The sequence below is a fragment of the Meles meles genome, chromosome 8, assembly GCF_922984935.1.
Source record: "Meles meles chromosome 8, mMelMel3.1 paternal haplotype, whole genome shotgun sequence".
NCBI classification, from domain to species: Eukaryota; Metazoa; Chordata; class Mammalia; order Carnivora; family Mustelidae; genus Meles; species Meles meles.
In genome coordinates, this window is record NC_060073.1 from 49,265,441 (window position 1) to 49,810,144 (window position 544,704).

At 46.9% G+C, this 544,704-nt stretch overlaps 2 protein-coding genes, 1 long non-coding RNA gene and 1 pseudogene across 13 annotated transcripts; 1 reads left to right on the top strand and 3 right to left on the bottom strand.

The window, feature by feature from the left end:
• Positions 1 to 13,847: 13,847 nt before the first annotated feature.
• On the bottom strand, positions 13,848 to 13,948 carry LOC123950081 (annotated as a pseudogene).
• A 55,172-nt stretch (positions 13,949 to 69,120) lies between these two features.
• On the top strand, positions 69,121 to 77,345 carry LOC123948075. Its single transcript, XR_006819922.1, has 2 exons — positions 69,121 to 69,543; positions 69,778 to 77,345. It is a non-coding gene; the product is annotated as an uncharacterized LOC123948075 (long non-coding RNA).
• Positions 77,346 to 77,794: 449 nt separating this feature from the next.
• PARVA (parvin alpha) lies at positions 77,795 to 249,182 on the bottom strand. Its single transcript, XM_046014533.1, has 13 exons — positions 248,898 to 249,182; positions 147,167 to 147,256; positions 147,014 to 147,084; positions 144,664 to 144,766; positions 106,101 to 106,241; positions 99,739 to 99,854; positions 96,456 to 96,514; positions 94,183 to 94,202; positions 92,792 to 92,853; positions 92,008 to 92,076; positions 88,964 to 89,065; positions 88,151 to 88,223; positions 77,795 to 79,031 (listed from the first exon to the last, which is right to left on the bottom strand). The coding sequence occupies exons 1-13, from the start codon at positions 249,031 to 249,033 to the stop codon at positions 78,955 to 78,957; spliced, it is 1,119 nt and encodes a 372-aa protein (XP_045870489.1). The 5' UTR covers positions 249,034 to 249,182; the 3' UTR covers positions 77,795 to 78,954.
• Positions 249,183 to 259,721: 10,539 nt separating this feature from the next.
• Positions 259,722 to 473,606, bottom strand: MICAL2 (microtubule associated monooxygenase, calponin and LIM domain containing 2). 11 transcript variants are annotated; one of them, XM_046015443.1, is made up of 37 exons: positions 473,452 to 473,606; positions 447,534 to 447,605; positions 425,423 to 425,763; positions 392,988 to 393,195; positions 389,576 to 389,692; positions 388,125 to 388,226; positions 385,599 to 385,754; positions 381,988 to 382,088; positions 377,497 to 377,754; positions 376,258 to 376,373; positions 375,324 to 375,450; positions 374,576 to 374,666; positions 373,695 to 373,842; positions 372,374 to 372,573; positions 371,877 to 371,983; positions 363,278 to 363,346; positions 360,252 to 360,401; positions 358,664 to 358,786; positions 357,378 to 357,596; positions 357,075 to 357,176; positions 355,792 to 355,917; positions 351,589 to 351,651; positions 346,643 to 346,750; positions 345,422 to 345,608; positions 344,178 to 344,266; positions 342,857 to 342,959; positions 327,073 to 327,253; positions 322,772 to 322,953; positions 317,820 to 317,894; positions 313,189 to 313,343; positions 310,601 to 311,930; positions 294,454 to 294,569; positions 289,677 to 289,769; positions 286,417 to 286,510; positions 270,687 to 270,786; positions 266,776 to 266,849; positions 259,722 to 263,467 (listed from the first exon to the last, which is right to left on the bottom strand). In XM_046015443.1, the coding sequence occupies exons 3-37, from the start codon at positions 425,684 to 425,686 to the stop codon at positions 263,283 to 263,285; spliced, it is 5,919 nt and encodes a 1,972-aa protein (XP_045871399.1). In that variant the 5' UTR covers positions 425,687 to 425,763; positions 447,534 to 447,605; positions 473,452 to 473,606; the 3' UTR covers positions 259,722 to 263,282. The 11 variants fall into 11 exon arrangements, with proteins under 11 accessions (XP_045871399.1, XP_045871389.1, XP_045871390.1 ...); XM_046015433.1 differs by lacking the exons at positions 355,792 to 355,917; positions 357,075 to 357,176; positions 357,378 to 357,596; positions 358,664 to 358,786 and adding an exon at positions 314,519 to 314,638 and having other exon boundaries at positions 270,687 to 270,789; positions 327,073 to 327,256; XM_046015434.1 differs by lacking the exons at positions 351,589 to 351,651; positions 355,792 to 355,917; positions 357,075 to 357,176; positions 357,378 to 357,596; positions 358,664 to 358,786 and adding an exon at positions 314,519 to 314,638 and having other exon boundaries at positions 270,687 to 270,789; positions 327,073 to 327,256.
• Positions 473,607 to 544,704: the final 71,098 nt, after the last annotated feature.

Below are 544,704 nucleotides of genomic sequence, written 5' to 3' on the forward strand. Positions count from 1 at the left end.
CATGGAGGGAGGTGGGAGGAGCCAGAAAGTCAGGGGACAAGGGAGAAAGCCAGGCATAGAGCGGGTTTCAAGTTGCGAACATCTGGGGTGTAGTGTTCTAGACTGCTTGGAACTCATTCTAACTCATGCTCTTTTGCTTTCCCAAGTTGTTTGAGGTTTCTTGAGTGTCTCCCATTCTGGAATTCTTTGCCTTCTCCATCTTCCCAGGGTTCTTCTACAGACCATGAGTGTCTATGGATGTGAAATTTCTGGCACAGAAACTTGGCCTGTTGGAATAGCTGTTTTCCTATCAAATAGCAGCCATTTAAATGTCATGTGCTAAATTCGACAGTGTGAAAACAAAGGGCAGAGGAAAGACAATTCCTGGGTATTGATCTGAGGTGGCTGCCATGAACTGTTGTCTAGGTTGTAGACTGCCACGTCTTCCATTAATAAAGTAGACATAATTTACATATTTAGTAAAGCCATTTTTTTTTTGGCTGTAAATTGCTTAACAAAGTCAGTATATTATGACAAATTTCAGGCATATAGAAGAAAAGTGTCTTGAGAAGGGGTACATTTTTCTAGTTGCCTATTTCGGTCAGTAGCTGCCTTGTTAGCAGAGGCAGAATTTTAATTCAGGGCCCTCGCCCTTGTCCACAAACCAGCTCAATATGCTGTGAAACTCCTGGAGGTGAGCGTGGGTGACTGGACATGAGTAAAAAGATAGTTTCAGCTGCATATTTACAAATGCTGAGAAGGAGGCAGAACCATGGGTCTTTTTTTGCATCTTTGAATGTTCATAGGAGAGGCTGTCAGTTCTGCCCTCACACTTGGATTTCTGGCTTCCTCAGTCATGAGAACTGCATGCTGATGTGTGGATTTCAAAGCACTTATTGAGACCTAAGGGCTCTATTAAGCAGAAATTGCTGCCTGACTCGGCAAGCTTCAGTAACTTGGTCGCTATGGTGTTTAATCCTGACTCACGGACCCACGCGCTCCCTCCCAGATTGCAGAACACAGATTCTGTGATTGGCCACATCTGACTGCTCACATCCTTTGCACCATGTGTGAGTATGTGTGTTTGTACAAGCATGCGTGCAAGCTCACTCGTGTGTATAATGAATGCACATTGGCTTCCCTCTAAAATTTTCATCAAAATACTGACACAAATTACTTTTGGCCACATTCTGTTTCAAGGGGGGAAGAGCCAGTTTGCTCTGCTGAGATAAATACCGCTGAAACATGTCAGCAACCTTGGGTTGCCACGTTTGGGAAGGAGTTTTAGTAATGAGGGCTCTAGGTCTGGGAATGGCCCTACAGTCCGCTACACAAGGCCTCTTTCTCTCTCTTACTTCCATCTTTGCTCTCCACCTCCACATTAAGCTTTTAGCAGAAGGAGCAGGAAGTCACCGAGGTGCCTGGTTCCCCTAGTGTCCTTCTATCTCCTTTAAGGAGAGACCTGAAGCTCCTTCTCTCCCAAACTCTTCCAGGGCTCCCACCCTGATGTTCTACCTGAGTGATCCAAAGTCTGCTTGCTGAATTCTATAGCCCTGTGTATTTTGCTGGTTGCCAAATATCTAAGAGGCAAAGAGGTATCAATTTAGTATTCTCCCAAACTGATCACATTAGCCACCTTCCTCATTTACCTCTGCGTCCTCTTCCTCCCATATTTGCTCTCTTGGTGAAGTGGCTGTGAGAGTGTGCCTAGCAGAACTCCAATCACAGGGGCTGTCATGGACCAAAGGTCCAGCCTCTGTGCCCTGAAATCCCTCACCTTGTGTGTGCAGTCCCCCTGCTCCCCATGGGCGGCTCCTGGGAATAACTGAGCGCAGCCAAGATATTAGGGCACATCTATTCCTGGTTGCAGAGGGACATCTCTGAGAACCGACCTGGGCTTATGGGCTTCCCGATGCCCTTGCAGAGTCTCCCATAGACTGTGTGGCAGTTGAGTGCGTTTGTCCAAATTTCACTCCCTCACTCCTACACATTGGAGGGGCCGCTTGCATTTCTGACCTGTTGGCTCTCCCAGGTTTTCACGGTTCCCTCTCCATTTCCTTAAATGAAAATCTTTGTAGGTTTCATTCCATCTTGGTATCTCTTTCTCAAGGACCCAGACTAACAAAGGTAGTACTATCAGTGGGGTCATAGCACTTTGGGCCCCTTTTGTCTTGGGAGGACAGGCTTCTCATCCACACAGGGGTAGATGCTTACTCTGCATGTGGGTTTGCCTTCCTAGCCTTTGGATGGTGTGGTGAATGAGATGATGCAGGGTCCGCTCTCGCCAGAGGACACAGCAAGGGTCCTAGGAAGTATTGGGCGTTAACATTCAAGACCCTCTTTCATCAAAAGTCACCATCAAGAAATTGAAAAAATGAAATCCACACAATGGGGAAAGATATTTATACTACATGCATCTGTATGTATGTGACTTGTGTACAAAATACATGTATGCTTACACGGCAATAAGAGAAACCGGGATAGCTCAAAATTGGGACAGGATTTGAATAGGCACCGAGCACAAGAATATCAGTGCAGTCAGTAAACATTTGAAATGATGTCTCCTAGTCAACTCCACTAGTCATTTGGAAAATGGAAATTAAAGCCTTGGTGCGATGCCATTAGAAATGGCTAAAATGGAATCACCAGAAAATACCAAGTGTGCACAAGTCACTGGAATCGAGAAACCAGAACCCTCACTCTGCTGGTGGAAGCGTGTACTGGAGTAACTATTTTGGAAAACTGCTTGACAGTAGCTACTAAATTATATATACACATTTCCCATGACCAACAATTCTGTGTGTACATAAGTTCACTAGAAGAGAGTAAGAACATTCTTGGCGGCGCTATTCATAATGCCGAAAGTAGTCATGATGCAAATGTATGCTGAGAGAAAAATGGATTGATAAACTATGTTCGTGCAATAGAATACAGCATTGAGGACCGATGAACGACACCGACATGCAACACAGACCACGTTGAATAAAAGAAAGACACAAAGCATAAGGGGTGATTCCATTTGTAAAGTGCTTACAATCCAACAAAACTTGTCCAGACTGTTGGAAATCAGGAGCCTGGTTATCCTTGGTGGGTGAACAGTGATTGGACTGGCCAAGGGGGTGGGTTCTGGAGTGGTAGCAAGTTACGTTTCATGATCAGAGTGTTAATTACACGGGTGTGTTCACTTTCCCAAAAGTCATCAAGCTGTACTAGGATTGTCAACTTTTTGGTGGAATGTTTTGGTAAATATTTTGGTAAAATCTACCCAAAATTTTACTTTTCTCCTCAATAACTTCATTACTGACAATTCAGAAGAGACAGACTACAAAAAGACCATCCACTTTGAACATTTTAATGATGATCTTGACCTTTTCTGTATATGCTCAGATGTCCTCTCCAGAGCCTCCTTCAGATAAAAACAGGACCACATTCTAGATACTGATTTTTTTTTTAAGATTTTATTTCTTTATTTGACAGAGATCACAAGTAGGCAGAGATGCAGGCAGAGAGAGAGAGAGAGAGAGAGGGAAGAAGACTCCCTGCCGAGCAGAGAGCCCAATGCGGGACTCAATCCCAAGACCCTGAGATCATGACCTGAGCCAAAGGCAGCGCCGAAGGCAGCCCCTTAACTCACTGAGCCACCCAGGCGCCCTAGATACTGTTTTGAAACTGCTTTTTGCAACATCGATTATATGGTCAACTATATACACTGTAGCCAGAGTTCCATGTCATTGACATTCTTCCAAAGCATTTAAAGAGCTGCTAGATGCTCATTGAGTTGGACTTGCATTATCTGCACAAGAATTCATTTTTCAAGTTTAAGGTTTTCCAATCAGTATCAAAAAAATAACTTGATGGTCATTCCCGTAGCTACATCTTTGCCCCACATCCACGATTATGTCTTTAGACTCAAGTCTAGAAGTCGTGTGTCTGGATACAAAGGGTGAATACACTCTTGAGGTTGAGACATCCTATGGTTAATTTTTTTTTTTTTTAACAACCAAGTAATAGTTTGCACAGAGAGCTGTTTTGAAATGGGTCCCTGTCCTTGTGGGGTGGCTCTTGGCAACCTTAGGGCAACAGCAGTGAAGACAGCAACACTGTTAATAACAACCATGGTACCACCTACATCATTAATTTCCCACCCAAAGCCTGGCAAGGTGGGTGTGAACAGCAGACTTGTACAGATGAGAAGACAGGTTCAAGTGAAGGACCTGACTCAGTTTCTCTCAGAGGATCTCTGGGTTCAAAGCCAGGCCTGTCCAACACCGAAGCCCTCTCCTCTCCCTCAGTGCTGTTTCCCAGGCAATGGTGAGTCCCTTCACTGAGTTGTACCAGGGAGCCCGACTGGACCCGTGATTACGGTCAGCCATAATATCAATAGTTAATAACGATCGTAGTGACAGCTAATGCTCAATGTATATTACAAGACGGAGCAGGAAAGAAGGCTTCACACTGAAAAACAGAATGACTCCAGAAGGGTGCGTGCACGTGCAGAGGAATTCGGAGGTTGAGGGAGGTTACCAGAAGATAAAAAGTTGAAATCCCATGTCAACCCTCTTGATGACATGTCACAAGCTTGTACACGCCGCGGCAGCTACCAGAGCACCAGGCTGCTTGGTCTCATTCCCCTGGAGTAAGATTGATAAGCACATTCCACCGAGACCAGATGTAGCTGGGAGAGGCCAGAAGCCAGTTTATGAGAAGACACAGAGGGAGTGGAGAGGTTTGAGCAAGCTTTTTGATTGTGGCCCACAGGTTTTATGAAAGGTCAAGCGAGTAGAAACCTTGAGGGTGTTCCAGTGAAATGCTGGATTAAGCTACATCCATTTTTCCCTGATGGTGTTAGGGCCAGTTACTCAGAAATAGCAAGAAAGCTGGTGTGTTTGTGTGTGTGTGTGTGCATCCATGAAGGATTTACTGTGATTGACACGTTTGGGGGAAATGGGATGTGTACACCTATCGACAGTTCATTCTTCGTCCTTCTGCCTGCTGACCTAGGCAATTTCTGGGAAGAGGCAACACAGAGAAGGAGGAGAGGAGCTGGAATGCCATGTCTCTCATGTCTAATCCAAATTTAGCCCCGGCGTACTTCACATAAAACTAACAATAGCTAACACGTATTTCGGGATCTGTGCTAAGTGTGTCTTCTGTATTTCATTTAAATTTCCAAACCAGTCCATGACAAAGGTCCTCCTGTTACCCGTGTTGTGCAGATGAGGATACTGCAGCTCGAATGCTTAGGAAACACCCACGGGCGATCTCATAAGATTTACTAAGAAGCAGGTTTGAGCTGAGACCCATCTACATCCCACATCCCTGGTCTCCTGAATGGCATGACTTGGAGAGAATATTGTGAACCTCAACTTCCTCTCCTTTAAGGTGGAAATAAAAGCACCAAGCCCAGGGCATTGTCTGAGCCCTAAATTAAGTCTGGAATTAAAAAAAAAAATCTATTTATTTATTTGACAGAGAGAGACACAGTGAGAAAGAGAACACAAACAGGGGAAGTGGGAGAGGGAGAAGCAGGCTTCCTGCCAAGCAGGGAGCCTGATGCGGGGTTCGATCCCAGGACCCTGGGATCATGACTTGAGCTGAAGGCAGACGCTTAATGACTGCGCCACCCAGGTGCCCCTTAAGTCTGGAATTTGACCAGACTCTGGCACATAATAGGTCCTCATTGACTCTTAGTTTTTCTCCCTGCTCAGGACTTTGAAAGAGAGGAGAGGGTATATAAAAACCATAGCAAACCAAAGCAGCTGAAAACTTCTGATGGGTCGGAAGAAGCTAGGTTGGCTGGAGAGCAATGCTATAAACAAGAAGAAAGGTTCAGATTCAACTAGGAGTAGGAACAGGAGATCACCAGGCTCAGCTCTGCACATCTAGTGACCTCACCACAATTTGTGGGGATGACAGGACTGTCTAATTGTCAAATGGGGGGAATGGATGTCCAGAAAGACCAAGGATCCTTCCCTAAGTCACATGGCTGGGATTCTCTCCAAGGAGGGAGCGTGACTTCTAGGTTTTTATTACAATTTTTTATTGAGGAAAAATTCACGTACCATGAATTTCACCTTTTGAAGTGTACAATTCAGTGGTTTATAGTATATTCACAAAGAGGTGCAATCATCCCCACTATATAACCATTGGATTCCCCAAGTGAATAATTGACATATAAAATTATGGCAGTTTCAGACGTACAATATAATGATTCATTATCTGTATATATTTAGAAATTATCACCATAGTAAGTCTAGTCATCATTGTTACCATACATAATTACAACTTTTTTTCTTGTGATGAGAACTTTTAAGATCCACTCTTAGCAACTTCCTAATTTATGATACTCTGAACTGTAGTCCCCATACTGTGCATGACATCCCCATGATGGGTTTATTTTATAACTGGAAGTTTGTACCTTTTTTCCCATCTTCACCCATTTCTCCCCCATCCTTGTTGTATCCCCTGACTCACAGTCACCAATCTGTTTTCTGTATCTATGAGCTTGGCTTTTTTACATTCCACAGATAAGTGAGATCATATGGTATTTGTCTTTCTCTGACTTATTTCACTTATCTAATGCCCTCAAGGTTCATTCAGGTTGTCACGAATGACAAGATTTCATTTGTTTTTTATGGTTGTGTGTAAGTGTATATATAGATCATATTTTCTTTATCCATTTATCAATAGAAGTTTCGATTATTTCCGTATCTTGGCTGTTGTAACAATGCTGCAGTGATGATGGGGGTACATATATCTTATTGAGTTTGTGCTTTCATTTTCCTCAGACAAATATCCAGGAGTGAAATTGCCAGACCACAGGGTAGTTCTATTTTTAATTTTTTGAGGAAGCTCCATACTGTCTTCCACAGTGGCTACACCAATTTACCTTCCCACCAAGAGTCCATGCGGGTTCCTTTTTCTCCACATCCTCACCAGTACCCGTTGTTTCTTGTCTCTTTGGTAACAGCCATTCTAAGAGGCATAAGGTGATATCTCATTGTGGTTTTAATTTGCCTTTCTCTGATGATTAGTGATATTAAGCACCGTTTCATGTGTCTATTGGCCATCTGTATGTCTTTGGGAAAATGTCTCTTCAGATCTTATGCCCATTTTTCAATCAGATTTTTTTTTTTTTTTTTTTTTTTTTGCTATTGAGTTGTATGTTTTTTGTTTTGTTTTTGTTTTAAGAGAGGTAGAGAGAGGGAGAATGGGAAGGGCAGGAGGGAGAGAATCCTAATCAGGCTCCAAGGCCAGCACAGAACCTCACATGGGGCTCGATCTCACCACCCTGAGATCATGACCTGAGCCAAGATCAAGAGCCAGACACTTAATTTAACCGGCGCCATGTATGCATTATTTATATATTTTGGACATTAACTCCTTATCAGGTATAAGATTTGCAAATATCTCCTCCTGTTCATTTTGCTGTTGGTTTCCTTTGTTGTCCAGAAGCTTTTTAGTTTGCTGTAGTCCCCACTTACTTACTTTTTCTTTTGTTGCTTTTGCTTTTGATGTTAGATTAAACATCAGGAAGAGTATGTGCTATGGTGAGTGCAGTGAATTGTGTAAGACTGATGAATTACAGATCTGTATCCCTGAAACAAATAATACATTATATTAATTAAAAAAAATCATTGTCAAGACCTTTTTCAGGGAGCTTACTGCTTATTTTTTTTCTTCAAGGAGTTTTATGGTTCAGGCCTTGACTTATAGTCAAGTCTTTAATCCATCTGAATTAATTTTTGTGTGCGGTGTAAGATAGTGGTTCAGTTTCATTCTTTTGCATGTGGCAGTGCAGCTTTCCCAGCACCATTTATTGATGAGACTATCCTTTGCCCATTGTATATTCTCAACTCCTTTGTTGTAATTTACCATATATGTGTGGGTTTATTTCTAGGCTCCCTATTCTGTTCCAGTATGATGACTTTTCTGGCTTTCTCTTGACTTATGCCTTGATAAGCTCCTCCATGGCAATGCAGACTGAATAGGAGAGGTGAGACAGACGTCCTGTTCTTGTTCCTGACCTTAGAGGCAAAGTAGTCAGTCTTTGTGCATTCGCTATCATGTTAACCGTGAGTTTTTTATAGATGTCTTTAATCAGGTTGAGGAAGTTCCCTCTATTTCTGCTTTGTTCTTATCATGAGATGGTGTTGGATTTTGCTACTGCTTTCCCTGCATCTGTTGAAATGATAATGTGGTTTTGTCTAACATCAGTATGGTTTATGACATAGATTAATTTTCATAGGTTGAACCAACCTTGAATTCTTGGCATTCATTCTGTCATGATGTATGCTGCTGAATTTGGTTTGCCTGTATCTTGTTCGGGATTTTTGCATCTATATTCATGGAGGATATATTTTTCTTTCTTGTGATTGGTTTGGTTTTGCTATCAGGATAATGCTAGGCTCAAAAAATGAGTTAGGAAGTGCTCCTTCTTCTATTATTGTTGAATTATCTATTTCTACTTTCAAATCTGTTAGTTTTTACTTCATGTATTTTGGGGATCTAGTAATTGATTAAAAATAGAACTTAATTTTAGGCATGGTGGGACAATACATGGAATTTAACTGGCACCCAAGTGTTTATACTTGTAGATCAGGAATCCCAAGTGCCAAAGAAGATGCCATCATAATGTAGAGTAGGCAAACTGAGTACAGAGCTAAGCCCATGTAGACAATGTATGTTTCACCTGGTTTAGACAGAAAACCCATCTTGTCACCATTACTTATAAGGGAATCCCCAAGCATAATTTCTTCCTATCTGAAGACTGTCTTTGAAACTTCCAACTGGAACTATATCTCATTCCTTGGTTGATCCTGGTGGATTCTCTTGGCTAAGGATCACCTAGCTTGTTTTTCTATTTCTCCCCCTTTGAGTCAACACATATCTTTCTTTGTGATTGTTTCCAGTCTGATTGTCTCTCTTCAATCAAAGCATATGGAAATGGCTCAAGAAACTCACCTCCTAGTTATCTCTTGCCCCACAGATGTCCTCTTTCAGGAAGCTTTCACGGAAGTCCACATCTACAATGTCTGTGGAGAGTGCAGATAGTATGATGGGCATTACATAAGAGAAAAGTGAGTTGTGCTGAATCATACTGTGTGATTTTGTGGGCCAGGCACAGAATTGAGTTGAGCCTTGATGTATAAGGAAGACTCTCCTGCAGAGGAAAGGAAGGGTCATTCCAGCTTCAGGAAACAGGGTAAGAGGTTCCCAGACCTAAGTTTAGATATATATTGCATATGTATAGCATTGAAGAGGTACCCCGATTGAAGGTGTGCATGGAAAATTTAGGGAACCATGCAGAGCATCTTTAGAACTTGGAATGGGTTTAGGATTCTGTTCCACCATTCCCTGAACTACTTTTCTTAGTACACTTGTATCCCACAATGTCTCCCAATTTAAAAAAATTAAGAACTATGGTCAAATCCACATAATGAATACTGTTCACCAAGTTTTTATGGTGGGATATCTTGAAGTCTTCATTAAGCAAATATGTATTATAAATCTCTGAAGGGAGATGCAGTATCCAATATTTCTCTACCTTATTTGACCAGAGTCCTGTTTTCAAGAAGATTCAAGCAACATAGTCAAGATAGAAGGTTCCATAAAGTACAGATGGTAAAATGTTGATCTAATCCAAATTTCTTCCTTTTCAAATGTGGCCTGAGGGAAAGAAGTACATCCTTGGAGCACCTGGCTGGCTCAGCTGGTTAAGCATCTGCCTTTGGCTCAGGTCATGATACTGGGTCTTGGGTTCAAGCCCCACATGGGGCTCCTTGACCTGTGGGAGTCTGCTTCTCCTTTGCCCTCTGCTCCTCCCCTGCTTGTGCTCTCTCTAAAAAGAAAATCTTACAAAAAGAAGAAGAAGAAGAAGAAGTGCACCTTTAAGATCCTAGATTAAGTCAGAGTCTGTGCTGATACTAGAATCCTGGTCTCCAGACTCTGGATGAAGATAAATTGTGGTAGGTCTTGGTTACCATATATATTAGTTGGGGAAAACTTTAGGTACTATAACAAACAACACTGAAATTTCAGTGTGTTAGCTCAACAGATGTACAGCATGGGAGTTTGTGGTCATTGGGTAGTTTGCTTCCCCGTGGCTAATCAGGAGCTCAGGATCCAAAAAGAAATGGTATGACTCTATTATCCCCTGGGGTCGCAGACTAGACAGAGAAGTCCCACGGGCTTTCTAAAGGCCTAGACAAGAGGAAAGATAATGTAGTAGTTAAGAATATGGACTCTGGAATTAGATTTCCAAGGCTGGAATCCCATCTCTGACTTACTGGCAGTTTCCCTTGGTATTATTCAGCTATTCAGACCCTCAGTTTCTTCATCTGTAAAATGGAAACAATGAAAGAACTTAACTTATATGATTTTTATGTGCAGTAATGAGTTAGTGTTTGTCAAACATTTATATCTTGCACATGGTGTGTGATTGTAAGTGTTTTCTTTTCCTTTTCTAAAAAAAAAAAATCTATTTATTTATTTAGAAAGAGAGAGAGAGAGAGAGAGAGAGAGAGAATGAGAATGAGTTGGGGTGGGGCAGAGGGAAAGAATCTTTCAAGCAGTCTCCCCACTGAGTGAGAAGCCTGATATAGGTCTCTATCCCACAACCCTTGAGATCATGACCTAGGCCAAAACCCAGAGTCGGACACTTAACTGACTGAGCCAGCCAGGTACCCCTGCTTATAAGTGTTTTCTAAATAATATAAACAATACCAACAATCATAATATTAAAAAAAAAAACAAACTCCTGTTCTATACTTGGCTATGAAGAGAGCTAGGCAGATATTTCCTATTGACGACTCTACACTCCTGAAGGGAAAAGAGGATTTTTAAAATATTTGATAGAGAGCTAGTCACCTTTGCCAATCCAAAGATTAGAATTTATTTTATTTATTTATTTATTTAAAAAAAGATTTTATTTATTTATTTGACAGACAGAGATCATAAGTAGGCAGAGAGAGAAGGGGAAGCAGGCTCCCCGCTGAGCAGAGAGCCCAATGCGGAGCTCCATCCCAAGACCCTGGGATCATGATCTGAGCCGAAGGCAGAGGCTTTAACCCACTGAGCCACCCAGGTGCCCCCAAAGATTAGAATTTAAATCTGAACAGACAGGTGATGGAAATTTTAAAGGTTTTGAGTAGACAGGTGAAATAATAAACCAGATATTTCCTTCCTATCTCAAATATCTACCTTATTTAGTAAAACTTGAGCTGATAAAGATGAAATTATATATCTTATTCTAGACTACAAATATGTCTGATTGAGAATATGTGAATCTTCAACTCTTACAAGGAGTTAAAAATAAAACAAGGGGCACCTGGGTGACACAGTCACTTAAGGGACTAGCTCTTGGTTTCAGCTCAGGTCAAGATCTAGGGATGTGGGATAACCCCCCCCCATGCTCAGTGGGGAGTCTGCTTCCCTTCTCCCTCTCCGTTTGCCCCTCCCTCACCAGCGCACAGTCTTTCTATCTCTAAAATAAATAAATAAATCTTAAAAAATAGAAAAAATAAAATAGGACAGTTGGCTGGAATGACAAAAGCAAAAAAAAAAAAAAAACAAAAAAAAAAACCAAAGAACAAAACCTTTGCACATGCATTTTACTGGTGTAATTTATATACTATATATTTCATATACACTATGTATATATAAATTGTATATTGTATATTTCACATACGATATATATACTAAGCAAAATGAATATACAGCTGGCACTGAAACCATTGAAGAGAGATATTTTAAATTTTCCAGAGAGAAAGCCATGATAATAAGGAATTCATTGTACAGAATCTTTATTGTTAATTTAATATGTATTTAAAAGCTATTGCTATTTGGTGTGCTGAAATAACTGTAAGTTTAAAACATTTACAAGATATTTCAGTGGTCTTATTCTACTTTTCCTGTAAGGTTTTATACTTCTCTTATTTAAATTCTCTGTGTAGGGGGCACTTGGGTGGCTCAGTGGATTAAGCCTCTGCCTTCGGCTCGGGTCATGATCCTAGGGTCTTGGGATCGAGCCCTGCATTGGGCTCTCTGTTCAGCCGGGACCCTGCTTCCCCCTCTCTCTCTGCCTGCCTCTCTGCCTACTTGTGATCTCTCTCTCTCTCTGTTAAAAAAAAAAAGGGGGGGGGGAAGCTGATGGCTCAGTGGGTTAAGCCTCTGCCTTCAGCTCAGGTCATGATCTCAGGGTCCTGGGATCGAGCCCCACATCGGCTCTCTGCTCAGCAGGGACCCTTCTTCCTCCTCTCTCTCTGCCTGCCTCTCTGCCTACTTGTGATCTCTCTCTCTGTCAAAAAAAAAAAAAAAAAAAAAAAAAAATTCTCCGGGTAGAAACAGCAATTACTTGTTCTGTTCACAATGTTCTCTCTCTCTCCGCAGGCACATGGTAGGATAGCATTTCCCTGCCTCCTTTTGAAGTTAGCCCTGGCTGTGTGATTTGCCTTGGCCAAAGCAACATGAGTGGCCATGAAGTATGGCACTCCCAGGAAGATTCAAGTGTAATTTATCAAATTCCCTTCCTTCCGTCAGCTGGGGGATCATGACCCATTACAGCCTTCCTCCACCTGAGCCCAAGTGTCTGCAAAGAATACATCCCCGCTCCCAACCAGCAGCGCCCACGCCACATAAGCAAGGAATATACTTTTGTTACATGAAGCCACTAAGACCCACTGTTGTTCCCTGCTGTATGATAACCTAACCAGTCCTAATGGATGCAAGGAATATCAAGTTAGCAAAGGATGGCTCTAAGCGTTTTTAGATGATTTGACTGTGGCATGCAGCAGAGATGGGTAGAGGCATAGCCTGGAGATAGGAACATGTTTCTATAGACGGAGTATCTGTGTCCCAGCCCTCTAATTTACATGTTGAAACCTACAGCCTAATGTGATGGTATTGGGAGGTGGGGCCTTTGGGATGCATGAGGGTGCTATACTAAGACACATATATTAAATGGCAAGGACCTGAACTGCACTTACTACAGTGGGAACAAAGGACAGTTAAAAGTAAAAACATTACCTACACCGTGTTCTTAAACATCAAGCTCTCTTTCACGCCTCAGTCAGCCTCAGAAACAGAGGTGACTTACAGCTCTGCTTGGCAATCATAACATCTTCCCAGGGAAAGACTTGACTTTGCCTCTGAATATTTTTTAAAAATCTAAGGCTAATTATGTTTAATGCACTGGGACAATTCGGCTATGGGTTTATTGGTTATTATCTAATTGATAGGATTTCTTCCGATTTTGTAGACTGAAATCTCTTTAACATGATAATTACTACTGGACAATACAGTATTCAATTTATTCTGCAGGTAATCATGCTGTAATATTAGGCATTGCCTTTTGCAATCAATGGAGATTATTTTTTTCATTATAACAGAAAGATACTAATTTTAGGAGCCACAATAGGAAGATAATGTCCGATGGAGCCATTATTGGTTTAGGCAGCTGATTTCACATCTCTAGCTAGTACTGTTTGCTGGATCACAATAGAGTGAGGTGCCAAGGCCGTTTGTGTATATAAAGGTACTGATGTAAAATACACACGTAACCTGGAGGAATTACTGAATGAGCCATGTGCTTTCCATATATCAGCTGAAATACAGAATTGGTCCTGCTGTCTTCTTGGTCTATAGAAAACTGGATTGGGAAAAAGTCTTCATAGACTCATCTGATTCCAATATCCGGTATCTAAGTTTACTCTACGATCACTTATCATGTCCCCAGATCACTAGTGGATGCATATGGGAAGGTGTTAGTCCTTTTGTTGATATGATATTTATTATTTTAACAATTGCAAAGAGAACTGGGTTATGAGAGTCAATTTAGCGAATATTTTCCAAAGAGATACTTTTTCTGCTTATTTTTTTAATTTTTAAAAATTTGTTTTTTATTTTTAATTAGCAATAATCGCGCCTCGGATAAACCTCATTGGCTACGATACTGCCACTGCACAAAGCTTGTTTTTTATTTTTAAATAAAAACAATAATAATTTGTTAAAACAAATAATAATTTGTTTTAATATTTGAAAATCCAATTTTATTATTTATTATTTTTAATTTTTTATATCCAAATGAAAAAAGTATATTTTTGACTGTGTTTACCAAATTCTGATTTTTCTGCTTATTAATAGCAAAAGTCCTTTGTCCAGCAGTTCTTGGTTCTTCACAATCTAAGTAGGTTTAAAATTTTTACAAATCCAGGGGCACCTGGGTGGCTCAGCCAGTTAAGTGTCTGAGTCTTGATTTCAGCTCAGGTCATGATCTGAGCGTTGCGAGATCAAGCCCCTCATCAGGCTCCATGCTGGGCCTGGAACCTGTTCAAAGATGTTCTCTCTCCTTCTCCCTCTGCCCCCTCCCTCCACCCTTTCATGCACTCACTCTCCAAAAAAAAATTTTTTTTTGTTTGCAAATCCAGCTTTTATAGATGTTCTCGGCAGAAGTGTAGTTTTATTATCTAGTCCCACACCGCTTAATTTAACCTCACCTGCCATTTTCTTGTGTGTTTTACAAATTTTAAGAGTTTATTCATTTCTTGAATTGTTTCTAACTTCTCTGCATTACTCTCTTTTTCTTCCTTTGTTCTTCCTCCTGTTTCTCTGTTTTATCACAGGCTGGTATATTAAAACATAAACTTCTTCCAAATATCTGGTGAGCTTTGTTTTATAAAAAATATGTATTTTTAAAACAAGACCCTAAATGCAGTGGAGATGTGCACGTGAGTGAGAGAGAGAGAGAGAGATTGTTAGTAGACTTGACCACCGATCAGGGGTAACCTGGCCATTTCCTTGCAGGGACATCAGAATATCAGTCTATGTAGTTCCTTCCCCTTGAGCAGGGGGTACACTCTGACTTCCAATGTTCTGGGAAGTCTCACCATTCAGTTTAATGAATTTTCACTTATTTATTCCATATTCAGTCCAGTGCTTCCCCACTTTCCTGAGTTGTTCCTGAGTTTAGATCATCTGAACCAGGGGGTAGAGTCTGACCAGCTCAATTTTAGGTGTCCATTTCTGGTTCAATCAGCTGTGATGGGGGACCTGGTCACATAGCGTCTAGGGCTGCCACTTTGCACTGAGCCTGCTATACATAAGGCACATTTTTACATCTTGGCTAGCTTTCCTTGGAACATTTATGAAAGTTCTGAAATCTTTTGTTTACAGAGAAATCACTCCTCTTTTTAAAAATCTTTTCATTTTCTATTTTATTTATTTATTTATTTGGTTTCTAAGCCCTTTTTTAAAAATTAACATATAATGTATTATTTGTCCCAGTGGTACAGGTCTGTGAATCATCAGGCTTACACATTTCACAGCACTCACCATAGCACCCACCCTCCCCAACATCAATAACCCAGCCACCCCATCCCTTCCCCACCAGTACCCAGAAATCCTCAGTTTGTGTCATGAGATTAAGAGTCTCTTATGGTTTTTCTCCCTCCAGATCCTATCTTGTTTCATTTTTTTCCCTCCCTACCTGCCACAACCCCCCGCCCTGCTCTCAAATTCCTCATATCAGAGAGATCATATGATAGCTGTCTTTCACTGATTGACTTATTTTGCTCAGCATAATAGCCTCTAGTTCCATCCACATTGTTGCAATTGGCAAGATTTCATTTCTTTTGATGGCTGCATAGTATTCCATTGTATATATTTCCACATCTTCCTTATCCATTCATCTGTTGATGGACATCTAGGTTCTTTCCATAGTTTGTCTATTGTGGACATTGCTGCTATAAAACTTTGGGTGCACGTGCCCCTTTGGATCACTACATTTGTATCTTTAGGGTAAATACCCAATAGTGCAATTGCTGGTTCGTAGGATAGCTCTATTTTCAACTTTTTGAGGAATCTCCATGCTGTTTTCCAGAGTGGTTGCACCAGCTTGCATTCCCACCAACAGTGTAGGAGGGTTCCCCTTTCTCCGCATCCTCGCCAGCATCTGTTGTTTCCTGACTTGTTTATTTTAGCCATTCTGACTGGTGTGAGGTGGTGTCTCACTGTGGTTTTGATTTGTATTTCCCTGGTGCCAAGTGATGCTGAGCACTTAGAAACCACTCCTCTTGACTTGGGTGAGTGAGGAAATAATCAAGCTCTTTTGCATCATCTACTTCTTTTCTTCACAGCCTTAAAAGTTTTCATAAGGCCAACCCTAGACACATTCCAGCAGGGGATGCCCATCTGCTCACGGTGGTTGGTACCCGGGCTCTCTCAAAGCAAGATCATCTGTGGGATAGGCAGGGGCAATAAGATTCGGGTAGAAACTTCCTTCATTCTTTGGGTGAATTCTGTTCCAGATTTCCAGGAGGAGACTTGGGGATAAGCAGGTTCCGGCTCTCTGTACATATTCCTTGGTGGCAACTTGGTGGAGTTGAATAAGGAGGAATATACTTTGATCAAAGAAACTTCAGTTTGAAATGGAGCCACTCACTGGCTATTTGACCTCGGAGTTTCAGTTTCTCCCTTTCTTTAAAAGGGGGAATAATAAAGAAGCTTCATTCTGCTCATCTGCTGTGAAGACCGTAGCAGAGTCAAACACCTGTTATTCTTTACGCTCTCCTCTTACAGAATTCCAGTGACTTGAAGGCATCTTGCAGTTTTCACCCTAGCGGGAGACCTGGCTTGATTCTGCATCCTGTTCTGCCCAGGACATTGCTAAGGGACCCCTTGGCCTTGAAACCTGGGTCAGTGTTGAAGTATCATTCATAAAAGAGTTGAAATGGATGGTCACTGAGAAGGGCTAGAGAGATAGCATCTTACAGGAACAACAAATTAAAAGCTAGGCAGCCGATCTGTCAATTCAAAGGAGCTGAGTCAAAGGTAAGAAACTCGGCTGTGTACAAACTGAACTAAACCTTGAAAAATCAACCATGAGTGAAACTTTGAAGTGGCCTTGGGAGGCAGAGTCTGGAGTAATTCCCAGAACTAGGAGGTCTGGGTCCTCTGCTCCAAGCAGGGAGCAGTTTAAGGACTGAAAGCCCAGGACCCGAAAGAAGGCAGCCTTGTGATTTTTATTTTTACTATTTATTTTAGTGAAAATCTAACATCTACATAAGTTTAAGGAGTGAAAGGTAAAAGCCCAGATCTCTCTTCCCCCTTTTGAATCCTATTTCTACGCATTTACACATCTATACAAAATATTTTTTTACATGAATGAGATCAACCTCTACACAGCATTATTTTTTTAATTGAATAATGTTCATGAATTCAACAAATATTAATTGTGCACTATTATAGATGACAGAGATGTAGACTAAAACATAAATCCATTTTTCCATATTGATATGTGTCCTTTAACATTAGCAAAATTATTCTACCGTTTAAGGGATATTTATTGTTTTCTTTCTTTCTTTTTTTTTAATATTTTATTTATTTAACAGACAGAAATCACAACTAGGCAGAGAGAAAGGAGGAAGCAGGCTCCCTGCAGGGCAGAGAGCCCGATGTGGGGCTCGATCCCAGGACCCTGGGATCATGACCTGAGCCGAAGGCAGAGGCTTTAACCCACTGAGCCACCCAGGCGCCCCTATTGTTTTCTTTCAGTCTGAATTTTGCCTTTTCTTTTCTTTTCTTTTTTTTTTTTTTTTGAGTTTTGCCTTTTCATTTCAAATGGTGTCTTTCAAACAACAGCTTTTAATTTTGATTAAGTTCCAGTTGTGATATTTTTCCTTTGATGATTACCGCTTTTTTTGGTGTGTTAAGGAAACCTTTCCCTGTTCCAAGGCTGTAAAGATTGTATCATGTTATCTTTTAGAAGTGTAATGGTCTAGGCTTTATGTTATGTCTTTCTTGTTTAAGACTTGCCCTAAGTCTGAGTCACAGAGATTGGTCCAGAAATGGGCAGCCACAGCTCAAACTATTGCACAAGAGACTCCTTACCTTCTGGGCGAGCTGCAGTTGGCTGTCTTTGCTGCCTGAGAATGAAGCCTCTGTGGAAGAAAGTAGTGACAAGACAGGGGAAGAGGCAGGTCCCTGATAACATTGTTTGAATACCTGGATCCCATTGTACCTGAAGCTATATATCCTTGCATCAGCTACTGGATAAACCTGTATTTTGACCTCAGGCAGTTTGAGTTGTATTTATTTCAACTACATTTGCATTTTTGAGACGAATGTAACAAAGTAAGGATAACTAATCTAATCAGTCCTTTATGGATGGACATTTAGGTTGCCCCACATTTTAGCTATTCTAAGCCTCTCACTTTCTGGGGTCAAGGGGAGAAGGAGAATGGATGAAGAATTTACATAAATGGAAGGCCTTTGTTTTGAGGAAGATATGGTGAATTTCAAAAGAAGAACAAAGTCAGCAATGGGCTACTTTGAGCCTGCAGAGCTGAGCCAAGGAGAGAGAACTGTTTCATTAGACTCTCCATTAGAGGACTTCAGTCCTCTGCCTGGGGTAGAGGAATGGCCTGGAACAGGAGGGTCCTCCTGCCTCAGCACCAGTGCCAGGGGAAGGGAGAAGACAGGGGCAAATGGCTACCACCATTATGAGCACTCCTGTGCTGGGCTCTGATCCAGCCAACACCATGCTTGTGATCATAGTCCTGGTTCCCGCCCTCTCCACAGATTTCTTCCTATCACACACTGCCCTCTCTGGAGGGGACCCTTAGGCCCTGAAACCTGGGGTCTTTCTGTGACCTTAATATAATCTTAATTTTTTTTTTTAAGATTCTATTTTTTAAAGCAATCTCTGCACCCAACATGGAGCTTGAACCCACAACCCTGAGATCAAGAGTTGTATGCTCTACTGACTGAGCCAGCTTGGTGCCCCTCCCTCGATATAATCTTGACTATAAATAATCATTTGAATTACTTTCAAATTTGCAAGGCAAAAATACCTGACAAAGGCATCATCATCAAGGCTTATTTGAAAAGTGAGAATACATCGGAGATAGGAAAATATTCCAGCATAAACTTTGGAGTCAGAATGATCTCAATGACTCTACTGGATTAAAACCTCGGGCAAGTTGCTTTCTATGCCTCAGTTTCTTAATCTATAAAGTGGGGATAGTAAACCATTCATTCATATACGGTAAGGATTTAATGAGATAACTTTTGGCAGCGTGACACATGGAACAGAGCCAGTGGATGGTAACAGTCATTATTAATAAACAAAGGCTCAGAAAAGTAGAGATATGCCTGAGTTCTCCTATGTAGAGAGAGTCCTGAACAGTCCGAAATCCATGATTTCTGCCCCTTGCCTTACAGCTTCTGAAATGACTCTTAAAAAAAAAAAATGGGGAAGACACAGTATAGTCTCTCAGCCCGTGAGGGGAGATTGTGGAGATAACAGGATGTTCCCTAATTCTTTTTCCTTCAGCATTGGACAATTTTCCTTTCTCAAACCGCCGGCCACCTCAAGTTTCCCATTGGAAGATGTCTCCGGAGTGGTCCAGCTTCCCGGAGCACCCGGCCCGGGCTCCCCCTAGCGGCCGCTGCTGGACGGACCCAGTCCCCATTGGGCCAGGAGGCCTTGGGGCCCATGGAGGAGACGGGTGTTCTCTAAGCTCAACACCCTTCACAGAACATACCCAGCTGTGGTGCAGTGCTTCCCCAGGGGAAGGATACACTCACCTTCTGCTCTGGGATTCCTGGGCTAAGGGGATGAACAGTGATAGGGCACTGATCTGAGGTCTTCCTGGAGACACAACGCTGAGGACCGGGGTGAAGGATGGCAAAGCCTTCATGACCCTTCCAAATCTTACATAGCTCACTCATGTTGTCAGGGTCTCTGTGCCTCACCAATTGGCTTAAGGGATGTTCTCATCCAATCTGGACCTGCTTCGGAGCCCTGTGCTGCCTTTGCCTATGGTCAGCATTCAAGCAAACTCCAGTCTTTGAGAAGCATTTCTCTAGTCAGTTGGTGGGGAATGCTGTGCTATTTAATCCCTGAGGACACCTCTGTGAGCTTGAGTCTTCCATTATTCCTGTCTTCGAGGTGAGGAGACTATGATTCAGAAGTCCTCTTTCTACTGCCAAGGATCATATACCCGGGGAATGGAAAAGCTGGCATTTGAGCCCAGTGCTGAGAACTTCAAAGGCTGTTTTTTTTCCACCAGCCTACCCTGCACTGAACACAGTAATTATTTGTTACCTACAGACACTATCAATCTTAGAACTGAATAAAAAACTTGGAATCGCAGTAGAGGAGAAAAGCCTTATTAGCCACAGTTCTACTTGTATCTCCTTTCCCTCTCCTACCCATCTTCCTCCCTCTCTAGGGTTTGTTCTACATGCCTTCTTTTTATCTAAGAACTTCTGCCAAGCCACAATTTCCTGTGTTTTGTCTTGTTATCCAGGGAGAAAAGTAGTGTCTGCTGGCCTGATCTGTGACTTGGGGCCATAATTACTTCTAGACTGTTTGGGTCCAAGGGGCTTGCTAAACATCTCAAAGAAATACCACAACCTTCCAGTTCTTTCATCTCTACGGTGGAAGTTCAATAGAAGAGGATTAACGTTATTGGAACACTGTTAAGTATCCTGTTTTGAGGGGGAAAAAAAAAATATATATATATATACATTTATTTCTCATCACAGCTATCAGTACTTCCACTGGCCAGACCAGAAAACTGAGGATCTTAGAGGTAAAATGGTCTGTCCAAGTGCACATCTCTGAAATATTAAGAGCTGAGATTTGAATCCAATCTGTCTGACTACATCTGTCTATAATCTATCTCTTATACCACACCTCCTTGTTAAAATATATTTTTTTCTTTTTAAGTCAGTTCCAGTTAGATGTAATTAGCTTCAGATAAAATGCCCTCATTTTAAGATATACTTAAATATACCTTAAAATACCTTATACAGTTTGATGAGTTTTGACAAATGGATATACCTTGTAACTGCTACCATAATCAAATAACCATAATCATTTTGACAAATCGATACACCTTGTAACTGCTACCATGATCAAAATATATAATATTCCCATTATCCCAAAACGTTCCCTTGTGCCCCACTGTGGTCATTTCCACCCCAACATAGGTGATCAATAGCCTGCTTTCTGTCACTACAGATGAGATTTGTCTTTTCTAGAACTTCATAGAAGTGGAACCATATAACATGTACACTTCAACACATGAATTTCAGGAGGGCATAGACCTTTCATAGCAGTGTTTGGTTATCAATTAATTTTTTAAAAATAGGATATAGGTCTATTCAAAATTTCTATTTCTTCTTGGGTCAGTTTTGGTAAGTTGCATTCTTTTAGGGAATTTGTCCACTTCATTTAAGTTGTCAAATGTGTTGATATTATGTTGTTCATAATTTTTTCCTTATTATCTTTTTGATGTTTGCACTATCTGTAGTGATGTTCCCTTCTTTCATTTCTGAACTGGCATTTTGGGTCCACTCTCTTTTATTCTTGGGAAGTCCAGCTAGAGTATTTTCAATTCTATTGATCATTTCAGAGAACCAGTTATTATTTTCATTGGTTTTGTTTGTTGTTTATCTGTTCTACATTTTACTATTTTCTTTTTTTTTAATATTTTATTTATTTATTTGACAGACAGAGATTTCAAGTAGGCAGAGAGGCAGGCAGAGAGAGAGAGGAGGAAGCAGGCTCCCTGCTGAGCAGAGAGCCTGATGCGGGGCTCGATCCCAGGACCCTGGGATCATGACCTGAGCTGAAGGCAGTGGTTTTAACCCACTGAGCCACTCAGGCGCCCCTACATTTTACTATTTTCTGATCTTGGTTTTTACTGTTTCTTTCCTTATGCATATTTTGGGCTTAATTTACTCTTCTCTTTCTAGCTTCTTAAGGTGGGATCATTGATCCCATTCTCTGCCTGTTGATTCTGAGTTTACATTTGGTCTGCTTGATCTTTCATCTCCAGTACTGTGTAAATATTTTCCCCACTATCGCTCATTCTTCTATTCTTTTGTAACATGTCTTGTTTTGTCTACTCTAATATCTGTTTTGATGGGTTTAATAGATGGAACCATACTGTCTTCTTTGCATCCTGCACAAATATTAATGTAATGTTCTGTGTGTAGTAGGTACTTAATAAGTAATTATTGAAATAAATAATATTTCAGTGTGTTTCCAAGGACCAGATTTTTATTTTTTATTTATTTTCTATTTTTTAAATTTTTCATTTATTTTTTATTTTTTAATAAACATATAATGTATTTTTATCCCCAGGGGTACAGGTCTGTGAATCGCCAGGTTTACACACGTCACAGCACTCACCATAGCACACACCCTCTCCAATGTCCGCAACCCTACCCCCCTCTCCCAACCCCCCTCCCCCCAGCAACCCTCAGTTTGTTTTGTGAGATTAAGAGTCACTTATGGTTTGTCTCCCTCCCAATCCCATCTTGTTTCATTTATTCTTCTCCTATCAAGGACCAGATTTTTTAAAAATGGGTGGAGAACAAGGTATGTAAGAGGATCTGGGTTTAATATTCCTGTTTGGTCATCAAACATCAGCTCAGACATCTCTTCTTGGAAGGAGACTCTTGGTAGAGAGCATCACTCACCCATTCAGTTTTCTTTATCTTGCATATACTCCTATCATTGCACTTATGTTGTATCATAATATTTAAAAAGTTAGTTTATAGGTCTGTCTCCTATTCTAGTCTTAATTATTTGACAGCAGGGGCACTGTCTTGTTCCTCGGGGCCTAGCACAATGTCTGAATATAGAAATCATTCAATAAGTGTTTATTGTGTAAATAAGAGAACAAAAGGCCTTCCTCTGCCTCCAGAGTCTGGTGAAACATTCAGAACATATGTAACAATCTGTGCATTCTGCTGTGCTCTATTTCAGAGGATAAGCATGCAGTCTTATTGTATTTTTGAAATGCATTTTATTTATGTGTTTTTAAAGGTTTCATTTATTTATTTGACAGACAGAGATCACAAGTAGGCAGAGAGGCAGGCAGAGAGAGAGGAAGGGAAGCAGGCTCCCTGCTGAGCAGAGAGCCCGATGTGGGGCTTGATCCCAGGACCCGGAGATCATGACCTGATCCAAAGGCAGAGGCTTTAACCCACTGAGCCACCCAGGCACCCTGAAATGCATTTTAAATGGAGAAACATTCAGCATGCGTTTTAAGTTACTGCTCTCACTCAGGGCAGGGTCCAGAATCAGTCAATGCTGGGGACCCAACAGCAAGTGGACACCACCACCAACCCCCTTTTGTTTCTCTGGAAAGAAAGTAACTGGCTTAAACCAAATGAAGCTCTCTGAGAACTGTTTCATGAAGAAAGGAGGGTCTGCATCTCCATTGTCTCAGAAATATAGAATGCAGAGCGATTGCATAACAGGAGACGCCCCTCAACTCCAGCCAGATCAATGTGCTCCCCTCTTAGGGCAGCTGTCACAGTGCCCTTGCTGAAGCTCTCGACTTCATAATCTCGCATGTGCTTAGTTCTTGTATTCCAAGCTCCTTCCCACCCGTTGCCTTCTCCAACCATCACAACAGCTGCTCTATGTTCTGGAGGGCACTGAATAAAGGAAAAAGATCCAGCTGGAGCCAGACAGTGCTGATTCAAACTTCTGCTCCTCCAGTTGCTGGTGGGGAGTGGTGGGTAAATATCTTTATCTCATCAAGCCTCGATTTTCTCACTTGTGAAATGGGGGTGATAACACTTACCTCACAGGCTTCTTGTGGTGCTTGGAGCTAATTTGTACAACCCATATGTTTGGTGCCTGTTAGGTGGTTGATGGATGGTATTTATTATTTTCCTGTTTGTAAATGTTGTAATTATTTTGGCTTTTTGTGGCAATTCGGGGTGAGATGACACTAAGTGCAGTAAAGCAATGCAAATGGACATCGTATTGTGGCCAGTTTACTGCCTCCCAGAACAACTTCTATGGGCAAGCATAGAAGGAACTTAAACAAAAACAAAAACCTTCCTCCAAATTACATGGAATGGAGGGAGGCCCTGTAACTTAAATAATGCTGGAGGGTAGCTCAGTCCATCCTGGAATCTGTGTAGACCTTGTATTTAAAGTGATTGCTTTGGATAACTTGGTATTAATCTGTTTCTATGAGTATTATTATTTTTTAAAAATTATTTATTTATTTGAGAGAGAGCAGAAGCAGGGGCAGCACCAGAGGGAGCAACAGAAAGAGAGGGAGAAGCAGGGAGCCCGATGTGGGTTGATCCCAGGACCTTTGGATAGTGACATGAGCTGAAGGTGGACTGACTGGGCCACCCAGATGCCCCTCTATGAGTATCATTTAACAGAAATTGAACTGGCACCTCCTCTGTGCTAGATGTTATGGTTAGGGGGATAAATGAATGAATAAATGAGTAACTGAATGAACCCTCACACTCCAACAGAAGGCCATCCAAAGAGCGCAGAGGATGGACTCACTAACTCTGTCCAGGAGCATCGGGGACGGGTCTACAGAGAGTTTTGAAGGACAGGTGAGTTTTCTTCAGATGATGCTATCACTGATTCTTAATGGCCTGGTGAGATTTAACAAAGCTCAGCTATGGGAACAATGAAGTTTCAGAGATTAGCTTGGCATGACAGTGGAACGTTTGCCCTGGATTAAACAGAACTGAGTGAGAATCCATGCTCTGTCATGGATGAGCTGGGAAACCTTGGACAAGTTGGCTCAGTGCTTATGTTTACTCAGCTTAAACCAGAGATACTAGTAATATCTACTTTGGGGGATTTTAAGAGATTAATAATTTCCCATCTTTCCCATATAGGGTTGAACTCATTCAAAGGGCAGATATTAGACAAATATCAACTGCTGCTTTATACCAATAAAACTGTCTTCAAAAACTTGGATGTTTAGAAATGAAGGGCTTCCAAATACTGTGCCCCAACATTAAACATATTCACTAGGCATAGGCAGAAAAAGAAAAGACCGGCCCCTCTCCTGTGACGCATCGGCTCCGCGAAGCTTACTCGGAGGCTTCCCAAGCAGACCAAAATCCATCCTTTCTTTAGGCAGGCAGATCCAAGTGTGGTCTTGAGTGTGGCCGAGCCATGTGTGTGTCTAGTTCCTTTTTCCCCAACATGCCAACGGGATGAGTGACTCTCCCTAGGGAGATGAGGGAGTGAGCAAGAGGCCACGAGTTTTATTCTAGGGTAGATCCTTCCACATGAAAACATGAAGCCACAGAAGGGGAGGCTGCCTCCAACACCTGCGGCAAAGAGTTATTTTGAGGATGAACATGACGTAATATATACGAAATACTAAGCACGATGCCTGGCACACTAGTAAGCACTCAACAAATGTTAGCCTTTATGATTGTTGTGATAGTAGCAGATTAGCAGGGTCATATATATTTTCTAATAATCTTCCACTAAAATAACCATGGAGATATGCAAAATACAAACATTAGAAACTAAAGAGAAGACCATATGCCAATATTTGAGGGGGAATTTTTTCCAGTTGTACTGTCCATAAAGTTACACATCCTAGACTTTACTCTCCTTGAGAAAACATGGAACCCCCTTTTGGGAAGGAGTCTAAGCTATCCCCAAATATCAACAAACCTATGCAGCTACATCCATTCTGCATTTGAGGATTATCTTTTGAACTTGATAGACGTGGTCCTATTCTCTCATTTCCATAAATTTCACTCCACACATATCTCAAAGCTACAATTCTCAGGATGTGTGATATATTTCTTCCTAGAATGAGTAGTTATCCAAGAAAAAACATTCTGGTAGAAATGGTTGATTTTGGGGAAGAGTGCTGTAGGTAGGGATGGGGTAGTGGTGGAGGAAAAGGCAAGAAAAAAAATGTGGTCTTTTATGCTCTGACTAAAGAACTAATGGAAATATCTGATCCAAACATCAGGGAGAGAGGAAAGCTCACCTCAGTCCTGCTCAGTCAATGAGATGCTCACCTCCCCAGCCCTGGACTAGGGGCTGTGTACATCTATTCCTGTTCTAAGTCTGGATCATGAAGGGGAATACTCTAGCTCTTAAGTGCATAGGGAGAGAAAACACGGAGATTCTGTGTTTCCCACCTGTTGGCAAAGTTTAGACATGGTTTAAGGATAAGGCAACAATAAAAAAGGAATGCTATACAAATTATTATAGCATACAAGAAATGGAAAATTATTCTCTAGGTACAGACAAAAATCATAACTCTAAAAATTACTTACTATAGGAATTAGAAGAGGTTTTGAAAGACATTTCCTTATCATTTTTCAGTAAGATCCAAGAAATCATGGTCTCTCTGAAAAGTGATAGTGAGTTTTATCAGCAATGGTTTGAGGTAAAAAGAGAGCTTGCAAGCCAACTCCGAAAGTAAGACTAAGAATAACATCAATGTTTGGGGCACCTGGATGGCTCAGTCGTTAAGCGTCTGCCTTTGGCTCAGGTCATGATCCCTGTGTCCTGGGACTGAGCCTGGCATCGGGTTCCTCAATCAGCAGGAGGCCTGCTTCTCCTTGTCCCATTCCCCGTGCTTTTGTTCCCTCTCTCACTGTATCTCTCTCTGTCAAATAAATAGATAAAATCTTTAAAAAAAAAAAGAACAATATCAGTGTTGGACATAATTTTATAAAATCGAATTGTTTCTGAAGATGAGAACAAATGAAACAAAAATAAGAATCTAACCTTTGATAAAAGAAGCTCTTCTTCAGTGGGAAAAAAGGGTTGTGATTGGAGATCGATAGGGTTTGGTATGTTCCAAGTGACATTAATATACATTCCTGATGATATTTTTTGAATTTTAAGGAAAACAAACAAAAAAATCCATAAGAATGCAGGGAAAATAAACAAATAAAACAAAACCTCAGATTATCTACAAAGAAACCAAAATCAGATTTCTCTTTGGTGGCACTGATTAACTTAAGAAAACTGAGCAATGTCTGCATAGTTTTAAAGTGAAAAATGTTAACCACGTTTTTGTCAGAGAAACCAAGTGAGAGATGAGTACAAAATAATCCAAGAGTGTTAAATTGTTGTACAATAGAATAGGTGGTAAGCATAAAAACAAACTTGTACATAAAACACTGAACATAAAAACTTGACTGTGTCAGCTAGGGTCCTGTCAAGAAGTAGTAACCACTAGGCATTTCAAACAGAGGGAATTTAATACAGGTGATTTGTTTCTTAGGAGATGGTCTTCTTGAAGGCACAAATAGGCCATTACTTCTCAAACTTTAATGTGTATTCAAACCACCTGGGATCTTTTCCAATGTAAATTCAAATTCAGTAGGTTTGGAGTAGAGCCTGAGATGCCACATTTTTAAGAAGTTCCCAAACAAAGCCAATACTGGTGATCCACACCACTTTTTGAATAGCAGGGAAACAGGGGAACTTGAGGCAACCAGAGATTAGGACAAGCAGGAAGACATAATTTTCCTTAGAACTGAAAGAATAGAAGAAGGAGACATTGCTTCCAAAGCCTAGAACTTGGTACCATCAAGGGGTAGCTAGCAACATGCTCAGGCTTTCCTGATGGGAGCTGGGGCCAAGGTGAAGGGACTGTCTGGCAGCGTCTGAAGTTACAGGGGAAATGCTGCTGTTGCCAATACCCAGCTGGAGGCAGAAAGATAGGGAGTAAATACCCTGTGTTCTGCCTTCCTTCTAGCCTCTGATCTTCTGCAAGCTTTTTCTACTAGCTAGAAATACCTTCCCCAATACAGCATGCAGTTTCACTGGCTCTCAGCTTCTCCCTCTGGGTCACTCTTCAATTTCCTATTCCTTTAATGTGCTGAATAATTAAGTTTGATTTCAATTTGGTTCCTAATTCTACCTCCAAACTGGTACAAGTCAAACAAAGCACAAAGTGTTCTTTAAGGTATAGGATCTACCCTCTTAGAACTGGAGGGGTAAAAAGAATGAATACTGTTATGCTGAAAAAATAAATTAAAAAAAAAAAGATTAAAAAAAAAAGAACTGGAGGGGTGGTGTAGGGAATGAGTGTGGGGGTAATAGCAAATACAGTTGTTATTAATAACAAATGTCATTTTTCTTTTACGCTTTTTTTATTATTATTGTTTTTTAAAAAATTTTTAAAAGATTTTATTTATTTATTTGACAGAGAGATAGAGATCATAAGTAGGCAGAGCAGAGGCAAAGGGAGAGGGGGAAGCAGGCTCCCTGCCGAGCAGAGAGCCTGATGTGGAGCTCGATCCCAGGACCCTGAGATCATGACCCAAGCCGAAGGCAGAGGCTCAACCCACTGAGCCACCCAGGCACCCCACTTTTGTGCCTCTTATACTATGTGGCTCCTATCCTTTAGGGCCTTGAACACACCAAACTCTCTCCCACTTCAAGGTTTATTGTAAAGGCTGATCCCTTACCATGGAATGCTTTTCTCCCTCTGTGGCTGGTTAACTCTTGCTCACCATTTAGATCTTAGCTCAAAAGTCTCTTATTAACAGAAAAATCCCTAATACTCCAGACTAGGTAAGGTATTCCTAAAGTAATTCCTCATAACATCTTTTCCTTTCTCTTCAATTTCAGCATGATATTCTAAATTTCTGTGATTATAATCTGTGTCCCTGTCCCACTAGGCCATAAGTTTCACATGGGCAAAACTTGTCAACATTGTTAAATGCTGTATTTTCCATGCCTGGAAAACTAGACTAGATAAATGGATGTACCTTTCCATTGCATTTCTATGAAAAAGCCAGTTTGGTGTTCTGGTGGCTAAAGAGCATATTCTTGCTTTTAATATTTGCACATGATATTGAAATAATGTAAAAAAAAAAAAGAAACAATGATTTTTGGAAGGCATTTTGCCTCGGTAATGAGCTAGTTAATCAGGAATTGATATTCTAAACTTTCATGTGTTGCATCATAAGTGTATGTACCTAAAGCTGGTGGATAATAGCAGTGGATAATTGTGATTTGGATAATGGAGAAAATGGATAATAGCAACTTGCCATTGGAACACTTACACAATGCCACACACCGTGCTGTTTTGTAGACATTATCTCATTTAATCTTTTTTTTTAAAGATTTTATTTATTTATTTGACAGACAGAGATCACAAGTAGGCAGAGAGGCAGGCAGAGAGAGAGGAAGGGAAGCAGGCTCCCCGCTGAGCAGAAAGCCCAATGCGGGGCTTGATCCCAGGACCCTGGGATCATGACCTGAGCCGAAGGCAGAGGCATTAACCCACTGAGCCACACAGGCGCCCCTATCTCATTTAATATTCACAGCCTCCTGTGATGTTGTAACTACTCCCATTTCACTAAGGAGGATACTGAAACTCATGAGGTTGAATGATATCCCATAACCTTTAAGTAGCAGAATAAGGATTAAGACCCATGTCTTTTTGTATTAATCAACCAATATAATTAACTTTTGCAACTTCTATATAACTAGTTTTAGGCTTAATTTACTAGGCACATTTCTCCCTTTTTCTAACTCAAGGGAAATGACCTAAGTTGTGAGTACAATATCGTCTTCAGGGAATTTTATTGCTTGGATGAGAAAGGTAAGTGATGCAGGCACCTGTTTGGGTGAGTGTGGCAGCCCCCAAGGAATCCAGCGTGGAGCATATAGTTTTCCCACCTTCAAAAAGTCAAGAGAAATCTTGGGAAGTTAAGTTCAAATTGAAACCATGAAAAAGCTTGGCAGATTGAATCCAATGGTGTGCCAGCTCATAAGAACTGACTGTTAAATTTTCAGGAATTTTGTGACCTGATTATTAGCTGTAGCCATTATTAGAAATTAAATTTTATAAAGTTATAATTTCAAATTATATTAACAAGGAAGAGAATAAAAACTTGAAACTCATCACTTCCCAATTATTTTACTACAATTTTCTATTATGTATGCTTTTGAGTTATTTATATCTATTGAAACTGAACGGTAAAAATACATGTAGTGGTGTGCCCCTCTACGTCTCTTTCTAACTCTGTATTCGGTGATACTATGCAGGTCTCTTGAAGTGGTCCATTGTGGAGTATTTACACCATGGAAGTCAGCAAATGGGACAAATCAGCTTCTGCCCTCCTGGAATCTGGTTGTTAAACATTTATCAGGATACTATTGGTTTAATCCCTGGGAAAAGGGCAAAGTTCAAAGCCAATGTCACAAGCAAAAGAACAGTAATGATTAAAACTGCAGTTGCCTCAAAAAGAAATCAAGAAAGCAATCCCATTTACAATTGCACCAAAAATAACGAAGTACATAGGAATATACTAAACCAAGAAGGTGAAAGACCTGTACTCTGAAAACTATCAAACACTGATAAAAGAAAATGAAGAAGACACAAACAAGTGGAAAGGTAATCTATGCTCACGGATTGGAAGAAAAAAATATTGTTAAAATGTCTGTATTACCATAAACAGTCTACAGATTTCATGCAATTCCTGTCAGGTCCAATAGCATTTTTCACAGAAGTAGAGCAAATAATCCTAAAATATGTATGACCACAAAAGACCCCAAAGAGTCAAAACAATCTTGAAAAAGAACAAACCTGCGAGTATCACAATTACAGATTTCAAGATATACTACAAAGCTGTAGTAATCAAAACAGTATGGTACTGGCACACACACACACACACACACACACACACACACACACACACACAGATATATAGATCAATGGAACAGAATGGAAAGCCCAGAAATAAGCCTACAATTATATGGTTAAATAATCTTTGACAAAGGAGGCAAGACTATCCAATGGGAAAAAGGCAGTCTTTTCAATGAATGGTTTTTGGAAAACTGGACAGCTACATGCCAAACAATGAAACAGGACCATTTTCTAACACCATTCACACAAATAAGCTCAAAATGGATTAAGGACCTACATGTGAGACCTGAAACCATACACATCCTACAAGAGAGCACAGGCAGTAATTTCTCTGACATCGGTCATAGCAACACTTTTCTAGATATGTCTTCTAAGGCAAGGGAAACAGAAACAAAAATAAACTGTTAGGACCACATCAAAATAAGATCTTTCACAGCAAAGAAAACCACCAACAAAACAAAAAGGCAGCCTACCGAATGGGAGAAGATATTTGCAAATGATATGTTGGTTAAAGGATTAATATACAAAATACATAAACACATATGCAACTCAACACCAAAAAAACAAATAATCCAATTAAAAATGGACAAAAGACATGAACAGGCATTTCTCCAGATGGCCAACAGTCACATGAAAAGAGGCTCAATATCACTCATCATCAGGGAAATGCAAATCAAAAGGACAATGAGCTATCACCTCACACCTGTCAGAATGGCCTAAATAAAAAAGATAAGCAAAAAGTGTCGGCAAAGATGCACAGAAAAAGGAACCCCCATGCACTCTTGGTCAGTCACTGTGGAAAACAGTTAAAAAATTAAATATAGTATTACCATGTGATCCAGTAATTCCACTACGGGGTATTTACTCAAATAACACAAAAACACTAATTCAAAAGGATATGTGCACCTCTATGTTTATTGCAGCACTATTTACAATAGCAAATTATGGAAATAGCCCAAGTGTCCATCAACAGATGAACAGATACAGAAAATGGTGTACACACACACACACACACACACAGTGGAATATGACTCAGCCATAAAAAAGGTATGAAAGCTTGCCATTTTCAACAACATGGATGGATCCAGAGGGCATAATGCTAAGTGAGATAGGTCAGTTAAAGACAAATGCATGATTTCATTCATATGTGGAATTTAAGAAATAAAACAAATGAACAAAGAAAAAAATAAGAAACAAAAATCCAGATTCTTTTTTTTTTAAAGATTTTATTTATTTATTTGACAGAGAGAGATCATAAGTAGGCCGAGAGGCAGACAGAGTGAGAGGGAAGCAGGCTCCCTGCTGAGCAGAGAGCCCGAGGCGGGATTCGATCCCAGGACCCTGAGATCATGACCTGAGCCGAAGGCAGCAGCTTAAACCACTGAGCCACTCAGGCGCCCCAAAAATCCAGATTCTTAACTATAGACAATGGACTGGTGTTTACCAGAGGGGAGATGGGGGTGGGGTGGAAGGGTGAAACAGGTGAAGGGGATTAAGAACACATTTAATGACTGAATCACTGTGCTCTATAGTTACAACTCATACAGCACTGTATGAGTTAAAAAAGAACCAAACAAAACTGCGGTTGCCTATTGTTGTTCTGTCTGTTATTTGGAAGAACTAACCCTCAGGAGGCTGAGGAATGGGTTTTTAGTATTTTACCAACAGAAATGTCTGGTATAGGTGTGCTGATGAGAATGTAGTTATGAAGTAGAAATTATACACTATTAATATAAACTCAATTGGTAAAAAAAAAAAATTAGGGGCTAGAGAGATCTCATATTAAGTACTTACAGATGGGATGATGGGATTCTTTTTTTTATGAGACCTGATTCAACTTGGAGGTAATGTGTGACGTTTCATCAGTGTTTACAAATTCCACCCTTGTCACGTCCTGCCATATCCTGCTACTGTCCTGTCGTCCACGACTGTGAAAGCTCTCAGATGTTCGTGTTTATCCTCCTGGATCCTGTCTTTTACTAGTCAACGTTGACCCCACTGGGAGTTCACTTTCCCTCACTCCTGGGTTGCATTATCAGGCTTTTTGGCTGCTGTGGGTAGTCAGATCCCATACCCTGTGGAGCGGCATTTCATCCCAGTCCACAGGTTGTGGGAAGAGCCATAGACTTCAGGGAAGTGGCTGGCCAGCCTCAAGGCTCAGAACCACAAGGTCTGCATGAAATTCTTTGGCTGGGGTCGTGAGTGAAGCAGAGCAAATGTCTGGTAGCCCAGGAGATGGGTGAGACTGAGATACCATAAAGATGTACAAAAAATAGGTCAGCTTATAGGCTACTACTAGTATCTGCATCATTACTAGTTGTAAAATGCTTAGCAAAGTGCCTGGTATGAAGTGAGGTCTCAGATACTATTCGCTGAAATGCAATCTAATTTACCATCTTTTTCTCCATAGACACTGATCTTTGTGAAATGCTCAGAGAAGTCCTCTCCACTCAGCTATGATAAAAATAGCATCCATCTGGATTTTATTTTGGCACACGAAGTGAGGTCAGAATCATGCTTTATGTTTTTCCAAATGACTTGACACCAGTCCAAACACCATGCGTTGAATATTCCGTATTTCTCCTTTTGCTTTGAAATTTGATTTATGATATATTAAACTTGTATATATATTGTTAATTTCCTAACTTTTAAAATTTTGTCCTATTGGTGCAGCTACACATTCTGTTGTACTATTTTAAGGATTGTAGCTTTATGATAATGTATTGTAGGACGTGATCTCATTTCTGCTCTTCTTTTTTTAAAAAGGGTTTTCCCAGCTATTTTCACATGTTTATAATTTTAGATGAAGTTAAGAATCATTTTTTCAAATTCCTTCTTCCAAAAAAATCCTGCTGGGATTTTGATTGTGAATACATTGCATTTATGGTTTAAGTTAGGAAAAATTTATGATGATAAAATTTACTTTAAAGAAACCAAAATATTGCTCTCCATGTATCCCAGACATAATGTTTCTTAGTAGAATCTCGTGGTTTCTTATAAATCCCAAATGTTTTTTATTACATTATTCCTGGATAATTTATAATTTTCTGTAGTTGTGAATAGAACGTTTTCTTCTATCATATATATAACTTGATTAGTGTTTGCCTATCAGAAATCTGTTAGCTTTTAGTTATTGGTTTTTAAGCAGCCTTGCCAAGCTAAATTCTATTATGTTGTTGAATTCACCTATTTCAAGTGTGCATTTCATTGCTAAGTGATGCCACTATCACTGTAAATTATATACTTTCCTTTCTCCAATAAGATCTCACCTGCCAATTCACAGTTAATACCAGCTCCCATCCTCAGTCCCAGGAGAATAGTAATCTACTTTGTGGCTTTATGAGTTTTCTGGATAATTCATGTAAATGGAAATATGTAGTTTCTTGTGTCTGGCTTTCTTTCATTTAGCATAATTTTTTTCAAGTTTCCTTTATGATGTTGCCTATGTTAGTCTTTTTTTTAACTGCTAAATAGTATTCCATTTTATATTTATATCACATTTTCTCTATCCATTCACCAACAATGGATATTTAGGTTGTTTTCAGTTTTGTGCTATTGTGAATAATGCTACTCTGAACACTTGCATGAAGTCTTTGCCTGGCCATATGTTTTTATTTATTTTAGGTGGATATGTAGAAGTGGAATTGTTGGGTTGTATGGTAATTTCATGTTTAACTTTTTGAAAAACTGCCAAACCGTTTTCCAAAGTGACTACACTATTTTATATTCTCACTAGCAATGTATGAACATTCTCTATTGGCTTTAAAATATTTATCTTGTATGTGACTACCTTATTGAATAATCTTTTACTTCTTAATAGTTTTTTCCTTGGTATTTGTATTAATATATACTCTCAATTGCAAGTGACAGCATTCCAACTCAAACTAGCTTAAGGGGAAAAAAAATGTATTGGTTTATGTAAATAAGGACAAACGAAGTGATCATACACAATTAGAATTCAGAGACTTAAAAGATAATCAAAAGATCTCTCTCCCCTTTAAGCTTTTTAATATTTATCAGTCTTGAATATCTTGATGGATGCTGAATGACAATACAGTGTTCCTCCTTTGATTTCTTTCTAATGGATTATGTTAACCAAGCTCTTGCTAGCATACTATCCTTGATTCTCCAGAAGCAACCCCAACTGATCAGATTGTATTATTTTATATATTCCTTCATTTTATTTGCTGATACTTTGTTTAGAATTTTTCTTTTTAAATAAATGGACAAACTTGATCTTCTGTGTTTTCTACTCTCTTTAACTAATTTGGTTATTACAATGCTTGCTAATAAGATGAGTTGGAGAGTTCTCTATATATGTGGCTTGAAATAATTTGAATTAAAAAATTAATAATTTGAATAGAATTGTTATAAGTTGTGCTACAGCTTATATGAAGCTTGGTTCTAAACCCATTTGGACTTAGTGCCATTTTCAATTGGTAGATTTCTTGTCATTTTTCAACTGCTTTTAAAGTTTATAATTTGAAACTGAATTTACATTCTGAATCTCACAAGATTTACTGCCAAAATCAATCTTCTACAGGGGATTTTAATAGTACCCAGAGTTTCACAGTACTATATTAAATTACCCAGGATTTAATCCTAAATTACTCAATGTACAAAGCACCAGAAAAATGTGCTCAATTCTCAAGAAAAAAGGCAACAACAGATGCTTATCCCAACATGTTTAAGCAGCTATTATAACTATGCTACATTTGGTAAAAGTAAACATTCTTGAAATGAATAGAAAGGTAAATTGAATATTCATTCTTTAAAAAAATTTTTTTTTTATTTATTGACAGAGAGAGCACAAGCAGAGGGAGCAGCAGAGGGAGAAGAGGGCTCCCCACTGAGCAGGGAGCCTAACATGGGGCAGATCTCAGGACCCTGTGATCATGACCTGAACCGAAGGCAGACGCTCCACTGACTGAGTCACCGAGGTGCCCCTTGCCTATTCATTCTTGAAATGAACAGAAAGGTAAACGTCTCAGACAGAGAAAAAGAAACTGTAAGAAGGACCAGTTGGGAGATTTAAAACTGAAAAGTATAATATCTAAAATAAAAAATCCACTGGATGAGAAAATGAAACAGAGAAGAGTGTGAATATGAAGATGGAGCAATAGAAATGATCCAATTTAAAAAACAGGAAAAAAAAAAGATTGACAAAAAGCAAAATAGAACTTTAGGCACATGTGGAATGATATCAAAAGGTCTAATATTTATGTCATTGGAGTTGCAGAGAGGAGAAACAATGGGTTCAGAAAAAGTGTTTGAAGAGATAATGATGAAAAACTATGTAGGCTTTATTTTTATATTTCAAGAAGATCATCAAGGGGTGCCTATGTGGCTTAATCAGTTAAGCATCTGCCTTTGGCTCAGGTCATGAGTCCGGGGCCCTGGGATCGAGCCCCTTGTCGGGTTCCCTGCTCAGCGTGGGGTCAGGCACCATTCCCAGCTATAGGTGAGCACTGGCTACTGTCATTTCTAAATCTTTTAAGAAGTTCTTTCCCCAGCCGTGGCTAGTTTTGTCACAAAGGTGTGCTTATCCTCAGCTGAAACCTCGGAACCCTCGGTGGATCCTGCGGCTCTCTTTCTGTGATGCTCCATTTTCTCTTTACTCTGTCCCACAAGTGCAAGTCACCTTAGTTTCTCCAGGCTCTCAGCCAAATCTTCTTAACGCAAGGATTATTTCTTTTTGATGAACTGACACTTTTAGTCCCTCTTTATCCATGGCAATAGTCTTTGTTCTAAATCTTGATATCATTACTGATATATCATCTTTCTAAGTATTCTACTCAATGCCTTTGAGTTGTGAAGGTTTTCATGTGACTGACAGGAAAATGAACTATTCCTAGCTTTCTGTGAGCTTTGGGGATTGATCTCTCTGCTCTTTTCGGTTGATTCTTTCCCCAACTTTTGGGTCGATCCTCACAAGCACGAATGTACTCAGCTGAAGACCCAAGAGGCTCTGGTGATCTCTGGAGCTCACTATTGGTGTATCTTTCTCTTCTCTGGCTCCTCGTTCTGTATGCTCTAGCCACTCAGCCCTCCCTTTCTCCCAGTTCTTCTTTAACTAACAGAGTCTGCAAATCTCCACCTCAATTCTGCCTTCCTCTGTTGTGGCCTGGAAATTCCCTCCGCAGTAGTCTCTGGCAACCATTGGGATCATTTTCTGTGTTCCCCTTCTCTCAGGTGTCACTGACCAGAACTAACGTCCAATGTCTAAAAACTATTGTTAAATATATTTTGTCCTTTTTTTTTTTTTTTTTGGTTGTTTCAAATGTAAGGGCAAATCCAACTTTCTGTTACTCCATATTGTTTCTAAGTGGAAATTTTTATCTTTAATAACTTAAAAGTATCTGTTTTATGGATACACTGTATCTAAGGTTTTTGTATTCTAGGTGGTGCATACTATTGTTCATAATGATTTACGTTTTTGAGTGTTTAATATTGTTTTTTTTTTTTTATTATGAGCTCATCTTCAGTTGTGTTTTTTCTTTTCTTTTTCTTTTCTTTTTTTGATCAGAATCTTGAGCAGCCTGCATGGAGAGCATCTCCCTCCAGGTAGTTTTGTGTTTCCTTCTACCAGATTATGTTACCAAATTATGTTAATTTCTCAGCTGCACAGAGTTCCCATAGATGAAAACCCATTAAACATGGACTCACAAAGTGTGCAAAATAATCATTTTTTAGATATTGGTCACTGGTGTCCTCAGAGCACATGGAGAATGTAAAGTCGAAGTCCAAAGCCATGTACGGTGTGAGCCCACATTTTTGCATTGCCAAGACAGACTTTTTCTTTTTTCAATCTAGAGCCTAAGAAAACACAGACAACTTCCTTATGATCTTTGTATGCTGATTTTTTTTTTTTTGCCAGAATGTGGTATTTCATTTCTAACTCCTAGCATTAATAGGGCTTTTTTGTCCTCAGAGAGTGTTAAAAAACCAAATCCCTAGATTACTAAAAATAGCATCTCTTTCCTTCCTTTAAAACCTTTGCATAGTTAGTTCCCATATTTATTATTCCAATTTTCAGTTTCCTAGGCTGTCAAAATTGCTCTTTATTTCTTGTAGTGTTAGTTATTTTAAAAATATACATTTTAAAGTATTTGATGGTGCTAACTACGAACACACACACACACACACACTTTCCAGATAACTGTATATTTTCTTTTTGACTGCTAGGTAGAGGCAAAACTTATTGAGGCATCCAGCCTTCAGTAATTTGAAGTTAAAAAATAATTATCTAAAGATAGGTAAGAGAAAGGATATTCATAAAGATATTGTCAGTAATTAAGGGAAATGGTGGTTAGGTATGGTACCAGGGAATGAAAAAAGCAGGAAGAGAAGAATGGGGTCAGGCAGATGAGAATAGGTGTAGTAAACCTAATAATCACCCTTTATTGGGTGCTGACTACGTGCAGGGTACTTTACATGTGGTATCTCACTGGCCCTTCTTTTAGGGAAGGTAACAGCAACCCCAGGGTCCAGAGAAGGGAGTTGGAGCCCAGGGAACCAGAACGTAAGAGAGGTGATTTTAATTGGATCTATCTGCTTTTTCTATTAAACTATGCTTCCTCTCAGATGTGTAGGGCACCTTGGATTCTTGTGAGAGAGAAGAATAAAGCTAAGATTATTTTATTCTCTTTGAATGAGTATTTTGTTCCTAATCTTACCATTATTTTGTAATAAGAGTATGCTACTATACATAATACGCATACATACACAGTTGACCCTTGAACAGCACAAGTTTAAACTGTGTGGGTCCACTTATATGCAGATTTCTTTCAGTAAATACAGTACCATAAATGTATTTTTCTTCCTTAACATCTTCTTAATAAGTTTCCTTTGTCTAGCTTACTTTAAGAATACAGTATATAATCCATATACAAAATATGTGTCAACTGATAGTTTATGTTATTGGTAAGACTTCAGTCAACAGTAGGCTATTAATAGTTAAGTTTGGGGGGGTCAAAAGTAGCACGCAGATTTTTGACAGTGTGGGGGTCAGCACCCCTAACCCTGGCATTATTCAAGAGTCAACTCTAAATATATATATATGTATATACATAGTCACATACATATACACTTACAATTTATACAATAATAATGATAATTTTATCTGTATCTATATTTATATATCTCCAAAGCAGGATTTCTCATGGTGATCCGGACAACATTGTGCTAACATGTCTGTCTGATTTTGTTAGTGCGAATCAGCTGGATGCCAGGCCTGAGCACTCTTGATTAGGGCTCAGCAGAATTTTTAAAGGGCCAGACAGTAAATATTTTTGGGTTTGTGTGCCATGTGTTCTTCTGTCACAGCTACTCAGTTCCGTTGTAGCATGGAAGCAACTATAAACAATAGCTAGATGCATGGGTGTGGTCATCTTCCAATTATATTTTATTTACAAATCAGGCCATGGACCAGATTTGGGTCTATGGGCTCTAGTTTGCTGACCCTTGCTCTCAAGTCTATTCCATGATGAGATGTCATAATCACATAAATGCATTAATAGATCAAGGCTTATGTTGTACACATGAAACTCTCAGAGGCTGAGTCAGGTAGAGAGAATCTGGATGGCAACTCTTGGAACTCCAGGAGAGTTGAGAGAAATGAGATGGAATTCTGGCACACCAGAGTTGTTGTTTTATCACAGCCTGACTGCAGAAAGAAGGTGAACAAGGTTGGTGTTAGCCAGGGAGCTTTTCAAAAGATAATGATATTATTCCAAAAACTTTTGAAATCATCCTTGTCAACCCAGAGCCAGGCGGGGCTGGTAGAACGACAAAGTGAGATTATAGTTTATATTTATCATATGTTAGAAAAGTGTGTACTTTTTTTTATATTTTATTTATTTATTTGATAGAGAGAGGTCACAGTAGGCAGAGAGGCAGGCAGAGAGAGAGGGAGAAACAGGCTCCCCACTGAGCAGAGAGCCCGATGCGGGGCTCGATCCCAGGACCCTGAGATCATGACCTGAGCCGAAGGCAGAGGCTTAAACCGCCGAGCCACCCAGGCACCCCAAGTGTGTACGTTTTAAAGAAAGTCTTTTTTAATAGTTAGACTTAGTTTTAATTTTAATAGTTAGCTTAGTAATTTTGTAAAAAGACAGGATGGCTGGGCCAAATAATGATTTTCTAGTTATGATAAATTCACTCTTGAATGTCACTGATCTTAGTTTCATCAAGGGTGTAACAGGCTGGGCTGAATTCAAATTAGGACCCACTGACCTGACTTGGTTGCTCAAGAATCTAGGACTCTGAGAAGAGATGGATCCAGAATCATCTTGTTCTAAGCAACAACGTTAAATGGAGTCACTGTGTATTCAGTATACCATTTAAAGAGAACAGTGTGAATTTTAGTTTGCTCCCAGTTTGGACCTGGTCTTTGAACCCACAAATAAAAGATCAGGGAATTCTAAAACAATCCCCTTCCCACTTCATTCTTGTATTTGCTCAGTTCCCACAATAGGTAGCTATTTTTATTAGTTTCTTAATAATTCTTTCATTGAATTTTTCTTTGTATGTAAGTTGGAGCACCTGATCATTTTTTCCCCTTTTTCTCTTTTTTATACAAGGGACAACATAAATTTTTCTGTATCTTGTTCTTCACTTATTAGTATATCTTGGCGATCCTTTTGTGTTAATCCATAAAGGGCTTTATCATGTGTTTTTACAGCTGTACAGTTTTTCCATTGTATAAATAATCATGATATATTTAATTCTCATTTTATTGACATTTTAATCTTTGGCTAATGCTGACAATGTTGCAGTGAATAACCCTGTTTGTTAGTCATTTGACATGTGCCTAAGCATATGATAAATTCCTAAGAGCGAGTTTCTGGATCAAAGGTTATGTCCATTTGAATTCTCATAATTATTGGCAATTTGTCCTCTCTACAGGTTGTACCATTTAAAACTTCTGGTAGAAAATGTATGAAAATACACATTTCTTCCGTGGTATCACACTATTCTAAAATCTTCTGGATTTTTGCTAGTGTGATAAATGAGAAATAGTATCTAAGTATAGGTTTAGTATATATTAAAACATGTTGATGTGAATGGTAGGCATTCATCCTTTCTGATGGCTGAGTAATATTTCATTGTACATATAAATTACATTTTCTTCATCCATTCATCTCTTCAAGGACATTTCAGCTCCTTCCACAGTTTGGCTTATTGTGGACATTGCTGCTATTGGGGTGCAGGTGGCCCTTTATTTCACTACATCTGTATCTTCAGGGTAAATACCCCATAGTGCAATTGCTGGTTCACAGGGTAGCTCTATTTTTAACTTCTTGAGGATCCTCCATACTATTTTCCAGGGTGGCTGTACCAGCTTGCATTCCCACCAACAGTGTAAGAGGGTTCCCCTTCTCCACATCCTCTCCAACATTTGTTGTTTCCTAACTTGTTAATTTTAGTCATTCTAACTAGTGTAAGGTGATAATCTCGTTGTGGTTTTGATTTGTATGTCCCTGATGACAAGCCATGTTGAGCATTTTTTTCATGTGTCTGCGGTCATTTGTATATCTTCTTTGGAGGAAACGTCTCTTCATCTCTCCTGCTCATTTCTTGACTGGATTGTTTGTTTCTTTATGTATTGAATTTGATAAGTTCTTTAAAGATCTTGGATACCAGCCCTTCATCTGATATGTCATTTGAAAATATCTTCTCACATTCTGTAGGTTGTTTTTTAGTTTTGTTGACTGTTTCCTTTGCTGTGCAGGAGCTTTTATCTTGATGAAGTCCCAATAGTTCATTTTTGCTTTTGTTTCCTTAGCCTTTAGAGACATGTCTTGCAAGAAGTTGCTGTGGTCAATGGATTCCTGTCTCACATTTAGGTCTTTCATCCATTTTGAGTTTATCTTTGTGTATGGTGTAAGAGAATGGTCCAATTTCATTCTTCTGCATGTGGCTGTCCAATTTTCCCAGCACCCCATTTATTGAAGACACTATCTTTTTTCCACTGGATATTCTTTCCTGCTTTGTTGAAGATTAGTTGACCTTAGAGTTGAGGGTCCATTTCTGGATTCTCTATTCTGTTCCTTTGATCTATGTGTCCGTTTTTGTGCCAGTACCATGATGTCTTAATGATCATAGCTTTGTAATATAGCTTGAAGTCAGGGATTGTGATTCCCCCAGCTGTGGTTTTCTTTTTCAACATTCCTCTAACTATTCAGGGTCTTTTCTGGTTTGACATAAATTTTATTTGTTCCAGCTCTGTGAAAAATGTCAATGGTATTCTGGTAAGGATTGCATTGAGTGTGTAGATTGCCCCGGGTAGCACAGACATTTTAACAATATTTATTCTTCCAATCCATGAGCATGGAATGTTTTTCCATCCCTTTGTGTCTTCCTCAATTTCTTTCATAAGTGATCTGTAATTTTTAGAGTACAGATCCTTTACCTCTTTGGTTAAGTTTATTCCTAGGTATCTTCTGGTTTTTGGTACAATTGTAAGTGTGATTGATTCCTTAATTTCTCTTTCTTCCATCACATTGTTAGTGTATAGAAATGCAATTGATTTTTGTGCATTGATTTTATATCCTGCCATGTTGCTGAATTGCTGTATAAGGTCTAGCAATTTTGGGATGGAGTCTTTTGGGTTTTCCACATAAAGTATCATGTCCTCTACAAAGAGTAAGAGTTTGAGTTCTTCTTTGCCAATTTAAATGCCTTTTACTTTTCTTTGTTGTTTGATTGCTGAGGCTGGGACTTCTAGTACTATGTTGAAAAACAGTCTGCCCACAGAGTGGGCATCCCTGTCGTGTTCCTGACCTAAGGGGGAAAGCTCTTAGGTTTTCCCCATTGAGACAGATATTTGCTGTGGGCTTCTCATAGATGGTTTTTATGATATTGAGGTATGTATCCTCTGTCCCTACACTGTGAAGAGTTTTAACCAAGAAAGGGTGCTGTATTTTGTCAAATGCTTTTTCTGCATCAATTGAGAGGATCATATAGTTCTTGTCTTTTCTTTCTTTTTTTTTTTTTAAAAGATTTTATTTATTTATTTGACAGAGAGAGATCACAAGTAGACAGAGAGGCAGGCAGAGAGAGAGAGAGAGGGAAGCAGGCTCGCTGCCGAGCAGAGAGCCCGATGCGGGACTCGATCCCAGGACCCTGAGATCATGACCTGAACCGAAGGCAGCAGCTCAACCCACTGAGCCACCCAGGCGCCCCTCTTGTCTTTTCTTTTATTAATGTGATATGTCACATGGATTGATTTGCAAATGTTGAACCACCCTTGTGTCCCAGGAATAAATCCCACTTTGTTGTGGTGAATAATCTTTTTAATGTACGGTTGGATCCTATTGGCTTGAATCTTGGTGAATATTTTGGCATCCACGTTCATCAGGGTTATTGGTCTGTAATTTTCCTTTTTGTTGGAGTCTCTGTACAGTTTTGGGATCAAGGTAATGGCCTCATAGAATAAGTTTGGAAGTTTCCCTTCCATTTCAATTTTTAAAAAACAGCTTCAGTAGAATAGGTATTATTTCTTTTTAAATCTTTGGTAGAATTCCCCTGGAAAGCCATCTGGCCCTGGGCTCTGGGTTTTTTGGGAGGTTTTTGGGAGGTTCAATTTCTTTGCTGGTTACTGGTCTGTTCAGATTTTCTATTTCTTCCTGTTTCAGTTTTGGTAGTTTCTATGTTTCCAGGAATGCATCCATTTCTTCCAGACTAATTTGTTGACATATAATTGCTCAGAGTATGTTAAAATTGTGTGTTATTTCCTTAGTGTTGGTCATGATCTCTCCCTTTTCATTCATGATTTTATTAATTAGGGTCCTTTCTCTTTTCTTTTTGATAAGTCTGGTAGAGGTTTATCAATCTTATTAATTCTTTCAAAGAACCAGTTTCTAGTTTTTGTTGGATCTGTTCTAATGTTCTTCTGGTTTCTATTTCATTTATTTCTGCTCTCATTTTTATTATTTCTCTTCTCCTTCTTGGTTTTGGCTTTATTTGCTATTCTTTCTCCAGCTCCTTTAGGTATAAGGTTAGCTTGTGTATTTGAGATTTTTCTAATTTTTGTGCAATGTGCTTCCCTCTTAGAACTGCCTTTTCTGTATCCCAAACGTTTTGAACAGATGTGCTTTCATTCTCATTAGTTTCCATGAATTTTAAAAATTCTTTCTTAATTTCCTGGTTGACCCACTCATTCTTTAGTAGGATGCTCTTTAACCTCCAAGTGTTTGAGTTCCTTCCAAATTTCCTCTTTGATGAGTTTAAGTTTCAAAAAACTATGGTCTGAAAATATGCAAGGAATAGTAGCACTCTTTTGATATTGGTTGAGACCTGATTTGTGACCCAGTATGTGATCTATTCTAGAGAAACTTCTATGTGCTCTCAAGAAGAATGAGTTTTCTGTTGTTTTAGGTGGGGTGTTCTGTATACATATGTGAAGTCCATCTGGTCCAGTGGACTGTTTCTTTGTTGACCTTCTGCTTATATGATTTGTCCTTTGCTGTGAGTGGGGTGTTGAAGTCCCCTACTATTAATGTATTATTACCACTGTGTTTCCTTACTTGGGTTATTAATTTGTTTGTATAATTGGCTACTCTCATTGGGGGCATAAATATTTACAATCATTAGATCTTCTTGTTGGACAGACCCTTTAAGTATGATATAGTGTCCCTCTTCTTCTCTTACTACAGTCTTTGGTTTAAAATCTAATTTGTCTGTTATGAGGTTTGCTACCCCAGCTTTCTTTTGAGGTCTATTAGCATGGTAAATTGTTATCCACCCCCTCATTTTCAGTGTGGAGGCGACTAAATGTCTAAACATCTAAACGTCTAAAACACGTCTCTTGTAGACAGCATGTGGGTGGGTCTTGCTTTTTTTACCCAATCTGATATCCTGTATCTTTTGATTGGAGACTTTAGCCCATTTACATTCAGACTAACTATTGAAAGAGGAATTGAGTGCCATTGTACTGCCTGTAAACTCTGTTTCTGTAGCTTGTATCTGTTTCTGTCTGGTCTATGTTACTCTTGGGCTCTCTCTTCACTTACAAGATCTGCTCTAATATTTCTTGCAGGGCTGACTTGGGGGGTCACAAATTCTTTCAGTTTCTCTCTGTCCTGGAAGCTCTTTACTTCTCCTTCCATTCTTAATGACAGCCTTGCTGGATAAAGTATTTTTGGCCTCATGTTCTTCTCATTTAGTACCCTGAATATATCATGCCAGACTTTTCTAGCCTGCTAGTTTTCTGTGGATAGGTCTGATGTTAGTCTGAAGTTCCTCCTTCTGTAGGTTAGATGCCACTTGCCTTGAGCTCCTTTCAGGGTTTTCTCTTTGTCTCTGAAATTTGCAAGTTTCACTACTAAATGTCAGGATGTTGATCTATTTTTATTGATTTTGGGAGGTGTCTTCTCTACTTTTGGATTTGAATTCTTGTTTCCTTCCCTAGATTAGGGATGTTTTCATCTATGATTTTCTCAAGTACACCTTCCTGCCCTCTCTTTCTTCACCTTTAGGCACCCCAACAATTCTGATGTTGGTATGTTTCATGGCATCACTGATTTCTTGAAGCCTCTCTTCATAGGCTAATAGTTGTTTTTCTCTCTTTTCTTCAGCTTGCTTCCTTTCTATCAACCTGTCTTCTAGATCAGTTACTCTCTCTTTTGGCTCATTCACCCTAGCTGTTGGAGCATCCAATTTAGACAGCATCTCAGTTATAGCATTTTTAATTTTGGCCTGATTAGATCTCATTTCTGCACTAAGAGATTCTCTAGTACCTTTTATGCTTTTTAATCAAGCCCAGCTATTATCTTTATAATTGCCATCCTGAATTCCATCTCTGACATTTTACTTATGCCCATATTGATTAGATCTGTAGCAGAGAACATTACATCTGGTTTTCTTTTTTTGTGAATTCCTCCTTCTAGTCATTTTGCACAGAGAAGGATGAATGAGTGAGTGAACAGAACAAAAAAATATCAGCCACAACCCAAACAAAATACACAGTAGACAAATCCAAAGAAGTCAGAAAACAAAACAGAAAAGCAAACAAAACCAAAACAAAACAAAAATGTGTGTGTTAGGGAGAGAGAATATAATCTCAGAGCATGGACAAAACAGGGTGATCCACTTGTTCCTGAGTGAATTTTGGTCTCTGTGTTAGAAGATGCTAAATCCCAAAACTGCAAAGAAAGGAAAAAAAAAAAAAAAATATATATATATATATATATTTGAATAGAGTGAAAGGAGGCAAAAAATGAAGCATATATCTATAAAATGGCAGATGTAAAAAATAAAAGTTAAAAAGCAACTTAAAAACAAATAGTTGATAAAATAAGAAACTAGTTGAAAAGGGAAAAAAAAAGAAATGGAAAATTTTAGACTGAAATATAAACAAGTCATGAGAAAAAACCTTGAATTCTATATATTACTTTTCCCTAGCCCTGGAGCTTTACAGTTTTGTGGGATTCATAAACTCGTACATGTGTTCTAGTTGGTCTTCTGGGGGAGGGGCCTGCTGTGCTGCTTACCAAGTGTCTTTGCCTGGGCAGAGTTGCAACGCCCCTTTCTAGGGGGCTGGGCTCTGTGTAAATGGTCCTCTCCATGGCTTTTGTTCCCTGAAGGCTTTCCACACCTCTTTAGAGGATCAAAATAAAAATGGCTGGCCATGCCCTGATCTCCAGCCCCTGAGCTAAAAAACTGCAGTCCCTTATCTTCAGGAAACCCTCTGGGAAAAATGGTCTTCACTTTTGTGTGTGCCAAACTCTTTAGACTTCCGTGGTGCATGCCCACAGTGACCCTCCTGAGAAGAGTCCAAGAATCCTACATTACTGCCCTTTCTAGAGCCCTGGCATTGAGAACAGTTGCGAGGTGGTGTGCATACCTGCTCTGCCACTCTCAGGGGATGGGAGACATTCCCCCCATTCCAGTTTGCTGCCAGATGTTCAGGCAGAGAATGGTCACCAAGATCTGGCCAAGCTTATGGTTTATGGCGACCCAACCTGAGAGCTTCCTGCTGTTATAACCAGTTTCCTCACTCTACTGCTTGGGCACTTTACCAGCTCAGACACTCCTGTTATTTTTATGACTCCTGGGCCCTGAGACCACACTGACGTACCATTCATCTGTCCATTTCATTCCCTTTCAGACAGGGGTGTCTCTCACTGGAGCAGATTTCTTTCTTTCTTTTTTTTTTTTTCTGGAGCAGATTTCTAAGGGTTCTAAGAGATATCAGATATCTCTTTATCTGATAAAGAGACCAGATAAAGAAGGTCTCTTTATCTGATTCTCAAAAACTTATTGGAAGTTTTTTTGAGTTAATTTACAAGAAACCTTAGAAGGTTTCTAAGATTTTACCCTTCAGGGCTATATCACTTTCCAGTGGCTGGCTTATGGAGGCTCCCTCCCCCCTCCATTTTTCTTCCAATATCTCCCCTCAGATTCACTTCTCTGCACATCCTACCTTGCAAAAAAACAATTGCTTTTCTACCTGTAGAGGTCTAGATTTTTTTTTTTTTTTTTTAACATCTCAGGCTGAATTCACAGGTGTTCAGAATGGTTTGATAATTATCTAGCTAAATTTAAGAGACTAAGTGAAATAAGGTCTCCTACTCTTCTGCCATCTTGTCCTTGTCATTATCTTTTGCTATTGTGATTATTTAGTCAGTTAAATTTGACTTTGATTATAGGAATTCTTTTTTGCTTTAGAGTAGTTTATTGTTGTTGTTTGTTAGTTTTTACTGGAGTCAAATTTAATAATCTTTATTTGTGGCTTTTAGATTTTATGCTTTAGAGAGGCCTTCCCCATTCCAAGATTCTAAAAAAAAGTCACATTTTTTCCCCACTACTTTATGATTATTTTATTAACTGATCTTTTGGATTTTACTCTAGAATACAGTGTGAGATATGGATCTAAGCGTAGTCTATTCTTATTATTCACAGATACAGTATATACAATTCACTTCCTTGCTAAAATTCATTTGTAAGCCCAAATTAATACTTGCAGTGCCTTGCTGTCATTTACTGACACACGGAGATTGTCAACAATCTGAGTTGCCTGATACATACATTTTCCCAGCTGGGACTGAACAAGTTGACACTCTGCCTTCATGTTTCAGCTCTTGAACTATGAACAAGTGTCCTTTTTGTGGTCTATTTAGTGCCACAAAGCTTTGTTCAGGCAAGAGCTACTGGGTTGTTGGCCATGAGGTCATGAGTAGACGCTGTGTATTAACAAAGTGTCCTTGAACAGAGACACCTAAAACATGGTGTGTATTGATCAGCTGACGAACATGTTGTGACCAGAGGCTTGCAGAAACCCAACCTTTTATTTCTCCCAGTGAACATGTTTCAGTATTCACTGATTTAGTGTCTGCAGTGTCTTTATGGAATATCTACTACTGCTAATGAGAATTAACCATATGTGGATTTTCCAGATGACTACTAACTGCCCCAACACCTCCACTGGACGGTTCACTTTTCCTCACTGGTTTGATATGTCACCTTTATTGTACATCAGAGGTTCATTTCTTGCTCTGTTCTACTGGTCAGTCTGTGAGTTCATTTACCAAGACCACATTAGGCTTTGTTAAAAAGCTAGCATCGCTCCCTCATTTCTTTTCCAGGATATGTTTGTTTCTGTCTTTCACATAAACTTTTAAGGTCTCTTTATCTGATTCTCGAAAACTTATTGGAAGTTTTTTTGAGTTAATTTACAAGTTAACTCAGGGGTGATTGACATCTTTATGATATTGAGTCTTGCCATCCACTCAGGCAAATCTTATATTTGCTTCAGGAGATTTGAAAAGCTTTCTTCATACAGGCATTACACATTTCATTATTATTATTTTTATTTTTACTACTGTTTTTTCCCTGAGGTTGTCAAGCTCAGAGACCTATGGAAGATGGGAAAAAATATGTTCTGATCATAGTTGTTATATTTAAATATTTTTACATAATAATTTAAAGAGAGAAATGTAAATAACAAATCAATTTTGGAATGATGTGGGGAGATTAATGAAAATGTAGGAAAGGCTTTATGGAATATTTTACTTATTTTAGCAAATACTTCTATATTAGCATTCATCTATATTATATATTAGCAAATATGGGCTTTACTATATGCATCAGGTGCTGTTCTGAGTACTTTAGGATTACTAATTCATGGAGTCTCATAACGACTCCATAGAATGGGTATATTGTCATTATCACCCTCGTTTTCAAATGAGGAAACTAAGGTGGACAGAAGCTTGAGGCTGAGCTGGTTGAGACAGGCAGCTGGGTTCAGGCACAGCCAACTGACCTGCAGGACCATGCTCTTCACCAGATGCTTTACACCATTATATGGAGGAACAGCTGGAATGGGGACTGGATGATTATGGCCCCAAATATTGAAATACCAATGTACAGAGGTAACTTACAGAACAAATTTGATATAATTTTTCAGAACTTGAGAAGAACCTCATGGTATCATTGACACTTTGGAGAAGTGTCACTTGGGAGAAGAGTCACCTTGATTTCAAGAGACAGCCCTATGAGAAGGGGCCAGGATGGAATGTGGGTCACCTGAGTGAGAATCAGTGAACCTGGGGGCTGGTGAGGATACCTGTGGGAATCTGTGTCAGGCCACATGGCCATGGGGAGACATTGAATGACGCCATTTGACCCAACCAACAGAAGGGACACAAGTGGCACATGTAGCCTAGATAGCAAGGGAATCCGTTTTTTGCATCCTGTCCCAGAACCTCACATTCAGCTGCCAGCAGGATAACTGACAAGAAGATTTGTGAATGATTTCATCTCCAAGAACTCTAAGAAGAAATTCAACTGTTTCTTCTTCTGATCAGTGAGGAGAGATTGGTTGGCTTAATGGGACTGGGAGGAAGCTATGTTATGTATAGCAATAAGGCTATAAAAATGATTTGGTCAAATGACCATGTTATCTCCCTTCATCAGAGATTAGGGTAGTCACATGTGTACCCTAAAATTCAGGGTCAAAGATTCTAAATAGGCAAAAAGCAACATAAGCATGAATGTATAAATTACAACTGTGAAAAAGAAGAAAATATTGTGTGGAAGTTAAGAAAAGATGAAGAAAATAGTTGATGTTAATTATGTGCCAACTGTGCCTGTCTGCTTTACACACATGTTGTGGCTCGGGAATAGACCATTAAGACAATGAAGCATAATAGAAAGTCTAGAAACAGATTCTTGTATTTATGGAAATTTAATTTATGACAAACATAGCACATCAGAGAATAGTGATAGGAACATTGGGTCTCCACTTAAAAAGTTAGAGCCCAAGTTACATCCTAAAATAGGTTCCAGATGGACTATAGAGTTAAACATAAAAATAAAATGTTAGGAGAAAAGAATAAGAATATTTTATCATTGTGAGTAGGAAAGAACTCGAAATTCAGAAGGCATATGTAGAAAGAAACTGATGGATTTGATTATATCAAATTTTAAAAACTTTTGAGTAACAAAATATATCCTATCAAAAAAATAGCCTAGATGAAACTTTTTGTCACATTTCTAATAATATTTAGTGTTCTAAAAATCAATAACTAAAAGACAGAGAACACAATAGAAAACATTGGGCAGAGAAATGGAGTAGGTGATTCATAGAAAAATACAAATGGCCAGTAATCATTGGATAGAAGTGCAATGTCTCAGTAGACCAGGAAGTACGAATGAAATGAATGATGAAATATTAATTGTTTAAATGACTTATATGTTTAAATGACCTAAAAACTCTTGGGGAGCAGGTACTTTCAAATGATGATAGAGTGAATTAAATTGACACAAAGTTTTTGGAGTGAGATGTTCTTTCTCTCGGACATAACAATTCAACCTTAGGATATTCATCCAAACAGAGAAGCTCAGTGATATGAGTCTGGCTTTGCCTTTGGGAGCAAGATTGCCTGGGGGTTAAATCATTGCCTGTTTGCTTATTCTCTGCTGAGTTTTTTGGCAAGTCATTCAATGTCTTTCTCAGTTTTGTTGTCTGAAAAATGGAAATGATAACAAGAGCACCAACCTCAAATGGCTGTGGTGGATATGACCTCAGTTAATGCATATAAAATGTTTCTATTAGCATAGTGTGGCCCTAATTGTGGGTAACTATTGCTGCTACATAAACACAATGGAGCCATGATGTTTACAGCTCTATTATTCGTAAAGGTAAAAAAGTTGGAAGTCACAAAAATGGTTGCTTCAACGGGGGAAAGGCAGAATAAATACTAGTGAAGGCCTGTAGGCAATAGAAGAACAAGGGAAGCTGGTTATTCAGTAGCTGAATCTTTACTGAGTTCTTACTTATGTGACAGGTACCGTTCCAGCATTGGAGATCCAGTAGTGGATGGAACAGAGTCTTCGGCTGGAAAGGAAAATGCTCTGAGAAGGGTTGTTCAGAAGGCAGCTGCAGAACCGTGTGCTTAGAATGGATCTATTCATGATCAAAACTAATAACCATAGAAAAATTGACAGATACGTGGAATACTCAGAAAATATTTGGAAAGACGCTCAACACACTGCTGAATCTGATTCCATCTTTTCACATCTCCAGAATGGGGATGTGTCTTACAATTGACGGCATTTCAGCTAGCAAGGGTTCTCCTGGAGGTAGGACCCAAGGCTGGGGGAGTATGATGAGAGACTTCTGTACTTATTCTATATCCTTTTATATCGTTTGACACCTTCCTGAGAGAGAGTGATTGTGACTTCCTTGTGTCAGAAAGCAGCAAGAACAAACCGGTTGGGGTTTGAGGAGGGCCGTCCAGACCAGGTGAAGTGCGGCAGTCCCATCCTGACACTCAGGTAAACAGCCTTACTTTGCAATCTTAACCTGAGCTCCTTCTCTTCCTACCTTGGCCTGGGGGCCTTCTTGCGCTTCTGCTCTAGGCAATGTTCTGGTTATAAGTAATCCAAACCCAGGCATATTAGCTGAACCAAATAAAACAGGGGAAGGGATTAATAGAAGAATAGGTGGAGAATCCAATCCTTGATGAATTCAAGGATGTGACTTGGCTTGAACAGAGATGCCTTCAGGAGCCAAGCTCAGGGTCTTTCAGGGTTCTCTCTCTCTCTCTCTTTCTGTTCACCTACTCAACTCATCCCCCTCCTTCTCTCTTCAGGCTTTTCCACCTGCAGGATAAAAGATGACTTCCCCACTGCTGCCAAATTATATCTCTTCAATTCAAGTGATGAACTGCTACGTCTAGCATCTCCGGGCGCCAGATCTAAACTCCTGTGAGAGAGAATCTGATTATTCCCTCTGGGTCAGGTGTCCATTTATGATCAGTTATCTCAGGGGTGAGGGGCAAGGCCTATGTTCAGATAATGCTATAGCCGAGGGCTACTTTGTGGCCAAAGGCATGCAGCTTCTCTGGAAGGCAGATTACGGGCAGAGCAGGACTTCTTCATTCCAGCTCATTGATGTCATTGCCATGCCATGTTATTTTCTTGATTCTTTCTGTTCTGGTCCTAAAAGGCTTGTAAGGTTTTGGTGCCCTGTGGTACCAACAAAGTCAGGATGCACTTTCCCTCCCTAGATACTACTATTTCTCCCCAAAATGGTCCCTTCCTTGTAAGCTTCTTAGTCTGGCTCCCTGGCTTTGGGAGAGACTGCTAGTTTTGCTTTCAGTGGCCTTAATTAAGAAAGAGTTCACCAACCAAGCCAGTGCCCTACTGGTTTATCTCTTAGCCTTTAGATATGGAGTGGTCATTTTGCAAACAGCTTCCAATGTGTCCGTTCCTTCCATATCCTGGCCTAATGGTGCTGGGATAACACAAAGTCTTTTCTCAACAGGCTGAGTCACTACAGAAAAAGTCTGTTCAAGTGTACCAATGCCACTGAGGGATGGGAGTGGGGGGCACAAATCAGGACACAGGGCTCCTTCCTCAGAGTTAGAGAATTTCTCCAGATGACTGGTACCAGAGAGATATTTTGGGGTACACACAGAAGTCTCTAGGTTTGAACTTCCTTTTTAATGTGGTGTCAAGAAATTTTCTAGTGACCTGCTCTTTGAGGATGACTGAGAACATTCTAGGTTTCTAATTTTTAAATGGATAGTCCAGCTTCCATCATCATCATCATCATTGATCAGATGTAGCCCTTCTAAAAGCCTGAGTGAGTCGTAATGTGGAATTTTAGTGACTCGCCTGGTATCTGGAGTGTGTGTTAAAAGATACCAGGAAGTCCTTGAGGAAAATGAAAATGCATTGGGTTTGAGTCCTTAGGGACAGCTGCAGGGTGGGGCAGGGGAAAGGAGGGGTGGTGGGGGGGCGGAATGGAGTTGGGCCAATTCCCCTCAAGTCATTTTCTTTGGAAAATGGGAAGTGGAACCGAATCTAAAGATCAGCTGAAGAAGTGGGACTCCTTGATGAGATTCTTTTAATGAACTCATATCCGCAGCGGGGCTGGAAGGGGCCTGTGCCATTCAAGGCCTGGGCAGCTGTAGGAAAGAACTGGACAGGCCAGTTCCTGTCTCTATTTTCAATTGGAGCAAAGGCGGAGACTTTGCTGGTCCTCTGCAAAGCATCCTTGGACCAATGGCGCTCCATGAATTTTTCTGAGACTTTGGATCATTTGCAGTTTGCTCCACAACTCCCACACATTTGCCTCTTCGTGTCCCAAAGCTCTCACTGCTGCAACGTTCCCATAGGAATGTGGCCCCCTGCCAAACGACCTCATGAACATTCCATTCATCTCCTTGGCTGGGAGGCAGCAAGGAAGCCAAATTGGCTGGTTGTTTAACCGTTTGGGTCCCGAACTCACCCTGAAATGAATGGTCAAGCTTGTTGGCCGTTTCCAATAACCCTAAAGAAACACAGAAGATAAGACAAAAGAGAAGTATTAATTTATTCATATGATTCCATCCGAAAAAAACCAGCTGTTTTTAAAGGTAGCCTAATGAAAACCACATTCTCTGGTTCTCCTTGTTGTGAAATCATCTTCTACCAGAAAGGCATTTTGAAGTAATGAGGCTTTGTGAGGTGTGACTAAAAACAATGTGTCTAAATTTCTTTCTTTTTTTTTTTTCCATTTTATTTATTTTTTCAGCGTAACAGTATTCATTCTTTTTGCACAACACCCAGTGCTCCATGCAAAACGTGCCCTCCCCATTACCCACCACCTGTTCCCCCAACCTCCCACCCCTGACCCTTCAAAACCCTCAGGTTGTTTTTCAGAGTCCATAGTCTCTTATGGTTCGCCTCCCCTCCCCAATGTCCATAGCCCGCTCCCCCTCTCCCAATCCCACCTCCCCCCAGCAACCCCCAGTTTGTTTTGTGAGATTAAGAGTCATTTATGGTTTGTCTCCCTCCCAATCCCATCTTGTTTCATTGCAAACACAGCAGAATAGAGCCATCTAAATAAAGGTTGTTGCCTTCCAAGTAATCTCAATGGGACGTTATCCTGCCATTCCAAGATGCTCAAACAGGTATAAAATTCCTTTTAGGGAATTACTGGCTGGGTCTTGCTCTCACTGTTTTGCTTTCTGTTTATCATTCGTTCAGCAAGTATTAGACACCTCCTGTGTACCAAGCACTCTACCAGACCCTGGGCACAGAGTGATGAGATGCACTCTCATTGAGTATTTGATAGGAGAAGGTCCTCAGGGACCAGTGGAAAAAGTTAGCCCGACCTAGGTTTGAATCCCAGGTTAGCCTGGTGCGGGTTGTGGAACCTCCGGCAACTTTCCTAAACTTGTTGCGTCACTGTACTTGTTTCTTTTCTCCTTCTCCTTCTTCTTTTTTTAAAGATTTTAGTTATTTATTTGAAAGACAGAGATCACAAGTAGGCAGAGAGGCAGGCAGAGAGAGAGAGAGAAAGAGAGGAGGAAGCAGGCTCCCTGTTGAGCAGAAAGCCCAATGCGGGGCTCGATCCAAGGACCCTGAGATCATGACCTGAGCCAAAGGCACTCATTAAGCCACTGAGGCACCCAGGCACCCCTATTTTTTTTTTTTTAGTGTCCTTTTTTCTAAAATGAAGACAGGAGAATCTACTTCATAGGATTGCTCCGAAGGGAAAATCAGATGAAATGTCTAAGTAGTGATAACATGAGGCTGATACAAAGTAATTGCTCAGCAAATGAGAGCTCTTGTGATTTTAACTGTTTGAATAATAGAGCTGGTTGGACCATCTTTCTTCAGGCTAGACCCTGAATACAGTTTTTGAAAAACCAACCATTTTATCATCGTGTATCTGGGTAACACAAGGTACAAATCTCAAGAGTGTACAAAAATGACAAAACTTCTTCCTCCTCTTGAGTCTCTGCCCCTGGTTCTTCTCCCAGAGATGATCAATATGACCAGGATCTTGTGTATTTCCAGATTTAACTATTAACTATATTTCTTGGGGATTATTTCATAATAACGTTTATTAGATTTTCTTGGTGAATCACTTAAAAATATTTTTATTTTTATTTTGGGTTTTTTTTTCAATTAATTAACATGTAATGTATTATTGGTTTCAGAGGTAGAGGTCAGTGATTCATCAGTCTTATATAACACAGAGTGCTCATTCCATCACATGTCCTCCTTAATGTCCAAAACCCTGTTACCTCATCCCTCCACCCTCTCCCCTCCAGCAATCCTCAGTTTGTTTCCTGATTAAGAGTCTCTTTTGGTTTGTCTCCCTCTCTGATTTCTCATTTTATTTTTTCCTCTCTTCCCCTATGATCCTCTGTTTTGTTTCTTAAATTCCACATATCTGTGAGATCATATGATAATTGTCTTTCTCTGATTGACTTATTTCATTTAGCATAGTACCCTCTAGTTTCAGGGGTGCCTGGGTGGCTCAGTGGGTAAAAGCCTCTGCCTTTGACTCAGTTCATGATCCCAGGGTGCTGGGATCAAGCCCTGCATCACGCTCTCTGCTCGGCAGGGAGCCTGCTTCCCTTCCTCTCTCTCTGCCTGCCTCTCTGCCTGCTTGTGATCTCTGTCTGTCAAATAAATAAATAAATAATCTTTTAAAAAAATACCCTCTAGTTCCATCCATGTTGTTGCAATTGGCAAGATTTCTTTTTTGATGGCTGTATAATATTCCTGTGTGTGTGTGTGTGTGTGTGTGTGTGTGTGTGTGTGTGTCCACATCTTCTTTATCCATTCCCCCGTCGATGGACATCTGGGTTCTTTCCATAGTTCGGCTATTGTGGACATTGCTGCTATAAACATCACTTTTTTTAAAAAATGATCATATGCCATTTTATTGACTGGACATATCATAATTGATTTAGCCAGTCCCCTATCAATGAACATTTGTTTCTAATCTTTGGCTATGGCCACAATGCAGCCAAGACCATCCATGTGCCTACCTTTGACTAAGGATGATGAACCATGCAATGGGCATCTAAGGCAGTATCATCAGAATAAAGTGTCTGGTTAAAGCAGATAGTGCTGATCTGATGGGACACATTCTGGATTGTTTTCTCAAAAAACCCCACAATTTTCATTCCTAGAATATTTATACCACTCCCTAAATGCTACCTGTTTTTGAAAATGAAGAGTCTTCACAATAATATTATTAAGAATGCTGGCATTTTAGTTCAGACAGGATTGTCTTAAAGCCCTACCAAGATACATACTACATGGACCAGGTTTTCGTTGTTTGGCACCAATGGGTCAAGGATACAGAGATTCCAGACAGCCACTCTAGGAGCAGCTGTTAGGAAGATTCACACTCTAAATTTGCTGCCACAGCTTGAGACAGTGAAATGTATTAAAATGTGCCACATCAGTTAACATGGCTTCAGAGGGATGAAGGCTGCCAATTTGGAAGGAGGGCCAATGTTCTCTGGCGGCCATCTTTGCTGATGCTCAGGCCCACACAGGCTGTGTGTAGAGCTGAATCAGAGAGAACGTATATGTGAGGTTCTGGCACAATCCATGCATAAGTAAGACTCGGGGATTAGCTTTCCTGGATGGGTGATTATTTCTGAATCATGAGAAAGGCACATGTGGAAAGGAGGCAGGGAAATGGAAGTCTTTCTAAGAAGTCTCCACCGTCAGAGGCGAGGATCCTCAAACGAGCTCCATGCAAATGAAAACCGGTCCCAGTGGCATCCTGAGCCAAAGAAAATTCTTGGTTGGGGTTGAAAAAAATGTCAGATAAATAGTTTTTCCTTGCTTCTCAGCAGGCCTCAGCTATCACTGCAATCCAGATCTGGCCTCTGAGCGGTTCTGGCAGGTTTATCTTGGACCAGCTGCTGTGATGAAATCGCAGTAATTCCAGGTTTCCCTCAAATCTAGACTGAGCCAAAGGCAATCCAGGCTTCTAGCATCCGGCTTACTTCATTACCCTCTCTCCAGTCCCTCCTCCACTTTCAAGCTTCTGATTTTTTTTTTCAATTTTTAATTTCTTAAAGAAATGTTAAAGTAATCTCTACAACCAATGTGGGGCTTGAACCCACAACCCCAAGAACAAGAGTCCATGCTCTACCAGCTGTGCCAGCCAGGTGCCCTGCTTCTGGTTTTTTTTTTTTTTTAAACCAAGATAAGCGAGGTAGGGAAACCCTACCAGGGCAGCCTGGAAATCTAGAAAATGTTTATTTCAGATTAATTCCAGAAACCTCTATGGAGCACTGGTGAGTCTCCTTAGGTGGGTTACGTGGTATGGTGCTGAGCACTGTGGATTTTGTGTCTGACAATACGCCAGGCTTCCTACGTGAAAGATCCCACTTAATCCACTGACAGAACTATGAACTAGGAACTACTATCCCTATTCTACTAGAGAAAATTGGGTTTTAGAAAGGTTGAGCCTCTTCCCTGAGGACTCACAGCTGGTGAATAGAAGTGTCTGAATTTGAATCAGCTTCTGCTGATTCTTTTTTTTAAAGATTTTTTTAAATTTATTTTATTTAACAAACAGAGATTACAAGTAGGCAGAGAGGCAGACGGAGAGAGAGAGGAGGAAGCAGGCTCCCTGCTGAGCAGAGAGCCTGATGTGAGGCTCGATCCCAGGACCCTGGGATCATGACCTGAGCCGAAGGCAGAGGCTTTAACCCACTGAGCCACCCAGGTGCCCCTAAGCTTCTGCTGATTCTTCCTAGGCTATAGCACTGGCCATGGACAAGAAGGCCTTATTTAGAGTCCAGGAAAAGAGAGTGGGACAAGGGAAAACGAAGGTGAACAAAAGGGAGGAAACCAAGACCCAGATGAGAGAAGGTAGAGGTGGATGGATACAGGATGTGGACAAAGTGACAGGCTTAGGGAGGGCTGCTTATTGAGTTTCTTTCTTTCTTTCTTTCTTTCTTTTAATTTTATTTATCTGTTTGAGAGAGATAGCAAGAGAGAGCACAAGCAGTGGGGGAGAGGGAGAAGCAGGCTCCCCACTGAGCAGGGAGCCTGACACGGGTCTCGATCTTGCGACCTGAGCTAAAGGCAGATGCTTAATTGACTGAGCCACCCAGGTGCCCCTTTATTGACTTTCTTTAAAACAGCCATCCTAGGCTAGATGGGTGGCTCACTGCCTGACCCCCAAATCCGGGTTCCCAGGAGAATGGCCACAGATCTGGCTTAGGGCATAAAGCATCCTCAACCCAGACAGGGAAATGGACTCTGACCAGAGCCCACCTCACAACATCCGGCAGCTCATGTTGGAGAGAAAGAGGAGGATGGACTCGGAGTGGAGCTGTGGGATCCTGAAGCACGTGCTGTGTAAGGAAGAACCCTTCTGAGCAAAGCTGGCTGACAAATGTCTTTTATTTTCACCTATGGTATCTTCAAACATGTTCTTTGTATCATCCTTAGGTAGGTCTGGAGGGCAGCTGATAACAAAGGTCTAAGAGTCAAAATGGAGGAAATGCTGGATTCCAGAAATGACTCATCAATGATTCTGACCTGAGGAAAATTCATTATCTAAAAAGTAAAGAGAGAAGCATCATCCCACTTCCTTGATGGTGGGTCTTCCTGGCAAAGTCTCCAGGGAGACAAGGGAGAGGAGACATTTTAAACTCTTGATTATTTTGTTGGAAACTTAATGTAAGGTATCAGAAGTCAGAAGAAAATGACAAAATTGCCCAATTTTGCATGTCCTGGTAGGGAAAGAGCAATCTCCATGGAGTAGAGCAAAAAAGACAAGGAGAGGGATGTCTGGGTGGCTCAGTTGGTTAAGCAGCTTCCTTTGGCTCAGGTCATGATATCGGGGTCCTGGGTTTGAGTCCCACATCAGGCTCCTTGCTCAGCGGGGAGCCTGCTTCTCTCTCTGCTTCTGCCTGCCACACTGCCTGCTTGTGCTCTCTCTCTGACAAATAAATAAGTAAAATCTTAAAAAAAAAAAGACAAGGACAGACAAAAATTGGTCTTATGATAATTTTGGGGACCTACATATCCATATACTGGCTTAACATTTTATTGTTGTTGTTTTGTTCTTTTTATTTATTTATTGGTAAGCTAGAGCATTTAGTAGGTTGAGAGGCACAGAGAATACAGTTGGCAGAAAGAAGATGGTCTCTGACTTAGGTACACCTGAATTTGTTCTTGGGTCTGACACCCAGGAGCTGTGAGACTTTGGGCAAATAAATGTTTGTCCCTAAGCATTCCTATCTGCCAAACAGGATACAAAAATTATCCCAAGCCCTGGCATGAGTGTTCTATATTTCCAAAATGTCTAGCATATTATGTGAGTGGAGTAAATGTTGATTGAAAATAACAAGAGTAGCACTATTTATTTATTTATTTATTTATTTAAAGAATTTATTTATTTATTTGACAGATTGCAAGTAGGCAGAGAGGCAGGCAGAGAGAGAGGAAGGGAAGCAGGCTCCCTGCTGAGCAGAGAGCCCGATGAGGGGCTCAATCCCAGGACCCTGAGATCATGACCTGAGCCAAAGGCAGAGGTTTTAACCCACTGAGCCACCCAGGCACCCCAAGAGTAGCACTATTTAATGATGATGATGATGATGATGATGATGATGATGATGATGATGATAACTACAAGGTACCATATGGTAAGCTCAGGGGAAGAGGCCCTGTGTTGGTCATCTTTGTATCTCCAGCGCACTACGCACTGCTAGGCAGGTAGGAGGAACCCCCTACGTGTTTGTTACATTAAAAGTGAACTGGCTGGCTGAGCACCAACTACACTTTTGGTTTTGGATCCTCTTGGGATTATAGCAGCAAGTGAGATGCAGGGCAAAGCCCAAGAGACAAGCGATCAAGTCTCAGAGTTCTCAGTCTGGGTGGTCTTCACCGGCAAGCTCGAGAGAACAGCATCTCCCAGGGTCAGAGAGAGTTGGTCAGTTCCCCCAAGCCACTTTCTCCTTTTTCCTTGCAGACGGAACCTGTTTGTACTTAGGGTTCCAGGCCTCCTCTCCATGATTTGGGGAGGTGCAATCCTCACACTTCAAGCCAGTCTTTCTGGTGATCTCATTCCATTTGCCTGTGAGTGGCTTCTGGGTGGCCATGAGGTTCTGTCCCGGCCAAGGAGACACGAGGAAGGAACGTCACTGGATAAACAAACAACATCTCCCCCATCCCCCCCCCCCCCGCCCCAGAAACACCAAAAAACCTGTCCGCTGTCCACTGACTATTGCTGAGGCTGCCTCTGAAGCCTGGACCTGAAGCAGCCATTGGAAGCCTGTGTGGAGAAGCACCGACTCCCCTGCCTGGGGCCAAGCTGAACGTGGGAAAGAACCCAGGTCCCCGATGACGTCATGGAGCCACTGAATTCACCGGGATGCTGGACTTCTTGTTACGTCAATGAGTTTTCCTTATGGTTTGGTGCAGGCAGGTCAGAACTTGGGCTTTTTTGTGGGCGAATGCCACCTAGATAATACACTCCTTCCTGGCCTCGTTCATGTTGCTTCCCCTCACTTCCTCTTCCGGGAAACAGGACGTGCCTCCGCCAGGAATACTGTAGGAGGGGTTCCTGCCTGGTGTGGGAAATACAGCAGGTCCTTTCCAAGCCTGGAATTCTCTGCTCCTGTGCTCTGCAGAGAGGAGCTCTGCATAGCCGCTGGAGGGGGTTCCTCAGAGCTCTGGCAGGCAGTGGGGGGCAGTAGGAGTGCAGGGCTTGGAGGCAGACAACCCGAGAGGCATCCTGGTGATTCCATTACTGGTCCTGCCACTCTGGCTGATCACGTCAGCTCTCAGAAACTCAGTTTTCTTACCTGCAAGATGGGGATAAAAGTAGCCTCTACCCCAGGATGAGGATTAAATGAGAAAACCATCCAAGTGCCTGTGCATGTGAACTCCTATTTATAATTACTTTCAAGAAAAGTCCAAAACAAAGAACAGAAACAAAAGGATTTGGTTACTTTACTGGAAACAGAGAAATGAAATATAAAGTCATTTGTTGGAAATTTGGGGAAAGCGGCGGTCTTCTCCAGGCAAGACTTCATGCTCTTTCCCTCACCAGCTTTTCCAACAAACACCACTCTTTCTAAGTGCGTCTAAAGAGCAGCCCAGCTGGGAGCAGAGGAGAAAGAGGAGTCCCTTGGACTGTGGACTGCAGCCCCACTGCAACCAGCTATTAATAGCCTATAAATCCTTGGAGCGGAGCCCTGGCCCCTCCCACCCCCCCGGGACAGCAGAGGGGTCAGAGCACTGCCTGATATGGTCTCAGAATACTGGTGATCCCTGGAATTCTCCCAGTTAGGGAACTTTTCTCCTGCTGGGCTGGGCCTGGCTGGGCTTCCTCGTGCAGAGACCCCAGCCTGAACTGCTCCTCAGGGTCATATTCAGCGAGCACGTATTGACCTCTTTCTGGGTCCCCAGACCACACACTACCTACCTTGAGACACGCGATCTCGTTGTACTCTCCCAGCAATGAGCACGGCTATCCTATGGAAACGGAACCCAGCTCAGAGAGGGGTCATGGAGGGTTCAAGGTCATTCAGAGAGGAAATTCGGGTTCTAAAACCCAAGTCACGGGTCTCCAAGCCAGTGCTCTAACATTTGTATTACATTGTGAAGTCTAGGGGACCTCTGGGTCTCCCACAAGACCACCCAAATCCCCTGGTCATGCTGGCCCGGAGGGAGAGGGCCTGGGAGTAAAGTGGGTCAGAGAGCGAGGGCAAAGCTAGCCTGACCCCTGGACTCTGGCCTGGAGAAGCTGACCTGGAGCAGCTCCCCTGGGTAGGGAGACATGGGCTCAGGGAGCAGGTGGAGCCCCTCCTTCCTTTTCAGCACGGGCACCTGATCCTATCCCTTCCCTGCTTAGACAACCTCAGAGACCCTCTCTCGCCCCTGAATGGGGCACCGGGATAGTCCCTTAGCTTGACACTTGGGGTCCTTCATGACCGAACTCCTGCTTTTCTTTCAACATTTACTTTGATTCTGTACCTTCTGTTCCCTGACAGACTGACAGGTGCCAGGATAGCATTTTGAGGGCAAGGATCGAATCTTAGGCCTTTTTGGACCCCAGATCCTGGCCCCGCCTCCAGAGCAGGTGTGATGCTCAGCAACTGCCAGGAGAGCTGGGTCCAGAGAGCTGGGCCAGGAGGGGTGCGGCATAGGACATGGGGCAAGGAGGCCACACACAGAGGAGGGCCCAGACTGCCCCTTCTGACTCTGGGGCTGAGTCCAAGAGATGCTGGGCCTGGGGTGTTTGGTCGTTTCTCCTTTAAGAGTAAGTGCTAGTGTCTGAAACTTTGGGGCTGTCGAGGGCATTAGGTCCAGGCTGCTTCCAGAAGGAGTTCTCCAGAATTGGGCACAAATATTAGACTGTGAGCGTCTGTCTTCCTGGGTACGGATGCCAGGACATTCTACGGAGAAATGACAACACGAGCATTTCCTGAGTGCTGACAAGGTGCCAGGAATTGTTCTGGGAGCTGGTGGCCCAAGAAGCCCACCCAGAGAGGAACGGATCTAACTCAGATCATTTTTCCCAACAAAAAGTAGGAAGGGGTGTCTTTTCTTTCCATGACCATAGCTCTCAGAGTCGGGGGCGGGGAGGGGGACTGGAGGTTTGTGTTCTCAGTTCCAATCCAAGTGTGCTGCCTCCTGTTCCAGGTTGGGCAAGAGTTAGGTCTTCGCTCGGGCCTCTGATAAGTGAAGTGATTTTTTCCACTGTGGCTTCTCTGCCGCAGGGAGCACAGCGAACGAGAGATGGAGCAGCTGTTGGATCATGCCGCACCCTGGGGGGACATACTGTCTTCCATGTTCCTTGTGCTCTTCCTGAGTCCCCTAGGAGGCTATCATCCCTCTTATTCTGCAGATGAGAGGAGACAGAAGGAGACTCAGGAAGAAGCTGGAGCTGAATCTGGAAACGCAGGTTCTGTCCAGAGCTGTTGCTTTGGTACCCACATCCCTCATTCAACTCGTGTGGGGCCAGCCCCTCAGCCAGGGGACAGCACACGCTCCAGGCTTTGCCCTCCGTGTCGGTCCAAATGGCCAGGGTACCAGGAAACCACAGGATGCCCTTTGAAGGAGCACGTAGTCACTGAGACCTGATGAGCCAGCCGCCAGGGGACCTGGGGCTTGAGCTGGTACGTGCTTTGGACCACAGACAGTCCTGTTCCACCCCAGGCTGAGTCATCCGTGGACAGTCACATCGGGTCACTCCATAGTCTCATCTTACTTGTTTTACAGCCTTTCTGGGGTTCTTGCGGACCTTCCCAAACCTCCTTTGGGGGACTGGTTTCATAGGCAACCCATATTGAGCTCACGTGCTTTCTTACTTTTATTGCCCCTGCTTCTCATTACGGCTGTGCTGTTTCCTCCCATGGCCTGTGTCCTCAAGAAAGGAAAGAGCTCCTATTTCAGGAGAATACCCCGTATGCCAGGCATGGTGACATATCATCTCTTTGACTTTAATCCTTATAACAAGCCTCTGAGAGTTTATTTCCATTTTTACAATTCAGAATGCTAAGACAGAAAGGTTTTGTACTTTCCTTATATGGCTAGTAAAGGGCAAAGCCAGAATTTGAACCTGGCCTTCTAACCACACCTATACTTTCCCATACACCCGGGGTCTCCTAAGGAGCTTGGCCGCTACTCTGGTGGCTCCTTAAGGTCAAACTCAAGTTCGGCCTCTGCGACGACTGCCGACTGGCTCTACAGAGCTGCTCCAGACTCTCCTGTCCCAGGTGCTCTGCTCAGTCCTTCTTCCTAGTGATTTTATTTGCTGAGAATCCTAGGCTCTGAGAGCTGAATGGGCCTTCATAAGTCGCGCAGTCCCCCTCTCCTGGAGCCTGAGCCTCCTGCCCGATCCTCACAGCTTCCTTGGAGGTAAGCAGGACATGTAGTGTTTCCTCTTTTTTGGATAAGAAAATGTTTTCAGAGAGGGCATGTGGATATTCTCCATTTACCCCTGCAGGTCTGCTTTCGAACTTTCTGTACACTTCTCTGTGCCCCAGGAATCTGCAACAGCTGGGCTCCCTTGACTTCTGGGCAGGAGGCTGGAAGGCTGGAGTAGAAAGGAGGGTGTGAGTGCTCTCCTGCTTCCTCTCTGCCTGGCTGGCCTCAGTTTGGTGGTGGTAAGTAGGTTCCTTTACCAAAAGCCACAGCTCCTGTCCAGTGGCCTCTTCCTTGCACCTGTAGGTCTTACTGGGTCCCCACAAGACCCCTGTGCCCCTGGCCCTGGCATGGTGCTGGCTGCCCAATACTGCTGGTCTCCAGCTTGTCACCACCCCTCAGCCCTGCTCCCAACCTTGAAAATCATTCCCTCATTTAATTTCCATGAACCTTTCCATTGTTAATCTTGCTCACTCCTTTGGAGTGGTCCATCCATTTCCTAGAGAGACTCACCTGAGACGGAGGGGAAGTGACTCACCTAAGGTCTCTTGGCCACTGAGAGGTGCAGCTGGTTTTTGAACATGGGGTTCAGGACTCCTTGTACCTGGGTCAGTCGTGCTCTCGTCTTAACCTTCTGCCCAAGACTGAGCACAGGTCTCCTGTGTGCATTCCTGGGATACACCATTGCCTACTCTGGGTTACTTTTGGGGGACTGATTACCCTTGGCTCTTCTCAGGTCAATATTACTGAATGCCTGAATACCCCTGAGTCAAGACCCTTCACTTTTCCCCCTGGCTGCCCCCTCCCCCCCTTCTCAAAGGCAATCATTGCTGACCCCAGATGCAGATCAGTCCTTCAGCCTCGGAGCCAGAGCCCCGTCCTTGAGGGCCTTTCCTGGCCTGGGGCTCAGCCCTGAACTTTAGGGATTTCCCTGAAGCTTTGAGCCAGTCAAGCTCCTGGTCACTAGCTAGGCAGGGAGCCAGAATCATCCCTCTCAGTCTGATGTTGGGTATTAGCCACCATGTCTGCCCATAGGATTGTCTCTTCCCAGGTCCACCCCTCCCCCATATCTTGTCTGAACTTCCGAAGCCACAGTGATTGCTGCCTCTAACCGCCCTTCATGGTTGGGCTCCTGATCGCCAGAGCTCTGCCATCATCCACAGCGGCGAAGTTCTGGGAACTCTCTCCTTGAAGACGACCCCAAGCAATAGCCAGATTTTGGAGCAGAGATACTGACATCCCTTACTCCCGACCCCCTAGTGAAGGGAGCCCGGTCTGGGCACGCTGTCAGAATCTGTCAGGCAGTGTGGACTCATCATCAGTAACAATTTCATGGGTAAACAAGAATGCCAGGAAGGGAAACTGAGGCAGAACTCGGGTGTGTTGGGGGAATGGTGATAGGCCACTGCTCAGATCTTAGGTGGTGGCCCCTAGGCATGAGTAAAATAATGTCACTGGGACACTGAGGTGCCCCCTGCAGGCTCCGGGGCCCACAGGATGCTGAGCGTGTGGGTGTAGGCCTCCTTACCCGAGGTGCACACAGTCCAGGGGTGTGTGCACACACACCAGCCCACAGGGACTGGTGCGCCCGCCCTCCTGGTTTTCTGCCCATTTCTTTTGTTCGCCCATGCAGGGCTAATCCCTCCCTTCTCTCTCCCTGCTGGTCTAACATGAGGCTTTTGAAAAAAATTTATTAATTTATGTATATAAGTCCCCAACATGGGGTTCAAACTCACAACCTTGAGATCAGGACTGAGCTAAGATCAAGAGTCAGACACTGAACCGACGGAGCCCCCCAGGTGCCCCTAGCAATGGGGTTTTTATGTTCATATCTCCACTACCGTATGTTATTCTAGAAGGATCCTACTGTCTCCTCATCAAGCCCTGTCTTGAGCTGCAATAATTCTTACTTAGTCTAGTAGAGCATGCATGTGACCCATTTCTGTCCCCTTTGGGGACATCCCCAACTGGTGAGTATGTGGTTTAAATCCTGACTCTGCAAACCCCCTGGCTCCCTGGGGCTGGAATGGTGGCCGGCAGGGGCGAGAACTTGATCTGCAGAAGGAGTGACTCTGTCCATGAACCACATTTGGGCCGGGACCCACATGAGTCTCACGTGTGTTATGAACGAGGCAACGACTCCATTTTCCTATAAGAGCTAGAAGCAGTGTGGCTCGTGCGAAGCGCATGGGCTAGAGAGTGGCGTGGACCTGGGTTTCTACCACTTCTGAGCTGTGAAACCTGGGGCAACTCATTGCCGACACCTGCCAAACGTGATGCTAATTACCCTCCCTTATGGGCTTGTGAAGATGAGCAGAAATGCTTATAGATAGAGTGGGTGTCAAGCGCATCAGCCACCTGAATACCATCCCGCAGAAGTGGAGGCTTTTTTCTGTGAGGTCAGAGGCCCCTGGGGCTGGCTTAGTCCAGCCACCACGCGGCTCTGTGGCCCTGGGTGGGCTGTCCTCCTGCGAGATGGCAGGGCCGGCTGCCGTGATCTCTTGGTGCCCAGCGACAGCGGTCTGGGGTCCTGGGTGGTGGGCTTGGAGATGTGGGGTGATTGCACGAGGCCAACGGGGGGCACGATGGCAGGAACACCTGTGAGCAAATGAGATACACCTGTTGGGAGCACAGATCATAGGACCTGCAGCTGTGAGGGACAGCCCCTATGAGGAGGCAGCTGTGGTGAGCCCGGGGAGAGAAGCTAAGCAGCCAGGCGCTAGCCAGGTGGACTCAACTCTCTCACCAGAAGACCAAGACACCCTGGATGGATGGAAGTAAGGTACCGGTCCTTGTGTCCCTGGAGTGCGGAGGCTTCCTTTGGCTGAGGCCGCTGGTGCCGTGGAAGCACCTGGGGGAGGTCGGGGAGAAGGGGGAATCAGTGCCAGGTCCTGAAGGGGATCTGCGTGGGTGCCCTAGTACCCCAGCAACAGCCCTTCCCTCCTCGGGACACTTCTGGAGGAGAGATCTGGTGTGTTGGCTCCCCGGTGTCAGGGCTGGCCTGGCCTGGCCTCCCCTAGCCGAGGAGAATCAGTGTCTGTCCGTGAACACTCGCCCTCTGCACAGGGCTGCCAGAAGTTCTGGAGGCAAAAGCTGAGGAATTCGAAGCATTTATGACTTAGCGGGATTGTTCCCAAACTGCAGGCTTCTCTAAAGAGCCTTCTGGATTTCATTGTGGTTGCTTCTCAGCTCTTAGATCCTGGCCGAGGGCGCCCTGGGTCTCACTGTTCACTATAGCCTCTGGCTGTAGGGTCTGGGCCTCTGTGAGGCTGGCTGAGTAAATGCACGGGGGCTTGCAAACCTTGCTGCCTGCCCCGAGGTAAAAAGCACAGAAACTGAAGTTGGCAATTCTAGCCCTTTCTACAGGGTCATCTTGGTCACCCCACTTAACATCTCTGGGTTTTTTGCTCATCTCTCACATGGCTTGGTACTGCTGAGAACCTAGGGTAGTGGCTTTTCTAGGGGCGAAAAATCTGAGTAGAATAATGTGCTTCTAGCGGCTGTTTCTCTCGAATTTGAACGGTAGCTACTATCTTCTTAAAGATTCTGTCTCCTGCCCTTATCCCCAGTTGCAGCTAATTGGCCCAGGGGTGAGCATGTGACCCAAACGGGGCCAGAGATTAGCATTCAGGCACTTATCGGGAGCCCCACATTGGTATCCTAAGCTATAAATTCTGTGCACCATGGCCAATAGCTTTCCTTTCTACTTCTGGCTTCCCTCCCCCTCCACTGCAGACATCACTGGCCAGTGAGAGTGCTGGATCTGCTGGATTGATTAGTAATGTCTGCTATAAGTGTGTGAGGAGCACTGTGAGCATGAGGCCATTTGCTGACTCTGGTCCTGTGCTTGGAGCGATAACAACAGTAAGAATTCATATCTGACACCAACTCTCAGCTTCACCCAATGTCCATAGCAACACTCCCATCGTTCAGTGCCCTCGACAAGCCCTAGGTCATACAATGGTTCTGCTCAAGCTGGGACGGTCACTGTTTGAGTTGGAGCACAGCTTCTGAGCACAGCCCAGAGAGAGCGAGGGAGGGAAGGAGACCCCAGAGTCAGGCAAGCCCAACCAAGCCCCATACTTAACATGTGACAGGCCCCCCTCCTTAGATCTCATTACAAAGAAAGAGGCTCAGAGAGGTAAAGTGACTTGCCCATTAACACACAGCTAGTGAGTGCCAGGCCATGAGCCCAGGTGCTGTGCTCTGAAGTTCCCAGGGCTTCTGGCTGTACCTAAAACGTGTGCTTGTGCACTCTTGGCTGCATCATTCCTGGGTCACTTGAACCCTGGTACTTCGGGGAAAATGTCGAAGAAGATGGCTGCTTCGTGGCTTGGTGGCTTTTCCCTGGAATTCCATTTTGAAATATCTCATGGAGTGATTGTAAATACATATCATTGTGGCACCTTCAGCTTACAACCAACATTCACGCAGAGGCCCGTGGGAGTAATCCTGGTCGTGAGTGGAGGAAGCAGGGACTTCCGGTGGAGGGGTCACAGGCCAGGCCCACAGAACGGTGTGCTTTCTGCAGGGTGGCAGAGCCTGTCTGGGACTGGGAACCAGGACGGCTGTCACCATGCTGCTTGGGTTCCCTGCCACGGGGTCCACACACATTCCCTGAAGCAGATGCAGGAGACAACCCCTGACCACAGGATGGGGGCAGGGAGAGGAGGGAGACTGGAAAGGGTGGAGGGAGGGCTCACGGGCAGCAGCTTGACGGCCGTGGATAGGAGCTTGGCTGCTAAAAACCCAGAGTCCGGCTGAGCACCTGGGCACTTTGAAGCGCCCTTCTCCCTGCCTCTTTTGAACAGCTCACAGGCTGAGCTCCTGCCTCCAGCCTTGTCCTGCATGTGCCCCTGCCCCCGCCACCATGGGGCTCCCAGGCCAGCTGGTCAGTCCCCTCTGTGAATGATGTCCCTTCCCCCTGATCTCATGCCTAGCTTACTGCCCGGGCTCAGCCCTACCTGCTGCGGTCCTCCTGCCTGAACCGTGTCCAGCCTGAGGGAGCCTCACCTGTGAGACGTCAATGGCTCTGGCTGCTCTCCTGGGCACAGCGGTGCTCAGCTGTCCCAGCCCCAGGCCCCTTCCCTCCCTCCAGACACAAGTCTCATGCTCAACTTCTCTCCTGCTTTCTGCCCAAGGTCGGGCAGCACCCCAAATCCCCACTCCCAGGCAAAGGCAGGCCACTTCTTTGCTGGAGAGAAAGTGAGGCTCCCCCAGTCACTAACACCTACACCCCTTCCCAGAGCACCCCAGATAACCAAGTGTTTGGCAAGAAAAGACACAGAACAGACCTTTTTTTTTTTTTTTAATTTTTATTTTGTCCTATTTATTTGTCCCATTGTCTAATGGGACAAATAAAACATCATTAGGTTTTTTTTTTTAAAGATTTTATTTATTTATTTGACAGAGAGAGATCACAAGTAGACAGGCAGGCAGAGAGAGAGAGAGAGAGGGAAGCAGGCTCGCTGCTGAGCAGAGAGCCCGATACGGGACTCGATCCCAGGACCCTGAGATCATGACCTGAACTGAAGGCAGCGGCTTAACCCACTGAGCCACCCAGGCGCCCGCATCATTAGGTTTTGATGTAGTGTTCCATGATTCATTACAGAACGGACCTTCAAAGGAACACCTTCGGAGTTTTAAATCTTTCTTCATTCAGAGTTTCTACAGTTAGTTAAGGAACGCTTCTCCATTCCCCCTCTGCCAACCAACTAACTAGATAAATACATAAAACAAAGTCAAGAGGAAACCCTGTATTTGAGATCTGAAAAGTTGGAATCAAACTCCACTGATCTTGCTCTCGACCCTCGTCTCTAGCCTGTGTGGCCCCAGAAATCTAGGCTGCTGGGCGTGTGGAGGCAGCAGGGAATTGTGGGAAGAATAAAGACTTCAGAGTCAGAACCAGGTTTGAGTCCCAGCTGGTGAACTTCTGTTTTCTCTTCTGTAAAACAGGGATAACAGTTGTCCCCCCTTCCCCCCACCCCCAGAGGTTTCTTTTTTTTTTTTTTTTTTTTTTTTTAAAGATTTTATTTATTTACTTGACAGAGAGAGATCACAAGTAGATAGAGAGGCAGGCAGAGAGAGAGAGAGAGAGAGAGAGGGAAGCAGACTCCCTGGTGAGCAGAGAGCCCGATGTGGGACTCGATCCCAGGACCCCGAGATCATGACCCGAGCCGAAGGCAGCGGCTTAACCCACTGAGCCACCCAGGTGCCCCCCCCAGAGGTTTCTTGCCCAGTTGTCTGCCAAAGCCAACGCTGGGCCTAACACTTGGTGGTAACCCAAGAGTTTGTCTCCAGTCTTGGCTTGAACTCTGGAGCCCATCTCTGACTCATGGCCTCCTGGCCACAAGAGACTGGAGCTGAGCTTTCCTGAGAGGGAGCATCTGTCCCCTGGCAACCCCGTCAGCTTTGTGCATGGCAAGCCAAGGGGGTCTGAACCCCCTAACTCCCTAGCAGGAGCCTAGCAGAGACTGTGGCCAGAGGGGTTCACATGAAGCAGAAACCTGGGAGGAGATGCAGCCTGGTTCCGTGTGGGATCTGAATCGGGGGTCAGAGGACAGTAGCCGGGCTTGGAAGTCACTCAACTGTAGACACATGGGGACAAGACCATGCCTGTTTTGTTCTCTGCACGGTGTCTGGCAGCGCGGGTAATACTTAAATCCTTATTGAACAAGTGAATAAGTGAATGACAGCCTTATCAGTCAGAGCCTGGTTGCCTCAGGAATTCCTTCTAAAAACAAGGCGGAGAACAGCTGCTGGCAGGAAACAGAGGTCCTCTGGCAAACAGACGGGTCTGTCTGGATGCAAAGACTTAGTGATTGGTCAGGCAGCATAGAAGCGCATTCTGGAGGCCTTGTGCCGGCAAAGGAATTCTGGTCTACGGATGGGCAAACCGCCGAGGGGACCGAGTTCAAGAGGTTAGAACCGAACGCTATAGCCTGGCTGTCCGGGCTCAATGCCCAGCTCCGGCACCCGTGAGGCACAGGACCTGTATCCTGGGACTTTGTTTCTTCCCTTGTATGTACCTCACAGTCTTGTAGAGGGGACTCAATGGGATTATTTGTAGAAAGTCCACACTGCAAGTATGCAGCAAGTACCCCTGTTAGTATTAGCGGAGAGGGGGCAGAGATGATCTGAGCTGGGTTTCAAGACATGGGAAGGGAAGAGAACAGGTGCAGGATGGATTAGCCCAGTGGGAGACTGGTTAAGAGTCCATTGCAATACCCAGGCATGAGGGGATGAGGCCTAAATTAGGGGAGTACTTGGGGCATGAAGAGGAGAGCCATGCAGATCGGGTGGGTCACGAAGAAGCAATCAGGAGAACGGATTGGCTATGGTGGAGGGGAAGCAGAAAGTTCAGAACCCCCCCGTGCATCTGAGAGCAACTGGGAAGAAGATGGCTCCTCTGGGAGAGACAAAAAGCAGGTATGGGGAGGATAAAACTTAAGGTGGGTGTGCTTGGTTGTGCTAAGGGGAGATGTGAGGCTGGAAATGCCCAACCAGCTGGGTGACGTATCGGGGTGGGGGAGGTGACAGGCCATAGTGGAAGCCAGGCAGAGATATAAGAAATATGGAGGACACTCATAGGCAGCATTCACATTTGGGGGCTGGGGTGGTGTAAAAAAGCCCACCTAGGGTCAAAAGCACAGCAGCCAGAGAACGGGAGAGAAGCAGCGAAGTATAGTGTGTGTGCACGACCTGTGTAGTAGAATTTCTGGAAGGAGGTGACGGATAGCAAGGTCAGATCTGCAGAGCCAGGAGAAGATGGGTCGGGCGCGCCCCATGCTTACCACGCAGAGAGCCATTTCAGTGCTGAAAAACTAGTAGCGTGTTCTAGGGGTTCATCAAAGAAAGGGGCAAGGGAGGAGGCGGAACCAGCATGAAACTGTATCTTTCCAGGAGAGTGTCCCAGAGAAAAGCGTGAATCAGGGCAGACAGTGGAATTGCCTAGAGAACAGGCTCAAGGGCAAGCTGTTTTTCACCATGGGAGTCTGCATGGTTTGGCGCGAAAGCCAAGATGCTGGAGGAGAAGGGAGCTGGTCCTGGCGGAGGGGCGGCCTGGGAACCGGGGCGGGAAGATGTGAGAGGCAGTGAGATGTTGGGATGCTGTGGGAAACACAGGAAGCAAACAGCTTTGATGTCTTGGTAAAGGAAGAGGGGAAGACCTAGTGCAGGGAGGAAGTAGGCAGAGGGGTCTGGGGAAAGGTGGGGAGCAGGAGTTTTGGGGGAGAAGGGAATCCATGAGAGAGGACAGAGGACTCAGCGAAGGCAACGAGCATTGAATGGAAATTGGGTAGTCCACGGTACGTGTCCGTCCTGTGATTTCCTGCAGCAATTCCATGCTGGGGAACAAGAATAAAAATGTCCACTAGTGGGGCTGACCAGAGGGTGATTTGGAGAGGCAAGGAAGCTTCTAGTGCAAGGACAGAGTTCAAATGACTGGCAACGGACCGGGTCTGGATTTTGGGGGACAGACAGGCTGTTTGCCGAATAAAGACAGTGATTTCTCAGCAACAAATATGACTTTAGACAAATGACCCTAAATCTTCATTTCGCTTTAGGGTTGAATTGTGTGTTTTCTTGGAGCAGCAAATCTGTAAGGAATATGAAATCACTGATCCTGGGGGCAGGTGTCCCCGAAGATTACATGGCAGCTGGGGCAGGGTCATTTTCTGGGAGAATCTATCTAGGGGTACTCAAAGGTATCTGGTCCTATCTTGTCATGTCACTGAATTATTTTAAATGAGCTGTATCTGTTGCCTACCTCCATTGGTGGGAATGGAGGAATCTATGTGGAAGGGGACCCTATATTTTCTGATCCCATTTTATGCATGGAAAGGGACCAAACTCAGAACAAGAATCCCATAAATCTTCCCTGACTTGATTGCATTCTGATAATGTACAATTTGCAGCCTGGCCCACGGAGTTGACTGGATTCCTGTTGTCTTGTGGAGTTTGGTGTCTCACTCGTCAATGCCAGGGCACAATCCTCGTGAACAGAACGGGAGAGAAAGTTCTGTATCTCATTGATATATAGCACCCAAGGCATACAGGTCGGGAAGTCATTTGATCTGGATGGGTGAATTTTATGAAGGAAAGAAATTGAACAGGTCTCTTGCTCAGGATGGTTGCCGGTGAGCTTGGTCTCTCACAGGCGATGACTGACCTGGTCATGGGTCTGGACAACAAGTAATTCCAAAGCTTGAGAGAGTGGGAGCATTACGGGGAGAGAACCAAAGGTGCAGGAAGTCGAGGCTCAGGGACGGCACACAGACTGCCACCACCCACGAGCCCACAGCATTGACCACAGACTGCAAGCGTGGACGAGATGAGGGCACTGTGGCCTCAGAAACCAAGCTTAGCGCATGCTCACTGGTCACCACTATTGTCCATTATTTTAAGGCAACCGCCCCCAGTTCCACGAGCATTCGTATTCTCCAGTATCATGATAAATGAGGAAAGATGGGCTAACCTCTGAAGCTAGAGCAGAAAAAGGCTTCCAGAAGCTGCTTTTCAGAAACACTGGCAAGTGTTTGCCAAAGGCGGACCCTGTGCTTCTGTGGGCAGCTGGCAAGGCCATTGTCAAGGTTTCCGGGAAGACGTGTGAGTGCCTCTGAGTCGTGCAGTCCCAAACCCGTCTCCCATAACAAGCCAATGTGTAACAGATTAAATATTTATCTATTGTCCTGTCCGCCTCAATAAAACATGGCACTCTTTAAAAATGGTGGCCTTAATGACATTTGTGTGTCTTGGAATGTGGCCCTGGGCTAGCAAATCGCATCTGAAGATGTGAAAACATGAAAATCGATAACAAGAAATGAAAAGGCTGTTTCACCGATAAACCTCATTTATCTTAATCCGAGGGGCTTCTCAGAATTTCTTAAGTGCCCTTTGAAATGCCAGCATCAAAGCCAGGGCCCACGTGCCCTATGTGCAGAAGGCCCAGGGGAGCCGAGGCAGAGGCCTGCCTGGATCACTCAGGCCTCGAAGCCTCCTCAGAAGCATGCTTCTGGGGCAGGCACCCTTGGCACTGGTTTCCCGCCAAACTGCTCCCCAGCGGGGGTTTCTGGGTTTGCTGAGATTTCAAAACTCCCAGTGAAGTTAATGTACCATGGGAGTGAAAGGTATTTCACAAGACCCTACCCGTGAAGCCTACTTCTGGTAGGCTTTATCCAATGTGGGAGGCGCGCTAACGGTAATTCACACTGACTAATGTGAACCGGGGAAATGAAATTATCATTCCACCTCCAGGAAGCCTATACCTAGTCCTGTCCCCCGGCTGGATGACCGCATTCCTGCTGCTGCCCCTCCCTCCACACCTGTCACTGAATCCACACAGGGACCCAAGGGCAACAGTCCTCTGTGATGACAAGTTTGGGAGCACTGGGCCCCAGGGATCAGCTTTCTGGCTGTCAGTCCTTCCCTTGGCTTCACGCACACAGCCCCATCCTATCTTCTGGTCCCCTTACCCAAGAGGGTAAGGGACATGACTTTGATCAAGAGGACCAAAATGCAGGAGGGTCGGAGATGGCTTGGGACTTCCTGTCCTGCCAGCAGCCCCAGGGAGATGGAGAATGAGGCTATCCTAAGCACACCCAGGCTTCCAGCTCAGGCTTGAGACCAGTCTGGGGCTGGGCAGGGGCTCCGTCTCCTCTCCTGGTATCCTTTGTTCTCCAGCTGTCACCATGGTTTGCAGATGGAAGGCCCGTCTCAGAATCCCTTACAACAGACTGCTTTCTTCAGTTTTCTCATGCAGTGGCCAGAAGGCTTTTATATATACATGGCTTGCCGTTTTTCTGATAAAATCCACAGGCCTCTGCTGCCTCCGATCTGGTACCCCTTCTCCCTGCCTCCCTCCTTGTCCTCCGTCTGTCCTGGATTTCTGCAGTTTCCTCCAGGGAGCCAAGTCTCCTGGCTTGGGATTCTCATCTGAGCCGTTCCCTTGAACGGCAAGCGCCTCCCATGAGTAGGTGTCCCTTCGAAACCTCACTCTGTCAGAGATTTCTCTTGACCTCAGAGCCTAAGTGAGATCTCTTTCGTAGTTTTTTGTATTTGCCCTCAGCGGCCATCCCCATGATCGGAGAGGATTTTTTGTGTATCTTCCCGAGTGAGCTCTACAGGAAGCCTCCTTCACCACTGGACAGGGCACAACTAAGACTTCACGGACACTCAGCATGACTCGTTGACTCTCTGGCCAACTGGCTACATGACCCGATGAGTTCCACAGAGCACTCATCCTGCAAATTTCTCAGTAGAGGAATAGGTCCCATGGTCAGATGCAATCCGGACGCGCCCTAGTCTGTTTCCCTGTAGGGGGTCATCATACACCTCCGTGCAGGAAACTCTGAGATGCACTCATGTTAGGACACAAAAAGCAAAAAAATAAAATAAAACCAAGGCTGTAGAATGTATTTGACTGTGACTTTTTTTTTCTTAACATCTACTAACATCCTGCAAATGTACTTTAAGACACTCTAGCAAAGCAAGGGGCAAGAGAACGTTTTGGAGCTAGCCTGGGTTTAGATATTCCAGGAAAAAGAAGAAAAAACTGTTGAAATTTGGTATTTGCAGATATAACTTGGCGTTCGCAGATACGATCTTTGTAACAGTGAACAACTTGCACATACGAACTTGTCTTTTGCTGAGACTTTAAGCTGCAGGTGTTGGGAGGCTCGTGGGTGGACACAGGTCCCTTAGTGACTGAGTGAGTCTACCTCCTAAATGGCATCTCATTTTAGTGCAGTCCCTCTGTTCTTAGTATTCTCTTGAATTTTCCAATAGAGCTAAGTGAATTTTATGGTCATGGGGGGGGGCGGTTTGCATGCCCTATTAGCATGAGCTAAGTTCTCAGGACCTATCACTCTTGAATAGCTAGGATATTTTATGTAGGTAGGGTTCCTGAGGTGGAGCTACGGTAGATGCAGTGGGTCTCAAATTATATCTGATCAGCCCCTCCTTAGGGCAAAACTGCTTGACCTATGGACTCCATCTAGTCTCAGTTTGCAGTGGAAAAATAAATTAGTGATAATTTGGGGGAAGTGGATGATGTATACATTTGCTTTAGCGCTGGAGTATGGACAACTCCTATTTGGACCACAATGTATACATGTCTTAGAGTCTGGTTATTGGAAAATTACAGTTCCAGAGGACTTTTGATGCAAATAAACTTCAGAATGCTATGTAGGCTTAACCAAGCAACCCACAACAAAATAAACTGATAATGATAAAGCTAAGCGAACAGTAATTCGTAATTAGAAAGGACTGACTGTAGCCCTTGCAAATTGCAACCAGCTCAAGGCAGCCCTGATGATGGGCTGATAGAGTCTTCTTCTAGATTTTGGGAACATCCGCTCTGGGGCTGCACGTGGGAAATGGGGGTTTTATGAGCATTGCTAGGCTTGTAGCAGAATCCACACAGTATTTAGTAACCATTAGTAACTTCTTGGTCGATTACAAATTAGTAGTCATAGTAATATGAACAAATGAAAACTTAAACTGTACATATTCACCCTAATAAGTTAAAGGAGGCCTTTCAAAAAAAAAAAAAAATTCAGTATAGGTCACCTGAGAAGGTCTCTGGTAACATACCCCTGACCTCCAACACACTAGATCTCCGTTTCAGCTTTGGAAATCACTGTCTAGGCAGCATGCCCTCCTTCCCAGGGAGGGTTTTCATTTCCTAGCTCAGGTAGACCAGAGATGTGCATTCACTTGGAAAAGCTTTAACGTCCAGTGTACATCTCCAAGATACCACAATAAGTGAAAAAAGCCATGTGCATGTCAGTGTGTATAATATGCTATTGATATAAAAAATGATTTTATATGTGTGTTAATGCTTTATATGTCCTGAGAATCTCTGGAAAGGAATATGCAGAACAGATCCAAACATTCGCCTCTAGGGAGGGTTACTGGCTGCTGGGGGAGGGGAGGAGGCAGACTTGGGTTTTTTCCTAGATACCCATTCATCCTTTTTGAATTTGTACCATTTCTATATGAACTAGTAAAAATATCAATAAATGTAGAAGAAAAAAGGCACAACAACAACAACAACAAAAAAAACCCCAGTAAACCCAAAGAGACTGGATTCTTGGTTTCTTTCTTTTTTTTTTTTCGTTTTCTTAAGAGGTAAATCCAAGTTGATTTATTTATTGTTCTGATACTTTTCTCCACCTTCAAAAACACTGTTGTGTATCAAGCAGGAGATTCTAGAATTTAAAGGAAAACCTCCAGGCGAGGGGAGCTGACAGACCCAGGCCCTAGGCTTCTAGACTGAGGGAGAGGCCGCCATCTTGAGACCGGTTCTTTAAAACCTTCCGGGTGTTCTGAGGTGTTTCCATTACCACATAAACGCAAAACACAAAAGGGGTGCTCTTAACAAGGTCCCTTGTACTTTGTACATTTGCAGCTCAAATATAAAGAAAAAAGGACAACAAAGGAGACAAAATTTGTACAGCAAAGCATGTTTAAATGAATGCATTCCTCTTATTTTGTCCCACTTTTGGACTGCTTAAGGAGACAAAGCAATGGTTTATCTTGATTTGTTATCAGGAATTTAAATGAGCACAAACAGAAATATTACACTATTTAGTGTGTCCTAATGAAAAATGCAGTATTTTGTTAATCACGTAAAAAGAATTGTATTCTTTTACATAAACTGGCACCAGAGAATGTATTGTCTTTCTCTCTTAAAAGCTCCTTATGCTGAGTAATAAGTATTTCCTAGAGCAAACTATCCACAGAGGTATGTGGTGTATCTAGATTTTATGGGTTCTGAGTTATGGCAGGTAGACAGAGAGCAAGAAATATTTCGAAGCCGGAAGGAAATGTTTTGGACAATATGGGAGGCCTAACTCAGGGCAGGGGGTGGTGATGGAGACAGAGATCAAAATTAATTCCTCAAACTAGAGGCGGGCTTTGGGCAATGAACTGAAAATAGTCACAAAACAGGCACAGACTTTGGGTGGGTATCCAGGCTGGGCTCCATCTGGCTTATTTAGGAAAATTCTATAATGAAGACGTAACAGTAGAATAAGTTTTTATTTACCCCAAGGCCTTAGTCAATTTAAGGGCAAATGTTAAGTACCATAAGCCCCATATCCCTCTACGTGGGGGTATTCCCCCGCTATGTCAAGTGTGCAAATGCTTCCCCATGTTTCCTGTCCTTCTGGTGATTCCCACTTCAGCCCCTTTCCTGTGCCTACAGAACGCAGCAGCCTGGGACAAACAGAGTCCTGTATTTCAAAGTTAGGTTCACGGAGAGGGGACACAAGTAATAGCAAACCCACGAGGAAACCCACGCAAGGAGATGGCTCAGCTTGGGTCTAAATGACTTACATTTTTCCTCTCCTGAATTAGCCGATAACTGCTATGTGGGCAGACTTAGCCAGAAATGGTCTAAATGATCAATTAGAAGGCAAAAAGGAGTTCCTTTCTTTAAAGTTCAAGGGTCCCTGTTGAAGAGCCCTACTTCCTAAGCCCTGCTCACATGGGCCTGCGCCCAGCTCTCTGTGGTGCCTGAGTATATTGTACATTTGCCTAACGATAATGAATTGAGTACTTATTTTGCAGGAAAATATAGGGCACTTCCATTACATGCAATCAAGCAAAAAGCTGCAGAATGCACCACTCCATTAATTTTAAACAGAATTCTTCCCAAATGTCACCCTGAAACCAGAGTGTGGGGTTATTACCAATCTGAAGGAATTAAGAGTAATTTTCATTTGTACAAAGTAGTTGAGGGACATGACTCCTGCCACACACACACACAATTAATTGAGTTAAATTGGATTAGCCGATGCCAGTGTGAATCACTGAGCCCTGACCCAGCCTGCCTAGTGGTGAGATGGGGGAGGGAGGTGGGGGCTCTTCCGTCGTCGAGCACGCAGGTGCACATCCCCTCCCCCAACTACACGGCGTGCAGTGTACTGTGATGGGCCAGTTATTAACAAACACGTTCAAGGAAGAAAAACAAATGCCAGGCTCTGGCAAGTCACTGAACCTCTCTGAGCCTCAGTTTCCTTGTCTGTCAAAGGGGATGATAATATTTGCTTCAGTGGGGATCATGAGTATGTCGGAGCACTTAGCATGGTGCCCAGCATGTAGTTTGCGACCATTAAATGGTAACTATTACCTTTATTTTCATCTTCTAGGGGGAGTCTCCTGTGTCTAAACTGGTTCCCAAATCACGCTGAGGAAATCCAGACCAGGCCCTAGGATGGGGACAATGGCCAGTCAGTCCCCAGGGTCTGGGAGGTGTGAGTCAGCCCACTGAGTTACCGACCCTTTCCTTCCTAACTTCAGCCCTGCTACCCCTGGGTGGGAGCTGGACTAATGGGAGAGCACAGAGCTGGACACGGGAACAAGCAGGCGAAGGCAGCTGTGGAGGGGGCTGGCGTGCCCCTCACTCTACATTCCGGTACTTGGTGAAGAGGTTGTACAACACTCGAAGTGTGGACTTCAGGTCACAGTTGACAATGTCTGTGTAGAAAACAAAAACACACGTGGCTTTGGTGGGGCCACAGAGCCCACAGTAGACATTTTTGTCCCCTTCCTTCTACCACCCACCTTATGTGTCCAGCATGGTCCTGGGGTGCATGTCCTGCACCCACCCCCCCCAGGACATCATCTGGTGCTCCTGAAGAGCTCCCAGTCCTGCTGGGAGAGAAAAAGCCTCTCCACCAGCCAACCAGAGGCAGGTGGGTGGTGAGGGGCAGAGCTGCTGGGCTCGGGGGTCTCGCCTCTCACTGAAATAAAGCAGACCCCGGAGCCTACAGGCTTTGTTCTGGAAGCAACATCGCCAGGTGAGGAGCCCTGGCCTGCCTCCCAAGTCTCACTTCTCTGCTGTCAGCTTCCACCTCAGAGCCAGCCTGGAGTGGTGGGGAGGAGCGGGGGTCCTAGGGCTATAGTGGGGGGGCAGGTGGGCAGTTACGACAGAGCTACCTCTCCCTGAGGGAGGGAGGGTCCCAGAGGGCACAGAAGCCCGCCTGGCAGTGAGTACTCAGTAAATAGGTGTCAGGGGATGACAGGAGATTGCTCCTGGCGGAGGACAGAGCCATGCAGCTGGGTTTGAAGCTGGGAGTTTGCGTTTTCAGGAGAGTTCTGCCATGGGCTCCCCAGGTTTTATACAATCATTTCCTCCCTCCCTTCCTTCTATTTACTGGTCACCTTCTTCTCTAGTTGCCCCCTGAGTCCCCTGCCAAGCCCCTTTCCTCCCTGGTCTTGTCTCCTCCACACTCACTCCCTTGGAGACCTGGCCTTTGAAGAGCCAGAGGAGAGAGAACATAAAAAAAGAATCCTGCCTACTATTTAGGAGGGCATATTTAGATAAAAAATAAGGAAAAGTGGAAGAGGAAAAAAAAAGCAGAAGGCAAAAGCCCATTGACTCTAAGAGCCAGGACAGCGGTTATGTTTAGGGAGAAGCCTGAGGATCACACAGCTGGAAGGAGTGCCTGGGAGCTGGGTGCGGGTTACCTGCTGGCTTCGGGAGCACCTGGGAGCTGGGTGTTGCTTACACAGTGGCTTTGGGGCTGATGCGTCACGGGGCCGTATGTTGATGTCTTATCTACCTTTCTGTATATGTGATGTCTTGCACGGTAAGAATGATTTTTAAAAATCTAACTTTGCAGAAGTTCAGATGAAGTAAATGATGTAAATGAAAATAGTAAATGCCCTGGGATTTGAAGCTGGGAAAGCTCCCGCTGAGCCACTGGGAAAGAAGGGACTGGGGAAGATGTCGGAAGTCTAGTCACGCCCTGGTCCATAGGAACAGGGACTCTTGGAGATCAGGCGGAGCCGGAGGCTGTGGCTCTGACAGGCTGGGTTGTGGCCCCCAGGTTTTAGCCTTAGGATCCAGCCAGGCACGCTCGGGCCCCGGGGCCCAGGCTCTAAAAGATGGACACTGACTGGGCCACAAGCTGAGGCCCAGGGCCTAGGATTCCTCCGACGCCCCCCCGCCCCCGCACACAGCCCCACCACCTCATTCCATCTTCTACCCCAGCTGGGCTCGGACCCTGCTCCAAGCTCTCTGGCTGATGGACGTGTTCATGGCCTTCCTGAGACCACTTGGGAGGTCTGGAGCTCAGCTTCCCTTCCTACTCCCACATCGGTTCAGGCACAGTTATATTTTTTTCAGGCACATATTGAGCCTCTGTTGACATGAGACCCTATCCGGTGGCTCGGCTCTGCTACGTTGCTCTGCCCATCCAAGGTACTCTCTCTTGGCAGGAGTCCTATGCCCTGTAGGCTGATTGCTACTTTTTCTTGACTGCTTGCTGTTGAGTAGCTCTTAAATTCCACTCAAGTCAAATGTTAAGAAGTTCGGGAAGGAATTGCTGGAGAGCAGAGAGGGACAGAGGTGAACGCAGCGAGGCAGTGAGCATGAATGGGAAGGTAGGGTGGTGCTGGGACCACAGCAATAGGGTCCTAACTGGGCTCCTCAAAGCCTTTGCCCTCTCCAATCCATGCGACCCACCATAGGTAGACTATTTAGTCTCTGGGTATGGTCGTTCAGGATGTACGCTGGACAACGTTAGGGTGTATCATTCACATTTCCAGGGCATCATTACCACAGATGATAACATAAATGGTGCCCTTGAAGTTGTACAGCTCCCAACTTGTATGGCCAAATAACAATTTCACTTAAGGTCCAAAATCCTAAACAATGACTTTGCAAGGCATGATGTGAACCCTGCCCACCTTTCCAGTCTCACTTCTTGCCACACACTCCCTCCTTCACTCTGCACAGGTCACATGGACTTCCTTTCACTCCCTCCCAATGGCTGCACTCCTCCAACTTGTGGCCTCCGTACACAGTGTCTGCCTAGATTACCTCTTCCACATGGCTGACTTCCAATCTTTCCGCAGACCTTGCCTCAAAGCACCACCTCCTGAGGGAAGCCTTCCTGACACGTGGCCTGGGTGAGGGTATCCTGCTTTATGGTCTCATAAAGTGTGAAATCGGTGATTTGTGTGCTCGTTTGATTCAGTCTGCCTCTTCCCTGGATGGCATGGGACTTGACCTCAGAGAGACGGTCTTCCTTGCTCTAGTACCTAGCCTAGTAACTGGTGTGCACAGACCTCAAGAGTTATGACTAGATAGCTAGATCAATAAATGATTGCCCTGTGTCGTGAGAGCCAAGGAAGAAAATTCTGGGAAGATGAGATAGCCAATAGGGCTACATGCTCCTAAGTGGATCAGACTGGAAAGAATTCCCAGGGACATGGCTTCCACTGGTGGTGTGGGAGGGAGAAAAGCCACGTGTTGGGGGAGGCAAAGTATTACCCTGATGAGGAATGGAGGCAGTGGGCCTGGGCACAAAGGAGGAACTTGGGGGCCTGATGGAGGACAGACAAGGATGGAGGCAGGAGGACTTGTTTTCCCCTTTTAAGGCCATGTGAGTTCTGAGGTTTCTGGAGAAGGAAGATGTCCAATGTGATGGGAGAATGTCTCAAACTGACCACTTAATGTTAAGGCCCACTAAAGTTTGAGGCCCATCTTCATGATGGCTGTGTAACCCAGTTAAAGTCCTTTAACTTCTCTGCATCCATTTCCTCACTGGTAAAATTGGGTTTTATGAAAAACATCTAGAACACATTAAGGGCTCCCTAAATGGTCGTTCCCTTCCCCGTCTTTGCCTGTTAATAGAGCTGTTGTGCACAGCTGTGCAGTCTGTGTACTGCACAACTCTGTGCATGCACAACTATGTGAATGTGCCACTCACATAGAGTAGGCCCTAGGAAACCTGACTTCCTTCTTCCTACAGGCGATCGCCTTATTAAGAAAGCCAACTGTCACACAGTTCCAAGCAGGTCAGTAGATGGGCCATCTCAGCCAGGAGAGGGGCTCTGGATTCCTGGGAATGAACTGTGACTCCTCGCTGTGTAAACAGAGCCTCCTGAAAGCCCTGGCCTAATAAGCTGTGTGATTAGTAACTCAGTCCTGCCCTGACGGCCTCTGCGTGCTGGCCCAGGGCCCCTCTCTGGGAGGAGTCTGGATGGTGGGGCTCCTGTTTAGAAGCAACCAGAACAGAGGCTGGCTGGCTTGCTGTGAGCAGGGGAGAGACAGATCAGACCCCAGGCTACTCCAGGGAGAAAACAGCCTCCAGCCAAGGGGAAAACGCTCCATGTTTGCTCCCCTCTCTCCTGGTGGCATGAGTGCCTTTTCCTGTTCATTAGATGACCAACCAAAATGAGCTCATGGCTCTCTAGCTGATGCAGAAGTCAAGGAAGGGGAGGGCAACTCTTCACTGTGGAAACTCAGTCTTTACCTGGAAGGACAGGGCCCTACACGGCCATGCCCTCCATGGACCTGCTCGTGCCCGCAGTGTCCCTCATCCCAGTCTGGGCAGTCGCTGAGCCCCTTTCTCTGAAGCTTCGCTGCTGGGTCCTCAGATCCCTTGAGCAAGGTGGGAAGACAGCTGGTGGCTCAGTGCCACCAGGTGGTGGGGGCTGGAATAAGTTGGGCAGTCACAGGCCTGCTCCTGGGGGAGAGTCTGGCCCCATCCCCCTCCTGATGGGAGCTGGCTGATCCTCGACTCTGCCTGCTTACCTTGCTGCTCCCTATTCCCCACTGGGCTAGGACCCATCCTCTGGAGATGGCTTGTATTGGTGTGGGCCTGCTACCCTATCTGGGGATCTTGCTGTTTTCTATACATATTAAAAAAAAAAAAATCGGAAGGAGACAAACATCCAGAAAAGCTCATGGAACATATATGGGCAGTTTTAAATGCTTGAAAGAGAACCCTGAGGTAACCGGCACCCATGGCAGAAGCACAATGTTGTCAGTACCCTTGAAATGCCCCCCCTCTCTCCACACCCCGATCACAAACCTCTCGTACCCCGCAAAGATAGTGACTTTCTGGACTTCTTATTTTATTTTTAAAAGATTTCATTTATTTGACAGAGAAAAGAGAGAGCACAAGCAGAGGGAGCAGCAGGCAGAGGGAGAAGCAGGCTTCCCACTGAGCAGGGAGCCCAGTGTGGGACCCTGGGATCATGACCCGAGCTGAAAGCAGATGCTTAACCGACTGAGCCACCCAGGTGTCCCGACATAGGTACCTTTGAAGAGCAGATTTTAGTTTTGCCTGTTTTTATGCTTTGCATCAGCAGAATCATGCTATGTATATACTTATGTGATTTTCTTTTTCTTAAAATTATGTATATAGGACTCACCCATGTTGCGTGAGCTGTTCAGTTTTGTAAACAATTTTGAGGTGTCATTGGTTTTATTGAGATAGAACTATAATTATCTAGCCCTAATTATCTAGCTCTGCAGGAAACTATCTCTCCATTTGTTGTGGTTTGCAGTCGTTTTCAGTGCCTTGAAGTGGTCATGTTGGATCCTTGTGTCCACTTTTATATTCGCTCTTTTTGCAAAGAGTCACTGACCTCCTCGTGCTGCAGTACCTAGAAGTCCTCCTCCCAATTTCTCGGCTCATGTTTTGTCCTTGCTGGGTATTAATCCATGGTCTGACTATACCCCAGTGCATCTAGTGTGTTAGGACGTGCAGTTCCGTCTCAGCTACCGTGGATGGTCTTGGGCTAGTTTCCTGGTGTATGGACACACATACCTATGCGTGCGGTTACTGCATCAGATGGTGTATTTGTTTCCTATTGCTGCTGTTAACAAATTATCGTGGGTTTGGTGGCTTAAAACAACCCAAATCTGTTATCGTACAGTTCTAAAGGTCACAGGCTAAAATGCGTGGCACTGGGATAAAAAATCAAGGCCTCTGCAGGGCTGCAATCTCTTCTGGAAACTTCAGGGAACATCCATTCTCTTGCCTTTTCTAGCTGCTAGGGGCTAGCTTCTAGAAGCCTGTTCTTTGGCTTGTAACCCCTTCCGTCCCCAAAGCCAGCGATGACTGAGTCTTTCTCATACTGCATCACGCCAACGCTGAGTCTTGTGCTTCCTTTGTGATTATACCGGAACTTTCCAGAAGCTCCAAGATCCTCAACTTCATCACACCTGCAAAGTCCCTTTTGCCATGGAAGGTGACATATTATCACATCCCAGGGATGAGGGTGTGAGCATTTTGGGGGCCATCCTTCTGCCTACCATAGAAGGTCATGCAAAACTTCAGCTGTTACATAAAGACAAACTAGTGTTCAAAATGGTTGTGTTTATTCTCACGCGAGCAGTTTCTGTGGATGCTAACACTTGAAATGCTCAGTTTCACATTTTGCCACTGTCTGGTCTGCACGTTCGTCTCAGGGAATGGGGAAGCGAACTGGAACTGGAACTATTTTCCTTATTTCCCAGTCACTACGCAAGGCCTTCCCCAAATGAATTGATTCCTTGGAACTCAGCTTATCACCTGCCTGGAATTTTCAGCATTGCTTGAAGTCTGGCCCCAACTTTTCAACTCTTTAAATTGTAGATATTCCATCAGCCTGCTGGCTGACCGACAGCTGTCATTCCTAGCAAGTACTAGATTCCTTCTGTGTCCCCACTTGGCTCTTAGAGTCTTAACCATATCCAGCGAGGAATCCGCTTGCATAATAATGGCGCAGGCGTGTGCATGGGAAGACAGGTGGTGTGATGTCCTAAATAAAAAGCCACCAGCTTTATGCAGGGATTTCCACTGTGTCCTTCGCCGTGATCCTGGTGCTAACACTTGGGCTACTAAAAGTTGATGAAGGCTGGGCAGCAAAACTCATCTGGGATGCACACCTAGTTCCCAGGAGATTTCAAGGTTCGACGGAACTTTGAATGTCAAGCAGCACGGCAGAGAATGCATTTCCCCGAGCTTAAAACCTTTGGCATAAAAAATGCCTCCACCACAGCCGATGTGATTTCAGACACCCTCAAAGAATTACCCACATGGGCACCTTTTGTAAAGTCTGCAGCATTTATTCCTGCATCTCACTTTCCAGGTAGAGGCGCAGAAACAGAGGGGATGCTGGGGTAGAGATCTCTTCCAAAGTACAATTTCGCAACATGCCGGTTCAATTCTCCTTTACGCACTGGAAATTTTCAGCATGGGCACGATGCCCAGTGTAACAACAAATAAAACAGATGTGTTTTTCCATTGCCATGGGTCAGGAAGTTTCATATTAAGCAGTTCAGTCTGTAATTGTACAAGAAATGTCCTCTAAATGCAGAAATATCCCTATAGGTTAATTGATACTGGGAAAATGAACTGTTCCGAGGGAAATGAACGCCTGACAATGGATGTATGGGGGTGGGTGGGAGAGTCCTGCTGATCCGTGACCAGGAAGTTTCCTATTAAGCGGCTCGAGAACACGGAAACAGAAATGCTGGCCAGAGCTCTCCCGCTGTCTCTCTCACTCTGAAGCCGGGTGTTCATCATCTGGCTGCAGGGCTCCATTCCTAATGGCATCATGATGGCCAGAGGGACCTTGGCCCCAGAGGGCTGCTAGGAGGACAGCTACCTTGCTAGAGGCCCTCAGCAGTGACCAGGCACTTAGAACAGGTGACACTAAGTGAGAATAACGGATTGACTTTTGTTGGCTAGAGCCGGGTTTGCGAGGTCTGTGACGAGGCATGACGTGGGGACGCAGCCCCTGTCTTCACGGTCCACCTCTCTCCTCTGGTTTCCTGCTTTCCCCTCTGACTTCAAGCAAAGCCATTCCCACAAGATACTGTCTCGCACCTTTTTCTTTTCTCTGCGTGCGTTCCTGCTGTTGAGCTTCCACGAAGCGGAAGACTTCCGATTACATAACCGCAGCCTGATCTCTTCCCCGAACCCCAGTTCTGCTTGGTTGATGCCTCGGCTTCCTAGAGCTGACATCCTAATGTCCCCTACCAAGCTTGCTTTTCTTCCAGGGCTCCCCAGTGCTGCCAACGGTGCACCACAGCTAAACATCTGTATTTCACACTGCCTTCCAAAGGATCTCTCTGGAACCGAGTTCTGATCACGTCACCTGCCTGCTGAAGAACCTTCCATTTTGGGCGCCTGGGTGGCTCCGTCGTTTAAGCATCCGCCTTTGGCTCAGGTCATGATCCCAGGGTCCTGGGATGGAGCCCCACATCAGGCTCCCTGCTCAGCCGGGAGCCTGCTTCTCTCTCCCCTCCGCCCCTCACCCCTCCCCCACTCACGCTTTCTCGCTCTCTTTCGCTCTCTCAAATAAATAAGTAAATAAATAAATAACATCTTAAAAAAAAAAAAAAGAAGCTTCCATGTCTCCCACTGCCTACAGAATAAAGTCCAAACCTTCTGCCTTGGCATCAAGCCCCTCTAGGACCTAACCAGGCTTGCTTCATCTTCACCAACCATTACTCAATTCTACTCTTACTGTTCCAGCCCAGCAGGTCGCCGCTCACGTTCGTTATCAGGTGCCAGGTGCTCTGTGTCAGACACCTCACGCTGAACTCTGTCAGGTGCAAGCCTCTCAGAGCTCCATTTTTATGGACATGAAAAGTAGGCTCAGAGATGGTAGGTGAGTTGCCCAAGGCCACACAGCTGGCATGCTCTGCTCTTTCACAGACAGAGCCCCTCCCCCTTCCCCAGACAGGACTTGGGCTCACACTGTCCTCCCATCTGGGAAGCTGGCTCCTTTCTCCTGTTCTCCAAATACAAAAGCCCTGTCTGATCTTCCCGGTTTATCCCTCTGCCACCGTCTCCATCAAACCGTCCTCTGCCCAGCCTGAAGTGAAGTCCCCTCCTCCATTCTCTCGCTCTCTCAGTGGTACCTCTTTCAACAGCAGTTGTCACCGCTGTCATTCTGTTGTGGTTACAGCTTTTCCCTCCCCTGAGGGCGGCAAGTGCCTTGAGGTCAGGAACAGCCCACCGCTCTGGGCATAGCATCGTCGATGGGGCATAGCACCGGTCGATGGGGCGGTGCGCCCCTAGACAGCGCCTGCCTCCCTTGATGTGGAGGCGTGGGAGGAGGATTCAGTGTGGCAATGGGGAGGGAACGCGCCCCATCCCTACTTGTCCACTTTCCTTTAAACAGCTAGGAAAGTGCAAGCAAAAGGAGCCATGGAGGGAAAACAGAAAACTATCTGCAACACAGTGTTGACTCATCAGCACTGATAAAATGGAATATTTCAGTCAGTAAGTCAATAATCATCCGTACCAAGAAGACTCCCAGGAGAGGCGAGCCTCCCTATGCACAAATGCACGCAGCTCCAAGTGTGAGCCCGGGAGGGCTGCTCGAGCAGTCTGCTCCTTCTCTATTTTTATTCTGTCTTAGATTTGCAATCCGAACCCAGCAAATCAGGCCTCCTCTCTGGGCGGAGTTGGAGTGAGTCAAGAACAGGGGAGGCAGTTCTGCTGCGAGCGGAGGACTCCGGTATCTGCCCCTGCCCGGCGGGGATATAGCTGTGTGACAGGTCAGCACCCTGTCCGGGAACAGAAGAACCTGGAAACTGGCCACAGGGCAGTTCTGGTGGCCCCTCTGCTCAGGCCTTCCTTTGCAGTCCCATGCATGGGATCTTCATTTGCGGTTCACAAAAGATCTCTAGGACTGAGCGGCTATGCCCTGCCCAACCTCCCCCGACACATGGCAAAGAAGACTTCAGAGAAGAACCCGTTTCCCTGATGTCAAATATGAGGCTTGTCCAGTGCCCTGAACACTCATGTGCAGGGACAGGTCTCTCAGTCCTGTCACCAACCCAGGGAAGAGCTAAGTACCTTCTGGCCGTGGCTTTGGCTTTTCCAACCCTCCGTCTTGCATGAGCTCAAAGGCAAAGGAGACGTTCAAGACCTGGAAGGAGAAATGCGGTGTCTGTGTCATTGTGCCCGGATTCCTGGACTGTTGGGGGCTCCGGGCTCCTGACCCTGGGAAGCAAAGGAGCCGGAAGTATAGCCAGAAGGCAGAGGCCAGGTAGAAATGGGGCCCTAATGTGAAGGAGAAACGAAGCTACCAAGATGGGCAGGCTGTGCAGAGTGCAGGCTGGCCGGTCCCAGCTGACTGCTGGGGAAACGTTCCTGGACAAGTTCAAGCTCTCCTTCCTGTCCTAGTGTGTTCCTGCGCCAGTGGCCAGGACTTTGAACTTAGGGATATGGATGTGAAAGGATGAGATGGCAAGACATGTTCAAGAGGCAGAGAGTGGTTTCTGCTTCGGACCAAGTGTCCTCTGTCTAGCGGGCAGGCAGGGCAGCCCGTGGGGGCATCAGAACCAGGCTGACCGTGAGCCTCAGGTCTGGCCAGCCTTACGGCCACCATTCCTGTTCTGTCTGTGGGGAGATGAGGCTGGGCTGTGCACTTGGCAGGGGCATACGGCTAGGGGGCCAGGGCCAGACCGCAAAGGGAAGGGAGAGCTGTTCACGATGCTCAGGAACACAAAGCTCCTTCCCAGCTCAGCTGTTCATCAGAATGGGCCCCACATCCCACTGCCGAAGACTCTGGGCAGATGGGAAGCCGCAGCCTTTTCCCCCACATGGCCCCAGCAGGGGTGCAGGGTGGGTGAGCTGGGGGCCTCCCGTAATGTCCCCTCCCCTTACCTTCTGCTCAAAGCTGTCCGGGGTCAGGAAGAAGCTGTGCAGGGGCACAAAGTAGCCCTCCAGGAGCCCCATGAGCAGCACCAGGTACACCCCATCTGCAAACTGCAGGGAGAAGGCCAGGTGAAGGCACTGAGCCCTAGAGCCCCCCGGCAAGCCCTATCCTGGGGGCTGCCTAGTTGCCATGTCAGTGCCCCGAAGGCTACGTCCCCAGGCAGGCTGCTGGCCAGGGGTGAGGGGTGGTGGCCTGCGTGGTTTGCTTTGCAGCAGGCCCGCCCCACGTCTGGCTGGTCCCACACCGGAGCCACAGCCCCCAGTCCTGGTTTCAGCGACCCAGCATGTATCGAGCACTGACCATGCACCCGGCCCTGATCTGGTACGGGCACTACAGAGAGAGGTCAGGTGTGGCCCCTGTCCTTGAGGAGCTCCAGTCGAGTGGGGAGACGATGGGGAGGAAAGGCAGCAGCTGCTGTGATGGAGGGAAGCACGCTGGCCTGTGTGACAGTGACAGAGGTCCTTCACCCCCCACTGAAGATGACAAGGAAGGCTTCTGGAGGTGGCTGTGCCTGAATGGAGAGCTGAGGGATGAGCAGGAGTAGCTGCAGAAGTTGGGGCGGGGGGCAGAGGGAGGCAGGAAAGGGGGTCCAAGGGCCATGGCAGGGTGACTTCTCTTTGTCAGTAGGGAAAGATGCCTAGTGTCCTAGAGGCCTGAACATTCTCCTGTCTTGCCTCGTTCTTGATTACTGTTCGAGAGGCAGCAGGGTGTAGCTGTTGCAAACGTGGGCTCTGGAGCCAGGCCTCCGGCTGTCCTACTTACTAGCTGTGTGACTTGAGAAAGTCATGTAACTTCTCTGTGCCTCATGTTTCTCATCTGTGAAGTCAGGACGATGACAGGATAGTACTTACTCTGTAGGATTATCGGGAGGATAAACCAATGAATATTTGTAGAGTGTGAGAACACTGTTTGGCATGTACCCGACACTTCCTAAATCTCAACTATTGCTATTACTCTCTGGGAAGACAGCAAAGCGATCAGGATCAACTCCCTGGCTCTTGTTGGCAAGGCACGATTGTGTGCTGAGGGCCACAGCGAGAGGCTGAGGGCCTGGTCCCTTCCATCAAGGGCAGTTGGGAACCGGGTCTGAGGGACAGAAGACTCCTGGGCTAAGTGGGAGGTACAGGTCTTCTGCTGACAGGGCGGCAAGGAGAATGTGCGTGGGGCAATTGGGGTGGGCTTTGTGGAGGCAGTGGGGGCCTGGATGATGGGGGACATCTGGGATGAGTAGGTATTGCCGCAGGTGGGGGATGGCCTGAACAAAGATCTAGAGGTCAGATGCATCCTTGAAATTGAGACTCTTTTAAAGGAGGTGGGCCCCCCGAACCTTTGTGAGCATCAATCCCAGTTGGTAAAGAGTTCTTAGGAAGTCAGAGTTCTTGGAATCATCTCAAGGAACTTAAAACTAGACAGAATTGCCTGGAACGTGGGCTGGACCCTCTATCTGAACTTTGCTGGGTGATCTGGTGGTGGGTCTGTGACTCAGCCTTCATGATGGGCGTATTGCCTGGCTTTGAACTTGACCTGGGAGCAGCTTCCTCCCTGCATCCATCCAGCTGGTCTTCAGTTCCAATGGGGAGGGCCCAAACATGACTCATTCCAGGCCATTCCAGGGCAGACAGTGGAAGAGCAGACCCCAGCATCTGTGTCAGAATCAGGGCCCTCCCCCGAAACAAGTTAACTGGGCCTCTTTTTGGAGGTGGCTGGAATGGACTGAAAAGAAAAGAATCCAATCTGTCTACTCTGGGCAGGACCCTGGGTTAGGGTCAGGGCCACTCAGAACTCTGAGTGCCACTGACTGAGACCATTCCCATCCCTGACTGCTGGTTCTGATGACTTGGTGGTTGAACCTGCAGACAGACCCCAAGCATGTCTGGTAGAGGCTCCCTTTCCTAATACTCCTTACCCATGAAAACCAAAGTAGGAATTCCAGAACTCATGCTACCCTCTCAAGGGAGCATCACTTTTCCCTGGTTCCCTGTCTCCCAAAAGAGTAGACAAAGCTCACTTTATTGAATACAGACACCATATAGCCAGAGAGAGCTCAGTGACAGACCTGGGAATTGCCTTCAACAGAACAGGAGGTGCCCACGTCCTCAGAGGAAAACCATACTTAAGAAGTTCATCGTAGATGAAAGGGGGCTGGGATACACGGCGCATTACACAATCTTAGAGTATCTCCTGATAATGATTCATTATAAGGGCAGGGGAAGCTTTACAGTGGAGAAATCTGGTAGAGACTAACCAAGTGACTAAAGTTACTGTCATCAGTAACGGGTCTAAGGGACATAGTGCCTCAAAAAAGCACAGTGTTACCGGGGTTGGAACCGTTACTGAAAATGCATAGCCTGAGTCTAATAATGAGGGGAAAAAAATTGAGAGATGGTCTATGTATGGATCTAATGGCCTGCGCTCTTCAAAAATGTCCATGTCACACCAAAAAAACAAAACAAAACAAAAAACCCCAAAAGTGAGGATTTGTTCTATATTAAAAAGAGATGAAAGAGATGGCCATTGAAAGCAGCCTGAGAATATCAAGACACCTGTGCTTCTTTGACTCTGACGATATTGTCAAAAGCAGTCAAATACCCGCAACTTCACATGGTTCTACGTAAATAGTTTAACATCTTGACGTTACAGTTGCTTGAATCGGATAATTGCAATGTGATTATTTAAGAGGATACTTGTTCTTAGAGACGTCTGCTGAAGTATTTAGGGGTAGAGGCAGAGAACTAAACCCCGAATGTGGCCAGATGAGGACAACTGGTGTACGCAGGTGAAGAGTATATGGATATTCATGAGAATATCCTTGCAACGTTTCAAAAGAAAAATTAGAAAAAAACCCAGCATTCCATGCAGTTCACCCCTCTGAGCGGAACAGGATGCCCCTCCCTCAGGGGAAGGCTTCAGGATCAGAATGGAAAGCCATCCCCCCTGGCTGTGCGGGGGTGGGGCACTCGGAACAGCGGCCACACTCAGGGCTGTCACCCACCTGGGTTTCCAGTTCTGTGACCTCCAGGTTCAGTTTATTCAGGTGCTTGTTCACAAAAGTGATGAGTGTCTAAAAGAGAAGCACACGCCGGTAATGAAGATGGAGACACCTGCCAGGGTCAGACCCTGGAGGCCACCTCTGCGATTCTACCATCAGGACAAGGACCAGTGTGATCACACAGGACAAAGACCCAGCTGAGGGTGCCAGCCAGGGATCGCTGCTGCGCTGGGTGAGAATGAGCAGCCTATGAGGCTCTCCTGCTAAGCACCTCAAGTTCACAGGAAAGGACGGCTCCCAGTGTTTGTGGTCCCATGCCCTATGTGAGTCAAACAGCCAGTTTCAGGGCTGTGAAAGGGGCAGAAAATCCCAAGGGCAGAATGACAGGTGCAGTCCTAGCCCAGGCCGGGGAGGGGAGCCAGAGAAGAAACCACCTCACTGGGTCCCTCCTTCCAGACCTTCCTGGTGGCAAGTGCCTGTGCCCTGGGCGGGTACGGAGGTCTGAGGGAAGAGGCCTGGTTGGCTGAGTTCAGTGTGGATGAGAAGGCAGGGTGCTCGTCATCTCACAACCCCAGGAGACACTGTCCTGAGGGGTGAAGGGAGTGGATAAGGTATCCAGCGGGAACGAGACGTAAAGCGTACTCACTCACTCGGGGTGGGGAAGCCTGGAGTGTGCAGAGAGCTGGCAAGGAAACCAGGGTCGGGCAGCCGGCAAGCTACAGGCGTAGGCTCTAACGTTTGGCTGCAGCGCGCTCCCCTCCCTCCCTCCCAGGCACCTCCTGCTCACCTTTTTCACTACGTTGAGTTTGTCTGGTGCATGGTCAAACAAGGTGTCAAAGGCGTCACGTTCTGGAAAAACAGTAAAAGGTAGAGTGGAGCAAAGACCTGCCTCCTGGTGGGGAAGCCCAGCCAAGATGGCTGTCGGTCAGCGACAGGCAGGCATTTTTCAGTGCGGGACCCGGTGCCGGAACTCTGGAAGCTGGGCTGGGGGCAGACATGCTGGCTTGATTCATAGCTTAGGGACTTTTTCTGTGTCCACTTTCTACATCAACCCTCTCTTGGGCTGGGGTTGGGGGGTTCTGTCAGGCCATTTGAATTGTGACTGGTCATGTCTCTTCACTTTTTATATCCATTACATCATGATTCAGTCACAGGCCTAAAGAATTTCTGAAGCTTTTTGGAGGCAGAATGTTCTCCAAACATCGAACCACCTCACCCCCTAATTTCCAAAACCAGGATGGCCACGGCAAGCCTCGTGGTGGAGTGCACAGATGGTGGGCACGGGAGCCTGGGGGGCCCGGGATCGAAGGTGCGCTCCCGCTCTCGAGGGAGTCGGTCATTTCAGACCTTGTGCCTCAGTTTCTTCATCTGTAAAATGGCATCTGAAAACAAAACCTCCCCCAGGAGTGTGATGAGGATGAAAGACAAGAACGTGTGTGCATGTGTTCTGGAAACTTGGAAGTGTCAGCTGATCTGAGTTTATTAGCATATTTCAAACAGTACCCACCGTAAATGTGGGATTGTCGAAAGCAGTAAAGCCATGCCCCCTGCCCCCTCCTCTCTTTGCTGTAGCCCTCAGGCTCTCAGAATGCAGAATGGAAACAGTGGATAGGACTGGAGGCAGGGAATGAGAAGAATGTCCAGGAGGGACCTGGGGCTGGGAAGCTTCAGAGTCCTGGGGCCTGCCTTTTCCTGCTCTTGCACTGATGAGTAAATCTGGGATGGCCAGAGGAGTGATTGAGGCCTCGGACATTCACAGACTATATAAACAAACGCGGAGTTCTGGGAATCAGGAGAAGTATGATGTGTGATGAGGAAAGAGGGACAAGACGGCTCCTAGAAGGCCCGGACTGAGGGGGAAAGTGGACTGTCCCGAGTGTGTACGTCTGCCTCTTTACTTCCACAACACACTTGGAGCACAACTGCCCTGCCGATGCCAGGACCCATCCCGAGCCCAGCAACGCCAGTGGTCTGGTTACTGAGAGGACTATGCCGCTGTGGCCAGGTTTCCTCTTCCCACCAGTGAGCCGACCCTCCCTACTAAGCCACCCTGTCACCAGGCTGATGCAGACACACATGCAGGAAGCAGGCCAAGTGCCTGTTCTTCCCAGCTGCTCCAGAATTACCGAGACCCCCGTGGCAGACACCAGCACCAGAGGGTAATCCTATGCAACTCACCATGCCTTCCGGAGAGCGCCCTGCAGGACAAGGAGAAAGAAAACAGGATGAGTCTTCTGTCTCTGCCCTTCACCGTAGAGCCCACAAAGCTGCCTTCCTTGGCATTTTATTCTGCACTAAGTCTCCAATTCTCAGTCGCCTTTATCTCATGTCCACCTGTCTTTTCCCTCTGTTCCACAGATACGCTGGTGCCCGCACAAAGCCTGGTGTAAATGACACTTGCACAACTATTTCTTCCCCCCTAAAATCCCACTGTTGCTAAACAGTTGAGAAGGAATATCGGATCCGGGCTTGCAACATTCCCAACACCTGCACTGCCCGGGCTGCTGTGGGCATCTGCCCGGGGACATCGCCTTTGTCTTTCTCCTGGTCATTCTGTGATTCCCGCCAAAACTGCACCTGCCATTCACTCCAAATTGGTCTCTCGAAGAGGGCAGGGATTGGAACCATACTCATCCCGGCGAAGTGGCAAAGTGCTAACAGCACAAGCATTAGAACAGACTATTTGGGTTTAAATCCCACAGAGCCACTTGCTTGCTGTGGGACCTCGGGCAAGCTACAGAACCCCTCTGGGTGCCAGGTCTCTTAGCTCTAAAACAAGGATGATAATGAGAAACACCTCAGCAGGATGTTGTGAGCATTACAGGAGCTAATCCGTAGAAAGACTCTATTGTAATTCTCAGTATATAGTAAGTGTTCAATACATCTTTTTCTCTGTATGTTTTTGGTTCTTATCGTATTGGTTTATTCCAACTGTGCATCTGTCCCCCACTAAATGATGACGTAGGGGTAGTGTACTGGAAAGAATAACAAACTTGGAGTTCACTGTTGGATAGACCAAGGACAACTGCTTCTCCACCTTTGGGATGTGGGCTCTTAGGAGGTATAGGCATTGCTTTGTGTATTTATTATGAATATCAATAGATATAAAAGAGTTTCATATACTGTTGTGTGCTGCCCTTGTTAAGAGATGACTTCCATCATGTCCGTGTGGCAAGATGGCAGAGGGAGACCACAGGAAGCATGGCAGGCAGCTGACGGATTACTCTGCAAACCCAAACCTCATGTCCCCTGGTTCAGGAGCTTGTCCAGAGTATGAAACAGGAGGTGTAGACAAGCCCAGCAAAGGGCAAGGGGTGGGGGGGGGCAGGTCTGAGCCAGAGGACATGAAGGACAATGTTACAGAACCCAGGCCAGTGGAGCAGTTGTGCCTTGTGGATCAGCTGCCCTCTTGACTTCCAAGAAGAGCCTCCAGAGTGACATGGAAGCTGCCCAACAGGCTCTCCGTGGGCCATGAACTGGGCACCTTGGGAAGGGCCACTGCCCATCTCTGCCTTCCCCTGGTCCTATTGAAGCCACAAGCACAGTGTGGTTCAGACAGGCAGCACCAGGGCTCTCCCTCAGCCACCACTGGGGAAGCAAGCTGCCTAGAGACTGGGCCAGGCTTGGAAGGCAGGGGTCAGCTGTGGCGGAACAGCCCCGCTCTTACCACAGCGAGTCCTCACCACCTCTCTGGTTAGGCAAACGCTCCCCACTTCAGAGATACAGAAACCAAGGTCCAAGCAAGTGGCAGAGTCGGGATTTGAACTCAAGTCAGGCTGGCTTAGAGGTCCCTGCTCTTTCCATTTCGCTCTTGTTCAAGGGAACATAGAGGAATCTGGGGCAGCAGGGAGTGGTGAAAATGTCCTTTGCCTGTGGCTCAGGCCTGCCCGGTGATCTTGAGAACCCCTGCCCGCCGCGTCCTGCTTTTTCTACCTCAGAACAAACTTCGCTTCCCCCCGGCCAACCTCTTCCATATTCTGAGATTCCAACTGCTTAACGGAAATGAAAAAACACAAAACACCAAGCTACCACTCTGAGGTAGAAAAGGCCTTTCTGGGTCATGGCACGTGACCAAATACATCAGAGGCAGAAAAGGAAGGAAAAACGTCCCTTTGAAGGTTCACACTTTAAATTCGACCCCACATTTATGGCATGACAATTTCATGCCAGTTGGCTTTTTCGGGGGCACACTTTTTTCCTGGAGTGCCACAAAATTAGAATTTTTCAATCGCAGCTAATTCCCTCTCCCCGCATCCCCACCCAAGTTTGTATCTTAAGCATTGAGAGTCATGTTTTGAATGCACGGAAAAGGCTAAACTATAATCATTGGCTGAAGTCTAATCCCTCCTGCGATCCCAATAAATGAAAACTAAATATCAGCAAATGGATGAATTTCGGAGAAACATCTGTGTTCCATTAGAGGATCGCTGGCAACAATGGTGTTGACATACTCTGTGTTACCAGTTATTTCCTCTTGGATTTGCCGAGACTGGAGGATTCCTTCTCGTTTCTGAAATGGGGGGTGGGGGGAGGAGGAGAGAAAAATATGCTTTAGAAAAATACAAAAAACCTGATTAGCATTCCTGATACTGAGAAAGTCACTGGTGTTTAAGAAATGAAACCCAGAGAGGAGATAGTGCCAGAAGCAAAACGAGGCCCCTGATTTCCTGGGACTGGACCATACCATTCATGCTTAGGCGCAATTAGTGTTTATTCCAAACAAGTTGGCTGTTTCTTGGACGGTGAATCTTTTTCTTTCTTTATTGGAAGACATTTTGCTGGAAGCAAACTGTTTGCCTCCTGGAGTAATCCGCAGTAAACCGAATGGAAATGAAGGCCAGGGTGTGTCTGCCCTCCAGCTGGGGCCACAGAGGGAAGCGAAGAAACACATTCAGCGGAGGGGCTGGGGGGAGAGGACGGAGGCCAACTGGGAGAATTTAAACAGAGGGAGAGTTTTTCGGTTTTTCTTTTGTTTTTAATGGATAAATAGGGGAGCTTTTCTGTGAGCTGTACAGCCTCAGGTAACTGGCATTTTCTCTGCGAAAAGGGTAATAAGCACTCTGGAGGCCCTCAACGCCCACCCACCCACTCATCCGCTCATCCGTCTGTCTGTCCATCTGTCATCTGTCCACCTCCTCCCAGCAATTTATCTTTTCTTTTCTTCCTTCCTTTCCTTTCCTTTCCTTTCCTTTTCTTTTCTTTCCTTCCTTCCTCTCTCTCTCTCTCTTTCTTTCTTTCATGAGTCAGTGTCTTTCCTGTACAAGAATCTATGTTGGGACTGAGAGCAAATACTATGGAATGTCTGACCTAACTTCTGACCTTGAGGAATTCAGAGTAAAACAGGGTAGATGAAACAGGTATGTGAGAAAGATTTCCAAGAAACAGTCTGGGTTTATGCCTGATGGCGCAGCTCCATTATTCTAGCAGGATCCCCCTTCACTCCCAAAAGCGTCGTGAGTCAATTACACAGTAGTCCCAGGCAGACAGGAAGGGCTGAATGTGGGACAGGAACAGGCACTTTCAGTGGGGACGGTCAGGGACCCTTTGCAAGGGGAGGGCATCCTTGAGCTGGAACTTAACAGGACACAGAGGATTTGGCCGAACACAGGGGAGAGAGCATTCCAACAGAAGGGATGGCCTGAGTGAAAAGGCAGGTCAGGAGAGCACAAATGGGTTCGGGAGGCCGTCTGGAGGGCTGGCGGCTGCCATTACTCAGTGGAGAGTCAACTGTGAGCTGGTTTGGAGTTTAAACCTCATTGTGTGGGGATGGGAGCTAGTGAAAGGAGTGTTGGGGCTCAGGAAGACCCTCTGATAGGGGTGGGGAGGGAGATCCATTTCATCAGGTCTCTAAAGTTGTTCCCAGACATGTAGATGACAGCAGTTTGGGGATGGCAAGCGGTTGTTAGGGCAAGTTCATCTACAAAGGCAGAGAACAGTGTCCAGAAGGAGCCTCCAAGTGTTAGCATGTCAGCTGAAACCTGCCTTCTTGCCCTCTTACCCAAACTTCTAGAACCTTCTCTTCTATTCCCACTAGCCAGAAACGAGTGTCCTTGCAAAATGCTCTTATGGAAGGAAAGGTAGAGCTGGATAAAGGCCAAGAGCATATCTGCACTAGGTTAGGAAGAACAGATTATCAAAGTAAAAAAGAAAGTAAACAAGAAAAATAAGGGTATCATTTAAAAGGGATCCAGTAAGGATAAATCAAGACTTTTTCCCAATTTGGCTTCAATGTGTGTATGATTTTTACGCGGGGCTAATGGTATTTGTGTCCTTGTCTCGTGAGATTCTTCACAGACATAAAAAGTCATCTTCAACTTCATGCAGAATTCACTGCTTTTGTACAGAATGGAAAGGAATAACCCCTAACGCAGCTCCTGGATTCACCTTAACCTATTATTTGTGTCTCGAGAACTCTCTCTGGTGCTCAGTCAGTGTCTTCTGGTTAATTCTGATTCCTGCTTTTGTGCCTATTTAAGTCGACAAAGCACGACACCCCATACAAGCTGGCATGCATAGGTACCATTCTGTGCTACCTTGTCCTCTCATGAGACCAGTTTGGTCCTTTTAACTGCACTTAGCCTTGGAACCACACATTCTCATCTGTTCTGACCCTCTGGTCACCCTCTCTCTGCTCCTTAGGTGTAATCTTGTCTCCTGGCAGACAGGGCCAAAGATGACTGTTCCTATTATAACCCCCTGATGTTTAGCAAGTTAGGTCCTCAGATGGTGTAGAAGAAATCCTTTATCACCAGGGTATGGCCCAACAGCTGACCGAGGAGAGTCCTCACAACCTCCTTCCTTCCGCTAACTTCTGATCCCTGAAAAAGCTCAGCCTTTTTCCCGGAGACTTGGCCTGGCACGGTCAGGCCAAGCCTACCAGCCCTCAGGGCTCTTCCTCACCAAGAGACAGCAGAGCCGCCATATTGTTCTCTTCTCCAGAACCCTGGCTAACCAGAGAGCTGCTTATTAGGGGCGTTCTCCCTCGCAGCATGTTTACTTGAAAAGAACAGAAACAAGCAAACAGCATGTTGACCTTTCCTAAATGGCCATAAAGTTGGAAAATGAAATTGAATTTGGGTATGTAATGGGGTTAGGAGCAGAGTGAGAGAGTTACAGGGAAAGAGCACACCCTCATTGTGGAAATTAGACAGCCATATGTGAATGGAAATTCCATCCAACAATCTGGGGAAGATGACCTGCGATCCCAGCCGTGCTTCTGTGGGCAGGTGAAAAGCAGTAGCGCCCTGAATACAGGCAAGGCCAGTCAGGGGCTCTCTCTCAAACACACACATACACACACACACACCCCTTCACACACATAGGTGTCTGTCTCTTCCTAATACCCGTGCCTTGTCTGTTTAACCAAAAAATGATTCTCTATGGCTTGTAGGGTCTAAACACAAGGCATACATCTTTTCTCCTGACCCTACTGCACACACCTCGCCCCCTCCAATACACAGGACACAGACACCCTCCTGACAACAACAGGTAAACCCCAGGCACGTGCCCCACACAAGGCTAGCCCATACTCAAGCCCATCAGTCATTACACAATAACTGATCACTGCCACACACATTGGACACTGTGCTCACATCCCTTCCCGCAGATAGCACATCAAGGACACTCAGCATTCATTCCACTGTCCTTGTAATAAGCTCCCCAGGCTGCCTTAGCTCCCATACGAAGTCAGCCTCCATCCCCCTTTAAGGGCGCAGATGTTTGTTGTGGTCTTACCTGGACCACGACCACTTGGATGGAGACATGATCTGGGAGTCGGATTGGTGCCCGGAAATACTGGGACAGAGCAACCAGCAGATGCAAGATGGCTACCAGGCTCTTGGCATGAACAGCTGAAATAAAAGAGGATTTTAAAATTAGAGAACCTTCTTCCAGATCCTAGGCAAATGTAAGCAGATATTCAAAACATAGCAGTACCACACCCAATGCACCTTCTATCCTCCCATTCCCCCCCCCCGCCAAAGGATTTCATGGGCCTCCCCTTGTAGGCCCCTCAGTCTTGTCCAAGTCCCATGGAGCTGCTGCTTGGATCATGTTATTTTTGGATTTCCCATACAGTGCCTCTCCACTCTAATCCAAGTTTCCAGTAGGGACCCTGACAACTGCTGAATTTTGAGCTCAGATCAGCCCTCTGCCATCCCCGTTTTTGTTCATTCTGTTCTAATAACCACGAGCGTGTCGCTCTGCCTGCTCTTTCCCTTCCCCCTTGACTGTGAACTCTTTGGGTTATCACCACTCCCCACGTCCCAGGGCTCTACCCCAAGCACATCCTCAATAAATTGAGCACTGAGTCAGGAACACTGCGGATCCTTTCCTTTGTTCAGGGCTTAGAGTCCCTTGAGGAAGGCAGGACACATCTAAAGGGCTTTGTTGGTCTTCTGAGCACTGTGCATGGTCTGTGTAGGCAGGGCCCCTTAGGGAAGGGCTGGGAGATGATGTTTATGACCCAAATAGTTTCTGTAGCTACAGAGCAACGTGCTGGATGTGAAACCACTCGTACTAGGGAAGGGTAGACCACCACTGAGCTGTAGTTTTTGCAGCAGCCGAGAGGAGAAAATGCTATGAAAACGACAATGCTGTGACGTAATGGGTACACACGGGGTCAGTTCTCTGGAGCTTCAGCTCTTGCTCGACAAGCTCTGTATTGGTTTTCTGCCTACATGACCTTGGGTAGGCCGTTCAAGGCCTCTGGAGCCTCAATCCGCTCATCTTCGCAAACGGGGATAGCAGTATCTCCGCAGAAATTCAAGTTGTAAGAATTTCCAGAGATACCGTAGGCAAAGCTTTCAGCACATAGCAGGTTGTGCTATGGAATGGTTGGAAGGGTTGATGTATTTTTTTTTTTTTTATTATAACTCAGGACAAAATACCTGGCACCTAGGCAATTAAGTCATGTCAAAGATCTCCTCGTTCTTTCGCCTAAAAGGATTCACCAGATGCCTTCACAGTCCTACCAGCCTTGTGGGTTTCTCTTTATAGGGGGGGCACTAAAGGGAAGAACCAAACATGCTCATTTTGTGTACTTAGCCCACACTGGGTCCATTATCAGGGTGTCATTCTCTCTGTCCCGGGGACTGAGGAACCTGCTTCAGCAGAAGTCTTAAGAAATCGCCAAGAAAAGGAAATGACTCAGACATTCCTTGGGCACTCATTAGTGTTGCTTGTTATCACTGCTGTTTCAAAGAAGGTTCTCCACCGAGAGCAGCAGCCCCACACCCACACACAGCGGACGATCTGCTCCTAACTCACCCCTCAAGAAGACATTTTTCAGTTCTGGGCTTTTGGGTATCGACCACAATTTCACCCACAGTGAGAGCCTCAAAAAAGGCTCCCGGCATGGGAGTGACCTACTGCCAAGGAGGGCTTGCTGCCGGGGTGAGGCATCACTGGGTTTACCTGTCTAATTGGAACTGCCACATCCCGGGCTCGTCACGGAGGGCTGTAAGGACACTGGCTAACTCTGCTAGAGGAGGTGTGGTCGAAACCTGGCTCTTACACACGGGTGACCTGTACTTCATCTTGACCATCTCACTAAGCAACACAGAGCTGTTTCATAAGCACCATACAGATGTCAGACTCTTCTGATGAGGGTTCTGTCCCCTGGGGAGTTTTTTCAAAAGAAGTAATTATAGTTTCTCTCTGCCTCCTTCTCCCCCCACCCCCTACACACACACTACATGTGCAGATATGTTAATTCTTATGTAATATATCATCATTAAAGAATTCTGGAAAACACCATGTATAATAACCAGAGGATAGTTTAGACCAGTGGTTTTCAAAAAATAATTTTTTTTTATTAAGCAGAGAAACCCTTTGTTTAAAAGCCATTAGGCAAAACAGATGAGAAAAAAAAAGTACAAATGCTCCCGTCCCCAAGTCCTAACTGCAGCCCACCCACGGCTGCCTCTCTCCTCACTGATGCCTCGGTTCCTCCTGGCAGATCTTGAGGTTGGGCCAAACATGGTTTAATAATCACTGCTTTAACAAATTATGGTATATCCACATAATGGAATAGTTTCCATGCGCTGAAGATCACTGTTGAAACAATGTAACTATAAATATTAATAATGTAATGTTAAACAGGAACAAAAGAAACAACGGAAATATACACACTTATGGATATACAGATTTAAACACATATACACACACATATGCACACACATACACACACATGCTTGTGGCCAAGACTTAGAAAGGAATATTACAAAAATGAAAACATGGTAGTTTCCTATTTCAAAGTTTTCTTTAGGCTAAAGATATATCATCTTTTTCCATTAAGACAAATCCTAACAACCTTTGCATATTTGGGTGCCCGCCTCATTGCCACCTCTGAGCATGTCTCCTGGTCTCTCCCTGACGCTAGACAGAATCTAGAACCACCATGATCTGGCGCTCAAGTCAGGAAGGCAATATACAGATTTAGAGCAGGGCCAGGGCTCTGCTGTATAAACTGGGCACTCAGCCACTGTACCAAGAGCTGAAAAATTTCCAAGAAGCTGCCGCATTAGAAACAGTCCTTCAAATAGGAGCTGTGGCGGAAATATAAACCCGTGCCATTTTTCAGGAGGCAATTTGACAATACGTATTATGACCTTCGAAATGTACATATACTTTGGCCCTAAAATACCATTCCTAGCTTTTAGCCTAAAGAAGTAATTGTGGCTATGAGCAGAAAGAACTCATCAGGCTATGTTTACAAGGGTGTGAAAAAAAAAATCTCAAAATCCATCATTAATTAAACTGCTTATGATATACCCACACAATGTCCTGTTACATAACGTTAAAAGTGACAGAATATTTAATGATTTGTCAAGATCTACATCTTCTAAACATATATAGACTGAGCTCATCTTTATAAAAATAAGCTCTATTTACAGAAGTATGTACACATTTATTTTCCTCTTTCTTGTGCCACTGTGTAAGACTTGATGGAGCACGACTAGATGGAGCACACCACCAGAATGACGGTCCCTATCTCTGGGTGGGTGGCTTGGAGGAACAGCATGTGCAGGCTTAGTGCGCAGGTGCTAGACTCTCTGGCTCTCATTCCCGGCTCCGCCACTTACCACCCGTGTGAACTTGGACAATGATACTCCTTTAGCAAATATTACTGTGCTTAGTAATCACCAGTCACTCTTTTAGATTTTGGGGACTCAGTAGTGAAAAGACAAAAATCCCTGACCTTGTAAAGCTTACATAAATTGTTTCTTAACTTCTCTCCGACTTTATTTTCCCATCTGTAAAATGGGCGTAATAGAATTCTTATCTGAGATGAGTGAGGATTACAAGGATCAAAAGATGTAAACTGCTTAGAATAGTATAAAGCATACAGAAAGCACCATAAATATGTTAGATGTTCATATTTAAATGTCTTTTATCTTTGTAAATTTTTAATAACAAAAATTGTGAAGAAAACAGAAAAGGAAGATTTTCCTAAAGCCCTAGATGAGATGCCTTGGTAACTCACAGCTGTCCCTGCCACCTTTATCCTGACGGGAAAGGCGATACAATGTCAAACAGCCAGAGAGGAGAACAGGAGGGAGGGAACTTCCCTCTAGGAGTGGGGCCCAGCACATTCCTTATGGAAGAAGCCAGTGCTGCTGGTAAACAGGCATCACAGGGAGCTGGCCACTGAGATAATTATCTCTCTGACCTAGTAATTCAGCTCCCTTTTGGAAATCTATCTGACAGGAATAATTTGAGAGAAGCAAAAAGAGACACAACTTAAGACATTTGACTTGGCCTTATCTGATAGGAGCCATAGGCCAGCAAATGTCTTGATAGGATCAATGTCAACATAGGGTTTAAATTTACTATGGGATTATCTACCCCATGAAATAGAAGCAAAAGTAAGTACAGAGACCCCATGGGAATATAGGAAATACAATCTAATATTAAGAGAAAGCAAAGTACCAGACTGTATGTGACTTCATCAAGGAAAAATAGGCATGGATATGGACAGTAGTGGGCAAAAAAATGTAAATAGCTAGATGAGAGCAGTAATACAGGGAACTATTGTACTCATACACATCTCCCTGTAAGAAATGAAGGTAAATGTGAACCAAACCAATCACTAAAAGCCACTGAAGACAATGGTCTTCTGGGACACCTGGGTGGCTCAGTCGGTTAAGTGTCCAATTCTTGGTTTCAGCTGAGGTCCTGATCTCAGGGCTGTGAGACTGAGCCCCCGGTTAGGCTCCGTGCTCAGCACTGAGTCTGCTGGAAATTTTCTCCCTCTGCCTCTCCCCTCACTCATGTGTGTGCTTGCTCGCTTGTGCTCTCAAATAAATAAATCTTTATTTATTATGAAGATTTTAAAATTTATTATAAAGATTTATTTATTTGAGAGAGAGCAGAGTGAGAAAGAACACTTGTGTGTGTGTGGGGGGGGAAGGGCAGAGGGAGAAGCAGACTCCCCACTGAGCCAGGAGCCTAATGTGGGGCTCAATCCCAGGACCCTGGGATCCTGACCTGAGCCAAAGGCAGATGCTTTTTTTTTTTTTTTTTTAAGAATTTATTTATTTATTTGACAGACAGAGATCACAAGTAGGCAGAGAGGCAGGCAGAGAGAGAGGAGGAACCAGGCTCCCTGCTGAGCAGAGAGCCCTATGCGGGGCTCAATCCCAAGATGCTGAGACCATGACTTGAGCCAAAGGCAGAGGCTTTAACCCACTGAGCCACCCAGGTGCCCCCAAAGGCAGATGCTTAACCGACTGAGCCACCCGGGCGCCCACAGATAAATCTCTAAAAACAAAACCAAAAAACCCCATTCTTCTATCTGTCTTTCCCAAACTGGTTCCCTGGCAAGTTAAGAGGTGTTTCGTTGTGTTTAGAGGGGTACATGGAGATGGTCCATATTCAGGGAGCAGGAAGTAGGATGAGATGAAAGGAAGGACAGGGCTCTTCACTGGAAGACTTTTAATGCTCGTGACTGTTGTGGAGCTCTAAAATGTAGCTGCAGCTCCTACACACGTCATCAAGGCCTCTTCCTCTCCCCCCGCACCCCCAACACTATTAGCAGACCCTGGGGCAGCAACCAGGGCCCAGCACTTGGCCTCTCCTCCTGCTCCTGGGTGTTTGTCAGGCAGCGGATGCCCCACTCCAAGCAGCGTGTGCTGTGTGCGCCAAGATGTAATTACACAGCAGGAGGACGCGGCGTCTCCCCTCGTGTCAGATGCTAGAAACTCGCTGAAGAGGTTGTGCCTGGCAGCTACTGGGTCTCTAAGTTGAGGGGTAAAGATTTCCTTTTCTCTCCCAAGTTGGAAAGGCATGCTTTGTTTTCTGGTCCTGGTGGGGAGGGCAGGTGTCCATTGTAAGTTTTTATAAACTGGATACAACAATGTCTAGTACGTAACCCCTTGATACTTAACAGCAGAGAACACCATCTAGATGATTTTATTAATCTGAATTCTTCTTTGCATCTATTGCAAAGAAGAAAACAACTCTGGACTCCCTCTGAGAAAGCTGTTATTGCCACTGGGTTCACCAGATTTGCTGAGGTTAACGCTGACTCTGTTACGGACTCATAGCGTCCGCAGCAGATTGGCGGGCCCTTAAGAAAAGAACGGACCATTTACATTTTCCCAGGTCCTGGAGCTACACTGACTGCGCAGCCTGAATTTGAAAATCCCGTTCCAGGGCCTGCGATCTCAGCCAGATCCTTGATCCTTCTGGAAAACAGAGGGCTGAGAGGAAGGTCATGGGCTTAAGAACAGAAGTCCTCCCCGCCACCATCCCCCCCAAGAAGTAGGGATCCTCACCTCCTCCCCCCTCTATGAGTTGGAGACACAGCTTTCTTGAAAGGTTGTGCTGGGGCTCGGGAGGAGCTCAGTCGGGAGGAGTCACCGCCTCCTCCTGGTCTCCCATGAGCTTGCTACAAACAGCCTTTCACAGAAGCGCACACCGGACTTGGTTCTTTTCCCGGCAGTGCAGAGGAGAAGTTCTCTGAGGAAGGGCACGTCTGGCTCAATGCTAAATGGGTTTGCACCCCCCACCGCGGGCCTGCCAGCTCCCTAGATGGCTTCTCAGGGAAACCGAGGGGTGGGGACCACAGCCCCATCCTTCTTTGTGAAACTCACAGTCCACGTTCCACTTGATGCTCCTGGGAGGAAGCTTCAGGGTTTCGTTGATCTTCTCCAGGACAGTCTGCAGCTTTTGCTTCTGAGCTATCTCGGACTGGGTGACTTCGGCAACGTTCAGCTTCTCGCTCTCAAGCTTCTCTAGGGTGACAAGGGGGAGAGAGAGCAGCCGTTACCTCCAGCCACAGACAACCCCAACTCACGCGTTAGCTCGCTCATTCATCCCCTCCCATGTACACCTGTGCTCGCTCCACCAGTGTACATGGAACGGCCGCTATGTGAGGGACACTGCCCTCCCCTCAGCCGATGGTGGCACCGATGACACCAGCATGGTGAGAGCTTGTGACTCTCCTAAATCCCCACATGATAGGCTCCCGGGAGCACAGAAGCTGGGCATGTAACCCAGCCTGTCATAATTGAACCCTTCTCCACCATTCTGGATTCTTCCCTCTTTGCAACGCTGCCTTCTCCAAGCATACTCTGGGCCCCGACTAGAAAGCCTTGTGTGCCTCCCCTGGGCCTTTTGCACACTTCTGTCCTGTGCGTATATGTACGTGTCATGCTGAATCACATTTATCTGTTCTAAGCATCTTTTTCCTTATAAACCCACCTGGAATGTAACTTATTTGATGTGTCCTGTTTCATGAATTCTAAAGCATACTTTTTCCCCCCCACAATTTAACATGCTCTGTTATGAAATCAGAGCCTCTTCAAATTGATGGCATTCTACAGTTGTGGTCTGCCAGGTGGAAGACAGGAGCTCTCACAGCTTCAGGTGGGTGCCTTGGGACCTAGCTCCTCACAGTGTGGCCACTTCTTTGTCTCACTCAGCCTAGAAGAACACTTTCCAAAGTAGGAAATAAAAATTCTAAGGAAAAAGAAAGCTTTGGGTAATAGCAATTTAAATGATTTTTCTTTTTTTGAGTGGTACTTGTAAAATGGTATATTTTAAAATCAATTGTTCTTGAATGCAATGGCATAACCCCTTAATACTTACAGACAAAACAGTCTAGTCATTTCATTGGTCTGAATTTTTATCCATTAAGACAAATTTTGGATTTCCGAACGGGAAGTATTAACTGCTTTTGGATTCACCTAATCTCTCCACAACTCGTTCAGGATTGAGAGAACTGACACTCTGAAATAGGTTTAAAATGTCTTTTTCCTTCATTTTTAAGGACTACCCTATAAAAGAATTAAACTTTATGCTAATGGTTCTGCCCATTGCTTATATAATATCTTTTATTTTTCAGTAGTTGTAGTTTATCCAGATCAAATATCCCTCAGGTAATTCTTTGAAGATAAGATTGTCCACTGGAGAATTTCCATAGTTTTTGTGGATTTAAGAATTCTTTTGTGCACCTGGATAGAATGGGCTCAAACTCTTCTCATTTGCAGAGGCCTGAGTGTTCTCCTCTTCTCTTTAGTTGCTTAGGGCCATCATTCTTTATTTCTAAATGTCAGGGATGTAATAAGCCTATATTTAAATGTCTTCTTCTTAATTGTTCAAATGTAAAGAGACCATGTGTGCCTTTTCTATTTTTAGGCTGTGAATTCTTATCTTGGATCCTCTCCTACTGAAGAAATGACAAGTTGTTTGTATCTTATGTTGCAATCACAGTTTTGGTAGTTTGGTAGAGGCTGTCCAAAGTGCTAGGTTAAGGAACCTTCTGAAACCTTCTCTTGGCTAAGAAGAAAAATCACCAGGTTAGGAGAGTGATGAGTGTCTTGAGAGAGCGCTTGGGTTGGCGGGGAGGGGGGGTGAGGGTAGGAGTGGTAGCATCAGAACCACTCTCCAGCTGGCCATGTTGTGGTACATCATGGCCTGTGATTTTTCATATTTATAACCTTCTGCTGGCATTGGACTTCTTAGGTCTCTGAGTCTGTTTTCTAGCTCACTAACTTTTTTTTGCACTGTTGTCCATTCTGTTCTCATTTTTTAAAAATTGGATTTTAGACATTACCTACTAGAATACTCTTTTTTTTCCTGTTTTTGCTGTTATTTTTGTCACAATAGTAACATTATAATGCTTTCTTCTTAAAATTAAGAAAAGTTCGATTTTTAACATCTGGCACTATTCAGAAAGAGACTTTTTATGGTTTGCTTATTTCTTTTGCATTACTAATTTTGGAGAAAATGTAATTCTGCTTTACTTTTTTTTCTATTTTAGTTATGCTTTGGGTTTTTTTGCTTTTAATTTTTGTGGGATATTTTATTTTAGGCACTGATCTTGGTATAATGTGGATTTGAGTAGATAGAATATCTTGAAGTAAACTTTATTAATAGTTTTAGGTGTATATTTTCATGTTCACACACACAGAGTTCTCTCTCTCATTCTCTTTTAATGAAAGTGAGATTACAGTGTATATATTTTTCTGCTACTTTTTTTTTAAAGATTTTATTTATTTATTTGACAGAGAGAGAGATCACAAGTAGGCAGAGAGGCAGGCAGAGAGAGAGAGAGGAGGAAGCAGGCTCCCCGCTGAGCAGAGAGCCCGATGCGGGACTTAATCCCAGGACCCTGAGATCATGACCTGAGCTGAAGGCAGAGGCTTAACCCACTGAGCCACCAGAGGCGCCCCTTCTGCTACCTTTTTATTCATTCAAACATATATTATGAGTATCTAGGTCAACATATATGGATATAATTCATTTTTTAGGTACCTTTTGACCACCTTTACCTACTCTGTCCACCCCCAACACTTTACTTCTGGCAACCACCACTCTGTTCTCTTTATCTATGAGCTTTTTTTTTTTTTTTTTAAAGATTTTATTTATTTATTTGACAGACAGAGATCACAAGTAGGCAGAGGGGCAGGCAGAGAGAGAGAGAGGAGGAAGCAGGCTCCCCGCAGAGCAGAGAGCCCGATGTGGGGCTCGATCCCAGGACCCTGGGATCATGACCTGAGCCGAAGGCAGAGGCTTTAACCCACTGAGCCACCCAGGTGCCCCTATCTATGAGCTTTTTTTAAAATAAAAATTCAACATATAAGTAAGATCATATAGTATTTTACTTAGCATAGTGTTCTCAAAGTCCATCTACGTTATTGTAAATGGCAAGATTTCACTCTTTTTTATGACCAAATAATATTCCACTGTATAAAAATACATACACCATGTCTTCTTTATCCATTCATCCATTGATAGACACTTAAGTTGTTTTCATATCTTGGCTCTTGTAAATAATGCTCCAGTGAACATAGGGATACACATATCTTTCAATTAACATTTTCATTTTCTTGGAATCAGTGAATCATATGGTATTTTCATTTTTAATTTTTTTAAAGATTTTATTTACTTGACAGACAGAGATCACAAGCAGGCAGAGAGTTGGAAGCAGGCTCCCCACTGGCAGAGAGCTCAATGTGGGGCTCTATCCCAGGACCGTGGGATCATGACCTGAGCCAAAGGCAGAGGCTTTAACCCACTGAGTCACACAGGCATCCCAATTCATTTTTATTTTTTTAAAGAACCCCCATACTGTTTTCCACAGAGGTTGCACCAGTTTACATTCTTAGCAACAGTGCATGAAGTTTCCCTTTTCTTCACATCCTTGTCAATATTTGTTATTTCTTGTCATTCTGATACTAGCCATTCTGGTACTAGCTCTTCTGACTCATGTTAGGTAGTATATTATTGTGGTTTTGGTTTGCCTTTCTCTGATGATTACTGATGTTGTGCACCTTTTCATGTGTCTGTTAGCCATCTGAGTGTCTTCTTGGGAAAAGTGTCTGTTCAGATTTCTGTGCATTGTTAAATTTGAATGTCTCCCTCCCCCTGCCCCCCCTCTTTTTTTTGCTGTTCAGTTCCATGAGTTCTTTAAAATTCGGATATTAAACCCTAGCAAATATTCCCCACCCATCCCCACTTTGGTAGGTTGCCTTTTCATTGTGTGGATGGTTTCCTTTGCTGTGCAGAAGCTTTTAATTTTGATGTAGTCCCACTTATTTTTGTTTATGTTGTCTTTGCTTTTTGGGTCAAATCAAAAAAAAAAAAAAAAAAGACCACTGAGACAAATGTCAAGGAGATGACTGCCCAAGTTTTCTTGCAGGAGTTTTCTGGTTTCAGGTCTTATGTTCAAGCTTAAAGACCCATTCTGAGTTAGTGTTTGTGCATGTTGTAAGACGGTGGTCCATTTTTATTCTTTTGCGTGTGGCTGTCCTGTCCAGTTTTCCCAATACCATTTATTGAAGAAACCGTATATTCTTGGCTCCTTTGTCATAAATTAATTGGCCATATATGTGCGGCTTTATTCCCAGGCTCTCTATTCTGTTCCATTTGTGTCTGTTTTTACGCCAATACCATACTGTTGTGACTACTGGAGCTTTGTAATACCGTTTGAAATCAGGAAGCGTGGTGCCTCCAGCTTATTCTTCTTTGTCAAGATTGTTTTGGCTATTAGAGGTTTTATATGGGTCCATACAAATTTTAGGATCCTTTGTTCTATTTTTTTCTGGACAATGTATCTTTATTTCTATCTGTTTATTTTCATTTGCATATAATTGACACAAAATGTTCTAATAGTTTCAGGTGTATGAAAGAGTGATTCAGGGATGCCTGAGTGGCTCAGTTGGTTAAGCAACCGCCTTCAGCTCAGGTCATTATCCCAGGGTACTGAGATCGAGTCCCACATTGGGCCCCCCCTGCTCTGCAGAGAGCCTGCTTCTCCTTCTCCCTCTGACTGCCACTACCCCTGCTTGTGCTCTCTCTTTATCAAATAAATAAATAAATAAAATCTTTAAAAAATAGTGATTCAACAAGTTTACTATGCTATGTTCACTACAAATGTGGCTACTATTTCTCTTGCTACATCTCCATTACAACATCATTGACTATATTCTTTATGTTGTGTCTTTATTCCCATGACTTATTTCATACCTGGAAGCCAACTTCTCTCTCTCCCCTAATTCTGTGAAAACTACCATTGGAATCTCAATAGGGTTAGCACTGAATCTGTAGATTGCTTTGGGTAGTACAGACATTTTAACAATATTTATTCTTCTAATCCATGAACACAGAATATCCTTCCTTTTGTGATCTTTAATTTCTTTCAGCAATGTCTTACAGTTTTAAGTGCAAAGGTCTTTCACCCTCCTGCGTTAAGTTTATTCCCTGGTATTTTACTCTTTTTTGATGTGATTGTACAGGAGATTGTTTTCTTAATTTCTTTCTGACAGTTTCTTGGTATATAGAAATGCAACAAATTTTTATGTATTGATTTTGTATCCTGGAACTTTACTGAATTTGTTTGCTAGTTCTAACAGATTTTTTGGTGGAGTCGTTGGGATCTTCTCTATACAGTATCATGTCATTTGCAAATAGTGATAGCTTTACTTCTTCCTTGCCAAACTGGATGCCTTTTATTTATTTTTCTTGTCTAACTGTTCTGGCTAGGAATTCCAATACTATGTTGAATAAAAGTGTCTAGGGTGGGCATCCTTGTTCTTGTTCCTTATCTTTGAGAAAAAGCTTCCAGCTTCTCACCATTGGGTATGTGGACTTGTCATACAGAGCCTTTATTATAGAGAGATACATTCTCGCTGTACCACTCTGTTGAGAATTTTTATCACTAATGGATGTAGAATTTTGTCAAATGCTTTTTCTACATCTGTTGAGATGATCATATGATTTTTATCCTTCATTTTGTTAATGTGGCATATCAACACAGATTAATTTGTAGATATGAAACCGTTCTTGCATCCTTGGATTAAATCCCACTTGATCACATGTATGATCCTTTTAATGTAGTCTTGAATTCACTTTATTAATATTTTGTTGAGGATTTTTAAATTTATGTTCATTAGGGATATTGTTGCCATTTTCTTATGGTGTCCTTGTCTGGTTTTAGCATTGGGTAACACTGGTTTTGAAAAATCAGTCTGGAAGTGTTACCTCCTCTTCTATTTTTGGGAAGAGTTTGAGAAGGATTGGTATTATTAATTTTTTTTAAACGTTTGATAGAATTCACCAGTGAAACCATCTGGTCCTGGATTTTTGTTTGTTGGGGACTTTTTAATTACTGATTCAGTCTCCTTACTAATAATCAGTTTGTTCAGATTTTGTATTTCTTCATGATTTAGTCTTGGTGAGTTGCATATTTCTAGGAATTTATCAATTTCTTCTAGGTTGTACAATTGTTGGTATATAATTATTCATAGTAGTTTCTTACGATCCTTTGTATTTCTGTAGTATCAACTGTAATATCACCTCTTTCATTTCTGATTTTGCATCCTCTTTCTGTGAGTCTAGCTAAATGTCAGTTCTGTTTATCTCTTAGAAAAGAAAAAAACCACTCTGGGGCACCTGGGTGGCTCACTGGGTTAAGCCGCCTTCAGCTCAGGTCCTGGGATTGAGCCCTGCATCAGGCTCTCTGCTTGGCAGGGAGTCTGTTTCCCCCTCTCTCTCTGCCTACTTGTGCTCTCTGTCTCTGTCAAATAAAAAATAAATAAAATCTTAAAAAAAAAACCAGCTCTTAGTTTCACTGATCTTTTCTATTATCTTTTTAGTTTTGAAACATGTCTCTATATGATACATGTCTCATTCAAACATACGAGTACCTTTCTATATCAGTACATATTGATAAAACTCATTTAAAAAATCTACCTAATTATTATGGGGCATAACTTATTCAGCCATTCCTCTGTAGATACATAGTCAGGTTATAAGCCACTTTTTTCCCCATTTGTATTAAAATTTCAATAAATGCATGTGTGGGCGGGCATGTGTGTATGTTACCAGCTGATTATTGCTAGGTAAAAGAAAAGCTGTTGCCTTACAGATCTTCTTAGAGTCATCTTACCAAATCTCCTTATTATTTCTATTATTGTTTATTTGAGTTTTTAGCATTCTCTGGGTATGGAAATAAGATAAAACATAGTTATCTCGATGTTGTAAGCTTATATCATTTATTTCAATTTCATGACATTTTAAAATAAAAGATTTGAGAACCTCTTCCACTATTTCTATCCCCTACTTTATTTTTAAAATACTCAACCCCTGAAATTTAACACATCCACTCAAACATCCCTATAGTTAAATAGTAATTGCACTCATTGTTGCTAAGTATTTACAGATAATTTCTTTCTCAAGACTCCTGGTTTTTCTCTTTTGCTCTTTATTAGGCTAATTTCAGCTTGCTACATGAAAATTTTCTATTGCTGAAATTTTATTCTCCCATGAAATTGTTTCTTTCATGTTTCTACAGTTCTGCAAATTGTTCATCATTAGTTTAACTTGTTGTAAAGTAATAGGCATGACTTTGAAATAGGATGCTATTTAGAAAATTTCCTCAGGATTATTTTGTGAATCTTTCACTTGTTTTTGAATTTAGCGTCCCAGTATGCTTTTGGAGAAATTATTTTTAGAAAACAATGAAATAGTATTCAAAAGTTCTTAAGTATCGAGACAGGGCAGAATAAACTCAATTACTCTGAATAGTAGAAAAACTGAGATGTTCTAAGAAACAGAGTTACTATATATAACATACTATATTAATGTAACTATTCTTCAGAGAATCAGAGTACATAAAATACTCTTTCCAGGATGAGTGATTCCTGAGTTATTACATTTGTATTTTCCAAATATACAGAGAGGCTTTGTTAGAAAATTTTTTTTAATTGTATCATGGCCAGAGAATTTGGTCTGTATAATAATATGTTGAGACACACTTTATGGACATATTCAAATTCTGTAAGTGTTCCATATGCAGTTTTCTGAAAAGAAAAAATACTCCAGTTTTGGTATGGCTGGTTAATTGTATTCTCCAAATCTCTATCCTTATGAACTTTTTTCTTAATGTGTTTATTAATTGGTATATGTTAAAAAATCTAACACTGTGATGGCAATTTATGATGTCCCTATAATTCTGATTGTCATTTTTATACAGTGATGCACAATAAAATAGGTTTAAAGTGTCTGTATTTTAGGTTTAAAGTGTCTGTATTTTCCTAGTAGCTTTATTCTCCTCAATATGTAGAGACTTTCTACAGTAATTCTTTTTGCCCTAAAGTCTGTTTTGTCAGATGTTAAAATAGTTACCCCAGCTTTCTTTTAATTAGTATTAGTCTAGTGTATGCAATTATTTCCACTCTTTAAACCACCCTAATGCGGGGTTTGAACTCACCACCCTGAGATCAAGACCTGAGCCGAGATGAAGAGTCAGGTGCTTAACCTACTGAGCCACCCAGGTACCCCTAATTATTTCCACTCTTTAAACTATTCTTTGTCCTCATAAATTAAGAGTGTCTCTTGTAAACAGCCTATAAAAAAATGTTGGGCTATCTAGTCTGACAATCTCTGTCTTTTGAATGGATAAAGTCAATTTATATTGAAAGGGTTCATCAATATACCTGGATTCACTTCTACCAACTTACTTTCAACTTTCTATTATTCTGCTGTTCTGGTTTTTATTCACCCTTCCATCCTTGCTTTCTCTTGTTTCTATTTTCTCATTTCATTTTTTCCCCCATTGCTAGTAGGGAGGTTTACACTCTGTTTTATTATTTGTGGCCACCCCCAAAAATTTGTCATGTGTATTTAATTTAATGGAAATAATACAGGCTTTCTCAGTCTGACTTATTGCACTTAGCCTGTGTACTAAATAATACGGGGCTTGAGATACTTTGACTCTAGTCATACTCTTCCTGACCTAAATGCTATTATTGGTATTTTATCTTAATTTTTAAAATCAACAAATTAGACATCATTTTGATCGTTTATATTCTTTAATTATTGCTTTCATCTACCCACCATGGTGGTCTTTTTTATTGTAGATATAGGTTTTTATTTCATTTTATTAAAAAATTTTTTTGAGTAGAGTTCACACAATGTTACATTAGTTTCAGATGTACAAAACAGTGACTCAACATCTCTGTATATTATGCTATGCTCTCCACAAATGTAGCTACCATCTGTCACCATACAGCACTATTACAATATCACCAACTATATTTCCTTTATTGTATATTTTATTCCCATGATTTACTCATTCCATAACTGGAAACCTGTATTTCCCATTCCCCTTTGTCCATTTTTGCCTATCCTCTCCCTCTTCGTTCTGGCAAGCATGAGTTTGTTTTCTGTATTTATGGATATGATTCTGCTTTTTGTTTATTCATTTGTTATGCTTTTTTACATTCCACATAAGTGAAATCATATGATATTTGGCTTTCTCAGTCCCACTTATTGCACTTAGCCTAAGACCCTCTGGGACCAACCATGCTGTCACAAATGGCAAGATCTCAACATTTTTTCATGGCTAATATTCCACTATATATACATATATACACATAACTTCTTTATCCATTCATCTATCAATGGGCACTTGGGTTCCATATCTTGGTTATTATAAATAATGCTGCAAATTTTCTTTGGATAAATATGTAGTAGTAGAATTATTGGATGGTAGGGCATTCCTATTTTTAATTTTTTTGAGGAAACTCCATACTGCTTTCCACAGTGGCTGCACCAATTTACATTCCCACCAACAGTGCTCGCTTCGGCAGCACATATACTAAAATTGGAATGATACATTCCCACCAACAGTGAACAAGGGTTCCCTTTCTTTTGTATGCTCACTAACACTTTCTATTTCTTGTCTCTTTGATTTTAGCCATTCTAACTGGTTTAAAGTGATACCTCATTGTGGTTTTGATTTGCATTTCCCTAATGATTACCGATGTTGAACATTTTCTCATGTATCTGCAGACTATCTATATGTCATCTTTGGAAAAATGTTCTATTCAGGTCCTCTGCCTATTTTTAATTGGATTATTTGATTTTCTTGGTGTTAAGTTGTATAAGTTCTTTACATATTGTGTATATTAATCCCTTGTGAGATATGTCATTTTCAAATATCTTTCTCCTTTCAGTAGGTTGCTTTTTTGGACTTTTGTTTTTTTCTTCACTGTGCATATGCTTTTTGTTTTGATGTAGTCGCCCTGATTTATTTTTATTTCCCATATCTTAGGAAATATATCTAGAAAAATGTTGCTATGGCCAATGTCAAAGAAATTACTACTTATGTTCTCTTTTAAGATTTTTATGGTTTCAGGTCTTACAATTAGGCCTTTAATACATTTTGAGTTTATTTTTGTATGTAGTGTAAGAAAGTGGCCCAGCTTCATTCTTTTGCATGTTGCTGTCCAATTTCCCCAACACCATTTGTTGATGAGACCATCTTTTCCCCATTGTATATTCTTGCCTCCTTTGTCACACCTTAATTGACTACATAGCATGGTTTTATTTCTGAGCTCTTTATTCTACCCACCATGTGGCCTTTGCTCATCATTTTTTGTTACATTTCAGATCTTTATTTTGGGTTCATTTTTCTTGTTCTGGAATACATCCTTTAGAGATACCTTTTAGTGAGGGTCTGTTGGAAGTAAACCCTCCTCTTAATTTATGTTTACTTAAAATGTCTTCATTTTCTCATTTAAAAATTTTTAAAAATTGGCAGGTCCACAGCAGATAGACAGGGAGATGCTCAACTTGTACATTGAAAATGAGGGTAAGATGATCATGCAGGATAAACTGGAGAAGGAGAGGAATAATGCCAAGAATGCAGTGGAAGAATATGTGTACGAGATGAGAGACAAGCTTAGTGGGGAATACGAGAAGTTTGTGAGTGAAGATGATCGTAACAGTTTTACCTTGAAACTAGAAGATACTGAAAATTGGTTATATGAGGATGGAGAAGACCAGCCAAAGCAAGTTTATGTTGATAAATTGGCGGAATTAAAAAATCTAGGTCAATCTATTAAGATGCGATTCCAGGAATCTGAAGAAAGACCAAAATTATCTGAAGAACTAGGGAAACAAATCCAACAATATATGAAAGTAATCAGCTCTTTCAAAAACAAGGAGGACCAGTATGACCATTTGGATGCTGCTGACATGGTGAAGGTGGAAAAAACCACAAATGAGGCCATGGAGTGGATGAATAACAAACTGAATCTGCAGAACAAGCAGAGTCTGACCATGGATCCAGTTGTCAAGGCAAAAGAGATTGAAGCTAAAATTAAGGAGCTGATGAGTATCTGTAGCCCTATAATTTCAAAGCCCAAACCCAAAGTGGAACCTCCAAAAGAAGAGCAAAAAAATGCAGAGCAGAATGGACCAGTGGACGGACAAGGAGACAGCCCAGGCCCTCAGGCTGCCGAAGAGGGTACAGACACATCTGTACCTTCGGATTCAGACAAGAAGCTTCCTGAAATGGACATTGATTGATTCCAACAATTGTTTATATTAAAACAGACTACTATAAAGCTTTAAGTTGCCAACTTTGTTCTGAATATCAACTAGAGCAATCAAGTATTGGAGATTTCTTAGTCAGTTTTTAGGGGATTTCGTGGGAGGGGATATAGGTAATGTATGGAGCATTTTGACTTCTAAATAGTTAGATACAGAAATTAAGTGCATTGTATCTTTTTCATAATGGTACTATTTAGAAGCCCAGTTAGTCTTACTTACCGAGCTTCTGCTTCACTCCTTTTATGTTTAATCATGCTTACACAAGGATAAGTTTGTTTTGGAAAGCTAAGCTATAAGCAAAGGCTCTAACTAGCTGTCAAGCAGACTTTTCATTGTGACCTGTGTGGCAGGAACTCTTGAGATTGTGCTTCAGAAGTCTGTTGCGGAGATTGCCATGAAGGCTCCCCTGCCTGGTGTGGGAATGGGGCTGGGGTCCCCTCTTTCCGAGGGCTAGAGCATGGCATGGCCCGGATTAACATCACAGAACATGAGGGGCGTTCGCTGAGCTCCTTCACACTGCACTTCTGCTCCACTTAGACTCTCACCCTTACCTCCCTCTGCCCCAATGAAGGAGCTCCTCTTAGAAATGCCATGTGCTGCTCTTGGGAAAATAGACCCCTTCACCTGCAGCAAGTTGATAACAGAGGATTTTGGACGTGGAAGCTCTTCCGAGAAAGTATGTTCTTGAAAGTGCATGCACAAATACCCCAAACATCAAGTCTAAATACTTTTTCTCTTTGGAAAGTTAGAATTGGATAGATGTACTTTTGGATATAGGCGTGGTAAATTGAGATGAGGACCTGATTCTTGTTAACTATGGTGTAAAGATTTGTATCCTGGCCTGCTCATTCAGGTGAGAGATGTTATGTGTAAATTTGAAGTATAGCTTGAAGTCCTAGGACAAGAGTTAAAAGTTCTTTTTAGCTCATTCACATTCACTTGTACGTTAAGTGTTAATACCTGCCATGAACCTGCCAATTTATGTGTTAAACAGCTGACAGATGAAAAAAAACCAAACCTAAGATACACTGGACTGTACTGGAGGAGTCTGAAATTAGTGTTAAAGTAGCATTGTGTCTGACTTGAGCAGCACCACATTCTTACTGTGTGGCTGGTGTCAGGTGCACCAGAGCATTCCCCGTGACTGCCCTTCATGGCCGTGTTGATAGAAGGGAAGCATTTGGAAACGCCAAGGGAAGCCTGTGTTAGAGGCCATAGCTGATACCTGCCTTAGAAACTGTTAAAAGCTTTGTTGGTTACATTTTGGATCTTTGTAATAATTGTTATCTGTATAACAGAGTACTTCTCTGTTAATTTTGGGCTGTGTTAGAAATAAGATCCTTGTCTACTTAGAATAAGTTTCTGTCCATCTCTGCACTAAAAAATTTTAGAGTGTTACCAAGTTCTGAAGTGCTATAGAGAAGCACTCAGAGGAGGAAGGTGGAAGTGTACTTATGTTGGTGTGTGAGCTCACCTGGAAGCCTTGTAGCACCAGGACTTGTCCTTGTCCTTAGAGACTCTATCCATTCTGTACCTGTCATGCTTTGAGTTTCAGCTGGCCTGCAGTGAGGCCAAGAGCTACTTTGACAGGCTGGCTGCAGGATTAAGCCAATTCTTATGCAAACGACTCAGTCCGCAATGGCAATCTCTTCTAAGAAAATTTTTTTGTGTCGGGGAGGGTGTGGGTGTTGGGATGGGGGTGAAATTGGAAGTTTAAAGTTTAAACTAGAAATAAGATGATGTGGTCCGCTTGGTCTCTGTTCAGACAGGCTTTAAGACCAATCGGATTTACTTGGGAGGCCAGGCCAGAGAGAGTGTGATAACTGACGACTTGTTTGTAGTCAAGCATTTATCCAGGTTGCATTATCCAAATTGGTTTGTTAAAGTTCCAGGTCGCATTCTTACACTAAGAGAAACTCTAAATAAACAGACAAGTTTAGGAAAAATTAATAAAAGAAACCTGTCTTACAAAAAAAATTTTTTTTTAATTAAATTCAATTAACATATAGTGTATTATTAGTTTCAGAGATAGAATTTGGTGATGCATCAGTTTCACAGAACACCCAGTGCTCACTATATCAAGTGCCCTCCTTAATGCCCATCACCCAGTTACCTCATCCCTCACTTGCCTCCCCTCCAGTCACCCTCGGTCTGTTTTCTATAGTTCAGTCGCATTTTTAAAAAATAGCTTTTTTTCTGGGTAACTTATAACTTGGCATTTTTTTCCTGAATTTTGAGGATTTCATTTCAATATGTTTTGGCTATTGTTGTTCCTGATGAAAGATAGCCTTCATTCTGTTGTTACTTTACAGGTAATCTATCTTTTCTCTCTGCTTTTAATCATTTCTTTATTTTCAGTATTCTTTATAAAGGTTTCATTATAAAGTGTGCAGGTATAGATTTCTTTTATTTATCCTCTTTGGGAGTCTATGAGCTTCCTTAATCTGAAAATTCATATTATTCATCAATTCTAGAAAATTCCCATTCATATATCTTTAAATATTGCCTATTCCTCATTTTCCTTACCTTCTCCTGCTAGGATTATAATTAGCTATGTGTTGGATTTTCTTAGAAAAATTTCTTTTAATTCTCTTTCTTATTTTAGGCACTATTGTCTCTCTAAATTGCCTTCTGGGTAATTTCTTCAGTGCCAACTTCCAGTTCACAAATTCTTCCTTTAGCTATGTCTAATCCATTGCATTTTCTAATGACTACTTTTTTTGTTTTCATATCTAGAAGGTCTGTTTGGTTCTCTTTCACATTGACTTGTCCAATTTAGAGAGCTAGTTTTTAAAAAAAGATCTATTTTAGAGCAAGTGAGCATGGGGGAGGGGTGGAGGGAGAGGGAGAGAGAGTCTTAAGCAGACTCCATTCTGAACACAGAGCCCAACTCAGGGTTTGACCTCATGATCCTGAGATCACGACCTGAGCTGACACTTTGCTGGCTGCACCATTCAGGTGCCCCTTGATAGCTACTTTTTAAAAATCATCCTTTCAATAGCCTTGTAAAATTTTTGTTTTGACATATTTAAATATATTTTATATTCCAGGACTGATCAGTAGCTAACATATAGTGTTTACATTTTCTTTGGGTAAATATCCAGTAGTGGAATTACTGAATAGTAGAGCATTTCTATTTATAATTTTTTGAGGATCCTCCATATTGTTTTTCACATTGGATGTACCAGTTTGCATTCCCACCAGGAATGCACAAGGGTTTCTATTTCCCCATGTCTTCTCCAACACTTGTTGTTTCTTGAGTTGTTTATTTTAGCCATTCTGACAGGTGTGAGGCAGTATCTCATTGTCATTTTGATTTGCATTTCCCTGATGATAAGTATGTTTTCATGTGTCTATTGTCTATCTGTACGTCTTCTATGGAGAAATGTCTATTCATGTCTTCTGCCATTTTTTAATTAGATTATTTGGTTTTGGGTATTGAGTTGCTGAATTCTTTATGTATTTTATATATATTTATATATTTTGGATACTAACCCTTTATTAGACACATCATTTTGCAAATATGTTCTCCTACTCCATAGACTGCCTCTGAATTTTCTTCATTGTTTCCTTTTCTGTGCAGAAGATTTTTATTTTGATGTAGAACCAATAGTTTATTTTTTTATTTCCCTTGCCTCAGGAGATGTATCTAGAAAAGAGTTGTTATGGCCAGTGTCAGAGAAATTACTGCCTGTGCTCTCATCCAGGATTTTTACGTTTTCAGGTCTCCTATTTAGGTCTTTACTTCATTTTGAGTTTATTTTTGTGTATAGTATAAGAAAGTCATCCAGTTTCATTCTTTTGCATGTTGCTGTCCCCAACATTGTTTGTTGAACAGACTGTCTTTTTCCCTTTGGATATTCTCACCTGCTTTGCTGAAGACTAACTGACCATATATATGTGGGTTCATTTCTAGGTATTCTATTCTGTTCCATTTATCTATGTGCTTATTTTTGTACCAGTGCCATACTATTTTGATTATTACAGCTTTGTAATATAACTTGAAGTCTGGAATTGTGATACCTCCAGTTTTGTTCTTCTTTTACAAGACTGCTTGAGCTATTTGGGGTCTTTTGTGGTTCCATACCAATTTTAGGATTGTTTGTCCTAGTTCTGTGAAAAATGTTGTGGATATTTTCACAGGGATTGTATTAAGTCCATAGATTGCTTTAGGCAGTCTAGATATTTTAATAATCACTTGTTCTTCCAACCTATGAGCATGGAATATTTTTCCATTTCTTTGTGTTGTATTCAATTTCTTTTACCAATGTTTTATGGTTTTCAAAGAACAGGTCTTTCATCTCTTTGGTTAAATTTATTTCTAGGTATTTTATTCTTTCTGGTACAATTGTAAATGGGAGTACTTTCTTGATTTCTCTTTCTGCTCCTTCATTATTAGTGTAGAAATGCAAGAGATTTCTGTATATTGATTCTGTATCCTGTGAATTTACTGAACTCATTGATCAGCTTCAAGTAGTTTTTAGGTGGTCTTTAGGAGTGTTTCCATATAGTATCATGTCACTTGCAAATAGTGAAGGTTTTACTTCTTCCTTAACAATTTGGATACATTTTATTTCCCTTTGTTATCTGACTGTTATGGCTAGGATTCCAATACTATATTGATTAAAAGTGGTGAGAGTAAACATCCTTGTCTTGTTCCTGACCTTAGAGAAAAAGCTGTTTTTCTCCACTGAGTATAATATTTGTTGTGAGATTTTCATATAAGGCCTTTACTATGTTGAGGTATGTTCTCTCTAGACCTACTCTGTTGAGGGTTTTTATCATGAATATATGTTATTTAACCTCCATGTATTTGCAATCTTTTAATCTTCTTGAATTTGTTGAGACTTGTTTTGTGGCCTAATATATGATTTATTCTGGAGAATGTTCCATGTATACTTGAAAAGAATGTATATTCTGCTGTTTAGGATGGAATGTTCTGAATATATTGCTTAAATCCATCTACTCCAGTGAGTCACTTGAAGCCAGTTTCCTTATATTGATTTTCTGTTTGGATGATCTGTCCATTGATGTAAGTGGGATGTTACAGTCCCCAACTATATTGTATTACTACTGATTACTTCCTTTATGTTCATTATTAACTGTTTTATGTATTTGGGTGCTCCCATGTTGAATGCATAAATATTTACAAATTTTATATCTTCTTCTTGGGTTGTCTTATTATATAGCATCTTTATCTCTTGTTATAATCTTTGTTTTATAGTCTATTTTGTCCAATATGGGTATTGATCCCTGCTTTTCTGTTGACATCCATTTGCACGATAAATGTTTCTTCAACCCCTCACTTTCAATCTGCAGATGTTTTAGGGTCTGAAATGAGTCTCTTGTAGGCAGTATATAAATGAGTTTCATTTTTTATTTTTATTTATTTTGTGTGTGTGAGTGTTATGTTAGTCACCATTCATCATTAGTTTTTAATGTAGTGTTCCAAGATTTATAAATAATGGGTTTCATTTTTTAAGAAGATTTTATTTATTTATTTGTCAGAGAGAGAGAGAGAGAAAGAGCACAAACAGGCAGAGTGGCAGGCAGAGGCCAAGAGAGAAGCAGGCTCCCCACTGAGCAAGAAGCCCGATGGGGGACTCGATCCCAGGACTCTGGGATCATGACCTGAGCTGAAGGCAGCAGCTTAACTGATTGAGCCACCCAGGCATCCCAATGGGTTTCGTTTTTTAATTCACTCCATCACCCTACATCTTTTGATTGGAACATTCAGTCTATTTACATTCAAAGTAATCATTGATAGATATGCTATCCATTCTATTATTTTGTGGTGTTACTTCTCATTTCTCTTTGATCTTTTCTTCTCTTGCTTTGTTTCATGGTTTGTTGTCTTTCTTTGGTGACATACTTGGATTCTTTTTTCTTTATTCTTTGCATGTCTAGCACTGGTTTTTTGATTTGTGGTTACCATCAGGGTTATATATAACATGTTCTGCATATATCAGTTTATATTAAGTTGATGCTTGCTTAAGTTTGAACCCATTCTTTACTCCTTTCCCCCTCACATTTTACGTATATAGTGTCATATTTTATATCCTTTTGTGAATCCTTTGACTGGTTTTTACAGATACACCTATTTTTTTTTCCATTTTATTTATTTTTTCAGCGTAACAGTATTCATTCTTTTTGCACAACACCCAGTGCTCCATGCAAAACGTGCCCTCCCCATTACCCACCACCTGTTCCCCCAACCTCCCACCCCTGACCCTTCAAAACCCTCAGGTTGTTTTTCAGAGTCCATAGTCTCTTATGATTCGCCTCCCCTTCCAAATTTTTTTTTTTTAATAAACATATAATGTATTTTTATCCCCAGGGGTACAGGTCTGTGAATCGCCAGGTTTACACACTTCACAGCACTCATGATAGCACTTACCCTCCCCAATGTCCATAGCCCCCTCCCCCTCTCCCAATCCCACCTCCCCCCAGCAACCCCCAGTTTGTTTTGTGAGATTAAGAGTCATTTATGGTTTGTCCCAATCCCATCTTGTTTCATTTATTCTTCTCCTATCCCCCTACCCCCCCATGTTGCTTCTCCATGTCCTCAAATCAGGGAGATCATATGATAGTTGTCTTTCTCCGATTGACTTATTTCACTAAGCATGATACGCTCTAGTTCCATCCACGTCGTCGCAAATGGCATGATTTCATTTCTTTTGATGGCTGCATAGTATTCCATTGTGTATATATACCACATCTTCTTTATCCATTCAACAGATACACCTATTTTTACTGCTTTTGTGCTTCCTACTTGTCTTACTCTTACTTATGGTCCTTCCTTTCCATGCAAAGAGTCGCTTTAACATTTCTTGTAGGGCTGGTTTAGTGCTCATGAATTCTTTTAGTTTTTGTTTGTCTGGAAAACTATCTCTCCTATTCTGAATGATAGCCTTGCTGGATAGAATATTCTTTGCTGCAGATTTTTCATTTTCAGCACTTTTAACATATCATGCCCCTCTCTTCTGGCTTGTAATGTGTCTGTGAAAAAATCTGCTGATAGCTTTAGTGGGTTTCCTTTGTATGCAACAGACTTTCTTCTTGCTACTTCAAAAAAAAATTATCACTATTTTTGCATTTTAATTACTATGTGTCTTGGTGTGGACCTCCTTGGGTTGATTTTGTTGGGGGACCTCTGTGCCTCCTGGATTTGGATATCTGTTTTTCTCCCCAGATCAGGGGAGTTTTCAGCTATTATTTCTTCAAATAAATTTTGTCTCCTTTTCTCTCTTCTTCTTCTTCTTCTGAGATACCTATAATGTGACTTTTATTATACTTGCAGTCATTGGGTTCCCTAAATCTAGTCTTATTTTGCATAATTTTTTTCCTCTCACTAGCTCAACTTGATTAGTTTCCATTATACTGTCTTCCAGGTTATTAATTTGTTTCTCTACTTCCTCTAGCCTGCTATTTATTCCATCAAGAGTATTTTAAATTTCATTTATTGTGTTCTTCATCTCTGGTTGTGTTTTTTTGGTCTCTTTATTAACGGTCTCACTTACATCCTCCACTCTTTTCTCAAGTCTAATGAGTATCTTTATGATCACTTGTTTAAATTCTCTATCAGGCATATTACTTGTATCTACTTTAGTCTCCTACTATGGTTTTGTCCTATTTTTTCCCTTGGGGCATATTCCTCTGTTTCCTCATTTTGTCTAATTCTGTTTCTCTGTGTTAGGAAAATCAGCTCAATCTCCTGCTCTTGAAAGTAATGGCCTTACAAAGATAAAGTCCAATAGTGCCCTGCAGTGTAGTCCATTGTTCCCTAGGACTTGGTGCTTCAGGAAGTGTCTCCTATGCGTGCTGTGCATGCCTTCCTGGCATGTTTTTTTTTCCTTCAGTCTTGTCTTCCACAGAGGTTCTTTTTGCCTGTTGTGGGCAGTTTTTGGTCCCCAGTCAGATGGGGCATATTTAACAAGGTGTGAGCTGGTCAGCTTTTGAAATAAGACCTGCCACCCCTGGTACTCAGCCCTGCAAAATGTGGGTCAGGAGAGGTGGTATCGGCAGAGTTTGTACCAGTTTTCTTGCGAGAGGACCTGCAGGAACAGTACTGAGGCAAGCGTGACTGGAAAGGGTGGATCTGCTGAAATGTGGAGGCAGAAGGAGGCAGGCCTTGGTGTAAGCAAGTTAGGTGGTGAGTGTAGGTGCTGTGCCATGCTGTGTGTTTATGCAGGGGGGCAGGGGAAGTAAGTGGTGGCAGCCAGCTCTTTTATTCCTGGAGGGGTCTTCCTATGATCCCTGACTCTCTAAGCCATGCTCTGAGACGAGTAAAGAACCCTCCCTCCTGCGTGCCACAGGGGTTTTTCAAAGTGCAGTATCTCCGTGGGCTATTTGTCCTGCTGTCTCTTCATGGACTGGCACTCCGCTTCCTAATGCTCTCCCCACTCTCCTGGAACACACCTTACTGAATTTTTTTTTAATTCCAGGCTTTAAGTCCCACTAGTTGTAAGAACTTATGAGACTTGGCCCCTTTTGCCTTCAACGCCAAATATGAGGATTTGTCTTCCCTATACGGGCTCCTCAGTGTGATAGTCTGTTTTTTCACACCCATGGCTCTCTCCCAATTGCCGACGGCCACAGTCAATTTCACTCCCAGGCTGTGTCTGCTTGTCCTATCTTCTTCAATGTGGCCTCTTCTCTACTTCTAGTGGAGTTCCTTTTGCCGGTCTTTGGGTCCTCTTCTCGGTTATTTCTGCTGATGGGAGTGTTTTCTAGTTGTATCCACAGGATGAGGCGAACTTAGGGTCCTCTTACTCCACCACCATCTTTTCAGCCTCCCTACTGTCTATGTTTTCTTTGAGGAGTTTCATGGTTTGAGGTTTCACATTAAAGGCTTTAACCCATTTTGAGTTTATTTTTGTGTTTGATGTTAGAAAGTGGTCCAGTTTCATTCTTTTTCATGAAGCTGTCCAGTTTCCCCAGCACCGTTTATTGAAAAGACTGTCTTCTCCTTATTGTACATTCTTGCCTCCTTTGTCATAGATTGACCAGATAAGTGTGGGCTTATTTCTGCACTTTCTGCAATTATTGTGGATTATTCTGCAAATAATCTGTTGCATTGATCTATGTGGCTATTTTTGTGCCAATACGAGTATGCTTTGATTACTACAGTTTTTTAGTATATCTTGACATCTGGGACTGTGAAACCTTCAGCTTTATTCTTTCTAAAGATTGCTTTGGCAATTTGGGGTCTTTCATGGTTCCACACACATTTTAGGATTTTCTTCTTATGGTTTTGTGAAAAATATTGTTGGTATTTTGATAGAGATTGCACTGAATATGTAGATTGCCCTGGGTAATATGGGCATTTTAATAATATTAACTTTTCCAGTCCATGAGTGTGAAATATCTCTCCATTTGTTTGCATCATCTTCAAATTTCTTCCATTGGTGTTTTATCATTTTTGGAGTACAGGTCTTTTATCTCCTTGGTTAAGTTTATTCCTAGGTACTTTATTCTTTTAGTTGCAATTGAAAATGGAGTTGTTTTCTTAATTTCTTTTTCTGTGACTCTGTTATTAGTGTATGCAAACACAAGAGATTTTTGTATATTGGTTTTGTATCCTGGGACTCTATGGAATTAATTTATCCGAGTAGTTTTTCTCATGAAGTCTTTAGGATTTTCCATGTATAATATCATGTCATTTAAAAATAGTGATATTCTTACTTCTTACACTTTTGGATGCCTTTTCTATTTCTTCTCTGATTGCTATGTCTAAAACTTCCACTTCTGGAGTGGCAAGAGTGGATATTCTTGTTTTGTTCCTGATTTTAGCGGAAAAGTTTTCACCACTGAGTATAATGTTAGCTGAAGCTTTTCATATATGAACTTTATTATGTTGAGGTACGTTCCCTCTAAACCAATTTATTTTTTTGATGAATGGATGTTGAATTTTGTCAGATGGTTTTTCTGCATCTATTGAGATGATTACATGATTTTTATTCTTTTTTTTTTAAAGATTTATTTATTTGACAGAGAGAAATCACAACTAGGAAGAGAGGCAGGCAGAGAGAGAGAGGGAAGCAGGCTCCCTGCTGAACAGAGAGCCCGATGCAGGACTCGGTCCCAGGACCCTGAGATCATGACCTGAGCCGAAGGCAGTGGCTTAACCCACTGAGCCACCCAGGCGTCCCTACATGATTTTTATTCTTTAGTTTAATGTTGTGTATTACATCAATTGATTTGTGAATATTGATCCATTCTTGCATCTCTGGAATAAATCCCATGTAGTTGTCATGAATGATTCTTTTAATGTACTGTTGAATGTGGTTTGCTAATGTTCTGAGGAGGATTTTTGCATCTATGTTCATTAGGGATATTGGCTTGAAGTTTTCCTTTTTTGTAGTGTCTTTCTTTGGTGTTGGTACTAGGGTAATGTTGTCCTCCTCAGAATGTAGAGAATGCTTTCCTTCCTCCTCTTTTTGGAATAGTTTGAGAAGAATAGGTATTAAGTCTTTAAATGCTTGGTAGAGTACAGCTGTGAATTATTTTGGTCCTGGCCTTTGTTGGGACTGTTTTGGTTACTGATTTAATTTCATTACTGGTAATGGGTCTGTCCTTTTTGTTTCTTCCTCATTCAGTTTTGGAAGATTATATATTTCCAGAAATTTATCCATTTCTTCTAGGTCGCCAAGTTAGTTGTCATATAAGTTTTCATATACAGTATTTTATAATCCTTTGTATTTCTGTGAGGTTGTTACTTCCATCAATTTTTATTTTATTAACGAGTCATCTTTTTTCTTGATGAGTCTGGCTAAAGGTTTATCTATTTTATTTATCTTTTCAAAAACCAGCTTTTGGTTTTACTGCTCTTTTCTACATATTTTTTAGTCTATTTCATTTATTTCTCCTCTCATCTTTATTATTTCCTTCTACTACTATTGGGCTTTGTTTATTCTTTTTCTACTCCTTTAGGTGCAAGGTTAGGTTGTTTTGAGATTTTTCTTGTTTCTTGAGGTAGGCCTATTTATTGTTATAAATTTCTTAGGACTTCTTTCACGTGTCTAAAAGATTTTGGACTTTTCTATATCCATTTTCATTTTTCTCCATGTATATTTTGATTTCCTCATTGACCCATTGCTTGTTTAATAGCATACTGTTTAGCTTCCATGTGTTTGTGTTTTTTCCAGTTTTTTTTTTTCCTTGTGATTGATTTCACACTGTTGAGGTCAGAGGAGATGCATAGTATGGTTTCAAATTGACACTTGTGGCTAACGTGTGATCTCTCCTGGAAAATGTTTCATGTGCATTTGAAAAGAATGTGTATTCTGCTGTTTTTGGATTGAATGGTCTGTGTCTGCTAAGTCCATCTGGTGTAATGTCACTCAAAAATACTGTTTCCTTATTTTTTAAAAAAGATTTTATTTATTTATTTGGGTGGAGTAGGGGAGGGAGAGGAAGAGGAAAAGAATCTGGTTTAATGTTCAAAAATAATTTCCTTATTTAAAAAAAAGATTTAATTAATTAATTGATCTAGGAGGGGGCCAAGGAGGAGGGAGAGGAAGAGGGAAAGAATCCCATGCAGATTCTGCTCTAAGTACAGAGCCTGACACAGCACTTTATTTCATGATCCTGAGATCATGACCTGAGCCAAAACTACGAGTTGGTTCTTAAACAACTGAGACACCCAGGCATCCCAATACTGTTTCTTTACTGATTTGCTGCTTGGGTGATCTACCCATTGACGTAAGGGGGTTGTTAAAATTTCCTACTCTTATTATCACTGCCAAGTTGCTGTTTATTTGTTAATATTTTCTTTGTGCATTAGGTGCTCCAAAAAGTTGGGTACACGGATACTTTCAGTTGTTTGTTTTTTTGTTTTTTTTAACATTTATTTGACAGAGACAGATCACAAGTAGACAGAGAGGCAGGTGGGGGGGGGGGGACAGGCTCCCTGCTGAGCAGAGAGCCTGATGCGGGACTTGATCCCAGGACCCCGAGATCATGACCTGAGCCGAAGGCAGCGGCTTGACCCACTGAGCCACCCAGGCGCCCCATACTTACAGTTGTTATATGCCCTTGTTGGACTGATCCCTTTATCATTATATAATGGCCTTGTTTGCATCTTATTAAAGTCTGTTTTAGTTTCTAAAAGATCTTATTTATTTATTTGAGACAGAGCGAGCATGCATGCACAAGTGGGGGAGGAGGAGGGACAGAGGGAGAAGGAGAAGTAGACTCCCTGCCAAGCAGGGAGCCTAATGTGGGGTTCAATCCCAGGACCCTGAGATCATGACCTGAGCCAAAGGCAGACATTTAACTGACTGAGCCACCCAGGTGTCCCTTAAAGTCTGTTTTAAAGTCTATTTTGCCTGATGTTTATATTGCTACTCTGGCTCCCCCACACCCTCTCTTTTTTCATTTGCATAAAATACTTTCTTCCATCCTTTCACTTTTAGTCCTTATGCATCTTTAGGTCTGAAGTGAGTCTCTTGTAGGCAGTATATAGATTGGTCTTTTTTTTTTTTTTAATCCATTCTGCCACCTATGTCTTTGAAACATTTAGACCATTTACATTCAAAGCAATTACTGAAAGTATGCACTAATTTTCAGTTTGTTTTATATTTTCTGTTCCTTTCTTCTTTTGTTCTCTCTCCTTATGATTGATGGCTTTCTGCAGTGTCATGCTTGGCTTTCTAATTTTTGACATATATATACTAGGTTTCCAGTTACCATGAGGTTCTTATTTAACAATCTAAGTATATGACAGTCTGTGTTAAATTGATGGTCACTTAAGTTCAAACACATTAAAAAAAAAAGAATTTTTACATTTCCCCCTCTACATTTTATATATATGCTGTCACATTTACATTTTCTTATTCATAATTTTCTCCTAATTATGGCCTTTTCTTTTCCACTTAAAGAAGACCCTTTCACATTTATTCTAAGGGCAATTTAGTGGTGATGAATTCCTTTAACTTTTATTTGTCAGGGAGTCTCTATCTGTTCTTCAATTCTGAAGGATAACCTTGGCAGGCAGAGTATTCTTGGTTGTAGGTTTTTTTTCTTTTCTCACTTTGAATATAGCATGCCATTCCTGGCCTGTACGGGTTCTGCTGTAAAATCAGCTGATAGCCTCCAATGGAGTTTCCCTTTTATGTAGCTGTTTTCTTTTCTGTTGCTGCATTTATTCACTTTTTAAAAAGATTTCATATTTTTTTTTAAAGTAATCTCTAGACCCAGTGTGGGGCTCAAACTTACAACCTGGAGATCAAGAGTCACACACTCACCAACTGAGCCAGCCAGGAGCCTTGCTCTTGTGGCTTTAAAAATTCTCTTTAATTATTACATGTCATGGTGAGAACCTCCTTAGGTTCATCTTGTTTGGGGTTCTCTTTGCTTCCTGAACCTAGAGGTCTTTCCTGACCCAGGTTAGGAATGTTTTCAGCTATTATTTCTTAAAATAAGATTTCTGTCCCTTCTTTCCTCTCTTTTCTTTCTGGGACCGCTATAATGCAAATTTGTATTGTGCTTGATGTTGTCCAAGAGATCCCTTTACCTATCCTCATTTAAAATTTTTCTCGCTCCCTTTTTCCTTCCCTTCTACCTTTCTTTCTTCCTATTGAGCTTGGGGGTGTTCCATGACAATGTTTGTTGGATCACTGCCATTCTTCTGCATCTACTAATCTGTTCATTCCTTCTAGTGTATTTTTCATTTCAGTTATTGTATTCTTCAACTCTGATTGGTTGTTTTTTATATTTTCTTTTTCCTTGTTGAAGTTTTCACTGAGTCCTTCTACTTTTCTCTACATTCCACTAAGCACCTTTATGATCATTACTCTATACTCTTTATCAGGCACATTGTTTACATCTGTTAGTTCATTTAGTTCTTTTTCTGAGGTTTTGTTTTGTTCTTTCATTTGGAGCATATTCTTCTGTCTCCTTATTTTGCTTGACTTTGTTTCTATGAATTAGGCAGAGCACTACCCTCCTAACCTTGAAGGAATGGTCTTGTGTATATTCATTCCCAGTGTAGACTCTGTGTGCCTGGTGACTTTGGCTGGCTAGTTGGAGCTGTGCCTGCCACGGGCTATGAAGTGGGTATGGGCTGAAGTGGTCTTGGGGCTCAGAGTGTGTCCTGACAGGGCAGTTGTCGTGGGCTTAAGCTGGTGCAATCCCTGGGGTCTCTGTGTAGTGGACATCCTGGAAGAACAGTTGAAACTGAAGTGGGTGCAAGCTGGAATGTCCCAGGGCTCTCAACACAGAGGCTGGTCTCTTGGGGCAGCTAGAGCCAAGGCAGAGTGCAGAATGGGGTGTCCTGGGGGCGCTCCATGCATGGGATGCCCTGGCAGGGTGGCTGGAACCAAGGTAAACACAAGCTGGGAGTTCCCAGAATGCTTTGCATATGGGGCATCCTGGAGGTTGGCTGGAGTCAAAGTAGGCCTAAATTGGGAGGTCCCAGAGTACTCTGTGCTGGGGGTGCTCTAGCAAGCCACCTGAAGCTGAAGTGGTCCAGGCCTGGAGTGTTCTGGGATGCTGTGTGCTTGTGTCACCTTAGCATGACTAAAGCTGTAATGAGATGACCAGGGGTGTTCTGTTGTGTGCTTTGCTGGGGCCACCTTGGTGCGACAACTGGGGCTGGTATGGACTGGGGGCCCATGGCTTGTTGAAGTGGTAAGCCAGCTAAGGCACCCAGACCCTGCTCCCTCCAGGTTATCGAGGTGGAGGGGGGAATGTAAACCATAGTGCTTACCAGCTCTTCCAACCCAGAGAGATTTCCAGTAGCTTTTCAATGGTTTGGCAGAATTCTAGGGCTGCCTTGTAAATATTCCAGTTGCTCTTCTAAACTGATTTGTTGTTGTTGTTTTCTGGGCCCCTGGGTGGGCTAGCAGCCTGGGGCTCACTGGGGTGGCAGGCTGGCTATGGTGCTCACCAGCTCCTCTGACCCAGAGAGAGTTCCAGCAGCTCCCTTGCCATTTGGCAGGGCTCTAGGGCTGCTTCATTTATATTCTATGTTGCCCTTTTAAGCCTGGCTTTTTTTTTTCTGTATCCCAGGGAAGATGAATCTGTTAATACTTAGTACTGTCCCTCCACAGTACAATTCACAGCATCAAGGGTGATGTTCCCCCTTGCCACGTCTCTATCTTTTGTTGTGCCGCTGTTCAGTCAGCCCTCCATTCTTCAGGAGGAATCACCCTATAAATAGGTATAGATTTGGTGAGTTGAGGATCTTCCCAAGTTGTCAGCTTGGACCAGAATTTACCGTCTATTTTGCTGATGTAAACATTGCTTTTTGTTTTCACTTCCACTTGCATGAAATATCTTTTTCTATCCTTTCACTTTCAGTGTGTATGTGGTCTTAGCTCTGAATTGAGTTTCTTGTAGACACCATATTAATGGGTCTTGTTTTGTTTTTGTTTTTTTTTTTTCATCTCTTCCTCCATGCTATGTCTTGGATTGGAGCAATTGGACTATTTACATTTGAAGTAGTTATTGATAGGTATGTACTTATTGCCATTTTGTTAATTATCTTCTGGTTATTTTTGTAGGTTCTCTGTTCCTTTCGTCTTGCTCTCTTGTCACTGATAACTTTATTCAATGTTACACTTGGATTCCTTTCTCTTTTTTATCTGAGAGAGGTTTTTGGCTTTTGGTTACCATGAGGCTTATATATAATAGCCTAAGTATATAGTAGTCTCTATTAAGGTGATGGCCATTTAGCGTCAGTATTTTCTAAAAGAACACCATTTTTACTCCTCTTCCTCCATTTATGGATATAATGTCATATTTTACATCTTTTTGAGTCCCTTAACTATTTCTTAAGATACAATTGGTTTTATAGTTCTTGTCTTTTAGTCTTCATACCAGCTTTACTCCCTTTAGTGTATGTTTGCTTTTACCAGTGAAATTTTTTCTTTTCCTAATTTTTAAAATTCCTAATTATGGCCTTCTCCACTTAAGGAAGTCCCTTTAACATTTATCATAAGGCCAGTTTAGTGGTGACGAATTCTCCTTTAATGTCTGGAAACTCCTTATTTCTCTTTCTGTTCTCAATGACAACTTTGCTGGGTAGAGTTTTCTCGGTTGGAGGTTTTCTCTTTTCATCAATTTGAATATAGCATGCCACTCTCTTTGGGCTTGAAAAGTTTCTGTTGAAAAATTAGCTTGATAGCCTTATGGGTTTTCTTTTGTGTGTAACTGTTCACTTTTCTCTTGCTGCTTTTAAGATTCTCTCTTTATCATTTTGCCATTTTAATTACTATGTGTTTTGGTGTAGATCGCCTTGGGCACATTCCTCTTTGGTGTTCTCTTTGTTTCCTGGACCTGGATGTCTGGTTTCTTCCCCAGTTAGGGAAATTTTCAGCTGTTATTTCTTGAAATAATTTTTGCCCCCATGTCTCTCTTTTCTTCTTTTGGAACCCCTATCATGCGGATGTTGTTATTCTTGATGATGAAGAGTTCTCTTAGCATATCCTCATTTTCTACAATTCTTTTTTCCTTTTGTTGTTCATCTTGAGTGCTTTCTGCTACCCTGTCTTCCAGATTACTGGTCCATTTTTCTGCATCCTCTACTGTTGATTCCTTCTAAGGTGTTTTCCCTTTCAGTTATTATTCAGCTCTGCTTAGTTATTTTTCATACTTTGTATCTTTTCTTTTTTTTTTTTTTTGGAAGTTCTCAATGAGTTCACTTACTCTTTTCTCATGTCCAGTGAGTAGTTTAGGACCACTACTTTAAACTCTTTATCAGGTAGATTGCTTATCTCCATCTTGTTTAGCTGTTTTCCTGGAGGTTTGTCTTTTTTGTTTGTTTGGATCATATTCCTTTTATTCTGTCTGACTCTCTGTGTTTCTTACTATGTATTAGGTAGGCTAAATATGTCTCCTGGTCTTCAAAATAGTGGTTTTCTGTGGAATGCATCCTGTGGTGTCCAGTAGCACAATCCCTCCAGTCACCAGAAACAAGTACTCCACATGTGTCCTCCATGTGCGCTGTGTATGCCGTCCTGATGCAACTGCTGTGGGCACACTGGTGAGCAACACTTGCCCCTGGCATGGCTGGCTGCAACTACTGTGGGTATGATGGTGGGTGGGGCTAGCTCCTCTCTCCCTGCGGAGGGAGTTGCTCTAGAAGGGCACCTCTCAGGAATCTGGGGCTGCCACACCTAGGGGCAGGAGTTGTTTTAAAGCTAAAACATGGATGGAGAGTATCAGAACTGGTTTTTACAATTGTCCATCTAGCAAGGCTGAAGGAGGGCAAGAAAAATGATGCCTGCCAGCACCTCCACTCCCAGAGAAAGCTCCTGCAGATAGCTACCTCACTCTGGCACACATCTTAAAGTAAATAACTCTCCTTGATGTACACCCCAGGCAGTTTTCAAACTCCTACTTGTGTGCTGGGTCTTGGTCAAGTGATACAGTGTGCTGGCCATTTAAGAGCAGAGACTTGGCCTCCTATCCTTCCCACCCACCCCCCAAGTTAAACCCCAGGGATTTTCAAAGCCAGACACAATGGGAACGTCATAGTATAGGCTCCCAAGGCCAGAGGTGCCAGATTTGGGGCTTGACCTCCTTACTCCTCAGGGAGGACCTCTAGTGCCTGTAATATCCCTCCCAAATGCAGGTCACCACTGTTCCAGGGGTTTGGTTCCCTACCATGTCTCTTCTCCTCTCCTTCTCGATGTGGCCTTCTCTTTAAGCTCTTACTTGTAGAGAGCTGCTCTGCTAGTCTCAACGTCGTTTTCAGAGTGAGCTGTATTACATATTAGTTGTTGCTTTAGTGTGTCTGTCAGAGGAGGTGAGCTCAGGAGTCTTCTACTCTGCCATCTTCCTCTCTCCTTCCCATCTTGGGGCTTTTAAAGCCACATAAGTAGTGTGAATCCTAGCCCTAAATCTGTGTGGGTACAGACATTTGATAAAGAATTATCAAGGGGAGATATTTTGTTGTTCCACACACATCCAAGGCTGAGACATTTATCCTTACTATCTGCGGGACAAGATTTTCTAGTTTACCCACTGAAATTGTTGCCGTTCAGAGACCCCTGGCTTTATTCAGGGGTCTCTGATCCAACTCCTCCAGGCTTTTTTCTCTTGACCCTGTATGAGTGACCTATTAAACTTTAGGCTATAGGCCATTAGGAATTAATACTTATCTTACTGGATTTATATGTCCTTCTTTTTGGCATCAAAAAAATTTCCTTCCCTCCCACACCAATTTAGCCATGCAATACAAAAAAAAAAAAAAAAAAAAAAAAAAAAAAAAAAAATTTAAATTCTTATTTAGATTTTTAAAGCATGCCAAGAGGATTTGTCTGAATAACCAGTTAGCCATAATGTTGAACACTAAAATCCATTTTCTTCTCTTATTAAATAGTATATCCAAAACATAATGGTAGTGAGAGCCATCATCTCTGACTTGTTCCTAATACTGTATCTTTGACATGTCAAGGATATTCACTGTTAATTGTATTTAATACATTCACTGTTAGTTTCCATCTTTACACAGTTTCCTTTTCTTATGGTTTCACTTGGGATAGCTGTTAAAATGTATCAAGGATTATCTGACATTTGATAGATTATATAACTCTTGAATTTTTTAAAATAAGATTGATAATATATAAACATGGAAAAAAATTCAAGCTATGAAACTTAAGTCCCTTCTTCTCAGAGTAGTCCCAAGTTCCCTGGTTCCATTCTACAGAGAGTTAGTTGTGACCATTACTGAGATGTTCTCTACATACCCAAGCATGAGATGTGCCCCTCAACTCACACACACAGTAAACTATATGCACAGTTCCACACTTTCACTTAATAAGAAACTTTAGAGAGCTTCTCTACGACTTACAAATAAAAGATTAAAAATAAAAGACTGCCATCCAGCTTGCAGCCAGAAAATACCTCCTCCAGTTTAAGAATAGCAGTACACATTTTCTGCAAGTATTCTAGAATCAAGGACTGTTTTAGCAGGAAGACCTTAGAGCATGCTGTCCAAAAGAACTTACTGCTATGAGACATATTCATTTCTGCACCATCATCCAAATAGTCACTAGACACACGTGACTCTTGAGGACTTGAAGTGTAGCTGGTGGGAATAAGTAAATACATTTTTACTTTTGATTACTTTTAATAGCTACATGTGGCTAGTGGTACTGTATTAGCTAAGCTGAAAGGTTGTAGAGGCCATCCTCCTGGTTTTACAGAAGTGTGCTCTGAGCTGTAGAGAAATGCTGTAGTGGTAGAACCAAGATTGGAACTTAGTTCTCCCATCCTTCTCTTCATTTCCTTTTTTTTTTTTTTTTTTTTTCATGGCCCTCTTCATTTCCTCTTAGCACAGCTTCCACTTCAGCCTATATACTTTGGGGTATGGGCACGTGACTGTCAAAACCAGTATGATCAGACCCTTCCAGATGTTTCTCCTCCTGGGATTCAAGGGGTCATCCCCATTCAACATGCACCGGTTTCCTTCGGCTGCTTATTCCTTACATCACCAGGTTTTCTGGAAGCCGTTCTCCAACTATACAGCTCCCCCTCTAGTTTGAGATCATCATTACCTCACAAGGAGGTGCCTTGCAGGGACTTCCTCCACTTCCTCTACTGCTCCTAGGTCATCTCCAAAAACCCCATTTCTGATCATGTCACTTAGCTCACAAGCCATCAGCAGTTACCACTGCCTACTCACACAAGGCAACCTCGAATTCTTTGTTCAAGGTTCTCTGTAATGCAGACTCTTCTCCTTTCTCTAATTTAAAAAAAAAATTTTAATTATCCCACATAGAGTACATCATTCGTTTCCGATACAATGTTCAGAGTGATTCAACACCCAGTGCTTGTCACATCACGTGCTTTCCTTAATGCCCTCATTTTAGAATGGTTTTTGGATTTCTAGAAAAGCTGAAATTATAGCTCAGACAGTTCCTGCACATCCCAAATCCAGTTTCACCCACTGACAATGTCTTACATTACCATGGTACCTTTGTCATAACTCCTGAACTGACAGTTGTATAGGACTATTAGCTCCGTATGTTGGGTTTCACTAGTTTTTTCCAAATGCTCTTTTTCTGTTCATGCCTACTCATCATTGCTGCCTTTAGCATTTAACTTTTACTTCTTTGAGGGGGTTGTAAATACGTGAATTATTCAGTGAGGAAGAGCTGTCCCTTTCCTCTCATTTATTTAGCTGTTTATAACAATATGAGCTTAAGGATATTGATTTTACACTTTGGACTAGAATCCAATACTACTGTCATTTATTTTTGTGCTCATACTATCCCAGCATCAGCCCCTGGGCTGTTTTAGGTCGGTCCTGAATACTCCCGGCATGCCACCCCCACACACATGTATTTCCTCAGCAACTCTTTTTGGCACTGCAACGTGCTCCAGTCCTCAAGTTTGCCAATTCTCCACACACCCTGGTTTCCATTATTGGAGAATGGTAAAAGAAATCAAGATCTGGGTCTCATCTGTGTCAGCCACACGTCCCACACAACCGATCTCAATGACCACCTACCCACGCACTCCTTGTCGGCACAACCCCCTCCCTCCACTCACGCCGAAATCAACAGGGGCTTAATAGCAACACTGGGTTGTGCTGATTAAAATGCTCTATTCCTTCTACACCTGGTTGAAACTCTCCTTTCACAAGACCCCATTCAAAATGCCCCCCTCTTTCATGGCACTTTTCCTCAACGACTCGGTATCCTACAGCCCTGTACTACCAGGAACCGTGTCACAGCCTTGGTGAGATGGCAACGCATGGACTTTTCTATCCCGAAACTCAGCAGTTAGCATGTAGCAAAGGAAATGGTTGTTCCGTAATGACTATTAATTGACAAGAGTAAGGGCAGTGTAAGATGTGCTCTCCAGGGTCTATCAGGGACAAAGACACACACACACACTCTCAAGTGAAAAAAAAAAATTCTTTGGCATTTTCCCCTCCCTTCCCCTGTGATCCTCTGTTTCTCAAATGAAACAAGCTAAAACCAGAGAGGGAGACAAACCATGAGAGACTCTTAATCTCAGGAAACAAACTGAGGGTCACTGGAGTGGAGGGGGGTGGGAAGGATGGCGTGTCTGGGTGATAGACATTAGGGAGGGTGCGTGCTGTGGTGAGCACCGTGAACTGTGTAAGACTGATGAATCACAGACCTGTACCCCTGAAGCAAGTAATACATTAGATGTTAATACGAAATACTTAAAAAACAAAACAAAAAACCCTCCTGCAGAACCTTTACGCCCAAGGGACTCTTCTCCATCTCATGCTTGAAGATCTCCTGTTTCCCATCTGCTATTGGGAAAACCAGGAGGGAGAGCCTTCTGACTTTCATCCCTCAAAACAGGCAAGGACATGCACATGTTTAAAGATAAGAATCAGTTAAATAAAACATATCCTAAGGAAACTCACAGGGCTCTCTCCCAAGTCAGGAAAGCTTATGTTCACATGAAAGGATTATCTTGTATGGGCATCTTTCTAGGATCCTTCATCTCCTGCCTCTCTCGGTCCTGTCTACCTCCTAGCTGTTGGGTATGCAAATCCAGCAAGCTTCTGTCCTGAGGTGTGGGAAGAGCCAGAGCCGTTGGTGTGAGAGACGAGAGAGGGAGGGGGAAGCATCGTAAGGGGGCAGACCCGGGTGACCAGCATCTGCGTTCCTGCTGGCAGCCACATCAAGGGTACAGAGAGACAGCCAGGCTTGGGGGAGCAGGCCCTCAGGCAGACGTGTACCCTCTCGTCTTCCTGGATGATGTGGACGACCCTTCCTGGGCCTCACTCGCTCATCTCCAGATGGTGCCCAGCGCATGGTCCATTTCCATCTCTGACCCTAAAGCTCTCTTGCCCAAGAGTTCTCCAGCAGGAGTACAACCTGGAGGCTTTTAATTCTTACACAGGCAGTCCTCACCCACTGGGGGACGGTGCCTCTGTCTCCCTATCCTGGGAAGGACGACTTGAGGTGTGGCCACCTGGTTTCTCAGAGGGAAAACCACAGGACTGAGCGCTGGGGACAAATGGAGCTGCCGTCCATATGAATGCACCCTCAAATGGGCCTACCTCTTCCCCTCTTAGGTTGCCCACCTGATTATTTATTTTCTGAGATCACCTCTCATATATACTTCCCCCATCCATGTCCTTGTCCCAGCGTCTGCTTTCAGGAAAACCTAAATAAGGAACTCCTGCCAGGACAAGACCCAGGGAACAGAGGCTGCTGGCCTCTAGGCAGCTCAGAAAGAAGGACTGGGCGAAGGTATGTCAGGACAACCTCTCAGACATGCCTGGGGTCTCTGAGAAAGGCGAGCAGGGCAGACAGTGCTGCTGAGCAGGGAGGATCTGGCTGCGTAGGGGAGACCCAGGTACAAGACCCCCATCATCTCAGGGACACTCACCTATTTAGGCTTTCAGCAAGACCATAAAATATTTGGCCTTTTGCCAAAAAATTCTTGCATCCAGATCGTGGTCATGTCTAGGTTCTGAGTCCTTGCCCTGTGAAGTCATCAAGCTCGTTTCCTGGATTCCCGATCCATACCTTGCTCCCGAAATGTCACTCGCTCAGCACATCCGGGCTCCTGGAGGTCCCTGTGGCATCTCCACTTTCCTCTACGTGCCGGTGTTCTATAGCTCGTTTCCCAACCCCAACCTCAGCCCCTCCTACTCCCATGCCCAGCCCCAGGACAATTTGAAAGTGGATTTCTGGAAATGATCATGCCTGATTCACCTTCGTACTCCCAGGTCATAGTTCTGTACCTACGTATAGATGTTTATGTGTGCTACAGAGAGCAAGTTAAAAACACTCAGATGCCCAGATTCTGATTTCTAAATACCATTCTCTAGTAAAAGAAATCAGAGCTCTGTGGAGAAATGGCTGATTTGAGGGCCAGAGTAAGTAAAACGTCAGGTGAGTCCAGCCATCTCATGATGCCAGAAGGTAAGGAAGCGCTAAGAAAGAAACCATGGGATGGCATGTTCAAAGGAGCCAGAAGCCAACCTGAATGAGCCCCCAGTGGTCAAAGGCTGGAGGTATAGGAGCAAAAAAAAAAAAAAAAAGTACTATTGGATTATAATCTAAAGTATAAAATAGGTACCCTCGTGTCCATACTGATAAATACTGAATAAACAGGAAAAGTTGCCTTTCCCATTTACTTAACAGAAGGATTCTCCCATCCAAGTACTAACCAGGCCCGACCCTGCTTAGCTTCCGAGATCAGACGAGATCGGGCACGTTCAGGGTGGTATGGCCGTAGACTACTTAACAGAAGGATTCTAATTAATAAATGTGGAAGGAATGGGTGCACCTGGAAGGCTCAGTCAGCTAAGCAATTCTCGATTTTGGCTCGGGTTGTGATCTTGGGGTTATGAGATCAAGCCCTGTATCAGGCTCATGGTGGGTATGGAGCCTGCTTAAGATTCTCTCTCTCCCCCAGCCCCTCACTTCCCCACTCTTCCGCACATGTGCTCTAAAAAAATTAAATGAATGAATGGAGAAGGAATGAAGAAAACAGAAAATCTCCACTAGACCAATCACAGTAATAATCAAGGCAGATAAGCTCCACCACTTAAAATCATCAGGGAAAATTTAAGGAAAAACAAGATATTTCCATAATTTTAAAATTATCTCTTCACCCCTAAATACATGAATCACTAAGAGAAAAATAGTAACTTCACAATGAAGAACTCTGACAGACACCCCATTAACCAAATGATCAGGGCTAACTCACCAGTAGTAAGACAGAAGGCCAACAGCAAGCCCTCCCTGATCCGATACACTTGAGAGGGACTGTCACGTCTGCAGTATTCCCTGAAATATGTAACCTTCCTCTGACCCTCAGAAAACATCAGGCAGACCCAGGTTGGGAGCCACTCTACAAAATAATCAGTCCTTTTTCCCAAGTGTCAACATCACAAGAGATAGGAAAGGCAAAGGCTGTCACGGGTTAGAGGGGACAAAACGAATGAACACGGTGTGAGATTCTGGATCAGATTCTAGAGCTGCAAAAGGACCCGGATGTAAAAAACTGGTGAAATCCAAATAAATTCTGTAACTTAGTTAAGCACCGTGCTGAGGTTGATTTCTGAGTTCCGGCCCTCGTACGGTGGTCTTATAAGATGTTTGCGTTAGAGGGAGCCGGGCTGGGGAGTCGGGAGCTCTGCATTCTCTCTGCAACTCTAAGTCTAAAACTAGTTCAAAATAAAAGTAACAAAACAAAACAAAAATACCCCACTGACAAATGTCTATGAAGTGTTAAGACAAATAGTAAAACAAAGAGGATCTGGAAGCCCTTAGAAGGCTTCCAAGGCAGGAGGCAGCATGCCACAGATGAAGGCTTTTTGGAGCCAGAGAAGCCACAGTGGGGCTGCGAAGTTGTGGAGAAAGTTCCATTGACCTAGCACGTAGGGAGCCGGTACTTTCAAGTGCTTCACACATCCTACCTCGTTGAGAAATGGGACGGTTGCACCCATTCCACCTGAGAGTCCGACTGTCAATTGTGACTAATAGACTATAAGGGATGAAAGAGAAGGAGCAAGAGAGGAGGACTCCCAGGTTTTTAATCTGAACAAGTGGCTATGAGGTCGTGACACCATTCACCCCTCGGGAAAGGAGAATGGCTTTGGAGGGTGGGGGGAGATAAGCAGCTCCATTTGGGGCAGGCTGGTTCCGAGGGGCCTGGGTGACACCCAGGTGGGCATGCCTGGAAGGCAGAGGGGTGCCTTCCAGCTTCGGAGAGGGATCCTCAGGTGACAGCTGGACCAGAGAAGCAGGTGAAATACCCAGGAAGCGGATGTGAGAGATAGAGGGGAGGGGGCCACGCAGGGAAGACTGAGGAGTCCCCACCATTACGCAGATGAAAAGCATTATCAAGAAGCGGGGGGAACTGGAGTGTGTGGGAAGCCGCAGAGATCCAGGGGGGCATAAGATCCCATGAGCCCCCACGCTGGGGGGACGAGGGCGTGGCATTCGGGAGTATCTGAGGCCACAGCATAGGAGGTCATCAGAATCAACACTGGGGGGCTCAGAAGGGACAGCCAGAGGAGAGGCTGGGGTGGGACCCAGCTTGTCCCTCAGGGGGGAATGTTCAGTGGCAGGGAAGTAGACACAGTGCCAAATATTCTTTTGAGAAAGTTGCTGAGAAAGAGGAAGATAGAAAAATAAAGGGGAGGTTGAGGTTGGAGGGGTCACTCCTCCCAGGTGCCCCCGATGCATATTTTTACCTGCAAACTGGTTCTCTCCACCCAGTTAGCCTGCCTGGAGCTTTTCAATATGGGTGCCCAGCCATCTGCCTACAAAGGGTCTAAACCTAGGTTGACAGGAGCAGGATGACCTTTCAACAGGAAGGTCAAGATCTGAAATAATCCACTGTGACTGCTCCATGCCTGACTCCGGGCTCCACGGACGTGACACTGGGTGGTTCTGGAACCACGTTCCATCACTCCGTGGCCATGTTCCCCCCTTGCCTTGAAAGCCCTACACAGAGCATTTCCAGACACTTCCAGATCCCAACCAGAAATCTGCCAGGGGAGTTAAAAGCAGCAGTCACTGAAAGAGATGCTCAGTTGAGGCTCTCGGCTTTTCCACACGGACACGTGCCAAGCCTTTTCCTTTCTGTATTCAAGTTGCATTTACAAGCCTTTAAATATTAACACTCACTGATATGAGTGTTTGAGGAACAAATCAGTCTAGCTTCCTAGAAACGACCAGATTTTGTATCATTCATTCACTCAATACACAGTGATTATGTGCCCGTTACAAGTCACGGGCACACTACTAGCCCTGGAGACGCCAGGATTCATATGTACGATGTGGTGTTCCTACCCTTGAAGAGCCCATGGACCTTTCCCTGAACAACACGGAACGTCAGAAAAGAAAGGCAGGTGTTAATACAGGTGTGTGCATGTGCATACCCAGGGGAACACAGAAGGTCCATGACCATCACTTCCAGATGTGACTGTTCGAGGTACCACAGGCAGGGACGCTCTACGGAGCCCCGAGATTGGAGGATGAACTGTAAAGCTTTGCCCTGCCGGGGAGAGGGAGAAGTGCCTGAGGCGGGAGGAACAGCATGGGCGTGAGCATGGAGCTGTGAACAGGCATGATGTGCATAATAACGGGGCAACGGTAGACATGAAAATAATAAAACCAGTACTCGTGAAAATGATGAAAGACATTGCTGGGGCACTCACTGCGTGTCGGGCACGATCCTAAGCACTTTCTGTTGCACAAGACACGCGTGTGAGCGTGTCCGGACGTGAGGCTGAAAAGACAGCTGGGGTCAGCCAGAGGAGACGTCTGAATGCGGTGCTACAGGGCCCACCTGGGTCCCCCTGGGGAAGGGGAGAGCAAGAACTGGAAAGACTACCCTTGGGTTTCGAGAAGGCCCCTCTGGGTGCCATGGGTGTGGGCCGGGGGCAGTGAGCTGGGAGGCACCGAGCCGAGGCCGGAGGCTGTTTCAGGAGTTTAGACAAGTGAAAATGGCCGGGAGAGTCGATGCAGGAGACAATGTGGGCAAGAAGACACGAGCCCTGGAGGCCCCCCATGTATCTGAGGTTCACAAGAAAGAGGGCAAGAAACACCAGTGGGAAAGTAGATGAGCTCAGCATGAGGTACACACGAGGGCAGCGAGGAATGAAAGTCTAGAACTCGAAGCAGAGGTTTGGACGAGAGAGGAACTGGGGAACAGCCGAGGAAAAGTCTGAATTCATTCAGGCTGAATTTGGCCTTTCAACATGAAAATCTCCCCTGAATTCGCCTTTCTCCCCCTGGAGGCCTTATATTTCCACAGCAACACTGTGAATGGGCACACACCTCCCCAGCGACAACACACCTGGACATGCAGAGGCCCAGGCTCCCAGCTACGTACCCCTGACCTAGAGAAGGGTACACAGAGGCATACACAAACGGGTCCACAGCTCCTGGAGTATACGTACGTGCACACACACACACACATACAGGTCTACACATGTGCACATGCACACACGCCCATAGGTGACAGAGGTATGTACAAACGCGCTTAACCCCCACGCATGTAAACAGACCTACAGAGGCCAACCTGCACAATTTTCTAGAGGGTGTAAAGCATGTTTTCTAGGACACAGTGGAGTTTTTTTTTTTTTTTTTCATCTGCCAAGCTCATGGCCTTCAACTGCTAGGGGGAGCAGCCCCATCTGGTCATTGGCCTCCCTCTGCAATTCATTCCTGCAAAACAGATTCCAGGAGGACACCTCAAGGCTCCACGGGTCTGTCATGCCACACTGTGCACAGCCCAAGCCCACCACCTGGGAGGTGCTGTGAGCTGAGAACGGCTCCTCGGGAGGAGTCGGGGACCAGCCACCTGCAGATCCAAGCTCTCCACCGCAACCTTCAACCCCCTTCTCACCAAAGAGCTTCTGCAGGACTTGTCCGTCATATAAATCTTCAGCCAGATCTTTCACGATGATTCTTTCTCCGACGAGTACGTCATTAATCCAGTCAATTAATACCTATGGGGAGGGAGACCGAAAAAGAGAAGAGTCATGGGAATTTTCTCAAAGATCAGCTTTCTTATCCTGGATCATTAAAATCGAAATGAACTTCAGATCTGGAACGCAGCAGAACTGACCATGTGACGCGGTATGTAGACAGAGTGGTGTGAGCCCTCAGGGCCCAGTTATTTTTCCCGTGTTAAGCGCTTCCAGTGCTGGTGACATCAGTGTCCCTGTTGATACCTTTTGGCCCCTTACCATTCCTTGCCCCAACGGAAAGCAACATTCACCTAGTATGCAGCTGTGTAGCTTACACCAGGCAACGGTATGTGCTTTGGAACATGACACAAACTGGGGTTAGTGCCCCACTAACTGATATGTGTACCCTCACCATCTACGAATCTAATGCAGCCTAGTTTCTGCTCTGAGCCTCTGATGGCCCACCTCTAAAATGGAGGAGGAAAAGACCTCCCACTTGAGGTAGCAGAAAAAAATCACCCAGAACAAGGGCCAAATGTTCAGTAAAGGTACATCTTATGAATAAATAAAGCTCTGACCCATGACGACATTTGGCCAGGGGTTATTCCCCTGAACGTAGGGGAGATCAGACACAGAAGTGAACATAGCTGCCAAGGTCACGTTGCGGACCATGGACAGAGACAGCAACCGACCTCTCGTCTATCCCCCTCCGAGGGACTGTTCTCCTGGCCCCAAGCCACCTCTCCGTGAAGTCAGTGCTGTCTCCTCTCTCCCAGCGGCTGTTATTACCTGAGCGCCCTCCACATCAAGCACGAGAGGAGCCATTCCACGGGCCTCTCGTTTAGTTAATCAGCACAACACCCATGAAAGGGAGGGAGCATTTGTTTCCTATTCCAGGTAAGGAAACAGAAGCTTGCTCAAGTCCACTACCTTTTACTTTGAAATTTTTCAGCTCATGTGTTTATTATTTATATATAGTAAATGAACTCATTTTAAAGATACAGGTGGTGCGTTTTGGTCATGTACATAGTTGTATGACCATCACCACCACAACCGAGACGCAGAGCTGTTCGCTCAGCAGAGGAAGGTAGGGCTCTTCGCCCTCAGTCCCCTTCCCTGACGACAGGCCTCAGGCAACCACCATAATTTTGCATAAATGGAATCACACAGAACATCACCTTTTGGGCTTGACATCTTTGACTTAGCAGAAACAGACTGCCTTTATCACAGGGGCAGTAGCTGGGCTGGGCTTCCATACCTGTGGAGAGCCTGGGGCCTTCATAGAACGTTGTTCTGTATTGCTCTCCTGTTGGTAGCAGCTTCCCTCCTTACCCTCCCCCCGCCCTCCCTCCAGCCATCGCCCAACAAGCCCCCACCCACACACCCACCCAGCATTTATGAACACCTGCTCCATGTCGCAGTCTGTGTTGGATCCTGGGGTACAATGATGCAAAAAGAGGTGGTCTCTAACCTCAAGAAGCTCATCATTTAGAGGAGGAGATAGACAGGTGTCTGAGTAGTGGTGACTAGTCATCACGCAGTGACTCTAAGGGGACAGTCTGAGGCTGAACAGGCAGCTAGAGCATGAGACCCCAAACGCCCGCCCCCAGGAGCAGGGGCTTCAACCTTCAGCTGGTAGGAATCCACGCACAGGGTCTGAGAAGGAAAACAATAGACCTGATTCACGTTTTGCACGAACCACTTTGGCATCCAGTGCCTTTTGTCCTGTTTTGAGTGCAGCTTGGAGAAGCTGAAGAAGAAAAGCACAGGATGGGGAAGCCGAAGGGGGAAGCATGAACATTTTCCAGGGGACGACCACAGGCCAGCACCCCCCACCAGACACAGTGTACATGATGTAATTCAATTTATTTCTTTCCGTTTGAATTCCATCCCCTCTACTCAGCTGTGACCATACACAAACCACTGGCTTTTCCAAGACTCACTTTCCTCATCTCTAAGTGGGGATGATAGGAAGTCCTACTTCGCAGGGTGCCTTTGAGGGGCCTTGGGAAAAGCAGTGGAAAGACTGTGTGAACATGAAGATTGTGGTAAATGTGAGCTCATTTGCACTAACTTCTCTGGCACCTGGGATCAACACCATTCATCGGACAGCTGCTGTGTGCCATTTCTGTTAAATTGGAGATGTCCACCTATGGGACCATGAGTTGCCCATGACTTTCTAGTTGCTGTGCAGTGGCTCCCGTGAGTGCCTGCCCAGAGCAGGGGTTCTACAGATGCTTGTTGAGCCGGGGGGTGCAGCTGACGCCCCTCCTAATTTCTTCTTACCTTCATCAGTTCTTGCAGTTTGGGGTCGCTGCGGGAGTTTGGGTCCACCATTGTTCGCACTTCATTCTCCTCTTTAAAAGGAAAAGGCAGTCAGTGGGGGGTGGCTTTCTCTGAAGGCATTAGGCTAACCCAGAAAACAAGAGACCCAGTTACCCAGCATGGTGTCCTCCGGGTCCAGCTCGAAGGGGATCGGGCTGAGGGGCAGGTTGATGGCATTCATGCCTTCCTCCTGAAGTTCCGATACTGCAAGGAGAAGACAGTCGGAGTCACACTGCAGCCTGCTGAGGACAGGGAGGAGCTCCCTTACAAACATGTTCGGGCCGGACATCAATACGACCACAAAGGTTAGCATATAGCTGTTACTCAGCCTGCAACAGAGTCCCTGCCTTTCCTCGCAAAGAGGACCAAGTAGTCCCCTTCAGGTCACCTCTGCCGACTGTCACCTCACTCCCTTTCCTCGGGGCAACAGGGAGGCCTCTGCCTGCTTCCAGACATCATCTCAGGATAAACTCAAGTGAGGTGGGCACTCACATCTTTCTGAGCTTTCTGCCTGCCGCCTCCTGCCTGCCCCTCCTCCCAGGGCTTTCTATTGCACAGAGTAGGTGCCCAGTAATTGTCTGGGTGAACAAGGTCACCAAGCTGTAAGCAAGCCATTTCCACCCTCGGTGCTGCTCTCCTCATGCTCCTCTCCTTATTTGGCTTTCCTAACTATTTTTCTGATTATCTTCCCTTCCCTTTTCCCAAGTACTTTTTGGATTATCCTACCTTCTCTTTTCCCTCCACCCCACCCCAGCTGCTGTTCGAGGATGCCTCAGTCTGGCCTCTTTCTGAGCTCTGGTCCTGTCCCTTCAGCTCTAATGAGTAGGTGCCCCTGGCGCCAGGCATCTCCTCGCTTAGGCCCGCTGAATGTCAAGAGCCCGACCGGAAGGGTGGCCAGTGAGTCCTTCTCGCAGTTTTCAAATCCTAGAAATCTACAATTCCACTTTCCTCAAGGAAAACAAAAAGAGGTCAATGGCCACTGAAGACTTAAAGCCTGCTCTCCCGCCCCCCTCCCCAGGTGCCCACTGCCCCCCACCCCATGAAGCCTCAGTGAAAAACAAATCCCTACTGTAAAACCACTGAGTGAGGGGAACTTGCTAAGCACTGACCTTGGATCACCTACTAAAATCAGTGACCGAAATCTCCTCACCTCTATTCACTTCCAGTTTGGAGAATTACTTTTCACCAATGAAGCCCAAAAAGACCATTTTCCCTAATGGCACTGGTCACCAAAGTGTTCTCAAAGAGCTAATATGGCAGCAGCGATCAGCCTTAATAAAAGCAACGTCCCATCTCTCCATTTCATTTCTTTTTTTTTTTTTTTATGGACTCTGGCCTCCCTGACTGCCCACATATAGTTGCAAGAACTCTTAAGCACAAGGCAGTCACTTACAAAGAGTTCTTTCATATTCGCACACTCACGGATGTTTGCAGTTGGACTGGGGAAGACATTGCCTAACAAAGACAGTGAAACACACTCTACCCCAGAGAGACACAACTTGCATTATGAAGCTGGTATTTAGTCCCGTTGCTGTGGGCTCTTGACATTCACACTGGAGATCAGCCAGTCACCGTCTTGAATCTGCAAATTTGCAAATTCGCAGACACCCACCACTCTACATAATTCCCCTCATCAAACCTAACTGGAAGACAGAAGCCACACCTTCAAGGCCAAAATGGTTCTAGTAAGCATCGGTTCACGTTGCTTTCCAGTGAAAACCAAAACGGACGCCCGCAGTGTCATGAGACGCCTACAGTTTCCTCCAATGTTCCTCCTCAGACTGGCGGTGTGCTTTCTTTGCTTTCTTTTCCAGGCTGTTTCTCACAAGGGAGGAAGACTTCCACTACTGAACAAGCATTACTGTGCAAGCAGAAGTCAAGTTGCGCTTAAATGCGGCCGCGAGGCTGGGTGTACTGGCCGGTGAAGACACTAGCTCCTGCCCAGGACCTTCTCTACCTACACTACCGACCCCCCAGGTCTACACTGTCAGTACAGTAGCTACCAGCCACACGCGGCTGTTCACATTTAAATGAATCCAAAATTCGTTTTCTCTGTTGTACCAATCACACTGCAAGCGCCCAGTGGCTCGCGCACGGCTCGTGGCTACCACGCTGGACATCACAGATGTCATGATGTCCTTCATTACAGGAAATTCAGTCTAGTCTAGTCTAGGAAATCACCCTAGTGGCCGATGATGTCCACGTTTAAATCTCCAGACAAGGCCTGACCCTGAACTCCAGGCTTACCCCACGTCTGCTCTTTTGTCTATTAATAGAGATCTCGAATGTATCCACCCACGCATGACTGTCAACACCGTCACCCCCACCACAAGGACACTAAAACAAGACTGCCGTTCCCCAGTTCTTCTCTTCTTCAGTAAATGGCACCACACAATGGTTTAAGCCCAAATCCAAAACATCACCCTTCACTCCTCCTTCCTCACGTTTTGCATCTAATACGCTGGCAAGTTTTGTGGGCTCCACCTCTAAACCAGGATCCAATGCCAACCACTTCTCCCCATCGCCACCACCCCATCCTGGTTCAGGCCACCGGTATCTTTCGCCTGGACAACCAGAAGCACCTTGCAACTGGTCTGCTGCTTTGCGATGCATTTTCCCCACCGCGTCTACTTCCCACAGCACAGTCAGGATGCTCTAAAAGGATGTAAATAGCATCAACCATTCTTCTGCTTTAAGCCGTCCTGCGGTTTCCCCTTGTACTCAGAATGAAGCTCTAGCTCCTTCCTAACACCCACAAGGCCCTCTGAGTAGCCCCCTGCTCCCTCTCATGTTTTATTTTCTTCAGAGCACTCACCACAACCTGAAATAATCATTATTCATGTGTCTGTTGTCTGTCCCCCACCTACCCCCCCCAGCCAGAAAATAAACTGTGGGAAAGCTGGCACTTTTTTCTCTTTTGTTCACTATTAGATTCCCCAAAGAGGAGCCAGAGTGCCTACGTTCAAACCCCTGATCTCCTAGCTCTGACCTTGGGCAAGTTCATTGATTTCTTATACCTTAGTTTCCCCATCTGCAAAATGGGAGTGATAATATTACCTACCTCCTAGGGTTGTTAAGAAGGTTAAATGAGTTCGTATAGATCAAGCACTTTTTGAGTGCCTGGTGTTTGGTAGGAATTGTGTGAATACATTATGGGAGGGGGTTCGGTCAAATGACATCTGAATTGTGATTTCGGCTCAGGTCATGATCTCCGGGTGGGGAGATGGAGCCTCATGTGGGGTTCTGCTCTCTGTGGGGCGTCTGCTTCTCTCTCTCTCTAGCTTGCTCTCCCTCTGCCCCTCCCCCTGCTTACAGGCACGCGCTCTCTCTAAAATAAATCTTTCGAACAATTTTTAAAAACCTATTTGTTGAGTAAACGAATAACCCAAACTGTTAAGGCCACCATTTGCACAGGTTATGCCTTGAGCCAGAATTTGCCAGAACAGTGTGGTGGATACAAAGAAGGATTCTAGCTTGTTCTCGGGGGGGGGGGGGGGACACATTTTGGCCTGACCCTGTGTGCACATGTGTGTGCATATGTGTGTGCTTCTATTTTGTGAGGAGAGAAAAGCCGCATCTGTTCCAAGCCTATTGTATGGCCTGAGCCAACCTGTGAATATAGAGAGATTTATACTTCCAAAATGCGACTAGAAATGTACTATCTGCAGCAAGGACTCCTAAAAGGTTAGTCTGAACAGGATCTTTTTTTTTTTTATGTGTACATCATTGTTAAAATGTTTTCAGATGAAAAATCCCCAGTCAGAAACACTCACCTCCGCCCTGCCTCTTTAATTCACTCACAGAGACATAACAAACCCTACAAGAAAGGCTGAGATATGTTTGCAATTGAAAATTTTTTTTTTTTTTTTTTTTTTGTCAGGAAATGATTCGGTACAGGAACATCATTCCCATCCCATTAACTGCTGACTCGGAGCCAACTGTTTGTAAAAGTGAGTGTGCAAACTGCCCGGTTCAGGCCTGGCCCCTGCCCCATGGGGCCGCATTAGCCGCCACTTTCCCAAAACAGCCCACGCCAGCTTTGGAGGCTTCCTTTCTATTAAGCACAAGCAGGACCCAGCAGAAGCCCCTCTCCCATCCCTGTACTCTGAAAGAGAAAAGAGCTGCAATTGAATTTCCCCGGCACAGACTAGGAATATGATGTTTATCCCTTGAACCTCCTCTAACAACCTAAAACTGGGGTTGAATGTGTGGTCCTCGGTGTCTCGCAGCGCCATTAGTCATAACTTAATAAACAGATTAAGTGCCCAGCTGAAGGTCGAGCTCGGGAGAGCAGGGTGATTGCCTCAACTCCTGCCTGACGTGCTCGCCTTTAGAGAGGGGGCTTTGGCTTTTCCGGGAAAGGCAGGCTGGCTCTGGGTCCAGTGGTGCTGCGGGGAAAGTACACGGATGGGCTTTGGAGTCTAACAGAGCTGGATTTGAATCCTACTTCTATTTTTATCAGCGGTGGGACCTTACGTAAGTGATCTAACCTCCCTGAAATCCAGAATAAAACAATTCTCTGTGAAACAATGTCGTAGCTGACACTGCTGGTTTCCTCGTTAATATTTTATTTGATTCTATTTCCCTGCTGAGAGAACCCTCATTTTGTTTCAGGGTATACTTCTCCCTCCTAAATTCCAGGGGAGATCCTGATTGGTGTAAGCTAATCACGATAATCTTAATCCCCTGGGTAGTTGACTACCAAGCATGGTCAAATGATACAACCAGTTGAAAGAGAAAATTTCTAGAAGCTTCTGACAGTAGTTTTCCTCCATTTTAAAGAGAGGTCCAAAGAAGGGAAGGTATCCTTCTCATCATTATTACATCAGGATGCTATGCCTGGAATTGCTGCAGCCATTCTGTAGTCACGAGGTAAGTTAGCCCAAATCCAAAGAAGAAACTAATATGCTAAGATTGGCAGAGAAGAAAGAAAGGGGTTCTTGCTGATACTGTTAAGCCACCATCCCTGGAGCCACTCTAGCTTTATGTGTCTTGCTATAAGAGAGATAATAAGCTCCCTTAGTGTTTAAGCTGGTGGAGTTGGCATTTTCTGGGGCTTGGAGCTCAAACTCCCTAATTAATACACACGGCACCAGGATTATAAAGTTGATAGATGAATAGCGTAGGTCTACAATGAATGGTAATGTTCCTTTCCTTTTTTCCATGAGAAACAGAGGAGCTGCAGGCATCTCTTGTACTTCAGAATACACACAGGGAGTCAAAGAATACCACAGAGAAAACAACTATGGAGAGAAGAATGGACAGAGGTTTCTAAAATTACAAAAAGGGTCCATTTAGGCAAAGCCGGTAATTTCATTCACTCAACCAGTAAACATTACTAGGCACCTCTTCTGAAGCCGATCTGGTGCCAGCACTGGGAATACACGCCTGGGAATTGGACAGGGATCTGCCTTAATCTTCTCAAAGATGGTGGGAGGGGCAGACACATCAACACAACAAGCAGGACGCTGCCCACAGGGGTAAGCGCCACGTGACTGTGGGGCTGCGGGAGCTCGGGCAGAACGAGGGTAGCTCTGGATGGAGGACTGGGGAGGATTCCTAGAAAGGGCAAATTTGAGTCGGACTTCGAAAAATAGAAATTTTCATTTGACACAAGGGCCCCATGAAAGGCACACCTTGTGTAAAAAAACATCAAGGTGTGGAAAAACAGGGTAGGTGTTGAGAGTGATGATTATGCCTGAGCACTGGGAAGGGGGGGGGGCAGAGAGAGGGGAAGTAATCGAGAAGCAAACAGGTAGGTGAGCTCCAGAGTGTCAGGGGTCATGAATTCTTCTGTTCCCCAGCACCCCCTGGACTATGCTCCCTGGGTCTGTAGACGACACAGCAACCAAACCAAACCAAACTGAACATACCAAGGGAGTGCAAGAGAATAGCTAGAATGGTTCTTTCTCCTTCGGTGCAAGTGGGCACCAGTGAGGTATTTGGGCTGCTCTAGATCCCTATCAGGACTCTGAGGATTAAATCTGGTCCTTCTGAAAGCTAGTAAAGCTCTCTTAATTCCTAAATGGATCAAGGGCCCCCACAGATGTTCTTGGCAACAAGACAACTAACTTGATAATGGTGTGGTCAGCAAGCCCCAACAATTTTTGTCAATCTGAAAAATCAGCCTGAAAGAACGTCAATCAAAACACTAGAGCTGGGGCACCTGGGTGGCTCAGTGGGTTAAAGCCTCTGCCTTCAGCTCAGGTCATGATCCCAGGGTCCTGGGACTGAGCCCTGCATCAGGCACTCTGCTTAGCAGGGAGCCTGATTTCTTCTCTCTCTGCCTGCCTCCCTGCCTGCTTATGATCTCTGTCAAATAAATAAATAAAATCTTTAAAATAAAATAAAAATAAAAAAACACTAGAGCTAACATCATACTTAATGGGGAGAAAACAAATGCTTTCCCCCTAAGACTGCAAACAAGGCAAAGACGTCTCCTCTCACCGCACCTATGCAAAATCATACTAAAGATCCTAGTTCATACCATAACACAAGAAAAGGAAATTAAAGGTACAGTAATTGGGAGCAAGGAAATAAAACTATCTTTCCAGATGACATGGTTATCTATGTAGAAAATTGCAACTGACTGACAAAAGCAAACAGAACAAAAAACTCCAAACTCTTAGAACTAGTAAGCAATTATAGCAAGGTTGCAGACACAAGGTAAATAAATACACAAGTCAATTGCCTTCCCTTGTGCCAGCAATGACTGCTTGGAATTTGACATTCGAAACACAATATTATTTACAGTAGTACCAAAAGATGCAATACTTACGTATAAATCTTACAAAATCCATACAGAATTGATATACAGAAAATGACAAAATCCTGATATAAGAAATCAAAGAAAATTTAGATAAATGAAGAGACATTCAGTATTTATGAATTACAAGACTTGATTCTGTTAAGGTGTCAATTCTTCCCAACTTCCTCTGTAGATTAAATGCAATCCCACTCAAAAACCACAACAAGCTATTTTGTGGTTACCAACTAATGGATTCTCAAGTTTACACAGAGATGAAAGACCCTGAGTAGCCAACATAATACTGAAGAAAAATGACAAAGTTGGAAGACTGACAGTACGAAACCTTAAGACTTACTATAAAGATACAGTAATCAATACAGTGTGGCACTGGTAAAAGAGTAGACACACGGATCACTGGAACAGAGTAGAGAACTCAGAAACAGATACACGCAAACATATTCAACTGATCTTTGATAAAGCAGCAAAGGCAATTCAATGCAGAAGGGATAGTATTATCAACATATGGTATGAGAACAACTGGACAGCTATATGTAAATAATGAATCTAGACACAAATCATATACTTTCTGCAAAATTTAACTCAAAATGATCATAGGCCTAAGAATAAAACACGACACTATAAAATTTCTAGAAAAAAATTTAACCAAACCCAGGTGATGCAGGGTTTGGCAATGACTTTTGACGTACAACACAAGGACAATCCATGAAAGAAAAACTGATAAGCTGGATTTCATTAAAATTTCTATTCTGCAAAAGATATTGTTAAGAAAATGAAAAAACAAGCCATAGACTGAGAGAAAATACTTGAAAAACATACACTGGATAAAAGACATATGCAAAACATCCAAAAAAACCCCTTTAAAAATAGAATAAGAAAATAAACCAACTACAAAATGGGCAGACCTTAACAGACATGTCACCAAAGAAGGTACACAAATGGCAAAAAAGAATATGAAAAGAGGTTCAACATCCCTTGTCATCAGGAAATGATAAAGCAATAAAATACCACCCCATTTCTTAGCATGGTTAAAATCCCCCAAACTTGACAACATCAAATGTTGACAAGGATGTGAAGCCACAAGAACTCTCATTCGTTGCTGGTGGGAATGCAAAATGATATAGCCATCTTGGAAGGCCACGTGATAGTTTTCTTACAAAGCTATAGTTTTACCATATAATTCAGTGGTTGTGTTCCTAGTGTTCACTTGTATTGAAAACAGGGGGTATAGCTCAGTGGTAGAGCATTTGACTGCACTTGTATTGAAAACATATATTCACACAAAACCCTGTATGTGGATATTTATAGCAGTTTTAGGCATAATTGCCAAAAACTCGAAGCAACCAAGACTTACTTCAACAGGCAAATGGATCAGTTGTGGTATATCCATATGGTGAAATATTACTCAGTGATTTTAAAAAATGAGCACTAAAGCCATGAAGAGATGCGGAAGAACTTTAAATATATAATTCCCGAGTCCAAGAGGCTAGTCTGAAAAGGTGACACAAAGTGTGATTCCAATATAGGACATTCAGAAAAGGTAAAACTATAGAGACAGTAAAAAGATCAGTGGTTGCCAGGGGTTTGAGGGAAGGTTTGCATAGGCAAAGTACCAAATATTTTTAAGAAGGTCAAATTATTCCGGATGATACTGTGACGGTATATACATGATTTTATGCATTTATCAAGCCCACAGAATTTTATAGCACTGGGAGTAAACCTCAATGTAAGCAAATTCAAAAAATCATTTAGATGGTTGGCGGCTCCAACGGTGGGAGGTAGACTGTGATGCTAGAACCTAACAGAATCACAAATGTGGGAGACAATCTCACTGGAAGGGGTGAAGGGGATGGTGCTGACCTAAGTATCACTGGAAATGAGTGGTGTCTGTGAAACCCAAGTCAAAAGGAACCGCACATTAGCATGGACTCTAGTTGATACAGTTATTTGCCATGGGGGTGCTGGGCAACGATTCTGATACCGTGACACACAGACACTGGAACCAAATAATTTCGTAAATGGATGGTGGATGGTCGGAGCCAGGTTTCTCACCGTTGGAGTGGGAAGTTACAGACAAGCGGGAAAGAGGCTAGGGTGATCTTTGTGGTGACGAGTTAGAGGTGGAGATAGCAGTACGCACTCACGTTTAGCTTTAGAGATACAGATGATTACAAACAGAAATATCACGAAGTGGGAGTACGGTTGACCCTGAACAACACAGGTTTGAACTGTACGGCTCCACTGTCACGCATTTTGCTTTTGAGTTGACAACAAAAGCCACAAGGCATTTACAAGGACTCAACCCAGTGCCCGCCAAATCAAAGGCAGCATTAAAGAGGTTGCACCTGCTGCCATCTGAATAGCTGAAGAGACACCCCCACCCCCACCAAGGCAGTCAGAAGCCCCGAGGAGCCCTAGACCTGGGCAGGCAGGTCACGCATATGCCACCAGAATCATCGGGTCTAGCGCCCGGGGCTGGCCAGCAGAAGGCTGAGCTGAAGTGAAGGAACATGTCTAGAGGGCAGGGGTGGCACTGTGCTTGGAGCCCCACGTCTGCGGCACCCCTGCACCAAACTGTTCAGGCTCCAGGGCTGCCCTGGGTTGGCTGCAGACCTTGGACCCCCTTGGGCTGGGTAGGGATCCCTCTTTCGTGGCAGCACCCCAGCCCCTCGGCCTCCTGGGGGCTGGTGTACTCATGGGGAGCCACAGCTGCCAATGGCCCCAGGCCAGTGATACATCTCCAGGTATATGGAGCAGCTATACTGTGCCTCCAGGCACATGCACAGGTGTACCTGGTGGCTGCCGCTGCTAAGCTGAGGCCACCAGGCTGCAGAATATGACCATCTTGGAGTGCCAGGCCCACTACCACTTCCTTTTTCCCTCCCTGTCCCAGTCCAGCCTGGTGCACCTATATGTGGATTTTTTTTTTTTTCAGTAAACATAGCTGGAGTACTGCATTTCTTCCTTCTGGTTTTCTTAATAACATTTTCTATTCTCTATCTTACTTTACTGTAAGAATATAGTATATTATATATAGAACACAGAATATGTGTTAGTTGACTGTTATTATGAAGGCTACCAGTTGACAGCAGGCTATCAGTAGTTAAGTTTTTGCAAAAGTTATATATATAGATTTTCTTAATTATGAAGGGGTCAGTACTCTTAACCCCCTGCCTTGTTCAAGGGTCAACTGTATATACGTGGGTTAGTTTCTGACTCTATTAGCTGAGAAGTCCTAAAAGTAATGGCACTCCAGTAGCAATGAACGTACCTAGCACCAGATCCTGGTTTCTAGTGATTCTCCAATAAAAGGAACCAGAGCTTATTGGAAAGATGGCTGATTCTAGGACTGGAAAGAGAATCTGCAAGATGAGTCTGGAACCAGAAAGGAAAGAAGCTGGAACAATCCAAACAGCAAAATAAATAAAATAATATTGGGTTATAACCCAAGGCACAAAATAAATATCCATGAGTCCATACTGATATGAATGACTGGATTAATTAATAAATGGGGGAGAGAAACCTCCTTTGTAGAATTCCAAATAATCTACATGGATCCTGTATCCTCAGAGAAGGAAAGAATAACCCTTTATCCCTTCCTTCCAAACAGTACAATAGGGAAAGGAGGAAAGGAGTGACTTTACAGTGTAGAATCCTGAAAAACACTACCTAAGCCAGGTGATCAAGGTCAACATCACAGTCATAACTCATGGCATTTGAGGTGATGTGATGAAAATAGCATTTACCTCTGTGCTCTTCCTTTCCAAACCCATGAGCTCAGGAGGAAACGTTAGACAGATTTCAATAGATGGGCATCCCAAAATATGTTTGACTAGTATTTCCTCAAAACTGTCAAAGTCATCAAAAACAAGCCTGAGAAACAATCACGGTCAAGAAGAGCTAAGGAGGCACAATGACTTAAATATAATGTGGTATCCTGGATGGGATTCTAGATCAACAAAGGACATTAGATAAAAACTAAAGAAATTGGAATAAGTTATATACCTTAGTTAATAATAATACATCAACACTGGTTCATGAATTTTAAATGTATCCTACTAATGCAAGATGTTAATAAGAGGGGAAACTGGGTATAGGTTATAGGGGAATTCTTGGTTCTATCCTTGTAATTTTTCTGTAAATCTAAAATTACTGTAAAAATAGTTTTTAAAAAATCAACCTGAATTTGCTATTTTTCCAATCAAATACAGTATTCACAGGGGTGGGGGGAATCCACAATGTTACGGGACACATAGGTTTCCTTCATTACTAAGGAGACAATGGAAATTTAGCTGAGCCCTATAGAAGCATCTGTACAGGAGGCAAAACACAAACACCACTTTGAAGCCCTGCAAGTGCAAGATGTACTCATTCCCAAGTGGGAACTGAAGTTTCCAGGAAGAAAGGACATAGTTTATGTGTCTCCAGGGTGGAGATGCGAAGACAAAGCTTCCTCATAACTTAAGGATGCCTGGCAAGGCCATTTCTGCTTGCCTACTAGTACAGACATCATTGAAAATACATTGGTCTCTTTAATGATCTTAATGCTTTTCTCTGGAACTGCTCTGGAAAGTATGTTTATCCATGGGTCCTGATGGGGGTTTTCACACCAAAGTCTTTTGTGTTAGTTTACCATTGCTGTGGTAACACATGACAAATGGTGGGTGGCTGGAAAGAACACAGACTTATCCTTAGAGTTCTCTAGGTTGTAAGTCCCTCATGGGTCTCTGTGGGCTGAAATCAAGGTGTTGGGAGGGCTGTGTCCCTTTCCAGAAGCTCCAGGGAAGAGGCTATTTTCTTGCCTTCTCAAGATTCCATAGACCACTTCCATCCCTTGGCTTGTGGCCCCCTTCCTCCATTTTCAAAGCTGGCAATGGGGGGCTGGGGGCCACATCTTTCTCACGTTGCCTTCCTGAACTGCTACTTCTGCCTCCCTCTTCCACTTTTAAATACGCTGGTAAGTACACCAGGCCAATCTGGGACAATCTCCCTATTTTAGGGTTGACTAGCTACCAAAATCCCACCTGCAACCTTAATTTCCCTTTGCCATGTAATGTAACATATTGACAGATTCCAGAGATTGGGCTGTGATCATCATTGGGGGGTGGGAGGGTGGGGACCATTATTATGCCTACAACAGCCTTCTTGGTTAAGGAGACAAGTTCTGTTCTTAATACTCACCCTTGGATACGACATATGGGTTCACTTTCCCTCCATGTGAGATTGCCAACAGAAAATGCAAAATTCCAAACCTTTCCATCCCAGCCCTTAAACTAAAGTTTTATTACTTTTAACTAAAAGGATACTTGTTTCAACAGCCATAATATAAAGCATCAGGGAAACATGGGAGCCAGGCCGTGGTGGCCTCAGCAGACTGTCAGGGCCTCAACACACTCCCCTATACCTGACGCCGTGCGTTAGTCACCAGGGTCTGAAATCCAGCCCTTGGAGCATAGCCAAAAAAAGGAACTTAGAGGCTGGTGCTGTGATGGGGGTTGACAGGGAGATCTATAGTCTTTACGAGTCTTATAGTTTCCACCAGAGTCTTTGTTTTGGTCAGTTTTATAGTCTCTAAGGAACTGGAAGGCTGCCAAGCACATGGCCTGTGGACATTTGTTCATCATTCAGCCAAGCACGTGATTTAGCTGCCCTCCAATTACTAGTAAACAAGGAGGGAGACAAATGCACCATTGGCTGGCTTTGGGCGGTCAAAGCAATCTCAACCGAAACATTGGTGAAGCTCTCAAGTAAGTCATGGGAATTCAAACACCACAATGGCACAGAGGGTCCTGGGCGACTGCTCCGACAGCTTCAACGTGGTGTCCACGCGCGGCAGCCTGCACACGCAGGACAGCGTGCCCCCGCTGCACAGGTGGCCCCCGCCCCGCCCGGCCCCCGCCCCGCCCTCTCGCCTGGCTTCTGCTGGCCCTCACCGGCCCCTTCCCCCAGGCAGGTCCTGGTGATCCTGTCCCAGCTGGAGGGCAACGCGGGCTTCTCCATCTTTGTCTTTGGCCATGTTCTGTCCTGTTATCTCTTTACATTGAGAACCAGAACCACTTCCTTGGTCTTAAAGGAGACCTACTCCTACTTAAGCATAAAGTGGTAGAGGTGCCAGCCTGGGAGTTGATAAACTCGAAGCCATTGGGCATGTGTGTACTCCTCTGTGCCTCCAAACACCTCCCCCTTACATCAGCCTTGGGGAGACCACAGATTTTGATCTGGCGTATTGCCTAACTGCATGCAAAGTATGGGTACAATGAGCAATAGGACAGCCAGGGTGGAACTGGCAGGCTGACTGTCTCTTTCCCTCCTAAACATGTATGGGCATCTCTCGTGCTGGGGGCTATGGATCCAAAGATAAACAATTACTTCCCTTCTGGGGTCAGCAGGTTCCTGAAGGACAGTTCTCTTAGGGGTCTGTAGAGCCCAGTGCAGGGCCAGCCACGCAAGAAGCATTCAGTAAGTGCTGGGAGGATGCTTTAGTTGGGGCGGCGGGGGGGGGGGGGGGGGACACATACACAGACTGTAATGCAATATGAATAAGGGCCTCCATGTGGTTCTGACCCAAGTCCTGAGGGCAGAGCACCTTCCAGCATGGAGGGAGCCACAGAGGAGTGTGTGGGAGACAGAGGAGCCACGGGAGGGCAGGGGAGCCCCAGGACATGCTTCAGCCTCTGTGCCTCATTTGGTTCCCTCTTTGTGCGCCACCTGAGTGAAGTTTTCTTTCCTCATTATATTCTCTGTGGTTCTTGGACCTTCATGTCGGTATCTTTCTTATTCATGAATTCTGAACAGCCAGTCATTCATTTTTGCAGCAGCTCAATGCTGCTTAAAAAGCACTACATCAGCCACTAGCCCCCTTGAATTCCCAAGTGGTGGCCTCCGTGGAAACGAGCCCTGGGGGTGGCTGGCCAGTGACCATGGCACTGCTATGTCCTGACTGGCTCAGTTCTCTGGTGGGCTAATTCTAGATTTGTCTGCAGGCCCGCCAGGGGTTTATCCTTAAGGAGCACAATGTGGGGCACTGTCTCTCAAATGGACAACAATGATGACCAGAAGAGAAGACACACAGTCGCACTGCCCTTCCTTTGTACCAGGCATGGAAACATGGCACTTCTTTTTTTTTTTTTAAACACATATTAACATATTTAATCTTTCCAGCAATCCAAGGAGCAGGTGCTGTTATTATCCCCACTGTACAGATGAGGAAAATGAGACCCAGAGAAGGTGTGTAACCTGACCAAGGCCACACAGCTAGAAAGCAGAACTCAGTGGGTCTTGGGCCAGCTGGCTGCAGAATTCACATCCTTAACACTATGCTATAGGTTGTCCCAGTTTTATGTAATGACATTCATTCATTCATTCATTCATTATGAAAATACCTAGAACATGGTCACTTCCGCATTCCCACGTAAAGCTAGGGGAAAGTTTCATGGCGGATCACTTTGTATATACTAAGCCCTACAGGTTGTCTGGTCACCCTACAGAGGCTCAGCCTCTGTGGAAACAGATTAAAAAGGAGGTGATACATGAGCAGTATTTTTGTTTTGTTTTAAATAATTGGGTGATTTATTTCTGGCTATAAAAGAAAAACAGGCTCATTAAAGAGACCTTTGCAAATACAAAACAACGAAGAGAGGAAATAATCCCACTGCTTAGAGATAAACCCTGTTAACACGTTGTATTTTGTCACCAGGTTTTCTGTTTTACACACACAAACACACACACACACATGCATGCACGCACATAGCACATGGCTCTCTAGCCTTTTACTGTATCACAGAATCTCATCATCTTTCCTTATGCCATCAAAAACATCACTTTAAACACTGTTCTCGATTTCTGTCGAAGGGACACACAACGTTACTTAGCCATTCCGTAACTGCTGGACATTTAGGTGCTTTCCAATCATGGGGGGAGGTGGCAGAGTGGGGCAGGTTGAGTCATTCCCCAGCTATGAAGGGTGAGGGGGCCTCCGGCGGAGGGACTAGCAAGGGCAAAATGTGGTGCCCACGGGGAACTAGATGCACAGCCCATGTGAGTCAGGCCACAAGCTATTCTCGTTCATGGGTAAGGAAGCTCAAGTTCAGAGTTTAAGAGACTTGCCTGAAAGTTTCCTAGAAAATGATTCTAATGGTTATTCATCCTCTTTCCCCCATGTCTTGGTTTGGAGTCTCCTGAAAGTAGGAAGGGAACCCTAGAGAAAGGGGGCCGGGGCAAGGGGAGCGACGTGAAGACGGGAAGGGGAGGATGACGACAAAGGGCACATGTGTGACTGAGCTGAGCCCCACCCCTGTGTGGGCTCCTAGGAGCCTGTAGGCTGTCTCCGGAGACCTCCCCACCAAGTTGAGGATCCCCACTTAAGGGTGCTAGCTTTCCACACCTCAGGCTGTGCTGGCTGTTGCCTAAGGGGCTTCAGAAGTCACAGCCCTGAGGGAGCAGTGAAGGGGCCAGGCCATGGTGGGGTCCACTGTGTGTACCGGTCATCATAGCCGGGCTGAAACCAGAGGGGGCCTGAGAAGCTCACAGTCACGTACACCCGGAATCTCCATGGGCCAAGGGCCAACACAGGTGTGGCTCCAGGTGATGGGGGAGCACCGGGAGGGATCCGGGAGGGCTTCGGGAAGACAGCGTTGCCAGACTCCTTTGTGGACAGACCTCTGTTCTTTCCAGATCACTTCCCACCATTTGTAATCACACATCCACGTGCGTATCTGTAGAACACCTGTCTCCTCCATTCTCTTGAGTGCTCCGAGAGGACGGAGGCCTTGCCCACCACGCCACTGCCATCAGCTGCCGCACAATGAATGCTGAGCATGTGTTTGCCGAATGAACCACTAGTACGGGGATGCTGGCCTGGGGGAAGTCTGCCCTTCCAGCAGAGTCCCACGGCCAAATCAGCCTCTTATTACCCTCCTACATCACAGCCAGACATTCATACTGGGTAGGTCTGGGCTTTAAGAAGAGAAGGATATGGAACTAGACACAACAAAGGAGGGAGCAGAGAGGGCATGAGCCGGTTGGTTCTGAGTGTGAGGGTCCGAGATGTGGAGTGGGAGGTGTTTTTGCTTATCACTGAGACCTCCTCAGCATCAGTGACTATGTCCCATTCCCAACCGGAAATCCGAGACTATCACACTAGAAGTGGCAAAACGCTGCCAGTCGTTGTGTATCACAAGGACCATCGAGGCTTCCTGGTAAGGGGTTATTTTTTTTCCCCCGAAACGGACAATCCATGTTGACAGCAAATCCACACAGAGAGCCTATTAAAAGAAATTGTAGTAAATCAGAGATGCTTGCCCTGCCTGTCTGGCATTCTGCTGATTGCATGCCTGACACTTCCACGGTAGCTCCCTTTGGTGCAAGCCTCCATTGGATTCAATTCTACGGGTAATTACTGAGACTTGACAACGTGCAAGGCAATGTGTTAGGAGCCTCCTTCCAGGGCATCTTCCAGGCCGAGAGCATAATTTAGCTCACAGACAGAATAAACATGCACGACTGAAGCTCAGAGTGAATGAGGCCACAAGAAACGGTCAAGACCGTTCAAAGAAGGTAATATTATACCAGGGGACCCAGTGTGGGACAGCAGGTACCACCCACTTGTTCATTGGTTGAAGTATGCCTTCAACAGCATTGCTGGCAACTTTCCTGGGCCAGGCATTGTGCTGGGTTCTAGGGTCAGAGGGATGAATAAAACCCAACCCCAGAGTATAGCCTCGTACTCTGTGGATACAACAGGAGTATCACTTAACTCATTTGGCAGTGTAAATCAGGGAGGGCTTCTCCAAGGAGATGCTTTATTTTCTTCTTCAAGGAGAACTAGGGGTTTAGTGGGTGAAGAGGGAGCAAGGTATATCAAAGAGCAGGAGACAGGAGAGAAAACACGTTTTCATGACGATTGCCAGAGAGTAATGTGTCTGTGGGGTGTTAGAGAGTTAAGTTAAAGGCCAGAACATACAAAATGTAGATTTAATTCTGAAGGCAAAGTGCAGCCATGGAAGGATAAGAAAAGCAGAGTTTTGCAAGTTTGCAGGATGTCTGCAGAAAGTTCCAAAGTGGGTCTATATAAGCATATGCCTTCCTGGGAGGTACCACCATCAGGCAGTCTGAGCTGGCCTGGGCTCTGGAGGAAGACAGAACCTCAGCTCAACCCCAGCTCTGTCTCTGGTTTAACTTTCCTTCCCCCCTAAAATGGGAATCATAATACTTAGCTCACTGGTTTGTAATGCAGCTTCGATGACATAACATCACACCAAATGCCCGGCATCGTGGAACATGTCTTTTGCGCACATTCAGTGACTCCCGACCTTCTTCCCAGCACACTGGCATTGTGTGTAAGCACAGGGGAGAAGGAATGATCAGGGATGGGCTGGGGAAATAGAAATGACTTTGGCAGGAGCTCAGAAACATAGCTGGAGGAGATTTTAATCATCCCCTTGTCTTGGGTCTCAAACAGATGGAGAGAGACAGCACAGTGAAAGAGGGAAGAGAAGTCCCGTTAGTGATTTACAGTACAGAAGGGTGCTTTGGAGCAAGGGACAGACTGAAAGTGCCCAGGCACGTTGGAGAAGGAATATCTCAGGGGTTTTATAGAGCCTAGAACGTGGACACTTAGGAACAGGGAGGGCTCTCTGGTGATAGCAGAGTGGTGACAATCACGGTGGTCCTAATGCACAGTAATGCTGCTGCTAACAGTGACTATAGGTTGGATGAATTTTCAGAAGTGGAAAAAAAATAGTGCTCAGTACCTGAAGCATCTGGATTGTGGCCTCTAAATAATAATTCCTTCAAAATCCTTGAAAAGAACACAGGCAACCTCTTTGACCTCAGCCACAGCAACTTCTTTCTAGACACATCGCCAAAGGCAAGGAAAGCGAGGGCAAAAATGAACTAGTGGAACTTTGTCAAGATAAAAACTTTTCCACAGCAAAGGAAACAGTCAACAAAAGCAAAAGACAACTGACAGAATGGGAGAAGATATTCGCAAATGACATATCAGATAAACAGCTAGTGTTCAAAATCGATGAAGAACTTATCAAACTCAACACCCAAAGAACAAATAATCCAATCAAGAAATGGGCAGAAGACATGAACAGACATTTCTGCAAAGAAGACATCCAGATGGCTAACAGACACATGAAAAAGTGCTCACCATCACTCAGCATCAGGGAAATACAAATCAAAACCACAGGGGGAGGGGGCTATGGACATTGGGGAGGGGAGGCGAACCATAAGAGACTATGGACTCTGAAAAACAACCTGAGGGTTTTGAAGGCTCAGGGGTGGGAGGCTGGGGGAACAGGTGGTGGGTAATAGGGAGGGCACGTTTTGCATGGAGCACTGGGTGTTGTGCAGAAACAATGAATACTGTTACGCTGAAAAAAATAAATAAAATGAAAAAAAAATGTTCATAAAAAAAAAAAAAACCACAGTGGGATACCACCTCACACCAGTCAGAATTGCTAAAATTAACAAGTCAGGAAATGACAGGTATTGGTGAGGATGCGGAGAAAGGGGAACCCTCCTACACTGTTGGTGGGAATGCAAGCTGGTGCAGCCACCCTGGAAAACAGTATGGAGGTTCCTCAAAAAATTGAAAATAGAGCTACCCTATGACCCAGCAATTGCATTACTGGGTATTTACCCTAAAGATACAAATGTAGGGATCTAAAGGGGCACGTGCACCCAAATGTTTATAGCAGCAATGTCTACAATAGCCAAACTATGGAAAGAACCTAGATGTCCATCAACAGATGAATGGATAAAGAAGATGTGGCGCACACACACACACACACACACACACACACACACACACAGGAATACTATGCAACCGTAAAAAAACTCTGAAGTTTTGCCATTTGCAAGGACGTGGATAGAACTAGAGGGTATTATGCTAAGTGAAATAAGTCAGTCAGAAAAAGACAATTATCATATGCTCTCACTGATATGAGGAATTTGAGAGGCAGGGCAGGGGGTACTATGGGGGAAGGGAGGGAAAAATGAAACAAGATGGAACCAGGAAGGGAGACAAACCATAAGAGACTCTTAATCTCAGGAAACAAACTGAGGGTTGCTGGAGGGGAGGGGGGTGGGAGGGATGGGGTGGCTAGGTGATGAACATTGGGGAGGGTATATGCTATGATGAGTGCTGTGAATTGTGTAAGATGGATGAATCACAGATCTGTATCCCCGAAACAAATAACACATTATATGTTAAAGAAAAAAAGAAAAATAATTCCATTTCCCTCCAGAAGGAATCAGAGCTCCTTGGAGAAATGATTGATTCTAGATCTAAGGCAGAAAATACGTGAGATGAGCCTGGAACATTTTATTGCCAGAAACCCATAAGCTATGAATTTTCACTAGGTAGGGTCCTATCAAAGAGGCTTCCACTGGCTAAAGGCAGAAGAAATGGAGTGCCAATAAGGACAACAATGGCAATAGATAGAAATGCATCAAATATATTTAAGCCCATGAGTTAATAATAATAAAACTAGAGAAACAAAACACAGCATGGCACTTCTTAAGCCACCTCTGAAGGAGGTAGGAAACCCACTCACTTTTAAAACAGGTAAGTAAAGGGAAAGAAAATATGACATTAAATGATGATAGAATACATGAACTAGAATACAACCATTTGGAAACCTCAAAGGAATTAATGTACTTGGACAATGATGGCCAATGGCTCCCCACAAATGAGACACAACCAGAATGTAATATCTCCCCTTCCCCTGACCCCCAAAGAGACACACCATCATCAGTCCTAGATCTACCCACCAATCTTCAGGAAATACAGGGGTCAGAGGAACATGTTAACCGACACCATTAAGAGGCAACTGGTAAGACCTAGTCTGCGGGAAACTCTATTGGTTTCTACAATACAGAGGAATAAAAGAGATGTGAGAGAATATCACCCAATGCAACACATGAGTCTTATTTCACTCTTGTTTCCAACAAACTGTAAACATAATAAACAAATGAAACAGTCAAAAGTGTGGGTCTGGATAGCTGAGGATGTTAGGGAATTATTAAATTCTCGCCTGCATGTAATATAATTCTATTTTTAAAAAGAATCCTTATCTTGAAGATCTACAAATGAGAAATATGTACTAAAATGATCTATCTGAGATTCACTGCAAAGGAACCTTCTGGTGGGGGCTGAGGTCAGACGGAGGTAGACATGAAACAAGACTGACCGTGGACTAATCATTGTCCGAGAGGTGATGGGCTCCCTGGAGTGCTACACTCTTCTTTCTACTTTTGTATATGTATATTAAGAAGTTCTTGTTTGTTTTTGCCATGGTACGTAAGAACTAGATTCTGGGTGTAGGGAGCAGAAGGAACCCACAGACATGTTTTGTAAAATAAAGAGGGAGAGCAGAGCAAACAACTGAGCAGAAGGTCAGTCTAGAAAAAAAAAAGGCAACTAATATAGCAAGCAGAGATTAATACTCTCAACATGATAACCGCATTATAAAAATCCACAATAACGGCCTATCAAAGCCCCCAAGGAAAGTTAATCAATTACATTATATGGCAATTTATATGAAGAAAAAAATATGTAAATATCTAGTAAAAATTGGGGCACTCACCCCCATGGTTTGGCCAGAGGAAGTGGTACAACAATGGAACACCTGTCAGGACCCCCTCTACACCTTTCTACCCTCAGTGTCTGCTCCCCCTACCATCCCAATCAATCAAAGGGCCAACACCAGCTCTTCTTAGGACCCCGGCGGTCAGCTCTAACTTCCAGAGCCCTCAAAAACACCTGCTACCCCACTTCCCCCGGAGTTGCTGTTCTTTTTGTCAACACAGATGCTTCCCAGAGGGTAGAAATTAGTGACTCTGGGGTGTAGACATTCATCAGTTGGGCTGTTAATCCATGATGAAAGAGCCCAGGGAGGAGCTACCTCTTCCCTAGCCATCTTCAGGGGAGCCAAGAAGGCTCACTCACCATAGCCATCCCTTTTGTCCCCATGTGGCCAAAAGGTGTTCATGGCTACTCTTTTCACTCCTTTATTAATTATGGTCTTTCCAGAATCTAGGATCGGGAGCCCACACTGATATTAACCTTTAACCTGTCAAAATCCACGAGGAGGCTTTCCAGCCCAGCCATAAACCCAAACATGTAAATGGTCACACCACGTCTAATCTGGGCGGAAACAGAGTGGAAAGTCTTGCCAAGAACTTTGCATGCACGTCAATCAAACCCATTTCAGTCCTTGTCTGAATAGATTTATCCCAAACTATTTGGGGAATCCGAAAGGCCCATTAGGCATTATTGATTATGATCTCTTCAAGGAAGATATCTGTCCTATTCATATCGCTGTCACTAATGAGAGTCACAACACCCTCTCCAGTCTAGCTACGAAGCTGGCTTAGGACAAGCATTTAGCAGTCTAATTGCTCGCCCGGGGCCAAAAGCTTCTTTCTCCACGTTCACAACACACACTTAGATTTACTCTTACACAGGAGCAGAGGGCAGCAGGCAGCGCTGACTAGCACTCCTTTGTTAATTCATTTCTTTGTCCATCCTCCTCTCGTCCTCCCATCCCTAAACATCTCTCTCTCTCTCACACACACACATACACACACACCCGCCCTCCCTCCATAGTTACCTCTAACAACAGAGCGAGGCTAAGGCAGGGCAGGTGGATACAAACAAACTTCAGAGGCAAAAGGAGGAGGCACCTCCCATCTCAGATGCCCCAGCCCCGGAGAGGAGCCCAGAGCTGGCCAGAACACCCCCAACCGAGAATCACCCCCGTGGCTGCGTGTGCAACCAGGCTCTGACGTACCTTTAGGGCAGAGAGCCCCACAGCCCATGGTCCAGGGTGTCAGCCACAAGCATGGTACTTCTGCCCAGAGCTCACCACACCTCGTGATGGCCCACAGCCCCCTGCCGTCAGGCCAGTTTTCAGAGGTCTGGAGGTCTGCGGAGCTATAGGATCTTTTAACTGTTTCCTGAGGAGAATGCTGCCTGCTGGATGCCACTCTCGGCTCAGTGCATCAGTCGAAAACAAGTGGCTGCCTATATAATTTAATATCATGCCACAGGAGACTCATGGACTTGCTGCAAAGTAAGGAGGATTCTGCCTCTTGACTCTTGGCAACTGGAAATCCAGACGGCCTGCTTGTTTCGGCTCAGCCTGGCTCCGCACCTCCAGCCACCCGTCGGAGCTGGGTGTGTGCGGAGGCCAGGCTCCGTGTTTTCTTGAGGTCACCACTGTGGAGAAGGGAGCCTCATCTGGGGTGATGTGGAATTTCTTAGTCCAGCCACAGACTCCAGGTGAGAAGCCTCTCCTGAGGCAGAGGCAGGCTGGGGGTACAGCTGGGTGAGCCCAGCCCTGGACGCAGGGCAGCCATACTGTGCCCTCAGCCTTTGCTCAGTGGTTGTGGGGGGACCTGTCCTTTCAGGAGAGGGAGCCTAAACTTGTAGTTAGATAAGGAAGGGGGGAGGGTACCTACATATTTCTTCTAGGCATGAACTTAGCATCTTAGGTAAGTGTTGAGAACAAGAAGAAAACTCTTGAATTTGAGTATTGGTCACGTGGCCCTTTGAGTTGTTGGCTGGTTGGTCTAATGCAAAGAGCTGCTGGGGTGGGGGCAGGCCCAGGCGCTGTGCACGTGTGTCACTTACAGATGACGCAGGGAGGCGCCCCAGCACTGGCACTGGGCTAAATGGATTCCCCAGATCCCGGGACCAGTTCACCTGTGACCTGGCAGAGTTCTGCAGAGACAAGGGGCCGGTTCCCCAGATGCTGGATCCTGGGGGACTCGGCAGGGATGCCTATCACGTGGTCAGTCCTCAGGGACCCTTGCCCTAGGGGGAGGGGAGAGACTCAGCAGGGAGACAGAGAGGGTTTTATGGAGCATCCAGCCGAGGGAAAAGCCCTGGGCTGGAGGGAGGCACCACAGCCAGTCAAGCAGGGAATTCTTAACTTCCTGCTCCATCGGACCCGGAAGACTAAGGTATGGATCATGCTGGGAGACAGTGTTGCAGCTGTGCTCAAGGATGCTCAAAGCTGAGGAGGGCCAGATACCTGAAAAAGGCTGCAGGTGCATTTTCCAAGGCAAGGTACTTTGTGCTCCTAAATGAAGGGAGGGGAGTTAGGCTTGAGGAACTTGTCCAGACTCTCTTTTGTGGTCCCCTCTAGCAGACTGGCAGCTCCAGACCATGGAGGACATGTTGTTTAGGGGTCACAGGGAAATAGGAGGCTATCTGGGGTACTTTCCCTTTTGGAAAAGAGTAATCCTCTAAGGTCCTACAGACCCTTTGAAAGCTCTGGAAAGAGAAATCCTGGGATGTAATTACCATGCTACCCATAATCATTTAAAAAACGGGGCCTTGGGGCGCCTGGGTGGCTCAGTGGGTTAAGCCTCTGCCTTCGGCTCAGGTCATGATCCCAGCGTCCTGGGATCGAGCCCCACATCGGGCTCTCTGCTCAGCAGGGCACCTGCTTCCTCCTCTCTCTCTGCCTGCCTCCCTGCCTACTTGTGATCTCTCTCTCTGTCAAATAAATAAATAAAATCTTTAAAAAAAAAAAAACGGGGCCTTTTACAACCACCAGCTTTATGATTATCCTTTAAGAAGCACCATATTCTTCAAAGAGCCCAAACCCAAAAGCCACAAATTATGCAAATTTAGCTAACATTTTTGGATTCATAACAATCACGTGGCTGGCATTCGACTGACCTCGCACATATTATCTCATTTAGTCTATGGGATGCAGAATTTGTAAAAGCAAATTTATGTCATACCTGCTGCCTAACACATCAGAGTATGTAAAAGAGAAGTCTAGAAATAGCACTGCAGAACTGGACTAAAAGGTTTTGATTCACAGCAAAGGAAATTTAATTAAAGCATGTAATGTCAATTACTGTCATTCATAATCATGTTATACCTCCCAAGAAATAATACAGATATAAAAGTCTAGAGTTACCTGCCTGTTTGATGTAAATAGGATAAAATTATCTAAGTTCTGAAAATATCCAGATATCAGAAGAGAAAACAAAAAAAAAAAAAAAGATTTCTACCTAGTGTCATGTGCCATCAAACTTCATTAGGAAGGGACATGAGTATCCAGCCACAAGAGAGCCCACCTCTCCTCTGAGAGCAGGTCACAACAATTTTCCAAGGTGCCTGGAAATCTGGGGTTTAACATGGTCATGATTTTTTTTTTTGGCTGCTATAAATACATGCTCCTGTTCATTCTGACAAGGCCAGGAGAGGCCAGAGTAGCTGCTCTGGACCCATCTCCACCACTTTTAGGTCTCAACGTGGTGATGAGGACCAGACCCTTTTGTAGGGGTAGCGTTGAGTTCCGGGGGAGGCAGGAATCTCAAGAAAGCACCAGGGCAGAGAGCATCCGTGGGGCTCTAACACGCCGCCACTGCATTCCCTTGTCCTTCGATCACTAGTGGTAGATCCTGGCTAAAGAGTGGGGTTACTCCAAGGAGCAAGAAAGCAATAAGATCCCTGCATTCTTAGGATCACAGTGCCGTGGGGGAGATGGGCACTAATTATAAAAATGTGCAAATTCATAGTTACAAGGCAAGCTCCACTGAGCCCCAGTTTCTGCATATCTGAAGGGGGTATAATAGGGTATCTATCCCAGGGACTTGTGGCAAAGATGAATTGGGTCAAGACACGCAAAGCCCTTGGCTTTATACATATTAAGACAAATTCCATTGCTACTACTAAGACTATTCTCATTCCTGAGTGGCCTCACCAGTTGCCTAGCTGTGTGACCTTGGGTCAGTTACCTAACGTCCTCATGTTTCACGTCTCCCAGCAGTAAAATGGAGCAACAGTAATTCCTAACAAAAAAGATTAAACGAGTTAATTTGTAGGAAATGTCTGGGAAATGCCTGACAGGTAATAAGAGTTTGATAAATGTTAGTTGCTAGTGGTGACGTCGGCTCCTAACGTGCTTACGGTCTATCGCAGGATTTCTCAATAGAAGCACTACGGACGTTGTGGAACGGATAATTCTTTGTCGGTCCTGTGCATTGTAGGGTGTTTAGAATTATCCCTGGCCTCTACCCACCAGATGCCGGCAGTATCCCCCCACCCCTGCCCTAGTCGTGACAATTAAAAATGTCTCAAGACATTGCCTAATGCCGCTGAGGAGGAAAAATCGCCCCCACAGAGAACTACTCCAGCTGGGATGTGTAATGGACCAGGAGGAAGGGAAACAGTGAAGATTTAGAGTCTGTGGTCATGAGGAAAAAAGCAGTAGGAAGTCAATGAGGGAACCTGTCCTCAGAAAGTCAGTGAAGGCAGCTTAGAAAAGAGGCCATAAATAGTGCTCCGTGACCATTTTGAATCTATGTTCCTTCTGATAAACATAAAATCACTTTATTGAGATTGGAGATTTCAGAACAAATTAAACATCGTGACTAAACCCAAGTTAAAGCAACTATAATATACCAAAGATGGTTTTCCATTATATTCTGTTCCCTTCTTTCACCAAAGTCCTGCTAGAAGCTCTTGGCTAAATGTCACCCTACTCTGATTTAGACAAGCTGGGAAGGGAAGAAAGGAAAGGGGCCAGGGAAATGGAACCTTCAAGGTTACCCCTGAAGAACTTTGGAGCAATGATCTCTGACACCTGTGGAAGGGAGTGCAAATTTTAACCAAGCAGCAACAAGTGAATCCGCCGTCAAAGAGGTACAATGTCTGGTCCACCTTGACTCCCAGCTGCTGCATCCCATCTCATTCCCATGACCAGACCCTCCTCGGTAATTCACTCCTGCCTCAGTTTTCAGGCTCCAACTTAACCTGAGGCTGTCCTGGGCTCCACAGCACCATCCTTTGACCCCAGTACAGTGCTTCATTCCAATACTAAAGGCAGTCGCATTGCATCACCCAAGATCTTATGGTTGACCTTCCGCCTTGATCCCTGTCCCAGAATCTGCTTGGCACACTGCCCCAAGCCCTGCCCAAGTAGCCCCACTTAGAGTCAGGCTGCTTGGGGCTGCCATCTGCTTTTCTGCCCATCTGAGCATCTTCCCTTCAAGCTCCTGCTGCTGGACTCAGTCTACCCATTGGGAGAGCCTACTGTTTCACTGTGGACCCTTTACTGATGCCGCTGTGCTGGGGTGGAGCTCAGAGATCGCTGTACCCCGAGGTGGCCAGACCGTATCTTCACTGTGAGCATGTGAACCAGCAATCCGAGGGCAATCCTAGCACCGAGGAAAGAGTCAGATCCACATCCCGTCCCTCCCTGCCTTTCTTGTTCTGTTGCTGGCAACTGGCTATGCCCCCGTATGCCCAACAGAATCACATTCTCTGTGTCTGGTTATCACTGTCGTGTGGTGGATGAATCAGATGGCAGCTCTGACCAAGTGACTCTGGGAAGATGTGGACACGTGATGAACGGAGCTCTTCCCATTAGCTACGCACCCTATCAGGTGAGGGGAGGAGAGGAAGATGGATGCTTACCGAGGTTTATTCTGCGCTATGCATTCATTTATGTGCTTTACATACAACTACTTAATTTTAACTCCCAAACGTCGTAAGAGTTAGACACTGTCAAGAACGTGTTCCATATGAGGAAGAGGCAGTAAGGCACCTGAAACGTGGTCCTGCTGAATTCAAAACTCATGCCTGTTCCCTAACAACCAGGCGTGGTCTTTGGGATGCATACCTGGAATTCTACAGGGTTTCTATTTTCTCTTTGTTTCATCTTTTATTTACTTATTTATTTATTTATTTATTTACTTACTTACTTATTTTAAAGCTTTTATTTAATTGAGAGGTAGAAAGAGATAGCAAGAGAGAGCACGAGTGGCTGTAGAGGGAGAAGCAGGCTTTCCACTGAGCAGGTAGCCTGATACAGGACTCGATCCCAAGACCCTGGGATCCTGACCCGAGCTGAAGGTAGACGCCTAACCAACTGAGCCACCCAGGTGCCCCTCTTTCACCTTTTATAAATTTTCATAATATACATGGGACCCACTCTCAGACACGGCGACTAAACTCAGCACTCACACCACCTGTCCTCAGGCTCCTCCCTCAGATTTGCTTCTGCTGTGAAAATTCAGGGGCCAAGCACCTTATTCAACGTCACAGAGAAAATGAGTTGTGGAATTCCACACTCTCCAGGGGTCTGCATACAAGTACTTAACTTCGACAGAAGTCGCTGCCCCAATGACAAGCTATCCGTGGACCTGGATTTCCCAGGGAAATCAGTGCACCCCAACAGATGCAGACCTTGGAGTTCAGCAGTGTGCTCTGGCCTCTCTCTTCCTGCCGGGGACGCGAGGCATGCCAGAGACTTTAGAGTCAGCCATGCACCAGCCGCGTGTTCACAGGAGGCACACGGGATTTGGTATTTGCGAGTTTCACATTTGTGCAATGAACCCTCCCCCTGCCCCTCCTCCTTTTAACACATTAGCATTTAAGGCGTTAAAAATACCCCCCAAAATAGACACTAGAGATGACATTGGCTTTTCCCCTCAGCGGGGGTAACTCGATTGATATTTATGTGGATGGACTTGGTAAAATTTTATGATTGATTACGTACTGCTACATTTAAGGACTTGAGAAACACACAGAAGGAAGCTCACCACCTGTTAGCACCAGGCACCTGGGCATTTATCGGTCACACTCAGGACACAAGGAACAGAGACAGAGGACAGAGGGTTCTGCAGACGAAGGATACAGCACCCCACTGGAAGCAGCCCCCATCCTGAATGGAGATCTAGCTAAAGAAGCAGCCAGCACTGACCCCGGAGACAATCTACAGAAGACCAGAGTCAGAGCCCTGTTCGGACTCTTCTTATTTTTGTGGAAAATCTGGCTCCATTTAGACCTCTACACCCACAATTATGCAGCAATCTGCCAGACACCACAGAATACACTTTTACTGTAGGAAACCAAGGACTAGACAATTTAAATTTTTATTGGGTCCTTATAATTAGACAAAACTAGCTTTCACATGACCACAATCGGTACTGCCATAGTTTTGCTGTATTTTTTCACTTAACACTTTAAATATACTTTAAATTTTCAACACTTTAAAATGTATCTGCCCTCATCACAAAGTGAACATATTTGGACTTTAATGATAAAATATTTTATTTATCCTAGAGTATTATATTTAATCATTATACAATTGTTGGCAATTTGGGATGTTTTGCTATAGATACATACATATATATGTATATATACATATATATACACACACACATATATCACAAAATTGTGGGTGATTTGGGTTGTTCTGGTCTAGCTTAAACATATATATCTATATATTTAATCTATAAAACATATATATCTATATATTTATATATTTTTATATATTCATTTATTTATTTAACTTATATTAAAATAAATATTTATTTAACTAACTAACCAACATTGTTTCCTTAGGACATAGTTCCAAAAATGGATTTATTGAGTTAGGGTGGGGGACTGTTTTTGTGATCTGCGTTCCATATTATCACACTATTTTCTAGGAGGACAAAGGAAAGGGAACTTACAATGCCTTCTGCAAAGCATGTCTCCACAGAGCCTTGCCTATGTTCTATTTGATAGTTTTTGTTTATTTTTGATAATGTGATAGGTGTGATACGGTAACTCAAAGCTGTGTTAACCTGATTTATTAAAATCCCTCCCTGGGATTTGCTTGCAGTGAAGGTTCCGCTTGTGTGAATTGTCTGCTCCTGGCTTTGACCATCTGTCCAGTGACGTCTTGATGGTGCCCCATAAGCTTTATATAAAACTCCGAAGCGCCTGGGTATTAAGTTTTTAGCTGTTATATTTACTGCAACTATTTCCCCAATCTGTTGCTTCACTTCTCATCTCTTAGTTTTGTTGATTTTTGTTGTACGAAAAAAAAAAAAAGGTGTTTTCTTTTTTCAATGTAACTGAACCCATCAAACTTGTCACCGATAATTTCTTCAATTGCTTCAATAGTCAGAAAATTGTCTTTTCTCAACAATTGGGATAAGTATACCATTAAAAAGGAAAAAAAAAATCTTAGCTTTTTAAACCATCTGGCATTTGTTGTGGTATAAGGATACAGTGACCATATTTTCTGAATCAGAAATTGGAGCATGTGATCTGACAAGTGCCAGTATTCTTATGGGCAAAATGAGACAGAATATTTGAAATTGAGACTGTCCTGGAAAATGGAGGACATATGGCCCCCGTATGTATGGAACAACCTGTTACTTTTAAGGTGCTAAGCCAGGCCCTCTCTCCTCAGCTCCTGTCAACTCTAGCAACAGAGATTTTTCACTCGAGGCTCACCTCACCTGAGTCCTGAGGCCAGCCTTACTAGGGGCTGACAGGATGTCAGTAGGGTCCGTTCCAGCAGAAAAAAGGATCCAGAATTAGTTATGTTTCTAACATCTCCTGTTGCCCCTCTAGATCCTTCTCTTCATTCTTCCCCCTGCTTCCTGCCCATAGGGGGCTGCATGAATGGGCACGCTGGCCTTCTGCCTTCAGCTGAAGTCAGATCCATGGGAAGGGTCCCAAGAAGACCAGGAGAGAGAGAGGAACTTGGGGTATTTATTTCCTGATTCCTGATTCTTGCTGTGGAGTCACCACGACCCAAGGACACAGGCTCTTTCTGCTGGGTGGCCCCACTCATTCCGTTTGTCCCGTCTCTGGATTTCGGTACCCACTCAGGCCTGGACAGCTCTGCTGGACCCTTTCATGGTGGAAAGGATCTCTCAGTTCCCCCCCACTGACTACAGGATGGCTCCGCTGTGGACACACCCAGCCGCTCACACCGTCTTTCAGTCCTAATGCTGCCATTCTGGTTGTACGCTGTCTCAGCTGCTTTCCCTTCCCCCAGGCCAAGGTCTTGGAATGCCTCAAGGTTCACCTATGCTGGCAACAGCCAGTGACTTGTTCCTTTAGGAACAACCCGAATGCCAGAAACTATATGATGCCTTTGGGACACTCCGGACTGAGTGTCATTATACATAAAGATGGGATCAGTCATCTGATGACTGGCTGATCCCATCAGCCAGCACTGGCTGATAATTATTAGCACTTCCTCTTCCTGGTCCCCCATACCTTCATCAGTGGAGTCTCATTTCGTCTTGGCCCTTGAACTTGGGCTCACGGTGCTATCTGGAATACCTTGCCATGCCTCCTTTTTCTGCTCACCCACCTTTAACCACAGCACTGCCTGATGCCCTACTGCACGTTCCCACTGACAACCTGGATTCCACTTCTGCCAAGTCCATAGCACTTGGGGGGCAACCCTGATATACCCACTTTCCAGGGAAACCACGAGCATAGAGAAGTCCAGGAGCAGGAGGGTCAAACGTGCCGCCCTGCAGCTGGCCCACGGGGCTGCAAGCGACAAGCCCTGCATCAGCTTGATGAGCACCCATGAAGCCAGGCTCAGGACCATTGGACAAGGCTGGAAAGGACGAGGCCAATGGGAATGCGATCAGAGATAGTAACTTGGGCCAGAGACAACAGGCAAATGGTGATCCACATGCATGAGATCTGGTAAGGCTCTGAAGGAGACGCAGGGCTCAAGCTACAACTTGAAGGTAGAGGAAAGGAAGCATGTCTGGCAGCAAGATCTTTGGGACAGAAATCAGCAGCCGTGGTGACTGTATTAAATCACTGTTGGCAGGGGGCAGGGAGGTAAGATTGCACTACACCTGCTCCTCTATGACAGCTGCATCCCTGATTCCCTGGGACCCAGAACAGGGCTGAGCAAGGGCGGCATCAATACATGCTATTTGAATAAAGAAATGAACAAATGCCCTTAACCCTACTGTGGCCAAAAGCAACACGGACCACTAGGATACAACCATCCAATGGCTATGGAAACTGCCTTTATTTCATGCAGAGGCCATGACACCTCCAAGGTGGGTTCTTGTCCCCTTGGGTCCTCATACTTGAGCTTGGCCTCTGGTTTCTCGGGGAGCCCCATGAGGAGCTCGGAAGAGCTCAGGTGGCAGGCTACACCACTGAGAACTCTAACCCGCAACACTACGCACATCTGAGTCGTGTGGGCTTTCTGTCTTGGGCCTGAGGCTTCTGTCCTGAACAGTGACCAGCCCCTCCTCCCTTTCTAAGCAGTTTCAAGCTTCTAAAACACAATGTTTTCCCTTATATTTCCTATACCTGTCTGGGGCTCCATGTACCTTTTCTTCAGACACTGACCATCCGCCATCCTGGGTGAGAGTCTCAACGTCTTCTTATTCACACCACTAATACAGTACAACAGCTTACGTTTGCCTGATGGTTTACAAAGCTTGCCCACACGTTTTACTCAATTCTATAACTCTGCTAACCAGGTATCATGATCACCAATTGGCACTGAGACTCAATTGTGCCGGGTTCCCCGGCAGCAGCACCCGGCACTAGCCGAGGTCTAGGGCTCCTTATCTTCATTCACGGTTGTTGCCTCCTTATTTCTTCTGACTCACTCTACAGATAGGGCCAAGCAGAGCTGATGCCCTCCTGTCTCTGTCATTGAGCCGGCCCATGCAGCACACGAGGGTGCCACTAGCCTACAGGGGCAAGGTTCCTTCCAGCGCTGAGGCTCTCTAGGATTTGATAATCTCACAACCCTTCAACTTGCTGGCAATTTTCACAAAGTAAGCTTTCCCCCCGTGACTCCCCCCCCCCCCCCATTTGCCACATGCTATGTTTGATGCTCAGCTACTACTCTCCGTTGTTTGAAGTTAGGCAGTGAACTGGAGAGCCATTGCCCATCTCCGAGTTCCTACCGCGTTCCGGAAAATGTGTCACATGGCACAAAGGGAGGAGCTAACAGCAGCAGAGCAAAAATCACCAAAATGTAACTGTTTTGTCTCCCCCTGCCTCCCCCAGTGGACTGGGTCAGTGACCTCTCTCTCTGAGTCACAAAAGGCTTTCAAACTTGTTCTGATTTACATCTACAGGAAACAGAGCTTATGTCTTGCCTTTTTCTTAAAATTTTTTTTCTCATTCCCAAACCACAATTTATTTCCTTCTATATGGAATTTCTTGATAATACCTCCGGACAAAAATATATATTCATAATAGCTTTTCAGCTTCGTGGTGCAGGATTAACCAAAACCACTCATTTCAACAAGAGGCTGGAGGCTTTCAGCCAATTACCTTCAGAATGCATTCTGTGAGACTTAGCTGGGCGGTCCTCTCCTCATCAATTAAGTCATGGGAAAAGGCTCCGGATCACCATGATCTCACTTGGACAGTGAGCTTCAAGGAAAAGCAGTTAAAAAAAAAAAAGTTTTCTACCAGAGTTTGGAGGCAAGGAGCTGTTTTCATTATTTTTGGCATCTGAAGTATGGCAGATGGTCTAATCTTTTACATCTCTATATTCTGAACTCTATTCCAGAGGAAAAATAAAGAACCACAGTTTAGCAGAGGTCAGGAAGACACGTTTGTAACCGCAACCCCCACCTTCACTCCCCAAGACTAGGTAGGCCCCTGTGGACTACAGCCATTGCTCTTTGGTTGCAAATGACAGACACCCCCCCCCAAACACACACACACATTTTATCCCCTCTTCAAGTTAATTGATTAAAGGAGATTAAAAAAATAAATACTGTAGTAGGCAGAAGGCTAAAATGGTCCCTCAAGATTCTCGATCCTAATGCTAGGACTGTAAGTATGAGGAGACATTATACTCTGATAATGTTAGATTACACGGCAAAAGGAATTTTGTGGATGTAATTAAGTTCCCAGTTAGTGGAGTCTGAGTCAATCAATAGATTATCCAGGCAAGCCTAGAGCCTAACCTAGTCACACAAACCCTGTAAGATGATGGAATTTTCTCCTGCTGATAGCAGAAGAGGAAGTCAGAGAGCTGTGGGAGTGATTTGATGTGGAGGGGGCCACATGGCAAGGAGCTGAGAGGGACCTCTTGGAGCTCAGAGCAGCTCCTGCCAGAAGCCAATAAGGAAATAGGAACTCAGTCCTACAACTGCAAAGAACTGAAGATTGCCAACAAGCTGAAAGGAGTCTGGAAGTGAATTCTTCCCCAGGGCCTCCAGATAAGAGGCCTGTCTGGCCAATACCTTAATTTCAGTCTTATGAGACCCTGAGCAGAGAACCCAGCCCACCCGGACTTCTGACCTACAGGACCCTGAGATAATAAACGGGTGTGGCCCGAAGCTGTAAAATTTGTGAATTTGTCCTGCAGGAAGAGAAAACCAATACACGGCCTCAGACAAGTCAGTGAGGAAACAAATACAAGTACAGTTGGGACACAACGGGAAAGAGAGAAGCCCTCCAGCCAGCAAAACCTTCTCTTCCCCTTTTAAGGACACCTGGGCTCTCTGCCCTTGGCTTCTCTCTTTTTTTGTTGTTGTTGTTTTTTTTTTTTTTAAGATTTTATGTATTTATTTTGGGCAGGGGGAGAGAGAGAATGCGCACACCTACACATACACACACACACACACACACAGGAGAGCATAGGGAGGGGCAGAGGGAGAGGGGGAGAGAGAATCTCAAGTAGATTCCCTGCTAAACACACAGCCCAACTCCGGGCTCCATCTCAGGACTGTGAGATCATGACCTGAGCCAAAAGCAAGAGTCAGATGCTTAACCAACGGAGTCACCCAGGTCCCCCAGCTCAGCTTCTCTCTTGATCTTGACTGGCTGCCAGTGCTTACATATGATGAACATGGCTGTCAGCCCCCAGCCTGACTGAACCCACATGGCCAGAACCTATCAGTAACCAAAAGTCTCTTGTGTCCTTCTTTCAGATTTCTGATGAAGAAGCTGGTCCCTGGTCATTCATTCATCCAGCAAGTAATAATTGAGCACCTACAATGTACGAAGGATCATTCTAGGCGCTGTGGGGACGCAACAATGAACCAGATCAATAGCTCACAGAGAGTTCACGTTCTAGTGAAGGGGGGAGACGACGAAAAGGCAAGCCAACACACACGTGATGCCAGCAAGGATAGGTTATGAAGGGAAACAGGAAGTGCTGTCTGTAAACAGGTAGTAAGGCTTGGTGGGAAGTGGGGGGCATTTGAACAGAGATTTGAGTGAAAGAGTAGGATATGCAAATACACAGCAGAGGAACATTCAGGAAGAGGAAACAGAAAGTGAAAAAAGCTATGGGGTGGAAACTGACTTGCATGTGTAAAGCGCAAGGAGGCCTGTGGAGCTGGCATGGAGGAGGCCAGGGGAAATGACAGGAAATGGTGGGAGAGACCACACAGGCCAGCACAGAGTCTAGAGGCTGTGAAATGGACCTTGGAAAGCCACTAGAGTTGACTGGGACTGGCCACTCTCGGATCAGGAACCCAAACAACGTCTAAAGCATGGCCTCCCAGGCCTGCCCCTTCAGCTGGGCCTCTGGGTACCACCATCCCCAAAGGTGGCAAGTCAGGTAGACTCAGCCTTCATGCCCCCAGCCTAGCTAAGACCAATCCCGATTAATCCAGTCATGTTTCAACCACTTCGTATAGGGGAAGGCTGAGGACAAATGAAGTCCACAGGCAGTAATGATAAATGCAGTGAAGTCTGTGTGAAAGGCTGCTCCCGACAGACAACTGGGCCCTCGTCCCCTCTCTCCTGCTATGTAGTTCTGAAGAAGAATCAGTAGAGTGGTCCATTCCCCATTCATCCTTATATCCCAGGAGAGGAGAGTGCATTGGACACATTCAGCTCAGAAATCAGTAGTTACTCTTCATACAGTTCCCCTGGGACCAGAATTAGAGGGTGTCTCTTCTGCCACAGACTCACACCTGTCCACCCTCTGTCCTAAACACAGTCTGACCCACACAGCCCTTCTCTTTCCTTGGTCGTGAGGCTCTCCCCAAGTCATGAGCCACTCGGGCTCCACCGTGCCTACCCCAGCTGCATTCTTCCTCAACTGTCCTGTGAACGGGCTGAGCCAATCCCTAACTTCAAATTGCCACTCCTTTCCCTTTTCTTCCCATCCTGGTCCATGTTTTCCTAGAATAGGTCCCACAAACATTCACAGAGAACCGGCCTCCTGACACTGTGCAAGGTAGGAAGGATTTAAGCACTGCATTCAAAATCTGATTCTGCCAGTGACCAGCTGCCTTCTTGGGGGCAAATAATTCCATCTTCTGAGCCTCTTCTATAAAAAGGAGATATCCACCTCGAAAGGTTTTTCAAGGGTCAGGGATAATGGAAGTGAAGTCTGTGGAATGAAGCTGGACACAGAGTAGGCACTTAGCGGATACCTGCTGAACAGGTGAATAAATTCATGAATGGGAAAGTTTGAAGTCCATCTGATGATTGGATACTGAGGAAGAAACTAGAAACTAGAATGAATGCTCCAGCAGAAGTACAAGGTCAAAGAGTAAATGGGAAGCAGAGACCATGCTGCTGTCCTCCCCTCTTTTCTTCCCTTTGCCTTCCCAGCAGGCATTTCCTACATAGGCTGCCCCAATTCGGTTCTGGGCTTCAGCTTCCACGTCTTCTCTACACGTTCTACGCACAGAAGATGAATGGTCTCCTCCTTCCCGAAGGATCTTGGATGCCAAGCATGGCCCTGATGCTCCTTTATCTATAAAATACATCTACCATGCTCTAGACGAACCATCCTAAACTACTCTTTCAATTCCACTGGATTCACGAGAGCAGACCTTCGCTGAGCACCTACTGTATGCAAGGCAATGTTAGAGATGAAAAGGCCATGGTTTCCACACAGAGCTCAGATTCCAGTGGGGGAACCCACCAAGATGGCCGGTTCCTACAGTAACCCGATGTCCAAAGGCAGTGGCAGCATGAGGGCTGATTAGTCTCTGCTGAGGCCTGAGGGTATGGGGGGAGGTTGGGGAGAGAAGGCTTCTTGGAGGGAAGGGCCCAGGAGTTGACCTTTGAGAATGTGTAGGCTCTTGCCTGGCAGAGGAGGGGAGAGGACATCCTTCCTCTACCTCACTTCTTCCTTCCCAGGGACCTTTTACCTTATTCCTCTAGAAGAGTGTTGATCAAGCAATCTGGAGAAAAGGACTAGTTTCTTTCTTTTCTTCCCTCTTTTTAACTTCCACATCATTGGAGACTGATCTTTTGCAATATATGATAAAATAAGTTACCAAAAAAGGTTGAAATAACAAAGCACACACAAACACAAGCACAAGGACTGCTCAGACGCTGCCACAATGTCAAATTGCTGTGGAAGGTTCTATGGTGGGGGCGGCGGCGTGATGGTGAGAATATGCTTAATGCCACTAAATGCACTTAAAAAATGGCCAAAATGGTAAAGATTTAGGTGGTTCTATTTTACCACACAAAAAAGTTTTGCTTTCAGTTTCATTACATCCCAGTGGAAACTTTGTAGTTACTTCTTTCTCTCTCTCTCTCTTTTTTTTTTGCTTTCAATTGTGTGAAACTACGATTTTTAAGGGGAAATATATATTTGGTCTTCATCATCCCCCATCTCTTGGCCCAGAGCTCCTAAACCCTTGGAATTTCCTAAGTGATAAGAGCAACGTTCTGATAGCAAAGCAAGCCCCTTTCAACCACACCTGAATTGATGTTAATCAAGGGACTTTTGGAAAGCCCCAGGGATGGGGACTGGGTTCCCCGGGGAACCAACCTTGTTAGAGGTTGGCACTTAACCCCACCCCATGACCTGACCTCTGGGAGTACAGAGGAGCTGGAGATTGAATCAATCACCAGCGGTCAATGATTTAATCAATGGTGCCCATGTAATAAAACCTCCAAAAGCCCCCCCCAACACACAGACACACACAGACACACACACACACACACACACACACACACACACACACGACAGGGTTCAGAGAGCTCTCAGCTGGTAATCGCAGGGAGGTACTGGGAGAGTGGTGTGCCCAGAGATGGCATGGAAGCTCTGGGCCCCTTGCCCCACAGCTTGCCTCATGCCTCTCTTTCATCTGGCTGGTCCTGGGCTATATTTTCTTTTTTTCTTAAGATTTTATTCATTTGAGAGAGAGAGAGAGAGAGCATAAGCAGGGGGCAGGAGGGGCAGAGGCAGAGGGAGAAGCAGACTCTCCCCTGAGCAGGGAGCCTGACACCGGGCTGGATCCTAGGACTCTGGGATCATGACCTGAGCCTGGGGTAGCTGCTCTACCGACCGAGCCACTCGGTGCCCCCAACCCCGCCCCGGTTATATTCTTAATAAACCAGTAATCAGTAAGTAAACTCTTTTTCCGATTTCTGTGAGCCACCCTAACAATGAACTGAACTTGAGGAAGGGACTGTGGGAGGCTTCAACCTATAGTCGGACAGTCAGAAACACAGATGGCATCTAAAGGAGGGGCGGAGGGTGGGGAACAGTCTTGTAGGACTTTTCCTTCCCAACCTAGACCTGTATGTCTTCAAATCAGGTTCCAATTCCTTCAACAGTCTGTCCAATGCCTCCCTGGCTCCATCCTTCCAGTCAAAAATGTCTTCTAAATACGGAAGCTAAACGAATCTTCTGAAAACACAGTTTCATCATATTCTCACTCAAAAATATTCAGCAGCTCCGTGGGGCCTCTGGCATTGATTTTAATTCTCCCACCTAAGTTTAGAAGAAGACTATATCACTCATTACTTGCTTTGTGCGAATATGACTTTTCTGTTCCGGGCAGTCAAAGATCCTCCCAGGCCACTTGCCCCATGTGCTCTGGCCCACACTTATCTCTCCGTCTTCGGAACTCCTGCCGTCCACCATCAATGAAACCCGGGAGAGAGATGGTTACTGAACACACAGAGGAAGGGAATGGGCTCTAGCTGCATGGTGTGTGGTTTCAATCAGTCTGAGAGCAGGGACCACTTCTGCTCATGCTCTCCATTGACTCCTGAACCTAGTGTCATAAAGGAGGTGATTAAGTGATTTTTGAAGGGCTGCCTTGGTTATGGGTTTATGGTTAGCCTAAAAGAATATGCCTCTATCAGCTCAATCAACCCACTGAACGGAGTCTAGCAAATCACAGTATCTTCCTAAGATGCGCGTGATCCCTAACCCCAGGAAGAGGAAGATAAAGTTACCTGCTTTGCCAGTGAAAATGCGGGGATACAGCCCAGAGAGAAGTCAATTGCCCACCGTCACACAACTGGTAAGAGGAGAGCAGGATCTGAAACAGAATGTCTAAGCCCAAACTCCCCGTTTCCACTACACGCCCCAATTTTTGAAATGGCAACTCTTCTCCAGGTTCCAGGTACATCCCATTCATTGCCCCTGGTGGCCTGTGAGATTGTGAACACCCAACGCGGCACCTCAAACCCTCTGCTAATGCCACAGGCTTGCCCACCTGGAGCCCACGGGCCCTGACATGTGCTCTTAAGCCCAAATGAACACTTTCCAGCCCCGGGCCTCATGCCCATCATCTCAGAAGCAGACTGCTAAGCACTAGCCAGTCATCTGGGTATTTTGTTTCCCATCTGTGTTTAATGAGAAGGATCTTTCCAGAAGTGGCCTTTGGTAGGGTCCAATCCCGTCATTTCTTCCCATGTTGCAGGATGAGGGTCTTGGCCGGGGGGGGGGGGGGGTGGGGGGTGGCAGGGGGAGCGGCAGAGGACAGGAACTAAGGAAATAACACTTTTCAGGAAGCAGAAAGAAAAGGGAGAGCCAGTGGGGGGAATGGAGCAAGGATTCAGAGAGCGGGGAGCAGCGGGAGACACCTGTCACAGCTGAGGAAGAAGGGCTCGGACACTCCAAGAAGCAGACAGTTGAAGAGAGACCCTGTGAGATGAAGGAAGAAAACTGGGAAATTGGAGGGTCACAGGTAACCTTCGACGGAGCAATTTTGATGGCAGCAGAAGCAGACTGCAGTGTGACGCATTCAGGGAAACAAAAAAGCAGCGCTACCGACGAGTGTGTCCGACACTGGATGAGGAAGGAAACGACTGACCGCGGAGCAGGGCCGGCGGTGGCACGGAGGGCTGGGGTAATGTTAGAAGCCAGGGGCTTGTCCCTAGTCATTTAGACAGATTAAGTGATTATCCCCAGCAGCTCTTAGCAGGCCCCCGGCAGGCTCAGGATAAAGGCGTGTGAATTGATTGAGGCTGGGGATTGCTCAGTTGGAGCAGGGAAAGAACAAGCCCAGTGGAGGTGGGGGCAGGGGAAAGGGAGGATGCTGGAGAATGTGGCTAGAATCATCCACTACCCACCAGGCTGGGGTGAGAGGGGACCGAGGGTCTGGGAGACCAGACGGTCAGGAGCTAGAAGTCCTTACGTGGACGACAGGGCAGTGGAAGTGGTGAGACAGAAGGCTGCAGTCGGGGAAGGGACGTTCAGAGGACAAGTGTTGGGGATTCCAAACAGGAGCCTGGCGGCAAAGCCAAGTGCCGGAGTGGACGGCACGGTCACGGGAGCGGAGGAGACAGAGGAACGACATGGCTGGGGGACAGACCAGTAGGGCGCTACCGAGTTCACCAGGGAGGAAGGAAGGAGTGTGTGACAACACCTCGTGCCCAAGTCCTCGGTGAGTGTGACACAACCCCCAGGACTTTGTAACCGATGGGGGTGGGCTGATAGGCACCTTTTAGGTTTCCAAAGGGTCCTGGAGGACAGTGAATTGCAAGTGTGCATGGAAAACCAGAGAAGCCTGGGAAGAAAGCTGTGTCCTGGAGACCGCCTGGGGTTTCCAGGGAAAGCAGGTAAGGAATGGGCTAAGGGGTTACAGGTGTCTGATGTTGGGGGTTTTCTGGACAGTAAAGCCAGGACTCCAGAGGGAGAGCCTGGTGGACGAGTTGAGTAGAAGGGCCTGGCAGGAGACAGGGGGAGCTGAGCCGGATGGGAATGAGAAGAGAGAAAACACAAATGAGCAGAGAAGTGGGCACCATCTTATGTCGGGCCCCACATAAAGGGAACACAAGCCAGTAGACCACTCTGAGAAGTGGTGTCCATTTTCCAGAGGCCCCCTCTCCCCGACTGGCTAATTCGGCCCTCACTGCCTTCAGACCTGCAAGAAATGAACTGGCTGGACCCCACCAAAGGCCACTTCTGGAAAGATCCTTCTCATTAAACACAAACGGGAAACGAAATACCCGGATGCCCCTGTCACCTGACTGGGTTCCAGCAAGTGCCACAGAGAAGGACGACGGGCAGAAGTCAACGTGGGCCTGGCAGTGGTGCACACACCAGAGGCGCCAGGAGAGGGGGGAGTGAGCGAAAACAAAAGGACTTCATTAAACCTAGTTTATTACTTTGGTTGGAGAATATTCCTCTGAGGGTTTAAAAAGGCATAAATGCCTTTATAATCCTAAAAAGCACGCCGTAAAGGAAAGCGCAGGCCTGTCCCAACAAGCCCCCTCTCCGTGCGGGGCCCATTCTGGGTAGCCAGCTCGTGCGTAAAGCTCACAAGTACATTCTGGGGAATAACGAGGGTCTAGTTCTAATTAATCTGGCCCAGCCCGCAGCTGAGACAGCAATCGAAGCAACGGGAATGTAGAATTTACCCGCGTTCCTCCGGCTGCACAGCGCCCCTCACTTCCCTCCCGCAGGGAACGTGGGGCTACAGAAGGGCCCCCTGGCAGCGTGGTGGCCTTGCCCCCTGCCTTTCAAAACAGGATGGAAAAACTGCTTACGTGGCCTGATATTTTCACTGGAGGGCACCTGGAAAAATCAGAATTTGAAAGCGGCCTGCACACGAGTCTCGTGGCCAAGCGTGGCTTTATGGAAACCGCAGTGCAGAGGGCTGACGGTGCTCAGACCCGCGCACCATCGAGGTAAGGCAAGCTAGCTTTCCGCCTGCCTCCCATTTCTCTCTTTATTTTTATCTGTGGGATCAGGAGTGTTGGAGAGAAAAGAGGAGGCCTGGTAACAACAGCTTCCCCGTCATTCTTGGTTACTTACATCTGTGGTCAATTTTCCACACTTTATTCCATAAAAGGTAAACGAGGCACGGTGCTTGCAACACGATAATCTAAACAATATGAACCATGTTACTGTTCAAGACCATCTGGTTGATCACGCTCAGCCCCAGACTTTTAACTCCTTGAGGTAAGAAAGATGCCAAGCCCGCAGTGGCCAGGCCCTCCTCTGGTCTTTTCCTCCGAAAATCTTTTCCTCCCTCCTCAAGTCAATTAAAACAAGGATCACTACGGTCTCTGCCAGCCCTAATATTCTAGGCTGGCTGCCGGTGAAACTCTGTGTGCTTCGTGAATGAGCAACTCGCAAAAGGCCTCTACCAAATGCCTCTTCTCTTTCTCTTTAAAAGGGAACATTAAAGGCTAAAAAAAAAAAAAAAAAAAGCCCAACGCACAACCCAAACTAAAACACTCTCTCCAGTGCTGGGGTTGTTTCTTTCATTTCTGACTCTGCTACTTAAAGCCAAGGGATCATTTACATAATTTTAATTTTAAAAAGCAACTGACACCAGTGAAGACACAGTAAAGCCCATGCTTTGCTTTTATTTGGGCTTACACATTTTCTGGCCATCTGTTATTCAAGAAAGTTGCAAACTCAAATAAGAGATGGGAAAAAATTGGAAATGAGATGGTGTTTTTCATCCTTTGGGTGGGGAGCTAATGATAAGAGATTCTGGGAAAGTTTCAAATGGGTAAGGTCATCACAAAAATGAGACTTGGCCTCCCTTGTAAGGTGCAGCTTTTCCACCTGCAGAAGGAATTCAGCATTTGACCCAGAGGTTCAAGGGCATTTTATTCTTCAAGTGGGTCATTAAGAACTTTAGCTTTCCCTAGCAACCTCGAAGCGAATTAAAGCCATCAAAACAATTCCATTTAATACACCTTTTCATCTTTTAAACCCTGCCTCGCCGTATTCCAGCAGGGAAGCATCTTCCCGCGCGTCGCAACTACAACAGAGCCCCCATTTCTGACCATGATCTCGTTTGTGTGTAGCCACAGATCAGACCTAAGCAGTCAGTTTTCTGGAAAAAGCTCTTCTCAGAGGTCAGGGTAGAAGACAAGCTCAAACACAATGGCTATGCCAGGCTTCAACAATAAGGGCTAAAACCAACAGTGCTAAAACTACTACGAATTCCCTCTTCGAAGAACATTCTGGAAAATCTTGATATGAACAGAAGAAGATGTAAAAGCCCAAGGGATGACCAGTTGGCAAAACATACACAGGAGAGAAGGTGGCTCTTAGTGTGTCAAACCACTTTCCATCTCATGGCCAGGATGAAGCCTTTTTTTTTTTTTTCTTTTGCTTTTTTGCTTTGTTCTGTGGACCTGTGCAACCATGTGCAACAGCCCTCTTTCCTCCCATCCACCTTGCAGGCTGTCTCCTCCGGACGCAGGGTACTGAGCTGAAGGAGTTAACAGTCACCCAGACAGCGCTTGGGAGACAAGGTTTCATATCCCATGATCATAAATCTCTTTCAAGGCAAGTTGGAATCAGGACTCGATTCTACAACAGCTCCTAAAATTCAGCATTCATCTTCAATTAGATCAAGTGACATTCACATCTATTTAAACTCTCTTCATTTCCCCACACATTTATCTCATGAAATGACAACTGGAAAACACTCCCGTCCTAAACATGCACCTTATTTTTTTAATAAGAGTTACTGAACGAGATTGAATAATTAGTCAATAGGCCTCTTATTGGAATTCACTTCTAATGTAAATTCTTAAACATCTGTGAGCAATGTTTTTAAGGCAACAGGCAAGAAAGAGAATGAGGAGAAAAAAAAAAAAAAAGACCCATGATCTAATTACTTGACTTCAGTAGTAATTCAGTAGTAACCCAAAGTAAAGTAGGAAACATTTCATGGCAGGGCAAAAACAATTTTATTATGATTGGATATTGATCACACTACAGTTCCTTCGCAGAATCTTTTCCCTTCCAACTCTTTTATGATTTTGGTCAAAAGGCTGGAAACCCCGAGGACGGCAGCTAGTCCCCAGACCTCTGTGAGGGTCAGGGCTGTAACCAGAACAGGGTAAGTTGGGAATTCCCAACCACTAATTCCCAACTGGGTTCGGATGAGCACTCGGGTTCAGAGACCACAGCAGAAGAGAAGGAAAAGTCCCTGTGGGCAAGTGAGGCACTGTGACCGAGCGTGGATGGCAGAGAGAAAGTCACAAGAGTCAGGAAGGTCAGTAGAGGGTGAGGTGGGGCACGGTGAGGCCCAGGGGGACAGAGGGTCTAATGGGTGGGGCTGGGGACGTGCCACGCAAGTCAGAGCACCCAGGCTTTTAAAGGAACTGGGAAGGGGGGGGACCTAAGTGAAGCTACCTGCGAGCCTGTCGTGGACTGGTGCAATCAGAATCACTGGATTCTGGACACACTCGCTCTCCAGCCTGCTAAGTTCTTCTCTAATAAAAACAAAATGGGGGCACCTGGGTGGCTCAGTGGTTTGGGCCACTGCCTTCGGCTCAGGTCATGATCTCGGGGTCCTAGGATCGAGTCCTGCATCGGGCTCTCTGCTTGGCGGGGAGCCTGCTTCCCTCTCACTCTCTCTGCCTGCCTCTCTGCCTACTTGTGATCTCTGTCAAATAAATAAATAAAATCTTAAAAAAAAAACTTAAAAAAAAAAACCAAAAATAAAACAAAATGGGTTCCACAGCCAGGAGGTGGGCCTCAGCCTTCTGGCTGAGGCGGGGGCTGAGCACGCAGGGTATCCTGCGGCTCAAACCCTCTGACTGGGAGGATGCAGGCAGGGGCACAGTCCAAATATTTAACAACGGGCAGAATCCCAGCACCATCCTCTCTGATGCAGACACAGGTCTGGAGGCACCTGCTGTCACCGGACTGGGGGGTGGCGGGGGGTGCAGCAGGGCCTGGGGAGGGGTGAGGTCGCCCGCAGGAGGCTGGGGGGCACTGGTGCGGATGGGAGATCAGTTATTTACCAACCAGAACAAAAATAAACTTCCTCGAGCCAGCCTGGGGAGTGGGGCAGACAGGTTATTCCCGCCTCCCACTTGGCCGCTCTTCCACATCTGTGTGAAAGGGATGTTGCTTAAGAAAGGGAAATAAGGCCGCGGGGCGGAGCCAGGGGGAGCTTGTTTTGTCAAATTTCTCAATAAAAGTTTGCGTTTGTGATAGTAGGAATTGTGCCTCTTTGTTCTTGTGACGCAGCCGCTGAGAGCCGAGAAGGTCGTGAACTTCTCCAACCTGTCAGGCAGGTTCGTGTTCCTTTCAGGAGGCAGGGCCAGAGGGAGATTTTGAAGAACGCTAGCCCAAGTGCGCTGTTTGTAACTGTCCCCGGTCACAGCCACACAGGCCTTCCCTTCTTGTTTTTGTCTTTAAAGAAAGGTACCGTGGAGAGAAGCGCGAAAGGCGCAGTTCTAGGGAATACATGGGTGGAAGTCAAGAGAAGGGGGAGTCCTGGGACTCTGCTGAGGCCTCAGACTCCGTGCAGCCTGCCTGGGGCCAGACCCAGCAGGAAAGGAAGCTCCCCCGCAGTGCTGCATTCAGCAGGAGGCAGCCTGGGCCAAGGAGCCCGGCTTGTCTAGGAGGGGCAAGGTGAAGAAAGGAGGAGACACTCACCCTCCGTGGGGAGGAAGGCAACGGTAGGTTAGAGCCAGATCCTACCAGCTCTCCGTTATTAAACTGTTACGAATTCCTGGGGCCGGTTGTTAAAAACAGCGGTGATCAAAATCTACAAGGTAAACTTATAATTAAATACATTATGCTTAAAAACAGAAGTAATACTCAGACTCATCACTTATTTTATCCGTGCCCTTGAACTTATTTACATTTAGGGTCTCTATATGGGAGAAATGCCACATAAGGGTATGCTATTGTGTATCTCTCTCCAATTCCATGTTCAAGGGTCTCACAAAATTGGCCACCGTGGGGGTATGTGTATCTTGGAAATCAGCAAACATTACAAGTCAGGGCTTGATTTCTTGTTTTGCCGATTATCTAGAGTTAAGAAAGTGATGGAAGAAATGTCAATAATGCCCATTAAACTGAAAAGTGAGTCACATCGGTAGTCATTACATTGTGAATAGTGTTCTTAAAAAAAAAAAAAAAAACGAGAGAAAAGTGCTCTCCTAATATTTGAAAACTCTTATCTGATTCAGCAAAGATGTTCATGTCTTTGGTGAATGAGTAAGTTCTGACATAATGCTGAAGCGGAAAGAGGTTTCAGTTTAATGAACATGCACAAGGGTGAAAAAGAGTTTAGCAGATCACATTATCAGATTTAGTAACAATGAAATGGATTGGGAAAGAGTTCGGATGGGGATGAAATTCTACTGAAACAGTTGAATGGCACCCACAAGTCAGCTGTGGATATAAGAGCTCCACAAAAATCAACAAAAACATTCTGTGGCAACCAACTGGCTCACGGAGTTTACAAGGAAGTACTGGACATATTATTATTTGTGAATCTTGCACTACAGATCCTTTATATAGAAAAATTTCAATTTATACATGTATTTACGCACACTTTTTCCTGGAGAGTTTTTTTAATTTTAATTTTTTTTTTAAAAAGATTTCATTTATTTTTTTTGACAGAGAGAGAGAGAGATCACAAGTAGGCAGAGAGGCAGGCAGAGAGGGAGGGGGAAGCAGGCTCCCTGCCAAGCAGAGGGCCCCATGCAGGGCTTGATCCTAAGACCCTGAGATCATGATGTGAGCTGAAGGCAGAGGCTTAACCCACTGAGCCACCCAGGCACCCGTGGAGAGCTGACTTTTAAACATTTCCCAGCACCCAACTGAATGAGGGTGTCAGCAAATGCCTACCCCCCGCCCCCGCCTTGGGGAGAGGTTTTATTCTCTCCAATCCCAGTCAACCAGGTTAGAGGGTTAGCACTTTTCCTGAGCTCTGAACATGATTTTGAATTAATACATGTCACACTCTCCCTACCAATCCACATAATTTACTCCTCCCCCAAATTCCTGAAGCTTCCTCTGTTTTTTAATTCACATGGCACTTCGCAAATGCTACCTCCCCATGGGCTTTTCAATTTACAACATTTTTTATTTATGCCTCCTCTTGTTTTAGGACAAAGGTCAGGCTCAGAGGCTTTTTGCCATGCCTTTTAAAGGTGCCTGCAGGGCCTAGGTGCTCAGCAATGTATTCATTCAATTAGTCAATAGGTCAACATACGCTCAGGGACTCTGACCTCTGCACGGACACTTGGTCAAGCCAGAGATTTGGAAACACGTGACCAACTCGCCTGTCCCCGAGGATCTCACAGCCTCCTGACGATGACGGAAATGGTTATGTGAGGGTGGCCAGGCTTTGCTAAGGACCAAATACGCACCCGGCGCTGTATCTAGGACTTGGCATATGATGTCTGCACCCATCAGATTTGTGGACTTGTGGCTAACTAGGCAAAGAAGTGAACTTGAGACTGAACCTTGGTCTCACAGCTCCTGGGACCCCGCTCTGTCCTGTCTTAGTAATGCCAAAGGTCCCAAATGAGTGACTGGCCTAGTATTAGCACCTAGTTATCCATCCCCTTGGTTTCTTTTGTCCTCCTGCTCACCTTACTAACCTTCCTTCCTTCCCTATGAGGGACTCTCTACGGAAAAGGAAACTGTGGTGACTTGAACCTGGTATACACAAGCAGGACTGCTTCCCTAAGGTCTGTAACCTGGTTGTGCCTCACGCGCACAGCCCGAGACTCCGTCCACCTGTGCTTACGTCTCTGCTCACCTTCCGTGCCGTCTGCCGATTTCCCAATGCCCTCACTGAGAGCCCTTGGTACCACTGCAAAGGGTAGCTCACCCACTGAAGGAGGTCACATAGGCGGGTCATGAGCCCTGCCCTAGGTTGTCCATAGCTGGGGAGACCTCTCCCAAGAGGAGGGAGCGCAGAAGAAGGCGGCCATGAGATGGGAATTGCAGTCACACTTGGCTACCCTCTCCCCCTCTTGTCACTCTTCGAGCTTCTGGGACACGCACCGAGACTGGACCCAGTCCTGGTCCCTGGAAATGAGCATCAGGCCTCCTCCCATCTCCACTGGGTAACCTGATGGAGTTGTACTTCTCACCCCTGTCATTCACCCTTTTCTCAAGACAGTACAGTTCACAACATGGTAGCTATATTTGAGGTTTTCCCCTAAAACCTTCCATGCCCAATTCACCCATAAATGTTTCACTCTGACTTCACTCAGCCCCTTGGTGATCCACATCAGTTTCTAGAGAATTCTTATGCCTTCGTGCTCCAAGAGTTGCTTGTTGGAAATGTGTCTGTTGGGGAAGAAACCATTTCTAAAGCAGATTTAAACCCTTGCCTGCTCTCTTCAACAGAAAAGGCTCCACAGAACGTAACCTTTGCTTCTAGTACTGCGACGCCATCTGTCCTGCTGGTAATTGTTGATTTGGGCTAAAACAATCATGTGTGCATGGTGACAGTTTCATTTTTCTGTTTTGGGGAGGGATTTGAACAGGGTCAGGAGGGACTGGTCAGACTTCAGCAGACAGGGAGAGGAGGGGAGGAGAGGAAAAGAGGGCGCCAAATCTCATATCTGATTCCACAGCACTAAACTGTGAACTGATTTCATTACCTCTTTACTCACTAGTTACCTATTTCGGCTTGGCAGGCTAATTTAGCAAGGAGTTATAAACAATATTCCGTACAAATGACACATTACTTTTAGAATAATTGCATTTCCTTTCTCAGTTCTTATTTTCTTTCCACTGTATCCATTAAGGAAAAGCTTGTTATTTTATTAGTCTGATTTGCATTTCATTTCTGAGCCTATTTTTATTTCCTTTTCATGCTGTGCTTTTGCTGATTACTTTCTTTTCTAAATTCCAAATTCTTTAAAATGAGACTTTAAAGACTTTTTAAAAAGGTCTAAATAAATCATACCTATTTATTCCCACGTATCATGTTTCCCTTTCTCCATCCTTGCCCCACCCCCGAATATCGGTTTCTCTCCGATTACAGAGCCCCCCTAGTCTAAGCTACGACCTCTCACCTGTACTGCTGAAGGAGACCCCAATTTATCAGCCTGCTCCTACGCTGCCCAACTCCACAAGCCACACCGTGGCCAAGTGATGTTGTGGTAAAGCCACCCAGTGGTCAGAGCTTGGGTTCTGGAAGATCAAGACAATGTGGTTATATACTGATCCCTTTACAAATACACTGTGACTCCAGGCTAGTGGCTTAACATCTCTGGGCCTTGGTCTCCTCAACTGGAAAATTTTCATATTATAAGTACCTACATCATACGGAGATTCTCTGCATTAAATAACATATGTATTTTTCTTGGGGCAATATTAGGCTCATATATTGGCTTAGAAAATTCTCTTAAAATGTACATCAGATTGCTTAAAGCCAGTTAAAAATCTAAATGCCCAATCCAGCACCATAAGGGCACTTTGGATCTGGGCCTGCCTCAACCCATGTCAATTCCCCGCAACTTCTTTACACGCTCTACTCATACACTGGCCTTGGGTTGTTTCTCAAACCCACACAGCTCTTTGATACCTCAGGGCCTTTGTACATGCTCTTCCCTCTACCTGGCTTCGGCTGCTGGATCCCAGCAATTGTCCCTTAAGTCCCTTTGTGTTTTTTTTGGTTTTTGTTTTTGTTTTTTCCTGAGTGCTGTTAACCAGTCTCCAAGTTAAAGCTGGTCCCCAAGCACAGGGCACTTTCATATTGGGGTTTTACTTTCTGGTGGCTCTCTCCCCCTTCTGTTTATCCTTCCCTATCAGTCCAAGTGCTCCCAACACCTCTGTACTTCTCTGACGATCTTCTGTCCCTGCAGAGATCCAGAAGTGTGCAATCTTACATCTCAGACGGATTTCATGGGTGTTCAGAGTGCTCTGACAGATATTTAGCTCAATTCAGGATACTGGTTGAAATAGAGTCTCCTAAGACAATTATCATATGATCGCCCTGATATGAGGAATCTGAAAGGCAGAGTGGGGGGTTTAGGGGTAGGGAAGGAAAAATTGAAACAAGATGGGATCAGGAGGGAGAAAACCATAAGAGACTCTTTTTTTTTTTTTTTTTTAAAGATTTTATTTTATTTATTTGACAGAGAGAGATCACAAGTAGCCAGAGAGGCAGGCAGAGAGAGAGGAGGAAGCAGGCTCCTTGTGGAGCAGAGAGCCCGACACGGGGCTCGATCTCAGGACCCTGAGATCATGACCTGAGCCGAAGGCAGCGGCTTAATCCACTGAGCCACCCAGGCGCCCCCCATAAGAGACTCTTAATCTCACAAAACAAACTGAGGGCTGCCGGGGGTAGGTGGGTAGGGATAGGGGTGGATGGGTTATGGACATTAGGGAGGGTATGTGCTATGGTGAGTGCTGTGAAATGTATAAGCCTGACGATTCACCTGTACCTCTGGGGCAAATAATACATTATATGTTAATTAAAAATTAAAAATTTTTTTTAAAATCCCACAAAAACAAATAGGGTCTCCTACTCTTCCTCCATCTTGTCCCCTCCCCCCTTCATTCATATGAACGTAATGTAACACATCCTTCAGCTCTCACCTTAAAATGTCACGTCCTAATCCGACTGAGGGCCCGCCCAGCCAGCCAGGCAAACTCCATCTGAATCCTTCCCTTTCCTTTGTAGCATTTAGCACTATTTCTTATGACATCTTTATTTGGTGGTTTACTTATTTAATACCAATCTCTCTTACTGGACTGTGGACACCATGAAGCCAGAGGCCATGTTTATTTTGTTCAACCCTGTATCTCCCACCTGTGGCACATGGGAGGGCGGAACTCAGCAGTTACCTGATGAGTGAGTGGCAACGAGTGGCTGAATTCAGTGGGGAAGATAAGTATGGTCCTTTATGGAAACTTTTTTGCCTGTTTCTCCAAACAGGTTATACTAGTTTACAAAAGTTACTAAAACCTGCCCATGGCCAGAGATTTTGCTGATCTTGCTGGTAACGGAGTAAGAATCACTAATGTATCAAGACACTTATTCAGTAAGTAGCTCTGAAAGTCTGCCACATGCTTCGCGCGATATACTTGCCTGTGTCTGCTGAACAAAAGAAACGAGAGACCTGAAATCTACCGTCACTCCTATCCCTACAGGGACCTTAGACACAGGAGAGGTACATAATAACACAGAAGATAATTAGATGATACGACAAAGCTGTGAATAGTTATTTGCCAAAAAGAATGACACACTCAAGGAATACATTAAGATGAGTTCAGAAAGAAATCACTGGAAAAATCACAAAGACAGGAACTGTGCCAGGGCGGGGGTGGGGGCGTAGGTCTTCAGGGTGAATGAGAGGTGAGGGGGAAAAGGGCATTCTCTGCAGGAGAAACTGTGGTTGAGATGAGGGAACGTGGTCACTGTACTGGGGCATGTGTGAGAGGACGGATCGGGTGGTTCAAGCTGGGGAGCACAACAGGAGGGGACTGAGGGGTGGGAGACAGCCTTGAAGAATCCTGTGAAGAGGGGATATGAAATGCTGCATTCTTTTCAATGGCCGATATCACGTTTATCTTGTCATACAGCATTCTGTCCCCTGTTTCACAGGAGAGGTTTACATTGGATGGTGCTTACTGAACTAATTATGTTGAGTAAAAATACCAAAAAGTTCTGTCCCCTCCATACAGTTCTGAAAGACGCCCCTAATGGGTTCTCCAGAGAACATCTAAATTTTCAAATTATCAGTTACATAAAAGGTTTCAAAATACAGACAAGATTGTATATTATATAAGTCATATTAGGGAGTAAATAATACCTTGATCTAAAACACTTGAGGATAACACTGAGTGAGAGAGAATGTAGGACTACCTTATATAAGAATATAGTTTAATAAACCACAAATAATTTCCTACAGACAAAGGGGAAATGCTTAAAAAATAAACAAGCATGAGAAATTGTACAAAGACAGAACCAGCACTACGGGAAATTATTAGGACAATTCAACACTTTCATGTAAAAAAAAAATCAATTTTTAAATCTAAGAATTATTTTGGTGGATACTGAGAAGGTCATCATTAATGTTCAATGTTAATTATTTTTAAGAAGTCTTCGAAATAGGAAGAGACGATGGATACTTAAGACAAGACCACAGATTTAAATCTGAGTTTCAATATTCTTTTTTTTTTTTTTTTTAAGATTTATTTGAGAGAGAGAGAGAGAGCATAAGCAGACGGGGCAGAGGGAGAGGGAGAAAGAGAATCCTCAAGCAGACGCTGCACTAAGCACTGAGCCCAATATGGGGCTCGATCTCACGACCTGAGTCAAAATCAAGAGCCAGACACTTAACCAACTGTGCCACCCAGGCACCCCTCAATATTATTCTTCATGTGGACATCATAGATTAGCACTGTACCTTAACACTTTCTGCCATGATGGAATATCTATTTGTGCTGTCCTGTGCAGTCCTAACAAGTCACATGTGTCTACTGCGTACTCAGATGTGGCTAATGTGACAGAGGAACTGAATTTCTTACTTTATTTGACTTTTAATTTATTTAAATTTAAATGGCCACGAGTAGCCAGTAGCTGCAAACACAGCCAGAAGCCTAAGATGCCCTTCTCAGCACTCCCATTGGAGGTAATACTAGAAAATATTGCAAGACAAGATGGAAAAGAACTAGAGAGTAAATATAGGGAAGGCAGAATTAGAAACATCACATTTTTGCAGGTGATACAATAGAGCAAATAGAAAATGCATGATCAATATAATGCATACCATTGATGTATAGCTAGAAAAGGCAATGAAAAACGGTGGTATGCCCAATACTGAAACAAATGAAATACTTGAAAATTCATGTATTTAGGTGGATAAGGTATCTAGTGAAGTAAAAACGATAAAATCATAGTAGGAAAAATAAAAGAATACCTAAATAAAGTTACATCCACCGCTCCTCACTTAGAAAATTTAGAGTAATGTCAGTAACATTAGTTCATGATAAAAATAGATTAACATGAGAACAATTGAATTCCTGCTAGAATGTTCTAGAATGTAATAAATCACTAGCAAAATTAATAAGGAAAAATAAATACATAATAATACTAAAGAAGATTGGAGGAGGATATAATAATTAAATTTAAGGATATATTATAAAGTGATCTTCATCAAGACTGAATTTTGCTGGATTAAAGCCAGGACAAAGACTAATCAAATAGTGATTCCAGAGATGGATTTAAGCACCAGTAAGTCCTTGGGATACAACAAACAAAACAAAGAATCACGCTAATGGATGAAGGAATCGGTCTTTAATAAATGCTGGTGGAACAATCTGGCATCACTATGAAGAAAAGTGGATTGTATTCATAACTCACCAAGTATGATAATACTTTCCAAATTGGTCAATGAACTAATTAAACACAGAGAGCATTGAAAAAAAAAAATTGTGCATTTATGTCAGCTGTAGCAGAGAGAGAAATCAATGCCTACTGAGAAACAAAATAGTATCCTAAGACTAGAGAAAGGTGAATTCAAATATTTTAAAGTCTACTTAAAGTCTCCTTAATAAAAAGTAACAAATACAAAGGGAGCAAAAGGAAGTTCTAAGTTATGACACAGACTCTGAGTAAATATTTAAGATCCAAAACTAGGAATGAAATCTTACATTGTGATACAAACATACATTGCCATCAGCAATGAAAGCCCACTTGACAGAGAGCTAAAGGGACAGAGGGGGAAAGAGAGAGAGAGAGAAGGAATGTTAGTAAGTTGCAGCCCTGTGCCAGACACTTTCTATGTCTGCACTATGGACGCTGGGAACCACACTGGATAAACCAGCACCTGGGAAGGTGTTCAGTCTCACTAATAAAGACATAGGAATCAAAGTAACTGAAGACCTATTTAAAAACAATACACGAGACAATGACTGGGCAACAGTGGCAGAGCTGTCGGGAACACGTGTACTGAGCCACTGCTGGGGCCACTGCAAATGACTCCTGGGTTTCCACAGGCTGTCTGACTGTATAGAACAAGAACCATAAGCCTTTGATCCTTAATTCCTCTTGGGAACTACATCCCAAGCAAATAACACAACAGGAAAAGAGAGACAAGAAAGAAGAGTAAGAAAGGTGAACAAAGTTTCTAACAGCAGATCAGTTAAGACCAAAGTCAAATTGGTTTAAATGTCCAACCCCAGGGGAGCAGGTTAAGTAAATCTGGCATAACAAGTCACTGGGGTTCTATGAAGTTATTAAACACTGCAAGTGAATACTAGATCTATCGAAAGAGGAGTAAATGCCGAACAAGCATAAGACTCCTCAATGGGAAAGCACGGCAAAACGTTTCCAATTAGACACAGAAGATGACAGCTGTGAGTCAAAGCCCTTCCCCGGCTGGAATACAGGCCAGTGCAGGGAGAAGTCAGGTTAAAGCTGCAGCAGCTGGCTTGCATGGTCACCTGGTAAGGCTTTGAATTCTAGCCATAGATCATGAACCACTCAATCAAGAATGCTACAGGCCTGACCTGTTCCAGTATTTCTAGAGCATAGAAAGTTTAGCTCCAAAAGAACATAGCCAGAAAAAGATAAGATCAGTCCCAATATTTTTAGACTGCCTCCTTTTGGTTTTTCCAATTATCTTGAGGATTAAGGAAAGGAGTGTCCAAATTCTATTTGTGCAATTAATTCCAGCTCAAGAATTTCAGCCATTGTTTTCCATTGAAATACATAATTGAGTCAAAACACTGCAATTAGGGCATTGAGAGTTTGACTTATCACTCCGCTTGTAATCATCCCCAGCCTGCCCATGAAGGGTGGCCTTGGCAGTTAGGTGTCAGCAGGTGGCCAGCTGAGATACCCTGGTAGGTATCCTAAGACCACGTGAAGTCCATTTCAGCAAAGCTGTTCTGTAATTACCGCAAAGGTAAGAGATCTTAAAAGGCAGATTAAAGAAAAAAGTATCTGTTGTTAGATCTGGTATTTAGACACGTAGAGAAAGAATCTGACAAATGTATTTGGAGTAACTGCCTCATACATTCTCTCTAGCAAAGTTCATTCACTCTCACGGCTTAATCCTCCAACCCCCACCCCGAAGTCCAGTCCCCTGTCTTTGCCTAGATTTTTCTAATTGGACATAATGTAAACACTTGTATTTAGGGCTGAGATGTCCGTAATCCCTGTTACTGTGCTTGAACGTCCTCATCGGGGCCACTGTCTGTCGTTGGGTCTGTCCCATGTCAAGCAATCCATAATGGAAAGCCCCTGCATCCAGCAGGCTACAACACGGAGTAAATTCAGAACAGTACCACTTCTCAGAGCTTCTACAGACTGAAAAATACTACAAGTCCTAAACAGGTTGATGTGTCTAGACAGTTGACAGTTGCTTGGGCAACCACTGAAGGAAACAGGAATTTAAGAGTCCTGGCAGCCAACTCCTTCCAACCTTGCTGGGAGGCAGTGGGTGGTGTGAAGAGCACAGGCTCTGGACCCGGGTGCTAGTTATGCCCCTTACTTAGCTGCGTGACCATGAACAAAATGTTTCGCTGGGCCTCGGCTATTTCCATCTATCAACTGGGAATGACAGACCGAGTGCTTTAAGACCTATAAAGTGCTTAGAACAGTGCGTGGTACATGGTGTGCCCTCAATAAATGTTAGCTATTATCATCACCCTCATCAGGCCCTAAAAACAAGTCTTTGGGCTCTGGATCTGAGCCCACAGAACAATCATGGCTGCAAGTAGAAAGGATGGGCAAGTAGAAGCAAAGATGGAAAAAAAGATCTGGAGTAGACAAGTGTCACTATAGCGGCGGCACACTAGACGCAGTTCTAGAAACTTCTAGTGCCTCTCCTGCTGCAGAGCCTCTCCTGCTGCCTTGGGTGCTGAGCACGTTCCACGTTCCTCCTTCCTTAAGGTCCAGTTGCCATGTGGTGGCTGCTCGGCCTGTAGTCTCTGACTTTTCTGCTTTTTCAGAGTTCTTATCAATGTGCATCCTTAAAATAAACCCCCATTCCTTGAGCTCATTGGAGTAAGAGGCTTGGCCTCTCTGAAACAAGATCAACTTGCTATGGTCTTTGTTTTCTAGATGAAAAGTATGGCACCGAGAACATCATCAATAACTGCAATACAATAGCTGCAATACAGCTATATGGGGGCAAAGGGTAACTACGCTTACCCTGGGGAGTGGGAGTGATGTGGGGAATGGTGGATCCACTATGTGGTACACCTGAAACCAACATCCTATGGCAGCGATAAGTCAATTATTTAAAAAGAGAGAGAGAGAGAGAGAGTGAGAGAGAGAGGCTATTTCAACAGAAGAAAAGAAGATGCCAAGAAGCACGGAAGCAGAGGAAATTCGCTGCTCCTCCCTCCCAGCACAGTGTCCTTGGAGCTGAACTTCCTCCTGGCTCGGGGAACTGACTTCAAGAGCTGCTGCCCCTTTAAGAGCGAGGGCCTCTCTCCATCAGACGGTGCCCCGCCTCTCAGGGCTTGGCAAGCAACAATTGGCAATAGTGGCCAGAGTTCTTCCTACCACAGTATATTTCTCTCCATTTTAAAACTAAATAACGGAAACCAATGGGCATTGCATGGACTTCAGATGTTTCTCTGCCTGCTCTCAAGGGCTCCCATGCCGCCTGTCCCCTTGCCTGCTCTGGCTGCGCTGGCTTCACTCTTACTGGAACCCTTACAGGGAAGGCTGAAAGGGACTAAGAATTTAGCTCCGCAGTCATTTCCTCCGGTCTCTGAAAAGCCCTCCCTCTCTGTTAATTAGCAGCCTGGGCTTCCTCCTGGTCTTGCTTTCTCCCCCTACACAGTTGCAAAATCCATTTTAACCCAGTCTGTGGAACCTCCCTTCTCCCCAGCCAAGAGAATTTGTCAACTTCCCTGCTCAAATTTCACCCAGTAATTCCTTCCCCAGTTTGCACCCCTTCCCCACACCACCATCCCTCCTTGGATCCTCAAAGACCTGTCATTTCCCCCATCTTCTCCTAATTTTTTATTCTTATTTGGACTTTTTGGCTCCCAGCCCTTGAGGTCCCTTTCTTTTTTCTGCCTCAAAGCGTGTCTGGTAATACGGTATTCAGTATTCTCCTGATTTTGGGCTGAGATCCAATCCCAAATTGCCTTCCCTCAGTTATACTTTATCTTTTTTATTAAGTCTCTCTTACTGTTCAACACCATGCAGAGTGGTGGTTTCAGTCCCCGTGTCTCACCTTCCACAGAAACTGGGGAGAATTTGCTTCTTTCAGCTTTCTTCAACTTTAGATCACTCCAAAAGAACCCCTTGGTCAGACAGGACACCAAGAGCTCAGGCAACAGAAGCAAAAGTAGATACATTGGACAATGTCAGAATTTAAAACTTCTATGCATCAAAGGACACTACCAAGAAGAGTGAAAAGACAACCCAAGGGATGGGAGAAAATACTTGCAACCTGTATATCCGATAGGGGTTAGTATCCAGAATATATGAAGAACTACCATAATTCAACAACAATAACGAAAAGCCACCTCATCTAACTAAAAAAAAGGATAATGGACTTGAATAGATATTTCTCCAAAGATACACAAATGGCCAACAAGCACATGAAAAGATACTGAAGTTACTAGTTATCAGGGAAATGTAAACCAAAACCACAATGACATACCACCCAACATGCACTGGGATGGCTATTCTCCAACACCCAGAAAACCAGCGTTGATAAGGACATGGAGAAACTAGAACCCGTGTGCACTGCTGGTGGCAATGCAAAATGTTACAGCCACTATGGAAAACAGTATGGCGGTTCCCTAAAAAATTAAAAATAGAACAATGATCAGCTATTCCACTTCTGGGTTTATACCCAACAGAACTGGAAACAGGGACTCAAACATTACAACAGCCAAAAGGTGGGAGCAACACACAAGTCCGTATGTTCACTGGCAGATAAATGGATAAACAAAAACATGGCCTATGCATACAAGGGAATATTATTCAGCCTTAAAAAAAGAAGTAAGTTCTGACACACGCGACAGCGAAACACCTCGAGGACATTACGCTGGGTGAAATAAGCCGGTCACAAAAAGACAAATATTGGGTACTGAGAGTCGTCAGAATCACAGGGACAGAAGGTAGGATGGTGGTTTCCAGGGTCTGGGGGTGGTGGTGTTATGGGAACTTGCTGTTTAATGAGTATCGAGTTTCAGTTTTGCAAGGTGAAAGGGGCTGTGGAGATGAGTTGCACAATAACGTGAATGTGCTTGACACGACTGAACTGTACAATTAAACATGGTTAAGACGGTAAATTTTACGCTATATGTATGTTACCACCATTAAAACACCACCACCAACAACAGAAAGAACCTTCTTGGTCACAGCCTGGTTACTTCACTAATTCACTTACTAACTTGGGCAAGTTACTCCATCTCTCCGTGGTTCGATGTCCTGATCTGTAAACGGGATTTGTCATACCTACCTCACGGGCCATTGTGAGGATTAAGTAAATTACCGCACCTGAAGTGTTTGTACGAGTGCCTGGCACAAAGCATTCTTCAATAAATGTCAGTTGTCACAGCAGTAATCATTATCATGATTACAGCAAGCGAGGCGCTCCTGGAAGCATTTTCCTGTTACCACATTCAGCCTTCAGCAACCCCACGTCCACCCCCAAGAAAGCTACAATGTCCCAGCTGAGGAAACAGAGGCTCAGAAACGTGAAGGGATCCACCTGGGTGGCAGGATGAAGATTCGGGCAGGCTCCAATGAGGTACGGTTACCTCACAGGGAAGAGGTGATGCTCCAGTCAGAACGGAAGCTTCCGTCCCAAGCATGAGCTCGGGCTGGGGGAGGCTGTGGCGGGGACGGCTGAGGAGCTCGGCTCTACTCCAGCCCCACAGCCCACCAGCTAAAGAATCCAACTGTCTTTGGTCCTCCTCCCACGCCCATCCTGCCCCAGGGACGAGACCAGCTGGACCTAACAAAGACACAACAAGACCGAAGTGGGAAGCTGGTCCCAGAGGTCACCACAGCCCCCAAACACAAGGAAGCTCAAGATCCAGGGGGAGTCCCCTGAGGCCTGCTGAGGTCAGGGTTTGCCAGGGCAGCCTGGCCAAGCCCACACTGAGGGAGCAATCCCATGCCACCCAGCCAGAGACGGGAGTGTCTGTCATGAACAAAAGCCTAGGTAGGTGGCCTGTGCTCCACTCTGGCCTCTCACTGGGCCCAGGCTGACTTCTTGGGTCCTGAGAATTTCTGACAATGGGGCAGGAATTCAGTTCCTGATTTTCCTCAGGGCCCAGAGGGGTGTGCCAGCAGGAACTTTAGAATGACTTGCACTTTGTTTTTGCGTTTTTTTCTTTTTCTTTCAAATGAATGTTTTCTCCTCTCCACCTCCATTCAGAGTCTTATAAAACCCCCAAACTGGCCTCGAGTGGCCCACGGTCACTTCCCATCAGAACCTGGTGATGCTGGGGTGCCAACGCCAGAGGAAGGGGTGCCGCCCGGCCAGAGGTGCCTTGCCGCCCCATGCCCAAGCCGGAAGGGCACCTGCTGCCTCCCGCCTTCTGAGGACACTCGGGTCAAGCTATAAGCAAGAAGGAAGCCCAGGCGCCAGGGGGCCCTTGAGGCAAAAAAAGATCCAGAAACAAGATTTTGACATTTGGGAAAGTTTTTTCCCCTCCCAGCATTGGGAGGGGCTCTGTAAACACAAACTGAACTTGGGCCCTTCTCTGTGGAAAAAAAGCTTATTAAATAAATCCTCTCAGAGTGAAAAATCCTTCTCTCCTACCAATTGTTTTTCATATTAGGCAAGTAATACATACTCACTGTAGAAAATAAATTAGGAAATCCCTCCCAACCCTCCCTACCTTCCAGATTTAATCACTGTCAACATTGTAAGTACACATTCCCAGACTTTGTTCAATGCAAATATATATACATCTATATCCATTCCATGTTAATAATATACAACTGCATTGTATTTTTAATGGCATTATAGTATATACTATATATGGTATATAGTATATTACTATACCATAGGATTGGTGTCCAATCATATATGATGTCCAATGATTTCTTAAGAATAAACTCATAAAAGTGGAATTGCTGAATCAAAATGTTTTTATAATATGCATATATCTCCCTAATTGGCCTGTTTCATTGATATACAAGTCTCCTTAAAGTGACAGACTTTAGCACTGTGCGTATAATCGGAACCAGCCCCTGATTTACTCAAATACAATTCTCCCTTATAAGTAGTTCCAAAATAGAACTTCTTAAACTCCTTGTCTATGAGCTCAGAAATGACTCAGTGGCATTTAAGAAATACACAATTCTATCTGACTTTAGTAATCAGCTAAAGAGAGATCCACACGACAGATGTACCAGGATATCTGTCACGCAAAATATATTTGTGCAAAATCAAACTTAACTACCCACCGTCTGATCAGCCTTCCTCCTCTGCCCCTCCTTTCTCCTTCCTTTCTCCTTCTTCCTTCCTTCACTCCCTGCCTCCCTTTCTTTCTCCCATCCATCTGTCCGTCCATCCGTCCGTCCAGCCATCATCCATTCATCCATCTTCCTTCTTCTCCCTTTCGAGATCACTTCCCTTCTTTCATTTCCATTCCCTCCCTTCTCTCTCCGTCTTTCTGTCCTTCCTTTCTCCTTCTTTTCCTTTCTGAGGCAGCAGGGGCACCCTTTCTCAGAGCAGACAGCGCAGGAGCTGGGTGAAGGTCCCAGCTGCACTGAGAGCTGTAGAAACCGTCTGTGAAATCCTCAGTTTTTGGTATTCATTATTTAAGTTCTGTGGAAACGAGCGAGCTTTGAAGTCTACTGACTCATCCTCCTCTTTAACTTCTTATTTCCTGTAAATGATCCATTAGTTTTTGGCAAGGTTCATGTCACACAGCATTCCCATCACAAAGGGTTGCCCCACAACCCTGGACAATTTGAAGCCTGCTTTTTGCCATGGAACTGGAAGCAAGATGGGGCTGCGTAGACCCTGCTTCCTTAAAAGTTGCTTCCACCGGCCCTAATGCTGCCTTGAATTAATAATGTGAAGCACATGCTGCATCTGCCTGCTGAAGGGTGACAGAGCCATGATGTGCATAAGGGCCGAATCTATTGTACAGATGAAATCTTTTCGAACGCTGGTCACAGGGGCTAGTCAATCGGTTTCGCGAGGGGGAAAAATCCCCCCCAGTCACTCCACTTCAGACCCCTTTGCCAAAGCAGCCCCTTCAACATGGCATTAAGATGTTGAAAGGGGGAAACAAATGGAGATTATAAACAGTTCTCCTAAGTTCCCAAACTTTCTGCCCCTACAGAGGCATGCGTAGATTAGCGGAGTGCGACAGGCCAAGAGCCCTTCCACCAAGATCCAGAAAGCTCTACAGGACTCTCATGGATTTCAGAGGCCAATCAATCAGAAGCTTCTTCTTAAAAAAATATATATATATAATATTATCTATATTAAATATTATTATTTATATAATAATCAATATATATTTATATTGTATATAAATATACATTTATATAGAAATATATATTATATTACATATAAGATATATTATATGTAATATAATATATATTTCTATATAAATATAAATATATATATAAATATATATATAAATATAAATATTATATTTATATATATAATATTATATAAATATTATATAAATATATATCTAAGATATATAAAAAATATATCTTATATAAATATAAGATATATTATATGTAATATAATATATTATATTAAAAATATATTATATTATATTATTTATTATAATAAAGAAATATAAGATATATTATATGTAATATAATTCATATTATATGTAATATAATATATATTTATACATATAAATTATATATAATTTATATATATATTAAATGGGGCGGGTGGAGGGCAAGAAATACTATCCTCGGCAAAATGCTAGATTTCTCGCTTTTTTTTTTTTTTTGCCCCCTGGCTGAACGGGTGCAGAAAGATATCCCTTTGATATCAGAGCAAATAAAAGTTTGAATTATTGACTGCTCATGCTAATGCTGAATTTTACTACCACCATATTTCAAAATGAAATTATTCTAACATCTACGCCTCAAATTGAGATCTGGAATAATATACACTGCAGTCCAGAAAACATCTTCAGTTCAGATGATGTCAAGGCTGACCCCCCCCCCACCCCACCCCTTGGGAGTCAACACTGGCTGTTGCTTCTCATCTGCTAAAACTCTTCTCATCCCTCCCAATAAATTTCAGTATTGGCGACATCAGAGAGCGGGGCCAGGTTAGTAGAGCACATCTGGGGTGGGGGTGGGGTGGGGGTGGGGGTGGGGAGGGCAAGACCTCTTAATTGCCAAAGTGGTTGGTGTGTCTTTTTAAAGGGGCAGTATTGTCAAAACACGGCTCTCTGCTGTGTTTCATCAAAGCCAAGGCCGAGGAGAAAGCTGAGCCTATAGCACACACAACTCTCACAACTCGGCTCTTCCCACGCTGCCGTGTTGAAAACCTGGTTTCCAGTTTCTCACTCAGTCTCTGCTCCAGGGGCCCCAGGGTCCTGGTGGGAGGACTCAGAGATTTCCGGGGCTCCCAGGCCCACCTGCATCAGCGCAGCCAACAGCTCACTTGTCAGAAGCAAACTCTCTCCCACAAATGCTGAGGTCCTCGGCACTGCCCTACCGCCCTCCACACTTGCCCCCATGAGGGGGCCAGCCCACCAGTGTCCAGGCAGGCTCCTGGGTCCAGCCCTAAGCTCTGAAAAGAACAGAGCCCTTCAATCTGAGTAGTTGTTCCTCTGATGAAAGCGGAAGGAATCTTCTCCTCTCAGAGCCTTCATGAAGCAGAGCTGGAGGCCCAGTGAAGAGAGGCTCCTCCAGGGTCCTCAGGGCAGCTAACCCCCCCCACCCCCTGCACTTCTCTGCCCCCTCACAGGGGGCCAGAGGCCAAACAACATAAGGGATCCAATTCCATTTTTAAAATTCCTTCTCACAATTCCTTTCACATTCTATGACGAGATCAAATGTTGGGAAGAACCCATTTGAATCTATTTTCACTTTCTATGCACAATCAAGAGGCGAACAGAAAAAAAGGGGGGGATTCTCTGCAGCCCCAAGACCGGCTTTCTCCCCAGCTGCCTACTCAGAGCACTGCACACACGGAAAGGTCACTCTGCAACCAAACCCTCTCTGAATGTACTCGAAGGCAGCTACAGGCTCTCATTTCATCGTGCAACTCCTTCAGCTCGACATTTTAATCGCATTTTCAGAAACTTAAGTTCCTCCAGAGGCACTAAAACACCAAAGAACTTAGAACGTTACGGAAGGCTCCCTCGAAGCAAAGGAGCAGGAGCCTCTTAAAATACAAATTTAACACGTAAACCTCTCAACCCCCTTGGAGTCTGCAGGAAACACAGCACGCTAACTGCTGAATCTCTGACCCGGGACAGAGGCTGCTGTAAAATGTAAATAATTCTTCACTGGCATCTCTAGCTTTTCCGTTTTAATTTTAAAACTGGACTATAATTATCTCTTATTTACTAGAGTCGCAAATACTGCCAAAGGGAAAAGAAACCACTACTTTTGGGATGAAGTTGCTGACAAAGGTTTGACAAAGAAAAATAATTAATAGCTCCATGCTGGCACCAGTGAATCTCGCGCGCGCGCGGGAAGTGAACTTGGCAGAAGGTATGCCAGGCAGGGCTGCCAAGCGGCCCGCAGACCCCACGGGGCCCAGCCAACAGCACCGTGCACACCCGGTCCTGGGAACCACAGTGGCTTCTACTGGGACTGAGGCTATCGTGGGGGACAAGAGTCCAAATGTCCAAATGGTTTTTGCACAACCTCCTTCAGTCATGGCTGTGTGCAGAAATTGCTTTGCTCTCCAGTTACAAATTCTCTTTTTTTAAGAAAGCTGTCGGTGGACGATTAATGTCTTTCAGCTGGGGGCTCAAGTGTTCTCCAAGTTTGGTTCTGAGCTTTACCATTTAGGATTCTCATCCTCAGAAATAACGGAAGAGCCTTCGGGACAGGGAGCCACCAGCGCCAGTTTCTCCGAGCCTCCTGACGGGCACCGAGGGACCACAATCCTAACCGAGAGACCCAGACAGAGGAGAGCTGTGGGACGATCGCGTGCAGCTGGGTCAAAACCCGGAGAAGGAGGGGGAGAGTCTGTCTCTTACAACACGGGAGTTTGCATGGGTTGGAAGAACAAATATTGTTAAAATGTCTATACTACCCAAAGCAATCTACACATTTAAGGCACTCCCCATCAAAATATCAACAGCACTTTCACAGAACTAGAAACCATCCTAAAATGTGTATGGAGCCACAGAAGACCCTGAGTAGCCAAAGCAATCTTGAAAGAGAAAAACGAAACTGGAGACATCACAATTCTAGACTTCAAGTTATACCACAAAGCTGTCGTCATCAAAATAGTGTGGTACTGGTGCAACAACAGACACACAGATCAATGGAACAGAAGAGAAAAATCCAGAAACAAACCCACAAATATATGGTCAATTGATCTTCAACAAAGCGGTAAAGAATAAACAGTGGGAAAAGTCTGTTCAAGAATGGTGTTGGAGGGGCGCCTGGGTGGCTCAGTGGGTTAAAGCCTCTGCCTTCGGCTCAGGTCATGATCCCAGGGTCCTGGGATGGAGCCCCGCATCGGGCTCTCTGCTGGACAGGGAGCCTGCCTTCCCCTCTCTCTGTGCCTGCCTCTCTGCCTACTTGTGATTTCTGTCTGTCAAATAAATAAAATCTTTAAAAAAAAAAAAAAAAAGAATGGTGTTGGGATTTGAACTAAAATTTAATTCAAGAACTAAGGCACATTTCTCACCTACAAAAAAAAAAGAAGAAGAATGGTTTTGGGAAAACTGGACAGCAACATGCAAAATAATGAAACTGGACCACTTTCTTACACCACACACAATCATAAACACAAAAATGGATGAGAGACCGAAGTAGGAGACCTGAACATAAAAATCCTAGAAGAGAGTACAAGCAGCAATTTCTTTGACACTGGCTGCAGCAACATTTTTCTAGATAAGTCTCCTGCAGCAAAAGCAAAAACAATCAGGACTGTATTAAAATAAAAAGCTTCTGCACAGCAAAGGAAATAACCCACAGAACTAAAAGGCAGCCTACTGAATGGGAGAAGATATTTGCAAATGGCACATCTGATAAAGGGTTAGTATCCAAAATATATAAGGAACTGATAGAACTCACCACCTCAAAAACAAATAATCCAGTTTAAAAATGGGCAGAAGCCATGAACAGACATTTCTCCAAAGAAGACATGCCAGATGTCCAAAAGACACAGGCAGTAATCACATTACTAGGTATTTGCCCAAAGAACATGAAAATGCTAATTAAAAGGGATACATGTACCCCAATGTTTACAGCAGTATTGTTTACAGTAGCAGGATATGCAAGGCAGTGCAAGTATCCATCGACTGATGAATGGATAAAGGAGAGGCAGTAATATATATACAATGGAATATTATTCCACCACAAAAAAGAATGAAACCTTGCCATTTGCAATGACATGGATGGATCCAGATAGTATTATGCTAAGTGAAATAAGTCAGAGAAAGACAAATACCATATGCTTTCACTTATGCAGAATTCAAGAAACAAAACAAATGAGCAAAAGGTTGGGGGGAAGAGAGAGAGACGAACCAAGAAACAGACTCATAACTATAGAGAACAAAAGGATGGTGACCAGAAGGGAGGTGGGCAGGGGGATGGGCAAACAGATGATGCGGATTAAGGAGGGTCCTTGTCCTGATGAGCATCAGGTGATGAAAATAAAAAGTGTGAGTTTAGAGGTTCCATCATAACTTCTCTTTTTAAAGTAAACTTTTTTGTTCAAGTATAAAAGTCTTTTGAGTACAAACAGTATTACATTCTAACAGTATCCCCCTGTATTCTTGTCAAAGGCTAGGAAGTTCATGGCCCCAGAACAGTAAGACATCATTCTTTTTACCATTAATGGTGGATTTATTTGTAATGTCTGTATATTTCTGTCTTGTGTAATTATCCCTTCTCTTCCTCTTGTCATGTTTTTGGATTAGCAAACATTTTAGCTTCTTTTGGGGTGTGTTTAAGGGACTTATAAGGGGTCAGGTCTTGAAGCCTTGACAAATTGGTGTGCTGAGTCTCAATTTCTTCATCTATGAAAGGAAGCTGATGTCTCTGTGGCAGAATGGGCAGGGATGATGCTGGTCGAATTCCCTTGGATGCTCCAAGGGCCATGCCTGGCACAGGCAGACATCTCCATCCCAACCTTGGCCTGGAGTAGGCACTCAATACGCGAGACCTATTGTTACTATTACTACTGTTAATAATATCAGCCACGAGGAGGACATCATAGTTGTTACTGACCCCAGAAAGCAATTTCTAATTCAAGCTTCATTGTCTCAAATTAACTCGGCTTCCCCGCTGCCCACCCCTCTCCGCCCCCGTCCTCATAGAATTCAAAAAAAGCCCGGAAATTTTGGCTCCAACATCTCCGTGATAATCTTGGCTTTTAGGACTAGCCATTAAGAGTTTCCAATCCAAGGAGAATGATGAACACTGAAGTGGAAGCAGAAATTGGGAAATGTGAATGGAGTCCAGGTCTGCTCGTGGCTATAACAAGATCATCTGCTTCTGCAAACATTATTTCTTAGCTATCAGTATCTTTTGTCCCAATTTCTGCAGGCAGGGACCTCTGGGAGAAAGAGCTCGGCTGGGGCCCCACACATGTTTTCAGAACAGGCTGGTACACCCTGTCCTTGGTACAGAGCCTGGCACATCAGGAGCAAAACAGACCTCTCTTTTGACACACTTTCTACGTGGATTCTGTCGGACCCAAGGCTTGCTGCCGAAAGCCACTCCTAAGCCTTCCTCTTGCTCCGGGCTTAGGAACTGCTTCCCGGAGCCCCCTGCTGGCCCTTTCCATATTCGCACTGTGTTCTCACACCCCTCAGGGCAGGGAGAAAGCGGCTCTCTACCCAAAGTCTCACCACGGGCATTCGTCACCCACTGAGGTGGCCCATATTTTTAGGACAAAAGCAACATGAGCTGCATTAAGGCTGGTACAGATACCGCCCTTCTCTCCGATGCCACTCATTGGTTAAGCATCTCTTGAGTACCTACTGTATGCTGGCCCTACCACCGGCATGAGGAAAAAGATTTACTGTTCAATTGCTGCTCTCAAGAAGCTTCTAGTCTGGAGGAAGAGGCAGAGATGTGATCCAGGAAGGACAGTCTAAAAAGAGATGTGCCAAGTTTTGGGGAGACCCTGCGGATGGTGCTGGTCGTCTTAGGGAAAGTAGGACAGGCATCTGAGAGGAGGTCTGTGTTTAACTGGATCTTAAAGTCTTTTCTTCGAGATCAGCAATTAGTGAGGCTGAGAAGGGAGGGAAGGCATTCCAGGTAGAAGAAACGTGCCCCATAGCCCAGACCTCTTCGGAGAAGCTGGTGTGCTCGCAGCAGGACGAGGAGACTGGGGAAGTGGGCAGGGAGGACAGAGGGCCTGGAAGGCCACTCCCAGGCGCGTGGACTTTGTCTTCCCCATGATTTTCCAAACTGTGCCTAAAGCTTCCACAGACGTTCGATTCTAATTTCATGGATGCTGAGGCTAACAGAAAAGTACAGTAGCCGTCCATGACCCACTGACTTCAAATTTCTGTGCTCAATCCATCTAACCGGGAGGAAAATATCGGGTAAATTCCAAGAGAGGGCATCTTGCAGAATACCTACGAAGCAGCAGGAGCCCAGAAAACAGGCCAGGGCATCAATCACAGGGGACGTCCGAGAACTTGTCAGGAGTGGCCTAAGAAGATGAGACAGTTCAACGTAATACGCTACCCTGGACAGAATCCTGGGACAGATAACAGGCATCACTAGGCAAACACGAAAAAAAATCTGAAAAAGTACAGACCTTAATTAGGGGTTACGTATCCGGATTGGCTCACTACTTGTAACAAATGTGCACCCTAATGTAAGACGCTAACGGTAGCGGAAAACAGGAGTCGGGCATACGGGAACTCTGCTCTATCCTCACAATTTCTCTGTAATTCTAAAACTGTTAAAAAAAAAAAATGTAATTTAAAAAAAATTCTGTGTTCATCCAAACAGCCAAGCTGCTGTCCCTGATGGGCTTTATGATAATGAAGCGTTATAAATCAGAACTTAGAAAATCAGCGTGTAGGCCAGGGACAACAACAGTACCTAAGCCTAGCCCAGCACTCTGCCGAGTACTTTACGGACCATGTGACACGGGATTTCTGCAACAACCCCACCAGCTAGGTACTACCAGCGTCCCCATTTTACAGAAGAGGCCAATGAGGCCCAGGTGCTCAGACAACCAAGTGGTAGGGCCTGGATTTGAAACTAGTCTGTCTGAGGCCACAGTTCGCCCTCCTGATGACGACCGCACACTTTCCTGCTTCCTGACTTTCAGCTTTATCAACAGTTATTTCATTGACCGAGACGATTCTCTAGTGATTTTACTCCTATTGTGACTGCTCCTCTTGAAACATTCGGAACCACAGCTACAGATGGGGTGGTAGGAGGAGGGACTAGGTCAGAGGTAGGGTGTGGAGCGAAAGTTCTGGCAGCCATAGTGTGAAAGAAGGATTGGGGCAGGCACTGAGCCTCTGTGGCTGTGATCTTTCTAACAATGTCTCCAAAAGGAAGAGGAGAGCTGACTGCAGAGAATGAACTTCCCTAAAAGGATAAAGCAAAAAGCCTTGCCTTGGAACCCTTTGTATCCAGCCCCAACCAATCCACCCACAGGCACTGCTCAGCCCCTGCCTGTGTGCCTGGCCCGGGACCTGCCTCCGGGCTCCCTGTGTGCTCCCTGGGCAGACAGGATCTGATGGTGAGTAAAGGGAAAATAAGCACAGCCTGAGTGAAGGAGGGGGCTGGGCCCAGAGTCCGTGCCAGGGGAGGGGCCGGGTCTCAGAGGGAATACTTCTTGTCGGCTGTGGGCTGGGGTGCTTCATGGAGAAGGCAGCCTGGGGGCTGGGCCCTGAAGACTGGGAAAAGGAAGATGGAGGGACTTTAGGCAAGGGTGGGGGGCGAGACCAGAAGGCAATCCCAGCCCTCCTTGCAGCCCCTGTTCCTGTCCCGAGGGTACTGGGGCTGAGAGCCCAATCTCTTCTCCTGAGCTCTGTAGCTACCCCTGCCCTTGCAGATCAATGAAAAGCAGGACTCGTGTCACCAGCGTGCATGAAGGTTGTAACGTGCCACCTAGAGGCACATAAGGAATTTGGTACCCCTAGAGGTTACGGAAAACACCAGCAGGTGTCCTAGCTGGTCAGCTGTCCCAGAGTACAGATGCCAAGCAGTAGACAATGAACACAACAGCGATTTAAAAATTCATGGGTCACAGGTCATGTGGGAGTTTACTAACCTGGAGGTTTAGAGTATCTAAATCCTTGTATCCGTTTCCTACTGCTGCTGTACCAAATCACCACTGATTTCGAGGCTAAAAACAACACAGACTTCTTATCTCCCAGGGCTGGCAGTCAGAAATCAGAATGGGTCTCACTGGGCCAAAATCAAGATGTAGGCAGGGCCGCCTTCCCTTCTGGAGGCTTTTGGGGAGAATCCACTGCCTCACCTCTTAGAGCTTGCAGCGGCCTCCAGCATTTCTGGTTCTCGGGCCCCACACCCTCTTCGAAGCCAGTCATGTTGCATCTCTCTGACCATCCAAGGTCACATCTCCCTCGGACTCTCTTCTGCCTCCCTCTTTCACTGTTAAGGACCCACGTGACTACATCGGACCCTGGATAATCAGGATGCTCTCCCTATTGTAGGGTCAGTTGATTGGCATCTTAATTCCACCTGAAACCTCAGTGCTCCCCTCCTTGTAAACTACCATATGTACAGCTTCCGGAGATCGGACATGGACATTCTGGGGGCGCCGTTAGTCAGTCTATCATAAACTTCTCCTTTAAGGTCAGACCATAGGAGGTAACCATTTTTCTCCACAACAGGAAATAATAATTACTACTTATCAAGCACCTACTGTGTACCAAGTACACCACTAGGCACTTCACATACATTATCTCATTTAATTGTAGTTTATGTTCAACGAGGCAGGCTCTGTTATAAATAAATAAAACAGGATGTGTTGCGCACCTGCTAAAATCCTCTAATGGCTTCCTGTATGTCCTTAGGGAAAACTCACAGCATTTCCTGATGGCCGTGGGAGGCCCTGGGGAATTCAGCCTGGGCCCAACTCCCAGCCCCATCTTCTGCCAGCCTCCCCTTGACCTCCATGCTTCAGCCATTGCGGGCCTCCTTCTAGTTCCTTGAACCTCTGTGGTGGTGCCTGCTGACCCGTCCTGCTGCAGTGTTCGCCCAAGGCCTTCCCACAGCCGGCCCTCTTGCATTGCCTAGATCTCTATCCTGTTCAGTGCTACACTCTCAAGTCCTAAAATAGCACTTGGCACACAGTAGGCACTCAGTACATATTTATTAAACGAACAAATCTGAACTACGTAAATGAGGAAATGAAGCGACGATGCCTGAGGTCCCAGAGCTAATCAGCTCGGATCCCAACACAGGCCATGGTCTACACCTAGCCTCTCATGGGACCACCCTCCAAGCTTCCACCAGAAACCCACAGTGTAGGGGGAGGTACAGAGCTGGAAACCCCGGGACCAGCTCTCAGGCAGTCCCCCACTCAGTGAAAGAGGGCCACAGGCCTGCTGACCAGGCTGCCGTGTCCCAATCAATCAGTGAGCATAACCAAGTATTGTCTGTGTGTTTGGCCAGGAAGGCAACGAGACAAGGAGAGACATGGTCACTGCAAACCAGAAATTCCTAATCAAGTCAAAGAACCCAATCCAAATCATGAAACAATCAGATGCACCAGAAGGCATATGATCCAGGGTTCACTGCTCTGACAGGAAGGGCTGCAGGGCCAGACACGGGTCGGCACCGTGGGGGCCACAGTGGCTGGCTTTAACTAGCAGGGCCAGGGGCCAGCAGGGTTGGGGGTGGAGGCGGCGCACAAGCAAAGGCACAGACCCTCCAGTTGGTTGCTGTGCGCAGACAACCAGCAGACGCTGCACATGGGGAAGCAGAGGAAAACAAAGTCAGATGCTGGAGGCCTTAAAAGCTGGACTGTGGAATTTATACTTTATCCTTCAGAAGGATGGGGAGTCCTGGCAGATTCTGGAGCAGGACAAAAGCCTGTGTTTTTAGGCAGACTTATTTTAGCAGTGGAAGGCAGCACGGAATGGACAGCAGGAAGACCTGTTCTCTACTAGGCGGCTTCTGGGGCTCTGCTCCTGCGGATTAAGCGCTGCCCTCGTGCTAAGGGCCTGCTAGGGGGCTAAGAGGTGCACACCCTGACCTGACCGTGATGCAGGCAGAAGCCAACACTCCGGGCTATGAGCTTGTCCTGCTGTGGGTCATCTGGGCACGGGGAACACCCGGGAAAGGAAGAAAGCACCCAAGAGGGAAGAAAAAGAAAGGGTGTCCTGAACCCAGAGCCGTAGCAATCTCCTCCTCTCCCAAGCCCTGAAGTGAAGAGTTACAGTTTTCTCACTTTAGAAAACAACTTTTGAAGCTGGCTGGAGGGGTAGTTGGGTGGCTCAGTCCATTAAGTCACCCGGCTCTTGATTTTGGCTCAGGTTGTGATCTCAGGGTCATGAGACCAACCCTCCACATTGGGCTCCACTATGGGCATGGGCCTCCTTAAAATTCTTTCTCTCTCTCTCCCTCTACCCCTGCCCTGTTCACCCCCCTCTCACTTTACCTCTCTCTCCCCCAGTCCAAAAAAAAAAAAAAAAAAGAAAAAAGAAAAGAAAAGCGGACTGGAAAGAATTTCTGATTCACCAAGCATGTTCTAAATGAAACCTTTCAGAATATCCCTTCAGAGCCCTCAGAGGAGACAAGCACTGCAACTCCAAAGAATGACAATCCGTATTTCCACAGCCTTCTCCTGGCCTCTGTCCCGCCTGCAACGCCTGCACTAGAGAGCGACAGGGTTGCCATTCTTCCTGAGGATGTCCAACACAGACCTGGGGCTTGAGGAATCAGCCTTTTTTTAAAAAGACAAAAGCTGGTTCCAAGCTCCGAAGGAGTTGATCCTTCCACAGTCTAATCATCTTCTGCATACATTTTAAAAAATCAGAATTTTCAGTTCACTTTGCTGTCATTTGTGGGGAGTCTAAACGGATGTCATCAGGTTTCTCTGTGGGTGTGACAGCAACAGCAGCCATGAGCGCCATTATTTTAAGGCATGGCGGGGAAGGCCATTGCACCCATTGCACATGGGCTCCAGAGCCTGAAATCCCAACCCAGCTAACCCCACTGAAGAACTCTTTAAAAATTCCTTACAGGGGCCTCTGAGGAACCGAAGATGGGGTAACAGCAATGAGCCAGAAAGCCAGCAATAATCAGGAGAGCAGGTGCCATTATAGGCACCAATATCGGAGGACTTCTGTCCCTTCTCAACATATGCTTTCGTACCCCTGCCACCGGCAGGAGCAACAGGAGGAGACAGCGAAGCACGAGTGAAGGGCCTTGCCAAGCCCACCGCCCACTCCCCTGAGCCCCCATCACAGGTGCCTGAGTCAGGGGGCAAGCTGAGCGCACAGCAGGGGCAGAGCAAGGAAAGGGATGGGCAACTGAAGTTTTGATTTCAGCCCGGACTAGACCGCCAAACCTACGTGATGACCTAAATGAGATGCCCTTACAGCTGGAAGAGACTGGAAAGCCATGCAGTCCACCTAAGATGTCACGGAGCATGTTTTAAAGCTGTGCTTGCACAATAAAGAGCTTTTTCCTGATTGAATGCCTCTAGAAGTCTGCCTATTCAATCAATTTGCTATAAAAATCAAAAGAACATTAGAATATCATTTTGGGGAAGCAAATTAACCAAGAGAAAAACACAACGGCCCGTTTCGAGGAGAGTGAAGTGAAACAAGTCTCTACATACTTCTGGTATATTTTAAGTCCATTCAGGCTGTTGTAACAACAAACCCCAGACTGGGTGGTTTATAAGCAACAGAAATTTATAGGTCACTGTTCTGGAGGCCAGAAGTCAAAGGTCACGGCACCAGCAAGGTCAAGTTCGCTGGTGATGAGCTTCTTCCCAGTTTATAGCTCTTCCTTCTCCCTGTGTCCTCACACGGTGGAAGGGGCTAAGGATTATTCTGGACCCCCTTATTAGGCACTAATCCCATTCATAAGGGTTCCACCCCCATGGCACAAGCACCTCCCTAAGTTTCCACCTACTAATAACATCACATCAAACATTAGGGGTTCAATAGGACACCATATTTTCGGAGGACACCAACATTCAGACCATAGCATGGTACAGATTTTTTTGGGCAGTGCCTCTCAAACTGTGGTGTCCATACAAGTCACATGGGGATCTACTTAAAATCCAGATTCTGACTCAGTAGGTCTAGGGAAAGGTCCAAGAATCTACCTTTCTCAGGAGCTTCCCAGCTAGCCTGGTGCAGGAATTCTACTTGAAAAGCACTGTCCTAGAGAAAACTTAGCAATGTACATCAAAAGTCTTAAAATCTCCATAACTTTTGAGCTACTAATGCCCCATCAATGACATATTCTAGGAACGAATAAGGAATACATAAAAAGAAAATGCACTGGGGCGCCTGGGTGACTTGGTTGGTTGACTGTCCGACTCTTGGTTTCAGCTCAGATCATGATCGCAGGGTTGTGGGATTGAGCCCTGGATCAGGCTCTATGCTCAGCAGTCTGCTTGGGATTCTCTCTTTGCCTCTCCCTCTGCTCCTCCCCACTGCGTACCTCTCTCTCCTAAATAAGTAAATAAGTCCTAAAAAAGAAAGAAAGAAAATGTACCCAAAAATGTCTATCATGAATAAAACCAAAATATTTGACAATAGGGAAGTTCCTGAATAAATTGTGGTAAAGTCATTGAGTGGAAAAAACCAGCAAGTATCAACTTCTTATAAAATGTTTCACGTTATGGAAAAATATTCATGACAGGCAAAGTGGAAAAAAATAAAAATACAATTGGGGTATACGGTATGTGATGGTCAGTTTTATGTGTCAACAGGGCTAGTTTATAGGACCCAGTTATGGACCCAAACACCAGATGCTGCAATGAAGGTATTCTGTAGATGTGGGCAACATCTACAACTGTCTGATTCAGAGTAAAGCAGATTACCCTCTGATAGGTTGGTGGGCCTCATCTAATCAGCTGCAGGCCTTACAAGCAAAAACTAAGGTTTCCCAAAGACAATGGAATTTGGCCTCAAGACCACAGCCTTCATTCCCACCCGAGTTCCCAGATTGCTGCCACAGATTTTAGGCATGCCAGCCTTTACACTCAGGTGAACCAAGCCCTTAAAATAAATCTCTTTATATATGTGTTTGTGCTTGTGTGTGTATCTGTGTTTCAATAAGTATATGCATACGTACATGAGCATATAAGTGTATGTGTTTAAATACATATATATCCCCTATTGGTTCTCTGGAGACTCCTCACTGATACACAGCATGATTCCAATTTTGTAAAAACAAAGCTAAAAACAAATATATGTATAAATTACACTGAAAGAGCCTGAATCTATAGCATGATTCTAATTTTATTAAAAGAGTAGGTATACAAATGATGCAAGAAAAGGAAACATATCCAAATATTAACAGTGAAATGACTAGGGTTTATTTTAATGTGTCTCTATGCTTAATATTTTTTCCTAAATTTTTTACTCTCAGCATGTGTTCCTTAGGTAATCAGGGAAAACATAATCACCATATGATTTTCCAGGGACACTGCACAATTTTAAGTGGTCCTCTCCCCTGCCCCTCAAGGTAAACATTTTATTCTTGGCCCTTCCTCCAGGCCTGTCTCAGCCCCACTTTCTTGTGTGTCCCATTCAGCTTCCTGCCCCTTCCTTTACTCTCTTGAAGGGAAAACCCAAGCTTTTGCACAGCAAAGGAAATACTCAAGAAAGCCAACAGAATGGGAAAAGATATTTGTAAATGACGTATCAGATAAAGGGCTAGTACCAAAATCTAGAAAGAACTTATCAAACTCAACACCCAAACAACAAATAATCCGATCAAGAAATGGGCAGAAGACATGAACAGACACTTCTGCAAAGAAGACATCCAGATCGCCAACAGACACATGAAAAAGTGCTCCACATCACACGGCATCAGGAAATACAAATCAAAACCACAATGAGATATCACCTCACACCAGTCAGAATGGTTAAAATTAACAAGTCAGGAAATGACAGATGCTGGCGAGGATGCGGAGAAAAGGGAACCCTCCTACAGTCTTGGTGGGAATGCAAGCTGGTGCAGCCACTCTGGAAAACTGCATGGAGGTTCCTCAAAAAGTTGAAAATAGAGCTACCCTATGACCCAGCAATTGCACTACTAGGTATTCACCCTAAAGATACAAAGGTAGTGATCCAAAGGGGCACATGCACCCCAATGTTTATAGCAGCAATGTCCCCAATAGCCGAACCATGGAAAGAGCCTAGATGTCCATCAATAGATGAATGGATAAAGAAGATGTGGTATGTGTGTATATATATATATACACATATACACACACACACACAATGGAATACTATGCAGCCATCAAAAACCCCCCAAATCCTGCCATTTGCAATGACATGGATGGAACTTATTTCACTAAGCGAAATAAGTCAATCAAAGAAAGACAATTATCATATGATCTCTCTGATATGAGGGGTTTTAGAGGCAGGGTGGGGGGTGGGGGGAAGGGAGGGAAAAATGAAACAAGATGGGACCAGGGAGGGAGACAAACCATGAGAGACTCTTTTTTTTTTTTTTTTTAAGATTTTATTTATTTGACAGAGAGAGATCACAAGTAGATAGAGAGGCAGGCACAGAGAGAGAGAGAGGGAAGCAGGCTCCCTGCTGAGCAGAGAGCCCGATGCGGGACTCGATCCCAGGACCCCGAGATCATGACCTAAGCCGAAGGCAGCGGCTTAACCCACTGAGCCACCCAGGCGCCCCACCATGAGAGACTCTTAATCTAAGGAAACAAACTGAGTGTTGCTAGAGCGGTAGGGATAGGAGGGATGGGATGTCTGGGTGATGGACACTGGGGAGGGTATGTGCCATGGTGAGTGCTGTGAATTGTGTAAGACTGATGAACCACAGACCTGTACCCCTGGGGGCAAATAATACATTATATGTTAATAAAAATAATTTTTAAAATGGGCAAGGGGGTAACTTTTATCATCCCTACTTTGTAAATGAGGAGACTGCGGCTAAGAGGGTCTGAGTGGTTGGTACACAGGTGCCCACTGATAGCTGACCCAACCCTAAGTCTCCCGTTTGGAAAGCAGAAAATGAGACACGGGTGAATAATTCTCATTACTGTCCCACACTGACAGTGTGAGTACCATGCCAGTTACATCATGGGATCTTCTCCCTGGCCTTCCACAGCCGCTTCAGACAACAGAATCATTAAGCTCCAGAGAGGATGAGGACGGCACGGTCAGACACCAGGACCGACGTGGTTCTGGGCTCTGCCACATGTCCGAAGTACTTGATGACTCAAGCCCCACAGCTGGAAGCAAGCGGGGCCACCCACATGGCCCCAAATGGGGCCAAGTTCAGGACTCTCTTTCCACTCTCAGCAGCTTGTCCAGTCCCCACCTAATTATAGGCATAAGGCCCTGACTGGCTGCTGTCCCCGTGCCCATGAAGGAATGGCCCCATGGCAGAAGACTTAGGATCCAAGAGCAATTATCTCTGCCGGCAGCTTCACGGTCTCGAATTGGCTTCTGGCACTGAGGTTTTCCCTCTTCTCTCCTCCTAGGTCTGTGCAGACGGAGCATGTTCCTGAACCCTTTCAGGGCTGGACCCTAATGCCCCCCTTGGCATGTCCAGGGAACTGGGCCCTGCTGTAGCAGCATCTTTGCAGCAAATGGGCTGATCTCCCCAAATTATAAGCTCTGCACCTCCAAACACAGTGCCCCCGAGTATCCTGCTACAACATGCAACCCCAAGACCCAGTGGTAACCCAAGCTGGAGTAATACCCAGTGTTTGCTGAAGAAATGAATAAACACAGTGCACATAGGCCATAACTGAGATCCTGGCAAATCTCCTAAGCATTTTCCCAATTAAAAAAAAAAAAAAAAAAAGAGCCATAATAAATGGTGAGCTAGTTGGGCAGCCACCTGGGATGCATGTTTATAAGAAATGTTACAACTCCCTGGAATAAATTGGAAACATGGTATCAGTTAAGTCAGGTCTCCCCATTCTGCTTCTTCCATACCTGGCAAAATAGAAATCGGTCCCACTCTTGTCAAAGAAGACAGCACACTTGGTGGGAAGGGATGATGAAAAAAGTCCGACTGCACTCCGATAAACCTCTTTGTAAGCTGCAAGTTCTAACTAGAGGCCACACCAGGCCACCAGGCCTAAAACCAGCCGCTGACAGCCACCTCAAGTCAGCAGGTCCAGGTCAGCTGAAATTTTGCAAACACACTAACCCTAGACATTGGAGCTGTTTTGTGGGAATAAATAATGTGTTTGAGTAACTAAATTTTAATTCCTTTACTGTATTTTCCGAGATCTTGCTTAGTTCAGAAACTTACATGAAATAAACACATGCAATCCCCTAGTTTACATGTAAAGAAACAGGTTTACTAGCTTTATTTATATACATCACAGCTTCTCCCCATCCCGACGGCATAAATGCTGACACCGTACTTCAAGTACTTGGCGGATACTCTCTCTGTCCTACCACAGCAGAACCCCTCCTGCACAGCTGGAATGCTCAGAGCACTGGCTGGGCACTGGAAGGGGAGGGGGCTCCTATCTCAGCATGTGCAAGCCTCCAGGAATCAGCGGCCACGAAGGTCATGCGGTATCCCACCAATTCAGGGCACCTGCTCCGCATCCTGGTGTAGAGCTTCTATTGGTTCACGACGAAGTTGCAAAAGCCAGAGGATTCCTTCTGCCCCCCCCCACCCCATTATGATTAACAGAAATAGCAGAGGAGGAGGAGGATTTAATGGGCAGAGCTAACCACCAGTTATGGAGAAGGATCAAGAAGTACCTTCTCGGCCATGCCAAGTACATCACAGACAGGTTACCATAAGCATCAAAAAAAATATGTTCAGGTTTCTGGGACTGATAGGGGTCCGGAATGGAGACTCAGCCACTGACTCACAAGATCAGGAAGGTATTAAGCTTTCAGACAGAAGGTCAGACCCAGGAGGAAAATGAGTTCGTTCTATGCATACATGTGCATCACCAGCAGCAAAGCAGACGGTAACAGCTCCACACTCCACATGCCTGAACGCTCAGTGCCAGGCACCAACGGGTACTCATTATCTGACGTCGCAAGAAAGATACTAAATAGAATCTCCTCTGGAGAGAGAGTGGGAAGCTGAGGCCCAATGAGGTCAGGTTATTTTCAATTTTCCAAAAATGAGGGACGCCTGGGTGGCTCAGTTAGTTAAGTGTCTGCCTTAGGCTCAGGCAATGATCCCAGGGTCCTAGGATCGAGGCCCGCATAGGGCTCCCTGGTCAGCGGGGTACCTGCTTCTTCCTCTGCTTGCCTCTCACTCTGCCTGCTGCTTCCCCTGCTTGTGCTTTCTCTTTCTGAGAAATAAATAAATAAAATCTTTAAAAAAAATTTTTTTTTCCAAAAGCGACACAGGTAGCAAGTGACCGAGGTCAGAATAGAAAGTAATGGCACAGAACCCACCAAAATTAGTCAGCACGGACTGAGCTCTTCCCACCTGAGCTATCCATCTGCCACTCCACATCCCCTCTCTGCCATGGTTGGGTTCAGTCAGGGGATGCGGTAGAATGTCCGTTCCCCAACCCCTCCCTGTTGTGCCATGAGCTGGCAGGGACTGTGGCCCCAGCAGCTGGTCAGCACCCCATTCCCTTGTCCCAGAAGGCTTAAGGGTAGTCCATGTGCCCCGCTGTTGTTGGCCCTGGGGTGCTTCACCCTCACTGGTTCCCTTCATTCCCCCGCAACTGCTCCTAAGAGTGTGCCAACTCCCCCACCCCCCTGCCAGGACCTCGGTACTCTGGGTACTTTACACACATTTTTATTCCTGACATCAATCCTAGCAGATGAAATTATTCTTATTCTACAGCTAGGGAATTCAAGGATTATGATGGGTTCACTAAGTGCCCCAACCCACTAAGTGCCCCAAACTTCACTCCGTGGCAAGGCTGGATTAGGCACAGGCGGTCATACCCCCGTGCTGGTATTCTCCTCAATGACTGTGTAATACAGTCCTCTCACCAGAGATGCGTAAAATGTCTCCACTTACGGGGCTGCCTTGACCATGGTCTGTTTTAGTAAGAGGAAGAAACGCTTCCAGGGCCGTTAAAGACTAACCCTGGGATCACGGTTTCCCAACCCTATTCCTCCCCAATGGTTATTGATGTACCCTGGACATAAAGGAAGGCTGGCAGGCAAAGAGCTACAGTTCAAAAACCAGTCCTTATAAGGTGTGAGCGATCGCTCCCATTTCACAAATGACTGATGCTTCAGGACAATGATCCCCAGCTTCCAAGATTCATGATCCGTGGGACCATCCATGCCACAGAAGCTGGCCTGGCTCCCGCATTTTCCATGGTCTGTTGTGTGCTGCTAAAAACCATTCTGCAAGGGGTGCTTTTGAGCTTCTCGAGAAACAGGATCCCATAGGCAAAAGAAATTTGGAAAAACTGATTACTGTCTCTTACTTTGCTGCTGCTTTGGGAAATCAGAGTGTATTAGGCTTTAATAGGAGGAAATTAAGTTCTTTTAACCTAGCTTTTCTGAACATAGTAAACAGTTTTCTGAACAAAATTTGAACATAGTGTGCTTTTCTGTGGACACATATTAATAGCTTTCCTATGTATAAAATTAGATAAACCTTCTTTCTAAGTTCCATTTATATCCACATGTTTTAGCTAGTTTAATTATTTGCCTAGAAGGTCACTACAGGTTCCAATTATGATCTTTTGCATTACTTAAAAATTCTACCGAGCCAGGGAGGGGGCCCAAGGCTTGTCAAGGGGAGAACTGGCTGCAGGGGACCCCTTGGTCCCACCATTACCACCACACTCCGCCATTGGCATATACTTTGAAAGGGCACACTTTGGGGCATATGGAGATACCCCTGCCTTATTCACAAATATCTCCTAATGTTATTATAAAGTGAACAAGTCCCTTTGGGAGAAATTCAGGTGAGCATTTAGTGCCAGGCTCCAGCCCAAACCGCCCTCGTCACTCCTCAGGCCTTGCTTGCCCCGCACTGCTAACATACACAGTTATATGGTTAAATATTGAAGGTCGGGCATCTAGAATTTCCAAATCAACCAGATTTCAAAAGGTCTTCCTACTTTTCCCATAATTATAACAAAAGTACCTCAGAAATTCCAGAAATTCCAATGGATCAGTAGTTTCAAAAACTGACTCATTCAAGCTAGCATGCAATACTTCCTAAATAGATTAAAAAAAAAAAAAAAAGAACGAGAGAAAGAAAAATAGAGGAAACAGCAGAGGACATATTGGCGATACTCAAGAAAAGTCCCTGTGTTAGTAGTTCACGGGCACTGGGATAACACATGCTCGCCTGGGTGTCTTCGAAACAACAGAAATACAGCTCCAGGTTTTGGAGGCTGGGAGGTGCAAGAGGAAGGCACCAGCGTGGGTGTGTCTGGTGAGAACCTGCTTCCTGGTTCAGAGCCTGCATCCCCTCGCTGAGTCCTCTCGTGGCGGAAGGGCCAAGGGCACTCTCTGGATCCTATTTTATAAAGGTGCTAATCTCCTCCAAATGATCTCCCGAAGGCCCCAGAGACTAACACCATCACCAGGTGGTTAGGATTTCAACATACGTATTTGGGGCATGGCTGGTACTCAAATATTCAGACCATATACTTGCTACATTATTGGTATACGGTATTAGGTAGGAATTCAGATGGGTTTTACTTTCTTTTTTTTTTTTTTTAGATTCATTTATGTATTTGTCAGAGAGAGAGAGAGCACAAGCAGGCAGAGGGAGAAGCAGACTCCCCGCTGAGTAAGGAGCCCGATGTGGGACTCGATCCCAGGACCCTGGGATCATGACCTGAGCTGAAGGCAGTGGCTTAACCCACTGAGCCACCCAGGCATCCCAGATGGGTTTTTCTAAAGATGAGGACCCCCAGCTAGATCATATAAAAGCATCCCCCAATTCTGGTAGCAGAGGAAAGCGGAAGGACCTCAATAATGGAATATCATACATCAGCAGGTACAGACTTTATTTATGGGTTTTGGCTTCCAGTCTAAAGTAGTGTGAAATCTGTGCCAAGTCATAACATTTTGTTCTAGTGCTCAACTAAGTATAAAGTCAAAGAGTACATATAAAAGGCTACAAGCATGGAAAATGTTCAACCTCATCAGTAATCAAAGAAACTCGAAACAATTAAGATTGTTCCCTTAATTCAACAATAAGAATGAATGCAGAAAAGGACATAGTTAGCAGACACTCCTGCAGACTCCTGTGGGAAGCACGTACACATCCCTTCTAGAAAGTCATTTGGGGGGCAACTGGGTGGTTCAGTCAGTTGGGTGTCTGACTCTTGACTTCCACTCAGGTCATGAACTCGGGGTCGTGGGGTCAAGCCCTGCATTGGGCTCTGCACTCATCGGGGACTCTGCTGGAGATTCTCTCCCTCTCCCCCTTCCCCTGCGCTCTCTCTTTCCCTTATAAATAACACCTTTTAAAAAAAAAAGTAATTTGGTAATATCTAACAAGAAATTTAAAAGGCTTTATATTGTTTGACCCACTCATTCCATTCTAGGAAATCTACCCTATGGAAACGATGTTAAATATGGAGAATTATACTAAATCTATTTACCATCATACTTTTACCATGGCAATTAACTGAGAACACACCAAACTCCATGAAAGAGGGATTGGGTTAGTAATCGATGGTACATCTTCCAGATGGATTATTATTATTCTCATTAAATATTATACTTGAGGGGCACCAGGGTGGCTCAGTCCTTGGGCGTCTGCCTTCAGCTCAAGGCATGATCCCAGGGTCCTGGGATCGAGCCCCGCATCAGGCTTCCTGCTCGGCAGGAAGCCTGCTTCTCCCTCTCTCATTCCCCCTGCTTGTGTTCCCTCTCTCACTGTGTCAAATAAGTAAACAAAATCTTTTTTAAAAAAAAAGATTATATTCGAATTGGGACACCTGGGTGGCTCAGTCAGTTAAGCATCTGCCTTGGGCTCAGGTCATGAGATCAGGTCCTGGGATCAAGTCCCACATCAGCTTCCTTGCTCTGAGGGGAGTCTGCTTCTCCCTCTGCCTGCCGCCCCCCACTACCCATCTGTGCTCTCTCTCTCACTGAGACAAATAAATACATAAAACCTTTAAAAAAAAAAAAGATTATTCTCAAGAATAGTTTACAGTAACATTGTCATGGGAAGTGTAGTGAGCAAAAGAAATGTCTATACAGACCAAAAATAAATAAACAAAAAAAAAACCCCAGAAAAATACTGGAAAATAAAAATGCTAAAATCTAAACAGTGTCTAAGTCAGTGCTGCTTAGAGACCGGCATGAGTCTGTGAACCGTGTGTCACTTCGCATGACAAGAAAATAACTGAGAAACTTCTAGCGATCTGCTATTGCTGTGACATCCGAGTTCCCAGGAGCTGTGTAGGTCAACAGGGCCCAGGCCAGCTTGAGGGCTGTCACCCTGAGAGGTACAGGTTACGTGAGCTATGCACCAGTCATGCACAGGAGGACAATACGTAAAGTACAAAAAATGAAAAAAGAACCAGTCTTTATCTGGCCCACCAGTCAAGTGATAGTACCATAGACAAAGACTTCGTCTATTTGCTTTCTGGTGTTATAATGCTATGTTGCTATTATGAGAAAATGAACTTTTATTTAATGCAAGCACAAAGCAGAAAAAAGTATCACTTAACTGCTGTATCTTCGGAAAACGGTCTTACAGAAACATACAAACCTACACTGAGAAGCTGAACGATACAGTGGTTAAGAAAGCAGCTGTTGGAGCAGACAACCTGGGTCCGAGTCCTGGCTCCGTTACTGACTAACAAGGGGTCAGCTGTCCAATGTCTCTGTGTCTCCGTACCTTCGTGCGTAAGATGGGGATGATAACAGAAGCTATCACTTAGCTACTCACAGGGTTTGGCAGGATTAAATGAGTCAACATACGTAAAACCCTACAACACAGTAAGTTCCACCTAAAGTTCACGATTATTTTTACAGACCACGGGCAGGGGTGAGAGCCACAGCCAGACCACGTTTCCTAATTTCTTATTTGCAAAATTGCCAAGAGGAGGGTAGCAGGGGTACCGATCACAAGTATCATTAAGGTTTTTGGGGGCACTGGGTTCTGTGCTAAGCACTGGACAGGAATTACCTCCTTAATTATGAACAACCCTAAAGATTGGTACTGAATTCTTCTTTGCCATTTTGTCAGGGAGAAACTGAGGTTCAGAGAAACGAAGTGACTCGCCCAGGGTCACCACACCATTAGGTCTGGAGGGAGACAGACCAGGGCGCGGGGCTAGGCATAGGAGGACAGGGGTCCCTAGAGGCTAGACCACAAGCCCCTTGAGAGCAGACCTGCCCTGTGCCTGCTTCCCAGGGGTAGCCAGGGTCACCAGCCCCTTCAAAAGATAGGGCGCAGAGGGAAAAAAAAAAAAAAAGTAGGACTTGCTTCCAGCCAGAGCCCTCGCTGCATCCCCCTCACCCAGCCAGCAAACAACAGCTGGCCTTCCTCCACGGTCTGGTCGGGGTGTTGCTCTCAGGGAGTGATTTAAGCCCTGAGGAAGGCAGCTCTTGGAATGTACCAGGAGGATGTAGGGGCTCATGAGTCATTCCTCTCCCCTCCTTGCCCGTGGCCCTGGACATAATTTATTATCTTCGTCACTGGGTTTTCTGCTCCTGGTTGGCTGGGGGTTGGTGAAGCAGTCATCCCTAAAAGGAAATCAGTCTGTTGGAGGCAGAAGGAAGGGCATCGGCGGCACCCAGCTGTTTCTGGGCCTGGAGGAATTCAAGGAGGCCAAAAGGCCTGGGCCAGGCTGGTGGACACTTAGCAAGACGCTGGCCTCAGATACTCACTTGAAGATGCTCTTGTGGGACTTTCTTCGCCACTGCGAAGTCTTGACCTCTGCGGCAAAGAGAGACCTTTCCAGAAAAGCGTGAGGCCGATGTATTCTGAAAGTTAGAGAACAGAACTCCTTCCCTCAGAGAATGGGGAGCAGGGGCCCATGTATGGAGAGACAGTTAAGCACACATAGGATTTTGCCTTAAAATCTAGAACATTCTGTCTGTACCAAGCACTGAAGACAGGGCCCTGAGAATTTGATGCCTAAAAATGTGTGGCCAAGGAAAAGCACTCCCAGTAAAATGAAAGATCAGGTTGACTTTTCACTTCCACCCTCTCTTTCAAAACTGAATTCTCCACAAGAAAGAGGAGTTTTAAAGCTTGGGTAGCATTTTTCTTCCCCAGCATTTCCCTTTTCAAAAGCAATTTGGTAATAGCCAACAAAATCTAGGCATAACATAAGAAATTAAAAATTTTTTTTTAAATCTAGACCTAACAAATTTTTGACTCAGCGATTCCATCTCTAAGAACTTACTATACAGACAAACAGATACAGGATGCTCTTGTTTGCAGCATGCTCAACGTGGCACCGTTGAGAGCAGCGAAACACCACAAAAACCTTAAATGTGCACCGATAGAGAAATGGTTAAATTTAACTATGGCACACCCAGGCAAGGCACAAAATTGTTTTAAAAATGAGGTGAATCCATATGCGAAAGACCTGTGTATACCTTGGAGCTAATGCAGGTTTGGTTCCAGACCTCCGCAATACAGCAATTATCACTACAGAGTCAGTAAAATGAATTTTTTGTTTTCCCGGTGCATATAAAAATTATGTTTACGCTATATTACAATCAATAATTATATGTGCGATAGCATTACGTCTTTAAAAATGTACATACCTAAACTAAAAATATTTTATTGCCAGAAAATGCTGAACCGTCACCTGAGCTTCTCGCGCGTCATAATCACTGATCACTGATCGCCGCAGCAAATGATAAAGTTTGAAATATCACAAGGATAACCAAATTGTGACACAGAGACATGAAGTGAGTAAATGTTGTTGCAAAAATGGCACCCACAGACTTGCCTGACGCAGGGTTGCCACAAACCTTCAATTTGGAAAAAAAAAAAAAAAAAATGCAACATTCGCAACGTATGATAGAGCAAAGTGTAATAAAACGAGGTATGCCTGTACCCAAGAGGGATGAATAGGTAAGAGGAAAAGTATAAACTACCAAACACCCTTTACCATGGCACTCCAGTTGTACAGGAGAAGGCAAGTGTGTATGCTTGCACAACAGCACATTCCTGACGCACAATTATTACATTATCATATACTGTTATTATTATTATTACTGTTATTATAGGCTACAACAGTCTATCTAAATCCTGACTACAGGAAAGCAGAAAGGAGCCTTTCCTTTTCAGTTTATATTTCGGGCCTCTGAATTTTTCACTATAAATATGTTTAGCTCGTTTAATGAAAACAGGAGCAAAAATATTTTTTTAATATTTTATTTATTTATTTGACAGAGAGAGGTCACAAGTAGGCAGAGAGGCAGGCAGAGAGAGAGGGAGAAACAGGCTCCCCACTGAGCAGAGAGCCTGATGTGGGGCTCGATCCCAGGACCCTGAGATCATGACCTGAGCTGAAGGCAGAGGCTTAAACCACTGAGCCACCCAGGCGCCCCGGAGCAAAAATATTAACTGGCTAAACCCGAGAGGTGATTTCCATGAGCACAAAGATAGAGGTCTTTCTCTAGAGCCTTGACGGTGTCTGCCAGGGGCTCAGATTTCTAGAATACCCACAGAGAGCCAGGCCCTACTTTAAACACTCTGCAAGCACATACTCCTTTCATCTCCATGACAACCCTATGGCAGGGGCGGGGCAGGGGGGGTGGTGTGGGACTGGTAGGGGTACCATCCCATTTTACAGATGAGGAAGCCCCAGCTCAGAGAGGATGATGAACTTGTCCCACGTCACACAGCCAGCATGTGGTGGAACCAGTCTGGTGCACTCCAGAGCCCAGAAACTTCCTTGCCAGACTGCCCCTCAATAAACATTGGTTGAACAAATGGACAAACCAGAAAAACTGCCAACATCTTTTAAGACTAGAGAAACTAAAGTATTAAACAGTTATTCTTGTTATGGTTAATTCATTGTCACTATTTTTTTTTAATTTTTTTAAAAGATATTATTTATTTATTTGGCAGAGAGAGATCACAAGCAGGCAGAGAGGCAGGCAGAGAGAGAGAAGGAAGCAGGCTCCCCGCCGAGCAGAGAGCCTGATGTGGGGCTCGGTCCCAGGACCCTGGGATCATGACCTGAGCCGAAGGCAGAGGCTTTAACCCACTGAGCCACCCAGGCGCCCCTGTTACTAATTATTATTACTGATGCATGAAGAGTCAACACTATGCAGAAAAGCCAGCTGTGTTACCATGAGCAAAGCACTGGACTTGAGCTTGGAGAAAGCAACTCAAATCCTTCCTCTACCACTTAGTGGCAGAGACCTTGAACAAGTCACTTCACCCGAGCCTCTGTCTGCTCATCTGTGTAAGTGGGGATGACGGACCCTCCCGGGGTTCCTGCAGGGATTAAATGTTTTATCACATCCCAATGCCCTTGTGTGCTGACGCATGTTGCATACGTGTCCAGGTAGGAAAAGATGCTGAGCACGGAAAAAAGTAGGCTCAGAGCACCACCAGCCCGACCTCCCTCCTTCTCGACCTGCTGAGTCTGAAAAGGGAACGGACCAATTCTGTTCATATATACGCCAACGATCTGAGGAGGAAACCAGGGTTTTTAATTGTTCTGATCCTGCCCCTAGAATATTGATTTAGGACATTTAATACCATCTCCAAATGCCAAGCTTAATTTGCATCAGGTCAGAAGCTGGGCTGTGGAGCCCTGGCTGTTGATTTTAGGCAGGGACTTGGGAGGGCCCGCAGCTCACCTTCCTCCTGGCCCACGGCCAGCCGAGAGCTGGCTTCACCTGGGACTCAGAGAACTGGCCGACTGAGAAGGCCGAGTCTTTGATGGATTTTCAGTGTTTAATTAAAGTGCAGCTGGGGCCCGGGGCCGTGCAGTGTCTTTCAGCGAGACAGCTGTCGCAGGCTTCACAGCTAGCCTGTGTGGAGGCTGCCCGGCCAGGGCAGAGCCCACCCTCTGCCTGGATCCCCCTCACCCAGGGAGCCCATGCATCTGCCTTTTGGAGGCCCCAGGCTCGTCTTCAGGAGCTCAGTTCCCTGGGCCCTAAACACTGCCTTTGGGAGAATCTCAGATTTCAAACACGGGGCCAATGGCACCCAAACGGGTCCCCCCCCCTCCCCCGCCCCCTGCCCAACCCAAAGGCCTGCTTTAGAAACCTTGCCGGTTGCTCAGCTGTTCTTTTTTTTCCTTTAAAGATTTTTATTTGAGAGAGAGAGAGAGAGCATGAGAGGGCAAAAGGTCAGAGGGAGAAGCAAACTCCCCACTGGGCAGGGAGCCTGGTGCAGGGCTCAATCCTGGTGGCAGACTCCTAACCAACTGAGCCACCGAGGTGCCCCTGCTGCTCCACTGTTAACAGATGTGCTCTGTGCTCTCAGCCCACCCCCATAACTTCATTTACAAACAAGGGCGCTACAGAAAGCCCACTCATTAAAGTCTTCTTTTTTATTATAATTATTACGGAAAATCTCAAATATACACCAAAGTGAGAGGCCAGTACAGCCAACCTCCATGTACTCATCATCGTTCTGCAGCAATGAGCAACCCGGGGTCCCTTGTGGTCCAGCTACACCTCAACCCCTGCACTGCATTACCCAAAACAATCTCCAGACATTTTATCGAGCCATCCCCTGCACATTTCCATAGGCACCTGGAAAAGGCAAGGACTCCCTTCTTTTTTAACATGACTACGATGCCGTTCTCACACCCCACAAGTTAATAATGATTCCTTTATGTCATCAAATCTCTAGTGAGTGGTTGCTTTTTCCCAATTGTCCCACAAATCCCTTGTAGAAGCTGACCTTTCTAGAGCAGGATCCAAACAAGGTTCTAGCTGGGGTTTGGTGGCAGGGGCTTTCTCACCTTCCCTTCAAACTCCACCGTGGTTGGTGGTTTCGTGTGAAGGCGTGAGAAGACCAGACATGCCACTTACTTCCACCGGGAAGCATACCCCAGTCCTGGGCATTAGTCTCCTCCATTAGTACTATCCGGAGAATGGAGAATGGGAATAATCATAGTCCCCATAACTCATGTGGGCATATGTGAGGATTCAATGAAACAGACCATGTAAAATGTAGAGCACAGAGACCGGCATTGAAAGACAATGACTTTGATAGAATTTGATAGAATTCCCAAGCACAGCATCCAGAGTGGAAGGACGTGGAGTAAAAAATGGTTTAACTCTCCACACTCTTCTCAGACTTTGAGCTGTTGTTTACCATAAGGTGGTAGAACATTCTGGTTAAGAGCAAGTCTCTGGAGCCAGACTGCCCAGGTTCAAATCCTACATCTTCCACTTGCCAGCGATGGCAAAATAACGCATGTATTTGCCAGAACTCATTTCCTTTCCTGCTGGGCAGACAACTATGTTTCTTTGCCTCTTTGCACTCATGTGCAGCCACAAAACTGAGCTCTGGCCAGTGGTTAAGTGGGCGCAAGTGATATGCATCAAGCCTATGCTTGCCAGGTCAGTACCTCCCACTGAAGTATTGCTCTCTTTCTCACCAGGCCCCCAGGATTGGTGAAGACTCAAAGAACCTCGAAGAAAGAAGAGCAGTAAGATGAAAGGCACCTAGATCCCTGAATGACCATGTGGAAGGCAATCCAATCAAGAGGGCTGGAGGTGGGCACCGGCTGGCTCAGTTAGCAGAGCATATGACGCCTGATCTTGGGCTTGGGAGTTCAAGCCCTGGACTCAGTGTAGAGATGACTTAAAAAAAGAAAAAAAAAAAGAATGATGCCACGGGATTCTGCTATAAGCAAGAAATAAGCTTTTATTATGTTAAACTTCTGAGAATCTGGGGGCTTATCTGTTATAGCAGCTAATGTTACCTTAACCAGTACATGAGCCTTAACCTTGGGCAAGTTACCAGGCCTCCCTGTCCTTCACTTTCCCCATTTGTAAAGGGACAAAGCTGCTATTAATACCTATTTCATAGGATTGTTAGGAAGGTCAAACCTTAATGTATCTGAAGCATGTACTACTTTGTCTGGCCCACACAGCATCATAGGTGCTTGCTCCTGACACCCTGATGGTATTGTCATTGTTTTTAGTATGATTATTTGAAATGTAATAGTATACCATCAGGAATTTCCCACATTTACAATCTGGGCCTAAAGTTTTATTCTAATCAATTTCCAATTTAATAATGACAGCCAGTGGTATAACAGGATTATGATCATTTGCTTAACAGGAAATATTTCAGGAATACAGTCATTCTGTAAGATGAATTGCACCTCATACAGGATGCGGCAAGTCTCTGGCACTCCCGCCAACATGAAAAAACAAAACATGGGAGGATGAGACTTTCTGGGCGTGTACCTTTCTGGGTAAGCAGCCAGAGCCCTCTTCATGCTTACGACTGAGGAGATGTGCACTGAACTCTACAGACCTGAAAACCTGGGCACCCAAGAAGATCTCCAAATGTCCAAAAAGCACATGAAAAGATGATCAACCTCATGACGTTTCAGGGAAATGCAAACAAGAACCACGGTGAGCTACACTTCACACCACCGCAATGGCAACCATCAAAAAGGAAAGACAGTGACAAGTGCTGGTGGGGTTGTGGGGACGCTGGCCCCCTCCTGCCCTGATCGGGGGAATGGTCAATGGCACAGCCCCTTTGGAAAAGAGCCTGGCAGTTCTTTAAAATGCTAAACATATTCTCTTGTACTCGAGAGAAATGAAAACATATGTTCACACAAAAACTTGTACATGAAAATTGATAGCTACAGTCTTCATTCCAGCAAAAAGTGCAAACTATCAAAATGGCCATTAACGGATGAATGGATAAACAAAACATGGTATTATCCATCAAACGGACTACTTTTCAGCCATGGAAAGGAACAGAGTATTGATACAGGCTACGACAGGGATGAACCTTGAAGATACTACCCTAAGGGGATGCCTGAGGGGCTCAGTCAATTAATCATCTGCCTTCGGCTCAGGTCATGATCCCAGGGTCCTGGGATCCAGCCCTACATCGGGCTCCTGGCTCAGCGGGGAGCCTGCTTCTCCCTCTACCTGCCCCTCCCCCACTGTCTGCACGCACGCATGCTCTCTGACAAATAAAATCCTAAAAAAAAAAAAAAGGGGAAGAAAATACTACCCTAAGTGAAAAAAGCCAGTTGCAAAAGAACACGTATTGATTATATGATTCCATTTATATGGAATGTCCAAAATAGGCAAGTCTGGAGACAGCATATAGATTAGTGGCTCCTGGGGGGAGGGGGCTTAAGGGAATCGGGATGGAAGGTGGGGTGACTGCTAATAGGTACAAGATCTCTTTCTGGGGTGACGAAAATATGCTAGAATTGCGTCCGTGGTTGCACAACTGTGAATATACTAAAAACCAGAGTTACACTGTTCAAATGGGTGAACTATACCTCAGTACCCATTCCTTCATAGAGCTCAAACCACCACTCCTCCAAACTTGAACTGCCACCAGAAAGCAGAGCACCCCCCCCCATCTGAAGCCTTTGAGAACGCCATGGCCTGTGTTAAAATGCGGCTTCACCTCTGTGAGCCTAGAGCTCAGGAGAGAGGTCACAGCTGCAAACGGGGTGTGGGGGGTTACCAACACACCCAGGCAGGAGGTGAGATGGTTAGCCGCACTCCCACCAACACTGACAACCCAATGATGCCAACCCCCCCCCCCCCCACCAAACACAACCGTCTGACCCAAGAGATACAAACCGGGTTGGTCCCCCCAGCCCTCCCTCTTGAAGACCGTAAGCTAGACCATAAATCCCAGTCATACTAAATAGGCTACGGAGCTGGGAGCCCAAAATCACTTAAATTGATGTCATATCATTTGAAAAGCTGACACTCAGGCCTTACAAATTGAACGACAATTGCTACCCATCCAATTCATGGCTCTGGACTCCTGTTTCCCACCTGCTCCAACACCAATTTAAGCAATTCTGAACTTTGATCTCCACGGCAGAATGTCTCCGATTTATTGAAGTGTCAGGTCCCAATTGTGCGAACATCCACCCCTGGCAGGGCCATTACAAGGTGTGAAATCTGGGTGCCCATCACCCCGGCGCGGGGAGCACAGCGACAACCACAAGGAACAGATCGATCTGCCGCTCTGTAGTCATTGTGGGAGCCTTGCAATTTACCATAATGACAGGCGTGGAGGAAAAGCAGGCGGAGGGATCGTTCTGTTCCCCAGGCCCTTGGACGTGTGCTGGCGGGGCTACTGAGTCCACCAGCAGGAGCCTTGCCACTGTCAGCCAAGACGCACCTGCTTCTCCTTGCAAAGGGCTATTTCAGCACTTGCCTGTGTCCTGGGTTGCTTTTAAATGGAACTGTGTTACCCTCCTTTCGTGTTTTGCAGATAGCATTGCAACTGTGCGTTCCTGCTGCCCCTGCTTCTCCCAGCTGTCACTGGTAACTACCTGTCGCCTACAGGTGAGCCCCACGAGGGCTGGGAGTCAGGGACAGCTCAGGCTTATAGGAAAACCGCTCTCCACTAAAAGGAAAGTTGATCTCCAAACCTGGAGTGTAGGGGAGTGGGGGCAATGAGTGAGGCAAGACCCAGGGCTCCTGTGTGAGCGTTGGCACACTCCTCACCTCCCTCCGCCTGTGGGGCCAAGGATTCCAGAGTCCAAACTGCGCCTGTAGCCTGCCCCCGCCCCTCACCGACTCAGCTAGGGCCCTGACTTGCCTGCTGAGTTCTGCCAGAGTCAGCCTCCAAGCCCCTGAATCTGAAACCCCACCCTGGACTTGAATAAGCCCTTCAGATTCAGAACTCAGGCACTCAACAGATGCCAAGAACCTCAGGACCCAGTCACCTCCAACAAACCCGGAATGCCCCATCCCCTTAACTGGGAGATTGGGACCACAGACCCTCTTCCTGAACCCCTCTCTGTGTCTCTCCACAGGGGCTCCCAGCCCACCCTACTGCCAAAGCCCTGTTGGCTAAGCCAAAATCTGCTTTAGGAAGAATCGCTTCGGGTTGAAAAGTCAAGGTCATACTACAACTGGCAGATGAAGGGTTCTACCGATGCATATATCCCTGGAAGAACTAAGCCCAGAGCCCGCCCCGTGGCGCACCCTGGTGTTTTGGGGAGCCCTGCAGCCTGGATTTGTGTCACTGAGGGAACAGAAAGAGGCCGGTGGCCTCATTTTTTTTTGTAGTCCCACATCAACATTATTCCCAGGGGACCCACGGCGTTCATGGCTCCTCAGGGTCCGACTGGGTTTTTAGGAGAATAGAGAAGGGGAGGGCCCTCTGGATTTTAAAAGAGATAAGGGAATGAGTGAAGGGAATGGAGTAGAGTTCAAGGCTGAAAGAAAGGCTCTGACACACCCTGCCCAGGGAGGGAGTCCGCCTCCACAAGCGACTCCCCAGAAACACTCCCTGGGGTGCTGGGTGTGATCATTACATGCTCCAACTGGCTCAGATCCACTCTTAGCCGATGAAATGAGACACCTGACTGCTGACTGCTAATGCAGGTTGAGGAAACTGAGCCCTGAAGGCATCGGCCCAGCCGGCTCTTGGCTCTTGTCAAAATCCATCGGAAACTCTGAAAGCTCCCGAACCCTATCCCTTCTTTTGTCAGCCTGGGGCAGGGAGGGGTTTCTTCCTCCAGCTTCAAGACCCAGCTTGCAAGCATCATGTGTCCTAAGGAGCCCTCAACCCTGGCAATCTTAATTTGTCGCCTGGAGCCCTTAGCTCACAGTCTTGTCATGACTTCCCATTTGTGGCTACCAGGGATGAGACAAGTCCAGGAATTCAGCAGTTGGGAGGTAGGGAGGGAGAGGTGAAGACAAGGAGGGACTTCTTGACCCAGGCTTCATTGGATCTCACATGAAGGAGTGAGAACTCAGGGTGGGGGGGGGGGGGCGCACTGGGACTCTCAGGGCAACTTCAAGGATGACCATTCCCAAGGAACCTTGGACCATGTTAGAAGAGCAGACACTTGGGATGATACACTGGGCCACATGTGGATGAAGGATGGCCCCAAGAGAATGTTCTGATAAAGATCTGCCTATCCCAGAGCTCACTATGAACATGTTACTGACTGGGAGGGAAATCTGTACTCCCCTGACCCATTCCCCCTCCCATCCTACCCCATCCTGCAACTCAGGGACCTGGTCCTGCTGGCCAGGAGCACACAGAAACTTTCGCAATAACACTGTTGGTTTGACTTTCAAACAGCCTAAGGGGAAGACCCCCCAGACTCAAAGCAGGAATCTCTCTTTGGTTATCAGTGATAAACTATCAGGGTTAAGTAAGCCAAAGGTCACCCTTTGACCCTACAACTGTACTTCTGGGGCTCCAAAGAAAATTATTCTTCATTTTTAAAAAAGTTTTAGGTAGGATTATTTCTTTTTTTTTTTAATTTTTTTTTAAAGATTTTATTTATTTATTTGACAGAGAGAAATCACAAGAGAGGCAGGCAGAGAGAGAGGAAGGGAAGCAGGCTCTCCGTCAAGCAGAGAGCCCGATGTGTGACTCGATCCCAGGATCCTGAGATCATGACCTGAGCTGAAGGCAGCGGCTTATCCCACTGAGCCACCCAGGCACCCAGTAGGATTATTTCTAGAAAAAAATAAAAGAGGACCAAAAGAAATGCGTAAATGAACAAGAGCACATTCACTCAATGAATATTATGCACCCATAAAAAGTATGTTTATAAGATATGCAACACAAAATATATTGATACAATAAACGAAAAACAGAGATACAGAGATCTATGTAATATACATGGTATACTTACAATTATTAAAAAGAAAAAAGTTATAAGGAAGAAAAAGAACCAGACAGAGGTAAATCAAAGTTCTAATAGTGACTGCTTTTGGGCGGTGGAACTCACATGTCCATTTTCTATTTTCCCATAAATCCCCAAAGCATGGGTTAATTTTATAATGGGGAAAAAAATTAGATGCTAAGCAATTTGGTTCCTTCTTCCTTCCCCTAAAAGAGTATGCGGGAGTGAAGAGTACTTTTGTTTCCACTGATTAAGTTCACTGCTTCTTCTGTCCCTGGCCTAACTTCTCCCTAAGGCTCGTTTGAAGGGAACACAAGGTCTCTAGCCACAAAGACAGGTTTTCTAAGGCTCTGGCAGGCTGGCGTGTTCCCAGCAAACAGAATTACCACTTAGTAACTGCTAGTGGAACCAGACTTTCGGCAAGTCCTATGGCGATCTGCACCCCCTGCAAACGTGTGTCCCAGGCCAGCGCGCAGAAGCAGCAGCTACAATTCGCTGCTTGGGCCTCCAGCTAGTCTCTCCCTTTAGGAGGTCCTTTTTCTGAGTGGGTCAGAGTGGGGAGCATGGCAGGGGTGGAGCTCTCTCATTAAGGAGTCATGAGGGTGGCCCTGCTCTGGCTGGCGTTTGGATTTCCCTGGTTTGGCAAGGCTGAGAAGGGCAGGAGGGGATGGGCGGGCAGGGGAGGTCGACCAGCAGGCTCTGGGGAATTACAGGAAGTTTGAATCTCTCACAGTTCCAGTCTGCACATTTCTTTTGTCTCCCCCAAACCTTGCCCAGAGGCTGTTTCAGCTCAGCCCTCCATCATTTAAGCTTCGTCAGGTAATTGTGCAATGCCATTTTCACAGAGCAAGCTTTTCTGGATGAAAACAAAGAACACTGGCCTCTACACACTCAGATGGGTCTCTACCCTTGACCAGCAGGCCAACACCCCGGCTGCCCCATCACTGCCCAGAGATTCTAGGGCCCAAAACTTCTGGTCTTGAGGGCCTTAGCATGCTTGTCCAAGATCAGGGCTAAATGACAATGTCCTTCCACAAAGGATAAAGAGATTCCTGGTGGAATGAAAGCAGGGGACCAAAACTGTCATTCAAGCTTGGGCAGAGTTTGAAATAAGCTGGGGACACCCTCAGGAGGAATCAGATGCCCACTAATTCAGGAAATTAGTTCGCCATTTTGTAGGGTGACTGTTAAGTACCTGAAGCCAGGAAAGACACATGCCGTGCAAATGTGAGCAGGACGGACAGAACCCCTGCCCTCTCAGAGACCACAGGGAAGAGAGGGGAAGGGAGGAGGTCCAGGGCCCAAGCAAGATGAGGTCTCCCTGTCCTGGGGGCTCCAGTGGTCAGACAAAACCTTCCTAGGGATTTCTTCCTGATTTCAGGATGCAGAACGCACTGAACACTTAACGGTATATTTTTACCCTTTCTGAAGTATTTTATTCTTAAAAAGTTGTTTTAATTACAGAAATTGTTGTATACAGAAATACAGACATTGTTGTCTCCCAAACGTGTTCTTTTTTCCATGACAGTGACTAGTGATCTTAGATGCTTACACATGTTTACATGAGGATTTCATCTCTTCTGCACTAATGGCTAAAACATAATTACGAACTGTGCTTGTTAACCAAATAGAGATATTCCATGAGACAACGATTCCTAATATGGAGGTGTCCTTGGGCCAGGGCCCGCTTATCCTCGTTCCCATCTCCTCCTCCCGACACAGAGGTGCCTTCATTAGCAGAGGAAAGAAAGAGGTCTTTGTGATGATGTCATTCCCAGACCACCCTACACAGACAATAAAACTGAATTTGAGAGAAGCCTGGTGAAATAAGAGCTCAGAAATTATAGAATACCAGAGCTGCAAGGGCCCTGAGAGGTTATGCAGCCTAATCCGCTGATGTGAGAAGTGGGCAGAGAGGAAGAGGCCTACGATTACACAACCCGTTAGTGGGGGGACTATTTTCACCAAGGTAAATATGGGGAAACTCATCGCATGGAAACTCCAGTATCATCATGTGTTAAATATTATGCCAGGCAGGGGGCCTACAGGAGGGGGGCCAGCCCTCAGCATGGCCTGTGACACGCACAACCACAGAGGGCCACAGGGCAACGTGGCCAGTGCCACAAAAGAGCCACAGACAAGGGGGTGTGGGACTATAGAGAAGGAAGCACTCACTTCCCCGGGGTTGCTGAGGAAGACATTCAGCAGAAGGGGCTATCTGAACTGGGTTTTAATGACTGAATAGGAGTTTGTTGTATAAGGAAAGGACGAAGATCATTCCAGAAATATGGAAGAGCACATATAGAGGTGAACACATGTGAAAGGATGTGATGTGTTTGGGGAATAAAGAATGGATGGGTGCGGCTAAAAATGGAGGCTTCCTGAAAGGGAAACAGAGGCAAGACCAGAAGGGTGACTAAGGAGCAGCTGGGGAGATCATGAACGCCCCGAGGGGGGTGTGATCTTGGTGTTAACAAACAACAACCAAATATTGGCCAAAGGATGAAGGTGGATTGAACCGAAAAGGACCAGAGACAGGAAGACCCAAATGGGGTGGATACTGCAACATTTCAGGTGGAAAATAAAAAATGGTAAAATTTAAAAAAAAGAAGAAGAAAAAAGAAAAGAAAAGAAACAATCTCAAAGGAGACAAACAGCACTTCTGGGGCTGGACCCAAGGCGGGAAGTGGGGTGGGGTGGGGTGGGGGACCACTGGCCAGGGCCGCAGCTTCAAGTTTTAAAAGGACCGAAAAAGAACATTTTGTGACACATGAAAATTACATGAAATTCAAATGTCAGAGTCCAGCTGGAGCACAGCCACACATGCTCCTTCACCTCCCGTCTATGGTAACAAGGGCCAAACCCAGGACAGGCTGGGGGTGGGGGGCAGCGAGGTTTGCAATATTTGCTATTTGCCCTTTAAGAGGAGGTTGCTGAGAGGAAGGGAACCCACAGCTTCGGGCACCTGGTGGGATGGTGGAAAGAGAGAAGCAGACTAGGGCAAGTAGCATGGGTAATAGTGTCCTCGAGGGCATGTGGAGTTGGAGGGTCCCATGAAAGACCCAGGAGATAGGGGAGAGTGGTGTCTGCCCTTCATGTGAAAGATCTGGACTTCAGACGTCGATTTGAGAAGCATCAATGGGCAGAGTCGTTGAAGCCCTGGGAGTCAGTGAGATAATCCATGGGAGAGGGAAAAAAAAAGAATACCCCAAAACAAAGAACAAAGCTGGGAAAGTCAGAGCCCCAGAAAATGGTGTGAGAGGGTAAACAGGCACGAAAAACTTGAGGAGTCTGAGAAAGACTAGTCAGAGACACAGGGAACAATTTCAGTGAGAATAAGGTCAAGGGAGATGTTTTGAGGAAAAGAGATGAAGAAATATCAACTGTCAACAAAAGCCCAAGTGGAACGGGGATGGAAAAAGAGACCGTGGGCCCTGGGAGCCCTCAGCCTGTGAAGCTTGAACTGTGGGAACAGGCGAATGCGCTCCCACTTTCCTCCATCCCACAGCCACTCCTGCTCAGCCTCTCTCCATGGGTCCTTGATGCTCGAAAGCCTCAGGACACAGGCCCTGGGCCTCTTCTTCTTCCCAGCCCAGACACCACCACCCCCCACCCCAAGCCGGGCTCCCGGAACCAACTGTGAATTCAACATGGCCGCTGCAAAGTCCAGCAGCCCCTCTCTTCAACAGGTCCCACCCTCTTTCTCCCCAAAACAGCTCCCCCTGCAACTGCTCCAGCTCAGTGAGTCAGCTCTCTCTCTCCACTGTTCAAATCCGGATCCCTGAAGTCACCTCGATTCTCCTCTCATCTTCCATCCAACCACTCAGTGAATCCTACCCACCGCACATCTTCAAACTACACTCAGGATTCCGCGCCCACCCCTCCACTCCAGGCCCTCACCGCACTCCCCCACCTCCTAGCTCATGTCCCTGCTTCCAGCTCGGCCCCCATGGTCACGCAGCACCACATCAGAGCAATCCTACTGAAACACAAGTGCAGTCATGTTATTCCTCTACGCAACCCCCCTGAAACTTTTCCATCTCACTGAGTAAAGTCTCCAGGCATACGATGGCCTCCAGGGCCCCACACAACCCACCCCTACCCTCCTTCTAACCCCTGAGACCTCACCACCTTCCACAACTGTCTCACACTCTCCTCCAGTCACAGCAACCTCCTCACTGGCCCTCCACATATCAGATCCACTCCTGCCTCAGGACCTTTGCATTTGCCATTCCCTCTGCCTGGAGTGCTCTTCTCCGAGACGTACACATGCCTCTCTCCCTCTCCTCCCTCAGATTTCTCACAAATACCCTTCTCACAGAGGTCTTTTCCAGCCATCCCATTTTACAGTGCCAACCATCTCTCAACCGTCAACACTCTGTGTTCCTTTGTCCTGCTTTATTTTGCTCTAAAGCCCCTGTCACTACTCTAATACAACGCGCACAATCTACCAATTGATCTTATTTATTATCTGTCTCCACTAATAGAATATAAGCTCCATGAGGGCAGAGAATTTTGTGGGGTTTTTTTGTTTTTGTTTTTTGTTTTTCTGGGCCATATCCCAGCACAATCTAGTCCACGGTAAGCACTCAGTAAATGATTACTGAAAGAATGAGGCTAGCGGGTCAAGAAGTAACTAGGAGTGGGGCACCTGGGTGGCTCAGTGGGTTAAAGCCTCTGCCTTCCGCTCGGGTTGTGATCCCAGAGTCCTGGGTTCGAGCCCTGCGTCGGACTCTCTGCTCAGCAGGGAGCCTGCTTCCTCCTCTCTCTCTGTCTGCCTCTCTGCCTACTTGTGATCCCTTTCTCTCTGTCATGTAAATAAATAGAATATTAAAAAAAAAAAAAAAAAAAGAAGTGACTAGGAGAAAAGTGAGGGAAAGCCATTAAGGCAACTCTTTAAAGACCTGCAGTCGAGTACCTTGAGAAGAAACCAGTGCCAGGAGATTTTCTTCAAATGGAAAAGATTTGAGCATATTTGCAGAATGTTAGGGGGTAGAGCGGCATGGAAGAGACGGAGGGTATGAGAGCAAAGGAATCCAGCTAAGCCAAGTCTGGGAGGGGGCAGAAATGAATGGCCTCACAAACAAGGGGACAAGGGACTTCTTTGTAAGGGACTAAGGCAGGCAAGGAGCGTAAGAGGAGGTGTAGATCCAGGGGAGCAAAGGGAAAATGAACAAGTTCATACTTGGGCCTCAGTTTTCTATTTCAAGGTGTGGGGAAGAGCTTGGGTGGTGAGGGTTTGAGGCGGCACTTTGGAAAATGAGAACGTACACCGACTCAGGGAAAAGAGAATTGCTCAGCAGGGCTCAGGGTTCCCCCCACTCCTGAAACCATTAATATGTTGCAGAGTTTGGGGAATCTTCCCCAGTTACACTGGAAGGGCAATGAGAACCACGGTGGTAAGTCCCAGTGTTCTTTTAAAATTATTAAGTTAAAGCCCTTATTGGATACTTTGGGCACCAGACAAAACGTCAAACTCTAAGGGATAATAAATAAATGGGTAAGTAATAGGAATAATCATTGCTGCTGACCCAGCTGAGGGCACTTCCAACTGGGAAATACAATTCCAGATGGTGTCCCTGGAAAGAGCAAGTCTTGAGGACAGATCTGGAGAAAGATGAAAGGTGACCCTTTGGGGCAAAGGACTCTGGAAGGCTGGTCTCAGGACCTATACCAGAGGGCTGCGTATAGCATAAAGGAGAGCTGGAACCACGAAAGAGAAGATCCACAGAACAAAAGCCACTTAACTACAACTCCTGACAATGGGCCCAGATATGCTAAAATGCTGAAATAGGGGGCGCCTGGGTGGCTCAGTTGGTTAAGCATCTGACTCTGGATTTCGGCTCTAGTCGCCATCTCTCCCTGCTGTAATCCGGCCCCACCTGGGGCTCCGCAGTCAGCGCAAGTCTGCTCCAGAGTCTCTCCCTCTGCCCCTCTCCCTGCTTGTGCACAAATGCTCACACTCGTCGCATTCTCTCTAATGGATAAATAAAATCTTCTAAAAAATGCTCAGATACGATAGAATAGAAACAGGAGTATCTGATGTACAAGGAAAAATCCCTAATTTCCAAAGGGACCAAAGCTGGGTTATAAGAGCTTCATAGGCATGAGCTCCTAGGCTAACTGCAGAATCTGTAGACTCTTCCAGAGTCCATAACAAAAAGACTATTCCAAATTTTAAAGACTATGTCAAATTGAGCTATCGATTTTAATAGCAACCATTCATTATTCATACCATGCTATGCATATTACATGCTTTATTCCCATTTTATAGATGAAGAAACAGAGGCTTCGAGAGATTAGGAAGTTGTCCTAAGTCATAGCAATAAATAAGGGGTTGGACCAGAAATCAAACCCAAGAGTGTCTGGTCCCAAAGACCATGCTTTTAACCTCTATTTTTTCTTTCTAAAGTTATTATTTTCTTATTGAAAACACAGGAGTGATGACTACTTTTAAAGCATTCTAGACTTATAAGTCATTCTATGATGTATGTAGCAGGCATTTGTAAAAAGATATTCTTACATGTATTATGTCTTTCCAATCTTAGTGTCCTTACAGTGGGACACAACAGGTGTCAAGTGAATGAATGGCAGTCCGTGGCCCAGGAGAACTCAATGCTCAAGGTCACGCTAGTGACCTTGAGGAATCATGTTCTAGAACACTAGTAGGGGAGAAGTAGGAGAAAGCTGTTTCTGCAAAGCACAGAGCTGTGAGTTTTTGCAGGATCCAGAGCAAGATCTAGGCGTACTCGTACTGAAGTGATGGATGGTGGGCCCTGGACAGGGAAAGCACTGATCACTGAGACCCAGCACACATACACACCGAGAGCCGGTCATTTCAGACCAACCCAGCTGCCTTCTTTGCGCTCACAGAACTGCCACCCACAGCGGCGAGCAGTTGGGGCTGAGCGGTGGTGGGCCCTGTAGAAGAAGCAAACTCACCACTTATATCACCTGCATTAGTTCATAGGCTGAATGACAAGAGTCAGGACTTAACAGTTAAGGATAGCAAGAGTAAGATCTTGCACCTATTTCTTTTTTTTTTTTTTTAAGATTTATTTATTTATTTATTTAACAGATAGAGATCACAAGTAGGCAGAGAGAGAGAGGGAGGGAAAAGCAGGCTCCCGGCAGAGCAGAGAGCCTGATGCGGGGCTCGATCCCAGGACCCTGGGATCATGACCCGAGCTGAAGGCAGAGGCTTTAACCCACTGAGCCACCCAGGCGCCCCGATCTTGCACCTATTTCAAAAACCCAACAGAGTAAATCTGAGACAGGGAAGGGAACGGTTCAGAAGCCACAAATATGAGACTGTTTTTAACTGAGCTGGTAGCCAGCTCAGTACGAGCTAACAGTGTGAGGTGGGCAACAGAATAAGGAGAAGCAATACTAGAACCTGGTGTCTGGGCTAGAACAAAGGAGGGGCCGGCCGGGTTCTAACCTGGGTGAGCTGGACTAGACTATGAGGCTATGTGGGTTTCTGAGCCGCTCACTTTGGAAGGGTCTGCTAGTTATCTTCGCTTCCTGCGCTCCCCACCATGATCGCTGCACTGCTCTGTGCCCTGAGGGAGCTGACCCCTACAGGTTGCCCTGTCCACATTCCTTCCCCCTGGGTCCAGTCAACAAGAGAATCAAGGGCAAGAAGAGAGAAGACACAGTCTCTCTTGTGCCACTGTCTCCCCGTTCCACCTCCCCATCACTGCCGGCCACTGTGTCTCTCTACAGCCACCGTTCCGTCAGGCACCCTCCCCCTTCCACAGTTGCAGCTCTCTGTGGGTTCCCCTTGGCTCCTCTTGTCCCTTCCGGTAAAAGCCTCCACTGGTCTGTCGCTAGGCCCTAGGTTCCTTACCATCCCTTCTGGCTTTGCTTACCCTTGCCCTCACCTCTGAAAATGGAGCCTTCATGACGGTATTTTCCAAATCCCAACTGAGCTGACCTTGTCCCTTGCAGGGCTCCCAAATGAAACTGAAGGGATAGGATGCCAGCAAGCCATAAAATCATGCCCATGAGGACCAACTATAAGAACAGAGGATGTTTGTTCTGGTGAAGGAAGACTCCAGGAAACAGGCTAATCCACTTGGAAAAAAAAAAAAAAAGTGAAGGGCTACGATCAGATTCATTCTTCTGGCTCCAGAGATATTCTCTCTCTCTAAGTGGAGACAAATTCTGTATTTTTATCACAAACTTTTCTAAAGAGTTAGCAAAGGTGGGCTGAGCACACCTGGTAGGTCAGGAGCTTCAGAAACTCTGAGCTGTTTAGTCCTAGCTAGAGAGCCCATACCAGGACTATAGCAGGAAAAAGTTAGAAGGGTAATTAAGGGCTTTCCAAGCCAGGATTTCATGATTTGCTACCAGCTATATACTACGCAGACGGTGGTTTACCAAAATAACCAAACCAGGAAAAACATTCTGGGACTGTGTTTCGCTGCTTCTCACTCCTTTGTGTTAAGCTGGGTAACACTCAGCAAGAAAGTTCTTTTTACACTAGAAGGTAACTCAGAAACACAGAACTCACTTTACATCGCAGCATCACAGCCTGCAAAAGCATTATTCCCAAACCAGCTAGCAGCCTCTGACAACTTTGAACCAAGCAACTTCTATCTACACATCACTAGAGCGTCTTCTGAGCTGTCACTTCATTTTTCAAACCAAAAACCAAGATGTCAACTCTGCCAATGAGACAAAGTATTTTACATGCAAATGGTCCTGGAAAAAAAACAAGATCACTTCCATTCACCCTTCTGGGGAAAAGAAAATGATTTTTACAAGACTCCTGAGTTCACAGAAGGGTCACAGCGCGATGCTGAGTGTATCTAATCCAGGCTTTTCCCTTGAGTAAGAGTTTGCCACTTATTACAGGGCCCGGCCGCTAGGAAAGCCACTCATTCATTCAACAAACATTAATAGCGCCCGGCTGGGCCCCGGGGGCGGACTCAAGATCCAGAGGCCAACTCTGCTTCTGAGGTTCCCTGGGGCCAGGAAACGAACTGATCTCAAAGGCCAACGAAGGCAACGAGCGAGAGTGCGGCGCCCAGGAAAGTTTCCGCAGGAACTTGGGGAACGCCAGCCTTCTGCCGCCGAGAGGGCGGGGGCGCGGGCCTTCCCGAGGACGCCGCCTCCGCCTGGGGGCCCAGCCGCCTCCCGCGGCTCTCGCCCCCAGCCCAGCGCTGGCGTCTCCGGGCCCCGGGTCGTCGCACCCCAGCGCCGCCCGGCCCTGGCGAGCAGCAACCCCCACCCCCGCCCCCGGCCACCCGGAGCTGGGCGGCGGCGACGAGCCGCGGGGCGCGCTCAGCCCCGGCCCCGCGTTCCGGGCAGCGCGCGCACAGCGCCGCCACGCGCCCCACCGCGCCGGGCATCCGCGGCGCGCTCCCGCTCGGCCCCGGAGCCCCGGCCCTCGGCCCTCAGCCCCGGCCCTGCCGCGCGCCAGGCCGGGCCGCACTCACCCTCCTTGGCTTTCTTCCTCCGGGCCAGCGTCCCTCCGAGTTTCCCCAAGAAGGAGTCATCTTTCTTCCGGGACGGGGGCGACTTGGGAGTGGGGGACTTGGGGACGGAGGGCGACTTCTGCGGGGACGTGGCCATGGCGGCGGAGCGGGCAGCCGCGCGCGGGCCGGCCGGGACGCGGAGCTGGCGCTGGGCGGGTGCGGCGGGACTGAGGCTGCGGCTTTCCAAACGGAAGCGGAATTATTCCAAGCATTTGAGGCAGCTCACGCTCGCCTTTCCCTTCCCTCTCTCTCTCCCTCGCGCCGCCCTCCGCCCTGGAAGGAGCTGCGCGCTCTGGGTCCTCGGCCGTTCGGGCCTGCACCCGCGCCCCTTGACTGCCCAGAGCGGGGAGGGTGCCCCCAAACTGCCCCCTTGCAGGCCATGCGGCCTCGTCTGTGTGTTTATGTGAGACCCTTCAGCCTGGGAGTGCTCCAGCCTGGAAGCCACCTTTTCCCCAGGCTCAGCACCCCACCCGGCACCGAATCTGGTGCAAAAAGGGGCTTCGGTGAAGCGACCTGCTGCTCTATCTCCCAGGGTCCCCGCCGACTGCTGGCTGGGGACCTTGCTCTTCCCCTGCATTTCTGCCTGTACAGTTGTTAGGCCATGTCTTGTGTCCACGAAAGAGCATGAGTCCGCTCCGGGAAAAGAGAGTGAACCAAAATGTGCTTAGGCATATGTCCATGTTGCTACGCTTTCCTATGGCGGTTAGCCTCTTCACCCCCATCCCAGGGTGAGAAGTTTGAAGTTCGTTAGAGCAGGGCTGAGGCTTTTTCTTACCAGTTTCTGGAAGCCCAATGGCTTGTACAAAGGAGGATCACACAAATGTTGGTGGAAGTTGAATGGGAAGGTACGACCACGGGCTCCTGTGAAACAACGCCGCACCCCAAACTTGGTTGCGTGAAAGCAACCAAACTCACTTGGGATAACGGAGTGGCACCAAACCCCCGATTGAAGGACTTGCTAGAAAGGATTAAAAGGCACGTTTTCTTGTGCTTGCCCCCCTTAAGTTTGGGCTCTCGGAGCTGTCTCTCCCCCTCACACAGCCCCCTTGGCAACTGTGTTTCCTCCAAGTAGCTACAGCTGGTTGACCTTGGGTGACCACCGGCCCCAAAGGGAGCAAATGTTTGACTGGAGAGCAGCCAATCAGATGATCTCAATAACGAATCAGAACTAAGTTAGAGACTGCTGTCAGAAGTCAGGCACTTAATGATGATCAGAAGACTCCATTACTGGAATGTTCGTTTTTAGCAGTAGGCAGGGGATCAGCAGAGAAACAAAACAAGGGAGCAAGGAAGTGGGTTCAAAAAGCCAGGTGGTCTGAATAACAGAAAGCCTCGAGGGAGTAGCTGCCTGGACCTTGAATCTCTGCCCAGTGCCCACTGCAGCTCCCCAGAGGGCCAACCGGTACTTCCTTCCTAGGACATGTTCCTAAAGCTTTAAATAACACATCCGCCTTCACTCCAACTAATCAGCAAACTGACAAGCGGTAATTCCTGAGAACAAAAATTTAACACACAAGACCACCAATAGATTCTCAGTGGAGTGTGTGTTCATTTTATCTTTGTGTGAGAGTCATAACCCTACCTTTTGGGTTTGTTTGTTTTTTTTTTTGAAAATTATACTTTTCTTTCTTTCCCATTATTATTATTATTATTATTATTATTATTATACTTTAACCGATGCCTCTTAACTAGCAGAAAGCAGGGAGGTCATGCCAACTGCTAAAATTTTCACCCAGGAGCAAGGAACGATTACGACACCCTCCCAACGCCAACCACCACCTTGATAAATCTTAAGGGGATATGGAGAAGCCAAAACAGACTATGTTTTACATCACTAATAATTCTTGTTCAGGATATTGGATACATAAACATATCTCCAACATCTGATCTCCAACCCTGTGAACTCCTGTCAGGGAATCAGGAGACACACAGCTCAATATCTATGTGATCGCCGGCAACTCTACTCACTTATCTGGGTCTCCATTTCTTCATCTACAAAATGAAGTGGAGGAACAGAATAGTGGTTCTCTAACCTGATTGTGCATCACAACTCCTCAGGGAGTCGGTAATAAACATTCACAGGCCCCATCTCTAGAAGTTCTGATTCAGTACATCTGGGGCGAAACCAAGGAATAGGTCTTTTTTCACCAGTTGCTGGTATCTGTAAGCAAGGCTGAAGTCCTAAATATGGTGCGATCAAAATTATACATGGAGATCTCTTAAATTTTGCTCCTGCATGCTTTTGCTTTCACAGCCCTCTTTGGTAATGTTTATGCACACTAAAGTTTGAGAGCACCTGAGCAAGACTACAAAAGAGGAACAGTCTTGGTTGTTGAAAGTTGGCTCTCAGAAAATACCAGCAAAATGAGCTGTGGAGAAGACCGAGCTTGAATTTATTGTAAACCATGATAAGGAGAGCCCTGCCTTGGCCAGGACTGGGTTGCATCTTCGCCTGGAGGAGGGCAAAGTGGCAGATATTTATAAGGTTTTGGAATCTGGCTTAAGGGAGGTTTTTTTTTTTTAATATTTATTTATTTGACAGACAGATCACAAGTAGGCAGAGAGGCAGGCAGAGAGAGAGGAGGAAGCAGGCTCCCTGTTGAGCAGAGAGCCCGATGTGGGGCTTGATCCCAGAATCCTGAGATCATGACCTGAGCTGAAGGCAGAGGCTTTGACCCACTGAGCCACCCAGGTGCCCAAGGGAGGTCTTTCAAAGAGGGGGTGCTTGTTTAATTTTGGCTAACGACCGTACTAGTTTAGGATTGGTAGGTAAAAGGCAGCTCTTTTAAAGAGTCTTGACTAAATAATGCTATTGCAAAGTTTAAAGGTTTTACGTTCATTTCAGTAAGGTTTGGGAGAAGGTCTTGAAAAGCATGATAAAGTTATTATTTTTTTTAAAGATTGGACTTATTTGAGAGAAAGAGCATGCAAGCAAGCAGGAATGGGAGTGGTGTGGGTGGGAGGCAGAGGGAGAAGCAGGCTCCCCACTAAGCAAGGAGCCCAACATGATGCTCAATCCCAGGACCCTGAGATCATGAACTGAGCCAAAGGCAGGTGCTCACAATAAAGTTATTTGTAACTCTTATCTTTCTGTGAAAGATATTTTTGGAATAGTTATGTTGATAAAGACAGTGAAATGGTGAAGTCCCATTAATGTAAACAGAACCTGTATGGGTATGAATGGTTTCCAGGGTCTACATATTTTGCAGATGTCTTGTTGACAAATCTTCCTGCCTGTGAAATAATTATCAATCTCTCTTGAGAGATTTCGGTTGGGGTATGAGCAGTGAGATATAAATCAGTGCCCCTCAAAGTTTAGTCTGAAAACCAGTGTTGATCAGCAAACAGTTATTGGTCCTCAATGACAGAAATACAGAAATTGAGGTTTAGAAACTTTTATAGGAATTTAGTCATGCAATTCTATATTTGTTTAGTATAATAAGAAAAACTGAAAGCTGCTATTTGTAATATCTTTTTTTTTTCTGGTAATTCTTTTTCTATTGTATTTTCCAAAAATGTTGGTCTGGGTTGAATTGTTCCTTGGCCTTAGATCATTTGGAAAGCACTGTTCCAACTGCTCCAGTGTGTTTACAGAGTTCAGACACTCTTTTCTGATGGTATGTGTTTATAGTCCTTATGGATATGATCTAGTTTCTGCTCAGAAGATTAAATGAGTTAATACACGAGAAGACATCTTACCCAGGGTCTGGCTGGGTAGAATCTAAAAGGTGCTTGGGGTGCCTGGGTGGCTCAGTGGTTTAAGCCGCTGCCTTCGGCTCAGGTCATGATCTCAGGGTCCTGGGATCGAGTCCCGCATCGGGCTCTCTGCTCAGCAGGGAGCCTGCTTCCCTCTCACTCTCTCTGCCTGCCTCTCTGCCTACTTGTGATCTCTCTCTGTCAAATAAATAAATAAAATCTTTAAAAAAAAAGGTGCTTAATCAAGGACACACTTCATGCTGTTCTTTGATAAGACGCAGAGAAGACCCTGCACCAGCCCCCTCACTGTATATTGGTATCTATAATAATAGCCCCACTGATGAGCTGCCCCTCTTGTGCTTGGTCATTGGTCTCGTCTTATCCAAGGGTTAATGATAAGAGCAGCTCGAAAATGAAATGTGTGTTGCTGTGAGACTCTACTGAATCTCTAGGTCAGTCTCTCCTTGAAATCTAGACTAGACATCCTGCCCTGGGAGGGCGTGAACCCAGGCTCCAGTCCTGGCTCAGTGGCTGAGTGACCCTGGATGAATGGCTGTCCTTTCTCTACTTCCATTTCTGGGAAATGGAATTGCTGGGGAAGTGAGGGCAGTGCTTACTAAAGCTAAAAATGTAACACACCGCTGATGATCCACAATTTCAATCTAGGTTAGACCCAAGAAGAATGAGTACATTTGTGCACTCTGATACATCTTCTAGAAAGTTCATGGCAGCACCATTCGAATGCCCATAAAGAGCTGAATCCATAAATAAATTGTGGTAGTCGCACAATGGAATGTTATACACCAAGGATAATGAACAATTTGCAACCACAAGGAGCAGCAGAAATGGAGCTCACAATATTGAGTGAAAAAGGATCAGATGCACCAAAAAGATCATTCTATTCGTATAATCAATTCTATTCGTATAAAGTTCAAAAACAGACTAATGTCTGATGTTACAAGTCAGGATAATGATGAGCCTTGGGAGAGGTGGTGACCAGAACGGGGCAGTGTGGGTGGGAAGGCATGAGGGGAGGCTATGGACTGGTAGTGTTCTTTTTCTTGATCTGGGGACAGGTTGCACAGGTGTATTCACTTTGGAAATTCATGGAGTGTGCACTTAATAATTTCAACAATTTTCTATATGTATGTGGTTCTTCAATATACAATGATGGCACCGCCTGCCCTGTAGGGTCCCTTTCATCTCCATGGTCTCCTTCTCCAACTCCCTGGGGTGGCCCACATCACTCAAAATTCCATTGGTCTTAAACTAGGTCTCTTCTGTCCCCAGACCTTCCCTTAGGAGTTTCGAGTGGAACATGTGCTGTTCTCACCCACCCAGCATTGTTCCCATCCTGGGTCTTTCATCTTCCCTCAGTGATTCCCATGGTGGGGCGGTGGGGGGGGGGGGCATGTAATTTATAAAGCAGGAGCAGGTAATGGCGAAGGTTGGGGGTTCGAACTGCCATTCTGCAGTCAAGAATCTGTGCCGTTTTGTGCAAGTGACATCACATCTCTGTGCCTCAGGTTTCTATCATAACGTGAAAAACTGAGCCCTTGCCTCATAAGGTTGTTGGGAGGATCAAGAGAGTGTAAATAAACTACATTGTTCAGTGCCTAGCAGATAACAAGTCTTAGCTCAACGAAGCGTTGATTATTACATTTCATCGGAGACCCATAAATGATATCATTACCTCCGCTTTACAGGTGAGTAACTTAAAACTCGAGGAGTTTAAATAACTTGCTTCACAGCACATAGCCAATAACTGAGAGATTAATACCATAGCCTTTAGAATCTCTTCACCCAAATATCTATAGAAACGACAATTTTCAGCTGGGCTGTGGTTCCTCAGAATAAAGACTGTATCTTCCAGCTAGGTGCAGTCGCATGACTAAACTTTGACCAAGGGGATGCGACCAAATGTGTTACGTGACAGCTTCCAGGAATCCTGACACATAGATGGGGAAGGGGCGTTCAGTTTCTCATGTCATCAGACTACATACCATGTGCCAAGCCTCCCACGGAGAACAACTGGAAAAGATTGACACTGAGTGTAAAGTGAGTCTTCTTGAGAGCACCGGAAAGCTAATAATGCTTATGGGGCCACAGTCTCGGAGAAGAAGGGACGGAAGAGAGGCGAGCCCATCGCTTGGGACTACTTTCAACCAGTTTGAGAAGAGACAGCTGGGAAGCTGGGAGGTTGAGTAGTGCAGGTGCCAACCTCACAAGGATAAGCAGACAAATGCCCAGAGGTCACCAAACCAGGAACCCCCAGGAACCTCCCCCTGCTTGCTTTAATTTGCGACTTGAAAAGGCTGTCCTTTGGTAGACAAAGAGAAAATAAAGGCGTTTACATTAAAAAGCACAACTGAGAAAAATTGTCAATAGCGGACCCAAACTGAAATAAAGTGTATGACATAAAGAAAATCATTCCAGATGGAAGCCTGGTGACACGTGGGGGAAGAAAGCACAAATAAAAAACAAATAAGTTCAAAAGGATATTAACCAAATAAAATAATCATAATGTCTTATAGGGTTTAAAAATATAGAAATCGAATTATAATACACAGAAGCGAAATCATTTCAATCGGGAAGTGAATAAATGTTAGAGTTCCAAGGTCCAGGCACTATCTGGGAAGGAGTAAAGGTAACAATTTATATTGGACTTTGATAAATCAAGCAATTGTGTTGCAGCCTGTAGGGTAATCATGAAAGAATAGTGAAGGAGTAACTATTACTGGTAAACAATGGAGAGAAAATTGGAGTCTGCTCCATTCAGACAGATTTCATAAATCGTATTTGTGATCTGCACCTGTCATATTTAAGCAGCTTGTCTTTTGCATTCTGTTTCCTTTTTCTTTTGCTGTGTTACTTTTTGTTGTTGTTGTTGTTGTATAGATTATCCTGAATACAGAGGTAACACAAGCATCTCAAATTAAGCTGAAGTCAAACTGGAAGAGGTTTTCACTGAGGAAAGTTGTACATTTCCCAAACATGAATACCATCTGTTATGGGTTGAGTTGTGTCCCCTCAAAATATATTGAAACCCTAACCCCAGAACCTCAAAATGTGACCTTATTTGGCAACAGAGTCATTGCAGATGCCCTTAGTTCTGTTAAAATAGGATGTCAGGCAAACTGGATGAGAATGGGCTCCCAATCCAGTAAAACTAATGTTCTTGACAGAGGAAAATTTGAGTACAAACATGCACAGAAGAAAGATGACGTGAAGACACACAGAAGACAGACAGCCACTGAGATTATGCTGCCATAAGCCAAGGGATGCTTGGGCAGGCTTAGAAGGAAGCATTGCAGGGAACACACCTTCATTTTGGACTTTTAGCTTAGAGAACTGTAAGAGATCACATTTCTGTTATGTTAAGCCATCCAGCTTCTGGTCCTTTGTTATGGCTGCCTACCAAAATAATACACGTCTAAGGGACAAAGGTCTCTTAGATCATGAAGAGGGTTCTACAAAGGGTCTGGATCTTAATTAATAATCAGAGTTGTCTGACCACATCAAAGTGGTGGGGGCTGGTTGCAGTGGGGGGTGGGGGTGGGCAGGGGTGCTGGTGGTGAAGAGAAGCCAGCCAGAGCCTCCTGGGGACTTCTTTGATCACTGAAAGCGAAGAGCTCTCCGGATGAAAAGAATGTGTGAGAGATAAAATGGCTCTGGAGTGGGACTCTTAAGTAAGAACTCTTAAGGGAGTGCCTCTTGGGAACTCTGGGGTATTAGCAGTGGCCTCTGAAGGCCAGGCTGCCAGCGAGCATGTCCTTCAAGAGTGCTGCTTGCATGGGCTAAGGCAGCCAGATGGCAGGGTGGGAGTGGCCGAGCGAGCAAAGCGCTCAGGGCAGGGAAAGTTGAAAGACCTAGGCCTTGGTTTGTGACAGGGGAACTGAGGGTGGGGTGTTGTCCAGGATCACACAGGATGATGCCATTCAAATGGCTGGTGATCCAGCCATGGCAGAATGTGTCCCAAGATCTTTGAGACAGGTGACCTGCTTACCCATCCTTTAAGAGCCCAGTAATGAACTGTAGACTTTAGTGGGGGATTCATCACCTGAGCATGGTAACTGAGGGCCAACTGCATGCAGAGACGGAGCTCTAAAATCAGTGGCTGCCACTTGAGTGGTCTAACAGAGCACTGGAGAACACTCTAGATGAACAGCAAAAGGGGCAGAGCTTGTAAGCAGAGAAAGGAGCAGTGATCAGACACTTCAGACACAGCTAGACAAGAATTCCTGGAGTCCCAGTGATTCTGTTTGTGTGTGGTCTGTGTCACAGGCCACGAATATTACTCCCAAATCTCCCCTACCCTTTCCCATACAGGTGTGATTGGAGGAGCAAGGTCACGGTTGTCACGGTTGTAGTCGGTTATAATCCACCTTCCTCCCACACCTGCCTCCAGACTCCTGTGGCCTGGAGGAACAACTCTCCACTCCCATCTTCGCTTGGGATGTTTCCTTGTAGGGAGGAAGGTGATAAATATTATATCCAGCCATAAGCTGGAAGCCAGTCACCATGGCTAGATGGTGTTTTCAGGGTGTACTTGAGAAACCATTGGCCAAAGAAGTCAGCAGAGCCCCGCTCGGAGACACAGAGTCCCAAAAGGGAGGTGATGATGCTCTGGGAAGTGTGGTCCCTGGCCTAGCTTACAATTTCTACCTCCTCTCGTGGGAACTGCCCCCATTCTTCCCTGTTCTGCTGAGATTTGAGACGTCGTTTTCTGCTTCTGCTGTTGGGATTAGAAAAGTTCAAGATTCACCATGGCCATTCCCATTTTAAAAACTGGAGCCTAGGTACAGCAGACAGACTCTTGCAAGGAACCTGGGAGGGAGGGAGGAAGGGAGGCAGGGTCAGCTCCATTTCAAAGATGAAGACATCCAGGCATAATCGAGGTGTCCAGTGAGCAAAGGCAGAACTGGAACTTGAGCCCTGAAATAGAGACTCTTAGCTCCAGTTACCGTGTCTGGAATGTTGTGTTTTTCTTGAGCTATCTTTTCAGATCACACACTTACGGTGTTGGGACTACTATACATAAACACACATGCATTTCTCCCAAACTCTTATGGGAACATTTTCAATTATTCTGGGGACGGGGAAGCAACTAAATTCAGATGTATTCCAACCTATGGCCCCAATAACAGGTTATCTGGTTCCATTTCACCCAGGACCATGAGTGCTGTTTTCTGGTGATTTCTGTCCTACTCCTTTCTATCTGCATGATCTAAGGGCCTACAAAAACTAGCTGGTCCCCAAGACACTCCATCTGTCCTCACCTTCTCCCATCCCTTCAGTGCTATGTTCTTGCTTCCCAACCCTTGGGACCTGGGATTTGATGGTGTCATGCCATGCTTCTCTATTTGGGGCCAAAAGGTGCCCTAGAGGTCCCTGGCAGTGTGTCAGGGGTGTTTGGTAACCTGGGATAAACAAGATATATCTTCCAAGAGTATCATGCTTATTGAAAGATTTTTGTGAGGGGTGGTGTAGGTTAGGTAACTTACCTGTTCTAGAAGATTGTTCTCATGTTAGAGTATAGCTAGATGCAGGTTGGAAGGAAACACAAAGCACACCAAAGGGGTGGCTTGGGCTTCCATGCCCAGTTTCCCCTGAACAGGGCTGGGTACTGAGCTGCTGGGGGAGAGTGACAATGGGAACCAATCTAGGAAAGGAAGGGAAGGAACAGGTAAACAGCAGGTGCAGGTCTGGGTGAGGACACAGGGTAAGGCTGTACAGCCTGGTGGTCGAGGGCCCAGGTTCTGGAGGCCGACATCTGGGTCTAGCCCTAGTTTCACTCCTGCGTACCTGGATGACCAGGTCAACTGTGCCTCTGTAGCTCAGTCTTATCCTCAGAATGGGTTATCTGAAGGATTTTGCTTCCAAGATTAAATGGAATAATGCACTCACAGAGCTTATTATAGCACCTGGCGGGTGAGGTGAGCTGAATTCACAGTATCCAGCACCACGATCAGGGTCTGAGGGCTCCTCAGGAGGAGCCCTGACAGCATTGGTTGGGCTTTTCATTTTTCTGGAAACAAGCTGGGAGAGGGAGTGAGCATGACACTCCCACGCATGCCTGGAAAACTGAGGACTGGTGAGTTGCAGCGAACAGGCCAGCTAAATGTTGAGAGTCTGTGGCTCTGAGAGCCAGAGGAGGGCAGATGAGCCCCACCACCAGCACAAGAACATTTGTAAAGTGCCATCAAAAGTGTCTGGCCTTAGCTGCTGCTTCCCCTGCTGCCGAAATGTTAGCGCTTGCAAAATAGGGGCTCTTATCTGCAGTTATGTTTACTTTTTGTTAATATTCAATGGGAAAAAGTAGATCATAGCAAATATTCCATCAGCAGACAAAGCTTTTCAACAATGGGGAAACTCAGTGTGAAATGCTGGGGACTGGCCACTTGGTTAACCTGATGTGGCAATTCTGGAGGATCAGGCTGCCACATTTCATGAAAATTTGCATGCACTGGGATTAAGAACAGAAACAAATAAACTCCGTCTTGAAAGTATGCATTGAAGAAAGAGGCCAATTCGGTGCAGGCGGGAGCATTCCTGCTGAGCGAAGGTAATACAAAATCAGGCCGGGCCAGGTGAGAAGGTAAGAGGAACCGGGAGGTGGAGCAAGGATTGGCTCCTTATCTCCCCCTCCCCAGCTCTGAGGGTCACTTTCTTTGCTGGAACAAAAGACCCGAGGCAATTCACTCCTCTTCCCATTCCATTCTTTTTTTTTTTTTTTTAAAGATTTTATTTATTTATTTGACAGAGAGAAATCACAAGAGAGGCAGGCAGAGAGAGAGGAAGGGAAGCAGGGTCTCCACCGAGCAGAGAGCCTGATGCGGGACTCGATCCCAGGACCCTGAGATCATGACCTGAGCTGAAGGCAGTGGCTTAACCCACTGAGCCACCCAGGCGCCCCTTCCCATTCCATTCTGATCTGCTGTCCAGGTAAGTCCTTCCAGGTGCCCCAGTGGGAATAAAGCATCCAGCTGTTAATTCACAGACTCCCCCGTGAAATCAAAGCTTTGTGGAATGGATGCTGCCCTCAGAAGTGCCAGACCAAGCCCACATGAAAACGTTGTGATTGCTTTAACAGAAAACCATTTATTTTTGGTTCATTTCAGTATTTATAGCAGCGTACATGTAACGCTTTTCAGTCCACATGAATAGTTTCCAATGCTTGGAGCAAATTAATCTTTTACAAGCTACTCAGCAGTGAGGTTAGAAGATAAACAGTAGGTGAGATAGTGCACGCTCCCCTGTATGTGAACCTTCCTATTACAGTAAACGCCATTCGAGCTCACCACGTCCAATGACTGCCACTCTTTCTGTTCGTGTGGCAGCCCCCACTGTCCCCTGCCACCTCTGCCCTGCTGAGGCACTTCTCTGATCAGCCACCTGGGTGGGACTTACTGCCATTTTCAGTTTGGAAGGAAAAGCCCGTAAATCTGCTTCCTGGGAAGACAGACATTGCTGAATTGTCATTTGCCTCCAATGCAGAAAACATCAATTTCATTGCAGCTCATCAGAGTTGGAAACACCTGCCACTTCCTTTCTCGGTTGCAATTAACATGCTGCATCTCAGCATTGATTGATTCCAAGCAGCCTGACACTGCCCAAGTCAAGGTTTAAAGGAAACGGTACAAGCTGATATTACTTTTCACAGTTGTAGAAACGAACTTATTTTTATTGCCCCAGGAGTGCTGAGGTTGCTGGGGTTTAAAGTCCTTATGCTTGAGACAAATGTGAGTAGACTAGGCTGATGCTTATAATAAAAATAGTTATCTTTGTATTTATTTGGGAGTGGTACTTGTTTATCTTTGCATTTATTTGTGAGTGGAGTGGAGGACGAATATTCTTCCCTCATGCCAGTATCTGCTCAGGGCTGCATGACCCCACAGGCAATCAGAGAATGTTTGTTAAACACATAGATCAACCAACGAATGGTTTGGGATAGCAAGCTTAAGAACTGTCCTCTCCGTCCCTCTTATGTTAAATCCTTACCTTGCAACCATTGTGAGCCCTTTAGTTTAACTTAGAAGCTGTGTGAGACTGTCTCTAACACATGACCCAAGGCTGGGCCTTTATGTCTCATCCAGAGTCCTACGTTGTCCTGCTTTGATCACGAGTGCTCTTTTATGGGACAGAAGAAGTTGTTTTCATCATAATCCTTCCTACCCGTATTGCGTTAAAAAAAAATCTTTAAAATGTACAGTATTTTACATTTTGAGGGTCTTACAACATTCTTTATTTGTGAATAAGGAATGGAACTATGGAAAATAATTCAACAGCCACATTATTTGTGTCCTTTTGGAAGTGTTCGTTGAAACTGTTATGTACCGCCAAGCTGAAAGCCGTGGTAAGCTGTTACATATGAGGTTTATGTTCCAACTTGGCCAGATAAGACTCAGCTTTAAACTACAGAACAGTCTGCGGAAGAGAAAGTGAACAAATTGCTTCCCTCGTCTATTACAGAAGACGAGGGCCAAGAAACACCTTCTTTCTTGGCCCTCTTGGGAGAACCTTTCTTTTAGATGAAAATAGAACAAATTAAAATAAGTGGCAATTAATTCTTTTTATAACAACAACCCAGACACTATACATGTGAGCAGCCTCTGTGAAATGAAAGCACTGCTTTCATGTAACTGACAGAAAAGACTGGGTTTGGATATTTCTAAACATTCTAGAATAAAAACCGAAGTGCTATATCTCTCTTCTTTAAATGAATTAAAATTCCTGAGTATTCATAGTCTTACCTTTAAATACCTAAAGACTGAAAATATTGTTTCAACTACCTCTATAAATCTTTAATACTCTGCAACTTACTGTCCCCAACAACTGGGTTTTTTGTCTGTTAAATAGCTTATATACCAATATCTTAGTGCCCGTAGCATAACACAGGAAAACCAGAAATAGGAGGAAATCCTATTAGCAATTTCCACCAAATATATAAATAAATAAGAATAAATAGCCATAAATGGCACAGTTTTGATAGCTCGATGCCTGCACACATTCCCTCATAGAAGAATTCATGCACTAGAAGACCTGATTCTTTTTTTAAAGAAAGGAAAAAGGAAGAGGAGGGAAGGAGAGAAGATAGGAAAAGAGAACTGCAACCTTTGGAATTTGGTATGCCATGGAAAGTTTCCATTTAACACCTCCCCAAGGGTGGGTGGGCTTGGGAAACCCAGTTACATTTCTAATTTCTGGCTTGTCAGCTGGCCAGATTGGCATGTGTGGACAGCATCTCAGACAGACGTGGTTCACGGTCAACTTGCATTGAGGAGAGTTGGGTCTCTGGTCAGAGTCAACTGTCCCAAAGCACCTTCTGTTCAGTGACCCATTTACACACTTGCAGAAATGAGAGAGGCCAGATACATAACAAAGACTTCCTCAGTCTGTCTCTTGTCAGTGACAGACTGAATCTTCAAAGAATCCCATTGAGGGAAAACAATCAATCAATTTGTGAGAACAGATCACTATGTAAAACATGGTTCGCATGGGACCTGGCAGAAGGGCCCAGGAATCCCCCGTCAGTGCACAAAACTCCATCTCTTGGCTTTCTTTTCACATTGAAAATGTCATTTAAAAAATCCACGACCCAGTCTGGGATTTGGTCCCTGCATTTGATAAATGGGGTCACGGCACTCAGCTACCTGGGGGAAGTCGGAAGTGATTTCGTCCTTGTCTGGTGGAGTTCTGAGGGGATCCCTGGAGAAAGTGTTGGAGATGCTTGTCTTTGGACCCGAGAAGACCGCTTTCAGGAAGCATCCTCACGTTGGATCTCTAGTGGGTGTGTTTTTGGTAGCAGCACCTCAATGACACTTTATCAACAAGTGAGTTTCCCTTTTGCCATCACCAATAGCCATATAAGAAAAGCAATGGAAAACTATTCATCTTTTAGAAATGCTTTTCACTATGTTCCAGGGGCAGCGTTTTCTTTCCTTTTCTCTTTCCTTTTTTTTTCTTTTTTTTTTTTTTAAACAAAATTAAGGCTCAAATGTTGTCTTCAACTCTCATTGCTTATGTATATTATATTAAGGCTTACAAATACAACTGGTAAATTAAATCCAGGATTGAATTAACACCTGCTATATGAGTTATTTGCTTTATGTAACCAGTAATCTCAAGGTTTCTCCTTTTTTCTCTGGAAACACAATTTAAATATTAACCTAATCTTTCAAACTGCGGCTGCTTCTTTCTGACATTTGGAAACCGGTCATCCATGCAAAAAAAAAAAAAAAAGGCAAATATGGATATATTAATGAAAAGGCAGCTTCTTAAAAAACCTGGAGATGTGTAACTCAATGAATTGGGAAGATAAATGGTAAAGGCAGCAGGAAAGTCGATCTCTGCGTCCCTTTCTCAGGAAAACAATGCTGGTCATCTGCCAAGGTCACCTCCAGTGTGAGACCTGCCAGAGGGACTGCTGATCTCATAACAGTCTTTGTATTTTCTTCATTAGACTCTCTGGAAGGGTCTTGGGCAACTGTACTCCAGATGGGAGAATTTTAATGTTTAAGAAAAGATAGCAATAGGGCATCACTTAAGTTCCAGGTACCCCAGATCCTGCCAAAGGAATTGTGAGTGCATGGGGTGATCCTGGCCCCATCCGCCCTCAGCCAGCATCCAGGGGGCGCCCCTTGGGCCTGCTCACGTCCTGCTCAGCTGACAGCCCCTGGAGAATATGAAGCTTTCAAAGTGCTGGTCTTCAGCCTTTTCTTTTATGCGCTGCTCCTCTAAGGAGTCCACGAGTCTGTCCCTTTGTTCAATCACTTGCATCATCTCGCTGAATATTTCTCGCTCCTCGTTCAGATCATTCTCATCTTTCTGGCTCTCTAAAAAACAAAAAAGGAAAAGCATGAGACCTCAGGTAACATTTGGCCCAGGGAGAGAGCTCTTGGCGTGGACGTTTCTTGATTGTTTTGGACTTGTTTCTGCCTTTTAATTTCCACGGAGAAAACAAGGAAATGAATTTAACACCAGGGAACTGTTCTTGAAGCCACAGATTCGCAAGGAGGGTGCTCTGCGCCGCAGTCAGCTCAGTTTTCATCCTGGGGCTACGGATAAAGCAACAGGGGGAAATCCCTTTGTGAGCGAAAGAGTATCCGCCAAGCCCGACCTAGTCCTCCAGCCTCTCCTCCCCCACAAAAAAGAAACCAGCCAAACAACAAAAAGGCTGTTTTCCCTAAACATGTCTGAACTGCAGCAAAGAAATCTACGTGCAAAGTTCTGAGTAAACCATCTGCATCAGCAGCTACAATTTAATGCGGAGAATCCTTTTCTTCATGTGTAGTTCATGACAAATTGTAGCCTTTGAGTGGAGACCAAGCAGGAGCAAAGCAAGACTCTGGTTGGCCAATGGGACCGTGTCTCCAGCCTGTGACTATGTTTTCCCTTTTGCCTTCAGAGCACAAGAGCTTCTTCCTAGTTGGCCTGATGCCTCCAATTGCCTGGGGGATATGAGATGGTTGCAAAAGGAAAGGAAAGAGTAAGAAACAGGTAGTAATGGCTTTCCGACAGTCAAAAGAGTTGTTAAGGCAGATGGAAGTCTTGTCATCCAGACTACTGCCGTGGGAGAGGACATTATATTAAATACCTTCGCCCCTTCCCTTCAGCAAACTGGGAACTAGGCAGTGAGCCCGATCCTGGAGCAGCCAAGGGCCTCGGTTTCTCGCAACGGGATTTGTTCTGAGGACAGGGCCAGGAAGAAGGTATACATGACAAAAGGGAGACGGAGAAGCATCATTCCCTTTCCACCTCATGTTTTATGGGAGAGAGAAGAGAAGCAGAGGATGAGAGCCCAGTGCTCCAGCCTCTCTCTTCTGGGCCAAGAAATGTCACACCATTTGATGGGAACACTGGGGGCCGACGGATTCTTACCCTGCCCCTTGGATGGAATTCTGGGAAGAAGACGGCTGGAAGGGCGCCTCATGTATGAACACGGGGCAGTACACTGCGGTTGTGCAGAGAAGGGTCTGAGTCTGGCTTTCCAGCTCTCCATCTGCTGTGTATGGCCCAGGTGGGACCCAGAAGTGCCCACCAGCCCCGGAGCCATCAAAGTTAGCTGTTCAATAGGCCTCCAAGAGGGCTTCCCCATGTTGAGGAGTGATATGGTCCCACAGCGGAGACGTGTGGCCAAGTTGAATGGAGGAGGTGCTGAGGTGAGGCCGAGTAACCCAGGGAAGGCCACCAGGCTCCAGGCACACCGAGGAGGGCCCAGGCTAGGGCGGATGCCAGCCACGCTCCTTAGCTGCAAATGCCAGCAGAGAGAATGGCAGCCCGATGACCGGACAGCCGTGTGGGGGCTCAGCCAGTCAAAGCAACCAGTACAGATAGCTAATGCCTCAAATTCACACAAACCTGCCTCGAGCTTCCCTGGCCTCAGGGAGAAGAACAGAAAGAAAAGGTTGCCATCTCCAAGACTGAGCATTTTCATCCCAAAGAGACTGAGCTCTTCCTACACGGACTGTCTAAATTATTCCATCAGACTGAGTTTACTAGAGAGGGATACATGTCTTTTCTTTTCTTTCTTGCTAACTAGGGGGATAAAGCTTTTATGGAAGATGAGCTCAGGTATAGTCAAAATGAAGAAGCTTTTTGGGGGGGGGGGCAGTATACCTGAGAGGAGTGAAGAGATGTATGATCCTCGCTCCTCATGAAAAATTTAAAAAAAAAAGAAAACTCAAAGGCGGCTCATGGGGTCTGTTGGTGGTATTTGTTTTGCCACCCTGAAATGGAGCAAATTGAAATTTTTATTAAATGTATAAATCAGATATTATGTTGTATGTTTTGTTCATCTAGATATATCCTAGTGTTGGTCCTTATTTGATAATCAAGCAGAAACAACTTCTCTCTCTCAAAGTCGGGTTCTCATCAGGGGACTCATCTGAGTCCATCTGACACATACGAATGACGTATACTAATTTTATCTATTCTGTATAGTGAGTGCAGCCCTGTAAGGATTTTGCTAGAAAAAGAATTTTTTGCTATGAAGAAAGTCCACAGATCACTACTACGTGGGAAAGAGCAGGTGCCCCTGAGTCTGTGGTGGTTTGTTCCAGAACCTTAGCCCCCTTACCACTTATCTCGCGCATGCCAAGCGTGCTGAGATTTGGTTTCTAAACTGTAAAATGGGGATAAAATGCCTAAGTAAAAATAACCATGATGATGACTAATATTTACTAATATCCAATATTTACTAGGTGCTTGCCCTGTACCAGGCAACCCCATAGGGAGGTGCCTTGTTTGGGCCATGAGGTATAAAGAAATCATTGAACTTGTCCTTTCAGACCTAGGTCTAAGGCACAAACAGTGAATACGCCTGGCGTGCTAGAGCCAATGAACACATAATCAAGACAGCAAGTCAACTGAATTTATTTCCACTCTCCCTCCTTCGTGGTGGAGATCATTTTCTCACGTGGGCCCTGGCCTGGCCCACAGTGGGGAGGCTGTTTCTGGTACCACGTCTAGTGCCCCGCAGAACGAGGCCTGCCTTCCTCAGGCACCTGTGTCCTGGCCCTCATTTCGGTGTATGACAATCCCCTGTCTGCACGTTGGCTTCTCCAGGGAGATCCCAGGGCAGGGGAGCTCTTCTTCTTCTTCTTTTTTTTTTTTATAAACATATAATGTATTTTTATCCCCAGGGGTACAGGTCTGTGAATCGCCAGGTTTACACACTTCACAGCACTCACCATAGCACATACCCTCCCCAATGTCCATAACCCCCTCCCCCTCTCCCAAGCCCACCTCCCCTCAGCAACCCCCAGTGTGTTTTGTGAGATTAAGAGTCATTTATGGTTTGTCTCCCTCAGGGGAGCTCTTCTTCATGTACCAGGCCCACACTAGACTCTCAGCAAATATTTCTAAACTGAATAGAGGGGGGAGTGAATGAACGATTTTGTTCTCTTAGCTGGTGCGACAGAGTCCAATGCTGCCCTCATAGACCAGGTGAACGAAGCCAGCGAGAGCGTCTCGCTGGGCAGCCGGTGGGCTTCCCCCTCTCCAGCCTCTCCCTCTGCCTCCAGGCTGCTCACACAAGGTGGGAAGAGTGCCCTGCGTTGGGATTTGGGGCGTGCTCTGTGCAAGTGCCTTTCCAGGGGAAAATATCCTTCACAGGGGCCCAAACACATATTCCTGTACTCACCCTCCTTGAGCATTTTCTGTCTTAATTTCTGTTCCAGTCTGCTTTGATGATCTTCCAATTCTAATTCTTGAGCCCTGGGGGTAAGAAAATGTTCACACCTTGTAAATACTGAAGATCTGCCTAAAACACTCAGAGAGTAAGTTCACGGACTATAGTTACTATATTCTTTTTCTTTTTAATTAAAACTGGGGTCTTGGAATATCTCTAAATGGGAAGGTCTGGGGCTGAAGGAGCTGAGAAGAGCTGCTGGGTTCCGTTGAAGGCCAGAGATGAAAGAGCAGCTGAAGGTTGGGATGTGATCCCAGGGGGCATCTGGAAGGCCACTCGGGCCACCCTCCGGGGACGGATCATTACGAAAAGGCTAGAATAATCCAGGGGAAAAGCAATGACAATCTGGAACTCTTTTCTCTTTTAGGGCAACATGACTTCGAGTATTGCCTCTAACAGCTCCCAGATCTCCGATTGTGGTAAACGACAAAACCAGGAGGAGGAGACAGGAGTGAGCCATTTTGTTCAGGCAGAGCCATAACCCCCGCACAGCTCTCCGTCCGGTGGTAGGAGAGGTGCAAAGAAGAGTCTGTGATGCTTTTGGAGTCATCAGGCTGGGGTCTCCGTGCTTCCGCCAATAGAAACAGCGAGAGTCAAGGAGTGAAGTTCGTTCTCGGTGAAGGTCAGTTAGGCACTCCTTGACCTTTCAATGCCTGGGGCTATCCGACGTGTGGGCAAGGGGCCCACATGCCAGGCCATGTGTAATGTGGAGGTTCCCCCCCTTCGGAAACCCAACTCTGGAGCGTGTAGGAGAAATCAGGACCACACACAGATGTTGCGGGGGTCAGAGATGGTGGTTGAAACAAGCCTCTGCCTTCGGCTCAGGTCATGATCTCAGGGTCCTGGGATCGAGCCCCGCATCGGGCTCTTTGCTCAGTGAGGAGCCTGCTTCCCCCTCTCTCTCTGCCTGCCTCTCTGCCTACTTGTGATCTCTGTCAAATAAATAAATAAAAATCTTTTAAAAAAAAAAAAAAAAAAAAAAAAGAGATGTAGCCAGGAAAGAAGCCATCTGAGCTCTGAAAAGCGATCAAAACAAGTGAAACAGCATCACAGAAACCCAGAGGAGAGAGTTTTGAGAGAGAAGAGAAAGGCTGAGGTGAGAGAGGCTCACTGCTCCAGAGACACCCAAGTGGGGAAGGGCTGAGAATAGGGTCCTCTGTTTGACAGCGCCCGACCTTCCCTCCCAGCCCCTCTCGCCGTGTACATGGAGCTACCACAGCTTTGGGGTCATTTTGCTGTGCCCTGCTGTTGCTGCCCTATTTCTGTGACTTCTCCTGCTTCTTGGGCCAAGATCCCTGCCATGTTTAAAGTATTCTGCCTTTTGGGGCACCTGGGTGGCTCAGTGGGTTAAATCCTCTGCCTTTGGCTCAGGTCATGATCCCAGGGTCCTGGGATCGAGGCCCGCGTCGGGCTCTCTGCTCAGCGGAAAGCCTGCTTCCCTTCCTCTCTCTCTGCCTACTTGTGATCTCTGTCAAATAAATAAATAAAATCTTTTTTAAAAATCTGCCTTTTGTTATTGACCCAGAACTTCTCTTAGGTCCTCTCTGGTCGCCCGTGGAAATGGACCACTCAAGGCTTCCTTCAGGAGAGAACTTTCTGGGCCAAGTGCAGAGCTGGGGTACAATCTACTCAGTGTGGTGCTGAGGCCACACTGTGCCCAGACAGTGTCCTGCCAATGACAGAGCACAGCGGGCAGTCCTAGAGCGGGACTCCTCTGATGGCATCTTTGCTCCTGAACTCTCTTTGGCCGGGCTGAGACGCTCTCGGTGCTGCACCGCAGTTCGGAGTTTCCTCTGCCCAATTCTCTTTCCTCCCCACTCCCTTCACAGGTGTCAGGACCCCAGAGGGTCTGTGACTTCCCTCTTACTCCCCTTTCCATTCTCCTTTATCCCACTATGTCTCTTTCGCTTCTTTTTTTTTTTTTTTTAAGATTTATTTATTTAGAGAGAGAGCGAGCAGCGGGGAGGGGCAGAGGGAGAGAGAGAATCCCAAGCAGACTCCCCACTGAGGGCAGAGCCTGACAGAGATTTCGATCCCAGGACCCTGAGATCATGACCTGAGCCGAAATCAAGAGCCGGCCTCTTAGCCGACTGAGCCACCCAGGTGCCCTCACTCTTGTGCTTCTAGTCCTGTCTTGGCATCTGCTTTCCCAAAGCACTCAAGTCGCTTGTCTAGGATGTTTGTCCCTGTTGCACCAGCTCTTTCTCTAAACGAAAACCCATCCTTTAACAGAGCTCCTGCCTGCTTTCATCTAGTTCCCATGCCCGAGTTCTTCCCTCCGGCCTCTCTTGGAGAAGAAGGTTCCCTCTGGCCGCGTGTAACTAGGGAAGCCAGGCACTGAGCACTGGGAGCAGGAGCCACTGCCTTCCTGATCGTCACAGGGAGGACCTACGCACAGACAAGGCTGCTCCTGCCACAAACCTCCACAGAGCTCTCGCCATGTTTTCTTATTGCTGGTGTGCTATGTGTTTGCATGTCTGTCTCCCCTGAACCACGAGATCCCAGAAGATGGGGACTGTGGCCCGCTCATTCTTCTTTCCACTGTACCCAGCACAGTTCCTGACACAGAGGGTGTGTTGGATATGCTTTTGTGGAATGAACATTTTGATTCAGATCTGGTCCAGGGGCAGATGGTAGGGTTGTGTCAAAAGGGCTTTGCAGCCAGGTGGACAAGGACAGGTGTTGCTCAGAGTCTCAGCACATGCATCAACTTAAAAAACAGTGATCGAAAAAATAATTCCCAAGGAATATGCCTTCTTCCTCATTCCTGGATGTTCTTTCAATGTCCAAGGAGTTCAATGAGTGTAACTCCTGGCCTCCTTCCCCAGAAGAGTGGAGACCACTCTTACTCACTCTCACCCCCGGGAGGGGCAGATTTGGGAAGAAACTAGGTGAACTCAACTCACATCCTTTTTTTCTTGGGATCAGCCAGCCTGGAGCAGACCGGCATTCCTGATTACTCTGAGCCTTGCCATAGATCTAGGGCAAGACTTCTCAATCTTGACACTATTGGCATTTTAGGCTGAATAACTCTCTGTGGGTGGCGAGGAAAGGGGCGTCCTGCGAATCGTACAATGGTAAGTAGCACTCTTGGCCTCTCTTCACTAGATCCTAGCAGCACCTCCTAGGTGTGACACCCAAATACGTCTCCAGATATTGCTGAATATCCCCTGGGGGGCGAAACTGTCCCCAGGTGAGATCCGCTGGGCGAGAGTAAAAGACTTGCCCCTAAGAAGCAAGTGGGTCCATTAACTTTTGTGATGCCATAGGGGAATATGGGTAACAAGGGGGTCAGGTTAGTGCAGTGGGCTGAATGGTTACCCCAGAGATATGTCCGCGTCCTGACTTGAGTGACCTTCAACTCTGTCCCAGTGTGATGAGATCCAGCTCCACCTTCTGATCTCCCAGCAGCCTGCAAGCTCGCATTCAGAGTCCCTCAGTATGGTAAATACTCAAGGACGTGGCCAGGAAGATCTTCCCAAGCCCTTCGCAGGGTTCACACCCAGAGGCCAGAACATGCCTCCCCATCAGAGGTGCGTGGCTGCAGGTGCCCCCTGCCCCCACCGGCCCAGGGTGGGGGACAAGGATAGACTGAAAATACCTTATCCAAATGCTCTCCAGCTCCAGACCCGTCCCCTGACATCTATTTCAGCCACAGAACTCCAGAGAGAGAACAGACAACGGAAGATTCTCTGTGCTAATGCCAACATGATATGCAAGACACCAAGTATCAATTTGCCTCAATCACAATTCTGTATGCACAAGGAGAAGAATTCTTGGGGCTTCAACCTGGGCGGGCGAGCTGCCCCTCTTCCACCCTCTTTGCTTTTAGGACTCACTGTTATCTGTGTTGCCTTACTTACATGATCAGTAGCTCCGACTCATATCGCATTAATTTATTCTTCTCCAGAGCCAGCTTAAACCATTCCTGCAAAAGCTGTGCTTCATCTTGTGTGCCTGAATCTGCTTAAGAAATCAACAGCAAATGCGTTAGATTGGCGTTTCTCTCCCCGTGATCAACCTGGTTAGGAGCTGCGTTAGTGGCCATGTTTGTAGCGGAAAAAGCCTCAGCAGGTGGCAGCCCCCCGACGGCCTGTTGACACCTCCGTTGCGGGTTGCGGGCCAACAAATCGCATTCCCCTGTGCATGCTCTGGGGGAGAGGTCCTCTTGGACACTGAGGGCAGGACTCCTTGCGCTCCAACAGCCATGTAATCTTGATAACGCCCTGCCGTAAATGAAACTTCTCCTGCCTCTGAGTACGTCCTCTGTAAAACTTCTGTATGTTTGCACATCACATTCTGCACCAAAGAAACCCTAGAAACTCTCCTCGTTACTATCTCCTCCTCCCTTTCTTCTCCCAAATCAAACGATTAGTGAGTGCCCAGGTGGGGTGTGGCTCCCTTCGTGGGGCGGAAACACCCACGCCACATTTAATCATAGAGGGGTGGCGATGGCTATTTTTTATTTTTGCACGAAGAAAAGCCAATAATGAAAAAAATGTTACCAGCTCTGAGTCTCACTGGGAGAGCTAAATTCCTATCTTCTTATAACTTAGATGATGACCTTTATTGAACGTAAGAATAACCATGAGAAAACTGACACTGCTTTCAGATACACAATGCTAGCTGCTAAAAGTTTAGATGATATAATGATAAAACCCGGGTGTATTTCTAAAGTAGCAACATGGAGGTGGCTTTTTAGTATTTCACCCTGAAATGAGGACACGAGCTGTACTGCAAAGCCCATGGCCACTCTAGGAGGATTTGTACAGGCGTGTCCCATAGGCAGAGGGGATGACAGTGCAGACAGAAGTTATACGTGACCTTGAGCCTTTGCTTCTTCACTGGTTAAACGGAACAACAAGACATGCAAGTAATGTAACCGTGATAAGCTACTGTTTATTATGCAGTGATCACACGCAAGTCAGCGGGTTCCATGCATTACATGGGACATCATATTTAATCCTCATGACAAACTCACCAGTAGGGCAGCTTATTGTCACCACTTGAGAGCTGAAGAAAGCAGAGGTGTAGAAGGTTAATTTTCCCGAGGTCACAGTAAGTGGCCAAACCAGGGCTTGAACTCAAGTGACCTTTATCCTAAGCCTAAGCTTTCTCCTGCTTGTACAGCTCTCCCCCTCCTCCTCACTCCTTCCCTCTTTCTTAAAGGTATGTAAGGTAAATCACACCCTTAGCACACTGCCTTGTTCCTAGTAAGTCATCCATAAAAATGAGTTCCCTTGTCTCCCTGTCTTTTTGAAAAAAAGATTTTATTTATTTGAGAGAGAGAGAGAAAGTGGAGGGAGAGGCAGAGGGAGAGAGAGAAGCAGGTTTCACTGAGCAGGAAGCCTGAAGTGGGGCTCCATCCTAGGACCCTGGGGTCATGCCTTGAGCAGAAAGCAGATGCCCAACCAACTGAGCCACCCAGATGCCCCCCTCGCTGTCTTCTTGACCACCTTTTTGTTGATATGGACAGTTGGATCTAGAGAGATTTTATAAAGTGCCCCAAATTACATAATTAATGGGTAACTGGTGCTATAATGCAGATCTTGACTTCTGATGAATTCATTCATTTGTCCATTTCATCCAGTCATTCATCCATAAATTCATTATTTAATAACACCTATTTATTGAATAGGTATTGGATACTGCTTTAGGTACTAGAGATACAGTGACAGATAATGCTACATTTCATGAGAAATTTGGACACAGTAAGGCATAATGCCTGCCCTCTCTTTTTTTTTTTTTAAGTTTTTTTATTTATTTATTTGACAGACAGAGATCACAAGTAGGCAGAGAGGCAGGCAGAGAGAGAGGAGGAAACAGGCTCCCCACTGAGCAGGGAGCCCGACGCGGGGCTCGATCCCAAGACCCTGGGATCATGACCTGAGCCGAAGGCAGAGGCTTTAACCCACTGAGCCACCCAGGCGCCCCTCTCTCTCTCTTTTTAAGACTCTTTTGAATCAGATGGATTTAGAGGTAGAATAAAATAGATCATTAGGAAACTCTTGCAACAATAAAGCAACAAAAAAGTACTCCGGGAATACAGAGGAGGGAGGCTTTTTATGGCCAGGATATGAGGCTGGCTTCCCGAGAAAGGTGGCATTTGAACTGGGGTGTTGAAGGATGAGTAACACCTGGAGAGGAAATAATGAGGATGGGAGAGGACATTTCCAAGAAGGAACAATGTCAGCAAAGACACAGGGATGGGACAGAGGCAGTAGAGCCATAGATCAGGCAGGGCTAAGGGGGAGGGAGGGGTGCATGGTGAGATCTGGGAGTGTCTGAGGATCTCATCATAGAAGCCCGTGAACGTCATACTAGGACTCTCGTACTTTATGCTGTGGAACACGAAGGGACACTCAAGGTGGCTGAGTAGGATAATGTAAGTGAAGTTTTACCCAAAAAGGATTAAAAGGGAAAGAGGGAGGGAGAAAAATAAGCCATATATTATTCTTCCTTAGGTTTCTTGGGTGAGTGAGTGAATGAATGAATGAATTTATAAATGTGTTGAATACCAACATCTCCTAAGTCACGTTCATGGTGCCAAGGGGCAGGGATGAATAAGCATCAGTTTCAACTCTTAGGGAAACTGGGAGCTTGCAGTTCACCAGGGAAATCCAACACTGCACAGCCAAAGAGAATACAATGTGTCCCTTGCTATGACAACACAGAAGGGAATGAAAGAATAAAGTATATAGACCAGAGATCACATAGAACATAGAAGTTACTTTAAACTCAGACTTGGGATCCAACTTGCACGCTTCCACCCCCCACCATGTGGGCTTGAACACTTAGCATAGCCTCCCTGAGTCTCCACCTTTTATCTGTTACAGAAATGCAGGGGGGATTGACTGTGTACATGAAGACCTTAACCCAGTCCCCAGCAATGCCATGTGGTTTAAGCTCAATAAATGGTAACAGTCATTTTCCAGGGTGCAACTGAAAGCTAGTCTGAATCAAACAGAGTATCAATAGCTCACAGTGGAGAGACCTGCCCTGGGGCTATAGAGGTTCTTAGCTGCCCTGTGTCTTCACTGGGCTCCTACTACCTTGCACGTGACGGTGGTCTTTCCACATTGGCAGCGGTGAAGTCTGATGACTCTGGGTTCTATTTCTGCAACTGATCTTTTCTTTCACCTGATTCAAGACTTTCTGTATCTTGTTAAATATCGTCTTGTTTATTCTGTTTCATCATAGGGGAATCTTTTGAATATTTTATCTAGCTGACACAGTCCTTGCTTTGGGATTTCTGCAGAACTGATAAATGGGCATCCTGGGCCTTTATGCAATACTGAAAAACAAAATGTCAGATGGGACTGGACCAAGAACAGAGCCATCTGGCCCGTCATTAGGGACCCTTCTCAGGCTTTGGGTAAGGCTGTTCTACACACTGTGAATCCCCCCGATCATCCAGCACACATGTCTATATTTTGTCCATGAGGCTGTTACAGGAAACTTTGGTAAACTAATTTCCTGAAATCAAGCTTCACAATGTCTGCCATGTCCACTGGCACTACAAACCTCACAACTCCACCCAGAAAAGGAAATGGCATTTGTTTTCACAGCTTCTCAGTAAACACCAGTGGTTCCTAATAATCTCTAAATTTCTTTCTAAATATTCACAATTTCTTTCATAACGCTTTCTAGAATTTTGACCAGGATCAGAATTCATATTTCTTTCCCATGTGATGTGAAACATAGAAAATAGACTAGCATTTGGTCTTTGGTTCTGGAATTCTCCATGGGTTTCCAAAGAGGCATGGGTTTCCAAGGAGGGAGGTTACACCTACCCAGTATTTCAAACACCAGGGGGTTAATTTGGTTCATTCAACCAATTCTGACTGAGTAACACCACACCCAAGACTCTAGTCTATATACCATCTCTCACCTGGGCTTATAAACCTTAATTCATTGCTGTCTCATTTTTCTCATCTAGATTTCTCATGCAGTTTCAATTCCCTCTTCTGGATGTGTTTAACATTTCTAGATTGAGGACCATTTTCCTTGATAAAGAGAACATAAAAGCTGAGAGTTGGAAATTCTGTCTTTTTTCATCGTGTAACATTACACCATCTGCCTCAGCACTGGGCCTCTCCTTTCCTTGTTGTCAATCCAAAAGAAACAGCTTTAAAGGCACTATTTTGCTGTCTTTAGAGTTTTTTGTTGTTTGTTTGTTTGTTTTGTTTTTTTCTTTAAATTCCAGATTCAGCCTCTTTGCTGCATTATACCCACAGGTTCAAGCCAGACTTTTACCCTGCATTACATGTCTCTTTAATCTCTCTTATGTGTCCTTCTAAAATGTGATCCAGGAGAGAGCTGCCTAGCTGCACTGATTTCTACTGATGCTACCTACTATACTCAACAGACACAAGCTGAACTATATCGTTCCATCCAATTTTCTTTTTTTCCCATGAAATAATTTACAATAGTTTTTTTGTTTGTTTGTTTGTTGGAGTCTTCCTTTCCTCAACAGTCAAAATCACTTTGGGGGCTATCTTTGAACATCCCACAATTGATGTTGATGGAGATCTAAGTTGCCCTTCACATTCTGCTCTGCAATATACGCTCGCAAATGAACTTCTTGAATAGTATGGTATGCAAAGGGTCGGTCAGTTTCACAGCAGAAAGCCGAAGTGTTTTCCAAAGAGCTATGACTGTTTTTACTCCCACTAACATTGAATAAAAAGCCCTGCTGTCTTCTTATCCTTGCCACATCCTTAGTGTTATAAAGTTTTTTAAACTTTGCTGATTTAAGTTTAAAATAGTTTCTCCTTGTACTCTTCATTTGCATTTTCCTAGTTACTAATGAGTATTCCTCCTGTGAAATATATATTTTTATTATTTGCCTATTTTATTTTTTTAATTTAAATCCAATTAATTAACACATAATGTTGTTATTGGTTTCAGAGGTAGAGGTTAGTGACCCATCCATCTTATATAATACCAGCGCTCAGTACATCACGTACCCTCCTTAATGTCTATCACCCAGTTACCCCATCCTCTCACCCCCCCCCCTCCAGCAACCTTCAGTTTGTTTCCTGAGATTAAGAGTCTCTTATGGTTTGTCTTCCTCTCGGGTTTCATCTTGTTTTATTTTTTTCTCTTTTCCCCTATTATCCTCCATTTTATTTCTTAAATTCTACACATGAGTGAAATCATATGATAATTGTTTTTCTCTGGTCGACTTATTTCACTTAGCAAAATACTCTCTGGTTCCATCCATGTCATTGCAAATTATTTGCCTGTTTTTATATCGGCAAATATTTGCTTCTCTATTTCTTATTGATTTCCAAGGGTTCTTTACATAGTCTAGAACACTGATTCTTTTTTGGTTATATTTGTTGCAGATGTAGTTTCTGAAGTAGCGGCTTATCTTCTCTTTTCCTTCATAGTGTCTACAGACTACCAGCTTGAGGTTAAAAAGATTCTAACTTTTCAAATTTCATTTTTCATATTAAATCTTTAATCCTTATGAAACTGATTTGTTTGTGTGATGTAAGGCTCAATTTCATCTTTTTCCTCTGTTGAAAACCACTTGTCCCAGAATCACTCATTTCCTGTGATCTGCAATTCTACTCTAGGCTTGCATCAGGTTTTTGTACATGTGAGATTATGTTTGAATCTTTTGGTGGCTTTCAGTGAAACATTAAAATTGGCTTCATAAAGGTTCTGTACATTTTTTGTTTCATTTTTTCCATAGGTACCATATGTTTTTATGCTAATGCAAGTGACATCTTTGCTCTTTCATTTTTTAATTGCTTTACGCTGAGATCTAGAAATGCAATTGCTTTTTCTATTTTAAGCTTATATCCAATCACAGTCATATAGGCTCTTCTTTCTTATATTTAATAATTTATTTGTCCATTTTGGGGTGCTTCTCATGTGGATAATTCTATTATCTGGAAGCAACAAAATTTGCTTCTTCCTTTCCAAACCTTATGCCATTTTCCCCTTGTCTTACTGTACTATCATCTCCTAACTAACATCATGCAATGCTGACTAGAAGAGGTAGTCATTCTTCTCTTATTTCTGATTTTTAAAGAAATACTTCTAATATTTTACCATTTAACAGTGATGTTTGTTATAACATTTTCAAATATATTCTTAAACTAAAAACATTTACCCTGTTCTAATTCCTTTTTTGCTAAAAGTTTTTGTCCCAAATGAGTGTTGAATTTTGTCAAATGATATTTTCTTCTTATATTGAAAAGACCATGTAATTTTCCCCTTTCATTTGTTAATATGGTGATTGTTAAATCACCCTTAGTTTGCCAAATTTTATAATTAATGTATTAAATATTCATTTATATTCTTTTTTTTTTTGGTATCTTCCATATCTATGGTTATGTCTGCCCTTTTCAATTCTAATCTGTTTATTTCAGTCTTCTATCTTCTTTTTAAAAATCAGTTTAAGAGGGTTGCTTCTAGTCTTTTATTAGTCTTTTCAAAGAACCAACATTTGGCTTGCTTGGTCCTCTCCCTTTTACAATGAATGACTCTATTTCATTTCCTTCTGCTTATTATCCTCTTGCTTAGGCTTATTTTGTTTTTACTTTTTCTAAACTAAGTTGGAGGCTTAACTCATTAACTTTCAGCCTTTCTTCTTTTCTAATAAAAGTATTTAGGGCAATACCTCTCAACAGTTTTCACTACATCCCCTGAGTTTTGATCTATTGTTCTCCTGTATGTAAAGGTATATTTTGGTATATTTTAAATATATTTAGATATTTAAATATATATATTTTATGTATTATATATATATATATTTTTTTAAAGATTTTTTATTTTGTTTATTTGACAGTGAGAGAGAGATCACAAGTAGGCAGAGAGGCAGGCAGAGAGAGAGGAGGAAGCAGGCTCCCTGCTGAGCGGAGAGCCGGATATGGGGCTCGATCCCAGGACCCTGGGATCATGACCCGAGCCGAAGGCAGCGGCTTAATCCACTGAGCCACCCAGGCGCCCCTGTATTATATATTTTATATATTTAAATATTTGGAATATTTTAAATTTCCAAGTATTTTTAGATATTGATTTTTTCTTTGCTCATGAGAAATGTATCTTTTTAAAAAGTTATTTATTTATTTGACAGAGAAAGAGAGAGAGAGATCACAAGTAGGCAGAGAAGCAGGCAGAGAGAGGGGGGAAGCAGGCTCCCCGATAAGCAGAGAGCCCGATACGGGCCTCGATCCCAGGGCCCTGAGATCATGACCTGAGCTGAAGGCAGAGGCTTAACCCACTGAGCCACCCAGGCACCCTGAGAAATGTGCCTTTTAACTTCTGAAATGCACAGTTTTAGAAATTATCTCTTGGCTACTGACTTCTAAGTTAAGTACATGGTAAGTACATGGTACTATCGGATGTGGTCTGTATACTTTAGGTTCTCTGAGATTTATTTTACGAACTAATATGGTTAATTTTTATAAATCACCATGTGAACTTGAGAAGAATATACGTTTTCTACTTTGGCAGTAGAGGAATTTATAAATGTCTTTTAAATTAAGGTTATTAGTTGCATTGTTCACATTTATACATTTGTTTGGTCTGCTTGACTGCCATTGACAGATATACCAAAATCTCCTGCCGCTGTAGTAGAAATTCTCCCTGTAGTTTATCTTTTTTTGTTGTTATATATATTATGAGCATATTATCGTCAATACATAACATTTAAAACCGTGATATCTTCTTGGTGAGTTGATCATTTAAGACTTACGAAGTAATATGGGGCACCTGGGTGGCTCAGTTGGTTGAGTTTCTAACTCTTGGTTTCACTCAGCTCCTGGTTAGGGTCCAGGGATCAAGCCCTGCATCAGGCTCAGTGCTGGGAGCCCCTCGGGACAGAGGGAGAGGGACTAGCACAAAGTCTGATTGTCCCTCTCCCTCTGCCCCTTCCCATGACTTGTGCTTTCTCTCTCACTCCCAAGTGAATGGATAAACAAACTCTTTTTTAAAAAATAAAAATTATGCAGCAATTTTATTCCTGTTTATTTCTAATCATCGTTTTGGTATTAAGGGCTATTTTATCTGCTTTTAATGTAATTACCTCCAGATTTTTTTTCTAATTTCTTAAATATTTTTGTCATGGAGAATTTTAAATACATACTACCCCCAGCTGTGTTTAGTTAGTATACTTGTGTATTTATATTTTATATGGATTTGCTAAACAGCATACAGTTGTCTTGTTTATTAACTTTCATTATGATTACTAAGATATTTGGAGTTCCTTCTATAGCTTACTTTGTGCTATCTTTTCATCTTTCTAAAATGCTCTTCTGTGTTTATTTGGAATTGAGTTGGGATTTTTGTTTGGCTGATTATTATTTTTAAAAATTTCTTCTCTGTTTCCTCCAACAGATTTGGAAGTTACTAATATTATTTCCATTGTTTTAGTGTCTACATTTAAAATTTAAAGAGGTATTTTTAATACCTTAACAAAGTCGACACTGTCTCAGCCTTCTTTTAAACAATATAAGGGCCCTGGGACACTTTACTTCCAATCATTCAACTCCAAACTTGTATCTTGTATCCAGTACTTCCATATTATTTTATATCAACAATGTTTATTTGATTTACTTACATGTTTATTATTTTTTATTCACTATTTCTTCTTTCATATTTCAGACTATCCTTCTGCATATATCCTTTTCTCCTTAAAGTATATTGTTAGAATTTTGTTTATACATGGTTAACTCTATTTGAGAAAAAAAATGAACATTTCTTTATTGTGTACTTGTTCTTGAAATACAATTTTTCTGTTATACTGTTCTAGCTTGAGAGTCGGGTTTTATTTTTTTTTTTTAGCTGTTCGACCCTTTTACTCCACTGTCTTGTGATGCCCATTATGCTGTTGTAAAAAGGGCAGTTGGTAAAACTTTTGCTGCCTTTTTAGATGATTTATCTTTACACTTTATCTACTTAAAGATCATCTCTGCCCTCGATGTTCTACATTTTCCCTCGTTGTGCCAAGGTAAATATGGATGTATTTCAAATTTATCCTGATTTCTGTGTCCCAGAACCTCTGTCTCTATAGATTTATGTCTTTCACCCACTTGCAGAAGAAGAAAGCTAACACTTATAAATGCCTCGTTGTCATGTTTCATCCATTATCTCTTCAAATAATACATGACCTTAATTTTCTCTATTCTCTCCTTCCAGGACTCTGATTGAACATGCACCACACCTTCTTGTTTCATCTTCTACATCCATCCACAAGCCACGCTTCCATATTTTCCATCCCCTTCTCTCTCTCTGTGCAGCAGTCTGGTTCATTCCTCAGATATACTGTCCAATTTACTCATTCTCTCTACAGCTGTGTCCAAGCTGCTGTGCGATACATTCAATGAGTTTTTAATTTCAATGAATATATTTTCATTTTCAGACTCTCCATCTATTTTTTTTAAATCCTTAAAAAAAAAAAATCTCCGGTCATTTTCTCAACTTTTTACTCAGAAAAACTTAAACCTAAAGGATCAAGCATTTTATTGTTATGTTTCTTTGGTCTCCTAGTCTCATCTAGAACAGTTCCTAGATATCCCTCCGCCTTTTGTTTTTGTATAGCATTGACATTTGTGAGTTATTTTGCAGACTGTCTCTTAGTTTGCAATTGTCTGATTATATCCTTTTGGTAAAATTCAGGTTAAACATTTCTGCCACGTAAGGGATGCTGTGTCTTTCTTGGTCCATCACAGCAGGAAGCTCATGATATTACATTTGACTGTGGTTACAGCTGGTCAAGGCAAAGGTGGTGTTGCCTGTCAACTTCTGTAGTGTGTTTTTCTGCTGGCTCATTTTTCTGTGTCATCTATTTCTGCAAACGTTTGTCACAAGGACATAATATATTTGGTAACAATTTATAGTAGTTGAAGTTCTTGGTCATTTAAATTTGTGGTTTTGGCCATTCTAGCAGCTCACTTCCTTGTGTTTTGTAGGATTATTTATTATTATCATCTCATAGTTTATTGAACTTAATTTGTCTGAATCCTGAGTGCATAAACTAAAGCGTGGTTTCTTTCACAGAGGATCTATACTTGTTGTTCAGGGAGCTGGAAGAACTGGTGTGATGCGGACTCCCAAGGTTAGCATCCCTCCTTTTTGTTAGTCCCAAGGCTTAAACTTTAAAACCACTGATATTTATCCTTAAGGAAACCCTGGATTTCTTTTTTATGCTTGCTTCCTTCCTGGCATGTGGAAGTTTCAGCACACTTGTCTTCTTCTTCTCTTCCTTCTTCTTGGCCCTAAGAGGTTTACCTCGCTTGCTTGGGAGCCTAGTGGTATTTCAGAAAGTAGACTTGTGGGGAATCGGCTGTTACAGCTTCTAATCCACCATTCTGCTGCTCCGGGCTTCTTGGGAACTGCATTCTGTATTTCTGGCTGAGTCAGCCACTTGGTAATGTAGTTTCAAATATTTTTCCATTATGACCGTGTTTTTTAAACCTGAGGGTTGCAAAGTTACCTTAATGGGCCACCACAAGCACTAAATGTAAGACAGAATGGAAAGCACTAGTCATTTACATGTAGCAAAATTCAATATTATTTCTTGATGAATTGTATTCAATTATATATTTATATGTACTAACTTGTGATATAAAATGCACATCTTGCTGTTGTCATGGTGGTTTTTTTGTGTAAAGAAATCCTCTAGGGCAGATAACCTTAATGTGCCTGGAATCCACACAGTGGAGAGGACTTGAGGCTTCTTCCTCAGGAAGAGAATCTTGGGGTCACCGTCACAGAGCCCATCTTTGTTGTGAGGCCCCTGACTTTCTACAAGGTGGCCACGGAGGCTGAATCCAAGGGGAACACACAATCAAGGGATAATTCCTAGTTGTTGAGTAAAGCAATTTGCAGTAGATTGTGAGCCTCTCTGCACGGTCTCTGCTGAGTGTGCCGAACGGCAAGTCCCTACCATCCTCCAGCCCCGAGCCACTCCTGCAACCAGCCAAGGAGATAATTCTGAGAAGGAGGTCAGGATCCCACAGGGTGACTAGTGTACAGCTACCTGGTTCCTGGGAAGGGGTTGGCTTGTTCAGTGCTTGCTATAAAGGCTGCTGAGTGCCCTGGCCTGAGCTCCTGAGCTGTGGCACCATCCACCGTGTGCATAGCTGCCATCTGGGCCCACCAGGTCACATGGCCACACTCAAGTAGAGGACAACTTGTACCATGCTACGTTCCTGCTGCTTGCTGGGCAGTGAGTAAAACACTCCCATGCTCTGATGCACTGAATTTCACTGTTTACTTGCAGCGTTTCAGCAAACCCATCTAAATTCCTGGCTTGCTTAGCCATCATTTTTGGAATCTTTTTACTCCTGGCCATTTTCTATGAATGGCGTTGGGACTCAAACTCACAAGTGCCTGATCCCAGTACCTGCGTTCTTTTCAGGACACCTCATTGCTACATTACCAAGGAAAGTATCATTTCTTCTGCTCCCCAGAAGTCATCAAGATGGAAACCAAGCTACTTCCCACTTCCTGGCTAGTTTAGCATTGCAATTTCTCTCAGCATAACATGTGCTCCTGCTGCCACCTACCGGCAGCCTCACACATTCTGCTATTTCTTTGTAAACTCCCATTTTTGCAAAGGAGAAGCCATCTGGCTCTTAGCAAACCTTCCAAACAAACAACAAGCTCAATGCAGACAACCAGCTGGTAAACCTTCTCCCAAAGTTGGGAGAGCTATAAGGGAGAAGTAATTCCCATATACCTCCCTTAGGGACAAAGCTTTTCTCCTTCTAAGCTGCTCTCAGTTTCCAAGAGATTTCACCTGCTTCCTTGTAAGAAATCGCAGATTCTGTGATCCACACCATCTAAATTTGGATGGCGGTCTCCTGCAAAACTGGGGAATTCCATGGCCCTAGCACTTAACACTGGCCACCACATCGATATCGATAACAAAGCAGTGGGTAACCGCGCCTTGACCAAGAAGGGTCTAAGTGGCTGGCAAAGCTTGGCTTGTTTTCCTCCTGGAGGGTGGGGCCTGGGGCAATCATGCTCCTGCACATCCTGGACCATCACTCTGGGCAGCTAGGAACACCGAGGGAATCCATTCCCTTTTCCAAGGACATCCGTCCATGACACTTCTCCCTACCTCCCAACACCCACCCTACAGGACATCATGACTTATCATCCAGGGTGGGTGGTTGGATTTTTGTTTTTCTTTGTTTCCCTTTCCATGATAAAATGCAGAACAACCCTTCCCGGGGGTGGAGGAGTTTATTTCTGACTGTTGGGGAGAAAGAAGGAATTGTTGTCACGACAATTAGGAGCTCATCAAAGCTTCATTCTGCTCATCAGCCATCATTGCCCTCCGTCCCGCACCCCCGCATGTTCCTCTAATTCAATGCCCGCCTAATGAATAACTCCTAGGAACAAAAGAGCCTTTCAGGCTGGCGCACGTAATTATTAGAGGAGCCTTGCATAACTGTCACAGACTACTCATGTTTTCAGGCCTGTCTCTAAATTTGGTTATTCACAACCTTTATAGCTCAATATTATTGCCTAACTGTGATCATTTTCTAATTATCCTAATAATACCTATTAAATAATTCCCATTAAATCACTTGAACCAGAGCAGCACAGGCCAGCTCAAATACAACTTAACCTAATAAGCATTGGTCATTCATTAAGCACCAGGGCAATCTTTTAAAGGGGCTGAATAGAATATTAAACTGCAAAGGAATATTATTATTGCACAAATGTTATTACAAGTTGGAGTGTATTAATTTCGATGCCTGGTTTGCACATCTTCCGTTCGGTTTCCTTCGGGGCCACTCTCTTGACTCGACTCTTCCAGGCTCCAGCCCCGTGTTGATCTGCATCTGTCACCCACACAAGGACAATCAAGGGAGGAAAAGGCCCATAAACTGAACAAGAGAATTAAATTACTAAGGATGTAAAGGGAATGAAGGGGATCCATCTTCTGGCTGGGTCGACACACCTTTGAAAACAGAAGCTGGCTTTCTTCAGCTGATAATTCAAAATAGCCTTTCTGTACACTTGGGGGAGAGGGAGATTTTCAGAAGCTTGAAAAATCTGGTGCCTAGAATTTAAATTTTAAGCGGTAAAGATTAGCGAGTCAAATCACAGTGCATGTGTGTGCGGATATTTAAGAGTACTTTGTAAAAAAAAAATGGGTATCGGGTGGCATTTGTTGAATGTCTGCAACGTGGTAGACACTCTTGGGAGGCATTCTGCCCACCAATGCCCTTAATTCTCAAAATGACCCCATAATGTAAGGGTTATTAGCTCCATTTCTCACGTATGGAATCTGCAGCCCGAGAGGCAAAGCAATTCTCCCAGGGTCACGCAGCCTAAATGCAATGGGGCAGAATTCGCACACAGGGCTCTTGGCCGCCTTTCCCCAGCACACCAACCTGCCTCCCCAGCAAACTGAAGTATGCCCCAGCTTTGCTGGCTTATTCTTTCCATTTCTAAGGCTCTCATTGAACCCTGTGGATTCCCAGAGACCAGAGCAGAGCCTTCTTGATGGGGAATCTGGCCATGCAGCCAACAAGGGCAGTTCCTTGTGTTGAATGTCCCAGCAACAGCTGTAGAGGTAGGCAGGGACCCTCCCTCCAGACAAGAAACAGTTATTATTTTTGTCATGAAGTCTACTCCTGATAGGTGGATTTGGGTTACCTTTGCCAGGAAACACACAGTGTATTTTAGTAAGAAAAGGAACAGAGGCGCCTGAGTGGCTAAAGGTCTGCCTTCAGCTCGGGTCATGATGTCAGGGTCCTGGGATCGAGTCCAGCACTGGGCTCCCTGCTCAGCGGGGAGTCTGCTTCTCCCTCTGTTCCTCCCTCACTCATGCTCTCATTCTCTCTCTCAAATAAATAAATAAAATCTTAAAAAAAAAAAAAGAAACAAATACTAATCGTCTCTCCCATGCCAGGTGCTATGCTAGGACTTCCACATAAACCATTTTAGCCAATCCTTACCACAAATCAAAGACACAGGTATGCTGATCACTCCCACCTTACAAACCAGAACTGAGGCTCAGAGGGAGAAAGTCAGACCCCAGTATGCCCCTGCCACGCAGAAACAAGCAAACCGTGCAGCTACAGAAGCCCACACCGCCGGGCCCCTCACTTGGTTGAGACCTCGCAAGGCTCTGGGAGCAACCCTCCAAATTTTGCCCATGGAACTTTGTACAAATTTCAGGCCTCACGAAATCCAGGTCTGCCCCTGTTGCTGCCATCACTCTCAAATAACTGAACTTTTAAGAGAACTGAAATCCCAACCTTCCTCTATGTTGTCGAACAAGTACCATGTTGCTTACGCAACTGCACGTGGAGATGTTTTCAGGGTCTGGTTTTTCACACGTGATATCCAAAATGCAGAAGGTTAAAGACATCACATTCGAAAACTAAAGAGACAATGCCACTCCACCCCCCCCCCCCCACTAACTGTAAGGGTCCCTCCAATTCACTAGCCGTGGACTAGTGCTGGGGCGGCTTCCCAAAATGTAGGCTTCTTTAAGCCATCCCTCACCTCAGAATCCTTGGCTGGCTCCCATCTTTTCCCATCTGGCCTTTGCAGGTGCCATTCCCTCTTCCAGAACAACCTCCTCACCTCCTAGTGAAGAGGTGAATTCCTATCCTTCCTGAGGTTTCCATTGCCATGGATCGCCCCTTCCAGGTGCTTAGCCTGAGCGCCCTTTTCCCCAAGGTCAGTGAGGAAACTAGTGACTATGTTCCCATGTCCCCTTCCCCAAATGCTGTTCCTATCCCTACCCCTGTCCTTCTGTAGTGCAGTCTGTTTATTTACATGTCCGCATCCGTCAATGGACCATGGACCTCTCAAAGGCAGAAACTGGGCCGTGCTCATCATTATAGACCCATTGTCTTCATGTCTTCCACATGGTAGGTCTTCACCAGAGGAATTCTCTTTGGATCTAAGAGTCTGAAGCTATTGGTGGAACACTTACCATTTCTTGTACCAGACAAGACACTAATTCATTTTCTTTATTTTATATATATATATATTATATTATATTTTATATATATATATATATATATATAAAATATAATATAATATATATATTATATTTTATATATATATAATATATATATAATATATATTATATTATATATATATTATATATATAAATATAATATATATTATATATATATATATGAGATATCTAACGTCTTCTTTAATCCTTATGTCAGTTCTAAAGGAAAACACAAATATCCCCATTTTGGAGGAGAAAATGAAAGTTTGTAAAGGTTTAGGATGCAACTGGCCCAATGGACATGGCTAGAAAAGGAAGAAATGAGGACTTTGAGTCCAAGTCTGGGTTCTGATTCACTACCAATGTTGTCTGAACACCCCAGTGGTTCTTCCGAATTTCTCATCACCCCTGGATTGCAAAGAACATTCACACAGAGATGAGACAGGCAGGCCGGAAACCCAGGTACAAGGTCCACAGGTTGGCCAGGACCCTAGGAATTTCCAGTGGGACTGTCAGTTTGATATTGGAAACCCAGCAACGCATGTCCACGTTAACGGTTCCATGGGGTGACGGCATGGCTAGACAGGCACATTCTCAGACCATGGACGTGGGCCCACACCCACCTCTCCAGGGCTGCCTACCTGCTTCCCCTCTCAGTGCCTTCTCCAGCCTCACTCCTTGGATCTCTGAAGCCCTCTGGCGCTCCTCGACCTCCTCCAGCTGCCTCTGGATGGCCTGCAAAGCCAGGATTGTGTGTCACACAGGGACTCTGAAGGCGCAGTCATGCGGCGCAGGGCGGGGGATGGGGGCTCAGTCTGCTACTTACTGTTTAAGAAGAGGCCCTGTTCTTATGCTGTCCCTCCTTGGGTAAGGACCTCTGAATTCCCAAGTAACAAGATCTTTTTTTTTTTTTAAAGACTTTATTTATTTGACAGACAGAGATCACAAGTAGGCAGAGAGGCAGGCAGAGACAGAGAGGAGGAAGCAGACTCCCTGGTGAGCAAAGAGACCAATGTGGGGCTTGATCCCAGGACCCTGGGATCATGACCTGAGCCGAAGGCAGAGGTTTTAACCCACTGAGCCACCCAGGTGTCCCCCCAAATACCAAGATCTTGATGTCTCTCTTCTATAGTGTGACAACATAAAGCAAGGAGTCTGTCTAAAAGCTCTATCTGCCCCCATGGAGACGTAAGAACAGTCATCCTTGACAGGCCAACCACACAGATGTGCCCTTAAGCAGAGGATGCTGGGCTAGGTGGGTGGTTCTCATGGCTCCCAGACTCTCCATGCCTTTGCCTCTGACTATGGTCAAAGCATATGCAGACAGGCAGCAACTACTCAGAGGACACAGTTCTGGGGGCAAACAAACACAGAGCATGGTCGCATTCCATTCTGCCAAGAAGAGCCAGCAGATACCTCCTGAGAAGCTGGTCTGGAGCAGGAGACCCCAGGCCAATTCTTGGGGTTTGGTACACCTTGCTCGGCGTGTCTAGCTCCCGTCCTCAACTATAGACGGTCCCTCTTCTTTCACTATACCACGGGGCTGACACCCACGGGCCTCTCAATGTGCAAGTGTGCAGCGGCTGTTAGTAGCAGACGATGAACACGAGAGCCAGTGAGGGACAACCTCACACCCTCCGCAGACTCACTGTTGGTACCCGTCAAACTTGGGTTTGCATTTACGCTCCCAGTTTCCCGACTGGCTCTTTCTCTCTTGTCGGTGTTAGAAAGAAAAATGAGGGGAAAGACTTTCCCATGTACATTCTGTGCCCCATCGGTTTCCTCTACTTTCAAACAGCATGCTGCCAGAAGGCGGATCTCACGGCAGAACAGACTTCGCACCTGGCCAACAGGGACACAGAAGGAGCCGGCAGCTGTCTGGGCAGTTAGGAAGTGTGTGCTCTCCCTCCTTCGCCTCACGGCAGCTGTCTCACCCCCCTCCTCCTTAACTGCACGTCTTCTCGGTCTCCCCTGGATTCAGAGGACAGTCACTGAAGTACCTCCAACCCCATGAAGACAAGCAAGCAGGGGTCAGGCTTGAGGGGCCCTCTGGCTCTCCTCGTCCCAGCTAAGGGGGTTCACATCCCAGGGTTTAATGTAAAATCTGAAACCAACGGGAATTCTATGTAACACCACCGTACTTTCATGCCCTCTGTCTCTCTTTTAAGGACAATTCTGTTGTTATAAATCCGTCTCTTGATGGCATGACATAGAATCACTCATGGAAGGGAAACACTTAAATGACTTTATGACCAACTATCATGCATTTATGGCTGTATGGTGGTTACAGACTGAATTGTTTCGCGCCCCCTCCCCATTCATACAGTAAAGCCCTAACCCCACAGTGTGACTGTATTTGGAGACAGGGCTTTTAAGGAAGTAATTAAGGTTATGTGAGATCATCGGGGTGGGCCCCCAATGCCACAGGACTGGAGACCTGACGGGAAGATGAAGTGACATGAGAGACATCTCTTTCTCCAGCTGGGCCCAGAAAGAAGGCAGTGTCTACAGGCCAGGAAGAGAGGCTTCACCAGAACCCAGTCCGGAAGGCACTTTGATCTTGGGTTTCCAGCCTCCAGAACTATGAGAAATAAATTCCTGTTGTTTAAGCCACATATTCTGCGTTCTGTGGTTACGGCAGCTGAGCAGACTAATACAGCAGCCGTTCTTTGGAAGCCAAGGATGAAAATCTTGAAGGCTAGAAGGGGCTGCTGTGAGCACTAGCAGATGAGGCTCCCAAAGGCTGTGGTGGTTCTCATCACCACCTGCAGTCTGGTGGGAGCAGGTAAGGAGGGGGAGTGCCAGTCTTCCAAGCCACAGCATGAAGACTTAGCTCATTCTCACAAGGCCAAGTTACAATGTTTCAAGGAAAGCTGTTTCAGAAGTTGAGAGAGGACAGAGGGACTTTTGGGGGATTTTCCCAGTCTGTTGGGTGAAAGGGGTGGCTCCCTTGTCAGTCACTGTGAAGGGCGAAGGAGGCTGGGTTAAGAGGCTTCCTTCCTCAATGGAACTACTTGGCCAGACAAAGGGGGCAACTGTAGGAAGGAATAGAAAGGAACACTGAGTGAATATGAGTGGTCACTCTAAGTCCTTCTGTCCTAAAAGCTCGCTGTTTGTCAGACCTAAGTCTGGGGTCCTCGGGGACATGGGGAATGCCTTGACTTTCTGTTTCCTTTGCCTGTCTGTGACAGACGGGGGCAGTCCCACTGGGGCAGAAATGTTAGTGCTAACAACCAAGAGAGGGAATCTATATATTGAAATGCTAGATGCCAGGGTTTGTGATAAACCCTGGAATAGAGGGGCGCCTGGGTGGCTCAGTGGGTTAAAGCCTCTGCCTTCGGCTCAGGTCATGATCCCAGGGTTCTGGGATCAAGCCCCGCATCCGGCTCTCTGCTCTTCGGACAGCCTGCTTCCTCCTCTCTCTCTCTGCCTGCCTCTCTGCCTACTTGTGATCTCTGTCTGTCAAATAAATAAATAAAATCTTAAAAAAAAAAAACCCTGGAATAGAGACAGCTCCTAATAGCTTTCAGTTCAGCAGGGACACTGGCAGGAAGTCAGGGGAAAGTTGTATCCTCGTGGAGCACAAGACCAAGTCCACTGCCAATGTGGCAGTCAGGGCTTGGGATGGTTCCCACGGTCCTGTGTTGGATGTCATTCCAGGCTCACTTTGTACGACACGCATTTGCAGGTGGAAAGGCAATTGGGAGTGGGCCAGCTCTACACCAGGGACTGAGTCAGGGCCTTTAGGATGCCCACAGATCTGGTCATTCAGAGAAGAGAGGCTGAACTTTCCCCCAGCCTATCTCCCCCAGTACAATAGAGACTTCCAAGGGGCTCTCCAAGCCATTTGCCAGGTCCCTGACCCCAGGCTCAGTCACCCAAGTCAAGTTTGTTTTCTGACCTGAGCTTTATGAAGTCTTTTCAATTCTTCTTGCTTAACCAATTGTTTTGTTGCTCTCTCCAGCTTCCTTCTTCTTCTGAGCGTCTTCCTTTCCTACAAAAACCAATAGAGAAGAAAAAATGGATGTGAGAGAAATGGGGTTAAAATCTGCAAAATAATGACACAGGCTTCTGCTCGCTCCACCCAAGCTACTGCTTAGCTTCTGGAACAATGACGTCCAATAGAACTTCTGGCCATGATGGAAATTTCTATATCTGTGCTAAAATATGCAAGCCCCTAGCTCCATGTGGTTATTGGACATTTGAAATGAGCTAGCATAAATAAGAAACTGAATTTTGAATTTCATTTCATTTGCATGCATTCAAATATAAATTTAAATAGCCACATGTGGCTTGTAGGTGCTCGATTGGGAAACTGGTGTGTGTGTCTAGGGTTGGGAATGGTGTCTATGCAGATACGTAGATGGGCTTTATAGAGAATTGACTTGGTTCAGTTGAGGAAAGGAATAACACAAAAATTATACTTTACACAGGTGCTACCATAAGGACCAAGAAGGATGAGCTTGAGAGGAAAACACAGACACACTCAAACATAAACACACACACACACAACATGAAAACCATTTAACAACTTTAAACAATCCTCAGGTTAGGTCTACGTTGCTTAATTAAATCTGGGAATAGAGGAATATGTCTAAATATTTCTAATATAAATGTTTCTTGGCTTAAGGTAGGCATAAGATTGCTCCCTTTCCACTTTATTTTGCTTATGCCAATAGGTCATTGATGTCACTGGATTTTGTGTATGCCTGTGCTTATAAATCCAGAACACTCAAAATCTATTTGAAATAGAAAATAGATAGAAATTGAAAATAGAGGAACGCCTGGGTGGCTCAGTGGGTTAAAGCCTCTGCCTTCGGCTCAGGTCATGATCTCAGGGTCCTGGGATTGAGCCCCGCATCAGGCTCTCTGCTCAGCAGGGAGGCTGCTTCCCTTCCTCTCTCTCTGCCTGCCTCTATGCCTGCTTGTGATCTCTGTCAGTCAAATAAATAAATAAAAAATCTTTAAAAAAAAAAGAAAAAGAAATTGAAAATAGAATGTGAAATAGAAAATAGAATAGAATATTGAAAATAGATGTGGGTCTTGGTAGTGTCACTTCCAGGTTTGGAAGACCAGAGAAAGAAGAAGAAATGGTATGGCCAGATCCACATATTGGAAAGCAGAGGAGACACTTCTGGTTGCAAAGAGAGCAGAAAATACTGGTGGAGCACTGGGCCCAGGCGCCCTGCAAAGCTGACATCAACTCCCAGCCAAGCTGTGTGAGTTTCAGCCTGCCACACAACTTTCTGAACTCCAGAGCGACGAAAATGATTGAATGCCTACCCTGTAGGGATGTTATAAGAATTAACTGAGAGAATGTGGGTCATTCCCTTCGTAGAATACTTGAAAAGGATAGGGGATAAATACGTAAATACCATGATTTTTATTATTAGTGACACGATTATTAGATCATCGTATTATAAATTAGCATGATTATAATGTCCTAAAATCAATTATTTTTCATATATGTGTGCATATATATAATATACACCCACATACATACATATAGATATCTCTCTATATATATCTCCTCTGTATACAAAGTAAATGTTCAATTTGGCCTAGTTTTACTATCGGTTTGTCTTCTTGGAGCATACTCATCCACTTTCTACATATTAAGATAAAGATTAGAGGATGCTAGAGATTTCTTTTTAATGCTGGCAGAAATAAACATGAAATTAAAATTTTGCTACAGCTAGCCTAGTGCCTGGGCATTCAGTATCTGTGGTTGAACTGGATGTTTGCCCATTAAAGGGTGTATAAATCCACAAGGACAGAATGGACCTAACAGGCGTATTCCAGATACGCCAGAGGAATCTAGGTCCACCACAGAGATCAGCGATTATGTCTGAAAAGCACATTCGGGCTACAGGGCCCCGTGGATCCTGGTCATTTAGTCACCCATTCCGTGGATATGGTTGGGGAGACCATCATGTTCCTCAGCAATCAGCCAACTCTGAGGCCTCAGAGTGTCTACAGATCATCAGTGAAAACGTTTATCTTGATGAAATTTCATTTTTCTAGAAATTTCCTTAGGATCTAGAATCCCAAAGACCTTTCTCATCCTTGAAAGGAAATTCTAGCTCTCAGAACTGAAACGTATTCCATATCATATCATCTCCATTTCTAGGAGCTAACCTCTAGATTGACTGTCAAACACCCTGAACAGAGGATCTAGGACATTTAGGGGGCAGGAATGGGACCCCACCATTAGACAGCCAGGATCTTTCTGGAAAGGTTAAGGCAGAGGGGCATGGTGGAAACCCTGGTGGTTGTTGCCCAGAGACTGCCTAACTCCATCACAAATATCTCTTGAGCTTCCATATATTAATTTATATAATAAATCCCAGTATGTCGTGAGTGCTACGTGGCAGATATTACATGGATTATTTCACATGTATTAGCTCATATATCCCTCAAATTATACTTAATAATATAAGGCAATCAAATCTTGGACCAAAATAACTTGCCCAAGATGGCACAATTAGTCATTGGCCAGGAGTTAAGCCCAGGTAGCCTGAATCCAGCAACCACATTTTCAGCTGGTCTACATGGCCTTTTCTAGAACAAATAGCGTGCAGGCACATCAAGGACCCCTGCCTTATAGAAATGTCAAGGTTTCCTCCTAAATTAAGACCATTTAACATGATTTCAAGGGGGGTGGCTTGACAGCATCACACCATGTTAACACTTCGAGCAGCAGAGCTGCCAAACGTTTCCTGCTTTATCAAGAGTCAGCAAACCAGAACCTAGAGGAGGAAAGAAAGCCACTATTGCCTTTTCTTAAAAGATGTTGACACAGAAAAGAAGGACAACTTGTTCACAAATGCTCATCTAGTCTCATGATGCGCTGGGCACGGTCCTTCCATGCTCAAGAGTGGCAATGACGGCAGAGAGAGGCAAGGAGAGAGGCTCAGGGCGACAAAGGAGAAGACAAAGAACGGAGAGATCTGGCAGGACCCAGGACGAGTGCCTGCCCCAGTTTCCCAGGTCCAGGCCTGGCTTTGGGAGGGGAGAGGGTGGGGAGGACCAAAGCAAAGGGAAGGGGTGGAGGGTTCACATCCTGTCTCCAGTTTCCTGCGCAAAGGTTCATTTGAGCTGATGTGAGCTCTGTGCCAAGGGGCTGGAGACACACCTGTAAAGAGAGGAGAAAACCCCTTTTCCTTCAGGGTGGGCCCTTGGGAAGTAGTAAAGAAATAACTTTTGGCCAGCTTCCCTCCCCGTAAGAGTGGTCAGACACCAGGTGAAGCAGGCAAGCTTTTCCATGCTGCAAGTTTAAGTGCTGACAGGCTCTGTTCTGGGCCAGCAGGAGGACAAGGAGCTACTTGCAAGGCTTACCCTAGATCTCATAGTCTTGCTATTCGATGTGTTTGGGCTATTCCATTCTCTTCTTCTCCTCGAGTGTTGGAATAGCTGTTAGCATGACTGATGAATGCCTGTATTCATGTGAATACAGACTTAACTCAAGGTCACTGAAAGGGATGAGAGGGACAGGAAAGAAACCCCAGGAATCAACATAACACACCAAATTCATTTGTGTTGAGTACTGAACTAATCAGAAATGTCCACAGTTAGAAATGAAAAATGCATATATATTCTTTTTCATTTGCATTCCCTCCCTCCCTTTTACCCTGTCTCTCCCTCTCCCCCACCACACACAGATACATGCGTGCGTGCGCGCGTGCACACACACACACACACACACACTCTCTCTCTCTCTCTCTCATGCCATGTCCCAGCCCCCTCCTGACTTGCTCTAAGCTGGGCCGTGGGGAGCTGGAACCCCTGAGTGACTTGAGATGACGCCAGAAGTTCCTAATGCCAGATATGGAAAAGTTGAGTCTAAGTAAATAAATTTGGTTCTCTCCCCTTCTCCTCAGATCCTCACTGCTCCAAAAAATAAACACTGTTAGCACAGTGAACTGCTTCTCTGTTCTCCTGGGAAGCATTTTAGGTCCAACCATTCATCCCTCAGTCCCAGTGAAAATGCCCCGGCCCCAGTGGATCAAGAAAACAACAGTGAGATTTGGTCATGGGATGTGTCTTCATGTCTGTGACACACAGATGCCTTTAAAGACATAACCATGTCTGTGTTTTTAAAATCTGTGGGTATGGAAGTTGCTTAAAGTGTTTGCCAGAAATACGGTCATGAAGCCAAGAGGACAGCCGTCTCCCTAGCCAGCACGCCGCTAGACCCTTCCACAGTGGGGACCCTTGGAGTACCCACGTCTGGATGCAACTGCATGGTTCATTTCATAGTTCTGATTAGAATAAACATAACATTTTCCATGCAATCTGCCTCTAGTGCTTCTTAAATGAAGCTGTGTTTCCCCCAGGGAAATATGCATCTGCTTGTTGTAATTTTTTTCAATGGTTTGCTTGTTGGACCACATATTAAACCCACTTTAAGAGCTGCAGTCACCAAATGATTTTAAGTAAATATGTCTGGTTTGTTGTTGTTGTTGTTGTTGTTTTCTGCCGGTTGAAGTTTCTGAGAAAGGCAAGCTTCTAAAAGTTAAAAAAAAAAGATCATTCCAGGTAAAAAGCAGTTGTTGTGAGATGCGATGAAACGTGATCCTAATGAAACCACCGCAGCCGGAGTCTACCGCGGGTCTGAAACCTGGAGGGTAAATGGCCCCCCAAGCCAAGGCCTCCTTTGGTTGGCCGGGTGTGGTTACCTTTGACCGCAAGGAAGGCTGGGGATGAAAACCTTCATCTGCAGAGGAGGAGTTGCTGGAGGAAGTAGAAGAGGCGGCCCCCGTCACCTGCCCTCGGCTAGGGATGTGTTTGGAACCTGAAATGGGAAGAGAAGAACTCACTGAAATCCCAGCTTCTTTTCCTGCCTTGTGCCCCAAAGCTCCTTCTCCCTCTCCCTTCTTACCATCATTCCCTTCCTCCCTGCTCTTTCCTCACTGCACCTGCCGTGAGCTGGAGGAGGCAGTACCTGAGGGCAACTGAAAATTTGGCCCTCCATGTTAATTACATTTCTGGGTCCCTGCCAAGAGCTCTGCAGCTCTCCTTTCATATTAAAAAAAAAAAGGTATTGTGCAGAAATCAATTAATTCCTTAAACACCATTTATATGGTGTGTTGCTTAGAATGCGTTAGGCGATGAAATCTATTATTAAAACGCTTGTCTGAAGTTAGCTGAGTTACCTAAATGCTCGTGTAAGGTTCGTTCTGCAGAGTAATTGAATGCAAAAAAGTCCGAGCCAGCTCTTAAACAAATCGCCCTTCTGTGGCTCACAGCATCTGGCACCCATTTTTACTACATGACATCTGCTCAGTGTAAAAGAGCTGGCGTCAGAATGTCTGGTCATAGAAAAAAAAAAATCCCAAATGTAATCAGAAGCAAAAGGACGCTAAGCCTGAGGTTTTATCACATAGTCTCATGCAACATAAATATTTCATTAATTATGGCTAAACAAATGCCACTTTTATTTTCCCAACTTGCAGATATTATCACATCATCGAAGTGATGATTCAAATGCCAGGAAAGGCAGTTGAAGATAGGGAGGGCTCGACAATGCAGGACCCAGGGGAGAGCTGGTGTCCAGGAGCTCGGCCAACCTCCGAACAAGAGGTAGATGGTTAGAGGCGGAAAAGGGTCCGTGTTCGCTAGAATCTCTTTGTGATCTGGCTGGAGACCGTGTGTGGTAAAGTCCTCCAGGTGCCACAGGAGGCTTTTATTCTTTGCAGCAAGGACATCTGTCCCTGGACATCCTCCTGATGCGGAGCTAATGAATGATGTCTCGATGAACCCGTGCTGGATACTGACTGTCACAATGCGTGAGGAAGCCATGAGAGGAAATGTACAAATCTTCACTCTGCCGTGACAGCTTATATCCGAATAGAAATACGTGCCGGGCAGAGAGGGAGGAGAAGCAATTCCATGTGACTCACATTCTCTCCAGTCTGCCTTTTCATCCCCATAATTTTCAACTATTTACCCCAGTGGGAGAGGCCAAGTTTTAAAAAAGAAGGGTAATTTTAACCTCTGGGAGCACATTTACATATGCTGTTATTCAAAGCAAAATAATGCAAAACATCTATATACAAGCACAGCCTCCCCAGGGAAGGAGTTAACTGTTTTCCACTACAATTTGCCAGATGGGGACGCTCAGGTGAAGAGAGCATCAGAGGACAGCATAGTAGTGGAAGGGGGCGCCGGGTGAGCTCAGATTGTCTTCCAACTCCGGCTACTGGGTTACTATGGAGTAAGGTGGTCACGGAGTGTTCACTTCTTAGTGTGTGAGCTTGAGGAGCTAACTTCAATTTCCTGAGTTTTTGGAGCTCACAACTTCTGACTTGCAGTACTATAGTTAAAGAATAAAGGTAATCAATGGAAAGACCCTAACACAGTGCCTGGTTCATTGAAGAGGTGGAAATAAATCTTGTCGTCATCATCAACAGTAGCAGCAGCAACTGCCTCATTGTTCCCATTGACCCAAATCAACAATACTGTAATATTAGCAACACTGCCTAATTAGCCTTCATTGTACAGAGAAGTATAGTGACCTAAAGTAGAAACTTCCAAAAATGAATATAATAGTTTCACTGAATCTTATTTTGAAATCGAGAAGAAAATATTTCCAAATATACTGCATTTCTTAAACTTCTGGCCAACACTATATATAGTTACCTCTGAGTCTCTCCCCCGTTTACTCTTTTCCATCACAGAACCATCGATTCCAGAAATTTACTTTTCAGTTGCAAAGTTAAAAAAGACTTGGCAGCATTGTTTCACTCTGGCTATGATGGACTGACTGATTCTGGGATTGATCTCCCACCACAAAGCACTAGAAATCAGGACAAAATATACCATGCAGCTGTTCCCAGACATTAGACAACAGGCAGTGCAGAACTGTGATAAAGGTAAGAACAGAACCAAGTGAAGCCCTACAATCACACTAGCTTCCTCTCTAGAGACACTTTCCAGGTCACAGTGTAGGTAGGAGGAACCTAAACAATGTACCAGGTTCGTTGAGTTGAAAAGACAGAGATCAGGGTTTGGGTGAGTGGAGGCAGCTGGAATGTTGGGGGAGGGGGTAGAGGAGAGAGCTATGCAGAAAAAGCACGTCAGGAATAAGCACAGAAGTCCCCTTGAGTCTATTGCTTAATAGTAAACTTTAGATGCATAGAGTGTAACTACATGACGCTGGGCCTGTTACTGTTGGGAAGTTACAGGCTAAATAACCTCTAAAGCTTTTTAGAGGATTGAGAAATCCCCAAGTTCCACCCAGCTAGGGTAGAACAAACTTTGAGGGCAATAGAATAGAGGCCACAGAAGAGTCATACTTTACTAATAAGGATAAATTAACCCTAGGGTAAAGGTTATTATAAACTGCCCCAAATAAGTTTGAAAACAACCTTGAAAGAAACAAATTCATCTTCAAATTACCCTACTGTCTGACAAACATTTTTACTGTTTACATAATATTCTTTAAATGAAGAAACAAAGTCTAGACACCATACAATGTAATAGTCACCAAACCTAGCAGCCAGAAAGCAACTACTAGATAACGCAAAAGAGCAGGACAATGAAATCATCAAGAGAAAAATCAGTTAATTAAAAACAGACTCAGAGATAATGGAATTAGCAGACAAGGATTTGAAAATAACTATTATAAATGTGCTCAAAATGTAAAATGAGCAGGTAAAAAAAATATAGAAAAAGAACCAAATGGAACATATAAATATGGAAAATACAAAATCTGAAATGAAAATTTCACTGGGTCAGCTTAATAGTAGATTAAACATTATAGAGAAAAATAGGCTATGAAATTAAGTAACAGCAATAGAGATAATCCAAAATGAAACATAGAGGGGAAAAAAGACTGAAAAACTGTACAGAACTTCAGTGATCTGTGGGATAACATGAGGTGGTCTAGAATACATAAGATTGGAGTGCCAGAAGGAGATAGCAGGAGATAGGAAAAGTCATTGACGTAATATTGTTGAAAATCACACAAATTTAATGAAAATTGTAAATTCACAGTTCCAAGAAGCTCAATAAACCACAAGCAGGGTAAACATAAGGAAAATCATAGCAAGGCTCATGATAATAAACCAGACAGAGAGATAAAATCTTAAAACCAGACAAAGGAAAATGATATATTACATACAGAGAAACAAAGATAAGAATGTTCATGGACATCTCATCAGAACCTAAATAAGCCAAGGGATAATGAGACATCAGTAAAATGCTGAAAGAAAAGTCTGTCAGATTGTAATTCTATGTCCAGTGAATGATTCATTTAAAATGAGGGAAAAAATTAAGCCTTTAGGATAATTTGTTGTTAGCAGATATACATAAGAAAAATGTCAAAAGAAGTTCTAAAGCAGAAGGAATATAACACATGGAATGAAGAATTCCAGAAAGAGTAAATATAAAATAATTTCTCTTTTGGTTTTTAACTTCTTTAAAAGATAATCAAGTATTTAATGTAGGATAGTGTGAAATAATAAGAAATATATAATTTGGTCTCTGTCCCTCATTCCCACCATATTTGGTCTTTGATTTCAGTTCCTGACACAGAGCTCCTGAAATGCTTGTCATTCTGAGTGAAGAGTTCCCAAGTCCCCTGACTGCCAACAAGCTGAGAACAACCAGAGAAAATACATCCTTTTCTGGAGCACGTTGAATATTTACTAAATTGGTGCTATGCCAAACCATAAGGAAACAACTGAAGTCATACATAGTATGTCTTCTGACAATAGTGAGATTAAGCTGAAAATCAACAATATAAAATATAATTAGAAAACCTCAAAATTGTTAGAAATTATGTAATACTTTTCTGAAAACCAATAAAAGTAAACTGAAGCGGATGGGATAAGAATATGTCATAACAACATAACTAGAATGTAGCTGAAGTAGTGACTTGAGGGAAATTTAGAGCTTTTAGTGTAGACACTGTGCAAAAGAAAAGTTGAGAATCAATGTCGTAAGATCTATTTTAAGAAGCTAGAAAAAGAACCAGCAATGAACCTAAGAATCTAAAAGGAAGAAAATAATCAAGATAAGAACAGATTATGAGAGACAATAAAAACAAAACACAAATAAAATGGAAAATTAACAAAGCAAAAATATGGTTCTTCAAAATATATAACATTGATGACTTCTAAGAAGAATGATTAAGAAAAAAGAGAAAGAAAACACAAAAACCAATATTGGGGATGAAAAGTCCTCTGGAGTATTCAGGACTCTATTATACAAACTATCTAAATTTGAAAATTTGGATAAAATGGGCAAATTCATTGAAAAACATGACTTACCAGAACTGACATAAGAAGAAATAGAAAATCTGAATATTTACGTATCTATTAAAGAAACCGAGTCCACAATTCAAAACCATCCTACAAAGAAAATACTAGGCTAGATGACTTCGTTTGTGTTCAAATGTTTAAAAAACAAATAACACCAGTGTTAAAACAAATAAACATACAGACCCTCTTCCAGAGAACAGGAAAAGATGGAACACATCTTAACTTGTGTTACAAGGCTAGCATAAGTTTGAATCCAAAACCTGACACAGATATTGCAAGAAGGAAAATTTCAGACCAGTAACTCTCATAAACATAGCTGCAGAACTACTAAAAACAACTAGCAATTCCAATACAGTGACAAATAAAAAGATGATACACTATGACCAAGTTGGGTTTAGTCCAAGAACAGTAGCATAACATTTTCAAATCTCTATTAAAAAAATCAATGTAATTCAGTACACTTTTGATTAAAGTAAAAAAAATGATTATCTCAATAGATTTTAAAAAACACTTGATTAAATTTACCATTACTCATGATAAAAAGTCAGAGTAAGCTAAGAAGGAATCTTCTTTAGTATAATAGAGAGTACCTATCTTAAAAACTTAAAGCAAATAATATATTCAGCAGTGAAATATAATCCCTCTGTTATTGGGAGAAAAAGACAATGATGTATATTCTTAACATTTCTATTTAGCATTGTATAGGAAGTTGTAGGCAGAACAATAAGGCAAGAAAGTTAAATAAAAGGTATACAAATTGAAAAGGGAAATGTCAAACTGTATTTGTAGACAACATGATTATTTATTTAGAAAATCCTACAAAAAAGCTCTTAGAATAATAAGTGAGTTTAGTAAGGACATGATAAAAAAAATCAATTGTGTTTCTTTATATTAACAATGAGCAAAAGACCTAGAATAGCCAAAATAATTTTTTAGAACAATACTGGGGGACTCCACCACCTGTTTTCCAGACCTGCTCTAATGCTACAGTGAGCAAGAGTAGAACGCTATTAGTGTAAGGATAAACATACAGAGCAGCGGGCAGATTAAAGGGCACAGAGACATACCACACGTATTTAGTCAGTTGCTTATCGTGAAGGTGTCAGAATAACCCAATGGAGAAAGAATAGTCTTTTTAACAAGTAGTGCTGACAACTAGATATCTATAGACAAACAAACAAACAAAAACCACAACAACAAAAACAAAAAACCTTGACTTTTATTCACTATAAAAAGTTAATTAGAATTGGATTACAGATCTAAGCCTGAAAGCTAAAAACTGTAAAGTTCTGGGAGAAAACACAGCAGACATTCTTAGTGACTTTGGTCTTAAAGATTTCTTAAATATAACTCAAATTACAAAAGAAAAATTAATAAATTTGACTTCATCAAACGAAAAAATCTTCTATTTTTTGGAAGATGTTGTGATGAAAATAAAAAGACAATCCACCAACTAAGAGAAAAATATTTGCGAATAAGTATCTGGTAAAGGATTTATAGCTAGAATTTTAGGAACTCTGGCTAAATAGAAGACTAAGAATATTGTACATTCTTAGATCAAAAGACTCATTATTCTAAAGCTATCAAATGTCTATAAATTGGGACACCTGGGTGGCTCAGTTGTTAAGCATCTGCCTTAGGCTCCAGTCATGATCCCAGGGTCCTGGGATTGAGCCCATTCCTGCTCAGCGGGAAGCCTGCTTCTCTCTCTCCCACTCTCCCCACTGGTGTTCCTGCTTTTGCTATCTCTCTCTGTCAAATAAATAAATAAAATCTTGGGGCCCCTGGGTGGCTCAGTGGTTTAAGCTGCTGCCTTCGGCTCGGGTCATGATCTCAGGGTCCTGGGATCGAGTCCCACATCGGGCTCTCTGCTCAGCGGGGATCCTGCTTCCCTCTCACTCTCTCTGTCTGCCTCTCTGCCTACTTATGATCTCTCTCTGTCAAATAAATAAATAAAATCTTAAAAAATAAATAAATAAATAAATAAAATCTTTTTTTAAAAAGTCTATAAATTAATCAGTTAAAGGCTATCATTTATAACTGCATCAAAAAGTCAAATACTAGAGAATATATCTAATGAAAATCGGGCAGGATCACTACAATCATAAAACATGGACAGAAACTGAAGAAGACCTCAGGGAAGCGTCATGTCCATGGATTTGTTCATTCTCTCCAAATTTATCTATAGATTCAATGTAATCCCAATCAAATGTTCAGAAAATATTTTTGTGGAAATTGATTAACTGATTCTAGAAGACACATGGAGGCCAAGAATAGGCAAGACAATCTTGAAGAAGAATGAAGTGGATGGTCTATTCCAGGCTGTGAAGATTTATTATAAAGCCACTTAATGAAAACAGTGTGATTCAGGCACAAGGACAAACCAGTCAGTGAAACAGGATAGAAGGTCTGAAAATAGACCTGCCTAATTTATGACAAAGTATCACAGCAATGACGTGGGGGGTGGGGTGGGGGAAGACAGCCTTGTTACTGAATGCTCCTGAATCAAGTGGATAACATAAAAAAATAAACAAACATTTCCTCTACCTCACAGAATACACAAAAATCTATCCTAGTTTGGTAGCAGACTGAACTGTGAAAGGTAAAATAAAAACTTCTTTAACTGTTGTCCAATAGAAATATAATATGAGTCATACATGTAACTTAAAATTTTCTAGTAGCCACATTAAAGAGTGTAAAAAGAAACAGATGCAATTAGTCTTAAACATATATTTTATGTAGCCCCAAATTTCAAAAATATTATCATTTCAACATGTGGTCCTATGCAAGTTATTGAGATATTTTATATTATTTCATTCATACTAAGTCTTCAGAATCTGGTACATGTTTTATACATTCTTATTTAGGTTACACTTTTTTAGTGGTTAAAGTCAAATATAATTCAAAAAGCAAAAAGTTGTGTTTAATAGAACACTTTCCATTGATTTGCTATTTAAATGGAAATTTCTTAACATTAAATTAAAAATTCAGCTCCTCACTCATACAAGCCACATTCCAAGTATGAGATCATGGCTACCATATTGGATGGCACAGTTCTAGAAAGTACCGCAGAACATCTTTATGACTTCAGAGTAGGGAAAGGTCTCATGACTGGGGTATAAAAGCAGCAATACAGGAAACTATTGATAACTACGGCTGCATTTAAATAAGTAATGTGTGTACTTATAGAAGTTTATTATTAATATTTCACCTTTAAAGAGTGAAAAAGTGAGCCTGAGAATGGGAGAATTACTTATAATATGTATATCTGACAGAGAGGACTTTTGTCCAGAATCTACACAGATTACAAATCCATAAGGGAATGGCTGTCTACACAGCAGAAGTATGGGCAAAAAGACTTGACTACAGACCTCACAAGAGAATATCTAAATAAGCATGTGAAAAGTAGTGTAATATCACTAGCAGGTAAATGCTGATGAAAACAATAATGAGATACCACCATAAAAATGGTGGCATCTAAGCACAAAACAAAACTGAGACTGTCAAGCATTGCAAAGATGGAGGTCAAGGGGAGTTCTCCTTTCCTGCTAGAGTCTATACCCACTGGTACAAGCACTTTGGAAAGCTGGGGGACAGTACCTATTAAAGCCAACCACGTACATGCCTACCCCACCACCTAACAAGTCCACTCCTCGGCATATACTGACAGATTCTGTCTTTGAACAAAGTCTAGGCAAGCTCTTCTGAACCGCCTTCCTTAGCTGGGCCTCAACCTTGGCCTAGAAACACTGCAGACTCTCGGCATAAACAATTTAGCCCACCCACTTCCTCCTACATGGAAGGAAATAGAAAGAAAATGTACCTGCCTGAGAAAACTCAAAGGCTGACAAAGGAATTTAGTGTTTGTTCTAGCCCACACCTGCTGATAGGTGGCTGACTACCCTTTTTTAGAGAAGTTGCTAAAAAGGGTTTTAAATGAGAATCCTTCCTCTCTCCCTTTGAGGTGTGTATGTATCTCCTACCACTCAAGGGTGTCTTTCTCAAGCACCTGAAAGCCAGTCCTTTGAAATGCAGTCATCGGGAAGGATAGGACCTTTGTCTCCCCGTCTCTATGTGGAGACAGAATCCTAACTTCAACAGTCTCCAGCTAACACATGTGGCTGGCCTAAGCAGCATTGATGCTCACAGGGCCTTTGTAATTTTTCACTGCCTTGACGCTACTGAGCCTCTGTTCAGCCCTTCCTCCATCTCTCAATCTCTCTGTGAAGCCCCCAGCCACCTCTGCGGAAATCAAAGGGGAGTTCAGTTCATATAGGGCTCTCTCTCTCTTCTGTTGCAATAGTCTATTATTAGAATCCATCCTTAACACTTTTCATAGCATCTGGCTTTATCTTTGACAATAGCCAACAGAAACGATTGGTCTCCAAAGGCTCAGAAGCATTATTCACCCTAGAAAGCAACAGAAAACCCCTAAGTGCCCAGCATCAGATGTCAGACAAGTTGTGGCATATTCGCACAAGGGAGTAAAAGGTAGCGAGGCAAAGAAGGAACCGCAGCGGCACGTGACAGCATGGATCCCCACCCCCACCCCAATAAGCCAGCCACTGTACAGACATGCACATTCTGTTGCGGAAGCAATATGCTCAGATTCAACACCGAGGAGACCCGTTTATTATCTCACAGTGTCTGGGTCAGAAGTGCAGGTAGGCAGGGCTCAGCGGGGTCCTCTGTGCAGGGTCTGACAAAGCTGCAATGGAGGTGTCTGCCTTGCCGGGGTCTCAGGGGCAGCTCAGGGTTCTCTTCCAGCTCATTCAGGTTGTTGGCAAAATTCCGCTCTTGGCGGTTGTAGAAGAGGGGGGCCGTTTCCTCGCTGGCTGCCCGCTGGAGGTCTTAGCTCCCAGAGGCCTCCTGGCCACATAGGGCCTCTCCTAATGTCAGTTTATTTCTTTCAGGCCAGCAGGATCTTATCTTTCTCACCCTGTGAGTTTCGGGAAAGGGTCCCATCCTTATTAAGGGCTCCTCCGATTAGGTTAGGCCTACCCAGGATAATCTCCCTTTTGATTAGCTCAAAGTCAATTGGTTTAGAACTTAATTATATTTGCAAAATCTGGTAACCTAATCACGGGAGTGAGATCCATCATATTCATGTTCCCACCAGAATCAAGGGCAGGAGATTCTACAGCGCAGAAAGCATAAGGTCCTCTGAGAATTCTGCCTACCATAATACTGAACGATCCAATGTTTGTACAGTCAAAAACCTGCTGAAGGAATCCAAGATGATTGAAGTGAGATGGTAAGCAAACACTTTTGTTGGGAGTCACATATATGTGGGAAGAGGCAATGATGGACACTTCTGAGTGTAAGGGCCTATTTAGCCAGAGCAGCCCCACCTCGTTTGAACAGCCATTTTGTTGTTTATGCAGTAATACTTAAATGGACCCTGCCCCGCCCCCCACCCAGGGGAACTTATTTAAAGCAAGCCCGGGAAACCAGTCCCAGGTAACAGAGCCCAAATACAAGGGTGGGTCAGGTCAGGTGGAAATAACGCCGGAATGCAGGGACAAGTCGGGTCAGGTGGAGACTTACCAATCAGTAAAGCAAGCATACGGTCTCCCTAGCTACCAAGGAGTGTGGGCCCTGCCTTTTGGGTGCCAATTCTCACCAAGGTGATAGGCTAGTTCAAACGTCTACTATGGGGTGAACTGTAGTTCAGTTGGCCACCGTGTGTGACCTAGCATGACTGTGCAGCTTTCTCTGGGTGTTGCAATCTCATTGGCCACCTGTGTGGGGCCAGGCTCAACCACATGGCCTTTGCTCTATAAAAGTTAGTCTATAAGGCAGGGAGGGGACGAGCTCTCTGTAAGAGGCGCCCCAAATGGTGGGTTTGATTCTCTATGCTTGGCGTGAAATAAAGCTTTGCATGACCTTTGCTTTGTATCGTCTCACTCCTTTAATCATGGACCCATTATTGGGGGACCTAACATTGGAGACCCAATACTGAGTGATGGTGATTTTCTGTATCTTGATCTCAGAGGTAGTGGTACAAACATGCACTTTACAAAAATTCATCAGTTGTGTACTTAAGATTTGTGTATTTGCTGTATATGTTTTATACTACAGTAAGGACTTGATGCAAAAATTTAAAAAGACATTGTCACGGTGCCTTGTTTAATTATATCCAAGAATGATAATCTGTGTTAAATTTGTATAAAATCGGCACTGGTAAGCACTTGAAATCAGTTTATGCCCCTAAGTAATTTAAAGAGAAGTTTATGGGGCGCCTGGGTGGCTCAGTGGGTTAAAGCCTCTGCCTTCGGCTCGGGTCATGATCCCAGGGTCCAGGGATCAAGCCCTGCGTCGGGTTCTCTCCTTGGTGGGGAGCCTGCTTCCTCCTCTCTCTGCCTACTTGTGATCTTTGTCTGTCAAATGAGTAAAATCTTAAAAAAAAAGACAGAGAAGTTTTGTTTTTTTTTTTTGGAAAGACAGAGAAGTTTATATATACTGTTAATTTACCCAGAAAGTTCTGTTGTAAAAATAATAAAAATTAAATTTCAGCCGATTTATTTAAGTGATCATAAATCTGAGGTATTTTCATTCAAATACATTTTCAGAGTTTCTCATTTTCAATTAAAATGCTGTTTTCTCTCTCCATTGCTTGAGAGTATACCCACGTGTTAAATGTGGAGATAGCAATGTCAGTGTGTGTGTGTGTGTGTGTGTGTGTGTGTGTGTGTGTGTGTGCGTGTGTGATTGGTGGGTGGGCTGGGCAGGGGAAGGGAAATAAAAGGAAACTAATGCATCTAATCTGATAGGGTAGGTAAAATCTCTTAGGATACTGACCTAAGAACACCTGCAAGAAACACAAATCTCTTCCATGAAATGGGCCCAGACAGTATTTCCAGAGTTGGTCAGCCTTAACCTAATTCCATTCTCTACCTTCTCATTCTGTTCCAAGCCAAGGAGTCATACCATTCCCTAGTAAATATAAATGAAGCTGTTCTCCATGATAAGTAAGTCAGGAAAACACATTCACCCCCAGTTACTGTAATCAGCATATATAAAAGCCATATAAATGTGAAATAAATGATCTAAAGGCCAATCTTACTAATGAATTTGATACAAAAATATTAAATAAAATATTAGCAAACAGAGGGCACCTGGGTGGCTCAGTTGATTAAGCTTCCAGCTCTTGGTTTCAGCTCAGGTCATGATCTCAGGGTCCTGGGATTGAGCCCTGCATTGGCTCTTTGCTCAGCTCAGAGTCTGCTTGTCCTTCTCCCTCCCCCTCTGCTGCTTGGCCCCCTCCCACCTGTTCTCTCCCTCAAATAAATAAAATCTTAAAAAATATATTGGCAAACAGAACAGAAAAGCATATTAAAATAATAAGACATCAGGACCAAATAGTATTCATTTCAGCAATATAAGGATGGTTCAATACCAGTGAATTTATTATATAATTCACAGTAGTAGTCAAACATGGAGAAAAAAAAATCACACAATACCCCGAAGTGTAATGAGTGACATTTGATAAAATTCAACAACCATTCATGATTTAAATACTTCCAATAAAATAGGATTAGATGGCAATTTCCTCCAAGTGTTTAAATTTATCCTGGTCAACCCAGAAGCCAGTCAGCATCATGCTTAAATGGGAAAACATTCACATTAATGAGATGCATTCTTTTTTTTTTTTTAAGATTTTATTTATTTGACAGAGATCACAAGTAGGCAGAGAGGCAGGCAGAGAGAGAGGAAGGGAAACAGGCTCCCCACCGAGCAGAGAGTCCGATGCGGGGCTTGATCCCAGGACCCTGAGATCATGACCTGAGCTGAAGGCAGAGGCTTTAACCCACTGAACTACCCAGGCGCCCCGAGATGCATTCTCATTAAAGTTAGGAATGTCATAAGGAAACCATATCACTACTTTTATTTAATATTGTTCTGGAGGGTCTAGAAACCAAAGAAACTAAGGTAACAAAATAAATTGGAGGTATACATCTTTTAAATAAGAGGTAAAGTTACAGTTTAAAAAATATTACTTATTTGTTTATTTGAGAGAGAGAGCAAGCATGAGCCGGGGAGGGAAAGAGGGAGAGGGAGGAGCAGACTCTTCACTGAGCAGGGAGCCTGATGTGGGACTCGATCCCAGAACCCCGGGATCATGACCTGAGCTGAAAGCAGATGCTTAACCAACTGAGCCACCCAAGGGCCCTAAAATTATCATTATTTATAGATTTTATGATTGCACATTTGGGAAGGACCCAGGAGAGGCTATTGGAAAGCTTTTACAAGCAAGGAGAATCTAGCAAAATGGATGGGTGCAAAAGGACTATACAGAAATCAGCACATTTCAGGTATACAAACAATAGTAGGAAGATAGATCAAAAGATTTTATTGACAATAGCAATAAAAACTAATATATGAAAAAAAAAACTAATATATGGCAATAAACTTAATAAATATGCATGACCTATAAGACATAAAGTTTGAAATATTCTGGGGGCACCATAAAAAAGAGAGCATATGGGAAGGCAATTCATATCATACGGTTGTGAATTCTTGCCAAGTTCATTTGTAAACTTAATCCCATAAAAGTAGTCATAGGATTTTTGGGGTATATAAACAAGCTGATGTTAAATTCATATAGAATATCAAACAAAGCAGGAAGAGCCAGGAAGTTTTTGAAAGAGCGGATCAATCATGGGATACTCTTCCTACCTAATACATACAGAAATTTTAAAAGGTATAAATATATAAAGTAACATAATTAAAACAGCGTGGTACTGATAAGTAACAGACAACTCGACAGAATATAATGGATGGTATTGAAATCAGTCCAAGTTCAGGAATCTGATGCATGACAAAGATGTCATCTCACATAAGAGAGGAGAAGATGGGTTAGTCACTAAATTACTTTAGAATAACCAGGGAAACGGCTTAAAACATAAACAAAAACAGGGTTGGATCCATACCTCACATGTGATGTTAGGATAGTTTCCTGATGTAAAAATCTAAATGTAAAAAAGTTTAAAACGAACAAACAAAAAAGACTAAGAGCAACTATAAGAAAATTCTTCTATAAACTTAGAAGAAGCTCTTTCTAAACTATTATACAAAGCCGAGGAGCCATAAACGAAAAATTGCTTATAACTACTCTATATAAATAAAATTTTTATACAACAAAACCCACCATAAACACAGTTAAACACAAACAAGAAGCTGGGAAAAAATATTTGTAATTACCATGGCAAAAAAGGGCTATATTTCCCTTTTGATAGAGTCCTTTCATATGATTCAGAAAAATACCAACTGACCCATCAGAAAGCTGAACAAAAGACAAAGGTGATAGCTGACAGAAAAGGAAATGCAAGTGACTTTTTAACATATGAGAAGATACTCAACCACCTATCAGACTGGTAATGATGAAAAAACAAATGCTGGGTAGCACATTGGTTAGTGCAATTAGGGAAACACCACCCTCGTCTTTTGCTGAACTAGCACCCGGTGATGAAGGACAATTTGGCAGCATCTCTCAAAATCCCTGGTCCACAGAGCCTCCGTTCTAGAATTTCTACTTCCAGCACTTCCACATAAGCCAAATGGCCCAAGTTCCCAGGTCATTACTGCAGCACAGTTTACAACAGGGAAAGATCAGAAATAAACTTGCCATCCCAGGGGACTGGCTACCTACCTCCACACCCACACAATGGAATACAGTGCAGCTATAAAACATAAAGCTCTTTAGGTGCTAATATGTGATGATCTCCAAAATAAAATTAAAAGTATAATAAAAAGTCTGTCTAATACGCTAGCGAACTACCTTAATGTGAAAAAGAAAGACTATGAAATTTGCTCTTATATGCATGAATTCTGTCTGCAAGAATGCCCAAGAAGCTGGTGATCATCATGTCTGTCCTCAGGGACATGACCCGGATGGCTCAGGGACAGGGAAGGGAGATAGGACTATTTATTCTGTGCATTTTGTATCCTTTTATTTTAAACCACACAAATTATTATCTATCAAAAAATGCAAACACATCAAAGTTTACAATGGGATATAAAGGATGTAGTTAAACTCCAGCCTGTTTGTGCTCATCCTGAGCTTGACTGAAAATAAAGTCTCTTGTTAATCTATGTAGCTTTCTGATTAAGGACCCAAAGAAGGAAAAGAATTTTTCACTTGAAAACTAAAGCTCTAAAATAAAAGGTAAGTAAGAAAAAAGTTAACAAAATAAATAAAAACAAAGTTGCTCAGGGATAGGAGGGGTGCCTGGATGACTCAGTCAGTTAAATGTCTGACTTTGGCTTAGGTCAGGGTCTCAGGGTCCTGAGATCAAGCCCCACATGGAGCCCCATATTGGGCTCCACACTCAGGGGGTCTGCTTGAGATTTTCTCCCTCTGCCCCTCCCACCCGCTCATGCTCTCTCTCTCTCAAATAAATAAATACAATCTTTAACAAAATAGGGATAAGAAAATCACAGTTTGTTTAAACGCAGCAAATAAGTATCAACAACAACAAAATAAACCCTGTGAGTGTTTAGCTAAACTGTCCCTAGGGATATACACCAAAACTTTGGCAGTGGGGAGAGAATAGACATTACTTTAAAAAAAAAAAAAATACATTGCGGTATTGTTGAATTATTCCAATTCTTTGATGTATTAATTACTTCAATAATTTAAAAAATTACAATCAGATTTAAATATGAAAAAGCCCAAGTTTCCATTGGTAAGAAAACATATGAGTGTGTTTAAACAGTAAATTTAAAAAATATAAGCTTAAAAGAGGCACCGTTTTTTGACTAGTAAAACAGCAATGTTTTAAAAATGTACTCAATACAGGTGACAGTCTGGTGAAAAAGATATTTCAGACATTAGTACTGAAATATAAACTGGTACCCTTCCCTCCATTTAATTCATATTTACAACAGGCAGTTGTAAGATATAACACAGAAAACTCTCATAGATCATTTATCCACACTGTTAAAAAGTTTGTTAGTGTAAATTAAGAATCTTAAAAATATTCACATCTTTAACCCAGTAACCTCATTTCTTGGAACCTATCCTAAAAGAAAAATAATTCAAAAGAAAGAAAAACCTATATGCATAAAAATGTTCATTCAATACCATGTGTAAAATATAAATACATCCATATGTATAATTTACATATACATATTATGTATGAATTAATAAAACAATTGTTTTCTAAATAAAAAATAAATTATTTACTTAATGAAACATGTCCACTACATGTAATATGGCCATCAAACCACATTTGCGTAAATGATGTGCTAACTGTCGTAATAGCTATGATATACTGATTTTTAAAAATACAATTCTGGGGGTAAAACTTAGTAAAAGTTGCCATATACAGTTGGAAAGTGGTGTGAGAGTATGGCTGATCCTTTGTTGCTTTCAAAAACTCTGTAACATCATTTCAAACTTAATTTTTTCCTAATTTTTCAAATTCAAGTTTTCCTACTTTTGTCAGAATTTAATTTGGGAAGAAGGAGAAAGTGAGAGATGACTATTGTTAGTCCAGTAAGAATGACTAACTGCCGAGCAGGAACTGCAAACTTAAGTTAGGAGAGAGCCACTTACTTGCATCTTTGTCTGGAGAGGGAGGAGGGACTCTGTGCCCCAGGCCGGTGCTACTGAAAGGCTGTGCCAGCTTCTCCAGGGGCAGGGAGCTGTCCATTGTCTCCCCTGCTCCCCTGGGGGTGCTGAAGAGGTCCTGGAGGTCCTTTCTTTGTTTGGATTCTTGGAGGGAACTCTCAAAAGATTTGTCTTTGAGTCTGAGGGAGGAAAAGAGCGAGATTTTTCCCTTTGGAACCCTAGAAGCATCTGGGGACGTCTCTTGCAAACTCACTTTCTCAAGGAGTTTGGGGACATCTTCCATCTTGTGGCAGGGAGGGGCCAGGAACGCCGGAAACACCTTGGACGGTCGGTTGGGCAAACTGTGGGTGCGGAGGGCAAGGTCTGGAGGGCTAGGGTATGAGGGCTGGGCAGCCCTGGCAGGTGGGGAGCCCCAGGAGAAGAAGGCTGAAGCCCTACTCGCCATGTCTCTCCCCGGAGACTGCTGGCTGCCGTCTTTATTGGAACTGGTTTTGCGAAGGCTGAACGAGCGAGTGCTACCATGTGGCTGGCTGGTGGGCAGGTTCCTTGATTCTGGCTTGGCAGAGGCCTTCCTCCCACCTTCTGAGTTGGGGAGGAAGGAATCCAGGGACCTTCGGAAGACATTCGCTATGACCCTAAGCGGAGACTTGGGTGGAGCCCGTTCAGCTGGTGTCCCTGTCTTCTCCTGAGCCCTTCCCTGGGCGGGCGGGCTCTCTCTCGCTGTCCAGGGGAGCTGCAAGGGACTAACCGGTTTCGGCACACGGCCTCCCCTACCATTGCCAGCACTTCTCTGGGCAGGCTGTGCCCCAGCTTCCAGGCTCACATTCTCAGGGATGGAACTGTCCCAGTCCAGTAGCTTTGTCTTCTGCTCCGGGGTGAGGACTAACTTCTTCAAGCCCAACTTCTTCTCCTCTGCCAGCTCTGACCTGTTCTCCTCTCCCTTGCTGGGTCTGCTGTTCTTTTCTCCTGAGTCCTCTCCAGCACTGGGAGATACCTCTTGGTCTGGCAAACACCTGTTCGTCCCTCCAGTGGGGTCTGGGCCTCTGTGGATGCTACTGGTGTCCCCAAGAGAGGCCTCCGCTTCGTGACACCCATCAGAAGCCATCTCTGCAGGGCTGGGGGGCTGAGGGCTGGTGAGGCCATCTTCACCAGGCCTCACCATGAAGTACTCTGCTCGCTCCAGCACTTGGCCATGGGGCAGATACAGGGGCATGTCCTTGGGTACCCCTTGGGCTCTGGCTCGCCTCAGAAAGATTGGAGTGGAAGGGCTGGAGTGACCTCTTGAGACATGTGAGGGCTGGTTGTCAGCTGTCACCTAGAGGGGATGGGCAAAATGAATGCATATTTAGGAACTCCCAATATTTATTTATAAGGAGAAGCATATCTCAGCCCACAGACCCCTCCCTTCCTCTCTTCAGATCTCAGCCACCCAAAGTCTAAAAGAATTCTGCCCGGGATGATTTCAAAGGGCCGCTCTTCATTCTCAGTGGCTGCTTTGGGACCTGCTGGGATCTGCCTGGAGTCCCTGTATCAGCACTGATCAAAGGCTTTGCTGGGTGCTGGATTAGGTAGGTAAGAAGCCAGAATAGAAGGCAGAGGCATGAACAAGCTGCCGGGCCAGCCAGGCGGAGCCAGCCTGGCCCCTGTGAATGGCCAGATGTGTACGGGAGGACAGATGCTTCATGACTGGCTTGGCCATGGTCCTTATTAAGGGGTACCTTGCACCCATAGGTATATTCTTCCAACAACCAAGAGGCCAAGGTTTCTTCCTTGGAGACGACTAAGTTAAGGAGAGACAGTTACCCTTCTGGGCTGGAGCTGTGGTGGCAGAAGAGGGGCCTTTGGTCTTTTCAATAATCCTTCTAGACCTGACTCATGCCTTGCACCACTCAGAAAGTAGTCATTTGTAGCATGCAAGAATGTGGCCCTTGGCAAAGGACGAGTTTAGGGAAATTCTAGAAGTGGCTGTGCCCTGCCAAGAGCGCTGGTGCCTGAGGGGCAGGTCACAGGACAGGAGCTTACGAGAGCACGTACCTCTTCCCATCTTGTGCACTCTATTTGCCAGAGCCTGGACCAGGGTCCAGCAGGTAATGGAGGCTTGAAAAACTCATGTTGAAGGTAAAGTCCAAACTGGAGTATCTCAGTGATACCATTTTCTGTTCAAGGGGGATGTGCTTCCAAGAGTCTCCGGTTCCACCAAAGGGAGCCTCGGTCTGTGTCTGCCTTCCTTCAGCTGTGAGTTCCTCAAAGTCGCCTGCTGGACCCTCAAGGGTAGAGCTTATATCCTAGCAACTCTGCACGCCACAGTCTTGCCCAGAGTTTGTGCCCCACAAAGTCTGCTGAGTGAGTGGCTGTGCCCCAGGGCTGGCTGAGAAGGAACAGGATGGTTGAGCTCTCATGAAAACGACAAGTCAAAAAGGCCTGGGGGGACGCTTGACAGAGAGCATCTCATGGCCCTGGCTTTGCACTTGGGTGACCCAAGAGCGTTAAGAATCCAGAGTTAAGTGTGGAAGTGGGTGAACTATGAGCAGCTCACCTTCCTAACACCCGCACGGGGCCCCAAAGGTATTTACCTGAGGTAGGGAGAAGCCATCCAGTGCATTCCCTGGGACGTTGGCTGAAGAGAAATATGGCGGGGAAGATGGGGGAGGAGATGATGAGGAAAAAGAAAGAGGAGCAGGTTCCTTTGAAGGTGACATAGTTTTTTTGTTGTTCACTGGCGTCAAACCTACCGAGGAAAGAACACACTCTCCATTATAGAGCTCTTATTACCTTATTACCTTATTTTATCGCAAAGAGATTTTAAGAGAAGCGCCAACTTGGTAAATAGAGTCAGAAAGAGGAAGGTGTTAGAGACTGATTGAGAGGCTCTGGTGCCCAGAGTTTGAGCTTAGGAGGAACGGGTGAGAAGTGGCAGCCTCCTGGGGGGGAACGGAGGTCGGAGGATGAAAAGTCTAGAAACCATCACACTTCACACTCCCACAAGGATATTCCCGAGAGATGGAACAAGGAGTCTCCAGGACATCTCTTGGAAATGGATGCCTACTTCTGAAGTTTCCCCTAAAGCCGTCGTGGGTGGGGTCTGGACTGCGTTAAGTCACTTAGTCCACAAACCACCTGAGGCCTTTTCCCACAAAATGCCAGATCCTCGGCTGCGGGCATGGGCAGGGTGGGCCATCCCCGATAATGAATCCTGCTCTTCCTTCTCACGTGGGCGCCAAGGGGCTCTCCGCCGAGATGGTTTGCTTGAGATTTTAAGAGAACACGAGGGAAGGAGGTTATAACGAGCATCAAATCATCTGAAGCATATGGAGTGGGGTTCGTGCCAAGCTCTTGTTGGTCAGGGAACGAACGAGATGCAGTGTGTGTACTCAGAGCAAAGTGAGAAAGGAGTGTGGGGCTGGGACCCCGAGGACGCACTGAATTCCGCCCTGTGGGAGCTGGAGCCCGTTGGTCTGGTAACTGTAGAATTGTGACAGCCGTAGCCGGTGAGGTCAATCTCTCTCTCTCTCATGAGTTCACACACGTGCCCTCTGGGAACCTTAAATCTAAAATCTCAAGAGCTTCGCTTCTGTAGCCGACCATCCCAATGATATGTCCCTGAGGGATTCAGAAAATGCCACACTCTTTTGGAATTGTCCGCTCAGTGTATGACCCTTCAGCCCAGCCACCTCTCCTGTGAACCCTCCCAACAAATGAGTCTACCTCCCAGAGACTTCCCAGGACCTACATGTGTGTATACCCACTCTTGTCAGACTCCCTGCCTACGGCCACTCTGCTGACCCATTCCGAGTTCCCTCCACGGTATCCAACCTTCAGATGTTAGCTCACTTCCTAACCTAAGACAGTCCTCCGGCCTCAGTTTCCCCAAAGCTCCTCCTGTGAAAGGATATATGGATATACCAGGCCAACCGCGCCGCCAGAAAAGTTCCTTCCAGACCCATCTAGGTTCTTCAGGATTCTGTACTGCTTTCCTTATACACACGGGCAAGTGTGTCAGAACACGTATCCCAGTTCTGGGCTCTGGAAAGACAGCCACCACACACATATGTTCCGCAGGCTTCCAAAGTGAAGCCCTCCAGAATGCTTCTGAGGAAAAGATAACCCAGGGGAAGAGATCCGAGGGTGGCAGGAAGGAGCTGCTGGGAGAAGGCTCCAGGCTGCCAGGAGCCGGTGCAGGGGAGGCTGGCTGGCCTGTCACCCAAACCCCCGTTGCAGCCCACAATTAGATGGTTCGAGCCTAAAAAGGCAAACGCTGTGAGTCAGTTGTTGCCTTGCTTCCTGTCCTCAGCTTGCCAAATTCCTGCCGAATTCCTCCTCCTCCTCTTCCTTGCCCCCTCATTCTCTTCCTTCAGCTACCTCCTGAATCAAACTCCTCAGCTTGTCTCAGAGTCCCCTCCGCTCAACAGACTGCTTCTTTGTTCCCCCTAGGAGCTCTCTGGAACCTCTGACACAGAGCCAGGGACACCTTGGGAACCAAACCTGACAGGAAAGTCTTGGGGTTCATGAGGTCATGACCCAGGGCTGCTCCCTCTCTCCTTTTTTTAATCCCTGCCCCCACCCTCACCACTGGGGAGTCCTCTCTGCACACTCATTCCTCATGCACTGACTTCAGGAGAACTGGGACAGAGCTCAAGGGGACACCTGCCCGTCAAACTGCCACCTGGGAGGGAAAGGCCAGAGCTACGCTGAGAGGCGACGGGAGATCTCACCTGCCTGAGGTGGCTGATGTCTTTGGGTTCCCTCAGAGGATGCAAAGAGGAACCTGGAACCCCACCCTGCTTCACATCCACACCAGCTGCCTGACATTCTCCTCACGTGAAAAACGGGATGGCTAGCGTTGCTTCACGGGGAGGCCGAAATGGATAAAAAGTGGCGCCCGGGGTAGAACACAAAGTCAGTGCAGCACGCTAGCTAAGTATGAGCTCCAATGCCTCTCTTCCTCCCACGCACACAAGTTGTGGCCAATCATGACACCACTGAACTGACCTGTTCCAGAGGGGGCTGCGCACCCCTACCCTGGCCGGGATTTCTCTAACTTGTAGGCTCAGGGATTCCTCATTCACCAACTCAGATCCTTCCCTGCAGGTTCCTTCTTGTTTCCCATGGACGCTTGGCACGGTCCAGCCAGGCTGCCTCAGTCCCGGGTGCTGCTGGCCCTGCTGGTCCCATCACGCCAGGGCTTGATGAGCAGAGCAGGCCTGGGTTATGGCCCTCAAGCCCCCTTTGGCTCAGCTGCCTCTTCTCTGGGCCCTCTGGCAGTGACCTCTCACCTTGGCTCTAGAGGTCACTGTGGCTATGGTCAGCATGGGGAGGGTGAGAAGGGCACTGACACAGCTCCTTCTGTCCTCCCACCAGTGCTGGAGCCAGAACTAGCCTTGGCGGGGCAGTGAACGGACCCAGGAGACCGCGCCCCGGGTTCTGCTCCTTACTACAGTAGGACCAGTGTTGCCCTCTGGGGTTTCCTGGTGGGCAAAGTGAAGATGATCAAAACGACGCTGTGAGGATTCTTACAAAGATGGGGATTCCAGGGTGCAGCTTCCCAGAATTTGGAGTTTAGGCAATGCTCCAGTCTCCCAAGGTCTCAGAGCGCCCTCTAGGGGCAGATGCCTGCACAGGCGGAGCCTGTGGGCTCCGTTTGTTTCTGCACCAGGTCCAGCCGCCTCATTCCTTGGTTCCTGTGTTTGTTCACTCATTTATGCTCATTCATTCAGCAAACAACGACTGGACACCTCCTCTGGGCCAGGCCCACAGAAACGACCCCAACTGAAGGCCTGCCCTCAAACCAGCTTTTACATACACTTGAGAACCAGCATCTGGGATAACTAGAGACACACCGATGCCCTCAGGGGCATCCCAGAAACCAAGCTGCTGGTTAGCCATCCTCTCTCTCCTGTGCCTCCTCCAGCATCCCCTAACCTGCTAGCAGGGGCCCCCACCAGACTCACTGCTCGTACCCCGAGGAACTTCTCGAGGGCAAAGTAGAGCCCCTTGTACTAGCGGCACTCAGTGAAGCCGGCTGTTAGCACTGGGTGAAATCCATACCCAAACAGACCGCCCCACCCCACAGAAGCAGAATGCCCGTGATCTGAGGAGGGGCTGGCGGGGGGGAGGGGAAATGGAGTGACCTGGGCCTTCAGTAAATATTAAATCCCCCCTTTTCTCGTCACCCTCAGTGCCTGGGACTGCAAGATGATTCCAGAGTCATTTCAGGGTGCCCCAGGTCGGGTGGCTTGCCCGTGTGCCACTGTAGTCCAGCTCCAGAGGCACCCATTATCCCAGCCTCACCCAAGGGAGGGGAGGCCTCAAATCTGAGGGTTGCTGGGAGAATGAATGACTCATGGGCCAGGAGTCCGCGTTGACTCAGAAGGAAGGAGCCAACTAACTAGTGCTCTGTTCCAACTTCAACAATGGCTCTTTTTAGAAACTTTTGTCTAACCCAAGGCTTTCCTGGGTCCACCTCTCCCAGAGCAAAGCCCAGAGAGAGAGAGTGTGGGGGCAGGGGAAGATGGAAGGGGGACTTGGAGATGGATTAGAGGGCCCAGGAGGGGATGCCTGCCCGGTAAGGGAGGCCCCACAGAGACTGTGGCCTGCCCCAGAATGCTGTGCCACCATGAGTGGGGTTACTGCGCCCCCTAGTGGTATATCCAGAAGCCTTAGTGTCTGTTGTAGTCCCTGGTCCTCAGCCAACCCTGTTCTTCTCAGGGATGCTGGGATCAAAGCCTGCTCAGAGAAAGAAGCAGATGTGTTTGTATGGATGGGTGTGTGCATGGATGTGGGTGCGGCTTCCTTCATTGCTTTGCCCATGACTGCATGAGGTCATTCAGCTGATCCCCTCAATCCAACTCAAATGCACAGAATGAAAACACATAGAAGCTCTGGGTCTCGGTTTCCTCATCTGTGTTTCAAAAAGCTTGCAGCCAATCATTACTAACACCCCTTCCAGGTGCAACAGTAGAGCTCTAAGGCTCCATGATTCCAGACTGGGGAGCTGAAGGAGAAAGAAAAGTCCTAAATCCTTGGAAAATGCTTCCTCAGGTCAGCAGTGGGAACAGTCAACCTTCTATTTCTTTCCTTGCCCCCAACATCCCAGAGGCCAGGTCAGAGAGGACATGCATGGAATGAGAACAGCTGCCCCTGAGAATTGACCAGAAGACACTGCCCATGCCCCTCCCCACCCACTCCCAGAGAGCTCATGACTCACTCGACTGGAATTTTCTTCTCCAGCTCTGGTATTTGCTGGGACTTGGAAACTGGAAGCTACTGGCCCGTTGTAGAGCTGTGGTAGAAAAAAAGAAAGGGGGAGAGAAGTCAGGGAGGGAGGAAGTTAAACTTACAGGAAAACCATGGGGTTTTCTCCTGTGGCACATTTTATAGACTAATAGTCATAATTGACTGAACCCCTTCCTTTTCCAGACTGCATCTTCCCATCCCTACAACATATACCTCCCAACTTTTCATTTGGTCTCATATTGAGACCGCTCTGGACAGGTACGGTGATCATTCAGAAAATGCCTCAAATTATGAGCCATCATTCTAACTCACCCATAATCAACACACATGTGTGCCTGTGTATGCACACATGTATTCACGCATGCCCATATATACGCGTGCTTTTGTGCACACTTGTATGCTCGTTTTCAGCAAAGCAGTTCTTCAAAGCTGGTCTCACATCAACGTCCCACATATGGAGTAGACAAACCGGAGCTGCTCTCACGGAAGCCTGAAAGCGCCAGGAAGTTCTACGTCCTCTCCCTCTCCCCCACAAAGCCTCCCAAACCCTTCAGGAACCAGGATTCCACGGACTGTGTATGGAAGAGCCTCCACCCAGGTGGGTCTTGAGAATTAGCTGAGCGAGATGAATATCATATGCAGAAGAACGTGGGCTTGGCCTTTCAGGGTGTGAGAGATGCACATGCCCCATTCCCACTCTGGACCCTCAGAGTTCCAGGTCCCTGTGGCGGTTCCTTCAGAGAACCTTCCCTTCAGAGAAAGAATGGGAACCGCATGCACACAGGTGGACAAGGGGGCGTGGAAGGAAAGAACGCCCCAGGAGTGATGTGGGTGTGGGAGAACGGGGTCGGGAAGGTTTGAAGCCAATGCCCAGCCCTCTCTCGGTAGGAAATCCTGGGTCCCACACCCTGCCAGTGCTCAGAACTGGGCATCAGCTCTCATCAGCCAGGCTGTGGGGTGCAGATGGCAATCCCTTCTGGGGGCTTCTCTTCCTTGGGACAAGATATGCCAGTTCCTTCGGTCCCTGACTTCCCTCTTTCCCTTACTCTCCCTGGAGACCACGTGAGCCTGTTCTTGTCTGGTGGGTTCTTTGTCCCACAGGCCTGCTGTCATATTGAAGCCACGGGTTTGAGGGGGAGCTGTGTGGAGGGGTGCAGGGCCCAGCCTCCTCTCCCCCCACCCTCCAGTTTGGGTCTGTTCCTCCCTTCTGCAGGCGCAGGGCAGGGTCAGCCTGGCTGGACAGTGTGCGGCAGGGGCAGGCAGGCCTCTGGGAAAGCTACATCCCGCCGGCCATTACCACAGCCCCTCCATCTGCTGGTGGAGACAATTCCTGAGAAATGTAGAAGACAGCTTCAGGCTCCTATTTTATTGCTTCTCCTCAGCCTTTTCACTTTGTGGAATGGAACTTATTAAAATTGGCTAAAATTCACAAGCGATTTTCCATCGCTGGTGTTTATAGGACACACATGTGCACATTTTTAACCACAATAGGAACAACAGGGTGGGTAGCAATGATTCGATCCAGTCGTTTTGAGAAGCATAAAGCAAGCCTGGTTCCCTTTTTCATCTTATATTTTATTTATATTTATTTTTAGGGAGCGCTTTTGGAGCTCTGACTGCATGACCCACTACAAAAGGAGTAAGGGGTAAGTATCTTGCCATATGGTGTTAATGATAATGATAATATTGTTTTATTGTTACAAACTAGCAGTATGCCCTGTAGGTCATCGGACCATCCCTGTTGTCAAATTATTGCCAGAAAAAAGAAATGGAGAAATACCATTTTTTTCTAAAGCAGAATAAGATGGGGGGAGTCCGCCCCCCCAGCTCTAACTGGTTTACGCCCCAAACCCAATGGACTCGACTGATTCATTTAATTGTTTCAGTGTGCACGTCACAACAAACTGACGCAGACAGGTCCTCTTGGAAGCTGCTCTTCTGTGATCCCCAAAGTGTGGGATGTGGCCCCCCTGCATGGGAGCAGATGGGGCGCTTCCATAAAATGCACATACTTGGCTCCACACTAAACCCACCAGATGAGAATCTCTGTAGGTACGAACCTACATATCTGCCTTTTAAACGAGATTTCAAAGATCCACTGAACTAGGTGTTTGGGGGGAGCATTACTGAGCCTTTTCCACTGAGCCCCGATAACACAGGGCTTAAATTCTATTTCAGGCCATCCTCTTGGGGATGCTCTGTACTAAAGAACCTTGAGGATACAGTAGCTTCCTTGAGGAGCCGAGGTAGTCCCAGAAGTCTTTCCCTAAATCGTGGAGAAACACTATGTAACACAAAAGGTACCATTTTTGCCGTGTTAGAGCCGAGCTCGGTGCCGTAAGATCATTCACAATATTGTTCAACCGTCAGCACTGTCTACCTCCAGAACTTCTTCTTCATCCCAAACTGAAACTCTGTCCCCACGAATCTAACCCCCCACCTTCCTACCCCCTGCCCCCGTCATCACCATTTGGCTCTCTCTATGAATTTGACTATTCCAGGTACCACACAGACGTGGAATCATGTAATGCTTGTTCTGGCTTGCGCATCGGGCTTACTTCACTCAGCATCACGTCTGCAAGGTTCATCCACGTTGGACCGTGTGTCAGAGCTTCCTTCCTTTCTAACACTGAATAATAGTTCATCGTATGGATGTCACCCAATTTGTTTATCCACTCACCACTTGGCAAACTGGGGGGGGTCATTTCCCCCTTTGGCAATTGTAAATAATGCCGGATGAGCACGGGTGTGCAAATCAGGAGTCTTCTTAAAGCAGGTTGGCCTGGTCTGGCATTCCCTTGGCTCAGCTCTGAGCCATTTACTCAAGTGTAAACTGTGGTGAGTGATCAATCCTATATGATCTGGTAAAGTAACCAATTTACCATAACCAGCCACACAAAACACAGCTCTGAGACCGTGCTGGAGGTTTTAACCTTTACAATGCGGTCTGGCTAGCAATGATCAAAAATGTGATGACGGTGAAATCAACAAAAGTTCGCTTGAAAGTCATGCAGTCTGTCCACGTCTCTGTCTACTCTGTATTTTATCCTGGAATTAAGCTGGACTCTTAGAAACAAAAGTCTTTGGCCACACTGCCTTGTCGTCTTGACCCGGACCCATTCCCCTGGAAGAACTCCTCTTACTGAGTCATGTGTGGTCGTGATGCCCTCACCAGCCAGGCAGGGATGCCGCACGAGACAGCCTCACCCAGGACGTGAACTCACGTGTCTCCCAATGCTGTCTGTTTGACACGAAGCACTAGGGAAAGGGCTACCAGATCTGGAACTTGCAGCAAACCAATATGTTGTTTTTCTCATGAACAGTGAGAACAATGATGGTGGTTTTTTTTGTTGTTTTTTTGTTTTAAGATATTATTTATTTATTTGACAGAGAGAGAGAGAGATCACAAGTAGGCAGAGAGGCAGGCAGAGAGAGTGGGGGAAGCAGGCTTCCTACTGAGCAGAGAGCCCGATGTGGGGCTCCATCCCAGGACCCTGAGATCATGACCTGAGCTGAAGGCAGAGGCTTAACCCACTGAGCCACCCAGGTGCCCCCAATGATGGTGTTTTATTTTTAACTCTGGCTGCCAGAAAACTCAGGACCAAATTTATGATTCCCTTAGAGCAACTGCTTAGGACCACGGTCTGCCTCTCTGGGGTTTCTACCTCCTAAACTCATTTGGTTAACCCTGATCTTGAGGATTTATCTTTTAGAGAGAGAGAGAGATGTAGAATTTTGTTTTATGTCTCTCTTGTAAATTGCCTAAGATCCCCTGGCAATTGAGGAGCAAGGAGAAATGGAGAGAAGGAATGAAAGGCAGGCAGGCTTCATATCTGCACATGAGGAGGATGGAGCCCAGGGAGACAGAGGCCAAGCCTGAGCAGACAGAGGCAGGCTGCCCCAGCTGGGCACGGTGCAGTGTTCTGTTCACTGGCCATGCTAAGCCCTTCCAGACCACACCGCAATGCTATTGAGCAAATACGTTCAGTTGACAATTGTCCCCTTTTTTTGAAAGCTCACAGGGAAGGTAAATCCAGAGTTTCCAAGAGGCCTGCCTCAGCCCCTGGTTTTCCTGGGAAACCAACCCTAGGTTCAGGTGGAAATTCTGCTCTCTGCCACCAGAGGGATGTGCAGGACAAGCTGAGTCCTGGCTGTCCCAGGGCAGCCAAGGCCGTTGGCGCCCAAGGCGGCAAGTTTCTGTTCACCTGCTTCTGCTGCTGACCGAGGCAAAACATTCAAGGCCACCTTTATTAAAACAAACTGGGCTGCTAAAGACAACTTTTTAGGGTGTGGAGGCCCTTGGCCCTGGGCCGTACGGTTTACTAGCTGTGAGACTTAGGGAAAACATGGTCTGTTTGCTCACGGGTCAAAGGGTAAGCTTACTTACCCACAGGGTCGTCCTGAGGATGAAATGGGGCCACATATGGGAAAACCCTCAGCTGTTAAAGGTGCTTAGTAGAAGTACATTTATTACTGTGTAAACTTCTAGGGCATTCCGCATGTTCCAAGCATGGTTGATGCCCTGTGCTGCCCCTGGCTGACTGTGGTCCAATGGCAGCTAAGCCCCATTCTTCCCTAGTGGGCTACGGAACACCAGATGGGCCCCTAAGGAGATGCAGAGAGGAGACTGTCCCAGGCAAGAGGGTGCTGGAGTCCCCTTATCTCCGCCAGCCTGGAACACACAACAGCCGGTCAGACCCCTCTGCCCCCTGCCCACTTGAGATTCCAAAGCTTCTCATAGAGAAAAAGGCTGGGCCTGGATCACTCCCACTTACACCCCAGCCCCGCTGCCCCTAAGCCTGAGGGCTGGACCTGTCACTGGATCCTCTGTGATGAAAAACTGGCTGTGAGGAGTCTCCACTCCCTCCCCATTTGCCAGGATCAAGCAAGCCTGGCCCCCACCCAGGCAAGCTCCCTGCTCACCGTGCACAGCTTGTGACTCCTCAGGGCACCGTGGCGAGACTTCCCTGGTGGAGGCTTCTCTCAGGGAGCTGTGCCTCGTGAGGGGCTCCGGGAGGGGCGGGGCTTCTGGCCGCCAGGGGCTCTCCTCATGGGGCTGGGCACTCGAAGACTCACTGCTGGGGCAGTCTGGCTCTGCCTCGGAGCTGGAAGGAGGAAGCACAGGGTGGGTGAGCGGGGAGCCCTACAGGACACATCCCACACCCCACTGTGCCCTGCCTGTCACTGCTTCCCTCAGACCCAGCACTCTGGGGCAGCGAGAGTGGTTTTGTCCCCTCTGCACTCCAAGCCCAGCCGCAGGCTTTGTTATGGGCTGGACTGTGCTCCCCAAGATTCATATTAAGTCTGAACACCTAGGACCTCAGAAGGCGAGTGCATTTGGAGATTGGGGCTTTAAGGAGGTAACTGAGTTAAAATGAGGTCATTAGGGTGAGCCCTAATCCAACAGGGCTGGTGTCCTTACAAGAAGAGGAAATTTGGACAGGCATAGACGAAAATATCCCATGAACACGGGGTCAGCCACCGACAAACTGAGGAGAGGGGCCTGGAACAGATCCTTCCCCCTCGTGGCTCTCAGAAGGAACGAGCTGTGCCGACATCTTGATCTCGGACTCCCAGCTTCTAGAACTGTGAGAAAGCATGTCTCTGTTGTTCAAGCCACCCGGTCCGTGGTGCTTTCCGGAGCCCTAGCAAACAAATACTGGCATGGATCCAAGCAGGAGAACGAAGCCCCACGAACGTATGTTGACATGCTTGTGGGACGGCTGGTCTACCTACCTTCAGCCATCCTTGAGCATGACTCCTCAACTCTCTGGGGCAAAATGAGCTTATGATTTAGGACCTGGTCCTAAAACGTTAGGCATTTCAGTGCTGCTCGTGTCCTGTGGGAACGGATGGGAGGAAAAAGGCTTCGGGGTTGGAGGCGGGGTCTGGAGGCTGGGCCTTGAGTGATGGGCCGGAATTCGCAGGGCAGAGAAGTGGAAGTGGTGTGTCCTCAGCAACAGGGACAGCACAGGCACAGTCCCCTGGGGAGGCGCCCACCTACAGGGCTGTGACTATTTACTGTCTGTGTGTGTAAGTCAGTATACATCTTTCCACTGGGCCACTGCTCCTTATCCGTCTGTGTGCTCTGGTGGACTCTCCATCCATCCCAGGGCCCAAGCCTGCCCACCACAGTGGCTCTTCACCAATGGGTCCCAGAGGTAGTAGTACCCACTGGAGGTCTACCTTGAGATCTTGGGACATGGACATAGACGGATGGTCATGGGCTGAGGCCCTCTGTACCCAGGAGTTCCACATGTGGATATAGCCTCCTCGTGGATGTTTGTAAATCCGACATGCAAAGGGGTGAGAGCAGAGAGTGGCTACTTGAGTTCTGGGCTCCAACCTTGCCTGGAGAGAGGACTACCCTGGGACTTCCCAGCCAGAGGAGCCAAAGTATTTGCTTTGTTACTTAAGCTAGCTTTGGGTTTCTGTCTCTCACAATGGACATGGTCCTGCCTAACTGAGCTCTAGAAGGCTGTATGAGACTTGGGGCAGAGCCTTCCTTTTCTGGGCCTTGCCTTTTATCTCAGTGACTGCAGAGGGCACTCCAAAGCAGAGGTGCTCATGCTGACGTGTGGTTAGAGTCACCTAAGGGACTTGCTAAAATAAAATGTACGTTCCCAGGCCTCTCTTCCAGAATCTGAAGGCTCCAGACTTCATGAACTAGCTGTCTGCATGGCGGTATCCATATTCATCCCTCACATTCTTCCCACACCTACTCCAGTCAGGTTTCTGATCCTCTTATTGGAAAATCCAGAGGTCGCTCCTCCAGCTCCTCCATTCTCATCTGAAACAGTGAACCACACTCTCCATCCCGAAACTCCCTTCTTCTCTTAGCTTCCACAACTCAGCCTCTCTTGGTTTCTCTCCTTCCTGGGTTTTGCCAGCATCTTCTCTGCTTGCCCACTGAATGTTCAAATGCCCTGGGGCCCTCATTCAGGCCCAGCTCTTCTTTATCTATGAGAAGATAGCCTCTTTTTTTTTTTTTTTTCTTTTTTCTGAAGAGACATTCTTACTCCACAGGTGACTCATCAACTCCCTTGGCTTTCATAGCCTCTATGTGCCACTGGCCCCTAAATCCTGTCTCTAGTCCTGCCTCCCAGAAACTTCTCTGTTCTACTGCTTGCTTGACAACTGTGCAAAGACATCTCAAAGCCCACAGGTCCAAAACAGAACTCTTGATTTTCTCCACAGACCTGCATCTTTCCCCAAATCTCGTCCTCCTAAGGCTGCTCTAGAAATGACTGTACCTTTCATGCAGCCACCTGGTGCAAAGTCTGCGAGTCACCCTTGGGCTCACTCTCACCTTCACGTTTAGTCCATTAGCAAATCTCCTCCCCTGCTCCCAACCTTGGTCCAAGTCCCTCATCTCTTACCTGCACCACAGGCTCCCACCGGGCCTCCCTGCCTCCCCTCCCACCCACCTCTGCCCCACCCATTTTCTGTACCAAGCCCTGCTGATCTTTAGAAATCATAAATAAGATGTCACTCTCTGGGGCTCCTGGGTGGCTCAGTGGGTTAAGGCCTCTGCCTTCAGCTCAGGTCATGATCTCAGGGTCCTGGGATCGAGCCCCGCATCGGGCTCTCTGCTCCGCGGGGAGCCTGCTTCCCCCTCTCTCTCTGTCTGCCTCTCTGCCTACTTGTGATCTCTATCAAATGAATAAATAAAATCTAAAAAAAAAAAAAAAAGATGTCACTCTCTGACTTAAGAATTATCTAATGGCTTTCAATAGGACCTGGAATAAAGTTTAAAGTCCTTGTCCTATCTACTCAGCCTTACTCCTGCCTTAGTTTCTGGTCTGGTATCTTACTCTTCCTCCCTTCCTTGTGTGCCAGCCACATTAGAAGACATCAGGCCCACACTTGCCCCAGGGCCTATGTACTCCACTGCTTGGATGCCATTTCCTCCGTCTTCACATGGCTGTCCCTTCTTGTCAGCAATTCTCAGGTTACATGTCACCTCCTCGTGGAGGCTGTGGTCGATTGTTTGCAGAGGGCCAGCAATCGTTCCCCTCCGGGATCCACACCCTTTTTCAATGGAACTTAGCAGCTCCTCCCATAATGGCAGAACCAATTTCCCCACCCCTTGAATCAGGGTTGGACTTGTGACCATGTAGATGTGATAGGAACAGCCAAGACCTCAAGAGACTTGGTGTGATTGTACTTTCTCACAGGACTGTGTTAATAAGCACAGGCTGCCTATTGGAGGACAAAAGACCCATAGCCCAGTAGCCTCCTGGCACCCCAGCTGACACCTAGCCATGCTCTAGAAGTGGGACCCTGCTGGCCCAAACACACGGGAGCCCACTGAGACCAGAAGAACTGCAGGACTGAGCCTGACTGAATTGCTGGCCCACAGAATCGTGAGTAGAATAAGCAGTGGCTGTTGGGTGCCTTGTTACACAGCATGATGATGAGAACAGATAACCGATACAAAGGCCTTTCCTGGCTTCCTGATTGAAAGTAGCTGACTAGTCACTATCATAAACTCCTGTTTTATTTTTCAACCTGTAACAAAGGTGAGATTTCTCCTGTTAACTATTTACTTGTTTACTGACTGCTTACCTAGTTTGAACAAGAGCCCTGTGAGAGCAAGGCCTGTGTCTTGTGTGGGTCACTGCTGTATCCTCAGAGTCTAGTACATACTGAGCCATTGGTCCCTCTTGCTGGTTGACCTCCTGGATGAATTCAGTGTCTGGGGACAGCCTGGAGTCAGCACTCCTAATGACCATTCTGGGTGGTTCTGGTAATGGAGGTAAGGATGGCATTCTGGGAAATACTCATCTAGGGCAGCAGGGCTTCACTTCTCATGCCTTCTCCCACCCCTGGCCCAGCCTCCCATCACCATGCACTGCCATCTTACATTTTACTGTGACAGTGATGCCCACTCGGCACCCCTTGCTGCAGCCTACATCACAACAGCCTTTGGGGAGAAGACAGTGGGGCCAGAGCCTGTCGCTTCTCTGAGAAAACAGCAATTTCTGACACTTATAGTGCTTATTATATGCCGAACATGGTTCTATGTGCTTTATGTATGTTAATTGTTAGATCCTTACGATTGTCCATGAGACAGGTGATACCACTGTTTCCATTTTACAGATGAGAATATAGAGGTACAGAGAGGTCACATGGTCAGTGAGTGGAGAGGAGACTAGTCCATGAATGCTGTAGCTCTTGTCCAATCCCTCTTCTGTCCCCATCCTGCAGCAGCCTGAGCATACCTGCTGTCATCACTGGTGACCAGGACACGCACAGCCATCATGTCTTGTCCAACTACATCCTCCCCAGGGCTGATCTTCACTGAGGTCCACTCAGAGGACAGGAGAGAGGTGCTTTCACCTTCCACATCACTGGGCTCTGGCTCCAGAACACTCTTGGGCTTCTTGGGGGAGGTTGGCTCATCTGCTGGGAGGAGAAGAGGGTCTAGAGAGATGATGGGAATAAATGGGCCCTACAGGGTACCTGCTTCCCATCCAGAAGATTGGGCAGGCTGCTGGGGGTGGGGAGGTGGGCAGGAAAGCAGGCTTTGGGTCTACTTGGACACTCTAAGACTGACCTTCTCATCCTCTGTTCCTACCATTTAGTCTACCAGATGCCCCAGGATTTAGAGCACCTCTGTGTATAGGACAGGAATACACACATCTCATTTAGTCCCATAGGAGTGTCCTGAAATGTTCAGAGGGACCACCCAGGCCCACCAATCTCTAGACTGCCATTGTCAAAATCACAGTGTCCAACATACTGCTAAACCTGGTGGCAACTTCTCCATTCTTGTCTTGATACATTAGAAGCATTTGACCCAGCGGTTCATTCTCTCCTTCTAGAAACAGCTCTCCTCTCAGCTTGCTTCTAGGATAACACAGCCTTGCTCCCTTCTCCTCAATGGTTGCTCTCCTTCCCTCCTCGTTTCTGTGCTGGGTATACCTTTCCCTGCACCACCACCACCCCCAGCCCCCGACCTGGTAACATTGGAAGGCCCCAGGGCTGTCTTTGAATCTCTTCTCTTACTCATGCCTGTGATAATCTCATTTGGTCTCCTGGCTTCAAATAATCCTAGATAACAATGACTCACTCCTACATCTATATTTCCAGCCTGGACATTTCCTCTGAATCTAGGCTTACATATTCCATTGCTCTCTTGGCCTCTCCCCATGGATGTCTAGTGGACACATCAAACTCATGTCTGAGCGGAGCTCTTCAGCCACACCGCTTCCCAACCCTGCTTCCCCCACAGCCCTCCCCATCTCGGTCAATGGCGACCTTGGCCTTCCAGCTGCTCAAGTCAAACGCTTTCACAGCATCCTTGACTTCTCTTGTTTTTTCATTCTTCACTCAAGTTATCAGCCAATCCTGCTGGTTCTACCTTCAAAGTGGGTCAGGAATCCAGTCACCTGTCACCTCCTCCTCTGCTACCACCCTGACCCAGCCACTGGGTCTCCCTACTTTCCTTCTTGCCATGCTCCCCCCGCCACTCCCCAGTCTTCTCAGCACAGCCACCCAAGTAACTGTCCAATGCAAGTCAGATGATGCTCCCCTGCTCCACACCCTCCAATGCCCCCTGTGAGCTCATCTCCCACTACTGCCCTGCTGTCTGTTCTGACCACGTGGCCACCCTACTGTCCCCCCATCTCAGCCCTGTGTACCACTCCTGCCTCTTCCTAGGAAATGCTATTCCCGCAGGCCTTGCTCACTCACTGCCTCAAGTCTTTGGTCAAATGGCACCTTCTCCAGGAGGCCTACCCTGTCATCCTATTTTAACTGCAACCCATACCCTCAGCACTCTGTTCCTCTTTATTTTTATTCATAACATATCTCACCTTCTAATGCACTCTGTAACTTTCTCTTTTGTTTATTGTGTCTCTCCCATGACTAGGACATAAGCAGTGATTTGTGTCTGTTTCCTTTCTTGCTAGAATGGTAGCAGGTAAGGAGTAGATGCTCGATGAATGCCTGTTGAATGAATCAATGAATGAGCGAGCAAAACAGGCCGCCCGAGGCCAGGTCCATTTTGGCCACAAATTAGCTGGGTGGCCTCTTCTCTGGTCACAGTGGGACAGGTGTCTTTTCTTTTGATGGCTGACACTTCACTTGCACTTGGTTCCCTCCTCACCAACCCCCCTCCAAGGACCATCACCTCCTCTTCCCTGTGCCACAGACGTCTATGTCTATTGGGCCTTTTCCATCAGTATTTGCATGTGCTGAAGCCTCTACCATTTTAAGGAAACTATTTTTAACCCAATTCCCATGCCTGGCCCCTAGCCAAGCCTTCTTCCTCTTCTCCCTCCTTCCCAGCCAGTCGTCTTGGAAGAGTCTGCTGCTCTCACTTTTTCCCTGTGCACCTTCCCTCCCTCAACTCCTCAGTCCCCTACAATCCTGCCTATGTCTCCATGACTCCCAAACTGTGTTCCCCCAAAGCCTGCCTATGTCTCCATGACTCCCAAACTGTGTTCCCCCAAAGCCCTCGGTGGCCTCCTTATTGCTAAGTCCAATTCACAAGCTCTGGGGTCCTCCTGCAGCTGCTGCAGCCCTCAGCCCTCCCTGCTCCAGGCACCCAATTCTCTCGCCCCCTCCCTGGCTGCTCCATTTCAGCCACCCAGTCTCTAAGCCCTAAACGTTGGGTTCTTCCCACCTCCACCAGCAGGAGGCTGGCTACTCCCTGACTATATTTATCATCGATGAAAATAACTCAAGAAATTTTTATTTTTACGGGAAATGCCTCATGCTTTAAAAATACTGTACAAATCAAACAAAGCACATCGCCAGGCACATGCGGCCAGTGGGTGGCCAGCTTGCCACTCTCGGCATACATGCACGCTTGCTTGTGCGTGCGCATTTGCACACTTCTGCATGGGTGTGGCTGTGCATGAGAGGCACTGGTAGAACAGGTGTGTAACTGGATGCTTGGCTCTGTAGTAGTAGCTGTAATAATATATGAATAATAGGAGCAGCTGACTTTTATTGAGCACTTTTATGGAGAAACGTTGTGTTTAAGGTATATTAAGTCTATTAAACTTCAGAGAACCTTCTAGACAAGTATTATCATCCCCATTTTGTTGATGAAAAAACAGGTGCACAGAGAAGTTAAGACATCAGAGGACGGGGATCCGTCTGTATGGCTGTGAGCAGCACAGAACCATAGACACCAATATGCGTGACCTTTATTCTGGGAGTTTGGGCTGGATTATGTTCCTGTTTTTCATCCCCTCTCCATAACAGAGCTGTGCTTTTTCTTCTGTGACCTTGCAGTCCTTCCTACAAGGGGTGGTTGGTAGGCCTCCTTGCCCAACTGGCGTGGGACTTGGCTGCGACACTTGCTTTGCCCAGTGGAAACGAGTGGATGTGACGTAAGCAGTGGCTTCAAATGACCTTGCTGTTTGGCTAGTGCACCCACACTCTTGCTAGTTTGCCATGAGAAGAGCTTGTCCCAGGTGGCTGCTGCCCCCGCAGCCGAGGTCCCTCACTGTGGGCACAGGGAGCATATCTGAAGCCTTGCCCAGCCAGTCCCATGGGAGCCCGGGCCACCCTGACCCCTACAGCCTGAAGCAGAGGTACTCGCTGACTGCACAGACCCACAAAAAATAGAACCTATGAGCCCCAGCAATTCAGGAGGCTTATTACACAGAATTACTCTATACCTGCCTTATACCTGAGTTCAGGTGCGTGTGCCTCAGCGGGCTGCACAGAGACCTGTATGGTCAACAGATGCCCCTTGGCCTCCTCTGACCCAGGCCTGCGCTGGGGATTTGGAGATAAATCAGCCATGCTCTGCCTTGAGGGGTCTCTTCCTGCCCTGGGGGCAGGGGATGGGGCATATTCACAGCTGCCTTATCAGGGAGACCATCTAAGAATCAGGCGAGACAAAGTGAAAGGGGAGGGAGATCTGACATCTGTACAATGAACACTTAGGTGGAAGGCACCATTTTAATGGGTTAAGGATGAGTAGGATCTGAACAGGGAAGGGAGAGACCATGTTCCACAGGATGGACCTCTGTGAACCAAACCAATGAGGAAAAGCACTACCGTCTGCATGGGAACAGAAACCACGTCCCCGTGGCCGGAGGGCAGGAGAGTGTATGAAAGAAGCCAGTGGGACATCATCCCATTGATGTGGAACCAGAAAGGGCCTAAAGGACAAAGTGAAGCGTGCAGAGCAGCGCCCGGGAGTTTGGAAGCTGAAGACTGGTGTCGTCTGAGTGGCCTCATAGAAAGATGGCTCTGGTTGCTGAGTGGAAGGTAGACCGGAGGACCCACCAGGTGGGGAGAGGGAGATCAGGGAAAGGCCCATGATAACCTGGAGGAGAGCGAAAGGCTGAGCATGCATGGCCAGAGAAGAGGGGAGTGAGGCTGGCGAGAGCAGCCCGGGGGGTCAGAGCAGCTGCGGCCACTGGAGGGGAGCCGGGCGAGGCTGTGGTGACACCACCTCAGGGACCAGGCAAACCTGTGAGGGGGAAGCCAGGGGTCTGCTTGTACCCTCCCTCCTCCTAGAAAGTCTTCACCTGGCCATCAGGGCCGAGGGGGTGGAATGGGGCAACGGCTCAGGCTGGAGGGGTGGGGACACGGCTGACCCATGAGCCCTTGAGACAGCGGGTTCAGGACCAGCATCTCTCACCATGGAGCCCAGTATCAGTGGAGGGGCTGGGGCAGGAGGAGATAGAGACTTGGGAAAAAAGAAGCTGGGACTTTCTCTGATCAACACCTCACCGAGGTGAAAAAGCCCCAAATACGGACATCCTCCTCCCCTCTCTTCTGACCCCCCAAGGCCTGGGCCAAAGGCTACAGCTGGGTCTCTGGGGTTCAGTGCTATGCCCCAGAGTAAATCACTCCTCTCAAGCTCCTCCTTCCAGACCCTCTCTCATTCCCAGGGGAACTCCTGTCTGCACGCACAGACCAGCAGCCCCAGTACAAGCGATGGGAGTAGTCTCATGGCAACAACGAAAGCAACACCAGCTCATTCTCAAGGCCTTTGTCCAGGCTCAGCGTCTCTAACATCCCGAGAGCCCGAAAGGTCAGTGTTGTCATCTTCACCGCATGAGTGCAAGACCCTGCTGTCCAGAGTAAAACTCGGCCACAGCCCCCTAGTGAGTCAGCTGGACTCACACAGCCACACAGTGGCTTTGTCAGCGGCCAGGCCAGGGGAGCGGCCAGCTGTGCTCACCTGGCCTGCCTCCCCTGGGCCTGACTGCAGTTTGTCCAAGATTTTGCCAGAGTTCTCTATTTCCATAGGGAGAAGTCAGGTCTGCAGCGGGGGTGCTGCCCGGGGAGGAGGTGTGCAGGGTGGGGAAGGAGAAAGATCCGGCCGCAACCTGGCCTCCTGCAGGCAAGCAGGGGCTCTCAGAGCCAAGACTCTCGGTCTCCTACCAGTGCTCCCTGGGGAAAGAGGTTATGCCAGAGGCAGAGCCAGCAGTGTCTGTCCTCACACGCTGCCCCCAGTTGCTGAGACCCAAGGCCTTTACCAGGCCAGACTCCTGCTACACTGTCAGCGTGAAGACCCCCGCCCTCATTCTGCTGGTGAAATTGTTTCTGTTTTCGCTCTAGGTCTGGAGACCCTTCCACTCTGCCCCAGAACCCACGCAGACAACAAAGCAACAAGTTCTCCTATGTGTCATTATTAAGTCCATTTTACAGATTAGGAAACTGAGGCTCATTTGTCCAAGGTCACACAGCTCCTAACTGTCAGAGCAAATTCTGGCTCTGGGCTTGGAAAAACTCCCTCTGCTGTCTTGCCCACGTTCTCTCTGAAGAAACAAATTTAAAAAGAGTCATGAAACTGGGATCTGTCGGAATCTAATCGGGAACATAGAACTCAAGCCAGAAAGTTCCACAGAGAGAAATACAGGTAACTCAGCAACGATGGTGCTAGATGAGCCGAAAAGCCAAGGGCAGATCAGGAGGCAGCCCAGGGATAAGCCAGAGCAGGAGGCTGCCGGCTGAAGTGACGGCAGGAGGAGCCACGGAGTCCAGAGGCCAGGACTGCCAGGCAGGAGTGGGTACCATGGGCAAGACCCAGCCACTGCCTGGGATGCAGAAGCCAGAGGAATACCCAGGCTTCTCCCTCCATCCCACCTTCCACCTCCCTCCCACTGGTCAGACCGAACAGGAACCAGGTGCCAGGGAGCCTGGGAAATGTAGTTTCCAGTGAGCATATACCACTACAGAGCAGAGCAGGGGGAAGGCAGGGAGGGTATCTGACAGCAAACAGGCAAATGTCTGGGATATGGAGCACAGGGCAGTCTCCCCAGCCCCTTGCGAGGTGGACAGTGCCAAGGGAGGGGACATTGACAGCCCCCAGCAGGATGGGAGGGTCTTGGGAAGGGGCCTGGGTCAGGCGTTCCCTCCACTCACTGCCAGGGGATGGCACAGGTGTCGATACCCCTCTCAAGGTCCTGTACAGCACATGTCCCCTTTGAAAGATAAAGGACCAGGCGCCTAACGGCTGCAGCCGCCATCCTGGGGCTTCTGAGAGTGACAACCCAGAGTGAACTGCCGGGAATGCTAGTTTCCAAGGGTCTTCAGGCAATGAGAAAATTGATGGGGAGCCCTGGGCCTCAGGTGGGGCTGTCCTGCCCTCCTGTACTCTTGCCAGGCACCTCCAGGCTGAGTGTGGGAGCCCGTCTGTGTGCACACGTGTGTACTCACAGGCCTGTGTGTGCTCCGCTGTCCTGAACCAGGCTGAGCAGCACCGTTTGAAGGGCCCTGCCTGGCCCGGGGGCAGCCTCTATGCAGAGACCAGCTCAGGTAAAGGCAAGCGGGGGTTGCAGGGGGGTGGGTGGGGGGCTCAGCCCTCCCTGGCTGCACGCCCCTCCCTCACGGCCTCAGCAGGGCTGCACTGCTCCTGCCACAGAACCCTTGGCCTTGATGCAAGGCCGGACAGTAGGGCAGCACCATCCACAGACAGACCCCGAACCCGGGGTGAACATGCAGAACAAGAGGGTCTCCCCTTTCAGGGACAGGAGGGGAGACACCTGAGGTGCCTTCCCGACAGCTCAGCAGACCTCCCAACAACCAGCTTTTTCTCCTTTCCTTTTGCCAGCAGCAGCAGGTTTGGGCCTTAGTCCTCAGACCTTGACCCTCTTCTTGCCATGGATAGGAACTGTGTCAGGCCAGCCCTGGGCCTTCAACTTGAGGCACGGCCAGGATCTACACTCAAGACTCTCTAAACGAAGTTGGGGTGGAGAAGTCTAAGTTTCGGTTAGGAACCCCAACAGCAACCCAGGGAAGTAGAAAGGGAAGGAGGCTTGGGGCCCCCAGTCCTTTGCTCCGGCACACACCCCATGACCTCTGCTCACAGGTCACCTCAGGGCGGGTGGGAATGGCAGGCACCACCGCAGGGCCCTGACAAAGTCCTCATGGCCAGGGGACGCGCCGGGCCTGGCTGGGCCTCATGCTGGTGCTGGCGGGAGAAGGGAGCTAAGCTTCTGGACACTTCTAGGCCCCCCAAGATCAAGAGGTTGACTTCTTTGTCTGGGTAGTGGTGGGGGTGTACCTCTGCTTCCTCAGTTCCCCTGCAGCCTGCCCTCTCATGGTGTCAGAGACAGTCGCAAGAAGACTAGACTCAGGAGGTCAAAGGCAAGTTGAGCCAACCACATGCCATGGCAACAGAGCTCCCCCACCCTCCCCGCCACCTCTTGTCTCAAACCTGCCACCTGGATTCCTGTGTCAGGATCCCAAGCATGGGAGAGGATCTGTGTGAGCAGGTGGCCTGGGCCTCGACACCCAAGGGCATCCCACTGGGACTGCTCTCCGTGGCCAGCCTCAGGCCTGCTCCCACCGGCCACTCAGGATGGCGAGAGATGCATGTGAAGGTCGCGCCCCTTGGAAGGCAAAATTCCAGTAAAATCCAGACCGCCCTCTCCCAATCAATCAAAGGGCTCTGTGGAGGCAGCAGGACTCACAATGTCATACTTCTCCTCCAGGTTCTCCTTTCTGAGCCATGAGCTGATGTCAGCAAGACCTTCCCGAGACAGGCTCCATAGTCTGGGGTCCAGGCCAGAAGTCAGGGCCCTTATTTATTCTACGAATGCTCACTGAGAGTCCACTCAGTGTCAAGCACTGTTGTACCTATGGGATCACAGGAATGTTCAAAAGCTACAAAGGTCCCTGTCTTCGAGAAGTTTATGTTCCAACAAGGGGGGTGGGTACATAAACAATACGCACCATCAGTAAGACGTAATATGGTCAGAGGCGGTAAACACTCTGAAAACCCGTGCAGGCGGCCGGTGAGGGGATCAGGACAGCAGGGAGGACGGATCGCAGATTGTGGTATTAAAGGCAGACCTCACTAGGAGGGAGAGGAGCCAACAAAGACCTGAATAAAGGGTGGGGCCAGTGATATGGACTCTAGAGAAGGGTGTTGTTGGCAGAAGGAACAGCCAGGGCAAAGGCTCTGTGGCAGAGCACGCCTGGTGTTGGAGGAGGTCAACGCCGTTGGGACAAAGCAGACGGGAGAGGGCGGAGAGACAGCAGGTCAGAAGAAGGGGGTCCGGCCCTCCAGAACCATCTGAGCCTGCTGTATGCATTGGCTTTTACTCTGAGCGAGCTGGGAAGCTGATGGAAAGCTCTGAGCAGAGGACAGAACTAAGTCCTGAAAGGATTACTGCAGCTGTTGTGTTGCAAATGGGTCGAGTGGAGCAAGGTAGCACCTGGAGGGGTGTGCGGGCCACAGAGGAGGCCACTGCAGTAAATCCAGAAGAGAGGACAGTGGCGGGGTGGGGGGGCACTTGCATGGGGGTGGTGATAAGTGGACAGGTTCTAGCTGTGCTTGGCTGGGATTCGTGGGTAGAATGGGTGTCAGGCCAAGAGAAAGAGTCAAGAATGACTCCAAGGCTTTGGGTTGAGCAATGGGAAGAATGGAATTGCCGTTTCCAGAAACGGTGAAGGCCAAGGGTAGACAGAGTCTGTTTCAGGGGAAGGTTAGGAGCGGGAGGTGGATATTTAGGTTTCTGAGACCCCTGGTACAATCTACGCAGAGGTAACAAGTAGGCCGCCAAAGACAGAGCTAGAGCCCCCTCAGTCTTTGCTGAGACTCAGAAGTCACTAAACCAAACCAAAGTCTTGCTGGCAGGTGGCAGGAGGAAAGGGGGACCCACAGCTGAGGCTGAGGTGTCTGAAGGGAGGTGACCAGTTACCTTCGAGAAGGCAGGGAGATCGGAAAAGGAGAGAAAAATCGATGGCACCGCCCAGTGTGAGTTGACCTCTGTGTAGTGGCCAACCTAAAGATGTCCTGTCGGGCACGCTGATCTAGAATGATCTAGAATGCCCACGAAAGTCTTTCCCGCTGCACAAAACCAGGAAGGTACCATCCAGAGCTCAGCGAGAGAGTTCCTGCTGCCCTGAGAGCCCTATCAGGAATGTTCCCCCATTCTACTGCCACAAAATCCAAATCAGAAGCACCTGTTTCTAGAAGGGACATGCCCAAGGCCACTGAGTCCACACACAGTGCCAGAGTCAGAGCTGGGTCTCTGGCCAGGTCCAGGGCCTTCCCACAAGCTGAGGCTCCCCTGACAGTGGCATCTGACTCCTGGCCGGGGCTGGTGACTCTCTGTTCCTTTAGGTCACATCAGACAACTCCTGTAACATCAAGGTTCCCCTCAAGGTGGCCGCGAGGAGGTGAAGTGCTAACGAGGTCCTGCACACTAGGGCCTTGGCCCCATTCCCAGCACAGGGGTGGGGGGTTGGGGGGATGCTCCATCAGTGACAGCTGGGCCCAGAGCAGTCTGAGCAACAGTCACTTTTTTTTCCTTATTGCAGAGATTAAAGAAAAAGCTGTAAAAGGGAATGAGTTCACGGAAATAAAGGAAAACAGCCCACCCACTCCACACGACCCACTTACTCTACTTAATACTCAGGGTGCACAGAGACTGATTCCTCCGGCTGGATTATTTCTTTAAGCTAAATTCCCTGGGGTAGGATTTCTGTGCTGAAAGGTCAGAGCCCTTTCACGGGTCTTCATCACTGCTGCCTTATTGCTTTCCAGAAAAGACTGTCCCCGTTTTCTTTCCTTTCTTTTTACCCAAGACTCTTTTTTTCCCTTACAATCAATCTACTTCGCTTTTTCTTTACTAATTCAGTAGGTAGGAGATAATGAATTTACATTCCTTCGAAGGTAATGGTTATAAATATTCGCTTTTTCTTTTTAGCATTTACTTGTTTAATATGACTGAATGAGAACTGTCTATTCATAGCCTTTGTCCATTTATCATTGGGTCTTTAGCCAACAAACATGAGCTGGTCACCGACACTCCCAGGTGCCTGGGAACACCTCATTTGTGTGAACTGTTTCAGGCCACGGCATCGAACTTCTTTGTGATCCCGTCTAATTCACATTCCCCACCCCCCTGCTCCAGTCTGACTGCCTACGGAATATTTTCATTGGTACTGTTATACATTAAGTTTTTAAAACATATACTGTCAGGTTTATATCACATGAATCCTACATTTTTTTTCTGTCAGGGGTTTTAAAGCTTAGAAAGTTATCACCCCATAATCTAATCCATAGTCGTTCTATTTAATATTTAATTCTATTATTCACTTTTGAAAGTCTTTAATCCACTGTTTCTGGATTAAAGAACATTCTACCAAATGCCTATGTAGAATGTGACATGCAAAACCAAAAATCCCACCCCAGACACAAAACTCTCTTCAGATAGATATGGGAAAGCCCACCTCAGCAGAATTAAGCCTCTTTAGTGGAGGGTCCCTCAGAGATTTTTACCATGACAGTTAAGTCCTGGGGATTACCAAGGTTTGGGAAGACCAGCATGTTTCCTGTAAAGCATTTCTCAGACTTTGGTCCTGTGGAGCTCCTCATTTGCAGAGCGCCTCTGGGAGCTAGTGTTCCCTTGCCACGCTTTGGAAAATGTTGCTTGAACCCAACTTCAGATCAGAACATCTAAACAAAACTCTAAGCTCCGTGGCAGTGAGCATGTTTGTCTATTTCACCCCTGCCACATTCCCAGTGCACTAGAGACGCTTAGTAAATACTAGTGAAGTCAACAAGTGAGTGTATGTACAAATAAAACCAATCAAATCCAGTGCACAACACTGAGATACGTTCTGAGAACAGGGAGGGGCAGGGACTTGGCGTGGTTTGCTGCTGCAGCCCTAGGACCTGGAATACGTCTAGGGTATGATGTGTGTTCAACAAATACTTGACCAGATGAATAAATAAAGGAATGAATCACTTGTCCAACCGAGCTCCTAACTTCAGTGCCTAACACCTTTCCTTTTATGGAAGAGAAAGAGTATCTCACTGGGGTACACGACCCCAGGCAGCTCCGAGGACACTTCCAGGAGCGGGCAGTGGAGTGCAGAGGCCTAAGGCCCCAGAAATGCCCCTCGGGGGAGGCTCATTGCAGCATCAGAAGCCCAGCTACATCCAGCCTGGCGATGTCAGGCATCCCAACCCAGGGAAGCTGAGGACCAGACGTCCTTGGCACTGTCCATACTAGCCAAGTGAGACGCTGAATCCTTCCCGTACGGGGAAGCCAGCCTGGAGCTGGGTCAGAGCCTGCCATGGGTTCTGTCCTCAGGATGGTTCTGCCGCCCAAGACACCGAGTAACTCGAGCCTTTGGGCTCATGGGAGGCCTGTTAGGATCACAAATGGCTCTCCCTCCGGATAAGCCCACCTGCCATGTTCACCGCCATTCTGAAGCCAACGTCTGGTCCTTTTACCTTTCATCTCTCACTCAGCTGGACCAGACTAAGACCTGTAGCAACCTTGGTCATTTCGGAACCTAGGCTAGTGAACGGTTCCTTAGGAAAGCTCTCCGACAGGTATGCAGTTTGGGTGGGGGGAAATGAGAACAGGTGCTGTTAAGAGTCTGTTTTTCCACAGCTCAGGTGACATTGACCCTCACCCAGCTACGCCCAGAATCTACACAGACAAAGTACCATGAGTTTTCAAGAAAGAGACCCAAAAGCCTGGCCCAGGAGCATTGGTGACCTTTTTCCAAATATTACCCCTGGGTAATATTTCCTTTCAGAGTTGCCCAGCGCAGCCCCAGAGCGTCCCATGTCACCATGAGTGCAGGCCCTGCCAGCAGTTTAGGGAAGACTGTCCCCCTAAACCAGCCCCCGTGTTTTGAGGTTGGAGCAGCTTCCATGGCAAAGAAGAGAGGAAACAATGCGCTTTATAAAGAACCATATTTATTTTCATTTACAGCATCAAATACCATAAATAAAGCTAAACATCATTGGCTGTGTGCAAAACACAGGGTCCCATGTGGCACTGTAAATGGCTACCCAAGGTCACAGACATGCGTTGCGAGGAGATGGGCGGGGGGAGAGGGGGGCTAGCTAAAGAGAAGGCTGAGAGGGAAGGAGGGCCCTCTCTGGTTGACATTCTACAAAGGGAGGGAGACTCTGCAAGAGAAGACAAGACAAGAGCGATGACTTCGTACTGGCTAGACTCTGCACCAGTGCAGCGAGCAATGCAGCATGCGGGCCCGTGCAGACAGGCCGAGAGGTCAGTGTGGCTCCGGCCGCATGCAGGACAGACGCCCCCTTCCGCCTGAGAGCCCGAGGCCCCACACACAACAGTTCCCCCAGCCTCGGCACGGCGTCCCCCTCTAAGAGCACTTAGAACGTCCCGCTGCTCTGGGTAATGAGTCAGCGGGCACATGTGTTTTGAGCAGAGCCAGGGCGGCATGGACGCGGGCTGCTCCAGGCCAGGGCTGAGTGGAGTCATGTCTCGCAGCCATCCCTGGCCTGGGACAACGATTGCTCCAGTGGATGCTTCTGCATCCTCTGAGACTTGATGAGCCAAGAACAGTCAGAAGAGCCACAGCAAAGCCCTTGTGTCTAAAGCAGAGGATGCGCTGGGAAAGGATTTGCCAGGGGCGGGGTGGTGGTGAGTTCAAAATACAAAGCCTTGGTGGCTCAAGCCTGCGATGAAGGCTGGGAGCATTTTTTTTTTTTTTTTTTTTTTTTTTTGGAGCCCTTCCCCAGAGTCACCCACGGTTTTAATCAAGAATCTGCATTCGAGGATCGAGGTAAGAATGCCTGTCTGCGTGTGTTTTTCAGCGGCTACTAGATCGAAGTTCTTTTCCCAGGGGACAGAGCCCTCTCTGGCGTGCTGTCTCACAGCTAGGGGACCTGTCCCGGGAAGGTAAGTGGTTTCGCAAGGGGAAAGGCATGCACGCAGGCTGCGCGGGGAGCCACAGGGAGGCGGGCATGCTGCCGGTGTGGACCGGGCAGCCGGTTCAGGGGTAAGTAGAGTCAAACATGGCTTTCGAGCAGAATGCCACCCCACGTCGCCAACCCCCCAGGCCATGGCATGAGTCCGTTAGTATGCAAGACGCTCGCAGTTAGCACGGCCAGGACCGCGGCACGGAGGACGGGGCACAGAAAGCACGTTAGGCGTTAGTACCATTTTCTGAAAATTGGCAAGAAAACCAGTCACCTCCGAGCAGAAGTGTGTCAGCCAAGAAGTGGGTGTAGCACTGGAAGGCTGAAACGAACTGGTGGCCACAGTGTAAGGTTGGCAAGAGAGAGAGACAGAAAGGAGAATTTAGTTCAGGGTGGGGAAAAAAGGGAAAAAGACTGGTAACACAAAAGGCACAGGAGTTGAAGATGAGGCAACCATCGATGAAAGGGAAACTTCCCCAAACAGATCATCGCTTGCTTAGGACCGATGGACCTTTCTGGTAGTGACCGCCTACCCATCGGTCAGAGTGGGTGCGTGTAGTTGGCCGAGGCCAGCGCTCCCACTCTCCCCTCCGAGTGGCACGCATCCTCAGGATTCCCTGCCCCCCAAGATCTCTTTGTCCCAGTTTGACTCCGGTGTCCCATGCTCATTCTTGAATGTGTTACGGAGGCCGAGAGATGTCTGCCTCCTGGGATCACCAGGCGTTTCAGTTCTGCCCACCAGGAAGGTTCACAGCCTCAGAACATACAAACATCTCAGGCTTCTGACAGGCACGCCCCGTCTCACCAGAGTAATTCAAACCAGTCGCTTTATGGCCGTAAACGACATTCTCCGAGAGTCTAACTCTGGCTTCACGGAGCAGAACTCCACAGAGCGTCCCCGCCCACCCTGGGCTGAAGACAGAAGCAGGGACACGGCTGTGCACGTGTTCAGATCATGCCCTCAAGAGCTTCCTTTTAGACTCAAACACAGCATGACTCCAGGGCTCCTCCCACCATGCTGAATATGAAAATTCCAGCAAAAATTTGGAAAAATCAACCCAAGTCATTGGACTGAGAATGGTTCCAACGAGGACAGAGGTGCCAGTTCCCACAGGCTGGGACACAGCCGTGCCCCTGTTTGCTCCAAGAATGTCAAGGAAGGCTTGGTAGAAATGCCTCTCCCCTTCTTCCTGCCCTATGGAACTTGTCATCTCCTAGCTCTCAAGCGCCCCGGCTCCTAATGCATGCCAGGCTCCATCCCTCCTTAATCTAGAGGAGCTCTCTCATGTCACGAGTGCACAGAGCCATCTCCGGCCTGGCCACTATACATCCTGAGCATGTTGGAAGGCCTCGGCCTTGCTCCAGCAGACCCAGCAGCGGCACGTGTAGGGGCAGGGCAAGGTGTGGAGAGGAGAGGCCTCCCCCTGGAAGCCCCGAGTGAAGGACACAGGTAGGGTGGACCCAAGGCCTGTTTTTGCCCTCCGCAGGGCATATTTCTTTATATCAGTCAACAAACAGCTTCTGCTCCCAGCCTCCCCAGCCAGTCAAGACACAGGAGGTCAGACACCTTCCTTTGCTAGGACAGCGTGAATACAAACTGGCTGCTTTGGCCAGATCCACGTGGCAGCTGAGTGGCTAAGCCACCAGGATGTCTGTGAGCAGGGCTCATTGGGGAGGTCACGCTTCCCAGAAATCCTATACCCTGAGGTGCTAACAGATGGCCTCAGTCCCAAAGCACAGGATGTGAGAGGGCAGAGTCTTCCCTCAGCCTGGCCATTACAGACCCTGAGTGGCCATGGCTCAGACAGCAGCCTGGGCTAAGGACCGGGCGGGGGCACAGCTCCTCTCCTGCAAGGCACCAGCTCACCAGAGCTCTGCACGGCCGGGGACCCTGGGGCTTCCCGGGCCGTGCTCATTGACAGGGAGGGACCATGTATGTTTGTAGCAATCTGCTCGAAACCCCATGGTCATCTGGCTGTGGTCTGGTGATGAGGGGGAAAACCTGTAAGCTACTAATCTGACATCAAAACCAGGGTGCAAAACAGTTCCCTCTCCATCTACTCTTTTCTTCGAAACTGATGATGCTTTTGTGTTGCCAAAACACTGTCCCTATGGACAAGTGGTACCAGGGTACATACATCAAAAGGCACTGATCAGAACGTGGCATGCTCACTTCTGTTTCTATAAAAGCCCAAACCATGGCCACGGACTACGCTGTGGAAGGGATTCGTGATACCAGTTATAAACTTCAAACCGTGTTGAGAAAAACGGACACTCATTGGGGGAAAAAATGCTTTCTCTTGGGTGACTGAAAGTTAAAAATTGAAATGTAAACCTAGAACTATGGCTCGCTTTGGTATAAAAGTACAAAGCTATAAAAAAACATCCTTCATGTTGTCCGGCCCCAGCACTAGGAGGGGATGTCCACCCTGATGCAGTCAGGCACAGGGGGCCGGGGTGAAGCTCTTTGGCTTGGAGCGAATAGGCTAGAGAACGCCATGCTGCCGGCCAGAATCCTGGCCACCTGCACTCAGACTGCCGCCTGAACTGGAAATGTGAGGGCGCTTTGGGGTGCTCGGCATTTCACTGGAGCTTCACCGGGAAGCATCTGAGCACCCAGCTGCGGATGGTCTCCAGGGACTCCTCAGACTCGCCGTACATGGAGCCCAGGACCTCTGAGAACACCCAGAGGAGGGGCAGCCCGAGGCTCAGGAGCTCATATGTGTAGCAGTAGTTGTAAGCATTGTCCCTGAAATGCAGGCCGGCTGCACACAGGAGTCCCCAAATCCAGTTAAGCAGGCTCCGGGGAACGTGAAGCAGGCCCCACGGCAGCACAAGGGGCCAGCTTAGCGCCTTCCTAAAGGAGGAATTGGTGATACCTGGAGGGCTGCCTTCAGGCGTGCCAATGGCAGCCGCTGCGCAAGAACTTTCCACGGGGGTGTCTCGCCGAGGGGCCTCTTGTTCCTTCCACGGTCCCTCCTCCTAAGAGAGGGAGCAGAGGGAGGGCATCAGGCCATGATTCTCAAGGAGCACCCTACCGATGGAGCAGACGAAGAGAGCCCACGCAAATGGACCATGGCAGACCCTGCATTTTGCAACCAGCCCCCTTGTAAAGAGCCCCTGTAGGCTGCTGAAGCGGGGGATGAATATGGGCATTGCTTTCCTTGGGGCCAACGTGACCACAGGGTTCACAAGCCTTCAAAACACACATCCTTTAAAAATAAAACAAAACCAAAAAAACACAAGGCACACACATCCTTTGACTCAGGAATGCTTTCTAATGATCTGTCCTCAGTAAGTAATTTGAAACAGGGACGAAGATGGCTGTACAAAGATGCTTGCCGTGAAAACAGTTATAAGGTAAAAATAGGACACAACATAAACATTCAGCAACATGGGGCTTGTTGAATTATTAACCATCTTTTACAGGCATCAAAAATGATGCTTCGAAAGAAATTGTAATGTTATGTGGAACGGCTCTTGGTATACTGTTGCTACATAAAAAGAAGGACATGAAAGTGTAGTGACAGGATTCCAGTGAGGTGAAAAGACAATCACATAGGGCAATTTCACAAAATGTTAGTTACGGGTTTCTCAGAACAGAGTAGTGATCTTTTAACTTTCCTTCTTTACATACTCTGTCCATCCGTTTTTCTACATTAAGCCTCTATGCCTCGTATAATCCAGACAGAGCTGTACGGTGTGGGTCCCTGCTGGGGAGGGAGGTGGTTAATCAAGCCGTGGAGAAGGTATTTGCTAAGAGCTGCCAGAGGGGACACTGTCACCAACTGGCCACACACCCAGCAGCGTGTCACTTTGCTGACATGGGAGGGGGGGAGACTTAGGGAAAGGCAGGCTCCACGGGGAGGGAGGGGCATCCCTGCCTGCAACACTGTGGACATGTGGGACCCAGGCATGGGGGACCTTGTAGTTTTCCCATGGCTGGGCATATAGTCCTGTCCCTGGGACATGGGAAAGCTCTTCTCAGGAGAAGCCAGCACCACCACCCACCGGCAAGTCTCCAGAAACAGCTAAGGCAGAGACCCTCCACCCCGCACACAGAGCATGGACTCTCGGCTTCATCTGCTGGTCTCAGCCTCTCCAGGGCCAGAAACTCTGGCCTCACTTGCAAGGACCTTTGAAAATGGTCCTATCCAGGGGCCTTCCCTGTTTCACCAGCACTTTCAGGACAAAACATACCTCTCTTTGTTGCTTCAACTCTGCTCGTCTCTTCCTCTGCTGACTGTTGGTCTTACAGTGAATGAAATGAGGCTTGCAGAAAAACTTGCCTGTAAAATGAAACATACACATACTTGCATGCATGGGTTTCCTCCTGTGAATTAGAGCCACGGCAGACACAAGCCAATGTCTGCCCCGTCTAGGTCAGGGAATACCAACATTGGGAGTAAGTGTGGGAGGCCTCAAACTTGGCTTCTGCCACCTGCCTTAAAGAAGGCACACTGTGCCTTAAAGAGCCACACTTTGCTGCCTCCGAGCAGGCTGTAGCAATGGGGGAGCTATGGGGGATGCCGGGGATGGGGCTGAAGCCCTCAGATAATCCCTAAGCCAAACAGAGGCCAAGTTCCTTCCCAAGGCCAGCAGCCGGGCTGCAGAACGGACAGCTCTGAGTATCAGCACTGTTTCTAGTTCACAGTCCTTCCGGAGGCCCCTGAAGCTGGGAAAGTCTCAGAACAAATGGCAGCAGTGAAGGAGAGGAAAAGACCCAGGTGAGGGCTGCCCTGGGTCCCCGGCCACAGCCCAGGACCATTGGGCACCTTCCAGAAAAGACTTCTTTGTTCACCATTACAATAGTAATCTCGGTAACAATGGTAGAACAGGAAAAAGTTATCCGGGACTCACAATATAGCAGACACTCCTCTGAACACTTTCCACAAATTGACTCCCATGAACAGCCTCACAACAACCTCATGAGCTAAGAGCTACTATTATCCTCATTTTTACTGATGACGTAACGGAGGGACCAAGAAGTTAGGTAACAGGCCCAAGGTTACGTGGCTGGCTGACGGTTCATCCTGGCAGACTGCTTCTCAGAGGAGAGGTTGCTATTATGATTGCTTTTGTAAGACATACTTTGTAAATAAAAACATTAATAAGTCATCATTTATTGAACCCTTGTTACAAGCCAGGTGTGATTCTCTTGCTGACACGGGGCCACGGAAGGTGGGGGTACTGGCGAGGACACGTATGTCGAGCACTCGGCACACAGTAGGTGCTGGCCGAGACTGGTACACAGCAGGCGCTCATGGCCCCCCTGGGCCCACTGGGGGGGCCTCTTGCGATAGCAGGATCTCAGGATCTCCCAGCTCCCAGAACAGTGCTCCCGGGGACGCCATAGTCCTTGGGAAGAACGGGGGCGCCCCAGAGGCTCGAGCAGACAGGAGGCCAGAGCAGAGCCTGGTGCGGCCCTGGCCCCCGGGAGTTACCTTCGTCGCCGTCGAAGGCATAGGCGGCCAGACGCAGGGTGCTGGCGCAGACGCTGCAGCGGAAGCACTCCCGGTGGAAGAAGTGGCCCTCGGCGCTCAGCCGCTCCATCACGTACACACGCTTCTTACAGAAGTAACAGGTGTCGCTGCCTCCCAGGTTCAGGGGGAATACCTTCCGCATGGATTCCTGGGGGCAGAGGGCGGCGGGAGAGGAGCGCCATGCGTCAGGGCTGACACCGAGACTCCTGCAAAGTTCTGAGCTCAATCGTGGGGACCCCCTGGGCTCCTGTTTGCTGCTCATCTCACTGCGGGCACTGTGGCCGAGGCTGAGGGGCAGAGGATCCGCTCCCAGCACAGACCCAACATCCCTAGCCCCGCATGGGCTGCTGTTAATTTTGCACCCAGACAGGCCATCTGACGACGAAGGAGGCCCAGGAGGGGTTCCTTCCGAGGCTGGTTGCTCTGGTTCAGGTGGGAGTGGCGTCGCTCTGTCTGACAGAGAGGGCATCGTTCACGAACAGGCCTGCCCAGCAACACTGACCTCAGCAATCTAACCCCAGGGATGAAGGGCTGCCTGGGTCCAGAGTAAGGTCCCCGAAAGGATGCTTTCCACACCCTTGTCCCCCTGCAGTGACTTAGGCCAGGCCAGGAAAGCCTGTGGCAACCAAACTGCTCAAGAGAACTGCAGGAAAGCAAGAGGCTGTGTCTTCCAGCCCCTGGGGCGACAGGCAAATTCCTAAACGCAAGAGAGGGGATGAGGGCAAGGTAGCCATGCGCCTGGGGGATTGGGTGGATGTGTCAAAAGGAAAGCAAAAGAACTGTCCAGTCAAAGGGCTGGTGATGGCAGCAGGCAGCCTTGTTGGGGGAAAAAGGGAGAATTCAGAGGGCAGAGTATCTCTCTGTTACTGGATTCTCAGTCCTGTGCCAAAGGGCTACTTGAGCTGGACGCCAAATGCTGAGGGTAAGGGGTGGCCTGCCTCGCCTTTTCACTGAGCTCTCTAGACATCAGGGGACAGGCTCTGCCTTGTGAAAAGACCTCAAGGGGAGCCGAGTGAGGTTAATCTGTCAGAAAACGCAGCCCTCCCTCTAACCTTGGCACCGGTCTACCCCATCATCACACCTCCTGTCCACAAGCCGGGGGCCTCGGGTGGGCCAGGCCATCCTCCCTGGGAGACCAGAGCTGGTGTCTGCGGGTGAAGGCTGAGGGGTGTGCGTCCTTACCAGGTCTGGAGAGGTGGCCTGGGTCTTAGGTCTGTGATCATTCATGTACAGATTGACCAGGACTTCGGCTGCAGCCCCTATTCCGCTGGACACTTTCCCTACCGTCAGCTACCCGAGAGCAGAGGTAGAGGAGACAGAGACAAAGGTAGAGGCCAGTTAGCACTGAGAAGGAAAGCGCAAACAGGCTGGATGTGGGACAGGGCTCCACACCCACATGCAGACAGTGCCCGACGTCCCAGGAGATGCAAAACCAGCCTGGAATGGGCAGCGGGCACTCTGGAGATGGAGAGAAGGACAGACGTGGAACGCTGGGGCCTGGGGTGAGCTAGGTGACTTGGAGAACTAGCTCCGTGGGCATGCAAGGCCTGCGGGATTCGTCGAGTTTCTTGGTTCACAGATGGGGTAAATGAATCCCAGAGAGAGGAAGGGAGCTCTCCCAGGCCACTTAGCAACGATGTGCAAGATTCAGAACTCCTCTCAGGTCTCCTGAGCCCCAGCCTGGGTGCCCTCATACCCTGAGGAACCAGGACCTCAAAGATAGACAGCTGACCGGCAGCCACCTTCCCATAGCCGTCCCCCTCTTTGGAGGGCTGGGAGCTGCTGCTTCACAGGCATCATGAGCAGAACCACTCCCCGCACCCCAGACTGGGAGGAAGGGTTAGGACCCCAGCTCCATCATGAACCAGTTCTCAGACTGGACACCAAACTCTCAGCTGCTGAGCTCCACTTCCTTATTTAGTAGGACAGGAGAAATTGTGCTTGCCTCATGGATGCGTGGTATGAACTGAGGGAGAGAAGGGGGATTCAAGTGCCTGGCACTTGGCGGGGCTAGGCCAGGAGGAGCTGGACTCCTCCCTCCCCATTTCCTGAGTGCAGCAGCTCCCAGCCTGCCTTGCGGCCTCCACAGCCCCGAGGAGCCATGGTGGCATCTAACCTGGGTGCCCCCCGGCCTACAGAAGCAGTGACTGGGACAGGAGCAAGGAGACTACAGGATGGAAGTCCAGCAGGCAGCTGTGCCCCGAGGCTCCAGGCTGCTGCTGGCATGTCAGCTCCATGGGGGCCCTGGGCCCCACTGCTGGCAGGTCGCCTGTGCTTTGGAGGGCATGACGGCCACCCCCCCAACTGTGAGCTTCTGGTTCCCCATCCACGTGTCCTGGGGCTGGGGCAGGGGTGGATCTGACATCCCAAGCGGACATGGGCTGGTCACCCAAATACCCCCAGCGAATCCCACCAGCTATGAAAGCCGCCCCAGGAACACTGCAGTCTCCTCTTCAGGGAGGCACACAGCACAGAAACGGTTCTGGAAGCACCGTTTCGGACTCAGGATCCGGGAAGAAGGCAGGTTCCGACCCTCCCCAACCTCTGAATCTGGCTTCTGGGAGGCGCGGCCAGAGAGAACAGTGGCTCACCATTGCAACGGCAAACAACAGTGACCGGCGCGGCTGGAGGAACGCCCTCCATCTAAACCCACGGCTACTCCTGGGAGGCCACGTCTAATCTGCTACGGAAGCCTCAGAGATAAAGCAGGAAGTTCCCGGGATGGCAAAGCGAATGGCAGCGGTCCCCCAGCTCCTGGTAGCAGAGCCCTGCCTCAGAAGCTGAGACCAGCTTACTGGATTCCAGCAACAACACAGCCACTGCGAGGGGGAGGGAGAGGGAAGGATGCCAGGCAAGCTGGGGAGAATGACAAGTTCCAGGAGGCTCCTGCTCCCTTCCTCATTAAGGAAGCCCTCACACTCATGGCCACTTTGAGCCCTTGGACCACATGGGGGGCTCCTGGGGATTAGAGCAGGCCATGGGCCTGCTAAGTGGGGGGTCTGAGCCCATGGCTCAGACAGACGGGAGCCTCTCAGACTTTACGAAGCCTGTCCTTTCCTGGGAGCACAGCGGCCAGGCCAGTTACCCCAGACCCTCTTCACCTCCCAAGCTGGCCCAGCCTGGGGGAGATCAGCCTTCTGCTTCCAAACACATTCTCTGCCATCTACAGGATGTCATGAATGCCAAGAAGACTGACTCCTGTTTCTAAGAAAGGTTCAGGTGCCCTGGCTCAGGACAACAAGCCATTGTTTGCCTGATGTTCCATCCCTCACCGGGACACCCACCGGGACCCCCAGTGGGAACCCCCAACCCCCGACCAGGCCCCTCAGAAAGGGGTTGAAGAATACTAAACACTTCTTGGGTTTATATCAAATCAAAGAGGGGGAGAAGACAAGAGGAGGTCAGATTTACCTCCCTGCCCACACTGCCCTTGTGCAGCTGTCTCCCGAGGCCCAGTGTGTGAACTGGCTCCGAGGCGCTCTCCCAGAAACACTGCACGGTGATGCCGTGATACCCACGCGCAATTATCGCCTCCCCTGAGTTAGCAGGGGTTGAGACAGTACTTTCTGAGGCTTTAAATACAAGTCCCTAATGGGACTTATTAACCACTTAGCTAATAAGCACTCTGTGCTGCTGAGCTTTTGTGCAACCCTGGCTTAAGGAGCAATTACAGAAGCACATCGAGGGCTGGAAGGTAGCTGACAGATGTCACCAGACCCATCTATGCGCTCATGGACTTGCTCAGTTGCTCTGCCAAGACTGGGCACTCTCCAGGTCACCCGGTCAGGTGATCTAGGATAAAGACAAGACCTGATCTTCCAGTATGGGCCAAAAAGGCTCCCTTCTCCCAGCTGCAATCACAGCCCCAGGCCATTGTCACAGCTTTCCTAAGAATAACAAAGGCACCCTTAAGGAGAGCAGCACTAGATCTCCCACATGCCCTTCCCAACTTGATGGAAACCAACCAGCATCACCACTGGCCAATACCAAGAGGTGGACCAGACTTTCTGGTCCACCATCATCACCACTGGCCAATACCAAGAGGTGGACCAGACTTTCTGGAGAGGTCACAAGGAGACCCGGTGATGAAGAACTCATCTCAAGAGGTGAGGGGAAGCCCCCCAGAAGCCCACCCCAGAAACCAGTGTGGAGGCAGACACTGCGTTGAGGGTTAGAGGTTCTCTTCTGTTTCTTGTCAACACGATGCCTTATTGGCTCCAGTAGAGTGAGGACATGACCAGCTAGACCAGTGCTAGTTCGTTGCTCCTCAAGCTGTAAGTGGCAAATGACCAGGTTTTGGTTAAAAAAAAAAAAAAATCTAGAGTCTGTTGTGACCTAGTATTTCTGGACATAGTAAATGTGAATTACTGGAAATAGGATCACACACTTGAATGTGAGCCAATGTCAGATTGCTCTAAAAGGTCTAATGCTCACTCTCACTCGCTATGCTCACTGGGTCACAGACCAGTACTTGCCCATGAACCACACCCTGAGTAGCACCGCTTAAGCCGATTAAGCTCTTAGGATCCTAAGACAGAGATCAATTTGTGGAGAAACTTCCAGAAAAGTTTCCAGAAAAGTCAGTCCTGGTATTGACCTCAGATCCAGGCGTTCTCAGCAAGGAGATTCGTGCACTAAAAGGCAGGCTGGTCAAGAGGAGAATTTATAATTTGGGAATTTGTTCCAACAAAAAGATGTGGCCAGAAATGATCACATCCCAGTCACTAGTTTTTAAAGAACTGATTATTCTGGAGGGCCATGGGGCTGTTTTTGCAAACCTTTATATAGCTTTCAGTGTTCTTGTAATTTTAAAGAACTGGAGTATTTCTTACTATCCTCCACCCCCTTTTGAATTCTAATTATTTTTTCATTAATTAGAACAAGCTGGAATGGCTGGACATTTCTGGTGGGCCATTATCTCACATTACATTAGATTAACCTCACATATACCATTTCCCTTCTGTGAGCCTCAGCTTCCTCATCTGTAAAATGGGGAGACCACTGCCATCCCTGCAAAAAAGGGTCACCATAGAATTCAGGCCATACCTCAAATGGTGCAAGGCCCCCAAGAAGCACTTTGCAGAGAGTTAATGCGTCCAAAACACCACCACTTGCATGGTTTTTACATTTCTAGGTTCTAGAACTTCTTTTTTCTTTTCTTAGATGGCCTTCACTCTGGGAAACTCTAGGTCACTTAGGTTCCCTCCTCTGCATGAGGAAGAATGATGTGGCCGACCCCAAATGAGCACACCGACGTCTCTTCAGTGAGTCAACCCAGATTCAAACATGTGGCACACGTGTGGTCTCAGCATCATCCCCAAAGGCTGAAGACAGCTGGGCCCCCCAAGGAGGCATGCTGGAGGCAATCCTGGCGCTCTGAGCTTAGAACGTGACCGTCAGTCCCTGCCTGCATATTGGAGCCTTTCTCACCAGCTCCGAGCTGGCCCACTTCCCTTCTGGTATGAACTCCCCGATGTCATGACTGTCTTACTCATCTCTACACTCCTGGCACAAGGCCTTTGCTCTGAATGAAGGAGGAAGCAGGTTCCTGGCCGCTTTGTGTCTGAACAATGCTAACTACCCGCCTCGGGCCTGGAACTCAGCCATGGATACCAGGTGTCCAGGCCGTGCTTCACCATGGAGCTGGGTCACCTGAGGCCACCTGGCCTGCTGTGAACATCATGAAGCCCACACAGCTCAGGCAGGGTAAGGGCAGAGTTTCTAGGGCCTCAAAGGTGAGGGCTCACAGGAAGGGGAGCAGGGCCAGAAGAGGTCTCCTGGGCCCACTAGGGCTGACATTCCCCTCTGTTGAGTCCCTAGGGGAGAAATATCATAGGGCAGACTGGGGGCATGGGTGCCCAGGGATATGCTCAGGGCAAGAGCAAGAGAGGCCAAGAATAGAGACCACCTCCTTCGAGGGAGTCCAGAAATGACATGCTCAGAGTTGAGACTCGGGTAGGCCTTTGGGGCTGTGACCTCTCCTGGGCACCCATGTCTGCACCTGTGTCCCCTGGCACCAGGCACTGTGCTATGATCACACGTGTGTGGCCCTCAGAGCCTTGCGAGGTGGGTCTGATAATCCCCCTTCGCAGATGAGGCAGCTGAGGTTCAGAGAGGCTCTAACTCACCTGAGGCCGGACTGTTGTTAAGTGGCTGGGATGGAAATGGGAACCTGAAGGTGACTTCTTTGCCTTTAGAAAGAGAGGAATCAACATGCATTTCAGGTAAGTGAGATTTCTCTGGGAAGTCCCCTCTGCTGGGGAAAGAGCACATTTACTGACACTACAGGCATTCTACCCTTGCTGGCTCACTGCATCATTCCTGGCACTACCAGGGTTAGCAGCCGTCACCTCCAGTCTACAACTGGGGGACTGGGGTGCTGAGAAGTCCACCAACTCCTCCAACGTCACGGGGGGAGTGCCCGGCGCTCTGACTCTAAGCCCATGTTCTTCTCCCTAGAGCACCCTGCTTCCCTGACACACACCAGCACTCTGCGAATTAAAATCCCCCTGAGAGGGGATGCACACAGCACACCTCCAAAGGCGGTCCTATCCCAGGAACAAAGAGAAGGATGAGGAGGTTGGGGGTAGCCTTGAGATCTATCCTTGTATCAAATGAAAGGAAGACAGAGTGCCCAGCCAAGACTCCACTAGCTTTCCTCTACTGTGCAAATCTCTCCAGGAAACCCTGCAAATCCAGTTTTAAAACAAACACCCCCCACCCCCAGGTTGAGAAAGCTCCTTTTGTAATGCACATTGCTCTTCTGACCCAGGAGGACTGAAAGCACAGCCCCCTTTTGCTCCTTGGCACAAACACTTGACCACCATCTTGTTCCTGCAAGAGCTCACCAGCCCTGGCAAATGGCTAGTAGCCACGCCAGTGCCAAATCGGCAGTGGCCTACTTGCTTGAACAAAGGAGTTAACTGATGGTTGCTAGGGGGTCGATAGCACTACAGGAGGCTGGTTTGATGGGATGGATGAGTCGAATGAGTGCTGGAGACATACAAGTGGACATGATCCCTGGTCGGGTCTTTGAAACACAAGACTCTGGTCATGATCTAGATCCTAAATGAGAGGACCTCAATACGCCCTGTGACCATTCAGGCCAAGCTGCCAGCAGCATTACTGAATCTTAAAGCAAACATCCGCTGAGAGGGCTGTCTGAAGGCACAGCCTGGCCACATCTCTTGGAACTGGTGACCCAAGTCTGCATCCCTGTAACATGTGACCCCATTTGAGGTTGGCTGGGTCTGTTCCCACAGGCAGGGGAGTATCCCTGCACCCTCAGAACTGGAGTGTAGGGCTCTAGGGCAGGAAGAGACACGCTGCCTGCCTCAAGGTTGCCAAGGACTAAGCATCAGTTTCCAAGTGAATTTTCCTTCCTAGGGCTTCCGTGAATGGAGGCTTGGCCTCTGGGTTATGAGAGCAGGGGCTTGGAGGAAGCACTGTGGCCTCAGGTTCTTTCCAGGGCGGAGGCTCCCAGAGCTCGTTTGGACTGAATGAAGTTTGTCACCAGGTCGTCACTGACTTTAAGGGTCAGCCAGTTCTCTCTCTAGAGGAGTCTCACCTGCCAGGTACCCCATGCACAAAACCCAGTGTTGACTCAGGGTGGGATGGGGTCCAGGACAGGGAGGGAAACTGGTGGTGGGGGAGGGGGAGACTGCAGAGCCCCTGGCAATACGTGGAGTAGAGGGCCTGGGACTGGTCTGCCCAAAGCCCACCCCATTTGCAGCTCTCAGTGCACCTGGGCATGGAGCTCTTTGTGGCTATGACCTCTGAGCTGGGGCATCTGATGAGGTCTACCATTCGTGCTCGGCCACTGGTACAGAGAACACTGGGCCAGGGGCAGGAGGCCTGGGATCTAGTCTCCTCTTTGCACCTTTGTGTTCTCAGCTGTGGCTCTACTCCTGATCAGTTCTCCTTCCCAGGAAGAACCCCTCACCCTCCCCCCACACAATAGCGTGTAACACTGTTACCTTTCCCCAGCACACTAGCTCCCTGCTACCTGCTATAATTTTTCCAGAGGAAGTACTATCTCGTATTTTGAGGTATTATATCATTTACTTATATATTACATTATCACCGATTGTTGGTTTCCACCCACTGGGATACAAGCCGCATCAGGGAAGGAAGGTAACTCCAGATCACTGAGGCTCATCCCAAGAGCCCAAAGGGCCGGAAACTGAGTTGTCTGTGGTTGAGTAAATGTTTGTTGAATGACTAAATGTTCACTTGTTGGCTCACTTCATGAGTGATGTTGGTTAAAAGCTGCTTGAGGAGCCCCGTGGAGGAGCAACCAAGGGCCTCACTGAAGCATGACGATGATGGAGCAATGCCTCCCAATGAGAAGCATCTCCATTAGACATGCGGGCGGCCCGCGTGTGCCTGGGGGACTGCCTCTTGCCTGCAACTAGAGCTCCAATGCCTACAGGAAACCAAGTCAGGGAACTTGGGACATGTGGGAGCTTTTCTGGCCCCAGCTCTGCCCTCAAGCCAGGCCACCCTGAGCATGAAAGAAAGGCAGAGGCTAGAGGGGACACTGATCAGGGCCAGCCAGAGGTGGGGGGTGGGAAAGAAGTACAGCGTGGGCCCAGCTACCCAGCCAGGAGCACCAGCTGCTGCCTGTCTGTGCCCAGGCACCCTCGTCCCTTCCTGTCTCATGAAGGGTGCCATAACAGGAAGCACCCCTACCCCCAATGGCCAGGGGAGGCTCCTTTCCCAAGCTGGGCAAAAGGGCTACTCTGGAATTTTGGTGAGGATGATGACAAAAATGTCAGTCCCCACCCAGAGAGATTGCTATCCCATGAGCCAGGAATCGCCTCTTGCTGATGAGAAAATACAGAAGCCCAGACAGGTCAGGAGCCCTGAGGCCTAATGCCTGACCACGGGCTGACCTGGAGGAAGACGCATGGCATCCTGGCCGTGGCGGTCTTCGGGGGAGCTGCAGGTCAGAGGTGATTGTGCTGCTCCAGGCCACCTCCTGCTGCCCTGTTGGGGATGCTCTGTAGCCTCACTGGGGATACTGGAGGGGGTGGGGCTGATCATATCCCTTGCTCCTTTCTTAGAGACCCTACCTGCACCCTTCTCCCCACAGCAGTGGGGGGCTCAGCTACAGACCAAGAGGCAGCTCCTAATTTTCCACTCAGGCAACAGCAGATGGCCGGTTTGTGCTTCAGCCCAACAGCACGGAGGCAAACGAGCCGGGACTCTGATGGGGTACATCTAGCCTTCTGCACCAAGGTGAGCCTGGGCGAGCGAGACAGACCAGGTGTGCTTGGAGGAGCAGAGTTTGCGAGGAAGAGACCAAGACCCACTTTCCGAGCGACGGCTGAAGAAGGGGGCTTCACGTCCATTTTCAGGCTCATCCAGCCTTGGGGCCAAGCTTCCTGGAGACCATCCCTCTGCCGCCCCAGCCCGCTAGAGTTCTCAAGCTTGCTTGGTAAGAGGAGGACAATGGAAACCATGAAAAGTGCTCCAGAACCCCGATTTAAAAATTATTCTAGGGTTGCAGTTCATGATCTACTTACTTGAAGTTAGCTTCCCACCTCCTCCCCTCCTCTGAGCCAACCTCTGCCCTGCTACTTGAGTCCTCCTTCTAGAACATGGAGCCGTGCCATCAAGGGCTCTAAGAGGGCAGAATGAAACTCCTTAACGTGAAGAGTGGGCTGACTTCCACCCTCAACCTCCACACTTCCATAAAATACTTTTACTCCCAAAGCAAGTTGCACCAGAATCTTCTTTCTGTTCACACAAACCTTGACTACCTTCCTTTGCACAGGCTAGACCTTTCGAGAACATTTACCTCTCTTCTTCCATGGAACATTTGACACTTGGTTCCCATATTGCCTCCTCTGTGAATCCCTTCCATGCTTCTCCCCTCTGGGTTCCTATAAACTTGCCTTTTATATCCCCCAGAAAGTGGCAGGTTCATTATGTGAGACTGCCGTTTTGTTGGGTCAAAAACAGCTACAGACTGGCAATCGACTATTTCTTGCCTAATGCGCTGTTTGTCCTCAAAACGAGTAAGAGAGCTATGCCCCTGTCCTCCCTGTGTCAGCATCTGGCACACGGTGGCCTAGGATGGGGCCCCGGTTAATGCTTGCTGCATGAACAGCACAGTCAGACACGTTTTCGCGTGCTGCCCATCCCGCTTTGTTGCTTGCTCCAACACAGAAACCACCGAATCTGGGACCACTGGAAAGGATCTTACACATTTTCAATGCAGTCAAGCCAAACAGGTTCCCGATGCTTGTCTGCGCAGGTCAAGCAGAGCAGGAGAATATCTCGGAACATGCAAGGAGTGGGGGAAGGTAATTGTTCAGGACGGCTACCTTTCTGGTGGGAGAAACAGAGTCAACAGTCGACGGAGAGGAAGCAGCAGCTGGATCAGGAGACGGAAGGCAGGAGGAAGAAGCCGGAGGGTGAGTGAGAGATAGGCCTTTAGAAAGTAGTTTATTCTGCACAGAACAGAAACAGAGCAAAAGGTGATTGTCCCTGAGCAGCACGCAGCAATGCTCGCCTCCACCGTGCAGCCCCATGCCTACACATTCAGGGAAGGGAAAAGAAACCCAGGGCTGGGTCTCAGGATGGAAGAGAAGCCTCTGTCTTGGGAGCCCAGCAGGACCGTCTGACTCCCGGATACACTGCATTCTGCTACAACCAACCTGGCTCCCTCATCACAGCAAAGTAGCGGGAGCAGACCCATGCTGTCTGTGTGTACATCTGCGACAGAATGCCACAGTGAACTCCCAGTGCTCTCGTTCTGCAGCCTTGTGTGAAGGAGCCGCTGCCAACTTAGGAGAGGAGAACCCTGGGGCCACTATGGGGTAGATGGCCACAGCAAGCGTCTCTACGGCCCCTGGGACCCAGAAACGAACTAGATGCAAAACTTCCTTCCCACGACAATGACTCCTCCTGGTAGCAGAGGACACAGATCTGGAGGAGACCAAAGGAAAGCAGCTCTCTGCACGCAAGGGGGCCCCTGACACACACATGCCCGGTGGCATCACATTAGCAACTCTTCCCTCTCCTTGCCACGCACTCCCTCTTCTTTTCAGCAAGTTTCTAGGTCAGTACCTGGCATGGAGGGCTGTGCTTACCACCCTGAGGCAAAGCCATTCTGCTTGCCTGATGCTGCCTTTTGGAAAAGCAGAGCACAGGTTAGAGCCCAGAGCTGGCTCATTATTCGGGATTTCCCTGGTAAGGGCCATGGGGAGATTTCTCCATTGTGCCTCCATTTAAGCCACTGGGATGGGATGCCTGCAACTGACCAGCTTTCCTTCTTTGTGTTTCCTCCTAGGAAGCTCAGCACCTACTCAGGCCTGTCTAGGATCTAACAGCATATGTTTCTGTTCGTCACATTTTCCTTGGACCTGAGTCTACGTTGCTACCTTGGTCTTCCCTTTGTCATGACTGATCTAGTGTTTTAGCATCGGCTTATCTGAGTCTTTCTTAAATGCTAGCCTGAATTCCTTAGTGGCTTGAAAAGTCAATAGCCCTTCTGCAGGAAGAGGAGGAAGGGGGGGTAAATGAAGCTCCGGGGACGGACCCATGGCCACTTTGCCAGATGTGCAGCATCAAGCTTCCTGGGGGGCTCTGAAAATCCCGTGTTTACCTGTGGGAAATCCCTGTGTCCAAACATGGAGGCAAGGTGAGCCGCCTTCTCCTTAATGTTCTTTTTGTGAAATTCCCTGTTGGCCAAGTTCTGAGCCCTCTTCTGCAGGCAAGGTGAGAGAGGGGAAAGAGAGAGAGACAGTGACAGAGACGATGGTGGCTGCCTCCAGGAGAGCGGCGGGATGAGACAGGAGACCGGGCGTGAACAGTACGAGAACGAGCCCACCCAGTGCAGAGGGGACAGAGGAGAGAAGGAAGGCACCCCAGACAGAGGCAGAGGAAGGGTCACGGGCAGGGCTTTCACCTGGAGAATCTTGTCCTCCACTTGCTGCAGCCGCCGCAGCACCCCAGAAAGGGCCAGCGCTCCCTGGCAGGTGGGAGGCAGGCCAGCGGGAGCTTCGGGCCCACCTAGCTGCAGGTCCGACTTGGCTCTGGCCCTCCAGGGCCTGTTCAGGCACCCACCGTCAGCAGACACTTGGTTTAGTTCCCGGAGCACATGCCCCGTCACAACCACCGAGGGGAACTGGGAGAGAAGGAAAGTCAAGCTTCCTTCCCGACTGTGGCCCATTCATACACCCCTGCCATGAGCCCTCCCCCACAAGGACCGGGGACCAAGGACAGAAAGGGCCACTGTGAGTCGGATTCCCCGCTAACCTCAGGTACTGACTTTCCTCCACTTGCCATCCTTGTTAGTGACACCCCATCTCGCCTCGACCCAGACCCACCAGGTCAAAACCACTACGAGCCCAATCTTAGTCTTAGCTGCCCACAAAAGTCACTTAGGGTGCTTAGAAAAAGCCACCCGAGTTTGGGCCCAACCCCGGACAGTCTGGTTTAACTGGCCTGGGGATGGGTAGCAGCTGGCGATACTCTTCAAAAAGCTCTCTAGGTGATTCTTCTGTGCACACAGGCCTAACATCACTGCCATATATCTTCACTGACCTCACCCAGCCTCCACCATGGGAGCAACACCCACCTCCTGCTGCGGGCAAACCATTTCTGAATACTGCACTCAAGAACAGTGATTCTATTCAAACCCCAAACCCAGAGATGCAGGCTGGACAGAGCCTCGGACCATGGTTGCCAGCGGCCTCCCTGGCCCCAGGGGGAGGGTCCTCATCTGCTTATCTGACCAGCACCAGAGGAGGTCTTCTCCACACCCCCGCCTTACCCTTTCAGTGGTGTGCAGCCAACTGGCCTCCCCCCCCAAGCTCATCTCACCATCCCTGTCACTTGTCTGTCTACTTAGAAATCTCCTATCCAATTGGCCTGCAAACAAAGCTAAGACTCCCGGAGCATCCCCCCAAATACCCCAAATACCCCATAAGATGCGGTCTGCTCCCCCCCAAGCAAATAAAGCATCAGGAGCACAGCAGCTGGGCAGATGACATTCAGGGCTGGCACGTATTTCCAGAGGCTGTAGACCTGGTTATTCTTACCTATATGGACTGTACCTCAAGTTCTGTCTGCCTTCCCAGAGAAGCTACCGTCAGCCCTAGCTGGGGCGCACAGAGAGACACTGACCCCACCCCTCTGCACCAAAGTCCCCTCTGACTTCACCAAGACAGGGTCCACTGGAAGGAGCCCTACCTGCCTTTTCAGAGGAGGTGACGGGCTGGGTGTGGGCTCCTCCGGCCTGGAGCAGCGAGGGTTAATAGGTGGGTCAGAGGAAGTGCGCAGGACAGGCTTACCTATCCCTGAGATGCGGCACTCCTGGGAGGAGGAAGGTGAGTCCGACAAAGCAGCCACAGGAAACACGAAGGAAAAGGAGAGTCAGACACTTGGAGGCAGGAGAGGAAGAGAGGCGGGCAGAGCGAGTTTGCAAGTGCAAAGACAGCCCTGGGCTGAGCTCCCATGAGCCAGGCCCAGTGGGGAAACTTGAACCCTGGTTCTCTGTCCATGTGAACAGCAAGTCCTGGAGTCCCTTCTCTTGGACAACGTGTAAACCCCAGGGAGGCCTCACTCTTGGCTCAGACCTGGGCCACTGGGCCTGCACTGCCAGAGCCTATGTGGAGCCCAGGTGGCCAGCCCTGGCATCCTCCTGGAAATGGCCAAGTCTCCTGCACACGAGATGACAGGGACAGCACATTCCTTCCGAGGGAAGAGAACCCTCAACTGACACTTGGGGACCTCTAGGGGCCGGACCTCTAGGGTCCAAACCTCTAGAAGGGGCAATTGAGGAAAAAAATCGCATGTCTCAGGAAAATGGTCCCCTTTGAACAAAACTTGGCTTCCTGGGGAAGGCCAGTTTGCCCAGAGGGGCAGGGCCCACCGTCAAGACCAGGGAGACATTTATGATCGCCTGTAAGCCTGATTAACCTAGAGTCTGTCCTTCTCCTGAGAGGAGCCTAATTCTGTTGTACAACAGGTGTTCTCCAAAAAGGAACCAAACCCCTTGTCCCAAGATTTTGTAATTTGATGATGACATCCCAGAGCAATTCAGAGGAATGAACCACACAGAACAGACCATGGAGTCAGAGTCTGAGAACAACCGGCTTGGTGTGCAGCCTGCCCCATGGTGGTCTGCCTCCTTCAGCCTCCCAGGTGCCCTGGTCAGACACCACAGCCCTGCCGGCCTGACCCGAGGGAACATGGAGGAGGGACGTCAGAGAACACTTTGGGGGGTTGGTTCCCAAGGAGCTGAGAGCTATGACTTGGTTTCCCTTGGGGTGCACATGTCTCCTCCCTCTGGACTTAGACTTCCAGGCAGCCAGTGTCTCTAAACCTCCCTTATGCTGTACTATGTCAAAGCTGGCTGCAAATCAGGTTGTGGTTTCAAGGCAAAACCAAATTCTGGATTTCTTCTCCAGGGCAGAATAGGCATCAGCCAACTATGGTCCTCAGGCTGAAGCCGGCCTGCTGCCTGTTTCCGTAAATTAGTTTTGCTGGCACACAGCTACGCAATTTGCTTCAGTACTGCCCATGGCTGCTTTCAGGCTACAATGGCAGAGACAGTAGAGAGATGGGAGGCTCCTAAGGCCTCAAATCTTCGCTATGGCCTAAATGTGCGATCTGGTCCCTCCTGGGACCGCTGATCCAGAAGGAGCCCCCGTCTCACCTGAGCCAGGCCTGGCTGGCGTGCCTGAAATCCCCCACTAGGCCTGCACGTTTCTGCTGGCTTCTCAGCAGGTGCTGGACACTGGGAAGGCAGGTCCAGTGAGCGTCTGACGGGACTCACCTGCCTCAGGAGTGAGGGGTTCCGAGAATTCTCTTCGAACTTGGCCAGGAGCTGACTTGCCATGGACTTGACTTTGTTCTGGCTTCCCACTTCTCTCCCACTGCTGCCCTCCGGACTGGAGCGCAGGCCGCGGCTGGGATAGGCTGAAGGCTGCAAACGCCAAAGGAGCACATCGGTTATTGGATCCCAGACCCTAGATATCAGAGAGCGGCCCGGGGACGCAGGACACCAGACCAGTTTCCTGAAGAAGGACGCCAGGGTCTGAGGAAGTGCGGCAGGAGCAGCTGGTGATGCCCACTGAGATGATGCTCACATCTTCCCGAGGGACAGGCACACCCACCTGGGAGCCACACAAGGTTTGAAAACAGCCTCTTTCACCTCCCTGCCCAGGGACCTCGGCAATTTACTTCATTTCTCTGAAGCTCCCTCATCTGTAAAGTGGGAGCCTAGCCCACTTCACCTGGTTGTTGCAGAGAGTCAAATATAATAAAGAAGTGACCAGCAAAACCGTTTTCCAATTACACTGTGTGGCAGCGAGAGGTGAAGAGTAGGGGGATGAAGGAAACAAGAGGGGGTGTCAGTCAGTCAGGCAAGGCACAGGCTTTGGGCTCCCTTCTCCCCTCTCCTCTGTGCCCCACTCCCAATGTCAACCAGCCCTGCTCTGTGGTCACTATCTTTAAAAAAACCTTTTAATCTAGAAATAATGTCAGACCTACAGAAAAGTTACACAGACAGCACAGAGAGTTCCCGCATACCCTTTATCCAGGGGAACCCAATGTTAGCATCTAGAATAATCGTGGCACTATTACCAAAACGAAGCAATGAACACCGGTACGGTTCTGTTAATGAAGCTAGAGACCTGATTCAGGCTACCTCAGCTTCCCAGCGATATTCTTTGGGTTCCAGGACACGAGCCCAGGTCCCACATGGCATTTAGCCACGTCTCCTCAATCTCCCTCCTCTGTAAGAGTTCCTCCATCCTTCTTTGCCTTTCGTGACCTTGACAATTTTGAAGGTCAGCTATTTTGTAGAGTCCCTCGGGCTGGGTTGGTCTGATGTTTTCTCATGGTCAGAGTAGGCTTATGGGTTCTGGAGAAGATGCCTCCAAGTTCAGAACTGCTTGTGTCCCTGATACCAACGTGAGTGTTGACTGGTGAGGTGCTGGCTGTGGTCACTTGGCTATGCTGTTTTATAACATGCAGTTACATGAGAGCCTTCCTGAGCTCATCTGCTAAGACATAAAACTTGGAAAATTACCAGAGTTCACTGGATCAACGTCTGCTCTCCTTGCCGAAGGACCTGCTCCCACAGGCCTCAGCAGCAAATGCCACCATGGAATCAGGTGGGCCGTCTGCCTTCCCAGGGAGGCAGGGCCTCTCCCTCACAGGAACAGATGTTCTCAAGGCAACAAAGATATGCTCACTTAGAAAGGTCATGGGAAGAGGCAAGCTAAGGTCGATTGATTTTTTTTTTTTTCTTAAAGATTCCCTAAGAGGAGCAGCCCCAGGTGAAACCTTCTATGCATAGCCACTTTGAAGTGTTGGATAAACACAGACCGAAGAGTCATTCACCACTTCAAAGTGCAGAATGGAACTCTGCATATCGCTATAGTCTTGAGTGGAAGACCATAGGTTTACTGGAGCGTCCCTGTTGGCATAAGGCCAAAGTTGGCCAGGACAGTGGGTCACGCAGACTAGCTCTGTTCAGATACAAATCACTGTGGGGCTCTTTGAAATGCAGATTCAGATGAGTCTGTAGTCCGTAGTCCAGTAGTCCGGGGTGGGCCCTGACAGGCACCTCTAAGCAGCTGCTAGGTGAGGCTGATGCTGCTGGTTCCTGGCCCACACTTTGAGTAGCAAAAATTTGGAAAGAATTACTGCTTAGTGAAGCCTGATTTTAGTACAATAGCTGATTCAGATCAGCCCAGAAACATCTCAGAAGGACAGGTGCAACCGATTTCTTCCCACGCTCTGACTCCTGGGCTGCCGGCAACAGAGAGAGCCAAAACACTCCCTCAAAGAAGCCACGGATGAAGGGCAGGAGCAGGTTTCCACCTGAGACATCATGCATCACAGGGAAACTTCTAGGGAGGAGGCAGGGGCAAATCACAGGCACTTCAAGTGAGAGCCAACACCCCATAACCGGGAAAGTGGGAGGTTCCCCCCACTCTGTTCATCAGCTTCTGCTTCCTCCTTTCAACTATCTATTCTGGTTCACTAGGAATATTCACTAGGTTCCTGATCACACCAGCACCAAGAAATGGAGAAGCGACTGCTCTTGAAAGGATCAAATTGTCTAGAAAAGGATTGGACAAACATGATTTGAACCCATTGGATAAAATGTGTTCGTGCACATTTTAAGATGTGAACTGAACTCCAGGGTTCCATTATCAGAGCGCCCCTTTGCCCCTCCCAGAAAATGGGGTAAGCAACAGTGGCTTCCCCCCTCCCCCTAGATTGGGCCTTGTAGCTGCCTTTGTTATAAAAGTCACTGTTTTGAGAACCCATGTCTGGAGAGAGATTAGGTACTTCATTTTGACAAAGTAGCCTGTAATTTCCTCCTTTTACCAGAAGGTGGCACTTGTGGACCCTGGGACATTTGCCTTGAAGACAAGTGCAGAAAACAAAAGGCAGAAGTTACGGCTCTAGGACAGGAAGGCTCCCGGTGCCCGTTACTAGTCCCCCTGCTAATAGTGATGCTGTGTTGATTAGCAAAGGTGCCAGACAGCATGCTCGGCACATTATATCCGCCTTCGTTTTTAGTCTTTAAAAATCCTGCAATAAGTTCCCTACATTTCCATTGTATTATCAGCCTTTCACAGATGTGAGGCACAGCCTGGGAGGCTCTGTTTCTCCAGCTGACACAGCTAGGAAACAGTAGAGGGAGGACCAGAGCCCGAAAGGTTTCTCCATCAAGCCAAGCTTGGAAGCGAGCGGCTCATGAAAGAGGAAAAGGAAGGGCCAGCGCTGTGGCCACTGGCTGCCAGGCAACCAGCCTTTGCTTAAATGGACACTGTGGGCACAAACCTCATCCAGGTTGTTGAAGCCTTTCCGCCTCCGTTTGTTCATGTCGCTGTCTTCAGTCTGGGTGTCCACCTGCAGTGGCCAAGAAAGTGTCATGAGCTCAGGGTCTGCGAAGTCTGTGGTTCCACCAATCGCCCTGAGGCCCTAGGGTGGGCCTGGCACCAGCCCTGGGGATGCCACCCGCCTGCAAACAGCTGCTGGCCCAGGAGACACATGGACACAGGTTACCCTGTTCTGGGACAGATGCAGATTTCTGTTCAGAGGAGGGAGCCTTACTGAACCGGTGTGTGTGAAGGGGGTTCCATCAGAGGGGTGGGAATCACATCCCCCAAAATCATTCTGAAACATCCCAAAACATAAAGAATCCCTGTGATGCGGGCGGGGCAGGGACCATCTCTGGGGTCCGTGTGACCCTGGGCTCTGAGCAGTCACAGACAGGCCTGCTGATGTCCCTTGGCATAGGATGCTGCCATAAGGACACCCCCTCCTGCAACCAGGTGCCACTGCTCACCCCACAGGCAGGGACTCTTGGGGGTCAGAGCAGCTATCCGGCTGCTCTGCATAATTTAATGGCAAATTATGCCCGCCATTTGGTCGCTGTTGCAAATGCCAGTAAACCGTATTTTATCAACTCAAGGGAACATCAGATAAGGTCTGAAAACTATAGTGATCACACAGCTCTGTGTGACCAGGACCGCTTTGATTTATTGTTTCCCCAGCAAAATTATTTAGTGTGTCCACTTTCATTCTCGAAAGTATCCTGGTTAGACAATAAATCACATGGATGCCTTACTCATAAGACTTTCCAGCCCACTTTCTGCTGCCTGAATCTGAACACTGAAATCTGGAGAACCCCCACTCTGCACAAGGCCACTGCTGTGACCCTGCAAGGGCCACCAAAGGGCACACACATTGTCAGTCTTATCTCCTATCGGTGGGTGGGCGGGCTGCACAGATAGAGTGAGGCTGTGGGCTGGTCTGGGAACTGGGGCCTGGACTCAGAGCCTCCTCTGTACCCTGCTGGGCAAGTCTATCCTGACCCCAGGGTTAGACCTGTCTATCTACCCACATCTGGTATTTCTGCCATGAACATCTTTGCTACAGACAGCCTTGCCTCAAGCACTTTTGCCACAAGCATTTTTACCACGTAACTCATTGGGTATAAAGCAATTTTGCTGTAACAGATACAGAGATAATGGGCTGACGGCTCAATTTCATTGGCTGATTGACAGCCTGGATTCATTTCTCCCCTGGCACAGTACACCTGTTTTTATACTACATAAATCTTAGCCCTCGTGATGGTCTATATGGTGGTGCAGAGTTTTGAACCCGCATTCCCACAGAACTTTGGGAGGTCTTCTGCTGGACTTGTGACAAAAGGCCAAGCACAAACAACAGGCAGAACAGGTGCTCACAACACAACATAACGCTTAGTCACAAATATGCATCCTCGTATTTGGAAATGGATACTCCCTCTCTTTTTTTTTTTTAAGAAAAAAAAAAGGATAAGGAGGAGAAGAGAGAATCTTAAGCAGGTTCCACACCTAGCATGGAGCCCAAAGCAGGGCTTAATCTCAGACTCTGAGATCATGATCTGAGCAGAAATCAAGAGTCAGATGCTTAACGGACGAGCCACCCAGGCGCCCCGAGACACCTGTCTTAAGGAAGAACGTTTAGTGAAAAGAGAAAACGTGTAATGTCGAACATGGAGATGGATCAGTGAGCAAAGAACGTATACTAGCATGAACGAAAGCCCGCGAAGACAAGTGCTTAGGCACGATCTGCGGAATGAAACCAGCTGTTTGCACGGTGTTGCCATGAATCCACACTACATGTTCTGAAGGATTCAAATCTTTTATATTTCACAACGAAGTCCTTTTAATTTTGTTATTTGTTTCTTGTGTTTATGTCCTTTTTAATGAATGCCCATTTTTTGTTTCTTGTGATTTTTCTCATTTGCAGCACAGCTGCCTTACAGCTAATTAGTTACAGAGCAAAAATGCTTGCAGCAAAGATGTTTACGTTTACGGTGAGAAGACGCAGACCCTGCGACCACCTGTCTCCAGCTGGGGTTTTCTCCATACAGCCAGCCCCCTGAGGGCCATGGAATCCCCACCCCCAAGACTCCTACGCACTTGGGCCCTCCAGAGGCGGCCAGCTTACATCCCAGCCTTTGTTCCACTGGGCAGGCAGGGGGAAGGGCCGCTGGCCATTCTCTCCCCTCGAACCCAGTACGGCCCAATCTGCCTCACCCCTCCTGCCCTTTCTGCACCACGGGAAGGTTTTTTTGTTGTTGTTCTTTTTACCTCTTGCTTATTCCTCTATAAGAGCTTGGAGCCCCCAGCACACACGACTGTGTGCCCACTTGCTCCCAGCAGAAAGCACCTGCTTCCCCAGTTTCTGTAGTCCCATCACCTCTGCCCCCTTCCCACATTTAGCAGCACCTTTCATATTTTCAAAGACAAGATCCACCACAGTTTAGGCATTGATATTTGTTCAAAAATTTGACCCTTCCCTTGTTCAGGGAGCACAAAACAACAGATCAAAGGGCCCTGCTTTCCCTCTAACATTTTCTCAGCTTTTAATAAATCATTATTCTGTGAATGGAAATGATTTCAACCCAAACGCTTGGGCAAACACCCAGAGAAACAAATGACTTTATTCACAACAATGTTGGGTCTTAGAGGCGCAGGCCATCTGGGCCCCCAGTTCCACCGCCTGTGAATGGCTTGCTGGCCGAGACAGGGGCCTGAGAAAGTACAGGGCGTCCTACCCAACAAGAACACTGCATGCATAATCTTAGGGTTTTCTCTTGTTTTGTTGTTGTGTTGTTTCCACCTTAAATGAACACTTGGCTTTTCTCTCAAAGAGTGACACCTCTTACTCTCTCTTTTGCATTCAGCAGCTCCAGGCTTGAATGTTCCAACATCAGAGCCAAGGAGAACCAAACCCAGTAGGCTAGTCCCAGGCTCACGAGAAATGCTCCTGGGAGGGAGTGTGCCCAGCACCTGAAAAGACCCCAGATCCTTCAGGGGAAATAAAAGAAGCATGTGAAGCAACCTCTACTCCTCTGATTCAGCCTGACCCATAGGACAACAAAACACAGTCCATATGAAAAGGTTGCAACACACATACCCAAACGGTCTGTACTCTTCCTTAAGGATTTCTCATGGAAGCACTGATTCTCAACTAAAGAGCGAGTTTAAAACAGAAAGGTGGAGAAAACTCATACCTAGGGATTTACCTAATATTTTCTTATCTGCATATCTCTATCTGCAAGCCAATGTCACCTTAGTGCCCCCATCTCCTTGGACTCTATTTTGCTCTACAAAGAATGAGGTACAAGGAGGAAGAAAACACTTATGGTACCCAGCCATACACAAACAGTTCACTTTCTTTTGCTATTAATTTTTTCCTGCCTTACCCCCTAAGAACACTTTCTTACCATGACTTCCCAGTGACCTGAAAGAGTCCATGCACCAGAGGGCATTTATTAAACTAATTGGTATCTCCACTTAAAAAAAAAAAAAAGATATGTATTTGCTAGTCTGATTATTTGATCGGTACAAGATAACCATGTCCCCCAAAAGCCCAACTCCATGTGATCTTAGTCCAAAGGAAACAACCTTTATATTTTACTAGCTAGTATAGCCTAACTCTGGAGAAATTTAGATATGGGGCATAGGAAGAAAGATTGGCCATTGCAGGCAATGGCCTGGTTAAGTAGGGAGGCAGGAGGGATATTTAGGCCAATGATACCGGCAGAAAAATCTTCTCTCCTTCAGTAACAGACTAGTAAGGACTCATGAGTTTGAATTCTGACATGACTTACTTCCCAGCTGTGTGACCTTAGAAAAATCACCTAACTTCTCCGACTGCCATTTCCTTATCTATTATTTCCTTGCCTGGATATACTATCCAGCTCACAAAGTCCTGTACATAAAACACTTCTTATAAGGCACTGTATACCTCTTACACACTGTTATTTAGATTAATACTAGTTAACAAAATGAGAAAACCTGAATTCTAGGTCCAACTTTGACTTTTACTACCTACAGGCAGGACATCGCGATTTAATGTCCCCACAGGCAAGACTCCCCTTCTCTAACACCGGACGCCCCGTCTTCCTCCAGAGAGAACACAAGGAACAAATGAGATACATATGAGACTGCTTTGCATGCCCTAAGGTGTCCCGCGATCATAGCTGCGGTGCCAAACCGAGAGTCCAGTCGTGCTAGTTTGACTCATTTTCTCAGGAAACAGGCATCTGCCTTGACTCGGTACTCGTAAGGGACAGCCTTCCCACTTGGCTGGGCAGGGGCTCTGACCCGCAGCACATATCTGTGCACCTGGTCTTCCCGTGACGCAATGCAGGGCTGACATGACGCAATGTAGGGCTGACATGACGCAATGCAGGGCTGACGTGATGGAATCAGTCCGCAGACAAGCAAAGGAACCTTCGGAGAGGTTCAAGCATGTGCCAAATCCCCGGCAGACCTAAATACGTGTTTGTCTGCCTGGCTTCTAACGTACTCTCACTCTGTGAGCCGCTCAGAACACCTGGCTGTGTGGCACAGAGGACAGAAGAGTGACTGGCCTGCAAATCGCGGGGGCCCGAGGGGCAGCTCGAAGGCCCTGTGCTAGCTCAGCCCGGCCACCCGACCACCCGGCACCTGTGCTTTTGGCCCTCTGGGACTTTCCCCGAGTCTCTGAATTGAGAAGCACTAGAAACTTAGAGGAGAGCTCTGGCTGCTGGGTGGGGGTTCTGTGAGAGCAGCTGGGGAAGGGGAGAGGAATTCAGACATTCCCCCTAGAAGGGCAGCGTCCTCGGGCAGAGTCCTTGCTTGTCTTGTTCTCAGCTCCAGGAATGCTGAGAAGAGAACCCAGCATCAAAGAGGCACCAGGTCAGTCTGGATGGAGGAAATGCTTCCTTACTTCACATGCCTGGCTCTTTGGAAAGTGTCTGTGTGGGAGGGGTGAGGAGAGGAGAGCTGGGCGGGCACCCTGACTGCTGGGAACAGACACCCACACCAGCCAGGCTCTGTGAACTCTGCTGTCCTGGGAACAGTGCTGGAGGGGAGCCTGTGTCACCATGGGCCGGCTGAGAGGATAAACACCCTGCGGCCACCACCCTGGCCTCTGGGATGAGCTTTTCATGGACAAGTGACACCTCTGTGTTACGTTGTCTCAAAAGGAGTGGGCTCCGCATGGGGAAACCGACATCAAGTGTCCTGAGTGTGTACATACTGTCACGTGTGTGATGACTGCAATGGCCATAAGTCCAGGCATGACCCACATGCTGTAGGCCTAGGAGGGGACATGCGGGAAGACAGAGACCATGTGGGTATGCTCAGATACCGCCTGAGGTCCATGGTAACAGGAGATCCGGAGTCCCCAGCAATTTTCCCAGGTCCCGGGCTTTTGTGTGGGTGCATTTAGGATCAGAGGTAGATCTTCAAGAATGAACCAAGGGCTTCTGAAGGGGAACATAGACTGCACAAGCTCTCTCTTCGCCAGGCCTGGCCCTGCGACATTCGTCGCTCACCCATCGACCTCAGTGGTTTGCCACTCACCAGAGGGACAACTCTCTGGGCAGAGCGATGGGAAGAGTACATTCTCTGAAAGTAAATAAGGCCCTCAGTGGAGGAAAAGTCTTCTCTTTTGCCTGAAGCTGATCGGTTTTCTTGGGATTTGAATGCTATCTGGGGTTAGGGACGAGACAATGATTTGACACCAACCGTGAAAACCAGGTAGAGGAAGAGATTTTTAAGGTTGGCTCAGTAGAGAAAAACAGACCCTCTCCAGATTAAGATGCTGTGTTGTGAACAAACATGGGCTGTTCAATTCCTGCATCGAGATGCTCCTCTGAGAGTTCAGGAGGGTATAGGGAGGGTCGGAGAGGGCTGAGGAAAGGGGGATGAGGTTGGAGGCAGACACATCTGTGTGTCCGGATGGTGTGTGTGTGTGCGTGTGTGTGTGCGTGTGTGTGCGTGCTAGTGCACACTCACGGGGCCACGGCTGGGCCTGCGTCTCTAGTCTATCAGGGCACATGGATGAGGGTGTGGGGGGCTGTGTGCCTAACTGCATGGCCATCTCCTGGGTATAACCACGGTGGAGCCTTGATGTGCGTGCAGTTTTTGGAGTGTCCCAGGCAAACATCCTCCATGCCCATCCTGGGGGATGCTGCTGTAGACTTAGTTCTCTCTGCTTGTGAGACATGTCAAGACCAAAGAGAATCGCAAATAGGTTCCCCAAACCAAAAAGTATCCAGATACAAGAAGACCTACAGTCGATGGGGAGGAGGTACTCCGTGTGTGGTCTGATTGGTGCATGGACATTGAGTGGTGGACAGTGTCTGGGGTAATTCGGTGATGACTACGGCAGAATGTGACCCAGGGGCCTTACTAACTCACCAGCCCACCCAGAGGACGCAGTCAATCAAAAACCATGCCCACCCCCAGCACTTACTTCAATGACCTAATCTTTCTACCTATCCAAACAGCAGGGCAAATCTGAGACATAAATGAAGCTGTGGAGGGGGACTGGACCCCTCTCAGGATGGGCAGACCCTGGGCAGCCCCTCAGGGGCAAAGGGACATGGTTGAACCTCGGCCAGGGCTGGGCCAGACAGAGCCTGCCCATGCCCCCTGCATTTTCTAGCAGAGCCAGTGGAAAGTGGGGTGAGCACCTCTCAGGCCTCCGAGGGCCTGGCTGGCCTTGCTGACCATTCCCCATGTGACCCAGGGCTGGCCAGACTGTTAGAATTCCGTCATTCTATAAACAGAGGTGTGGCAAGTGAAAGGTTTCAACATTCCTCTCCAGTTCCCCCTGCTGTTCCCTGTTGTGGGCTAAGTGGTGGAGAAAGCAGGTGGATGGAGAGAGGCCTTCAGTGTTGGGCTCAGACAGTTCCCAGAAAGGCTGCCCTGGCTTGTTCGGTTGGGGAAGCCCGAAGTGGGGAGGCTTAGAGGGAATGAACCTATGACCAGTCTCCAGAAGACGACTTTCACTCAGTGGGACATGTGGTAGGCCACACAGTCCTCACACAGAGCCTCTGAACAGGGCAGCCTGGGGAGCAGGGCCACGGAGCCACTAGGGGCAGTTCAACCCTTTGGCTGCTCTGCTGGAAACCCCAGTGGACCGGCACACCTTCCCTTCCCAGCCCTGGCCTTGCTAGCCCATTCCCTCCTATAGACAGGGCGTGCCGCTGGCTCCTGGAGTTAGCCCAAAGGCTACAACGTTGCAGGGAGTGCAGACCTCAGTGGAAAAAGTGACCACTGCTCACAGAGTGGAGGCAAAGACAGGAGGCTACGTGGCCCCAGCCCCGCCCTGGGTGGAGGGGTGGGCAGGACCAGGCATGACTGACCACAAGTAGGAGGCTGTCGGCAACCTAGAAAGTCAGACACACACAGAGGCCTGCAGCCCTCTGGGGCCCCGTGGAGAGAGGCAAGCTTTGTAGGAGCACTTGCCACCTAACATCTCTGGGCTCCATTTCTGGATGTGTAAAATGAGCACATCACGTAAGATAACTTGTATCATACCTACCGCAGACATACCATCATTCAAATGAAATTATAAATCACTAGCCTCACGGTTCCCCAACTGTGTACCAAGGCACCCCATGGCCCCACCGTGAGCTTGCAGAGGAACCATAGGATGCTTTAAATCTTCTAGGGAAATGTGCTGAAGGCTGTTATACATCTTGTAAAATACCTGGACCAAGTCATTTGGACTTAACTACTTAGTAAACAAAACTTTTAGATATTTCTTTCAATCTGGGGCACTGCGATAAAAATCACTGAGATACGAAGAGTGCCATTAAGTTAGGAAAGTTCCGGAACCTCTTTCAGCTCTGAGCTCCTCAAAGGTGTACCTTATTCATCCCTGTGTATTTGCTACTCTCATCAAAAACAAACAAAAAATGGGTGATTGGGTGGCTCAATCAGTTAAGCATCCGATTCTTGATTTTGGCTCAGGTCATAATCTCCGGGTGGTAAGATCAAGCCCCGCATCGGGTTCCACACTGAGTGTGGAGCCTGCTTGGGATTTTCTTTCTCCCTCCCTCTCTCCCTCCTCTCCTGGTATCTCTCTTAAAAAAAAAAAATTAGAAAAACAAACCAAAATATTCAGTCCTAAAGTTGGCAACATTTGTAGAAGGAAGGAGGGAGGGACAGAAGGAGGAAGAGCAGGAAGAAGGAAGGAAATTAATGGAACAGAACGTATAAATGTGGCCTTACCATATACTCTGTCACTGACAGGCATGGTATAACTGATCTAAACTGCTGAACAAGTGAGAGATCGTCTCCCCTTCCTCTTAGGAGGCAGGACTCATCTGAGTTACTTAAAAAAATGCTCAGCTGCATGACCTCTCAGATCTGAGCCATGCCCTTCCTAGGACAAGTGTATGTCACGGAAGCCAGCGACACGGTGCTGGGGGGACTTCCAACAGCATGGGGACACTAAACTGCACCTTACTCATATCTCCCGTGGGCTCTCAGTCTTTTTCCTTTATTAGCATCAGGAGCCCGAGCATATGACCTTCTCCCTTCCCCTGGTCCCATCCATGGGCAAAGAGAAATCCAACAAAAACCAGGCTGTAACTTACCCGTGGCGTCCTCTTTCTTGGAAATGTGAGGTTGAGATAGTTATGAGAAATGGAGGATTTGGCCAAACTGAGGTCAGCATTTTCTCCATAGTTTTTGCCCCAAGAATCTGTGAGGAAATAAAAATGGGACGGCGATCAGACCCTGCCACCGCTACCCCAGGGCTCAGGGGGTATCACTGCTACAAGATCCCTCCAAGTAATTCGCTCACCCTCAACTACAGATATGAATGGGCTGGGTACTGGCTGACGCAGCTCTCAACAGTGACCTCCCACTCACAGGGGCAGACCTTCGGCCTCATGTGGCCCCTGTCCCACATGCCCACTCACACACACAGGTCTGGGTGGGTGGGGGCCACCCCGGTTTGGCCTCTAAGTGAGAGGGAAGGCAGGGGCTGGCCTGAGAACATTAGACACTGGTGTGGACAGCAGCCAGACATGGGCACAGGGCGGAGATGGCCCAAGGGCACAGCAAAGCCCGCCCCAAAGAAGGGCCTTACCCACAGGCCTCAGCGGGGTGGCCCGGAAGAGCTCGTAGAACTTGGAGAGGTACATGACCATGCTGAGCTTGTCGGGCTCCTGGGCTGATGCCATCTCCTTGCCCGTGGTCACCGGGGGTATGCCAAACTCACGCTCGGCCACGTCAAACGCCAGCTGGTTGTTCTCCACGGCGTCATCTTCGTTCAGAGAGTCAAAGTTGCTGGAGAATCAAAACGAGGTGAAGTTCAGGCACAGGAGACAGAGGTGTGAAGAGCTGAAACAACTTCCCCGTAAGGAGCCCTGTGGGCAACGTTCTGCTGGGTCTCGGCAAGTGGGGAGGGGTGAGGGAGCTATGACCCCAAATCCTGCCCCCAAATACCCCTGCACCCTGCTGCCCTCCCTGCACTACCCCACTGCTCCCCATCCCACGACTGCCCAGGGAGGCTCCTTCTCACTTGGGGTGGGGACCAAATCAGAATTAGGCCATGTCAATGTCCTTGCTGCCTGGGCTGAAATAATCAGAAAATAATCTATGTCTTTGGAAAACTTATGAGCTATTTTACTTTTAAATAGTTCCTTTATGTGCTTGTGCTTTTAATTATAAAAGTATATGGATATCTTGTATATAAAAAAAAGAATCAAGGGATCTACAACATACAAAGTAACAAGCGAGCACCCCATCCCCTTCTTGCGGCAGCTTCACCCCTAAAGGTGCCGACTGACAACCCTCTGGTGAGTTTCCTTTCAGCCTTCTGGATGAACGTGCTCGTGGCTGTGGTTACTCTGCAGCTGGTCTGAATCCAACATTAATACACGTACAGGGCCTTCAACATCACAAAGTGTGCCCAATCATCCTATGGACGCTGCCATCATTCCCAATTTACAGACAAAGAAACAAACTCAGAGAAGCTAAGTGACCTGCCCAGTGCCACACAGCTAAGCTAAGCACAGCTATGGTTTGCATCTCAGATCTAATTCCCTTGGCTGTAAAATCCTCAAATTGGGCCCCAGAATGAGGTCTTGCCCGTAATTCCTCTCTGACGGGGAGAGTGCCAGGTGTGAATGCTCTATTTCCCCAGCGCAGTGATGGCGGGGATGTGGGGACGAGTGCGAGCATGGAGCCGGAGCTGCTTCTGCTCCTGGCGTGTTCGGACCACAGGCCAACTGAGCTGCTGACAGCGATCGGTGCAAACAGAAAAGAACAAACTCAAGAAAAACTCAACCCAAAGATGTATTTTGAGCCAACATTCTGCCTCCAGCAGAACCCCTGGTTGCCCTTGTCTCCAGGGTCCCCCCGGGCCACGGAGGGCTCAGCAGGTATAGCCTGCACCCCCGACTCACATCAGCTCAGGCCGGAAGCGGTGGATGATGGCACACAAGGCCAGGCCACTGCGCCAGGATGTGGTCAGGTCAGTGACCTCGACATGCTGGTAGCCCTCGGTTTGCTGCTGGCACCAGGTTAAGAGCTTGCTGGGCCGGATGTCTAGCTCTGCAGCAGGGGGAGACAGACAGTGGTGGAGAGAGTCCTGGAGCAGGTGCGTCGGAGCTGCTTCTTGAGGAACGTCGAGGGATTCATCAGACAGAAGGAGGCACTCCAGAAAAACAGAAGAGGGCCATGCCATGGGAAAAATCTAGAAAGGCCTGGCCGGCTGTGCACAACAGGGGCGGCAGCGGTGGTGCATGTGGGAGGGGAAGGGAGGGTAGGCTGAGAAGGCTGGGTGCCCAGCGGCGGGGAGGAGGCGGGGTCTGGGCAGGCAACAGAAGCCGGAAAGGTCTCTCAGCAGGATGGTGACCCGAGCAAGGCCAGACCGATGCTGGAGAGTCATTCATTTAACCATCCCTTCCCTCCACTAGGAAGAGTGCAGCACATGCGGCCTGTTATCTGGCTGGGGAGACAAGATCTCTATACGGGAAACAACAGGGAAGGAAAAGCAAGGCCCAGTGAATCAATTCCACAGTTCACTTTCATGTCCTAAGTGCTCGACACGTATTCATGCCTTCACAACCAATCTGCGGTTGGGGTTGTCCTTGTCCTGGTTTTACAGATGAGGAAACGGAAGGACAGAGAAGTGCCTGGCCAAGGTCACGTGGGTTATAGCAGCAGAGCCGAGTGGGCTGCCGGGCCTGGGCCCCCAAAGCCACCCAGCAGGCCCGGTCCCCGCAAAGCATTCCGCAACCCTATACACCTGCAGCCTGGCCGAGGACCCGGGGCGGTGGCTTACCCCTCCTGGAGAGGCTCATGGATCTCCTCACTGAGCCCAGCCTCTCGAGAGGGTACGGATGCAGCTCCTTAGTGATGTACAAATGCTTCACCTACGAGCCAAAGAGACAACACATCTGCCCACCGGTATCTCCCCAAAGCTGGTCTCGGGGCCAGCCCTGCCTCTACTCTGTGTCCACCAGCCCTCTGTCGCTGGAGGGCATGACTTTGGGCAAGAGGTCCTGGGGAACATGAGATGCTGAGCAATAGATCTCAGCTGTCCACCCAAATGCAGGGGGACTCAAGTGTAAAAATACTTAAAATACGTAAAATACGTAAAAATCAATTGGCTGATTTTACAAACATCACACTGTTCTTTGCGCTGTTGCCAGAAGAAGTTGGTGGCTGCGGGTTCCTGAGTCAACGTGAGGAAATGGGACAGCAGGACTGGGAACTGAAGGGACCTGATGGTTGGCCGAGCAGACTCCGCAGAGAGGCGTGCCTAGCGACCCCTACTCATGGTGATAGGAAACACGTCAGCGTGTGCACAGATGAGGACAGATGCTGCCTGTGTTCTAGTTCTTTCCTGCAGGCTAGAGAGATGCTGACTCTCTTGTCTCTCGTGGCTCTCCTAGAGAGAGGAACTGGTCCCACAGCTGAGCCAGGAGTTATCAGCGGCCTCAGCCCTAGGGATGGGGCCAGATTTTCCGTGGCCTCCCACCCACCGGTCAGGGCAGGGTGACCCAGATGTGGCCCAGGGGAGGACTTACCTGATGGGGCCGGACACAGCTGGAGTTAAGATTTGGGTACCGTGTCCCTGGGTCCAGTGTGTACTGCTCAAAGTTCTTGTTGATGTTCTCCGGAGTGGTCTGAGGTAACAGCCGGTAAAGACTCTCTCTAGGATGAGGCAGGGCCCGGGGGTCAGGGACTGCTCTGGCAGCTGCATGCCTTCATTCCCCCAAACTCCTTCCCCTGCTCTTAAAGGTTTAGATGTGTTTGTGTACTTCTTCCCTGCAAAGCCTGGCCCCGTGGTTCCTGAGACTCACATAGTGGGGGACAGTTGAAGGACTAGGGAGAGGGGGTGGGCTGGGCAGTGATGCTGACCTCCTTCCCCAAGCAGAGGGCAGGGACACCAGAGCTGGCAGCTGAGGGACCTGTGGTTTTGCTAGAACCTCCATTCAGCCATGCTGCCTCCTGTGGCCTCCTGTCCCCTGTGACCACAGGCCTCCACACCCAAGACCCACAGAGGCCAGTCCCCCTTCTCCCCTGCCCGCCAGTCTTGATGTCTTCCAGTCCACCAGCTGTTACAGCCACGTGGCCAGCAGCAGGGGTCTGGAGGGAGCCCAAGGTCTGAGCAACAGCAGAAGAGGCCTGAGAGATCAGAAGCCCAGGCAGCTGAGACTTCCCCTCAGCCTCTTTCATCTCACAGCGACCTGGCTGTGCTGGGAACCCCAACTTTGGGGCTTGAGAGATCAGGATTTCTCTTTTGCATTCAGGTCCTAAGGTCCTGGGCACAAGAGAAGTCACTGGAGGAGGTAAATCAGGCCACATGTGAGAAGGATATGAAAGAGGGCACAGGCTTCAAGTTCATCCAGGAGCCGCCTGATGGCCAGCCCTGCTCCCTTCCTGTCTGAGCTGTGGAACCAGCACGCCCCGCCCCTACCCACGCCCACGCCCACCTGGAAGCCCTGCAGCAGTACTCACCTTTCAGCAAGCAGCTCCAGGGGAGGGGTGCCCTGGTCCCAGCTTTTCACCATCCAGGCCGTGTCAAAGGCTGCCAGGAAGCCCCGGGCACAACCTGTGCCCATGGGCCAAAATGGCTAGAGAAGAAAACATGCAAAATTCCAGTTGGTTCTCATGCCTCCCACCCCACTCCCCAGGCTGCTATCCCCTTCTCTCCAGCACTCAGTGCTTGCCCAACCCGTGGGAGGCACAGGGGGGAGTGTGGGGTGACAGGACAGCCCCCTAGGATTCAGCACGAACACATTCAGCTATAGCAGCAAATCACACATAAAAGGGCCTGTGTCCCAGGAATGGAAAAACTGCTGGGGGCGGGGGGGGGGGGGGCTCTCAAACAAGGCACAGGCAAATGCCCCCCAACCCAGGGAGATGGAAATCGGGAAGGCTTCACAAAAGAGTTGCATTTATGCTGATTTTAAAGAATGGGTAGGCTTCTAATCTTGATCCATTCAAGAGCAGCAGTGTGGGCAAAGGCCTGGTGGGGGAACGGAGCAGAGTAACAGGAAGGAATGCTGAGAAGGGAGACGGTGGGGTTGTGGGGTGGGGGGGTGTGCCGATCACAGCCCACACACCATGGTAAGTGAGGGCTGGTCTGCCAAGCTAAGTTCTAACTGAACTGTCCCCTGGGCACCCAAAGCATGGTTTGGAATTTGACTCTTACTTGGGATAAACATTTTTTGGTTACTGCTTACTTTAAAGATAAAAATGCAACCCTGCTGAAAAAGTTGGTTCACGCTAAGGATGCTTACAGTTGCCGATGCTCTGGGCAGCATTCTGAGCTGCAGACCATGGAGGGAAACCAAACTTTGGGGCCCACATGCCTTTTTGTCCCCTCTATGATCTCCCTGTTGCAAGGCCCCAGAGATTTCCCCTTGTGAGGAAGAAGTTGTGGCCCAGCTGAGGGTTCTGAAGAGACCTGCCCGCGCCGGCCAGAGCAGCGCCGACTAGTTTCCCACTTTAACAAAGAGGTCAGCGCGAAGAGCCCAGAAGTGTGGAGAGGAAGACACCATGAGCTCCTCTGGGTCTGGTCAAAGGGCAGGCCAGGTGCAAGCTGGAGGCCAGGACAGGCCTGGCCAAGTCCGGCCCACTGGCAGGGAGCCCGTCCTTCCGCTGGCTGCGGGACAGCAGATGCCACTGGCCACACCAGAAATGCAGGGATCTGTCTTCTACTGGGAACAGGGGGGTTCCAAACACAGATGCTACCTCGAGCAAGCTGTCGCCCACCAAGGCCACGAGGAGCTGGTGGGACTGGCGCTCGCGCACCAAGGCCGCATTCTCTGAGGCGTACATGGAGGTGAAGTCGAACATGGCCACGTCAGGCTGCCCGTAGTGGTTCAGAGCGAAGTCTAGCGATGGCAGCTGGTAATTGGTGGCGAAATCTGCGGCCTCGCGGGCATAGGAAAGCAGGTTGTCCTGGTTCACGTTCTCTGCGCACAGCAGCATCTCCGTGTCGATGTAGTCCTGGGGAGAGAACAAGAGCGCGGTGTGGGAATCCACCCCCGGAACGGGCAAGTGTTCACACCCACCTCTTTGCAAAAGAACTTGGAATGGTTTTATACAGCAAAGCTAAGCAAAACAGAAACGCAGGGCCAAAGGAATCAAGAGGAACCAAGTCAGTCATCTGTCAGGGTTGACAGAGCTGTGATTACGCCTTACACTTGGCTTTGAGCTTCCTGGCATCCAAGGCAAAAGGGAAATGTGATCTATGGTGGTGCTTTCCTTATCAGAAAGAAGGAAGCACAGACATTCCTAGGGGAGGAAAGTTTTTTCCTGGCACTAAATTCTAAAAGAACTATCTCACATCGGAATTTTGATAGAGAACATAGTGTCGTAATAACCAGCTTACTCAATAATGGTCTTGTGGTAAATACAGAAGTATATTTTACATGGCTGGTTCTTGTGATAACTTTCAGTACAATTAAAAGATGAGAGAGCAAATAAGAAATAGTGATTTCATAGCAGACTAAGCTAAGCTAATATAATCCAGACATGCTACGTTCGGTGGTCAATCAAGACCAGAAAAGGCATGAATGCTTGGCAGAGCTCTCAAACCTTCCCTCCAGAATCAGCTCTCTCTTTTCTTGAGAGGCTAGGGCCGCTCAGGGCTCTGCTTTGCTTTTACAATGTAAACTGTCACACTCCTTGCTAGAAGGAGGAGGGCCCTGGCTTAGCGGGGCAGGAGATCCATCCCTAACGGACGCTGGCAGTGACCTGCAGAATGGCCCCAGAGTCTACTCTGCTCATCATATGACTACAGAACCAGAAGGCTTTCCTTCCAAAAGGTGACACAGAAAGTGCACATCCCAAGGCTGGGCAGGGGCGTGGGCGGGAACCTGTATGTAAGACTAACACAGGCCTCAGGGTTATCCAGAGCCCGAGATCAGATTCCACCTTTGCTGTTCACTGAGCAAATGTGGGCAAATTACTGAACTTTTCTGAGTTTCCATTTTCTCATTTCTCATTCGGGAATAACAAAATCCACTTCACACAGTGAGGACCGAAGGAAATCATAGACATAAAATCCCCAACCTGACGCCTGGCACATGGTAAGTGCTCAGTGAATGGGAATTTCTGTCCCCTATAATTCATGATGGCACAAAACATAAATGTATGGTGAAGTACACTCCTGGACCATTCCTCACCCACACACCGACAGGAGCATCTAGAAGGCACAGCCACGTCAAGAAATACAGTGACCCACTGTGTCAATTTTCCTAATAACCACGATTTCAAATACCTTGTTCCAGAAATGTTAACACGTTCACACCAAACTACATCACCCAGATCGTACCCAGCACTGGCCTGGGAGCCCTGTGTCAGGTTGTGGTGTTCAGGGTGGAGCTCTTCCTGCTCACGTGTCCTTTCTCACACCTGTTCATACAGTCACATGACCAATCCCCTCCCTTAAAGGTGTGGAGAGGAGACGGGGATGGAGAGGTCTTGAAAATACCCCTCTTCAAAGCATGCTGTAGGTAGGCTGGCTGACCAGTGAGTGTGAGCACTGCACGGTGAAGGTCGCTCGTGCTGGTGGCCCGGAGAGGAGCATGTGTTGGCCTGGGAGCCCACCTGGGCCAGGACTGCTGGGTGGAGCCACAAACCTTGTCGGGCAGGAAGTTCCAGGGGAGTGGATGGATACAGAAGCAGGACCACAGGGACAGGGTGAGAACAAGGACAAGGGAGAGATAGGTGGGGATGGGGCCCTATGGAAAGTGCACAGGCCTGGAGAAGGCATTTTAAATTAAGACAGAGGCAGGAGAATGAAAGTGGGTCGCCATTTTCCACAGGCACAGGTATGGAAGAGAGGCTGTGTCCTAGGCAGAGAGGAGGGCCAGTAGAGGGAGAAGCAGCAAGAATGGCCCAGGTGGGGACTCTGACAGAACAGACGCCCCACATACAAAGCTGAAAAGAAGGCTGGAGACCGGAAGAGGTCAGGCAATGGCTTCCAACGAGGGTGGGTTCAACGCAGGGAGACCAGCTCTGATGTGTGCTCATCTTGCTCGTTGGCAACAGTGCTCCCTCACGCAGTGGCAAGAACAAGCCTGCTGCATCCGGGAGCCCTAGACCGTATGTATATGGCCCAGCAGAGGCAGGGCCTGGCAATGGGCCACCCTCCTCGTAACAGAGAGCAAGAAGGACAGAGCTGGGAGCCCAGGGGCATGGTTTCCTGAGGAGAAACTTCACTCTCCCTTCAGGAGCCATGGGGAGCCCAGAGATCAGCAGGAATGGATGGGGAAGCAGGTCAGTCCGTCAATACACATTTACTCAGCACCTCTATGTGCCTCTAGGAAGATGCTGACCCGTGCAGGGAGAGAAAGTGAGAAAGGACTTGCCATTCCTCTGGGAGCATGACAAGAATGTTAATTTGAGTGGCTCGGGGTAGATGGACCAGCTCCCAGCTATGCAAATGCCATAGAGCTTGGCTGGACACAGGGAGACTCAAGGCCAGAGCTCCTGAACCAAATGGCCATCCAGCTTTCTCATGTCCAGCCTGGGGCTTGTAATTTCTAGCCAAGAATTCCAGTCTTATACCTAGGGGGCCCTGTAGCACCGGCTTGGAAGATGCCCCCGGAGTCTATGAGGAGAAGAGAAGCCTTGGTGAGGACACCCACGAGCCTGGGATCTGTTCCCAGCTCCTCCACAGTCATGATGGGTTCACAGTGAGTCACACTGGCCCACCTGTGCCGTGACGGAGAGAGGGGAGTATGAAGGGGCTACAGCAACTGCCAAAGAGTTGAGTCACTGTGAGCAACGTGTCGTGGCCTGGATAAATGCCCTGGGATGCCCTGAAGGAACCTTAGTATCCCAGAGGCTGGAGTACTCAGCCAGTGAAATAGGAAACTCATGTCAAACTCTGCCTAATGCCTTAGGGTTGGCGTGGGAGGCCAACAAAGGCCTCCTCCATCCCTCCTTTGCAGAGATGCCCACCATGCTTGCAGCCTTCCACACCAAACAGTCCTTTACTATCTGCCACAGGCCTCCCGATGGACGAGGCAACTTCAGGAGGGATGCCTGTGGAGCAGAGGGAAGAAGGGGACCCCACCCCATCTCCCCCAGACCGGGTCAGCCAGGGAGTACCAGATGTTGAAACCCATCACTCACACATCTACTAGCTGTGCCCAGTCAGCCTCCTGCACCCCCGTCCCACCATTCATAGCCTCCTCTCTGTAACTCAGGCTCTCAGCAAGGAGGAGGCCCAGGGGACGGCTGGGTTACTCATGGCACCCGGCTGGCAGCCAGCACAAAGTGGCAAGAGGACAGCCGATCTTCTCCGACAAGCAACAGTGAATGGTCACCATGCCGCCCAGGCTGCTGGCTGACACCCGTACAGCAGGCTGACTTCGGACAGCAGGATGCTTATCTTGAGGCACCAGGCAGCAGCTGGGGCAGGAACAGAGGCTCTGGAAGGGTTATAAACCTGCCCAAAGTAACTTCCAGTTCAGGGCCCCCAACTCCAAGTGCTTTCTTCCAACCCGGTGCTCTTTTGAAGATGCAAAGGCAGGACACAGAGGCCAGGAAGCCAGCAGGACAAAAAAGCAGGTGTCCAAACCAGACAGAAGTTACACAGGGAATCCGTAACCCCCTCTAGATGGGCTGGGCACTGGGACAGCTACTCTGTATACATTCTCTCATTTACTCCTGCAAACAACCCTTGCAGACAGAAACCATTATTCCGAGTCTCCAGAGAAGGAGACTGAAGTTCAGAAAAGCTGAGCAGCTTAGTCACAGCCCTGAGTTAATCCGCCACAGAGACAAGATTCAAGTGGAACCTTTCTGACCGCGAGAAGAGACAGCTCCCTGCCACCCCCCATGACAAGAGGGCCACCAAGGGAAATTCACAAGCACATGCATTCAGTGCCCCAGTAGGACAAGGAGCCCCCATTGGACTCCAAATGACATGGGACCTCTCTGAAACACCGGCAGGGTTGAATGAGACGTGGGGAAGGAAAAGACCCCACCGATCTCTTGGGGGCAGAGGCTCACACAAACACCTGGGTGCGGGTCTCAGCCCAGCCCAGGCTCTCTGCAGAAACACGTCTGCCCATAGTGCTGTGGGGTCCTTCATCCAACACTCACACAACAGCACGGAGGAGGAGAGCGGTGGGCGGTGGTTCCCTCCCGCCTCCCCACCCCTTGCTCCTGCACATGCTAGGTCACAAAGGGAAAGACAGGACACGGCAGCCAAGAAATACGTACATTAATGATGACACCTTTGTCAAGCAGGCTCTGCTTCTTGGCGGTCATGACAAAATAGTGGGTGCAGTCCTTATAGTAAACAATGTTCTCAAGATCAATCCCTGCGAAGAGAAGCGCGCATGGACTCAGTTTGACTCCCGCAGGGCCGCGCCCCAGCACAGGTGTCATTACTTACCTGCATGCATTTACGTTAGGCAAGTTTTTAAGACATACAAGGCTGGAAAAGATAATACTGAGGGCTAGAATTTACCCATCTCCACACAGCTAGCTTTTAGCGTACCACTAAGACACTATGTCTTGGGGTGGTGGTTTTTTTAAGATTTATTTTAGAGGGACGCCTGGGTGGCTCAGTGGTTTGGGTCTCTGCCTTCGGCTCAGGTCATGATCTCAGGGTCCTGGGATCGAGCCCCGCATCGGGCTCTCTGCTCAGTGGGGAGCCTGTTTCTCCCTCTCTCTCTGCCTGCCTCTCTGCCTACTGTGACCTGCACATTCTCTCTCTGTCTCTCTCTGTCAAATTAAAAATAAATAAATAAAAAAGATTTATTTTAGAGAGAGGGACAGAGAGAGAGAGCACGTGCACGTGGGAGCAGGGGGAGGGGCAAAGGGAGAGAGGTAATTCTCAGGCTGAGTCCTCTGTGAGCACAGAGTCTGGCACGGGGATTGATCCCAGGACCCTGAGATCAGGGTCCAGACTCTAGAGTCGGCTGTTTCACCAAATGAGCCACCCAGGTGTCCCAAAGACACTGTGTGTTTTTTAAAATTAAGACGTAATTGATATATAACACGGTGTCCGTTTGTGTACAACACGTTGATTTGATAACATATTGCCATATGATGAAAACACTTTAAAAAAAGAAAACCTCAGTATCGTCAAGGGCTAAGGACCCGTATTTCCAGGCTAGAGCAAAGTGCTACAGAAGGGCCAAGAGAGGTCTGGGGCATGGCAGCCAAACAACAGAGCTGGAACTTGAACCCCAGCCTGTCTGATTCCAAGTCCCATCCACCACGCCCTGTATATGGCCAGAGATTCAAAGAGCTGTGTGAATTCTTTCAAGACAGTGCTAAGCGATATTTCTACTATCCCCCTTGTGTGTGGGGAACCCAGATACCCTGGCAGGAACAACTCAGTTTAGAGGCCTGGGATGTATAGCTTTGCACTTTCCAGCAATTGCCAAAATACTTTATAGACTAGGTTTCTGCATTAAAAAAAAAAAAAAAATGCTGTGAGAGCTTAGCTCAGTGGTTCTCAAAGTGGGGTCCCCCTGGCTGGCCCCACCAGCATCACCTGAGAAGTTAGAAATGCTAAGGATCAGGACCGTGCCCTGGATCTAGCAGATCAAAAAACGGAGCGTGGGGCCAGCAATCAGCACTTTGACAAGCTCCGCCAGGTGATTCTGATGCACATGCCAGTTTGAGAACCACTGGCTGAGCTTCTCCGAAGGGAGAGAAAGGAAGAGACTCAAAACTTATCAGTGGTTGACACAGGTGTGCTGGGTAACCATAGGAATCCCTTTATTACCGTTGAGTAGGAAATAGCCATCAATGCAGAGGGCCCCCCAGAGAATTGGAGGAAATTCATCGTTGTCACCGTGCAAGGGGCACTGTGAAACAATGGCCAAAGGTGACTATCACAGCGAAATTCAAAGGAAACTCATTGAAACATTTGGAAAAACACACTCAATGCCCTGTCGTAGTCCATATTTGGTGGTTTGTTGAAGTATTTATCTTCTTAGTTTTTGAGAGGAAGGGAGGGTTGGACTCATTCTTAAATCGTGCGGAAGAACACAATATGCTAGAAGAAAATACTTCAATAAAATCGTGCCACGTGGTTATAGTCAGAGGGTCGGACAACGAGCACACACCCTCGTGGCCAGGGAGCGGCACGGTCTGCTCAATATGGAATCCCATTCCAAGACCCCACTGGAAAGAGTCCAGCAAGAGCAGTGTGCTCTGTAACGGTCAACAGCCAAAAGGCCTAAATCAGGGGCCAGCGCACGTCTGCCACAAAGGGCCAGACAGTAAGCATTTCGAGCCATCAGGCCCACAACCATTCATGGGGGAGCCATGTGCAGCGACATGCGTGACCAGGCGTGACGGTGCTCCAAGAAGCTTTTATTTAGGGACCTGGAAACCTGAGTTCCAGACAATTGTCGATTTGCCACAAAATACTCTTTTGCTTTCTCTTTCAGCCATTCCAAACTATTGAGACCATTCTTAGCTTGAGGAGAATACGGACCCACGTGGCCAAGCACAGTTTGCCAGGCCTCCCATTTAAAGCTCGGGCAGGGATATACAGCCCCTTCACGAGCCATTCTGCAGCCTGCAACAGTGACCATCAGGGGGACGCGGCTGCGACATGGACAATATTTACAATGCGATGCCACATGAGAAAACTAGAATCACAAAGAGTACTGACACTCTGCTAAGAGCTGGAGCCACGTGGAAAGGGAGGGTACAGGTGGATGGTTACCGAAAAGCAGTATATGGCAATGAGGACTATTTCTGTGCTAGGGGATGCTGAGTGTGGACGATTTATTTCTAGCATAAAAATTTTAGGGGCACCTGGTTGGCTTAGTCGGTGTCTGATTCTTGGTTTCAAGCCAGGTCACGATCTCAAGGTCATGGGATCGAGCCCCACATCGGGCTCCCTGCTCAGTAGGGAGTCTGCCTGAGGATTCTTTCTCCCTCTTCCTCGGCACCTCTCTCCCCCTTTGTGTCTCCCCTGACTCACACTCTTTCTCTCTCAAAATAAATAAAAATAAAAAAAAAATTATTTAACACTATTGTCACACTGCCTTTCAAGGAGAGATAATAGATTTTTTAAATCAGGTTTAAAAAGTCTGGAATTTACTTAATTGGCAGCAGAGTTTCAACCTCTTTCTTCTTGCCGCGCTTTACTTCTCTTCACCGTCATTGTGATGGCCAGACGTGCTAGTTGTTTGTTTACTGACCCTCCCAAGAGAGGGGTCTTGTTTTGCCCACTGCTATTTCTCAGGCCCTTGAACAGCACCTGGCCTCAAGCAGGCAATCAACAAGTATTTGTTGAGTAAATGAGTATCTTGGAAAGATATCAAGGCCCACAGCTAGGGGACAACTGATGCCTGGGAGTGAGTACACATTCCCTGGGCATCTCTGGATGTTCTTCATGGGGAAGGACAGCTGGCACCCTGAACCAAAGCACCTACACTTCTTCAGGGACCAACCCAGGTTGCTGGCTCCCTCATCAGAAGGCTCCCTGAAGCTCACACTGCCTCAGGCACAGGCTGATCTCCACATCACGGTGGTTTCCCTGGGTGTCCGTCACTAGACAAGGAGCTACTTGGGAAGCGCACCATGCCAACCTCAACTTTGTATCCCGTGATACTAAATACCAGCACTGAACGGGCATGTTGAGTATATGCTGAGTAAATATATCTTTATAACTTATTTTCATGTACAACGTCCAGAACTTTCCCTCGAGAATCTCTCTTATCCTTGAAGGAATCCTGCCCATTTCTATCCTAAGGAGAAGTCCCTGCTTCCACGTCATCAGAGTTGAGTCTCCCAATCCCAAGAGCTGGGAATGCCCGGTACGGACAATGATTTGGTTTGGAGAAAGGTGAAGTTCCCACCTGTTTCTTCTTTAAGGTCCTGAAAAAATTTCTGGTTGAAGATGAAAGCCACGCCACTAATCTCTTCCACCTTGGCCTCAGCCGTGCTGTTTCTGTTTATGAAGTTGGCGGTGATGGCAATAGCCAACTTCCCACGGAATTCTTTCCTTCTGAACCCTGCATGAAGAAAAGGGGGAAAAGGGAGTCTTTCTTCTGCATTTGGTGTTAAAAACTGAGAAATATTAGAGGAAGCTGTCCTCAGATGCCTCACAGGCCAGTGAACCCAGAGTTCTGCCTGGAGAACGGGGCAGGTGGACAGGCCAAGTTTCGTACCCCAAGAAGAAACCCATCCCCAGAGGCTTCAGTCAAGGGGACTTTCCCCCTTCCTCAAATCTATAGGACCAATTATTCTGGTTAGGCTTCTACAGACAAAAGGCTCAAGTGATTTTCGCAGCAGGCTCATCGTGCTAAAGGCTTGCTAGGCACAGTGGCTAGGTATACCCACGATACATACATTTTGAACTTTAACGATTAAAACTAGGTTGTTAGCGTTTTTCGTGTTTTCCCCTCTTTGAAAAGTAGGATTATGAGACTGAATTCCTGTAGGCTGGGGATTTTAACAAATTTTCTATTTCTAGCCCCGAGTGGTTGGCGCTTAGTACACACTCAGTAAATATCTAATGAGGTGACAGAAGTCTAACTTGTAGTTGATTTAATACAGTGATTCTTGGGGTTCCTCTAGTTGCTGATGGCTTATATTAACTCTGATTTTTAATGGTGGTGACACAGAGGATCCCAAGCAGGGGTCACACTTCACTGGAACACCTTCTGCCCATCCCCTTTCTTTCTAGCATCTGACTATCCCACAGTCCTGAATCTTCCCTCTGCCCCAGACACTACTATTTATTCTGCTTAACTCAAGGCTCTCATCACAAGGGCAGGCTCTCTGGACATGCCTTTGTCTTCAGCCTCCTCCGGGAACTCTCCCTACATTTGCTCACCGCATACTCAGACCTCATGATGATTCCCAAACTTCTCTGTCAATACTCCCTTTGACTAGAAACCTTGGGGTTTTTTCTCAATACCTCCTCTTTAAATCCATCTTCATTAAACTTTTATTGAAATGGTCAAAAATGACCATTATTGTCTAGTCTAGTATTTCTTAACTGGGAGTGACCTTGGCCCCCAGGGGCATCTTGGCAATGTGTGGAGACATTTCTGGTTGCTACAACTTGGCACGGGGCACGAGGCGGGGGGGTGGGGGCAGTTGTGTGACTGGAGTCCGGCCTGGAGAGGCCAGGGATGCTGCTAAGCTTCCTACTGCGAGCAGGACAAAGAATGATCTGGCCCCATATGTCAGTAGGGCCAACATAGAGAAACTCACACTCTAGTCTACTTATTTGGTGCTAAGCTGCCTAAATGACTCTCCTTCTTCTTACCCTTCCTTTCCCGTCCATGAAATGCCTAACTATACTCAGGCAAAGTGTGGATTTTGGATTTACAAATATTCAGACTTGTAGTTCTACCCAACCATCAAAATGGCCCCATAAATTCTAGCAGCACAACATCCAGGTTAACAGCTTAAAAAGTCTTTGTCAGATATGGGTCATTGATTGCAGGGGTCTGGCAAGTGTAGGCATGGAGGCAAAGAGAGAGGCAAAGGAGTGGGGAAAGGGTCCTGGTGGCACAGCCTGTGGGTAGGACCCAGCTAGGCAGCCCACAACTCCCGAATCCTCCAGCATCAGTCCTCTTTCCAGGAGTGTGTTCTGTCCTTGGAAGACGTGCCCTCTCCATCAGAAACCGGCAGCCTGCAGCCCTCAAGCCGGGCAAGCTTGAAGAGCAGATCTAGCCGCCAGCCTGAGAGGCCATGTGGGACCACTCTGTCCGCCATCTGCGGTCTCTTGTTCATACAGTTAGTGCCAATTAGCTCAATCTCGGCGACAATTACAATTTGGGGGAGGGGCTAGGGGATTGAAGACATTTCTGGTGGTGGCGCTCTTCTCCCAACCTGACCAGATCTTACTCCAAGAAAACACGTTATGCTTCCAACTCCAGAATTCAGAGAAGCATGGTTCTGCACCCTGACAGTCTGGGGAAAAGCTCATGTTACTGCGCAGCAATGACTGTGCTTACAAGTTACAGAAGAGACGGGCTCCTCTTGCTGGGGTGTTACACATGACTGAAGAAGAAGGCCCCTGAGAGTCTAAGGATGGTGTCTTAGCTGGATGAAGTAAGTGTGGGAGTGCTCTGTACCATGGACTCACTGACAGGGGATCCATAAATGCATGCTGACTCGCAACTGCCATGGCACTTTACCTTTATAAAGCACTTTTACATATGAGTCCTTTCATAGCCCTCATGACAAGATTCTACTATCTTCATTTTACAGGTGGGAAGCCTGACGTTCAGAGACCATGAACGCCTGCCCTCTCGATGCTCAGCCTCAGACCTGGCAGGACAGTCTGCCCTTCTATCGAGGCCGCCATTCGGAGGCCCCTCCCAATCCCGAAGCCCCCATCCTCAGCTCCAGGAAAAAAGAGTCTTCACCTTCCAGTGTGTTCCTGCGGCCATCGGCGCCAATGATGACATCAAACTCAAAGTCCGACAGACAGTGGTCTGCAGGGAGAAATTCCGCCCGCCAGCCGATTTCTACCAAAACAGAAAAATGGTTTGAGTTGGCAGAGAAAGGTGGGAGGTCCCTGCAGTGTTGGCCGGGAGAAAGGGGATATCTCTAGGTAGAGGAACCCCAGATAGAGCTGCCAGGGAAAGACCCAGAGTTCTCCTGATTCACACTCGCATCTGGAGACCTTCTGGCTTCAGTATCCGTTCAATCCAGGAGAAGGTAAACCAGCAGCGCCCACCCCATGCCTGATTTAACCGGTTTCTGTAAAGGCTGGGAGTCTATCAATGGTCCTCAGGCCAGTCCCACTTGAACCCTCTTTGTCTCGGTGCACTCTACCACATTCTCTTCATACTCCCATACAGTCCTCCTTGTCCTCCCATTACTGACCAGACCCAAATGATGGATGTGCAGGGTGTCCAGAAACCAGTTCGAATTCCCACTTCATTACACTCAAAATGTTCTGTTGGGCAGAACAGAGCCTTTGATGGGAACACTTCCAGGTAAAACCTTGCTGGTCATCCAGAATCGGGTCTGGGAGAGGCTAAGGGCACCCGTATCTCTGGAAGGTCCCTAAAAGATGCTGTCCTGCTTCAAAGGCCACCAAACGCCTCTCCTACACTCTGGAATGTTTTGGACGGAGGACAGGAGAGGTCAGAGCCCTAATGAGCCCATGAGACTCTGAGGTCTCCGACACGAAGCTACCCAAACCACAAGCCCTACCTAGTCAGCAGCGGCTTTTGGCAAGAGATAAGCTGCAGGGGCATCATGAACAAACTCTCGGACCACAGTGTGTGTGAGACCCGCATCTACATGAACATACTATAAGGAAAAAGAGCAACATAGCTAAATAAGACATCACCCGCCATAGGTGACTTCTGTGGTCGGTAAACTGTGCTTCAGAAAGGCTTCAAAATATTACATACCAAATAGTATCATGGGCACTTATTTCATGTTTGTTCAAGAAGCTTCACTTTTTTTTTCTTTACTGGATTTTAAAATATCACATGGGCACAAGTGCAGCCACACGTCCGTGTGTGTTTCCACACAGCCTGAAGAATGTAGGAATGAACTCAACAAACAACTGCATCTAGGTCTTCTATCCTAATTACCTAGTACTTCGTTTGTCAGAGTACCACCTCCCACTGACACGGTAACCAAATTGTAGGCTTAATGGCTTGATAACTGCCCTGGGAGGAGAAGAGTAAACCTAAGGTGGCCCCGTTGGGCAGAAAAGGTAAAAACGTCCTTTGATGGGATTATGCCCAAGAGCTCCCAACAAGAGTAACTCTTATGGGAACATTCTCTGAGAGCTGCAAATGGGATCTCCACTTGCCAATATCTGACTTGTAGACATAAGAGGAAGATTATACTGTACTTTGATTTTCTTGATCTTCAGGAGGCTCTAGAACCTTCACGAACTCCACGTTCACGTGGATTTCAACTCCCAGCATCAGGGCCACCTTGAATAGGATGAGCTGCAGCTGACGAATGCCTGTTAGGTAGGAAGGGGGAAAGAGAAGAGGTGTCAGCAGCCGTGCCTGAGTGCCTCCTGTATGCAGGGTACTCTGCAATCGCTCCTCGGTGATCTCTGAGCAGAGCAACAGACCAACTCACTCACGACTGAGAACTAGCTATGCACCGGCCACTCAGCGTTTTCACATTTAACCCTTACTGTGGGATAATTATTCCCATTTTATAGATGAGAAACTGAGGCTCAGCGAGGTGAAGTGACTTGCTCAAGGTCATACCGCAGCAAACTAGAACATGGACCCAGATCTGTTTGGTTCCAAGACTGTGCTCTCGCTTTTAGAAAATGCTCTCACGATGGAGGCTCTCCCTTTCCTGCCTCCTCCCTGAGAGGGGCCAGACGTCTGAAAAGGCAAAGACGGAAAGAGGAGTAGACCTGGAGAGTAATGGCCACAAGTAAAGTCAGTGACGAAATGGTTCATTTTGTGGGGGACTGGGCCTAAGCCCTTAGCCATCCAGGGTCAGCATGAGGGGGATTTCTCTTCACAGAGCTGGACTCATGGTAAGTCACCTCATACCCACTGTCCCAACTGCCCCGATGAGTGTCACTAACTCGTCCCTGGTCATTCAGCCCACATGGGTCTGTCTCTGAATATTCTACTGTACAGTGTGAAACTCTCTGTATTTTGTAGGCTTTGTTCACTTAACATTTATTGAGCATCTACAGTGGGCCAGGTGCCATGGTAGGCATAGAGACACAGAACACACTCTAGTGGAGGAAACACAAGTGGACAGGTGAGGGCAGGCCACCGTGGTTGGAGGGCAGGGGAGTGGAGAACAGGGCCGGAGTTGCAGTCCAGGAAGCCAACAGAGTACCAAATCCCACAGACAGATTAGGGATTACGACGACTGCAAGAGGCCAGGGCACTTGAGAGTTAGGAGGCTTCTAGGAGTGGAAATCTCAGCGAAAATCTCCTTCACAGGAGGTGGGGAAGAAGTCAGATCGCAATGGAAGGAGTCATGGGTGGGACACAGAGACAAAGTCGATATCCCCTCTTTCTACAGTAAATGTTTTAAAATAAAAAAAAATTAAGGTAATAAGAGAGGGTAGAGGGGCAGTGAGGTAAGGGTCAGGAAACCAAGAGGGAGCAGAGTAGAGCTGAGCAGCCTCCTCAGCCTCAGACATGGCAGGGAAGGCAGGAAGGGATACTCAGGTGGAGGCCAGGGCAGGAGGACGGAGAGGGGCTGGCGCTGGGAGTGCCCGCCAGTGGCTTCTCCTCCCCAGAGCAGAGGAGGAAGGCCATCTGCTCAGAAGGAGGAGGCTGTGGTGGAGTTTTGGAGCAAGCACATGGGAAGAGGAGGAGGGTGCTGACACAGGACAGTTGGGAACTGATGAGGCGTGCTGGGGGCTGGGGCACAGCTGGCCTGGAGACCAGCATCGGTCTGAAAGGAAGCCAGTCAGCTAGGGCTTAAAGAATCTGATCCCCCTCCTGCCTGGAAATGGCTTAGGCAGCGGCCTGGCCTCTCCTCATCATTTCAAGGCTCCTAATCTAGCTTGTTCTAGCACACAATAGGTGTTCAGCAAATTCTCCTTGCCTCCCTTCTCACAGCCAACGGAACCACTCTTAACAATGAGCGCCCCAAATGTCAGAATCTCAGATCCGGAGTCTTGCCAGGGTTTCTGAACATGGGGAATTTTCTGAGAACCAGGGATTAAATGGGAGCCCCATCAATGGGGCAGAGAGGGGCTCCCAACCCGCAGGGAAGGCAGCCCAACAGAGGGGGCGCTCGCAAGGTCCCCTGGTGCCCAGCTCTGCCTCTCAGGAGCGCTCAATGGGAAAGTGGTGCTCAATGCTGTAGTTCTGAATTGGGCACCAACATACATTTTTCTGTGGGTGGTAGAGAATATTCCCGAAAGCTGACACTGCAGCCTTCTGGGCAAACCCAAATTTCTTTCCAACAGACTCCTGGAATTTTCTCATCCCAGAGTGGGAATAGTCTGGGGCCACTGCTGATAGGTTCCCCTGTACCCATGACTAAACTACACACTATGTGGCTGACCACTGTCTTCAGTCATTCTTCTGAGCCCCACACCCTTTCCCATCGGTTCCCGTCCTCGTGAGAACATGGCTCTCAGGGCTCTCCTGCCCCCCACGGGTTGAAAGAAGGCAGCTCTGGAACCTGAAGCTGCGGATGCCAGCTGCCTCTTCCTCTTGCTTGCTGTACGCCAATGGAGGCAAAGCATTCCTGGGTCTCTACTACCGGGCAGGCACAGTGGTAAGCACAAACTTGACCTCACCTACCTGATCCTCTCGGCGGTCCTGGGGGGCAGGCATTCATCACATGTGAGGGAGACAAGACTTGGGACTTTCAGAAGGTAAGGAATTTGACCCAAGTCCCACAGCAAATGGGCAAGACAGATTTGGGGCCCAGATTCTGTCTAAGCCCTTGAACTCTCCCCACAGTGTTAACTTCCCTGACATTTATAGGACAGAGTTTTATATACGAAATGGCTAGAGGCCTCCTCCCTACTCAGCACGAGAGGGAAGTCTGTTCCGCCACAGCCTTTCTGCACAGATCTTGCCTCAAGAGACCCAGGCTGGAGTAACACAGAGCAGAAGGGCTTTAATGTTCTCCTGAGTGTGCTCGGCTGCAGGGAGGGCCCAGGGCCTGAAACCCGTGTTTCCTACTTCCCCCTCCTTGACTGGGTGAACCCCTGTCACGATGCCCTCTCTCTTTTTAAAACGTAAGGGAACTTCGTCCGGGGTTGTCAACTGTGTCATTCCTCTTCTAAAACCTGCCACGGTTTTCCCCAGAACCGGCAGCACAACGTCTATGTGGTGCTCGACACCCTGGCCCATTTCATGGTTTTGTGTGCCTCCCTCATCTGAACTCCTCTAGCAAGTGATGGCTCTGTTAATGCGCCGTTTATTCCTGACAAGATCTCGCCGAGCCCTGTGCGAGTGCAGACCGTGTTACCCACCTCTGATTCTGTTCCCCATATTTCATCCATTCATTCAGCAGAAGTTGACTGAGCATCTTAAATGTGTCAAACACCCCTTTATACCCTGGAGACACTCCGGTGAGCAGGGCGAGACACTCCGGTGAGCAGGGCAAGCCACAGGCCCCAACTTCATGGTGCCTACGGCTCGGTGGGGCAGACGCAGCCCAGAGCTAGCGTAAGGCACAGAGCAGGCCCTTCACGAAATGTCTGCCGGTCGAACGTACAGACCCCCAGGGATGTGTAAGCTGGAACATCGTGGAGACTCAGTGTGGAGAGATGTGCCCCACCTAGGGTTGGCCCCGTGGGCTCTACTCACTGATGTGGTCGATGGAGCCAGCGCAGAACTTCCCATAGAACTTCTTGGCTCCCAGGCCCCGCAGGTCATGGATGGTGAAAGGCCACAGGTGCAGCACGTTGTTCCTGGAGAAGGTGTCCCTCTTCTCCACCACAACCACTTTGGCCCCTAGGTAGGCAAGTTCAATGGCAGTGCGCAAACCACACGGTCCTCCCCCAATGATGAGACACTGCAGAGGTAAGAGAGGAGAGAGACATTCAGTGACCTCTAGCACTGTGGACACAAACCCCTTGCCAACAGCTAACAGGTCCACCAGCAAGTAGTAAATGAAGCACCAGTTAGGACCTAACATTCATCCACCCAAGGTACCTCACCTGTGGGCCTAACCAGTCCCCGCGCCAAACCCTGGGAGAGACACAGAATCCAGGGACTTGATGGAGGCACAGAAATATATACTTGAGGTTCTGAGTCAGACTAACCTGAGCTTAAAGCCCAGCTCTGGCTTTTGACCTCTTAGCTTCCTCATCTGGGAATGGCTCTACCACTCTTTCCTCACAGAATTATCAAAAATAAGACTGCTTTTAAAAAGCTCTGGTGCATCACTGTGACCTCAGATGAGGCAATGGTTTCTTAGATGTGATAACCCTAGCACCAGCAATGAAAGAAGAAAGAGATAAATTGGACTTCATTCCTAAAACCTTTTATGCTTGAAAGGCCACCATAAGAAAGCAAAGAGACAGCCCACAGATGGGAGGAAATAGCTGCAAATCATAAATGTGATTAGGGACTAGTAGCCAAAATACATAAAGAATTTACCAACTTAATAATAAAAAAAGACGACCCAATTAAAGAGCAGGCAGATAATCCCCACAGAATTTTTTTCCAAGAAGACATGCAAGTGGCCAATAAGCATGGGAAAAGATGCTCAGAGTCATTAGCCATCAAGGAAATGCATATCAAAGCCACAATGAGATACTAGTTCATACCCACTAGGGTGACTATCATCAAAAAGACAGACAAAAATAAGTGTTGGCAAAGATGTGGAGAAACTGGAACCCACATTTGTCGCTGTCAGGCATGTGGATGGTACAGATGCTTTGGAACAGTTTGGTGGTTCCTCAAAAAGTTAAACAGAGTTGCCAGACGAGCCAGCAACTGTATTCCTGTGCATCAGCCCGAGAGACATGAAAACATACATCCACACAGAGATGGGCACGTGAATGTTCATGGCAGCATTATTCATTATAGCCAAAAAACAGAAACAACTGAAAAGTTCATTAGTTGATGAAGACACAGAATGTGGTATGTCCACACAAGGGATGATTCAACCCCAAAAAGGAACGAACTACTGAGCTATAGATGAACCTTGAAAACGTCATGCTAAATGAAAGAAACCAGACACAAAGGGACAGAGACGGTATGATTCCATTTACAGAAAATGTCCAGAATAGGCAAATTCATGGAGACCGAAGGGAGATTAGCGGTTGACAGGGCGGAGGAGGGCAGTGGGGAAGGACTGCTCGCTGCTGTGTGGTTTCTTTTTAGGGCGATGTTTTAGGATTCAGTTGTTGTGGTGGTTGCACAACTTTGTGAATATATTAAAATCATTGAATTACACACATTAAAAGGGTGAATGATACGGTATGTGAATTAGATCTTCATAAAGTACTTACAGGATAAGAAAAAGCTCATGTTCAGGAGTTTGGTAAAAACTAGGGTAGATGCTCTTGCCCTTATCACTGAGACCCAGTCCCTGTTTTCTAGGGACTCTCCATCTAGTGGCAAATTCAGGCTTGTGGGATAAGAAACCAGAACGCTTTGTGGTTGGTTCTACTGGGGCCCCAGAAGAGGAGATGCTGACTCTGCCTGGTGAGCAAGAAAAGACTTCGCAAAGAAGGTCTTTAACAATGATCACCATCACCGCCATCCTCACTGTCACCAGAGCCTGCATGTGTTGAACATTTACTACGTGCCAGACACCCAGTTCACACGCGTCACGTGTCTTAGCAGTTATTACCCCCAGCACATCGGAGAGGGAGAAACTATTATTATCCTCATTTCACAGATGGGAAAACTGAGGCACAACACAGCTAGGTAATGGGGCCCTGGTTTCCCAGATCCAGAGGGACAGAACCAGGCGGCAGACCCGGGTGGTCTCGCTCCAGAGCCCATCATACTGCAACTATTAACTTCTGTCCTACTTCTGCCAGGAATAAAGAGAAGAAAGAATGCTTCTGCAGAGGGGTCACCCATTCCAAGAGAAAGAAGTTCCAGGTGGATGGAGAGGAGGAGACTTTGGGAGAAGGGAGAGGAAGGAGAGGAAAGAGATGAAGGTCAGTCCGGAGCCAGGTGCTGAAGGTCCTAAACACCAAGTGAGGGAGTATGACCCTGGCCCCGCAGACACTGGGGCCATGGGAGCAGAGGCTGACAGAACCCGATTCTATACAGATCCCACACTAGGCCTCAGTGGACACCGCAGTGTTGAGCAAGACCAGGGTCTTCCTCAAGGAAGCCACAGCCCTATTAGGAGAGAAGGAACAACATGGAATGACCTAACCTGTTGTCCGGGGCAAAGCCCTTCTACTTAAACAAAGTCACCAGTACCATGTAAGGACAGAGGGAAACGGCAGTATTCCAGCTGAGAGAGTCAGAGGTTCCCATGGGTGTGGTAGGGCCATCCCCGTCCTACCCCCGAGGCAGCCCCTGAAGCACCTTCAAGAGGCAGAATCCCCCCTGGGGTGGGGTCTAGAGCCCTGAGGCCACTCCAGCAAGGCCACAGGGAAGGAGACCTGTGCGGATACCTCACTGCTCAACATTACAGAGGCATCTGGGAACTGCCCCTCTGCTCAGGATCAAACCTTATCTTTAAAAAATGCATTTCCCTTCCTCTAGCAAATATGCCGTCATCCAGTTATCACTCCCCTGGGGTCTCTGGGGTCTCCAAGGGAAAAGTACAAACAAGCCTATCAGAAACTCCCACACCACAATCTGTGTGGCTTGCTGGCTGGAACCTTCCAGGGAGTTTGTGGAAACCCCATTAGGGGAAATGAAGTCACTGCTGAGATACAGCTCACTCCAGAGATGTCGCGGAGCGGGTATGCAAATCCTTTTGCTTCCTTTCTGGTTGGAGCAGACCGGGGAGAACCACTCCTTATCTCACACCCGAAACAGCTCCTCTAGCTTGACATAGCCAGACCATGACGGGCACTGTAAAGGAAGATTCCAAGCCCTGACACTCTGAGGTTGCCGTTGGGGTTAAGCCTGGATTCACTGCATTTCTTAGCAGTTAGTGCATCTTTTCCTGTTTGCTGAGTCCTGTCACTCCGGGGCCGGGGATGCTGCGGGGGTGGGAGGATGTGGGGGGGAAGAAGGTCAGGAAGAGGAGGAAGGGGAGCCGTCCTGCTGTCCTGCGTCCTTCTGTCCACCAGGCCTGACCCCACACTGGTCTCAGAGCAAGGCAAGAGCTCCCTTTCCCACCCGTCGGGGGGCTGCTGGGCAGATTTCATGCCAACGGCAGCCAGCGTACTGTTGCCCACCCTCCCAACTGAACCTGAAACCCCACGGGCGAAAGCTCCATTTTCCCACCACTCTGGGCCCCAGCACATACTTCGGGCCTGAAATTTCGGAGACGCCAGTCACAGTGTAATCTCAAGTCAAAGCAAATACCTAATTATACAAAGGGAGAAAATTCAGTGCAGATGTTATCAAGACAGGCGAGAAGGCTTGCTGGCAGGGGCCAGCGGCTCCTCTGAGAGGACACTTGCTATGATTAACACGGGAACTCAGAATTCTGAGCAGGGGCCGAAAACTGCAGCCACCAAGGGGTCTGGTCAGAGAACAGGAGAGAAGGCGGCCGGCCCCAGTGTGCCCACAGGTGATGCTCTGGATGGTGGCCTTGGGGCAAACAGACCACAGGTGCAAAGGGTTGTGATAACTCAAGCTGAAAAAACTCCCCACATTTCCCACCCCCGTCTGGGCTCTCACTGCTGAGGATTTGTTGCCAAGGAGAGAAGACTTTTCATTAAAACCCAGCCTCGAGGCCTTTCTTGAGCCCCAAATTACACTGTACATTCCGTCCACAGGTTCTGTCCTTAATGCTACCCCAGAACTCAGCTTTGTGTGTTATAATTACCCGCATCTGTCTCCCAGGCCAGCGGGAGTGCTCCTCCAAAACTGTCCCCGCATCCTCCGCACTTCTGTATGCTCAGAGCCCAGTGCCCGGCCTGGCACACAGGAGGCTTCAATAAACAGCTGATGAAAGAATGAACTTCTCACACCCGCCCCACCCACCCAGTTCTGGCTGTCCGGTGGTCACTGGGATGTTCCGCTCATGTCATCCCGGGTTTGCGTCTGCATTTCCCACCCAGGCAGGGGGAGGTGCGGTCTGCCAAGGCCACCAGCATCACAGACGTCAGCAGATCAGTGTGCTCAGGCGACATAAATTTATGACCCGGGGGGAGTGGGGCAGATCCAACGCCAGCAGGAAGTCCATTGTATAGATAAGCTTCGTGGTGCTCAGGCCTCTGCATTTGTGCAGAGACAAACACCACTTGGAAAAAACAGCTCTTATTTATCAAGGGGTGGGAAGAGGGGACGAGGGGACTAGCCCACGGTCAAAGGCACAGATGGTGCATCGCGCCCGTGGCTGGGGCAGCCTCGGTCACGCGGGGCTCTCACGCCATCCCGGAGGAGCCCCACAAGCACTCCCCACTGCTTGATGACACGATGCAGCTTCCAATCCACAAGTGGGTGGGTGTCCTGGGACTGTGCCAAGAATGCGAAAGGTATTCAGTCCCCAGAGGGAAGCCCCAAGGGTACCAGGAGCTAAGTCAGGGGTTAGCTGTCTGGACACTGGATTTCCAATCCTCAGCTCTGCCTCCAATTTCCTGGGGAGCTGTGTGTGCAGACGTTCCCGGGGCTGGGGCGCAGAGAGCCAGCACCCGCAGGCAGATCGGGGCCAGCCATCCGGGAGCGGGCCGACCTCGCTGAAGAGGAGGATTAGAGTTTGTAAAAGGTATCATGCCCAGAACCTTCTAGGGGCCAGGCGCCGTCCCAGTCCCTTCATGTATGGCGTCCTGCGCACGGCCCTCCATGGTCAGCGTCACCTCCACTTTGTAAATGAGCGAGCTGAGGACCAGGAGAAGCTCAGCTGCTTACTCCAGGTGCCCTTATTATCCCCATTTTGGAGCAAAGAAACAGGGCCACACGAGAGTAAGATCGGCCACGTGAGGGGGAAGTGGTCAAGTCTGGATACAAATGGAAGCAGCGTGGGTCCCAGGCATGTGCTCTGAACCGTGTGTCTGACGGATGGGGAAGCAGACTTCAGGGGTGCTGTCGGGATGAAGCGAGGGGACTGAACGGAGCTGGGCTGCAGGCCAGGCGTCCGGGGCTGCTGCACAGAGGGCCTAAGCTCAGGTCCGGGCCGAGCCTCCTGTGCTGCCCTGGAGTGGACGGAGCTAGGGCTCGTGCAAGTCCAGGAAGCCACTTCAGCAGGTGCCATAGACGTGAGGGTTCGGCCCCGGGCCATGCAAGCCTCCTGCGTGCCTCTGGGGCACAGGTGGCCCCGGGCGATGAGCTGAGCCCTATGAGGTCCTGCGTGGTGCCATCTCCCTGCTAGTGTGCTGAGTGGTAGGCTAGCTCCCTGGGGTGGCACTCTGGTCCCCGGGGTGGTTTCCCAGCTTCACTGGCTCTTCAGACGAGCTGCTCATCTGAAGCCAGGCAGGAAGGCCCTGACTGCTAGTGGGTTCCCACAAGTGCAAACAGCCCATCTCAGAATCACGGGACAGGACGGGACGGAGCATTTTCCGATCATGGGTGCTAGTTGGGGGGGCTGGGAGATGGCAGGGGCTGGCCTCACGTCCCCATCCCACGGGGCAGCACTAAGGGGAGTGATGCAGCCACTGAAGCTTCTAGCTGGCAGGAGTCTCTGCAGGCTGGGTGGCTGGGGATTTCAAGGGCCACTCCAGGCAGGGAGCGAAATCTCCTTGGACTGGACAGGGCTCTGCCCCACTCCGGACTCTCCTGTATCTGGGTCACACCCAGTTATTCCTGAGTAACAATTAACACTGCTTATTGACTTCAGAAATTTACAGAAAGGAAAAGGAAAAAGATATCCTGTTCTCCCTGCCTGCTCTCAAATAAATAATGCAAATCCCTCTGAGAAGCTTTCCACTCCTCCCTGTCCTTCCCTTCCAGCTTGAGCCTGGGCTCCGAGGAGCAACTGTACCTGCTGGCCACAGGGGCTGGGTTTTCGGGGAGTTTCCTTTGACATGTTCTGCCCCTCGGCCTTGTGAGTTTGCTGGTACCAGACCGCAGGTCTGAAGTTCTACGTACAACCCTCAAGGCTGTGTTCCCTGCCTCTGGTGCTGTGGATACCTCATGGGATCGCCCCACCTGGGCGTGAGTCCCCTGAAGTCGGGCAGGCATGTCAGTCCCTGCCAAACCCCCTACCAGCAGCAGAGCCCAGGACTCCTCAGTAGCACCAACTGCACCCCGTCCGGCCTTTGTTGGTGCCCGTACCTTCAGTAATGGGAAGAGCAATAGTGACCAATCAGAGCATTGGTAACAGTGGGAATAAAAATCAGAGCCCGCACTTACTGCCTGCTTACAACATGCAGGTCTGTCTTGAGCCCTGTGTAAGAAATGCATCTCATTTCACTTCTACAGAAACCCTGAGTTAGGCATACTCATCATACTCATCGCTGTCTGACAGCTGAGAAAACTGGAGTTTGGGACGCTTATAGGACTTGTCCAGGGTCACAGAACTAGGGTAGGAGTTAACCAGTGACCCCAGAGCCCCTGCTTGAAATCATGAGCCTGATACTCACTCATCTGGGGCCCAGGGGGTACTAGGTGGCAGAGGATTAAGATTCTCCTCCTCCACTAGGACATGTAAGGACTCCTGAACACCCTGTAGGATTATGGGGATGTAAGAGAGGGCTGATGTTCCCAAATCTCAGAGACTGGCTGGCTGGGACCAGGGAAAAAGTACAACAGAGACCATGAGAGCTGGATTGTTTGAGGATTACCTGTGATGACTTACATCAGCTTGCTGGAAGGATAGACTGGAGACTCTGTGTGATAAGAAAGACCTCTCTAGGGGAAGGCACACAAGGCCGAGGTGTAGAAGAAATGACACACTGAGGTCTGGGCCAGAAAGAGGGTTTGGAGAGAGTGGGGAGTCCTGCTTCCACCCATGTCCCTCCCCCAAAGGAGCAGAAAGGTCCTTCTAAAGTCAGGTCATTCACTCCAGCTCACAACCTCTAGCATCTTCCCATGGCACACAAAGCTCAAAATCGGACCTTATCATGGCCTTGGGCCCTACATGACCCTCCCCTCCAATTTTTTTCTGTCTTCTACTCCGACCACACTTCCCTCCCTCTCTGCACTTCAGCCGTAATGGCCTCACTAAATACACACAGGGCCTTTTCCATTTGTTTTGCCCCCTGTATGGAACATCCTCTCCCCCAAATTATATACATAATCTATAAAATAAACATATAAATTATATAAAATAAAAAATATTTATTTTCTAATACAAAAAAGGGAATCTACTACAGAAAATATATAAACTTAGTTTTATTTTCCTTCATGTTAACATTCAGCTTTCCAAACAGCATTTTAAATGTTGGTAAGTATTTCCAAGCCTACTTGTATATTTTTCCACTGCGGACTATTTTTTTTCTCTTTGTAATCTAGTAGCTTTATGATATTTTCTTTGCAACATTTTCCCAAAGGTTTTCAAATATCAGAAAAGTTGAAAGAATTTTAGTGAACAACCAAGTACCTACCACCTAGATTCTATAATTACATTTTACTCTCCCTTATCACATATTTATTCGTCTGTCCATCCCTCTACCCATTCATCAACTTATCTTATTTTTTTGGTGCATTCCAACTAAATTGCAGAATCAGTACATGTCCTCCCAAATACTTGAGGATGAATATCATTGACTGGAGTTCAAGATTTGTACAAACCCTTTTTGTTTTTTTAAGATAAAATTCATATATGATGAAATGCGCATATCTGAAACAGATGCATTTGAGGTGACAAACTATACTCTATTTTGCCTCTTGGAACATGGGTTTCTCCCCACCAGTGGTCTTTCTTCCTGAGAGTTTCTGTCCCCTCTGGTGCTGGCTACTTGGTGTGTGCAGTTATCAGCCAGAAGTTTCTAGTCAAGGGGCAGGGTCGGGGGCTGAGCAGCCAGCTGTCTTGGCTCCCTCTTCTCCCTCAGGAAAACAGAAGTCCCAGGCCCTTCCGAGACCCCAGAAAAAGGGGTGTGGAGGAATCTCACATTCCTTGAGGAGGAACAGGGGGAAGGAGCCTTCTGAGATGGGCTGAGGCCAATTATATTCAAAGTTAAGAAATCTCAGGCCAGTTCTAATCCATATGTGGGGAAAAAGCAGAGCTAAGACACACAAACAATCGAGCATCCAGAAATAGACACACTAGTTCATGTTTATCACTTTCTCTTTTTGCTAAGGCTCTGAGAGCCTGTGAAATCAGTCAGGTAGGGGTCCCCAGCGTGTGTGACGCCAGCCAGCACTCCCACCGGAACCTAGCACGCCAGGGCCACAGCTGTAACTAGTAGGAGGCAAAGCCCAGACTCAGACCCAGGCACTTGGCGCTGGAGACCTTTGGTCACTGGCCTCGGACAGCACTGCGGGTGACAGGGGCAGGGAGGTAGCAGACTGGGAATCCACACAGCCCTCCTCTGTGCCAGTAAATTCTAACTCAGTGTGACCTGCCCAAAGGCAGAGATGTGTCTGGCTTGCTTTTGTGTCCCAAGCACCTAGCCTGGCACAGGGTTAGTGCTCAGCAATGATTAGAAAAAAAGAGAGGTGAGCCTGTTGTTGGGCCCTGGGTGGACCAGCACCCTTGGGGGGCCAAGCAGGTGAGGGGACAGGGAGAGCAGCGGCGCTGGCAGGATCCAGTAGGAAAATTATGGCAATGGCAGGATGCCCCTTCCCCTGAGACTGTGGTAACTTAACCCAGCGAGAAAGGCAGAACCCAAGCTGAGAACCCACCGAACCACACCTTCCCAGCCTGGAGACCCCAGCCAGAGTCACCCGGTGGCCAACATTTCTCCTCAACAGGGACCGTGACTGGGGACCACCTGAAGTCAGGAGAAGCACTGCTGAGTACCTTATACAAGCCGACCTGCAGCAGATGCTTCCAGTACACGAACTCATCTCCACTGTGAAGGTGGCGTGGCTTTTCCCACTGTGCAGCTGAGAGCCTGAGACTTGGGTGACAGGACTGAATAGAGCCGGCATTTACTGAACTTGAATTCTGTGTCATATGAAGCCCTGAGCTAAGGGCTTCATATGTGTTAACTCACACAAACCACGCAGCAGCCTCAAGTTAGGAAACCGAGACCCAGCATGGTAGCACGGAGTGCCCAAGGCTGCATCCCAGGAAGGAGGAGCTGGCATTCCAACCCAGGTTTCTAGTTCTGAAGGCCAGACTCACATCACACCTGCCGAAGATCAAACAGCTAGCAAAGCACAGAGCCTCGAGTCTCTGTGGGGTCCTCGGGATGCCGCCATCAGGCTCTTCCTTCTTATCTCCCCTTCTCGGAAACCTTTCTCCCATGTGTTAGGGTCCACTGTCCCTTTCTTTTTTTTTTTTTTTTAAGATTTTATTTATTTATTTGACAGACAGAAATCACAAGTAAGCAGAGAGGCAGGCAGAGAGAGAGAGGAGAAAGCAGGCTCCCTGCTGAGCAGAGAGCCCGATGTGGGGCTCGATCCCAGGACGCTGGGATCATGACCTGAGCCGAAGGCAGAGGCTTTAACCCACTGAGCCACCCAGGTACCCCCCACTGTCCCTTTCTGGCCCACTTCTTTCTCCCTCACCAGTACTCCGACTCCTCCACTGCGGCCACCTCACCCCGTGGCCACACAGGGTGATGAGCAAGGCTGGCCTTATCGGCTTCTCTTCTATAGGGTCTCCACCCTCCTGGGCAGGTACCAGATGAATATGGCTGAGGGTCTCAGCAGGGTTTAGTTCAGACATGAGAGCAGGTAAGGACTCCCCACCAGGGAACCAACCATTCACCTGGCTGCAAAGTAAGGTATCTAAGTTCTGAAGCAGGAAGGTCCCTACCCAGCTGTGGGACTTTTGGCACAGTGGCTCATTCCAGAGCAGGCTCCTGACCTCTGCCTTGACCACAAACAAGGAATCAGGGTAGCTCCTACCAACCAGGGTTGTGATGGGAGTGGAATCAATAAGATGCAGACCTGTTCCTAAAAGCGCCTCAGAAAGCACGTGGTAAGCATTCCATAAACGGTAGCATGACTGACAGCTCCTCTCCTCAACACCACCCCCTACCCCGCCCTTCCTGAGCAGAAGTTCTCCAGGTGAAAGCAGCATTTCCGCCTCCAAGATCTCACCATCCAGCTCACCCAGGGACATGCACACCATGGTCTGGCCAGTTTTGAGAGTGTTTCGCATTCCTTGGGGCAGCTGTGTTGCCTTTCCCGGGTATCTATAACTTGGCAGATGAGCCCTGCCTGGAGTCTGGGCGCTCAGGAGGCTGCCAGACCACTGGCCCCTCCACCAGCAACCTGCCCTGTGCCCCCCAAGCCCACAGGGGTGTGTACTGCCCAAGCCCAAGATCAGGGGTCAGCACACTTTCTCTGGAGAGGACCAGATAGCAAATATTTTAGACTTCTTTCCAACTTCTGGCTTAGATCATCCTTTCTGATACCTTCTTCCACAGCAACCCCTTTACCTTAGGGGATCCAAAGAGGTATTCATGACAGCCCAGCGGTCTTTGTCAGTATCTCCTGCATTCTGATGGATTTCCCTTGCTGCCCTTCACCCGCTGCCTAGAAGCCTGCCCTGGAACCTTGTACAGCGGCAGCTTCTCACCATTCATGTCTCAGCTCAAAGATCACATTCCTCAGAGGTATCTTCCCCACCCCACCCCCATTTACTCTTACCACCTTTTCTTGTTTTCCCGTGGTGCTTACCACGACCCTCCATCTCCTTTTTGTTTGTTAACCAGTTCGTGGTGTCTCTCTCTCCCTCCAAAGGGGAAACTCCATCAAAGCAGGTAACTTGCCCCCCTTATTCAGGCTGTGCCCCCACAGGCCAGAATAGTCCCTGACGCACGGGAGCTGCTTTGCCAAGGAAATACGGGAATCCAATCAAACCATACATTTACCCAAAACCGGGACACTTGCATAGATGAACCAAAATACTGCAGTCTATATTTATTGAGACACTATCTTGGGGGCTGTGCACATACTATCTTGTTAAATGAGACAGAAACTAACTTATGAGATAGGAACTATTTTATCTCTGGTAACACTGAAGGTCCTACTGCTCAGAAACATTTATCTGCTAAGAGTCAGCTAAGTTCAAACCCAGGTCTGTCCAACATGGCCCCAAGCTACTCATAACCATTCTTGCTTAATTTTACTGGGGTTTTATCAATTTCGTGGGTACACAGATTATCTGTGGCCGATTAGAAATGCCAGTAAGTAGTGATATGCCTTTGGATTTTTCAAATATGGAGGGAAGATATTGTCTAAAATATGCAAGCGTGTTTATTAATGTGTTTCAAAGCATAGGTTTTGGGGAGAAGGAAAGAAAGGAAACTTACAAGGAGGCAGGGATTTTCTCGTCTTACCAGTACAATAGTTAGGGTTGGGTTAGGCAAACGACTTCAGACGCAGTTAGAGTGGAGAGCAAATCCTGACACTGCCCAAGGGAAAATCCATTTGGCCATTGCACCTCCATCCACCTCCTGGGGTTGGGAGACACATGCGGTACCCAACCCACAGAAGGCTGTGTAGGGAAGTCCCAGATCTGGCTGTGCCAACTCCCAAAAACACACCGTTGGTGTATTTACAGAGAGACTCCTTTCCCAGCGAAAGGACTTTACCCCTCACCGAAAACAGCAGCTAGCAGCATCTAACACATGCCTTCCGGGCCATTCTCACCAGGGCAAGGGGGTTCTGACTCCACTTGCAGCTGCCACGAAGGAAATGAGCAAACTTGCCCAGGAGCTCTTCCAAGTGGGTTACCTTACACTACGGAGTGGCTTGTAATTAAAATGTTTTCAAAACTGTGAACAGATCACAGTGTCTAGACATCGGGAGACTCCAACCCTACACCCTCATGCTGGCCCATGATTACAACCTGCTCAAGAACACGTTTTCTTTATCAGAGCATCTTCAAGGGCACATTTCTGGAAAGCCTCTCCTCGCAGCCTGGCTGGGGGCTGCTGGGGAGTTCCTTCTGCCACCAAGAGGAAGGCAAGCCTGGGCGTTTAGAGCACCCGCCCTCCGCAAGGGGCCCTGCCTGGGCCAGTGGAATGGCTGGGGCACCACCTTCTAGGTTGGTGTGGGAAGTCCACATATGGAAGGCAGGACTTCTGGGATTCAGAAATGTATTGCATCATGGCTATAACCCCGGAGGGGAAGAATTACCGTAAGCCTCGAGGTAGAACAAAGACACTGCTTTCCCAGGGCAAACACAAGGTAGAGGGGAAAGGGGGAGTGATGAAGTTGGTAAAGACATGGTTTCAGCTCTGCTGAGCTATTAAAAGGAAAATAAGGCATTTGGAAAACATTATTTTAGCTCCTGAAGTACCTGTTCCTACCCATGAGCCAAAGAGGAAAGGATGTTTGTCATTTATTCGTTCATGTGTTCATCCAAAAAACACTCAACTAACACATTTTTTTCTAGGCACCCTGCTGAGTGCTGGAGAGAGAAGGACACATTGCATGTTCTGCCCACAGGTACTCCCACTTTAGCACAGGGAAAAAGAAAAAAAAAAGAACATGAAGTTTCTTGAACAAGATGGAGTTCACCAAGCACATAATAGAGGGATCTGGAAAGAGCAGGGGCAGAAATCTGGAAGGAAGCCACTCTCAGGCTGGGTGAAGAGGTCTTGCTATCTGGGAATGAAAAGAGTTACACGAGACACACATAGCCCATAAAGAGATGTAGTTTCCAAGTTGTTGTGTGAGTGTCAGGTACTCAAAGAAAAATCTGGAAGGCATGTCAAAATCCCCATCATTGATCCACAGAGCCAATGGAGGAAGACATTCAGACTTTTAACAAGAACAGTCAGTTCTATTCAGTGGAAGTCTACTCTGTGTCAGGCATGGGATATGTCGATTTCATTCACTTATTAGAAACCTGCAGACTAGGCATCATTCTGACTATTTCACTGATGATGAAGAAGAGGCCCTGAAGTGTTAAGGAACCTGCCTGTGGTTGCAGGCTTCTGGTGATGGCCATTATGCTCTTTCTGTGATGCCCTTGGACCTCTGATCTTGAAGTCATTGCTCGTGAGAGAGGACAACATCACCCAGAGTGAGAGTATCCAATAGAACGGGGTGTCTCAGCTTTGACACTATGGGCATTTGAGGCTGTATCATTTGTTGCTGTGGGGTGCTAGCCTATGAACGGCTGGATGCTTAGCAGCATGCCTGGCCTCTACCAACTAGATGTGAATAGCAAGCCCCTCTCCCCAGAGCAGCACAATGAAAAATATCTCTATTGCCAAATGTCCCTGGGGGGCAACACTGCCACCAGTTAAGAAATATAATGTGAGCCACACGTGTAATTTTTAATTTTCTAGGAGTCACATTTGCGGGGGAGGACTGAAAAGAGAGAGAAAATTAATTTTTATAAATGTATTTACTTCAACACATCCAAAATATTATCATTTCAACATGTAATCAATATAAAAAGTACCTGATGAGATCTTGTACAATCTTTTTCTTTTCTTTGTAAGTCATTGAAATGAGGCATGCATTTTGTATGGAGAGCAGAGCTCAATTTGGACTTGCCACATTTCAAGTACCCTAGCCATGAGGGTAATGGCTCCCATGCCAGACAACACAGACCTAGGGAGAAAAGAGGGAGCTCACCCACACTTAAGAACGGGTGCACACAGAGGAGCAAAAGACAACGGTGAAATGGTCAGAGTATAATAGACAAGTTCTGGGAATGTTGACAGTAGAAACTTTTCTTTCCCTCTCCGAGAACTGCCTCTCCCTACCAGCAACCCACTGACCCTGTGGGATGGGGTGGGGCAAGCAGAGAGTGAAGAAAGGTATCTGGTAAGGAAGGGTGGAGGGGAAACCAGAGCGAGGGAGCCCAGAGGAGGGGGGCCCTGGGAGGCCCACCCACACAGCCAACAAGGAGTTAGGGAGGCTTTCAGGGAGGCAACTCGCAGACTCCAGCAAGTGAGGCAGAGTCAGGGAGTCAAACAGACACAGACAACTTGCCCACAATCAGGGAACGCCCAGGGTCCCCTCCACCAGCAGCGGCTGACACAGGGCTGATTTCAGCCCAAGGAACCACTAAAACAAAGCCCTCAAATCCACAGAGTCTTAGTCAATCTGGAGCCAGATCCAGGAAAATTGAGGCCCTTGCCTGGGCCCACTCAGCAACCATCAACATATCCTTCAAATCATCGTTCAAATGGTTGGGGGTTGGGGGCTTGCCACTGTCTGGACTTTTTGGCCACCCATCTGGCCACTGCTAACCTGACGGGAGCATCATTCTCCGCCTTGTGCCGATGGAGATTCAGGACCACACCGCTGGGAAGGGCCGGGGCCGTGACTCTTCACTAACAATTAAAGAAGAAAACTTCACTGAAGCAGTAATTCAAGTTCAGACTAAGAGATGGTCCTCCCTCGAATATGAAACCAATTCACTAACTGATGTTTAATGTTTAAATAAGGAACAAGAAACTGGAAACCCTTTGCAATTAAAAAGCAAACAGCTCTGTGGACCAAAGAAGGGAAGAAGGCACGTGAAAGGCAAGGGGGCAGGAAGAGCACAGAGAAGACAAATGGAAAGGGACAAGGGGAGAGGCAGATCCCCACAGAGAAGGGATGGCCGAGCTCATGGAGATGGGACGACCAGCCCCAGGCCTCAGGCGGGAGCAGGAGAGTGCTGTCCACCTCCACTCCAGAGACTGGGGCACTGCCCTTCAAAATCTTGGGGAGAAACACAGATCAGCACTCAGAGGCCCTCTTTGATGAGAATTAGCATGATGGCGGATCAGGAGCCCCGTCAGATATCCTTGAGAACCGGGTCTGGAGGGCAGCCTGGGTAGGCAGGTCAGAAGCCCACCAGGCCTTGGGGCTTGCACCTCTCCCCTTGCCCAGGAAATGGCACATCCGACCCTCTGAGTGGATAGTTCCAGAAGAGCACCTCCCCTTAGCTGATGTCTGGAGTTCTACCAGCTGTGCTGGGCACCCCTGAACTGTCAACGCAGCCCCTGCTCCCCACGCTCCCACCAGGCACCTGAACCAGGGAGGGGCACATTCCCTCGCACCGTCTGCCCTAACGGGAGATGTCATCCTCACTGTGCAGGTGGGTAAAACCGAGCCCCAGAGACCGTTAAGCCAACCTGTGTGGTGTCCACCATGTAACCGGCAGAATGAAGAGTGTGTGTTGTTAATACAATAACCTTAAAGGGGAAGGTTACATGTGGTACTTACACACACACACACACACACACACAGAATACAGGTGAAAAGGCTTTATAAATTGTAAAGATTTACAAATGAGAGCTATTAAGTTGACTCAATACAGACAGCATATTGTCCTCTCGATAGATTTACAGACCTCTGTCAACGGAACTAAGGCTGGCTTACAGAGCTCTTTCTAGTCTGTTATGCAACTAAGCCAAAAAAGGCACCATATCTAACCTCTGCTTCATCCCTGCGTGGGCAAGGTTTTATTTGTTTTTCAAAACCCACTTTTTAAGCACTGGAGAGCTCTCTGCTCTTCCCACACGGCTCTGTGTTCAGGCTGGAACAGGGAGCAGGACATGCAGAGTATGGACTGTGACCTTCCCTAGTGTATTCCAGATGGGCGCCCATCAGGCGGAGACCCCGCAGTCTTTTTAACAAATAGTGCCATGTTCAGCAGGCACGCCATGCATCTTCACCTACTCTGCAAATTCAGTTAGAACAGAATATGGTTCCATAGCCCAGAACAGCTAAACAACAGAAATTAAAACCACAATGCATGTCATCTGAATGCAGTGACCACAAAGCCTTTTTTGATTCAGTGCTTAATTAAGAAGAACAAAAAAGGAGGATATGGAGTCATGATGGCATCTAGCCACTTCTCCTCCCCCACCAACTTCCTGCATAACGAAGCATTCTGTCACTTTAGCACCTTATCACCAAGATAACAATAGGCTACGTTTTTCCATCTAAGAACAGTTGGCTTGAAACAACAGACAGAGAAGCAGTGAGAGCAGCCGAGGGTCTCCAGAGCCACCGAGGACACTGATTAATGGGTTTCCCAGGCCTGCTATCAGCTGTTCCAGACACAAAGTGTAGGCAGTGCTCTTAGAACATGCTACACCAAAGGCCCTATCGCAGGCACGCCAGGGAGATCAGCCTACGCGTTCCCAACCTGTGAGTCAGCCTGGAGGTGAGCCAGAGAAAGCCAAGGTGGACAGAGGAAGGGCCAGGAAAGGTCTGAGAGCCTGTGGTTCTCACTGCTGCTCCAGGAAAGGAGCCTGGCATTCCCACGGGGCACTAAGACACCAGCTCTGACTTGAACAATGGACCACCTGGTCTGGCCTTAATTAAAAGAAAGCCACGGAGTTACGCCACATTGAGACGAGGTCTTGAAGAGGCCATCTGCTAGAACCTTGCATGTCACAGAAGAGGAGACAGAGCAGAGTAGGGAGGGAGAGAGAAATTTACGCTTTTGAGGACTTCCTTTGTGCCAGCAATGATTCTTTATGTGGTGCTAAAGCTGGTAAGGTATGTTTTAACATTGCTGTTTTAGAGAAGAGGAAACTGGGACTCAAGCCACTCAAGTGACAGACTGAGGGTCACAAACTAATAAGTGAAGGAGCTGAGATTTGACCCAAGTCTTCCCAGCATGCTCTGCTGCCACGCACTGGCAGACCCCACACAGCTCCTGACCCCTAGATCCTGGCTCTGTTTCATTGGACCAGGGGTCCTCTATATATGCATGAGTCACTCTGGTGAAGCCCACAGACAGCTTCTTAGAATAACGTCTTGAAATGCACAAAACAAAATGTTAACACATTGAACATATCTAATATATTAAATAATAAGATCTAGCTACAGCACTAATACCTTATGTGATTTCCAAACAATAAGTGTAAACGAGAGTCTGAGGAGCCCAGAAGAAACAAGAGGACAAATGGAAACATCTGTGATTTCTATTGGTGATCAAGTCACAGGCACTCCTCATGTAGGCTTGCTGCCTACATTCATGACTGGGGACAATGCTACATTTCAGTTAGAGGCGAGTGAAAATAAAAATTGTCCCCCATCCAAGTTCACAGACTCCCGAACATGAAGCAGGCCTCACAACACAACAGGTGGCAAATCAACACATGAAAAGATACCTGTCATCACATGTCATTAAGGAAATGCAAATTAATGCTAGCAAAACCATAATGAGATGCCACTATGTGGCTATTCAAGGGGCCAAAATCCAGAACACCAAGTGCTGATGAGGTTGGAGACAGGAACACGCACTCATTGCTGGAGGAAATGCAAATTGGTACAGCCGCTTCCGATGACGGTCTGACAGCTTCTCACAGAACTAAGCATACTCTGACCATATGACCAACGAGCCATCGGGGCTCCTTGGTATTTGCCCAATGAAGCTGAAAACTTTTGTCCACACAAAGACCCGCACAGGGATGTTTACGGCGGCTTTATTCATAATTGCCAAAACTCAGAAGCAACCAAAATGTCCATTCAGTAGGTGAATGGATCAACTCCGCTACATTCAGACAACAGACTATGACTCAGCCCCCAAAAGAAAGGGCTATAAGGCCGGGAAAACGCAGGGAGGAGACTTAAACACATATCACCGAGTCGAAGAAGTTGATGGGAAAAGGCTACATACTATAATGGTTCCAACCATGTGACACTTTGGAAAACAATGTCAAAAAACAGTGGAGACGCTTAAAAAGACCAGGATTGCCAGTGGCTGGGAAGGTGGGGAGAGGAATGAACAGTTAGAGCACAGAGGACTTTGAGGACATGAAATATTCTGTATGATATCATAATGATGGATACAGGACATCATCGTTTAAACCCACAGAATGAACAACACCAAGAATAAACCTGGAGGTAAATATGGACTTTGGGTGAGGAGGGTGGGTGCGTGCAGGTTCATCAGTCGTAATAAACCTAACAGTCTGGTAGGGCTTGAGGACCATGGGGGAGGCTGTGCCTAGGGGAGGCAGGGGGTATGTGAGAGATCTCTGTACCTTCCTCTTAATTTTGCTGTGAAGATAAAACTGCTCTGAAAACAAACAAACAAACAAAACAAAACAAACCCAAAACATCATGGGGCAGAGCAGCACTGCCATGAATCCCCAGCACAGGGGACACCTGTAAACCTTCTCCTCAAAGAGCAAAATAGGGCAAAATAATAAGTTTGCCTTTACTGAATGCTCACAACACTGCGGGCACTCATCTAAGCGGATGCATTTCCTATTTACAACAACTCTTCGAAGGGGATATTACCTTCATTTTACAGACCAGAAAATTTGGGTTTCCAAGTTGAATCTTTTATATATATATATATATATTTTTTTTTAATTTATTTATTTGACACAGAGAGAGAGAGCACAAGTAGGCAGAGAGGCGGGCAGAGAGAGGAAGGGAAGCAGGCTCCCTGCCGAGCAGAGAGCCCGATGCGGGGCTCGATCCCAGGACCCTGAGATCATGACCTGAGCCAAAGACAGAGGCTTTAACCCACTGAGTCACTCAGGTGCCCCTCCAAGTTGAATCTTAAAACAAAGTTAGAACTACCTACTCTCTGTTTGAGTTACTGGATTAATGTAATCGGAGAGACTGCAATGCAAGCTGTTAAAAACCCTTTTACCTGAAACCCTTCATTTTTTTATTTGTGCAAATAAAACAAAAAAAAATTGGATGCTAAAGCTGATATAAGTCTGCAAATGCCATCTTTAACCCCAAATTTCAAACTATTATGTCTGTCAAAAGAGCTTCATGGTGCTAGAAGGTGAACTGAGAACATCTAATAAGTAAACACTCAAATGTGAAATTCTAAAACCATGAATGAGTATATACAAGTTAATATTCACACCTTAAATATCTTGGACAGGATTTCTTTTTTTTTAAGACTTTCTTTCTTTCTTTATTTATGTTGCATGCAAGTGGAGGGATGAGCAGAAGGAAAGGGAGAGAGAGAATCTTAAGCAGACTCCGCACTGAGCACAGGGCCCCGTGGGGGCTCTATCCCACCACCCTGAGATCATGACCTGAGCTGAAACCAACAGCCCATTGGTCAACTGAGTGAGGAAACCGGGCGCCCCCAGACAGGATTTTTTTTTTTTAAATAAAGATAAGAATTATGTCTGAGCAAGCTTCCCCCATGCCCTATCTTTGACATTCAATAGTGAGTGTTGAAGAAATCGTACAGTTGGAGGTGCCATGGATTTCGCATTTCTGACAATGTCAGTGCCTCCAAGTGAGGGCCTTACACAAAGGCCAGTTAACTGCAGTCTGGGACCCCTGGTTCTGAACTTCCTTGCATTCTTCCATTTATCCCACAAAATTCCAGGCAAGCCCTTTAATCCGGTTCAGCCTCAGTTTCCCCATCTAAAAAGTTGGGATGATAATACCAGCCCGTATTACCTCACAGAATTAGAGGAAAATCAAGTGAGATGCTAGGTGGCAAAACTGCTTCCTGAAACTCAGTCCCATTGTAACGCATCACTAAACTCTAATAAAGGACAGGTCACCCAGTATGATCAGCAGCACCGCGGCAAATGTGAGTGGAGGATATACAGGAGGCTTCCGCAGCACTAGCAGGGATCGCAAACCCACGCTGCCCACACCCGTTGCCAGCAGTGGCAGTTCAGCAGCAGTGGCAGCAGAAAGGCTGATGATGTGCTCTTTATGGCAACCCTTCCTACCAAGAAGGCATGAAAACACTGGAAAAATTTGGACCTGGTGGTACTCAGGTTTACCACTCCTTGCAAGGAAGCATAACCTGCATTCTCCCCTCCCCCAGTGACCAGGGCTCGTGGACTTCCCCTAGGTTCCTCTCTACGGAGACGAGTTTCAAGGAGACAGTGACCTGCCATGTCCAACATCTAAAAGTCACGGAGTAGGCAAGGATACAACAGTTGTCATAGTTTGGCTAACTCTGAGGTCCCCAGGGCCCCTGAAAACAATCATCTCTACTGGCGTGGTTGGAAGGAAGCTGGAATGAGAGGGAGGTAAAGCCACAGGAGTGAGGAGCCCTGTGGCTCCTTCTCCAAGTATTTGGTTGAGAAGGGAGGAAGAAACAGATTTGATGGCGCTAGTCTTGTGAGAAGAGACGGATGCTTAAAGGGAAGGGGAAGAAGGATGGGGAGGGAGAAGAAGGAAGTGAGGAAGTTAGACAACCAGGGAAGGCTTTCTTAAAAGGCTGTCCTGGGAGTACCATGTATCTCAGCATGGAGTTATCCTAAGTCAGTCCAGAGAATGTCTGCTCTGCTACCTTCTCCACCTGGACAAGTTCAAGGCAGATCTCCCAGGGCGGGGTCAGCCCTCAGTCCAGGCAGGAGATACTGCTGAACATGACTGCAACGACAGCAGACGGGGCCCAGGAGAGGCAAGCCAACGAAGGCAAGGAGATGCGAGGCTGATGGCAGGGCAGGCAAAGGAGGAGCCAGCCAAGGACAGGAACCTGGGCCCGGGGGCGGGGCGGGGGGGGGGAGCGCTGGTACGGGGAGGGTGGGCTTTTAGATAAGTTTAGGTGGAGCAGTTCTGGGTGGTGGCAAACTCCTAGGCATGGTCCTGGGAAGGGGTGGCTGAGGCGGAGGTGGCAGGTGGCAGCTGCTAGAACCGCAAAGGTGGAGGGCCTCTGTGGAGAGGGTCCAGGGGGTGGGCATCAGACATACGGGAACACAGGCCAGAGCAGGATGGGGAAGGGGTGGGGATCAAGGAGCATGGCATGGCTAGGAGAGGAAGGGAGTTCTGGGACCCCAGGCTGGTGAGGGAGGAGTGGGCCCATCAGCCAGGGCACCAGGCCAAGCTGGGGGTAGGACTGGATGGCAGGCACCAGGGAGCCACAGATTTGAGCAAAGAGCTAAAATCAGATCTGTGGCTCAGAAAGATGGGTGGATAGCTGGGCTGGAAAGAGAGAAAGGCAAAAGGAAGTTGAGAGACTGGCGATTGTGACTACCCAGGTAAGAGATCACTGCTACCACCAAAGTGGGGGAGGTGGGAATGGAGGGCAGGGGATGGGCATGAATGGAACTGCAAGGAAAGGAAAGGGAAGTGAAGAAATGGGAAGAGAAGCAGGTGTCAGAAAGAAGCTGGTGAAATCGGCTTATAGGTGCCCAAGGGGCATCCTATAAGGTACCCAAGTGGGGTCATGGGGCTCAAGAAGGTAGTGACTCCAGGGAGTCGTCACATGGGAAGGGACAGCTGAGTGCAGGGAAGATCCCCCCTGAGAAAGCACCCCCAGCAGAGGCAGAAGGAGTCAGACACAAGCCGCCGGAGGATACCTCGCATGCCTGTGGAAAAGGAGAAAAAGCATGAAGATGACTTTCAAAAAATGAATCAAGAAAGTCACATATGCAACAAGAGAGTTTCAAGGAGGAGGAAACCAGCTGCTCCAAGTGCTTTAAGTGCTTAAGTATATTTCACATATAATCTTCATCTCAGCCCTGTCAGATGATAGCTCTTAGCATTCCCACTTCACAGATGAACAGAGACAACATCACAATACTTAGTAAGCAGTCAAAGAGAATACTCAGAATAAAGCCAAATGTTGTTATAACAGACTACATGGAAAGCCCTTCAGTGATCTGCCTCCTGGCTACCACCCCCTGTCTCCCTTCATACCACTATCCCCTTTGCTTATCGCAGCCCTGACTTGGCTACCAAGAGCTTTCCCACCTCAGGGCCTTTGCACTTGCTGTCCTCTCTGAATAACCCTCTCTTTGCCTGGCTGACTGCTTCTCACCTAGAGACCATAGCTTTAAATGACACCTCCCTGACACCCTGTCTAGAATCAACTCCTCTCCCCCAGTCTAGCACAACACCCACAACATAAGGTCCTTCTTGGGGTGACATGATAAAATTATCTTTGTGTGTTTCTCTTCTCTCCTAACTAGATGGAAAAGCCTGCAAGTGCAGGGTTCTTCTCTGTCCTCATCCTTCTTTCTGGTGCCCAGCATAGAGAGCCAGCACTTAGCAGTCACTCAGTGAGGGAGTAAAGGAGTAAATTAATGAACATACTTTTTCTTAGGTAGTGTTAAGTTCTGTGAACATTCCTCCCAAGAAGACTTTCAGTCAGAATGACCAGATCTGCCCGAATCTGGGCAGCAAAGCTGATGTTAGCCTTTCCCTCATCTGCTGGCTGGGGTGAAAGCACACACAATAAATTCCTTACACTTGAGATAGCTGCTCCTCACAGTTGAGAGACCGGTCTACCTTCCCTTCCAGTAACACTCAGATTCCACATCCCTTCCACATGAAGTTTCGTGTGACTCTCCACTCAAAAGCCTTCCATGGCTTTGTGTCCTCAGAGTGAAAGGCAAAATCCTCCCAGAGGTTTCATGGTCTACACATCCCAAGCCCCCTCCCTGGACCCTACCTGGTGCCATCCAACCTCTACATTCTTCTTCTTGTTTCCAGAACATATTGACCACCTTCACTCGTCAGCACCTCTATGACTGTTGCTGTTCCCTTTGTCTAGAATTCTCTTCCCTCTAAGAGCCGACATACTCATGTTCTTGCTTTCTTTAGTTCTCTGCTCAAATATTACTGTCACATAGAAGCCTTCCCAGCATATCCTTACATAAAACAGCAACCCACCTCTCCTTGGGAAACCCACATCCCCTTCACATTGCTTTCTTCTCTATTTTCTCCCTAGCACTTATCACTAACACATACACTCTCTTTCTCTCTCTCTCTCTCTCTCTCTCTCTGCTTCCTACTGAGAAGAATGTAAACTTCAAGAGGGCAGGAATTCTGTCTGTTCTCTTTACTGCTGCATCGCTGGTACCTGGCATGTAGTAGACACTCAAAATGATTTCCTTAATGGATTAATAGTTGTGGGAAATTTAACTTAGGGATGGCAATTTAAAAAAAAATGAGTAGGTGTAAACAGTCTGGTTGTTATTCAAAAGCGGAATGTAGAATTACTATATGACTCAACAATTCTACTCCTGGGTAGATACCCCGGACAATCACAAACAGGAGCTTGATGGGTTCACTGTGCCAGTATTCCCAGCAGCCAGAAGCGGGAACAACCCAAGTGTTCATCGATGGATGAATGGACAAACAAAATGTGGTCTCTACACATACAACGTGGAACTATTCAGCCTTCGGGAGAAAGGGAATTCTGACCCATGTTACCACATAGAGGAACCCTGAGGACATTATGCAAAGCGAAATAAGCCAGTCATAGAAGGACAGGTATTGCAGGGTTCCACTTACATAAGGCCCCTGGAGTAGTCAGAGTCATAAAGGCAGAAAGCAGAATGGTAGTGGTCAGGGGCTGGGCTGGGAGAGAATGGAGAATTCTTGGTTAACGAGTACAGTTTGGGATGTTTCAGTTTGGATGATTAAAAAAAGGGGGGGGATTTGGGGAGCTGGATGGTGCGATGTTGCATAACAATGTAAATGTACATAATGTCACTGAACTGTATGCTTAAAAGTGGTTACTAGGGTAAATGTTGTGTACGTTTCACCATAATTCAGCTATTGGAAAACTTTTAAGTGGAGTTGCAATAACTTGCATGTCTGAGTCTACTCTTTCAACTGTAAACTTTATGGAATCTGAATACAGATGAAGTATCTGATTGAAATTTAGCCTTCAAATTGAGATGTGCTCTCAGAGTAAAACACATTTTGAAAGCTAAGTTTAAAAATGTAAACTACTTTATTCCTAACTTTTATAGTAATTACATGTTGAAATGATATCATATATTTGATACATCAGGTTAAATAAGTTATTAAATCTGACCCCAAAAAAAAAAGAGAGACAGAGAAAGAGAAGATCAGATTCTCATACCTGCTACCACACAGGCAAACCTTGAAACACTGCTAAGTGAGACAAGGACCAGACGCAAAACAGCAAATATTACATGATTCTACTTATCTGATATACCTAGAATAGACGTTGTAGAGATGGAATGTAGATCAGAGGTTACCAGGGGCAGGAGGCAGGGGGAGTTACTGTTTGGTGGGTACAGGGTTTCTGTCTTGGGTGATGAACAATTTTGGAAATGGAAACGGTGAAATGTGGTAAATGTAATTTATGTCACTGAATTGTACACGTAAAATGACAAAATCAAAATAGCAAATTTCATATATATCCACAGCTTAAAAAAAAAAGCATAAGGAATGGGGGAAAGAAGTAAATGCAAGAGATCACTTTCTTAAAACTAGAGAGAGCAACAAACCACTGTGGAGTAAGGAGTGACGTGCTAGCTTCCTGGATTCGGACATAAAGGAAGTTTCCCAGATTTAGACAGCTCTCTTCTAGAGAAAGATTGCGAGAATAAAAATCTTCCCACTGCTGAACTCCCATGGACAAACGTCTGGCGACAGCTTGCTATCCTGTATTTATATCTCTTAAGACTGTGACACATAAGAGGAGGTGGGGAGCATGCCAGGTGGCAATAAAACATGATACATACAGCAGGAGGCTCTGAGCAGGCTCTGAAGTTAGAACATATTTGGGTTTTCTTCCCAAGAAGCTGCAGTGAAGTTTAAGGTGAACAGCTTTTATGTAATATAAAAGAATGCACAGAAGAATGTATGTCTATACTGTTACATTTACAACTTACTGTATGCTCCTATAACTACGTTAATATAGTATACTGCTTGTATCCCTACCTGTGAAACTTGTTATGTTGAGAACTGTGGCCTCCCACCTTTTGTCTTCTGCAAAACTCATTTGCTGAAAGGCAAAGTAAGAAAGGACCAATTGCTTGAGCCTGCAGGCTTTTGGTTTTCTCAGGTACAGTCTTCGTTTGTCCAATCCTGCTTCCTCTCCCACTCCTTTCACAGGTGTTAACTGCTAAGGAACACCTTATATTCCAAATACCTTCCAAGCATCTGCTTTGGAAGATCTAACCTATGACAAATACCTACCATTTGTCAGACATTAATCTAAGTCCTGGGGAATCAGCCCAGTATAGACAACAGCTCTGCCTCCATGGGGTTTTAATGGGGTTTCTGGGAACACTTTTGCTTATATGATAAGGCAATGTTTGCAACTAGAGGAGTACCTTCTCCCTTCTTCCTGTCTTGGAAGCAGATGTGATGGCTGGAGCTGCAGCAGCCATCTTGTGGTAGCAAGATGATGAAACACCAAGTATGATGAAGTATGTAAGTATGGTAGCAAGCATGATGAAACACCTAGGGCTGCACTATATAATTTAACAGCTACCAGTCACATGTGGCTATTGAACATCTGAAATGTGGCTAATCTGAATGGAAATGAGCTGTAAAATATATACAGGATTTTAGGACTTAATAAAAAAATGAATATGAAATATATAAATATTTTTTAATATTGACTACAGGATGAAATAATAGTGTGGATATATTAAATAAAATATATTACTATAATCTTTCACCATTTTTGGTATTTTTAAAATGTTGTTATGAGAAAATTTTAAATTACACATGTGGCTTGCATTATATTTCTACTAGACAGCTCTGGCCTAGAGAATCAGAGAATACAGCCAGTGAACCTCTAGCCACTATCTTTCTACTGATATGTGGTTTAAAAATAAGCTGGGTGCTTAAGACCTGGGGATGAGCCAGGCATGCCCCTGTTGCCACAGAGCCCACAGTGACAAAGACACAAAAAACAATCAAGGAGGGATACCAATCAGCAAGATCTCATAGAACCAGAGCCTGGGGTCCTCAGAGGGCACCAAACCCAAACTGAGAATGGAATAAGAGAAGAAGTGGAGAAGAGCTCAGGAAGGGCTCCCTGGAGGAAGTGATGCTTGCTTGAACTGAATCACACAGAGAACAAGCTAGCTAGACCAGGAAGGGGCCCCTGTTCAGCACAAGCAATATACATCCTCCATGGGCTAGGGCTGTACAAGCTCCCATTATCTGATGATGTTTGAAGAGGAAAGTATAAACTTGTATTTGTTCCCCCTTTAAAGAACATTCATTGTCACTGATAAAGCAAACCTCTGAAGAAAACCACGTATGTGCAACTATTTTTCAACATAAAGTGCTACGCAGATGTTGGGTGTTAATAGCAGTAATGAAGTCCTTGGGGTTGTGGCTGTGATTGTTACAGAGGTGGCAGCCATCCCTGCTTATTGTTACTGGACTGCTTTTCACTCAGTGGCCCTGCCCAAGGCCACCCAGCCCAGAGTACAAGATTCAGGGGGTGTCCACCCCAGCACCCACTCAGCAAGGCCAAGGAGATCCCAGTAGGCAAAATCCTGCTGTGGTAGCTCCCTTTCAGAGAAGGACTCTTCTCGGCCCTCTCCTGCACTATCGGTGGGGAGTGTCCTCTGGGAGAACCTCCATGGAGAGCACCATAAAGCCCATAATGTTTTCAATGTGATGCACACTCCCTTTGGATCAGAATCCTCATGACTATCCATCCCACAGATAGGCTTTCATGTGTATACAGAATGTGGGTGAGAAAACGTGCTTCAGCAATAGTTAAAATGGCAACAGACTCGGAATGAGCTAAGCAGTTGAACAAATTGTGAGATGGGAAGTTATGAGAATAATAAAAGGGTTAGAGCCCCACATACTTACATAAAACAATCTCTAAGATAGATCTGAGTGAAAAAAGTAAGGTGCACAATATGTAAACAAACCATTTTCCAGTAAAACAAGTCGCAGGGGTTGCACACACCCAGGTACACACACACATGCCCACGTGCACATATGTGTAGAGACTTTTAGGAAAAACAGATAGGGAACGGTCCCAGGATTACCTCTAAGGCTGGGACCTGGGGAGAAGATACACTTACCACAGAACGTGTTCTCATCCTGCTTGGATTTTTTTTTTTTTCATCGTAAGCATACATTTCTTTTTTTAAAGGAAACTAGTTTTGTTTTATTTTTTCTCAAAACGACAAAGAAGTTTTTATTTATAACTGTATTTATGAAGTGAACCCCAGGGAGCCTGAATTAACCACTTTTTATGAAGATAGCCAAAAAAGAGAGCTGCTCATCTCAGGATAACATGTGGGGGCCTGGATTCACTCGAGCTCGCATCTAATGCCCAGTGCACACGCTCACAAGCTGAGCTCACCGAGTCCATGTGGGGCAGTGGTGACAAGTATAGGAATGAACACAAACCTGTCATAACCTAGGCTGGAAAGCCTGTCCAACACAGCGGCACTGGGAGGCCATTGCAGGTAAGCGGACAAAGCCAGAGTTCCCCCACAGGAACGCAGACCCCCAAGACTACCCTCGCTCTGTCGGCCCGGCTGCTGCTCGCTGGCTATATTAGGCAGAGTGGTACTTGACTGTGCCCCAGGCAGCTCCGGGGAGCCCGGCTCTGGGGGCAGTGGTGGGTGATTTCAGAGGTCGGGAATGTCAGATAGGCTTATCTAGACTAGGAGACAGCAGCCTTGCCTGCCAGCTTGCCCTTCCCTCCCTCCCTCCCTCCCTCCCTATCTCCTGCTGTGCTGGGTTTAGGACTCCAGAGCCACTGGCTTCATGCTAGCCCCAGCCCGCCCTGGGGAGCCCCTGCAGAGGCAGAGGTCATGGTGGACAAGGGTCATGGTGAGGAACAAAAGGTAAGCGGTGACCCTGCTGGATGCTCAAAAAATACAGACATTTCCTCCTCCCAAGATAACCCAACAGTCTTCATGTTAGAGGCGGGCCCCATTCCTGCTGGTGACAAGAGTCCGTGAGTCATTTCCTGCACGCATGTTTTTATGATGTACAAATGCCTTCTGGTCTTCATTGGGTTATCTGCGATCACTGAGCAACCCCATGGAGGGTGGTAGAAAGAACCCTGGATCGGGAATCTGATCATCCTGAATGGTCCCCCAGGTCCTCTGTTTGACTACGAGATCCTCTCTACACAGCCTGGCCTCAGGAGGCTGTTCTTTCCGGGTCTCCTCCTGCATCCTTCTATTCTGCTCTCCCTGGATCTCACCCTCTCCCCACTCTTCTCTCCCCACCCACACCTTCATTCCTCTTACACAGCAACACACTCTTCCTGGAATATAGGTGTCCACCTTGTGTGCCCTCCGCCAGCAAGGCAAACTTCTTCTCATATGCCAAGCTCCAAATCATACCTTCTCTTCCAGGAAGGATTCCCAGACTGCTCCATCCAGACTCAGTCATTGCTTTTCTCTACTTATGCAGAACAGAGGATGCAATTATCTCATACACTTAGGATATTAATGAAAACAGTGGCTCAGCATTTGCTGATCGCTTATGATGTACTAGGCGGTGTTCTAAATATCTGACAAAGATTGCCTTAGTTAGTGCTCACAGCAGCTCGGTGAGAGAGAGACCATTACCATCTTCATTTTACAGAGATACTGGGGATCAGCGATTTAGGTAGCCTGCCCAAGGCCACAGAGTTAGTTTGTGGCTGACTGGAACCTAGGCATGTGCCTGGCACACAGAAGCTGCTCAATCATTATTCACTTCATGAACGGCTAAATCAGTTAATAAATACAGATATAATGTTTCTGTCTCCCGAAATGCTCAGAGCCAGTTCTCATGTCAGGTGCCTAGTAAGGCCCAGAGCACTAGAAACGCCTGCTGAATGAACGAACAAAAGAATATTCGAGCAAACCCATCAACAGAGTTCAAATCCTGACAAAGCCACCTGTTAGCTTCAGATCAACAGCTTCAGGTCCCTGGGTCCCTCTATGTCACCTGTCAAATGGAAAGATGATACACACATCCTCCCAACTTCCTCCTGACATTAGGTACATATAAAATAAATGTAAGGCTTCATGATTTTGTGATGATGGCAATTCCCATATCAAGCGTTGTATTCTTTTGTTTTGTTTTTTTTTCTGGGCTGTTTTCTCCCAGGAACCTTACACAATTAGATGGGACATTTGATCAGTGTACTACCCCGACACAGAGCCAATATTAGTCCTTAAAGAGTTAATTTGGCTTGATCCTTGGTTCACTCTATCCTTAACAAAACAGGTCACACCCAAGGAAAGAATTACTAAGTGCCTGACAAAAGCCGCATAACTAATCAATAATGAACCATGGTCCCAAGTTAGATTATGCAGCTAACACCTAAGCCACCGCACTAGTGACTCTGCAGGTCCTTCCCTCTATTCCCTGGCACCCGCCAGAGGCTTTCTTCTCCAAACAGATGCTGGTCAATCTCCCCCAACCACCACTGCCAATATACCTGCCTACACACATATGTACATACACACACACTCACACTCACTCACTGCTGGCGTGACAACAGCAGCACAGTGCACAGCACATGGAAAGCTACTGATAAAAGACTGTGAAATGCGAAAGCCCAGCTCCACTTCAGGTGGTGCTGAGATGTCCACAACAATGGAAAGATGAGGGCTCTCGCTGAATTCCATTTACTTCTACTCTAACTGTGGCTAGCCAGAGGCTTGGCTATGAGCTTGAGACCAGATCCCCCCCCCACCATGCTATAGGTCTTAGCATTAATGCTCATCCACGTGCATGCTAATACCCAGTATTTCTTGTTTGGCTAATGCTCAGCATCAACTACTACACCCAAGGATACCTAAACGAGGTGTGTGAGTGAGACAGTGTCTGTTCATGTTAGAAGAGAGGGAGGAGGCGCGTTCTGTGTTTTGTTTGACTCACAGCAAGACTACAAGCTCTAGGCTCTCTAAGCCAGCTATTAACTATCCACATGAATCCAATATGGACAGAGACTATATGATAACCAGAGTGCACATAAACAGTCCCTACAGAGGAGACCTGTTATTTCTCCATGTCACACCTCTGCGATCTTGGGAACCTGCTCCTCCCTCATGTCAATCATGCAATGCTTGAAAGGGCTGCCAAAGGCACTAGTCAGTTCTCCTGGTTTGGGCACAATAATTGGTCCAGAGACTGGCCAATCAGAATCCTTCCCTGAGATTTTTTAAGATTTTATTTATGTATTTGACAGAGAGATCACAAGTAGGCAGAGAGGCAGGCAGAGAGGGAAGCAGGCTCCCCACTGAGCAGAGAGCCCAATGTGGGGCTCGATCCCAGGACCTTGGGATCATGACCTGAGCTGAAGGCAGAGGCTTTAACCCACTGAGCCACTCAGGCACCCCCTTCCCTGAGATTTTAATTCAATATTGAGCAGGAGGAGAGTGAGTATAGCCTTTGAGTCACAGAGCTATAAAGATATGAACTAGAGGCCACCAACATGGAGAGTATCTGTTCACGGGAGGGAAGAATGGAGCCAACATAGAGCAAAATGTCCAAGACATAGATGGAAGGAGACAGGCTGGGAAAGACTGTCCAGACCTTCCTGTTTATACAAGTTAATGATTCCCTTTTTTGTTTAGCTTTGAGCTGGGTTTCTGAAGTGTGCATCTCAAGTGACCTTACACTGTCCAAGCCATACTTAGAGCACGTTTTCAAATGTCTTCCACGCTCCGGGATCTATATAGTTTTTAGGAGATGGGCTACCACACATGTGAAAGGTCTTTGTTCCTCCTCCCACGAGGCATAAAATTCCTGAGCAAGATGCATTCTCAATTCTGCATCACTAACCACAGATGTTAGTGCCTTCCCTTTGTATCTCAGGCACCAGTGGTGACGTGCTGACCACAAGAGTCCACAAGGACTCTTCTATCTCCACCCATCAAAGCTTGTAAAATAAGGGTGGGCAGACAAACAAGACAACCGACCAACGGGTGATTTTTGGAAAAAAAAAAAAAGCGCATCTTCCCGGTGGTCAAGCCTCCATCCAACCCCCATGCGGGCTCACTCCCTCGGCAGATCTGTCTTCGGATCTCTGGATCACCGAGAGAGAGTCCTCTCAAAAGCCAGATACTGTGGGTGCACGAGGCCATGGCACTTCCTCATAGAATAAGGTCTCTGAAAACCTTCTTGAGAAAACATCTCACAGCCTGGCCACCTGACCTCCATGGGACCTTTTCAAAAGAAAGCCGCCACATGCTGTTACTGAAGAGGGTGACGCTTTGAAAACAAACAGCACCCCCCTCTCCAAGTCTGAAGAGCTTCTGAGGGATCCAGCAGCCGGGAAGTTATAGCAGCGAGGTGGGGGTCACACCCCTTTCTCTCCCTTCTCTTTAATACTTCTGTCTCGGCTCTGAAGGGCTAACCCCGTTGGCAGGTTATGGGCAGGCACTGCCTGGACGGCTGGAGCTCCAGATTCAAGTTCTGGCCTGGTGGAATGCTCTTCTATGCCCCATAAAGTCAGCGTGCCCCGGGGCTTGGAGGAGCTTTGGCAGTTGTCCCCCAGGGGCAAGGGAAAGCGGCTGTATCCCACGGTATCCCACGGTACACTTAACAGCTCCTCACCACCAAAACAAAAACACAACAGTCCTGATCGCCATGGAGAGTTCAATCCCCTTCTCTGGGATTGGCACCAACTAAAATTCCAAGGGCTCTGGCTGAGCTACCTCCTGTGAGGTCTAAATACAGCACGCTCACTTTTAACCTAAACATACAGTCTGGACCACGGCCCAGGGCTGACAGCCCTCAAAGGCCAGCAGGGAAGTCTTGACTCCCGGCTGCCCATTAGGCAATGGGCATCGCAGAGAGAGAAGAGATGTCATGCACTGCTTACTTAGGCCATGTTCATCGAAGTAGTCTATGGTCAAACAGTGGGGCAGGGGGAATAATCAGCCCATGGGAGGTTAACTGCAAGTGTGACCCGAGCACAGAAATGTTTCCTGGGGAAGAGGGTGGGGGGAAGGGAAGAGGGTGGGAGGAAGAAGGGGAAGAGAGAGGGAGGAAAAGGCAGTAAGGACCAAAGACCTATTTCTTAGACAATTAAAGTCAAGGGATCTTTCTACAACAGTGGCTCCCAGGGGAACAGAATTTAGGGCATAAGCTCTAGAATCAGACAGACCAAGGCTGCCTCCTTGGTGTGTGATCTTGGGCAAGATAACCGACTTCTCAGTTTCCAGAGCTCTCAAATGGCCCAAAGGACCATGGTGGTGTTCACTGAGACCATGCTTACAAAGTGCCCGGCGTGCACTAGAGCAACTAGCTACCAGAAGTAGTAGCAGTAACAGTAGGAGGATAATGACGAGCATGCCTTTCTTCTCTCTGCCATGGAGAGGACACAGGGAGAGTAGCTAAGGCCACCACGTTAGGACAGAAGGGCCCACACAGGACACGCTGTGCTCGTACAGACAAAGGAAACTTTTAACCGAGCAAAATGCTCACACACCCCCACACCTATTAAGAACCTCCGAATGGCAGAATGGCAAGAGCTGCCTCACTTCCCAAGCCAACGTGCACGCCCCACGCAGGTAAGAAATCCCAGGGATTTCCCTTACCTTGGTGTTCATACAGGACCTCCCTCGCTTGTACTCCTTATGGGATCCACGCTTGTCCAGTTTGTACCACAGGGCTTTGGCCTTCCAGGTGGTCACCTTGGACTTGAGCTTGGAATAAAAGTTCCTGTGATCCAGAGGGTCTAGATCCAGGTGTCGTGTGAGGATGTTGAAGGCCTGGAGGGTGCCTTTGCACGTGGAAGCCTGGACAAAGTTCTCGAAAACCTGCCCGGCCTGGCTCTGCTTCTCATCTTCGTTTTCCCCCATGTTTCAGGAGCTGTGTGGCGCAGTGGTATGGAGATGTCAAAGGACAACACCATTAAGTATCTGGAGACACGTCACACCTGCAAAGGTAGGTGGAAGCCGAGGTGAGCACCATGGCAACACAGGAAGAATGGGAGGGGGGAATGGGCGCTGGGAGGGAAAACTAAAGCTCCTTTGGGATATTAAGCATACTAAACATAAATACTTAATGCTAAACATAAACCATCTACAGAAAATATACAGTCATCCCTTCTGACCTGGCAATGCTTGTCTTGCTAGCAGTCTTTCTCCCCCTCCAATACCCCACTCCTCTCGCAGGCTGTAAAGAACTACAGATTGCTCAAAGCTATGCCTGGGTTGATGTCAGCATTACCTGGTCCATCTCGCTATGAGCCAGATAGTTCAAGAAATAGGAGCTAGTAAAGGGCAAGGGACAAAGCAGAGAAGCACACTAGATTTTGTGAGCACCACTGAAAACCTTTAATTCATGGTGCTGTAAATGAGTTGACTGATACTAGTGTATCTAGCCACGTAACAGCACACAGAGCAAAACATTCAAAGCACGTGCCTCCCTAGATTTCGTGGCCTTCCCACCTATCCTTAAACACCAAACTTGGAAGTCTTCCTCCATTAGTTACCAGAGGGCAGGCCTTTCCCCTATACAGAGGACAAATGGCAACTTCTCGAAACTTCTCTCTATTCCTTGCAAGCACAGCATCCACCTCAGTCAGACAGACAGACACAGACACACGTGGGTCTCCACCCCATGTACCAAAGGAGTCTGCTTTGTGAGCCTGAGCTGTGAGCTATTTGGAACAAGTGCTCAGGCGATGGAAGGAAAAACGCGATGGGTATTCATTCACATCACGAAAATAGCTCGCCAGGGTTTTGGCCATCGGCCTGTCTCTCTGCACCACTCTAACCTCAGGCATTTCTTAGGAAAGTCATTCAAGTTTCAAGGGAACAAAAATAAGTTAGGGTCGATTTTCCAAAGCAATAGCTATTTTTCCAGAATCCAAAGCTAGTGCAAAAAGACCAGCCTGGAGGAACTAGGGCCGCCCAGCTGTCAGGACGGCTCAAGAGGGTCTGTAAACAGGACGATACAGCACACCAAGCTCCCTCAGACAGAGGCCTGGCAGGAGGAGGTCAGCAAACACAGAGGCAAGGCCCTTGGGCTGGGCGGCTTCCCACTCTCCAGACAGAAACACTATTGTGGGTGCATTTGGATTGTGGGCTGGCCTTACAATATTAAAAGCAGACAATGGTGTTTATTTTTTTCCTTCATCCTTCACTCCTTCATTCGGCAACAATTACTGGAGCCTAAGCAAGAGCCATGCATCACCCTAGGTCCTGGGGATGCAGAGACGGGGCCTTGTGAGGAAGACAGTTGTATAGAGAGTTGCTTATAAGACAACAGGCAAGCGCTTTAAAAAAAGATAAATACGGCGCATGGAAGCAAGATAGGGAGGGGTCCAACAGAGCCTAGAGGTATCTAGAGGAGCCACAGGGCAGAGGGGGGGATGCTCAAATACTACAATTTTAGGAAGAAGGTGAACTGCATTAGGAGACCAGGGAATAGAAGTTCTTAGGCAAAAGAAATGCCACACTGGTGTGAGTCTGGAAAGAGCCAGGACAGCTACAGAGTGACAGCAAGTTCAAGGTGTCTGGAGGTTCCGAACTCACCACAAGGAGTGATGGGAGCATACAGGGCAGATTCTGGAGGGGATCTGGCTTCTCCTGAGGGCTGCGGGGTTCAGGAGACAGAGCAGCGGGCCAAGAGGAATCTCTGGGCAGAGATGGCACGGATGCATAGGAGAGGGAGGCAGCTGTGAACAGAGCCGCCGGGAGAGCCCTTAAAGAGACCCAGGAGAGAGCAGCACTCGCACACGTGCGCGCGTGCGCGCACACACACACACACACACACACACACACACACACACACACACACGGATGCTAACGGACGCTAGATGGCAGCCCCCACGTATCACCTGCAGGAGCAGCGGCAGACACCCAGATTCTGCTGGCCAAGGGGGCGCCAGCCACAGTATGGGACCCCTCCCCTCCACTCCTCTGCCCCCATGAGCCTCCAGTATGCCTGGCACTAAGCTCGGCTGAAGGCACATTCTCTGCTCCAGCTAATTTCCACTCTTAGCCAGGCCTCTGTCCTCCAGGGGCACTGACCTGGCAGCTCTGTTCCCTGCAACTCAGCAAAGTAAACACACGAGGAGAGCTGGGCCTGTGCTTTGCTAGGTGCTGATGAGACGTGGCTTCCCTCCCAGAGGCTCTCTGGGCTCCTTAAATGTGTGCAGTGCTCACTTCGGCATCACTCACGTTACCACTGCCTCCTACTGTTTCGGCTCTCCCCCACGTACAAGACTTGCCACCCAGAGAGCATAAACGGAGAGCAAGACCTATTCACTTTTCAGACCGAAGGACCATCCTCGGTCTCTATCTTTGGAACCACTGTGTGCCCAGCACCAAACAAAGGATGTGGCCGCTGATGGAGATCCACAACTACTCGAATTCTGTGGCTATCCTGCGGTCCTTTCTGGGGACGGGCCGGTGGTGCAGAGAAAGCCACAGGTTTCAGGGCCATTGGAGCCCAAGTCCAAAGTTCAGTTTGGCCCCTGGTTGCCCTCATGGCCTCACACGAGTCCAGAAGCTCTGAGCCTCAGTTTCTTCTTTTGTAAAGGACGCGATAATCTCCACCTTGCAGGGTTGCTGGGAAGGGCGAGAGAGGTGTGTGATGGCAGAGCCCAGCCCCAGGAGGCTCCTGGCAGAGGTGGAAATGGGTGCTGCGTCCCTCATGTGGGGCAGACTTGTGCCTGGGAAATGCCCTGGTTTGAGAAATACTTCTGTAAATCAGCTCTTCAAGTTGCCAACTCCTCCTTGTCTAAAATGGTGAACTGTTTAGAGGTATCAAGCCAAACCCAGAGAATCATTTACGAACTGGAAGAACCTGTCTCCTTCCAACTCCAGCAGCCACCCCTCCTCCCCCAAAAGGAAAATGAAGGACTTAATCTTACTCCAGTGGAGAGCCAAAGGTGCTGTGGAGGAGGCTGGCTGGGCGTGGGGGCTCCAGGAGCTGGCTCTTATCTAGAGGGAGGTGGGGGGGTGGGGGGCAGGGTTTGTGGTGGAGAGAGATGGCAGGACGGCAGACGGGCTACCCTGGACTGTATCCCAGCCCCTCGTACCAGGCTCAGACCTGCCTCCCGTCTGAAGGGTCTGGTTTCAACTGTAAAATCCACTTGAATCCAGCTGAAGTTAAAGACCTTAAAAGCGACTCTGACACCCATGTGGGGTAGGTTTCCTCCGGAAGAGCCTCAGTGTTTAGAGTCTGCCAGACGGGGGTGTGAATCTGGTCTCACGCACCAGGGAGGCAAGTCATCTAACACATCTCAGCCTGTTTCCTCATCGGCAAAACGAGATGATCACGCTCGCTTCATAGCGCCGGAAGGAACAAACTCCCTCACAAATGTGATGCATTTAGCACCTGGCAGCCACCTGATAACCAGCAGACATGACAATCCCTCCAATGGCCCAAACGCCATCAAAGCAGAAAGAAGGGACCAGCTGCCCAGGTCAAGGAATTATCTGGACTTTAAAAGTAGAAGCCACAGGCTTTCAACTCAGAAGATGTGGGTTCAAATCCACTTCCTAGTTGTGCACCCTTGGACTACTCACTTAATTTCTGAGATTTCAGTTCCCTGAAATGTACAGTGAGGAAGAAGGAGGTTTCAAGAAAAACAGAAAACGTCCTTGGTATGAGGTAGTTCTGTTAGTGAGCTAGAAAGGCTGACTTGGAAGGGCTCTGGGAGTCTTGAATCTGCGCTCCAAGCCCCTTCTTCCAGAGACTGGAGTGGAATTCTTGTAGTGGATCCCCTTTCTCCTTCCCCAAAAGAAACTCAAGGATTACTTAAAACAGAGGATCCTGGGTAGTAGCTCTTCTTGTTAAAATTTTCCTTGTCAACCACCACCCAGCTGTTGCTTTTTAGAGTTTGATATGAAATATAAATAAAACCACCCAGAAATATGAAAGGTTTCTGCATTTTCTGGGAAGAAACAAGACGTGATGCTTTAGTTTCCAAGAATAGCCTTGAAGCAATTTGGTTTTTGCCAACTGGAGTCCCTTATTTGTGGTTCTGCCTGTGTGACTTTATGAGTCACAAAGCAACCCCCTTTCCCTGCCCTAGGCTGCTACAAATTAAAAACCTCAGGGCCTCCAAACATGAAGAATGGGCTTGGTCCAAGGCATCTGGGAGATAAGTTCAAGATTGATACAGAACCCCTAAGCACTTCCTTCTCTCAAATGAGAGAAGGAACCTCCTAGCCAAAGAGCTTCCAGTGTGCTCACATTTAGGAACCCTCCCCATCTTCCCTGGGCCTCTTCACCTGACAAATGGCATGAAACAGGGTAACGAGGTGGTCGATAAATCAGAGTTCTATAAAAACTTGAAGGCCAGAGGGACACCAGGCAGAACCTTCTCCCAAAGCAGCAGTCTGGCCCAGGAGAAAAGCTCAGCCCTCAACAACACCCTCAAAGTTCAAGGGCAAGGTATGTCTCAAGGTAAACAATCTTAAAGATGAACCCCTTGGGGTCAGGGGAGGGGTGTGGGCCAAACAGGAGAAGGGGACAAGGAGGTACAGACTTCCAGTTATGAAGTAAGTCACAAGGATGAAAAGGACAGCACGGGGAAAAGATTCAGTTGTATTGTAATGACCTTGTAAGTTCACAGTACCATGTACACTGGAAACCATGTACACTGGAATACATCGTGACAACGTGTACTTCCATTAAAGAAGTAGATCCAATAAGAACTAGACAATAAAAACCAGACCACCTTGCCATGGACATTGCCAGGCCCCCCATTCAAACATACCATCTCCCAGGTATCCCGCCAATGAGCCCCCAGGCAGAGCCAATTTCCTACGCAATGAAACAAGGCTGCTCACCCCTCGGAGCACTCCCAGGGTGGTCAGAAGAACTAGAAGCCCAGCTCCGAGCCGCACACACAGAAGACCCTCAGTCACAGCAACCGGGACCCAACACCTGCGTGAGGCAAGAGACAGCCAGGGAAACGCCTCCCACATACACCGCATCTCCACAGAGCCCAGGACCACAGGCAATGCCTGCAGGCCTCATCTCACTCTGGCCAGAGGAGGCCGGCTTTCTAACTACAAGGGCATACAGCAACTAACCTGAATCAAGAGGGCATCTCCAAGAGTGTTGGGAAGGGATTGCAAGGGCCCCCTTGTTCCTGTCACCTCCTTCCAGCCAGAGGTCCCCAGCCTTCCCTTGCTCACCTCCCCGGATAGAGAGCACACTGCCTCCTGGGGTCGCCTGCTCCATCCACCCTTGCCTCCTCTGAAAGGAGATTAATTTGCCTTAGTCACTCCCCAGGGAGATCAATCCTGTCTGTCCATAACTTCTTTCTGTTCCTGATTTTAACCCCAGAGATCACCCACAGGAAGTCAAAGCCCTTCCTTCCGCGCAGGCTGAACCCACACATGCCCTTTTCTAACACACGCCATCTGGAGCCCTACTAGGAAAGGCCCAGGAAAATGCATCCAGGATACACACTGGGAGAGCCCAAACAAGTTCCCAGCCTGCCACAAGGGACTAGATACTGCTCTCGGTCTACACTGTCCCAGGCAGGGAGCTAGGGTCCTGCCTTCTATGGGGTTCCCCCACTGAGAGCCCAGGTCACTGGGGCTCCTGCCCTTTCAGCCCCAGTCCTCCCCTTACTCTTTCAACAGTGAGTTGACTCCATTGGTCTGGCTTAAAGAGACCTCCCACAGACCCACTTCCTCACCTCCATCCCCTTCTTCCTGGAATCCCAGCAGCAGATCCCTCCCTGCTCCAGTGAGCCACAGATGCCCATATGCTGACCAGTCATGGTGCCAGGAAGAGGCCCACGGGACAAGAGACCCACAGCAGGCCAGGGTCTTCCACCAGCATTATCCTAAGGAGCCCTCACAACAAGTCTGTGGGTGGGGTAGTCTTCTTTCCTCTGTTTCTGCTCTGCAACAAGGGCTTTGGTGGGGGAAGGGGCAAGGAGTCATCCCAGAGTTCGCCCACCTTGCTTCTCTATGATGTAAGTATAAGTTAGCCGTATGTGCTTCCTGTTGTGTGTCTGTATATACATGAGCGTATACAGGTGTGTAAATATATGTACGTGCATATATGTGTGTATATTTGTGCATGTGCATTGTGTGTGCATGTGTGTACATGTTTGTATGTGCATGTATAAAATGCATGTGTGTATATATGCGTGTGAGTACACACGTCCCTATTTTAAACATTTTTTAATAAGGATTTTTTTAAAGGATTTATTTATTTATGACAGAGAAAGATAGCAAGAGAGGGAACACAAGCACAAGGGAGCTGGAGAGGGAAAAGTAGGCTCCCCAGTGACCAGAGAGCCTCATGCGGGGCTTTATCCCAGGACCCTGGGGTCATGCCCTGAGCGGAAGGCAGATGCTTAACCACTGAGCCACCCAGGCGTCCCTGGATAAGGATTTCTAGCCAGCTCTCCACACCTCCTCTTGGACCACTAAGCTGCTGTTCAAGGACCTTCCAGGAGGAGTGAAGCCTCTGAGGCGGGCAGCGCTCCAGCCTGGCCATGAGGCGTCTGGGTCCGCCCCTCACACCACGTCGGGAGGACACCAAAGGCAGTGCAGCTCAGCAGCCGGTGGCCGGCCAGGTACTGTCCCAGATGCTCACGTCTGTGAACTCATTTACCCCTCCTTGTTTGGCAGAAGAAAAGGCAGACTACAGAGTAACCTCAGCAGGATCCTACAGGCAGGACCTAGGGATGCTGTGACAGGGGCCCAGTTCCAGCTCACTTCAAAATCCACACTTAGTCACCAACCGAGCAGCACCACGTAGACGGAACTGGTATGGCCTGCCTTTGCCGAAGCCACTGGGCACAGCAAATGGGTCCAGTCCCAGAGTCTCTGAAGATCTTTCAGGCTCTGACAGTCTACACATGTCAACAACAGGGCACGGTCTCACAAGTCACAGTGCCAACAAATAATAAAGTATTAGGTGGTCCCTTAAAAATCATATTTAGAAAGTCTTTCAGATCATTTTTATTTTTAGCTTCATACTTCCTGCATATCCCAAATGTTCTACCAGGGGTGTGTACAATTTGTACAAGGCCCTCCTGTACACACATCCCAAGTCCAGGAGTCTTTGGTCCTTGACTAGCCCAAGGGTCCCGACAGCAGGAGGAGGGTTTCAGGAGTCTTACCTTCCTCAGGCCAGCAAGCACCCCTCCGAAGGCCTCCACCTCAGCAGCAGCATCCTTTTTCTCCAGAAAAGAGAGAGCCCAGGCACCATGCTGACCTGATGAATGGGGCTTGCATTCCAGCAGGTAAGTGAGGCCCTAAGGCGGAATTCTCCACAACCCCCCACCCTTCCAGGCTCTGTTCTCTGGACCTCAAGCCTTTTTCCAAGAAGCCACACCTTTGCCCCCATCTCCTGCTGGACCTGCAGGATGCCTTGCCCAGGAACCCACAAGGAAGAAATCTGCATACCTGACTATCGGTCAAGAGGTAACAAAATTATACATGTGTCTCAACACACACACATTGGGTTCATCTTACCAACAAAAAATTAGTCTATTCTGCGTGTGCCCCAGATTGTCCTGGTCACACGCTGGGTGCCCAGGGACACTGTGATCTCTCAATTTTGATTTCCAAGAGGCCCTCCTATCTCAGAACTTAATGGGGGTGCTGAGGATAAGAAAATGCAGAGAGAGCAGATGGAAGATGGATGCCAGGGGCTGGAGGAAGGGAGGAGTGGGAGTTAGTGTTTGAGGGGCAGAGACTTTGAATCTGAGAAGATGAAAAAGTTCTGCATGTGTACGGTGGTGAAGGCCGGACAACATCACAAGCCTACTTAATGCCACTGAGCAGCTCGACACTTAACAATGGTTAAAATGTTAAGTTTTATGCTATGTAGATTTTCCCACAAAAATAAAAAAGCATTAAAAAACCATCATCACTACCTCATAGTTAGCTGTCCAAGGCCAGAGTACAGAATTTGTGGCCCAATTAATATTGGCGTTAATTTTCTAAAATACATTTGAATTAAAACATAATAAGCAAAATAAATCATTAGGCTAATGAAAGAATCTTGCTCAGTGAAATAACTTATAACCTTTTTTTTTTTTGTAAAGTCATCTAGGCTTTTCTCGTTCTACCTTCCAAATCTTCTTTGACTCCAAAAAGACTATGGAAGCTCAGTCCTAACAAGCTGTAATTTTATCTCCTGTTCTGCCCTCTGCAGGCAACCACCACCACTAGTCCCCCACACAGACACTCCGGCACCTGTGAAATTTCTTTCAACACCCGGCTCCCCAGTCTTGGCTCCCCGAGCCCACCACACGCTGCTGGGGGAAAACGCCCCTGCATTCTGACCATCCCAGGCAGCGGTACCAGCAGACCGCAGCTCTGTGAAAGCAGGGAACATTCTTCCCTACAGCGTACAGACTCCCTAAAAGCTCCCTGACGACAGGTCTAGATCAGCTCAGATCTGCTGGGCATGCCATCATGCTTGGATGAGTGGAGGCAATGGCCGTGCCATTAGATATGCCTCCTGTCCCTCAAAGTCAGGGCTGGGCATATTTTTCATTGGCTAACATCTATTTCAGGGACCCTGGGTAAGGATCCTTTTGAAGAAAGAACCCTGTTGTAAGATAGAGAAGCTTCCCCCTTTCAAAAAAAGGCATTAAGTCTGATGTATCGCACAGCATACTTGGTGTTCTTAAGCAGGGCAGGGAGAAAATCCTAACCCTACTAACTCCTGTATTTCCTTCCAGGCCCCTCTCCTCCAGACACTCTAGCTCCCTCAGCCCAGATGGGTCAGATACCTCCCAAAGCACCCTGTACTTGCTTCAATTATAGCAGGTTCCTCTGTGAATTTTTTACTTCCCTACTCCCAGACCCTCTGCATATGGTATGTGCTAAATGAATGAATGAGTATTCAATCCTTGAGAACATAGGAATTGTTGACCCTAAATGAGCATCTGTGAAGTCTTGGGCAATGTGTTAAAAGCTTCATATGTATTAAAGAAGTTAATCATTATAACAAAGCCAGGCATTGTTAGACACTATTGTTATTCCCATTTTTCCAACAATTAGGAAAGTCAGCCAGTGGCCCGAGGTCATGTGGCCAGAAGTGGTGAAGCTGTAACGTGAAGCCCCATAGCCAGAATTCAGACCCCACATCCTTACCCACTACACCCGTAGCGCGTTCCCACTCAGAGTGGATGGAGCCCAAAGGTATAGACGTGGTGCCCTGCACACCACAGCAGAGACGTGGTCTCTGGTCCAGGCCAGACACTGCTCTTCTTCCATCAAATTCCAAAATGCTACAATCTGGATAATGAGATCTCGATGCACCATCGGTGGCTAATCTGCCGGCAGAAACTCAGCTGAGAGCTAGCTCACTTTCCAGCTTTGGCAGATACGGCAGAGACAGGCTAGCTGATTGCTACACGCACTGCTCCTTCCTCCTGGGCCCTTCTCTGTAGCCATGAGCACCCATGACCAGTTCTAGGTAACGGACTGTGCGCACAAGTGATGTACACAACTTCTGGTGAGAACCTCCTGGGGGGGGGGGCACTCCATGCTCATTCGCTTCTGCTGGAGCACAGCAGCTTTGGAAGCCACAAGGGGAAGACCACCCAGCCATGAGAGGGGAGGAGCCAGATTCCCCGGGTGCCTGGCTACGGGAAAGCCCTCTGTGACCAGGAGCATTTGGACTTTGCATACGTGCACAGGAACTTCAAGGGTGGGATAAGTCACCGAGAATCCGGGGGGGGGGTTGCTGCTAGGCAGTTAGCATCCCCTTACGTAACGCAGGAGGTAAAGCACAGTGTGGTAGGCATGGGGAATTGGGCCAGAATTGTGTCAGAAAGCTTTCTCTCCCAGTGTACACTGTCGGTCACGTGGGAGTGAACACATGAGAGGGGTATCTCACCGCCACCATTATTGTGGGGAGTCAACTTCCAAAACAACTAGTGTTGCTGTTTTATAGCTCACTTTCCATCGGGACCTCAATATCCTGGACAAGTTGCTTGATGCTCAGAGCAAGCCTGCCCACCGCTCCATTTAAGCCCTCACCCCCGCCCACCCCTCACACACCTATACCCTGTACTGAAAACCCACAGCCCTTCCCTAAGTGAGAATGGATCAGGACGGGAGAAGAGGACAGAGAAGCTAGTCATTTCCTTGGTTTCAATGTACCGCCCCCGCCCCCCGCAGCCCTAAGCTCCTGAGCCCCTGGGAGCCAATGTGGGATGGTGGAAACTACACGGACTCTGGGCCACTGAACACTCCCTTGAACATAAGCGAGTGTCTGTGAAATGTAGATGCGGTGCCTCACGACGCATGCTCACGCATCTGCTAAGCATTATTCTGGCACCTGCTGGGGGGCGGAGGGGTGACTCCCACCACCTCAAGCTGAAGGCAGCCAAAACCAAACTAAGGCAGAAACTGATGCATTTTCACACAAATGGAAAAGATAGTTCCTTCCTTTTGATCTAACTTATGCAGGGATGGGAGAGCTAAAAGCGTATTATCCGCCAAGTCCTTGCCCAGCACATCCTTAAGGCCTCTCCCCAGATGAACCTTTGTATCTGGAGGGCACTGCATCCCCTGACATGGTGAAATCAGGTGGAACCCAGTAACTAGTCTGGAGACAGACACGGATGCCAGGGAGGAGACAGAAATCATTGCAAAGTGAACACGAAAAGGATTTCTCAACAATGCCCACTCACTCTGCACATAGCTCCTCAACCAGGAGCCTGGGATGATGACAGACCAGACCCAACCCTGAAAAGCGTCACAGGCCAGGGACGCCTGGGTGGCTCAGTGGGTTGGAGCCTCTGCCTTCGGCTCAGGTAGTGGTCCCGGGGTCCTGGGATCGAGTCCCGTGTCGGGCTCTCTGCTCGGTGGGGGGGCTGCTTCCCCCTCTCTCTGCCTCTCTGCCTACCTGTGATCTCTGTCTGTCAAATTAAAAAAAAAAGCTCACAGCCCAGCAATGTCTCACAGCGTCTGTCTTCTGAAGGCCCAGGTTTTAAAGAGTTGTGCCCAGTGACTACATTTGTCAAGCCAAAAAAAATTTTTTTCATTGCCTGACACAAGTTCTGGGTTTTGCTGTTATTATCATGTGAATTTACCCACATGAAGTCAATCTTGAAAATGTGCACCAACTCAGTCATACTTAGGTCTGTATCGCTTCCACCAGTGAAAACAAACTGGCACTCTCCCTCCTTCCCTGACTAGGCTAGGTTGCCTGGCAATGTCCGCTCTATCACTTCCGCCTCCCCTTTCGTCCACCACAGTCTGGTTTCCACTCACGCACAGAGCCTGGTCCAAGCCTCACGCCCAAGGCTGCCACACCAATCGCAATATCGCATCTGGGACACTATCCTGCCCACTGTCACTCCCATTTTCAGTCTTTCCACACTCATCTCTTTCTAAATGCCCCTGAGATTTTGCTGTGTCCCCAGGTTCTGATCTTTACTCTCCTCTCACCGCCAAGGGCCTAAACACTCCTATAGTTCAACCAATATCTACGTCCTTCCGTGGGATCTGCCGCACTCTGTGCCCGTAAACCAGCCGCAGTGACTCCTGTACAGAGACCTCCTGTGTGATCAGCTTACCTCCCCCTCCCTCCCCTGTACCCTCAAACTCAGTGAACAGCACCAGCTACATCCAGACTCTCAGGCCAAACCATTAGAGTCCCCCCTTCCCTGCCCCTCTCCCTCGCCTCCCAGGCGGTCCATCATGCAGTCCTGCTTGCCCAGCAGCCCCATCCACTAGCAGCTGCCTTCCTCTCTGCTCGAACCTAAACCCTCAATTTCCTCATAAAGCCCTTCCTCCTTCTGGATCACCTCCCTCCAACCCACCAGCCAATTTCTCAAGCGCCACCAAAGACACCTTTGCACAAAAAACACACGCTTGGTCAGGTTCTGTTCCTGTTTCAAATCCTTCAGCAGCCCCGTGACAAGTCTGAATGCCCTAGAGGAGCAAAACAGAAACCACCTTCATGATTCCCCCCTTGCCTGCCCCCAACTGCCTCCCCTTCCCTTGTACTCTTGACTTACTGAGCTACTCCCACTCCCATGGAACCAGACTCCTCTGCAGCCCCCTGCCTGTGCCTCAGCTCCCGCTGTTCTGTCTAGCATGCCCAAGAGTCTGTTTCCTCAGTGAAGGCCCAGTGGGCTCTAGCGCTGAACATCGAAGCTCACACAGTACCAGGGGTCCCAGTCGGAACCCTGGAGTCAGGCAGACTTGCGACAAACATGACCCACCACTGTCTAGGTGCGTGAGGCTGGATGAATTACTGAACTTCTTTGAGCCTCAGTTCCCCCATCCATAAAATGGGGATAATAATAGTCCTGATCCCACTGGGCTCCATGAGGATGAAACACAACGATGCCTGGCTAGGCAGTCTTCTAGACGGCACTGTTGTTCTTTGAAGTCTTACCTGGACTTCCCCTCAACCCCTTTCCCACACTGTACCCTGTGGAGGTTCCCATGATGGTTTCTGACATCCTGCTGCACTTGATCCCCTCACAGGGCTGCTCGCCTGCTTGCACTGTGAGCTCTCCGCCGCACAGCCCACGGCCTGGCCCTTGTGCCTCTGGCGGTGGTAGATGCCCGACCACCACCGCTTATGGGTAAAATAGTGACTACTGTTTGTCTCCTGGCCACCAAAATGACTGCAGGGGCCTCCAACCTAGCCTCTACTTCCCATCTTGCCACCATCCCCCTTCTACCCTATTCCCAAAGCCCTCGAGGATCCCTGCACCCCTCTGTGTAAGTCCACACTCCCTTCATGGGCTTCCCAGGCCCTCCATGTGGACACACAGGCAGGATGGAGTGTCCGATGGCATGATCAGTAGCCCTCAGGAAAGCTCCAAGGAGTGGCACCAGGAGGAGCTAGAGTGTCCGGGCACCAAAGCTGCCCCGCAACTTACTGACCTTCTTTGCCTGTGTGTTCTTTTCACCCCTGGAGTCCATGCCAGAGGCCACAACCCACTGGCACCGCAGATTCACCAGGAAGGGTCCAAAAATACAGCTTCCTGGGCCCACTCCCAAAAGGGGCTTATATAGCCAGAGGGCTGAGGGGGAAGATGTTTTTAACTCTCCGGGGAATGCTGTGGCCCAAAGCCAGGTCTGAGAGTCACTAACCACATCCGGTTCCACTCGTTACATTTACTGAGAACCTGCATCATAGGTGAATAAGCTCTGTCCCCCAGCTTCCGAGAAATTGCCATCGGCCGGGGGGGGGCGGTGTGCAGGATGGGGTGGGGGGGTAGACAAACAGTCACGACACAGGGATGAGGCATGGGCTGGACTATCTAGTACTTCATTTAGCCTTGCACCCAATACATTTTTTTGTACGTTGATCTTGTCTGGATGATTAATAAATAAACTTAAGGAAAAGGCCACTGTCTTTTGTTTTTTGGTGTTTTTCCCTGTTTTCCAGAGTACTCAGCTCAGTTCTAAGGACACAATTGGCACTCAATCAATATTAAAGATTCAAATAATTAGACTTTTTATATCATGCCCCTTTTTCACTAGTTCAGCCATCAGTGAGTTGTCTATTTGTTTTTACCTTCGTAATGTCAGGGTCAGTGTGGGGTCTACTCCCGGGAAGCAGCTAGCACATGTTTGTCAAGTAAATGAACGTCTACCAGTACAAATCTGTTGTGGGAGGAACAGAACAGTTGATACTGTACCACCTTCAGAGTTAGCATTTAAAAGACTTCCAACGTTTTTTATTTTGAATGATAGGCCTTTAATCTCAGGATCAATTTCCTGATATGTAATTAGACCACTTTGTTGTTTATACTGTCATGAACGTTATGAGCAACCTAAGTAATAGCTGCCCGGACCTTGGCAGCCAGCAGTGGGTGTGCCCAGGGCAGGGGAAGGGGCGATGCTTGCCCACTCCTTCCACGAGGCCATCCCCCCAGCTAGGAGTTGGGCTGGCCACCCCCCTCACCCTGTCTCCATACAGGGGCCTGTGAACTGCATTCAGCTTTTATGACCACGTGTACGCCCCTGCCTGGGCAGCTCAGCCCTGCCTGAGTCAGAAAGCCCCATGGGCTGTTCAAAGCCTACCCACATGTCAACATGTTCCAGAAGCCAGGCTCTATGATTTCAATGTGAGGTCCCCTGTGCTGCGGAGAAGCTGTGTGATGAAACAGGGACACCCAGCAGGAGGCTCTCGCGTGGGATAGCCAGCCATGTGGGAGCAGGCAGGCCAAGCGGGAGTAGCCAGCAGAATGGACAGATTCTGCTTTCCCTGGGCCCAGCGTGGCCAGCGGTTTGTTGTTGTTATTGTGGTTTGTTTGTCTATTTGTTTTAAGCCCTGAAAACCAGACGCACATCTTGAGTGGGGAACATTCTGGATGTGGCTCAAAGATCATCTGGCCCTCCCACTAGGTCCAGTCTAGGGATGGGAGATCTGTAAATCCCTCTGCACCAGGGACTGGAGGGAATTTTCCTGGAGTGCATGCTAGTTTGTGGGGAGCACTCAGGGCAACTCAGTCTGAGACCTGTTTGCTTCCTTTTTCTTCTGCTGGAAAATCGCAGGATCTACTTACTGCTATTTATTTGTTCCTATCTTCCCCACAGACACTGATGCCCATGTGCCAGGCAAATGAACACTGCTGAAGAGTTCTTGGATGGGACCTCGGGGAAGTGAACAGGCCAGAAACAGAATGAAAAAGCTCTTAGAAAGCGTGTCTGCCCTTCAGCAGGACCCACTGAGGGGGTTCTCTGTCCACGTCAAATACACTGTTCTTAGGAGGCAGTTCATGTGTCTGAGCAGAAGACAGAGAGAAAGACAGTTCTGTCCACTTCCTCGCTGTGCAGAGAAACTGAGATCTCCTGGGAACTCCTTTCCCAGAAACTGCATAAAACCAATGAAGTTTCCAGACAGTAAATACAGAAAGGCCTCTCTGATAAGACAGGGCAGACCCAGACCCTAAGAGACACTCAGCTGCTGAGCTGATCTCTGAGGACATTACTGGCTTGCCGGGTTGTCCTATGTCATCGGTAGGAGTCATGAGGCTGGCGTGGAGGGCAACGTGCACCTGTGTGGGTGAGCGGCACAGCTCTGAGGACACAGATGTCCCATGCTCCCACTGACATGCAAAGGCCGTGTTCTTATGAGCTCAGGGATGCTGGGATAAGCACTCCTGGACCAGAGCCTAACCTGGCCACTCCCCATTCAGTGGTCAAAGTGTCCCTCACTGACCCACAGCCCAACAGACAGCATTGCAGGGGCGAGGACTGTAGGTGCGACCACTCTGGTGAATTTTCTCTGGAGGCTGTAGAGGTTTGGGAGATGGTGGCCCACCATCCCAACATAAGAAATCTGGGCTGGCTGAACGAAGATGCTGGTCTCCTCTCTTGGTGTTTGGGCTTATGCTCTGAAAAACGCATTCACCGTTTTTTAAGCAGCAACCATCTGAAAGAATCTTGTCTTTTTCTTCATAAAAAGAAAGCAAAACCCAGGAGCTACAAAGGAGACTGTGAGGTGGGACTGAGAAGGCTTTGACTCCAAATTCCCTCGCCTCCTCCCAGCAAAAGACAAGTCAGGCTCAAAGCTCTGTTTCCCAAATGGATTTCCTGGGGCAGATCTCTGCAAGGATTCATCCATAAGGAGAGAGTCTAGGATTGCTGAAGAGTTCTCCCTCTCTCCATCATGACTCTTCCCTCTCTAAAGAGCTGATATTTTTAAAGATTCTGGCTCTCTCTCATAGCAAGTCATCCACTTCCTGGATATTCGTGCCTTGTAAATATCATCCTTAAAAACAGCTATATCTTTTCATTGGTCTTTATTTTTAAGTAGCCTTCTCACCCCACAGCCCAGCTCCTGCGGAATGACTGTGTGGCCCTGTCTGGAATGCAGAACAGTCCCCGGAGAGACAGTCTGCCCATGAACTCACAAGGGTGTTTGTTATCAGCTTATTTGGCAAGAGGAATCAGAGACATGCTGAACATGAGCTGCCAGGGTGGCGGGTCCCACTGGAGGCCTTCGCCCCATCCATAGACATCTCTGCAGGTGCGTGAGACATAAGATGCGGAAAATGGATGCATACCATCTGAAAACAAGCCCCATGCACGTTTCTGCAGAGAAAGGTACTTCAGATGCCTGGAGAATTCGTATCTGGAGAATCTGTGCTGGTCCCTACGGATGTTTCTTTCAATAACGCTCACATAATTAGCAAGTCTGGTGCCAAACCCCCTCCTCCTCCCCTAGCTGATCTCTCAACTAAATGTCTCACTGCTTTCGCCCTCAGCTAAGAAGAAAACAGGCACGTAACTCTTCCTTACTCACAAGCACCGCATCGAGAGCTTTCATACCATCACATCTTTTTGCTCGGAAACCTTCTGCCTTTTTATTTGCCTGGCGATCTCCTATTCGTCCTTCAGAACCCAACTCCTCTAGCACCTACTTGGTGCAGTGTTTCCTAAGTGAGGCTCTCTTTTCAGGACTTCCAGAGCATTTGATGTGTTTACGACAACGCTTAGAACAGTAGTTGTCACTTTGTACGCATCCATCTGGCTGCCAGCCCAGGATGCAAGCTCCCGGGAATAAAGGGATGAGGGCTTACTCACCCCTGCGTCTCCACAACCCAGCCCAGGACCTAGCATTCAGAAGTCGCCTAGTAAATGTTGGATGCCCCAATCAGTGCCTGGTCCACTTAGCCCCAGCCCACCATTCTTGGTGTTGAGAGGCCATGTAAAATGTGGAATAAGAAGAGACAATGGAGTCAGACACCCCCCTCTGAGCCCTGGCCCCAGTGAGTTAATTCACCTGTATCTGCCTCAACTTTCCTCTCTACAAAATCACGAATAATGTCACCTCTCTGCGGACTGCTGTGAGGGACTGACAAGGTCATAGGTATCACCTAGTGCCTGCTCATTTCCTGGAGCTCAGTAGGAAAAGCAAAGCCAAATGGAGTCCTATTTAAAAAAAAAAAAAAAAAAGGTGAACGGCTCCCGTCATGTGCCATTAACACCAGGATAATGTGGCCACCTCCCACCCAAAGTGGTCTCTCTTGGAGTAAGAGACAGCGCAGGCTGCATTCAACCCACACCCTGAGCTTGGGATTCTCAGAACCAGGCCTGCTTAGCAACAAAGGTAATTTTTATCTGAATGGCAGACCCACCAGAGGCCACTCTTATTGAGGCTAGGAGATCAGAGCCTTCATTTCCTGTCTTTGGTTAACCTTTCACCCCAAGACACACCATAAGACAGAGGAACGCCAACCCAGCCATGGTAAGTCACTAAGCGCAAGCCCAATGGCCTGTACATGAGAAGAACCCTTCTCTTCTCCAAGTGGCTGCACCCGGGTTTTATTAGGTCCCAATAAACAATGAAGTGGCAGCAGTGGGGCCCAGCTAACACGGGGGACAGTCATGCTCAGGGTCAAAGAGAAAACGTGGGAAGTGTGGTAGCTGGACCCACATGAGGATGCCACATGGCGCTGGGGGAAAATCCACTTCAGGGGGTGTTTTGGGCTCCCTCGGTGGGGAATTGGGAGACCTGGCTTTCACCTCAGTTCTAGCCCTACCTTGCTCCAAGGGTCTTGTTAAGTCAGGTCTCTGGTTTCTTTACCCATAAGATCAAAGAACTGGATTGGATCATCTATAGATTCTTCCCAGTCTTGATACCTTAGGATCATTGATCTTAGAGGCAGACCCACATTTCTCAGTCCTTCCTTTTTCTGTGTTAGTTATTTGTGTGAGACCTCTCATCTCTCGTAGCTCCCACCAAGCAGACTTCTACCAACACTATGACGTTTACTGCTCCAGAGTGTCTGGTCACTCCTGAGCACATAGCCTGGTTGGGCAAGAGGAGGAGAGACTTGGAGCCATATTCCTCAGAACACACCCACTCTCTATGGTCAAACAACTCAACTCCAGAAAACTTGAAGCATTGAGAGCTTGGCTATGCCAACAACCTCTGGTCATCTGGGTTGGCTTCTTCTCTCTCAAAGCTCTTCCTCGCTCCCTTCCAATCCCACCTACACCCCCTAGGTTCCCAACTCTCTAGCAAAACGTTAGACTGTCCCCGTGCTGCTTGGCAAGAGACTAGAGCTACAACAGGCAGTTCTTCTCTGTCCTCTGGCCTGTCCCAGGGTTGGGTAGGGGAGAGAGAGGTGGTAAGGCTGCACGGGCCAGGAGAAAAGTGCCTACAGAAGCAAGCTCCAGCTACATGAGGAGGCGGTGACCCGGAGAAGGCAGTGTGGATCACCAGGCAGACAGAGAGCACTGAAAAGTTCCAGAATTTTAGGAAGCTCCTTGAAATGCTACCTAGCCCTCTACACCTCCCCTATTTCCTCAATGAGAAATCAGAGGGCAGATGAAGTTCGGTGAGTGGCCCAAGGCCATGCAACTACTATTGTTGACAATCAATACTAGAATGTGGGTCTTTGGCCTCAGCCCACTCTTCTCTCCACTCTACTCCATTGACCTCAAGACCTAGTTAGGTTACTCTGATCAGGCCAGCTGGATCCCCTACAGACTCTAAGAAACATGACCCAAATCCCACTTAGGGGAAGAGCGGGCCAGAAGATACTTTGATAACTGTCTCCTGACCCCATGCGTTCCTTCCCCAGCCGACATGTCTAATTGTTCTTTCTCCAGCCCTCGCCACAAAATCTTGAGGAGTTCAGAGGTCAGTGAGAAGGGAGGGGTGGGCCTTCCTATCCCTACAGAACTCTGCATATCTCTCTTCCTTGGTCTAAGGAGGTTGGTGAAAAAAGTAGCAGACTGAACTAACTCACTGGAGGCCTGACCTGATCAGGCCAAGAACAGTCATCATAAGCAATTAGATGGGTCATCTGAATGTTTCTGACACCAAACAGTAGGATTTGCCCCTGCCCAGAACCTTTCAAAAACTAATGACCACATCAACATCAAGAGAGGGATGCTCAGAGTAAAAGATTCAAGGAATTAATTATTCAGTGCCCATGACCCAGTTCCCGGAGGTGAGGATAGGTGAGAAGAGAACTTACCAGCTCCTTATCGTGGCAAGAAATGCAAATACTTCACAGAGTAGTGTTCCTTTTGCTGCCAAAGAGGATCCATTTAGGGTTAAGAGTGCCTCCCACCCGTCCCCCCCCCCCCCAAAGAGCCAAAGTTCACTCATTCAACAAATATTTATTGAGCTCCTCTTAAGTCCTATGCCATCCAAGGATTTACATATGGCTGGGGCTTTGCAGAGTCTAAAGACCATGGGATTTATAAACAGGAGGCCTGGGCTGTGTCCCAGCTCAGCCCTCAGGCAGCAATACTACCCTGCACAAGGTAAAAATTTAAGTTAATTTTCTCATCTGTGAAATGGGAAGGAATCCACCTGCTTATTATAAAGTTGAAATGATCTTTATAAAATGTAAACTACAATGTAAACCCAACGCATAAACAACAAAAGACAAAACAGTGCCTGCTTCTCCTGCCCTCGAGAAGTTTATAACCTGGATATCTTTGGAAAATCACCCAAGGCACATATTTGGCAAACATCACATTCCCTATAATTTAAGCAAAGGTTATGTTTCAACCTGCCAGTAGAGATGTGGCCTGTGGTCAGTCCCAGCGTTCTGTCTGGAAGCCCCAGAAGTGGCAAAAAAGGGCAGAGTAAAAACAGAGTAGCCGGGACCTGCCTGGCCCTGTATCATGCCTGGGTGAGCGAAAGACCCAGCAAAGCCTTATGACTGGGACACAGGAAAAGACCAACTGGAACTATGGTCAATCAGAAACAAAACAAAGTTCCACAAGAGCACAACAGGAGTGAGCCAGCACACACATCCCTCCCCATATGCATTTCAGACAAATGCCTGACCCTCCTCTATGGACATATTCTGTATTCTGCATTTCTCCAGGAACGAGGAAGGATTCTCAGGCCATAGCAGATGGGCTGATCAGGACCTCTTTGCCCACACACTAAGAATCAGAATTCATGCAGCAGCTTTTCCCCAGGTCCAGCCAACCCCCTCCTAGCCTGCTGTTCAGATCTCACCTCCTACATATCCTCAGTGCCCACCAGGCCAGCCTCTAAATGCAAGGCCTGATTGCCTGCTGCTCCTCTTTGGGGACCTCCCCTGCTCCAGCCCTGGGTTGGGCACTGATGCTCTCCCCTCCCCTTCTCCACTATCCCCTCTACCAGGACCTGCCCTGGTCTCACACCTCCAGGAAAACTCCTACAGGCAAGGCTGGGTCTATTCATCTCTATGATCCCTCTGACTCAGGGCATTCTGTAAGTCCTTCACCATCCTGTAAACACAGAATGATGGTCCCCAAATGTTCTCTGATGTCTATATAAAGAAGGAAGGCAGAGGAATAAAGACGGAAAAAGGAAGGATGCTAGACAGGAGGTCCAGGGCCCACATTCCAATTTGCCATTTGGCACCAATTAGGTAGGTAAGCTTGAGAAAGTATCTTCAGGCCAGACCTCAGTTTCTCTGTCTAGTAATAAGGGGTTTGTGCTAAATAATCTCTTGGGTTCTCTCTAATTATAAACTTCAGTATTACAGAAACCGGACTAGCCTGGCCATAGGAGACATGTGTCCTGGTCCTTAGGAGCTGCCACCGGGGCTGAGCTAGCTGACTGCCCAGATCTCAGTCTCCATGGTCTATAAAAGAAGTAAGGATAATAGGACCGCCCCTCCTGGGGAGTATGGTCCCCACCAGACATGGCCATAGAGCTTCAGGAGCCAAGAAGCCCTGGAGAAATCTTGGGATTCGAATTCCCCCAGTCAACAAAGAGCTGCTGACCCCTGCCACATGCCTCATACTGTGCTTCCAGCATTGTGCCGCCTTGTACAGGAAGGCTGGACGATGGGTCCATGCCCCAGTGTTCCCACAGCTAGGGACTGAGACAAACAAGCAGACAAACCTTAACTCAGCCAGTCAGTCATGTAGCTGGCATCTGAACAAAGCAGCTATGGGAGTACAGAGGAGGAGGAGGAGGGGCCAACTCTGCCTGCAGAAGGGAAAGAAGCTTCTAGAAGGAATGGCATGTCCCCAGTGTGGATATATGTTCCAGGAGTTGTGGGACCAAAGCCAGGGCGAATAAGAGAGAGGCAGAAAAATGAGGCTACAAAGTGAGGTTGAGATCTAATAGGAGGGGGCCCTGAAGGCCACCAGGGGAGTGATGGTCAGCCGATCTTCCAGAAAGGTCTGGCAGCACCTTAGAGGATGGAGCAGGGGAACAGAGTGGAGCTGGGGAGAGTGGTGGAGGCTCCCACAAGAGTTCATGAGGGCGACTATGCCAACAAGTCATTATCCATCACTGTCCATACCTGGCTGCCCTACGCCTCTGGGGACTTGCTGAATGTACAGACAGAGCTGTACAGCTCTGCTCTCCTCCTAGGGGAACCCACGCAGAGGAAGAGGCCATAATCACATTTGCAAATCTTGGACGAACGCTGCAGTGCTCTTCAGTCACTCCCTCCAGAAGCTGCCTGGCTAGATTCTTGCCTGGGCCCACATCTGGGCCAGCCAGAGACAGAAACACCAAGAGGTCTGGGACTGGAGTCGGAACAGTCTTACTAAGGGGACAAGGGGCAGAAAGCCTGCCCACCTGAAGGCCACCGACGTAGGTCCCAGACATACCTCGGATTCAACCCCTGCCTCCCTCCCTCCTCTGAGAGCACGGAAAGTCGTGGGACAGACAGAGAGCCAGGGAGGGCAAGGGAGGCCTTCACCAACCAGTGTCTCTCCAAACGGAGTCACATTCACTCGGGCCTACACTTTCCAAAGCCTGAAGCCCACTCCTCAAGCACAACTCAGCGGCGTGAAGGAGACTTACTTGATTCGTAGGCATCACAGCGACTAAAGTCATCTCCTCGTGGGACAAGCCAAGCACAGGTTGCCACGTTCCCTTAAAGACAAGAGCCGGGCAACGAATGTCAGTTACATTATCTTACATTACAGCCTCCTATCTTCTCCCAGCCACAAGGTCCCACAGGCTGCGGACTTTACCCCATAGCAACACTACTCAACAAGAGGAAATGCACAGGGAACTTCTCTCTGTGCTCCAAATTTTGCATGTGAAGACAGGAACTGCTAGGTGGTTAAACAAATCCCACTGTGTCGGCTCCTAGGCGGGCCTCCTAGGGTTTATCACATCGCTAGGCCAAGGTTTACAGAGAAAGTCAGAGGGGTCTGGAAAAGATTACTTCAGTAGCTCCTTTAGTAGAAACAGAAAGTGCCAGAATTTCTAAGGTGAAGACATGTTGAAAGTTAAGTCAAGCTGGTATAAAAACTTGGTAGTAAGTCACCAATGTGAAGCCTGCCATATTTCCCAAGGTGGAAAGGTTCCAAAGCACTAAATAAACTAGGAAGTTCTAGAAGCAGACCATCTGGTCATGGCAGAGTTTCCTAAACAAACTACTATCTTGGCTTCCCTTGACCACCCGGATGGTTTGGTCATATCCTCCTGCTTCTCCAGAAAAATGCCCCCGCACCTGTTTGGAAATGGAGCCCAGTGTTCTAAAGCACTTCTAAGAATTTACTTTCAGAGCTCCACATTTCTGAGAGGTGGCCTCAAGAGGACAAAAGTCAACACAGGAGAAATTGGAGATGTCCAAGAGGTAACACCCATATTCCACAGACAAGAGACGTACTTTGCTCCACAGGGCAGTGGGCCGACTTGCCCACATGGTCACACTCGTATTTTCTCTGTACACCAGGGTCTGTGTGTAGAGCCTGGGACTTGAACTCACGTTCAGAATTCTCAGTCTACGAATGGGAGAGCAGCTACTATCTACTGACGCTGGCTGAGCACGGAACGCACACTGGTAGAGCAGATTCTGTTCCAGGGGCTCCTCACAGACTGAAAGAGAGGCCTGGAGAGCAGAAGGCCCCTGCCCCAGCTCCATGGCACAGCAGCATTCAAGCCCAGGGCAAGCTGACCTAGTGCTCACCGACTTCCCAACCACATCGAGGTGAGAGGGGTCCCAGCACAGCCCACTGGTGAGCTCCGAAGGCAGCCACTTGGGGGAGAAGTTCCAATCATCGCCATTATGATCATCATTGTCAAACCACACCTCTCAGGCCCGTAGCAGTGGACAAACAGGCTGGCCTGCCTCACCCACATTCTATCAGCCTGAGCTGTAGGCTCAGAGAGGTTGGAGGACTCCACTTCTCTGCCCCACTGATTCTCAAAAGAAGCACACGGCACTGTCTGTCTGCACAGTGGGATGCCGATGGGCATTCCTGGACGGTCTGTAAGGGCTGACCATTGGTCAAATTCCCATAGAGGCCTGACCACACTGGAATCCAGCCACAGCCAGGACCAACTCAATTCCTTTGTCTGACCAACAGCTAAACATACTTCAGACTCCCCTGAACTCCACTAAACCAGAAGGTCCTAGGGCCCAGCACCTCCCTTCCCCTTGAGGGGTCTCAGTTTCCTTATCTATAAAATGAGAAGTTTGACTTAACTGGTGATTTCCTCACCAAAGTCCCCCTCCTAGCTGCTCCCCTCCAAGGGCTCAGACTTTAAGAGACACCTACAAAGCTCATCAGAAGTTAAAAGGAAGAATTAAAAGGATTAAGCCAAGCCCATCACTGCAGGGGGTAGTTAGCTCTGAGGATCCTCCCAGCAACCTTGGGAGGCAGGTGGTACAGTCAGTGACAGGGGAAGGAGGGGATGGAGGGGGACTGAGGTATGGCCAGGCAAGCGCCTCACTTGGCCACAGCACCTGGGACTCACAGCAGAGCTGGCCTCAGGCCACGCCGGTGTGTGTGCTCCGCAAGCAAAGAAGCACAAGTCTCCAGGCCCCTGTGCACCTGACTTGGGTGGTTCAGGAAAGATTTCCTGCGTGGTTGAGTCGCTTTGGGAACTCGAGGAACATGAGAGTACCTCAGGGAACCTTTCTCTCCGCTGCGCTCTCAGCCAAGCTCCAAAGTCAGGGTCTTCACAGAGGGACCCCAAGCCCTTGGAACAGGGCCTGGCACACACCAGCTGCTCAGTCAGCATTTGCTGAATGAAGGACTGAAGAACCCCAGAGGTTAGATGCACTCAGGCTCGTTCAAGAACCCTTTGGTGCAAGTTAGGGTGAGACACGCCAGGAGAGGCTTGCAACCACAAAGCTGGCCCCTCAGCAGCCAAGGTCTCCAGCCCTCACGCCCCAACCCCCCCAGACAGAGAAGGAAGGCTCTGAGGCTGACCCAGGGATCAGGTGAGCAGCTTCTAGAGCAAGAGAAGCATCTGAGCGTAAAGGCCACCCAGCGAGGTGGTCATGGGCTCAGGCCCCAGAATCAGGCAAACCTGGCTTCCCACCTCAGCTCTGCCACTTGAAATTAGTCAGATGGCCCCGGGGCGAGTCCCATAATTTCTGTGAGCTTCCGTTTCTTATGTAAAAATGGGACTAATGTTGGTACCTACTCCGCACGTTTGTTGTTCTGAAGAGGAGGGGGGAGAATGTGGTTCAGGATGCAGCCTGTGCGTGCAGCTCACGCTCACGGAGAGGACATGGGTTGTGACGGTCTGCACTAAAGTGGACGGTAAAGAGCACACTGAGAATCCCCTGCTTGGGTTCGAGCCCAGCTCTCCTACTAGCTCGATGTGTGACCTCGGATAGGTTGCTTCACCTCTCTGTGGCTCAGCTCCCCAGTACAGAACACAGGATTGATTGCAAAGACTAAATGAGTTATGTAGGTAAAGACTTTAGAATAATGCCTGGCACAAAGTAAGCACTCCAGACCAGGGAGTTAGTATAATTCTTAATTATTAATATCACAAGCATCCTTCTCCCTTTGTTCTAAAACAGAGTCCACCCTACCTCCCACTTCTCAACCAAAAAGGTTAATAGGTATGGGACTCAGGATAGGTTCATTCTGAGTATCTTCCCTCCTTGGCCACGATCTCGAGTACAAAGGGTATGATTCACCTGTTCCTGGTTGTGCCAGGTTCTAATCTGAAAGCCTGGAGAAGGCCTGGTCCTCTTGGAATGGGTGGAGAGTTATGTGGGGTCAGCTGGGAGCTGCCCGAGGCCATGGGCCACTGAGCAGGGGATGCCAGAACTCACCTGTTCTTTTCCTGGTACTGGATTCTGTAGCATTTCCTTTGAGTCTGAGTCTCCCCTAGAACCTTCCAAGGCACCCCATTTTTGTTTAAGCTCATTCAAGTTGGGTTCCTGTCACTTGAAACCAAAGGAGTCTCAACTAACAATAGCACTCAGCAACTGGCCGCTTCGTTACTAAATCCCACCGGGAAGAAAAGCCAGCTGTACACGCTCAGTGAGCCCCAGCCAGCCAGGGGAAAGTGAGTGTGGTCAGCAAGGGGTCTCTGCAAAGCGAAGCAATGGGAGGCTGCTACAAGCCCCTGCTCCATGCCCTTCCCGGGAGAGAAAGATGCTGCAACTAAAAATGGAAATGGCCCCGTACTGAGACCCGTGGCTGGGAACCCAGCCTCTGACATGGGTCCCTCTCACCTCGCCATGAGAGGTCTGAAAGAGGAAGAAGAGAAAGGAAAGCAGATCTGCATGGACTTCACAGTGGTGTGGAAAAAAACTCCAGGCAGTTGCTTGAGACAACCCTTTTCAGAGGAGGAAGGAAAGCGCTTCAGAGAAGGGAAACCACCTTGTCTGAGCCCTTAAATTCGAGACAATTTCCCTAGTGCAATCGCCTTGAACTTGCAGCACAGTCCTAGGAGCCAGATGCTCATCCAACCCATTTTCCTGTGGAGGATACTGAGGCTCAGAGAGCGCCATGTCTAAATCATCAAGGTCATGCTCCTAGTGCCCGATGCCCAGTCCACCCACCAAGGACACTGCCATGGAGCCAGCATGCTCGGGCCCTGAGCCTGAGGCTTCCTCATCACCCAGGCCTGTGCCAGACACCCGGGGGAGATGGTCACATGCTGCTGCCTCTCACTTACAACCTGCCCTCCAGCCCCCCCAGAGACAGCTTCCCAGAGGAAGGGGTTGCCTTTGGGTGCCGACAGCACAGGGAGCATCATGACATCTGGAGGCAGTCCCTGGGCACGTTTCCTTCATCAGTGACTTTAATCCCCAAGAACCGCGGTGTGATGTCCTGGGCATGGCCCATATCCACGGGTTTTAACCAGAATATGCCTGTCAGAGCCCATGCGGAGTTTCCCAGGAGTTGGTTTTCTGTTTTTTTTATTCTCAGCCACCTTTCCCAAGAGGTCTGACTTGACAGGTGCAACTACAGTGCAGGACACAGTACCGTGCTCAATAGGGTCTCATCTTCCCACCACCTTCCAGGCCACACTAAAGCCAGTCCACTCCGGTCCCCCCAGGCCCTCCCACAGCTTCCTCTCAAGTCCCTCCAGGAAAAGAAGCTCTAGCTTCAAGTATGTCTTAAAGAGTTCCAGAGAAGTAGCAATTAAGAAAAAACCAAAACCCTCTCCTGGGAGCAAAATCGCACTGATTGCCTCCCCATGTCCCGCAGCATTAGCCAGGGGGCAGACACACACCTCTGCACGCCGGGTCCCCACACGGGAGTCCGCGCATAAGTGGAGGGAGGCCGATGCAGACATCAACTTTGGCTGGTACAGACGGCCTCAGCTGCCACAGGAGGGATAGGAACGACACTCAGGTCAAGCAGAGCAGTCCTGGCAGGGCACCGGCTGTCCCCGTGGGCGTGTGGGAGGTTCGCTAAGCCCTTCTGAAGATGCCTCCCCCAAGGACCCACGCAGACACCCACGTCACTTTGCCACATGGTGCCCGAGCCCCTTGCCAGCTGGTGGCCTGCTTCCAATTTGTTTTGGAAGAGCTGAATTCGGGCAGTGGCTATCCCAGTCTCAGGGGACTATCCAGACAGGTATTTCCCTTACTTTTCTTTTTCTTTTCATAGTGATGCTATTTAAATAGCTCTGCGATTTGAAAAGAAGTAAATCAAAAGGACCAGGCTGACTTTCCCTCAGGGCATGACCTGGTCTCACTGCTGGGGCTGGGAGTGATGGCCGCAGGACCCAGCATGGCCTGGCGTTGGGTGGCACGCAGTCTACCTGGGGACGCCGTGACCAAGCTGGATCAGCTGGAAATCAGAAAAGGGATGGAAAGCTCTCCAGGGGGTCCCATTTCCTACCCTTCCCCTCAACCTGGTTCCCTTGAAAACAGGAAAAAAAAATCACTCAGTGAGAATTTGCTGAGTGTTCTGGCAAAGACTGTGAAGAGCATCCCATAGCAAGGGAAGCAGGGGGACACGGGAAGCCAAGGCAGTAGAAGGAAAAACGCTGTGGCCAGGCCCACTGGCACCTGGCCTCGAGGCCAGCCTCACCCCTGCCATGGCCTGCTCAGGCAGGCATGGCATTTTGGCACTGAGGCTCAATTGTTCCCCTCTGGGGGATGAGGTCTACCTTTTAAAGCTAGGGTGTGGATTAAATACAGCACTGCCTGTCAAAGGCTGGTAACGGCTGCCACAGGAGAGCCACTGACAAGAGCCAGGAATGGCAGGCTATCCAAGTGCCTTGCGAGGTTTACTTCAGCAGAAGCTTACAACTTCCCTGTGAGGTAGGTACTACATCCTCAAGTTCAGAATAGGAAACGGAGACTCAGAAACGAAAGCACCTGCCCAAAGTCACCCAGCTAACAGGAATCACAGCTAGAACACACAACCAGACCACCCAGACTCCAAAGTCCTCACCTCTGCGCTATTGCCTGCCGTGGGGTAGGTGCTCGAAACACATTATATAACATGTAAATGCCGAGTTGGGGGCTGCTGACTCTCCACCCAGGAGCTGCATGGAGAGAGGAGGGAGAATTTGGGCCAAGAGGGTTTAGGAAGACTTTCTGGAGTAGACAGGGTTGAATCCAGGCCCTGGAGATGGAGAGAGGCAGAGGATGAAGCAAGGCCCTGTGGACCAGAAACACAGAAGCGAGGAGCAGGAGCCAGAGATGGCCAGGCAGGTGGGCAGAGACCGGCTGCGCTGGGGGAGGAGAGGAAGCGGGGTTGGCATGAGGGCAGGATGGGCCACCCTAGCCATTGTCTTGGGGGCTTGTCCACCTAGGAACTTTCTCACCCACACCCTAGCGACACTCCTGTGTCTGCTCCTTTGGTCATGTGACAATCCTGGAGGGAGATAAGAATCGCAACCATAAAGGCTCAATAACCCCTCTGTCCGCACAGCAGGCCCAGCACCCAGCAAGAGGAGCAGGTGACGGGCTAGCTCCTTGCCCATGCTGCCGTGCCCACTGGCCAGACCCAAACTCTAGCTCCGGGATGCCAGGAATCTGAACACAGCCACATGCACGGAAGTATCAGCACTGCCACCCAGCCCTCAAGACTCTCTGGAGGGAGAAGAGCTCTAGGACGGGAGCTTCTTAGGGCTGGCTCCCTATCTCCCTGGACATCTCTTCCCCACCCCTACTGGGACACTGTTGGTATTTCCTCAATAACGTTTGCTAAGCTGAACTAAACAGAAGATTCTTCTGCTTAAGCGACAGCTCTGGAGTTTGAGAAGTCTGGATTCAAGCCTGTCCTGGAGCCCTGGGCTTAGTCCTACTTTTGCTGGATCACTTGCCTTTCGCCCCTAGAAAGGAAGTGCCTCCCACCCCCAGCAGTCACTACTCTGGCAATCCCAGGAGCCCCCCTGTACCCTGGACATGGTTCTGGGCCCCCAAACTAGAGCCTGCTCCTCCACCTAGGAGAAGCATGGGTGCCAGCCTCCTCCTCCTCCAACAGCAGGTATCCCCAAGGAGGATCTGTGCTCAGGCTTGGCTCTGGCTCTAAATGCTTAAAACTACAGGGCCATCTCCACTGTCTCCACTTCCCAGGCCCAGAGCACAGAGCCCCAAACCCAGGCCTCAGACCCACGGAGCAGGGAAATGGGAGTGAAAAGGTGATTTGAGCAAGTGTTATCCCTGGCCTGGCTGTGCTTTTTTGGAACAAGACCTGGAGGGGATGGGAGGGAAGAAAGAAGAACTGTAGAAAGGTCTGTTGGTCCCATGGTCTCCCAACAGCCCTCCTGGGGCAGAGAAGGGCACAGGGGAAAGGACAGAGAGGCTCCGTGGATCTGAGCCTCCCGGGACAGGCAGGGCACCACACATTCTGTTACCTTCCGCCTGTGGGTCTATGGACAGATTACTAAACTCATGGAGGCTGGGTCTCCTTACCTATTAATTGGGGATAAGAACCGATGACCACAGGGGACAGCTGTAAAGACTGAGTAACACATGAATGTGAATGTGCTTGGTTAACTGTAAAGCACCCTTGGAAACATCAGACATTTTCCATAGTCCTGGGAGGGGGGGTTGTGCAGGTCAGACTACGCAGCTGCTAGCGAAGTGGAAAACTAGGAACCCATTCCATTTGGCAAACTTCTTTCCACATCTTCTAGGACAAGGCACTTGTCTCCAGGGGTTTCAAAACAAACAAACAAATAAACACTGAGACCTATTCCCTGGTCTCAGGCACTCACAGTCTGGTGAAGAGTTGTGCTCATATTTACCTAAGGCAAGACAAAATGCTACCAGAGGGCCCACGCAGAGAGGGTGGGACATTTTATTCTGGCCTCAGAGGTCAAAGGAGTCTTTTATAACATCATAATATAACAGTTATTAGCATAACATTAATTCTCACGGCTTGCTGGTACCAGGGTATTCTGGGTATTTGCATGGCTTACCTCACTTAATTGTCATAAAATTTCTATGAGTGAGTTTGCAGATAACAAAACTGAGGCACAAAGAAATTCACTCCTATCCTGGCCTTACATGGCAGGTCGGTGATAGAGCCGAAATCTGCACCCATCAGACTCTGCACCTCTGGCACACCAGGGGCTGAGTCAACCAATATAGGTCTCAGGCAGACTCTCTCTGTGGCCAAAAGGCTGTGATAAGGCCCGTGGGGATGAGTCACTGCAAGAAGGTGCTGACTTACCCACAGTATCTCCCACCCATGTGCAACCCTGACTCTGGCTCCAGGGTCCTGCCGCTGACACTGCCCCTGGTCTATTTGTGAAGGTGGCCACAGCTCTGTATTCCCCAAGGCTCCATGTCAGGACCAATACCAAAGAAGACTGATGGAGCCTAATTGTCAATGTACATTTGCATAACAGATCACTCATTTGTTCTTATTATAAAAGGTAGTTCAAAGTCAGAGAAAAAAAAAACTCTTCAAATCCTGGTTCTGCCACTTACTGGCTGTGTGACCTTGGGCAAATCTTAGTGTCTCTGAGCCTCAGTTTTCCCATCTGAAAGATGGGGTTAACAATGCGATCTCAGGCAGGTGTTACAAAGATGAAATGAGATGGTACGTCTAGTGCACACAGGCATGCTAAGCAATGGTTAAATAAATGACCTTACAAAGCATTTCCACTGGAAAATCATTTTCTGTGTGATTATATCTGGTGATAATACTTCTAACTCATATTCATCTGCCATTAAGCTAAATCCATCACATGCATTATCTCAGTTAGTCTTTAAAAGCATAATTTTCTTCATTTGACTTCGCTTTAGGACCACAGGAAAGGGTATGCCCAACACAGTAATTTTATTTACGCACACCTGTATATGGAGAGAGAGACAGGATGGTCGCACCAGCTAATATCTCCTGGGTACCCCCTATACACCAGTTACTGTTCTAAGCATTCCACATTCAATAGCTTATTTCATCTTCCCCAAAATGCACGTATAAGGTAATTCCTACTTCATCCCCATTTTACAAGGGCTGGCCTTGAAGCCCAGAGTGGGTAAGTAACTTTTCCAAGGCCACTGTGGCAGGACTCAAACCCAGGGCCCAGATTCTTCAGCACTGTACTCTTCTAAAATAAAGAAGTCACAGCAAGAATGTGGAACTGACCCCAAGCCCTAAATTCTAAGCTTGTCATTCCCCCTCCAACCTAAGCTCTGCCTTTGTTCCCCTTCTGCCAGTACCTGCTCGCCCCCTCCCCCCTGCCCCACTGCTCTTGCTCCCCAGCTCCACCACCACGGTACCTAAGTCAGACGTGTCAAACTAGTGGGATTTTATGGACCCTGGTCACCTGGGCCTTCAGCCCCCTATATCCCATCCTCTACAAAGTCACCAGGGCCATCTTACCACGCATGGCCCTCTTCTGCTCAAGCACGCTCAAAGGCTCCCTGCTGCCCAGACTGAAGCCCCCAGTGGGGGAAAAGCATCAACTGGGGACTCGAGGTCCCTGCAGGGACCTCTGGCCTGGCCTCCTTCCCTCTGGCCCCAGACCTCTCTTTTGCTGGTTTCTAAGTGCCAGAGGCAGGGCAAGTCAGTAAGCTCTTTCCCGACCAGCCCATCTAAAATTCCAGCCTTCTCCACAACTCTTTTCCTCCACCTAAACCCAGAACATCCTATCTTCACCCCTGCTTAGTGCTCTTGATCCACCTCATGGCCTGGTCTCATAGGTTTAGCCTCATTGTTTATGGTTTCTCTCCCCTTCCTAGAACATAAGGTCTATGAGGCAAAGGATGTTACCTTTCTTTCCCTTTCTGCAACCACAGCACCTCGAAGAGCTTCTGGCACAGCATAAGAACTCATAAATATCTGCCGAGTGAATCGACATTTAACATGCCGGAGAAGAAAATGTGCAAACAGAACAATGGTGGGGGAACGGCTAGCAGACCTCTGGCCTTCTTCTCTGCTCCTGAAGACGTTTCTGGAGCAGAGGCTGTCAGTGCCAAGATCAAGATGTATGGCAGCCAGAGCCTTTCTTGTTCATTCTCCCTGGGATTTACAGTAGGACAGCCTCCCATCCCTGTTCTGAACTTAGATGGGTGCTTGCCCACACACACACACACACACACACACACACACACACACTCTCTCTCTCTCTCTCTCTCTCTCTCTCTCTCCCCCGTCTTTTTGAAGGCTGTCTTCCTCTGTCCTGAACTCACATGTCCAGCCTCGTCTCCTTCTGCCCACCTTCAAACCAAGCCATTTCCCATCTCCCCGGGCCTCTACACCCACTAGAAATGCTCTCCTCTTCCCTCCACGCACCAATTTGCGCTTCATGGACTCTTCTTCATCCAGATCAAATGCAGTCTCCTCCCCACCCCCCACCCTCTTTCTTTCCCTTCAGAGCCTTCCAGGCCTCTCCAGCCCCTAGAAAACCACCCACTGCTATCTCCAGCATACTATGGAATTAGTCATGAACTACCTTGTGATTGACTTTCAATGATCTGAACCGTTACCACAATCTCCTCCATTTTTTTTTTAAACATGTATGTCTTGTTTCCTCAAGTATGTGGTGAATGTGCTTTGGAGTAGCGGTGAGGCTGGGCCCTACCCACATTGCCATCCTCATAGCACAGGGCCCAGGCCACACAGTAGGTGCTCAAAGGTAATTACCTGCCCAAAGCAAACAAGTCACTTTCCTAATCAGGTCATTTCCTCAATCCCAGGTGCCTGGACTGGCTTTTCCCAATGGCCTATATATTTTTCTTCAGGGTCTGCCCTGACCTTGGTTCTCTGCAAGGTCAGTTCTGGGCTTCTGTTTCCAAAGGGGGTTCGATCCATTCTAATCATGCTCCCCTGGGCATGCTTCATGCTGGGCAGAGAAGTCCGGTGGGAGAAATTTCTGTACGGCCCTGCAGGTCTGGGGAAGGAAAGTACATCGTTCTTGGAGGCAAACCCAGGCTTCAGAGCATTTCAACTACCTCAAATCCAGGAATTCAACAGGGAGAAAAGACCACAATGCGAGCTGTAGGTGAGTCACGGTGGGAAAACCAACACTCAAGGCCCAGTGCAACTGTCAAGCACTGGCTCTTAGTAAACTGTGATTACAAGAGTCAGCAAAGTCTCAAGTTCCTTAGGAGCCTCAAAGGAGAGAGTCAGGGAGGAGGCCGTTTACTCAGACCCCCCAGGTGCCAGGATGTAGACAAGGGTCCCCTTGGGTCCCTACTGCCAGGTGAGTGAGCTGTCACTAGCCCAGTGTGCACCGAGGAGCGGAGACCCATGCTAACCAGGTGAGTCCTGCTCTTTCCACAACCCCCAAGCAACAGTCCTGGGTTGTCTGTGGTTGGGTTTTTTGTTGTTTTGTTGTTTTAAATTTTGAGTAGGAAATACATTCAAAAATCAAAACTGACAGAAGTATACAGGAAACGTGTCCCTTCTACTGTACCTACCCCATCCGCCCCCACTCCAAACCAGGGAACCGCTCTCCTTGCTTGTGCCTCATCTCCGACAATCTTTTTGTGTATACACACAAATATAAATATTTATTATTTTCTTTACGTAACTGATACACACTTCTCAGTGCCCAGCTTGGATCTCTTAAAGGGATGGACTTGGGATGGGGTCCAGAGACAGATGATCTCTATATAATAAAAAAAAGCATGAAACAAAAAGGAAACTATTCTGGAGAACACATGTACGCTCAGAGAGGACCTGAGGCCTCAAGGGGAGGTCCCTGTGGGCCCCATGGGGTCAGCTGCTAATGGAATCTCAGGCCAGCCTGAGGAGAGCTTGGGTGGTGGGTGGGGGCATGGGTGGGGGGAGGGGAAACACCACAGGGAAGTCCTGAAACCCCACTGGCTGAAATCTCTGGCTGGCCTCACCTTCCAGAAGAGGGAGGAAGTATCCATAGAAACAGGACTAACCTGATTCCCGCAACAAGAGCAGAATAGTTTAGTGACCAGGAGGATACAGGAACTATGGAGGAAAAGCAATCATTTCCTCTGAAATTTATGAGACCAAGAAGGGGAAGCTGGTGCCTGAGACTCTCACAGACTTCAAATGGCTGGGAGCACGGAAGGGCTCTGGGACCTGAGATTGAGGAAGTCAGTGATTCAGACTCCAAAGCGGTTCCAGTTCTGCAAAGGAGTGATGGGGGAGGGGCAGTGAGGAGGAGGGAAGGGGAGGAAGGCGGGGAGAGGGGGAAGGAGGAGGAGAAGGGGGAGGGGCCTTTTAGGAAGCAGGCCACTTACCACAGAGGTTGAGAGCCGGACTCTGGGGACAAACTGGCTAGACTCCAACTCCCCCTCTTGCCCTAACCATGCATGAAACCTTGAGCTAATCAGTTAACCCCTCTGTGCCATAATTTCCTCATTGGGAAGTGAGGCAAGTGACAAGATCTACCTCATTGGGTTGGCACAAGAATTCAATGAGTTCATGTTCACAAAGCCCCAATACCAGCACTTGGCACGCAGACAACATGGCACATGTTGGCACAACATCTTGGCACAACAGAACATGTTGTGGAACAGGAGCCGGTGGTTGCCGAGGGAGCCCTTGACAAGGCCAGCTGTTAGGAAGCCCACATCCCAGTCACTGGAAGAATGCATAACCAAGACGGTGATGCAAGGCCTGTTCCTGCATCAACCAGAGGAGGCAAGCCTGGGAGGAGCTCAGGCCGCACTGCAGAGCGCAGAAGGTGGGAAGGTCTGGGGGCGGGGCGGGGGGGGGGGGTGTTCATCTGGAACCAAGAGGTCCAGGGGCAGAATTGGCTCCCACTCCAGGTACATAGGGGCCCCTCTCTAAAAGGGACACCTTTAGACTGACAAAGATCACACACTGAGATGAGAAAGGGAGGTGAGATGGGGGACAAGCTCAGTGTTTAAAATACATCTATTTAGATATTTTCAGTGACTGTAAGTCCCCTGACCCAGAGCGCTGGAAACTCTTGCAGATGAGACCGCTAAACTTCCGGCTACATCTCTGCGGAGCAGCCTGGGGACACTCGAAAGCAGTCTGGGGGCCCTCTGGGAACCAACAACACATGCTATCAGCCAGAGTCCACTTCCTCCTGTGACAGGATACTTGGTGGGAGATGGAAAACTGCAATAGGCACGGCACATCCAGATTCAAGAAGACTTCTGGCCAGAAGTCAGAAAAGCAAACGGAAGGCGACTTAGGAAAGGGGCAGCCTAGACTGCCAATCCCAAAGCAAGCTGATGAAAGATCTAACAGTGCCTAAGGGGAGGTCTCTAGTAGCATGCCAGAGGGCTCTCTCCTGATAAGCATTTTATCAGCAACTGGGGTGATGCTATGGAAGGCATACGTTTAATTTAATTTTATTTATATTCAATGAATTGACATATAGTGTACTATTTGTTTCAGAGGCAGAGGTCAGTGATTCATCTGTTGTGTATTACACCCAGTGCTTACTGTATCACGTGCCCTCCTTAATGCCCATCACCCAGTTACCCCATCCCCCCACCCCCCTCCCCTCCAGCAAGGATATGGAAGGCATACTTAACAGGATCCTGAAAGAGCTCAATGGAACATGGTTGCACCGAATTTAACAAAGTGGAAATTTAACAGGAATGGTTGTTCTGAATCAGATGGGAACAAAATAGGAGGCTCTGCATCTAAGTTCTAAGGACAGAGGAGATGCGGCTTAGCAACACCACATGTTAAAAAGATCTGGTCAGCGGTAACCTCAGTGAGTCAATGGTGTGATGGAGCTGCCAGAAAAGCTGATGCAACCTTGGGCTGCATTAAGAGGAGCAGAATGGCCTCAACCAGGGGGGTGATGGCTCCCTTCCTGTGCTGTGGTCATACCACACCACGAATACCATATGTGGTTGGGGCACTGGCCTCAGTGTATGAGAATTTGAACATGTGGGAGTTTGTTCAGAGGAGAACCACTGGGAAGGTAAAAAGAAGTGAACCTACATCACAGATTGTTACTTTGGAAGGAAACTCAAGAGCGAGGAAGAGGGCTACCTTTAAATACCATTTTTACTAATTAGAAGCTGCACATTTTCAATTATAAATTGTCTGAAAGCAGAATGTTTCTTCTAGTCCCTTAGCATCTAAGTAAGATTGAGATATACATCATCACTTTACCAAAATGTAATAATGTGTCAAGAGCCACAAAGACGGCAGAGTCAAAAGGTGAACTGGAAGAGTCAGATTCTAAAACTGAAGATGTTTTAGAAACACCCTAACCAATTTGCTTTCCTCTTTATGTACATACAAATGTTATGGGATATCAACTTGGGCCTAAGTCTAAAACGGGTCTTCTTTCAGTAAATATAATACTTTTCAGTGGTAACACAGCATTGTTCCACAATTTAATTGGAAGCACTTTTTTCTTGAAGGTACAGGAAATAGTGGTACCAGTCGGTGGTATCACAGACTGGATTTAAAAACCGTATCTGAGGTCCTGACACGGGGAGGGAAAGAGAAGGCTTGTTCTCTATGGCTTCAAGAAGAGAGACTGGGACCAAATGCCAGAAGCTATCGGGAGCCATGAGGGAGGCGACGGAAGGAACCATCCAAAGATGGAACAGGTCCCCTCTGATCTGCAAGCCCCGGCTAGACCACCACGGTGGAGAAATCAAGCACCAACGGAACAGCCCTACGGTTCCGAGATCTGATAGTGAAGATCTCGCCACAAAGGGAAAAGCGCCTCATCTCTCTTCTTTGCACACATAAGTGCTTCAGCTGAGCCATTCTCTTAACAAGTCACTACTCAAAGGTAGAAGCCACTTACGGAACAGGACTGAATGGAGGCCAGAAGCAAAGAGAAGCCCTGTCCACATCTGTGGGCCGATCCGGGAACAGACTCAAGGGGGAAGGGCCTCGACAGCCCCTAGGTGCCAGGCACCAGGCTAGGTATGCTGTGTGCATTGCCCCATTTAATCCTCACAGCCCCTCTAACAGGTGAATAGTATCACGCCCATCTTCCAGAAGAGACACTCGAGGCTCAGAGAAAGAAAGTGACTTGCCAAAGGTTTTACAGCTCTGAAAACCATGGTTTGGTGGGACAACAGGAAGGAAACTCCAGAAATCTTGGTTGCAGAATGAATAAATGGAGAGATCAGCTGATCAATGAACCAATGTGGTCTCATATTGGTAGCACTAATACCAGAAAAAAGAAAAACAAAAAGCTGGTTCCGTGCGCCCCACCCCCCTATCAATAGCTCCCCTGGGCACTGAAGTCACACCATCTGCTGCTTGCAGGAATGATTTATTCCATCATATACAGCAAGGGTGTTTCTGAGACCTCTGTGGCAGAGAACAGGTGCTGGCAACCCAGCTCAAATGTCAAAGCCTTAAGCACACCAGGTTGCCATGCCTCCTACCTGCCCCGTTAACGCTGGAGCTCGAGGAAGCTGAGCTCAGCTTATGTCCCCTCCCCAGAGGGCTGGGGGAAAAGGCTGGGGAGCCAGCCAATCCCCTGCCTGGAAATAACAAGTCCTGCCCCACCTGCATGCACAAGCTTCCTCCTCCACTGGGGAAGTAAACCCAAAGTGAGCACCAGAAACCCAGGGCAGCACCCTCCTGAAGGGGATATTCAGAGGCTTGTGAGACCACAAGCAAAGGAGGATCGGTCCCTTCAGAGGTTGGCCCACAATGCTCCATGAGTATCTGACACCTGCAGAAAACCCCCTACCCCACCTCCACCCCCGGCACTCAGGGCTGGCTGGATTCTAGCCTTCCACACTTCCACAGCTCCCTCAGGCAGCCCCCATGTTTCGATCAGGTGGCATCCTGAATGTGTCTTCACTTTTCCACATTTCTTTGCGCTGTATCTCTGGCTATCTCCCCCTACAGAATCCTATTTTCCAAGTCCCATCTCAAGCACCAAGTGCCACCTCCTCCAGGAAGTCTCACCTCTTTCCACTGTGACCCTCTCCAAAGCCCGTTCCACACTCCCCCTTGATATGTGGGCATCCCTAGCTTGTCTAATGTACCTCCGCGAAGTACTAAGTATTAAGTGAGGGCTCTGCTCCCCTCGTTCATCGCAGCACCCCCAGCACGGCAGCTGCACCTGAGCTCAAGAGCCTTGGCCGTGGTGCTCCATGTCCTCCCTGAGGGCACCCTACTCAGGATTGTGACTCATCCCCTTGGGTTCAGCCCTCTGCTGACGGCTTATCAGAGATAAACTAATCTGTCAACATATCCTTGCCAGTTAAACCTCTGAAAAGAAGGACTGAAAACAAAGGCAGGAATTTTCGGCCCTAAGGCCTTGGGGGAGGTATTTCTGATAATGAAAGATCTCCCACCGGCCAATAGAGCAAGCCAGCGCTACAAGTGTATACACATCCTAAATTTGGAGAATGTCAGAGCACAGGGCTCTGTCCCCAAAAGGAAAGGCCGACTGCAAGTAAGGCTGCCCAAGTCAAACCACCGGATCAAGGCTGGGCAGCAATAGCGGAGGGCGAACAGACTTGACTCCCACCTGGCTGGGTGACCTTGAGCAGGGAACCACACTTCCCTGGCCTCTTCTCTATACCAAGAGGCCTCTCTGAGCCTCAGTTTCTCCCTAAGTAAAAACCACAGTGACGGGAGTGAGAGCTAGATGATCTCAGACCGCCCTTCCAATCTGACATCCAAGGTCCTGTGACTCATGGCCTCCGTCTCTCTCTCTCTCCCTCCCTCCTGGGAAGACGGAAGACGGTATCATTTGAAACTACCCTAGTTCCACTCCCTGCTCACCTTGAGCCCCACCTGGGTCCAAAGGGAAAGACAATGCTAAAGCTCTCCCAGCCAGTCAGCAGGAAGCACTGGGGGGGGGGGGGGGGGGGTTTACCACCACAGGTGAAAGGAAGGGTCAGAACTGGGGGCAGGTGTTGGTTTCTATGGACACAGAAATGCTCTTCATTCACGCTGCCATCTGTCCCAGCCTGGAAAAAGACAGCTGGTCGCCTTTGCTTCCCTGACCTACCTTTTTAAGAGATCACAACTGCTTGCCAAATTTAAGTGCTGCTCTAAAATCAGGACATATAAGGTCTCTCAGCCTGGACCGGAAGGTTTCAGACTGGGTGAAGAGCAGAAGCAATGCAGAATAAAGCTTGGAGGCAAACGAGGCCGCTTTGTGCAGCCATGCCAATTAAACATCTTTAAAAATAGCCTCTCTCTTCTCTCGTGCTGAAGATAAAGATGAAGTTTCAGCAATAACCAGACATCTGCTAGGAGCTTCTGAAGAGATCACAACATAAACACCCCCAGAGAGCAGCCATAAACAGCTCAGAACCCTCTCCAGGCGGCCAGCGGCTCCTGATCACTAGGGGGGTGGGGGACACAGAAGGAGGTGATATGGAGAGGCTAGGCTCCCCAGGGCGGGAGGAGGTGGTGGGGAGGAGCTTGTCTGGACAGAAAATGGAGAACCAGCTACCTTCTGCAGGGAAGTAAGAGTTCAGGAACCCACCAAGAGGATTTGCAGGAAGCCATCCAGAGGATTCCAGGCCCCTATCATTTGTTCTGAAGATGGGTCGCTCCTTGAAACTGGAAGTAAAGACATCTTTGAGTGCCCACCCCTGCAGGTTGCTTCACAAACAAATATTTTATCTCTATATCGACCCCTTGCGGTAGGTGTCTTTATATAGACTAAAATACTAGTGTTCATGGACTTGCCCAAGGCCACACAGCTAGGATTCGAACCCAGGTCTATCTTTTTTTTTTTTTTTTCATTTTATTTATTTTTTCAGTGTAACAGTATTCATTCTTTTTGCACAACACCCAGTGCTCCATGCAAAACGTGCCCTCCCCAGAACCCAGGTCTATCTTAGTGGGATTGTTTGTTTGTGCCTATCATTAGAACAGGCCCCTGAGGTTCATTCTCAATGTCCGGGCTCTCTACACCCACAAATCTAACACCAGGAGATTGGGCATGGGGAGAGGTGGCAAAGAAGGGGGGGAAGGGTAATAGTTAAGTGTCGGCCAAATGAAAGAACCACCATCTCAGCAGTTCTGTGGGCCACTCCACACCCTGGGTGTTTCCCAGCAGGTCCAAAGAGGAGCAAAGGGGAAATAGGTACCAATCAATGCCTAGATTCTGTCTGCCAGGATCCACAGGAGACTAATGACAACAGATGTCACTGAGGAAGAGAACGGGGGCTGGGGGGGCAGTGGTGGTGGTGGTGGTGGTGGTTGGGGACAGGGCTGGAGGACAGGCAGGGCAGACTTTTCATTGAATTACCTTTGTTCTGAGTGAATGAGTATGTTACCCTCATCCATGCATGAGTGGGGGAGGGTGGCGGGAGTGCCCTGCGTCTGTGTGTGTCTGTGTGTGGGTGGGTGAGTCATTTTTTAAGAGAGTCCGTGATGTCAGGTCCAAGATAACAGACACACCCAAGCTGGAGATGGAAACCTAGAGCAGGCAGGAGTGCTGGGCCCCTGGCTGCCACAGACTGAGAAGCCTGAGACCTCATCCAGAGCCTCGTCCTTCCCTCGTGACAGTCCTGTCCTGCAGCTGTGGGCAGACAGCCGACAAGCTCTCCTGGCATGGGCCCCATAGTCCCCAAGGCCCCCATGTGCCCAAGCCCCACAGGATATTCCCTGAGGAAAGAGATGGACCCAGTCCTCACTCTGAAGTCTGGAAAGAGGCCTCCCCAGTGGCCTTGACTGTTCCTCTCTCCTGTTTTCTCTTCCATCTGCTATCAGACCCCTACTCCTTCAGCAGGGGTCTCCTTGCCTGCCCTCTGCTTCAAGCTGTACAGAAGCCCCTCTGTCCTGATACTCGGAGCTGTCAGTGCTCTGACCGCACGACCGCCACGGACTCTACTCATTACACCTCACTACCCCCTTCCGCTCATCCAGTGTGAACAGCTCTGTCCGACAGATGGCTCAGCAGCTCTCCCAGGGCCTCTACAGGCCCCGGGCTCATCTGCTCCAGGCAGCAGCTCTCCCAGGGACCAAAGGACCTTAGTGACTTTTTCCTGGAACTTCTTCATCCTCCCCTATACCTCATCTCCTGGCCCCAGGTACGAGCTAAATTCTGCAATCCTGCAAATCTTCACTAGATACAGAGCTCAGATACATAGCCAAGGTCAGCCATTCAGAGTCAGAGCAAAGCCGTGGTTTCCGCATCTGCTACAAAACGCTGCTACTATCAAGGCAAGGCCAGAATGGGATGTTCCTAAATTCCCACTCTTGCCTCTGGCAGAGCTGGGCTTCTGGACTGGGTGTGTCAGGAGCTCCCGCCTGCAGACCTCCCGTAAACCTTCTCTTGTGGCAGCTCAGAGATCAAAAGCCACCATCCAGCTCCTCGCCAACCTCCTCTTGCTGCCTACAGAAAGGACATCTGGCCTGGACATCCCTCACTGCAGGGGAAGGAGAAAAACCGGAGCCCCAAGCCAGCAGGAACCGAGTCTCTCTTGGGAGACCCGCCAATACCTGTGTATTCCCCAAAGAGCCATCTGACCCAGCCTTGGAAGGAATGCCAGTGCAGCCAGGGATCTGGGCTGGGAGATTCGGGGTGGGGTGCAGGCAGGGAAATTACCCAGACCTTCAGGGGAGAGAAACACTAGTGCAAACAAAGAACATAGTCTCAATTCTAAAAACACCAGCACTGTCCACACACAATTGCCTGCCAGCACCACCACGGCGACAGGCCAGAGCGTCCTAGGATGAGCTACAATGATATTTAGGCACATGGAGGGTACCGGGCAATTACATTTAAGAAACGCTATCACCCCTGGCCTTCACCAAAGCCTCTTCAGGGGTGGACACTTCCTCAGCAGCAGACAGGGAAGGGAAGGGCCTCAAAAACCCGACTCCACGGTGATCCGGTCTTGCAGTGGAAGTTTGTTTGTGACCAGAGGCTACGTATCCTCTATCATCCCTGCCAGCCCGGAGTTTGAGAGACCAGATGATCCGTGCTTTAGAGAGGAGGAGACTTATCAGTGCGGACCAGCCGGGTTTACTACCTCAGGAGAAGATGCAGGGAGGACACAGAATGGTGGAGGGAGCAGTCGAGCCCCCACCCACCCCCAACAAAGTGAGGTCCATGGGGTGTTTGGCAATCGGGCACTTCCCCAAGGGGACAAGAGAGCCACTGGAGCCTGAAGCTTTGCCCTGCCTCCCTGACCCTAACAACCATGTCATCCTGTGTTCCTTTGATAGCTCAACCTTCCTGAACAAAAAAAATCAAAATCAAGAGCCTACCATTAGAATGACTTCATTTTGGGGAGTCCAAAATGAAATCCTCAGGAAGGAAAGGGAGGAAGTAGAAGGGGAGACAAGGTAAGGCTGCATGGGTTCCATGGCTCCCTGTCTCCTAAACCCCAGCTTTTTTTTTAAATTCCCTAATTTGAGGAAGCCCAGGTAAGTTCTTTAAGATAATGTCATAAAACAAATAAATAAGTAAATATCAAATTCGTGGTGGCTCTGACCTTATCCACATACATAGCTATACAAAATGCAGGTATAATTTTGTCCACCCATCCACACTGAAGAAAATTTGCCCTTTTTTTTTTTGCTTTGCTTGGAATAAATTTTTTAAATTATTTTTATTAACATTTAATGTATTATTTTCCCCAGGGGTACAGGTCTGTGAATCACCAGGTTTACACACTTCACAGCACTCACCATAGCACATACCCTCCCCAATGTCCATAACCCAACCACCCTCTCCATACCCCCCTCCCCCCAGCAACCCTCAGTTTGTTTAGTGTGATTAAGAGTCTCTTATGGTTTGTCTCCCTCCCGATCCCATCTTGTTTCATTTTTTCCTTCCCTACCCCCAAGCCCCCCACTCTGCCTCTCAAATTCCTCATATCAGGGAGATCATATAATAATTGTCTTCTCTGATTGACTTATTTCACTCAGCATAATACCCTCTAGTTCCATCCACATCATTGCAAATGGCAAGATTTCATTTCTTTTGATGGCTGCATAGTATTCCATTGTATGTATACATCACATCTTCTTTATCCATTCATCTGTTGCTGGACATCTGGACTCTTTCCATAGTTTGGCTATTGTGGACATTGTTGCTATAAACATTGGGATGCACGTACCCCTTCGGATCACTACCTTTGTATCTTTAGGGTAAATACCCAGTAGTGCAATTCATAGGGAAGCTCCATTTTCAACTTTTTGAGGAACCTCCATACTGTTTTCCAGAGTGGCTGCACCAGCTTGCATTCCCACCAACAAGGTAGGAGGGTTCCCCTTTCTCCACATCCTTGTCAACACCTGTCATTTTCTGACTTGTTAATTTTAGCCGTTCTGACTGGTGTGAGGTAGTAACTCATTGTAGCTTTGATTTGTATTTCCCTGATGCCGAGTGATGTGGAGCACTTTTTCATGTGTCTGTTGGCCATCTGGATGTCTCCTTTGCAGAAATGTCTGTTCATGTCCTCTGCCCATTTCTTGACTGGAATATTTGTTCTTTGGGTGTTGAGTTTGATAAGTTCTTTCTAGATTTTGGATACTAGCCCTTTATTTGATATGTCATTTGTGAGAAAATTCGCTTTTTTAAGAGGAAAAAGACTCCAAGTGTTTGGATTTTCCATTAGAAAAAAATGTTTTTATTGTAAAAATTTGGGGGAAATACTAAAAGATGTCTAAAGATGAAGGGAAAAGAATCAAATCCAGCACTGCCATCAACAAAGAAGGACTTGCTTCGTGGAAAAGACTATGTGAAAAACAACAACAAAAGCCCAAGACAAAACAAACAACAAAGAAGGGAAAAAAAACAACTCCTCACTGTGAGGGCTCTTTGCAGAGGGGGGCATCTCCCAGGTGGGTCAGATCTTAGGGAGATTTGACAGGGCATCCAGGAGTGAAGCGTACCTTTCCCTTCCCTCCTGAGCCCCCCAGTCTCCTTCATTAGGATGCCCACAAAGGGTCCAGAGGCGACTAGTTCTTCACTGCAAATTCAGACAAAATACTGAAAGGTCATGAGTGTGTGTCGACCGTCCCACCCAGCCAGCTGTGATTTGAGAAAGGTTCCACAACTGGCCAGGTGTGGGGCAGGTTAGGGGAGGCTCAGGAAGGTGCAGGGAAGGAGTGCTGCCCAGGCAGAGGTATACAGAGTTCTCCGTGCAGCCCAAATGCCAAGTGTCTGGGTCAGAACGTGGTGATGCCCATGGCTGAGTAAGCAGGGATTCTAAGCTCTGGCAGAAATGACCTCAGTCCCCGTCTGTCCCACAGATGATCGGGGGAGACCGGTTGCTGATCGGGGCATAAGGGCGGCCATCTGGGCTCCCTACCACAAACCAGAGCAGTGTGGTGAGCACAGCAAATAGTTCTCCTCTTATTTCACGATGTTTACAGACTGACGCTTGCTGAGGAAACCTCCACACGCGAGCAAGTCATCTTTTTTTTAAACCTCTTATCTAAACACAGTCATAAGCAGTCACACAAGCCCAGGACAGGGTTCATTCACTCAAAACACATTGCCCGAGTGGTTGTGACACCACTGGACAGAGGCTCAGCCAGTCTCCGCCCATCCCAGATGCCACGTGGGGATCCAGCTGGGCACTCAAGCAGACTTCAGCCTCACAGCGTTTGGCAGCTTGGGGGGGGGCACTTAAAACAGAGGGTCATGGATGAGTAAAAACTGGAGGGGAGGCTGCCCCAGCTTAAAGAAGCATAAACGGACTAGCAACCAAATGCTGCATACAGACTTGTATGTCTTGGATCCTGATTCGAACAAACCAACTAGAAGGTCCTTTCTGAGACAATCTGGGAACTCTGAATACAGACAGATGAGACCAAAGAACTATTGTTCATTTTTTTTTTTTTAAGATTTTATTTATTTATTTGACAGAGAGAGAGATCACAAGTAGGCAGAGAGGCAGGCAGAGAGAGAGGAGGAAGCAGGCTCCCTGCGGAGCAGAGAGCCCGATGCGGGGCTTGATCCTAGGACCCTGAGATCATGACCTGAGCCGAAGGCAGCGGCTTAATCCACTGAGCCACTCAGGTGCCCCTATTGTTCATTTTCTTACATGCAAAAATGGCAATATGGTTATGCAAAAAAAAAAAAAAAACTTTTTAAAAATAGATATATACTGCATTAGATAGGGGAAAAATGACATGGTATCAGAGATTTGTTTTAAAATACTTCAGGAAGAAAGGACAGAAGGGGAGAAAAAGCGAGAGATAAAGCCAGCCCAGCGTAACCTTGACTGCTAAAGCTAGATAAGGCGTGTATGGGGCTCGTTATGCCATGGTCTCTATTTTTGTGTCTGAAAATGTTCACAGATATGGTAAAAGAGAGGACTGCAGTACATTATGGTGGACAGCTTCATGAAGACTAGGACGAGAGGCTACGGGAATATGGAGCAAAGAGCAAGAAGTATTTGTAAGAACCAGGAAAGAAATCTGTTAAGTTTGGTAAGGGTTTTAAAAGCCATTTCATAGCGGGTAGGAAACCATGTTCACAAAGAATTACAAAAGAAGCTGGAGGAATAGTGAGTGCAGGGAGGGAGCTGCCCACACCACCCCCCCAGAGGACAGAACACAGCCACCAGGTCTTCCTGCTTCCTTTAGTCCTTAACTCACCACCTCGATCTCATTCATACAGACTGAGACCAGAATTCTAGCTCGGTTACTAACTAGCCATGTGAGGTGGCGGCGGGGCGGGGTGCGGAGGGGGGTTTCAACCTTCCCCAGTCTCAGTCTCCTCATCTGTAAAATGGGAACAGCCCCAGCAACTTCTTTGGAAGGCTAATGTGGGGACCTACTGATATAAATAAAGAAAAGTCCCAGCATGATAAACAGTATTCCCTTCTCTGGCTCTTTAAACAATAGAGAACTTTAGTCTTGGCAGGGCTTCTAAGATGAGCATTGTTCAGCCCAAAACTTCTTGCACCCATATCTTACCCCTCCCACCAGAATCAATGCTCTCCACCAAACAGGCAGGACCTCTCCTCTTCAGAAGCAGGGAGTGAAAGGGACAGGTCCATGACTGGCAGGCACACCCAGATGAGAGTACGGACCTGGGCGAAGAGGAGAAACACGCCCCAGTTATAGGCAAAGGAGGGTTACCCAGCTGATGCTCTGCTCCTTGCAGCTCCTGGGAATGGGGCTCCAATGAACACAGCTAAAACCAGCCTCAGTCCGTAAGATGCTTTTTACTAAAGAACAGCTGGTTGGTATTAGGCTAATCATGATTTTCTTTTAGAAGAGAGGGATGAGCAGAAAACCAGAGCTCCAGGACTAAAGAAGGAAGGAGGCACACGGAAAAGTGACGGCATTTTTTTTATAAGGATATGCTCAAACGGAGGGTCTCAATCACCTTACAATCATAACTAGTATAGCTCAACAACTGTCCCCCCAAAACAAAAAACCAGAATTGGATCTAAAGTAGAGGTTATTTCAGCTAATAGTCTTCCTAGACCATCCCAGAAGCCAACTTCCAGAAGTGAGACCAAGTCAATGGCACAAGCAGGCTTCCTCTCCAGACCCTCACCCCCCAGATGGTACCCAAACACCAGCAGGTCAATCTCTCCCCAGTAGAGTATGACCAACACCAGCCATTCATCCCTGACCAGAGGACAGAGTGAGCAAGTCGTCAGCAGGTTGAACAACCTGGGCTAACTAGGGTCATTTCAAGAGCTTTGCCGAAGAAGCAGCCTCTGAATCTTTAGACAGAATCTTTTCAAAGGCCAGGAAGCTCCAATCACGCACAGGAGCACCATGACCCTGCAGACATCACCTTCTAGGGCCATAGGGCAGCAGGAAGAACACTGAATATAGTTCTGGCAGAGCCTGGTCCAAATCCTGGCTGAGCCACGTTCTGTGTGACCTTGGGCACGTAAACTACCTGAGTCTGTTTGCCCACATCTAAAGTGAGGAAGGTAAAACTGAGTGTTTGGAGAGTAACCATGAAATCTGCTGCAAAAGTGCCACAGGGCAGGACCCATCTGTCCTTAGCCACATAATAAATCTGTCTTCTGCTGGAAGGCAAGTTCTTAGTGCAAGGAGTCTTCAGAACATCGGTTGGGGCTATCCTGGAGACTTGACATCCACTTGTTGGCCCCGGGAAGGGGACAAGAACAGAGCTGGTCCAGGTGCCAGGCACCCAGGCACATAAATACCAGAGGACCAACCCGCTGCTGGCTTTCTTTCTGAGGGACCGGCCCACAAGGGGGCCAATTAGTGACTTCACACTCCTCCCCCCCACCCCGGAAACCACAGAAGACTAGAGTGAGCAAGGGAGGCTGACAGAAAGACACTGCCACCCCAATCCCCACAAGGCTCGATGGCCCTCAAAATTAAAGCTCTTTTGGCCTTAAGGACCCAGGTTACAGAATTAACACTGTGGAAAGAGGCACACAGTTTACTCTGGTTTCAACACGCCTCTTCCCATTCAGCAAAAGCTATGATTCCCAGCTCTGCCGGGAGGCTGGTCTAGGATAAAGTTAACCCCACTTGCTCCAGTCTGAAAGCCAGGTCAACAAGAGCAGACGCTGCCGGCAAAACCCTACTTCACCCTAGGTTTAGTCGGATGACGACAAAGCGGGAGTCAGAGACGTCCTTGCCGGGCGCTCCCAGGCCTGGGGTGCGCCTGGGCTGCTGGGGGGCACACTACAGACAGGACAGCTCCGTGGTCCCCTGGCCACCTCCACACTGCGCCCCACACTCAGTCCCAATCCCAGCCCGCAGGCGGCCAGGCCACTGACTTTTGGCCCAACTTAACTTCCTGTTGTTGAGGGAGGGGAACCAGGCCGGGCAGGGGAGCGCCCAGTGAAGAGCCAGGAATGAGCATGAACAGAGCGGAGCCCAAATTATGGGAAAGCAAAGTTTGGGGATGGTCTGCCCCGGCGGCATGGCATGCGGTACTGCTGGCGCGTCGCCCCCACTCCGTGTTGACGTTTGGAGATTTTCTCGGCTTAGAATTACAGGGTTTGGGTGTTGGGGCGGAGTGGGAGGTAGTTCGGGGTCCGGATGGCAGGCTTTTATTGAGTTCCTATCGATTCCGAGACCTATCAGGCAGCCCCGGCCTCCCCGAGCAGGGCCACCTGCTTGCCGGGGGTGCCCCGCGGGGTGGGTTTGAGGCGAGAGATGCTGCGGCCGCACCTGACTGTCCCCAGCGCGGACCAGGGCTCAGAGTCCAGGCTCGGCTGCCACGGCCCCAGCCCGAGCCTCCCTCTCTGGAGCCCCGCACCTCACCCCCTTACCGAAATCCACGCCAGCCACCGAGTCTCGGGTCAGCTTCCTGCCTTCGCCTCGGGCCGCGGACCCGGCGGTCAGGACCCGCCGGCGGCCTGCAGAGCTGGGAGCTGGAGAGGCAGCCCCGCGCAGCCTGAGTCAGGCGAGCGCCTGCAGTTCTGCGCCGCGCGGCTGACTGAGCTGGGAGCCGCCCCCATCGGCGGGGCGGCCAATGGCAAAGCGGCCGGGGCGCAATCCGCCCCCGACAAGAGGCCCGCGGCCAATGGCAGTGCGGCGCGGAGCCCACCCCCGCTCCACGCCCGCTCCGCCCCCGTGGGGCCAGCTGTCACCGCGTCTGCCGGCGGGCGCACGTGGGCTGCAGCCGTGCCCCCCCCGAGCTCAGGGAGTCCTGGGCGCTCCCACTCAGACCAGCACAGGTCTTCAGACCAGCGGGGGGGCTGATGGAGGCGGGACGTAATGGTGTTGCTAGATGAAAACCTGGGTGCTAGAATCCTAGTGTCAAGGGAGAGGCAGGGGCTGGGCCTCATGCTTCTTCGCCTGGGCAGCTGGAAAGCAAGCCTCAGCTTCCCCTTTTTGAAGTGCGCAAGCTGGGCACTTCCTGTACCGCCTGTGGACCTCCCTCTTTGCTTCCACCGGGGCTTCAGCAAACGCCGTTAGCTGATAGGCTCGTCCCCTCACCTGGACTGGCCTTGCTTCGAACGCAGCTCATGGGAAGAGGGGCGGTAACGCAGACCACCTGTGTGACCTCTGTCACATCACCTAAGCACCTTCTTCTCTTGGCTGTCAAATGGCCGCCTTAAACTCTGCTCTGCCTGCGCTCCTGGGTTGCCCATAGCCCCCAGCTGCAGAGAGCACCATCCACAGAAAAGTGTGGACAGTGTGGGGCTGAGTGAGGAGTGCAAAGCAGCTCCGTACACTGTAAAGACCACCATGTCTTACTCAGCCCTGGAGCCCAGGCTCTAGCACCAGCTGGGCCCAGTGCAGGCATCCATAAATATTCTGGGAACTGAGCTGACCCAGGACAGGAGAACAGGCAAGCTTGGGCAGTGTGAAAAGAAGGTTGTGGCTCCAGGCTGCTGGAATTTCCACAGCTCCAGACCACCCTCTAGAGAGACTGTGTTCCCTTGCCAGGCACGTTCAAACAGAGCAGCTTGGCCCCATCAAACCTGGGGCTTATTTTGTTCTCTCTGCTCCTTACCAGAAGATCCTACTCCAGGCCTTTTGGGGTTTCCCAGGGATTGTCCTACCTGGTAGCTCTCAGCATCTTCGGAGTTCAATCAACTTCCTGTAGATGAACTTCAGCAAAAGCTGTCTTTGCTCAGACTGTAGAGTCAGCAGTGACTTTCAGAGGGGCAGCTCTCCTCTGATGGAAAGCTGCCTGCGATGCCCATGGATGGAGTGGTCTCTGTGCATGTTTTCTCAGTCCTGATGATGGCTCCGCAAGGTCTGTGTTTTTGCCATCGTTCCCTTTAACAGATGTGGAAACTGAGACTCAGGAAGGGAAAGTAACTTTTCAAGGTCACATGGTTAATAAGTAACATGGTCGGAATTTGAGCCTAAAGCTATCTGATCCCAGCCTCTGCATGCCTAACTACTGTGCACTGGGGCCACTACAGCCCTTCTCGTGGCCCAAGAGCACGGTACAGGACACATCTATCTCTAAAAGAACTGCTCTAGGGACTGACCTGCCCAAACATTCTGTTGAGCCCAGGTCTGGGCACTTTTAGGGCCAGATGAAACAAGCATGGCCCTGCTTTATTTACAGACTGCTACAGGAAACCCTAGACAGAGAGGAGATTCGGGAAACAGCACTGCCCCCTGCTCCCAGCACAAAGCCTCACTGGACACAAGGCCTCTTCCTTCTGGCCTGGGTCTGAGACACCCCCCCCCCCCCCCCCCCGCCCCCGCTGGGGATGGAGCTGGAGATAATCATTCATTCAATTCACAAAAGCTACTGTGAGCTGGATGTGGTTCCTTCAGTCATGTAACTTACAAAACAGCTGATAAATAACCAGAAGTATAAGGGGCTATATTCCTTTTATCTTTTATAATTCCCACCACCTTATCTCTAGCACAATGTTCTCCAAGTTAAACACATTTAACACTACTTCAGGAACACTTTGGGCCAACCAAGTTTTTCAAGAACACCGCTCAGTACAGAAGTTCTAGTAGCTCAAAAACTAAAACTTATCCGTGTCTTCATAGGAGCTTTGCCTCTTCTCCCCCACCCAAACTTTTTGTTTTGTTTTTCCACACCCCACCTTTTGAACCCCGGGGGCTCAGGCAAGAAAGACCCTTGCTAGGTGAGATTTTAGGGCAACTTGGGAGCTCATGGGGGCTTAGTGCATGGAGGGAAATAAGCCTTGGGACCTCTCAAACCTCCACACACACAAGCCACCCTTCCCGGCCATCTCGCTGGAGGGTAGAGAGAAATGGGGACTGGAGATGACAATTCCACCCCCTCTAGACTCAGCAGCAACCATGGCATCTCCCACTGGACTGTGTGTCTGAGAGTTTATACCACTAAGCTCTTCAAAGAGAAGAAGGTCATGCAAAGTTAGAAAGGGCCACAGAGGAAATACCATCTAAGCCCCTCACTTAAAAGATTAAAGAAATTTAAAAAACAAATGGAGCCCCAGGGAAGGGAAGGCGCTTGTGAGTGTCACAGAGTGTGGGAATGGGTTCCAGGGTTCCAGAGGCCCTGGTCTCCCTCTAAGCACACAGGCAAACTCAAGATCCTCATGCCACGGCTCAGTAGGCTATATTTAATAATAATCTCTTCCCCAGCCCACTCTTCTCAGGACGGTGAATGTGTGCTGCTGAAGGTTGTCTGGGAGATGCAGATGGCCACATTAGCATCAGAGGGAGGGAGAGAAGGAAGGCCCAGATTCATCCCTAAAAATATCTGCCTCTTAGACTGGAAGCCATGGGTCTACCGACATGTACGTGTCTCCCTTGAGAAAACTTCAGCTGGTGATCTCCATCATCATTGGTTATCTACCTGACGGTGTTCCAAGACGGCTGTGGGGGTGTCAGGCCTGGTTTCTTTTTATTTCAAGCCTAGCAATTTGCTTGAAGAAAGGTCAGAGTTGAAGTAAGTGGATTCCCGATGCGAAGATTTTCTGTGGAGAAGCCAGGGTGCCTCTCAGGGCATTTGAAGGGTAGGGAGAAGAGTTAGACCACCTGTGTCTCCCCCTCCAAATGAGAAAGGGTCCCTGCCCTCAGACCCTTTCCTCATGTACTTACATTCCAGGAAGGGGTAAAATAGCGATTATGGTTCTCACCAGTTCCTGCCCATGCTGCCATCAAAGGCCTTTGGGCTTTCAGAGGAAGTGGAAGGCTGGTATCTGCACAAAGTCTGATGACCTTAAATGATGAGAAAAGGCTGATTGGCCCAGGGCCACCTTGGGAGCTGTCTTGGGAGAAGGATTTTCTAAGCCAGGAAGTGGAAACATTTGTACCTCCCTCAAACAGACACAGGAGTGTGTGAGAAGGAAGATCACTGGGGCCTTGTTCTAGCTGGTTATCTTCCTGATAGGCCCCAGAATGCTCTGTTTCATAGATAAGACATATAAATATTTTCAAGGTCACTAGGCGCTCATCAGGCCCACCACATTTTCCAGAGACAGGTTCGGGGAGAAATGGCACCTGTCAACATCAGCAATGCCCTCAGAGAGACTGTAGCACTTTGGGGAACATATGTCTGTTGGCAGCAATGATGGGAAACTCAGTGCTGGAGAGCTGAGAACAGGTAGGAGATGGCATACCAAAGCAGAGACAGAGTAGGTGTGCAGAAGGTGAGGGGAAGAGACACAAGGTTCTGAAAGTAGTCTAGCCCCAGCCCCAAACTGCCCTGGGGAGTATGTGTGTGTGTGTGCTCGCGCGCACGCAGGCACGTATGCTCAAAGCCAACTGTGAAACATGAGGGCATAATTCTGGTTCCTAAAGAAACAAGAGGTTAAACAATGCTACAAATGCACCCTCAAGGCAGGCTGGGGCACACCTGAAGCTCAGGCAGACTCCTGTTCATGCAAACCAGAAGCCCAGTCTAGAGCACTCTGGTCACTGAATGGAGCTAGGGAGGCAGCTCCCTAACCCTCCACAGTGCAACTGGCTGGGAGCAAACACAGGGATACTCTTCTCTGCTCTGGCTCATGGGGGGCAGGGCACTCACTCAAGATTATCTGCTATTCATCCATCCATCATCTATCAACCTCTCCAATATGCATACTGCCATTATTCTAAGAGATGTCCTAACTATGGAGTTAGCAACATAGTCTCTGAAGTCAAGATGCCTGAGTTTGAATCTCAGCTCTGCCACTTGTTGACTGAGTGACTTTGGGCAACTGACTTAACCTCTCTGGGCAGCAGGTTCCTCACCTGAAAGAGGGGAATAGTAATAAGGAGATGTGTGCATAGTACAGTGCCTGGTACATTGTAACTGATGTATAAGGGTTTTTGAATAATAAATTGAGGGCTGATAATAATAGGGCTATAGAGAACAAGAGTGTCTAAGAGGCAATGTTATGAGCAATTCCAGGTCAGGCACACGGCCACTTCATCACTGAACTTGACTGTTTGAAGTAAATACAATTATCATCCACACCTTAGAGATGAGACAATGGAATCTTGCAGAAGTGAAGTCACTTGCCCAAGCTCTCCCAGGAGCCAGCATGTGGCAGGGTGAATCTGCCTCGCTGACCTCTGAGCCTGTGCTCTATGCACTCTCCTGGTTACAAGACTGGGCACAGCTCCCAGGCCTGGCCAACTGTAGAACCTAGTGGTGACGGGCCCAACAGACACACTTGTTGTCCAGGCAGATTCCATCTACAGGAACAGTGTATAGATAGAACGGTCTCTTTCCACAGAAGTCAGGAAAACTGTCAGTGTGTGCCACATGCAATAAAAGAAACCCAACCACGACAAGAGAGAAGGAGACTCCTAGAACAGAAGAGGCCGGAAATAAGAGCTCTTGCTACCTTTCTTTGTATTTCTCTTGGCTCCCCCATCTCTGTGTTGGCTTTGTCTTCAGACTGAGGTTTTCCTCATTGAGGCCAGTGCCAACGGCTTTTGTTGCCACAAGCAACCTTATCCCAAAGAGAATATTTCTGACCCAGCATTCCAAGCAGGAGTCCTGAGACCCACTCTGCCTGGATTGGGTCACATGCCCACCTGAATCAGTAGAGTATCCAGGGGACAGGAATGTGCTGATTGGCTGTGCCAGGGGAGGCCTCTGCCTAGCACTGGGGGGCGGGGGGGGTCTCAGCTTCCCCTGAGATGCCAGGCTGCAGGGAAGAGAGGCAGACACTTGACTGAAAGCTGAGTGCCGTGAGGAAGGGAAAAGAGGGACCCGTGGCTATTTGCTGGGTTGGTACGGACCAGGGAGCACAGGAACTGCAGAAGGAATTCGTGCTTTTCACCTCTCAGAAAGTCATGTCATTCTGACCTCCCCTCTATTACGCACTCCGCACCTCCACCCTCCCACATACCAACCCCCCATTAAGCCCTTCTCTAGCTTCAGTGCATTCTGTAATAAATACATTTTAATTAAAATCGAATTCCTGCCCAACTGCTTTTCTATTCAAACCTTTCCCCTCGTGGCAGTTTAGATGGCAGGAGACCACAGGAGATGTGTGGAGAACAGGAGGGGTCATTCTTCCTGGTCAGAGACGTGGAGTCTGCAGGGGCACTCGGGGTATCGCCGTGATGGAGCTGGAGCCAGCTCTGCAGGTCAAGTTCTAGTGGAAAGCGCTCAGGCTCCAGCAGCCTGGCTCCTGCCTCTGCTCTCTGCAACAGCGTGACTTGGAGCAAGCCCGTTAATGGAGATAATAGCCCTTGCTTGTAAGGGCAGAGTATGGATCACATCGGATGCCAGACATGAAGGCTTACTGTTGACCTCATTACGTGTTAGTTGTTTTCTCCCGATTTGTAAGTGTGGTGGTTTTATATCCTAGCAAGTTGCCGAGCTAGAACTGGGTTTCCCAGAACTCCCTTTCCTGGGTGGTTCCCAGAGAGGGCTGGCCGCTCAGCACATGTGCACAAGATGAGTAAGGTGGACGTGACCACGGGCCTGGAAGGTCAGGGCTGGGCTTCAGGCTCTGGTGCAGTGCATGTGTGTTGCTGATAGAGTTGGGGTCAGGGGGGCAGCAGCTGGGCCCCTGGAGATAGCTTCCTCTAGCATCTCTGAGTCTGGGGCCAGTGCACATGCCCCAATTTGGCAGAAGGTCTAAGCTGCTTCTAAGAGTCACTGCATTATTAAGGTTGGAGGTGGTTAAGAAATAAACACAAATTCCAGCTTCTCTTCAAGGGCTCCAGCTTGTCCAAGTTCTGTCTCCTCTTGATTTCTCCCACTTCACATCCAAGTTTTCTTCGCACTTGCCAGCTCTCCTGAGGGACACAACTTCAGGCCCACCAGCAGACACAAGATGCCTGCCTTCTGGAGACCTCTTCACCAGCTCCCACAATTGTGTTGTGAACTCCAATCCCTACAATAATCCCTTATTCCCTGTCACAGTAATGGTCCCACTTCCCTGATGGAACCCTGATACGAGTCTACCACGGGCTCATACGTTATCATTCTTCACAACATCCCTATGGGATTACCTCTGAGAATTACTGACTGAGATTATTAACCCTATTTTGCACTTTGTATATGAGTCAGTGTTCCAGAGAAGCAGAACCAATGGGAGACATAGAAAGATAGATAAATGGATTACGGGAAATTTGCTCACGTAATTATGGAGACCAAGTAGGCCCACAATCTATCTCTGCAAGCTGGAGACCCAGGAAAGCCAGTGGCATAGTTCTAGTCCGAGTGAAGGCCCGAGAACCAGAGAGCCAAGGGTGAGAGTCCTAGTTCTAGGGCAGGAGAAGACCCATGTTCCAGCTCAGCAATCAAGCTAAGAGAGTAAGTTCTCCCTTCTTCTGCCCTTTTGTTCTATTCGGGCTCTCAAGGCATTGAGAGGTCTGCTCCCACTGGGGAGGGCAATGGCCTTCCTCAGTCTACCAATTCATGCTCACCTCATCCAGAAACACCCCCACAGACACTCCCCGAAATAATGTTTAATCAAATATCTGGGGACCCTGTGGTCCAGTCAAGTTTGCACATAAAATTAACCCACCACACTTGGACCAACTCAAATTGCAGAGGTTAAATACTATCTTAGTAACTGGCAGAACTAGGATTCAAACCCTGGTCTATCTTGCTCTTGTGTCTGAACTCTGGTCACTCACTCACCCTGAAGCTCATCAGAAGCATTGCCTCATTAATTATAAAAGGTACAAGTGTGATGTATACTCCTTAGGAATAGGAAAGACTCTCAGACATATCAGTTTAAAACACTTAAGATGCCTAAGACGTGACACAAAAAGAGACGGACATACCGCAAAAGATGTAGAAATACAGCCAACAGGGAATCAATTGCAGATCCACAGGTCTTCATGCTGAAGTCGCACACTAAGCAAACTGCATTAGGCTGTGTCTTAACTGAAGGGGTCCGGTCGCTCTCTGCACAGCCATGTCTGAAAAGAAATCTGACTACTGTTAGAAATATTCTAGTTGTTTCTCTGCACAGCTCACCACTCAGTACCCTCCCACTGGCCAACAATCCCTAACAGTCCAACCGGGAGAAAATCAAAGAAGCAATTGAGTGAGGGCTATTCTGGGTTTGTGCCTGAGAGTCACAGGATTGCCGGACAAAGCAGGAAGGCACGGCCACAGCGGCCTTCTAAGAATGCCTGAGAGGCCAGCCCTTGAGGTTTTCCATCTCGCTGAAGACCGAGGGAAGCATCCTGGAAGGAGGATGTGGCTGTCCCACGGACAGAATGGAGCAAAGCAAATTTATGTGGCATGGCTGGTTCAGGGCAGAGGAGGAGGAGAGAGACCTGGGAGAAGGGCAGAGGGAGGACCAGGGGGGAGGTGACATGAAATATTATTCCATTGGTTCCAGCCTGTTCTCCCCATTCCTCCCCCGTCCCTCCTGGCCCCAGGATTTTCTCTTTGCTGTTCATTCCAAACAGCCTTCCCTCTTCCTTTCCACTCACCGAGAACCATCATTCCCCTTCAGACTTCTCTAGGTCACCACCTTGTGTGGTCTCCTCACTGCCTTGGTTCAGGCTCCTTGGACATCCTGGGAGCACTGTGTCTCTGAGACATTCCCATTGTTTCTCACACGCCTATAACATCTGCAGAGAAGGGCCATATCTCTAAACTCTTTTTCTTCTTTATAGTAAAAAAAAAAAATGGTTTTTTTTCCTTTTTTAATCAAAGCCGTGCCCAATCAAAAAGAAGAATGTGAAAAATAATGTCCTCACCCACAGATCTGGAGTATCACTTCCTTGGTGTCTAAGGACCGATTTACATTGTCCATACATGTACCTCTGAACTTGTGCAGTTAGAGGGGCAAGGTCAGAGAGGGGTTAAGAGTTTGAGTTTTGTAGTTACATCGCCTTGGATGGGCATCTCAAGGCTAGCCGTGTGACCTTGGGCAAATTAATGTCTCTGGGCCTCAGTTGTCTGGGCATAAAATGGGGAGTAAGGTTATTACAAAGTTGTCATGTGGCTGTTTTAAGGATGAAATGAAATGATCCACAGGAGGCTCACCAAGCATGTATACAAAATCACTATTTGTGGTGTGTGTTGTGTGTTAAAATACACATAAGCAATTCACCATTTCAAAGTGTAAAACTCAGGGGTATTGGTAAATTCAGTGTTGTGCAACCATCAGCACGATCTCATTCCAGAACGTGTCTAGCACCCCAAAAGGAAACCCTCCACCCATTAGGCGGTCTCCCCCCACTCCTCTCTGCCCCAGCCCCTGGGAACCACTAATCTGCTTTCCATCTCCATGGAAAATCACTTTCTCTTCAACCTTTGTCTCTTAGCTTTTTCCTGAGAGCTTTGCCTTCAAACCTTTCTCATAAACTAAATCAAACTTTATAAAGGGGAAACACAAAACTACAAAGGAAACATGGAGAAATGATTTGGCTCCTCTCCTTGGGACCCTGCCCCAGCAGCCTCATTGCAGAACTTTTTTTTTTTTTTTTTTTTACAAAGAGAGAGAGAGATCACAAGTAGGCAGAGAGGCAAGCAGAGAGAGAGGAGGAAGCAGGCTCCCCGCCGAGCAGAGAGCCCGATGTGGGGCTTGATCCCAGGACCCTGAGACCATGACCTGAGCTGAAGGCAGAGGCTTTAACCCACTGAGCCACCCAGGTGCCCCTCATTGCAGAACTTTTTGAAGAGTGATCTGTCCCTGGTTGGTTCATCTGCCTCTGGCTCACTCACCCCAAATGCAGTTGTCTGGCTCTTGTTAGGACAACGGGTGGTCAAATCCATGTTCTGTTTCCAGCCTTCCTCTTCCGTCATGCTTTTGTACTGCATGATGCCAAGGACCACCCACCCTCACCCCCAGAAACCCTTTCCTTTGATTCCAAACACCACTTGTCCTAGCTCTCTGGCCACTCAGTCTCAGTTTCTCAAGCTGGTGAGTGCACTTTCTGTTCTCCACTGTCCACAACCCTCCTCGGGTTATCACATCCATTGCCCCCGTGTCAGCTGTAACACAGACACTGGCCACTCCAGCTCTTTCCTCAACCAGATCCCTGTGTTCCTCTGCCCTCCAGAACTCCCAGAAGTCACTCACACATCTCACATTCAACAGGCACACTGAATCGTCTGAAACACACTAAATGATACATAGTCCTAATCTCACTAATGGTGTACTGATTTCCCAAACTAGACTTTTCAGAGTCATCCGTGGTTCTTCTCTATTTTCTAAATCTTCTTTTCAAATGAATAACAAATCATGTCCATATAGTTCAGAACTTTCTCTGAGTCTGCTCCCTCCTCCCTACCCTATTGTCACTGCCTTAGTCCAGATCCCAGGATCTCTTCTCCTGACAACTACAGTGACTTTTTAAAAACCCATATATGGGGGCACTGGGGTGGTTCAGTCAGTTAAGCATCTGCCTTTGGCTCAGGTCATGATCCCAGGATCCTAGGATTGAGTCCCACATTGGGTTCCCTGCTCAGCAGACAGCCTGCTTCTCCCTCTCCCCTCTGTTCATGCTCTCTCTTGCTATCTCTCTTTCTCCCTCTCAAATAAATAAAATCTTAAAGAAAATAAAACCCATATATGTCCTTTCCATAACTGTCAGAATTACATGCTCAAAAGAAAAAAGCGATCAGGTTGTCTCCTATTTGAATATCCCTGTCTTCTACAAAATACAGTTAAACTCCTCACTCTCAGCTCCCAGAACATACCAGAACCCATCACAAATCCTCTACTCTCCACTGTGTGTGGGTGGGCTTCTAGGTGAAGCTGCCTCCAATCCCTGGCCCCAGAGGTGGGACACATGACTCAGTCTGCTCCAATAGGCAACCTCCCCCTCTCTGGCCCCAGTAATTGGTTCAGGCCCAAGTTGGAGCCAGTGAAACATAATTCTAGGCTTTCATCTGAGCTATGAGGAAATCAGGCCTCTTCTTTGCATTGGACATGAAAAGGAAAGGTACAGAGACTGGAACAGCTTCATCTTGTGACCAAGGGGAGCCTGAGATTGGGGGTATCCCTTACCCTGGTGACATCTTTTGAGACCTGGAGCAAATCTTATCCATAGATGCACACCCTCTGTTTCTTTTTAAAACATATGCCAAGGGACGCCTGGGTGGTTCAGTCAGTTAAGCTGCTGCCTTCAGCTCGGATCGTGATTCCAGGGTCCTGGGATCAAGTCCCGCATCAGGCTCCCTGCTCTGCAGCGAGCCTGCTTCTCTCTCTGCCTCTGTCTGCCACTCTGCCTGCTTGTGCACTCTCTCTCTGACAAATAAATAAATAAATTCTTTAAAACATAAGCCAATACATCCCCCTGCTCTTTTAAAAATTTTTTCTTTTAAAGTTTTTCTTAAAATAGTTTGAATTGGGTTTTGTATTACTTGCAAACTGAAGTCCCTGCTCATTACCCTTTAAGCCAGTGCTTTCCAAATTTTGCTGAATATTAGAATCACCTGGGTGGAGGGGAGGTTTTAAAACACCCAACACCAATTCAATCCTAACATCTGGGGGTGGGAGCCAGGCATCAGTAAATTTTTTTTTTTTTTTTTAGATTTTATTTATATATTCGACAGAGAGAAATCACAAGTAGACAGAGGCAGGAAGAGAGAGAGAGGGAAGCAGGCTCTCTGCTGAGCAGAGAGCCCGATGCGGGACTCAATCCCAGGATCCTGAGATCATGACCCGAGCCGAAGGCAGCAGCTTAACCCACTAAGCCACCCAGGCGCCCCATCAGTAATTTTTAAAGCTCAGGTGATTCCAATGCATAGTGAAGTTTGGGAACCACTGCTTTAAGCAAAGCAAGCTACCTCCTCTGTGCTTCCCCAGCTCCCTGTCCACCAACTTACCAGAGCTCTTTTCACCCCATACTATAGGCTGTCTCCCTCTTTGGACTTCGTGCATCTTGGTGGCAGATTCACGTCTTTTTCCCTCTACCTTGCGTATGGTAGGGCTCAATAAGGGTTAAATAATGAACAGATGACTGCATGAATGAGACATGTCCATTTTTAACTTCAAGACCCCACATACTAGGTACAAAGTAAGAATGTTCTGGCTCTGGAGCCAGAGGGCCTTTGCCCAAATTCTGGCTTGATATGACTCAACTGCTCAATTACTCCTTTCTTCATCTATAAAATGTAAACAATAATAGCACTTACATCACAATGACATCAGGATTTCATAAGTTAATATACATAAAATTCTTGGAACATTGCTTGGTATACAGTAAGCACACAATAAATGTCAGCCCCTTCCAACCACCTATCTTTCCAACCTTCCTTCCTTCTTCCTTCCTTCCATCTTTCCTTCAAACCATCCTTCCTTCCAACCTTCCTTCCATCTTTCCTTCCTTCCAACCTTCCTTCCTTCCCTCTATCCTTTCATTGTTCCTTCCATCCCTCCTACCTTTCTTCCTTCCTTCCTTCCTTCCATCCCCTTCCCTCTATCCTTCCTTCCCCTATCAATATTAAGCACAGACTCCCTGGGTTGGCTAAGAGGGGAATGGGAGGTGAGGTGGGGGGAGACAGCGAGTGTGGAGGACTCCTTACAGGATCTCACAACTACAAGGGGACACAAGGAACAGTAAAACGCAGAGTAGAAAGTGTTCTGGTGTCTGAAAGCCTTGTACATGTTTAGATGCTGAAAGAGCAAGCCAGGCCACAGGAAGATGTTGAAGTGTGGGAAGAGGCAGATCCAACACCTGCCTGCCCAAGCCAGACCCACAGGAGGTGGGAGGAGGTGAAGCCTCAGGCCAGAGGACAATGAGCCTCTCTCGGACACAAGAGGGGTCCCAGAGAGGAGGTGGGGAGGCTGCAAAGATTTCACACCTGTACGCACTTTGGCTGTTTGCTTTGCACGTGGTCTGTTAATGTATATGAATTTTGTTCCGGTGACTGGAGGTTCACTGTGTTGGGGTGGGGAGCCAGTTCCTGGTTGGTGGCAGAACAGAAGTCTCATACAATTCCAGTTCTGCTGGGCTTGCCCGGCCCATGGTGTCAACGGCACACAATCAGGTGTTTATAGAGCCACCTGAATAGAACGTGTGATTTGGATGAGGCCAGGTGAGGGCAATTGTTCAGTATTACTCATCTCAGAGAATTTCATGGGTCTTAAAGGAACTCTTTTTCTGCCTGAGAGGGAAAGAAAGCCCTTCCTTACGAAGAGCACAGCTGTGTAACAGGATTCGTGTTATCGGAACTTTTTACCTGGCAGGTCTAAAGTCTATGTGCTTGTGCATTTGTTAGCAGAGAGGCTGCAGAGCTCTTTCCTGTGCTAGAGACAGGAGGTGTCCAGCTAAGGATGTCCTTGAAAACCCTCTGCGGCTCTCTGTCGGTCTTCTTATCTGTGAAAGGAGGGAGTGGGACCATGGGCCTGCCTGCTTCCTTCCTCCCTCCCTCCCTTCATCAATGGGCCTTCACTGAGCTCCTATCAGACACAGGGTGCAACTGTAGGCGCTGTGGGGTACACACAGATAAACATAACCCGATTAAGACATCGTGCCCACCCTCCATTAATGTGCAGTTTTCAGGGAAACAATAACCGAAATCACTGTGGTATGGTCTAGGTTTCCATCATCTCTCACTGAAACACCTTCAGTGGCTTCCTAACCAGTGCCCTGCCTTTGTTCAGGATTTCCACCACTGCAGGGAGGAGGTTTCTGAAGCATGTCTCCAACCTGGAGCCTGCTCTCCAGCCCCCTAAGATGACAGGGATTCCATGTCTGGTTTCCTTTACTCACGCTAACCTCTCTTCAAACCCAAGGTCTTACAAACTCAAATTCACGCAAGAAGGGCTTGCATTCTCTGTATGCACCCCCTTGGCGGAATCAGCAGCTGTGCTAGCAGCCCTACTGTGCTAGCCCAGCGCTTTTAAGGATGTCTCAGCTGCTGCATATATGACGGCACGGGCACCTACCTGTGTAAACACGGGCCTGTATTAGGGAGGGGCAGATCTGAATTATTCTGTTTCCTCAGTGCATGGTATTTAGCTGGTACTGAATTGATGTAATCATTGTGAAGTTATTGAATGTCATAGGTGAGAAGAGCGTCAGGAGAGGCACCGTCTCTAGGGAAACCCCCGGGTATAAATATAAGGCGAACGCATTTCTGCCCTCTGTTCTCTGAAGCCATAACCGTGCATCTGGGGGAAACCCAAAGACCAGGGACCTGGGGACTTTTTTTTAACATCATAAGCAGAAGGAAACAAAGCATAACACAATAGTCTTGTACCCGCCATGATGGAAATCTTGCCACTTACCTTATTTGCTTCAGATGTTTTTCTTTTTTTTAGAAACATAAACATTATAGTTAATCATAATCCCAAAGGAATAGATTCCATTTCCTCATGAATGGTTTTTCTCATGAATTTGGTGTTTATCATTCAAAGAAATTTTTTCACGCTTTTACTACATAGACATATATTTCTAAACAAGATGTTGCACTGGTTTTCATATTTTTAAACAATTCATTTGATACGAATTCATACTACATGAAAATTATTTTTCCCCTTGTTTTTGAGATTTATCCATGTTGATATCTGACTTTTATTTATAAGGATCTGCTTTGTTGAGTAGCATTCCACTGAGTGAATATGACACATGTGATCTGCTCATCCCCTGTCCACAGATACTTGTTTTCATTATTATAATTGATACCACAAAAACACCCTGTGTATGTCTCCTTGTGTGCATGGAGGAGAGTTTTCCCTACATATCTAGAATTGGAATGGCTGGATCATAGGGAATATTCATTTTCACCTTTCCTAGGTAGGAACACATTGTTCTCCAAAGAGATTCTACCCATTTCCCACTATAGGTGCCGGCTTACCCAGCACGTGTCTGTGCAATCCACGGTTGGTGTTGTCAGACTTTAAAAGTCTTAGTCAGTCCAATGGGGATAAAATACTTCATTGTGATTTTAATGTGCATTTTCCCAGTTACTGTGGAGGCGAAGCTTCTTATGTTTATTGGACATGTGGGTGTCATTTATTTGTGAATTTCTAAGCCATACCCTTTGTTCATTATATTCTGATGGGTGGCCTTTTCCTTATTGATTGTAGGAGTTCTTTACTTCTTCTGCATGTAGTCTGTGTCTCGCCTTTTTATTTGATTGTGTCTTTCCTTGAACAAAAGTCTTAATCTTAATTTAGGCAAATTCATTGCTTCCTTTCTGGTTTGTGGGTTTTTTGTTGTTATTCTCCTCTCTAAAAAATATTTCCTTATCCCAATGCCATCATTATAGTCCCTTATATGTACATTTGCTTCCAGAAAGTCTTACATTCTACTTCTTTTTTTTTTTTTTCAAGATTTTATTTTATTTATTTGACAAAGAGAGAAATCACAAGTAGGCAGAGAAGCAGGGAGAGAGAGAGAGAAGCAGACTCCCCGCTGAGCCGAGAGCCCAACGCGGGGCTCAATCCCAGGACCCCGAGATCATGACCCAAGCTGAAGGCAGAGGCTTAACCCACTGAGCCACTCAGGTGCCCCTCTACTTCTTTTTCTTATGTTCCGTCTTGAATTTTCATTTTTCCAAATGGATAACCAATTCCCCAACCCCATTAAATGAATGGGCTTTCCTTTCCTTATGAATGTCACTGCAGTCATATGCCAGGTACCCAGACACAGGCAGATCTATTTCTGGGCTCTCTGTTCTACCCATCAGTCTTTTCCAATCCTGCCTGAATTCCTTCAGATCAATGACTTCATCAGAGGTCTTAATAGCTGGCAGGGGGTCAGTCTCTTATTTTTCTTCAAAGTCATTTAAGCTATTCTTTGGCCTTCTCTCTTCCACATGAATTTTAGAATCCACTTGTGGATGTCTAGGAAAATCTTCACTGAGATGTTGATAGGCATTTCATTAAATTTACATATTAACTTGAGAGAAATTCTTGTATTTACAGTATTGAATTTTCCAATCCATGAGTCAGGTAAAGCTCTCTGTTTATTTGGGTTCCCTTTTGTGTGGGATGTGGCGGTGAAGCCCAGAGCATCGTTCCCAGTGGAGAGGAAAGTGCATCTGGGAAAGCCATCACTGGGTGTGGGTCACGCCGAGCCAGCAGGAAATGAGAGCAGGCTGTTCCAGTGGACTGCCGAGGTTTGGCTGATCCCATGGTGGCAGATTCTGCCAGTCCTCCGGACCTGGGACTGTCTGCTTCCTTCCCAACCTGGTACTTCGAGCAGTAGCCCCAATTAGTAAGAGCTGGCACACCGAGTGAAACCACTATGCCATCCAGTCTAAATCTCTCTACACAGACAGGCATTTGCCAGGGCCCTAGGACAGCCCAACCCTGGGGGCTCTGAGGGACTCTGCAGGCCTGTGTGGGGCTCTGGACCCGCTGCCTTCCACAGACACAGGTGCACAGATGCCGAGGACATGTGAATTTCTCCTGTTTGAGGTTGCTTTGGTAGAAACGGAGATTTCAGGCAAACCAAAGAGCCGAGTAGACTGAACGGGGACATGCTTCGCTTTTGACTTTCCAATCCTGCTAGCAGGCCACTCTGTGGTTTTCTAAGTGTGCAAGGGCCCTTGAAATCTGGTTCCTGAATGGATGGCAGGGGAAGCTCTTTATGTTTCCCTACACCTTCCATGGAAATAAATCGCCACAGTCTATCATGGAAAGATGAGGACAGAGGCTTGTGTAAGGATCTCCATCTTGCTCCCTCTGGAGCTTCTGCCTCTAGCGCACAGTAGAGGCTTCCCTGGTGCAGGTTAGAGTCGGTTCTCTTTTATTCAGTATCCATCATGAGTCAGGCCTGGGTGAAGTGCTTAAAAGATACCAACCCATTTTGTCCTCCGCACAGGGGCACTATCATCTTCGTTTTGAGATGAGAGAAAAAAAAAGCTCAGAGAGCTAAAGCGACTCATCCAACTAAGGTCCTATAGTCAATGAGACAACTGTGAGCCAGGCCCTATCTACCTATGGCTGTGGGATCAAAGTCCAGCACCAAGTACTTCTTCTCATTACTGATGAGAGGAAGAAGAGAGGGAAGAAAAGGGAGGCAGGAAAGAGAGGAGGCAGGGAGACACAAGGGAGGGAAGAGAGGGAAAGAGGAAGCTGGGGGTGGGGAGGGAGGGAGACCAGTGGAATTGGAGGCTCCAGGCCTGCCCTCCTCCTCCCTCTCCCAGGGTCTGCAGCCTAGGGTCCTATACATCCGGAAGCCCCATTACTACAGTCTCTCCAGAGTGCTCTCGTTTGCCCTTGGAGGAAAGAGAGGGTGATGGCAGACTTTCACAGCTGGGGATCCTCTTGGAAGGGGAAGGCACAGTTCATTGAGGCATGGGGGTGCAGAACAGAGTCCTAAACCCAATTATCAGGATAGCTCTGCCCTTCACAATGCATCAGACATCACAATCTTAACCACCCCATGACCACTGTGGCCTGGGAGGGAAGCTCAGCTAAAGACCAAAGGGAATACTAGAGAGGTTATCTCAAGAGTGTAAATGGGTTAAATATTATAAAAACAAAAAGAAAAACTCTTAGAATGTAGAAATAGTTATCTCTAGGGGTGGCACTCTGGAGAGTTTCTCTGTTCAGAAATTCTATTGTATGCATGTTTTACAGTGGATATGATTCTCTCATTCTTCATTTGCAGGATGTTGCTCAAAGATCATCCCCATGCCTCAGTAGATGGAAGGGACAGGGTGTGTGTGAGCAGAGGGAGCGGCTGTGGGCAAGGGGAGGCCACTGCAGGGAGGGGCTGGCCTCCTGTGAGCAGACGCTAAGGTGAGGTGCACATTCCATAAGGTGCATTGCTGGGGCATTACCTCAGCTGAGAAGGAACACTCTGGACTTTAGACTTCATTTCTACCTCCCTCTTCCCTGCTCCTGGCTCTCCGGAACTCCTCCCCTTCTTGATGGCTCCTGAAGGAGTTCTATAAGGCTGTCTCTTCCAGTCTCTCTGAGGTATAGGATTAATTGGAAACCAGTCCGGTTTGCCCCTCAGTAGGAAATGAGACAGACAGGATGTTGGTGCCAAAGCAAGCCAAACCCTAGTCAGTAGGGGAGGCGTCCACAAGCTTCCTGCCATGAGCAGCTGGGCTCGGCTACAAGGCATGCTGGGACAGGAATAGTGGGAGCAGGCCCCAGAGGGACTGACTGACTGGCTACTGCCCAGGCAGGCAGGGGCTCCCCGGCAGGTGCGAGGGGCTCTGACAGAAAGCATCTCTGGCATTTGCCAAGGGTACTTGTCCTCAGATGGGCAGCAACATCTCCCTTCTCAGGGCCCCCAAGTTCCTCCTCTCCTATCCTGTTGCTCAGCCTTTACCAATCAATCCTGGTGTGATTCCTCGAAGAGCCAGAGAGGAGAGACAGAAAGCAGTGCTGCAGGAGAGAAGGGACCATGCAAAAATCAAAATATCTGTTATCCTTTACTACAATATATTGTGTGACTGTGGCAGATTCTGCTTCCCAAAGGTGGTGCCAAGAATATCTCCCATCCCGCATTTTCTTTCAAAATGCCATCTTGCCATTTCTCCATCAAGAGGTGACCTCTATTTCCTTACACTCTTGAATTTGGGAGGATGCTGTGACTGTTTGAACAATAAAATATGAAGGAAGGAAGTTGTACCAGAACTGGGATAGCCCGTAACTGGCCTGGCAGCTTCATCTTCTTCCCTCTTGGAACCGAGCAGCCATGTCGTGAGAAGCCCATGGGCACACTAGCTTCCATTAAATATTGTTCAAAGCAAACTCAAGACCAGTGCATATTCAAAGGGTGGGGAAGTTGATTCTGTCTCTTGATGAGAGGGTCTCTAAATTTACAGAGGGTGTGAGGGGCTCCTGAGTGGCTTGGTCAGTTGTGCATCTGACTCTTGATTTCTGCTCAGGTCATGATCTCAGAGTCATGGGATCCAGCCCCACATTGGGCTCAGCAGGAAGTCTGCTTGAGATTCTCTCTCTCCCTCTCTCCCTCCCCTTCTGCTCCTCCCCACTGCTCTCCCTTGCTCACCCACTCACTCTCTCAAATAAACAAATAAGCAGAGAGCGTGAGTAAAGGGAGGGGTGGGGGATTGTAGCTGTTTCCACAGTTTATTCCAGTATCTAATGAGGATATTAAAAAGTTTGCTACGAGTTGCCAAGACATAAATCCCTCCTCTGTTTTTTACTGGTGTCTTTAGTTAAATCTCCAGTGCTCAGTATTACTTTTCATTATTTTACCTTTCCAGCCTCTACATGGAGGTAAGGAGAAAAGGACCGTGAGGAGCCGCTTTTGGGTGGTCAGCCACACTTGTCAAGTCCTCCAATTTTGTGGTTTGCAAATGGCGCTCTGTAAAGCCCTGGGATCCTATGGTGGCTTCTCAGCAGCTACCACAAGGGGAATGGGTGTGGACAAATGTGATGCCCCCACCTTAACCAGCCAGCGCTGCTCTCTTGTGATTTTCTTCGGAGAAATGTTACGCAGCTTTGAAAAAATAAAAGGGAAGATTGGAAGTCCGCTGAACTAGATCAACCTCTCCCTCTTAGAGAAAACAATCTTAGTAAAGTTGAGTGTCTATTCCAAGTTACTCAGGAAAGGAGAGTCTTGGCTGGCCAGTCTGCTGACCCATCATTCAATCCAGGACTAGTTCTCCTAACATGCTCTCCCTACCCTTTACTAGGTTGAAGATGGGAGAAGTTTTCTGTAGCCTGGTGGACAGGGGGGAATCAAGGCAAGCAGAAGCAGTATTCCTGACACTTTTTTTTTTTTTTTTTGACAGAGAGAAATCACAACTAGGCAGAGAGGCAGGCAGAGAGAGAGGAGGAAGCAGGCTCCCTGCCGAGCAGAGAGCCCGATGTGGGGCTCGATCCCAGGACCCTGGGATCATGACCTGAGCCGAAGGCAGAGGCTTCAACCCACTGAGCCACCCACGTGCCCCCTGACACTTTTTTAATTCTCTATTTCCCCAAAAAGTGAGACCATTCACTGTCCTTGAGCCTTGAACTTTACCCCCATTACATATATGCACACATACCCTCACATAATCCCTACACAGCTTGATTCCCAGAAGCAACAACAGTTCAGGGCATTGTATTGGCAGGCAGGCTGGGCTGGCTGGTCAACCCCAAAGTAGAACAGGGTATACTTGGTAGAGTTGACTCCTACAAGGCAGATGGAGCTCCATCTGGAAGAAAAGCTCATCTCTCAGAAGTCCTGGTCTTGTTTGGAGCCTGTGATCTCCTTGTTCTCCTTCCAGTGTGTTAATTCCATTTCTTCCCAACTTAGATTTTTTAGGACATGGGCTATTTATAGCTCCTCCCAAGCCCTTTTCAGTCTGTTTCCTGTTCAAGTACTGCATTAGTCACCAGAAAGTGTCTCAGGCAATCTCCAAGTCCCTGCCTGATCTCAGCAAAAGGGAATAGGGATGATGGTCACACTCAGGGTGGTCCTGGTGGGGAAGGGGGAAGCAGGAGGCAGGAGGCAGGAGGCTGGGCAGGGAGGCAGAGGGAGTCTCTGTTGTCCCCCATCTTCTGTAACATAAAGCTCTGAGTCCTTATGGCTTCTTAGAGTTTACTTAGCCCTTGGAGACACAGAAATTCTGCAGAGGTACCTCCATTTGGCTACATATTTTTGCCATTACTTGATGACCTATTTGCATGCAGCTCCTTGTAGGGAATTTCCTCCCAAGCCATATACGGTGATTTCATCGCACCACAAACTGAGGCTTCTATTTAAAGTACATGATAGAGCCTCCTTCCTGACTTCCTCCTGCCTATCCCTACATCTCTCCTTTTTACCATAGCCTGCATAGACTGCTCCAAGCTTTCTCCAAGCTCGGGTCTCACCAAGCAGGTTTTGTCCCAGGAACTTACCAGCTTCTCTGAGGGAAGGGCCCCTGACCTGTGCTGAGCTTTTGTATTCATTCAGCTTTTGTATTCATAGGCCCAGGAGCAGTGACCTCTGATGCCAAGGGGAGGAAGAGGCAACTTTAGCCAAAGTAGTAGGCAAAAGGGCAGCAGCCAAGCCCTCCATGCCTCCTCACCTTCCCATGCTTTTATTCATGTGGTTCGCTTGCCTGGAATGTACACCTTGGACCGGGGGGGATGTATCAAGGGATCCATTGCTGAAAGTCATTAGCAGGCCACCCACATCCCCTGGCAGCCCCTGGCCAACTTGAGCACTCTGATCAACCTCTTGAGTACAGGCTTCCGACCCTGCCTTGCTGAGGACAGAAGAGGGAAAGGTAAAGAGGTGTCAGAGCTTCTACTTGCATAGCAGATCATCAGGTAGCCGGCATCCCCCAGACTATGATCTTCCCAATGGTAGCTTCACCATTCCCCAAGCCCCAAACCAGGGAGCACCTGTGCCTTGCACAGAGCTCCCAAGGGCTCCAGCAACAAATTTACTCTAGGCTCTCCACAGGGGCAGTGGCCTTTTCAGTCCCAGCCTCGGGGCGTACAGGGCTCCCTAACACCAGCTGGTCACTGAGCACCACTTTGTGCCAGGCTGCCTGCCATGTGCTGTGGAGACAAACACTCCAAATGCTCAGAAACTGTCTTGATGAAAAGGTACTTGAACGAAATGTGACCCTCCCATCTCACTCCGAGAGCGAGCATGCATGCCAGTGCCCTGAGCAGAGGAGGAGGAGGAGAAAGAGGAGGAGGAGGAATTCAACAATGAGATGTGCACACCAGATGCCAGCCCGGGCCCAGGCATATCAGGGCTACTCTTGAGCTGTGATGCACACCAGCAATCTGGCAAACCTATTTTGATTTCCGTTCAAATTCCATCCTAGGAAATTTATTACAGACTATCTCCCCACAGAGCACGCTCAGCTACATATCCCAGAAGACGCAGTCCAGGACAGCTGCTTCAGACTTAGTCAAGGATGAGACTGCTTCTGCCAGAGCTGAGGCCTGGGGACTGACTTCCAGTGAGGGGGTGAGCCAGGATCAGGGCGGGATGTCCCTCTTCTGGGACCATGACGACAGAGTCTGAAGCAGAGAGCGTCAGAGTGTGAGAACTTTATCCAAGCCCCTCTTAAGATGAAGCTCTTTCCTGCTTCAATTTTTTAAGTGATAAAAATTAGTACACATACAGGAAAGTGCACAGGACCTTTTACATCCGTATTACTATAAAGAAATCACCCAAGTACTCACCACTTCCATCAAAAAGTGCAGCATTGCCAGGACTCTGAAGCCCCTTGTGTCTCCCTCTCTGATCAGACTCTCCTCTCCCATAGGCTTTTATGGCATCTACTTCCTTGTCTTTAGTTAAACCTGAGTTTGCATCCCTAAAGAAAACCGTTTCGTTTTGCTTGTTTTGAGCTTTTAATACATAGACTCATTGTTGGTTTTGTGTATGCCTAGCTTCTTCTGCTCAATTTTGTTTATGAGATTCATTGATGTCGTTGTGTGTAGCTACAGTGTGTTCATTTTCCTGGCTGTATAATATTCCACCGGGTGGATAGGCCATATTTTGTTGATACCGTTGCTGATGAACATTTGGATTACCCAGGTCTTGACTACTATACGCAATGCTGCCATGAGCATTCTGCTATGTGTATCCTGGTACAAATGTGCATTCATTTCTCTAGGGTTTATACCTAGGAGTGGAATTGCTAGGTCGTAGAATGTGCATGTCTTCCCCTTTATGAGATAACAGCCAATGGTTTTCCAAGTTGTTGTACAACTTTTTCTCTTGCACAACTGTAGCAGCTATGCCGAGGGGAGGAGACCACAGGTTCCGAATTACTGGTCCCACAGAGATGCTTCAGGAGGAAGAACTTCGGTTGAGAACAACCTGTGTGTGCCTTTGTTTCCTTCCCTGTGTCACTAATGGGGCCTGTCAGCCCCTGCCTCACTACCCCAGCCTCTGTGACTGGAGTTTCCCATGGTGAGCCCACTACTCTCCCGACTCAGGCTCATTCAACGGTGGTTGCCAGACTCATCTGGTCAAGGACATGGTAGGCACTTGTCATCTGAAGGTTAGTCCAAGGGTAGTGGGACCCCAGCCATCAGACAAGAAGCCAGAAGAGATTAGACATGGTGGAGACTTGAATGGGGCTGAGGGCAAGATGGCACTGTTACACCTGGGACCTGATGAAGAGGGAAGGGGAGATATTAGGACCCTCACTAGGCCCAGAGACCTGGGGCAAAGCCAAGACTGGCTTCAGCAGAGCCCATCACTTATGAGTCTTCATACTGCAGCAAAAACCCAGCTTGAATACTCTTAAATAGGAGAATTTATTGGCTTCTAACAAGAAACGATAGGCCTGCCTTCAAGAGAAGCTTAATCATGTCGGAGAGCAATCCCCTGTGTCTGGATACAGTGGGTGCCCCCAGAGTGTTCCTAGTGCCTAGCAAACCACTGAAGCTGGGCGTCTGGCATCCCCACACAGCCCTATAGAGGCATGTTTGCATCCTCAGATTCCCAGCGATGGGGGGTGATGAATATATTTTGAGCATCTGGGAGGGTACCCTCAGAGAGGAAAGGAAACAGCGAATGTTGACACTAGACATGAACATTTTATATATCTTTTCTATACTAGAAATAGAGAACCAGACTCTGAGTTAAGATTTGGCACTACTTCCAGGTAGGTGAGGAAACTGGAATTCTAACATGGTCAGAATTTCTGGGACATTTCTGTCATATGTGAGATCAAAAGGAGAAAATATCTGAGCTCACGGCTGTCTTAGAAATCTCAGAGGTGCAGTAACTGCACTGATTTTTAATAACATGTATTAGTTTATTTTTAATACAAAAGGAAAAAAAGAGTAAAAACCAATTGCCCCCCAAATCCCACTGATAAGATAAACCTCTTTGGCATTTTTCAAAAATAACACCTCTGCATTCTATGTATATAGAAAGGTAGAAAATGAAAAGGCAAAATCCACTTCTTTAGCTCCCCCTTCCCACAGAGGCGAGTTACTTATGTGCTTTCCAGAAACTTATTTCTTCAACAATCAGACCCAGAGTGAAGGACTGTTGGAGAACTGCTCTGTTGCACCGAAATGAGGGGGGACCCAAAGCATTGCAGGCCCTCTGTTCCCTCCTGCCCTGGCTCCAGGTTAATGCGCAGGGCTACACTGACCCTCCTCTCTCCACCCCTGCCCTACCCCTACCAGCACACCCCTCCTGAGGAAGCTCACAGCAGGGGAATATTTACTGAATGAGAACGCCCTGAAGGGAAAGATTTTTCTACTGATTATATGTCTGGCGTCCTAGAACATCTTCTATTTTTTCCATGGTGATTCATCCAGGGATCATGAGAGACAGGCTGCTGGAAAGATGCCGTTGCCTGTCCAAGCTTTGATCAGGGTTATACAATATTGTGCTGATTTACGCCTGGAAGCCCCCTCACTCACTTCCCCTTTGCCACTTGTCCCCGAAACCTACTAGGGAGGAAGACTATATAGTGCCTGGGAATTATATGAGCATGAAATCCTTTTTTCTTAACCATTAAGTTATATGATATGCCTCTGCATGACACTGGACCTGGAAGAAAGTGGGAGGTGCCCCAAAATTCTCTTCCATTCATATCAGGTAATCACTGAGAGTTTACCATCTATACCTTTAGTACCTTTGTATTTGGTTTTTAAAAATAGTTGGCTTTTCCTGAGGCTGAGAGAGGCAGCTCAGGCATGAGGAACAGCATATTCAGAAGAACAAATGTCTGGGGCTAAATGCCAAGGACTGCTTGAAATTAGATTCTAGAGTAAGTAAAGGCCAATGTCAAGAACCAGGTTGGAAAGGTAAATGGGAGCTGGATGATCAAGGAGCCTGAACCATGAGATCATCAATGTAGACCTTATTTTAAATGTGGATGGAAGCTGGGGCGCCTGGGTGGCTCAGTGGGTTGAAGCCTCTGCCTTCGGCTCAGGTCATGGTCTCAGGGTCCTGGGATCAAGCCCCGCATTGGGCTCTCTGCTCGGCGGGGAGCCTGCTTCCTCCTCTCTCTCTGCCTGCCTCTCTGCCTACTTGTAATCTCTGTCTATCAAATAAATAAATAAAATCTTTAAAAAAATGTGGATGGAAGTTTTTGCGGGTATTGAGTAGGAGAATGGAATCATCCAGGGACCCAGCAGAAAGAAATGGCAGACTCAAACGAGGATAATTTGAAGAGTGTTAAGTGAAGGGGTTATTTACTAAGGTCTGGGTGGCAGGTAGTGAAACCACAAGGTATAGTGTTTTGCCTACAGCAAGCAGCATCGGAGCTGTTAGGTAGGAAGGGGTGAGGGGAAGGCATGGTTCCTTAGAGAGTCATGCAAATGTCACCTCGAGAGGAGCTGTGGCCTTTGGTTAGGGTGACTCCACAACAAAGGGGCCAGGATATGAACCCCCAACCTCACTGTCTTCCCCTTTTAACTTCCCTGGTACTCCCTATTAGCCAAAACCAACCAGAGACCAGAAGCCAAGGGAGGCTGTTGTGATGGTCCATACAGGTCAGTCCCCCAGGGGCAAGAGCAGGACAGAATGGACTTGCAGGGGCAGGTGGCAGACGTTCTGCACTGGACTAGTGTCATGAAATGAGCAGTTCAATAAGGCCATCTTGGGCAAACGGAGGGCAAATGAGAGGCAGACTGACAGGAAGAGAGTGCAAGGGTCTGAACTAACATGGGTCATGAGGATGGGGAGGAAGAGATGGATTCGAACAATATTAAGGACGTGAATCATCATGACCCATTGACAGGAGAAACTAGGACGAGGGAGGCATCTAGGGTAGGCTACGTACCTGACTGCATGGTGACCCCATTACCTAGAAGAGGACACAAGTCCAGGGGAAGGTGCTGCTACTGGACAAAAAGAGAACAGTCTTTCCTGGCTGGCAAGGGCAACCATGAGCAGAAGGACAGATGGCCTCCTGTGTCCCTGCTCTGGGCAGAAGTACAGTGGCTTCTGGCATCTTTCTCCCATTTCTGAATCCTTCTGCTCCACCACTTAGCCGTCCCCAAATGCCCACTTCCACAGGGGTCTGACCTCCTCGAAGCATCCAGGCTGCAAACTGCTTTCTCTGTTTTGATTGCTCTCCCTTTTCCACTAGTCAAAAAAATACCAGTCCTCCTTAAAGGAGAAAAAAAAAATACAGTGAAAAGCAACTGATTGCTAGCTCTCTGCATAGATATATGTATAGATAGGGTCCAGACTATGAGGAGGGGGAGATTTTTAACTTTAGCTCTGGACCCTCCCAGGGCATTCAGAAGCCCCAACTATGCATAGTTCCTCCATCTCCTCAGAAGAACGCAGGTAAGAAACATAGTACTCAACCCCTAATCTGCCTTAAGTATTACTCAGGACTTCCAATGGTGTGTGTGGATTTTAAGTGTGGCTTCTAAGAAGTGTGTGGAATGGTTGGGGGTAGGGTAGACCTAAACATATCCTAAGACAACAAGGCCATTTCAGAATGCTTTGCGAGCAGGGTCTCCAGGCATGCCCTCACCCTTCCCCCAGTGAAACCCAGTTGTCCTACCCTCAGAGAGCTGCCCTAAAGGGGAGAGAGCTCCCCAAAACCTCCCTTCCTACCTTCCCTCCCACCACCACACATAGCACAGAGGGGATGGAAGTGGGCAGTGAGGGAGGCCATGTTGCTAGGCAACCGGCTGCTGTCCTGCAGTTGCCCTGGTGACAATGGTTTATGTGTACAAGGGGGTGCTCCTGGGTACTTGCTGAGTGTCTGCATAAGCAGACTGGACATTTTCACCATGCTGCATTCCTGGAAACCATGTCATAATGTGGTTTGTCAAAATTTCTCAGAGGAACAGCATTTGTTCTCCATAAGGGGTTGCGTTCCTGACTAAAGACGCAGCCAGGGATAAATCATAACTGTGATCAACAATCTGTCATAAGCAGAAGGCACAAGTGCCCAAATATCCTCAATGAGTTCTAGGGCTAAAATTATGCTCCAAGCCTCACCACAAAACTATCACTTGACTTCACATGAGGCCCTATGTGCCATGCTCCTTCACTCCCTCATTCCTTCACATGAAGGCTGTAGGGGTCATTGTGGTTCACTCCTCACCTCAATTCCACTTCAGATGATTAGTCCTCTAAGCCGACATGATGAGTTGTAAGTCCCTGAAAAAGGTATGTGGATGTCCTAACTTCTACTACCTCAGAATATAACCTATTTGGAAGTAAGGTTTACAAAGATCATCAAGCTAAAATGAGATCATCAAAGTAGATCTTAATACAGTGTGACTGGTGGCCTTTTAAAAGGGGAAATTTGAACAGACATGCACAAAGGAAAGATGATGTGAAGAGACACAGGGTGAAGACCACACGAAGACAGAGGACTGGAACGCTGCATCTATAGGACAAGGAATGCCAAGGGTATCAGGCAAACCACCAGAAGCTACAAAGAGGCAAGGAAGGAGTCCTCGACAGCCTTTGAAGGGAGCAGAGCCCTGCTGACACCCTGACTTCAGACTTTTAGCCTGTGAGACAATACATTTCTGTTGCTTTAAGCCACCCAGCATGAGACACTTTGTTTCAGTGGCCCTATGGAACTTAAAATGGCCAACCATGGTAATCCCACCCTCTTAGCCCAATCCTGGCCAAGCAGCAATAAGGGGAAGACTTCTGGGCTGTTTCTGAGAAAGGTTGTTTTTCCCTCTGCTTGTGCCCGGATGTGACTCTGGGAATTGCTGTAGCCACCATACTGTGAGCCTCAAGAGTAAAGTCTTCACAGAGGAAGACATAGAGTTCATGCAAAGGACCTGGGATGGATGACCTGTTGAGCTGCCATTTCAGCCAAGCCGGAGCGTGCCTGCTCTCTGCACATTGATAGGTGAGATGGTGCAGTTCCCTGAGGTTTAAGACAGAAGGTGAAGCACAGGGGCATCTGGGTGGCTCAGTCGGTTGAGCCTCTGTCTCTTGATTTTGGCTCAGGTAATGATCTCGGTGTCATGGGATTGAGCCCCGTGTCAGGCTCTGTGCTCAGTGCAGAGTCTGCTTGAGGATTCGCTCTGTCCCTCTCCTTCTGCCCCTCCGACTTGTGCTCTCTCTCTCAAAAAAATTAATAAATCTTAAAAAACATCAACAAAAAAAAGGTGAAGCAGAGTCTCCTTGCTGACACAAGTGTCCTCCATGTGGGGTTCGACTGTCACATGTGCTCAGCACTTCTCTCTGCCACCTCCTCATGCTGACTGAGGCTCCAGCCTCCTTCCATCTGCTGCTCTGCATCTCAGCACTGACTGTGGGAGATCATTCGCAAAGATGGCTGTAAGAACTCCTAGCTGTGCACTTCCCAATCGGACTTCGCTGTCCCACCAGTACAAGGTGCTGTTTATGTTCCCATCCCTTAAATCCAGGCTTGGCCATATGACCTGCCCTGCCCTGCCCAGTGGGAAATCAGCACATGAGACACAAGTGGAGGTTTCCAAAGCACTTGAAAAGTAGAGCTTGCTCTTTGGGCCACAGTTGGAAGCCTGGGGCCATGATGCAAATGGGCCTGAGCTAGCCTTCTGAAAAGGCCAAGTGGAGGAGCACTGAGGCTCAGCCAACAGTGAGAACTAATTGCCAGCTCTGTGCGTAAAGCCTTCTCAGATCATCCAACTTTAGTCATAACTGCAGCCACAAGAATGACCCCAGGTGAGACCAGAAGAAGCTCCACTGAACTGAGCGCAGCTGGAATTGCTGACCCATAGAGCCATGAGCAAATACGATGGCTATTGTTTTAAGCGTCTAAGTTTCAGGGTGGTTTGTTACATAGCAATAGCTAACTGATGCACTGGCCGACAATTCCCAGTCCGGCACAACCCTCTCTGGCTCACTCCCAGGCCAGGCGTGCGGTAAACCACTACGGATACAATCAAGAGAAAGACTGGACCTGGTCTCTGCTCTCTTATGATATTAGCACATTCCAGGCCCTGCGCCAAAGGCAGTAGATGTGTCAACCCAGATAAGAGTGTTAGCTATCACTATTCTCCTCCTGCTGAGGAGACCAAATCTCAGAGAAAGGAAAGAAGTTCCCAGTGGCAGCACACTATATTTTCCAAAGATGGCTGCAACAGCGTCTGCCCTCTGATATCCTCTCCTAGAGGACCCTGGCATCCTCCCATCAAGTGGCAGAACCTTATTCTCTTCTTGAATCCAGGGAGGCCTGTGATTTGATTATAAACTAATAGCAGCAGGAGTGATGCTGCATGACTTCCAAGGCAAGATCATAAAAGAAGCTGCAGGTTATACTTTATGAGCTGGGGCACTTGCCTTTGAAGTCCTGAGCTTCTGTACAAGGTTGCCCTGCTCGGAGGAATCCTATGACACACAGCGAGGCCCTATGCAGGTGTTCCGGCTGACAGCTCCCACCGAGAACCCAGCTGACGGGCAGCCCATATCAAACTCCCGATGATTCTAGCCCCCAAATGTTTTGGTATCCCAGCCTTTGAATCTGCTCCCTTGAGGCCCAGAAATTACAAATCAGAGACAAGCTGTCCTCACTTCGCCCTGTCCAAAGCACAGAATGCAAGCGCATAATACAATGATAGTTTGACATCATGGAGTTTTGGGGTAGTTTGTTCCACAACAATAATAATGAGGCATGTAAGGTCACACAGCTGGATAGCAGGAAGGGGAATGAGGTTAGACTTTGAACCCTGGCAGTCTGACTCCAGAGCCTGAGCTCTTAACCACCACCCCTTCTACTTCCATGAACCTTTCACTGCCATGCTCCTCTGCTTCCTCCCAAAACGGAAGCTCGGCTCCCCTGACACTGCCCTACCCCTGACTCAAAGAGAAAGGAGGACAGGAACAGGCTTGCTTCTCACTCTGCTGCTTCTAGGCCACCACTGCTCACTTGGAAGTCCAGTCCCTTTCTTACCTTGGTTCCATGACAACACTCTCTCAACCTTGAGATTTCCTTGATGACCTCAGTTCCTACTCCAGAGGTTTGCTCTGCTCCCCATCAAACATCATGTAGAAATGCACCTACTATGGGTCAGGCACATGGTAGGGAGACAAAGTAGAATGAGTTCTGTGTTCATTTCCTATTGTTCTTTAAGACACTGCCACACATTTAGTGGCTTGAAACAATACAAATGTATTATCTCAAAGTCTTGGAGATCAGAAACCTACAGTAGGTTTCACTGGGCTAAAATCAAGGTGTCCCCAGGGCTGCTTTACTTCTGGAGGGCCTAGGGGAGGGTCCCTTCCTTCTCCAGCTTCTAGAGACTGCCTATATTCCAGGCCTCATGGCCCCTCCCTCCATCTTCAAACCAGTGGTGCAGCCTCTTCAAATCTCTCGGACTCTCCTGACTCTCTCTTCCACTTACTTATAAGGACCCTTGGGATCACACTGGGCCCATCAGATTGTCCGGGAAAATCTCCCCATGTCAAGATTCTTAATCACATCTGCAAAGCCCCTTCTGCATGTAAGGTAACATATACCCGGGTTCTGGGGACTAGGACATGGACATCTTTAGGAGGTCATCCTTCCATCTGCCAAGAGTTCTTTCATGGACCTCACATTTGGATGAGGTTATGTATTGAGAGCAGAAACTTCCACTTCTCACCAATTATTCAGCTTTTTTTCCTATTAGACACACATATCCTTTCCTTGTATTCATGTATGATGAACATGCAGTTGAGTTCTAGCCAATGGGGTATAAACGTAAGTGATAAAGTGACGGGCACAACCACAGGCCTGCCCTATACAAACCCATTTACAGGGCTGGCCACAGAACTCCCAAAAGGCTCCTACTTTTCCCATCCATGAGCTAAGTGAAGAGGATTCCAAAGACCCAGAAGAAGATGGAGCTACTTGGGGGAAGATGCCAGGGTTCCTGAATGACTGTGGAACAGTACCCCTGCTGACCCATACTGTATTCTCACATAAATTAAGACATTGACATTTAGGATTGTTTGTTACAGCACTTGCCTACACTGACAATACACAAGCACATAAATGGACTTTAAAAGAATTTGTATAAATGTATTTCATAAATTTTATAAGGAATTCAACTTTATAAATAAATATAACATTAACTTATTACAGTAAGTTGATCTTAACATAGACTCCATATGAACAAGAAGATTACTTGATAAACAAAAACAAAGTCAGGGATTATGCCTCTCAGCTGCAGGCAAGAAGAAAGAAATTGGACTTATTTCTGTTTTGTATGGACTGCACAATATTGAGGAATCCTTATTAAAACACATAACTGAAATGGTAACAAGTATATTTTAACCCAGTGTAATCTCCAGAAACTCTTCGATAAACAGAGATGACCAGAAAAGCTTGGTTTCTGAGACCAGCACAGAAGCTAGTTAACTTGGCAACAAAAGTTAATTTGGGGGGGAGGGAGGACTTTGACATTGATTCATTTATATGATGTTCACTTTCAAATAGAGAAAAGACAATTTACCCAAAACCCTGCAGGACCAATAAAACCAAAACCAGGCAGACAAGAACAAGAGCCCTGTGATCAAACAACTAAATCTAGGATTTCATGGGCTGAGAAGCAGGGTGTGTGTGTGTGTGTGCGCACGCGCACCACATGTGTGCACATGGATATGCACATGATGGGGAGTCAGAGGAAGGGTTGGTCAATAAGATCCTGTGGTCTTGGAAATATGACCTATTTTCCAAAATGGCCCTTCTGGGCAAATGACTAAAGGATCCCACATCTAGAGACCATGTGACTGGCCAGAATAAAACTTAGGGTTCCTGTAATTATCCATGAACAGAGCCTGGGGGTTCCCAGCCCTGGTTCCACAAACACTGCAAGAGAAGTTGGGGAGAACCTGCAACCCCAGAGCAGTTCCTTACCTGTGATACATTATGGGAGATTGGATGCAAAGTGAGTCCTGAGGAACCTGTATTCCCTGTGGCACAAAAAAGACATGGAAGATTCTGGAAGCCCAGCCAACAAGTGGCTCCACTGTGGTGCCCAGGATTGCAGGAGAAGGCAGCTTGTCCCAGACTGCCCTGGGCTGCTCACACCAGGAAGGACCCACTGAGAAAAGGACACTCTCATTGACCAAGCACAATTCTGTGCCAAGCTCTATGCCCTGCTCTTTACATATAGTTCAGTTGAAGAACAATCCTGTATGGTAGGCCCTTTTAATCCCCACTTTAGTGATGGGGGATGGAGACTCAGCAAGATTAGAAAGTCAGCCCCAAGAACACACTGCCGGCCTTTCATGGCAGATGGCATCTGAGTGGAGCCCAGTCCATGTGCTCAGACACCTGCTGGAGGATTCCAGCTGCACACCACAACTGTCAGATCCCTTTCCTCTTGACCTGGAGGCTCTGACTGAAATAGACCAGAAGAGGGAGGCACAGTGACCCTCAGTGCCACAATTAAAGCTATAAATGTTACCAGGGGCGAAAACGCTGACCTTGGCTGGCAGTGAGCGAAGCAGGGAGCTGCAAAGCCAGGGTACACAGTGTGCACAGCGGGGTACTCACCCCCGGCCCCCGGACAGCAGGAACATGTGCTCCCCTCTTCCTTAACTCGTGGGCCTCAGATTTCATAGGCTCAGTGACACAGACCTGCTGGAACAGCACAAGGGCCCTCAGAACACTTTGAACCACTCATTGTTTACACAACAGTAACTGCTGTGAGCTTCTTGGGGCTCATCACCGTGTGACCGCCCATGTTAGAGGTGGGGAGACTGAGGCACCAACAGGTTTGCTTCTAAATCAGGTTTCAGAAACCAGTGAGAGCTGGTGAACTCAGGGTCATTGTCCCCCAGCATGTTCATCAGATATGTGATGCCCTGATTGTGGGCACCAATTAACAGCAATAGTAATGGTCAACATCTCTCAGATAACATCTGAATGCACCTGTGTGTGGGGCCCTGCCTTACCTGTGGAGCAGGTGAGCAGAGGGAGTCTGGATATCGGGGGCAGGGGGTGGACTGGTGGTAGAAAGGGCTCTCACCCACTCCTCCCATCTCGTGGCTCTCCTGCCAAAGCAGATACCTCACCTGCCCAGACTGCGGCTTCTCTCTTCCGTGGGACAGAATATGCAACTCTTCATAAGCCCTAACCAGCCCGTTAAAATTTTTGTTCATTGTGTGTTTGCTTTGGGACAGTGTGTGATTGAAAGCCGCCTTTTCTACGTGATGTTGACCATTCCCTGAATCCCAGCAGCCCAACCAGGGTTCCAGGGATGTTGAACCTCTGTTCTTTTCCTTAATAAAGCTGTTGCCCAAACCCCTTTCCTCCCTATAAAATACGCCAAGCTATGATTTTCAGAATGACAATGAAATGCATACACTTGCACTGAGAAATGAGTTGGAGGCATCTTATGAGACTGGAGATTGATTAAGAATGTGGAATTTTCTATAAGACTCTAATTATGGTACTTCTCATTTAAAAATAAGTAGTATTTATACACAATTGGCTTTTTCTAGGCCCTCCATTTTTATTGCTGAATGTTTTATTCAGAAATATCCTATCCTTCGAGAAGGAGATGGGGCTGCTGGAAGAGGAAGGGTGAGAGAGGCAGCCAGCACCCGGCCTGGCTGCAGCCGACCCAGAACATGTGTGAACGAGTGAGTGGACATGGGGATGAACAAAATGATCTGTGATCCATGCTTCCCTCTCTTCCTTGTCACCTGCAGAACAGCACCCAGAAATCTTGTGTATTTCACCCAAATGCTCCCCCTGCTCAGGCCTCAGGCCCATCTCGAGGGACCGGGGATGAGCCCAGAGCAGTGGCTGATGGGAGCCAGATACCACAATACAGCCTCTGGCCCTTCCCCTCCTGGAGACCTGCTGGCTTCTCAAGCCCCTCCATGTGGTTCCCTGTGGGGCTCCTCAGAGCACCCCACCAAGAGTCAGAGTGGGGACCTGCACCTGGGACCAGAAGGGCCATGTCTACCAATGGGAGGAGGGAAGTCAGGATGGGTCTATCAAGCTGGATGGCAGTGTGGTGAGCCTGCCCCAAGCTTGAGAGAGTTGAGCGAATGGGGGCAGAGTGCCAGCCAGCTTCCTGACACACCTGAGCACTTTGCTTTATCTCCCCACCAGGCAAGAAAATGGTATTGAACTTTGACTTGTCAATTAAATTATAAGAATAATAAGAAAATTGTCCATTTTCAAATGCTCTAGCCCTTCACCTCAGATTCTGGTAGCATCTCCTAGGGGTCTGAACCCCCTTCCTTCCCCATCCCTCCCCGAGATGAGCACTGCCCATGAAGGACAGAGGGCTGGTCCTCTTCTCCTCTGGTGGGTGGGACCACACAGTACACAATGCCTTCAGCACTATACCCTTCACCCTGGTCCTAAGAGTTATGGGATGATGAAATCAGTAGAACCATTTGGCAACTCCAAATCCAAGGGTCCCTACTTTTGGATTCTGTTCCCTGAAAATTTGGGGCAAAGCAGAATGAGGACTGGTTAAAAGCACCAATATTCAGTTAGACCCACTAACTGTTTTCCTACCTAAAAACCTGGAGCAGGAAGACGTGATCCAAATGTTTGTTGGGGAGGAGGGTCTCAAATTCTGCAAACTGCCAAGTAAACCTAACTTACTGAGGACCCACCAGAGCTCAGGTAACTAAGATGGCACTGACATGTGAGGGATGGGCACAAGAAAGGGTAATGCTCATCTCAGAAAGCATGTGGGTGGCCACTGTTTGCAAACCTCTAGGCTCCAGCTCCAGTGGGGGAAAGGAGTGGGCTTATTCAGAGAAGCCCTACAAGGGAGGACAGTGAAAGATGGTCACGTGGAGGCAGATGGCAGCAAGCTGAGGAAGAGCCAACAGTCAAGTAAGATAGTGACTTCCCCACCCTTAGAAGTATCCAAATATCCATTCGTTCATTTACTCTGTGAACACACAGGTATTAAGGTCCAGCAATAAATTGAGTGTCAGACAGACAAGGTTCAGGGAGTTTATATTTTAGTGAGGAAGACAAATAACAAAACTAAAAAAATAAAAATAAAAAGCCAAAAATATACATTCAGTAGAAACAGGATTATGCAATAAATAAGTAAATAATTAATTTACTTATGGGAAAGCGTGTGGCAGGTGTCTCCTTTGCACTGGGTAGTACGGGGGAACACTGAGCAGAAGCAGAATGGCCTCTTAGCAAGAAAGGTGTTAAAGGAGCACCGGGGGGCGGGAGAGACCCTTTGAAAGTCCTTCCATTTTGAGCCCATGACCTCACAAAATGCTACACGTCCATTCACTCACTAAGGACTACTGTGTGACGCCTCCCCGGAAGGAACCCTAAACCGAGCCCCTCTGGGTACATGGCTAGAGCCGGGGGTCCCAAGCACAGTGGGGTGGTAGCTTTCCCTGTCCCCCCACCTGCTACCTCCTCACATTCTGCCTGCTTCCCAGGCTTGATTACATAATCGCTGGGCCAGGATTTAGAGCCAGCACAGCATGAGCTTGTAAATCTTCTCTCACATCATGAAATGCCAGCGATTTCACAGCCAGGGATTCCTGTTCTCATAAAGTCCCCACACCAGCAGACTTGCATCTAAAAGTGTCCTGTGGGCTGATGGATTGATGTTGGAGCTGCTCCGGAGCCAAACACAGGGGCAGGCAGCCTCTGCCACCTGCACGGTGACTCTGAAGTTCCCAGAAGCGAAAGTCATGATTATTAGGCCAGGTTGCTGGGGCTCTGCCAGCAAAGCGACCCTCAAACACGGTTTCCTGAGGGAACTGAGGCCACATTTGTATTCCAGACTATTTGAGGGGAAAAATGTCGTTCTAAGCAATATGACAGTTGTAATCCATACAAGACACATCCACTTACATTTAAATTTGCCAGTGATCTTCAACCCTGGCTCCCGTTAGAATGACCTGTAGAGTTTTTACAAGACAGCCTTCCAGAGGGCTGGGCGGGAGGAGGAGCAGTTCCCACCCATGGAGATTCCAAGCCAGTAGAGTCCAGAATCTAGAAAGGAGCTCCTACGTTTGTCTGTTCCACGGGTAAAGAGTCGCCACCTACTTTGTTAGAAAAATAGAAAATGAGCAAGAAGGACATTGTGGCAGCCTTCCAAGACGGTCCCCAATGATCCCCACCTCCTGATATTTATGTGTTTGTGTAATCCCCTCCCCTCTACAGGGAGCTGGACCTGGTGACTCATCTCTATGAACAGAACAAGGCACAAAATGATGGAATGTCACTTCCAAGACCAGGTTACATAAAGACTGTGACTTCTATTTAAGCACCTGCTCTCTTTCTCTTGCCCTCAGGGAAGCCAGCTGCCATGTTGACAGTCACCCGCTGGAAAACCCCACATGGCAAAGAACTGATGTCTCCAACCTGTAGGGAGCGAGGACTTGAGGCCTGACAACAGCCACATGGGGGAGCTTGGAAACACCTTCTTTCCCAGTTGGGTCTTAGGATGACTGCTGCCCCATTGACACCTTGACCACAGCTTTGCCAGTGATTCTGAGACCAAAGCACCCAGAAAAGTACTCCCAGATTCCTGATCCATTGAAACTCTGAGGTAATAAATATGGACCGTTTTAAGCCATTATGTTTTGGGGATAGCTTGTTATGTAGCAATAGGTAACCAATATGGACATATGTAACAGAACATTAAAAGTGGTTTATCTCTCACCAGTGGAATCATGAGTGATCTCGATTTTCTTCCACTTGCTTATCTCTATTTTTTTTTAATATTAGCACAGGCTATATTCAAAATGAAAAAAAATCAATTTTAAATTATATTTTTAAAAAAACTTCTAGAGGACAACACAGGAGAAAATCTTTGTGACCTTACGTTAGGCAAAGCTTTCTGAAACAAGTCACCAAAAAGGGTAACCCTCCCCCAAAACTGGACTTTATCAAAATGAAAAACTCTTATTCTTCAATAAACATCATTAAAGAAATAGGAAAGACAAGCCCCAAGCTGGGAGAAAAGATTTCCAAATCATGTATCTAATAAAGGACACATTACCACAATATATGAAAAACAACAAGACACATAAACCCAATTTAAAAATAAGCAAAAGATTTGACTAGACATTTCTCCAAAGAAGAGACACAAATAGCTGATAAGCACAAGAAAAGATGCTCAGCATCATTAGTCATTAGGAAAGTGAGAATCCAAACCACAGAGAGATCCCAATACACACCTATTAGAAGGGCTATAGAACTGAAATGCCAAGTGTTGACAAGGATGGGAAACAAGTGTGACCTTCATACACTGCTGATGGGAATGTGACACATGGCAGCTACTTTGGAAGCAGTATGGCAGTTTTTTAAAAAGTTAAAAGAAACTTGCCTTATGACCTACTCCTAGGTATCTACCCAAAAGAAATGCAAACACGTCCACAAAAAGACTTGTAGGCAAATATTCAAAGCAAAAACTGGGAAAAGCCTGGATTTCCATGGATAGGTGAATGGATAAATACAACGTGGTACATCCATACGACACTATTCAGCAACAAAAAGGAACTATGTCCCGATTCATGCTACATCAATGGACCACAAAAACAGTATCCTAAGTGAAAGAAACCACACAAAAACTATGTACTGTGTGATTCTGTTTATATGAAATGGCAGAAAAGGGAAATCCACAGAGATAGATCAGCATTGTCTGGGGCTGGAATGGAAGTCTGACAGCAAAGGAAAGGGAGGACATGTGATAAATATGTTCTAACACTGACCCACAGGGATGGTTGCACGATTGCATACATTTACTAAAAATTACTGAATTATACACTCACAGCGGGTGGATTTTATGTTGTATAAATCACACTACAATAAAGCTGTAAAAAAAGTTATGCCTGTAACCTTGGACCCAGGAAGTTCATGTCAAGGGCATAATCAGAAATGTACACAAAGATATATCAAGTATGCTCGTAACAGTGTTTTAAGTTAATGAAAAACTAGAAGCAATCTGAATGTGTAGTGACAGATAATAAATGATTATTAAGGGGTAATCTGCCTAGCAGGGTGCAGCTGTTGAGAATGGTATTCACAAAGAATTTCTGACAACCTGGGGAGATGCTTAGGGTACAAAGAGTCCATATGTTTTTTTAAAACACAGTTGAATTTGTTCCGGGAATGTACGTGTCTATACACGTAACATAACCAGATGCATATAATTTTTTTCCTCTGGACAGTTAGAAATAGTAAACAGTTGGTAATTAAGTAATTTTTGTTTTCTTTGTCCTTTATGTTTTCTGATTTTTTTTTCAAAAAATGTGTATTCATTTTAAAATCTAGAAAAAAAAATTTTTTAAACCTCATCTAGGGGCGCCTGGGTGGCTCAGTGGATTAAACCCTCTGCCTTGGGCTCAGGTCATGATCCCAGGGTCCTGGAATCGAGTCCCACGTTGGGCTTTCTGCTCAGCAGGGAGCCTGCTTCCCTTCCTCTTTCTCTGCCTGCTTGTGATCTCTGTCAAAAAAATAAAAATAAAATCTTTAAAAAAAAAAAAAAAAACGCATCTAAAGAAAGCAATGGCAGGCCTTTCCTCTCCTGGTCAGAGGAGGGGCTGTGGTTTCCTGAGTGAGGGGAACACCCTGACCTCAGTAAATGATGCAGAGGGCCTGTCAGGTGTTGCAAAGAGAAGGGGCAGTGAGCACCCCTGGAAACAGCTATCTAAGTCCATTCATCGCCACTGGGACTCATCGGTCTTACAACAGGGCCAGCCCTAACACAAGGACACCTCGTTAGCCAAGAAGAGCAGAGGCTCCTACCAAGAGGCAGTCCCCCAGGGGCTGGTTTCTATGTCACTGCAGATGACAGGCAGGGAATGTAGCAATGACCTTAGAAACAGATGCATGAAACTTCATAGAAACTGCTGGACACACACTGTATGGTTTCACTCAAACATGGAACTTAAGAAACAAAACAAACACAGTGGAAAATATAGAGAGGCAAACCAAGAAACAGACTCTTAACTATAGAGAACAAACTGATGGTCACCATTGGGGAGGTGGAGGTGGGGGGAATGGGTTACGTAGTGATGGGGATTAAGGGGGGCACTTGTGATAAGCACCAGGTGTTATATGGATGTGATCAATTACTGTATCGTACACCTGAAACTAATATTACACTGTGTGCTAACTATAATTTAAATAAAAACTTACAAAAAAAAAAAAAACCTGCTAGAAACCCAGTTCTCTAAGTTGGGAATCATGGGGACAGCCTAGACGCCAGGAAGAGAGAGCAGGGTTTGAGTCCTGACTCTGCTACAGACGCCACACTCTATGGAGTCTGGGATAAGCCACACATATCCACAGAATCTGTTTCCCCACCTGCAAAGTGGGAGACAATTAGACTATCTATTTCCAAAATGGCAATCTACATCATTGGTTAATAAAATTCAAGGAATAAAAGGGGTACATTCATGCCCTAGGGCCACCGTAACAAATTATCGCAACCTAGGTGACTTAAAACAACAGAAATTGATTCTCTGGACTTATGGAGGCTAGAAATTCAAAATCAAGGTGTTGGTGGGACCATGTCCTCTCTAAAGGCTCGAGGAAAGACCTCGTCTGGCTTGTTCACAGCAGAATCCCCAAAGACCAGAATAGTAACTGGTTCATGCTCAACAAAATTTACACAGGTAACAAAGAGATTAATAATTCAGAGGACAGTGGATTATGTTTTGTTTTATGATAACCTTTTTATTCCCAAAGTAAATGTGACATATATTCATTTTATAAAATACCAAAAAGAGATAAACAGAAAGCTTAAAAGGTGTCAGAATCACACCTTTTACAGATAAACCACCAACCACCAATTGCATAGAGCTATCCAATATTTATACAGTAAATTTTTTAAACTTCATACTGTAAACACAGTGTTGCAACTTGATTTTTACACTTCACATTTTATGAGTATCTTTCTGAATCATTACAGATAGTCCCTAACCTACCACGGGTGACATCCCAATACACCCATCTTAAGTTCTAAGTCAAAATGCAGGCACACATCAGAGATACCGTAGGTTTGGTTCCAGAGCACTGCAGTAAAGCAAGCATCACAGTAAAGTGAGTTGAATGAGTGTTTTGGTTGTCCTGTTTGTTTCTACTATACTGTGGTTTATTAGTAGGCAATAGCACTATGTGTGTGTGTGGCAGGGGAACTCAGCAGGTATCTTAGTTTAAAAATACTTTCTTGCTAAAAAAAAAAAAAAAATGCTGTCATTTGAGCTTCCTGTGAGTCATCATCTTTTTGCTCGTGGAAGGTCTTGTCCCTATGTGGATGGCTGCTGACTGATCAGGTGGTGGCTGCTGAAGGTTGGGGTGACTCTGACAATTTCTTAAAATAAGCCAACAATGATGTTTGCTCCATCCAGCGACTTCTTCCCGCAAACAATTTCTCTGTGGCATGAGATGCTACGGGATAGCATTTCACACCGTGAATTTTTCAAAATTGGAGTCAATCCTCTCAAACTCTGCTTCTGCTTTATCAACTCAGTTTATGTGATATTCTAAATCGTCTGTTGTCACTTCAAACATCTTCATAGCCCCTGCAGGAGCAGATTCCATCTCAGCAAAGCCTTTTCTTCTTCTTAGAAAGCAACTCGTCATCCGTGACAGTTTTATCCTAAGACTATAGCAATTCAGTCCCATCTTCAGGCTCCACTTCTCATTCTTGCTCTCTTGCTTTTCCACCAATCTGCAGTTATCTCCTCCACTGAAGTCTCTCCTCAAATGTCATCCATGAGAGTCAAAATCAGCTTCTTCCGAACTCTTGTTAATGTGGATAGTCTGCCTTCTTTATTGTTTATTATTATTATATTGACTTCCATTATTAATGTATTAATGGCATCTAGAATGGTAAGTCCTTTCCAGAGGTTTCCAGTTGATGTTGCCCAAATCCATCAGTGGAATCACTACCTATGGCAGCTATAGCTGTACAACATGTTTCTTAAATGAGACTTGAAAGTTGAAATTACTTCTCGATCTATGGGCTACTGAATGGATGCTGTGTCAACAGTCATGAAAACAGTATTCATCTCGCTATCCATCTCCATCTGAGCTCTTGGGTGAACAGGTGCCATTGTCAGGAGCAGTAATTCTTTGAAAAGAAGCTTTTTTCTGAACAGATCTCAAATACTGAAAATTTAGTGAGCTTAAAATATTCATAAATCATGTTGCAAACAGATACGCTATCATGCAGACTTTGTTGCTCTCTTGGTTGAGCATAGGCGGAGGAGACTGGGTCTAATTCCTAAGGGTCCCAGATTTTCAGAATGTTCTATGAGCAATGACTTTAACTCAAAATCATCAGCTGCATTTGACCCTAAGAAGAAAGTCAGTCTGTCCTTTGAAGCCAGGCATGGACTTCTCCTCTCTAGCTATGAAAGGCCTAGCTGACATCTTCCAGAAGAAGGCTGTTTCATCTACACTGGACGTCTGTTGTTTAGTGCCCCACCTGCATGACTTATCTGAGATCTTCTGGATAACTCCCTGCAGCTTCTGTGTCAGCACTTGCTGCTTTACCCTTGCACTTGAATGTTACAGAGATGACTTCTTTCCTTAACCCTCACGAACCAACCTCTGCTAACTTCAGACTTTTCTTCTGCCGCTTCCTCACCACACACAGCCTTCTTCGTAGAATTGAAGGGGGTTAGGACTGTGCTCTGGATTAGGCTCTGGCTTAAGGGAATGGTGTGGCTGGTTCAATCCTCTATCTAGACCCCTTAAACTTTCTCTGTATCAGCAGTGAGGCTGTTTCACTTTCTTATCGTTTGTACATTCCCTGGAGCAATGCCTTGAATTTCCTTCAAGAACTTCTCTTTTGCATTCATAATTTAGCTTAACTGTTTGGTGCAAGAAGCCTCGCTTTTGGCCTCTCTCGGCTTTTGACATGCTTTCTTCACTAAGCTTAATCACTTCTAGTTTCAGATTTAAAGTGAGAGACTTGAACACTTAGAGGCCACTGTATGGTTATTAATTGGTCTAATTTCAATATTGTTGTGTCTCAGGGAATAGGGAGGCCTGAGGGGAGAGAGAGATCAGGGGGAATGGCCAGTTGGTGGAGCAGTTGGAACATACACAGCATTTAAGTTCACCACCTTATAGGAATGCAACTCACAGCACCCCCAAAACAGTTACAACAGTAACATCAAAGATCACTGATCACAGATCACTATAACACATAATGAAAAGGGGGGCACCTGGGTGGCTCAGTCAGTTAAGTGTCTGCCTTTGGCTCAGGTCATGATCCCAGAGTCCTGAGATCAAGCCCCATGTCAGGCTCCTGCTCAGCGGGGAGTCTGCTTCTCCCTCTGCCCCCCTCCCATGTCCTTCTGCTTATTCTCTTGCTCTCAATAACTTTAAAAAATAAAATAATTAAAAAGTTTGAAATATTATGAGAATTACTAAAATGCGAAGCACAGACAAGAAGCGAGCAGATGCTGTTGGAAAAATGGTGCTCACAGACGTGCCCCATGCAGGATTGCCACAAACCTTCCATTTGTAAAAAACCACACTATCTGCAAAGTGCAATGAAGCAAAGCACAATAAAAAGATATGCCTGTGCAAAACAATGAATACTGTTACGCTGAAAAAATAAATAAATTTAAAAAAAAAAAAGATATGCCTGTACACCTATCACAGCTTAGCCTGGCCTACCTTCAATGTGCTCAGAACATTAGCCTACAGTTGGACAAAACCACCTAACACAAAGCCTATTTTATAATGAAGTGTCAACCTGGCATCCTATAGTAAACACTGTACCCAAAGTGAGAAACAGAATGGCTGCAGGATGACAGAATGGTTGTGATGCCACTGCCCAGCGCCGTGAGAGGATCGTACCACATCTCACCAGCTCAGGAAAAGATCAAAATTCAAAGTATGTTTCTCACTGAATGTGTGTCGCTTTCGCACCACTGTAAAATTTTAAAAATCGTCGGGGACCACCTATACATAATATTCAAGCGTATCAATTTTCTTCATTGTCTGGTGGGATGACCTATTGAAATATTAACCAAGACTCCCGTACCCTTCCGAACATCCTCTTTCTCTAGGAACCTGCACCCAATCAGAAAGCAGCTGAATGGAGCTGGTATCACGGCCTTAGGAAAGGAACTATGTAAGAAACACAGATGACATCAGAACTTTGAGCTGGCAGATTAAAGATGATGGCTCCTATTAAGAGGTCGGGTCTATGTCCCCTCCTAGTGAAGCCAGGTGGGTTTTGTGATTCTACCAGTAGAATAAGGCAGAAGTGGTATTGTCCCAGTTGCAAGATCGAAGACTTAAGAGGCTAACAGCTTCTATTTCCTGTTTCTGGAGCCGGGTTTCAGAGCCTCCATGTGTGGGAATCCCTAAGTGCATGGAAAAGCCTGGAAAATGAGATTTCACATAAAGAGGGCGTGTGAGGCCACGGAGTGCCCTTGCACCAGACACGTGCGTGAAAAGGCCCCATGGAAGGGCGTGCTTTACCCCTGCCAATCCCTACTCAAATTCCTGACCCACAAGACTGGGCCAAAGAACAAAATATGGGTGCTAGATTTAGCAAATAAAATTAGAGGACATCCAGTTAAATTTGCATTTCAGATCGACAACAAACAATTTTTTAGTATAAGTATGTCCCCAATATTGCATGAGATATACTTGTATTTTTAAAAATACACTGTTTACCTAAAATTCAAATTTAACTGGGATTAAGTTTTTATAGGTATAGTATTTGAAGATAAATTTTAAGTTTTTAACATTTAAAGATAAAATACATATAGGTGAAATATTCATCATGGTTTATCTGGCAAACCTAGACCCAAATAAAATGTGTTTGTCTTAAACCACTCAATGATGGGGTAGTTTCTTATTCAACAATAGACAACCAGAAGAGCAGGAATAGAAAAGAACCTGAGATGGATAATAAATCAGATGTGGAGCTATATAGTTGCTAGACAGAGCTATTTTTCTCACCCTTGAAAGCAAAACAAAACAACAACAACAAAAAATTTCTTTGATGGGAGAAAAAGAGAAATAGCAGGGCTAGGCCAGGAACAGAGGCTCCTGCACACTTTGTCCCCTCCCTCTCCCAAGCAGAGTCCCTTCGTGTAGAGGTAGGCGACGGAAATGACACTGTCACACACAGATGTTGTAGGGACTGATATCAGAAAGCAGAGGGAAACAGCCTTTGCTTTCACTGTAGCCAAGGGCATTCGAGTGATGCCCTTGCCTCTGAGTGGGCATGGGATCACTGTCACAGAGCCAGTGGACTCGGAGGGACTTGGGATGGAAAAGCTGGTGTAGACAAGTGACCTAGTGGTGAGGAGGCCCTCTCAGTGTAGACAACCTCCCACCGCCTCACTGCATCCCCCACCACCCAAAACTGCAACCAGTATCTGGCACTACACACCTTCCCAGGCCCTAGGAAAGGGTCGAGGCAGCCCCCATACTTATGGGGATTAATTTCCCTCATTCAGTGAGAGGAGTCTAAAATAAAACTCATTTCAGGCAATGGAAATAATGAAATGTCTGTTTCTAGCCCATCTGAGTTAATAGATTAAAATCTCCCCATTACACCATAAATCATTCTGTACTGCGCTACTGTTGACATATTCAAATTGGAAAAACCTATGTTTTTGCACATTAGTACCAACACCCCTCCGCTCCCTTCCATATGCCATATTCAGGCTTTCACCAGTAGGCTGAGAGACCATTTCTAGCAGTTGCCCAGGCATCGCCACGTAAGTTAATGAGGAGCATGAATTCTGGAGTAAGGCTGCCAATATTTGCTGCCAAACGGCTGTGTGTCCTTGAGCAAATTACTTAACCACTCTGGGCCTCCATTTCCTTACCCATAAACTACCCATACAGTAATAACATCAACCCCACACCACTGCCATGCGGATAAAGTAAACACACGTACATCTTGTGTTAGCTACTCTTGTTATTCTTTGTACTTACCTGGAGATGGCATTTAGTACTTACTATTTCATAAAAACCCACGGAAAGTAGAAATGTTGATGTAGTAATCAACAGACTGTGATGAAGATCAGAAATCATGTCGGAAGTCTTCATTCTTCAATGAGCACCCTCTGGTCTGGCTTGCCACCTGAAGGTTCCACTGTTAAAGAACAAGATTCAGGGAAAACATACAAAATCTAGAGATATACCATAACAAACATGATGAGTGCCTCACCATATCCCCTCAGCATTTCCCACTTCCATGTACTCCAACCTGGCTTCCCATCTACCTGCATTCAAACTGTCATCTCAGGAGTTACTTTGGGGGAAACCCAAACTAAGACACATATTATTCAAGACTGTGTCTTAGTAAGCATATTCCATGATTCGATAATGTTTTTAAATTAAGGGAAGATATTAACATCTCTCCTAACTTTAAGAGCCATTGTTAGTTTTTCAAAACAAGCTATTGTCCAAGTTTTAAACGTAACATTTGGATGGATTTCTGGGAACACTCCTATGTGTGAAAGTCGAGGACCATCTGTGATTCAGTCACTCCTTCTCTTGATGGACTTTTGGGTTATTTTCAACTACTGCTAGCGCAAACAATGTTTCAACTAACATCTTCAGCAAAATCTGTGCACGCATCTTTGATTCTCTCTTAAGCACAAATTCCCAAGAATGGGGTCACTGTGTCAAAAGGATGCCCATCCATCCATATGGCCGAACTGCTCCCCAGAAAGGCTGCCCCACTTTACACTCTACCCCTTCCCTAGATCCGGCTTCTGAAGTATCTTCTCAGCTCCGTTTTCTGCTCATCCATGGCTGTGCAAACACCGCCTTTGCCCCTGGCTGGGAACTGTGGAAGGCAGTGAGCTCAGATACAGTAGACGCCAGGCGAGGGCAGAGTTCTGGGTCCAGCCTCAGGTTTACGTGAATAACAAGAGTTAAGAGTCCAAGTCGAAGCTGACCCAGGGAGCAGGATCTCCCTGCTAAACAACTGAAATTTTATACAGGGACCTAAAGGGTGAGGCCTCACCACACAGATCGTGCGGTAAAGGCTGCATCCCTGTGAGCCAGGGCAGCGCCTGGATGGCCCCTATGACACCTTCATGCAAATTACCAAAGGATGCCTCTTCTTTGGGTTAAAAAAGAAAGGTCAAGTTAGTATAGTCCCACCTAACCTAACACAGCTCTGCCTGCTATGCAGCAGTCCCAACTCCAAGTGCACACATACCACAGGGGCACACCTGGGGCCAACAGCACACGCGGTCCCCTCTCTTCCCCTCTGCACCCACCCCTGGTGAGGTGAGGCAATCATGTCAAGTTCAAAGTCTCAGGGGCCTGGGAATCAGGCATCAGAGGCCATCAGGCATCAAAGGCCATCAACAAGACCGCAAAGGGCAGCTGGAGGGCAGGCAACAGTGGATGCAAGCACGTATGCCGACTTTATGCTCGGGCCCAAGTGCCATTGCGAATTTAGGTCAAAGACAGCTCTTCCCCCCCTACCTACCTACCTACCCAGGGTCTCTCACTCACATAAATCAGTCCATCTACCAAGTGGATGATGCCTTTTGGGTGAATTCCTGAACACAGGCCACCAGGCACCATTCCCTCAAAAGTCTACAGCTGAGTAGCAAACCCCCAGCTGCGGTAGGTTGCGGGTCCTTAAGACCCGCTCAGTGTCCGCTCCGAATGGAGCCGACTTCAGGGGCTTATGCAGGGCTGAGCGGCAGACGCAAAATTCAACCCAGCCTTCAGCCATCTCCTGAGATCGTTCTCTGGGCTCACACCTGCCAGTTAAAGCCCTCGAAGACGAAAGAGGGAGGCTTTGGGAAGCAGCTGCGCAAGACGAAAGGCAAGGCAAGCGGTGTGTTCCACCTTCTTAAGGGAAAGAGTTCTCGGCGCGGCTGGCGTTCCTGCAGGAGCATCCTAGCCGGAAGCGTCTTGGCCGCAAAACCGATTTGCCGTAAGGCAATTCTGCCGTAAACGATAAAATAGCGACAGCTGAAAGAGGGGCGTTTAAAAGGACATGATAAAACACGAAGAGGTTGATAAAATTATTCGTTTCCTCCTTCATCAGGAGAGGAGGCAGTTTCCCAAATCCTAGGATGCGCACCTGTAACCCGAGCACCGTACCGTGTTGTGAAACCTCCCACCGGGCGGCTGGTCCTGGGCGCGTGGACCAAAGGCTGAGGTTCTGACCCATTTGTGACCAAGCTGTGCTGTCGTGGGGCCTGGGGTGTCCTCTCTTCCGAGACAGTGTAGCTTGCAGTCTGGCCTTCCGCTGTTTCACGTGTCCGGGGAGCTTGTCATGGGACTTTCTGGCAAGTGGCCAGTGCGGCTGTGAGCATCCACCGTCTGAAGACCAGCCCTTGCTCTGGTCACGGTACAGACCGCTACAAAGCCCAGCGGGGATTTACAGTCGTTCCCCTCACCCGGGCCGGGGGACAGCCCCAAGACCCCCCAGTGGATGCCTGAAGCTGCTGATGCTACCCAACCCTAGAGAGACTGTTTTTTCCCCCAAGCATACACACCTAGCCTAAGCTGAATTCCTAAGTGCGGCCCAGTAAGAGATGAACAATTACCAAGCATAAAATAGAACAGTTAAAACAACACGCTGTAATAAAGTTATGTGAGTGTATCCCTCTCAACAAACCTCATTGTCCTGCACTCACCCTTCTTCCTGCGATAACCGGAGAGGATAAGACGCTTCTGTGAGGACAAGAATGACGGGAATGACCTAGGCATGGTGGTGCCCTGGGCTGCCATTAGACCTGGCCGCATGTCAGAAGGAGGGCCATGCGCTTCCAGACCATGGTTGGCGGCGGGTAACAGAAACCCCTGAGCGCAATGAGGCCGAGGAGGGTCTACCCAAACATAAAAGTGAGAACTTTATCCATGGAGAAATAAAACCCAACTGACAACCAGCTTCTATACATGAGCTCTGCCGAAGGCCGTGGATTCATCAGTGGAGGGATGTGACTAGCCAGCCCGTTATTTTTATCTTTTACTGCAAAACAGCATTAAGGTCAATTAGTTACGTAGTGAAAATGCCTGCGGCAAAGATGTTTACAGCAAAACTACCCAGAACCGATTCTGGGTGCTGCTCATTATGCTCAATCAAGAGCTTGTACGACAAAAACCTGGAGGGGGGCTCACAGAGGTGACCCCCTGGCCCAGCTTCCGCTCACGATTGACTTGGACAAATCCCACATTTTCATCATTCTCAGCGCCTCGCCAGCAGGCCCGCCGGAGAGCCAGCTAACCGCCCCAGACTTCTGGCAGCAGCCCCACCCACTCCTGCACCCTGCCTCCCTGTGGCTCCCCACCTGGAGACCCGAACCTCAAAGCCCCAGCTGTGCCTCCCACCAAAGCTTGGAAGCACTAGCCCAGAGCAGCCCTTGCCCTTCAGCCACACACAGGGGATGACGGGTGGAAGTGCCCATGGCTGGGGGGAATGGCAGCCTGACAAGCTCCCTCCACCCTGTCCTGCCCGCTTCTACCTGCAGTTACATCTGTGCTCAGCCACTGGCTCACCACCCCAGAGAAAGAAGAGGAAATGTGCATCCCACACACCATGTTTATTTCCTTGTTTACTTCCTTACTATCTGCTCCCCCTAGATGAATGTAAGCTCCATGAGGAAGGATTTATGTTCTCATCCTATTGCTGCTATAACGAATTCCCACAAACTTAGCAGCTTAAAACAACACAAATTTATTATCCTACAGTTCTGGAAGGCAGAGAGCTCACTGGGCTAAAAGCAGGGGCAGAGCCGCATTCTTTTCTGGAAGCTTCAGGGGAGAATCCAGCTCCTTCCCCTTTCCAGCTTCTACAGGCCACCCACACTCCTTGGCTCGTGGCCCTCTTCCATCATCAAAGCCCGAAATCCCATCGCTCTGACCTCTGCTTGGCCCTCACATGTCTGACTCTGCCTCTCTTGTCTTGCTCATGTACTTAGAAGGACCCTCATGATTATGTTGAGCCTCCTGCCCCCTCCCACCCTGTTCCTCAAGATAATCTATCTTCTGGCCAGCTGATTTGCAACCTTAAACCCTCCCCCCCTCCCCCGACATGTAGCACAGCCCATGCACCTGGTCCAGGATTAGAACATGGATGTCCAGGGGGTGGGACGGACATCATTCCACCTACGGAGTTTGTCTCTTCTCACCACTGTATTCCCAGGGCCGGAACGGTATCTGACACGTGGCGGGCCCTCCACAAATACGTGCTGAATGAATAAGTGAATGTGTGCATGAATAAATCGCTAAGAATAATGTTTAATTTATAAATAAACATCTAATCATGCATATGAAGTGCGGGGCACTTTTCACAATGCCTTGTGTGTATTAACTCATCGGATGCCCAACAGCTCCATGAAGCACATTTTATTATTACCCGGTAGTCTTCTATAGATGAGGAAATTAAGGCACAGGCAGGCAGGTGGCCCTAGTCTACCCAGCGAGTTAAAGAGTGCAACCAGGATGTTATCTCAGATTTACTGAGCTTTATTGTGTCACTGGCCGTGGCTGGGCACATTACATTTATGATCTCATTTCATCCTTACAAGAGGGCATGAGGAAAACGGGCAGAGAATGAAGTCACCCACTTGGCTGAGGGATTCTTAGGGGTTCTCTGGGGTGGTGGATTGCATGTTGCTTCTTCAGCCTCCTTTGATGCCAATCAGATCAGGACTCCATGCCCCTAAAAGGACTGTGGGTGCTCATGTCCCCACCACGATGCAGGGCTCCTGCCTTGGACTCTATAAAACTAGGGCCCAGGCCCCCAGCAGGCCTCTAGCAGACACTGAACTTCACCAGTCGTGGCCACTCTGTCTTCTGGAAGCCTGTTCTCCTTCAAGGAACAGGAGCCTGTTTCATACCTCATCCAGAGCTGAAGTTGCATTGCCCGGTCCCTTGATGATGCCTCTGGGGATCCCCCTAGCTGGGCCCCACACCTGTTTTGCATGGGCTGGAGCTGTTCATTCTGCCTGCTGGCCCCTGTCACTGGCCCCCGTGATCAGCTGCCCCTCCAGAATCACTTTTGATTTATCCTGCCGGCCTGCTCTTCAACACCATGAGCACACAGGCCGGCAGGAAGCCCCCAGACTTGGGCCTTAGCCTCCCCCAGCCCTGCAGGGAGAACACTGCTTGCACAAGGAGACAGCACTACCCCCTTGCTTGCACCTTAACCTTCGCAGTCAAAGCCAAGGAGAGCGAAACTCACCCGTGCCTGCCAGCACAGTGGGGCAGCGCATTTTCTGTTCCTGCCAGCACATTTTTCTAGGTCAATGTCAGATTAGGGAAATCCAATACCACATGTCCCAACTTTTTATTTGAAAACAGAGAAGTTGCTTTCCAAAATAAATAGTGTTTACAAGCAAAGGCTGGAGAAGGCTCCATCAGCAATGGATTTGGTGCCCAGGCAGGACAGATTCTTCCTGGCTTGGTTGCCGTGAACCCAATGCCAGCCCCAGCTCCAGCCCTAGGAGAGGCCGGACTGGGGGGAGAACACGTGTGTATGCACGTGTGTGTAAGCGTGTAACCACATGTGTGCATCCACGTGCCTTTGCCTACATGTGCACATGCGTGTTTCTTTAAGGGTATGATGAGCATGATTCTGGGTATGATTAGCATGCATGTGTAGACTGAGGGGGTTACACCCCTGTACTTGTGCTTGTAGGTATACAGGCATGTGCTCCAATGGGAAGACACTCCCGCCTGGTGAGTGTGCACCCAGCCCTGCTTCTCAGAGCCCGGCTGGAGTCACCTCCCTCCTCTCCTCGCTGCTACTTCCAGTCTCAGCCATCCTCCTGTTCTTTTTCTCAGCTGAGCTGGGGCTCTGATTTGGATATGCTGTGAACGCATTCCCTCCATCCTGCTCCCTCCCGCTGCCCACCCACTGCCCATTGCCACCTGGACTACTTGTACGAGCCAATGGAGTGTCCTTTCTGGGGAACAGGTTAGGATCCAGCAATCTGAGTTCAGGGTATGCGGACAGCTCTCAGTTAAAGGTCTCTGGTGTCACATCACACTACAGTCACCTTGACTTCAGAATCTCCCTCCCCAGACCCTCCTACCGGTGCCGCCAGCTCGACCTGCTCCAGGCCCTGCCTGTTTCACAGTGCCGAGCCCCACCTGCCTGGCAACCATCTGCTTCATCAAACTCAAGCCACTCAGCCAGGCTTCCGAGAGTGGAGGGATTTTCTTGGCAAAGAAAATCTTTCTGGCTCCCCCTCCAGAAAAGCCTCAGCATGACAGCCCCTGGCATACATGTAAGCCCAGGGCCACTCCCTCGCCACCTCTGCATCTGCCCTCTCTCATGCTGTTCCTCTGGCTCAGCACCGTCCTCCCATGCCACCCATCTGCCATTGGCTGTGCCCATCCCACCCTACACTACTTTGCAGACCGCATTTGTTCGCCACCCCCCCCGCCCATGAGGCCTCTCCCATGAACCTCCTGGCCCGACACACACTGTCCTGTGTATTGCCTCAGAACTGTTTTCAGGTTGCTTCATGAACTTATCTTGCCCTCCCACCTAGATTGCAATCTCTTTCTAGAATTAAGCCCTGTGCTTCCTTTGAATAAACTGTGGAACCCAACACAGGTCCAAACACAGGAAAGACCAGAGATAAGGGCTTTTGTGGGGGAGCAGCTGCAAGAAGACGAAGCTAGAGTCGGGAATGGCCAGCCCTAAAGCTGAGTGCCAGGCTCTGTGTCTGCTGACTCGCTGCCCGCCTCATGTAATCCTCCTGGAAACCAGGGGAGCAGGGGAATACAGTCCCCATTTCACAGACGAGAAAACAGAGGCTGAGTGAGGCCCAGTGACTTCTCTGAGGCCGCAAAACTAGTCAATGGCAAAGTCAGGGGTTGACTCTATGTGGGTCTGATTTCATTTCTCTGTTCCCTTACAATAGCCACAGCAACAGAAGGGAGTGCACTAGAGTCAAGAGCTTTCTGACGTTCTAGAGCAAACCCGCTGCAGGAGAGGTCAGAGAAGGCTCTAGATTGGTGCTGTCCAACAGAACTTCCTGCAATGATGGAAAACTTCATCCCGGTGCTGTCTGATGTGGGAGCTGCTAGCTAGTGTGGCCACCGAGTACCTGGAAAGTGGCTAGTGTGGATTGTGCTTTTCATTTGATTGTAACTCATTTAATTTCAGTAGTCACCTGTGGTGAGTGGCTAGTGTCCCTACTGGATGGTACAGCCCAAGGTATAACCCAGCCACGTTCATCCTGAGTAAATAGAGGTTTGCTCTCCAATAGCAGAGTCTTCCTATGAAACCTTTCACAAGCCAAATGGTGTAAACCAAAGAAGGCATTGCCATTAATTTATACATTCAGGCCCCCCAAAACAACCTCTCAGGCCCCCACACAACTTCTCTTATACCTTAGGGCACATCTTGATAGCAGATACACAAAATACACCAAGAAAAAACACAGAAGCTCATGCACACAGTTCAAAGGTACGGCGGCTTGATGCTGGGATGCTGAGCGTCATTTCCAGGGAAGGAGTCTGGCAGGGCTGCTCTCTCTGCTTGGGGTACACACTGCCTCTACCAGGGCTCACTGCAAAGCAAAGCTGAAGCAAAGCAAAGCTGCTTCTTGCCTTTCTCCATTAAAGCCAAAATCCTCTTTGGGTTTCTTTCAGTGGGCAAAAACAAGCACTAGCAAAAGGATCACAAGAAAGTCGAGTGGCGTAATGCGAACTTTTGAAAAGCGGGGTAAACCTGTATAGAAAATATTAATAATTTTACAATGAGGGACGCCTGGCTGACTCAGTTAGCTGAGCATCTGCCTTTGGCTCAGGTCATGAGCTCAGAGCCCTGCTCAGCGGGAAGTCTGTTTATCCCTCTCCCCTCTGCCCTTCTCCCTGCTCATGTTCTCTCTCTCTCTTTCCCTCTAATAAATACATACAGTCTTTAAAAAATAATTTTACAACGAATGAGGCTGCTTCTTGCCACAGGCAACTGGCTCAAGGGGTCCCACCCTCCTGGTTCCACCAGCCACCCCAAGGGTCGCGACCCCTAGAGCCAACATCTGCATAAACTTGTAACCCATCTCAGGCACACCAGCATCTAATAACGGTCAAGTTCTCTGCCAGCTCCCAGCCTAGGACACTGAAATTGTGGTGATGGGAAATCCCCGCAGAGGAAGTACACAGGAACCTGCCAGTCCTTACATGGCATTCTGTCCCCCATTCCCCACACAGCCCGAGCAGGGCCTGGCGTACAGAGTGACTCAGAGCCCAGCCTGATGGAGCACAGGGTTCCAGTAATGAGCAGAACCTTCAGGACCAGGTCACAGCAAAAGGACTTAAGGTGGGCTCTGGCCCTGGGGCGGGAACCCCGGAGTGAATCAGGGATGCTGTTCTTGGCATCACTTTGGCGCCACCTGGTGGGCACTTGCAGCGTGCAGCTGCATATAAGCTTGCCTGGAGGAGCCAGGACTGTCAGGGACGGTCAGGGACTTCCCAGGTCCCACCAGGCTGGGCTGAAGGGCACTGCCTGGTCACCTGCCTAGGCCCGCTGGGGCACTTTCTTGCAGGGAAAGGGCCCTTAGGGAAGGAAGGGAGGGAAGGAGAGACGGGCAGCCCCGGGGGGGTGGGGGGAGGGAGGGGAAGAGGAGGCTGCTCCTGCACTGTTCCAGTCTGGAATGGGAACATTCCAGAATCCAGGACCTCAATCACACCTCCATTGTTAAACTGTGCCAGGCCCTGGGTATGTAGGGAAGAAGACAGACAGAAGTCTTGTGGCGGCCATAAGAGGGTGACTTCAGGAAACAGGCTGAAGAACAGGATTCTGAGCTGGTCTCCAAGGGTAACAGTTTGCTGTGCATAGAGAGGCAGAGGGAGCAGCCTGGGGACCAAGGTCTGTGAGAGGGAGAGAGCTTCACTGGGGGATGGCTCTGGTGGTTAAAAAAGGGAGAACGTGTATGGGGCATGGGGCTGGAACTGAAGCAGCTAGCGGTGAGGCTTTGGGGGTCCAGCAAAGCCCCCACCCCACCCAGCAGGCCCAGAGTCAACCCCCCAGCGGCTTCTGAGTTTGAGTGGTTTTATCCAAGGCTGTCCATGGCCAGTGCAGAGCCACCAGCAAAGGCAGCAGATGGACCCAGCTGCATGGTTTGGTGGTAGAGAGGGGGTGCCAGGAGGGGAGGGGAGAGCCCAGGATGAGAGTCAAGAGACTCTGCCACCAACTGGTCCCATGACCTGGCAACATTCCTCCTCTCTGGGCCTCAGTTTCCCCATTGATTAACTGCAGGGATTAACTGCTGGTTTCTATCAACTCCAGTGTAACCGGTCTAGGCCCTCAGTACAGGAAAGGAGTCAGGTGCGGATCTGTTCGTGCTTTGAGGACTGTCCCTCTGCCCAGCAGGCGTGTGGGTGACCAACTGTTATGTGCTGATGCAGAGTGCGGCTTCTGCAAGCTGAGTCCTGAGCTCCATCAGTGGGAGAGCTGGGGCCCTCACGGACGGCAGGCGCCTGGTAGGGCTTATGAGTTCAGATTTGAGTCTCACACGATTTCCCCACGGCACCAAAGGAGGCTGCTTTCAGGGCGCTCGGTGGAGCCCTGAGCTCTGTCTTGCTCCAGAGGTTAGCAGAGCCCGCCACAAGAGAATACAAAGCCCAGAAAAGGGGACCACGAGCAAGGCCAGGGAATCCTTCAGGGGAGCCGCAGTCGGTGGCCTTGGTAGTCCGGGGTCTGGGTAAAGAAGTCAGGACGGCTTCCGGCAATCCTTAGGAAGCAGGGATGGGGGAGACATGACGTGGATAACTGACTTCCCTCTCACTGGAAAGCACAGCCTGCACATCCCTGAGCTCTCACGCGACCTCCCAACAACCCTCGGGGGAGGCAGAGTGGGGAAGAGCCCTAGCAGTTAGGCCTCATTTTATGATAGTAATTATAATAGTAAAAACTTCCCTCCAGGAAGAAACAGCAGAGTTCAGGCGCCCAGCCCCATGTTTCGCAGAACAGGACAACAAGACCCCCAGGAGGGAGTGACGTGCCTGAGCCGCAGGAAACACTGGTGACTCAGTGACAGAGAAGCAGCTTCAGGCTTCCTCAGGAGCAGGGCCTGGGGAGGGACTCGAGAAGCAAGCGTGAAACACACACCGAATTTCAAAGGCATAGTGCAGGGGGGAAGCACATAGAATTTATCTCACTCCTGATTTTTCTTTCAATTCCATGTTGAAATGACAAGATACTGGTATATTGGGCTAAATACAATATATCATGAGAAGTAATTTCACCTCTTTCTTTGGACTTCTCTCCTTGGGCCTCCTAGAAAAGTTTAGATCAAAGAAGGGGTTTGCATTTGTGGTCGTGTCACATTTGTGCGGGACAGGCCCGCACCAGGATGTGGGTCCGGACTCTGGCTGAGCGGGTTCGTCGCCCTCACCCCGGGTCTCGTCAGCTGAGTGGGAGAGGGTGAGGACAGACGTGGGAACCTCTGAGGACTCTCCACGCGCCAGACTCTGGGCTCAGAGAGCCTCGGGCCTCTTCCCAGTAAATTGAGAACCCCCACTTCCAGGAACTCCTCTCTGTGGAAACCAGCACTTAGGACTGGGACCTGCCAGGCTCTGCTCGAGAAAGTGACCGCGGGAGGCACGAGGTGGCGCTGTTCTCACAACCCTCCGCTTCCCAGGTCCATCGGGTCCCACGTGCGGCGGAAGCATTCCAGCATTTGCAAAGAGGTTTTCCTTGGACGGGTTGTTGAATTTCTTACTCAGCTTTCAGTTGCCAAAGGTTATTCAGACTCAGGAATGCTGCTTTTAAAAATGGCCATCTCGGGGGGCGCCTGGGTGGCTCAGTGGGTTAAAGCCTCTGCCTTCGGCTCAGGTCATGATCCCAGGGTCCTGGGATTGAGCCCCACATCCGGCTCTCTGCTCTGTAGGGAGCTGCTTCCTCCTCTCTCTCTGCCTGCCTCTCTGCCTAGTTGTGATTTCTCTCTGTCAAATAAATAAAATATTTTTTTTTAAAAATGGCCATCTCGGGAGGAAAAAATGAAACAAGATGGGATTGGGAGGGAGACAAACGGTAAGAGACTCTTAATCTCACAAAACAAACTGAGGGTTGGGGGGAGGGTAGGGATAGGGTGACTGGGAGATGGACATTGAGGAGGGTATGTGCTATGGTGAGTGCTGTGAAGTGTGTAAGCCTAATGATTCACAGATCTGTACCCCTGGGGCAAATAATACATTATATGTTAATAAAAATAATTAATTTAAAAAACGGCCATCTCAGAGTGTGCACTTAAAAATAAAAATCAAGCAGGCTATAGATCCATTGCTGATTCTCTACAAAGGCATTCCGTACCCAGGGGGCCTCATGCACACCTAACACGTGCAAGAGGAATGCACACACATTAAGTAAATAGCACATGGGTCCACGTGTGTGTGAACATGACAAGAAGAAGGATGGTCCAGATTATTCAGCAGTGAGGTTTTCTGTTTTGGGTTTTGTTTTTTGGTTTTTTTTTTCTGTTTTAATTTAGCTCTGGGAGTTTGGAAGGAAAAGGGAAGGAAGGAAGGAAAGAAAGAAGGAAGAAAGCAGGGAGGGAGGGAGGGAGTGAGACACCTAGGAAACGGACTTAGTATAAGTCATGCCATTTTTACAAAAAGTGGACATTTCATAACACAGTCACGTTACTATAGCCATGTTATTGCAACCTTAACAAGAAAACTGCAGGGGTGCCTGGGTGGCTCAGTGGGTTAAAGCCTCTGCGTTCAGCTCAGGTTGTGATCCCAGGGTCCTGGGATTGAGCCTTGCATCAGGCTCTCTGCTCAGCAGGGAGCCTGCTTCCCTTCCTCTCTCTGCCTGCCTCTCTGCCTACTTGTGATCTCTGTCTGTCAAATAAATAAATAAAATCTTAAAAAAAAAAAAAAAAAGAACTGCAAAATTTTGGAGTACTTCAAACCTAACAATTTCAGGAAATGTACCCCTACCCTAAATGCCTCCTTCACCCAGCATTTTTGCTTCTGTACTACGCTGGGCAATTTTAGAAACCGGCAACAGGATGTGGTTCATGCCTTTATAAGTCTGCCCCTGAGCTCACTCCGGCCTGCAAGATTTTGGAGTGCATGAGCCCCCTGGCAGCTGCCGGCTTTTTAATAAAGACTCCTCAATTTGGTCTACTGAATGTGGTGTCCATTTGTATAACTCCCTGACCTACATATAACAAGAGGAAAGAAAAGAAAAAAAGAAAAGAAAAGCTTACACTGAGGCCAAATATGTAAAATGAGGGGAATTTTTTTTTTTTTTTTTAAATTCTGGCTACTCTAGTTGCAGATGTGGGGATAGAAGAATCTCTTCCCAGTAAACTGTTTTCTGGAACATAATTTAAAAGCCATCAATCCAGTCCCATTGCCTTATCTCATAGGAACGTAAACTGACACTCAGGAAAGAGAAATGACTTCTTCAATATCGCACAGCTACTTTTAAATATTTTCATTTTAAACCTAACCTCCAAAAGCGGGTGTTTCCACTTGGGGGTGGGGGAACAGGGTCTATTTTCTCAGACTTATGTCCAGAGTCTCTTCAAATTGGACAACCCAGGGGGCACCTGGCTGGCTCAGTGGGTTAAACCTCTGCCTTTGGCTCCAGTCATGATCTTGGGGTCCTGGGATCGAGCCCCGCATCAGGCTCTCCACTCTGCAGGGAGCCTGCTTCCTCTTCTCTCTCTGCCTGCTTCTCTGGCTACTTGTGATCTCTCTCTGTCAAATAAATAAATCTTTAAAAAAAAAAAAATTGGACAACCCAGGATTGAATGGCAGGAGTGGGGACCCTCCCATCAGCTCTCAGCATCCATTGTCCTGCAAGTCCAAGACCTTCCCCGAACCCCAGAGGTTTAGGAAGGGCAAGTAGATAACCCACGGATATCCAAGAGGGGAAACCAAGAGGCGACTTGACTTGCCTTTGAGCACACAGTGAGCGAGTGTCAGTAAAACAAAAAGGAAAAGACCAGCACATAGTACTCGAACAACAATTCTACATACTGGTCTAGAGTTAGGACTATTCTAGATCTGGTGGGCAACATTTTTTTAAAAAGGAGGTGGTGCTCAATGAAAAAGGAAAATGGAGGGGCACCTAGGTGGATCAGTGGGTTAAAGCCTCTGCCTTCGGCTCGGGTCATGATTCCAGGGTCCTGGGTTTGAGCCCCGCATCAGGCTCTCTGCTCAGCAGGGAGGCTGCTTCCCTTCCTCTCTCTGCCTTCTTGTGACCTCTGTCAAATAAATAAAATCTTAAAAAGAAGAAGAAGAAGAAGCATCCTCCCTCCTTCCTTTCTTCCTTACTTACCTTCTTTTAAAAGAAGAAGAAAAAAGAATAAGGAAAATGAGAGAAAGAGACTCTGCTCCTTAAGAATGGGAGCCTGTCTTTTTCATCTTCCTATCTTCGGGGTCAGGCATAAAGCAGCCAGCACATTATGGCCTCGAGATGCTCATTGGATGAATAAATAAATGTGACACAGACACGTAAGTAGATGCATTTGGGTCCTGAGACCAGAAATTAAGATTCTGCGGATGTTAATACCATTTCCATAATGCAGTAGGCAGAACCCCTGGAGAGAAGTCTTGAGAGGAGGAAGGCTCACAGCACACTGGGTTCTGTTGGCCTTTCTCCCCTGTCACTCTGAACAGCACACTTCCGGGAAAAGGCCTCCTGCGACATTTTTCCCATGCAAACCATTCACTTAGCTCAAATTTTCTCCCCGCCTACTTAGCATTAGGTCCTGAGGGATAGAGACTAGACAAATCAGCTAGCACATTTAATATAATAGTTCAGAACTTAGACTGAAGATGAGAACATTTAAAAGGAACTGTGTGATCTCGAACAAGTGCTGACTCATAGTGTAGGTGGGGACAGGGGAAGCACTAATTAGTCATTCAACCCAGCAGAAAATCATTGAACTCTAGTGGGTCAGAACATAAGCGCTGTGCAAGTAAGGGAACAGGGAGGAGTAGGACAAGCCAGCGGGGCTCACCAGATAGATGGGACAAGACAACCACATAAATAACCACAATATGAGGGGATCTCCAAAAAAAATAAATAAATATTGTAAGCCTCCCCATTCAAAACTATTAATGGTTTTGGGGTACCGGGGTGGCTCAGTCAGTTAAGCTTCTGCCTTCGGCTCAAGTCGTGATCCCAGAATCCTGGGATGGATTCCCGCATTGGGTTCCCTGCTCAGTGGGGAGTCTGCTTCTCCCTCTGAGCCCCCTCCACCCCTCACTTGTGCTGCTTCTCTCCCTCTCTCCTTCTCACGCTTTCACAAAAATAAATAGATAAAATCTTTAAGAAAAAAAGATTTAGGGGCACCTGGGTTGTTCAGTGGGTTAAAGCCTCTGACTTCACGCTCAGGTCATGATCCCAGGGTCCTGGGATTGAGCCTGGGATTGAGCCTCGCATCAGGCTCTCTGCTCAGCAGGGAGCCTGCTTCCGCCCCCTCTCTCTGCCTGCTTCTCTGCCTACTTGTGATCTCTGTCTGTCAAATAAATAAATAAAATCTTTAGAAAAAAAAAAGATTTAAAACCATTAAGGGTTTGGTACACTTCCCATCTTTTACTTGTGATTATATAATTAACACATTCCCTTCAAATATACGTTTCTCCTGTCTTTCCCCCAACAAAATGGAATCATAGGGTACATGCCTTTCTGCATTCTTTCCATATTAACACACTGTGAGCAGCTTCGTTCATTCTACAGACTTTGCATGCCGTTCATCTTTCAAATACTTCCCAAGTGTCTACCGGGTACCGGTACCATGTACCGGGTACCTCACTGGGTGCTGTGTAATAGGGAGTAAACAAGTAGCTTAAACCACAGGATGTAGCATAATTCACTAAATCATTTCCTTGTTGCTGGACAATTCTATTGTCACACTTTTTCTTTGTTTGTAACGACAATGATAGCTAAGAATTACCGAGCACCTACTATGGGCCAGGAACTATCAGAAGCATTTCATGTGGATTGTTTCATTTAATCTTTGTAAACAGTCCGCTGCTATTGTTTCAATTATGGATGAGGAAATGGAAGACAAGGGTTTAATAACGGATGCAAGATCGTATAGCTACTAAGTGGCAGAACCAGATCCAAACCCAGGCTTTCTGAATCCGGAGCCCAGACTCCTTCCTCCAGTAGGAAGGAAGCTACAATGAACAAGGCTGTTCGTGTGGTTTTTCACAGGGATGGGAGCGATTCTGAAAAATGGATTCTTGGAAATTAGAATTGGTGTTTCCAAATGTATACAAATATGTTCTAAATGCCCCATAGATGGGACTTTCAAAAGAGAGAATGGAAAGATCTGTTTTGCTTTGTGCAAAGATTGTTTTTGTGTCCGATGACACCCTGTTGTCCAGGACAGCTGCCAGCCACATGTGGCTTTCGAGTCCTCACAACATAGTCAGCCCCGGTTGAGAGATGCTTTACGTGTAGAACACATATCAGATTTTAAAGACTTAGTATGAAAAAAAATGCAAACTATCTCATTGATAAGTTCTATCTTTTTTAAGATTTTATTTATTTATTTATTTATTTGGCAGAGAGAGATATCACAAGTAGGCGGAGAGACCGGCAGAGAGAGAGAGGGGAGGAAGCAGGCTCCCCGCTGAGGAGAGATCCTGATGTGGGGCTCGATCCCAGGACCCTAGGATTATGACCTGAGCCAAAGGCAGAGGCTTTAACCCACTGAGCCACACAGGCGCCCCGATAAGTTCTATCTTGATTACATACTGCAGTGATAATGTTTTGGATGCACTGAGTTCAATAAAATACATTTATTAAAAGGTACTGTACATGTTTCTTCTGATTTTAAATGTGGGACTGAGCCCTTTGCATGTGGGGTCTGCACCATCCGTGGGTAGATCATGGGGGCCAGTGGGCAAAAAGGTCATTGGTGTGGAAGAAACCCACATATTTGTTGTCAGAAGTTTGTGGGTACAAATGGCTCACACCATTTATTCAGCACTTACAGTATCCCAAGCACCGTGCCCTTTGCACTCACAGTCTTATTCGTGCGCTTGACAACCCGAGAGCAGGCACAACGGTGCAGCACGTTACAGACGTGGAAGGGAAGCTGAGATGTCCCCATCTATCAATCGATGCAAATCAGCCTTGGGATTCCAACCCAGCTCTGACTTTGAAGTCAGCACCGTGTTTAAAAATAATTCACTAATTTCCCTTGAATTTCTTGCATAAGGAACACGTGCACATTATACGAATGTTATCAGGCACAGGAAGGCAAATAGGGGGTATTCCGTGTTGATCGACACACAGCAACGCGCACCACTGTTTTCCCCTTCCTGCTTTTCCTTAGCTGTTTATCTTGGGGATCAGCCTATGCTTCACTTTCTGGGGTTTTTGTTTTGTTTTTTTTCTGATCATGGACTGAGCTGAAATTCCTATCGCGTAAACCAGCCATTTGAAAGTGAACAATGCTGTGGCCCTGAGTGCATTCACCGTGTGCGTCCCCACCACCTCTGTCTAGTTCCGAAGCATCACTCCGAAGGAAAGCCTCCAGCCCCGGGTCTCTGCCATCTGCCTTCTGTCTGCATGGATTTACCCCTCCTGGATATTTCATCTGCACGGGCTCCTACAACCTGCAACCTTTGCGATCTAGCTTCCTTCCCTCAGCTAATGTTTCGGAGTTCCATCCCCGCTATAGACCTAACAGTACTTGACTCCTTTTTAAGGCTGAATAATATTCCATCGTATGATGGAATACTGGAAACCACTTGACTTATCTATGTATCCATTGGAGGAGATTGGGCTGCTTTCACTTTCTGGCCGCTGTGAAGGGTCCTGCTAGGAAGGCGCACGGACGTGTACATGAGTACCTGTTTTTAATTTTAGGATTGGAATTGCTGGGTCATACGGCAATTCCATATGTAACTTTCTGAGAAAATGCTGAACCGTTTTTTGCATTGACGGAGCCATTTTCCCTTCTCACTGGCAGTGCACAAAAGTTCCAAACTCCCCACATCCTTGCCATTGTTTCTCTTTTATTTTCTACAGCTGTCCTAATGGGCGTGACGTGGTTTTCATATGCATTTCTCTAACTGATGATGTCGGAGGTAAGCTGAAAGACGTTGAGCCATTTTCTTGTGCTGCTTGGCTGTGTGTGTATCTTCTTCGGAAAAATGTTCAAGTCCTCTGCCCATTTAAAAAATCGGGTTGTGTGTCTTTCTGTTGCTGAATTGTGAGAGTTCTTCACCTGCCCTGGGGACTAGCCCTCTGTAGGGATCACTCCTCACTTTCTGTGTGTCTGCTCAAATGCCACATTATCGGAGAAGTCCCCCCAAACCGCAGATATTCCAGCAACTCTCCCTCATCCTTCTAAGTCCTCTTCCGTTTTATTTTCTCTGCAGCAGTGATCGCCACCTAAAATGTAAATGTAGACTGTAATTTCTGTGTGTCTGGTGTGTAGATTGGGAAGTCTTCCTATCCTGTGGAATGCAAACTCTATAAAAACAGAGCCTTCGCTCTTTTGCTCCTCTCTTTTCCCAGCTCCTGGAACACAGCCTTAGCATCCAAGAAGCAATAGCAGAACAAATGATGGATGAATGAATGATGAATGAGAGTAGACAGACCTAACTCATTCTTTTGATACGTGAAAATAGTTTCATAAACTACTTGTAGTTTGATAAAATGCGATTCTTAGAATATAATGTCACCTAACTCTTAAGCTTTAAGAGAATTGTTCAGGCCTGTCTGGTCCCTGAAACCTGCAGCTGCCCCTTCTAGGCTTTATCTAGCTACCAGGTCAGAAAAGCAGGCTGCCCTCCAGCACCCATGCACCCTTCACAGATGAAGGGTCTGCCCTGCCTGCCCTACCCCATGTCACGTGCCACGTCCAATCCCATTTCGAAGCTGCTCAATTTTATTGTCTCCCTCTTTCGGACCTCATCTTATGTTGGAGGTGACCCTCAGCATTGTTTCACCAGCCCTGCCCCTTGAATATCTGCTGTGTTCCGCAAATATCTTTTTGTCCGCCTGGCTTCTGGATCATATCCTGGGTCTGTTTTCTTGAGCAGATCTTTTACCAATTCCTCTACTTTGGTTCTGTCATTTGAACCCAATTAAGCATTTTTGGTGGCAGCTGCTGGTGGAAAGCAGATGGAAAACTTGGGAAAGGATTTCATCTGCACTCAATTCTCTCTTTCAGTTGGGCTAAGATGCGCCCAGCAACTCTCACATCATCTTCAGATCACCGAGATGTTTGCTATCTCCCCAGCAATCAAGACAGACGTTCTGAAGCTTGGGTCTCTGGACTGACAGGATTAGGATCACTAGGAATTTACTGAAGATTGGAAGTCCAGGGCCCCATCCAGGAACCTGTGCTTAACACCCGCTGCCCCTGCCCCCGGATGACTCTGATACTTGCTAACCTTTGAGAGCCCCTGGGTGAAGAGATGGGCACGGGGCTGTGCTCCCTGGCAGAGTTGGGCGGTGGAGGGCCAGCGGTGTCAATTTCCCAAGCAGCAGAGTCACTAGCAAGGGACTATGGTCTTGGCAGAGATATTAAGGAAATAGACCCAGCCCAGGTGTCTGCTTCAGACTGAGATGGAACAGACAGAGCAAGACAGTAACAGAGGAATAAAAATGAGACACCCGATTTTAGCAGTCGCTATCCACATTGCTCCAATGGCAGGAAGTCTTTCCCTGGTAACTGTGGGACTTTGAACGAGTCCTTCATTTGAATCCTGCTCACGTTTCAGCAGAAGACTAGATGGAAACCATATTGCAGGAAGGGGTGTGCAAACCCTGAGCAAGAAAAGAAAAAGCATCTAAAATGTGAGAGCCTCAGCAATGGGACCCAAACGGGGATGGGAACGGGTTGATTATGTGAACTTCTTCTGACCCTGCCATCCTGGCAGCACTGTGCGCTGAGGCAGATAAAAGGTTTGCCTGTGTAAACAGAAAAGAGCTGTCTGCCCCGAGACCCTCCATAACCCTCGGTGGTCTAAGCAAAATTGCTGGACACTTTCTTCACCCTGCCTTCCCTGAAGCCCCAGCTGAGCCCACACAAAGGGAGCTCTGTTTCCTGCTCACTTGCAAGAGCTTTGCTGGCTGGGGTTGGTAATGACGTTGAGGATGATAATATAATCATAGCTAAGACTCACTGATGCTTACTACATGCCAGGCACTTGGCTGAGTGGCTTAAAAAAATGACATCTTGTAAGACCCACAACAGTCCCACGAAGTAGATGCAGTTCCTGTCCTCCTTTCGTAGATGGTGGAAGTGGAATCCTGAGAAGAGGGGAGACTTGTCCCATCACCTGGCTGGAGAGTAACATGGGGCCAGGATGGCCCTTGGCGCTGACGCTGTAGTGTCTCCCAACAAGAGCTTGTTCCTTAAGGTTGGCTTTTATTGCTCTCTTTTAACAAAGGAGAAATTACTTAAAAGCGAGAAAATTGGACTTTAGGGAGATTCATTAGTTTATCCAAGAGGATAAATCTGGACTAGGAAGGTAACAAAACCATGACTAGAACAGAGTTCTTCCCCCCACACTATGATGTCCACTGCTGGCTTCTTTGTCTGACATTCCTGACCACAGTCATAGCCCTCTTTCCTATTAAATATTAAATTCAGTCTTTTCAGTGTACAGTACTATGAGTTTCAACAAACATGTATCATCGCTCCCAGCCTACCACTGCAATCAAACTATAAAATCCCCCAAATGTCCCTGTGCCCTTTGTAGTCACTCCTCTGGCATCCAATGATCTGTCTGCAGACTCTACAGTTTTGCCTTTTCCAGAACATTCTATAAGTGGAATCAGTATATAGCCTTTTGAGTCTGGCTTCATTTACTTAGCATAATGCATTTGAGATGCATCTGTATTAACATGTGTATAGTTTATTCCTTCTTTACTGCTGACCAGCAAGGATCTCAATGTAGCAGAAACCAATAACAGACACTCCCCTCCTCCCTCCCCCAGGCTGCTGAGAACATCACATACCAAGTCTTTGCTTATTATCTTCAAGATGGCACAATTGTCTTAGAGACAATGGGAGCAAAGGCAACAGGAATCTCAGGTACAAAAACACACTCCTGGAGACTTCCCAGTTTATCTTCTTAGTGATGGCAGGTTTGGGCCAAGAGCACTGTGGTTTGGGCATTAACGTGTCCATAAGCTAGCGCACCCTGGAATACTCTGGCCATAGCAGTTAGGGTCAGAGCCAGAACCCAAACCCAGGACTATCTAGCTATTACGTCCGGCAGCTTCCAACCACAACCATGGGGCCTGACCATGCTGTTCTTTGGCTGGGGAGAGAGACTGATGGCATGGGAGGAGAGCTTTTTGGTGAGGCGTGAGGCTAACAGAAGCCTCAGCAAGGACCATTCCAGAATGTAGCCTGAAGGATCTGGTCTCACACCTACTAAATTCACATCTGCAAAGCTACACCTGTGTTGTTTAGTAAGCTTCCCAGGACATTGTTCCGTCCCCTGCATTGAAAATTGCTCCAGGGAAGAATGAAACACAGCATTCTGTCCCCAAGCGTGGAGAGAAATGGGTAGAATCACATTTCTAGATATTCTTCCTCCACCAGTTGTCTCCGGACATCAGTTCTTTGCCTTTCCTCTTTCGGTGCTGGCCCCACCAGAATTCTCTTGCTCCTTTGTCACCCTCCGGTTCAGACACACATGGAAACATACACAGAACACATGAATCCACCTGCTCAATAAAAAGGTAAGACAGCCAGCCTCGGGGTTCATCCTCCTGGTCTGCGTTCCACGGGTGATGACCGGGGATATGGTCCCCCGGGTCTCTTTGGTTTACCCACCCACAGAAACTTGGCAGATTACATGTATGTTTTGGATATTCAGTGGCTGTTACTCATGGAAATCCTGAATCCACGTGAACACTCTCCAAAAGCAGATGGAATTTCCATTCAGAGAAATCTTGGCACAAATTTCTTCGGAACGATCCCAAGTTACGGGCAGGACCTGGGAGGGCTTGACGAAGCTGGTGGTTGGCATGGCAGGTCAGGGGTCTGCTAGCAAAGGGGAGGATGCCCCTGGCTGACAGTTCCCTGTCCTGCAGCGCCTGGTGGCCCCGGGTCTCTAACTCGTGGGGCTCAGAGAGGGGTAGTCATCTCCTCTAATTCAAACCTTCCTTGAAAAGGATTGTTTTGTTACGATAGAGGCAGCCCCGCTCCAGACATTTAAGGCCCTTTGGTAGCCAGTAACAGAAAGTCCCTAACCCTCACTCCAACAAAAAAAAAGAGAAAGCATATGAGAAGAATCCAAAAACATCTCACAGACTCCAAGGGCAGCTGGGTCTCAGACAGACTCATGAAAGATTAGAATCAGGAACCAGAATGACATAGCTAAGAAGTTGCCTCGCTTCTTTCCCATCATCCCCTCTCGCAGGCTCACAGATCTCTTTTTCTTTCCTTTTTTTTTTTAAAAGATTTTATTTATTTATTTGACAGACAGAGATCACAAGTAGGTAGAGAGGCAGGCAGAGACAGAGGAAGAAGCAGGCTCCCTGCGGAGCAGAGAACCCAATGTGGGGCTCGATCCCAGGACCCTGGGATCATGACCTGAGCCAAAGGCAGAGGCTTTAACCCACTGAGGCTTTAAGCCACCCAGGCACCCCACAAATCTCTTTTTCTTAATATCCGTCTCCCTCTATCACTCTGTCTCTGACTCTCTCTCCAAGTTGGCTTTTGAATGGTGTCTCCAGCCTCAAACCCAAGACAGAATTTGAGGGCTTAAGCTTTAGATAAGGGTTTGTCTCTGGCCCAATCAAAGGGGTGGGAGAGGAGGGTCATCCATGAGGATTCCTGGATCCCACTGATGAGGGAACAGAAGGCTGGCTGAGGACGAAGCAGAAGCGGACACCCTGCAACTTTCCCCCTCCCCCAACTCCTGGATGGGACCTCTGTGACATTTTCCCAGGGATCTCCCAACTATCTTAATGTCAATACCTTGCTAGAGGGGAATAACCACCTTAACCTGGCAGTGGCAAGGCCTCCGGTATCCTGTAGGTCCTCTCTAGCATATGAAAGTTCTATTGAAACCTCCCTTTTTCCTTACCTCCCCCAACCCCATGGTGCATAATCAACCACCCCTCACAACCCTGGGGCAGCTCTTTCTGCCCTCGGGTCCTGTCCCTGTGCTTTAATAAGCCACCATTTTGCACCAAAGTCGTCTCAAGAATTCATTCTTGGTTGTCAGCTCCGGACTCCACCCCACTGAACCTCACTTATATTCTAAAATTTCATCACCACCAGAGTGCCCTGGCCGCCTTACTGTTCTGGCATTCTCTGCTGACTTCTCTGTTTCTTCAGAAATGGTAGGGTCCTTGAGGGCCGGGCCCCAGCCCCTAGCAGGCTCCCTGGCCACCCTGGAGGTGGTGGAGGGACAGGGAGACTGGGCAATCTCACATGACTCGCATTCGCGCAGGGAAAACAGATAATGAACAGCCACGCGGATACCTGATCTCCGAGCCAACTCTTCACATTTTCTTCCAGATTATGTTCTGAATATGTTCAGAATAGTCTATTGAAGAGGGAAGGGAAAGGAAAAAAAAAAAAAGGGAGATGGGTAACAAACCTTCCCCAGATAGAATTAATTATTCTGAATTGTTACAGTTTCTTTTTCCTTTTTTACATTTTTTAAAAAAGATTTTATTTGAGAGAGAGAGAGAGCGCGCGCACACAGGTGAGGAGGGAGAAGTGGACTCCCTGCCTAGCAGGAAGCAGGTTGAGAGGCTCCATCCCAGGACCCTGAGATCATAACCTGTGTGAAGGCAGACGCCCAGCCCACTGAGCCACGCAGGCTCCCATGAATGGCTCAGTGGGTTGGGCCTCTGCCTTCAGTTCAGGTCATGATCTCAGGGTCCTGGGATCGAGTCCTGCATCAGGCTCTCTGCTCAACAGAGAGCTCCTCACCCCCGCCACCACACCCGCCCCCCACCTGCCTCTCTGCCTACTTGTGATCTCTGTCTGTCAAATAAATAAATGAAATCTTAAAAAAAAAAAAATCAATGTATAACAGTCATCTATGCAGACTGGGTGCCCCTAAGTTCCGAATCCCTGAGGTTTCCTTGTTTGCATAGGGGGCAGATAAGCCCCATCCACTGGAGCTCTCGGGCCCCACCACCCACCCCAGGAGGAAAGCTGTGACCCTTCAAGGCAGACAGAAGAGCCTTTTATGAAAAGAAAGGCCCCTCCCTGCAGGCCTGTGGGGACCCTCCCACTCCTGCTTCTCACCTCACAGTAATGGAGGCCACCGCTGGGCCTCGGGGAGGTGAGCATTTCTGTTAAGAGCAGATCTAAGAAATGTCTGTTTGGCACTAGGAGGTTTTCACTTTGTTTTATTCCGGGCAGTGGGATGGGGGTGGGGGGACTCGCCTATTGCTTTTTGGGGGGGAGGGGTTCAATTTATTCACAAACTTTCAAGCATATGGAAAATAACAGCGGACACTCCCTTCTACCCACATGTAGCTGATCAACCGTGATGATTCAAGACATGTCAGTATTTGGACACTTCTAACTCAGAACCTCTCCCTGCCGGTGCACTCTCTTTCTGAAAGAAAGAAAGTGTTATAAATCCAAGTGAGGAGAGCCCCCATCTCTTCCTCTGCCTTCGGCCTCAGGAGCAGCCTACACATTTCTGTATTTTTCTAACTACATTCGTAGCATCCATGACCCATAGAAATGGCCATTTGTGTTTTTAAAACATGCACAAACAGTATTGTATACATACCATTCTGCAAATTGTCTTTTCCTGCTCCACGTTATTTCTTCTGAGGTCTATCCATGTTGTTGCCTAGAAATAGTATTCATTATGTTAATGGCTGTATTCTCTTGTTTGTAGAAATCCCAGTGTTACCATTCTCCTGCCGAAAAAAACCACTAAGTGAGTGGTTTTCACATTTTCTGCTACTGTAAATAGTGGCTTCCGTAAACATCTTTATACGCGTCTCCATGAGCACATGGTCACGAGTTTCTGGAGGGCGGACAGCTGCCCGTGAATTTGCTGTGTGGGTGCTAGCTTTCTAGGTAATTTTTAGCAGACAACACCCACTCTGCTCCCACTTCCTCAGTAATGGAATAAGAACCCAGTTTAGGATCCTCTAGGTCCTTCATAGAGAAAATGGGAAAACTTAGAATTTTAAAATTATAATTAGAGAGTGCTTCCAAAACCTTAAAAGAAAAAAAAAAGTCCTTAACTGTTACAGAACTTAGACCAGTGATATAATAGAAATTATGGAATTCTAGAATGTTCCTCATCCTAAAGATGATTGATCTGGCCAGCTCTGGCCAGCTTGGCCTGCTCTGTGTGCCCATGGACCCGTCACCTCACAGTAGCCATTTAGAGAGTGACCCTTTCTCAACTCAGGTTCCAAACCCACAGGGCTTCCCCTACCCCTGCTCCAAGCTTCCTAGAGCCCAGACTGTGTGTGGATCTAGTCGGGGCCATCTCTCGGCCGACCCTAGTGTCTTTCCTCATTGCCTGTGAATGCCTCAGGCTGGTGATCAGATTGGCAAGAAGCTGGGCAGGGGGGACACTTCTATTTTCTTATACCGAGGCCCATAAATGTTCTTACCTTTTTTTCCCTCCCCATCCCCATTTTGTTGTTGTCATTGTTGCTCATTTCTTTTGTAGTTGCACTTAATAATGGGAGCTATCAGTACATCCCCACATTTTGGAGCATAAATTATAGACCCCATATGAGAAAGTACATAGCCCTTCACCTGACACTTGGGGTAACTCAATGTGTTTTTTGATTTTTTGTTATTTTTTTAAGTTCAGTCTGAAAGTCAAGACCTCCAGACCTCATGGCAGAACACGTAAGGCAGAAGATAAGTTCTTATTCAGGACAATTTCCAGTCTTCACAGCCAGCATCATGGAAGGCTGAAGGAGCACAGTTTGCTCTACAGATCTACACCCTGGCAGCTCTTGGCCTGGCCCAGGGGTGCCCCCTGGCCACAGCCTGCAGACCTATGTCAGTTTCTTCCTAGAATGTGGGCCTCAAGGGGGAAGTTGGCTCCAGGTCCTTGCATGGGCTCAGCTGCCTCCAGAAAGCTAAGGAATAGGTGAGGGGCTGAATACCCAGAGGACAGAGAAGGGGATACTGGGGAAGGGGGCCTTCTCTGGATTCGCAGGAGAGCCCAGCCCAGAGGCTCAGAAGCTGAAGAGAACATAGCGAGAAGCCTCATTTTTATGATAAACAGTGATGCAGAAAGTTCCACGAGGAAAGGCAGTCATGAGGAATAATGACTAATTTCAGAGTCAGCCACTCCTGAGTCTCCTCCCAGACGACCCCTCACTTATTGTCTGGCTTTGAGAGGATGGCCTAACTTCTCTGAGTCTCGACGTGCACAGTGTCTCCGTGTGCATAGTGTCCAGTGCCGAGAAGGCCTTAAATATGCTTTCTTCCCACTTGACACTCTGCTGTGGACTCAAGTGTAGGAACAGGATGAAGAGGCCATGAGCCCTGTAGGGGAGGAAACATTTTTCCTCTACCCTTGTAGAGTCTCGAGCTGGGCCTAAGAATTGAACTGACATAAGGCAGAGTAACAGAAGGTGTATGAATTTTATTATGACATCACACGTACATGGGAGCCTTTGCAAGAAAATGAGGACCCAAGAAAGTGACCAGGGCGGGAAGCTTACAGACTTTTTAGACAAAGAGACGTTACATTTGTGAAGAAATGACAGGCAAAGGGCTTTAGGCTCTGGAGGGTAAATTGTGGAGAAGTGACCAGATTTGGGGGGAGGGGGGAACCAGTAGAAGATAGTGTCATTTTAGTGATTTTGCTAGTACTGACCCATTTTGACATCAGTTCCCAGTACCTACTTAATGCTAAAGACATTCTTCTCTTGCTGGTACAGGGAAGGCACCTTCCTCACATGGCATCTCATGGCCTGTTTTTAGGTAGAAAGGGGAGGTCTGAGAGCCCTCCTGCATCTGCTATTTCTCAAGCACCCTCAGCTCAAAATAATTTGCAGTGGCATGTCCTGAATTCCTTCATCCTCAGACACATGTTTTCCAAGTGGTCATCTGCAGGAATTGTTCATTTAATACTCCCAACTCAGCTCCAAAACCTCCCAGCCAGTTTAGAGCAGAGGAGTTGAACAGCAAAGGATAAAGACTCTGGAACCAGATTCCTGGGTTCGAGTCCCAGTTCAACCACGTAATGGCTACATGGCCTCAGGAAAGTGTCCTTACTTGTAAAATGGGAATAGAAGTAGTCCTACCAACGTCAGTGGCTGTCTGAGATCAATGAGTCAACACCTTGTCCTGATACATGGCCCTAAGTATTGCTATCTCAAAATAAGAATAGCTATTGTTGGGATGCCTGGGTGTCTCAGTTGGTTAAGCATCTGCCTTCAGCTCAGGTCCTGGGATGGAGCCCCATGCCGGGCTCCCCACTTAGCAGGGAACCTTCTTCTCCTTCTCCCTCCGCCCTTCCACCCTCCCACTCATGCTCACTCTCTCTTGCTCTCTCTCATGCTCTCTGTCACTGTATCTCAAATAAATAAATAAATAAAATCTTTCTTAAAAAATAGCTCTTGTTATGCTGATTAGCCCATGCATTTCTCAGGAGCCGAGTGTGTATTATGGCTCTGGTGGTGGGAACACAAAGGTGAGCAAGCCATTCTCTGTCACCGAGGGGCTCCTCCTGGTCACTGGGGGAAAATGGGCCACGGACTAGTAAGACCATGGCAAATCTGGGGCAATAGGGCAGCACGTGGGAAGGGAAACAGAGGAGGAATGGGGGACAGTTGGGAGAGCTCAGGATAGACTCCCAGTTCTTGAAAGATGTGGAAGAGTTAGCTACACCATCAGGAGGAGGGAGAGCTCGCCAGACAGAAAGAGTTTTAGGGAAAAATAGGAGGAGGTTTAAGGAAATACTCATTTGGGGCGCCTGTGTGGCTCAGTCCCTTAACCAACTGCCTGCAGCTTGGGTAGTGATCCCAGAGTCATGGAATCTAGCCCCATGGCGGGCTCCCTGCTCAGCAGGGCGTCTGCTTCTCCCTCCCTCTTCCCCTTGCTCC

Coding starts and splice junctions, on each gene's coding strand:
- MICAL2 (XM_046015443.1), bottom strand. CDS start 425,686: ATGGGGGAAAACGAAGATGAGAAGCAGAGCCAGGCCGGGCAGGTTTTC. Junction 376,374..377,496: donor TGGGCGACAGCTTGCTCGAG/GTAGCATCTGTG, acceptor TTTCTTCTCTAG/CCATTTTGGCCCATGGGCAC. Junction 311,931..313,188: donor ATGGCTTCTCCCTACCTCAG/GTAAATACCTTT, acceptor CATCCCCTCTAG/GTGACAGCTGACAACCAGCC.
- PARVA (XM_046014533.1), bottom strand. CDS start 249,033: ATGGCCACGTCCCCGCAGAAGTCGCCCTCCGTCCCCAAGTCCCCCACT. Junction 99,855..106,100: donor CATCAAGTGGAACGTGGACT/GTGAGTTTCACA, acceptor CTTTTATTTCAG/CTGTTCATGCCAAGAGCCTG. Junction 92,854..94,182: donor GGCGCTCTCCGGAAGGCATG/GTGAGTTGCATA, acceptor CTGTTTTTCCAG/AACGTGACGCCTTTGACACC.